The sequence below is a fragment of the Prinia subflava genome, chromosome 7 (assembly GCF_021018805.1).
Source record: "Prinia subflava isolate CZ2003 ecotype Zambia chromosome 7, Cam_Psub_1.2, whole genome shotgun sequence".
Taxonomy (NCBI): Eukaryota; Metazoa; Chordata; class Aves; order Passeriformes; family Cisticolidae; genus Prinia; species Prinia subflava.
This window is the reverse complement of record NC_086253.1, coordinates 25,448,272-25,941,951: the sequence shown is the minus strand read 5'-3', so window position 1 is coordinate 25,941,951 and position 493,680 is coordinate 25,448,272. Positions and strand designations below refer to the sequence as shown.

General features: G+C 39.3%; 6 protein-coding genes across 17 annotated transcripts; 3 read left to right on the top strand and 3 right to left on the bottom strand.

Annotated features, from left to right (window-relative positions):
• Positions 1 to 12,861: 12,861 nt before the first annotated feature.
• On the top strand, positions 12,862 to 63,888 carry NFXL1 (nuclear transcription factor, X-box binding like 1). 2 transcript variants are annotated; one of them, XM_063401887.1, is made up of 23 exons: positions 12,862 to 13,190; positions 14,293 to 14,463; positions 14,800 to 14,909; positions 16,529 to 16,662; positions 18,134 to 18,312; positions 18,497 to 18,658; positions 18,753 to 18,853; positions 20,043 to 20,157; positions 20,493 to 20,617; positions 21,778 to 21,900; positions 23,221 to 23,311; positions 26,764 to 26,884; positions 27,531 to 27,687; positions 28,386 to 28,477; positions 28,942 to 28,963; positions 34,926 to 35,066; positions 37,495 to 37,661; positions 38,419 to 38,488; positions 45,183 to 45,287; positions 46,511 to 46,597; positions 49,516 to 49,569; positions 58,047 to 58,293; positions 63,133 to 63,269. In XM_063401887.1, the coding sequence occupies exons 1-22, from the start codon at positions 13,031 to 13,033 to the stop codon at positions 58,248 to 58,250; spliced, it is 2,691 nt and encodes an 896-aa protein (XP_063257957.1). In that variant the 5' UTR covers positions 12,862 to 13,030; the 3' UTR covers positions 58,251 to 58,293; positions 63,133 to 63,269. The 2 variants fall into 2 exon arrangements, with proteins under 2 accessions (XP_063257957.1, XP_063257958.1); XM_063401888.1 differs by lacking the exon at positions 58,047 to 58,293 and having other exon boundaries at positions 12,863 to 13,190; positions 63,133 to 63,888.
• On the bottom strand, positions 51,454 to 63,122 carry LOC134552841 (uncharacterized). The gene is made up of 2 exons (XM_063401889.1): positions 59,491 to 63,122; positions 51,454 to 54,423 (listed from the first exon to the last, which is right to left on the bottom strand). Exon 2 carries the CDS (start codon positions 54,310 to 54,312, stop codon positions 51,871 to 51,873), a length of 2,442 nt encoding a protein of 813 aa, XP_063257959.1. The 5' UTR covers positions 54,313 to 54,423; positions 59,491 to 63,122; the 3' UTR covers positions 51,454 to 51,870.
• Positions 63,889 to 64,102: 214 nt separating the features above from the next.
• On the top strand, positions 64,103 to 207,216 carry CORIN (corin, serine peptidase). 4 transcript variants are annotated; one of them, XM_063401885.1, is made up of 24 exons: positions 64,103 to 64,521; positions 65,109 to 68,113; positions 68,712 to 69,369; positions 88,464 to 88,608; positions 95,870 to 96,322; positions 116,203 to 116,413; positions 138,432 to 138,613; positions 148,421 to 148,534; positions 153,124 to 153,231; positions 154,775 to 154,885; positions 155,418 to 155,534; positions 157,249 to 157,347; positions 161,748 to 161,979; positions 165,985 to 166,130; positions 166,914 to 167,021; positions 171,998 to 172,111; positions 174,542 to 174,652; positions 176,017 to 176,146; positions 190,515 to 190,637; positions 193,477 to 193,526; positions 195,604 to 195,778; positions 200,175 to 200,446; positions 202,007 to 202,140; positions 202,597 to 207,216. In XM_063401885.1, the coding sequence occupies exons 4-24, from the start codon at positions 88,488 to 88,490 to the stop codon at positions 202,777 to 202,779; spliced, it is 3,294 nt and encodes a 1,097-aa protein (XP_063257955.1). In that variant the 5' UTR covers positions 64,103 to 64,521; positions 65,109 to 68,113; positions 68,712 to 69,369; positions 88,464 to 88,487; the 3' UTR covers positions 202,780 to 207,216. The 4 variants fall into 4 exon arrangements, with proteins under 4 accessions (XP_063257955.1, XP_063257956.1, XP_063257954.1 ...); XM_063401886.1 differs by lacking the exons at positions 64,103 to 64,521; positions 65,109 to 68,113 and having other exon boundaries at positions 68,321 to 69,369; XM_063401884.1 differs by lacking the exons at positions 64,103 to 64,521; positions 65,109 to 68,113; positions 68,712 to 69,369 and adding an exon at positions 69,504 to 69,888.
• Positions 204,729 to 250,079, bottom strand: ATP10D (ATPase phospholipid transporting 10D (putative)). 5 transcript variants are annotated; one of them, XM_063401879.1, is made up of 23 exons: positions 250,044 to 250,079; positions 239,514 to 239,819; positions 238,430 to 238,624; positions 237,341 to 237,545; positions 233,324 to 233,409; positions 232,041 to 232,147; positions 231,155 to 231,286; positions 230,195 to 230,322; positions 229,800 to 230,052; positions 226,199 to 226,434; positions 225,371 to 225,559; positions 222,768 to 223,383; positions 222,499 to 222,605; positions 221,516 to 221,642; positions 220,130 to 220,314; positions 218,661 to 218,970; positions 218,020 to 218,096; positions 217,378 to 217,503; positions 216,787 to 216,987; positions 214,549 to 214,629; positions 214,193 to 214,297; positions 212,576 to 212,763; positions 204,729 to 210,575 (listed from the first exon to the last, which is right to left on the bottom strand). In XM_063401879.1, exons 2-23 carry the CDS (start codon positions 239,777 to 239,779, stop codon positions 210,224 to 210,226), a joined length of 4,272 nt encoding a protein of 1,423 aa, XP_063257949.1. In that variant the 5' UTR covers positions 239,780 to 239,819; positions 250,044 to 250,079; the 3' UTR covers positions 204,729 to 210,223. The 5 variants fall into 5 exon arrangements, with proteins under 5 accessions (XP_063257949.1, XP_063257948.1, XP_063257951.1 ...); XM_063401878.1 differs by lacking the exon at positions 250,044 to 250,079 and adding an exon at positions 249,937 to 249,983; XM_063401880.1 differs by lacking the exons at positions 204,729 to 210,575; positions 250,044 to 250,079 and adding an exon at positions 249,937 to 249,983 and having other exon boundaries at positions 212,631 to 213,658.
• Positions 250,080 to 284,582: 34,503 nt separating this feature from the next.
• On the bottom strand, positions 284,583 to 406,078 carry GABRB1 (gamma-aminobutyric acid type A receptor subunit beta1). 4 transcript variants are annotated; one of them, XR_010080956.1, is made up of 11 exons: positions 404,615 to 406,078; positions 404,425 to 404,516; positions 404,280 to 404,347; positions 341,913 to 342,133; positions 315,326 to 315,408; positions 296,170 to 296,307; positions 295,910 to 296,062; positions 294,363 to 294,613; positions 292,566 to 293,204; positions 292,233 to 292,397; positions 291,000 to 292,113 (listed from the first exon to the last, which is right to left on the bottom strand). XR_010080956.1 is itself a non-coding variant. In XM_063401877.1 (9 exons), exons 1-9 carry the CDS (start codon positions 404,692 to 404,694, stop codon positions 287,186 to 287,188), a joined length of 1,440 nt encoding a protein of 479 aa, XP_063257947.1. In that variant the 5' UTR covers positions 404,695 to 406,078; the 3' UTR covers positions 284,583 to 287,185. The 4 variants fall into 4 exon arrangements, 1 of the variants encoding a protein (XP_063257947.1); XR_010080957.1 differs by having other exon boundaries at positions 292,863 to 293,204; XR_010080955.1 differs by having other exon boundaries at positions 292,233 to 293,204.
• Positions 406,079 to 423,077: 16,999 nt separating this feature from the next.
• On the top strand, positions 423,078 to 471,862 carry GABRA4 (gamma-aminobutyric acid type A receptor subunit alpha4). The gene is made up of 9 exons (XM_063401875.1): positions 423,078 to 423,256; positions 423,352 to 423,470; positions 432,671 to 432,738; positions 435,146 to 435,366; positions 435,469 to 435,551; positions 437,294 to 437,437; positions 438,821 to 438,973; positions 441,260 to 441,519; positions 460,275 to 471,862. The coding sequence occupies exons 1-9, from the start codon at positions 423,174 to 423,176 to the stop codon at positions 460,806 to 460,808; spliced, it is 1,665 nt and encodes a 554-aa protein (XP_063257945.1). The 5' UTR covers positions 423,078 to 423,173; the 3' UTR covers positions 460,809 to 471,862.
• Positions 471,863 to 493,680: the final 21,818 nt, after the last annotated feature.

Here is a 493,680-nt window from a genome sequence, read left to right as displayed (position 1 = left end):
TGGGTAGTTTGAAATAGACGTTTTTCAGAATAATACATGCGAAGGCTGGAATACAGAGAGGAGAAAAGACAAGCATCAATATGAAAAACATGGATGCAAGCATCAATATTGTGAAAAAGGCATATTGTATGTGTGGCTCTACGCAGATATTTACTATATGTAATCTGATAGATAGAAAAGTTATACTATATTAACATTAGAATAATGTAGTGAATGTAGTTTTGTAATTAACAATAAGTTATAGTACAATAGAAGCTGTGTATGTGTGTTATATTTTTTTTGCTCAAGAAGAAAAATTCCTCAGCACAGAGATAACATTCACAGAGGCCCCTAAACCTTACAGAGGCCTCTAAACCTTCTAGTGAAGAAGAATTTATGGCCTCTTATCCACAGAACCTAACTTTCTCAAGGACGTATGCTCTCATGCGTTCTTTTAATTAACAGAAAGCTTTTGTGACAAGAAACAGCTGAAAATTACTTGTTTTACGTAAGATATGAATAGTCATAAACTGAAGGCTTAAAAAAGAAGACTTCTCTTTGTTCTGGGCCCTTCTCCTTCCTAGCCTTTGTCTGGGAGGGAGGGGGGACAAAAGCCTGGGCTACCTTCTTTGCTTTTGTTGTCTCATTATTTGTCCTGTCTCTGAAAACTTTTTTTAAACTTTTATTATTGTATTAATATTTTTGTAACCAATTTTTTATTCTTTATTAAATATTCATAAATTTCAAAAAGTGAGTGATTGGCGTTTATCACAATTTGGTAGCAGAGTACGGTTAAAATACCCCCGCTGCGGGTGCTGTGGGAGGATTAGAGACCAGGGAGACGCGTCCTGCCTGCATTAGGCGGCCTCGACTCTGTTCCTCGCAGAGTACCCCAGAAAGGGGTAAGATCCAAGGACAAAAGGAGACAATAAGGCAAAGAGAAGGGAAAGAATTCCCTAAAAACCGCGGTAACCAGCTCCTAACATCAAAGTGTACACGAAGAAAAAAGACCCAAGGAAAACGGAGTGGTAAGAATTGCTGGGATTGGGGGGGGGGGCAGCATTTGGCGCGAAACGGGGGCTGAAAGTGTGTGTCTGAGAGGCGGGCTGGGGTAAAACCCAGACCTTCCAAGCGAGTGCGGAGTCTTCTATGCTGCGTTTTCGTTCTCCCGAGAGGGAAACAGCCAGTACGAGGACAAAAGTGAATGGTAAAAAGGAGTGAAAGAACCCCCCCCCGGGAAGAAGTGTGTGAAAAGGGGACCCTAAAAGCTTCTGCTGGGATTGAGGATTCCAAGAACACCCAGGCTTATTGTAATAATAATAATCTGCTGGGATTGAGGATTCCAAGAACACCCAGGTTTATTGTAATAATAATAATCTGCTGGGATTGAGGATTCCAAGAACACCCAGGGTTGATAACCAGCTGGATTGGAGAGAAATTCTGAGACATCCAGGGTTATGTTAAATTCTGCAGAATATATTAAATAAATCCAAGAGCATCTGGTGTTGGGAAGAGAGAACCCCAACATTGCCAGATTGAGGGTTTTGTGAAATACATTATCTGGCCAGGTACTCTTAAAGAGTGTAAAAATTGTGTGGGAAATAAAAGGTACCTTGTTGTGATTGTTTTGTTGTGTGTGAGATTAAGTGAAAAATAGGGTGGAGTGAATGTGGACGAATGAAAGTATAGAAAGTGTAGATTTTTATTTTATTTTAAGCTTTATTATAGTTCCTCAGAGAAAGTAAATTGTATTAAGAAATAGTGTGAGAGAAAGGAGAAAAGTAGTTTTTGTGGGGGTAAAGGGAAGGTAAACAGAGACAGGGATGGGTAGAATAGAGAAAATTTTGAAAGAAAAGGGATAGAAGTCCAGTGGGGAGAAATCATCGACAGAGATACCACCCTAAGATCGTCCCCTAGGAGTTGCACTGCCGGCTCCGGTGTTGGTGCCTGTCTCAGTCCCAGTGCTCGCCCCAGGTTCTGGCTTGTTGCTTGTTTCTGCCCCAGTTTCCGTCCCAGGCACGAGTCCGCTGTTCGCAGCGGCAGCCCAGCCGGTTTCCCCCCTGCCCCCCCTCGCTGTTCGCAGCGGTGGCTCAGTTGGTACCCGGCCCCCACCCCGGTCCCTCTCCCTTCCCCCCAGCAGCAGCAGCAGCGGCAGGGCGGCTGGCTCCTTCACCCTCCCCTCCCCAGCCGTGGTGGCGAGTCCCCCTCCGCTTGCAAAGCGGGGGGGAGTACGGCTGGTTCCTTCACCCCCCCCTCCCAGTGGCGGCGAGTTCCCCCACCCCCCCCCCCCGTTCGCGGTGGCGGCGGGGCAGCTGGCTCCCCCTCCTCCCTTCCCCTTCCAGGCGGCGGTTCCTCCGCTGTCGGCGTGTGGCGGGTTCCTCTTGGTCCGGTCCCTAGCTGTGTCAGTAGCGATTCCAGCTCCGGTGGTGCTGGGCGTGACTGCCGGAGGCAGCTGGAGCCGCCAGCATGGGCCATGCAGGGAACAGGGCTGCATGGAGGAGACCGGAAATTACTTCCCCTTCGGGAATTCCGGTGGCAGACCCCGCCCATGCCCCGTCCTTGGAGGACCAAAAGTCAGTGATCAGTCCTCCAAAGCTTCCCGCTTCCTGTTGGGGAAGCCGTTCCCTTGGAAACCGCAGTCAATGCAGATCTTCTCAGGAAGAAAGGGAGTGGGCAGAGAGGGACGGTGGGCCGAGCGCCTCTCCTGCCGGGAGTAGGAGGACGAGCGAGGCTCTCGTCCCCGGTGGCGGCGGCGGAGAGGGGCAGCCGCCGCATTCCTGCACAGCCGTGCCATGGCAGAAGGGCTGCCCGGTGGAGGCGGCGTCGCCGAGCCGCGCGTGGGACGCGCTGCTCTCTGCCTGCTCCTCCTCCAGCTCGCTTATCAGCGCCCGCCGCAGCTGCCCTTTTCCTTATGACCGAGTGACTCGGGTCTTAGAAGTTTTAAAGATTTTTTCAGTGTTTCTCATGCGCTGGCCTTCAGTTTCTCTCAAATCGGTAGCCTGTAAAACTCAGACAGCGTGCACACGTGTTCTGGGATGTTTTAGGAAGGACTTGTGGTTTTTTTGAGAGGAAAGGAGACAGTGTCTGAAGCTGTGCTTTTTGAATGACTGCTGCTTGATGTGCTAACATTTTTTCAAGCGTTTTTCACTTGGTGAGAGAGAGCTTGGCCATGTGAAGTCAGTGTTTAGTGCTTTTTAAGTGTCTCTTCTACAGTTGATGAATGAATGTGTGTGAAAGTTGGAGGAGGAGGAGTGAAGAAAGGGAAGTATTAGTGTTCACTGGATTATTTGCTTAGTCTATGTTATATTTTAGAAGATGCAGACAGGAGGAAGAGTTGGAATTTGTGGAAGGTACAAAAGCAAGAAGAATTTGTTTGGTAGATATTTCAGAGAGGCATGGTGTAAATAAAGATGTGATGGAGTGCAGGAGCAAGAAGAGACTTTTGCCTGTCATCAGGGATGTGGTGATATAGAGAGATACCAGAATTTAGATAGGAGATGTTTTGTTAGTCCCAGGAACAAGGAGTAATTTGTTAAGATGAGAATTTCAAGTGAAATTAGGAATAGGAGTGGTTCCAAAAGATGAAATAATTTGGCAGACCAGGAAGCTAAGGTGCAGCAGAGAATGAAGCTAAAAGGATCATGTTAATATTAACTCCAAATAAGGAAAATTGAAAATTCCAGAATTTAGTGAAACAGAGGAAAAAGAATTGAAGGAGATAAGAGGTAAACCAGATGAATCAAAGAAATAGAAACTTCTTGATAGAAGGCAATTACTTAATAAAGTACTTACTAGAAAAATATTAGAAGACATGCATCAGAAAACTCACTGAGGTACCCAAGCTTTGTGTGATTATTTCTTAAGAAACTATGAATACATTGGGATTTGTAGGATAACAGAGAAGATAACTGAAAGATGTATAACTTGTCAAAGGATAAAATAAAAAGATAATGAGGAGAACTACACTGGAAGGTAAGGAATTAGCCTTTAGACCATTTCAAAGTATCCAAGTAAATTTTACTGAATTTCCTCAAGTACAAAGATGGAAGTATTTATTAAGTGATAACAGACCATCCAACACATTAGATGTAAGCAGTTCCCACTGCCAAGGCCACAGCCAGTATGGTAAGTAAAATCTTTTTAGAACAAATTAGTCCAAGATATAGAATGGTTAATAAGAAAGACTTGGGCAGAGGAACACATTTTATGCCAAAAGTGTTACAACAATTAATTCAAGCTTTGGGGACCCCAGGCCCAGCAGCTCAGGCTCTGTAGGAAAACCCTGGCAGAAGCTGTGAGGCAGCTGCACCAGGACCCCCCCTGACCTTAGGCCCCCTCCGGGCATTGGGGTCTGGGAAGAGAATGAACTCTTTGTCCCCAAGAAAGAAACCCCAGAAGCCCCAGGGTGTCCTTAGGGAAGTGTTCCTGGGTTCTGCTTCTGTTTGTTATTAATGCTAAGGTTAGTGTTGTTTGTTAACCTGTGTATATACACCAGAAAGGAACTGTTATTACTGTCCCCAGATCGTTGCCTGAGAGCCCCCTAATTTTCAAAATTACAATAATTCAGAGGGAGAGAGTTTGAATTCTTCATTACAAGGGTGGCTCCAGCTTTTCTGTGGCAGATACCTGTCTTTCAAACAAAGATAGGACCATTTTTTTAGTTATCCTGTAAAACTTAGGTGTAATACTTATAACAGTATTTTAGCATTGTGCAGCTTGTATTCCAAGATTTTGTTAAAACCTATGATCAATTTAATATGCTGCCATTTTTGTCGGCTATATGGTGCACACACAGATAGATTATGTTGTGCCAAAATGCAATTCAAAGGAATTATAAATTGCACCATATCAAAATTGTTGTAATTAACATCTCTAACTCCAAAATGAGAAAGTCCTTTTTAGGTATTGCTGGCGACTGAGGCTGCGATCCAGATCAGGGAATGAAGATGAATTCACCAGCAGAGCAAAAGGACCTGTGGAAAAGCCTAAGGAGTGGACAATATCACCAGAACCGAGTGATACAAAATTAACTCTTAAACGGGAATGAGTAGTAATGAACTGGGGAGATCCACATGATCCAGGAAACTTACGCAGGATCACACCTGACTGGAAAGTTAGACTGAGTTTTGCATCAGTGGTTTCAAATACCACCTGAGAAAACTTTGAGACACCTCCAGTACCCTCCATGGGGAAGATACTGCCACCGCAGACAGGAAGATCAGAAATGTTTCGGACAGAAAACCCCTGTAATTTTTGGCCTTAGCCTGTGATTTATATAAAGAGGAGGGTGAATTACAACCTCATACATTGCCAAGCCAAATACCCTGTTTGATTCACCCAAATACTGGACATGCTAGTTGGTTTAAATGTAAGTGTTTGAGCTGTGGGAAAAATTAGTACTGTAGTTCACACAAGTGACGCTCACGTTGCATGAAGTGTAGAGTGTCACCTGAGTCCCCTATCCAAGCAGAACTTAAAGCAACTGAAATAATAACTTAGTTGTGTGGTTGGGAGTTATTAGTGCCTGTTGAATGGGAGATAGCTGAGAAAAAGTGGGAGACCACCATTAAAGAGTGTCAGAAACCATTTGCCTGGAAATTAGCCAAGAGAAAGTGACAATAGACGAGAGGGCAAGACCAGATTGGCCTCTATAATCGCCACCGAGAAGATCACATACACCTGCTGTGGGTTTGCAACCCCATAGGCATGGGAGGTGGGAGTATAAGCCATACTGGACCTCTCCTTTTTCTGTCACTCATTTTCTGTCTCTTCCCTTGTGGAATATCGACCAGGCCATGCTACAGGTGTTACCAAAAACTGTATATGGAACGACACCGAGGCTCCTTCTTTATTTCTCATACTCATGTCAACAGTCACTGTTATAACCCTTCCAAATTGGGAAATTGCATACACAATGAGAAAAAGTATTAGATTGCTGAAAATGTAAGGGGAAGTGAATGCGCAAAAGGGGAGAAATGGATGTGTTTCACCCACATTACTAGAAGTAAAGCAAAGAATTTGGTAAAAGAGGAATTGATAAGCAAAAAAAGCTAGGCCTGCACCACCACCAAAGCCTGTACCAATCTCGCTGGATGGTTTGTATAAGAAATTGGAACAACAACTAGAGAAAGAAATAGATATTTCACAGATGGGTAAAAATCTGCTTGTAGAATTGGGAGAAAAAAAAAATAAGTAAAGAACTTAACATAACCAATTGTTGGGTCTGTGGAGGGGCCTTGATGTCAGAAGAATGGCCATGGAAAGGCAGCAGCTTAGGCCCAATCGAGCTCCTTAAGTAGAACCAAACAAGCATAAGGGGAGAAGATCGACCAGGGGGATGGATTTTGAGTTCAGTAGTCATAGGGGAAGAATGTCTTTGGCGTGGAGGAAAAAAGTTCCTCCAAGAAGTAGGAAAAACTCCCTGTAAAAGATACAAGGTTAGTAATGGAACCTCTGTATGGTGGATCCCAGAAGAACCTACCATATAATGGACCCAGAAAAAAAAAAAAAAAAAAAAAAAAAAAAAAAAAAAAAAAGGAAAAAAAAAGGGAAATTGTAAATATAATAATAAAATCAGGCTTTTTCAATGTAATGATACAGGAAAAATCCCTATGTTGGCATCCCAGAGATTTCTAAATTTTGGGAGAATATGGATAAGCAAAAACTGGATTATTGGAAAGCACCAGACGGTCTGTTCTGGATATGTGGAAAAAAGGCATACCCAAAACTCCCTCCCAAGTGGAAAGGGAGCTGTACTCTGGGAGTCATACAACCAGGATTTTTTCTTCTGCCTGGACCTGAAGGGGATCACTTAGGGATACTAGTTTATGAAGATCTAAAAAGAAGCAAGAGAGATATAATTGGAAGATTCCAAAAATGGGGAGATGATGAGTGGCCCCTTGAACGCATACTGGAAACATATGGCCCAGCCACCTGGGCACAAGACGGGAGTTGGGGATATCGAACTCCCATTTATATGTTAAATCGTATCATAAGGCTTCAGGCAGTCGTAAAAATAATAACAAACAAAACTAGTCTGGCAATGGAATTAATATCCAGGCAACAAACTCAAATCAGAGCCACTGTGTACCAAAACAGATTAGCACTAGATTACCTATTAGCTGAAGAAGGGGGCGTTTGTGAAAAATTCAATACATCAGATTGTTGTTTATAATGGAGATGCTGTCCTAGATATAGTCAATGATATCAGAAAAATCGCCCATGTACCAGTTCAGAAGTGGGAATCCATGCTAAGTACCAGCTGGTGAGATAATGTGCTAGGAGTAGAATGGTGAAAGAAACCAGGCTTTTTCCTCTTATGTGCTACAGCTAGTTTAATATTCTTTCCTTGCTTGATCCCTTGTTTTATTAGATTAATCGCTAGTGTAGTTCAAGGTATGCAATTAGTAACCTTAGATCAAAAGATGAATACAACAAAAATGGTGCAAAAGATTATGATATTAAGGAAACAAAACAGAGTAGAAGACCCCCTCCAAGAAGCTAGACTGAGTTATGAAGAAAATGAACATAGAAGGGATGCAAGAGAGCAGTAAATATCGCTCGAGCCAATTTATTATAACAAGAAAGAGGAGGGATTGTGAAAAAGGCATATTGTATGTGTGGCTCTACGCAGATATTTACTATATGTAATCTGATAGATAGAAAAGTTATACTATATTAACATTAGAATAATGTAGTGAATGTAGTTTTGTAATTAACAATAAGTTATAGTACAATAGAAGCTGTGTATGTGTGTTATATTTTTTTTTGCTCAAGAAGAAAAATTCCTCAGCACAGAGATAACATTCACAGAGGCCCCTAAACCTTACAGAGGCCTCTAAACCTTCTAGTGAAGAAGAATTTATGGCCTCTTATCCACAGAACCTAACTTTCTCAAGGACGTATGCTCTCATGCGTTCTTTTAATTAACAGAAAGCTTTTGTGACAAGAAACAGCTGAAAATTACTTGTTTTACGTAAGATATGAATAGTCATAAACTGAAGGCTTAAAAAAGAAGACTTCTCTTTGTTCTGGGCCCTTCTCCTTCCTAGCCTTTGTCTGGGAGGGAGGGGGGACAAAAGCCTGGGCTACCTTCTTTGCTTTTGTTGTCTCATTATTTGTCCTGTCTCTGAAAACTTTTTTTAAACTTTTATTATTGTATTAATATTTTTGTAACCAATTTTTTATTCTTTATTAAATATTCATAAATTTCAAAAAGCGAGTGATTGGCGTTTATCACAAATATGAAAAACATGGATGGCTCATAACATAGTGTTCTTTTCATAATAATAAAAAATAAGATACAAATATACAAATAATATAAAAATAAAAATATACATTAAAGATTGTTCTATTTCATGTGGCTGCGGAACATGAACTATCAAGTTTTGAAGATTTGTCATTGAAAATGTTTATATTCCTTATGTAACACTTGTTTACGCTGGCAGAGTGCAAGGGGAAGACACGACAGCAACAGGCCAAATTTCCTACAGTATTTTCTGTCAATGCTGTTGGGGGAAGAATATGACTAGAGAGGCTGTTTTTTCCCACTGATAGAGGATTTCTTTCTTCATAACTACTTTTGAGATAGTAATATCTGTAGATTCATCTGTTAGATCCATTTTCAACTGCTTTAAGATGCATTATCTCCTTGGATTTTCCCCTAATTGGTGTATTTTTTCATTGGCAAAAAATGGTTTGCTTAGTTATGTTCTCAGCTGAGTATTTGCAGCTGGGTATTTTCAGTGGAATTTGATCATAGGCAAGTAACATTGGATAAGTTTGATGAAAGGGAGTGAAGAAAGGGATTGTAAAGAGAGAATGAACAATTGTCTATTTAGGGAAATTTTATTACCTTGAGCAACTGGACTGCCACTCTTAAAAAAATACATATGTTGTCAATAATATCTCTGCACTTGCATTCTCTCCTAAATGAGATGGAGGTAATATAAATTGGATATTTTATAAAGTACATTCCTTTCTGGCTGTTTTATTTTTTGTACTGTTGATGCTTTCCAGGATGCCAGAGATCTAGAAATAACTCCTGATTTACTGCAAGGATGAAATTTTATTAAGTACTTAATGCATAGAATATATACGGAACAACAAGGATGAATATAAATACAAAATGGCTGTTCATGCCCTGTTCATCCTGTGTTTTGAATGAATGTCATGGGTTGGCACTGGCCAGATGTTAATGCACCCATGAATATGTTTTTTTCCCTAACAGCTACTGTGGGATATGATCAGGAACAGAGCAGAGCAGGCTTAAATCTTGAAAACAAAAAAAACCCACCAAAACTTTATTACATTACATAAGAACAGGGACAGAAATACTCTTAAACACACACAGAGACAGAAATAAAAACTTCTTAGAACATTTCTTCTCCCAGTTTCTACCTCCCCACACATCACTCTTCAATGACCAACCTTTGGGTTTTAGATCAAACAATCACCACTCAAAAACAAACTAATCTTCAATTCAGCAAGGGAGAGAGGAGTCTCTCTCGCACCACAGACTGTTCCTCAGAAAACACGGGTCCACCCCCTTATGTGTTCCCATGTCACCCATGGCACCGCCCGGAGAAGTCTGCCAGGGTGACACTCTCTTTTTCCTATGTCCAGCGCTCTCACCGCTGTCCAAAGGCTGAAAACTGCATACAGGGCTCTTTTAAGGATACTTGCATGCCGAGCTCTCCCCTTTTTACCCAGGGGCCGGGGTTCTCAGAGCAGGTCTGCCCTGAGGGCAGAGGGCGCCACCTCACCCTCCCCCTCTTTTCTCTGCTCGCTCCACTCTTCAAGTGCCAGTCACTGTAGCAAAAGCAAGGGCAGCTGTATCCACCCAAAAATGCAGTTTATGTTCAAAAGAGACTCAAGTTCAGTCCATGGCTGACATTATGCAAGAAAAGTCCAGCTCCGAAGGCTACTCCTCTCATTCTTTGCCCATCAGGTTCCTTCCAATCGTGCTTTATCACCTTAGTCCCAGGCCGCTTCCTTCTCCTTTTTTCCGAAATCGCCAGTCATGAGAATCAATGTCTAAGAAAAGTTTCTTTCTGCCAAGCAAGAATTAACAGCTTCTATCTCCCAGCAGGGTGCAGGCTCAGGCACTCCCAGGCTCGGCAACCCCCACGTGGCTGGGCACCTTCTCCCGGAGTTTGGGGGTGGAGGGGGGTGAGCACACACGGAAGGCACTTCCACAGTTTTCCACCCCTCCATCCTGGACGGGGCAGCTCAGTTCCAGTCCTGTCCACTCTCTTCTCCCCCCCGGGGGCTCCGGCTTACCTGAGCCCGACCACGTGTTTTCCCCTCCCCCACCCAGCCTCGTGGCTGGGCAGGGGAAGGAGGCCTGAGACGTCTCTCTGCTGAAACCGGGATCCAAAAAGAGACCGAACCCCCTAGAGTCCTGCTTTTAACTCTTTGTGTCCTCAGAGGCGTGTCCAAACCTCCGAGTGACCAATCCAGGTGCCAGCAGAAAGCTGATTACTAATTGGCCTGCTTACCTCTCTGTTGGAGTCCATGTTCCCATGGATCCTCCACAGAAAATGAACTTTAGAATTGTACCTAGATTGGTTAGTGTGTAGATAAAAAATATGAATATGCATTTTGCAATTGGAGATAAAAAGCCTCAGGGTTGGAGGTAGAGGCATCGATTGATTGATCAATTCGATCCATCGATCCAACCTCCACTCTCTGCAACCTGAGGAACGGTCCTTGACAGGAGCCAAGACGGGATTTTAAGGTATTATACATCGCGGTCCCCGCACTAAGGGACCTGGGCCCCGGGGTCCCCCCTTTTCCCCTGCAGCACTTGCTACCGGTGCGCCGGTTGGGACAGTCGGGGACTCTGTGTGGGGAGGGACCCCGGGGCCCCACTGCCCTCGCGATCCCGCGGACGGGAACCCTGCGCGGCTCGGACCCTCCATCTGCCCTCGCGATCCCGCGGACGGGAACCCTGCGCGGCTCGGACCCTCCATCTGTCCTCGCGGTCCCCCGGACGGGAACCCTGTTTGGCTCGGGCCCCCATTGCCCTCGGGAACCCTGCGCGGCTCGGGCCCCCACTGCCCTCGTGATCCCCCGGACGGGAGCTCTGTGCGGTTCGGGATTTCCCGTTGCGTTCGCGCCCCTGTGGCCGAGGGCTCTGTGTGGGTTTGGAATTTCGGGGTTCCTTTTGTTACTACGATCCCTGTGGCTGAGATTCCTGTCTGAAATTTGTGATCGATTCCTCTCTGTTAGTGTGATCCCAGCGACTGAAAATGCAGACAGTAATAAGAGGTTGCTTTACCCTGAGGCTGTGAATTATATGTTCTGTCTAGAGTTTTATTAGAGCTTTGTTTGTTAGGAATTCAGTGCTTTATTTGCTGTTTCATTAGAACTCTGTGTGTTAAGATTTCTATGCTTTAGTTATTGTCTTGTTTAGACTTTCTTTGCCTAGGTTTGTAACTGGTTGTAGAATAAGGCCGCTCTTAGAACTCTCTGCCTTCAGATATGTGCTTTTGTATAAATAAATTACTCTATTTAGAAATCAAGATGTGGTAAGATCTTTAGAGACTTTATACCCGTACCCAGCCTAGGCACCTCTCCCTGGAAAAATTCACCTCCCCCAGCAACCACGACAATGATAAATGGATTAATTAGCTGATAAGAGGAAAGGGTATGCCATCCTGTCAGCAAAGATCCTGTACACAGGAACAAAGATTATTCCGGTATTTAGCTGTATTGCAAGTGTTGGACTTTGCAATCAGCATTCTTCTAACTCAGGTCTTGAATATAATTTGCAATCTGTATGCCAGCAGCAACCTATCCTATATGACTACTAGGCATTTAGGAAGCACTTCTTCCTTTGTTGAGTGCTTAAGATTTTTTTTTTATTAGATAAATGTGTGATATGAAGTTTAAATGAAAAAAAAAGGGCAGATATCTTCTGTTAACAAATTTTTGGGGTATTGAGCCTTCAGTCTTAAGACATGAATTGTATTCAATAGCTGCCTCTTTCTTGAGAATAAAAACTCTTTTGATTAAACCACTTCAAAATAAAACAGAAAAACAGAATTAATCTCCAGTGGTTTGCTTTGTATTTTCAGAGTACTTAGGGTTGGAAATCTTCTATAACAACTTTTATGAGAAGGTATTTGCTGAAAAAAGGCTAAATGCAAGGTTTCATCCTGGCATTTGTAAGTGCCACAAGGAAATGTCAATAAAATTCAAATTATTTCAACCTGCCTTTATTTGTTAGAACTTGGGAGGCACACAGGTTTCTCAACTACGTTTCTGTGCACTAAAACTTTCTGCGTGTATTTCAGTGAGGTTTCTAAACAGGCTTTGTGGTCGGTTTTTAACTCTCACACTCCAGGAGCTATGAAGTTATAGCAGTTACAGGAGCTATGGAGAAAATGTCTGCAGGAGCCACGGGAGCGGCTGCCAGAGATTTGCTCCGGAGAGAAGGAGGCTCGGGGGGAGCTCACGGCCCGATACAACCACCTGAAGGGAGGGGTAGTGAGGGGGGCGGTGTCTTCTCCGAAGTAACAAGCGACAGGACGCGAGGAAAACGTCCCAGGTGGCGCCTGGAGAGGTTAGATGACTTTACATTAGTTAGATTAGTAGGTTTCCTAGTTAGTGGGAAAAATGTCAGCCGGAACGGTTGTCAAGCACTAGAACAGACTGCGCAGGGAAGTGGTGGCATCACCATTCCTTGACGTATTTAAAAGCCATATAGAGGTGGCACTTGGGGGCATGGTTCAATGGTAGATGTGGTAGCGGCTGGGCTGACAACGGACTGGGTGACCTCACACCCTTCGTAAGCTGGGACACCCTGTGACCCAGAGGCAGAGCCGCAGTCCCGGCCCGCTGAGGCGGCGCCCAGCCCGCCCGCCGCGCGGGGAGCGCCGGGAGCTGTAGTCGCGCTGCCGCGGAAGCACCGGCGGCGCCGCCGCCTGCACCGCCGGGCGGAGCGGCCAGGCCGGGCTGGGCCGGGCGGAGCCCTCCTCGGGCGGCTGTGCCGGCGGGGCGGAGGGTCTGGCACCGCCGCTGTCCTTTGCTCTCTGGCGCCGGACGAATGGAGGCTCAGTGGCGTCAGGGCGGCCGGGGCCGCGGCCGCGGCAGGCCCGGGGACGAGCTCGCCGCTCGCTCTGGGGCGGCCGCCCGGCCCCCGGCCGCTCGGGGCCGCGGCGGTGCCCGCGCTGCGGCACCGCGGACCATCGGCGACGGTGCCAGCGGTGAGTGTCGCGTTCTGCCGTCTGCCCGGGCTGGGGAGCCGGCGGTGGCCCGCAGCCCCTGCAGGTGGCGAGGTCGGGGCTGTCCCCGGCGCCGCGGGGAAGGGAGGCTGGCGGGCCCCGGCCCCGCTCCCGCGCTGCTTGGCGATGTCGAGCCGGTGTTCGCCATGTGCCGCGTCCTGCCTGCAGCTCCCTGCCGGGGAGGGACGAGGAGGCCTCGGGCAGTGGCGAGGAGCGCGGGGCTAAGCCCTCGCCAGGGTGCACAGGGTGCACCGTCTTCCTCTCGGAGCAAAAGAGTGAAGTGTGAAGTAGTGGAGGACACGTCTGTTTCTTTCTGGTTGGAAACAGCCAAGGGGAGTTGCTCGGTAGAGACAGCGTTAGGTGTCAGGTCAGGGAAACTCTTTGCTCCGGTCTGGGAAAGGTGCGGGCTTTGGGTGGGCGCGGCAGTTCTGAGTGCAAGTTCATCCTCGGGAAATACACCCGAGAAGTGCCAAAGACACAAAACTCCTTTTAGTGGCAACATAGTTTCTTAAGAAGACCCTTGAAATTAAACTTGGGGGAACTCTGGTAAATATATTAGGTTTAGTAGTATAATATGGAAAGGTAGCAATCCCCTGTGAAATAGCAATAACGATTTGTTGAATTTGAGGGAGATCTGGGAAAGTGCTGGAGAAGTACGTGTATGGTATCTGCAAGTTATAACAACTGAAAATTTGTTATAAACAAACCTGCGTGTTGTGGTTTTTTTTGTTCTCCTCATGCTGTGACAGTTGTGTTTGTGTGGGATGTGTGGGGATTTTTTAAAGTATCCCTTTCATAAAGCAGCATTATAGTTGTTTGTATTCTGATATGTTAGGTTGGAATTGTCAGCAGCAATTGACACATAATAATTCCTGCTGTGAATTTTATGATAATGCATAGTAAAGAAGTAAATACAGTTTATCTCTTCTTGTGTGGTATTGAAAATGTAGTGATGTGATACTCTTAAAAAATAAAATCAGCAAACTCTTTAAAGAAAAGGGCAATTGAAAGTATGTCGAACTGAATGTGGTGGTTACAATTAGCTATCCTGGTATTCACCATCATTAGTATTTTTTGTTAATAGAATTATCTTCATTGAAGAAATTTGATGAAATTAAGAAGGCTAATCAGGCTGCAGCAAAAAAGCTAGTTGAAGACCAGTTAAGCTCCTCGTCTGAAGATGATGATGAAGATGCTGAAGTAAAGCAAGGGAAGATTTTGGACAAAACATTTACCATTTACACCAGTCAAACTGGTAATTTTTTTTATCATTTATTGACTTTTATTTTGGTATGAAAGTAGAAGCAATGCACTAGCGTTGTGTATTAGGTTTTTACTGTAGTTGGAAGGAAGGCACTCTATCATGGTGTCTTACATTAAAAATATTTTTTCCCAGCAGTGCATGCTGGCCGTACTTCTTGTCTGTTCGTGCAGAAGCAATGGTATAGCTTTAAACTGTCTTAAGTGTGGCTTTTTTAATAATACATGATTGGCTTTATTCAGAAAAAAAAAACTTTTACAACAGTCTCAACATGTACAAAGTAACAGATCAAACATTACTGATTGCTTTCAAAATCTTTATCCATTAAAGATGGAGATGCAAGTGAACTGGAACGTACGAGACAGTACATGAATGAGGCTTTTCAGTCAGGGGCCATGACATGTCTCATCTGCATTGCTTCAGTTAAAAGGAACCAAGCTGTAAGTACTTTACAGTAATCTTTCAGAGCAAAACAAATGCAACTGTCCGAAAAACTTGTAATATATTATTGAGGTTATTATTGAGATGGATAGCTTTAAAATGGTGAAAATACTAAATGCAAATTTGGCATCTTTGGATTCTGAAACACTGGAACACATAAGTGGTTGTATGTGTAGCTTGTAATCAGAATATGTTGGGTTTTGTCATATGTTTGTTATCATAGTGTAATATAGCTATTTTTAGGTTTTAGGTAGTAGCAGGTAACAAAGATAAGTGCTTGAATGCCAGTGCTTGCAACTGTGTATTCAATATGCTATAGATTAGCAAAGCAAGACATGAAATAAGAAAAAGTTAAGAGATATTATTGTTACATTTACGGCAGGGAAGCTAAGATAAACTTTGCTGCCTTCAATGCTGATCAGGTGAAAAAGAAATGTGTGTGTCAGAGAAGTTTATCCTGTTTCACACAGATGCATTTTATATGGAAGAAATTTCAGGACAAATATTTTTTCCTCTTTCTGTTAAAGGTACTTGAATCAAAAACATGTTTGCAACTGTATGTTTAACATTAAAAAGAAAAGAAGTGCAGAAAATATTTTAATTTCTTTTGATAAATATACACAGACTACACGTACCAATGAAACTGTAGTCAGTAACACCTTTCTAAAAAGAAATGCAATATATTTTGTATGAATCCTTAACATATTTAATCTGTGTTCTTTCAGACCTTAATGAATATGTTTAGCTTGATATTTGAAGTTCTGTGGCTCTTGATAGAGTTAATCTTATCTCAGCAGAATGAGATGATTTGGCTTGACTTGAAAGCCTTCTTGTATAACCCAGTGGTTTGCTAATTATCTCAAATCTCTATCATTTCAGCCTAGTCTGTTTGTTTATTTAATGTCTCCTGCTTAGCTTTAGTTTTGGGAAGTTAGTTAACATAGTTCTAGAAACTTAGTCCTTGGCACTGTCCTCTATAAGTTAATGGGGAAAGTCTGTATTTTCACAGTATTATTTCATAAAATTGTCTTAAGTTATTAAAAAAAAATCAGTTAAAATTTTTTTCTGCACTTTTCGTACCAAACTGTTATAGTTTTGGGTAAAGCCAAAGCCATCTTTATGGTGTCAGTGGTTTAATAAGGGAGAATGGCACAAGCTGGGCCTTGGGAGGTGCCAATTGGATACTAGGAAGGTAGTAGGGCAGTTGGATTAGATTGCTCAAAATGGTTGTGGAGTCCCCATCCCTCAGGACTTTCCAGCTTTGCTAGGCAAAGCTATGTCTGAACAGAGCTAAGCTGGCAACAGTCCTTTGGGCATCAGTTTGTGCTACGTGACCTTCAACAGTGTGTTTAAGTCAACATTTCTCTAGTTATTTGAGTATTATGGGCTCTGTCAGCCTTGGCAAAAACTTCCCACGTGTGTTGGAAAAAAGATGATAGGTATGAATCTATAACAGTAAAACTGTCTGTATTGATCTAACAGTGGGTATAATCTATCTTAGAAAAAACATTTTTAAAGGGAAAAATAGCAGGCTTATGTTTCTTTAGATATTATGGATGTTCACCAGTGGAAACGGAAACTTCATTTAAAGCAATTGACACTTGATGTCTGCTCTTAGGTCTGGAGCTGTTGTGGATGCTTTTGTATCTTTCATCTGGTATGTATCCAAAAGTGGGCCAAGGACAGCCTCTTCCTTGTATCTTCTCCTTTGACTGATGACGATTTTGGGAAGAAGGATTATCCCTGGCCATGGTGAGTTCTTCATGGTACACGTACAAAGTTATTTCTTTTGGGAAAACCATGCAAACTGGTGTTCCTTTAGAAGGAGTGGTACTTGTACATCATGTGCACAAGAATAAAGAGTTTAGAAGACTGACTTTTCTGTTGCTTTTTAAAATTATTTTTAAGTTTTCGTTAACATAATTCAGAAAAATTTCACAGTGATTTAAAACCTTGCTGCATCAAATTTGTTTTAACCTCTGAGAAGGTAACTTATCTGTCATGTGTCTCAGCCTCTGCCATTTATTTCTGAATGGCTTTACATATTTTTCACTTTTAAATTTGGCACCATGGAATAAATTTAAAAAATATTGTCAAATAGCAAGATGTAGGGATTTGTTTGTTTTTTTTAGTCTCAGTATAATCCAAACATTAAATCAGGTCTTGTAGTTTTCCTTGAGATGGTATAAAGAAGGTAGTAATGTGGCTGCATAGATAAAATTTCTAATTTTTGTTTAGGTAATAAAGAGTCAGTTGTTGGCTTGCAGCATCTCAAGTTGATAATGCCTCTTCTACTATGAACTTGTTTTGTTTTTAAACATAATGTTTATGATGAGAAAAATTGCAGGCAAATGGTATTTTATTTTACATTTAAGGTCACACTAAAACTGTGCTATCACTACTGAGAAATGGTTTGTGGTCTGTAACATATTATATCAGGGCAAATTGATTTTTTTATAAAAATGAGTACATAGGTCTTTCAGAGTCTTTCTCTTCTTCTCTGAGGGGAGCCTTCTTGTCTGTTGTCTTTTCCCAATGTAGTCAGCAATATGAATTGCTTTGTTTCTCCTCCCTTGTGTTGCCTACCTTGTCCATGGCTTGATTGGAGCCTGTTGGGCCTGTGGCACTTGATAAATTCTAGTGTCTTTCTACCTTTAGCAATAATGAATTTTTAAATTTTTATCAATATTAAAGGTGAAAAATGAAGGTGTATATCTTGTATCTAAAATTTTTCAGATAAAATTCTAATTATTATGCATGGTTTTAATAGCATTGCTAAGCTTTGTTTTACATGGCTAATAGACTGCTACTAGCAAACTCCTGGGTTTTATTTTTTTTTTAATTGGTTCTATCTAAGTAGGCTAACTGTAGGTTCTTTGGCGTAAATTCTTTTGATATTACTTGACATAAAAATTGTTCTGATTTTCGCTGTGCTAATTTTTATGTATATTCTTAGAGAAAAGAAATTTCATTAACAGGACAATTCCTTAGACATTCTTATTAATTATTGTAAATGTGTTTAATTATGTATTATGAAATCTGACATAGAAAATCTGACCTTTATTCTGTGTTACTGTATATTGTTGTTATTTATTGAGTAATTGTAAAAATATTAATTGGTAGCATTAAAACAGTCTTGGGAAGCCAAAATGATAAAAACTGCCTTTAAAAAAATTGTTTTGAAGAGTTTCTTTTGTTTTCACCCCTTTTTCCCTTGTTGTAGTCCAAAATGTAGGTTTGAATACAAACGCTCCGAAACTCCCAGTAGGTATTACTGTTACTGTGGAAAAGTGGAGAATCCACCAGTGGACCCATGGCTGGTACCTCACTCCTGTGGTCAGATATGTGAGAGGGAATTCAAACCTCCCTGTGGTCATAAATGTTTGCTGCTTTGTCATCCAGGTAAATCCTTTGTGTTTCTTGGTTGTGTGACCTGTATTGAGGTACCTGTTACACAGTTCAGCTTAACATCTGTTAAGTATATTTAAAATTCTCAGAGTAAAAGAGATGTAGTCATGCTGAATGGTCACTAGCAGGACACTATTTTTCCTGTCATTAGCAAGATGCTCTTTTTTCCTGTAATCAGGACCGTGCCCACCTTGCCCGAAGATGGTCACAACCACGTGTCACTGTAAGAAGGCCCAGCCAGTGCCCCGCAGGTGCAGTGCCAAGGCGTGGTCTTGCTGCCTGCCGTGTGGACGAACGTTGCTGTGTGGACAACACGCTTGTGAGAATCCCTGTCATGCAGGTAGGCCAACCTCTTTAGATTTCAGAGCAGTAGCAGTTTCTATTAAGATATCTCATTGTTTCTACTCTCAATGTCACTTTGCAATTACATACAGGAGATTGTCAGCCCTGTCCACGTGTCAGCAAACAACAGTGTATCTGTGGGAGACAGACAGTGGAGAGACTTTGTGCAAGCCCTCAGTGGCAGTGTGATCAGGTATGTTGAAGCTAGCCTTTTAAGCTGATTTCTTACCTTTATAAACTTTGATTATTTGGTGTATTAAAGATTGGAAATGTATTCAGTAAGAAAAAATACTTTTTAACTTTTGAGAGTGTAATCAAAAATATAGACAACATTGTTTGAGAAGAGGTTGAATTGGTGGCTCCGTTTAATTTTTTCTGGTTGTTAAAATATTCATGTTCTGGAATTGTTTTAGGGTTACGCTAGTGGTGAATTTAACTTTATATACTCTTTCTTGTACCTGAGGTTGAAATTTCAGCTGTTGCCTTCAAAAATAAGAATGAAACCACAGCTTAGTAGACAAGAGTTTCATGCTTATTTTTAGGACTATAGCAGAATGAAAGCTTTGTGATTAATTCTTTGAAGTATATTTGCAGCCTGTCCTTAAGGCCAAGGCTATGGATTGACAGACTGGAAAAAATAAAAATAATTAAAAAAATTAAGTGGTGGAGGGGAGGCTGCATCAGGAGGTACTTGGCCATTCTGATCCCAGTAAGAAAGGTGCTTAGCCTATGGGAAGTATCAATTAAAATGCAGTTTATTTCAGCTAACACCATAGAGAAAATGAGTATAATCTGAAGACCAGTATGTCCCTTTAGATCTTTGGAACCCTGAGCTGTGCAGCATTGAATAGGCCATGGTAGATGTCCAGCATGCAATGCAGACCCCGTTATGGTTGTTGAAGGTATTGTAGGATCTTCTTACAAGAAAGCATCCTTGATCATAATTTCTACAGTCAAACAGAAAGGGTATTCAAATGAGAACTTGTTGCTGCACTTTTAGGTAAAGGCAAGGTCATGGAGACAGCATAAGTGGGAGCTGCCTCCAATCTCTTCTGCTACATTAAGTTTATTCTGTGGCCAAAGTGTACGTTTAGCACAATGCAGGCCTGAAGGCTGAGCAGTATGTGCAGCACAGCACAGACCTGTGACTATCAGGTTTTCTGAATCACTAACTCCTCACTCTACTGTGGTCTTCCAGGCAGGATCACTGCAGGGATGATCAGTTTTATTTAGTGAACTCAGCAAATACAACATTTATTAACAAAATTTGGAAAAAGTGAAATTCCATCCAGAAGTACCTGCTGCTTTTTACCCTTGGCTTGCTTTGGCTTGATATGTAGTTCTATTACATTACATTCACTTGGTTTCTCTGAATTTCTCAGGTGTGTGGGAAATGTTTGCCATGTGGCAATCACACATGTGAACAAGTTTGTCATGCTGGTCCCTGTGGAAACTGTCCTCGTTCTGGGAAAAGATCTTGTCCATGTGGAAAAACAAGTAAGCTGCTTTTGTTTTTTTAAATGATCAATTGAATAAAAAGTCCTCAAGTCTTGCACAATCAGTAATTAAGGTGAATTCTGCGGGGCAGGGTCCATAAAATATTCTTACAGTCAACAATGACAGTGTATTAACTTTTTTTGCATAACTTTCAAAGCTGTACTTAGCACCAGAGGTTTAATTTGTGATGTGAATAACTAAATAACTCTAAAGAAGCTTTTAAAAAAATGAAAGACAGCTATCATTTGAACTTACTATATATTGCATTTTTTCCAGAAGTATTTTGGCTTTTTGTTTTCCTAAATGTTTACTAATAGTTCTCTCTCTTCATTTAGAGTTTACGTTGCCTTGTACAGAAGATGTGCCCACCTGTGGTGATAGTTGTGACAAGGTTCTTGAATGTGGCATCCATAAATGTTCGCAGCGCTGTCATCGGGGCCCCTGTGAAATATGCAGGCAGGTTAGTCTTACTTGATCAGATTTACCTTTTGTTTGGGCTTTTGAACTATGTGCCTGGAACAGTGCAAGTCACCTAAGGAAAATGACATCGTATCTATCACAAAATCTGTGACTTTGTTTATTCAAAGCAACATGTTCTTTCATTATTCCCTTCCCAGCCCAACACAACTCTGATTAAGTAGACAAGCATTGTGTTGAGTTGAGGCTGTACCTGTGGATGAGTGTATTGCTTTGGATCAGTTTTGTTTTGTTTTGTTTTAAAGTTATTATGCCCTAAAAGACACACAATTTCCCCCCCATCTTTTCTAGCTTCCTTCTGACTTTTTCTTTCTATGATTCCTTCCTCCCTCTTTCCTTCATTAGTGAGATGCAAGGTGGTGTAATATCACCGTGGAGGCCTAGCCCGAAAACAGACTGGGGACACAGATCTGGGTGCAACAGAGCATGCAGGGCAGAAGACCCGGTTTATTTACAAAAACCTACTTTTATACTTTTTCTATTAGGCCTGTGGATTGGAGGAAGGAATTCCCACCTCCACACCACATTGGTTAAGGGGACTGTCACACAGTCTTGTTTGTCCCAGCAGGGAATGTAAAAACAATGGCTATGTTTATAGAACATAGCTGATGTTTACATTAAAAGAGCGTGAGAAGGTACGGACTTCTCCTTTAATATGAACGCTCAGCAAACCAGGAAAAACTCATGGCAACAGTGTAACATAACATTATTTTCTTCTTTGTAAGAAAATTGTTTCACTGTGGTCTAGATATATCTGGAGCTTCTGTGGTTTGGCCTAGAAAGCCACTGCTCTGTCAGGTCTCAGTTGTCTCTTCCTTTGAAGCTTTGGCTACAAAGTCTAGGTGATAGTAATCATCATATGACAGCCATGATGAGGGTCAGATAAACCTGCTCATTTACTTCTTAAATTATCTGAATGCACTAATGGTGAATCTACTTTAGTGTGCAGGAGGTGTACTTTTTTGTATGAATTTGTTTTGCAGTTACACTTAGCATCTTGCATGACACACTTGCATTGTGTATGCAGTGAAATGTTACTTTTTCTAGAACTTTCTTTTACAGGTAGCAGTAGAACATTTTATTTTCCCACTTTCCTCTTGTTTTAAAAACGCTCTGCCTTTTTTTCCCCATCTGGCTGCCCAGGAGGTTGAGAAGCAGTGTCGCTGTGGGAAGCACACCAAGCGCATGCCGTGCCATAAGCCATACCTGTGTGAGACCAAGTGTACTAAAATCCGTGATTGCCAGAAGCACCAGTGCCGGAGGAAGGTGAGCGCCCACAGATAATTGTTCTCAAATGCATTGTGTAGCTGACTTTTAAATAAATCTCGATAAAATCATATCAATTTCTCCACCTCATGTTATTGTGTAGAAAGAGGAGTTTTCTTCCATGTCACTGAAGTTAGTTTTCTGTGTACCAGAATTCTCTGAAAAGGATAACATCGAGTAAAACTCACTGGCCTTACCACCATGGAGGGCATTTTGAGAACTCTGCAGTTCCTGAAGGCAGTTTTGCTTTCAGATTCTTGAGTAATCACTGATGCTTCATGCATTCTGCAGTAGTTAAATCAATTTATTCCCCTACTTTGTAGGAAGAGCTGGGAATCACTTCCAACTTTATCAGAGACACACTCTTTATTTTCAATAGCCCAGCATTCCATCCCACCTTCTAGTACACAGCAATGCAAGCAGCAGTTCTCTTACAATTGTGAATTGAAGTTTTGTTTCCTTTCTTATTTGAAGTCAAAAGGAATGATTGATACTCAGAAGTATCTTTTCAGTTTATTCGTTCAAGAGAGCCTGAAAGTTGCCTGGTATTTGTGAATTAATACATTGTGTAAGTTGGACAACTTACCACAAATAGGCATGAAAAAATACAGTTTTACTCTTAAGCATTTTTGAATATTATTGTTGTAGTGAATTTATTTTATGTGAAAAGATTACAAAACAAGTAAATGCAGTCTTGACACCGCTATGATGAAAAATCCAAGTTTCTTGTTGGAAGGAGGGTGCCTTTGAAGTTGATAGAAAAGATGCTGTTCTCTCCTGATACAGGATCCACTGATGTGAAGGTTTTGTGAAATGTTCTGATTCTTTCACATTACTAATTTATTTAAGAATAGAAAATAGATAACTGGTCTTGGAGTTATCTGCCTTTACTACAGAGGTAAAAGGTGTATTAAAATGTTAGCAACATTTTTGTGCTGGGACAATACAGTATAAAAGTGGAAGAAATTGCAGAATAATGAGGTAAATTGCTAGATGTCCTATCTTCTGAAATCATTTGGGATTGAAATGTTATAGTATTTTGAACTTTTAAATGTTCTTATGCTTTTCTGAAGTCCTATGCCTTTTTAGTGTGTTGAAATGATGCATTCAAATTTGTATTTTCTTGTTACTTTGTAATTCAACTTTTTTTAACCACTTTATGGGTGACCTTTCTTCTGGAGTGAGTTGGAGGAAATTCCACTAAAATGCACTGACTTTTTTTTTTAAATAAGTACTGAAAAAATGAAATAGTAGAAGAAAGAAAGTGTGTACCAGAAATTTCTGTTTGCAGTTATTAGACTTCCTGGGTTTTTTTAATAGTGCTGTTCTGGAAACTGTCCACCTTGTGATCAAGTCTGTGGGCGGACTCTCGGCTGCAGAAATCACAAATGTCCTTCAGGCTGCCACCGAGGTAAGAACAGGTGAAGAATCCCTGTAGTGGTGGAATATTGTTTATTTTTGCCAAATTTCATGCTTGTATGACTGTGTGTGGTGCTTAATAAATTTTCTCCATTGTTGCATGGGGGCAGTGTGTTTGAAAGTGCTGGATAGAACTTAAGGACTTACACAGTGGCAACCTGAGCTCTTACCTGGTGATTTTGCTTAATACTTTCCCTCTGAAAATGCTCTTGTGTCCTTTCCAGCTGTGTAATGCAAAAGCTGTGGCTTGACTTCCTTTTCCCAATAATTCTGTTCACTGAATATGTGTAACAAAGTCCAAATGCGTACAGAAATGACTGCTGCTGATTGAGTCTGGATGGTTTTAAAAAATCCTAGAATGCAACATGTGGGACAAGTAGGCTTAAAATGGAAAAAAGAAGATATTGGTATCCTACTGGTAAAAGAAAATAAGAACTTGTTACTGACTCTAAGAAGGATAACAAAAAAAGTTTGTTTCTGAATCCAGTGACCTTGGTTATAAAGATGCTAGAAAATTACCTGGCAAGATTGCTTTGACGTTTGCTTGGTAGGGGGTTAAATTGGAGTGGCAGAAAAATTGTCTGCCCTGTCTGCAATTTTCCCCATAGAAGCTGCTGCCCTGCTGAAACAGCAGCCAAGTAGCCTCTGTAATTTCCCTTAGTACTCTGAAGTATAAATTGCAACAACTCAAAAAATAAATCACAACTTTTTCAGCCAGTCTTCCTTCTGAGTCAGTGACTCTTAGGAGGAGAGGACAGGTAAATTTGGTAGTTGTACCTGTTAACTTGCTATTAAATCTGTCACCACAAACTAGCAGTTTGGTTTTTCTCTGTATACTGTGCCCCTTTTTCTCCTTCTCTTTCCTTTCTTTTCCATCTCCTGTAGCTCTCTAAAATCTTGGTAATATGTAATTTTTTGTGTACTGTCAGAAGAAAACTGGTAACATTGCTTTTCCACATACGTTTGGTTGATAACTAAATCGTAGAATAAAATTCTGATTGGAAAACTAATGAGCTAATGCTTTTATTATAGGATAAACTTTTATGTTGAATGATTGTTTATATTTGATGCTGCTTGCATTTTACAGCCTGATTAAAAGTGACAAAAATTTCTAATAATTAACACGAAAACAATAAGACAATGTCTGTAAGAAAACAAAAGTGATCTTGCAGAATGTAAATATCAAATATATACATTTTGAAGGGTAACTTATCAAAAGAGTGTAATTGTCTATTTACTAACTAAAGTTGTATATGATGAAGGTAATGATTAATGATACATTTATTTTCTTTTCGAAATTCTCTGTGTTTTAACAAAATACAGTCTAGTACATTTTGTAATATCTTCATAAATGTTTGAAAGTATTCCTAATAAAGGCAATTATTTTAATTTAAAAGTATTTATATTCATGTGTTTCTCCCTGTATAACAATATTTTAATAGCTACTGAAAGTTATGAGTAATTATTTTATCTTTAGCACGTAATACCAGGTCAGAGTAATTTTCCTATGAGCTGTCAGATTGCAGTGACCACTGATATTAAAGGAAATAGATGCCTCCTAGAAAATAACTTCAGATCCTTAAAAAGGACCGTTTTGGGTCCTTTAAAAGGCACCAAATCTCAGCATTTTATAGGTTGGTGATAATGAACACTTGGCCTTTAGCAGGAATCCCTGAAAAAGGTACCAATCTCTTGTTTGTGGTTTGAGTATCTTTGCTTATCTTTTTTTCTTAAATATTTGTCGTGCTTCCTGAAATTTACAGTGTGTTGCCCAGGAACAGAAATGTTTTGCTTCCTACTGTAGTACATTATAACACTTCATTTGAGAACAGTGTGCTCTCATCTTATCTTCAGGCTCTTCAAATCTCTGATCTCTGCCTTTCTGTATTTTTGAGAATGTAATCAGTTGTCTTCCTTAATAGGATATTTAAGTGAACAGTAGACGTATTAGCCACTCTGGGCAGTATAGCTTTAGACCTTCAGTTTATTTTGCAAAAATAGTTGGACAAGCTTGAGAAGTGGGCCCTTGGGAATCTCATGAGATTTAACAACCAGTGCAAGGTGTTGCACTGGGTTTGGGGCAATCCCTGGTATCAACACAGGCTGGGGATGAACAGATCCAGAGCAGCCCTGCTGAGAGTGTCTTGGGGGTGCTGTGAGAGGCTGGACATGTCCCAGCCATGGGCACTCACAGCCCAGAGAGCCAAACGTGTCCTGGGCTGCATCCAGAGCCCTGTGGGCAGCAGGGCCAGGGAGGGGATTCTGCCCCTCTGCTCTGCTGAGCCCGACCTGCAGAGCTGCATCCAGCTCTGGGGGCCCAGCACAGGAAGGGCATGGAGCTGTTGGAACAAGTCCAGAGGAGGCCACCAAGATGGTGAGAGGGATGGAGCAGCTCTCATATGAACAATTGGGATTGCTCAGCCTGGAGGAGACACCAGGGGTAACCTAATTGCAGCCTTCCAGCCCCTAAAGCAGCCTACAAGAAAGATGGAGGGGGACTCTGTACAAGGGCAGGTAGTGGCAGGACAAGGGAGAATGGTTTTAAATGAAAAGAGAATATGTTTAGGTTAGATATTAGGAAGAGATTTTTTTACTGTGAGGATGGTGAGGCATTTACTGGTTGCCAGGAGGAATTTGGGATGCTCCGTCTCTGGCAGTGTTAGAGGCTGGGTTGGATGAGACTGTGAGCAGTATGGTCTAGTGAAAGGTGTCCCTGCCCATGGGAGGGAGAGTTGGATCTAGATCATCTTTAAGATCTCTTCCAACCCAAATGATTCTATGTTTCTCTGCATGCTGAATATAATATTGTTATTTACTTTGCGGTATAAAGACTGTAGTGCTTCCATCCTTTCCTCTTCAGCAGTTTTCTGCCAGTGAGACATCTGTTTCTTGAAATTCTGCTTTTCAGATCCTGCTAACAAGTCAGAATTGCTTAAAAATTTTTGCTGTCAATAGCTTCTGTTGTTTTCTTTAAGATTTCAGAATGCAATGTGTTTAGTAAGCTAAAAGCCTGTGTAATTTCTTTTTTAGAAGGTACATATTCTTGCTGTTTAATTACTCAATAGTAAAACTTAGCAGTTGGCACTTGGTGAAGAAATGGTGTGGGAGAGTTATAAATTAAATCATAGATCTTTTACAGATACACTTTTTAAAATGCATCAGATTAGTAACATTAGTAACTTTATAGAGATGGAGGTTTTTCCAAGGAAACATTCATTATACATAGCCTGAACATTAATGTAATACAAAATCTGCAAAACTTTATTGTACCAGTTTTTCAGTGTCCCTTTTTGGATTTAGATGAAAGATGACATTTCTTCGTAGGTATGTAAGACTGAAGTACAAATAGAAAACATCTAAGTGTTATGACTAGGCTTCTTTTTAAACTGTGAGAGGTGGATTATTTCTGACTTGCTTGTCATATTGTTAATATGTTTATTTTAGGTAGTTGTAATCCATGTCCGGAGACTGTAGATGTGAAATGCAATTGTGGAAAAACTGTCATTAAAGTGCCCTGTGGCAGAGAGCGTACCATCAAACCTCCCAAATGCAAGCAGCTGTGCAGGTCAGTGGAGGAGGTGTCTGTTTCCTGTTCTGAAGTGGAGTTTAAAGTGTCCTTAAAGAAACTATAAAAATACACCTTGAAAGGCAAAAATTGTTCCTTATCTGATTCCAGTTATTATTTCTCAGTCTTCTGCATCCATGACTATGCAGATGGTGATTATCAATAATCCTTCCTATCAGATACATCTCTGACACCGAGGTTTCATGAGCAGCTTGCCTGCTTCGTGGGGGAGGTTCTGTCTCACCAAGCTCTTCCAACTCTAGTAGCCCAGGTCATTTCTTCAAGTCATCTCTGGAATGTTGTGAAGTACCTCAGTGAGACAGTTTATCTGGAAAACTTTACTAGCAAAAGCAAAAAGAATATTTTCTGCTGGAGTGTAGCAAGATTACATAGTGCAGAGTAGAATCAGGATTGAAACAGCTGTTTGAATATCTAAACCCAGCTTTGATGTTTAATTTTATTTAGAATCCCTCTCTAATTTTATTGTAATGTTAACTACCTACTGAAGGTGAGAAGTAAACTGATTTAAAAAAAACCACCAACAGCTTGTTCATTTCAGTTCTTTGTGTGTTGAACATACTTGCCCAGTGACTGTAACTTCGTATTTCTTGCTGTCATACTGATTAATTCTTGGGTTTTACTTCAGTCGGCCACCTACCTGTCACCATTCTACCCAGGAAAAACACTATTGTCACTTTGGGCGCTGCCCTCCCTGTCGTCAGCCCTGCCAGAAAACCTTAATGTGTGGCCATTTGTGCCCTGTTTCCTGCCACGATGAAGCACTTGTGAAGCAAACTGGCTCAGTAAGTAAACAGTGAAAAATTTTGTATTGTTTGTGTTCAGAACGATGAGCATCAGTTTGACCTGAATCTTCTGTTTTGAGGCTTTTGGAGTTCAGAGTAAATACATAATCCAGCACAGAGGTACACATACTGCACAGCATGATGCTAAGTGGTTCCAGCTCCTTAAATGCAATCTAAGTAATTTTGTAATACATAATCACTCAAGAAATTATAAGATTCTTGTTGAGTTGTATTAAAAACATTTAATTTCAGCTTTAAGCAATTGCTTCTAACATAAGAACAAAAAAAATTTAAGTCTGATAATTAAAAAACCATCAGATTTTGCACAAGTTAGAAATTGGCAGTTTTTAACATGACACATGTTATGCACTGCATGATGGTAATTGAACTAGCTTAACTAATCGAAATATTCTTACCTTTATTAACTGGTTAGAATTATTTTACTGGTCTTTTTCATTTGGCTTTGTGCTTAATTTTTACCTAATTAAGCCACAGGACTTAATTTTCCTATCCCTAAACCAGGCTAAGGATAAAACTAATTTTTTTGTCTGTATGGCATGTGGAGATTGCCATTAGCAAAAAGCTTACTAGAAAGTGAATTTCTTAGAATTGGAAGCACTTTGGATGTTACATTTATTTCTGGTCAAGCAGATAGTTCCATTTGTGTTTTGTATTCAACTGGTGTCTTTTGCTCTCAGCATCAGTCTGCAGGGCCTTGGGAGCAGCCGTCTGAGCCTGCCTTCATTCAGACTGCACTACCGTGCCCTCCCTGTGAGGTTCCTATACCAGTGTAAGTATTAAAATAAGATTTTAAAAAATCAAATTAGAAAGAGTTTTTATATGGAAGTATAGTTATTTTGTGTCCGAGAAGGAATACAAATCAGGAATATTTTTTTAAAAATAACTCTTCTTCAGACTAGATCTCTGAAATAACTGAAAAATATGATGTATTAGTAGAGACATGTTGGTATTTGGAACAAAAGCAGGTTGCTTTCTAAAAAGTAACTTATTTCATATACAACTACAATAATTTGCACATGAAACAAATTTTGAGATTTTCCTTATAAAACACAGCAATCCAAACACCTGTTGAAAAGGAGGAGGCATTGAGCTGCATAGATGGGGGTGATTTTCTTAGTTTGCACTTTTAAAAAATAGATTGCACGAATTTTTATGTAAAAAGCACTGCCACTGTTTAAGTCCCCTAAACAAATACCCATTTTCTAAATTGCTGATTTTTTCATTTTTTAACAGGGAGTGTCTTGGACAGCATGAGGTGAGTCATGGAAACTACCCTGTGAAGTGAAATACAGCAAATGTCTTATGTTGTCAGTCTGCAAAACAAAAGGCATTAAAAAGAAATAGTAGATTTTTAATACATATTTTAAAATCAATGAAGTACCCTAAAAGCTTACTTATCAGAAGGTGTTTTAGTTCCTTTCTGAAGAATGTATAACTATTTGACCTTGTAGAAGTCATGGACAGAAATTTAAACTAATGATTTAAGTAGTTCTTTGTGTTTTCTTGCAGGTGTTTAAATTGTGTTTAAATGTTTTTTGGTGGTCTTGTTAAAGATTTATGCTTTTTCCCCTCTCATTCTATAGTTAATATTCTCTCTCTGTCACACACTCTTGAGTCCTATGAACTGCTGTGTATATTTTAAAAGGATAAGGAACTTAAGGTATACAGGGAAATTCTCATGTGGCTTGGATCTAAGTACTCATGGATGAGATCAGACAGTATAGTCTTTAGTGTTAGTTACAAACTTCTCTTTCTGGTGTGTAGCCTTCTCTAGTTTTAGATAAAGTCACTGTCTATTTTGGCTTACGTGAGAAGAGAATCAAATTGATGCTTAAATAGCTGTCCTCATTATTCACAATAATTTCTAGAAGTTTTGAAATTTAAGGTCAAGTATTTTTTCTTGATTTCAAAAGATGATTGCTAAACTACTTTAAGAAAACTTTTTGCTGTTATGGCTTTGTCTACTGGTATGTCTAGTATAAATTCACTGTCAAAGCCTGACAAACAATATTATGAAAAAAAACTAGGATCATTTTAAGCAAGTGAAAAATTCCAGAAAACAGTAAATACAAAAATATTGAAGATACCTCTTTTTTTTTCTTTGACCTTTATTAATAATCTCTTGGTATGTGTTGTAATGGTGGCTTGATGATGTTGTGGTGACATATTCAAATGTTGTCACCAGCGTTTGTGTAGCTGCAGTCTGTTTGGGCAGTGCATTCATTAACCCGTCCAGGCTGGGAATGCAGCTTTTCCATAGAGCTGTTTTGCAGCTTGAGGATTGCTGAAGAAAAGCATGTGCTGAAAGTGGATGAGAAGAAACACAGTGCTTGTGTGTTTGTTGGTGAAACAGATGGGCTTTGATTTGTTTTTCTACAGTAAAACTTATATGTGTATTAGCCAGTTTTTTATTGAGTATGTAACATGGTTTTTGATAGGACATACCAAAACTTGCCCCAACTTCCATGAATTTATGTGTAAACAAAATGCAAGTTGTGGTTAATAGACCCAGTCTATAATGGGATCTAGACAATGTAAAAAGGTTTTGGTCCTGTTCAGATGTACGTGGCTGTGGAGTTTGTCCTTCCTCATAGCAGAAGAACAGTTACATTACTCTTACTAGAGAAAATAGTAACAATTACTACATGTTTATTATCACTAGTTTCAGAATAATTTTAAAAAATTCATTTTCTGTTGCATACTAGTCTTGGCAAAATCATTCAATGATTTTGGGTCGTGTTTTATTTATGGATTTACATAGAAAATAAGGACAAATCCATGTGAGTCTACAGCTGACTAATTGGATTTTTTGATGCTACGTGGTGCTCAAGGTGAGCTGTTACTTCTCTCAGCCAGCAGAGGGTAGTGCTGCATTCTCGCTGAAGTGCGACAGTTCCTCGAATGAAATTGTCTCCTATTCTTTGAGATTTTGGTGGAAGTTATGGAAAAGAATTATTCATTAATGTGTATGGGAAGTGTATTTTATTTGAAGTGGATTTTGTGCTCATTGTACATTTCTGTGTTCTGAGATCTCTGGAAAGAGAAAAAAATGTAATGTCTGTCCACTGTTTTACAGCCACATTGGTTCTTAACAAATAATCTGAGCTCAAATCAATTTACTTTTGTTAATAAGAGAAAACATGTATTTATGAATGCTTCACTCCAGTAGAAGTTTCCAGCCCCTGAGGGGATTTTCACTGGGAAATAGGAACTGTTCACAAGTGACAAAAGTAGTAGCAATTTTCTTAAGCAAAATTTTGCTGTGAGTAGGGGCTTATTGATGTACTATGCTACTACTTATGTTGGACTCTTGTTATACCTCCTATAATGGAAGAGATGTAAAAAAGAAAGAAACAAGGAATGAAGCAAACTATGAAGTCTTCTTGTATTTTATCAGGATGCCTGCTGACAATGTTTAGAATAGAGAATAAAAGTAAACACTTTAGGAATTGTATAACAAGCAAATCTACTGTCTAATTTTTTTAATATTTGGACAGTAATTTTAATTTGTGTTGATATTGGAGTTGGTTGTTTGTTGAGGGGTTGTGTGTGGGTTTGTTGTTTCTTTTATTTCTCTTTGGTATTTAATTTAGAAAGTGTTTTTAAGGAATTGATTTAGTTTGAGCTCTTACGTGTTCTGGCATTTAGAACAAGCAATTTATCACTTAATAACAGACTTAAAATTACTTTTCAGATGATGTAATTATATGAAATCTGTGCTTAGTGGAAGTATGATTCTACATGATGTTTAAGTTAAAAGAACATTTCTTTTAGCTGAAGTCTACAGTCATCTCTTAAATAATTTTACATATATTTAGAAAAATAAATACTTCATCATTCTTCCATTTGTAGGTTCTTAAAAGTAGCTCTCAATTTTGTTTAAGGTTGTGCGTCAGAAAAATCACCTACCAACAGTTGATGCCATCCCAATAAAGAAATCTTGATGTTCTTCCTTTTTTTAACTGTTATATACATTGGAATTTCATAGCAGTAGTACACATATGCTCTTTTAAAATCAAGTTATTCTAAATCTCTTTTTATGGGAAACATTAATTAAAGCTGATACAAGGTAAATGAAGACAAAGAAGGAAATCTCTACTGACTATGATATCAATTTATCTGCTGTATACAATTTTCTTCTAGTTGCTTCATTTCATTAAGTGTTCTAGAGGAAGGAAAATACTCTAGTTTTGCTTCCTTGTAAATACCCTGTATCAGACTTTCTGTCCTGGGCATATCATTGAACTGTCATTCATCTTGACTGTTTTTGTTTCTTTTTTTTTTTCCTTTTGGTATGAATTTAGTTGTATGTTTTAGTATTCTGAGTGGGTTTTAGTTCTGGTTTGTTCATAGAAGGAAGGCCATTACTCTGCCTCTAGGTAAAATTTTATGTGAAACTTGATGAGATTCATCTTTATGGCTAAACACCTTAAAAATGTTTCCAGAATTTTGTATTCTAAATGATTTATCTGTTAATCACTTTTATGCTTTTGGGAGATTTCCTGGAAAGCTTCTGAAAGTTGTCATGTCTTTTTTTCCTTTCCTTCCTTTCCTTGTCCTGTGCAAGACCTGGAGTCTGAAAATGATGCCTTCTTTTGCTTGGGTTTTTTTTTCACATTCAGCTTTCATAAAATACTTAAGGTTCTCATCTGCCTTCTTCATTCTTCAACTCATCAGCCTCCTGGAGTTTGTGGCTACTTTGATGTTTGTAGCAAGTTCCAGCCCCCATTTAGCCATTTCAGAAACTCATTCCAACTGTAGGAAGTAAAATTTTACTTTGTCCTCTGGATTTATTACTGAGATCCATAAGAGAGAAATGGAGGGGGGAAAAAAAGTTGATTTAAATTAATTGAAAACTTTTAACTTTGGCTACAGTTGATTCCAGAAGACTGTATCTTACTGAGCTCAAGTTGAAGCTCTGCTGGATGCAGCCTGAGGGCTGGAGCATTCCCTCCAGTCAGCCCTCTGAAGGCTGCCATTGTTGCCTGGCTGGCCTGGGTGCTTCACCACCCTGTGTTTAACAGTGCTGTGTACTTGAGGGATGCTGCTGGAAGGGATGCTCCACTTCTGCCCAAGTGCTTGGCTTTAACTGGAGCTAGTGGTTGTGTCCTTATCTGGTGGAAGACTAACTCCTGGTAAAAAAGCCTCACCAGCATTATGGAACAGTGCAGCCCTAGAGCTAATTGCTCTTATTTCCCTCATCTGCTGTCACTGCCTGAGCCACAGTAGAACCACAGTGATAAAAAACAGAGTGGCAATGGGTGAGCAAGGAAAGGTAGAGAAGTGGGCGGATTGTAATGCTTAATACATCTTTTCTTTCATTCTTTTAACATCCTTTGAGTACTTGCATTGCTATAAAAGGATGCTGTGCTCTAAGGAGGGAGATGGAGTAGGATGTGAAGGGTGGGATATTAGGAGCATTAAAAGTTTTGGTAATTGGTGTGTGCATTCTGAGTATGGTACTATTCTCTGCTTCATACCTCGTTTTTATTTGGCCTGCTGCTTGCTGGCTTTTCCTCCTTTGGTTACCAGAAACTTCCATCAGAGACAGAGTAGGATGTTTGGAAGGGGCAGTAGGAACCAGGTATTTGGACTACTTGATGTGATTGTTATATGAGTGCTTTAGCCAACATTAGCTTCAGCTCTGACACAGGGATGTGAAAGTGGTTGGATGTGATGGCCTCAAGGTTTTCTCCTGTGTATGCCGTGCTTGATGTTCAGCCTGCCGTGCAGACTTCTCCTCAGTCTTGGTGAGTCAGGATGATAAGAGGTGTTCAGAAGTCTTGTGAATGAACTGGATTTTGCAGGGATGTGATGTGGAATAGTATTTTTTGTGTGAAGCCCAGAAAACTTGATATAGGCAAGTGGATTTAAATCGTATTTTGTGTGACTGAGGGAGATAATATGGACAGTGCTGAAGGGAGGCTGTCCCTCACTGCCCGGTGGGGTCATCTCTCTTCTTTCTTTTCAGTTCCTGTGTTCATCTGTTTGTATGGCCAAACAACTGGCAAAAGATAAGAAACTTTTCTCTATTGATTCCTTTTCTTCCATTTTGATCATTTGAATCATCTTTCTGTAAAGAGAGAAGTGTGATAGGGCTTGTTCAAAGTGGTAGGAGATTGCAGTGAGGGCTGTAGAGTTTGAAGAGAGAAAAGGAATGGCTACCCTGCAAAGCTGTTCAGTCAACCGCAGTTGCAACATAAAATCACATCCATAGTCTAGTCAGAGTGAATTATGTCACATTAGCCTCTTGTGTAATAACATCACAAATCATTGGTTTTTCTCTGCGAAGTGATGATGAAATTAAGAAAAAACCCCATTTTTTTGACAGCATCACAGAAAAACTAAATTTTTTTTGTATAAGTGTTATATAATGGTTGGGAAATGCTAACAGCAAGTTTCCTCTAATGTTTTTGTATGGAGGGACTTGTACTATTCAACTTTAGGCAAGTAACCTAGTTAGGAGTTACACATTTCAGTACCGGTAAAGAGTAATGGTTTCTAAGTAGATGCTCTGAAGAGTACTACAGAGTTCTGTTAACTGGGATGTTGACCTCAAATTGGAAAGTACAAATGTGACATAAGACATTAAAATCCTAGTCCTGCTGTGGAGCCATTTCTGCTTCTCCTTACCTCTCCTGGGAGTTCTATTTGATGTAGTCAGTGTTTGCTTTTTAGAATTTCTGGCTTGTAGGTTGTTTTCTGCTTTTCAAACTGTAAAATAATTTGAGTTTATGGTGCCTATAACACAGTTAGTCCTATGAAAGCAAACTGTTACTGTCTTCTGCAGTAACAGTAAAGCACTCTCGAAACCTTTAATGGAAGATATGAGTGTAATTCAGAAAGACAGAACAAACGAAACTAAAAGATTTGAGAGTATAATAGTCTTTCAAAAAGAAAGGGAAACTATGCTGCAAAAGTTAGCTTGTTTTTGTGCTTTTTTTCCTATTATAATCAGTGTAAAAGAAATTTGTGTGGATACATTGTTATGTGGACAGGAACCTAAATGATACAAATGATACTTCAAAAAAAAAATCAAATAGAATTTCACTGATGTTTTTTCTTTTACAATGGTACTGGGGAACCAAAACTTCTCTGTAATAATTCTGTGTCTCTGTGTGTGTAAATATGTATATGTCACACACTACATATGTGTAATGTTTGTATATATATGCCACCTGCATATCTATATATATATATTTTTTTTTAACCTTTAGGTTAGTCCGTTGCCATGTCACTCTGCAAATCCCTACTCATGTAAAAGGTCTTGTGGGCGGCTTCTTGATTGTCAGAATCATACCTGTATGAAAGAATGTCATCATGTTACTAAATTGAACAGTAGTGCAGATGGAAAGAAGGTAGGTTAATTTCCTTTTTGTTTTTGTGTATTTTATATGGATATGCATTGTCTTCAGTTTTACTTGGAAAATAAGGAATTTGCAGCTGGAAGGTACAGATCTATTCCAGATCCCACTGGGAGATTTGTGTGTTTGCTGTTCCCATTGATGCTGTGACAGTTAATCTATATTTTCTTAGACTATAAATATGAGACAACACTACATATTTTGCAAATTCTATAACTGTTTGGTTTGTGTTGACATGACTTTGATTTCATCAGAATCTTATTTAACACCCTTGAGAAGTCTCTTCTAAAGTTACTTTTTGTAACTGTCAAGAGCAAGGCAACTACTGGTAATCCCTATATACAAATGCACTTGCAATCTTCTGGGGAAACTATTTACTGAGGAGAGCTTGAATGGGTTGAGGAGGCTTGGAGACCTTTAGGGAGAGCACTTGAAATGTTGCAGAATTGCTGAAGACTTTTCAAAGTACGGGAATGATTGTGTTTATCAGTGTCTACTAGAAACGTTTGTTTATGCAATTAAGAAGTTGTAGGTGTTAGCTGCTGAAGATAACATGGAACAAAAGTATAAATCTTAAAATTGTTCCAGTTATGAATAGTGCCACATATGTATGTTTTGTGGTTCGGGAGAGTCATGATTTGGAGCAAAACAGCTTCTCAAGTGTTTTAAGCATTATTTTAGAAAAAGCTGCAACATGGGCAGTCTAGGCATTTAGAAAACAGAGAAGCATTCAGTTGGGTACAAAGCAGAAATGTTATATTTTAACCTAAATAGCATAATATCCCTGTGGATTCATGTCCTGGAAGTGGTGTTGTTGTCATGTGATAACTATATATCATAGCTAACACATTAATCTATTTATGATAGTGGAAATTTTGTTTGGAGAGTATGGCTGTTAGTGCAAATGGTGGAACAGTAACTTGCAGCAATAGAGTGACATCAGTAAATAGTGAGAGTGACACTTAAGCATCCCCAGTTCTGACTATAAGTGGCTGCCTGCCTGCTGCTTCAGTTAAGCCAATTAAAATGTGAACGAGTCAGGACTATTCCTAGGTCCATTTTGAATAAGGTAATGCATTCTCAGAAAAATGGGAGTCTGTGTACCTGCAAAGCATGGCTAAATCTCATTTCTCAATTTTCTTCAATTCTTATAACCTCTGGTTGGTGTTGACCTTTAGAGCTTTTGTTCTCTTGTTTTGGTAGACTAAATGTAGTCAGGGCTGATTAAATTTCTGGCTTATATGTCTGAGTACTGATTCTTCTGTCTGGAATTTCGGTTTGTTCTGCATGTTGTGTTAGAAAAATGTTGCAGAAAGGCCAGCTGTTTGCTTTTACCTTACCATTAAATGTTATATGACAGTTTTCTAAATGGTTTTAGTTGCTGTTGTTCTTCTTAGATTCGAGTTTTTGTGAGTTTTGTAAACAATCATTGTACAAAGGTTTCTTTTTAACTTCAGCAAAACTTCAAGTATAGAAGGAGAAGGAAAGGGGACTGGAGAAAAACTATCAAAACCTTAAAATTTTTATGCTGTTATTTTTGAACAGCACGAAGTGGAACATTGGTGTTGGAATAGTCCTTTTGCGGAAGCTTTGTGTAGCTTCATTCTTGGATAAATTTGTTTTACTTTTGCTGACTTCTTAGAAACTGAACATTGAATGTGATAGTAAGCCTTAAATATTGTGCTGTGTAGGTTCAGTTGATAAATCATGCCAGTCTGTCTGGGTGTATTGGATGGCAGACTGTGGTTCTGGAAGTGTTCTTAAGAATCTGAGTAGAAATGAAGCTTTATTTACTGTCCTGTGATGTTCATCACCTTGTGCTGGTGACTATCTCACCTGGAATGAGAGTGACATCACAGCTCTGGTAGACTTGTGTAGCCTCTGGAGTAGAAGCAAGACCTTAGGCAGCTCTTAGGATATACCCAAGTTAATACTCCTTTTTGGAAGATTATACAGAATGTCATATGTGTATGGAAATGGAATGGCTTAAAGTTTGTTTCTTAAAATCAAACAAACCAACCCCTTCACCCCTGTGTTAGAGAGTAGCATGTAATAACTCAAGCATTACAAGAACACGGTGAGTGGGATAAGTTAGTTTTGAATATGAAATAACTTATTTTCTGTTTTCCTCAGAGAATTAACAGGATTTATAGTCATTTTCCAAAGCACTAATATTAAGGAGGTTCTTTTATGCCCAGGAGGGAAAATAGAATTCTCTTTGACTGACAAACACTGGCATTTCTGGTTTTCTCTTAAAAAACATGTTTTAATAATTACTCTTGCTTGTGAAATATCTTACTGAATAGCTTGGTTCTCATAGCAAAAGCACCCCAACTCTTTCTTCTGTGTAACAGATCATTAATGACACCTCACAAAACAAATACTTGGCCCTTTCTTTAGTACTTTGTTTTTATTTTGTTAGGTGGGTCCAGAATGTTCACAGTGTGAAGAGGAGTGCACCAAGCCTCGGCCAACTGGCTGTCCTCACCGATGTGTTTTGCCCTGTCATCCTGGAGACTGCCCATCATGTCTCCAGATGCTTAAAATAAAGTGTCACTGCAAACTATCAGTACTGTATATTGAATGCTTGTAAGTATCAGGAAACAACCCAGATTTTCATTTGAATGCTCTTAACTGGAAATAATTTGAAATGTTTGGGGATGGGAACTACTCTTATGGCAATTTATAAAATTTCTCAAGATTATAATTTCTAAGATAATTTTTTTTGTATTTAATTTTTTCAAGTATTCAATTTGGTATTACTGCTAAAATTGCTATAAATGCATGCAGTCTCATCGACAGAAATTGGATTTGTAATACAGATAATCCTTTGCGTTATGCAAATATATAGTAATCTGCACAACATTTGTTCTGTATGTGCTTCTTTTAGAGTATGTAAAGAAGAATTTTATACAAGTATTAGAATGAGTGCAGTTAGTCTGAAAGTTCTTTCTCTTTGCAGTTTATGTTCTTCAATTTCTAGCTGTTGTAATTGAACTGCTTAGTTTTTCAATTTGTACACCTTTTTAATCATTTATGTGTGTGCATAGACGTTAAGCTAGACTTCATGAAATATAAGTTGGAATTTGGGGATTGTTCTGAAAATATTCATCATATGCAAGTATATTTTTCTTTGTTCATTTTCTTTAAAGTATGTCAAGTGCTCTGAATTTGTGTGGGTTTGTCTGTTAAACAAGGCAGTTTATATTAGTCACACAGGATGTGGACAAATGAGTCCACTTTTCTTTACAGTGAAATACACTGAAAATACAGCCCTAATTGCATTGACTTTTGTTATTTTTAAATTGAATTTTGTTTTAACTCAAATACATCTTTCCTTTTACAGAAAACTAACATCTGCTGATTTAAAAGAAAAGGAGCTTCTTATTTCCTGCAGAAATCAGTGTCCAAAAGAGGTAAGCCATATTAACAAGAAATACTTAAGTTGATGGGTATGTGGAATTTTGTGAATATAGGCCAAGCAAACTAGAGAGGCTTAGTCTAAGTGAATATGTTAAATGAGAGATGTGAAGGTCATTAGTGAACTGTACTTGAAGGGCATTTATTAATGTATTGCTGTCAATTAGGAGGGTTGTATTAAAGGAACAGAGGTTTGTCTCCAAGGCACTAATGGCTTGAATGTTTAAGCACACAGATGAGGTTGAATGTGGAACAGTATGTCCTCTCACATGGTTAAAAACTGATCATCAATTTATATCTCAAAAATTATGGGATGCTGTTCAATTAGGAAAAATGCTGAGAATTGTACTTGCTATTCTCATCTAAGTGCAGATTTAGAATCCCTGTCTGTGCAATTTGGAGGCTAAAGCATTTTATACTTAATAAATGAGATGAGTTAATAATGCCCTGGTGAAACATCTGTTAACTAGTGTAAAATGGAAGACAAGCCGGTTAGTCTCTCTGCTGTGTCTGTGTACATCTAAAGGTTTGCTCTGAAGAAGAGAAGGATAATATCCTTACTGTATGATACTGAGACTATGAGCCAGTAGCATGAGTAAAGAAGATTCCTGTTCAATACTATGTTTGAATAATAAACTTTGTGGAACAGGGCAGGAGCTGGTTGGAGGAGCTGCCAAATTTTCATCAGAAGCAGCTTAGAAATGTTTCAGGATTTCTCTTCCAGCAGTGTTAACCACAACTGAATGTGAGGGCTGGGCCAAAGGACTTTGTCCTTGTCCCTCCCAGTGCTGCAGTTGTGTGCTGCTTGTATGCTTTCAGAAATCTTTGCATTACTTACTATTTTATGTTTGTTCCTTAGTTGTCATTAATTGTGATAAGAGAGACAGCTCTTTCTTTACTCCATTTCCCACTGGAGGGCTAGGAAATGTGTGAAGTGGAAAAGCAGGGATTTCATTATCATCCAGTGTCAGAAACTTCAAATTTGAATCCTTGTCTTTATTGGAAAACTTTTTTCTTGAGTAAATGCAGAAATTTACAAGATTCCTCCTGCTTTTCCAACAGTGTCTGTTCCTCTGCTTTTCAGACAGGACTGTGTTAACTCCAGCAAGAAGGCTGTGCTCTGTACATACCTGTGTCTTCTGCTTTTTGCCCTTGTTGATGCCTATCTGATGGATTTTTTTTCTGTAAATGAATGTTCCTGTCACAATTTTCTCATCTGAAAGCTCTCTTCCTGGTGGAGGAGCACTTTGGGATATTATTTAATTGTCCATTTACCTCTTAATTTTGTCCTTTGTCCATGTCCTTCTCTGTTACTTTGGTTTTATTTGCTCCAAGACTTCCTTCTCTGTATTTTCAAGAGTGCTTATAATCTCTTACAGAACTATGTTCTGTACTCCAGCTTCTCTTCAAAGAATTTTTTTTTCCTGTAGCTCATCTTTGACTCTGATTAATGTAACTGTTGTGATTTTTTCTGAATATATTCCCCAGACTTAGTCTGGGATTTAAAATCCACCTAGCAGTGGTCTCAAACTTTAGCTTGCAGTTCAGAATTGCCCTGTTCCGTAGATGATGTCTTTTGTACTTAGTTTGATGGGATGTGAAATAAAGAATACAGCAACAGAATTCACATTAGTTTTATAAAGCTTTAACTTAATTCTAAAATTCATACTCCTGTAAATGCTTTGGAAAATAAGTATTTGTTATTATTCAATGTCAGAAGCTAACATCAATTCACAGAGCTCTGTGAAGTTGATGTTTGCTATGAATCACTGTTCACCATCACTTTTAGCTTACCATAGTGCAATGGAGGTTCAGCAAAATGCAGTATTTTTCTGCAGTTGTCATTTTGAGATGTTTTTGGTTAATGGAAATCGCAGTAGACAATATGCTACCATATTGTACCAGTTGCTGTGGTACATTGGGGGATAAAGAAAACCAATGATATTGTCTGGTCCTTTGAAAAAATGCTACTGAAGTTTGAAAAACTTGAGAAGTTTCATGCTTTTCTTTTGGCTATGGCAGTATATAACTAAAAAAAGTACTTCCAGCATAACATAGTACAGCTCACATTTCCTTTCTGCTTTAGGGAGAAGCAGTGTCTTTAATGCTGCCACAGCTGTTATATATGAGATATTTTAATTAAAAAGTTAATTCTCTTGTTTGGTAATGATAATAAGATATCCTGTTGAAGGAAATTTAACTTTTTTTCTTAATCAGGGTGATTAAATTCTTATGATCATGCTTGCAGATGTTTTTGGGACAATTCTTACATAGAAATTTTAAGTCTATCAGTTTTCATTGTTGATGTTTTCCTGTCAGTATTTGTGAATCTGTATTTAATACTTTATTCCATGTAGTTAACATTTTTTGACAAAATAGCCATACTTTGTAGTTTTACTGTGCACTCTGCTTTTGTCTTGATGTGAAATATGGGACTCCATTATGATAAATTTCATTTAACATGATAATTAAGTAGGGACAATGTCAATTTTCCCCCTGTACCCAGCACTGGTGAGGCCACATCCAGAATCCTTTTTCAGTTTTGAGCCCCTCACTATGAGAAGGACATTGAGGTCCTGGAACATGTCCAGAGAAGAGCAACATTGCTGGTGAAGGGTCTGGAGCACAAGTCTGATGAGGGGCTGAGGGAACTGGGGCTATTTAGCCTGGAAAAAAGGAGGCTCAGGTGGGACCTGAATGTGCTCTACAACTGCCTGAAAGGAGTTTATAGATAGGTGGGGATTGGTCTAATTTCACACAAGTGACAGTACAAGAGGATATGGCCTCAAGTTGTGCCAGTGGAGGTTTAGATTGGGTATTGGGAAAAATGTCTTCACAGCAGTCAAGTATTCTCCTGTGCCCAGGGAAATGGAAAATGGTAGTCATCATCCTTGGGAGTGTTCAAAAACTGGAGGACATGGTTAAGTGCTTAACTTAAAGGACCCAGTGATCTTAAAAGTCTTCTGCAACCTTAACAATTCTATGATTCTATAAATTTTTAAAGTTTGGATAAATTTTTGGGGTTTTTTATGCGCTGAATTAATGGAGCATTCTGGAAATAAAATTTAATTTTGTAAACACACACTGAAAATGTATGTGGATTGCAAAAATTTAGTTTTGTCTTTGGAAGTGACAAAATTCTCTTTTGTGCTTCGTTTTTGGGATCGGTGCTCAAAAGTGCTGTTTTCTTTAGTACCAGGCTGTTTTCTTTATTATCAGATGTGTATTAACAGGTAGTGTTTATTACCTTCTGTTGGAGCTCACTTAAGCCTCCATAAGTGTTGACAGAGTTTATCATTGTCAGGTATGTTAAGATTTAAATGCATTGCCTATGGGAAAAGTATTTGTAGGACTTTGTTGTTGTTGTTGTTGTTGTTGGTTTTTTGGGTGGGTTTATTTGGTTGGCTTTTTTTTTCCCAGAGCTATGGATTAAATCCCTTCTTTTAATGGCCTTGCCATATCAAACATAAAGCCTGTTCAATTTGGGCTTTAGTCCAGAAGCTGTTGACAAGAGATTTTGTACAGTAGAAAAGGATCTAAAGCGGGCACACACTTTCTGTTTAAGCACCAAGTATTTCAGCATTAACACTTAAAAACAAGTGAAAAAAATTTCCATTACATTTTTATCCAGCAGAAGCAGCAGAATGTTTGCTTTTGTTTTCTGAGATCATGGGGAAATACTGTTTGCCATTCATTTCACAGTTTCTCTTGATATATTTTTTAGAGCTGGTTTTACAGTGGAGGGAGTAAGAAGAAAGTTCCCTGCACACATATATAGGGCAAGAAAAAAGATGGCAGTAAAACTGTGTACATCTGCTTCTCAGTATTGGATTCAAGATACTCTTGTGCTATAAATATTTTGGTATAATGGCTTCTAAGAATTTTATTGCAGTAGCACTTAGATGTTGAGGTGAAGGTTACTGTCTTGAATTTCAAGCTCTGAAGTGTCAGTTAGGACACAACTATTTGGGCTTTGATACTATTAATGAAAATGTGCCTAATTACTAGGGAAGAGTAAGTTGTAAGTAATAGTTCTAGCCATAGCTTGTTCTAGCCAGCATGAGGTGACTTACAAGAATTATTGTATGATGCTCTTCTGTAGGGAGCCAGGAGCCAGGCCCTCCTACTGCAGTGTTCATGTTGTAGCAAATTGGTTTTGCAGAGATTGTAATCACTCGTGAAGAGACTTGGCCATTGGACTCCGTGTTCTGGGTCATAGTCTGACCTTGGTAGCATAAAAGGCTTAGACAAGCTTCTCCTCTCATATTTTCAAAGTGAGGCAAAATAATTCTTTATTTTCAGGGAAAAATACTTGCTGATGATCAGTTGTGACTGAAAAGAACTAAATTCCTTCTTTGATAAGGTGACCAATTTATATATTTTCCCCTCCAGATAAAAAGACTAGATGAGATCTGCTGCATAACGCTTCAGCAGAGTCAGTGAGTCAATGCTACTTAGTGAATATCTAGTTCAGATAAAGGAGAGGGTTAATACCAGCATTGAGGTGACTAAAGGAATCAACTATATTTGATTATCTTTTGAAAAAAACCACCCAACTCCCTCCCTCAAAACAACATCAAAACTAAGGAAAAGGATGGAGCAAGAGATATTAACAATAAGGAAGATTTCCCAAGGACTGAACTGACACCTAACTTTGCATTGTTTTCAGTAATGACCTTGGCAGCAAAAACATTGTAATTTTCTGATATGTTGTGGGGTGTTGTCAGTATATGAGAATTGAGGAAGTGCATCTGTAGAACACATGTATTGGGGTCATGTTATTAAATACAGAAGAAACCCCAAAACAATAAGACCATGCATGTGAAGTTTATAATAAGCTCCCAGGAAACAGCAGATATTGTTATTTTCACAGCAGGATTTGCTGGAGAGAAATGCAATGAGAGCTGAAGATGTTTTGGGGAAGGTACTCTAGTAAGAATGAGGTGCAATTAAGGCATTGTATAAAGTCCTTCTTGCTGAAATGTCATTTGAAATATTACATTGCTTGGATACATTGGCTCTGTATTCCAGAAACATTGATTTGATATAATTGAAATTCAATGAAGGGAATACTATGATAATAAAAAGCTGTTTAAGAAAACTCAGAAATACTTCAATATGAGGATAAGAACTGTGGCTTAGACTAGCTGGAACAAAACTAGGAAACTCAAAAAAAACCAAAACTCCTGGAGCACCCTCATTAGTGAAACAGTAGAATAGGGTCAGAATGGGGGACTGTTTTCACAGTGAGCTTTCATCCAATCCTGGAAGGATATGTGAAGTATCTGTCTGTAGGAATACTGGATTTCAGGACTGAACATGGTGACTTAAAGTACTGCATGGAATATGCTGAAACAGTAACTAAAAAACTGAGCTGAAACCACAAAGTATCAATGATAGCTTATGACCGTCATGGATTTGAAGACATGTCTGTGTTCCATAATTTTAGTCTGGAAGATTCGTGTTGTGTTTAGGTATGTGTTTCATGATACTAGCTCAGATGTTGTGCCAGTACCAATGGACTTCTGAGAACCCAGATTTACTAATCAAAGTGTACTCACCTGGGTTACTTACTGTTTTCGTTCTTGTGGATGAAGTTATGTAGTATGTATACATTTTGAATTTTTTTAATAAATGTGAAAAATGTATCTTAAAATTGTATGTCTTCGAGCATTTTCCAATTTGTGTTAATCCCTTGATGAAACTGAAGAGGTGAAATTTCACTTTTAATAAAGAACACTGTCTAATGCTATCTTGAGTATTTGGGGGCTTTAAAGCTCTCTGTAAGCAAATTGCTTAGGTGTCTTCTGTGAGATTCCACCTTTGGTTATTAAGTGTTTGGTTATGTAATTGAAAATGAAAAATTGTTATTGTGAAGACTTCTTACGAGCACATGAGCAAGGATACTTTTAGTCAAGTTCTTAACAATGAAAAAAATTTGTTTACTTTCTTGACATATGTTATCTAATATAATGCTGGGAGCAGTGCTGCATTCTTATCTGTCACCATACTTAAATTAATAACTCAATTCTTACAGAGTAAATGAATGATAATATTTTCTTTGTACATCAAAAATTGCACTGGCATTAAAAAAAGTCTATCTTTCAGATGGCAAAAATGAGATAATATGCCAAATGCAGAAAGTTAGGATTTTGTGAAATTATTTTGGACATTATAAGAATTTTGGTGACCTTTATTTGAATTTTGCATAGTTCAGATAATGCTTGAATACAAGATTTCTTCTGTGGTATTTTTGCTTCTGATTCTTTCCTCTTTCTTTATTACTGTATCTAATCTTCAAGTAGCTGCAGTACATGTAATTTCAGTTTTCAAGGATTTTTTTCCTTAACCATTTGTGTTCCCCCACCATAGAGATAGCTAGGATGATTGTTGTATACACATTGGAAATTACTGTTCTTGAAACATGTGAAAGGAGAAATATTCTTCCAATCCAGTTGTGTCAATAAAAGAGAAATCATCCTACAGGAACTGAAAATTAGTAAATAAGATGCAAACATTTCCCCCTGAAAAAAAAAAAAAAATCAATTATTTCACAAGTTAAAAGACTGATTAACTGAATTAGTTTTCTGTTAAAATGCTATGTCTGAAATAAAACCAATTCATAGGTTCTTGGTAATTTTACGATGTTTTATTGATGTGGGAGTTTTATTTGTGTTTTGTTCCCTACAGTTGCCCTGTGGTCACCGGTGTAAGGAGATTTGCCATTCAGGTAGCTGTCCTCTGAACTGCAGCCAGAAGGTGAAACTCCGCTGTCTCTGTAAGAGACTGAAAAAGGTAAATTTACTAGTTGCAGTTTTTGAAGGATGTATATTCTTTGCATGTTCCTGGGCTTGTATGGCTGGGTTATGTGGATACTGCAGATTGGAATAGGGCCAGTGACTATAGCAGAGCTGTAACAATTCACATCAGCTGAAAAACGGGGCTGCTATATCAGAATATTCATTGGAGTATATAAAATCTTAATTCTAAAATATGTTAGCTGCCTGACTTAGAATAGCTTTATCTTCATGCACACTTAAGTTTTTGTAGGTTTGTGAGAAAAAACCTCAGATGACCTGGAGTGATTTGAGAATAAAAATTACATTTTTATGACGATATTGGGAAAATTTACAGGAGTTGGAATTAGCACAGATGTTGTGAAACCTGAACAAATGCAATTAATTAAGGTTCTCTGCAAACCTAAAAGCAAGTACTGGCATCAGCATTCTTATCTTCTAACACAGATAAGGACAAAGTAATATAACAAGTTTACTGTAGCTATACACTGTTATGAGAAGAACAACAAAAATTGATATGAAGTCTTGACAAATAATTTCTTAATTAAAAAACACCCATGGTCTGTCTTAATTAAAAGGTATTTAAATTACTTTTCTGGACCCAGTTAACTTCTGAACCTTCCAGCAGTTCCCCAGAGTCCTCAGCTTCTCCAAAACATGTCTTGTGCATCCAAGAAGTCTTGCAGGTGGGATGCTCAGCAGGAGAAAAGACGACATATATAGAACAAGTGCTGAAAATTGATCAGCACTCTGCTTACTGATAAGCACTTAGTTTTTGGGGTTTTTTTAATTTCTTCAATACTAGGAGAAGGGGAGAAAGTATGTTTGAGAATTACTTCATTTCCCCCTGCGTGACCAGATTTTGTCCTGTAATCCAAGCCGTTACGATAATGTATATGAAATTACTGACACTCTGAATGCAAACTCTTTCTGCTAGAGGTTCAGAAGGTTATCTTACTTGTCTAAGGCAAACAAATGAGTAAAGAGGAGAAAAATGAAACTGAACTATTGATTTATTCTTCCTTTCAGCTTAGTTTATTAGAAAGAATGAAAAAAAGGACAATTTAATACATAATTACAGGTTGAAATAGCACTCAGCTTTATTTTATATGTAAAGCCAATGTTTTACTAAATAAGAAAGTTTTATTATTTTCATAAAGAAGTTGACAGCTAAAATCTTATATGGGGAAATGATTATAAAAGACAAATTATACTTAACAGGAAGTACAGTGCAGCAAGATAAAAGAAGGCCAAGTTTCACTGGAATGTGATGCATTATGCAAGGAAATGAAGCGGAAAGCACATGAGGTAATGTATCCATTTTAGCTATGATTTCTTCTCAGAGCTCCAAGAAAAGTAGAAAAAAGAGCACATTATTTTTCAAGGCAGTACCTGCAGAAGTGCAGCGTAAGTGGATGTGCTGTTCAGTAGCAGCTATTTTTTCAGACTTGAATTTATGAATTTATGGTGTTAATTGACTCAAATACTATTTAAAAAGTAAATTTCCTTTTTTATTCTTTAAATTAATTGGAACTGATTCTTTCCTCTTTCAGTGAGAACAAGTGATGATCAGTGACAATAAAATAGTCATTAGTGCTGTAAGACTAGAGTCAGACTGCTTCACAGGGCATTGTAAGATTTGTCTTTCCAATGAAGGTTTTGTAACTCTCAGTTGCTCAGCTTGTTCAGTGTGGAGTATAATCCTGCCACATAGTATTAGTTATCCTATACTGGAAGAATTGAGACTTGCCAGCAACTGCAGAATACTAATTAGGCTGCTGTTAACGTGACTTCTCCCTAGCTCAGCTGTTTTATGAAGTAAAGAATTTCCTGTGTGCTGTCACACAGGAGGATATGATCCTTGCTATTACAAACCTTTAATAAAAACATACACAAAAAGAATTGATTCATAAGTTGCTTGGGTTTTATCAGGTAAGTATTAGATGTGATAAATGTACAACTCAAGAACTCAATGGGTAAAACTGACAAGTCAGCTTCTCCTCAGATTTTCAGGATTGATTGACAAGTTCTAACAAGTACCACACTGATCAAATCCTGCAACTTTGTGAGGAGATTGAATGCTAAAACTCTTGGGATATGCCTTTAGGGAATCCCAACCATAACAAACAGTAAGAATGTGAAGATTCCAGTAAGAGTGTGAAGATAAGTTCACAGTATATGGAGTCCCTCCCTAAAGCAAAGTGAACTCCCAGTAAGACTGCATGAGCTGAGACCCAGCAGCATGTCTCAGTGTGGTGCAGTGTCAGTGCCCTTTGACTGGAGCAGATGCTACTACCAATTTCTTACCTGATGTTGTAATCCACAGGGAGAAATGGTCTAGTGCAGTGAGCACATGGCTACAAGTCTCTGCTGTAAGCAATGCCACAGACACACTGGATGGCACAAGCTAGCCACATGTACCTTCTTCTCAGGAGAATGTGTATTTACTCCTTTTGGGTTTTTTATATAAAGTTGTATTCAAATTCTTTCTAGGTACCTTTTTGTAGCCTGTGTTGACTTACTATGCAAATGACATACTAGAACCATCTCCTATTATAGGCACATGATGAAAGTGGTTTATTTATGTCTAATACTGTTTAATGTGTCCAGACTGGAAAAAAAACTTGTTGAAAGCTGCAGACATTTACAAAGATAAATTAGTTTGCACATTTGCAAAACAGCCACTAATTTCTAAGGCAGAAGTGCTTTAATTCCTAATGAAACTTTTCATGTCTAGTACCTAGTGAGTAAGCATTTCTTACTCACTAGGTGCCTAGGAATTGAATGTGTCTTTTACTCTACATTTTATTAAACAAATAGTCCTAGAAATGCTTTTCCATGCTATGATTATAATAGTTAAGGTTCCCTTTATCTGTGTACATTATACCTATGTATCTTATACAAATATGACCACACCAGTGTATAAAGAAGCTGTTCTATTGCTCTTTTCCACATTTGAAGGTCACTTTTTCTTTTGTAGCTGTAGTTTTGCCATTAGATGGCAGTGAAAAATGAGGGAGCTCCTTTTTTGCATACCAGACTTTCAGATTTCAAATATGCATGGCTGAAAAGGTCCTTTACACACATTTCTAAAAAGACTCTGCCATTGTATCTAGATTAATTAAATTTTCAACAGTGTTTTTATTTGACATAAGGTTTAGTAATTTAAAAAATTTTCTGAAAACCTGCCAGTAGGACTATTCTTTTGGCTCTGCCCCGTGTGCCTGCTGTTTGAGTTACACTGTGCTAAAGCATGAGCTAGCGTGCTTTCTCCTTAGTCATCAAAAGCTCTTGAATTGGAAATTTGTGACCAATTCTACCTGTGCAAACAGTATTCAGTAAACTATTTTCATGGTTAATATGCAAATCATCCAGCCACTAGGATCAAGATTTTTTTCATTTCAAATTATTAATAAGTTTTTACATCTAACTTTTCTGAGGCAGTGACTGCAATGCTAAAAGCCTAAAAAGGTGTAAAAAAGGGAGATACATAAACTTGTCCCATATATTCTTTCTGTGGGAACTTGAGAGAGATGATGTCTTTCTGTCTAATGGTCTTTGTTGGATTTGTCTCCTATTAGCATGCCTGGTTGTTTTTCAGTTGACATAAATTTTTGGCACCTACAAATGTTCTGTTGCACTGAAATTCTAGATTTAGCCAAATACTGTGTGGGAGTAGAATACTTTCCTGCACTGTGAGCCAACCTCCTGGTAAATTAATTTTATGCCTTTGCATTATGAAAAATAATTATTGATGTTTTATCCCTGCTTGACATCTGCATACTCTCCAGGATTTGGTGTCCTGTTAGTCACATGATGAATCCTAGTTATGAATCTCTTCAGATGGAAATCACTCCATCCTGTTGTCTTTTGTATATGTTTAGGTTTCATATTTATTTATTATTGTAGGATCAAAATGGAATGCAGGTGCTAAGATGCAAGTATGGAGCATCTTTACATATTGACAATTTTTTCTGCACCATTTTTCTTAATACTTTCTAGCATTTAATTTGCTTTCTTGAACACTGCAGAATGTTTCCATAGAATTATCAGTTGTGGCTCCCATGATTACATTTCATACGACTTTCAGATGGTAGAGCTCACATGATGGAAAGTTTGCAGACTTTTGCTGAGAACCATTCTATGGGATTAATTATGACTCCTTAAGAAAAACTGGTTTAGCTGCTGTTTACACCAGTGTACTATAACTTTGTGTGTCTGGACAGATAAAAGAAGCAGAAGCCAAAGCTGCTCTGGAAGAGGAGAAGCGAAGACAACAGGTATTAGCCTTTCTTTTTCCTCATCCACATCGTCCTCACCATGTTCTTGTTAGTAAATAATGTAATTTATGTGCAATTAAAGGTGTATACTTTTTAATGTGATATGCATAGTCATTCCTGTCAGCTGTTATCATACTCTGTGTGCTGTAAATTATTTATACTGGTTGAGGCCACATATTCCCAAACAATTTTCATAATTTTGTACAAAATGATAACTTTGTATTACTATAACTTTGTATATTTTTTTAAAAATACTAAGTACGTTTTATTTTAATCAAACATTTTATACAGCATAAACACTACAGAATACTGAATAGCCTCTGCAAGATTTAAATATTGGGTGAAGCTCCTCTTCTCCCTCCTACCATGAAAGAACAAGGACAGCTAAATGAGTCTCTGTCCTTCGGGGTCTCTGGGGTGGGGGGGAAATGTTATTTACTCTAATTGCTGTTGGTGGTGAGGGGATGTGGTTGGCATTGTAATAACAAAGCTGCTGTGCCAGCTGCCTGGAGGTGCTGATACTAATCATATTCAGGCAGACACTGGGAGCTCAGCTGGTGGTGATGGCTAGGTCAGGTTTGTCACCTGGAGTCTGCATGCCTTCCAGCCAGTTCATGCATGTGTGCCTCTGCATGAGTGAGCATTGGACACCAAATTCTATTCCATGTCCAGTGTGTGCTTCCTGACTTCTTTTACTCAATTATCACAACATCTATGTATTTAGCTTACACTTGTGTTTTCACCTGCATGTCACACTCTGTTTTTATCAGGGATCGGTGATAAAATGAGTGAAAGGGGGCAAGGGAGGCTTACAGAGCTGATCCACTTGTGCTGTTTCCCCAGTCTCATTAGGATAGACAGTTTCTCTGTGGGTCACAACTTCTGTTATACAAACTTTGTGAGTTCTCTAGCAATTAATGAAAATATTACATCTAAAATGCTCTGGCAACGCCTGTTTTTGTTTGTCAGAGGGGAACCTTGTCTGCTCCTCCTGCAAGAAAGGCATGATTTATTTATGCATCTATTGTCCAGAGCACCAGGCACTTTCTTGTGATCATCCTGCAATGTTTATTGCAACATTCAATTCTCAGGTATCTACAGTATTGAGTATGTATTCCCTTATATAGCTCCTAGACAGTTCATCTAATTCTTCTTGTTCTCTAATCCTACCCTGGAAATGTTCCTTCTGGCATATAGGTCAGGAAGTGTAACTTACATACAGATGTCTGAAACAAACTGGGCTGAGGAAATCTGTAGGTGTTGGTTCTGCCAGCTAAGTACTGAAGTGTGCTAATGGGCATTTAAACATGTAAAGACCACACTTACAGTCCTAGACTTAGAAAGCCAAAGTTGCTGATGTTTGCCTTGCACTGGGTGTTTTCACGTGTTCTAGAAGGCATCCCAGCCAAATGCTAATGATTTCTGCTCAAAATCACTTAAATTATAGTCCCTCTAGTAGTCTCAATAAAGAGACTCCTCTGAGACAGTAGCAGATTCACTCTACTAACACAGTGTGCTGGATTTTGGCTGGGATCTTCAGCAGTGGTTGTTTCTCTCTGCAGTCACACCACCACTGCTTTCTACTTGTACATTCTCTGAAGTCTCACCGTTCCAGCCCAACTGTAGTAACTTTATGCAATATATTGCAACTGTTCCTGGACATGTGTTTTGTGATGGATGCAACTTCAGGGATAGAAAACTTCACCTATACATAATGAACCCTATTAAAAGGTTAATTAAGAATTGTTAGTTATTTAGTGCATTAGGAAACAGTAGGACAAAAACAGTAAAGAAAAAAAGGACAAATTGTATAAAAAAGGGACAGCTGTAACTAATAAATAGGCTCTAGAACTGTTGCCCGATCCGAAGAAAACACAAACAACCGAAGTCGTTTATGCGGTGCTTTATTGAGGGCCCTGGGAGCCTGGGACTAGCGTCCAAAGTCAGAGCCCCATCTTACAGAAATTTTACAGGGTTTTTATATGTTTCTTTACATGATTTCTTAATCGCTACAACATCTTACTTAATTCTATCGCCTGGTACTATTATCTTCTTGACATTTAGGTTCTTGCCAACAGGTACATTCCTTAGATAAGTGATTATTCCTTAGATACACTGCTTACATTACAAATTTCACTATGATAGTTCATTTGCAGGTTATATGCGGCCTATCAAGCCTTAGCATGACTACCACGACTAATGTCAACTATAAGGTTCTCTACTAGCTAGATACAGTTTATTTCAATCAAATGGCAACAACTTCCCCCCTTTTGAGCATTCTTCAGTCTTCTGCAAGGATGCTCAATTCTCAGTTGTTATCGAGTCTTCGAATGCTGGGTTCTCTTGCCCGATAACATCTTCATACTTCGGAGGAGTCAAGTGAGACAGTTGCATCTCGTTGCTTCTTGTCAAGGCTTTCATTACTCTTCTGGTGTGTTTTGTCTCCTTTTCGATGACTCCTAGAACACACTTATATGCTAGCCAAACAGTTAGTAACAGAATTAAAATTAACAGAATGTATTGTATTATAGACGAAACCCATCCAGAAACCTGAAGCCCTAAAGATTCAAAAATTTCTCCGATCCAATTATGTTGTGCTTCCTTTTCAATGTCTTTTGTTTTGGATTCAACGATTTCCAATTGAGAGATATCTTTCTCTACTTCAATAGTCATGTTTGGAATATGGATGCAGCAATGATCAATTCTTGTTTTTAGATACTGATACACACCATGCTCTTTTAGCAGGAGCATATCTAGTGCCATCCTGTTCTGCAAAGTCATTCGGGATGTGGCTTGTAATTGCAAATTTATATCCTTGAATCCTTTTTTAGTGGCTGCTGCTAATCTTTCAGTCTGCCCTAGCAATTTGTACAGCATCTCTCTGTTCCTATAGGTGGCTATAGGTGCAAATAGTGATTCTAAAGCCCACCCAAATTTAACTCCGCCATCAGGTTCGTGCCATTCATTTTCTAACTCAGTGAATGCATCTACTTCTCTTTTCTTCCGGTTGGATTTTAATCTTGATTGTTTCCATAGGGGACAAAGAGTAGGGATTCCTAGAGTAATTTGTGTCACAGGCCCATCTATAGGAATATGTGTGGTCCATTGTCCATGTCCCATTACCCAAACTAAGTTTCCTGGACTTTTAATTGTAGTGTCCTTACAGCTTACAGCTCTCCTAATTCCGTTACTCCAGAGTGAGTTTACTTTGTCTAATATTGTATGATTGAATCTCCTGCATTCACATCCCCACTTAAGTAGTACTCTAAGAGGAGCCAGATTGATCTGATTTTCAGGGGTATCACATGTAATGACATTAGTGCAATTCCAATTTTCTCTAGCTTCTTTAATTTCTCTCGTAGATGTTTCAGTCTTGTAGACTTCTAACAGGGTTTTATTTTTCTTTCCTGTCCATTGTATACACCAACTCACTGCTCCAATATAGCTGTAGTGTTCTAGCAAGCTCGGACCCCATACCGTTTTCCAATTATCCCAAATAACTTGTTGCCGGCTTACATTTTCACACTTAACTTCCTGGTAAGGTTGCTTTGTTCTAACTTCTACATCCTCGGTAGTATACAAGGCTGCGTTCCAAACATTCTTTTTGACCGTCACTATCTCTCTTTCTTTTCTTTCAATGTGACATACAGTAGATATGTTTTCTGCTATCTCATGTGGTAATGGAATGGGAATTATTCCCCATGGAATTGGTTCTCCTGCCGCTTGTGGAAGTGGCAGGCATGCCGTAATTCGGGATACGTTTTGCACCATCCCAAAATCTCTAATCAGCCCTATTATCAAATTTTCCCGTTCATGACTTTGATGTACAGCTACCTCTCTACGCTTCTTTCCTATTGGGGGTACTATGTGAGGGGGTCTGGTTCCTTGTCCAGCTCCTACAATTCTTATTCCATAATCGGCCTCAATTCCACATATCACTAAACACAAGTATTTTCCTTCAGTAAGACCAATTTGAGGGTTACTAATATTCAACCATCCTATACCTTTTCCAGATTTCTCCCACCAGCTAATTCCTCGGTCTATCTTATCCCATGACTTTGGCTTGTTTTCTTTCCACCATTTGACCTGCACAGTCTGATTACATCCCTGTTTCAATATGAATGGGCAACTCATTTTTAAGGGAAGTCCTTCCCACATATCTTGTCCAGCCCAAGGGGGATCTATCTCTACAGATTCCTGGGATGGAGCATCCTTCCACAACTTCCAGGGCACTACTCTCAATGTAATTTGTTTATAATCAAAGCTTTTCCGGGATCTTACAATACACATGTACCTTTCCATATCCTTTTGACTGACTCGCTTCAGCTGTAATGTGGTGTTTCCTTTTTGTGCATCCTTATCCCAAACTGTAGTAGCATTTGCTTCTGGATAATCAGCACCTTTCTTCCAGATTGCTCGCACATTCCGGGCTTCAGTTTTCTGGTTATTTGTTATTAAACAGGTCAGGTTCACATCCATTCCTTCCATGACACCGACCACTGGTTCGGTAACTGCAACTACAATAAAATCAGAACCATTAACACAGATGGGTTTCGTCAACACCAGTAACAATATAATTAAAAATGCTACTTTCTGTGGAAAATCATCCGCGTGGGAGAAACTAACTGTGTCCCCCATTGCATAGGGACTTTCTTGACCCGAGTGTAATGGATCCATGAGTCGATTCCTTCGACCTTTACTGCCGTGTAGGTTGTCAGGATCACTTGATGCGGGCCGTCCCATGCTTCTTTCAAGGGGAGGGTGGACCAATTTTTCACGTACACTTGGTCTCCTGGTTGAATGTCATGCACCGGATTTTCCAGTGGCATGGGTCGGTTCCACTGCAAGGTTCCCCTTAAAGCATTAAGGATTTTATTTAATGACATGACATAACTGAATATTGTCTGATCACCTTGCACATGCAGATCCCCTTTTAACACAGTAGCATGGTATGGTTTCCCGTATAGAATTTCATATGGGCTAACTCCCACCCGCTCCCTGGGTTTGATTCTGATTCTGAGCAATGCTAACGGCAATGCCTGTGGCCAATGTATTTTTGCCTCTTGGCAAATTTTCTTAATTTGTCTTTTGATTGTTTGATTCATCCGCTCTACCTGGCCACTAGATTGAGGTCGCCATGGGGTGTGTAGATTCCAGGATATGTCTAGTACCCTGGCCACTTCTTGTACAATTCCTGCTATAAAATGTGGGCCTCTATCTGATGACAGTCCTAACGGCACCCCGAATCTTGGAATGATTTCCCTCAACAGTGTTTTGACCACTTCTTTCGCTTGATTTGTTCGGCAAGGGAAGGCTTCAGGCCAGCCTGAAAAGGTACATACATACACTAAAAGATATTTGTAATTCTGCGCTTTTGGTAACTCTGAAAAATCTACTTGCCAGTAATCTCCTGGTTCTGGTCCTATCTGTAATTTCCCAGCTGAATCTGTTTCCTAACTATTGGGTTATTCCTTAAACAAATTGGACACATGGCATTCACTCGTTTTGCCAATGTTAACATCTGGTTAGAAATCACTTCTCTTTTTAAAAATTTTACTAATGCTTCTGCTCCCCAGTGGCATTTATTATGTTCTGTTTTCAGGATTGCCTTCATGATTCTGGCAGGCACTACAACTTGTCCCGTTCCTGTTACATACCATCCAGTTGCATTCTTTTGGGCTAGCAGCAATGATGCCAGTTTTTCATCGTCTGGAGAGTACTTTGGTTCCTGTAATAGATGTGGGGTTACTGGGTTCACTTTAATTGGTACTAAGGCCATTTGAGTCCATACTTCTCTAGCTACATCCCGAGCTGTCCAATCTGCCATCCGGTTCCCTTCGTAAATTTTTCCGTCTTCTTTCTGATGTCCTCTAACATGCATTACAGCCACCTGGTTCTATTTTCCACAAAACTGGATCCATCAGTAAACAATTCTCAGTCTGGGTCTTCCATTGGGGTGTCCTTTAAATTGATTCTGCTAGCATGCACCTGTTCAATCACTTCCATGCAATCATGTGCCAGTTCTCTTTCTTCCTGCTCACTGCGGAGAAATTCTGCTGGGTTAACATGATTAGTCATTTTCAGCTCCACATCGTCCTGTTCTCTCAGGATTGCTTGGTATTGTAGCATCCTGCTGGACGAAAGCCAGTGACCCCCCTTTTGTTCTAAAACTGCCAGTACCATGTGAGGCACAAATACCTCTATTTTCCTCCCCAAAGTCAATTTTCTGGCCTCCTGAATGAGGATCACTGTGGCCGTAACTGCCCGCAAGCATGACGGCCATCCAGCACTAACTGGGTCCAGTTGCTTCGAGAAATACCCCACCGGGCGTTTCCAAGATCCGAGTCTCTGAGCCAGTACCCCAAGTGCTAATTTTTGCCTTTCATATAACTGAAAATCTTTGTTGAGATCTGGGAGGCCTAACGCAGGGGCTTCTTTCAAGGCCTGTTTTAAGTCTTCAAAAGCCTTTTTTCTTTGTCGGTCCCAGTGTAGCTGCGGTTCTTTCAGGGCCTCATATAAGGGCTTAGCTAAGAGCCCAAAATTCAAAATCTACAGCCTGCACCATCCTACCATTCCTAAAAAGGACCTCAGTTCGTGGTGGTTTCTCGGCTGTGGTATAGCACAGATAGCTTCTACTCGATTGATTCCTAATTTTCTCTGACCCTGTGTAATTTCACATCCCAGGTAAATAACACTTTGTTTCACCAACTGGGCCTTCTCTTTTGATACCCGGTAGCCAGCTTGGCCTAGCATGTTCAGCAGTGCAATTGTCAACTGGAGGCAAATTTCTTGTTCTTCTGTTGCTAGAAAGATATCATCTACATACTGCAATACCACATAAGAGAAAGGAGATTCTCTTACCTCCGTTGTCTTCCATACTTCCAATTCCTTTGCCAGCTGATTTCCAAATATTGTAGGACTGTTTTTGAAACCTTGAGGTAGCCGAGACCAGGTGAGCTGTCTCTTTCTTCCAGTGTCGGGACTCTCCCATTCAAATGCAAAATATTTTCTGCTTTCCAATGCCAGAGGGATGCAGAAGAATGCATCTTTGAGATCAATCACAGAAAACCATTTAAATCTTTCTGACACAGATGTTAACAATGTATACGGGTTAGCTACCACTGGGTGAATGTCCTTTACTATTTCATTAACAGCTCTCAAATCTTGTACTAACCTGTACTTACCATTTGGTTTTTGTACGGGAAAAATTGGAGTGTTGTATTCTGACTCACTTTCTTGTAAAATTCCTTGGGCTAGGAACTGAGTGATCAAAGGTGCTACCCCTTTTCTTGCTTCCAATTTAATTGGATATTGTTTTACCCTGACCGGTTTTGCCCCTTCTTTCAGCTCTACTACCACCGGCTCCGCTGCTTTGGACCGTCCTGGATTTCCTGTTTCCCATACCCAGGGAACTACTGCATCTTCAATTTCCTTAGGTATTGGAGAGGGGTCCACTTCTTTAATCACAAAGAGCTTAGCGATCTCCTTTTCTGGGAACTCTAATTTTACCCTACCTCGTTCAAAGGATATTTTGACATTCAAGAATGACAGTAAATCTCTTCCAAAAAGATGTTTAGGGGAGTTGGGCATATATAAAAATTGGTGATCCCATTCTTTTCCTCCAAATCTTAAGTGTGAAGGCTGCAAAAAGGGTCTTTCTTCTATTTGTCCTGTTGCCCCCACTACTTGTATGGTAGTGTCACTCAAAGGTCCTAACCGTTTATTCAGAACAGAATGGGTAGCGCCTGTATCCACTATAAATGCTTGCTTTTTCCCATCCACTTCAAGCACCACAGTCAGACCTTCTTCTAGTCAGCTCTGGTTCTGATAGTTGCTCAACACCAATGTCTGGGCGACCCCTTCTGGATTCATCGGGTAACCCCCTGAATTACCAGATGCCCCTCCCAGCCCAGCTTTCACAGGACACTCATTTTTCCAATGTCCTATTTGTCGGCAGAAAGCACATTGATTAGAGGCCAGCCCCCCTTGTTGGAGTCCTGGGGAAACTATCCCTCTTCCACTTGTTCCCATGTTTTGAAATCCTGCCCTTCCTTGCCCTCGGCCCCGTCCGAAGTTACCTCTACCCCTTCCTCTACTAGCATTCGTTTGCTGCAGCACTGCCAACAGGCTCGCTTGTTGCTTTTTGTTAGCTTCTTTTTCTCTGTTATTGTAAACTTTCTAAGCTATTTCTAGCATTTTATCTAAATCTTGAGTATCTTGTCCCTCTAATTTCTGCAGTTTCTTACGAATATCTTCCTGGGTCTGACCTAAAAAGATTAAGGCAAGCTGCAACTTTCCTGCTTCACTGTCAATTTCTAAATCTGTGAAACGTCTGGCTGTTTCTTTAAGTCGTTCTAAAAATGCCGAGGGTGATTCATTCTTATCTTGTCTCACTGAATACAATTTTGACCAGTTTAGTGTTTTGGGCATTCCAGTCCTAATTCCCTCCACTAACAACTCCTGATATTCCCTGATAGATTCCTTTCCCTCATCCCTATTCGGATCTTACCCTGGATCATCACTGGGCACCAAGTCTCCCAAAGCTCCTCTGCCTGGATGCAGCCCGACCACCCCCCGAGCATGCTCCTCCATTGCCCGCAGCACCATCTCCCCTTCGGTGGAGTCCACCAGGGTGTCCAACAAAACCTGCACATCGATCCAATCTGGATTCTGTGTTTTAACAATCATCCCAACCACCCGTGCTACTCTTTCAGGATTCTCACGGTAACTCCCTGCTGACTGTTTCCAAATCACTAGATCTCCTGGGGAGAAAGGTACTTTCACAAGCACCTTCTCTCCTTGGGGCTCCATAGCTTCCCTTAAAGGGGCAATGAGCTGGGGTTCCCTGTGATTCTTACGTCCTTGTCTAGTTCGTGTCGCGAGTGGAGTATTTCGCCGATTTTGGGGAGAAACAGGGGAAGGGGTTGGGGGACGCACAACAACTTTTTTAGCATTCCCTGGTACTACTGTTACGTTTGCCTCCTTTGTCCTCCCCCCCCCTCCCCTTCCTCCCCTGCACTGCTCTCCGGCAACGGCGGACACAAAGAGGAATAGGGTGAAACAGAGGGGAGGGGTGAAACAGCAGGAGGGGGTGAGACAGCAGGAGAGGGTAAAGCGGCATCGGGTGACACCATTAAAGACAAATCCTCCTCTGGTCGAGAGGTTAAAGCTAAGCACTGGACACATTTAGATTTCCCTTTACAGCCCCCGCACCCAGATTCTTTCATCTCTAATACCATTATGCTACATTCAGTCTGCCACTCCTTTTTACTGCGCAGTAAGTAAAACAAGTCCAAATACTGTACTTCATCCCATTTTTCATTTTCCTTTAAATACTGCATCAGTGCATTCAGGGTATCATAATCCACAGTACCATTTTCTGGCCATACCGGCCCCTCTCGCTCATACTCCGGTCACCAATGATTACAATATTCAATCATTTTGTCTTTATTCATCTCTTGGAAAAACCTTTCGCTCTTCCACCTTTTCAATAAACATCCTAACGGAGTATTTTCAGGTATACCCTTAGAGAACTGAACCATAGACTTAAGAGCTCCAAATGGCATTTTGAACCGATTCCACCTACAGCCGTACAACAAGTCAACAACAACTAATGTGCAGCAGTGTACAAAACAATATTCACCCAAATCAATATTGACAATTCAACAAATCAATCACACCATATATTCGCATTCACACAGCAAAGTAGATACCAGAATAAAATACCAGACCAATACCAACTTGCCGCTTCTCGACGCCGCGAGGGGCAAGTGCCGGACTTGCGCAGCTTTCGCCGCGTCTGACAGCCGGCGCCTAGGCTTCCCAGACCAACCAGATGTCTTAGCCCAACCCGGCGAGGATTGCCACCTCGGCTTATGGGCAGGCACCCAAACCAGAAAAATAAAGCACCTTCGGGCTTACCTTTCGCAGTCGTCCGCCAGGCGCAGGGGTCGGGCACGAGCCGATGACTCCCCGAGAATCACTCGGTGCCGGCGTGGAGTGGATCGAAACGCGAACCGCCCCTAGTCACCTTCGGAGTCCTGCCGCGGTCGCCAGAAAACTGTTGCCCGATCCGAAGAAAACACAAACAACCGAAGTCGTTTATGCGGTGCTTTATTGAGGGCCCTGGGAGCCTGGGACTAGCGTCCAAAGTCAGAGCCCCATCTTACAGAAATTTTACAGGGTTTTTATATGTTTCTTTACATGATTTCTTAATCGCTACAACATCTTACTTAATTCTATCGCCTGGTACTATTATCTTCTTGACATTTAGGTTCTTGCCAACAGGTACATTCCTTAGATAAGTGATTATTCCTTAGATACACTGCTTACATTACAAATTTCACTATGATAGTTCATTTGCAGGTTATATGCGGCCTATCAAGCCTTAGCATGACTACCACGACTAATGTCAACTATAAGGTTCTCTACTAGCTAGATACAGTTTATTTCAATCAAATGGCAACAGAACTGCATACAAGTACTAACCTCAGTTGCTCCAGCCTTTTTATATAACGTTGGTTCCCATCCAGTTAGAACTCATAATCTGCCATCTGTTGATGGAAATTGGAGGACATTGCTGTCGTAGGGTGTTGGGTCACATTAAGAGTATATTTCTGAGTGTACTCCCTTCTGACAAAAGTCTGTGTCTTGTACCACCTTTCTCAATGTCATTAGCACCTTTTTGTAGAGACTGTTCATCTATTAGTTGCAGTTTCTCAAATCTATTTTGATTAATACTTCATTAAATGTTTTATATACAATTTAGTTAGTGCTCTAGTAAGTCTGTGCATTTATATTTTGGTATTTGCTTTATTTGGTAGCAACTTTTGCTAATACCATTTACAGCTGGAATCACTTGTTTCTTAGTGGAAGAGGCAGCTTGGCTAGGCTTCTTGTCATGGCCCTAAGCAGCCAAACTTTCCCTCTGCTTCCAATTCAGAGGCACTCTGTGAGGCCAGGATTTTCACAATTGCTAGAGGTGGAAGAAAGATCAGCACTTTGATTACTTAACAACTCAGACCAAGCTCTCTCTGTCCCTCTCCACTGTAAAAGATTTGGTTAAGTTTTCAAGCTGACTCTAGAGTTTCAATACTGGAAGTTAGAGTCTTGAACCTGAAGTGTAATTTACTGAGTTGTGTGAAAGATTTCATTTCCCTTTTTTTATATATGAAGAAAAATTTTTAACAGATCCTTAGAAGTTAAAAAATCAAGTTTTCCCCTCCTCTGTTAATAAAAATATATCCTACTTTCAGAAAATACACTTTACCACTGTTATTTGCATTAATTTAGCTACATTTTCCCATGGGAATGCTACTCCTTTCAGTGCAGTAAGAATATAGTGAATAACACAGGAAAGAACAAAATCCAGTGTCTGAGCAACACTGAACTAGATGTTCTGAATATACAGTTCAAATAAATACATTTCATTTTACTTCTGTTATGTTTATATACAAAGAAGTTAGGTTCTTATATCAATAAAAACCCTATGCTTGTTTAGCTTGAAAAATTAAACTTGTTTGAAGACTGGGCACAACCATTACTTCAGAGGTCATTAAGGTGACACTTCAGGAATGTGACAGTTACACAAAATCTGTAGGTAGCTTTTCAAGGGTAGTGATGGCTTCTATCTCATATTCTGAGCCTACAAATCTTTTTTCATTCTGTGTTTTGGTTTTTTAAATTATGTATTGATGATTTTTAGACAGATTTTTGTAGAGTTCACTAGGAAAGCAATTCAATAGCTATTACATAACTTTGTTTGAGCTCTATATTTTGACTACTGCAATTTATAGAGCTTTCTGCTTTTAAAATGTGCTGATCACAAATGTATAGTAACTGTAGAAGCTTCAAATTTTACTTAAGTGTCTGCCTAAAATAAAATACTGCCATGTTGTCTATTAAACCATAAAAAGTCTACCCTTGCCTCCAGATTTTGGATTTTGTAAAACTGTTGCATTAAAATACTTTGCTTTTCTAAGGGAGGGTTAGCTAGTTGAGAGTAATCTTGTTTCAAATAGCCTGTGACTTTGTCTCAACTCTTCTCCCATATCATCAGAGAAGTGCCAACAATTTCTGCCTTGATTGGGTACAAAGGAATAGACATCAAAATAGGTCCTGTTCTGCTAACAATTCCCTTCTGGCACAGGAAGGGAAGAGCTGCTTTGTGAAACTCCGACAAACATTTGCTGTCAGTGGAGGAAGACCAGACATCAGGCAACCTTGAGTTCTGAGGGAAAATTTTATTTACTGAACTACTACTCTGTCCATTTCCCAAAACAGCTGTTTTCTTGGGTTTGTTTGTTTGTTTTTAATTCACCTACTGTATTGTCTTAGTCCCTCTTCCTGGCAGCACTGCAGTTGTAGTCACATAGATTTATTTCCTCTTGTGGCCAGGTTTTGTCTCTGTTCACTGTCCATGATTCCTCTGCTTCAGCTCAGTCCTGCACCTTTTGCCCAGCCAGTGCAGGCTTGTTGCGCTCTGCTACCCCCATCTCTTTTGCCTTTCATTCTCTCTGGTTTCTCTGCTCCCTAGTGCTCTGTCCCATGTTTTCTCTAGTAGCTAACAACTTGACTAAAATCCAGGCAATCATCAGACTTTTTCTGATTTTAGTCTGTCTCAGGTCTTTGGAGCATCTCTTCTAATTTTCCTAGCAATTAGATGCTTCTCATTGGAGCCTCATCCTAGTCTTCACTCTTTATTCTAGGCTGCCTAGTTCCAGTTCTATTTCAGCTTTGTACACTCAAATGATTTTTTTCCTGTATTCTCGTGATGCTCTTTTGAAAAAATGTGGAGGGGGATGAGGAACAGGGATCAGAGATCCTATTGTTTATTCCACACAAGACCCTTAAAGTGCCAGTCTTGTTGGAAGCCTGGCATTCTTACTTTTGCAATTGTTTTGCTCCATTTTTGGGCCTATAGGCGTGTACTTCCTAGTACAGGATATTATATACCTCTTACAGTCAAATGAGTGATTAAATGTTCAAGTTATAACACTTAACAAATGGAATATTTTTGTGCATATCTAAGATTATAGCAGTTAATCTAAAATCTAATGAGCATGCAAATATAAAGAATTGAGGGAAATAGCATAGATTTTTAGTTACTTATGTTTTTACAAATTTATTTTTGGCAGAGTGCATCTTTATTACGAGGGGATGTCTTTGAAGATTTCAGCCTATGCCATTATAGAAGTTAGTAAAATAGCTGAAATGCAAATGTGTTTTTTAATAAGAAAAAAATGTATTTTTAAAATTTTTAATGGAAATAACAATCTTATTTTAGCTTAATGTATTGAGCCTGAGTTAGAAAACTAAGCATGCAGAACTTCAGCTGGCTACATTTTTGGCAGTGTTTTTATAGGAAATGAAACAATGTTTTAATACTTGAAAGCAACGTGCTTTGTACCTGGGTGCTACCATCTTATCTCTGAGAGGTGTAACTTGCATTGGCTGGCAGTTGCTTATATTAAATGTTATTTGGTAATCTTACGTAGAACCGTCACATTTCCTTGTTTTTAATTCTGACACAGATGTCAATTACTTGTGGTTCTCTTTACTTAGGCTGAACTGGAGGCTTTTGAAAACAGATTAAAAGGGCGAAGAAAGAATAAGAGAAGAAAGGATGAGGTAGAAGTTGAACAATCATCATGGCAAAAGTACAAGAACCTCATTATGCTGCCGGTGTTCGGAGTTGCTGTTGTGATGGTTGCATGGCTCATGGTCTACAATGACTGAAAACAACTCAATATTTAATATACCTCAGTTGGACTTTAGGTAGCTATTATTCTTAGAATGTTAGTTTGTGTGTAACAGAACTTAATAAGCATAGATTATGTATGTATATTATTTGCTAAAAAAAATGCAGAGGAGGTAAGAAATGTCACCTTTTGTGTTATTACATACACAGCACAAAACTGAACTCGGACACTGAAAGTAATAGTAGTTTCTAGTAGATACTGAAGTGCTGATAGTTTGACTGAGAATTGTTAACACCTCTTCTATTGATAATGTTATTTTTCCTTGTCTCCATTTCATAATGTTACGATTAGCTTAGTATAAGATGCTTTATATGTTTCCTGTAAAATCAGCTTAGTGATTTATTGAAGGTTAGTGTTCTTATGCTAATCTTTATGTTGTATCACACAATAATTTCTGTGCTTCATGCCAGTTTTAATTATGACAACTAACAGGGAACCTTGGGTCATTTAGGCTTGAATATTCTGAGGCCTTGTTCAGAGCTTTGTTCAGATAAAGGAAATGTGAACTGTCTTTCAATTCAGCTATCACAAATAAAACTGTGGGCTCCCCCCTTATAAACTCTGGGATTTGCTTTTTCCTTGTTTCATTCCACCTCTTCTGACCCTTGTTTCTTCAAAATTGAAGTAACTGAAAAGTTCCTTTAGTGGACATATACACATGTTGAACATGGATGTGAAAAAGTTTCAGGCTGCAGGGGTGGATTCTCACTGTTGCCCCAGTTGCCAGCAGCAGAAAAATAATTTAAAATGAAACTTAAGAGTATCAATTGACTATTCGTATGGGTAAATGTCAGAGTTGGATATTTGCATAGGTGTGCAAAGTTGTAATTGGATAGTGTAACAATACAATTATATGATGTTCTGAAGCCATCTTGATGGTGCTTGGTAGTCACATTCAAACCATCTAGCTAAACTTCTCAGTGTGTAAATATTTTCTTACTGACAGTTTTGAATACCTTGCTTTAAGTTATCTGTATGGGTTGGTAGAACTGGAAGGTTTTTACCTGGCTTCAGGATTATCAGAGATGCTCCGTAGTCTCAGCTGAGAGACTGCAAGTTAAATTCAGGAATGGGGAAATCAGAAAACTGAATTTTTAACCCTCTGCTAGAAACCTTTTGCTGATACTTGTGCATTGCAGGTTACTGCAAAATGATTACAAGATCCTGCAAAAATGGAGTCCAAAGCCAACAGGTATTTGTATTACGCCCTTGTGATTCAGACACATAATTTCACCACAAATCCTGCAAAAGCAGTAGGACCACTTCTATGAGTTAGTAGAAAACACTGCAGTTTGCTTGAAAGCTCTTCTGGTTGGTTTTGACTTAGTTGTAAAGGGACTCATTATTAATTTGAACAGATAACCAATTGTAATTCTGATTGAGCAGCAAGAAAATAAAATAGAAAAACTGCAAAAAGGCAGAAGTTTTTGATTGCATAGATTAAGAGAACTGGGATAAATTCAATTTCTTTTTAATTTTTTCACAGAAGTTTGGTGAATGAGGAGAAAGGTGATGAAAACTTGGCAATGTTTAGCATGGATTGATGCTATTTTATAGTACTTTTTTTTTAATTGACAATTTAGAGATGCATATTAGTTATGTGTCAGACCATTAGTATTTAAAGTAGAATTAATTGAAATTACACTATGTGAAGTTGCATCTCCATTGAATTTATTTTCTAGTATAAGAAGTAAACAATGTTTCATATCATTGCTTTAGCTTTTTTCTGTTATTATATTAATGCCTAGAAGATAATTCCAGATATGTTTTCTTTAACAGAGTGATGTGATGCTATCGTGTGACTGCATACGTCACTAACTCTTCCATCACTAAGGGAAAAGGAGAGATATTTTTGTTCAGGTGAAGTAAAATGTGGTGGGTTATCCAAGAGTACAAAAAGCTACCTTTCTGGCTGAAATATGGAAATCAGCATGAAGGTGGAAACAACTTTTATCTTCCATGACTATCACTAATTTTTCTATTTACTTCTAGCTTTAAAAAAAATACAATGGAAAGTTTATCCTTGCCTCTACAGCAAAGAGAAGCCTCTCTCTAGAGAGTTATACTAATTAACTGCACTTGTTATATGTTTGAAGAAGTTCTTCTTATTCTTTTCTGCATATTTGTGGGAAATACTGGAGAAGAAAAGGTTTCTCATTGATCATGTTCATTAAAGATTGCCATGCCTTTTTACTATACAGATTCATTCTGTTCATCCAAAGATACATGTGAGTGGGCGTATTCCCTTTCTTAAAGGATTTGTATCTCTTCTGAACCTTGCATATGCAAGGCATACCTATTTTTGAAATTTTATTCAAAATAGTTCTGTATATCTTATCCAACCATCTGAGTCATTTGCACTCTGTTGGTCTGCCTGCTGAACCAGATATTTATTTCTTGGCATAAAAAAGTGTGGGGGTTCAAGCAATCTGCAGTTTAATAAATCACTAGGGTTTTGTTTCTTTAAAGTATTTTTATAGTTAATATTTTGCCTTTCTTTAGTTGAAGCTGCATGTTGTCAACAACCTTTGAAGTAAAAGGTACAGGTAAAATCACCTTTTATTCAATATTAATGAAAGATAGTAATTTTAGAAAAGAAATTTGGTACTGAAGGTGGATTTTGGTAGCAATTTATATGTAATGTACTGTTACATAATGTTATGAGCAAATATCTTGAATGTTAACAGCTTACAAAAAAATGTATATTGATCAGCGTACATTAAAACAACTTATATAATCTGACCTGCTGTTGAAGGGATGTTACAGCGATAGAAGCCTGATCATGACTTAAAGTCAAGGATATTTAGCTATGTGTAAAATGAAAATAACTTGGGGGTTTTCCTGATTCTGGATGCATTGTGGTGAAAATTTATCCTTCCACTGAGCCAAGGTTCTTACAACTGGTCAGTTATGTTTGAGGTTGGAAATTCCTAGGGCAAGTTTTTCTCCCCTGTAACAATATATCAAATCCATTGTATGTTAATTTCATGTAAAAACCAAGTCAGACAATAAATCTATCAAAAACAACTTGAAAAACTGTTTGTTCTCAAGGACTAATGTAGTGAAGCAGCACACTTCCCAGGTAATGATGACTGACATAGTGCAGCCCAAGTTTCAGGTTATGCTTTTTGCCCTCTTCTCTGGCCATGATAGTTCTTAGTTCTCAGATTAGTGCTGGAATTACGTAATTGTGTTCCTTCATGTTACTGCTCTGACAAAATTGTAAGAATGGGTTGGGGAAGTCGATTAAGATGAAACAAATGAGAATGGACTTAGTAGATTTTTTTGGCCTCACAGGGAGAAATATAGCTGATTTTTTTAGACATTTCTGCTGACCTTAACTACCAAAAAAGAAATGTTACTAAGCAGATAGCACCAAAATTTGTTCATAAAAGCATTCTAGGATTGTGGCTTTAAAGCAGTGAACTCTAAATTTATCATCTCAGCAGTAGCTCAGGCTCCAAAACTTACCTGTTTGAAAAGCCCTGTGCCAGCTTTTTCAGTGTGAACTTGTGTGTTGTGAGGTTAGAGCATAGAGATGCTTGGTCTGAAGTGTGTTCCAGTGCTGGGCAGTGGAAGCTTGATGTGTGTGGCAGCTGCTCTGGGGTGGTTGCTCTAGGGTGGAGCATTCTTGTTCGGACAGTCCATGTGGGTCTCTGTTCTCATTTTCATTTAGTTTGGATATCCCTCTTCTGCTTTGGTTTCGTCCTGTTACCAGTTGTTTTCTATGAGCATTTCATTTGCTCCCGTTTCTTGCTTCATTAATATATTTGTATTCCTGTCTGCCCTTAATTCAAGTAAATTAGTCAGCTGCTCTAAAGAATTAGCAAATGAAGAACCTGTAGTGTTTTGTATTTCCTAGGAAAAGAAATGCAAAGTTTAAATTAGGGAAAAGAATCAAATTAAGTCAAACTGATTATAAGATAATGAGATATGCTTCTTTCCGCAAAGATGGAAAGATGGTTAAATGTTAATGAATTATTTGAACACTGCATTAAGATGTCTATTTGCCATGGTACCAGAAAACAAGTCTGTGTTATGGATAGTGTATGAACTGTGATACCTCAAACTCAGCTGTAAGGCAGGCGAAACAGCAGCTGTGTAGAAGAAGTAAGTAATACTCTGAGGGAACTGGGGCTTGATTCAGCCAAGTATTATTTAAGCTAAATAATTGTTGCTCATGCAGCGATTTCCATAAAATCACCAACAAAACCAGAACTCAGGCTTTCTTTGTGTGTTGCTGGATCTTGTTGTGAAACTCTAGTTTCAGTGGCTCTTCTGTTGGAGGAAATTAGTATGAGATTAGAGTCAAGACTGGTTTGGGGTTTGGAATTCACAGTTCTCCAGGTGAAGCCATCCTCAGCCAAGGCCAAGCTAGCTTTGCAGTCTGGGTCATGCACTGCACTTCTTAGATACAAGTTTTCATTTATTGTTATTACCATTTTTGACAGGGCTACCTAATCTCTGTAATGGATCACAAATTATGGTTTGATTCCTGCATTACAGCACAAAATATTTGTTGCTTTACTTTCAGCAATATGATGATTTTGCATAAATGATCTTTCTTCTCTCTCTTTACATGCTTTTCCTATTTTTTGTGCAATTGTTTTAAAACCACCATTGTTTTCCTCCAGATGCTGGAGGTTGGTTTGGAGAGATGTTTGGTTGGTTGGGTAAAAAGTGCAGCACTGAATTACCATGAGCAGAACCTCTTAAGTACATTGGCACTCCAGAAGCATGGAGAAAACTGTTTGCACACAAAGTAACAGCGCCCAAATCTGAAGGTATGGAAAAGAAACTGGAAAAAAGAAAAAGCTAAGAAGTGTTTGTCTTATTTATTATTTATATATAAACATATATAATACCATATGTTCATAGTTACAAATATAAACACTGTTATGTGGGGTATCACCCTCACTGATTGTCAAGAGTGGTGACAGGGCTGGAAGGCATATTCATGGAGAGGTGGTGGTTCACATTTTCTTGGGTATTTTCTGATTCACACCTTGAGTGATAGCATTTCAGAAGCACTAAATCATGCACTGTAAAAACTGGAAGCCTTTCTGGTTTACAGATGTCATCTCAGAACCCCACTGCACTGCCAGTGACATCTTTCTATGACTCCTGGAAGGGTCCTAAACTGTTCCTATTCTGGTAGCACACCCTTCTGCTCATTTTGTACTCACTGTTTTGCCTTTTGTCCTGTTGACTTTATCATTCTTGGATAGCATTCATGAGCTCTGTTGTGTGCACAGACCGAGGCTTTAGTCAGACATCACATCTTTGAACGCAAACACAGGGCAAGGGGACGAATATATCAAATGCAGGTCTTAAAAGCTGGCATCTTCTGGGGGGGTAAGACATTTGCTCTGTCATTTGCAGGCGGCACTTGTCTCTTGGCCTGAGAACTTTGCTTCAACAGATACGCAACAACCAGCACATCCCTCTAGCCCGGATGGTTGGGACCGGTCAGGACCAGGACCGGTGCGGGGACCAGCGGTAACGTTGTCGGGTCGGCTCGCCGCTGTTCTCCCGCGCAGAGCTTCCTCGCAGGGGAGGGATGGCGCGGCGGGCTCGTCGCCAGGGGGCTGGGACCGGAGCTTTCCTGCGAGGAGGGAGCGGGAGAAACCTGTCGTCGGCTCCGAGAGGTTCCTACTGCCGGAGCTCCTTCCCGTCTGCTTCCGCGGTGCCAGCGCCTCTTTCAGCTCTCTTTGGAACCTTAGAGGCTGGACTGCGACAGGCTACAGGAGGAAGCGTTGCAGTCCCTGCAGGCGCCAAACTCTCCGTGCCTGGGTTGGAAGGAAAGCCTTAGCCTCATCGTAACGTAAAATAAAGCGCAGGGAAGTCCACCCAGGAACCGCGGACAAATGAAGGGACCCGGGAGTCTGGCCCACGCTTGCCAGCCTCCGCTCTGAACTCTGCGCCTGGACTCTGTGGGCCGAGCGCCTGCAGGTCCGTGCGCTGGGCTGCCTTCGGACCGCTTCAGCCGCAAGTGCGAGTGCGGGAGGAGCCAGGGCGCGGCGGAGCCCGGCGAGCCAAGGTAAGGGGTGCGAGGGGCGAGCTCCGCGGGCTCTTGCCCCTTACATTATATCTGACTCAGGCTGATCTTGCCACCTGAAGCCCTTCGCAGCGTGACGAGGCGTCCCTTTACCGGATTGGGGGGTGTGCAAAGGCTGTGCCCACTTCATTCGCCCTCCTTGGGGGACGGCTTTAGGGCGAAATTTGCAAATGGGCTGTCTCTCAGCTGGTCCCCAAGGGGTAGAGCCTTGTGTGCGAAAGGGGTGGGGATGTAGCTCTTTTTCGCGGAGGTTTATTATTATTGGGTGGAGGAGCGAGGAGGGGGAGTCTGCAGAGCAGACAAAATGCGAAGCCCTTCCCGCAAGTGTGTCTGTGCGGGAGGTGGGTGGACGCAGTTCGTCAGAGACCGAGGTGGGGAAGGGTGAGGGGGCGGCCAAAGTGGAGAGGGGTCAGCAGCAGCCAGAGCATGCTCTCCACGCAACAGTTCCCTGCCCTGCCTGAGGAGGAGGAGCGCTACCGGCAGGTCCTCTCCGCCAGCCGGGTAAGGCCAACCTCAGGGCGCTCCCCTCCTCACGGGGCCGCCTGGGGACCGCGGGCCTGGGCACTGGGAGGGCGGCTGGCTCCGCGCTCGGCCACCCCCGGGCTGCGGGCGGGGACAGCGCGCTCAGGGGACATCCCCGGCCGCCGCCGGCCCAGCGGGCAGTCCCGGTGCGGGGCGCACAGCCTGCGCTGCCGCCGCGGGGCTGAGCGGCAGGTTCCTGGGGCAAGCGGAGAAGGAGCAACCCCTCTCCGAGCCCGCCGAGCTGTGGTAGCGAGAGCGGACTCGTGGCTCGCAGGCAGGGACGGGGCCGTGTCCCCTGGAGGCGCGGCCTGGGGGACGGCCGGGGACAGGGACCGCCCGCGCCCAACCTGCCGCGATGGGGCCGTCCCGGAGCGCTCCTGTAGCGAAACTTGCGAGGACGCGCCGGGGCCGCGTCCAGAGGCGCGGGATGCAGGTAAGGGGATGCAGGTAAGGCGCAGCCGACAAGCGCTCGCTGTCGGCGTCTCAGGGAGAGCCGAGCGGCGCCCCCGCCCCGGTTTTCTCACCCAGCGCGGAAGATCAGCGGGGCTGCTGTCCCCGTTAAATGCTCTGCCGCTGGAAGGGAGCGGGGAGGAGCTGGCCAAACCCGACAACAACAGGTCCGGCCAGGATCTGCAGGAGAAAAGTTTGGGCTTAACCTCTGGCAGAGCTGTCATGGCAGCTTCATCGGCGGCCGACGCACCGTGACCCCGGAGCTGTGGTTGCCCCCCAGGCATCAGCGGGAGCTGGCTTTGCCCTGGCATCGGTGCCCTCTGGGGTCGGGTGGAGGGACCCCCACCCGTCCCACGGCCGTCCGGTGGGACGGTACCGCTGGCCGCCAGCACCCACGGGAGGTTACCCCGTACCGGGTCACAGAGGAGGCACTGCTTGCCTCCAGGGAGAGCCAGCCGGCGTGGCTGCAAGTGTCCGAAGGGGACAGCTCGGGCATGGGCTGCCTCCCAGCACACACCTGTGGGGAGGGATGAGGGGGTCTGCCCTTACGGGAGAGGCTGCATACGAGGGGGCGAGAGGGGAATTGCAGGAGGTGGCTGCTGCGCCAGTGCGAACTTGCAGGGTGGGTGCCCTGAGCCTGCCCTTCCCTGCGCTAGCCGGGGCGCGGGTGTCTCCGCAGTGTCCCCGGCGGGGCAGCTGTGCAGAGGGGCCGGTGGAGCCCACGGGGAACGAGCGGCGAGGGCCGCGCAGGAGTGCTGAGCCTGATGCCTGGCACTTGAGGAGACGGCGACGGAGCTTCCCGTGCTGTCACACCGATCGTACGCGGCCGAAATGGCACAGCAGGGCATTTCACAAGTTTCTAAACACGGCAGTATACTTTAGTAGTATCATCGCTCCGCTTGATTTAAAATGCAGAATCCTTGGATGCATTTCATGGCAGGCGATTAATTAACTTAACTTACTAGCCGTGTGGTTGAGATGGTGAAACTCTGAAGTGAAATCAAATATCTAGAGCTTTTAATGCATTCATGGGATCTCTTGGGAAGTTTTGGCTTTCAGCAGTAAGAGTATGGTAGTGGATTTTTCCATATGGCTACATCCACCCTTCCTGTGTTCCTAAAAGATGGACCAGTCAGCAGGACTAAATCCTTTAGACTGTTTTTGTAATGGATGCTCTACTCTGTTATAAGCTTCTTGGGTACTGTGGCACACAGATGAATGAATGTAGCTCTGAAATAGTCCAAACAACGAAAAAGTTGTAATACAGGACATTAGAGAACTGCTCTGCCCGTGTCCCTTGGACATCTGAGTTCTGTAGAAAGATGGGGACTCCTCCAGGTGAACAGGGAATCCTGAGTGTTCAAACCTCTTTTAGAAATGAAATGCTCATGACTTTTTTTCCCTACTCCAAAGGCCATTCATGAAGCACCCCAAGAAGCAGACGGGTCTTTCTGCCTGTGGAGAAGGCTGGCCCTCCAACCCCACACATAATCCTCACTCAGCATGCATTTTGAAGGAAGCTGCCAGCACTCATTTTCTCGAGAAGGCTCTTGTGGTGGTGAGACAGGCAGCACAGCATACTTTCCCATGTTAAAGGAGTTTACTTGTGCTCTTAGTATCTCATGAGGCCATCAGGACAAAATATTGTTTTTCCTGAGTCTTTTGGAGCTGGAACTATAGAATGCTGCTGAAAACATTCACTTCTGTTCTACAAGTCTTAGCTGGCACTTGACTGTATGCAGATAACTTGAGTGTCTAGTGAATTAAAAGTATTGTATATAGATGGTTTGAAATGTGTCATGATTGAACAGTTCTATAAAATGTGCACAGGGTAGTTTTATATATTGCTATTATTGTTTGGCTGTTAATTATGTATTAGATGATGTCTGCAGATACAAGTGAAAGCCAGGACTGTTAACAGTGCCAGTAATTATTTTAAAATGTGGGTTGACTTTAACGTAGGAGTTGCTTTTTTTTTTTTTTTTTTTTTTTTTTTTTAATTTCTCTTTTCCTGCTAAGCTGATATACATGTTTAGGTCTTAGCACGCAGCTCCCTTGAGGAACATTACTGTCCTGGCATTATACTAAGTCCATGTATTGCCAGACACATAATTTCTTGTCATTACTCACATATCCAGACAAGGAATGTGTGCAGAGGCTGAGGTGGATAAGCACCTAGACAGAAATCTCATTTGTCAGATGGAGAATGGTCCTGTCAAGTGAGTCTGGAAGAGGCAAGGGGATGTTGGGATGGTTATATCCAGCAAAGAAATCCAACAGCTCCTGCTCAACTGCTCTAACCAGCAAATGCTGAACTGTAACCAAACCCTTTGTACATAGAGCAGGAAGACAGCACTTCAAGCAGTGTGGCTAAGTGGATGTTTAAGCTCTGTGAATTTGCCCAGAATGCTGAGGCCCAGCAGATTCAGGTCATCCCAATCCAGGAGACACAATATAAGCACTACTGGCACTTCCGTAAGAGGTGGGAGCTGTGGCTTTGACCCCACCTCACCAGGAGCCCCTGGATATCAGGCCATCTGCTTTCAGACTGAACAGATCACACTGTTAGGCTGTTGCATACAATGGCACTGTCTCCTAGTGTGGTCAGGTTTTAAAAGATGGTGGTTATAGCTGCATTGTGTGGGAAGAGTCCTGTCAGCGTGTCAGGTATCCTAAGCAAGTGCTTACAGGGCCAGATGAATGTCTTGTTTCTGAATGCCAGCCAGGGTTTGGCAGGGGCGGATGTCAGGCCACTTGCAGCAGGGCAGTTTTAGACTTGCACATGCAGCTGAGGCCCTTCCAAATGTGGCTGCCAGACACCTCCGGATATTTAAATGCCTTCAGGATGAAGCAGCTAAGCAAGCAGCAGGGCTTGAGGGGGCAGTCCGATTACAGTTTGAAATACTGATGCTTGTAGTCTGTCCCAGTTTCTTTCCCTGCTGAAAAGAAATGGACCTCATAAGTGACAGGCTGGGTACATACAGTTCTCCAGTGCCAGGAGAGAAGGGTAGGTGATGTGTGAAGTGACGGATTGTCATAGTTGGAGAGAGAAAGCTTAAATCCTCCTTGTGAAAGTCTTCACACTCAACAGTGACTGAGGACAGTATCCAGATAGCTCCAGCCTGACTTCTGTCATTGACTCTGAATTTTTAATTCTCTTGGCTCTCTGCCGTTGTTTTGTGGGTGCATGCAGTTTCCCCCAGAACTGTGCTGATCCTCACTCTGGGTGCCAGGGCGTGAGAGGCCCCTGCCCTTACTGGGACCTGGCACTGCGGGCGCGGGGTGGCCCTCACTCCTCGAGAGGCTGCATGAGTTAAAGTGGGGGGAGAGAGGGCAGGAGGAGCGCCAGGGCTTTGTCCCTTGGGCTGTCGCAGCAGCAGCCCCCGTGTCCGGCGGGCTGTCCCTCTCCCGGCCGCGGCCGCCTTGCCCGGCTGTGCTGAGGGGTGGAGCGGGGGCTGCTCCTGGGTGCCTCTCCCAGTCCGCAGCCCCGCGGCAGAAGAATACGATGCCGATCGCATCCTTCCCCTCAGTCCCCCGCCCTCTATAAATAACTCCGGCTGAGCTGACCTGTCAGATTCCCCCGGCAGAGCGGATCCCCTGACCCGGGCCGCCTGCAGTGGAAAGTCTGAATGCAAAACATACCGCAGTAAAAATAGCGCGGCGGGGGAGCCCCGCCGGCAGGTCCCGGCGGCTCTCGGTCCGCACCGGGCCCGGCTCCCGCTGCCCCCTGGGCGCTCCCGGCTCCCGTCAGCGCTGAGAGCTTCCCCCCTGCTCCTAAATCTATGTACACTTCAATGCCCCAGTGCTAAATGCTTTTCTCGCTGTCAGACGGAAGCATAATTCATTTCTGCTATGGAACAGATAGTTCCAAGTAGCGTTTTTAATTTCGGGTTACCTTTCTAACCAGCAAAGATGAAAGAAATACGAATAATGGTTTAATATCCTAAATGTAAAAATAATAATGAGATGACTGTCAAGAGATTCTCATTTCAAAAAGAGGTGAGAATGTTGCTACCTCTGAAGTCTGAATTAGATTCCATACTGTGCCTAACTTGTGCAGACAACTGCTCCCCTGAAGGGATAGGTGCTCCTTGGTATGGTTTCAAGCCATTATAATTTAAAGCAGTGCTTGTAACTGAATGGTGCATATATTATTTCTGGTTGTTTTAGCTCTGAAACTTGAACATCTGGAGGTTAAGACCAGCAACAGACACTAGAAAATGCTGCCTGATGCTGCTATGCCTTGTCCTTGTGGTGCATCCATGTCACAGTTCTTGACCCTCAGTGCCCATTGGACTCCAGGGGTGGTGGTGGGGTGGCCTTGGCCCACAGCCAAGCACCACATGTCCACTTGCTCTCTCCCAACCCCATCCTGCAGGACTGGGGAGAAAATAGAAAGAATGAGAAAGCTCCTGAGTCAAGAAAAAGGCTGGGGGATCCCTTTCTGATTACCGTCATGGACAAAACAGACTCAAATGGAGTAAATTTGTTTATTACTGATTAATACATATTGACTGATTCAGATATTGGGAAAAAAAACCCCAAAACATGAAGCAAGCATTAAAACACTTCAGGAAAACACCTCTCATCCCCACTTCCCAGACTCAGCTTCATTCCAGACTCCTCTTCTTCCCCCTTGTTATCACCACAGGTAGCACTCAGTCCTTGCAGTGAGGCAATGAACAGCTCAGGGAAGGACTGTGTTTCTCTGCTACTCCTTTTTACTCATCCTCTGCTCTGGTGTGGATCCTCTGTGGGCTGCAGTATTTTGAGAGTATTTGCTCTACCATGGAGCACATACTTCTCTGACCTTGGTGCTGGCACTGCTGTTTCTCACTCTTTTCCTGCTTCTCTGCCTGTATGGTGTGTGTGCCCTTTCTTAAATACTTTTTCACAGAGGCACCACCAACTTGGTTGATGGGCTCAGCTGTGTCCTGTGGTGTGGATCTAGGTGGAACTGGACATACCTGGCACACAGCAGCTCCTGCTCTCTTCTCAAGGAGGCCAACCTTGCAGTCCCTCTGCTGCCAGCAGCTTGCCACCTACATGGATGCCCATGTAATTGGGACAGAAGGGGTGGCCAGAGTACTGACCAGAGTAGCAGTGTTGTCTTTGTGGTTGTCTGCTTCCCCGTCCCTCTTTCCCTATCATGAATGGAATTCATTCCATTCCCTGAATCATGAAGGTATGAAAAGAATCCAGCCATCCATTTCCAAAAGGAAATTCTGTTCCTTTTCATAATTTCTGTCATTAGAGTGGAACCTTTGCATCATGTGCTTGTTTGGGTGCCACACTGTTTACAGTTCTCTGGGGTTTTTTGAGTTTTTTCCAGCATAAGGTAACTTTTCAGCATGTTGATCTCTAGAAAGTGAATAGAGGCTGAAAACCAGATACTGGAAGAGCAGCTTTTGAATGAAGTTTATGCTGTGATGATTCAAGCACTGCCCTGGGGGACAGCTCCTGTAAGTCTGTGGGAAAAAAGACTGTCAGGTTGCATCACTGCAGGTGCTCCTGTAAGCTATTGCTCTTTCAGAATTCCAAGGCTAACTTTTTCTTGCAAAAGAAGTATTTTGTATGCTGAACATTTAGTTAATCTTCACCTAATCCTTTAAGGGAAAGGAAGTGAAGGTAGAGTTTCCTTTTTTTTAGGACTGCATCAGATTTCATCTACTCCAATTCACGTGTTGTAGTTCAGAGAGATTCCAGTATTCGGTGTATGGTGCTGTTGCTTTGGGACCGACTGGTTAGTGATTGTCAAAGTCTGTCTTTCCCTTCTTCCCTTCCTAAAACCTGTAACACTCAGTTTTGCCGTATACAGAACTCGGCATTTTAAAAAAATAATGTGCTAGAATCTTTCAGAACTGATTTGTTTGATGCCAGAGAGAGATTTCACTTGGCAGTAATTTAGCAGTAGTAGTAAATGCCCAAAGCAATTTCTATTACTGTTCAACACCTCAGAGAACTCCTAGTTTCAAAATGGCCTATACTGTCACTCTAATATTAGTGGAAGTTACTTGGTAACATCAAAGACTCAGGAAGCATTTCCTAAGGAAAGAGACTCTCACTGTCCCTGTTTTCTGCCTCTAAGTGAAGCAGTGAGAAATTGCTTATATGCTCATTCCTTGCATTGTTCATCTCACTAGATTTCAGAAAGCAGTCAGGTCTTTCTCTTGGAAATAAAACCTCTGGTAGGTAGCACTGAGGAGTTTTCTATCCCACATCCCTGAGTCCCGCAGCTCTGCAGTACATTCATGCAGTAGTACAGCATACAGCTGTAATACACAATTATGTTTTCTCCAGACTTCTGTGGGACACTGGAGTGACTTGGAGATGTCTTCCATTGCTGCTGCTTTTGCTCTCAGATTTTTTGCTGGGTGCATTGTTTTGCCTGTGTTAAAGTTATCCTGAAACCAGTGGCACCTGGAGAGTATGGAAGCAGCACATGCTACATTTCTCAGGCTTTCCCCAGCCTCCTGCCTTTTCACATCTCCAGGAAGAAACACAGAGAGCTGAGCCCAGCTGGCCTTAACAACCTGTGCATTTTTGCCATGACACAGTATTGAGGGACAGATGTTGCTGAGAGATACTTTATTGTTTGAAAGATGCTAGTTCTATGCATCTGCAAATATTGTCTAAATGGAGACTATATCTGAAAGAATATTAGGAACTGTAGAGTAAGAAGCTATCCTTCTTCTCTTTTTTTTCTCTCTCACATTGCTTTTTGATATGCAGCAATTATGTAACAGAAGAATTAAGTAGCAAGTGCATTTTCTTAAACTTTTTTTTGTCCCTGATCAGCGTTTTTAATGGTGTTAGCTTAAATAATTTGTAGAGCATATAGACAAGCCTGGAAAGGAAGTCTGAAATTATGATTGAATGTGTTTAAAAGTTGTTAACAAATCCTTTTCCCTATAAAGTGAGAGATATGGAATAGTGTTGATGGTAGCCTGGACGTTTTGAGAATCCAGATGGTTTCCATTTGCTTTTTCCTTATCATAAATAGGATTATTCTATGACTCTTGGAGTTTTCCAAAGAAAATATGAATGGAAGGAAACCTGGCATCGGTTCTAGGGATGACAAATTGAATATTGCTAGCCATTAATACAGTAGAATTTTTCTTGTTTGGCAAAATAATCAGGTTATTATTGTTTCAGTGACTTGAATGTTTTTATCCTGTAAATCTTTATGTGATCCATAAAACTTTAGTATTATATCAAAGTCATAGTCAAATATATACACCAATGTAAGTGCCTCGTTAACCCACTTAATCTTGAATTTTCTGTATCAGCTCATTTTTTTGGTAAGTTCAGCAATATTGAATAGGTTTAATCTCTAGTCACATCTCCAGTTATTTCTGTCACAATGTCTTGGTAGTTTCAAAAAATATCCTTCTCTTTCTTGATTTTCTTTTGCTGAAGAGAATGTTCAAAGATGACATGTTTCTGAAAAAAGTGATACCCTACTGAAAAATGAATGAGTCACCTCTAAATTTTTTTAGGTAGTAGGTTATCGACCTTTGTGACATTGTGTAAACCCATTTTCATCTTTGGGAAGAGGTCAAATAAAAACCCAGCTATTCTGAACAGATAAGGCTTTGCTTTGACACTAAATCATGTCCTTTCCTTTGATTAATATTGCTGTTGGCCTTATCTTTGGTCCAAGGGTTAGTATCTTTTTTATTCACCATTCAGAAAAAAGTCAGTAAAGTTAACATTATACATTCAAATTCTAATTTTTAATTTCTTCTAGGCAGATGTTTATAGTTGAAGAATAATTATGCATTTTTAATGAAAAATTAATACAAAATGCATGAAAAATAGAGATTAATGCTTCCAAGAAGATTCCTGCATTTTTTTTAGCTTGCATTCTGGTTTACCATCCAGTTGATGTAATTGAAAACTTCTGATTTTAAATGGGTTAAGCACTTGCATAATCAGCAATAGGCATGGCACAGAGGGTTAAGCCTACTGATGAGATATTAACAGGAAAAAAGTTATGTCCAATTATGAGCTCTAACTACCTTGTGTGGGATGGGGCTTCTGACGGGGTTTCTACACAGGCAGTGGGTCACTGATTCATGGACTGTGAGCCACAGGACTGGCAAGATTTCTTTTTGCCCTTTCTAGTTTTCCAGGCTTGAAAGATGCTTTTAAGAGGAGGTTTTCCTGTGATAGTATCCCTCCACCCCTTAAAAATTTTTTAAAAATTTTTTAAATTTTTTTTTTAAATTTTATTTTTAATTGTCAGAAAGTAGGCCTCTAAGATTTTTCTGTGGGGTTTTTTATGGTTTTCAGTTTTGCCTTTCTGGTTCTAATGGCTCTTCTGCAGACATCTGCTCATTGAATTCCCAGCAAGGCAGGAACCTGAAGAGGGTACTGCGTTACTCCCTGCTGCTGGTTGTGATTCTCAGCAGTGTGTAGCCAGAGGCTTCCATCACTGCTCAGCATGCTTAGCTCAATGCAATGAACATCTGGGTAGTCAGGAAAGCATTAGAACAGTCTCTCTGTGTGTTCAGAAAAACAGCACGGCATTGCGGAAACTTTCATGTGTAATTTTTGCAAGCCATAGAAACTTTAAGAAAACTAATAACCCCTAGAGCATGAATTCTGCATTTGTTAAAGAGTACTTTCCCCAGAAGAATTTCCCACTGCTTGCTGAAGCGGGCTGAACGGCTGTTCGTGTTCTGGCACTGAGAAATATCAGATAATGCTAACCATAGTCTAATCCTTTAAATGAACGCCTTTCATACACATTTCAGTTTTAAAAAAATCTTTGCTATCTTCCATATGTTTACTGAATCTTACTCATCTTATGAGGCATGGCAAAGTCACACGTCTTTGCTACCAGCTGTGAGTAATAAAGAGAGAACTTAGAATTGTAGTAACTTTGCCATTAGCTGTACTATTTCCTAATCTGAACATTCTTGAGAATCAACAGAGTTCCATTGTAAATGTGGGAAGTATCCCCACAGTTGTTGTAAGTCTACATCAGCGAAATCATAAATGATTGTAAATATGTGCAATATATAAGTAGATATGTAAACAATTAACATTTATGCCAAAACAATTTTTCAGCAGCACGTCTTTTTAAAAATGAAGGGATTACAGCATATTAAGAATTTTATTTAAGAATGATACTACCTCTAGTAATGATATATCATCCTTTAGTATATAGTCCTCTAGTAATGATATATATCCTTTTTCCCCTGTTTTCTAATTCAAATTTTGAAGACTGATTTGTACTGACTGTATATGTTGGCCAATGGTATGTCTAATTCTTATTTATAAGGAGATGGAGAACAGTTATTGTTATTACACATGGAATCCAGGAAAATCCTTTCTTTTCCACTTCCATCCTTTGCATGAGATGTTAAGCATAGATTACCTGTAATGGAGAATCAAGGTCAATAGTTCGCTTGTCAATAAGTTTCTGATTTCCAAATAAAGCATTTTCAGGGAGACTAATTATTAAATTATTTCTTCATTTATTTTGATATCAAATAGATGTTTTAAAAAGTGCCTTTGTAGTCCACTACATTGCCAGGATAGAACAGTGTATTCTTTCCCTAAAGAACTAGGTGAAATGAGAATAAACTCAGAATCCCAAATCACCTGGCCACAGTGCCTGTGTCAGAGTGTCCAGGTTACCTCCACCTCCCTCAAAGCCTTCAGAAAGGGAAGAATGAATTATGAATGAGAAGCTGCATCAGAAGGAGGCTCTCTTAATTGAGCATGCACTATAAAGATATTGGGTGCTGGCACCACCGGTGGTACAGCATTTATCTGCCATCCCAGGTAAAAGCAGATTGGAAGTGCACATTTGTTGTTGTTTAAATTTATGGGGGGGTCCCCAGGGAGTGCCCCCCGGAGACCCCCGGGGTCTTTTGGGGTCGTGGTGTTCCCGTGCTGGCAGGCAAGGAGACTCAGATGCCGGTGGGGTGCTGATGAGGTGAGGGTTTATTCACTGAGGGAGAGGGGAAGGGAAGGGGGGGGGAAGGGAGGAGAGGGAAAGGGAGCATCAGGAGGCCTCCAGGGGTAGAGGGGCAAGAGGGGCAGAGCCTTCTGCCTTAGCATTCTTATCACAGAGGTTCAAAGGGGCGCGGTAACAGTCTCCAGCCAATGAGGTTACAGATACAGGATACTGCAGGGAGGGTACAGACTTGGGATAAACCATACATTTTCCAGGGGTGAGCCAGAGCAAACCATTTCCATAAAATGCAATCCCACACACATTGATGACTCTGATAGCTGGTCATTCCTCAGCTGGAAATGCAGAGTGAGGGTGGGTTATGCAGGAGGTGTCTGCAGTCACACTGGACACCAAAGGAGATGTCGCTTGGCAGGCGGCAGGGAAGCGTTTCCCACACACGGGTGAGTGGAACACCGGAGGTGTGCCTTTGGATTTGGTCTCAGCAAATTTCCACTGGCTCACTCAAACTGAAGCTGGAGCAGCATAAGAGCAGTGTTGTCACTGAACATGGAGAGACACACCTGAATGTCACCTTGTCCCTTCTGAGCTTCTCCTGCATACCAAAATAGTTTCAATGGCTCACAAAACTGCTGAAATTGTTGGGAGTCAAGAACTCTAAATTTGTGTAACACAAATGAAGGAAAGAATATCACATAAACATTTGTAAATCTGAATTGGTGACTGACTTCTGGTAATGCCCAGTTTGATTTTTGCAACACTGTATCTCAAACTGGTTTAAAAACAGCTTGAAAAGTCTTCTGAACAGAAGTCAATAGTGGGTGTCTATAGTAGTGTGAAAGGCAAAACGTCACCTAATTTACACATTGAATCTTTTTCAACACAGATGAAACATCACTGACACAGTTGCACTTTACTTATTTTAAGTGCAAATGTACATCAAAAAGATTAAATGTGTTTCAGGTTTATGCTTCAGCCAAAAGAATCTGGGTGTACATGGCATCTAGCACAAATCAAATATTTCTTTGGAAAGATATGCCCAACTTTATATGACATCTTCCTTAGTGGGATACTGTGTGTTTTGGATTGATTAATTTCATGGAACAGAAAGGTGGTCTGATTGTCAAAATGAACTTCTAATGAATTATATCAGCAATTTCTAATTTGTCTGAGGATATGGAATTCCCTGGGAGAAATTACAAGGTTACACTAAACTTGAACTATCAGGAAAATATTTCAATGCAGTTCATTGGCAAATAACAACTTGTGATAATATGCTTTTCATGTTTGCCGACTTGCTGTATGAAAAGGGTTTGTTGTTTGGGATTCTTTCCTACCTTCTGTATGAAAAGGTGTTTGGGGTTTTTTTACTGCTTTGCTGCATGAAAAGTTTTGGTTTGTGTTTGTTTGTTTGGGGTTTTGTTTGTTTGTTTGTTTCTTTCTTTTTTTCTTTCTTTTTTTTTTTCTTCCTTCCCCCCCCCCCCCCTAAATGGAACTATTTCCTTTTAGGATAACTGTGACACTACTGTTCTTTAATTTGTGTACACTAGAATTTGGATACTGCTTGTATTTGCAGACAAAAGCTTGTTAGTATCCAGTTTCTTATGCTGCCTTAACATTCAGTCTTCAGGGCCCATTTCAGTTTGGTTCTCTAACACAGAAAATGAAATCTTACGCAACTTTTTGCCTGTTTGTGTTCTTAGCATGTGACTTTGTACCTTTGGAAGATTTATCTTACACTTTCTACTTGTTACAGTGACTTTTGAAGTATGTTGTTATATTTTTTTGACAATAAAGTAGTCAAATGGAGATGCATTGCTGACTTCTAATATTCATGTAAACTGGACAGAACTGATAAAAAATGTAGGCCATTTTCAGCTTCTGTTACTCATTACCTGGCCTTTGACTATTATGAGTTGATCAGAAAAGGCTGTGAGAATGAGTATGGTTAAATTTATATATCTGTGTGGTGTTTTGTGCTTAAACATTGACACTGCACATGTTCAGTTTTTGCTCTGTAGCCATAACAGGTGGGAATTTTCCTTTAATGGCCAAGGGAAAGCTATAATGGCCAGGATGGTCGTGTCAGTCTAGTATCTAGAGATTTAAGACCAGCATCATAAGAGCAGATGAAATCACAAGAGCTGACACCTGAGCACTGCTTCAGCATTAGAAGAGGAATATTATCAAGGATATGGAAGGAGCTGCAGATCGCTTTCTTACTCTTAAATATTTATTGCTTGTCTGGATAGCAGATTCCTCAGTGGCATTATGAGGACCTCTGAGGACAATGGTATTATGAGGTCACCTGTTTACTGCCCCCTGACGTTCTTTCTGCATTTCATGGTAGTACTTCCTTCCATTTCTTTCCATTACAAACGCTAAATAATGCTTTGGTGTACGGCTTGCTCAAGATATATTAATGCATCTGATCTAAGAGGTGTCTTCTGCATTTCTTTGTAGAGACCCATCATGCACAGAAGATACTGACAGTAGGCAATTAGCCCTAATGATACTTCTTTATTGGAGAACATCTGTTAGTTCTGTGGTGACAACAGCAGGAGATATTTTTGTCGAGTGCTTATACCATGATTCAGGCTGTTTTATAGACTAGTAACTTAGATACTTTTAGTATCTAAAAGGAAAATTGCATGCTACCATGCTACCATACCCATAAATCTTAATGTAATCTGTCATTTCTATGCTTTAATATGACAGGCATGTTATTGAAATGACAGCCATGAGATCAGATTCTTTCCACGTCTTGCAGAAAATAAGCTGTGAATTTTGATCCAATGAATTTTTAGTCTTTTTGTAGTCAGATGGGACTACACACTCTTTTCCATATTACTTTTTTCCTGCCTCTGTGGTTCTGGAAAATAAACTGAGCAATCTTATCCAGAAGTCCTAGATAAACCTATTATTATTTAAATATCTGCACTGAAATTAGCTCAGAATTTCTTTTCAGTCTATTTCCTTTATTGCAGTTATTACTGAAAGAATGCCACTCAGATAAGCAGTGGTTAATGTAATTTTCATGAGGGACAAAACTTAGCCATCAGAAGAAAATATCTGATGTTTTTAGGCATCCTCTCTTCTGTCTATATTCTTGTTAAATTCAAACTGTTTGTATTAAAAACAAATGGCTTCTTGCCTTAAAAAACAAACACTGATATTTCCTAACTATAGTGCATGTAGTATTTAATTCAGAAGAATATTTCTTAGATGGAGTTTTTTAACAACAGTGGTAGGAAGAGAACCTTGCACCAGTGTTCTTCAATTATTGAGAATATGCTTTAGTCCAGTGTTAGAGATTTTTGGCTAAATCTATTTTATGCTGAAATCTTTAGCATTTAGCTTGGTTTCTTTCAGTGGGCCCACAAAGATTCTGCTTTTAAGTCTTCTTGTCCTTCCCTTGGAAAGGGAAATAAATTTCTATCTACCAGGTAGGTACCTCAGTCTTACAGACTTAGAGAATGAGTCAGAGGAACTATTGACTACACAGAGAGTTGAGGGAGACTAGTTTCTTCTCTCAGCCACTAACCTAGAAGTTTGAAGTGAGCCAAGGAATAAGCATTTGGCACTCGTTTCCTTCCATAGGCCCATTTTTATCTGAAGATTCCATTATTTATGTCTTTAGTGTATTATTTGTTCTTCTATTCCATTATTTATTAGAACTGAGAGAACAGAGCATGTCTGAAGTTTATGCAGATACCATTGTCATACTAGAGCACTTCAGGTTGGTGCATGTCTTTTTTGTGTATTGCAGTATTAGGTGGCAAGAAGAAAAGAAATACTATCAGGGAATATACAAACAGTAGGTGTGATGCATTCATGTTTATCTATAGGACACTTTACTAAATTCTCATTGTTGATATAGGAACCAGTTGGCACTATCTCTAGTTCATATTCATCAAAGAAATTGACAGAAAAAAAACCTAATGGAGATGTTCAAGTGATGAAAAATGATTAAACCTGAGAAAGAGGAAAAAATTAAGTTTATGCTTGCATTATCACTGATGATGACTTAAACAGGTGTATTGTTTTTCCAAAGGTCTTTTCTTGTAGAAGGGAAAAATACAACATGATGTTCAGTTGTCTATAAATATTTACTTTTCTGTTCTACAGAACTAGCAATTCATGGTGCTTAGAGGAACATGTCTTTAAAAATACTGTATTCTTTTCTTGAGCAGACACTGGGAGCAAATATGGATACAACAGCTCAATTTGTGGCAAATATTTGTGGCAGTGAGTTGTCAACACAAAGATTAAGGTTTATTGCTTTCAAGAGTGGACAAGAAAGAAAATGTTTGATGTTCTCATTTAGTATTGAACATGTAAAGTAAGTAGTATTCGCAATGCCAGTAGACTTTAGAAAATGTTTCACACAGAAGCAGAGGATTGCCAGAAGCTCATTGTTTTAATTGGCACACATTTAATGTTTCTGCTAGGTTAACTCTAAGGTATATGCACAACAGTGGTGGTAATTGCTCCCATTTAAACACTTGTGCTTGAGATTTTTAAGATCTCATGTATCTCTTGAATATTCAATGTCACCTCCACCTCACAGAAAGAGTCAAAAAGTGATGATGGATACTATTTCTGAATGTTTTTCAAATATTTGAGAACAAAGTTTTGTTCTTGCTTGCTAAGTTTTTACTCCCCTGACAAACTCTGAGGAGTCCTGAGTCAGAATTTCCTTTGTATTACACTGGGTAGAGTTGGACATTTCTGCTTGGGAATTGCAAGAAGTGCGTCTTGGTTGGGAGTAACTTCTTTAGGAAAATAAGCTGGATCTAAAATTCGTTTGTCTTGAAGAAACTAAGAATCAGCTCCTGAGCCTTGACCACTGGACTGTGTAGTGATGGTCCTGCTCCTTGTTGACTGGCCCAGAAGAACCGGGTTCTTTTTTACACAGCACCATTATTTCAAGGCATAGCGTGCTCTGATTCAGAAGGAGTCTGTGTTCCTGCGGTTGTGATAGTTTGCTGAGCTGTAGATCTAATTTTTAACTGTTTCAGGTGAAAGAGGGTATTGAACTCAACTGCCCCATTTCCTGTGGGAGCACTGCATCTACTGCACCGTTTCTGTGCTTTCAGAAATAATTATGCAAGTGTTTTGGAAGATCTGTATTCATAGCAGAGTTGTGTTATTTCTCTATTACCTATGCTTAGAACTCACAAGGGAGCCTACCTAATACATGCTGTGCAAAGCCAGGTTGTGGAATTCAGGGAAGCCTGCTATGATTACAGCAGCTAAAGCTGCTAGATTCCAGCATTACCAGAAGTAAAACGTCAGGCTGAAGGCTGAAGGCTTCACTGAAGGCTTCAATGTGAAAAGGTAGACAGGTGTGGACTGCAGGAGGTCAAGCAAGTATTATCTAAATGGTCCCATGGAATGAAGTTCCTAATATTCACCTAAGTCCTTAACTTTATCTGTGACTGAATGTTTTAGATGTCACTTGGGGATAAGGGCATTAATTAAGCTGAGATATCCTGCAGTCTTGGTTTGAAACATTTACAACTTCTAAATAAGCTGCTGATGAAGAAAAAAACAATTCTGACAAGCAATTAACTCTCTTCAATATTATTTATGTTTCTCATATTATGGGAAATGAGTATCAGATTATAGACCTTGTCATCTCACTCAGACTGTTTCAACAGACGCTCTTTATTATCATCCTGAGATGGCTGTTTCAGATAAATCCAACATCTTTAAGTTTACCATCCTGCTTGCCAGATAAATCTAGTAGTAGAACTGTGTTGAGACTGAATCACTGGAATCAGAGGAGGTGAGATAATACTAGCAGCTCACACCATACCAGTACCATATGCATTTTCAGTGTTAATGTCTTTACTTTGAACAGTGGAAGTAGGAAAATAAGTCAAATGGGACAGACACTGCACTGGATTAGTCCTGAAGTGGTCAGATGATGTGATGCTTAGCAGTGTCAGAAAAGATACGAACAACTTCACAAATGCAGTTTCTTAGCTTCTGCTGTCTGTTCAGGGTCTGCAGTGTCTAGTAACCAGGGGTTTCAGGAGTAGTTGATAATTCTGTCATCAATAAGGAAAATTTTCTTCCAAATAGTCTTTGTGCCATGCTGGAACAAGTGACATTGCAGAATGATGGAAAGCTATTCTGCAAATCATACTTAATCCTACAGTCTTCTCATTCAAGGCAGTAAATGGGCAGTGAGGTTGTGGGGTGGTATAAATCCAGTCTCTTTGCAGCAATTCCTTAAGAAATAGTCCAGCTTCAGTTTGTGCCTGTCAGACTGATGAGCTCTCTTTACAGAAAGACACGTTCAGCAGAGCCAGCCAAAGGGATAACCCACAGAGACTGGCATTTACAAGACTAATATTATTTATGTTGTAGACTTCAGTCTCTCGAGGTTCTTCGGGGAGAGGCTGTCAGCGTAATGGATGCCTTTACTCTTTTGTCCTGACACAACGAACTTTTATGTGATTGATCTTCCTGACAAAGAGGATAAACTATTAGTCATCCTTTGGGAAGACACTGTCTGGAATGAATAAACCTATCATCCAGTTTCACAGGGAAGATTTTATTTTTTGGTCAATTTCAAATAAAGAGGCATTGACTTCAAAACAGTTTCAATCTTTCTATTAAATATCAATTTGGAATTTTGTTTTTGTTTCTGTTTAAAAAGTATGACATTTCTCCAGTATATGAGATCATAGTATTAATGGAGTCAGGCTTAAAAAATATAAAATGCATATTTAGGTTTTTGCAAGGGTTTGAATTTTTGTACTTTGTGCAGCTCAACTGAATTCAGGAAATTGTTTTTCTCTATTCTTTTGTATTCCACTCTGTCTTGGTTTGAAAGACAGATATCTGCTAGGAAGGGGCAGGATCTCCCTAGAGATGGAGAATTCAAATCCCCTCCCTCCAAATTATTCCAAATTAAAAAAATTAAAGGAACTTTCAGACAGAGGTATGGGGGTAGGAATAACAGTTCTTTACTAGTATATATGACAAAACGATAAACAAACAACAACTACAGCATTAATAATAAACAGAACCAGGAACCTTGAGGGCTTTCTTTTACAAAAGCCCAGAGCAGTTTGATCTCGGTGCCCCTGCAGGGCTCCGAGAGGCCGAGCTGGAAGGGAGGAAAGTCCCGGGCTGGTGGATGAGATGAGGAGCTCTGCGCTGGCAGCTGGAGCAGCAGGGGTGTCCCGGCAGGGCTGGGCAGTGCTGGGCTACAGAGTAGCAGGGGAACCTCAAAGCTCCGAAGAAGCAGCGGCGGCAGTGGGGGGAGGCTGGAGAAAGCGAGCTCAGGATTCCCGGGTACACAGCAGATGAGGGTAGATTTCCCAGGACGAGGCAGAGGGCAGCCTGACCGTCCTCCTCGGCGCTGAGAGCAAGAGTGAGCTCCCTTCCCCCAGCTCTGTCTTCTTGCCTTTCCCAAAGCTCATCATCTCTCCCCTCTGAGGGACACTCCCAGGGACTCAGAAGCAGTAGGTGTAGCCTCGTGCTGCCATCTCCCTCAAGTACTCCTTTTGTTCTGACTAAGTAGTCATCGAGGCCTCTTGGAAACTTACGGGAAAAAATTCTGTGAGAAGAAAAAAAACCCAAATCTAACCCCCAACACACTCATAGAACAGAAAATGTGATTTGCAAACTCTACAGAGTACTGTATTAAGTTACAATTTTATAACGTACTTAAAAAAATTAGACATCATTACTGTGCATAATAAGCCTTCTAATGTCACTTAAAACAAAGGTTATAATAATAGCTTGATCTTTAATAAAAGAAGTAAGAACACGGAGCTCTTGAATAATTAACAATAGATTATTTTTAATTATAAAATAATCTGTATTTAGCCTTATTCCTTAAGTTTTTTATGTCTTTTACATCTTTTTCAAATGAAATGTCTAGCCAACATCCAGTTCATCAGGAATGTTTAGAAATTTCAATGAAACCATAACTCTTTTTGGTGGGTATTGAAAAAGTCTGTTTAACCTATATAGATTGCATTAGACTTTCCATCAGAAAGAAAATTTACATACAAGTTGTCATTAAGAATCTATTAGCCATTTACAGCATATATTTAAATCATGTAGCTGTGTAATAGGGAGGGAGGACTGCTATTGAAAGCACAGCAGTTACTGATGTTCACCAGCACGGTAAAACCGCATTTTTGTTTTTCAGGTCTTAGGAGCAGATGAGGATAATATGGGGGATGGTTGCTCTCAGAAACTGGCTTCTGCCAAGTTCCTTCGACTGTTGCTCCTGATACTGATTCCATGCATCTGTGCCCTTATCCTTTTGCTGGTGATCCTGCTTACCTTTGTAGGTGAGTACTTTTTTAATTACAGAGACCAAAACTAAGACCACATTCTCAAGTGCTAATATAACTGTGGACATTAGACCTACACCTTAGCACACCTACCTAAAAAACTAATTACCTAGTGACTACCTAGTTTGTTGCAGAGAAATAAATCTGCTATTCAGATTTGTATCCTTAAAACATATTTAAAGGATTGGTGAGGAAACCTTTTCTGATTTTCTCAAGGTAGATTTTTGAGGAATACATTATCTTGAATGTGTAGATAGTTTTCAGCAGCCATTTTACAAGTACAAAAGATACTTTTATAATTTTAGATCACTATCAGTGGAATGGAATATTTATCTTTTTATGTCATACATTCATATGCACACCTGATTCTTATTTTCAGGTGAAATTTAATTTATAAAGAGCCACAAATCTTTTTGAACTGCATACAAAATATTACTGTTTAACTAAGGAATATTATGTTCTTCTACATACAAAATATGTATCAATGCAGAACCCCAAATATGTTTTGTGCAAACTGGCTCAAGGTATAAAAGATTTCATAATGGCTTAGTCTGTTAAGTACTTTTGTGTGTATGTTTTTCATTATTAAAAAGTGCTAATTTATTACCATAAATTTTTAAAAGTCTTCCCCTTGTTACATTTAGAGAAGCTGACATATCATTAAATTGCTTTAATTACAAAATGAAGGAGACAGTAATACTAGGTTAAAGCATTATTTTTTCAGGAAAAAAGTTTTTAAAAAATTGCTTTCAGTGTTAAGTGTTTTTGGGTTTTTTCCTCTTTTATTGTTAGTGAGAATGTTTTCTAATTGAGCTTTCTTAGGTACTTCAGAAGCACATCTGAAATAATTGGGATAATATATCCAGTATCCAGATATACAGATATAAATCTATTTTCCTATTTTAAAAACTCTAATTTCAATACACATCAAACAATCAAACAAGCATAGGAAGAAACTAAACATGTCTCAAAAGCACTGTCAAAATCAGTGAAAATCTGTTTTCTTGGTTCAGTCTGTAAAGGATATGCAACACCATGTTGTAGGCCTGTTCTTTTCATTTAGTTTAAGTTAAGGAAGTAAAAAAACCCCTAAAGCTAGTGAATGTTATGATTGACAAGTCTTGGGTTGTATCTCTGAAATACGAACAATCTGAAATGGATTAAGATCAAGGAAGTCTTGCAATTAGGAAATATGAGGCTGCTAAATTTGCTTTCCTTATGTTTAGCATTCCATTTCTATCTTTTATATCCTCTGCCCTAGATTTAAACTTTTTGGTGAGAAAACAGATAAAAAAAGCAGGTGTATTTACATCAGCTCTACTCAGTCTCTTCCTCAGGCATGTATCGACCTGTCATTAGAGTGTATGAAATCCTCTGGGAAATGGAGCCTGTTCTGATATTTCTTACATAGCAAAAATCGTGACTCTCTCCTCTTAAGTCAATTTAGTTACTGTAGGGTAAAGGATAAGGCTTGGTGTTATAACTCAAGTCAGACTGGCAAAGGTCCCTTCAGAAGCAGCTATTGAATTAACATTTTTCAATTCACTCTTCTCAGCAGCTTTCATTTGCTACCCTAGAAGCAAATATATTTAATGGCCAGAATTAGATGAACTAGTGCTGTGGACATTTAAAGTGTGTGTAATAGAACATAGTCTGTTTTAGTAACTAAGAATACACTATATCCAAAATAGTACTTTGTATTCATTTCAGGTTGGTAATAACTGAATTCCAATATTGGTAAGAAGTCTTACAGTGTAAGAAATAAGTTGATAGTACTGGTTGGCTAATAAAAATTATTTAATGTAAGGTAATGGAAGGAAGAAAGGAAAAAAGAAAGAAAGAGAAAGAGAAAGAAAGGAAGGGAAGGAAACGAAGAAAGGAAGGAAGAAAGGAAGAAAGACTATTATTGCAGCTTAACTGATGTGCAATTGTCTGGTATACTATGGACCTTCATAGTATCAAAAATGTCTCCATTTCTCAAGAGTGCAGAGTTGTGGGTACAGACCCTGCAGGAGAAATCTCAGTTCATATGTGCTGGTCAGTTGTAGTAGTTAAGCAGTGCTTTATTTCCTTTGCAAATGCCTCATCCATACCCCACACTTTGTTAGGCTGCTTTGCTCTGTTTCATTAGCTTTTAAACAGACTTGGTCTTTTTGAGCTTTCCTGCTCTGAACAGCAAGAAATCTTCCAGTTTCAACTGCCAAAATCTCAATTTACGAGCTTGAACAGTGTGACTATTTATTATATATCTTAACTGTCCAGTTTTAAGTAAACTGTCAATTTTTAAAAATCTGTCCATATTTAGGCAAAACATTAACTCCCCATAACGAAGAGCAACTGGAAATGATCATTAAAACTGCTGGGAAGCATTGCATTGCTTTAAAATGAATGAGTCTGGTCCCAGTACTTCTATTTTATACCAAGCACAATGAAGGCCAGCATACTGTATGTTTCTGTCATCTGGACATGCCCAGCTGTAGGTGGAGACACAAATTGAAAATGGTTGCATCTATTTCTCAACTAATTAACTATCTGGCTTATGATTTACCATCTACAGCTCTGTATGAACTCAAGTCTGAAGAATAGTTGGATATAGTGTGCCTGTATATATGAATAAAATGTGTGGTCTGTATGTGCTGCAGGTCTGTTAGCAAACATTGATAGAGAGCTATTAATTTCTCTTCACTGAAGAGATTAAGAAAGAACTGATTTTGAAATTTAAATATAGATGCTATAAAAACATATCCAGTAAGGTTAATTGAAGATTTAAGATATACAATAGTGTTTTTAGGGGAAGGTGGAGGGAAGGATGAAGATTAAAGCAAGTGGGAGCCCAGTACAGAGAGTGGATTCTGCAGCCTGGAATGAAGTGCTTAAATGCTCTGTGGTGCATTGGTAAAAGGAGAGGATAAAAGGAAAATGCAGAAGAAGAAAGAGGTGACTCAGGAAGGTGACCTGAGACTCTTACAAACTGAGTGGAAACAGAGTTGTCCTCTAGAGCTAGCAAGTGGGGAATGCCAGAGGCCCATGCCTGCCTCCCTCAAGGAGCCTGGCCTGAGCCAGGCTGATGTTATTTTGGAGGGAAAAAATGTTAAAATTAATTTTAATACAGCTCATTGTCAGTGGATATGATACAACTAGGAAGTCTTTTTGTGTTGAAGAGGTTCATTGTGTGGTCCCCCTGTTAAAAGGAGTTATCACTAGGAAACTGTAAAAATAGAACAAAAAATGTTGTTGTTGGAAAGATGGGTTAAAGACATAAACAAGCATTTGGAAATCTCAATGAAAGAAGAAAATGACCTCATAGCAGTGATAGACATAGTTATTATTTGTTGTTCCAGAAAAAGAATGAAATAAGTCTGAGTGAGAAGATGATAGAATCCAGTGGGTAGCCTCAGTATTTTGCTTCACAGTATTTATTTGACCACTTTATCCTCCCAAAGGGGGTTTTCAAATATCTTTCAAGAGCTTACCTGTCTCGTAATGTATTACCTCCTGTTCTGCTGAGTGATATATAAATAGCTAATCATTTAAACTGTAATTTAAAATTGGTATTAATAGCTCTTTGGGACTAATGTTTTACAGCCTTTTTCTATTTTTATGCTGAGTGGAAGAAAAGAGACAAATCTAGGGAGGAGGAGAGAGAATGTGAAAAAATACCTTAAGCTATTCTTGAATTAGGGAAAAATACTATGCACTTTCCCAAAGGAGTTAAAAAATCTTATTTTAAGTTTTTCAAAATGCAAAAAGCCAAAACAACAAAAAACAAAACAACAACAACAACACCAAAACCCCCACCAACGATCCTAGTTAAGTTTAAAACTTGAAACAAAGTAAGCTTCTGAATTCTAGAGATTCAGCACTTTGTTTGAACACAAATACCTGGCATTCAAATAAAGACACATCTAAGTGAGCACAATTTCTGAGCACAACCACTCACTCTCCCTTAGACTTTAGCAAATCATATTAATACTAGTCCCTATTTGTGAAAATGCACTTCCCGTTTGGTTTGTTCAGAGGACTCAAATAAAGAAAATGCTGCTTAAATAATTTGCAGGTGGGAGATTTTTAGTTGCTTCTGTAAAATACACACAATAAATTCCTCCAAACCCCAATGGTATATGAACATCCACTGGTGGAAAACCAGAAATCTAAACATTTAAATATATATAAAGTTCCCCTGGGTTTGTCCAGTAGAAGTTAGACATAAAGATTTACTCACAGTTAGTGACACTGGAGCTAAAACAATCCAGCCTGGAGAGATGAGGTTATGGTAAATCTCAAATGGTAACTCTTTCATTACAACTCATTATATTTCAGAAATTTCACCAGTTTTTCTTGCTCTTTGCATTTGCTCTAGTTAAATGTTACTCAGTAAAAAAGAAAATGCTGACATTGCCCTTTCTCAGCTATTTCAGTTCTCCTTTCTCCGTTACCTATAAAGCTTTCCAACACAAAGCCACTTCAGCTGGATTCTTCTGGGGTTTTTAGTTACTTGTAGCTGTGATTAATAAACATTTCTGCCTGCTCAGTCCTTGAATTTCAGACCAGTTATCTGATTTATTCTAGTAGCAGAGTGCAAGGAGAAGTGAGAAGAGGAATGCAGTGATGGGAATGGGCTCTTGGCCTTTGTGTGGTGCCTGGAGTTGGCGGAGGGGTGGGTTTGTCTAGGGACAGAGCCTGGGGTAGTGGAGGGTGAACAAGGCCTCACAGAGAGGTGAAGCTGCAACCAGCCATTTTGGTAAATGCAATAATCAAAATGAAAATTAAGTCTGGGAGAGATGGTGGTGAGTGTTTTGTGGACTTAGGAGCCATAGAATCATAGAAATATCATCCAGTTCCAACTCTCCTGCCATTTGGGGTTCATCTGTACCAAGCAGCTAATGAAGGATCAAATGAATATGAAGAAAAGTTATTAAAATTATCAATTGTTGCCAAGATACTTAGGAATATTTGGGAAACTCTATGTTTTGAGGATTCCTTTAATTTTTTTTATAATCAAGTCTAGATGAACAGTGTTTGTTATGATTCTTTGTTATGATATATGACCTGCCAGTGGCAAAAATTGCTTTTGCTATTTACCAAAATATCTTATATTGTAATATAGAGTGGTGCTTCTCTTCTGTCTTGTTTTGAAAGACAGATATCTGCTAGGAAGGGGCAGAATCTCCCTAGAGATGGAGAATTCAAATCCCCTCCCTCCAAATTATTCCAAATTAAAAAAATTAAAGGAACTTTCAGACAGAGGTATGGGGGTAGGAATAACAGTTCTTTACTAGTATATATGACAAAACGATAAACAAACAACAACTACAGCATTAATAATAAACAGAACCAGGAACCTTGAGGGCTTTCTTTTACAAAAGCCCAGAGCAGTTTGATCTCGGTGCCCCTGCAGGGCTCCGAGAGGCCGAACTGGAAGGAAGGAAAGTCCCGGGCTGGTGGATGAGATGAGGAGCTCTGCGCTGGCAGCTGGAGCAGCAGGGGTGTCCCGGCAGGGCTGGGCAGTGCAGGGACACAGAGCAGCAGGGGAACCTCAAAGCTCTGAAGAAGCAGCGGTGGTGGGGGGAGGCTGGAGAAAGCAAGTTCAGGATTCCCGGGTACACAGCAGATGACGATAGATTTCCCAGGACGAGGCAGAGGCAGAGGGCAGCCTGACCGTCCTCCTCGGCGCTGAGAGCAAGAGTGCCTCCCCCTCCCCCAGCTCTGTCTTTTTGCCTTTCCCAAAGCTCATCATCTCTCCCCTCTGAGGGACACTCCCAGGGACTCAGAAACAATAGGTGTAGCCTCGTGCTGCCATATCCCTCAAGTACTCCTTTTTGTTCTGACTAAGTAGTCATCAAGGCTTCTTGGAAACTTACGGGAAAAAATTCTGTGAGAAGAAAAAAAACCCAAATCTAACCCCCAACATCTTCTAGTATTAAATATGATTCTAATACATTTGGTTCAAGAATTTGAGATAGTATTTGTCTTTTTTATTATAGATAAATAAGTTATATGTTCTCTACATGTTTAAGATGCCTTTTTTATTCTTTGGATTAATAGGTTAAAGATCAGTTCTCTTACTATGTAGTTTAAATTCCCAATGCTTGTGGAATACATCTAATTACTGTTATGCAGCTGTTTTGATTTGTGAATTATAATTACTTGCAACTATTCAACACATACAACTAAGCAAAGTCTGTTTTTTGTGTATAATGTAATAAATAATCAAAAAATAAAGCCAGAAAGTGACTAAAATTTTAGACAATAGCTACATATTTAAAATCTAGTATCAGAGAATAATGACAAAGAACTCAGGGGCCCATATTTAGCAGTGGTAGTTAAATGACATAATCTAATATGTTGTAGTTTAAATTTATGGGGGGCTCCCAGGGGTGGTCCCCCGGGAGACCCCCAGGTCCTTGGGGTCGTGGTTGTTCCCGTGCTGGCAGGCAGAGACTCAGATGCCGGTGGGTGCTGATGAGGTGAGGGTTTATTCACTGAGGGAGAGGGGAAGGGAAGGGGGGGAAGGGAGGAGAGGGAAAGGGAGCGTCCGGAGGCCTCCAGGGGGAGAGGGGCAAAGAGGCCGAGACCCCTTACCTTAGCATTCTTATCACAGAGGTTCAAAGGGGCGCGGTAACATTCTCCAGCCAATGAGGTTACAGATACAGGATACTGCAGGGAGGTTACAGTCTTGGGTAAACCATACATTTTCCAGGGGTGAGCTAGAACAAACCATTTCCGTAAAATGCAATCCCACACTAATATAGAGAAAACAGTACCTCTTTCCATTTCACAAATTAGTGAATTTGGAATATATTTAAAATGTATTGGTTCCCTTAAAGCTTCAGAATTGGATTTCTGAAGATGGCGATACTATGAAAATAAGAAATGATACAATGTAAGAGGAGGGAAAAAAGTATTGTCCACCTTGTTAACACAATGATAGAATGAATGCATGTTGGATCTCCTTGAAATTGCACTCTGTAGTTTTAAACATGTAAGTATTCAGTGATATACTATAAATATGATTAAAATATTTTAAGCTCATGGAAACATTTGTTTCTCTATTTATCCTACAGCAACCATGTTTTATGTGCTACTGTTATTTTATGGCTAGATAGAATTCTTAAATTTAGTTGTGTTTAGGTTTAATTTTGAGATTAAAATACTTTTTAAATCTGTGTCATTATATTTATTAACTTTCCAAAACAAATTGGTAACACTTATTCTTCCAGGTGATGGTAATTTTGGTGTTTTTTTCCCTTTATTGCAGGAGTGTTAGAAAAAACGTGCTTTTATTCAAACGGAAGTGAGGCGCTCACAGTTAATGGTGACTTTGAAATGTCTCATAATCTTTTGCCAAGTATGGTTGAAAATAGTTCCATGACTGATCCCACAGTGGATCTCAGCACACAGCCCACTTCCTGGACCACCACGACTTTATTCCATGTTGACCAAATGGACAAGAACTCAAATATATTTAGAGAGTCTTTCCAGGAAGATTCTTTTGGTGCCCCAACTCAAGCCACCGTGCTCAGTCATCAGCCTATCTATGACTCTGCTTTGGCAGAGGGCTCTGAAGACAGCACCCGGCCGTTTGCCGCTGCAGAGGAGGTGACGTTGTGGTCTACAGATACTTCTTTTAACAACACAGAGAGGATGAACACTCTGCCAATATTAAGTCCTACCCAACAATCTGTGTCACAAAAAATGGATCAGAAAAAAAGTAAGTTTATATTTTATTTGGTTCCATAGTTCCAACCCAAAAACTACAGAGCATACTGTTGACATGCTCTCCAATGTGCTTCTGTGACATCTAAAGAATGTGTCCCTTTTGATAATTTATTTTGTGGTGTATATTCTATGTTGCATTCAACTGTTTTTTTATCAGAACATTTGTTCAACTTGTTATGGAAGATGCAGTAAATTCTCTCAGTATGAAAACTTGCAATACATTCTTCAGTTGGTGACAATCAGGCTTACCAAGGCTGGAAATGAGTTACTGCACTTATTAAGTCTGTAGATTGTATGTTCTGTGTTTCTTTAAAACTATATATGTGGCAAGTACATTCCTAATCTTGAGATGTAATTGCAGTTACAACTTTTTCTGTCTTAATGGATAAATTCTTCTCTTATTTGAAGCAGTTTTTCTATGTAGCAATAAAATTGGCATTTTTGAGAAAGAGTAACAACAATTAACAGGGATCAGGACTTTTTTTTTTGTTTGACTATGAAAGTAGGTGCATTTTATTAATGTTATAGTAAACATGATTGATTCATCATGTGAGTGGTAGTGAAGGATTCCCTGATACTGCCTTGCTAATTGCTGAAATACAGGGGTACCATATTGAAATGAATCCATTTCTCTGGAACTGCTTATCATTCCTTCCTTTCTTCTTAATCCCACCAGAGCACAAAGGAAAACTTATGAATAAGGTCATAGAGAAAACTTAATGTAAATCACTGATTTATCAGTATTTTCTTCTCTCCCCTAGGCTATAGGGTCTTCATAGGCCACTTGAATGGTGCAGGCTTTTTGCAGGTTCTATTTGCTAAACGATTTTTCTTGTGTGGATTTCTCATTTTTTCTCCCCCTGCACCCCAAACTCAGAATAGATGTATATAAATGCACACTTTAATCCTATTAGTGCTTCCTTTATTTACTCCTTTTTCCAACTTGGCAAATTATCACTGCGCCAAGGAACAGCAAGAAAGCATAGTGTGCTACACTACAAATATTTTCATCATCATATTTGAGATGCCTGAAATTTCAGGAAATATAGATGAAACAGTGTAAAGCCCTTTTGCCTTTTCTTATCATGTTGAAATGAATTCTTTCGAGATGCACATAACATGGATATGTAGTATGCAGGTGTGTGTGTATGGCACTTGATATTTTTCCCTACTACAGTGTTAATGTAGGGACAGCACTACGGTGACTCAGGCCAGCTTTAGGTCTGGATTTCTAATCTTTCAGATATTTGGGGTTTGATATTATACAGAGAGGCACTTTTAGAACTTTGCAAGTATGTGTTCTATTCTGGTAAGGGCAGTTCCTTCCAATAGCAGTATGACTGCCTGTATACTCAGTAGGAATGAGTATTTTGAATTCTATTGTGTCATAATATTTTCTGTGTAAAGAGAAAAGGACAAAAGGTATTCAAAGACAATTTTGAAATATTACAGATTTCTTAAAAAAATCCTCACAACAACAACAAATCTCACCCCAAAATGAGATACTTTGTCCAAAACCAAAACAAATCTATGTGGAGATAATGTTACTAATCAATGACCTTGCAGTCTTTGATTCCACTTTGAAGTGTTTTGCTTATCTGTATTCACGGGGATGTTGTCTTAATTCTGTATGTAGATTTAAATATACATATATTTTAAGTATGCAGAAGAATTTGATCTCATAATAACTGTGTGTTCCCATGGCTCTCCAAGGCAGGGAGGACAGAAAGCAGGGGATTTCTAGCACTGTCTGCTACTCACTTCCTTTCTTGTCCTGACCTTTGCAAATTAACTCCTTATTACTAGTATTTAGTCTCTCTGATCTCCTGTTTTCCACTAAGCTTGCTTCATAGAGAGAACCATAAGGTAACACAGGACATGGTTTGATGTTCACACAAGTTCCTATGTATTCTGATGTGGAGGACAATGAGGTATAACTAGGAGATGAGATATGAGTTTTGGAACTGTGAAACTGGAATATTTTGTTGGTGTAAAAAAGATTTTTTTTTGGGACAAGTAAAACTTTAAGACCACATCATATTGCTGGTAGTAGATTAAACTGTTTCTCTCTTGCTTAGTGTCTGAATCCATCTGTGAACGTTAGCACATGCCTGAAGAAGAATAAACGAGGGCTGGCATGCTGAGACACTTGAACACTGTGTGGTAGCAGATTCCAGTGATCTGCAGTGTGTCCTGACGAGCGTTCGTTCGTCCTCCCGTGAATTGACGTAATCACTTTTGAACCCACGTAAAACAGAGGTTTGAGCCTTATGAAGTATGTGGCTGATATTCCATCATCATCAATGCACACTAGCAGATCATCTGTCAGTACAAGTTTCATCTGGTTCAGATGTGGGGAGGTGAATGCATTTCTCATTTAGTAGTAGTTCATTTAGCAAGCATGCATATCTTGGACTTTATGCTCATTTTAAGCAGTACAATAAAAGATAAATTACATGTCATAGAACATCAAGACTGCCAGTTAAAACCCAACCAGACAAAATTCTGTGAACACATTTGGACTGGCATTCATGTAGCTGTTAAGTTTTTGGTCTGATGCAAGTATCCCTAGTGCTGGATTTGCTCTACAGGTGGACCACAACTTCAGTAAAAGACATTAATAAGAGAAATAATAAATATTGTGGCCATATGGTATTCAGTCAAGACTTTAACACAAGTAAGATGTTGCTGAATTACTAACTGGAGGGGAATGAAATTTGGCACATATGACATCAATTATTTAAGAAGTCCTTGAAGCAGAAGGAAGTTCTTTGGCAGAAATTCTAGCAAAGAATAGATTAGTGGGTAAATAGGAATGAATGATACAAGAAGAGATGTAGTTTCTTTCCATTTTACAAGGGGAAGCAATGCCTCACAAATCTATTAGAAAGTTCTTTGAAGGAGACGGTGAAAATCCTGGTTAATACAACATACTTGGCTATTCAAAATGCTGTTAACAAGAGTCTTCACCGAGAAGTCTTACAGACACTCTTCTCACAGACTATGCATTCGTTAAAAGACAGAAGGAAAAATAAGAATGAATGGCTAGGCTCCAGAGTGAAGAAGGCTGCTGATGGAGTCTTACAGACATACAGTGTTTTCTGATCAGGGAAAACAGAAAATAGTCAAGTAATAACATTTCTGCTAATACAGATTTAGCTGCCTAAAATGAATAGCTGGGCATCACATAAAGGTTTCATAGTGGAGAAAGTGACTGTATAAATGTTTAAATGAGTGTTCCAATAGATGTGGAAAAATGCTGGGGAGTGGGAAACCATGCAAACTCTTATCAAATACCATGCTGGACTTTCAGCTAGTGTTGCCACCAAAATAAGGCCCTGATGGTTTTCTGCAGTCAACATTCTGTCTCCATGAGAGCCCTCATCCTGAAGTCTACAAAGAACAAAATGGCAGATCTTGCTACATCAGTGTATAACTTCAGAAAGATAACAGTAGAATTGGAAAAGGCAAATAGCAGGCAACGAGATCAGTAGAGACATAGAAAGACTTAGATGTGGAGAGGCACTAAGTACACTTCTGGAAAACAGCTGGCTTATGAGTAAGTTGTTGTGGTGGATATTCAGACTGTTTTGAGTGTCTAGGTGAAATAGAACAGTTACTCAGTGGGTTTTTTTTAATTATATGAGGAGTTGCCTTTTTTTTTTTTTTTTGGCCTATAAGGCAATAAGCGAAATAAGAAGGAGATCTCATGGAACTTATTGCCACAGGATGAAGGGAAAACTAGAAAGTATGGAAATGCTTGATGAACCTTGTGAGCTCTGTTGGAGCCCGTAGAAACAATAGTCCACTGGCAACTTCTGACTTGTAAAGGTTCAAGACTATGTTGTAAGAAGGTGTTGTTATAGTCCTAGGTGGTTGTTCCTTATATTTGCCAATATTATTAGAATTTTTCTGGAATATATAAAGCTGGCCCCTACCTAAAGTCAGCTTCTGAGTTAAATGTATCCTGTGTTACCTCTCTGTTGCAAAGCAGCTGACAGAATATGTTTTTCCTGTTGAGGGATTTGAGTTTGAGTGATTTCATATCTAAATGTTTTCTGGAGGCATGGGCCATGGTCCTAAGTCATGAGGACAGCTCACTGTACCTGACAGCAAAAACATTAGGATGGGAGGCTCAAGTGAATCAACAGGTTCAGTAGTGTTTATTCATACAATTTAGAAGTATATGCAGTAATATTCTGTTCATCTGTCAGTCAACAGAACAAAAGACCACATAATAAATGGTAACTATTGTAAAGAATAAAGGCATGGTTTCCCAAGGAAACATTAATACAATTTTATTGCTACTTTTTTCTCCTTGAAATAAAATCAGACTGCTCTTAGGCAGTGAAGTGAAAGACTTGATTCAAATGAAGCAGACTCCCTGTTTTGTAATATTGATGATTTTGGGAGGCAGGAAGAAGGCGAGTGAGCGAGCGAGGGCTGATGTTCGTCCTAGAAAAATATCCTGTAGATGACTGGAATATACACTGGGACAGGAAGTATTAGTATCCGAGTTTGTTTCTTCCACTCAATGGTGTATTTGCATATGTATAGTCAATATCCATTTTTTTCGGTGCCAACTCTCCCAAAGATTTACTTTAGCAGACGGTCTAGTAATGCCTTGCCATTTCGCAAAAAAAGTTCCAGCGGAGAACTATACTGGTGGCGAAGTCCTCACGTGAGAAGTGGCATGGCCAAGCTTGATCTTCAGGCATGCCCGTCGCTGCGTGGCATCCCCGTGGCCCTGCGGGCCGGTGAGGGCCGGTGAGGGGCCGTGGGGGGCCGGTGAGGGGCCGTGGGGGGCCGGTGAGGGGCCGGTGAGGGGCCGTGGGGGGCCGGTGAGGGGCAGTGGGGGGCCGGTGAGGGGCCGTGGGGGACCGGTGAGGGCCGGTGAGGGCCGGTGAGGGGCCGTGAGGGGCCGGTGGGGGCCGGACGCGCCCCTCAGCACGGCCCGGCAGCCACAGCGGGTCCCGGCCGCGCTCCTGCCCCCGCGGCGCCGCCAGAGGGCGCCGCGAACGCGGGTCCTGCGCCCCTCGTGGCCGGAGAGGGGCAGGAACGGGGCCTGAAATGGGGCAGGAGCGTAGCCGGAGAGGGGCAGGAACGGTGCCTGGAATGGGGCTGGAACGGGGCAGAAGTGTTTCTGGGACGGTGCCTGGAATGAGGCTGGAACGGGGCAGAAGTGGTGCTGGGACCGTGCCTGGAATGAGGCTGGAACGGGGCAGAAGTGGTGCTGGGACCGTGCCTGGAATGAGGCTGGAACGGGGCAGAAGTGGTGCTGGGACGGTGCCTGGAATGGGGCTGGAACGGGGCAGAAGTGTTTCTGGGACGGTGCCTGGAATGAGGCTGGGACGGGGCAGAAGTGGTGCTGGGACGGTGCCTGGAATGAGGCTGGGACGGGGCAGAAGTGGGGCCTGGAGCGGGGCCGAAGGGGGGCAGGAGCGGGGCCGCGGGCGCTCCCGTGGAGTGAAACATGGTCACTCGCGCAAGTGTGGAGGAGGGAGAACGCTTCTCGAGCCCTTAACGATTGCTTTAAAGAATTAAGTGGAAAAGTGTTCTGATAAAAGCGAGTCACTGTATGAGCGTTTCAAAAACCACAGGGTTCATGTTTGCTTGCTTGCATCTTTTACTCCCTCTAATCGCAGAGGAACCTTGGGTCTTTTCACCTTTCTAGAGCATCTTTGAAATTGAGCGGCTTCGTTTCTTTGCAATCCTTCACTCAACCTAGATATTACCCTAATTCTATTATCACTTAACTGTGTTCAATTTATACATGAAATACATCTCTTCATCACTACCCAGCATTTCTTATTATGTATTTGGGGTTCTGCCACTACTAGAATTCCACTACACAGAATTTTGTGTTCTGCCACTACCACTGCAGAGAGGGTCTGACTCACCCTTCTGTTCAGTAGAAAAGAGTAATATGAAAACCACTGTGGGGATAGCTGGACACAATGTGTCACAAGTGGTGCAGAAACAAGAAATTCCATATCTTCTATCTCTGCTTTGTGCTGCTTGTACTAAAGACATTTTTTTTTGCTGAAGCTTAGGTATCCAGTAAGTGCATCCCAAGTCAGTCCATGAGCTTGAGTCTCCCTAAATCCCAGTATTTCCAGCAGTGATCTAATAAATAATTTTGTCTTTTAGCTCAGTTTGTGTTTAATTACTCATACAAGCTGGAGTAGGCTCAGTTGTATAAAGAGTAATAGCAGCACTGGTCCCATGGTAGATTTTTAGGGTATTCTTGTCCTCAAAAATAAAAAAGAATTCAAGATGTTGTTAAAACATCATTTTCTCTTGAAGAGAAAATGGTTTTGGTTTTCAGATTGGCGTAGAAGAACATAAGCAGTGTCTTAAATATCAGGCCAGGAATTTAGCCAGTCTGATGTTTCTTTGCCATGCAAATGCAAACATGAATAGACTAATATGGTAACTATTAATTTTGTTGGTGCTTGAGCCCATGCTCGAGAGTCTTTTCTCTTCCAGCAGTACTGTCTGTTTCAGTACCTCACTAACACCTACATTTCTCTCAAAATTAAAGATAGTGAAAAAAACTGCCTTAAAAATTTTGACAATACAGTTCTCATTTAAAATTGCATTTTTTTCACTAGTCAAAATAATCACTGTAGCCATTCTGCTTTTCTTCCCTAGAAGAAATTTAAGATTGCATTTGCATTTTACAGGACAAAATTAGTAAGCTAGAAGAGAAACATGTGGATTTTCACTAAATTCATTATCAAGAACCTGGTTTTCATCAGTTTTATCATTGTTGTTTCTTATGAGTACATGGGCATATCTTGGAAAGAAAACCATGAAGTTTCTGACATGTAAAGTATATTAGCTGAAATCCAAAAGGTTTTTAAAAGCCATTACTCACTACATAGAGCATTTCTTCATTACCATTTATAAGGGAAAAAAATCCTGCTAGTTTTTATCACCTGGTGTGTTACTGCTGTCAGGTAATTGCAAATTTGCCAAAAACTTCAGATACTTGTATGAAAATCGTAATGATGTTGTTAACATTTTCATACATTTACCTCTAGCTAAACTTGTGATTTCAATTATCTTTAATAAATTCATGGTTCATTATTGCAGTCCTTCTGTCTATAGTTGATCTCCTCAAATTCAGTCTGATGAAACAATGTTCTGTGTAAGATATCCAATAGACTGCAAATATTTGTTAGGAATAATACTGCAATAAGTACCGTGAATAACTAACACACCCTTCTTGAAGTTGCATGTATCTTTACTCTTTGGCCTTTCAGTGGTGTGGTTTCCTTTAGAGTGAGAGATTCCCACTTATACACAACTTTGGAAATAAAGTCAGCTTGGTTCTAGTTTAAATTGACGTGTGCTTCTGGAGTTGTGGATGTGTGTCCCTTTAAAACTTGAAAGATTCAAAGACTTCCAGATTTTATGCCTGTTATGCATCCATCATAGGTTTTTACACTTTGTTGCTTGGGTTTTAAGCAGATGTTTGTTGTCAAATTGAACCATGAATTGACCAAGAGGCTAAGAATGTCATCAAATACTTAGTGAAACTTTTAAGTATGGGAAAAATTGTTTGAGAGTTGCAGGCACTGACTTTTGTTTCAGACCCATTAGCTTGTCTGAAACTATTTAAAAAGTATTTGTGTGGCTATTTCAACAAAAAGATGATGTTAATATATCTTTTTCTGTTCTGTATTGTGATTGATCACTTTGTTTCCAAAGGTACATGTTACACCTGGTAGCATTGTATGTGATTTTATGATTGATTAAAGTTTATCTGATTTGTGCTTCTGTGTGGTCTGTTATGGATTATAACACATAGAGTGCAGCCAGGTGTGAGTACAGTTGCCATGAATAAAATTTTAAGTTCTACACACTTGTGAAATACTGGAAGGTCAGGGCATTGATACAACTAAGTGATTTGCAGTCACTGTCATCTCTCACATTCATGTGAAATTCAAGAACAACATAATGAGTACCATGGTTTGAAATCATTGTAGGGATGGGAATCTGAGAAGGTGATAAACAGCCAAATACTGCTAAAGATTGATTTAGCTGTTAATCTGTACAAAAAAAAATCTGTATTTCTTACCTTTATTATGACTGCTAATTTAAAAAACTGTACTCTCCAGTGAAATAAAATAGCAGAACTTCATACCAGAAATTAGGAAAATCTTTTTCACTGCATGGGTAGTGCAGAACCCATTGCCTACAGTGTCTGTGGGATCCTTTTTCTTGGGTGTTTCCAAGACTCTTACTAGGTTATGGATCACAGCCTGCTGGCAGCAATCTCACTTGGAGCAGCAAGTTGGGTGGAGACCTCCAAAGGACTCTTTTTACCAATAGTTCTGTGATTCTAGGGTATAAAAAAATTGGGAATAGAACATGAAAATTTTTTCATGGTTGAAAAAAGTTTCACATTACAGCTAGTTTAATGGTATTTAAGATAATTTAATCCTAATTTTCATGGGGAAACTTGTAGTTTCTCTCTAACTGACATGGGCAATTAAACAATAAGCTATGAGAGAGAGCATTGAAAGAAGCTACTGATATTTATTAGTAGATTTATTTAAAAGAACTAAATGGACTTTCCATTCTGGGAAAAGCAGTTGAAGTACAAAGATTTAAAAAATCTCAGTTTGCACTAGCAACTTGTAGATGATGATCTTTTCATCATCAAGGAAATTATGACCCTAAGATTTAAATGCAACCTGAAGTGACATACAGCTGTAAGAAACTTAATCACGTTAAGCTCTTAAACATTTTTCTTTTATGCACTAAAATTAGGGTTGTTTTTCACGTCTAATTGCTCAAGCTGAGAAAGTTTGTCAGAATTCTTCTTTGTTCACACAACAAAAACTGGAATAGTGTAACAGGAACATTAAAGAATAACTGTATTAATGTAGCCAGCTAGGCTTGTCTGTGAACAGAAGCATTCAGACTCTAGTGGTAGAAAAAGAATTAGACCTTCACCAAATGTTTTAAAAATGCAATGCTTAAAAGAAAAATTCCAGTGCTATAAACAGTGGAGTCAGTAGCAGTCAGATAAAGAAATGGACAAAGAAGTTGTATCTCATGTCCTGCAACACATATTTTGCCAAAGGGGCTATCAAATTAAATTCAGAAGACCTAGGCTGCAGTATTTCTTGCTAACACAAATGATCTTTTAGAGACTTAACTATGCAATAACAAAAAAGCACATACATACCTTTGAAAATATAGTTATGGGAATTTTCCATAGGGAAAACAATTAATTTGTTAGACTGATCAGCCTTAGTTAACTGGGGCTTCGAAAATGAACACCCAGATCTTAAACTTCCCCTGCAAATTTCCACATGGGAAAATTCAGGTGGTAAAGCATATTTTGTGTGTACTTGCAATGTTTTGATTTTCAAGTGAGGTGCTGTATTCCACTCACGGGTTCTAGACAGATTTTGCAGGGAGGAGTTTGCTATGTTAGTTTTATCTGAACCTGAGGTGGGTAGAGTTATCATTGTGAGATGTACTTGGAAAAAAGGAGCCTGATTTCTTATTAAATGGATCAGAAGAATGGCTGCCTAGAAAGGTAATGAACCAGAGAGAACTGGACAGCTCAGGCACAGCCTATTTCTATGTGCTGACCTATTTGTAACCTAAACTATTTTGAGTCTTTTACAAAACGCTGTGGGTTTTTTGTTTTGTTTTGAACATAACAGTATTGGTACATAATTAAATGTTATCAATCAAACTAGCATTCATTTTCACTTACTGAAAACATGTTTGTTAGAAAAACCCACAAAAAACCCCAACCAAAAACATCTGGATGCCTGCCTGGTTCCAGTGGAGGCTACCATTTTTATCCCCCCTTTTTAAAAAAAAGCCTATCAAGAGGGCTAAAGTCATGTACATATTTCAGAAGAATAGCAAAATCCCGTCAAACTTAATGTCCCATGGAAAGTAATCGCTAATGATAGATCTAACTGTAAAATTACTTTCAATATGTGCCTTTTGGTTAATGGTAGACTCTTAGAAATATGTCTCCAGTTTCACTAAAGAATTCTGTAATTAGGAAATGACTAATCAAAATACCAGATCTGGAACACAGGCCTGCTTGCAGGGGGGTAAATGCTCAGCCTCAGCTTTGGCTCTTACCTGTTCTCAGCTATGTCTGCCCAAGGGGTTAAATAAGTATGTACTTCAAAAGAGTAGCATCTGGAAGCAACATGCTGAGAGAAGTGGGGCTCCAAAAAATGAGGTGACTTGATGAAGTGTCCAGCCTTCTGCAATATTCTTTTGTCAAGAGAATAACTGAGTTAGAATTTAAGACTTGCTCTGAGCAAGAAATGTCTGGGGCATACTGGGTGTGGTGTTCCATTCTAAAGCAGCTGGTACAGATTGCCTCAAAAAATAATTATGATAACACTTCACCTCTGATCTAAAATATGAGTTGTATTTCCCTCATGGCTAATCCACTCTCTGTGACCTGGGAGATAATGAATTGATTTTTCTCTACTGCAGGTGGTCAGTAGCCTCACCACCTCTCCCTGTGGTACCTGTGGAGCACAAGGGGGAGTTAACAATCACTCATTCCTTTCAAATTGTATAATTCATTAGCTGAATGAAATTAAATGCAGAGCAGTTGTTCTCAGTTAGTCCTGGTGTCTGACTTGTCTTTCAGGTCCATGGATGAGATTTGCTGTTCAAAAGTTTGTTTTTCTTTTCCCCACATAAACTATTATGAGTTAGATAGACTTCATTTAAAGGTTGGTGATACTGAGAAGTGTCCCCATTCCCTTTGCTCTGAACCATACAGTGTTGCATGCTTTTTATGGCATTTGTTTGCTCAGTGAGCTGACTCAGCTCTAGCACTGCCTAAGATAGTTCTTGGATGGTTTGGCACAAAAGTTGTTTCAAAGGAAATGGCAAGAACACATGGTTGAAAGGAAGCTGTGTTGCACCATTGCATCAGTTCAATTGTCTTGTGAAATGTTTTTCTGACTGTCAGTTGACTTAAGAAAAGTCATGGCCTTCTGTTAGAAATAAACTCGGGAAGCACCTTGCTTGTGTCTTTAGGCTACCATCACTGTTACTGAGCCCTCAGGAGACAGGAGTTTGTCGAATGTCTATCCACATGTATATGTAACAAACTTACTACTGCTTGTCTTCAGATTATGTCGTTGTGCTGTTTTAAAGTTGTATAAAGTTGTATTAAAGTTGTATAAGCCTTTTGTTAGGGATCGAGAGATTACACGTTTCATGAGTAAATTGCTTCTGATAATTTCCCAAAGTCTGCAGGATCATTTAAGCTCATTATCACCTAAAATAAAAACCATTAGTGCTTTTACTGAAGAGCTTCTTAATCCATATGTCCGTTTTGCAGTATAATGTAGAGGATTTCTGTTCTAGCAAATGAGAAATGCTTATTTTTTACAACTAGAATAGGGGCTTCTTTTTACATTGTTTTCCATCCCTTTAGATAATGGTGGTATTGCTTTTGTATTGTCTGCAGACACAGTATTTACCAAAACTTTATTGGCTGTGGTAGCCCTCTTGGAAGAGAAATACTGGTCAACCCCTCAAGGACATTTTCATCTTATCAGGAGAGGCTATTAGAAACAGGGACCTTGCTGTTGACTGTTGTTTGTAATATTGTGCTTTTACACCAGAGCATGGAGTTAATTTGCCTTTTCCTTCACTTTGTCAGTGCTTAATGGATGCTTTTAGGTATGAGCTCTCTATTTCCATGGTACAACTACACAGTTTGTCAGTTGCAAAGGAAATGAGAAGTGTCATGGAAGTGGTGATTCTGTCACTGGTGGGTTTGTTGTTCTATGTGGATGTTACAAATTTTGACAGTGGTAAAGCAACCCCTTCTCCTTTTAGTGTTTTGGGTTTTTGTTGTTGTTGTTTTTGTTTGTGTGTGTGGTTTTGGTTTTGTTTTTTAACAGAGAGCAGATGTAAATGGGAGACAACAACAAAACAAACACTCTTTTTTCTCAGCAAAAAAGAGACCAAAATATCAAGGTCTCTTGATTTCTTTTGGCAAGTAACTGTGTGGTAGTAGTTGGCATCAGTTTAGAGAAAGATAGCTGTAGAATAATTTATTTTTCAGTAAGTTGCCATCTTTAAAAACTAGATATTAATTTTAACCTTGAAACTGCAGCTTTTTATACTATTTTTAGAAGGTGACTATATAATAAAGGAATTGTTTAGTTCTGTAAGACGACCTGTGTTTTAGCTGTAGAACAATGAAACATGTTGCCTGATGTATATCAGTAAAGAAACCTTAAGAAATAAATGCTTTTGAACCATGTGGTTTGTATTTTATAATCTTCTTACTGACTGAAATTTCTTTTTTATTCATGGTATCATTATGGAAATTACTCCTGTGCAGTTATCATGTAGTACTTATTTAATAGAGTTGCAGAAGTGAATTGTGTCTATTATTCTAGAAGTTTTGAGCTAATCCAAGGCAGCTGACATGTATTTTGTACACGATGTTCCTTTTTAAGTATTAGTTTGAGTGGAAGTTTAAAATACTGTTTTGATTTTGTGCAAATGTACCTGAATAAATACAAAAGGAACATGTGCAGTTGAAGAGAATCCTAGCAATGAGTAGACAATCAGCTCTTCTTCATGCATTGTGTTGCTTCAATTTATTTGACTCCACTTTCCTTGTCATGAAAAATTTGGAACCTTCATTTACAGATGTCTCTTTAGCAAGTTTTTTCTTTTTCCAGTATTATGGTGACAATGTGTCTTGGTTCACATTAAATCTCAAGGAGCTACAGACATCAAGAGAATGACATATTTCAAAAGGGAAGGCAACTTTTTAGAACAACACTTGAGCATATGCTTCATTCTTATTCAGACAGCACTTCAGCACATGCTTAAAAGATGCTCTCAGTAGAGAAGCTGTCTGGCCTTAAGATTGAAATTCAAAATAAGCTGAAGTTATAGCTTTTTAAAAGTCATTTGGCACATACCTCCCCTGTTGATTTGAATAGGGTTTGCTGGTGCTCTGAAGTTTTGAAAATAATTGTCCATGTAGTCTATGGCTAACTTTTATCCCTCATACAAGGATATAAAGAGTTTTAAGCAGTTTCTTCAATCAGGATCTTGAGAACAGTGCTAAACTTAAGAATTCCCATAATTACCCATGGTCTGACAGAGAGGTTCTGCAACTTTTCACAAACCTCTGACCTCGGATTCGAGGCATCCAACTAATGCTCACTAAAATACTACACTTCTATTGAGATAGATGCCTTTTAGAACTAGATGTCTCATTTTGGATATACAATGAAAGATGTTAAATCTTGGTATGGCAGTCTCAAATATTCAGTTAGTGATACAAAATATGGAGGAAAATAAAGTTAAGAACAGTCTTTGTATTTGTAATGGTTTTGTTAACATCTACAATTTTAACTGCATACAAAACGTGTGATTCATTTAGATAGACTGAATTTTGTTAAGATGACAAGGTAGTCTGATTAAAACAAGTGAATATTTTGTTATTTAGATAAAGGTACATTTGCAGTATTTGTGTTCTAAGTATTTCAGCATCCACAAGGGAAAAAAGTGGAACTGAGGCTCAAGTGAGGTAAAAGTATAATGATTCTTTAGAACTATGACATTAGTCCAAAAAAAGCACCCCTAGTCACTATAAGTTTTAAAATAGGCTGAAATTATATGTATCTGAATAGCTTAGATCTTTGTATTTCTAAAATTCTTGTGTAAATAATTTTCAAAAATCTTAAACCATAAAACATTAAGTGCAGAAAAGCTGGATGCAATACAAGTAGTGGAAAATAACAAAGAATTACAACCAAGGTGGGATGTGTTGAAGAGTAAATTTCACTCATGATTGAAAGGTAATATGCACTCATTATATGTCATAATTATTAGATCACGTCTGAGATCTTGGATAGAGGCAAGTATAGGTATACAAAAGCTCTGTCTGAAAATAACTGCATTAACAATACAAGGTTGTAGAAGTTATAGGATGAAGCTGACCTTGCAATACCAAAAGTGAAAAGAAGGTCGAGGTGGAATATAAAAGCAAATATAATGATATGGGAGTTTATGTCGTATAAACAGTAATTCCCACTGTGTCCAGAATAAGAGAGACTCTGGGGAGGAGACAGCAGGGGTCTCCGATAGATGGGAAGAATCATTCAGACACTGAAGAGCTTGAAATTGTCAAAGAAATGAAATGCTTTCATTGGACCAGTATTTACAATGGCAAATTCAGGACAGATGTCTAAAAGATAAGCATTTTTAGGAGTCTTGAAGGGGAAATATCAAAGGAAAGCAGAAAAAGAATTTTTTTTAAAAAAAAGATCTTTAACCATCTGATTTAAAAACAAAGTCAAGTGAATTGGATCCAAATGGAAAGTATGAAGAAAATTGTGACTTATATTGACTGGTATATTTTGAGTAGTATGACCAAACTCTCTGTGATGTTTCTTTATTGACTTTTAACTGTGACTCAAAATATGTCTTGATGCCAAGAGCTGCAGATTAACCAACAGGATGCTTTTTAGAGGAACTGAGCATTTTAGACTGGGGGAAATAGTACAAATGACACGGAGATGTTCATTAGGCTTGAAACAACATGAAGTTTAGATTTTTTTTGAGCTATTTCCTTCCACAGCTTATTTTGGTTTTCTGTCCATGTAAAGTTTTCCTCTGATTTATACTCTTATATAGCCTATATAACCTGACACTGAGACTTGTGAGGTCCTTATCCTGTAGTGGGAATTATCCAAATGTTCTAAACCTGTTACTGCATCTTTGATGTGTCTCTGTCTTTTCCTTACTTCTGTCTAGTATTCCATACAGAAAGATGACCTATAATTTCCCCTTCTCTCAGGCTTCCTCTCCCCACATCACTGAATTTTTTCCACATGACTCTGACTCCAATGTCTCTATTTATAAAGTTATACTTGGTTGGCATGGAGTTTACCTTCCCTGCCATGGCCACCTCTATGCAGTGAGAACCACATAAAAATTATCCATTTATCACATGGCAAAGTGGGATCTAGGCCAGTTAAGTAAGGTATTTAAAGAGACAATACAGCAATGTATGAGTTGATAATGACTTTGTAGAATTGCTTCAGTTCTCAATTGTGTCTCAAAAAATGTTCTCAATTATATGTTCATACTACTTGAATTTGGAAAGAAAGGACCTTTTTTATTAGACTATGTTGAATTGCACTTTATGGGCTGCCAGATATCCATGCAATTCCTCTCTCACTCTGTCCCCTCTACAGGACAGTGGGAGGAAGGAAACAAAATGAAAAATGTCTTAGGTTGAGTGAGAGGCAGAGAGATCACTTACCAATTGCTATCAGGTGCAAAACAGACCTGGAAAAAATAATTTAATGTATTGCCAATTAAAACCAGAACTGGATGGTGAGAAAAAAATATAAGAACTTAACCACTTTCCCTCATGCTGCCCATCTCTCACAGGCTCTCCTTCACTTCTGCATTTGCAACTCCTCTTCCTCCTCCCTGCTGTGAGCAACACAGGAGGATGGAGAATGGGGTTGTGATTAGTCCATAAGAGTTCCACTCTACTGCCTCTTCTTCCTCACAATTTTTCCTGCTTCAGTGCTGGATCTCTGCATGGTCTGCAGTCCTTCCAGATCAAATCCTGTGTGTGAGTCCTCTGGGTGGGTTGCATTTCCTCAGGATAAGCCTTTTTCAGCACTGGTCCTTCCCAGGCTGCAGTTCCTTCAGGACATGGCCCCCTGCTCTGGTGTGGGGCCCTCAACAAGCTGCAGAGTGGAAAACTGCTCCATCCCAGGTCCCTTCCATGGGCTGCAGAAGAAATTTCTGCTGTGGTGCCTGAGGCGCCTTCCCCTTCTTCTCTCACCTCAGTGTTACAGGACTATTTCTCACACCTCTGTGTTCCTCACTCGCTCTCCCAGCGGTGCTGCCTCCTGGCTGAGGGCTCAGCTGTGCCCTGTGGTCGCCTGCTGGATGCCAGCTGTGCCCTCCGTGCCTGGCACGGGGCAGCTGTGGCCTCTCCTCAGGGACTCCAGCCTGGGAACCCCCCTTGCCACCTACACCTGCGACTGAGAAAGCTGAGAAAAACAAGTGAGTTTTGCACTAAATCGTGTAAGAGGAAGAAACCCTGAGAAATACATTCAGAGAAATTATGTCTAAATTTTATTGTAATTATAAATAAAATAAATTACAACCATGAAAGACAAAACAAATGCTAATACAGTGAAATCTTTTGGCTGGAGGGTGATGTGGTAACTTTTAACCATTGCTGTAACCATCAAGGTCATCAGATCCTTATATACCATTACCATCTATTGGCTAAATTTTCCTTTGACAGAAATGCTAGTAGTAGTTTACTATTCTCTCTGTATCAGGTGTTGTAATTAAGAATATCCACTTCTTCAGACCTTATTTTTCTCATAGTGTTAAAATTTTTGCATATGACACCCCTACAACTTTGATTTTATGAGTCTACTACCATAGAATTAGTTTCTTAAATTTCTTAAGATCTGTTATCCTGAATTTAAGTGTACTTTTCCAAGGGTCTAAAGAGTACCCAAATAGTGCTCTTCCTGCAAGCTGAAATGGTGGGGGTTTCCTCCAGAATATGTATGAGTCCTTTTTATTTCCTTCAGTAGTACAATGGGACTGTGAGCTGTTCTGTAAGGATTAGCTGATGTTTTCTGTGTAATGTGTCCTGGAGGAAGAGAACAAATAGGAGTGTGTAAAAAATTCCAGGAAGAATCTGAGAATGTGTTTAGAAGGGAAGAAACACCCAGCATACACATTCAGCAGCCAAATTATCCGTTGTGTCAGGCTGCTGTGAGTTGTGGAAATTGAGTTTCCAAGTCAGCATTTGTGTGAAAAAATACCAGACACTATGCTTTGGTTGAGAAATTATTGATTTTAACTCACAGTACTTAAAAAAAAAAAGAAAACAGTTTGTAGATTTCCCTGCTCTATGGATTCTAAAGGATAGAATCTACAGAAATTGTGGAGAAAACATCTGAAATGCAGTATGAGGTACTCAGTCCCAAGTGGACTGTACATAAGAAAATTCATAGCTGGAGAAAGGCCAAGAAAATCTGTCCATCTTCTGTTTTAACTGAAATGAAAAATCTACCAAGATGTCATGGTAAATGAAAAGAAGTAACAGTAAATTAAAATTTTTGAAGACAGTAATGAGTTTTGGAAAAAGGTTTTTCTGGAAAAATCAGATGTTGGGTGGGAATGCTATAGTCTTTTCACGTGGATGGAGCAAAAGTCCACGACAAAGCAGATACTCACTCATCAACAGGACAGAGGAGCTAAAAAGGCATTGTATAGGTCCATATGTCTCACACAGGAAATTGTGAAATCAAAGGAGAGTGACATATTTTTTTAAGGTCAGGGGAACATGGCAACTTGGGATTGGTAAAAAATTAATGTGCTGTGGGTCATTCTCCCATCAAGAAACCTGCAAAGTGCTGCCATAGGCAAGTTAGACTGGATGAGCTTGCTTTTGCTTCTTTTAGCGGGATTCTTAGAAATTTTCAAGACATTTTAGGATTAAAGATAAGATTTCATTCCTCATTGATAGGCGCTTCTGCTATGGAAGAGCCAGGTGAATATTGCCATTTTTGTTTGGATTTATGGAGGCTTTACCACTGAAATTATCATAAAGCCATAGTGCAATTAGTGCTGAGGGCATGCTAAACTAAGTTCTGTAATGAAGTGTGTGGTGCTTGCTGATGCAAGTTGAACACCGTTTCATTTTCTGAAAACTACTTAAAGATGTTCTGTAAGAGTTCCTCTGACAAAAAAGATCATTTTCTAATTGAAACTTGGGCAAATTTGACTTGGGATATGAAAATCAGGCTGCCTTATTTTCTCTTCAGGCCCCAAAGTCTTTTCGTATACTATGTTATACTTTGCATACCTGAGGGAGAGGCATGTTTTGCATATCTCCTATAAAAATCCTGTTAAAAACATAGCCTAGCTAGGATCTAGGCAGGTTTATGTTAGCATTAACTGAAACATCATTTAACTGCATTACATTTTAGATGGCCTGAAGGATCCCAGATGTATTTTTGGAGTGCAAATTAGAAAATGGATGCATTAAGAATGAAGAGTTAAACCAATTTTATTAATTATTTTTTGAGGAAAGATTTTTTTTTCTGTCTCATTAGACAGGAATTGACTCTGATGGTACAATTCAAGTATCCCTAACCCTTTCAAAGGGCTTTATGTTGCTGGGCAGTAATGAAACTTTGTGTGTAATCACTGCTTCAGCTGCTGTGCACAGCTCTGATTTTACCGTCTGGTTCCTGCTGCTGCACTGCCCCATCCCTCCTCCTGTCCTGGATTTTTTTTTTCAAAAAGCTATTCAACCCAATTATATGATCCAAGTGAAATAATTGTTTTTTTCCCTCTTTCTCTCTTTTTACCCTGTGCTCACCAAAAAATTACATCGTGGTGCAAGAAAGGAGAGAAAAGGCAGGCAGGCTAATGTGCAGAGCTAGTTCATTGCATGGCCTCATAATTCCGAAAGCAGCAATCCCTTCTGGGTGAGGAACTATGGCCTTATTATCATTACAGGCATGGCTCAGTTTTTAAAACTAAAAGGAGTAATTAAGCTCAGCTGAAGTTCTAGTTGCTTTTCTTTGGGGCTGCCATAAACTTTGTCTTTTGGGAGAGAAGTTGGGTGGTTATTTCCAGTCAGCTCAGCATGCTAGTTCAGTGTATTTTGCACAGATGCAGTCCATAGGAACAATCTGAAGAGGAGACTGGGAAAGGGAAAATGTGCAGTTTAAATTAGTTTCAGCAGGACTGAATATGAAATTTTAGACTTGCACTGCAATTGTTGGAGTAGAAGAAAGCACTTTTTTACCAGTGCAATGTGTTTGGCAATTGCTGGTGCTAAACAGAAAACTCTTAATTCAGACAAATGTCAGAAATGACCCATATAATTAGGGACCATACTGTTCTGATCAACAACGTTTTCACATGCTGTTATTCCCATTCACTGCTCTTCTTACCTTTCTGAAGGTATTGCTAAAACTAGTTTATATTCCCCATAATTACAGCCTTACCAATACCTGAAGGGGATCTGTGAGAATGATGGAGAGAGGCTATTTACACTCTTCTCTGTGTGATCGTTCTGTTGCAAGGACAAGTCCTGGGTTTAGTCTCTTTTGTTTTAAAAATATTATATAATTGCCACAAAATTCCTTCTTGTTATCCATGAATTTTGAATTCATTGCTCTGCTGTCCAGCCAGTGAGTACCACAAATAGCTCCAAGGAACTGTTCCTTTCTTTGTCAGGACTGTGTAAAGTTTAAAATGTCTCAAGCAGTTGATCTCAGCCAAAAATGTCAATGCTTCTTGCCACATGTCATGGCAGGGACTATCTTGCAGTTGTGCCTCAGGAGATACATAATGATCTCATGAAAAACTTTGATGAAATTTCACTTAATGAAATTTCTACTTGTGAAAGTAGAATGGTAGCGAAAAGAGAAACTTTATGGGAACGCTAAAGCCAGAGCAGCTTCAGAACCCTTTTTTTTCCAGTGTTACTGCCATTCTCAGCTTCAACTGAATTTTATTGTATCCAGGCTGTGTCAAAAAGAATTTAGTTTTGTTTTGTTTCTATTCCAGTTTTGTACAAAGTCAGAGGATTGTGAAAATATCCAAAAGCTTATATGATTTTCCAAGCTAAGCTTCTCTGGTTTAATTTTTTGCTTATTTTTTGACAGTATTATGATAGCATTATGGAATGTAATCTTACTTGTGAGATACCAGTATTGCTTATATATTATATATATGCTGACCAGTCAATTCAACACATGCTTTGAAACAACTATTCAATGGTCATATTATTCTTCTAAATACATTGCTTTGATTTCACAGGTGCCTGCAGAAATATCACCAACAGCCAGTGCCAAATGCTGCCATATAACTACACCACTGTAACTTCTGTTCTTTCCATTGTCAAAAGTATTGAAATGGAAAAGTTCCTGAAGTTCTTCAGTTACCTCAATCGCCTCAACTGCTATCAACACATCATGCTGTTTGGCTGTAGCCTCGCTCTTCCTGAATGCATCAGCGACGGTGATGACAGGTATTTGGGAACGAAAATCCACCAGTGACTAGAGCCAATTGTGGTAAAATGCTCTCTGTCTAATCAGACAAGGGAAGATCCAAACTAAGCCTGTGATCTCATTGCGAAATTCCTGTCTGTCAAAGCTATTGACAACATTTCTGCCATGATAAGCCAACTGTAATAGAGCTCTTTTAGAAAAATATTGCCACTGTATAAACTAATACTGTGGTATTAGGGCAGTCAGGCTTATTTTCACAAAGAAGCCTGTCCAGGGTTCTTCTGCCTAATTTCTCCAATATGGCTATCCCAAAATGGAATGTTTTGTAACAGCAATAATGCCTTAGATATGTATAGTATTGTCATAAAGTGGGGTGGCTATTAAACTTCCAATTTGTTTAGTCATTTCCCTCAGCAAAGTTAATATTTTAAATATATTTTTGGTATGAAATTAGCAGGGTATGTTCAGAGTGACATAAACTATTCTGGAAGCTTAAGAAGCATATTTTTTTTCTGTATTTAAGTAAATGAACAGCATTAGTATAATGTGTATGCACTTTTAAATTGAGTTTGATTTGAAAAAGGATCACTGAGTTTAGCAGAGCTAAAATCAAAACACGAAAAGGCAAAAAGGACGTATTTTAACATATGTACACAATCTTTGATGTTTCTGGAGGGGGAAAGAGAGAAGATAGATTTCTTTCTGCTTATTTTCATTTTTTATTTCCAGTTCCTCCATTGTGAAATTCAGTAGAAGAGACTATGATAATTGAACAAGTGTTTCAAACAACACTTGTTTGAAAAGACCAGGAAGTTGAAAGCTTTGCAATTTAGAAGGAGTAAGATACCTATGAAAGAAATTCTGTGAGAGCTGGTCAAAAATTCAGTTGCCAATGAAAGGTGCAGTCTCACTCCAGACAATATATGCCTGCCACTTCCAGTGCATCACAATGATTCCTAGACTGGCTAATTAAGCTCACTAAAGTGCCAGAAAATTAACCCAGAAGGTCCACAGATGATTACATGGATAGGATTAATGGGGAGGAAAGGAAGCACAGGTAACAGTGGAATGAAACTGACCTTTAGACTGGCTGAGTGGCTTAAAACAAATGCACCTGTGTACCAATCTTTGTTAGCCTACCAAAAGCTATTTTCAATTAACTCTGTTTAATTGAGTGCATGATTAGTTATAGCACCTCTGTTCCAATTCACTATTACAATTGTTCTACTCATGGAACCGGATGACAGCCTTACACTAACTGTTTTCTCTAAAAAATATTGAACAAAATAAGAAAAGTGGGTTTAGGTAATACATCGATGCCTTTAAATGTTCAAGAACAGAACAGGCCATTTCTCTGTTGCTTCACTTATTCTGCCTTGTTTGGAATTTGACTTTCACAACTTTGTTTTTGCTCTGGTTTTCAGTGACAACCAAAATACTTTGAGATTCAAGAGTCAGGTGTTTTCTTTGTAGTCTTCCCTTCCCTTCCCTTCCCTTCCCTTCCCTTCCCTTCCCTTCCCTTCCCTTCCCTTCCCTTCCCTTCCCTTCCTTCCCTTCCCTTCCCTTCCCTTCCCTTCCTTCCCTTCCCTTCCCTTCCCTTCCCTTCCCTTCCCTTCCCTTCCCTTCCCTTCCCTTCCCTTCCCTTCCTTCCCTTCCCTTCCCTTCCCTCTTCCCTTCCCTTCCCTTCCCTTCCCTTCCCTTCCCTTCCCTTCCTTCCCTTCTTCCCTTCCCTTCCCTTCCCTTCCCTTCCCTTCCTTCCCTTCCCTTCCCTTCCCTTCCCTTCCCTTCCCCTTCCCTTCCCTTCCTTCCCTTCCCTTCCCTTCCCTTCCCTTCCCTTCCCTTCCCTTCCTTCCCTTCCCTTCCCTTCCCTTCCCTTCCCTTCCCTTCCCTTCCCTTCCCTTCCCTTCCCTTCCCTTCCCTTCCCTTCCCTTCCCTTCCCTTCCGCAACCTTCCCTTCCCTCTCCCTTCCTTCCCTTCCCTTCCCTTCCCTTCCCTTCCCTTCCCTTCCCTTCCCTTCCCTTCCCTTCCCTTCCCGCAACCTTCCCTTCCTTCCCGCAACCTTCCCGCAACCTTCCCTTCCCTTCCCGCACCTTCCCTTCCCTTCCCGCAACCTTCCCTTCCCGCAACCTTCCCGCAACCTTCCCTTCCCGCAACCTTCCCTTCCCTTCCCGCAACCTTCCCTTCCCTTCCCGCAACCTTCCCTTCCCGCAACCTTCCCGCAACCTTCCCTTCCCTTCCCTTCCCTTCCCTTCCCTTCCCTTCCCTTCCCTTCCCTTCCCTTCCCTTCCCTTCCCTTCCCTTCCCTTCCCTTCCCTTCCCTTCCCTTCCCTTCCCTTCCCTTCCCTTCCCTTCCCTTCCCTTCCCTTCCCTTCCCTTCCCTTCCCTTCCCTTCCCTTCCCTTCCTTCCCTTCCCTTCCCTTCCCTTCCTTCCCTTCCCTTCCCTTCCCTTCCCTTCCCTTCCCTTCCCTTCCCTTCCCTTCCCTTCCCTTCCTTCCCTTCCCTTCCCTTCCCGCAACCTTCCCTTCCCGCAACCTTCCCTTCCCGCAACCTTCCCTTCCCGCAACCTTCCTTCCCTTCCCTTCCTTTCCCGCAACCTTCCCTTCCCTTCCCGCAACCTTCCCTTCCCTTCCCGCAACCTTCCCTTCCCTTCCCTTCCTCCTTCCCTTCCCTTCCCTTCCTTCCCTTCCCTTCCCTTCCTTCCCTTCCCTTCCTCCCTTCCCTTCCTTCCCTTCCTTCCCTTCCCTTCCCTTCCCTTCCCTTCCCTTCCCTTCCCTTCCCTTCCCTTCCCTTCCCTTCCTTCCCTTCCCTTCCCTTCCCTTCCCTTCCCTTCCCTTCCTTCCCTTCCCTTCCCTTCCTTCCCTTCCCTTCCCTTCCCTTCCCTTCCCTTCCCTTCCCTTCCCTTCCCTTCCTCCCTTCCCTTCCCTTCCCTTCCCTTCCCTTCCTTCCCTTCCCTTCCCTTCCCGCAACCTTCCCTTCCCGCAACCTTCCCTTCCCGCAACCTTCCCTTCCCGCAACCTTCCCTTCCCGCAACCTTCCTTCCCGCAACCTTCCCTTCCCGCAACCTTCCCTTCCCTTCCCTTCCCGCAACCTTCCCTTCCCTTCCGCAACCTTCCCTTCCCGCAACCTTCCCTTCCCGCAACCTTCCCGCAACCTTCCCGCAACCTTCCCGCAACCTTCCCGCAACCTTCCCGCAACCTTCCCTTCCCGCAACCTTCCCTTCCCGCAACCTCCCTTCCCTTCCCTTCCCTTCCTTCCCTTCCCTTCCCTTCCCTTCCCTTCCTTCCCTTCCCTTCCCTTCCCTTCCCTTCCCTTCCCTTCCCTTCCTTCCTTCCCTTCCCTTCCCTTCCCTTCCCTTCCCTTCTCCTTCCCTTCCCTTCCCTTCCCTTCCCTTCCCTTCCCTTCCCTTCCCTTCCCTTCCCTTCCCTTCCCTTCCCTTCCCTTCCCTTCCCTTCCCTTCCCCTTTCCCTTCCCTTCCCTTCCCTTCCCCTTCCCTTCCCTTCCTTCCCTTCCCTTCCCTTCCCTTCCCTTCCCTTCCCTTCCCTTCCCTCCCTTCCCTTCCCTTCCTTCCCTTCCTCTTCCCTTCCCTTCCGCAACCTTCCCTTCCCGCAACCTTCCCTTCCCGCAACCTTCCCTTCCCGCAACCTTCCCTTCCCGCAACCTTCCCTTCCCGCAACCTTCCCTTCCCGCAACCTTCCCTTCCCGCAACCTTCCCTTCCCTTCCCGCAACCTTCCCTTCCTTCCCGCAACCTTCCCGCAACCTTCCCTTCCCTTCCCGCAACCTTCCCTTCCCTTCCCGCAACCTTCCCTTCCCGCAACCCTTCCCTTCCCTTCCCTTCCCTTCCCTTCCCTTCCCTTCCCTTCCCTTCCCTTCCCCTTCCCTTCCCTTCCCTTCCCTTCCCTTCCCTTCCCTTCCCTTCCCTTCCCTTCCCTTCCCTTCCCTTCCCTTCCCTTCCCTTCCCTTCCCTTCCCTTCCTTCCCTCCCTTCCCTTCCCTTCCTTCCCTTCCCTTCCCTTCCCTTCCCTTCCCCTTCCCTTCCCTTCCCTTCCCTTCCCTTCCCTTCCTTCCCTTCCCTTCCCTTCCCTTCTCCCTTCCCTTCCCTTCCCTTCCCTTCCCTTCCCTTCCCTTCCCTTCCCTTCCCTTCCCTTCCCTTCCCTTCCCGCAACCTTCCCGCAACCTTCCCGCAACCTTCCCTTCCCTTCCCGCAACCTTCCCGCAACCTTCCCGCAACCTTCCCGCAACCTTCCCGCAACCTTCCCTTCCCTTCCCTTCCCTTCCCTTCCCTTCCCTTCCCTTCCCGCAACCTTCCCTTCCCTTCCCTTCCCTTCCCTTCCCTTCCCTTCCCTTCCCTTCCCTTCCCTTCCCTTCCCTTCCCTTCCCTTCCCTTCCCTTCCCTTCCCTTCCCTTCCCTTCCCTTCCCTTCCCTTCCCTTCCCTTCCCTTCCCTTCCCTTCCCTTCCCTTCCCTTCCCTTCCCTTCCCTTCCCTTCCCTTCCCTTCCCTTCCCTTCCCTTCCCTTCCCTTCCCTTCCCTTCCCTTCCCTTCCCTTCCCTTCCCTTCCCTTCCCTTCCCTTCCCTTCCCTTCCCTTCCCTTCCCTTCCCTTCCCTTCCCTTCCCTTCCCTTCCCTTCCCGCAACCTTCCCTTCCCTTCCCTTCCCTTCCCTTCCCTTCCCTTCCCTTCCCTTCCCTTCCCTTCCCTTCCCTTCCCTTCCCTTCCCTTCCCTTCCCTTCCCTTCCCTTCCCTTCCCTTCCCTTCCCTTCCCTTCCCTTCCCTTCCCTTCCCTTCCCTTCCCTTCCCTTCCCTTCCCTTCCCTTCCCGCAACCTTCCCTTCCCTTCCCTTCCCTTCCCTTCCCTTCCCGCAACCTTCCCTTCCCGCAACCTTCCCTTCCCTTCCCTTCCCTTCCCTTCCCTTCCCTTCCCTTCCCGCAACCTTCCCTTCCCTTCCCTTCCCTTCCCTTCCCTTCCCGCAACCTTCCCTTCCCTTCCCTTCCCGCAACCTTCCCTTCCCTTCCCGCAACCTTCCCTTCCCTTCCCGCAACCTTCCCTTCCCGCAACCTTCCCGCAACCTTCCCTTCCCTTCCCTTCCCTTCCCTTCCCTTCCCTTCCCTTCCCTTCCCTTCCCTTCCCTTCCCTTCCCTTCCCTTTCCTTCCCTTCCCTTCCCTTCCCTTCCCTTCCCTTCCCTTCCCTTCCCTTCCCTTCCCTTCCCTTCCCTTCCCTTCCCTTCCCTTCCCTTCCCTTCCCTTCCCTTCCCTTCCCTTCCCTTCCCTTCCCTTCCCTTCCCTTCCCTTCCCTTCCCTTCCCTTCCCTTCCCTTCCCTTCCCTTCTCCCTTCCCTTCCCTTCCCTTCCCTTCCCTTCCCTTCCCTTCCCGCAACCTTCCCTTCCCTTCCCGCAACCTTCCCTTCCCTTCCCGCAACCTTCCCTTCCCTTCCCTTCCCGCAACCTTCCCTTCCCTTCCCGCAACCTTCCCTTCCCTTCCCGCAACCTTCCCTTCCCTTCCCGCAACCTTCCCTTCCCGCAACCTTCCCTTCCCGCAACCTTCCCTTCCCTTCCCGCAACCTTCCCGCAACCTTCCCTTCCCTTCCCTTCCCGCAACCTTCCCGCAACCTTCCCTTCCCGCAACCTTCCCGCAACCTTCCCGCAACCTTCCCTTCCCTTCCCTTCCCTTCCCTTCCCGCAACCTTCCCGCAACCTTCCCGCAACCTTCCCGCAACCTTCCCGCAACCTTCCCTTCCCTTCCCTTCCCTTCCCTTCCCTTCCCTTCCCTTCCCTTCCCTTCCCTTCCCTTCCCTTCCCTTCCCTTCCCTTCCCTTCCCTTCCCTTCCCTTCCCTTCCCTTCCCTTCCCTTCCCTTCCCTTCCCTTCCCTTCCCTTCCCTTCCCTTCCCTTCCCTTCCCTTCCCTTCCCTTCCCTTCCCTTCCCTTCCCTTCCCTTCCCTTCCCTTCCTTCCCTTCCCTTCCCTTCCCTTCCCTTCCCTTCCCTTCCCTTCCCTTCCCTTCCCTTCCCTTCCCTTCCCTTCCCTTCCCTTCCCTTCCCTTCCCTTCCCTTCCCTTCCCTTCCCTTCCCTTCCCTTCCCTTCCCTTCCCTTCCCTTCCCTTCCCTTCCCTTCCCTTCCCTTCCCTTCCCTTCCCTTCCCTTCCCTTCCCTTCCCTTCCCTTCCCTTCCCTTCCCTTCCCTTCCCTTCCCTTCCCTTCCCTTCCCTTCCCTTCCCTTCCCTTCCCTTCCCTTCCCTTCCCTTCCCTTCCCTTCCCTTCCCTTCCCTTCCCTTCCCTTCCCTTCCCTGCCCTGCCCTGCCCTGCCCTGCCCTGCCCTGCCCTGCCCTGCCCTGCCCTGCCCTGCCCTGCCCTGCCCTGCCCTGCCCTGCCCTGCCCTGCCCTGCCCTGCCCTGCCCTGCCCTGCCCTGCCCTGCCCTGCCCTGCCCTGCCCTGCCCTGCCCTGCCCTGCCCTGCCCTGCCCTGCCCTGCCCTGCCCTGCCCTGCCCTCCCCTCCCCTCCCCTCCCCTCCCCTCCCCTCCCCTCCCCTCCCCTCCCCTCCCCTCCCCTCCCCGTCCCCGTCCCCCTCCCATCCCATCCCATCCCATCTTTTTTTGTGTGGAAAATATTCTTGCCCCTGCAAACTGATGGGGAAGAAAGTCCAATGTGAGACTGCAAATGGTGTAAGACTATGTTAGAATCTGACTACAGTTTTAGTAACCATGTCTCCAGAGTGTGCCAAGGATGTCACTGGAAATGCAGTGACTGCAGTCAGAGTGGCAACCACAGGAAGAACAGTAAAAGTGGATTGACAGTGTGCTGCTTAGTTAAGTCCAGTTTGCTAAACCTCAGTTGTCCTAGTTTAACTTCCTGTTTCTTCTTTAAACAAGAATACTTCTTTTTTCCTGTAGGCAACTAAAGGATTTTTGTGATTACTGTCCTTTTTGTACCATCCAATTATTGCAGGCAAACATATTTCACAGCCAAAAATAATTTATTTTAAGGAGCATCAGATCTGCAAAAAGTAGTTATTAACACCTTCGCTTCTCTTCTCAGCCCAGCCCCTTCCCTGCCTTTCCCCCATAACTCCTGTCAGGGAGCTCTAGAGAAAAACATTAACATAGGAGGGGGAAGTTCCTTTGTATATGCTGAGTGCAGGTACCAAGAATGAAGGAGACAAGCCGGTGTTAGGTCTGTTGAATAGGGGAATCTGAAAGACACTGAAGCAGAACAGTCACTGTAGAAAGCCTCTGGTGGTAATGAATGCAGATATCTCCATATGCTGAGTGCTTTTTGGAGGGGGCTATGGTGGTCTAGAACACACAGTATGACAAAACATCCACTAATGTTGTGAACAGTTGTTACTGGCATTGTCATTGTTTCCTCCAGTCAGTTACAGCTGGTTCATTCTAACGTCAGTGGTTTTATATCTGATCACAACTTTTCATTTGTTGTTCTCTCTCTTTTTTTTTCTTTTTTTGTGAAGCAATTGTTCCTAATATATGTAAAGCTTAATTTGACAAACGTTGTTTACACAGTGTGGAAGAAATGAAGCTCCTGTGATGCCTAAATGTCTATTCTTAGGTATTGTTGAGAGTCTGTTGGCAGCTTGCAGCCATCGGAGCAATAATTATAACAGTGCGTTACAAGAAGGAACAAGAGGGAAAGTTACAAGCACTAATCTTTGGCATCCAGGGAGCTGTCATTACACAGCTTTTCTCTGATATTTAAACTTATGTCTGTTTCCCATTTATCTTTCATGTATTTATAAATATGGTTTTCATCAACACTTGAAGGAGATTAAGTTTCTAGGCAGAGAGCATATTCAGTGTTTGTGTAGTTAGGTACAGGGATTTCTCAATACTACCACAATACTGTTGCTCTTCAGGAATGTTCTATAGCTTACTGCAATGAAACCGTGTGTGAAAGTAAAAAATATATTAATTTTAAAAGCTGTATTTAATTTCAGCAACTGGATATAAAATCAGCTAGCCCTGCTCTTTTAAGAAAATATATAACAGTATCTATATACTTCTTTCCAGTAGAGAAAAAGTTTGAAAGTACAACTACAACCTGTGTGAAAATGGAAAATGGAAAGGTGAAGTGCAGTAAGGCTTTTTTACGTGCTTACCCACAATTTTTGTAGTAAGCAACTGCTTATATGAAGGTGTTATCGTACTTCCTCCTTCTTGAGTGAGTGGATGAGATCTTTGCAATATGACTTAAAAATCAGCCTTAAAAACCCCTGTCCTACCACAGTCCAGCAGCACTGCTAAGAAAACTGAAAAATTACTGAAAAGTAATGCCAGTGGTGGAAGAACACCTTAAACTAAATGTTCTAAAACATTCCAGTAGCTTTCTACTTCTCAAACAGTAGTAACTTTGTCCTTTTGGGTAGTAATAGTCTGCATCCTCTGACCACCACATGCAACACTGGTACTTTATTTGTTGTGAGAGAGATCTGTCCTCAGAGCTCTTGGTTATGATAAATGATTTAGTCTAGTGAATTCTCCCTCAGCCCTGAAAGACACCAGGAGTAGGCCAAAGGTCTGTTACTACGATGGAGTGGATCTTTATTTATAGCAACCCACATGCATTGGATTCCACAACTCAAAAAGACAATAAAAGTTAATCTGCAATGTTTTCAAATTTTAAAAGGAAAAAAAAAGAGATGTATTTTAAAGCCAAAATTAACATAAAATTTGAAGATTCAAAATCATTAGAGAAGTTCATAGTGGGTCAGCCTATTACTGCATAATGCATACAGACTCATTGATTGATGCTTTCTAATATTTCTTGCACTCTATGAAATGTTCAAATTTCATCAGAAGACTTTGAAAAATAGGCAAGCTATATAAGATCCTGAAGGCCTACGTACATGGCGTGTTTTGACTTTTCATGCTGGGAATAAATTTGAAGCTTATGGATTCTTATACCCTTGTGCTGTCATGATGCCTTTAAAACAGAAATAATAGCTTGAGTACTTACATTAATCCTCTTTGTAGAACTATATTCCAGAAAGTTGGGGAAATGCCTTCCATTGAGAGAACCTCAGTGTTATAACAGATAAACTTATTAAAATAATAAGATGTTATAAAACCTCTACTTTTTAGAGTTAATTGAGGCTTTTGAAGTATTTGAAAAAGCTGACTGATCACATGCATCTTGTTTGCGTAGCTAATGAGAATTTTTGTTTGAAGACTTTGAACGGGAAGCTATCAGCATACATTTGAGTGAAGTCCATAATGGGTTTGTGTATGAATGATGTATGGATATGAATGAGTTTGCATCGGCAATCCTCCACTGGCATGCTTCAATTTTGTTTTAATACACTTGATTTTGGCAACAAAAGCAGGAAAATATGCCAAGGCAGCTGCTAGGACCTCTGAGTGAATGATCCCATAGGTAGTCTGTGACCCAGCTTTCGTGCTATCTTTTTATAATGCACCTGTGTGGAGATGTCAAATTATGGTTGCACAGGGAACTTTGTCATTCTGCAGCTTTTAAGAAACGTTTAAATTTTACACATTTATGAAGTTAGCTTCAGATTAATTTTTGAAAGGAAGTTATTGAGAAACCCACCTGGAAGGACATTTAGAATTTTCTCTCATAAACCTATCAGAGATGGTTTTGTTGAAATTGGTGGTGTGTACTTTAAACATTAAGCTACTGCACTGCTGACAATCACTGACCAGGTCTCCAAGGAACAAGGTGGGACAATTTTCTCCTACCGCTTTGTTGTCTCCTAATGTTCTTCTCATGACTCCATCCAGTGTAGTTCTTACCATGATCCAGGCAACATGGAGTGGAGGCTTCTTTCAGATGCTTATAAGTGGCTACCAGTTGTTTCCTGAGTTTGCAGTCCTGTCTTTTACATCCTGTGGGAGTTGATTTATCCTCTTAATACATTTCCTTTTTGATGGTGCCTCTTTATCCTAAGGAATTTAACGACTCACAAAGGCTATTCCAGATGTAGTTTTGGCAATAGTTGTTTGTCAAGAAGATACAGAAGATTAGAATCTTCAGTTCAAAATAAAGCAGAGATGATGTGATTTATACATAAAATGTTTGAAATCACATGTCTTTTGTTTTAAATGTTGCCATGACTTGTCATGACAGCTGCTCAGACTCCAGCAGACTAATTGTGTACAAAAAGCCACGTTGTTGTGAAACCTGTCTTTGGGTATAACCAAGTCATAATCCAGTCTTCAGTTTCTAAATCTGGGTATGGTCCATTTGAGTGCAGTTGTGACTTGAACCACACAACCTTGGAGATCCAGCTAATGAAGAACATGTGTAGTCAAATCCTGTCAAAAGGGAACACAAAAATTAGAGAGTGTGATAATGTTGCAAATGCTTGCCCACATAAATAGTGTTCTCTGTCTTATTTTGTTTGTGTCTTGTTATGGCTGATTTAAAGCTTTCTTCTAAGGGAAATGATATAAGCATTACTGTTTAGCAGAAAAACTGAGGAATACACAGGGTCTGTGTTATTTGAAAAAGCACAGAACAGCAAAACAAATGAATAATTTTTTCTTTCATTTTGTCCTTTCTACCCGTTAATAAACTTCCAATAGCTGCAATTTAACCAACAGCTATAATAATGATTTTATGGTGTTATTTTTTGATAGGTAAAATGTTGAGGATAGAGTTGCTAATGGCAGATAGTCCATGTGTTGTGGGAAACATTTTGTAAGCTTTTCCTATGCAAGTCCTCGGCGTCAGCGCCAGTCTACCATCAAACTGATAGCACACTAATTCAAGGTGAAGTAGAACTAATTTACAGCCACAAGAAAGTGAAATGGTTGAGAGATGTCATGCATTGGGTAAAATTTCAAACTAGCACATCTGTCTGTTTAAGGTATCTGTAAAATAGCACTAGACAGTTCCTGTGTGCTTTTGAGTGTTTATGTGCAGTAACAGATGTCATATGCAAAGTCATAATTGAAAGCATGCTTCAGTGAGTGCAGTGAACAGGCATGAATTTCTAAATATAAGGAGACAGTGAATAAAATCAGATTGACTTGAAATGGAAAATTGAATTGGTAATAAATAGATACATGGATCAAAGAAAATCTACAATATGCAGATTCAGAAAGTGATGAAATATTTGCACAGAAAAAGGATAAATAAGAAAATAAATCCTCAAGCCCCAATTCCTGCTCTAAGGAGTGATAATTTTCCCAAAACCAAAATTTTATTTCTGCTATCCTATGAGTGTAACATGTACTTCATGAGACACGAGTGAGACCTTTAGTTAAGAAACAGCTGGTTTACATCTGACTTCGAAGAAGGGAATGCCCACATTTCTCTGCAGTGTTGGAGCAGACCATCTTACCAAGACATAAATGTAGAAACTTGAAGAAACAGTAGTCACAAAATAGCAATTCTAGAGATATACCTTTCTTCTCAGTGCAGCCTGTATTGTTCATAAATAATTTCATAGTTAATGAGTTATAATAGTAATCTTGTCTAACTGTTATTCATACTGCAGAAAACAATGTGCTAATGAGAAAATGATAGTTTGCATTGTCCCTCAGAACTCACACCATGAGGTCAACAAGTGATATTCATCATCTTGGGAGCCACTACTACTTTATCCCAAGCTGAGATAGTATAAAGGTGACAAATATAATGTTTTGTTTTGCAAGGAATGCTAGGGAGAACATCAGTAATGATGTGGTATGGGCCAAAATGCCTGTATTTAAAGTTGACAAACATATCTTAAAGGACCCTTTCTCAAGATAAATATAATTTTTGAGGGAAAAAATAAAGAAAAAAAGCACCCTTTAAGGTTTTTTTGGATGCCTAAATACTGCCTTGGGCAAAAAACAGAAGGAAAAAATGGGTTGCTTATGAAAAAGCACTCTGTAATCACCAAGAGTAGTCAAGTATTTGAGCAGCAAAACTTTAAATTTATTTGGGAAGTTGCTCTAATAAGTACTAAGCTTTTCCTCATGGCTGTTAGAAGAGGGAGATAAGGGAATTAGAAGATAAAATGTCTTTACCTTAGAGGAACTTCTGTTTATAAAGTTTGTATACCTGTGGATATGCCTATGGAACTTAATCCCCAATTTCTAGCTTACACATCTCAAAAATCGTGGAGTCTCTGAAAGCATCTTCGTAACTGGCATGGCTCAGCTGCTGTGGGTGGATCTAAAGGGTCCCAATAGCTAGGGGTGGTACTGGATCTAGGTACAGGCCCTTACAGGAACAGGGCCTGGAGTTAACTCTGTGATGCCAGTTCTTTTGCACAGGTGGTGTGTCAGGAAGGACAAACCAGGGACAAAATACAGGGGAAAAGGACAGAGAAATAGGATCCTGGAAAGAATGTGTTTTCTGCATTCAGAGTACTGTCCCTTCCCTGCCCAGAAACTGTTTAAAATTACTGAATATGTATAATTTGTAAACAAGTCAATGTAAAGAAAGAGGGAATAGCCTAAGAAATTAATTTTTTAAAAGTTAGAAAAGTAATGTAGAAATATAGTCAATGGCATCCTACATTGGCCAGAATGATGTGTGTGCTCCAATTCATGTGAAGCCAGCCTTTGCCATAGCAGGCAGCATCAAAACTTCATGCAGTGTTTCACCGTCCCCACTGATCTAATTTTAATTCAAAGTGTGTGTTGGGGGGCATTACGGATACACCAGAGTTAAAAGGTTATCTGATAGAGAAACATTTTGAGAACAGTCTGGGCATGGAGATGTGTGCTTGAAATGACATTTCACAGTGCTGCACAGAGAAGTTAAGGGAAGAAGGCTGAAAGGAAAATCAGCGGGAAAGGTTGTTTTATTAATGAATATATTATTGATTGATTGCCTTCAGTCCTCTTGTTGCAACACTTTCCTGTGTGTATATCTATTACAAGCTGTGGTTTATGGTTCCTAAGTCGGCATGTTAACTAGAAATCATAAGCAATTCTCCTTATATATATTATTATTTATTAATAATATATTGCACAGGCAATATATTATTAATAATAATATATTATTCCTTATAGATAAATACTGGACATTTATGTAGCTGAAATAATTGTTTACAACTACTCTTAAAATTAGCATGGCTTTTTGTTAATGTTTGGTTGCTAATTTAATCTGTCTTCTAGAAAAGCCACGCTTTTTCACAAAATAAAATTTATTTAATTTAATAAATTGCAATAGTTTTAGGATAGGAACTTCCAGGAAAACCTTGCATTTTCATAAACATTTTGGGAGTATTAACACTTATCATTTCTTATTGGACTGTTGTATCTGGGCTCACAACCAGAAACACACAGATGAGGTAACATTTTATTTTGCGTGGTAGGTAGAACTCTAGATAGAACTTCTACTAGCTATGGGTTGGATTTGTCTAAAGTTAAGAAAACCAACATAGTTTGGTTTTGAGGGAGTCCTGACCCCTGGTCCCACAGATATGAGTACACTCTCTTGTGCAATTAGTAAACAAAATGGTTTTGGATTGATGTGTGGTTAAAGAATTCTGGAAGAATTCATATGCTTTTCAGCTCATGTCTAACTTCTTTTAGCGCCCATCTTATTAACTAATAGCTTATAAACCATCTGCACTCAAAACCTATTGAGGATTCAGTTAGTGAGACAAGCTTACCTGTCACAAGTTTGTCTCCTCTGTCAGAAGTTATTGTTGCCCTATTGGAGACCTATTGGTGGTAAACACCAGGCTCACAGGCTGAGCAGGGCAGTCAAAATAGAATCACAAGATTACAGAGGTGGGGAGGAGAGAAACTGCTGGAACTCTTCTGGCTCAGATGAGGACGAGCATTAAAGATGAATGAAACTCCTCAGGGCCACTCTCAACTGGGTTTTGAGTATCTTGCAGGATGGAGGTTTCAGAACCCTTCTGGAGAACATGTTCCAGACTACTGTTTCATGGTAGATAATGCTATATAAAGTGCTAGTGGTGCTGAAAGAATCAGTATCACCCTGTTGTCCTGCTTGTTATTGCCCATCTCACCCATCTCTTTTCCATGTCCCATCAAGAGTCTTTTTTCAGCTCCATGACAGATTGGATTTGGAAACTGATCTGAATTAAATTATGAGTGACTGATGTCATCCATTGTGTAACAGCATGAAGTACTGTGCTGGCACAAAGAAGTTGGGAAGAAAGGTGGGGACAGGTTTTGGAGAAGACTAGTGGGGGGTAGGACAGCTTCTTTAAATTGATGATGTCTGCTCCTGCCAGATTTGTTTGTAAACAATTTTAATGTGAACTTGAAGTAGCATGATAATCATGATACAATGATTTTTTATTTGACAGAGAAGATCCTTGAATGCCAGCGAGTGAGAAGTGTGTCTGGGATTCTTGATACGATGCAGGATAAGAAAGTTTTAACTTGGGTTGATTCTTGAGGTCTTCCTTTTGGCAATACTCTGAAGTGCACAGAGAAACATGAGTTCTGGAAAACTACATGAAATTAAGGGTACCTCTCACAGTCATCTGTGGACATGGAAGGCAATTCTTTAGGTACATGTTTTGCATGCCCTTATTATCCTGAAGATACAAATACTTAGAGCAGCTGTGCAGTGTATGATTTGCTTCCAGTTAGTCCAGAATTCCTGTAGCAATGCTGTGATTGAAACTGCTGTGTGATTCAGAGGACTTCCGTTTCACAGTGCCAGCTTTTCTATCCCAAGTGTGAATTTAGTTTGCTAAAATCAAAAGATATTGTAACCTGGATTTTCAGGCATTTTAGGAGTGTGTCTTGTTTTTTAAAAGAAATTTGAATAGAGTAAACTAAATAAACAGTGTGCTCATCATTTGCATAATAAATACTAGGCAAGAATTTTCAGAAATTTGACCTCATTTAGGAGTCATTTTGGCAGATAGTACAAGATTGTAAAAATAGCTTGTATATGTAGCAATATTCTTAATAATTCTTATTTAAACTGATTCATGGCTGAAGTAAAGCTCTAATGAATTTAGTGGCTCTCTCCCATTTTCACTGTCGTCTTTGAATCAAGTTATGGGATCAGTAAGAGAAATCTGGAAGGGCTGATTGCTTTAGTCAGGACAGATTATCCCAACTGATTATGGTCATTGTACAAAACACACTGAAAAATGTTGATAGATTTATTCTTTTCAATGCTACATTGCAAAATTTATGCTTCTGCTGTACAGTGTATACTTTAGGAGTTTCTGATTGTTATGGCATTATAAGCTCAACTTGTCATGCATTGTGTTGTCATAGAAAGTGACTGAGGAGTCAGCGGGGATTTCTGAAATTTTTCTTGCTGAGTCATAGAATCATACAATATCCTGAATTGGAAGATACTCACAGGAATAATCAAAGTCCAACTCCTGGCCCTGCACAGGACCATCTCCAAGAGTCACATCATGTGCTTGAGAGAATTGTCCAAGTGCTTCTTGAACTCTGTCAGGCTGGTGCTGTGACTGCTTCTCTGAGGAACCCAAACACCCTCTGGGGCAAGAACCTTTTCCTGATACTCAACCTAAACGACTCCGACTCAGTTTCATGCTGTTTCCTCCAGTACTGTCACTGGTCATAAACTTGAAGAGCTCAATGTCTGCCTCTCTATCTCCCCTCATAAGGAATCTGCAGACTGTGATGAGGTCTCCTCCTCTCAGTCTCCTCGTCTCCACCCTAAACAGACCAAGTGTCTTCAGTCTCTTGTCATATGGGTTCCTCTCTAGATCCTTCTTCATCTCTGTCCAAGAGTTAAATGACTTTTTTACCTTGTGGCACCCAAACCTGCCCCTAGCACTTGAGGTGAGGCTGCCCCAGCTCAGAGCAGAGCAGGACAATCCCCTCCCTTACCCAGCTGGCCATGCTGTGCCTGATGCACCCAGGACAGCGTTGTCCCTCCTGGCTGCCACAGCACACTGCTGACTCAGATGTGACTCCTTATTTTGGTCAAAATAGTTATGTCTGGGTTTTGTCTACAAAATAAATTATTACACTGATTAAAAATTCTAAACTGCACTGTAGAGACTGTATGTGTCCATCCCTAAGGATATCTACACAGTTTGGCTACATTGTCTGAAGAGCATTTCTAAACCTGAAAGAGATGTTAAATAACAGCAGTTGATGTAGAAGATTCAACAAAAATTCAACAGCAGCTGCTGCTTCCTTTACTCATTTTTGGATGGATAAGAAGAGTCTTTTAAATATAATGGTATATTTGGATTTGTTCCCAGTTCCACTTTCACTGGGATCAAGAATTTATATTTCCCCCCTCTGTCTGAGCAGCCTTCAGAGTTATGTGTGAGCTCTTAGTTAAGTATGGTACTCTTGGACTCTTGGTTCCAAGACTTTTAGAAGTATAACTCTTTAGCTCTCTCTTTCCTCTTGCCATAAGATATGGGAATTATTAAGGAGTAGTTAATTTGAAATGTCATTCTTAGAGGAAAAAATCTATATGGACCCACAGAAGAGATTCTAGTCCAGCTTTTTCATCTAATTTGGTTTTGCCACTTTTCTATTCTCATAGCCTTTAAACAGATTGTTCTTCCATGCTGCAGGCAATCCATTCAGTACCTCCATCTTTTTCATTCTCATTGTATAACCCAGGCTTTTTTCAGTCTCTTGGAAAGGGCATTCCTCTTGTGGCTCATCCATAGTTGCCTAGCTTCATGACAGCAAATGGAGTATTCATGAGTATGTGGGTTAGAACTGGCCTTCTGCCCTGTCTGTAAATCCTCATATTGAGTCCCTGTAGGGCAGAGGAGTGGACACTTACCTGCAGTTCAGCCAATTAATGCAAGGTCTTAATCTTGTCTAAAGAGCTGCAACCATTATTCAGGCTCCCACCCCAGGGAAACTGAGCTGGTACACCTTTTGCCAGGTTCACCTCTGAGGCCTTCGTTCTCCTTTATGATGTTTGATGCTTCTCAGACTGTGGGTTCTATCCTTTTACAGGTAATTTTGCATCTTTGTGCTTATACACAGGAACCTGCTTTGAGAAGACACTACATGCATTTAAGCTAAAAACTAGGTGGGAGGTAATGCAGCTAGCTCTGCTTTGAGTGTTACAAAGTGTTAGGTGGCATTGAGGTGCCATCATTAAATCTTGCTATGTGGATTCAGTACAATTTTGTGAAGTGAAATAACCACAAAAATATAAAATAATCTTGCTTTCTTTTCATATTTTATTATGTAAAGAAGTAAATTTCAGATTTAAACCCCTATCTACAGACGAAATAGAAAATTCAAACTTTCAAATGAACCTGCAAGTTAGAGATGAAAACCAAACAATAAAAGATAAAAATACATAATTTTCTTGATTATGTGAAACATTAGTAGCTAATTTGTTCATAAGTCCATGAATCAAGAAGTAATATTGAGAGGTTTATGAGTTTGTCTCATAAAACTGTCAGTGTCTGTGCTGCTCTCTTTATTGAAGTACTGTGAGAGGGTACTGAGATAGATTTCACAAGAATGGTCACTCTAGAAAACTGTAATCCTGTGTGTGTGTGTTTACTCTACTGTAGAAACTTATTTTTCTGACATTTATATTCTCTGGAAGGCATTATTGTTAGAATATCGTGGAAAATGTTAAAGACAATTAGAACTCACAAAGACTGGTGTGTGAGCTAATCACTTCAACTTGTTTGATTTCAGGGCTGTAGAAATAAAAAATAACCTCTGTTTTCTTCTTCCAATAATTTCATCATGTTTCAGTTTGTCCTTCTACTCATCCTCCCTGCCCCAGCAATCTCTCACAATTGTATTACCAAGTCATTTATTTTGCTTCAGGCCTGAGGTATATCACCATTCTTAGCATGTGTGCCAGTGTATGAATGATACAGCAAAATATCCTAGTTGTTTTTAACTTGTCTCAGTATCTAAATACAGCTTATTGTGTGGCCACAGAAAAAGGTATCCTGGAACAACTGAAGGCATGAAGCTGGGGAAAGAACAGTAATGAGAATCAGCAGTAGCTGAAAATGTTCATCAGTCTGCCTGCAGTCAGGTTGTCTATTGAACCACAAATGTGACCTTCAGCAGATGCAGCCAACAGTTGTGTGCTCTCAGAGTGATATTCATGCTGTATTTTCAGCTCTTGGTTGTAAGCCTTTTGCAAATCATTTACCTTCTGTTGTTTTAACCTGTAAAATTGCAATAATGAATTTCTCAACAGGGTATGTCTATAGCAGTGCTTTTACCAGTGGAAATACTGTTGTGAAGACACGAAGAAATGCCACGGATAATAATGAGAACTAGATATATTATTGTATTTACAAGGGGAGGTCCTGCAATGGACCATTAACCATTAAATGGTTAATTGTTTCTTTTATTTAATGTAATGCTTTTATCGGCCCTAGCAATTTCTACTTCTCCCTCTCCTGGTACCTTATTCTTTCTTTGCCTGTATCCTTTTGGAGGAACCAATCAATTGCCAGATAAGAAAAAAAAGCTTTTATTTTTGTTCACATTCCTCTTCACCTGAATCAGTTATTTGACCTCCTATTATACAGCCTAAAAACAACTCTGACAAACAGCAAAACTGAAAGTAGCACAGAACCAGATCCAGCTGCACACAGTGCTGCTGCTTCCAGAAAAGACATGCCTTCAGCGTCTGCTGAGGTTGAGAGCCAGACCTTTTAGCTAACTTGAATCCTGAGCTAACCTTAGAAAATGTGGTAAATTCTGCAGCAAGAGGAAAAGTCACCATGAGGATCCTCCCTCTCCTCAGGGCTTTGTGTAGTATATTTCTTTGATAATGTCTACCACTCCAAACAACAACTTAAGGAGGAGTCTATCTACTGAGGAGCTCTGTGCATGGTAACGTGATTGCAAAGAAGTGAACTATTAGAGTAAATTCTGAAAAAAATTAGTCTAAAAATGTAAAATATCTGCAAGTTATAAGGAGTAAGTCCCTGTAGGATTATAATTAGGCAATTTGAGTTCAATTTAAGTGAATGCTAGGTGATCATCATGACGAGGAAGTCAGATCATCTGCTTTCAGGCAGTGTTTAACCTCATTGGAAACTTTAAATCACTTAACAGAGTCTATGCTGTATTGAATAGACCTGCTTCAATGCATATTTAATATAAAACTTCTGATAAATAGCTTCTTCAAAGACGCTTTATGCAAAAATTTAAAACCCTTATATATTCTCTCTACCCTTTATTTGCTTTTTAGTAAATGATAAAGATTTCTATTTCTTTTGATGCCCTACAGTTCTTAATGTTGGTATTTCTGTGCAGTTGAATTTACTGAAGTGTGGATTTTGACTGTGGGGAAACTAACCATAGAGAAAAAAATATGTCATATCTTCTTTCCTTCATCAAACTCCAGTTTCATGAGTTTTTCTATTAATATCCTGAAGAGCAGAATCACACGCTAATATGTTATAACCAGCTTCTGTGCCTGCCACTGGTGCCAAATGAATTATGGTAAGAGTGCCATAGACCTGCCAGTTTATTTTTTAAATGATTGGTCTCTGAGTAGCAGTAAATAAGACTAATCAAGATAAAGACTTTTAATAATATTTTCATCCTTCAGCAGATTAAACAGTAAGTCCATACTAAACTTGATCGTTATCCAGAAAGATTTAATTTATGGAGCACACATGACTCAACATTGAAACCAGGCCAAATATTGCAGTAATTGCTGGATAATCCCATGTTTTCTGATTTGTCAGAGCTTCTCTAGAGACTACAGATTCTTCTTGGTTATTAGATCACCATGCAGTTGTCTTTTAGAAGACTGGTAATTTCCAAATCGTTACTGTTCTGTGTAGGTCTGTGGTAGGTTGACCCTGGCTGGTCACCAGGTGCCCTCCAAAGCTGCTCTGTCACTCCCCTCCTCAGCTGGACAGGGGAGAGAAAATAGAACAGATACAGACAAGGAGAGATCACTCACGAACTTCTGTCATAGGCAAAACAGACTCAGTGTGGGAAAGTAATTTCATTCACTGCCAAGCAAACCAGAGCAGGGTAATTAGAAAAGAAACCCCAAATCTTGTAACAACTTCCTCACATCCCTCTCTTCCTGTGTTTAACTTTGGTCATAAATTACCTACCTCCTGTCCCCTCAGAGCTGCAGGGGGATGGCAAGTGGGCTGTGGTCAGTTCATCACACACTGTCACTGTCACTCCTTCCTTCTCAGGAGAACTCCTCCCACTCTTCCTCTGTTCCAGCATGGAGTCCCTCCTGTGGGACACAATCCTCCATGAGCATCTCCAGCGTGAATCCTTCCCATGGGCTTACCATTCTTCATGAACTGCTGCACAGTGGGTCCCTGCCACAGTGTGCAGTCCTTCAGGGACAGGCTGCTCCAGTGTGGGTTCACCACAGGGGCACAAGTTCTGCCAGCAAACATGCTCCAGAGTGGGGTCTCAGGGTCACAGATTCCTTTGGGCATTCTCCTGTTCCAGAGTGGGGTCCTCCAGGGGCTGCAGGTGAATGTCTTCACCACCATGGACCTCCATGGGCTGCAGGAGCACAGCTGCCTCATCATGGGCTGCCTGCTCAGCAGGGGAATCTCTGCTCCAGTGCCTGGAGCACCTCCTGCCCCTCCTGCTATCTGCAGAGTTGCTTCCCTCCCATATGCTCACTCCTTTCTCCTGGCTGCAGTTGCCTTTGCACAAGATTTTTTGCCCTGCCGCCTTAAATATTGCAGAGGTACAACTGTCCTCACTGCTGGGCTCAGCATTGGCCAGTGGTGGGTCTGTCTCCATCTGGCTGGGGCTGGCTCTGTCAGACACAGGAGAAGCTTCTGGCAGCTTCTCACAGAAGCCACCTCTGTATCCCTCTGCCACAAGAACCTTGCCATGCAAATCCAATACAACTGCCAAACATTTGCCTTGCAGTGCAATGTTCAAATGCTTAGGTGATCTTCTTGTATTTGTGGGTTTTTCTTCATACAGATGTAAAGAATTACATGTGCAGATAGATCTTCCAAAAAAAAATTACTCCTGACATTTTTAGAAGCTCTTTAACAATTATGCATAACTCTGCATAGATATATTTTAATGTAACTTTTTTATATTATTTTAAGAATTTTGATTGAAAAGAATGTTCAGTATGTTGAAAGACCTTTGGAAACAAGGAACCATATAGATGTAAGTTTGCTATAGTTACATTTTGCTATAGTTACATTTTAAGAAGTTGACATACACATACTACTATTGCCTGATTGCTGAATGTCAGGTTATAGCTGAAGTGTGGTGCTTTGAAAGTCAATGATTTAGGTGTGGGTCAGGAAAAGAAGCGATCACATCAAATACTCCAGATTTGTACGAAACTTCATCTGAGAGTCCTCAAGGACTCTTCATGTTTTGATTGTTTGTTTGGGATTTTTTTCAAATAATATTCCCATTTGTAGAAACCACGTGTACAGATTGGTTAACTGTGATAAACTCAAGTAGATCTCTGTCACAGGCTTGTTAAAATAAGTAATGTCCCTACTAACAATTTTTTTTTGAGAACAAAAAATAAACTTAGCAGAATCTACTGTCTTCAAATTACTACTTATTATCATTAGGTATGCTCTATTGCACCAGTAAATGAGGTAAAATCTCTGCTTAGCATACTTTTCACTGTTATGCAGTATTGCAGCACATTTTATGGTTTTGTAAAAAATTAACAAAAAGTTAAATTAAGTCTATCAAATTGAATAAAATAAAGGGTTATCGCTCACCAACAAGTCAAATCAATACTCTATTTTAGCTTTGTAATGTCTTATTAATTACAGATATTTTGAAATTCAAGTCCTTCTGTAGTAGATAGCAGCATTTCTTTTGGCATTTTCTGTATTAGGGAGCCTCTGTCAAACCAGAAGTGTTATTACTATATTAGCTAAGAAGGAAAAGCTAAAAAAATGTCTGGAGACAGTCACTTGCCCTGTCAAATCCCCTTTATTTAAGGAGTTTCTCAGGCTCCAGACAGGAGGCAGTGATGGCTGCTCAAGAGCTCTTGAGCCCTTTCTTTTTCTCCCTATCAAAGAGGTAAGGGTATGGGTGTAGCTCTAAAGAGTGCAAAATTTGTCAGAAGCACTGATTATTACTTTTTGCTCTTTCTAAAAAGTTTTCACAACTTACTAAAGTAATAATAATTTTTAATTTTGCTCTCTGTCTCTTTTCTTTAGTCGAGGCCTCTTGCCCTGCAGGAGATTTTGTGAGGCAGCAAAAGAAGGCTGTGAACCAGTCCTGGGTATGGTGAATGCTTCTTGGCCAGACTTCTTGAAGTGCTCTCAATTCCAAAACAAAACTGAGAATGACACCACTACAAGGGTATGCTTCTCACCACACCAAGAAAAAGGAAAGCAGTGTATGTTTCCATTCTTAACAGTTACACTGTGTTTATGAGATTTCGTTTAATAATGTCTTTTCTTACTGTGTTGAAAATATTATTTCTTTTTCTGTGTTCCATCTTATTACAGTGATAAAGTCTGGTTGTCAGTTGATTATAGTTTGCAGTACTTTAATTGTTTAGGCTGATTTTTTTCAGACTTGTGTTGATTTGAGGCCTTTCTATTTTGCATCAAAAATTCAGAGCTGTTCCAAGGAAAGAAGGTCGGAGGAAAGTAATATGACCTGTTGACTTTGTTTGCTAGCTCTAATAAATACAGGTTTGTTATTTGGAATAGGAACCTGATACACAGGCCAAATTTCAAGTATGTCTCCTTTTTCCTTGCTGTAAAAATGAGCCCAAAACTGATCAAGAGGTAAACTTCTCAAAAAGACCTTTATATACCCACACATAAAGTCACAGAATCATTTTTTATCTTGAAAAATATACTGAAGGTCATCCAGTCGAACTGTTAACTCAGCACTGCCAAATCCACCACCAAACCATGTCCCTGAGTGTCATGTCTATGCATCTTTTAGATACCTTCAGGGATGATGACTACACCACTGACCTGGGAAGCCTGTTCCAATGACTGATCAGCCTTCCCATGAAGAAATTTTTCCTAATATCCAATCTCAGCCTCTCCTGGTGCTCACTGAGCCTGTTTCCTCCTGTCACATTGCTTGTTACTTGGGGGAAGAGACTCCCCGCCACCTTTACATAACCTCCTTTCTGGCAGTTGTGGAGAGTGATCAGGTCTTCCCTGAGCCTTTTTTCCTGCAGGCTAAATAATCGCAGATGCTTCACCACTCCTCATAAGGCTCTGCTATGTAGACCCTTCCCCAGCTCCATTGCCTTCTCTAGAAATGCTCCGGCCCCTCAATCTCTTTCTTGTACTGAGGGGCCCAAACTAAACACAGGATTCCAGTTGTGGCTTCACCACGGCCAAGTACAGCAGGGGACAGTCACTGCCTGCTCCTGCTGGCCACACTGTTGTTGATACAGGCCAGGATGCCATTGGCCCTCTGGGCACCTGAGCACACTTCTGCTCATGTTCAGCAGTTGTTGACCAGCATTTCCAGGTCATTATCCACTGAGCAGCTTTCCAGCCAGTCTCTAAAAACAAGGCATTTCCATCTCCTCAAAGTTGCTGCTGCGTTCCCTAGATGCAAGTCTAGAGGTGAGATCACACCCCGGAGCAGTAAGCCTGACTTTTTTCTCATCACATTGCTGGAGTTCCCTTGCTGGCATCTGAGACTTTGCTGTTGATAGGTATTCTGGGAGACAGAGACTGAAGCTTTGCGGTCTATCTGTGGGTTCTAACTTTGTTAATGGCTTTTGTGTGACAATAAACAAGAAGAAATAGTATGATGAAAACTACTTTTCAATTTTTTAATTAAAAAACCCCAAGAATTTATTCTTTAAAACTACCTTTAAAAGATCAGGGGGGTTATCCATTGTTTCTTTAAATGTTAGTTCATGGTACAATTAAAATAGATTATATATCCTGGGCTACCTCCTTGCAGTTCCTGAGTATACATAACGATATAGCCTGAAATTATTAGACCAAGTCTTTTACCAGTTGGATTCTCTCCAAAGACGCTCAAAAGGCGTATTTTTGAATAGTCATGAAGTAAAGGAGGCTGTTGACCATACCTACTTTCATCTGTGGGAATTTTTGTACTGACAGAGGTAGGGAAAGGTCCAAAGGATTGTGTCTTGTTAGAGTTGACTCTACAAATTTTTATTGTTGAGCCCTGTGGTATTTTGTGGAAGTTGCTGTAGTGAAAGCCACTGGGACCAGTGTCTTAACTGTATGATAAAAACATATGATATGTATGCTGAGAAAATTACGTCTGATGGATCTCTCCAAATGGGAACAGTAAGCAAGTAATTATAAAATGCTTATTTCTTTTCTGTGCATCAAATTCCCTATGTAAAGCAGGACTAAAAGTGTCCTTTTAGCTCACAGGGTTGTTGTAACCATATGTTTGTTGATGCCTTTGGTATCATAGGGATAAAGATTATAGAAATAAGGAGTACCATAATTTTGTCTTCATGGCAGGTTCAAATAACAATTAAGGTAAGAAGCTGTAACATAAATAAATACATAAATGATGTAAAGACTTGCACATTGAAGAGTAATTTGCCATGAACAATGGGTGACTACCATATCATTAATTAAGCATGATCACAGAATGAGGTATAATTCTGAAAAAGCAACAGAATGTTAAAGACCTGGATTTCATGCTTGTGTACCAAATACAAGGTATAATATAAATATGCCTGTTAAATTTTAACAAATTATAGCTGGTCAGAGTGTTCAAAAGCCCCATCAAATCTAGAGACCTGAACTTAGATTAAGGCAGAACAGATTTGTTACTTCTGAAACTTTCAAGTTTCAGAATATCCTGTGGCTAAAATAATATATTTAGTATTGCTAGAGAAGGAAGTTTTAAGAATAGTGCCTGGTTAATGATTATTCCATAATCTGTATGGCAGGATTGGTATTTATCTGGTAGTGAACTGCAGAAATTACAGGTAAGTACGCAATGGAAGCTTGTTTTTTCTCACTGGGGAAGAAATGTAGAGCCAGTTGTGAGATATGCTGCACCTACCTGACATACTGTGAAGACCCTTATTGTTCTGCTCATTGTCAGTTCTGACATCCTGTTGTGTAAAACAAAAGGGGTTTTTAAAATTAAATTTTTTATTGTGCATGGTGCTTGGATATGAGTGGTTTTCATGTAGAATGAGAGACTATTATTGAACTGTCTTCCAGGACCTGCAGGGAGCCTCACAAAGAAGATGGAGACAGGCTATTTACAAAAACATGTGGTGATAGGACAAGGCGAATAGCTCCAAACTGAAAGACAGTAGATTTAGATTAGATATTAGGAAGAAATTCTTTACTGTGAGGGTGGTGAGGCACTGGAGCAGGTTGCCCATAGAAGTTCTGGATGCTCCATCCCTGGAAGTGTTCAAGGCCAGGTTGGATGGAGCTCTGAGCAACCTGGTCTAGTGGAAGGTGTCCCTGCCCGTGCCCATGCCAAGGGGGTTGGAATAAGATGACTTTTAAGGTCCATTTCAACCCAAGTCTTTCTACAATGCTACAATTCTATGACTATGGAGAATACTTTGACTTCTATTTTTATTTAAAAGCATGGTTCTAATGTGGTTCCTCTGTGACTGAAAAAGGTAAGAGTTTGGGTTCACTAGGCTGCCTCTCCTACAGAAATAAACTGTGCTGTTCTTGAATATTTATTTCTACAGTTTGTATATTTGAAAGAATTTACTTCTCTGACCACAGTAGAACCAAGGAGCCATTTCTCTGCCCTAATCCCTTTTCATCTAGTGCTGAGCACAAACTGCTTTTCACACACACTCTTATCAGGGCTCTGTCCCTGGAAATGTGAAGAGCATGCCCTTGGCTTATGACTGCTAATTTCTCAACTCTGTGGTTTCTTTTGGGGTTTGGTACCTCCAGATTACATGCAATGAACCCTTCCCTGCTCACATATGCCTTGCATATAATTTGTTTTGTGTGATCTAATTCTCTTTTGCATTTTTAGTTACATCCTGTGTTTATCAAAATTAAGGTCTGACTGCTATAGCTGTTTGTTCCACAGATTCTTGTACAGTGTCACCCAGTCACCCAATCCCAAACAAAACCTTCTCTTGATTTCTCTTGGTAATTTTTGTCTGATTGTGGCTAAGAACTCTATATCCTCCATGTTTTCTGAATTGAAAATTACCACTCAGCCAAAAAATCCTTGAATGTCATATTTTCAAGCCCTGTTAGAGAAATATGTTTGATTCATGTTCTAGTTAGAATCCAGAGCATTTATCCTGGGGACAAGTAACAGTTTGCCTAAAAAAAGTTTATTGGTTAGAACAGGAATTGCCTAGTGGATACATACAGGTTCATGTGTCATAGCTAATGTTTATCTCTTTGTTTAAAAGTTATCTCCACAAGCATTGGAAATTGAGTGTACAATACCCCTGTGGGGAATCTATTATGACGTACATCCCTGATGTGAACACAGATAGTACTGCAAAATCCAAGCTGTGCCATTGTAGTAAAAACGTCTGAATGTAAAATGTCTGAGTCATTCAGTCATTCTCTGAGTCACAGAAAAAGGATGCAGGTCTGAAGGCTGATGTCCTTCAGATTGGTATCTATTTACACAAGTGACACGTGAATACTCAGTAGATGAGAAAGTCAGCTAATAATAGTTGTAAGAATTTATGTTTTCAGATTTAAGATGGGTGGTTGAACTGGTTTCACAGGTCTAATGAGCTCTGAGCATGTAAGGGAGCGAGCAGAAGGCATTATCAGTCATTCACTCCACATGTAACCAATAATGCATTCTGTGGGGAAGAAATCACAGAACCCTTCCTGAGGGCTGTTGTTCATATCCCTACTCACAGAAAAATTTCAGCTCTGCTTTTCTCTCTCTCTCAACTGACACTGTTTGTTATGTTATTTGCTTTGACTAGCCAACATAACTGCAGCTGTTAAACCCATGTTGGGAAAATATCCAGTAGCTTGAATGAAAAATAAAGCAACACAATAATGTGACTTAGATTAACATACAGCTCTCAAAAGAGCCCTGAAGTTATTTTTCTGTTAATCTGAATTGTAAAATGCTTTCAAAAGCAGCAGTGAATATGATGCTTCTACTGTTTATACAACAAAGCTATGTAAATTACAGTATAGAATTATGAGACATTGTTCGCTTTTGTATTTTTGCAAAAGGGGCATTATGAATGAATGTCTGTTTCTGTTAAAAAAGTGATGCACAAGTGGCCTGAACTGCACTTGATTTTCCACGAGATTTTGGGTTGGAAAGGATCTTAAAAATCATCTTATTTTGTGACCCCTCTGCCATAGTCAGGCACACCTTCCACTAGACCAGGCTGATCAGAGCTCCATCCAACCTGACTGTGAACACTTCCAGGGATGGGGCATCCACAACTTCTATGGGCAACCTTTCCCCAGATTTATGTAATCTAAATCTTCTGTCTTTCAGTTTGGAGCCATTCCCCTTGTCCTATCACTACATACTCTTGTAAAAAGTTCCTTTTCCATATTCCTTGTAGGCTCCTTTCAGGTATTGGAAGACTGCAATTAGGTCACCCCTACCTTCATTCAAACTGGTATTAATTAGGAGAATTGTCTTTGAGGAATAACTTCAAGTAGAGAATTCAAATAACTGACTGCAACAGGTATTTATTTTTCTATAGGCAATGTAATTATATCCAGTCTATTATATCCAGTCTATGTCTACTATCCAATAGATTACTTTTCTGAGAAAAAGCTTTTAAAATCAGGAAGACATTATCTTTCTTTTGTGCCCTTTCATTTACTTAATGCAGTGAAAAGGAGAGATGATTTGTGTACATGTAACATTGATGCCAAACAGCTGCAAAAACAGCAATAGTGGAATAATTTTTTGAGGAAAACAAAATGTTTTTTACAATTGTTGTGGTGTTTCATGTGAAGAAACACGCACGGTTGATTAAATGATTTTGCCCACCATATTGCTCTGATTCTATTGATTCTGCATTATATTTTGTTGTCTTCTCTGGTTTCTATTCTCCTACTTTGCCTGTATTTCTGTTTTTTGGCTTTTTCTTTTCCAATTTGAGTTTCTTATGTGGCCTTTTTAGGCCACATCACTTGAGTGAAAGAAAAAGGTCTTCTGTCTTTTTTCTCCCACAGGATTTTGCATCCTAAGGAGTTAGAGAAATGAACAATTACCTGGGGGTAAGGAGTTGCCAGCTTTTCTAATTCCATGATTGTGATCATAGTATCAAAAATTTCTAGAATTGACCGCAACAAGATGCATACACTGTACTGCAGGGTGCATATATGATATAGGGAGCAGGTGATGACAATCTGAAAGTGAGAGAATACAGGGATTCCTCTGTGTTCCATTGTGCTGTTATGACTGTATTGAGTAAGAGAAAAAGTCTGTCTATCTTATAATTCTGATTCCAAAAGCTGACAAAATCAAATGCCCAGAAAAGGAGAACAAGCCAAGACTATTGGAAGTACTTTCCCAAATACTCCTGCATTTTCCAACTGTTTGAGGTTCAAGGATTTTTCTGTAACTTGTGATCAGCCATAGATTTTTATTCTATTAATGTGTCCCTTTGTTACATGGGTCTATGTATGTTTTAGCACCCATAGTATCATGTTCTAGAATGTTTCAGCTTGTCCGTTTATTGCATGAAGAGCACTGCCTTTTAGTGTTTTAGTACTTCTTACTTCTTCCATAGCATTTGACAGTAAATGTGGTCTCCTCTTCACTTTGAAAAAAAAAATTGGTAGCACATTCCATGGTCATTTTCATAGTTATAGAATGCGTTTTTTTTTTTTTTTTTTTTTTTTTTTTTTTTTTTTTTTTTTTTTTTGTTATACCATGAAATGCAATGAGATGTCAGTCTTGAGGATGGTGAAATAATGTTTATTTCAGTCTGAGCTCTCTGCAGCTTTCCAGGGACCTTTCCACATAATCTTCCATAGATGACATTCCAGTAATCTAGCTGGAAAGTACAGTAAGTGATCTTGCCTCCTCAAAGATACTTTTGATAATACACCCGAAAGAGGTAAAATGAAACACTTTTTGCTCCCACTGGTGTTTTGCCCAGGATTTTGGAAGGTATTCCAGATTTTAAACCATTTTGGGTAAGGACAAGCAAGTTTCTCTGTTAGCAAGAATTGCTTCCATTTTATTTGGGCTCATTTTACACAATATTTTTAATTCTTCAGGAATTTGGGTGTGTGTATATTTGCATGATTTTATCAATAAAAGTGTAAATTATATACAGAGATATCAGTAATTAACACTTCCCAGCATATTTCTTTAGAATACATCTTTGCCATTTGTAATAATTTTGAGTGGAATGGTCTGTATTTTTCCTGTGTCAGACATCTCTTTCAGGCATTATTTCTTCTGCTCCTGCTGCTTTGTTTTGAACAGTCCCATTGTTTCTGAGTATGCAGCTTGTGTTCAACGAAGTTTTATATATGGTTGCATACCTAAATCCACTAGGTTCCAGATCAAATACCAAAATTTAACATTCAGCAAAAGTGTTTGTTTTACAGCATTAGAAAAGGCTTTTATAATTTCCATTAAAACCTGACCTTTGGAGGTATGATGGAATGGTCAGCCTACTGAAAACTTCTTGCACAAGCTTGGTAGAAAGCAGAAATTACATTCATTGGAGGTTGTAGTGTTCACAGTGTCTGTGCTCTCCTTGCCCTGAATGCTGCACTGACTGGACCAAACATTTCCAGTCATTACCTATTAGAAGACTGCAAGGGGTGATAAAAAATTCACAAGATTCCTTCTGGTTGCTGCTGGATGTTAAAAATAAGATAAAGAAAACTAATTTCACTCTTCCTTTTGTTTTTTGAATAACATACAAGATAAACAGGAAAATGTTCACTTTAGGTGTGCATTTCTGCAGAAGCAGTTTGGGGTAGGAGCAGAACAAGACAGAGATGTATTAAAGAGGAAGAGTCAGGAAGACTCAAAAGTGCTTCAACACACTTCTGTTCACAGCCCAGAAATTATTATTGGACCCTGGAATCTTTTCTCTTCTGATCTGTGAGAAAAGTTATCCAGTATTCCTGCTGCTAACTTTCATTCTCCCAGGCCAAATTGGCATATTCACACAAAAGATAGGAGTCCATTACTCTTGCTGTCTTAGTACCAGTGAAGCTCTGTACTGATGGAGATCTCCATCAAAGCAAATCAAGATGATTCCTTTTGAGCTGTTTATGCTATGTTCCTTTTTCAAAATGAAGGGAGTCATGTAAAAGCCAAGTTAGAAGAATGTAAGATTATCAATCAGGTAAAGTTGCCTTTCCAACCACTAAGAACCTTTCTTGTATGATGAATTACAACATTTTGATTATGCCATACTGTATTTTTACCTGATATTATCATCTGTGGGATAAACACTGGTGTCCAGGGAACTAGTACTTCCATACCAAGGGAAGCCTGTTGTTCCTAGGAGTCTCTGTAGAGCTTAGTGACTGCAGAAATCAGGAAGTGCAGTGTACAGGGCAGGGAACTGGAGAAATGAAAAGATCATTTCGTAATAAAGTGTGACATTATCATATGAAATGAGATTCTTGCCCTGTCACTATTGCAATGACCATTCTGAACAAAACACGTGAATAAAAATTTTGTCTTCTGTTCTTGAACACTTCCAGCTAACTGGGCTCTTCATTTGTATAGCTGGAGTTTATTTGCAACTGAGACATTTGCAGCTACAAGTAAAGACAACAAGAGTTATTCTTTGAACATGTAAAATACCATCTGTGTTTACGCTCAAAAAAAAAAAAAAAAAAAAAACCACCACATGCTGTGCTGATTTTTGTCTTAGATGTTGTTATTCATTATTTCTTATAACTTTCACTTTAATACCTCATTGCCTCATTTTTCCTGCTATAAAGTGAGACTGTGAATGTTATCTAATTTCATGTTTGCCTTTAGGCTATCCTATTTTGCAGTTTGCAATGCCTTTCCAAAATGGGTAGAATACAAGTGAGGCTGTAACTTCTCAGTCAGAGGTTAGGAAATGGGTCCAACCACACAGTGTGAGGGAACCTACTAAGGAACACATCATAAGGGTGTCAAAAGGATGATGTCAGTGGTTTTGTACTACCTTGTTTCTGATGAACAGTAACAACATTAAATGGCACAAGCTAGTTGAAAATTTTTGGTTTAAAGTCTCTTAGTATTTTGGGCACCTTTCTGTAAAGTTAGAGATATCCTTTAAAATACATCGCATAAACAACTTTCACTGCAATAACCGTGTCCTCATTACGCAACTAGAAAATGATGTTTGTATTGCAAAATCAAAAATGTTTTGCTGTCCAAGTGGACAGTACACCTGGGAATGTCGTAGAAAAGATTTTGAAATTATTCCTAAGTTTTTATTACAAACAAGTTTTACATAAGGAGTGTGTGTTTCAGTTAATTAAGTCTAAGCTTGCCCTGTTCCTTGGGGATGATAAAATAATAGTGAGGCTTAGAAAAGAATGTATGTTGAAAAAAAAATCTCCTGCTGACAAAATTTAAACCTAATAATGAGGGTGCTGAGAGTGTGTGTGTCTGTGTGTATAGACATACCATACCATAGTATGATAATTACCATAGTGTGATAGAAAAGACTGCTATTCTAGGACCACAAATAAAATTAAAAATCTAGATAAATAGTTGCATGTGCAAGCTGGATCTATTTGTCATTTTTGAAAAACACTGAAAAAGCATGTCCCGTGCTAGGTGGTACCTCATAGCATCCACTGTATTCCTATTGGTTTGGCAAAATGTGAAGAATACCAAGGGGCTATACAGTAAAGCCAGTTTTAAGTAGAAATTATTATATTTTTTGTAGCTATATGCCACATGAGCATGTAAGGCTCCTTCTTTTGTCCCAGAGACAGATTTAACAGGTGTAATAGTCTTTTCATGACTGCCTGTTGAGGTATTTTGAAATGGGTCATTCACTGATACCAGGTTTAAATGGCTTTGTTCTAACTCAAAATTTGAGACTTTTTCTTTTAGATTTTCCTCTTGACCTTCTTGCATTCAGTGATGTTCCTCTGAGAGCTATCCTAATGTTTTCCAAATTGGAAATATATTTCAATCCCTGTGGGAAATACTGAGCATCAGTTTACCATTTGCAAGACTCTAGTGGCACTAAATTTGTAGTGTTGATGCTAATGTTTTTTCTCCACATTCTGTCTTTTCTGCTCTCTTCCAGCACTGTGTGGAGGAAAGGAGAGTTTCTTGTGTGCCAGTGGGATCTGCATCCCAGGGAAACTGCAGTGTAATGGCTACAACGACTGTGATGATTGGAGTGATGAGGTCCATTGTAGTAAGTTTCTTAAACTTTGCAGTGTTCTGCTGAAATGATGAATCCATTCAGGGAAATCTGGAAACTGAAGCAGGCTATTGGCACAGAATGGGAGCTTTGCATAGTGTTTGCATAGATTAACATTTGGACTCTGTCAGTTGCTGTGGACTATGTTCAGATTTGCTCACTCAGGCCACAGCGTGTGCTTTTGATCTATCAAATTTTATGCCTTGAGGCAGATATTCTGCAAGGAGCTATGTGGAAATAAGTTGTTGTTGTGTGTTTGTGGGTTTTGTTTGTTTGTTTGTTTTTAAATGGATCTATAGTGCGCATCAGACACGAGCACTTCTGCTAATCAGCCAAATACTGTTAGTTGTAGTTTTATCCTGGTGGTCCCTGGCGTTGATTTTAGAGTAGATGCAAGATCATCTGTTTGGAAAGTTCTCTTGGTCTCAGCCCTGGATGCAATTTATTTAAATCAATCCCAGTAAGTGCTGCAGTAGAATGTACATATGTGATAGCTCAATTTTTTATTTATTTGTTCATGGTAATGCATGTCTTTTGAGCTCCTATGTGTTTTTCTGTGTTAACAAAACACCTTGTACTACAAACACCTTTAGAAAAGCAGAGCAAATGTACCATAAGGAAACAATGAGAAGGCAAAAAGAAAACGAACAAAGGAAAATGTGGAAAAATTACTAAATAGGGACTATAGCAGGACATGATGCCACAAAACAGGATTCCTCATTCAGACTTTGAAAAATGTCAGACTGTGCAGTTTACACTCAACTCAAAAGATTTTTATTAGTGATTTAAGAGCCTGGGCATTCCAAGACTCACAAAGCTGCTTTTAAGGAAGTTGTTGTTAGATTTTATCTGGGATACTCCAAGGAAAAAATGAGGACAGCAATTTCCTCCTGGTCTCAGTATGAATAAAATTAGAGCTTGCTTTTCCTTTAATAGTCTACAATTTGTTTAATGGAGGTTGAGATAATGTCTGTTACTTAAAAAGTATTGTATGTTTTTATTTTCCAATTTTCCTGTCAGTGTTAGCTTTAGATTTAAAGTCAGCTCAAAAATTTAAAAATGCCTGTGAGACTATGGCTCTCAAGATCTACTAGAAATGGGAAAAGAAGAAATTAGTTGTAAAAGAATAAATACGTTACATGTTTTGAAAAAACAAGCATAAATTTCATGAGCCAGTTTTACCTTTGAAAGGATGCCTATCTGTTTAATGATACAGGGTTCATATGCAGAGGACATCTTTCATTAGGATGCTTGGTAAGAGCTGAGGAGAGGGGGTGGAGGTCAAATAAGACTTTCCTGAATTACATAGCAGAAAGAGCAAAAATGAAAGAAGACCTATTTTTCTGAAATCTTGTCTGATAAAAGATGCTGTGCATCTTGCCATCCTTGCACCTCTCAAGGTCTTAAATCATGTAATTAAATTATAGAATAGGTTGTTCAGAGTCCCATCCAACCTGACCTTGAATATTTCCAGGAATGGGGTGTCTACCATTTCTCTGGGTAACTCGTTCCAGTGTTTCACAACTTGTTGTAAAACATTCGTTCTGTATGTCTAGTCTAAAAGTGCCCTCTTTTAAAACTGTTACTCCTCATGCTCTAACAACAGGCTTCGCTAAAAAGTCTGTCTCCATCTTTCTTATAAGCTTCCCTACTGAAAGGGAAATGCTGAAAGGACACTCTTTCTCCAGGAGAAACAACCCCAACTTTCTCAGCCTTTCTTTAAAGGAGAGCTGTTCCATCCCTATGATCATTTTTGTAGACTTGTCTGAACCTCTTCCAACAGGTCCATGTCTTTCCTGTGCTGTGGGACCCAGAGCTGGATGCAGCACTCCAGGTGGTCTTTCACAAGAGCAGAGCAGAGGGACAGAATCACCTTCTCAACCTTCTGGCTGTGCTGTTTCTAATGCAGCCCAGGACACAATTGGCTTTCTGGGCTGCAAGTGCCCATTGCTGAGTCATGTCCAGCTGTTCATCTACCAGTTCCCTGGAGTTTTTCTTGGCAGGGCCGCTTTCAATCCGTTCATTCCCCAGCCTGTGTTGATACCAGGGTTTGCCCTGACTCAGGTGCAGCACCTTGTACTTGATCTTGTTGGACCACAAGAGCGCCATGCGCCCACACTTTGAGCTCCTCCAGGCCCCTCTGTATGGCATCCTGTCCTTCAGGGGTGTCAACCACACCACTCAGCTTGACATCCACACCATCTCCCCACCTCATCTGCAGCTTTGCTGAGGCTGTACTTGATCCCCTCATCTATGTTATTAATGAGGACACTGAAGAACACTGGTCCCAGTACAGAGCCCTGAGGGACACCACAGGTCCCTCATGTCCTTGGGATTCTGAGCTATTGACCCCCAGAATGCGATCATCCCACCAATTCCTTATCCATCCACAAGTCCACCCATGAAATCCATCTCTCTCCAATTTACAGAGCAGCATTTGTGGAGGTTTGCCAGACCTCATGTGCAGCACGTCCTTCTGGATCCATACAGGGACCAAACCTGCAACCTTTGCTTTATTAGCACCATGGTTTAATCAGCTGAGCTCATCTGAGGGTCCAGTTGTGAATGCAAAAGACTCACCAGCCTTCATTTGTGTTTAGTGGAGTATAGAATAGGATTTTGTATTTAATTTTATGAACATGGGGATTCCCCATCATTTATAAAATTTAAGTTGAGCCTTTTGCAAGTGGCAGCTGCCAAGTGCTCATCTTACTTAACAGAGTAACTGACTATCCTATACAATACATTATCACCAATATCTTGAAGAAAATGTATATTAAGGCTGTTAGATTTTCATCAAGTGAACCTTATTTCCCTGCAAGGAAGTTTGTATTCTGTTTGTGTACTCTGTCTGTGTGGGCCTGTGAGTTGTCTACCCTAAAGGACACTGCAGCAGCTTCAGAGGTAGGAATGGGGGTATGAATGGAAATTAAACAATAAATTTATCCAGAGGAAATAGCATAGAAAGAGGCAGTTTTCTTTCATTTGCAGGAGGAGCAGTGGAAGAAACATAGAAACTGTCACAGTTACAAACTGATCAATAAGATTAAAGGTTGCCAGAGTACTTCATGCTGTTGCACATTCAAAACAAGTGATGTTTAGAATTTACTCTCAGCTGGGTGTTGGTTTGCTTACAGGAAGCAAGAACTTAAATTTATTTTCATTTAGTGTGGGGTTTTTATTATTCCCTGATTTATGAATAATGGTTCTTTTTGAAGCTAAATTAACTATTGAGTATGTAGCTCATGTCTCAGCCATATTATTTTACTTCATATCCTGGAGCATTTCCTTTGTAAATTCTGTTTCGACTTTCTAAGATAATATGAAACTTGAAGAAAGCATGAATACTTCTGTGGGGGAAGGAGAGGAAGTGACTCATGTTCAAGTTCCTGAGGTTTTTTTCACCTAGGAGGTAAAATACTTGGTTGACATCTGAAGGGGTAGAAATCCCACTGCACCTTCTGGAAGTTCTGCACCTTTCAGTGTATAATTATCTTAGAAGGACACCCTGTTTTCAAAGTGGAACCACTATGCCGTCATGAACACAGGAATCATATTCCAAGAGGAGGGAAGGAAGTAGTAGCATGATTCTGTTTTTTCCTGGTTGATCATCTCAGAAGAAAGGAGGCGCTTTTGTTCCAGTCCTTGCTTTTCAGTCTCTCTCTCTCTGTTTTCCAGGGAAGAACTAATTTAAAATGCCCACATATACCAGTAAGAATGGGTTCAATGGACTTCATTGGTTCCAGTGATGTAGCTTTAACAGGAAGGAAGGATTGTCCACCCAGCTGTTCTATATCTTTGGCATTCTCCCTGAAAAGCTTGAGGTCAAGGAAAAGTCTAAAAGAAGGCAGTGAAACTGAGTTAGCCACTTTCTAGCTGTGTTTTTGAAATCAAAAGTTATTACTGACAGGACCAGATACCAACAAATTCTCTTGAACCTGCTTGACTACAACAAAGATTCCACGTTTTTATTGAACCTGATATTATTCAAGTATTATGGTTATTCTCAGAAAATATCTGGCAGGCTTTACAGATGCATGCAGTCATGAAAAAAGGTTAAACCCACTTAGGATCCTTAGGGTGGACAGTAAGAACTCCTCGATGAGAGGGCACCAGGCCAAACTGAGCTCCAAACCGTGTTAAGCATAAACCACTGTAAGATCAAAGGCAGGCTCACAAGCAGGATCTAGGGATCTTACTTTTGCTGTTAGAATCTTCATCTCCACTTAACAGCCACATGGGGTACTCAGGATTTTCCATGTAATCTACAATGGTGAAGCCTACAACAGTTCTTGAGACCTTTATATGCATAAATTAATTTAACATTTAGGTCCCTATGTACAAACAGAGCACTCTCTCCTTATGGTATTGATCAAAAAAACAGCTGCTAGGGAGAGAATAAAAATTTCAAAAACGGCTTTTGATTTTTCATATTCTTCCAGATTAGTTTCTCACAAACTGGTGCACACCAGTATTAATGAAGACCTGTAAGTTGTAAGGTATCCTTAGCTAATCTTGTGTGTAGTCAGCACATTCCAGGGTGCATAGTTTAACTTTAATGTTTTACATGCTTTGTTTTGTAGACTGCAGTAATGATCTATTTCGTTGTGACACGGGAAAATGCCTCAATTATACCTTTGTTTGTGATGGCTATGATGACTGTGGAGACCTTAGTGATGAACAGAATTGTGGTAAATGAAAATTATGTGCTTTTCTAAAGTCTTTAAGATATCAGGACTGACTAAGCCAGTAATATTTTTCCTTATACTAAAGAATAATATACCCTGGTCTTACTGTATTTGAACAAAGTGGAAACAGTTCACAGATTCCATATGCAGTTTGAAAAGGTTTAAAGGAGAGTTTTGGGTCAATCCAAATCTTGAAGGGTTTGGTATTTATAAGAAATACTGCTATTTTCAATTTGCTTGGAACTAATTCCAAAAGATGCTTCCTTGCTAGCTTGATAGGATTTAAGTGAGAGCAAAGCAAACAATATGAGGGTACCCACTGGTGGTGCCAACTGTTTTATAGCTGAATTGTTTTTACATAAGATTCATAGAGAAGTCATATGTTTTGATTATAAAATTCTGTTTCTTTCAAATTCTCTTGTCAATCAACTTTGCATATTCTAACTCATGATACTCACATACCTACTATATGTATCTACCTGCATTTAGCTTCTGTAGGAGAAACAATAAAGTTTTGCCATTAAAAAAGAATAATCTTAACATGTAAATATTGGGAAACTTAGAAAGCTTTATTTTACAAACTTTTGGTCCTTTTACTACACCTTAGAAAATTAAATTTTCTAAGACAATATCTTAACAGTTAAAATATTATTTCTCACTTTTTTCCTTTTGCTTTTCTAAGGAAAAACACAAAGTATATAAAATCTGAAAATCAAGACAGATTTTTTTCTGAGTTTTTTTAATATTTCTTCTCCAAAATAAGCACACTCTAAGACCTTTCAATATTTTCTTGTCAGTTTTGATTATGTAGTGGGATTTTTTCTTAAATTATCTTAATTTTTTAAAGGTTAATCTGTGTCCCATCTTTCTTACCTTGACATAGGCTTTTTTTCAATACAATTTTTAAAATCAAAGTTTTTGTACATGCTGTAATTGGTTTTCATGGCAGATTTGGAGGACTGGACTGTGTCTATTTTCTCTGTTTATTTTAATGTAAAGTCAGCCTGCTCAGTAGATTGCTTTTCTTTGTGCATTCAGGTAGAAAAAGTAAAATCATGATTGGAATAATTTCTTTGTAGATAATTCCTATGGAAAATTCCAAGTACATGCAAAAAATACAGTTTCTAAAGTTGAGAAACATTTTTTTAAATGTCTTAGTAAAAACATAAATCAAGGAAATTATTTTCTCTGATGGCTACTGAAAATGCTGGTTAACTGAAAATCATTCCCTGAGATGGTAAGCCAGATCTTCTGATGTGGTTAACAAATCTTAGAGACTTGTTCCTTTACAAATAGTCACAGCCATGCACCTGAGAGAAGCAATGAGTGTATCACCATACAGGCAATATAATTAAGAATATATGCAATTACATCTGCAAAAAAATCTGCAGATACAAAATTTTCTTACTATAATTTATTAATGCAAAATGGCTCTTTAGTAAGAAGATTATCAATTAAGCATAGAAAAATTGAGCAGAAATATAAAGTATACAAATGGTAACTTAGCATCCTTTTTTTCCCCCCTTCAAATTTGCATTTTATGTAGATTGTAATCCAGTGACACATCACCAGTGTGGAGAGGGGAGATGTATAACAGCTGACTGGGTATGTGATGGTGACCATGACTGTATAGACAAATCAGATGAGATCAATTGCTGTAAGTTCCCTTAATCTCTAAATTATTTTTTTCTTTCTTTGAAAATGAAAAAAAGAGTAAGAGAACCAGTGCACTCACTTGTAAGGCAAAACTATAAACTTATTTCAGAAGTTCACACTTGGCAAATGTCCATTTCCAGTAGACAGCAGCAGCAAATTAAATATTTGTTGCCTTTGTTGAGAAGTAAAGCATTGTTAGAGCTTCTTGTTAATCACAGAATTAGCTTTTTGTTAATTGTAATGTTCCCACTATGTGAGTAAAACTTATGAGTAATTTTTCCCCTTGGGGAAGCTAAGACTTCATCTCAGCCTGTTGCTAATACCTGACATTTATAATTTCAGTCTCTGTAGTTAAAGATCAGTACAGCTGTAGCTATTAAAAAAGTAGCCAATGCATAATGAAAAATGTCTCGTGATCTCCAGTGCTAAGCAGCATTACCATCTCCATCCAGTGCGATGTTCAAATGTAATGCAGAGCTTCACTAAGCTATATTGACCAGAATGTTGTCTTTTAAAATTTTTTTTCTCTCTAGCATGTCACAGTCAGGGTTTGGTGGAGTGCAGAAATGGGCAGTGCATTCCTAGTGCGTTCCAGTGTGATGGAGATAATGATTGTAAAGATGGAAGTGATGAAGAAAACTGCAGTGAAAGTAAGGATATGCCTCATTTTGCGCTTCTTACCAACACTACCATTGACTGCATGTTCCACAGTGCCTTTAGCTAAAGCTAAAGTCTGACAAATTACTTCCTTTACCTTTCAAATAACTCTTCCTAAGGCTGGTTAGGGTGTGTGCTTTCACACTGGTGTTTGTAAGTAGATTTCTTTTAATACTTAAAAAAGATCAAGAAGTGGGGGTGATATTTAGCACAGTATTCAGTTATCTGATGTGATCAACTGTACTTGAAATATATTGTTTGGAGCAATGAGAATATACTATTACAGGAATTGGTGTCAGTCAAGGAGGAATTTTGTCATTAAAACCATTTTAATCAAGACTTAGGAATCAAAGAATGTTTTCATAAGTAAACGAATGATTTAGTGTCACTAAGGGAAAATATATGAGAACATAAATTTTTACAGCTACTTGATAGCTGTCTTATGGACTCTGTGAGAGAAGAGGAAACTAAGCAATGTTTGAACCCCAGAACATGGTTTCCCAAAGACACTCAGAAAGGAATGTTGCCATGTTATGATGATTTCAAAATTTGAAGGTATTTTTCACATATAGTTCTCTTATTTCTGGTAAGGTATAGGTTCAGATTGCAGCCTTTCCTTCAATGCAAGGATTATTAATGTATTTTTTAAATTAATCTTATTTTAAGGAAATTAAAAGTTAACCTTTTCGTTAGTTAACCTTTTGCAGAAAGCTAGCGCTGGCAAATGTAGTGGTAATAAAACAGGCTATTTAATAGTTATTAGAGTAGAAAAGACCTGTTATCATAAAATAGATACACAGTGTGATTATATAAGCCTCATTTCCTTAGGAAACCAGTCTAAAAGTAATCCTTTCCACAAGCATGTTACTCAGTCCCTTCTTTTCATAGAAAGTTCTTGGGATCTTCCTACTCCAATTCAAATACCTTTGATCCAAAAAATACCTGAGAAGCTGAAACACAGAAATTATCATTATTTTTCTTCACTTTTAATGTTGATATTAGAAAAAGCTCTTGCATGAAATATCTTCTAGTTCTGACTGTGACAATCTAAAAACCTAGAAACAAGTTCTTAATAGTTTGGAAAAGAGCTAGCACAACTATGAGAGAGAGAGAAGTCCAGGGATTTGTCAGATAAAGTAACTACCCAAGTAGTTCAGAAACTTTTGATGAAATGCTGGTTTTATTTATTCTGAAGTCCATCATTAGGACCATCATAGCATTTTTGGATTTCTTTCTGTTGTTGTTTGTTTTTTAAGCTGTCAAAGGAAGACAATTATGCTTCATCTCTGACCTTTCTTCAAGATGTCTTTTATTGTCAACCAAAACAATCATAAAATGAGAAGCAGATTAACTGAATGGCATTGAAGAAGGATTCCCAGACAGTGTTCTCTTTCTGCTAGGACCTATTGTTCTTTTTGAAATGTGATTGGCATGACTTTTCATATTCTGCATGGTAAATGTCTTTCAGAGATCCTTGCCTCTCATTCAGAAACTTGCATATAATTTTTATATTGAACAGAGGGTAAGAAAAGTGAGAACTGAACAATGCTGCACATTTTCTTCCTTACTGCACTGCTGTTGGGTACTTACTGAAATATGTAAAGGAAATAGTTAATTTTTATGTAAGCACCATACTTTCTCATGACACTCCAGTCATTTTTATTAGTCTGGTAAATAATTTGAAAAGTACATTTCTATTTCTCTCAGATCAAACCCTCTGTCAGGAGGGAGACCAGAGGTGCTCTTCCTGCCCTGATCCCTGTGGAGCTTATCCCTGTGAGATGAGAAACAGCCAGGCAAACTGCAGTAAGTAGGTCACATGCTTCTGCCCTCTTTTAGGGCATTTTAGATTAAAGTGAGGATGCAGGGTAGAAGACAGTAAATAATACTTTGATTTTCTAGCTAATGTATTTGTCTAATGATTAAACTTTGAAAAGGGCAATGTTGAAACAAATGTGTCATCAAAGCTCTTGCTTATTGATGTACTAGGATTTGTAACATATGACACTGAGGTATTTCAATTTTCTCTTCTGTGAATTTTTGTATTTTCTGGGTGGGTATTTACTGTTGCACTTTTCTCTTAGCATTCAATGATGTTCAGTGTCTATGTAAAATAAACAGCACAGTGTAACTGTGAAGAAGAAGATACTGATTTATTTTCAAAATATAAAAAAACCCCATGTTACTGTATTTAGTAGTTTGGAGAACTTTTAGACCTTTGTGAAAGAATAATCTTGCTATTCAAACTGGAAAACTAATTATACTGCTGACCAATAGATATTGTAGAGGATCAGGGCCTCCAGCTCTGTGTATCCTCACGTCTGTGTGCTGTCGTATACCACTGCATGCAAGGTTCCTGTATTAATTTTGCACTTGCTTCTGAAATGGCTGTTTTACTCAATTGTGCAATGCAGCAATGAGAACAGGTAATCGAGAGAAATATATTTGTCTACGTTTTGAAAATGGAAATTTGTCTATGTTTTGAACTGTATTATAATTACTCAAAATTAACTAAAACTTAGTGTTGTGTCAATACAATCACATCAATTCAGGTCACTTTGATGGATGGACAGACTTGGCTTCACTTACAGGTTATTTTTACACAATTCATGTGTAATTGCTTGTGCTGCAGTTATCTCTGCAAGGTATGCTTTGATACTATATCATAGCTTTTGTTGATAATGTCATTCCATTTAGAATAGAATAGGCACGGGAAGGTCAACTAGTCCAAGCTCCATATTCTCTCTAGAGTTGTGACTATGACCTTCAAGTGTTTGAGACAGACACCACTCATGCTGGGGCCTTTAGATGCTGCTAAACCAAAGCTGTAACATACTTTATAAAGCAGAAATGCTTTACATATGCTTCTATCAATGCTTTGCCAAAGTTTTTGTAAAGGAATAATCTTATGTACCATGTTTAACACTAGAAGGAAGCTAGGTAACACCTTTGGTCAACAAGCCCAAACTCCTCATCTGTTCAGTGCCAATAAGTTATGTTGCCCATGATCTTGTGCAGCTGAGCTGCTCTATCCTTAAGGATAGAGATTCCACAATCTTTCTGAGAGATCTGTTTTACTGTTAGAGCATTTTCATTCTAAAAACCCATTTTCCATATAAATAATTGGAATTCTCTTGTGTCTTTTGCCTGCATGCTTCAAAGGATCTGGTCTGGTTCTGATTTACACCTTCCCATTAACTGCTAAGAGCAACAGAATCTCCCATTAAAGATGATCTTTAAGGCTCCTTACAACCCAAACCTCTCAATGATTCTATGATTTTTGACATGTAATATTTGAATTGCAAAGCAATGGTCCTATACCATATTATGAGAAACCCAAGAGCTTTTTAGGGAAGATGTTTCCTCAACATATTATGGGCAACTGTCTGTAGTTCTTAGCAGGGATAACATGCAGTCTGAACTAGTCTTCTGGATCATCACGCTTTGTCCTTTCTAGTCCAGTGAATATTTAATTGTTTATAGACAATGGAACAGCAAGACAGTTTGGGAGAGATTTTTTTTGCATCTGGACATCTGGAAGTACTATTGTCTTTTCTTCATATTATTTTCATTCTTCATATTTTGACCAGTTATTTTGTCTTTGGTAAGACATGAGAATTCTCATGAAAAAATTCAGTTTTTACAAACTAGTACTTCTTGGCCCAGATACTATCTGGCTGAAAAATTCCAAAGCACAGGCCACATTTCCCAATAATGAATATGACGGATGTTTTCCAAATGTGATAATATCAGATCAGTTTAGGCTGGCATTATAAGGTATTTACAACATATTTAGGATAACAGAATGGATATGTGAAGGAAGAATATAAAGAAGACAGGGCTCAGTGACAGAATCACAGGTAATGGGCACATGTAGCCATATGTAGAGCATAATGAAGCTCTGACAATAAGCACTTTTTTTACTGCAAGTGTGATTGGACATTGATTGTCCAGAGTGGTTGTAGAGAGTCCAATGGATAGAACAAGTTAATAATAAAAACAGAAATATATTAAATCCAGGCATAGTCTATGTGGTAATGTCTTCGTTTGCGGATTTTTTTTTTGTTGTTGGCTTTATTTTTCTTTTACTTCTATTTTGTTTGTTTTGTTTTTTTCTTTTTTTAATTCAGGAAAAAAAGATGCCATGAATTTTATTCCTTGTTCCCCCTTCCCCATTAGGCTGTACTCACATGTATTATAAATAGGGAGTAGCAGGGCCTGTTAAGCTGTAGGACAGGCTCAAAAGGGAAGACTAACATTTGGGTTACTTCAAAGGAGTCAGATATTCCCCTGCTTATTACTCTCTGGATTGTCAGGAATTTTGTGTGTGATAGTCAGTGTTACTAATTTTCAAACCTACAGTGACACTTCTGCACATAATGTAATAGAAGCTGTCTAAACACAGTGTGAATATTATAACCATGTTGAAAACATATAAAGAGCTATCCTCTGGTGGCATTTCAGTGGATAAGATTTTCTTCCAGAATTCACTTAAACCCCTATAAATATGAGGCATAATAAAAGAGCATGGTATATGTGCATTTCAACCCTTTAATCTTGAATAATGTCATGGTATATAAACACTTAGAATATTGCATGTAGTTTTATGTTCATCCTGAAATATTGATGAATGTGTAAAGTTCTGTACACATCAAAGAAAGATGAGCAAAACGAAAAGATGAGCTCCAACTGATCTTGGCATCTCAGGCAAAAGTGTGGAAGGATAAAGGATGGTTCATCATGAAGGAAAGGAAATGGCAATAATGTGAGAATTGTGAAAGTCATTGAACCTATACCCCAAAGATGTGACTAAGTGGTTTGAGACAACAGAAATAATTCGGTATTGGTAGCATGCCAGGATTTAGCAGTAAGGAAAAGCTGGACGTAAAATGAGCTTTGTGATCATCAGATTGGGGTAAATAGTAAAAAAAAAATTATAACACCAAAGGCCAGACCAAGAAAGAGTGCCAAGTTCTGCTGATTAGCTGAATAATTGACTTCAAGTCAATTGAAGTTGGATCTTCTTCCAGCTTGTACTAGCAACTGATTCTGGCAACTGGCTAGCAGAGAATGTTAATCATACTAAGGTATATTTGCTCCCAGAATAGGCAAATAGATGCATTTTTTTACTTTTTTATGATATACTTTTTTGTGGAAACCTTTCTCAATATATCCAGATTAAATAAGCTTAAATAATTTCACAATCATCTCATTGCTAATTAAAAGTTGAATTTCAGTATGAGTTGAAGTGAAATTCTGTCTCTAGTTTTCTGTTATGGTGGAAAATTGAAAAATAAATATTTCTGAATACGAATGTGAGAAGAAATACAAAAGCTATACAATTTTTAAAAACCCCAAATACTTGGCTAAATTTGATGTGATAAACTCCCCAAAGTTTGAAGATTTTTGTATGTAGCTATAATATATATAATCATATGGACTTGTATCTGTTGCATCTGTTTTGTCTTTGCTTATCATTGTCATTTGTTATTAGTTATGCCTTTCCCAAATTAAATTATTAGCATGTAGACTGTCTCTTGCTCAATGCTTGTGCAACACATAACCTAATTGTCCCCATTCTTCCTTCAGATCTTGGTAAGCAAGGAAAAAAAATTAAAAGCAAATCCTGGCTTCTGTTTTCTATAGAGAGAAATTTTGTAGTCTCTGTAACTAGAGAATTTTTACAACCTGACTGTCTAAAGCCTTGAGAAGGCTGATCAGTCCTCAGAGCTGACCTGCTTTGATCAGGGCATTGGAGTAGAGACCTCCTGAGATCCTTTCCAACCCAAAGTATCTGATGATTTCTGTCTTCCTAATTTTGGCAATTGCCCTGTCAGTGTGAGGTGTGTCATGGTAGCATAGTAGGTGCACCAGTGGGGAGTGTGTTGCTGTACAGTACACACTCCACTGGTTTAAGGATGGTTTATTGTACCACCTTAAAGTTAAGATGTTGCTCAGAAAGTTAATGAATATTAATAAGGAAATAAAAGTATCTTAATGGGCTATGAGGCAGCCAGAATTCAAACTCACCTTTACTGGTATGAGTAGGCTCATAAGGGATCTCTAGATCTGGAACCTGTAGTTTCTCAAGCCTGAGAGGATATCTCCCAGCTGAGAGATTTGTTAAATAAGTATGGAATTATTTCTTCTGTATTTAATTTAATCTCACACCATTTGTGGTTCTGTTTGTTTTCTCTCTGTGAAAGGTCAGTGTGAACCAATTACTCTGGAACTTTGTATGAACTTGCCTTACAACTATACTTACTACCCAAACTACCTGGGCCACAGGACACAGAAGGAAGCTTCTATCAGCTGGGAGTCTTCTCTTTTCCCAGCTTTGGTTCAGACCAACTGCTACAAGTACCTGATGTTTTTTGCCTGTACAATCTTAGTACCAAAATGTGACCCCCATACAAATCAGCGGATCCCACCTTGCAGGTACTATACTAAGGCATATTTCATTTAATTGACTGTCTGTCATAGTAGTTTTTCCCAATTTTATGCTTTCATTGAAAATGCCAAAGATTTTGCTTTGGAATTCCATAGGAGGAGGCTACTGCTGACCAGCATGCTCAGGTCCCTCTTTGTAGGGCTGCTCTCCAATGTGTGCCTGGTGCTGCTCCATCCTAGGTGCAGGATCAGGCATTTGTTCTTGTTAAATTTCATGTCCTTGATGATTGCCCAGATGCAAAAGCCTCTCGTCCCTTGAGTCAACACCATCTCTCAGTTTTGTATAACCAGCAAACTTGTTAATGATGCACTAAACTGCTGCATGCAGACCATTGACAAATGCACTGAACAGGACAGGCCCTGCAATTGAACCCCGAGGAGCAGCACAGGTGACCAGCACCAACCAGATGTAACCCTCTTTGCCAGGACCCTTCAGCCAGATTTTCACCCTTGCACTGTGAATCTGCTCACTCCACTGCTGGGCAAGGTGACCAGAAGGGTGCAGTGAGCTTTGTATGAAGTATTTTCTATTTCGGTGTGTTTGATTAGAATTGTGCCACTATAAAGGGTGTTTAAACATGGAATCAATTAATTTAATTTGGAACATCAGCATTTTGTAATAGTTCCTTGCATTAGTACATTACTTGATGCAAAGCCCTATCCAAATGCTCAACAAAACCTGAGATTTTAATGGATGTTTACCTTTCTAAATTAAGAGTGACACATCATTCTGAATTACAGGCTAACTTAGGTTTTCTTCTTGTCAGAGTGACTATTCCACCATCCTCACTGAGTAACATCATTGTGCTTTTCAAAGTTAAGCCTGTATTTGTTCAACAGGGACTGTGTTCTGTAGATCTCATTGCTTTCTTAGCAGCAGTTATTGCAGGTTAGGAGATCTAATTGAACTTGACCAGCAGGCAGAGATTTTTGGCCTACTGGCTGCTGGAGCCCTCTCATTCTGTATCTCTGCCTCTTTTGTTGGGCCTACCTTGACAGTATCAATCAATTAACATCTTCTGTTTGAAAAAAAAGTGCATCAAAAATTGCAGTACACATCCTAAAATTTCTTACCACGGGATACTACTGGCAAATAGATAACATTTCTTTATCTAGTGATGTGCTTCTTAGTGCAAGGTAGGAATGAACCACAGGGACGTTTATGAATATACTGGTAAATTCTCACATAGGAACCTAAAGGGAAAGAAAATATTGCATACAGGATAGCTTCAAAGTTACAGAGGGATTTGTGGAAGCTCTGTGACAGGCTTGCTAGTTTGAAAATCAAGGCTGGGGATTTTTTTAAAAACGGAGTATAATAAATAAAAATTGGATTAATTCATTCTAGTGTAGAGGGACGTAAGTTAAATTATAGGCTCTTTGCCATCATACCTAGCTAACAGATTTTATGAGGTGTCATAGTCTTCAAATTTAAAGTATTAAACAGATGAAGGGGAGCTTTATAGAAAGAACAGAACAATTTAATTTGATAGGAACCTCTGGAAGTCATCTGGTCCATCTTCCTGCTCAAAACAGGGTAACATCGAATTTAGACCAAATTGAATATACAACATAAAACTTTAATTCATAGGATTCAAAACTCTGCTTTTACAAAAGTTTTCTAGATTTCACTCTTACATTAGGTCACAGATAAAGAGTGTTTTTACCAGGAAGGGACACCTTTGAAGGTCCCACTATATCTGTAGTATCTACTTAACATTTTAGGAAGAATTTCAGATACTCATATAATGTAAAAACCTACATGTGTTTTAGAAATGAAAAAAATAACCTCATACGAATAAAAATTAAATAAATTTGATATTTTAGTATAAATGTAAATCTATTTTGCAATTTGAAGCTCTGAGAAGAGAAAATGTTACATTGTCAGCACAGAAATTATATTGAGAATCTGCTGCTGACTTTCAAAATAACTGCCCTCTTGTTTGAATATATAACTGATTAGTTGAGCTTAACAGGACATACATGTTGTTTTACCTGTCTTTTCCTGTAAATATGAAACTGAACTCAGCTAATGCAGTTTTTCAATGTTACGCTTTTTAAGTCAAAGTGTACTTTCCAATCATGAATTGCACATTAATGTTATAATTCTGGATCTGTTATAATATAAACTTATCAGAGATGCATTAGATTTTTTAATTCAGGCATATGGATCTTTTGTCATTCTAGTTGGTATAACTAAATTATTCTATTTCTACTTCCCCTATATAAAACAGTTGTCCCTGCTTTGCAAGGCTTTTTGTTGACTTTATGTTAGTTTGGCTGTCACGCATTGTTTTTTAGCTGTAACAGTCTTCATTAAGTTTCATTCAAAGTAAAGAACACAGGTAAGAGATTTTTTTGGAAAGAACTGACCTTACTGTTGTTTATAACGTTCATTGATATATCAGGTATGTTTTCAGTTTCTGAACATTATTCTTCATCTCTGATAAGGCGTTGATAACACTAGTCCAGGCCTACTTTGAAATTTAAATGGATTCTAATTCTTTCACCTCAGACAGACAACTAAACGGCTTATAATACCTTGGAAAAGGTCAGCTTTGACCAAAGATCTGTGTGTACAGAGAACACAGGACAGAAGTGGCTTTTAGATGTCTCTGCTATATTATCATATTTTTGTTGTGGGTTTTGTTTTTTGTCATTGGAAAAGAAAATTTTTGGTATTCAGAAACCTGAGGTTATAAAGTGGTGTCAGTCAACCTTTTTGACATTAGGGAAAATCTAAACGGAAAGAGAGATGTGACATGGTTGACTGACATCAATGCATTCTGTCTGGTTGTTCAACTCAGTGGTGAATTGTTTGGTGTGGAAAACTTAGATTCTTCATTTAATTCCTCCATACAAAATTAAATCTGGGTGGATTAATACTGTATTATTTTCCAAAAAGAGCATAAAATAATTAATCCTATATGGATTTGGTTTGTTGGTTTTGGTCACAGCATTTTCCAAAGCTAATTGCAAGAAAGTAAACAAGTTCCATTCATCAAAAGGTCAAAGGAGAATGAGTGGAATAAAATGCCTTCCATGAAAGGAGTGTCTCTAGAAGAAAGATGTGTAAATGTGAATCAAATTACATAAAGGCAAATTAAGTGACGTGAAATAAAAAAAAATTGTGGGATCCTTTGGTTGAATATTTTTCAAGCTACAGCTAGGATCCCAGACAAATGTAGTGGTTAAATGTTTCAAACATTGGGGAATTTTTCTATGCATTTTCTCTTTGTAATTTTGAAGCATTTGACAGCGGATATTCTGAGAGACATGATGGATGATTTTCATTCTCAGTGGACTGAACAAATTTTGCAGTGAGTCCCATCTTTTATATGGTTAAAACAAATGCTGCAGAAGGACTGCATTCATGCCTTTTCCTGATTTGACCAACCAGACTTGTCTAACACCAGATGGAGATGTAGGAGGTATTCTGTTGCTGTAACTGACAAAGCCTCAAGACCGGGTTGGTCTGAGCTTTGATTTTCCTAAAGTTTTAATTTTATTAAATTCTCTGGGGAGTTCTTCACTCTTTTGTTTGCAAGCTTAAGTATTTTGTCCTCCTGAAACCACGTGGTTTCTGAGGTAGCATAATCAGAAGAGGTAGCATTTCACTAGTACAAAATGTGGGTTTTTTTTTGTTGTTGTTGTTGGTTTTTTTTTGAAGGAGAGCAGTTAGTGCTTCTTAAAAAAACTTCTCTGCTGTCTCTTACAGAGGAGAGCATGTCTATAAGCAGTTATATTGGGTTATTATTAACCTATTGATAACATAACTATCCAGAACCATAACTTAAAACAGTAACTTAAAACAATGTTTCAACCATAGCATTCTTTGATATACGCATTTTTTCCATATTAAAATATGTTTAACTGATTTTTTTTTTCTTTGTCTTCATCTTTAACTTTGGCTAGGATTATTCTCTTCTAGTATCTGTGAATTTCTAAGCCATTCATTCAGTTGCTTGGTGCAATTCTGCTTTGTCTCCTCAGGACATTATGTGTACAGTCTAAGGAACGCTGTGAGGCTGTGCTTGGGATAGTAGGTCTGCAGTGGCCAGAAGATACAGACTGCACTCAGTTTCCAGATGAGAACTCAGACAACCAAACTTGTCTAACACCAGATGAAGATGTAGAAGGTACCTCCTATACATATTACAGCAAATAAAAGATTTAAGTGGGTTCCCAAAGTCACTGGTGATTGGGTTTTTTTCATACCTCCTCTTCAAATTACAATATTTACACATATTTTAATCTAAAAATAATTTAAATATTTAAAATGTATTTAAATAAACATATTTAATATTTACAATATTAAAGTTTGGAAATTATTCCAAACTGAGTTCCTGTACTCAGCCATGCCAGTCTCTTGGGTTCTTTGCTGGATTTCTTGCTCCGGGGAATTGCTAGCACTCAGTGAAAAGAGTTCCATAAAGATCTGCCAACTCTGTTCCACCCCTTTGCCCCAAAATGGTACTGTGAGATGAGGCAGGAACAGTGAAAGGGTTAATTAGTGGAAAGGTATACCTGGTTGAAACAGACACATAATTGCCAATCTCATTTTTTTTAATCCTGAGTATTTCTTATACTTATTTCAATGCATAACACATCACCTCAATGGTGAGAAGAGTGAGAAGAGTAGCTAGAAAATTCACACCCATAGTCTAAACATTGTATGCCAGTGATCTGGCAAAGCAATGACATTTGACAGAGGGCAGCATGAGAGGGAGAGCTCTGGAAAATGTTGCTCCACCACCTTCCCGGTGCCATTATGAAGAGTCCTGACTGATCCATCATTCCAGTCTCACAAGCTTTCTAGGGCTGTTATTTACCCTTCCGAAACAGCCCCAGTGATAACTAGGTGCCCATGTAAGCCCTTATCTCACGGAGTGCCGCCCCTCCCTGTTGGTTGTCCTTGCCAGAGTGCTCACCCAGCCACTTCAAGTGCCGCTCTGGGAGGTGTGTCCTGGCATCCAGGAGGTGTGATGGGCAAGCTGACTGCGAGGACGACAGCGACGAGGACAGCTGTGGTAAATAATTCAACGAGTGGAATGGAGGGTACCTCCAGCATTAGAAAATGAGCTTTATCTTTCATTCACTTACTTGAATCGTAGCATGAGAGTTCAGAGAATAAGCCCCTTTTTTGTATGTTTAAAAGTATTGGGGTTTTTTAAAGACAGTATCAGTAAAAATACTATAGCAAGAATTCTCAATCAACATGAATACAATTTGTGATAACTGATCATTTAGATTCTGATAACCACACTGTGGGATGTTTGAGTATTCATTAAAGAATCAAGCTAAAAATTTTCTGCAGATTTAGTTCTTTTCATATTGCTGAAGGCTTTACTGAACTAAAATATAACTCCCTGGCAGATTAAATATTGAATCTGTAAATGTAGTTTTAAATTTGTACATGATAATGTGCTCATTAGGATGTATAGACAAAAGATGCCATTACAATATATTGTGTTGCTGAAGTGGATTCTGCATGTGTTTTTTAGATTGGTCAACCTCAAGTTACAAGTACAAGCATACACCCTCTAAGTTTATTCTCCAATATGTTTCTGAGTTTACTTCTAGTATAGATGCTATTGGCTATTAATTTAATGGGATGTACTGAGCCTGAAATAATCAAGAAATCTCTTGATCATGTCCTTGTACATGCTGGCAGGACAGTTTCAGAAGGTGAAGGGAGCTCTAAATATTTCTTAATTGACTAAACCGTAGCCTTCAGGGAGGTCTGCACACATGCCTGGCATACCTAGGGGCAAAGAGAATAATTCTACATCACTAAGGATTTAGAGAAGAGGTGTGCTTATGAGCAAAGGATTGGAAAACATTCCAGCAGAATGGGGTTAACTCTGTGTATAATTTAACTGAGAATGAGTTAAGAGGGAAGCCGAATTTATGTGAACGACAAAACTGTGGCAATAAGAGAATTTCTACTCCTCCAAGACAACACCAGAAAGCTAAAGTTGGGCTAAAATTCAATCTTGGCAGCTGTATAAAATGCTTCTTTTTAAAAAGCAGATTATTTCAATGTTTGCAGTAGCCAAGGGTTTATTTAGCCCCAGTGTGTCATGTATTCTCAGTCTCTGGGAGTTTCGAGATCAGGCTTGTATTCTCCTTCTTTTCTTTTCTTTTCTTTTCTTTTCTTTTCTTTTCTTTTCTTTTCTTTTCTTTTCTTTTCTTTTCTTTTCTTTTCTTTTCTTTTCTTTTCTTTTCTTTTCTTTTCTTTTCTTTTCTTTTCTTTTCTTTTCTTTTCTTTTCTTTTCTTTTCTTTTCTTTTCTTTTCTTTTCTTTTCTTTTCTTTTCTTTTCTTTTCTTTTCTTTCTTTCTTTCTTTCTTTCTTTCTTTCTTTCTTTCTTTCTTTCTTTCTTTCTTTCTTTCTTTCTTTCTTTCTTTCTTTCTTTCTTTCTTTCTTTCTTTCTTTCTTTCTTTCTTTCTTTCTTTCTTTCTTTCTTTCTTTCTTTCTTTCTTTCTTTCTTTCTTTCTTTCTTCCTTCCTTCCTTCCTTCCTTCCTTCCTTCCTTCCTTCCTTCCTTCCTTCCTTCCTCCCTTCCGCCCTTCCGCCCTTCCTTCCTTCCTTCCTTCCTTCCTTCCTTCCTTCCTTCCTTCCTTCCTTCCTTCCTTCCTTCCTTCCTTCCTTCCTTCCTTCCTTCCTTCCTTCCTTCCTTCCTTCCTTCCGCCCTTCCTTCCTTCCTTCCTTCCTTCCTTCCGCCCTTCCTTCCTTCCTTCCTTCCTTCCGCCCTTCCTTCCTTCCTTCCTTCCTTCCTTCCTTCCTTCCTTCCTTCCTTCCTTCCTTCCTTCCTTCCGCCCTTCCGCCCTTCCGCCCTTCCGCCCTTCCTTCCTTCCTTCCTTCCTTCCTTCCTTCCTTCCTTCCTTCCTTCCTTCCTTCCTTCCTTCCTTCCTTCCTTCCTTCCTTCCTTCCTTCCTTCCTTCCTTCCTTCCTTCCTTCCTTCCTTCCTTCCTTCCTTCCTTCCTTCCTTCCTTCCTTCCTTCCTTCCGCCCTTCCTTCCTTCCTTCCTTCCTTCCGCCCTTCCTTCCTTCCTTCCTTCCTTCCTTCCTTCCTTCCTTCCTTCCTTCCTTCCTTCCTTCCTTCCTTCCTTCCTTCCTTCCTTCCTTCCTTCCTTCCTTCCTTCCTTCCTTCCTTCCGCCCTTCCGCCCTTCCGCCCTTCCGCCCTTCCGCCCTTCCGCCCTTCCGCCCTTCCGCCCTTCCTTCCGCCCGCCCTTCCGCCCACCCTTCCGCCCTTCCGCCCTTCCGCCCTTCCGCCCTTCCTTCCGCCCACCCTTCCGCCCGCCCTTCCGCCCGCCCTTCCGCCCTTCCGCCCTTCCTTCCTTCCTTCCTTCCGCCCTTCCTTCCTTCCGCCCTTCCTTCCTTCCGCCCTTCCTTTCTTCCTCCGCCCTTCCGCCCTCCCTTTCCCTTTCTTCTTTCCCTTCCACTACCCCTGTAAAAAAAAAGAAAGGAAAGAAAACAAAGGATATGTTCTCTGAAATATGATTTAACATTAGGTCATTCTCTTGTTTGGATTACCAAGGAAAGTCAGAGATGATGATCACAGTGACTCTTTCAGAGTTTGACATCTCTTTACCTTGAATCAATTGTCTCAATTGTCCTCCCTGCCAAATATTTTTTGTTGCCACCAATTTTGAACTCCTTAGAGTTATGTTATGTATCTTTTAGGATAATTTTATTGTCCTAGACATTAACATGTGAAATATTGTTCTAATAAGTAACATTCATTTCTCGAGTGGATCTCTCTCTAAAGTCTAGACAGAATGTCACAAGCAATCAGCAGAATTCTTATCAGTTTCTATAAATATAGAAGACTGTATCAGCTAGGAAATTACCACTGTCAGAGGAACATTACATTGACCAGGGCTCATACTGTTACTGAAGAACAAAAAGTCCTTGCAGAGCTCCAGAAGTAACTGTCTCTGACTTATTCGTATTCCATGTGTGCAGGACAAAAATCCAAACTTGATGATATTTCCATGTGTAAATGGATAGCTCACATTTTATTAGCTTTATCCTTTTAAACTGGTTTTCTGACATTAAAAATCACTGAATGTTTAATTTGAAACCGTTGTATTTGAAGTGCTTTAAATTATAGACGTGGAACAGCTTTACAGTGCAGGGAGAGGGAGGCTGAAAAAGACTAGCTGAGAGAAAAATGTGGTGCTCTTGACATTAATAATTGAATGATAATTGAGTGGGAAATGTATATATGGATAACAATTGGTAACTTCATTTATACTATGAAGAACAATGAAGCTAAAATCACATATGAAACCATATCTCTTTTCAAAATGTATTTTTGAGATGGGGATAGTTTTCCTACCTCTGTTTCCACTTCCCTTTCATTGAATTAAAAATGCATGTCACAAAAATAATTACAGATGAAATATAAATACTGCAAATGGTAGATGATCTCTACCAACGAAACAGTGTATTTGAACACTGAATTCAGTAAGTAGTGAATTTTTCAAAGGGAATTGTCTCCGTATTTGTCTTTGTGATTAGTTTTGGAGAACCCTGGCACACTTCACAGTGTAACACTGTAATGTGCGATGAAGAGGAAATGCAAATGTGTATTTAATGAAATGTAAACACTGCTAAAAAATGGCAAGGTTCATAAATTATGGGAGCCTTAAGCTTTTTTAAATTTCATATTCATATCAAGATCCTAACATTGCATTCCTTGTTCTATATAAGAGTAGAGATTTTGCTTGATTTCAGTTAGTTTTTCACTAATAGTTACCACAAATATTGTCAAGAAGACCTGGAAAGTGATGATACCCAAGAAAGTTATTTGATCATGAGGAATTAGTTTCAAAGGTTAAGGCTATTTATTTCTCTAGGCTTTAACATTTATTTGCATGTTTTTTCAAATCTAAATGGAATCAAGCACTTCACACATCTAGGTACAGTTAAAACCTGAATAGATTTTTCCAGTAATTCAGTAGGCATTCTCTGGTTTGTATTTGTAAAGTATATTCTGAATTAAAACTTCTTGGAAATAATACATTTGCTTAGTAATTTACTGCTGATACGCTTTCACAATTCCAGGTCCAGACAAAGAAAGATGCTGTTTTAAATACTTTTTAAAAATTTATACCTGAACTATTTGCATGTATGAACATCAGGACTATCAATTTGGATTTGCCCCTAGGTTAAAAAGAAAAGTATCATCTATAGAACAGACCAAACAAGGCAATCAAATAATCTGGTTTAGTCAGGACAACACATCATTTTATGTCTTCCTATAAAACCAGAGAGACAGACATGCAGGACATTAGTATGTCAAAGTATTTAAACTGGTATCACAATAAAATGCTTTATTAGTTGATGCAAATAAAAAGTGGAATAAAACAAGAGAAGACTGTTTTCTAAAATGTAGCTTGGGCTATTCTTAAGTTCCTCTAGCTGACCAACAGGAGTTTTGCTGTCAAAGCACTTTGACATAGTTTTGTATTACTTCTCTTTCATTACCTTTCATTGTGATTGTGTTAGATTCTGCATCAGCACTACCAGAAAAAAGTATGTATTTCTACAGTGTTTCATGGAGATTTCATGCTTTTTATAGGATTTGCTTTTGAAAGACCAAGGAATTTCTACAGACTTCAGGATTAGAAAAGTTCTTATATGACTAGAAAGTGTATTTCAAGAATAGTGGTGTATGGGTTTTGAGCTAATTGAGCTAATGCTTAAACTATTAAAGATAGGTATAATATATAATCATAATTATTAATTATATAAAAATATATAATCACATTATTTTAAAAGCACTGAAGTATTATGAAGTGTTATAATATTTAGATCCATTTATCAAATGTGCACTGTGCCAATCATTTCCATTTCTTCATTAGTAACTATACTTGGTACCTTCTAAAATTTATATTGCAAGTGCAAATATTTGGTGTGTTTCAGGACTTTTAAGGAAGAAAACAATTGATTCAATATTGCATGCAAGTGTTTCAGAACTGTGCTTCTGTGCCTTCAGGTTGCAGAGAAAGAGGTCTTTGGGAGTGCCCTTTGAAGAAGCTGTGCATCAAACACACTATGATCTGTGATGGTTTCCCAGACTGCCCTGACATGATGGATGAAAAGAATTGCTGTAAGAACTCATGAAGTTTGTTCCTCCCTTAAAAGGCTGATCACATTTTTGGGAAATTGAGGTGCAAAATAAAATCAAAGTAAAAATGCTTTATGCTTTCTATAGGCAGAAAGACTTAGTCATTCCCTCAGTTCCCTTTTCAGTTTGTCTGTAGCCCAAATTCCTCTCTTACCTCATCTTGTGTCCTTTGTTGTTCACATCCTTGGATCTTTGCTGTCTGTTTGGTCACTCTTGTCCTCATTTTCTTTTTTTTTTTTCCCTTCTCTTTCTCCCTCCTTGTTCTTGTGCCTTTGTAGTTTTATTCCTTGTAGATTTTGGACTTCTTTTCCCAAGTTTCCTCAACTTCCTTCCATACAGTCACAGCTCATAGCTACTCACTCCTCATTTTTTTTTCTTTGATTTCTACTTGATTTTACTTCTGATCTGTTTTTTTGGTAAATGTCAAATGTCTCTCTTCCTTATTTAGTTTCTTTCCTGATTGACATTTCTTAGATTCATTCTGCCTCCCTACTTGGCCCTCAGATTTCTTCTACAGTCCAAACTTTGGTAATAATCATGATGGAAAACTTACTACAGTACACTGGTGGTGGGCACACTGTCCCTGTGCACAGTGTGGGTCTGTTTGGAGTGCTGGCAGTGTGCAGCAGGCACCCTGGTCCCCTGCAGGGGCTGTCCTCAGTTCTTTTTCCACTGTTTCCATCTGAGAATGGGATGGGAAGTGGTGGAACATCTGCAAACAGCAGCTGCTTTGCAGGCTCTCACCCTGCACACCAAGCTGGGAGTGAGTGCCCTGAGATGTCAGCTACACTTTCATTAACTCACTTTCTGAGTTATCTTCTCTTAAGAAAACCTGGTGTGTGGGCATGTTCTCAAGACAAGGAGGTAGAAAAGACATACTGGGAGAGAGTCTGCACAAGAAAGGAGGGATCATTGGTTGGTAAAGTTGGTTGAAAAATGAAATTTTTCATTCTTTGAGTAAACCTGGTATTTTATCATTTTTGCTGGGATGTTTGGGTATAATTTTGTGATTTAAAAGAAGTTGCTTCTGAATCTCTGGAGTTCTGTTGGTAGGAGCAGAGTGGTAGGCACATTTTATGTGCTAAGTGAAACCTATGAATATGTTTGCCAAAATGAACAGCAGCCTGCATGTATTGCTAGATCAAACTTCATTGCGTTTTGGGAAACTGAAGCTCACAAAACAGTTCTTAATCTGCTTTTCATTGTATACCATTTAACTTCCAAGCTCCATGCTGTAATCTAAACAGTGGAGGTGGTATTAAAGGGATTTACTTGTGATCACACATTAAGACCATGACAGAGAAAAGATTACCAAAGGGCTAAGGTTCAGCTAGTTTATAAGAACCAGAGTATATTTCCTCTCTGCTTTTGAGTTGGGGCTTGAATATTCTAAAATGACAGCCAAGTTTTCCCAGCTGAGGATTTCCAGTTTTTGAATTTTGCTCTCTCTGGATGGTGGAGTTAAAGTGCTTTTTCTGTTTTTGCATGCTTTATTTCAGAGCCAGAAAGATTAGGAGTAGAGAGCACTGCCTGCTCTATCTGTGTGGTTTTCACTGTGGGGTGCACTTTTTGTACTAGTGTTGCAAATAAATGCTTGGGTTGTATGGCAGTAAAAATGCTGTACATCAGCCAAACATGGGCACAACTTAGTGCAGGTCCCTCCCATGCATTCACTCCCTCTCTGCCCGCCCCCAGGTCTCAGAATTCCCTAGTGATGGGGTTTATAGAAATGGGAAGTGTGTTAGTGAGGAAGGTACTGTACTTCTACAAACCTGCCTTTTGGAAGGGAGGTTGTTGGGGGAAAACTGAAAGTCATTTGCAAATGGAAGCTCTTGTGGTTCCCATGCTGAACAGATTCTGGAAATCTGTACATGAGGATATCAGCTGTGAACTGGAACATGTCCATCAGTATAACAGTTCTCTACCCCTAAAGTGGAGATAAAAATAAATACGTAATTTTCAAAAGCAAAGGCAAATTCAAAAATGAATATATAATTGCTGTGGATGAAAGGAAATAGATATTCATTGTGGTAAAATATTTTTTTCAAAAACCATGAAGAATTAAAGAAATTTGGATCAGCTGGCTTAAAAGCATGGAACAGTATTTTCTCTTACCGCTTCTGAGGGGCTTAGACAGGTTTCATATAACAAATGATACTAGGTAATCACAGATCTTGCATTTGTAGACACTCTTCCTTCCCTCTGAATTGCAATACCCCCTGTCACTGCGTGGCAGCAACCACCTTCAGCATCAGTGGTATCCATGCTGAATTTTGTTGCAGATGTCTCACTTACTTTTTCTGTAAATCTGATATGTATCTACCTTCGCCCTTGTTCTCTGTTTTTCGTCTCAATGTGAATTTCACTTTGATCATGTCTTTCTCAGGAGGAAGCATGTTTTTGTCTTTGCAGCATTTTGTGAAGAGAGTGAACTCGAATGTGCCAACCATGAATGTGTGCCACAGGAACTCTGGTGTGATGGGCAGGCAGACTGTGGTGACAGCTCAGACGAATGGGACTGTGGTAAGTTTCTGCTGTGTGGTGCCTCAAAGGGGTGTTTGGGTGATGGTAGCAATCACTGGTGATTTAATTCAGAATGCAGTGGTGGAGAGGTGCTCCCTCTGTTAACAAAGAAAAGACTGGGGTGAGGTTGGGAAAGCATGCAAGGAAGTGGGAAAAAGAGAAAGCAAAAGCTCAGTGAGCAGTGTCACAGTGCAAAGATACAACAAAAGTGATATAGCAAGAAAATGTGTAGATGATGTAATCTGGAAAGTATTGTGGATAGAGGAGAGATTAAGAAGACATTGAGATTTGGAAGGACCATTAGAGAATGGTTTCTTGCATGTGACAAAAGCAGTTCCAGAGCTTTTATATACAGATTAAGAGAGAAGAAATGGTGACGGTCTTTCATTTAGATTGTCTAATGTGAAAAACGTGAGATGATTAATTCATGTTCTTATGGTAAATTGGAAAATTATAAAGCTGTATAAATTTATATCAGGTAAAAGTCTATGTTTTAGGAGGTTTCTCCATTCAGAAGGGAACAAAAGACTTTGCAGCTTTCTCAAGTATTGGGAGGGGACCTGTTGAGATGAGCCGGTATCAGCAACTCACACCTCAGGAGCCACCTTCACAGACCATCAAGCAATATCACCCATATCTCAAACATTCATCAACTATAAGGATCCATAGAAACTGAACATTAACACATGGACTTGGGAGGGGAGCTCTTTTCAATCCGACTGGAGATGGATTTGGGTTTGAATAGCTAACCAAAAAACAAAGAGAAATATGGGGAAATATTGCCAGAGGCAGAATAAAGAGTATAAAAACCAAGCCTCGAGCATGGCAAATTTGTGTACCCAGCTAGAGACACAGACGGCCAGGGTCTATGTCTATAGGTCACCCTTGGCTCTCTTTTTCCCGGGAGAAACTCTGTCAAGTAAGTGTCGCTGTTTGTGGGGGGTATTTTTATTGCTTAAAATTCTGTAATTTGATTCCAAATTTTGTGATTTAAATTTTTAATAAACCAAATTATTGAATTTGGTAATAAATTGTCCTGGCATTTATAACATCTAACTAGATAAAGGCTATGAAAATTAAGGCTATCAGCAACCCATCTGAATCTGTGCTGATGCATTAGAAGTATTCAGGTTTATTCTTACCCTCTTGAAGCCTTTGCTGTTCAGTGTCTTGTGCTGTTCACTCTTAGCAAGGTTCTGATAACATCCTTGCCTTGGTTTTACACTGCATAGCTATTCAGCATGTAAAGCTAGGAAAAGCGCCAGCCACTTGGAAGAATCTCAAACGTAGTTGCATGTTTTCAGTTTTCCATCTCTAAAACTGTTTCAAATAATACTGAAGTTTTCTTCCTTTTTTCTTTCCAGTTACACTGTCTAAAACCACGAATTCCTTGATGCTCCTGACTATTCACAGGTCAGCTGCTGATAACCATGTCTGTGCTGATGAGTGGCAAGAAAACTTAAGCCAGCTGGCCTGCAACCAGATGGGTTTAGGGTAAGGTCAGTAGTTTGTAGCTTTGATGAATTTCTTAGGATAACTGGAGTGGTGGAGTTAGATGTGAACTATCATTGATCACAGATATGTTAGACCTAGTGTGGAAATGGTTCACAGAGAAAAGAGGTAAAGAAATTTTGTGAACTATGGCAGGAACAGAATTTCACTAAAATCTAGCACTTTCACCACTTTATAAACATTTCATGAGTGTTATTAAAAGAGTGCTTTGAAAAGATAATGGTGTTTTGCCAGGTCTCAGTACTTGAACTTACAGTTATTGCTGAGGCTCAGAATTGTTTGGCAATGTAATACTCTGTTTCTTCCTAAAGAATTAAAGCAGACTTAGGAAATACAGGAAAAATCATCTTCATTTATTTGCATTCTGCAGTAAGTCCTGTAAATTAGACAAGTGGATATATTTAACTTGGGCATCTCTGAACAACAGATAGTTAGAGAGGGTTTCTGTATGGAACTCAGAAAAAGAAATAGCCTCTAAGTGTCTTATTGCATGCACTAAATTGTGGCATAATTGATGCAAAATATAACTGTTGGATAAAAAACAAATTTTTATTATATATATTTATATATTTTAAATACATATGTATTTTCCTATTATATATAAATATTTATTTATATATATATATTCAGCTGCTCTGATATTCACAGCTGTCTCTTACTAGAAGAGTAATATCTGATGGTACATAAGGCTGTCTTTTGCCAGTGTCTGATCCCCAAACTGAATCAAGAAGTGTTTTATCTGTTTGCCTTTCTCCACTACACATTCTGACATGCATGTTCTTTGTACCTTTCTCAAAGTACACAAGAGGATAAAGACCCTGGGTTGGGGAGGCAGCACTTAACTCTGCAGTCTTGCACTGCAGGGATACTTGACATCTGTTCTAACAGATGCCCTGAGATGAAGACCACCTGTAAATGGAATGCCTGCCATTCTAACACACAACAATTTTATACTTCTCCATCTGGTTTAGTGTATCTAAATAATATTTGCATTATCTTTATGATTTAGCTTTATATAGCATCCTAATAAAGCTTTATAGAATCATGGAATACAGTGAGCTGGAAGGGACCCATCAGTATCACTGAGTCCAGCTCCTGGCCCTACACTGGACACCTCAACAATCACACCCTGTGCCTGAGAACATTGTCCAAATTCTTCTTGAACTCTGTCAGGCTTGATGCTGTGACCACTTCCCCGGGGGAGCCTGTACCAGTGCCCAACCATGTCTGGGTGAAAAACCTTTCCCTGTTACCTAACCTAAATTTCCCCTGACGCTTCATACCATTCCTTTGGATCCTGTCACTAGTCACAAGATTGAAGAGATCAGTGTCTGCCCCTCTGCTTATCCTCCTGAGGTAACCAACTGACCTCAGACACTCCTCATATAATGTCCCTTCCAGTCCCTTCACCATCCTCATGGCCATCTTTTTGATGCTGTCTAACAGCTTAATGTCTTTCTTACATTGTGGCACCCAAACCTGCCCCCAGCACTCAAGGTGAGGCTGCCTCAGCTCAGAGCAGAGTGGGACAATCCCCTCCCTTGCCTGGCTGGCCATGCTGTGCCTGATGCACCCAGGACAGAATTGTCCCTTCTGGCTGCCAGGGCACTGCTGGCTCATGTTCACCTTGCCATTGGTCCTAACAAAATTTGCTTCTCTTTCCTATGATGCTTGCTGCTGGGAAAATGAAAAGGTAATAAACTATCACAACACCTCTGATTCCCTCCTTTTTACAGAGGTGTGCCTAGGCTGAAATCAGCCTGAGTAGAAACCTACACCTTCCTACTTCTTCACTGATGTTTGCTAACAGGTGTTATCAATCTTACACTTTTAAGAAATATGAGAGACAAAAATGATTCGTAAATCTCATAAGTCCATTCTCTAACAGGATGACATATTCTACAAATCAATTTTTCTACAACATCTTTTTACTAGTGACAGGTAATCGTGTCAAGGGCAGTGAGAAATTAAAATCTGAAGCCTACAACTTCAGTTTGACTCCAATACTAACTTCTAATTCTTTCTTGCAGTTCTTCAGAAAACCAGACTAGTGTTTGTCTTTCCTTTCTTAATGCCTGATTTTGTCAATCACCTGAAGCCTGATTTTCTTAGCTATTCTCCAAGTTTTTGTGGAGTGGCACTGCCAGAAATACAGTAAATTAGCTTTGAAAAGCCATAAGAAAAACAAAGATTATAATGTGTTACCAGAAGTGATTTCCAAAAGGAGTAATATGAGCAGTATAGTTATTTAATTCTTTTGGTTACCACTGCATAGGGATTCAATGAAAATGTCACAGAGGGTAATGTTTTCAATATGGTGAAATGGAAGACTGAATAATTAGAGTTTCATGGCACAATGAAATCTGATCTGAAGCCATGAACTTCATCTTTTGGCATTTATGTCCTGTATACATTATTTAATTGACTTTTATATAAAGAATGGCTGAATGTGAGGTTGATAACATTGATGTTTCTAAGCTCTTTCTACTCACCATTGAGGGTGCAGGTTAATTAGACTGTGTATTGCACAGAACTCAAGTAATGATAAAACTTCTTTTTACATTAAAATAAATAAATAAATAAATAAAAAAAAAATGTTTCATGCAGTCCTTTTCTGCAAGTATTCCCAATGGGAACAACTTCATTTTACTCCTTCAGAAAATTAAAGCTGTGAATATACAAATTCTGTCACATTAGAGCACACTGCAGAACCACCCAGTTTTGTGGCTGTGCAGATTTCTTTAATAATTACTTACAGCAGCACTTGATTTTGTTTGAATAGTTCTCCTGTTTATTCTTAGAGAAAAAATAATGCATGTGAGATATCAAATTGAAGACTTGTTAATGTCTCAGAACAGGAATTACCATGAATAGTAGCATTTCAAATTTTTATTTTCTGTAAAGCTCTGCAAACTACTTTTCACAACTGTCTGGTGCTTTGCCAAATAAAAACTCCCAATTGCTATATAATGTGGTAATGTTTAAAATAAAAAAGTAATGCCTTTCTAATAGCTTTTGGATAACTTTAGTTATTTAAAAATAACAGATATTTTAATACTTTAGGCTAAATTAATCTGAAAAAAACAAAGGAAGATAAAGAAATTATAGTGGTTGAAGTTAGGTTAATTTAACTGATGATGGTAACACATTTTACAGAATAGCAGTCTCTCTGGATTGTATAAACCTTGAGTCTGAAGCAACATTAAAGTTAATGCTCTTCTGCCCCTTTCACAAAATGCAAGCCATTTTCCTGGCTGTTTGCCAATTCTAATTCCACAGAGGATATGGTTTTCAGGTTTTTCATAGCACGACTGATGGAATGTGTTGTGTGGTGCATGATGCAACATCACATAAAGGCACAAGTTCCAAGCATTGTCTGAAAGGCTTTGGACTGATGATGGCTGGTGCTCAAGTTATGCAACATGTATTCTTAGCAGTTCTTATGTTTCCCTCTGGTACAAAAAATGTTAAATTTGCTTGTTTGTAATGCTAAGAGTTTAACAGGAATGCTCAAGTCTTAGGTTTCACAGTTTACAACCAGATGGGACTATTGTGTCACCTAATCTGACTGCCTCTTTATGTCAGGACATAAAAGTTTATTCACAGACTTCTGACTGAGTCTCAAGTTTCACTACAGTGAATTCAAATGCAGTCTCTGGCTATTAGTTTTTCTGTTAACACAGGTATAGGACAGAACAGCAGTCAGTCTCACGTCTGTCCTGGTGTGTGCTAGAGGCTATGCTGCTGAGGATGGGTGCACTGTGTAGGTTTAGAACATTATGTTGGAAGAATGACATTTTGTCATGATGTTCATTCAGTTAAAGAAACCCACTGTCATATACTTTGAAGTCCACATTCTTTGTTGATGAAATACTGATCATAAAAGCATGGTCTGCTCAGCTCTGAAATGTGATAAAGGCTGTAGTGGAGTTGTTCTGTCATTCTATGAAAACATAGTGGAATAATTTGTCTTTCTTAGCTGCACTAACAGCTAAGGGATGATACAGCAAATATAATAAACTTCAAGAGCTCTTACCCAATGGACTACAGTGGAATTTTACTTCACTTGCTTGTTCTGGTCTAGTATCAGGGTAAAATTGCAGCTCTCTACCAAATTACTTGTTTTTAAAAATCTACTGTTATTTCTTCCTGGGACTGCTGCTCCATTTCTTGGAGGCTGTGTCAGTGGTGGTCCACCGAAATCAGTGGCTCCTTTTCCTTCTTTCCTCTGCTGTAGCATCTGCTGTGGGTGTATTTATGAAAGGGATGGGCAAGGCTGTTGTGGCTGCCTGGCCTTTTGTCTTTCCTGGTACTTTTTCACTCAATGTCTTTGGTATAAACACCTTGAATATTTGACAAGCAGCAGTCAAGCTGCTGGATGAACAGTCTCTTGTTTTGACACAATCTTATCTGGTTTTTATCACTCTATAACTATTTCTGCAAGAGGAATAATGGAAGCTAGCTTAATGTTTTATTTGCCTAAAGAACATAACAGAAACAAAAGCCAGAATCTTTCTGTCATGCTCACATAATAAATTTGAACTTCTGAATGAAGCTTCCTTTTCTCCAAGAATAAACATGACATTTAGTGAAACAAATTCCATGCCAAAGAGGAAGTATTTGAAGTCATTAATTCAATCTAGATTTCTAGACCCCTTCAATAGAATGTAACATACACTTAACCTACCTTGAATCTATTCATGTTTTCCGTGGCCACAGTGCTCTTTTAATCCTGTAGGTGATGCAGAAAGGTAGCAAAATTTTCACATTTCATTTAATTTTTTAAGGATGGTAACTAATAACTCATTGCTGAAATTTACTGAAAATAGAGCTGTGGTACATGTAGAAAGCTGTTGTAGTACACTGGAGCAATAATAAACCAATGTTAAAATAGGTAAACTTTATTCAGTTTATTAGAATTGGGCTGAATTAATATCTGATAGATTATGGCTCATCTTTCATGTACATATGTAGTTTAAAATAGAATTATTTGAATAAGGCTTTTTTTTTAAGAAATTCCAACCTGATAATTCCTGACAAATTATGACAATATCTTAAAATATTCATTAAGTGTGTGGTCAGTCCCCTCACATAACACTTTTTAGTTCCATGATTGGATATTTTCCTTCTTTTTGAAAGTCAAATGATAATTCTTATTCATAATTTTATTATCTCAAACAGCCTTGGAGCTGTCTGAATGTGCTTCTGGGTAACTGGCTATAGGTGGCCACCCTTGACCTCCAGAGGTCCCTTCCAAGCCCAACCATTCTGTGATTGACTAAAAGAAAGATACATGAATATTACCAAGGAAGGAAATGTTCTTATTATAATGATTGGTTACAAATAATTTTTCAAAGTATTTTATGCTGTAACTTGTACATTATAAACCTACTGCCCCCTTTTCTCTTTCTTTTTTTATCCAGGAGCTTCCAGATGCAAATTTACTCCATTTAACACTAAACAGACATTAAATCTCTCTGCATTGGAAATGTATTCTGAAATCTCCAAGTTGTAGTGTTTTGGGGTTGCTTTTTTTGACTTATATATTAAAACTAAAATAGTGTAGATTTAAACTAGACATAAGGAATAAATTTTTTCACAATGAGGATGACAGAACACTGGAACAGGTTACCCAGAGAAATGGTAGACACCCCATTCCTGGAAATATTCACGATCAGGTTGAATGGGACTCTGAACAACCTATTCTATAATTTAATGACATGATTTAAGACCTTAAAAGGTGGAAGGACTGCAAGAAGCACAGCATCTTTTATCAGACAAGATTTCAGGCAAATAAACCTTCCTTTTTGCTCTTTCTGCTATGTAATTCAGGAAAGTCTTATTTGACCTCCACCCCCTCTCCTCAACTCTTACCAAGCATCCTAATGAAAGATGTCCTCTGCATATGAACCCTGTATCATTAAACAGACAGGTGTCCTTTCAAAGGTAAAACTGGCTCATGGAATGATGTCAGCCTGAGCTTTAGATACAAAAAGTAAGCCCCAAAATTTAAAAATGCCTATGAGACTATGGCTCTCAAGTTCTGTTAGAGATGTGAAAAGAAGAAATTAGATATAAAAGAATAAATATGTTACATGTCTTGAAAAAACAAGCATTAATTACACTATGGGAAGATTTCTTAGTGATCAATAATTCTGTAAAGGATGATGTTGAACAAAGAAACAAGTGAATTTTGTTCAAATTCAGTGAATAGTTTCATTACAGGAGAAAAAAGTTTGAAAAATCAAGTTACTTGTTTCAAGGTTTTTTTTTGAAATTGACTAAAATTTTGTTTCAAAACAACATTTTTTCTCTGAAATATATACTTCATGTTTTTAAAATGAAAAGCTAATTGACTTTAAATTAAGGACTTTACATTTAATTTGAAGTTGAATTAATACTTCCAGCTAAAAAAAATCTAGATTTTATTTGAAACTTTAACTTTAGGTGCTCCCAACTGATCTTCTTTGAAGTTTAGCTACAAAATGATACTTTATGAAACCTATGATTTACAGACTCAGAGAACAGAGTGTTGTGGTTTAATGCCAACCAGCAGCTCAGCCCTGCACAGCCACTTGCTCACTCCTCCTGCTGGGAGGGGGAAGACAGAAGAGCAGAAGTAGAAAGGCTCATGGGTTGAGATAAAGAGTTTAATAGATAAAACAAAAGCCATGCACCCAGGCACAGCAGAACAAGGAATTCATTCACCCCTTCCCACAGGCAGGCAGCTGCCAAGCCATCTCCAGGAAAACGAGGTCCTTCACCTGTGATGATTTGGGAAGACCAATGCCATCACTCCAAACATCTCTCCCTGCTTCCTTCTTCTTCCTCCCCTTTGCCTACTGAACAGGAACCCGTGTGATGTGGAATTTCCCTTTGGAGGCCTGGGGTCAGCTGTCCTGGCTGTGGCCCCTCCTGAGCCCTTGAGCACCCCCAGCCCCATCGCTGCTTCAGAGGGGTGAGAAGCAGAAAGGGCTTTGACTCTGGGTAAGCCCTGCTCAGCAAAAACAAAGTCAGCCCTCCATTATCAACACTGTTTTCAGCACAAATCTGAAACACAACCTCATACCAGCTGCAAAGAAAATTAACTCCATCCCAGCCAAAACCAGCATGCAAAGCAAGCATAAAGCGAGCAAGTGATTTTTATTTTTTCAGTATAATTATGAGTTAACTCATTCTTCATAGGTTTGACTAGTTTATCACCTAGGAGATGGGACTGAGGGATTTTGAAACCTGAAAATATCACAGTGATTACCAACTTTCTACCAAAAAATTTTAAGAATAACTTAATCATATGTGTTTATTTTTTCTATCAATGCAGTGAATACTTTTAATTTCCATTTTCTATGTTTTAAAGTGTTTTCACTCTAAAATTTCAGATATCTCTGATTTTAGTACTGTTAAAATCAAGGTTTTGATCTTTTACTCCATATTCTATGGCACAGTTGTGGCTTTAGAGAATTCTGCTCAAGACCAAGAAACATTTTAACCAATGTGTACAGACAGGAAACAGATGCTGTTCCAGCTCTGAAATAGGCCTAATTTGTTTTAAATTAGTGCCCATATGCGTGTAATCCATTGCCTTCTGGCCTAACTCAAGGCTTCCTTTCTCAAACCTGCTGTCACATGAGGCCTACAAGAATGGAATTATAGAAACTAAACTGAAGCGTGTCACTGTCACTTGGAAGCAAGAGGTAATCCAGTTTATGGATTATGCTTTATTCTAAACTTGCAATTTAGTACATTTGAATGAATTTTTCTTAATGGAATAGGGAGAATAAGGTATGTGTCGGAGTCCATGTTTCCATGGATCCTCCACAGAGAAGTGAAAAGTACAGAGATAGAATTAAAGCCTTTAGAAAAATTAGAATATATAAAAGCTTTAAATGCACAAAGTAGAAATCTAACCCTTAGCTTTAAGCTTTACATGCCCTAAGTCCTAGTTCAGTGTAGAAGGACACAGCTTCAGGCCTAGTGATAGAGTACAGACATAACAAAAATAGAGTAGGGTACTGTTTATAATTTTTAGTATGAGTTTTATGTACAACAAGGTAGAACCTTATGCTAGTAAGATAGAGTTTTACGTTAATAGATATGCTATGTGCGTAGGTTTTGACGCTGATTTTCGTAGTTTTACGAACTTTAGAATTGTACCTAGATTGGTTACTGTGTAGATAAAAGATATGAATATGCATTTTGCAATTTGGGATAAAAAGCCTCTGGGTCAGTTGGTCGGGGGATTGATTGATCAATCCGATCTATCGATCCAACCTCCACCTCCTGCAGCCTGAGGAAGGAGCCTTGCCAGCAAGCCGAATGGGATTCTAAAGGTATCATCTAAAGGTAGCCTGGCATCTGGGCCCTGGGGTCCCGTCCCTTCCTCCTGCGAGGGTTCGGGACCCCAGGGATCCTCCCTGGCCCCTGTGATCCCGTCCCTTCCCTTTTCCCCTGCGGCGTTTGCCCCGGGACTCTGTTCCCCGGGAGTCTGTGAGGGTTCCTGTCTCTGCAACTGGGAACTGCAAGGGTTTGGGACCCCGAGACCCTTCCTTGTCCCTGTGACCCTGCTTTCGGGAACTCTGCCAAGTTGGGGACCCCTCCATTGCCACTGTGATCCCTGCGGCCGGGACCCCTGTCTGGGATCTGTGATCTTGTGTTCCCTTTCTGTTATTGTGACCCCACGGCTGGAAAATCCTGCTTGGGGTCAGATAGGAGGCTGATTTACCTAGAGGCTGTAATGTCAGATATGTGCTTTGCTTATAGTCTTACTAGTTCTGCTTGTTAGGAATTCTGTGCTTTGTTTGCTGTTTCATTAGAGTTGTGTGTTAAGATTTCTATGCTTTAGTTATTGTCTTGTTTAGACTTTGTTTGCCTAGGTTTGTAATTGGTTGTAGAATAAGGCCGCTCTCAGAACTCTTTGCCTTCAGATATGTGCTTTTGTATAAATAAATTACTCTATTTAGATATCAAGATGTGGTAAGATCTTTAGAGACTTTATACCCGTACCCAGCCTAGGCAGGTATGGAAAACATTGCTGTACAGAAGTACACCAGATGTGTTACAAACCGAATGATGAACTACATAATCTAAAATTAGTCCCTGCCTCCTAGTTTGTTTTCTTTTTTGTTATAATTTAGTATGCAAGTCATAATGCTTATTTTTCACTGTAAACTTTGACTGTTGTGCATAGTGATCAGCAGATAGCAGACTAGAATGCTCTGAAAACTTTTTATTAAATATTTCCATTGTACAGCTTATCTAATGAAACATTACTTTTCCCCAGTGAGAGCACATTTATAATGTAGAACACAGACGGGTTCTCTTTTCTCTCTTAATTCTAAAAATTCCTCTCTTAAACACGCATAACATACATAGCTTGAAATTAAATTTAGTAAAAAAATATTCTAACTTTTAAGTTGAAATTGAAAAATTAGTAAAATTTAGAAATTCTTACTCGAGTTTTATTAGTGCTACTGCAAGTTGAAATGTTTTGCTGGATTTTATAATAACCTATTTATAGGTTATTAAATATTCCTTTAATTGTCTTAGATTAAAGGAAACTTTTAGATTAAAGGAATTAGATATGTTAGAATTTTATGTGCCCTGTGATGTTCATTAGATCTAGCAGACATCTTTCTGTGAAGGAGCAAGAATAACTAATTACAGATTCAGGTTGTGAGGTCTCATCCTTCTCGTTCCCCCCTTCAGTTCACCATTGTTTATGCTGTTGGGCCTGAAAGCTGTCCTTGGTCTTCAGCAGGAAAGGATTTGTTTTGTCTACCTGCTCTGTGAAGAGAGCTGACTGGCATTTAACATGAGGCTCAGAACTACACCCCTAGCCAGCAGATTTTAAGAATCTGAAAAACAGAAAAACTAAAACTTCAGGCATCAGTGAGTCATTCAGATGGAGAGTGGAGAGCAGGCTTGATAATTTCTCATTCAGCATCAAGCTGGGGATCTGAAATGCATTTTGATCTGAAAAGCATTTTGGAGGACAGGATTAGAATTTAAAAATTTTTGACAGGCTGGTGGAACGGCCTGAACTAACCAAGAATGTTTACGTGTAATCACTTTGTGGTCTTCAGTTTGTGTTAGATTTGGACTAAATGAGAATTGGTCAGCAGAAATGACCAGAGACCTAGAAAGTATGGTCTGTGAAGAAAGGTTGGAAACTCTGCCTGGTCAGTCAGGGGGAAGGAGTTATAGGAGCCTTGAAATATGTAGAAGGTTAGGAATAAACTGCTCTCCATGGAAAAAAGGCAGAGTAATGAGGATAAATGACAAGTAGGAAAATTTAGGATAAACATTATAAAAAAAATTGCTTGAATATATTGACTTGAAATGCTGAGGATTCTTCATTAAATTTATGTACAGACGGGGGGGAAAATCTGCCAGAGAGAATTTAGATATGGTTGATCTTATTTCAAGTTAGGGGAATGGATCTGATGGCCTCATATGGGTTCTTTTGGCTGAATTTCTGATAGTTAACATTTTAGTGAAAGAAAGTCTCGTGGAAGAATTTTTTCACAGGTCCAAATCCCATTTCATTCTTTAAAGCAGTGCAGAGGACCTAATGAAAATCTGTGTGAAAGTCATACTTGTCTTATACCACTAAACTTGGTATTTCTATCACCTCGAATGTAGAGGAGAAAAAAGTCATAAAACATTGCTGTTTGTTATGCATCTATTATAAACTTACTTTACCATGGAACTTTTCACAGTCTTGGAGAAGCCCATAGGCTGAGACTACAGGAACCCAAAAAATTATTCACTGAGTGTTATGTTTGAGAAGTTTGAGCTTAGAAGGCCTAGTGCAGCTCTTCTGGTTATAAAGATTTACTGCAGATATTAGACAAATGAGAAAATTAAAATTTTATGGTCTGTTCAGACTTTTAGAACCACGTGGGTTTTAAAATACTACTTGAGTGCACAAATAATTCCATCCTAATATCACTGTGAGATGTTATAAAGTCATGTAGTGCAGGTAGGATTTATAAATTATTTTGAAAGTCTGGTGAGGGATCTGGTCAAAAAATCATTACTCAAAAGGTGTGAATTATTGTTACCATGGTATGAATGTCTTAAGTTTATGTATATCATTAATAAACTTCCTGAAGTAATGTGGGTACTTCAGATATCTACACACAGATATTGGTTGGATGTGATGATTTCAAAGCTCTTTCCAGCCTAATTATTTCTGTGATTTTGTGATTCGGTGACTGTTCTGTAACGTTAAAATATGCTCTGCTGTGTGAAAAGTCTGTTCTAGTAACTGTTGGCCTTCATTAAGATTCAGCTCTTCATCCTAGGCTCTGGTCATTTCAGTGTGTTTGTGCTGTGCAAAAGAATCATAAAATTCTCTCTTGTAGCAGACATCTGGAGAACATCTAGTCCTTCTCCCACTTGAAGCACACCTATTGTCAAATGGGATCAGTTCAACCACTGCTCTGTTAGCAAAGTCTTGAAATCTTTGATGAATAGGGCTCTCTATTCCAGGGCTGCTTCACCTTCCTAATGAAAATTACTTCCTTTCCATGTGCTGTGAGTCTCCAAAACTGTAGGTCTTGGCCATTTCCCCATGTTTTACCATGCAGCACTATTGAGAAAAAATTGTTTCGCTCATGTTTTAACTCCTCTTCAAGTAGTTCCAGGTTGCTATTGACTTGTTCCTTAGCTTCCTCTTCACAAGAAAAGGCAAGTTCAGTACCCTCAGCCCCTCTTTATGAGTCAGTGCCAGAGGCCCCTCAAAAATTTGAAAGCCATTTGCATGATCCTTTCCAGTTTCTAAATATCATCTTAAACTGATGTACCTCAAAACTGCACACTGTCTTCCAGTATGTATGGATTCAGTCAACAAATACTGTTTCAATTTTGCTTTTTGCCAGTACAGGTAATAATTAAAAGCACTAATTTAAAATCCATGCAAAGTTTCTGAGCAAAGTGGTTATGGTATATTCAAACCAATGGGGAAAGCAGAAAACTACAGAGAGGTGAAAGAGGCTTCTGAAAGCATTTCATAAAAATAGTCTTTATTTGTTTGGCCTGAAATCTTGAAAGATATTGCTACTTCAGCAGGCCACTAAACTAAAAAACTGGCAGGAGAGCTGTTTTTGAACTTGAAGATGTAGCTTCTAGAAGTAATTAGCAAAATAACCTTGTGGTCTTAGAAACTCAGAAGAAAATGTGTGCTACAGCTCCAAGAAGGACTGAGTACAACCTGCTGCCTGCTGTGTTTCTGGAGCACAGGATGGGGCTGGCTAAAATGAGTACCCATTGCTCCTCCTCCCTCCTTTTCTCTGAGTGATTTGATTTACAGTCCCTGGTTATGTGTCCTGGTCCTATTACTCTTGGTCCAGCCCATCTGACAGTCTCACAGAAACTCTCACCAGCCTGAATCTTTACTCCTAAGATTTTTAGCTCATGTTCTCTCATTCTTTAGCAATTCTGAGAATGCTCTGGTCTCTACACAAATGCTAACCATTGTCTCCAGCTTTCTTCATCTAGAAATGGCTAGATGAGGCTCTTCTTCCCCCTCCATTCTGGCTATTTCTCATTAAATAGATGAAAGGAGACAAATGGTGGCTCTTACCTGTCTAAAAGAAGATCTTTTATAAGCAGCATCAAGGGAGGAACATAAATATAGAAGCCATTCTTAAGATATAAATTAAGGTATCCTGGTTCTGAGCGTTTCATATCAAGCTGTGACCACCAAAGAAGAAAGGTATAGGTATGATCTTACCTTTGCTAAGTAAAATAATTATAAAATTTCATGCAGGTGTCAGTGTTTGGTAGGTTGTTACCTCGATTTAGAAGTACATTATCTCCTTAATTCTGATTGCAGCACCACTGTAATCTGTAATTCACAACTGCAGGTTTCATCAGAACCATCTGGTATTTAGTATAATATAGATCTGGATTCATCAAGTGGCATGATATTTGCACCTTTTTACACATTTTTGAGTTACATATTTTATAGATCAGACACTATTTACAAGTTCATAAAATATGACTGTACACAGTTATGAAATGGTGAACATCATTGTTCAGAGAAGATCATAAGGCAGAACGTGATCATAAGAAAAAGGTTTGCATATGTTTGGTAGGAAAAAGGCTGGGAAATATGAAAGAGAGGAGATCTTTATGTGTATGCTAAAGGCAGGCACTGAGAAAGAAAACTCCTTTTACAGCAAACATATGCCTGCACATTCTGGTTAGTAGATCATGGAATAGTATTTATTTAATATGCCCAGAGAAGGTTCTGAAAAACAAGTGATGTAACAGGCAGGGTCCAGGGCTGTGACCTCAACCTTTGGTTTATTCTGCCAGCTGTGTTGAAAACATTTCCATATGGTTATACTGACAACTTTACCATAAAACAGAATTCCTTGATCTCTGTTAGTGTATGCAATCAAGTGGGTAAAGAATGTTGGTGTTTTGTAAAGATTTTTTTTTTAAAAAGGAATATAGTAAGTATTGAGATTTGGACCTAAAGAAAAACTAATATCCTGGCTGGCATTACCAGATAATATCATGAGAGATTGGGTTGAGAGGCCAATTTAAGGACACACCACAGTTTTTCTGAAATTCTCTCATTCTCTTTTCCATGAATTAGGATTTAGAATTTGGTCTTTCAGTGGGATTGATGGCTAATCATGAATGGTTCTGTGTTGGAAAGCTGCATGACAAGTAATTTAGAAATGCTCTATTTTTTTCCATTTGGCAGCCAAGGTTTAATAAAATAGCAATTTCTTGAGTCTATCAGGCAAGAACTAGACAGGAAGTGGATGTACGAAAATATCTCCTGATGAACCATTCTACCCCTGACATACTTGTTAGGTTGTTGCAGAAGAACAGGTTTGACATTGTCACCAGTGATTTGTTCTGTTTCACAAAGCAGGCAGCTTGGACTTTAGAGATACTCTCAAGTCTTATTAATAAGACTTAGACTGCTCTTTACTGTTAAATTTTAATGGATTTCCAATGACAAGAATGTAAGAAGATATTTTTTCTGTTACCTCTTTTACATATGAAGATCTATTTTTCTTCACATTTTGGAAGCCCCAGAAACTGTTGAAACAGTACCAATCTGTGCATTACAGTAAATGCCACCAGAAGGTTCTTGCTGTTCCTGATTCCAGTTCTGCTTCTTGCTGGAAAATACAACGTGACAGTCACATGTTGGCTGGCCTGACTTCTTGGGGTGATTTAATTCTCCTAACTGTGTATGTGCCACTCGTGGCTTTTCCATATCATTGGGACATCTTTGGAGTAAACAGATATGTTAGGGCCTCTTTGTCTTCATAGAACATAGAAACCTACCAGAAGTTCCATCAATGTCTTTCATTTGTTTCAGAGGACCATCCAAAACAGAGATTATAATAGAGAATGAGCAAATGCAGGACCAAAAATGGCTGAGTCTGCACTCAGACTGGAGGAATAAAAATGCATCCACTTTACACGCACTTCTAGTGAATGGGTAAGTAACAGGTAAAAAAAGATCTATTTCAGTATTGTGGGTGGTCACTTATCAATGCAGGATGACAAACTCTTTGGTAAGCTCTTTTTATCCATGGTATCTGTGTATAAATCCCAGCACATACTCATGTAAGTTTTTAAGATAGAGTGTACAATTATTTTAGTGTCTACAACCACTGCAGTCTCTTTTGAGACCATTATGTGAATCCTCAGGGGCCCATTCTGGTAGAATAACAGCATTTGAGTGATACAGAGGTGTTGCCCTTGAAGCAGCTAGACCAAACATCTTTGTTAAATCTTTGCTGAGCAAGAAAGTTCAGCAAGTACTATATAGCAAAATCTGCAGCAACATCTTACCATCCTCTGCAGCCCGTGTAGTCTGGATTCATTAACTTGGAGCAACCACAGCTTCTTCAGTAGAGGCTATATTCACTTACAGTAGGTTTCCTTAGCTCTGGCTTCAGATAATGGTATATTCCTTTAAATTAACCCAACTAAACAGGGTTCAGTTACTAATGAGGAGCCAGGATCTCATGGTTAAGACAGTCAAAGTCTGACTTTGAAGAGCCAGTGAACTAGAAATCTGGGGCAAAACGGGGTGAACCACCTAATCCCCATTGGCAAGTTCATTCTTCAAAAAGTAGATTCATGGTTTCTCCATTCTGTTTGAAATTCCCAGGAGCTTTCAGAACATCCTTCTTCCATAGAAAATCCTTCTGTTTCACAAGAAAAGACTGTCTTGAGTAACTGAAGAGATACAAAATATGCGAAGACAAAAATCTGAGGAAGAAACCTAGTTTTCTTTTGCTTGGCTCCATTATTTTCTATACTCAAAGTTTTCCCTACTAGCAGAATACTAAAAGGGTTGTGCCTGGCAAGGACCTAATTTTGCATTCTTACATTTCAATTCTGTAGCTTTTTTGTTTTACATTAGTATTTTCCCCATTCCTTTAAGTTATTTATAGTTCTTCATCTAGAAGGGCCACTATTGAACGGTGCCTGATACTTGAAAGTTGTCTTTTTAACTCTTTGATTTTCCTTTCTCACTGTCTTTTTTCCTCTCGCCTAACAGTATCTAAGTGCTTTTCTCCAGAGTAATACAAGAATGGGTTGTGATCCAGAATTTGAATACAACCTTGGGTTGTGACCAGATGCAAAGGCAGATCCACAATCATATTCTGTTCAGTCACTAAAGTGCAAAGCAGAAATTTCAAGGTACTTTTTGACATTTTTGAAAGAGGTCTTCTAGGAAGCATATGAAGTAATGGATCTGGAGCCTCTGAGTTACAAATTCTGGTCACAAAAGATTTAGTTTTTCCCAAAGTGCAAGTTAAAGAAGGGAAAACATCAGTAATGAAGATTATTAAATCTATTGCATAAATGAAAGTTACATGTAGGGAACAGATGTTCCGGTCCCCTGAATTCAGAAAATGGATAAGAAGAAGTGAGAAGCTAAGGGGGAAGAGTGCATGAAAGGTGAGGCTGTTTTTGTTTTGGCTGCATCAGGTATCCAGTCTAGATGACTGGGAAGTGCTCCTGAGCCCTGCAGTCTGGGTGTACTCATCTGGATCAGCTGCAGCATGGAGAACATTTGTGGAGTATGTTGTATGTTTAAAGGTGTTGCCAGGCTTATGGACTAATGGGAACTTGACCAAGAACTAACAAATACACCACTGAACCATAAAGTTTTGATAGGAGGAAACAGCACAGTGCAGGCAATGCACACATAAAAGCTTAAAGTTTTCTCTATAGAGCTGGATGTATGGTAAGTCAAACAAGTGTAAAACTTGAGCATGGCTGATCTCAGTTATATTCCATATATTTTCTTTGCCTGTCGAAATTGTGCACAGAATTTTATTTCCTGAAATTGGTTGCCTGTATCTACTATCTCTAGAATAATAATTTTATGAACTGGGTTTTCAGGAAGAGAAATAGACTGATTTTCACAGTGTATGAATGAGGTATATGCAATGTAAGGGACAAAGGTTTGGTTAAATTCCAGATTCAAGGTAATCTGGTGGGCTGGCTGACACTGTTGTTTTTCACACATTGGTATCTATGACCTAACATGAAATGCAGCCTCTTTTTAGGTGGTTGCAGTTTTAAAGATACTACCTACCTGTTGGGATTAAAGTCTACAAAGAAATACCTGGCAAAGAAACGACCTGTGTATTGGTGCAATGTAGCTCTGCACCTGACTCAGAAAAGCATGTACACACTAGGAATGAAAAATTGTGGAAATAAAAAGGCAGCCAGCTAGCTGGGCAACAGTGCTTGCTGATTTAAGTGATTTCTCCTCCCTTGACAAAAACATCAATTCTTCCCTCTCTTATCTGAAGATTTTCAACAGAAATTGTAAGTTTTTGGTGTTCTAATACCTACTTATGCAGACTTCCTAGATTCTTTTAAAATAACCAAACTCTTAGAGCATCATGAAGGATCATCTGTTACCAAAGGCATTTCAAAGAAAATCCTGTCCTTTGTCTGTAAGGAAGAGGAGACTGGCAATCTGTGCTTTCAGGTGCCGTAAATAAGAACTGGACACACTGTGCATCCCAGCTGACCTCAGAGCTGGATCCATGCCCAGGGAGTCTGCAAAATATATAACACCTACTCACGAAATGTATTGTAAAGATGAACTAATATTTTGAATTATCTTCAGGTGGATGCTGGAAATCATGGATGATGTGGCATAGGAAGCTCCTTGAGTTTCTTTTTACAGTTTGAGGGAATTTTTAACAGCTGGATTACAGCAATGAATACAATATCTGTGCTGATCTTCAAATGAACAAAATTAATCAATTAATGAGATTTCCATGATGTTTTGTTTCAATATTTAGACAGACGTGTCAAAGCAGAAGCAAAGTGGCTCTCTTTTGCACTAAAGAAGGTAAGAGATTTATAAACCAGCTATTTTTCAAAATGTGTTAAATCACTTTAAAAATGCAAATGTTTAGAGTGGATTCATTCTGAAATTTTTACTAGACCTCTGCAACATCCAGTTTTGAACCGGGTTTATTTTTCTCTACTCAGTTTCATCAGCTTTTCTTATATTTTGACTAGGATGCTGTGTGTTAAGGTAGCACATTCCTGATACCACAAAAGGAATTTTGTCAGCAGTTACGTTTCAAAAAGTAATTTGATAAAACTTCGTGCTGAAAATATCCTTAGCCAGCAGAGTGGTTAGCTGACTATCTGTCTGGGAGTTGAAGCTGTGATCTGCTTTTTAAGTTCAAGGGGACAGAAGAACCTGAAGTAGGAAGTTACGGCCCAAGTCTCTTGGCACAGCAGGTTGTGCAATTTTAAGTGGTTTGAAAATGCAGAAATTCTTCATCTATGATGAAACCATGTTCTACAGACAAGGAGAGCTTTGCTGAAGAACACTTGAAGTAGCTTGAGTCAGGGAAAAGGAATTACAAGACAGGAGCTAAATGTGGGAAACTAATCAAAACATTTGCTACTTGTCAGAGAAAGGAAAAAGCTCAAAGGAGCTTTCTAAAAGCTTGTTGAAGGTATTTTGTTCTGACATATGTTGCTTACTCTATGAGGGTAAATGAACACAGTAAGAATTACAAGATACAAATAACAATTGCTCCAGTTTATTTCTTCAGCACTAAATTCCCAGATACATGCAATGGCAGCATATCCTCCCCTGGGATGCTAGTTGCAGAAACTGGTGGTGTTCTTTTGTTCTCTAAATTAGACTGAGTATAAATAGGATAAATAACAAGCCTGCCATCTTTCAAATCCAGAAAATCGAAACAAAAGTGAAGGATAATTTTAGAGTAGTAACTGGCAGGTGGTAATCTGGTGTAATTTCTAGTGAAAGTAGCTTGTAAAGTGTAATGGACAAAGTACTAGAATGTCTTCAGATCGTTAAATATTCTGCCTTAGTCATTTCTGCAGGCAAAGTGACTTTTTTGCTATGTAGCTGAGTAAACAGCATGACTTTACCCTCACATCTGACTTAAGAAAATCCTTATTGCTGAGCAGATTTTCCAGAAGCAATTCTTCTGGATAATGCAAAGTAGGCCAAACATGTTGCTAGCTAGAAGGAAAAAGACATCAGGAAACCTTCTGAGTGAAAGGAAGTCAATATTCCAAACTTGGCTTGGTTAATATTTCAGGCTGATCCAGGCAAAATTAATAACCTTTGAGAGTAAATCCTTTGATACAAAGGACCACAAAAAGTGGCTCAGTGTTTGACACTGCTGTTCGGTCGGTGATTGCCTCATTTACTGTTGTTTAGCCCAATTTCAGGGCTGTTCACCCCCTCCTGAGCCCAGCTGTGCTGCAGAAGGCGCCGTTGCAGTGTCACTTGTCGCAGCCTCCTCCGAGCAGCCCTCAGACCCTCCCGGCCAGCTCTGGCACTGCGGCCAGCACGACGGACGCTCCTCTGCACTCAGGGAGTGCGGAGGGGCGGCTAAGGGCATTGCCCCTTGCATGGGCAGAGACCCTGATGATGGCGAGGAAGAAGAGCAGGCAATCCAAAGTGTATTTAGTCCAAGTTTATTGAGAAGCTGCAGGGGGCTCTTTGCCTCAGGAGGACACCCTCTGGAGAGCCCTGAGACTTGGAGAACACTATATTTTACCTGGGGAGGAGATGGGGAAGGGTCCAACCATCCACCAGTGGGGGACAAGTGGGGGGGAGGCAGTCAAGGAAATGATTGACAGCATGGATAACCATTCCGGGAATTCAGGGGAGGGCCCCCTTGGTCTGGACCAATCACTCGACGCCCCTTGGGGAACTTTCCAGAGAAAGGGATGGGGCACTGAGTGATGGATGGGGAGCCAGGGAGTGGATTCAGGGACCGACAGGGAAGGTTCTAGTAAACTGGGAGGAGTGAGGAAAACTGACATTAGGGAGAGGGGAGGCCATTTTGGGGTACGACCATTGCAAGAGGGTAGAAGGAATGAACCAAACTAACAGAATGCAACAGCCACTCATGCGCTGCCGTTCCCCGCAGACTGCGGCCGCCGCCCCGCCGCCCGCATGAGCAAGAGGATCCTGGGGGGCAGGACCAGCCGGCCGGGCCGCTGGCCATGGCAGTGCTCCCTGCAGAGCGAGCCCAGCGGACACGTCTGCGGCTGTGTCCTCATCGCCAGGAGATGGGTCCTGACCGTAGCGCACTGCTTTGAAGGGTGAGAGGGCTCGGGCGTTTTACTGCTCCTATAAGCCTGCACTTGTGAATTACCAAGTCCTTCCCCCTTTACTGAACACACCGGGCGCGGGTGAAGACCTTTGCAGAACGGCCAGTCACAGAGGCCTGGTTTTAGGAGACTGAAACAGAAAGTAAAAAGGTACAAACCAGCATCAGCTTAGGTTTTCACGTGTTTTAATATTCATTGCTGGCATCTCTACTGATGAAAGCTAAATGAAGATGCCTGATTTTCAGCAGGAAACAGGAAAAAGACCAAAGCACTAATTCTGTAGCTGTCATACAACTGCCATGGGTTTAGAAACCATCATCTGTATCAGCGTAGAAAAGACCCTGAAAAAGTGCTGTGGCCACTGATAAAACAAAAAATCGAGTATTTATTCACAGTGCAAATGACATATTAAAGTCGCTGTCTTTTCTTTTTATACAGTCCACTCTGTAATTAAGATTGCAGTCATTAACAAATCAGTATGAACAACTAAGTGCCTTCTGATATCAGAGGCCGTGGTGGAGGGACGGTCTGGAGTGCGGAGGATGCTTACATGTCTTAGCAATTGTTTTTTTGATCATTGCCAGCTTTTTGGTGCTAACCAATATTTCTTTTTGACAAACTACAGATTTCAGAGGGAGGTTTATTGCCTCATTTCTTTTGTCTCATACCAAAGCTTTTAAATTTGGCTTCTAAAGAAAATTTAAATAAATGTTTTCTGCTGTAGTTAGGAAGTACTTCTCTGGCGCATGGTTGCTTAATCCTGCTTTAAACTGGTGCTTGCACACTGGAAATTATTTTACACTGCACTAAACACTTTCTTTGTGTTTAAGCCAGCAAAAATTCTATGTTAAGCAAAATTCTGTTGAACTGATATTTCTATATAATGTCATTCCCTTTTTCAGTAAAAATTAATTTTTTTAATTTCTGAAAAACTGAGTTCTTTAGTGTTTGTCCTTCTAAACTAAAAGTGTGCTAAACTTCTATAATATAAACAAGATTACTGTATTTTATCAGATTTTGGATCCAGAAGGAATATCTCTTCTTTTTCCAGCTATTTTTAAATATACTGCTGGAATATTTCCTGTCTTTTGAAAGAACACTTTCTGGTGATCTAAAATAAAGGATGGGACAGAGGTTGATCCTTCAGCAATACTGGACTGCTATTGAATCTCCTGGATAAGATTCCTCTCATTACTGAAAGATAAGCAGAGCAGCTGTCACATTACAAAGTAAAAATTCTCCCAGTTTTGTCAAATGCAGAAAAAGTGCCACTACATTTTGGAGCTGTTAATTTACCCCTCATGTAGAGCTGCATAATATCCCTGTGAGCTCAGAGTATAACTTGTTAAAAGTGTCTTTCACATTTATATTCTAAAGACCTTAAAGTACTAAGATATTCTGATCTAATACTTGATGGAGAAGTTATATGCACTTTTTGTCTTCTGCCATTCTGAAAAGATTGAGGGGAATGTACTCAGAAGCCTGAAATCTTGAAATTGTTCATTTGTAAGAACTTTTTTTTTTATAAGCTTAATATATCATCAGCAAGACCATTCTTGATGTCACAGATTATTTTTTTTTACTATAAAGTATTTAAAAAAAATCCCAAACCAACCAGATAAGACAATATGAAGAGATTTTAAAATGCTGTGGTTCTTAACACAAAATGCTCCATTTTGCAAACCTGTGAAGTTTGGAATACAAAACATGAGGACCATGTAAAAATAATACAAATAGTCATAGAAAGAGCTGCATTAACCATTGTATTGTTTGCCAGTTTTCTTATTATAGTCCCCAGAGTTTTGTCAAAATCATTTTGAAATGCATTACATTAAAGCATCCAAGACATTTTTTTATTTCATGTGTAGGACAATGCATTCTGGCTGTTTATTTCTCTAGGCAATGCTTTTTTACAATAGTCACAAACACAATAGTGTGTGAACATTCTCAGCACTTAATTTCTGTAACTTTATGGAACGAATTGATCATGATGCTAAAATGACCATTTGTCGTGGTTGGGGGGGGGAGGTAAATTCTTCTAGGGGGATGTGGGCAGTCTAATCAGTGATCAGCTTTTCTGCTGGCACTTGGGTTGGTCACTCAGAGGTTTAGACACGCCTCTGAGGACACAAAGAGTTAAAAACAGGAGTCTGAGGGGCTCGGCCTCTTTTTAGATCTCGGTTTCAGCAGAGAGACGTGTTAGGCTTCCTTTCCCTACTTGGCCACGAAGCTGAGTAGAGGAGGGGAAACACGTAGTCGGCTCAAGTAAGCCGGAGCCCCCCCCGGGGGGGGGGGGGGAGAAGAGAGGAGACAAGACTAGAACTAAGCAGCTCCGTCTAAAATAGAAGAGTAGAAAACTGTAAAAGTACCTTCTGTGTGTGCTCACCCCCCTCCTCCCCCCCAAACTCCAAGAAAAAGTGCTCAGCCATGTAAAAAGTTGCCGAGCCTAAGAATGCCTCCGCCTGCAGCACCCTGCCGAGAAGAAACTGTTAACCCTTACTTAGCAAAAAGAAACTTTTCTTAAACATTAATTCTCATGACTAGTAGTTTTCAGAAAGAAAGCAGCAGCCTGAGACTAAGATAATAAAGCATAATTAAAAAGAACTCAATAGAAAAATGAAAAGAGTAGCCTTAGAGCTAGACTTTTCTTGCATAATGTCAGCCATAGACTAAACTTGAGTCTCTTTTGAACATAAACTGCATTTTTAAGTAGATGCAGCTGCCCCTTACTTTTGCTACAGTGACTAGCACTTAGAAGAGTAGAGCAAGCAGAAAAAAGAGAGAGAAAGTGAAGTGGTGCCCTCTGCCCTCAGGGCAGACCTACTCCTAAAACCCCAGCCCCTAAGTGAAAAAGGAAAGAGCTTAGCATGCAGCATCCTTAAAAAGCCCTGTATGTAGTTGTAGCCTATGAGACAGCAGTGAGAGCGCTAAACATAAGAAAAAGAGAGTGTCACCTTAGCAGACTTCTCCAGGCAGTGCTATAGGTGACATAGAAACACATAAGGAGTAGACCCGTGTTTTCTAAAGAACAGTCTGTGGTGCGAGAGAGACTCCTCTCTCCCTTGCTGAATTGAAGATTAGTTTGTTTTTGAGTAGTGATTGTTTGATCTAAAACCCAGGGGGTTAGTCTGTGAAGAGTGATGAGTGGGGAAGTAGAAACTGAGAAAAGAAATGTTCTAAGAAGTTCTTATTTCTGTCTCTGTGTGTGTTTAAGAGTATTTCTGTCCCTGTTCTTATGTAATTAATAAAGTTTTAGTAGGTTTTTTTTTGTTTTCAAGATTTAAGCCTGCTCTACTCTGTTCCTAATCACATCCCACAAAAGTTGTTAAAGAAAAAACATATATTCATAAGTGCACTAACATCTGACCAGTGCTAACCCGTGACACCATTATAGTCTGAAATGCCAGAATTTTCATCCAACTCTTAAGGTAAATGTAGTCGTGATTTAGCAAATGAATCTCTTTACAAATTACAGGAATTGCAATCCTGTTGAGCACTATGAAAAAGCTGAAATTTTGCATGCTTTTACTTACACTGCTTTGAATAAGCTTCAGTCCTGTCCAGGGTGCTTAGTTACATGGAGCTGTCTTTCAACGGTGAAAAATGGTGACTTTCTTGACAGCTTTTAGCATCACAGAATAACTAGAAACCACAAAGAACCGCAACTCATCCCGTGGCCAGTTAGGATCAAGAGATTACAGCCTCAAAGCCTTTCATAAAATCTGGGCTTTTCTGATGTGTCTCAACAGACAACAGTTCAGTGTCCCCCCCTGTATTATATATATATAATTACTTTGTGGTCTTGTATGTTTACCAAAAGAGTCTCAAAAATTTTAAGAGTCAAAGTAACTTTTGATCTTAGGCATAGAATGTACACTTGGCACAGACTGAATGCTGAATAAATATGGGACTTTGCCCATGGCTATCAAAAAGTATTTAATTTACACAATAGAAGCGGTTCTTTGAGACTACTTATGGATTTCAGCGAGACTTAACTGCTGTCAGCAGCAGACTACTGAACAATATCTCACCCCAATGAAATCTGTATGTGCCCACCACTGAGCATGTGAGCAACTAATGCTGGGAAGCATCCAAGGGATGACTTTGACAGCCTTTAATACAGCAACTAATACATGGTTTCGTATCTTCTGATGGAGTGAGTGATGTGTTTGATTACAAGCAAGAGGGAAATGGAAAGCATTGACTTCTGTTGCTCAGATCTTTGCTGTAAGGAATAATGCATAAATATTTGTTTTCTTCTTGTAGTATTTGTATGCTTTGCAAAGTACAGTGTACAAAAAAGAAGAAAAAAATACCTTGGGAATTTTATCTTAACAGAAAGACCTTGACTGAAATTTCACTTTTTTATTTTTCTTTTTTTACAAAGGAGAGAAAATGCAGCTGTCTGGAAAGTAGTGCTTGGGATTAGCAATCTTGATCATCCATCAAGTTTCATGCAGACCCGACTAGTGAGGACCATCATCCTCCACCCACGCTACAACAGAGCAGTCGTAGACTATGATATTAGCATTGTGGAACTGGATGAGGATATCAACGAGACAAGCTATGTAAGACCCGTCTGCTTGCCCAGCAAGGGCCAGCTGGTTCAGCCAGACACCTACTGCTACATCACAGGCTGGGGACACATGGGCAACAAAAGTAAGATGAGTATTTCTGTGACTATTGAAAAACACCTGAAGCTTCTACTGAGCTAATCAAATAAGCGATACTGTTACAAACTTTTATCCATTTATGCTATACCTGCATCTTAGTAAATACTTGGGAAGTGTAACTACTCTTGAAGGAATCAAGCTGTGATGATAGCCTAGCTCTTCCAAGCAGCAGCCTCAATTTATGCTGCTTAATACTTACTTAGACACTGGCTTGATTTTTAAAAATGTTGAGGATCTGGAAACTTCTATCAAGAAAGTCCCGCACATTAGATACGATTTTACCTATCTAAGCTGCATTCAGAACGGTATTGCAAAGGTATCACATCATCAGTGCGAGGGAAACACTCTCAGCTCAGTGAAAGCTGGAGGCACTGGAAGCACTGGCATACAGGCTGGAGGAACAGGTCATGAATCATTCTGTACTTGTGACACAATTTATTCCATAATCACAAACATTGCTTTTGTATCTCTGAACAGAACATTCGTGTGTTTTCTTGTTTTGAGGCTGCCACAATCCTTGACAAGGACTGTTGTGTTACATAAATCTTTGTTCAGGCAAAATGATTCTGCAGCAATAGTTTGCAAAACAGCCTGGACCCAACACTTTTAGTGCACTAGCCATTGTGTTTCTTCCTTTGCTATTATAATAATAATTACTAGGGATGGCTTTTCTGTACACTGGGTAAGGAAATCTTCCTTTCTGTATTACTTCAGTGGAACTTCTGTTGTAGTGGCCAGGTTAGGTGTGGTAAAAATTAAACTGCACACATGAATGGTAAGCTGTTTACTAGCATCTCTTCCCTACTAGTGACTCTACTCTATCTCATATAGAGATATCTGACAATATCTCTATATGATATCAGGAAAAAAACTCCAACAGAATGTTCATGCAGCACTGGTAAATGGAAAATGTTTTTTTGTTCTCTAATGTGCTCAGTGTTGATTTTAAAGATTTTATGCTAGAAAGCATCAAAATCCACTGTGGCTACATTGCTTTTAGTATTGTATACCTAGCTTGAAGATCTTTGATTAGAATTTGAGCTCAGTCAGTTGCTTAGACTAGGAAGAAGTCTTCTATTTTCTCTTGGACATATTACAATAATTTCATTAGTTTCAAATTCGGATTTCCTGGTACATTCTGTCAGTCAAATTTACCCAAACATAACCAAAATGGCTGTGATTATTACGAAGTGTTACCATGACAGACACCAAGAAATAGGGAGGTCCTGCCCTGGAACAGTGAATCAAATCTGCTGTCCACCTCTCTCACATTACTCTTTTCCAGCCACTACTGTCCCCATCTTAAAAGTCGCAAACTGCATCATGTCAAGGTGCAAATGCTCAATACACAGCAAATGTCACAGCAGTCCCTGTGTGCTTAGTCTTTCTCCAGAATGCAATGCATAGTGCTCCTTACATTTAATACACATAGAGAGAGCAATATTTATAATGTATCCCAATGGAAATGTTTGTCATACCTCATGGAGTCATAATAGGTAAGTATTTGTGAATTTGTGTGCAGTAAACACTTAATTCTGTTTTTCAGTGCCTTTCAAGCTTCAAGAAGGAGAGGTTCGCATAATTTCCTTAGAACAATGCCAGTCATATTTTGACATGAAAATCATCACCAGCAGGATGCTGTGTGCTGGCTATGAATCTGGCACTGTGGACTCTTGCATGGTAAGCTTCTCTGTAAGGAGAAAGTTTCAACAAACAAAATTGCTTTTAGAAGTGAAAGTACTGTGACGTGAATTAGGTGTAGTATACTTCATCTATTCTGGGAATGACAACTGTCTATTTACATACTTTACCCAACTTTTATTATTACTATTACTGTTAATATTGATGTAAACAACTTATCTTCATGATAATGAAATGCTTCTAGAAGACTCTGAGGTTTATCTGTATTAATTAAATTTTTAATTTGTATGAGCCTTTTGCAGGTAATTTTTTGTACAAATGTAATGGGTAATAGATCCTGCTAATGCTGTGTCTGGCTACAGAGTTCATCAGAGCAGCTGGTTTTTACAGCTGAATTATTTGCTGAAGGCAAATGGCTGTAGGAACCGTGATACAGCTTTAACCACGAGTGCTGGCCACATGTATAATAGACTGTTTTTAACTTTCCTGTTGCAGGGTGACAGTGGAGGACCACTTGTGTGTGAGCATACTGCAGGGCGCTGGACTTTGTTTGGCTTAACATCTTGGGGCTCTGTCTGCTTTTCCAAGGTTTTGGGACCTGGAGTTTACAGTAACGTGTCACATTTTATTGAGTGGATTGAAAGACAAATATACATCCACACCTTTCTGCTAAACTAACTCCAGATGGTAAGAACTGTGCTGACAGACAAAAGAAAAAAGGAATCAGCCCTTTACCACTGAAAATTTTGCAGTCCAGAAACTCTGTGAAAAGGGGTTTCAAGCTCTGTCTCTTCTTGGTGTGGAGCTATGGAATATGCATTGTATGTTACTGTTAAATTCTCTGCTCATGAATATACTTTGTGGTAGAATTAATAATCCTTTTGACTTTTCTTTTAGCTGTGTTGTGGTGCTATTTCAAACACTGCAAAAAGCTTAAAAGAAAAGAATCAACCACTTTCTGCCTTTCAGCTATTAAAACTAAGCAGTAGCACAGACTAGATAAACTTTTTAAAATAACCTATTTTAATACTATTCAGTTAGTAGCACATGCATTTTCACTCACTTCTTGTGATGAGGAAGGAACTTTGTGCATTCATATGGCACTGCAGGACATACATTCACAAGGACCACTCTCAACAGGGCCATACTACATGCTGGAGGGTCTGGAAGAGACTGGTGGGTTTGTACATCCATGTGGAACAGGACACATCAAAGCACACGTGCAGGTCTCCAAAGATGTGCAGCCATATGCTCCTGGCGTGCCTCAGCTAATGCATTTTGTCTCTCAGGGTGGTTAATTTGCATGGGCATAACCCTGTACTGTCCTGATTCCACAGCCTGTTTCCAGAGCCATCTTGGGCAGCTCTTTGGGGTGATGGAGGAACCAGCAGGCCAACAGATCTGTAACTACCAGTGGAGACACTGAAGACCAAAACTTTATTGTTCAGACTCTTTGGACAGCCTCTAGCATTTAATCTTCTGTAGCTTCCAGTGTCCTAATGTGTCCAGGAAACACCCACGCCTCAGCAGCACTACACTGATCAGTGCATTTATCCAACCTGTGCCCCACTGGCTTTCCTCCCCACTTTGTATGTGTTCAGCATACAAAGCATGCACTGACCATCTCCAGCCCTCTAAAAGCGTAAGAGGGCTGGCAATACCACTGCAATGGTTTCCCCTCCTAGAGTCAGCTAGTTTAGATGTCTTGTGAGAGATGGAAAATGCAGATTTAAAATGCAAAAGATGCACTATGGGTAGTGTCACTGGTTAATTTTTATAGGTCTCTTCTTATACTTTGCATTTAAAGTTTAATTTTGACTAGTGAGCTAAAACATTTGGGAAAAATAAAAAAGCAGAAAGAAAATGAATGGTAGAAGGCTTGGGATTCCAGCTTCTGTTCAAGTGAGTACTAGAAATATGAGAAGTACAACAGCTTCACCAGCAAAGGCTCAAGGAACCCAGCTCAGGCGCTTGGTAGCCAGGATGTGTAGTGCTCTGTGCAGTAGTAAGACACTAAGCCTTAACTCCAAGAGAGTCTGGTTGGAAAATATTATGATGGAGCTTGGCACCCTTTTATGGTGCTAGAGGGAAAGTGTGTCCCATCAACTGCTGTAGATGATGTCCTGCACAGCTATCAGCTTTTAGGAGGCCAGAATAGGACAAGTCAGGAATCTGCGGATTACAGGATAAATCCACTGGGGAACAATGCATTTAAAATTTGCGTTTTCAGTGCTGTGCCTACTCCCCTGTGAATCCAGCCCAAGGCACATCATAACCCTCTCTGCTACCTCTAGCAAGGCCCCATGACAGCATGGCAGGGCCTTGTCAATAGCATGACTGGCGCATGGGGAAACATGCATTGCAAGACCTACCACATGGACATTTCAGGTACTATTAATCATGTTGCAACTCGTCTACATACATCTATTGCTTTCATGAAGGTTTATCTCTTATCTATCTTCTCGTTGAACACTGCTGACATTAGAACATTAGTCACACTAGACCACGCTGTAGCCATAAATATTAATAAATACTCAGTATTTATGGTACGGATTCTGAAACTATTTAAGTGATTACTGAATCACTGTTTCATGCTCAGTAAGAAAACTCTTTGAGGCTTTGCTAGGTTTGATTGTTGGGTTTTTTTTTTACTTTTAGTATCTTAAGGATGTAACACTCACATACTCTTCTTCCCCCAGCTTTAAATGAGAGAAGGCAGCTGTGACCACGTTTTTCTAGAGCAAGTAGATTACAGTTGAAGCAGGTTATCGATGTCCTTGCTTCAAGGATATGGAGGCTGGAGCTCTCAGTCCTCACTTCAGCTTTCCTCTGAGGCTGGGATCTCTGTGGCTGTAGGGCAGAAAAGCTCTGAGTCCTGGAGCTGGTTCAAGAGTTCCCTGAGGAGAAGGTGGCCTAGTGTTGTTAGAGCCAGGTGGCTGCTGTCAGACAGGTTCTGGCCAGGTCTGTTCTCCAAAGAGGTGTTGTTGCAGAATAAACAACACAGCCTGGCTTCTCTCCACCAGATACAGTTGTTAGCAGCTCTGAATTTTGTAAAGCACTGGCGTACATAAAATCATTCATGTAGATATTAGCATTACCAAATGATAACATGTAACTACACATTTTACTTAACTGGATTTGACCTACCACCAGTTTCCAAACGTCACTCCCAGGAAATGAGGGAGAGTCCTGCTTAAACATAAGGTCCAGCCCCATCCTAAATGGGATCAGTCTGAAGAAATTCCAGGCTGAACCCCATCCCAAATGGCTTTAGGAGGGAGCACTTGGGTCTTATCCTTTCCCACGACTGTGTCTGACACAACATTCCATGTAAAGAGGAAATTTGTAATTTTATAAATGTATTTTTATACTGTTTTTTAAATGTGTGCACATGAAATAGGCAAACATGCTCCTTCTTCCACTGTATCAAGCCTTTTCCTGTGTGCTGCCATAATGGCTATGATCACAATTATGCTGTTTGTCTCACAGGTGTAGCCTCATTGTAAGGTAACATTTGTCAATTTTGCTCCTACCACAGCTGTATCTCCAAATGGAAGCAATGCCATTCAGTCAAGCCAATGTGTTTCTTTCTAGTTGTACTAATAAAAATTTACAGTGATTTTCCAAATAACTTCTCTGCTAAAAATGTGTTTTCATCTTTTGAGAGACTGAACGATAACATGGAGGTATTAAGTTATAACTTTAGCAATAATGCCTAAAAGTAGCCTCCAAAAGGCATTTTTGAATCCTTAGCTGACTTTTTTAGCAGCCTTGTTACCACTGCAGTACTTGTGGAGATTTTGGCACTACTACCACTGTACAACTTTTAGTTTCTTCTGTGTGTATGCTTCCAATACAGAATATTATCATGAATACTGCTGCCAACAACTACTCTGCACTTTGAAATCTGAAAAACTAAAGCTGGAATCAAATCTGCAATGTGAACACATTCTGTTCTGTAATTTTGCTCTGGAATGCAATTAATTTAAATAAAATATCCCTTTTTAACTTGTACATGGAAATTCAACAAAATGTACACATGCTGAAATCAAAATAATAAGCAGACAAAAGCTTAAAAACAGTTAAAATTTACCTTTCCGCTGCAATAAGGAAGCCACGACCATGAGGGCAAGAGTAAAAAAGAGTAAAAACAGAATAAAACAGGGACAAATAATACAAAACTCACACTGAAATTCAGCTATGGCAATGTAGTTAAGACAGTCACATTTGGAAGTTTCCCATTAGCCTTGGCCAAGTGCCAGGGCTGGTGGGAGCAGTGGGTTCTCTGTGTTAGCTGGTCCTCAAAGCCTTGCAAAGCCTGTGGTCCTCAGCCAGTCCTCAGCCTTGTGCGGCAGCCAGTGGGGCTGTGGAAAAAACAGCTCGAGCTAAAAATCAGCTCAAAATGTGCCCCAGGTACAGACCAAAGCTCACTGTACTGCTAAAATACACAGCAAAGGCTGTGGCTGACTGCCACCTGCTAATGTTTAGCACAGGGGTGGTTGCTGTGAAAGAAAAAAAATTAAGACATGTACTTTCTTCTGTAAATCAAATATTGCACATCAAAATCAGAGTTAAGACATTCTAGATGTAGCTACAAAAGTTTGGGGCAGTTGGAGGTGGTTGTTTTGGTTTGTTTTAAAATTAAGTGGAAATGCTGTGCTTCTTTTCATGACACTTGGAAGGCACCTGTGAGATGCTCTTGAAAAGCTTATTTTCAAAATGGTAAAGTCAGATCATGCTGTGCCTGAGTGCAGGAGTGCAGAAGCAAGCAGGTGATTGTGATGTTTTCAGTGCTAAAAGAAATAATAAAGGGAACACTGAACTGTTGAGAAGCACAGGGAGCACAATTTGTTTCCACCTTTCATTTGGCACTACGTTAGTTACAGCCAATTAACATTTTGAAGTTTTTATTAAAGACTCACTACCCTCATTTCCTCTTAAAGACAGCAAGTCATCTCAGCAAATGCCCTCAGGTATTTCTGCTGTTTGTCCACCACAAAAACCCAAAAACAAACAAACAAAAACAAAACAAAAAACCCCCAACAAACCAACACAAACTCAACCCCAAAATCACCACACCAAAAAAACTAACAGTCAAACAAACAAAAAAACCACTCCAACCCCCAAAGCAAGTTTTACCCAACAGATAATCTAAATTATCACCCAGACTGCTTGTTGAAATCCTCTAATAAAATGTAGCCTGTAGAGGACAATTTTAAGCAATATGGAGTACCACCAATATGCAATACACACACACACCCCCGAGTGTTATTTTGCACCACTTCAAGTGGTACAAAAGCACTTATAACCTCAGCAGAGAGAAACAGTGTACTCCTGAAAGCCTCATGGCACTAAGCTGTGAGTAATGGAGTGACGAGGATTGTTGTAAGGACTCACATAATAGCAATTTAAATGTCCCAGAGGCATCATGCAGCTGGTCTCGGGTCTAACAGATGACTGCCACTCATGTTTCTTCATCTAGTTATTTTGATGCTATAGCTTAGTCAGAAGGTTTTGGAAGATCTTACTCTGAATACTTACAGCTTTTGTATGAAAAAAAATGCAAACCCCTGAGCATCTACCTGTCAAATCCGCTAGTAGGTTCTCCTTCCGCAGCAGGTTTTGTACCCAAAATCTTTTTCACAGTGACAGGGGAGACAGAACTGAGGCCTGCACTCCCTCAGGTCACTGGAAGTGCTGAAGCTGCCCCACAAAACTTCAACATACCTCAGTCATAAAGTTAGACACTTGTAAAACTTGGACCTATCTCCTGTCAGTGGCCACAAGTGCATTTAAATTACAGAAGAAACATTTAGGTCAGATAATGAAAAGAAAACCAGTATTTGACTCTGAGGGCAGGAAAGCACTGCCTGTTTCTCTGGAGCTCTTTACAGCTGTGTAACATCCACTAGGAAGAACAAGGGTGGAGCTGACCCTGCCTTGGGGCTGTGGAGGAGAGGAGATGATTTCACTTCATCCCAGTAACTCTTTTCCTATATGATTCTGCCCTGGTACCAGCTTGTCTCCCCACACAACCTGCTGACTGTTTTGCAACCTTGCAGCTCCCATTTCTTGTTGAGAAAACGGAGATGTTTCACTTGGGAAATCTGGAGTACACTCATGGCAAGGTGCACCCCCCACAGCAAGAAGGATGTTACAGACAAACATCTGAAAAAGTAACTCCAACCAACATCATCTCTTGGAATTTAAATGTCTGCCATCACTTCAAAGATCTCCACTAACTTTATGTTAAAACTTACCAAAAACATTTTGTCATTTGTTGAGCCAAATCAAAAAAAAAAATCAGAAATGGTTGTCATCACTTTCTCCTTCCACTACTTTTCGTCTACAGGCTAAACAAAAAGTCTATTTTCTCTTTTTCTCCTCACTAACACTAGGGATAGAGTCAGCCCTGATTACATTCCACCTTTTGAACACAGAGCTGTTTTGAACATTTGGTAACATGTGTTGACCAGCATTTGAATGAACTCAGCATGCCCTCAATATCTGCCCTGTGTAGCAGCAGCTGTCCAGACCTCACAGCATTTGTTTAAATTCTTTCAGAGATCTTAAAAGATGTGGAATATGTAATGTTGATCATTCATGTGGAAAGCTCATGGTTCAATTAAAAAGCAAAGCCCTTGCCCGAAACATGGTGCCTTAAAAATAAACACACAGATCTTGGTAATTTGAAAGCAAAAACTTTTAGAAAGTAACAGAACCAAAAAATGGGCTCAGCATTACTAAATCATTAGCAGCTACAGTTTTGAGAAAACTGTTTATTTCAACAGGTGCTAGCGAACACAAACAGATTTCCTAAGTTCCTCTACATTGTCCATGTAACTTTTTGGGAAGGGAAGTAAAAGGTGGTTATATTTTTGAGAATCTGGAATCTAGAAGTTTCCACATGCACCTCAGCCACTCTGTGCACTGTGTGAGCAGTGGGAAACTGGCAGAAGGCAGGACTCATCTACCTTGGAGACAGATGAGTAACAGCACTCAAATGTGAGCTATGCAATGCACTATGCCTTCTTTTGAGCAGCCTTTAGAGACACTTAAGCTGATTAGTATAAAAGCCTGGAGGAATGTAAAAACACCTGAGAGTGGAGTGATGTTATCAGCTAGAAGCTGCTGTTTGTAAGGGAGACCTGAAGACAGACTGGAGTCCTCACTGCTGCTGGCAGACAATTTTGCAGTACATGCATGAGGTAGTTTAGAGAAAAGACAGCCAGCCAACATCTGAACTGAGTGAGGTGGGAAAGAAGTCTGTTTGGTGGCACTTAACATGAACTGGCACATGGAGTCTAAATGGAGTGATACAGCAGGAGGATGAACTGTCATGGAAAACAAAAGGCTGGACTTAGGATTTGCTCTTTATGTGAAGAGAAGGGTGAGGGAGACATGTTACATGTGTCTCATTTGGGCTTCTCTCTCACGGTTAAAATGGTGTTTTTCCATCAGTGAGATGGCCCATGCAACAGCCTGGTGAACAAACTGGACCACAGTGGTTATGTAAATTGCTGTCTACAAACACTACAACATTGTAATAAAAAGTCTTGAAACAAACCAACCAGTAATGTCACATCCCAGCCCTGTTGCTCACTTGGTATTTCAGCAAATGGTGAATCCCAGGGCATGCTAGGGTTCCAGGGCAGCAGTATAAGGGAGCACGCTGACTTAGCTGAACTGGATTCTGCAAATCCACATTCATGCAATGTCCTGTCCATAACACCAGGAAGTGATAAGCAATGTTGCACACACAAGAAATAAGCAGTATGCAGTTTGCTGTGTGAAGAAAATAAAAAATTATCCAGACATTTAGACCTTGAACATCTTAATAAATTATGGGAAAGTCTTATAAACAAAAAAGCTTTTAACGAAATGTGTTCCTCATCTACCTTGGCTGAAGAAAACAAACCCACAGCACGGCATAAACCAGCAGTTATTACTCCTGTGCTTAACTAGCTAGCACTCCAACTTTGTAAAATACAGTGAAGCATCTTCTTCACACAAAAAAGAACTCAAAACTGCTTTGTGTGCTAGAGATACAGCACTGCTGCCCTTTCCAGAAGCACACAGATAGACTTTGGCACTTGAACTGTTACCACCAAATGCAACTGTATTAGTTTTCTTTGATAAATTCAGCCTTTTCAGAGTTCAAGCCACTTGTATTCCCAGACTCATCCTTAATGTCTGGTAAGAAGGAGGTGTTCTTTACAAACTCATCTCTTGAACAGGTCTGAAAATGTGTTTTAGATGCTGACAAAACACTGTCAGAGCTTTCTTCCTCTGATACAGCACCTGCAGCTGAAGGCACAGAAGTAGGTTGAAGCTCCACTCTATCATTCACATTGCACTCATCTTTCCATCTCTGAATTGCTTTCCTCTGCTCCTCGGGGGACAGTCTGACAAGGTACTTGGCTCTCAGCACTGGAGATGGAAACAATGTTCCTTGGAGAACTCTTATCAAATATCTACAAAGTAAATACAGTTACAAATAAGCTGTTTAAAAGAAATGCCAAAACTGTTTCCAGTCACTAAAGGAAACCAAACACCATTCAAGTAACCCTGAAGCCTAGTTCCTGGACTGGAACTAGATGGTCTTTAAGGTCTCTTCCAAGCCAGGCCATTCTATGATTCTGTGATATTAGAACTAACTTAACTGGCAACTCAGATTTTTGCAGTGAATTTTCAGTCAACAGGGCATCCAACATCTGTCCTTCCATAAGAGAACTTCTCCTTTAAACCTCCAGTGAAAGCCCCAATCTCACTCCCTCCTGCTAGAAGCTGCAGAGGGCCCCCTGTCTTCACAATGCCCCTGAGTGGGGGCTTTTCAGATCATATCAGAAATAAACATGGAAAAAAAACATATGTGTGACAGCAGTAGTCGCATAATGGGCACTTCTGCTTCAAATCACTGGAGCAGAAAAGCTGAAATTAGCCACAACAGCTATAAATCTTCTGAGGTACTGACACAGGGAGAGTACATATGACTTAAGGAATATCTAAACAGTTTGCCTTTAATTCGCCATGAAAACCGCTGCTGTCTTCAAAACTGAACAGCCACATACCAGAAGTAGTCACCAAGTGAAACCTTTATCCTACTGTGGCTCTCTACAGCCCTGCCAAAAGGTCCCAGAACAGCCTTTATCTATTCATTTGTTGGGAGATTTACAGTGTGTGAAAGAAAAGGCTCTACTGTCACCACCTGAACCAAGCTGAGAGCAGGGATGGAAAGGGAAGAGGCCGTGTGATTCTTGCACCTCATGGTTTGTCATTCTGCTGAAGTGTGAACCAAAGCCATCAGTCAGATCGGATCAGTCATGATCCCCAGTGAGTGCAGTAAAACTCTTGATGACATGCTTAAGACACAGATCAGACATGTTCCAACAGGACTTTATACTTGGTGGCCATTGCAGGCATCTACAGGCATGGCTCTGCCAGCTCTCCTTAGACAGCCTGTGCTACAGCACGTGATCCAGAAAGTGTGCTCAGATTGTGTCTAATGATATAAAATTACATCAGCTGAACAGGAAACAGCACTTATTCTCCTCCACTCTTCTCAGTATCTGTCTGTGCAATTCAATTTCAAGTCTCATTCTTTCTGAAATGATGTAAGAGGGAAAGAAAGAGACATGACACAGAACAATGAATGATTAGCACCGGAGGCACTTCACTAGTAGGCTACAGACCTGAGTTCATGCTCAGCCGATGAAATGAAGTTAGATGTGGCTACTAAAGAAAGCTAAACAGAGGGTTTGATGGCGTCTCTTTCCCTGGTTTTCACACGGTTTGTTTTGCTCTGTTGGCTTGCTGAGGTGTTTCCCTGCTCAGCATGCTGGAGTCTTCCACCTCCATCCAATACTACTGCCCTTCTAGGGTGAATTAATTAAATGAATTACTGAACTTGACTCGGGGGGGGGGGGCAAGAAGAAACCTACTTGAAGTTCAAGTTCAGTAATTGACCTTGCTCTTGTGAATCTAGTCAGCACGTTTCCACCCCACAAAGATGCCTGTACATGCATTCTTCATTCTAAATACTCTCATATATGATCACAACATAAATTTCAAACAGAAAATCATTTCAAAAATTAACACAGACTAAAAACTAAGCACAGTATTCCTTTGTCTATATATAGTACATCTCCAACTTTGGTCACTCATTTGACTGATTTGTATATAAATTATGAACATTGTGATTACAAAAATTACTGTTTCTTTACTCTCCAAAGGCAGTACTTATTATTATATAACCACAAAAGAAATTTTTTATTACTGAAATTTACTTGGAGAACTAAATGGCACTAAAAAGTTGTCCTCACATAGCTTGGTCTAGTAGAGTCATGAAATTTTCATTTTTATTGGGGGATGCCAGGGGGAAAAGACCTCTAGCCAGAGATTCGTAACATCAGTGACTCACAGAAAACCAATTTTGGTAACAGCAGCAACCTACAATTATAAAACAGAAACTCACCTGGGTAACAGAGCAATGCAAGTAGTCAGGAGGCAAACTAAGTAAAATACTGGGTCTGTCATGTGCTTTTCCATGATCCAGTAAAAATCTGATCGTGGGCTGTGGGTTCTGCAGGTTGCTCCAAAAGCCAGAGTGAACACAAAGTAGAACAGGATGCTGCCCACTATAACCACTGTATGTATCCATGTCTGCAATTCAGAACAGGAAAGCAATAGGATTTAAGCTGTAAAGCAGAAAGATTGTTACATCTGTATTTGCATGAACATACATACTTCTCCTCCAAGGGCAGCTGCTGAATGTAACAGAGGATACATCTGTTCAGATAATATTCCTAATTGCATGCAAAACAGTCCAGAAAGAATGGAGCCTTCTTTCTACAATATATAGGTGTTCCAGACATTTAATTTTTTTAATTCTCATAAATTCATAGCTTTTCATTCTTTAGTGAAAGACATTTGCCTCAGATTACCACCTCATCCACTGGCAGTACAGAAAGCTTTCTCAAGCAAATGGAGGTGAGATCTTCACATGACACCACCCTTATGTATCTTGCTTGAGATACTGGTTACCTTTCTACACTGGAGTTTTCTGTAATTTTACACCTAAATGGCTGTAACAGCTACTAAGAAAACAACATTGTCACTGATGCGACAGCTTGCCAGCACTAAAAAATGCCAAACAAAACAGATTTAAGTGAAGTTCTCTAACCAGTGCATGAATACACTCATGCTATATATATGTTCTCAAAAAAAGACATTTTAATTATGGCTGTCATACTCCCAAAAGAACAATGAAAAGACTGAATCACATCTTGACATTTCATCCATTATAAAACAATCCCCAAAAAAAAACTTTCTAAAAGCCATAGAAAAAACAAAATTGATTAGTGTTCTTCTACTGTACCCATTATTGTATTTTCTTTAAAATTAAGCCAAACCCTCAGGTGCTACCCTTGTAAGGGCTCTAAATTTATCCAAGTTAGGGCAGATGCTTTAGCTTGTTTAAGTAAGGCACAAAAAAGCAAACGAGACTTTGGTAAAAAGCATCCAGCAAGGTTATCCAGAAAGTTGAAGGCAAGTAAGCCTGTAAGAGAAAAAACATAAACAAACTGAAACAAGCTTGCTTTAACTTGAAAGCCAAAATAATGTTTCTTAGCATGTTGGTTTTCAAGTTCTGGCATCAAAACACAACTCTGAGTTGTTTATCCTGGCCACAGAAGACCATCAGTTCCGAGCATTCAAAATCAGCAATTTACACTGTTCTCTCTGAGATGCAAACTTTGTGAACTAAGTAAGTTTCAGCAGATCACTGGTGGATATTACTATTTGCCAAACTGAACCAACATCCCTCAAACAACCCTATCTTAAAAGGAAGCAGAATCATTTCACGGTTTACAAGTAATTCTGAGGCTAAGTTGTTAATTTTAGTCATATTTCTATTGGTTCCAATGACAGGTGCATTAGGAGAACTCACATGGTCACATAAATATAATATTTAGAGTTTGACCCTTTTATACTTATTGTTTTGTATATGAAGACCTTTCTTCCCTTTAATTTCCCTGAAAGCTGTATGCACATACTCTGTATGAAATATACTCTTTGAGAAACAAGTACTCACCACAGACTTGCACTCAATGAGAAGGTGAAACAGCATTATGAAGAGTGCTGCAGTGTTTATGGGGTTTCCAAAAGAAAAAATGTCTATATCTGAGCCACAGTAAGTCTGTAAAGGAAAACAGTGGTCAGTGGCAAATACTCTTCATGTATAGCCCTAATACAAAGTGGCATGAATAATTTCAATACCATACATATTTGCACACACACAGTTCAGTTGTGTTCCAATATGTTCCAATGTCTTCTTAGTATACATTTGTACACAAGGAAGTAAAAATCAAACACTTCATTCTATTCTCTAATTTGCTTATGTTTTAAGTAAGTCAAAATGTATAAATGTATTTTGTAGCCAGCACTTACAAAGTAAGGCACAAAAAAGCAAACGAGACTTTGGTAAAAAGCATCCAGCAAGGTTATCCAGAAAGTTGAAGGCAAGTAAGCCTGTAAGAGAAAAAACATAAACAAACTGAAACAAACTGAACAAATTGCTGCATCCTTAGCTAGCATTAATTTGGATCTGGGGAAAGATTATCTGCAGAAGTAATTGCAGTTAGTTTTCAAGGGAAAAAGAAATCCTTTGTGTTTGAGTTATTAGAACAAAGGTCTCCCTCCACACATATAGGTGTTAGTATTTCAATCAGCAGCCAGCTCTGGGAACTCTGATCTTGCAGCTGTTCCTATCAGAATGGATGTACCAGAGCCTCAGCGGAGTCCTAAGGATGGGAGGGGCTGATGGACAGGGAGATACCCTGCAGCTTGCTATCACTGAATACCAAGTCCCACCTTCTTCTATCTCCATCCCTTTTCGTTATGTGTTCTGTTTGATTCCTCTGTGAGCTAAATTAACTCATTAGATGTGAGAAATGAACTCACTTTTCTGCTGGAATAACACATTGCTCTTCCAGTGAGTTAAATCACCTCCTGGGAGGACCTGATGGGATAACTGAGCTGGCACAAGGAAAATAATTTAACTATATGGATAAAGAGGGAACGGGAAGAAAAGAACGGAGAAGAGAATCAGACTTCCTCCCTCAGCAGCAGTAAACTGCTATGACAGATCAACCAGCAAGGAAACCACAGTAGCCTATGCTCTGGCTCAGCTATAACCCATTCTTTCAGGCACTGACACATAGGTGAGAAGTCCAATCATCCAGGATGTCCTCTACGATTAGTGGAGAGATGCGTTTTTCCAAAGAGCTGTTCAGCCCTTTCAAGAACTGAACTGCTGTCTGGAGGTGATGTGGGAAACTTATTTGCCTTTCAGGAAAGTGCTTTGAACTACTGAGGATGAATCCCATGTACTGTTCCCTTGTTTTTTACAGTTGATACAAAGCTGTACACTTGTGATGTCATGGTGCAATATTGTGATATTGCGTCTTATTGCATCTTTTAAAGCATTTCTCCTTCTTCTATACTGTATTTAGTTCCGAGCAATTATTTCCTTGTATAACCTTCTTTCCCTTCTAGACTGGACCTAAACTTCTGCCAGGTTATAATAAATGAGACAACACTAGTACGCAACATGTTGTAGCTTTTTTTTTAAACTACTTGTTAGAATAGAGTAGAATAAAACAAAATAAAATATTTCAGTTGGAAGGGATTATCTAGTCCAACTGCCTGACCACTTCAGGTCTGACCAGAAGTTCATGTTATTTAAGGGCATTGTCCAAATGCCTCCTTAACACTGACAGACTTGGGGCATTGACCACATGTCTAAGAAGTCTGCTTCAGTGTATGACCATCCTCTTGGTAAAGAAATGCCTTTTAATGACATTGTAGGATCTGATCATAAAGAAAATGTTGAGTTTTAGGTGACGCATATAGTCAATGTTTCCTCTCTCTGGACTATTAGTATGTCTTTTGTTTCAGGCTCAGTATGTCACTGCCTTCAACTGTTATAATAAAGATACTATTTTAACTATTAAATTTTTAGAAATATAAAGTTAAATTATGCTAAATTCATGCTAAGCACAGCAGAAACCAGGAAAAACCCCACTGGTTTATTTAATTTTGATTTAGAACCTAGTCCTCACTCCTTTCAGGTTTCTGTGCTACATGTTTGGACAGAATTTACTGATAGACCAGGTATGATGTATAGTGTTTTCAGGTGGGAAGGCAAATTTCAGAACATACCTGTAAGGTGAGAAGTACTCTAACTGACAGAAGTTTTTTGAGGATTATTTGAAATTAATCTACTCTGGTTCTTTGGCAGTTGAGACCCAACAAAGACAAAATACAGAGTGCCCTTATCTTGCTCAAACAAATCCCAGTTTGAGGAAGCATGTTGACAGCTGACACAATGAATGAAATAAACGTGCTGGTAACAATGTTTATCTAGGACACTGCTTTACCTGAAGTCCTTAATTTCTTTTATCATCCAAATGTCTGATAAAATTTGGTCTATGACTGGAAAGAACCTAAAAAATCATTTGAAAACCAGGTTTTTATTTGAGCACATATTGCACAGGTCTAGCTGCTTCCTAATAGAGAAAGTAATTAAAACCAATATTTTTCTGAGATGAAACATAAAAGAAAGACAGAAATGGCTCAAATGCTGGCCATTTCAATTTGCTTCAGGCCAAGCACTCTGTAACCTACCACAGATTTCTGGCTCATTGTGTAAAGCTGTGGGAGCTCCATGAGTATCTCTGCAGATAAATCTTTGTCCAAGACACCATAAATGATGGGTGGCACCGATGTAAAAAGGAGATTGAAAAGAATCAAGATCCAGTAATCAGTCATTGATGTGCCTGAAAACCCGCAGAAAAACTGGTACCAAAACAGGAGGTTCACATAGGTCTGAAAAGCCAAAGATGACATGAGGAAATTTTAGCCATTGACAAATGCTTTAAAAACAAGAGAAAAACCAGCAGGTCTTAGGTCTGGTTAAAGTAATCCATGGAAACATTTCAAAATCAGACATGACGTGCTGAAACAGTCATGCTGCCATCACATTAGTAATGCCCAACATCACCATTTAATCAAATCAAACAATGGCTCTGAGTGGGAAATTAGTCCAAGAAATAAGAGCCTCTGGTCTCTGCAGGGAAATGGGAAACTGAATTGTCTGACACGCTTTTTGAAACCATTCACAATAGGAAGAGAAAAAAGAACATAAAGCCTCACTAAACCTTTCAGTGCTCGAAAATACATAAACTGTCGTTTCCCTAGAATGGGACAGCTACATACCACATTCTTGTAGAAGTAATAAAGCATCATATTAGTAAGTCTGGTATAACACCAGTGACCATGGACAAGCAGCAGCTTCCTGAGTTGTCTAAACTGAGAGATTGCAAAGTCACTTGCCATCACAGCCTGCAACACACACGAAGAAAAGGATATGCTATAACCAAACTGTTAAAGATAAGCTTCAGATTATGCCAACCAAGCAACTGATGCACTATTGGAAATATAATTTTTTATACCTAGTGCTTGCCAGGTTATCCTCACTCAGATATCCCCTTCCATACTTTACAACTGCCACACAGAGCTCAGTCCAGCACAGCACAGGCAGGAATAGGGCTGTCATCATTATTACCACACAAGTGCACAGGAATCACTGACACTGCCACTTAGGCTGCTCATTTCCCGGTACAACATGACTAATAGGGAGCTCACTGACAGGCAGCAAACTGTTGTTTGGAGCTTGACCTGCTGCATTCAGTTCTGATTGCTCCTGGTGGAATGCTGAGGCCTGGGTGTGAGGCTCAGGCTGCACAGTCTTGTCCATGTAAGGGAATGGGCCGTGGAGCTATCGGCTCTCCAGAGTACACTCTGAACTGATTTCAAATGGAACCTGACATCATTTGCAGCTGTCTATGGATACACTACCTGCATGCCTTCCTGGCCAGATATTCCCACACCGGTGTCAGCCACCTGGATCATACTGACATCATTAGCACCATCACCTGCAGAGAAAAGAGGAAAAATCAAAACTAGCTTTGCTGGCTATCACATTGCTGTGGAGGTGGCAGGAAAAGATGAATATCAAACACCAGAGAGTTCAGACAAATACATTTTTATGGCCACACTGAGAAACCCTAAGGAAAACAGGATTAGTAAGTGGAAGGCCCAACTGAACTGAGCTATGTTCTCCAAACAGATAATAGCTGTTCCTTTCGCCAGCATTTAGCTAGCATGCTGCACCAGAAAATATGGGTGCTTTAAATCACAGCCAGTTATCTCCCCTCTGCCTTTTCAGTTTAGGGGGTTGTGATGGAAAGAAAAATGCTCTCGCTGCTTTGCATGTTACATAACACTGTATGATAGATGCTATTCTTACTGCTTTATACTGAGTTTTATGGACTAAATTTGCTACTTCAGAAAGACAAACATCACGTTATGTCAGAGACAACTACAATTCAAAGGATTATCTTGCTCATAAAATAAGATTTGTGACAGATATTAATATACAAGAGAAGAAACTGGCTCCTACTTCTTTTCAGAGAAAGGAGGATAACCACAAGACTCACCTACAGCTAATGTCATTGCCTTTAGCTTACTTCGCACCAGTTTGACCAGGACACTCTTCTGCAGTGGTGTGGCTTGGCAACAGACTACAGCCCAACATTTTTCTGTGAGTTCCAAGAAAATATTCTGTAGGCTGTCATGAAGGACATATTCTAAAGTCCTTCCATCAATAACCAGGCCTGCATTGAATCCTCGAGCTTGGCTGGAGGGACTTGCAGAGACATTTCCAAGTTTCTCACTGTTTTTTTTTTTGACAGAAGCATTCTTCTGGATTGCTTCTAAAATTTTACTCATTACCAAGGCACAGGCATCCTAAAGACAAGAGAAAGGATCTTATGAAACACTGTTTCTACTCTCCCTTCTTTTTCAGTTCATAAAATACGTATGGGAAAAAGGTCAAATGCTGTCCTTGTATAGTATTTATCTTGAAAGGCTCAGACATGAGGCTGAATAACCTTTTAAAATCACAAAGGATGCAGACTGTTGTTAATAAAAGTGCCTGTGATAAACTTTATTTCAGCAGATTTGCTTGGGTATTGCATTAGGAGAAGAGAGAAAAACCTCAGCAAGCCAGAAAACCTTCACAGACTAGCAGGAAAAGCAGCCATTACAAATTCTGTAATATAAATACAGCTTTGATAGAAAACTTTTGCTCTCTGTGTTTCTTTTGTCTAGTATGCACAGCCAAAACTGCACTTCATATCACATTACAGGTGAGCTGCCACAAACTACTGAAGAACTGGCTTTGTGGAATGTCTTACCTTATCAGAATCAATATAAGATGCTCAAAACGTTTGTGGTATCAATATATGTAAAAGCACATGCAACACAGAAGAAAATACATCTTCTTAAATCTTCTCATCATTTTACCTTGAAATGCAACGGTATCAAATCCTGTTTTTTAATTCTAAGCCCAGTTAGAGGGAGGAAGAACACTTCTGCAATAGGGGCCTAGTTCTCACTGTCAAGTAAGACACTAATTTCCCAGCTGAGTAAAAAAGGAGAAATGTTGGCACAAATTAAACTCCATGCTTTCCTCAAACACAACTGGACTAAAAATCCTTTCTTTTTTCACTTTATTTTTCCCTCAGTTACTTCTTGCCACACTATCTTCTACAGCATATACAAATTGTATTTCTTAAGATACATATAAGCAGAGAGGAAAAAGAAAAATTAAATGTCTTAGAACAATCATCAAAATCTGAGGTCATGTCCACTCCTTAGCTTACCACAAAAAGAAATTAGAAGTCTATTCTATTAAAATAATTAATCATAATGTAGGGACTGCATATAAAGAAACAGATATTACACACAGAGAAAGGATTTCATATTTTACCCACAAGGAAGAACAATACAGAAAAGCAAATATTCCTTGGTTTCCCAAGCAAACATCATTTGCTTTTCTGTATTGTCCTGTGGAATAGCCTTATTGAATTTTTCAGCAGAGAAGAAAATCTACTCCTCTACTCACCCTACTCTGTGATTTAAGAGTGAAGATTCTGTCCTCTGGTTCCAGCAGTTTGCAAGCATAGGCAATGTTGACAGCTGTCTCTCTCTTGTCACCTGTCAACATCCATATTTTTATTCCGGCTTTCCGTAATGCCTGTATTGTGTCTGGAACACCCTCCTGCAGGCGATCCTCAATGCCAGTGGCACCTCAATTTAGACAAGCAGAAAGATTAGTGCTGCTGTATTTCCAAAACCAAAATGCTCCAAGAGTGACAGGATGGGCTGGTTCTCTGTCTGCACCCACATCCCAAAACAGACACGCTACCTGGACGTGCTTGGAAATTCCTGAAAGCAAGCACCTTGGCAGTATGAAGTAATTTAACCTCCTTATTTTCACTTCCATTTAATGTTAGGGCCAACCCATATTGCTTACTGTCCCACCAGAAACACAAGCCTGCAAAACAGCAGGTCTCCAAAGCAGCTTGACTTCTCTCTGCTGGCTTTAGTGGCAAAGGGTACCTGTATATCCTTAAAAAAGAATCAGTTAGCAGCACTGCTCTGGCTTCTCTCTAGAAACCAAAGCCAGTAAACCCAGAATTCCTTTAGTATCAAGGTTTATGGCATTTGCACTAAGCAGTTACGACACAAAATGAGGGAAGGAACAACCTTTACACAATGGGATCTGTCTCTCTTCAGCTTCTATCATGAGCTGCCTTTACCACCACAGTCAGATCTTTACACTTTGTTTTCCAAATGTTATTTGCTGGGCAGTTCTCTAAAATGATTATCCCAGACTGCCTGCTGTTTACCTTTCACACACCTACAGTAAACATTTTTTGTTTCATTTCTGCACAGCTGAATGACCTTCAGAGGAATGGTTCCTGCAGAAGCATGCCTGACTTCTTTTCTCCACATTATTACAGGAGAACGCAGTACAAGTACACCTGCTGTGCCACGAACGCAACACTGATAGAAAATACGCCCAGAAGTGGGGTATCTCTGAATATTTGCACAAGCAGGCCTGTGACTTCTTAGTATCATTTCATGTGCCTGTTATAATGACATTTAAAAACTCTAGTGAAGACAGAAAAATACCAAATAATACCAATAAAAAACAAACAACAACAAAAAAAATCAAAACCAAAATAAAACCAAACAAAAAATCAAACAAACAAAAAAAACCTCAGTAGATTTTTACAAACAACGGAGAGCACCATCTGTCTTCAGTGTGCTTTACAACTGATACCAACTTACCAGTGAGACATGAAAATTCAGGAGTGAAGATAAATTCTAAGTCTGTAGAAAGCTATGTGTTACACAGATAGAGATTAGCACAGCTCTCTGCAAACAAATCCCAATGATGAACATCATGAGCATTTTCCTGGGAGTTACAGTATTTTCTACCTACCAAGCAAAGTTAGTTTGGTCTCAAGCCTCATGGCAGATTCAAGCAGCAGGTCCTCCCTATTGTCAATGCTGGTTTCTGCTAAAAAACGATGATTTAACCACTCTGCATACTCTGCATCACTCATCACCTATACAGGGAGGGAAAACACATGGCATGTATCTATATTGGGTTTTCAACAGTGCTTTAAAAATGTTCCTATGGTTACTTCTGCTGTCCACATGCTGAACCTGAAAGTGCAGCCCCTGGCAGTGCATTGCTCACATGCTCCAGGATGTCCATGGATTTAGTACAATGTTCAGAGTGCTACTCATTGGCACCCTGGGGCTGCCTGACAGATTTCCATTCAGATGGAAGGCTGGCAGGGCAATGGGCACAGAGCACTCTCACTACTGCTGCTCACCTGCAGCGCTGACACTGCCCCAGAACCACTGCACAGCTGGGTACAGCTCGATGGCTGTACAGCTACAGCCTGTGCTTTCACTTTGCACAAAGCTTTGTAAAGAGCCTTCTCACCCGTTTCAATCCCTATGGAATTTTACTTCCAAGCAGCTTCGAATTTAAAATGGAATCTCAAAACATCACTCCAGTTGTTCATCCACATCCTGTACCACTGCAAACTGTTTGTGAAACCAAATAAAAAAGGTGTGACAATCTGTTTTCTGTGTCTGGAATTCCACCCAGGGTAAGATTCACACAAGGAGACCTGCTGATGACTCCTAAAATAAAAACCAGCTATTCAACAATCCCTGTTTTAAAATTAGAATGTTAAGATGCCTGGCATCCTAAACTGACAACAATTGCAATGTAACAGATGTCAGGAATTGATCTGGGATTTCTTAAAAATTCCTTCTTACAGAACATCTGGATAAACAAAATGTGGCAATAGAAAAATCTGCTTAAGAGATGCAATATTTGCTCCATTGGTGATACCACTGAGGCTGGTCACAGACTGCAAATATTCTTAAAAATATTAAAAGAAATACCTTCTTAGCAATACACAGAGTGTGCAGTCCTCTTCTGGCATAGTCATCCAAATGCTGCTGAGTTCTCTCTTTAATCTTCTCCTCAATTTCAGAATTATTAGTATGTCCTATCACACAAAAAGATGAGAAAGCAAATTAGACAGGCATGTTTAGGCTGAATTTAGTGGAAAATTTTGAAGGCCTAAATACATTCTTTAAGTAGCAAAATGTTAAAACTCATCATTAAAGAATGACAAGGGCAAGCAAAGAATCACAAGTTCTATAGATACCTTCAGATGCAGTTCTTAACAAATCCATCATGACTGAGTCTGCTCCTTTTGTGTACACCACCACTCTGTTGGAGACTGGATGCCGAACTACCACTGACATCCTCTTCCGCAGTGAATCAAAAGGCAGGACATGCAAAAGCTGAAAAGTTAAAGGTCCCAGACCTGCAAAGTCCACAGTTACTTGATCTGGAGTCCTAGATTGTAAAACACATTTATAAGCCCTAGCAGCATGAACCAAGGCAGCTTCATCTGGACTCTCAGCTTCGTAACATAGTTTTGATATGGGTGACAATTCAGCAGATGACACAGCCTGGTTTGGTTCATCAGCAGCAGCTACATTCACAGGATGCAGTTCTCCAGGCACTTGAGAATTTTCTGGGCTGTCAATATGGTGAGGTTCAGAAATCCTTTGAGCAGCTCCATCCAAAGTAGGTGAAGCCAGTTTCATTCTAAAAATAGACAGTTTTCTCACAAAATTATTGGGGCTTTCAGATGATGATTCCTTTACACTTGGAACTGGGGAAGAACTTAGTCTCCAGACTGAAAACCTCTGGAACATTTGCCTGATTTCCTCAAGAGATTTAATAGGCATCCTACTCAGTGAAGAGACTCTCATCTGTAACAGAATAGAGAAAATATTTACATTAAATTCTTCACATTTTATTATATTAAGGAAGGACACCTTACAAAGTAGGTATGTTTCATAATGAAAGTAGTGTTTTAAAATTTACCATGGGTTTGACTGCTTGTACTAAAGATGGCTAGCTCATGTAAACATGAAACCATATGAGCACAGTAAACAGCCTCTATAAGCTGTGAAAGTACTTCAGGTCTGAAAATTGGACATGTTTCAAGTTTAATACATGACTCCATGCAATACTTTTCAGAACTTTCAGTAATGAACAGAGTTAGTATAACATTCTAACTTTTAGAAGTTGTGTGAAACGAAACACTTTAATCCTTGTTCTGAATGAGCAAAATACTTGTGAAGAATAAACAACCCTCTCACACTAACTAACTACAAGAACTGCTAAATATACAGTACCTTATCAACAGTTTTTAGTGTTTTAAATTAAAAGACAGTTCCCCTGTGATCAATGTTATAAAATAATTGGCTTCCTGTTACTCAGAACAGCTAGGGAGGTAACAGCTTACAAAAATAAGGCACATAAGGCTGACATTCCTTTCTCATGCTGGTGAGGATGTAAGAATGGGTTATCATGAACATGGAAGCACGTTCTCTTTTGCCACTGAAAAGCAAAAAGTAGGGACAAACTGCAGCTCAGTTCCTCCACAGTTCCTGCAAGTTCAATGTGTCTCCATTCAACATCATGGAAAAATAGGCTAGGAACATCCTTTCATTGCCTCTCCCTATGGAAACACTGAAATCTCCTGCTGCCTTGAGTTCCTTCCTGTCATTCCCTAATCAGGAACTCAGAAACTTCCTTCCATATTGCTCCTCCCAATCTACCTGGAGATCTTCTAGTCTGCTGGCAAGTTATTCAGTCATATTACTCTCAAAAAACCAAGATTCTCACCTGTGTATTTTTCTTCATCCTATTTAAGGAACAGGTAACTATTGACTATGAACTCATCTGCCTCATCCACACATGGATCTCTAGGCTGCCTACTACACTTTCTGGGAATGCTTGGAAGCACATAAAATACCAGGCTTATTTATACATAGGGGGTACTTCATACCTCACAAGATATGTTTTGTGAATGTCTCCAGCTATGGTTGTAGGTTTACTACCTAGACTGACACCAAAATCAAGTTCTGCACATGTCACTAGTTTTTTTTTTTTTCCAAAAACAAAGTCAATGAATGTAAATCACCAGGTAATGAGGGAAAGAAATCAAAGCTGAACTTGGGAATTATCCTGCAACACAGTTAAAACTGACAAAAAATGGGGTTATGAAAAAAACCAAAAGATTTTTTAAAAAAATAGTACTCTTTTTTAAAAAAAGTTAGGTTGTGTGCACAGAAAACAAGAGATCACTCCAAACTATGAAACCAGGGCATCCTAGCAAACGCACTGGTAATTTGTGGTGGGACAACTTTATGCCATACTGCAAAGCAATTTTTCTTCAGACTAATATACATCTAAAACTTCATCTTCCATACTTTTGCTGAATCTCTGTTTGAATAGTCATGGAACAGGTAAGAGCATTCTCAGTTTCAATACTCTGTGAATCTTCAGCGATTACTCTTATTTTTCAGTCAACAATAACATATTTGTGAAGGCAACTTGAGTGTTAATGTATTCTTACAAAAAGTTATATCCATAGCTGAAAAAATCTGTAACTAGAATATGGAAAAAATTACAACTGCAATTTAATCTCCAAATTTGTCTTGTAAAAATTACAAATAGTCACAGAAACAAAAAGACTGACGCCAATTTATCAGCATTATTTTATTCATTGACTCACTGCACTCCATGGTTTTACAGGAATTCCCTTCTTTCTAATAGGACAAACCAGCAGAGGTGAAAAGGATAATTTTTTAAATGTCAGTTAATAGTATTTTTCTTTTTGTAATTGAACCAAAAGGAGATAAACTACTTGTAAATATGGCCAAATAGCCCAAAGCAAAGCCTTCTTACCTTCTGACGTGGCTGATTGGGGCCTGAAACTACAACAGTATTACAGATTGCCAGAGCAAGAAAGAAGTCGGTGATATACATTGTCTCCAAAGATAACTTGCTGCTAGCTTCTTCTGACTGTTGATAGGAATGAGAAGATATTTGACTGAACTTCTCCAGCAGCTGTGTGTCTGGTACAACATCTGTTTCCTATTATCAAATGAACAAAACTGTCCATCAGGTTATAGTCTCTGGAGGTTAAATGACTTACAGATGATCAAAGTGCAGAAGCTCATAGAACTTCCCTCCTGTGCTGAGCTGGTTGTATCAGGAAACCGGAACACTGGCATCTTCACTGCCTTGTGCTAGTCCATTGAAAATAGCAAACTTCCTGCCCAAAGAGGTAAACACTAAAGGCTTACTTCATAGCCTTAGACACTTCAACAGAGATTAAGTATGGTGAATGGTATTTAGACACCTTCAGGTACAGAAGAAACATTTTTTCCTCTCATAACCTCAAGTAAGTATTGGCCACATAGATATTTCCTATTAAAAACAAAAGAAAATGCTAGAAATCTATTAAAATATAAAAACAAACTGTTATTAAGTTGGAAATTTCATTTGAAGTGATCATGGGTGCAGAGCCAAGCATACAGTTCCATGAACCAACATGTGCCTGCAATGCCAGTTGTAAATAGCATGCAACCAAATCATTGTGAGACCTCTGATTTTGGTGAAGAGAGAAAGGATTTCTTCAATGACAACCTATCTGATCAAATGGGAGTAAAAAGAGATACCCCCACGAGTTAATTCAGAAATTTAGCATCAAACCCAACAGCTTCTACTTACAATGGGACTGCTGAAAGCCATGTCTCCTGAGTGGGGAATATCACCTGCATCACCTTGCCTTCTGAATGCAGAGTAACTACCAGACAACTGATCCAAAGACTTTCTGTTCAAAGGTTCACACTCAGCTTGGCAGTTGTGCCCCTGACATTTTGATGTAGGGGTTGAAGAGCCACACTGACAATCAGCTGAATCCTCATCCTCTGACTCCATCTCTTGATAGGATTCCAACCTCTTTGCTAAGGAAAGGGAAAAAAATTATTATTCTATGAGCAAAAAGAAACATGTCCAAAATACAGCCTAAAGTAAGGAATTAGTTATACAGTTAAGAATAATCTACCATTTATGAAAAATTAAACCTGTAACAAGCCACCACACTGCCTTCCAGTTTCAGCAGCATTCTACTGGATTGAATCCAGAAGAAAGAACAATAATGATCAGAGTTCTACATAACATGAGTCACACGGATACAGTAAAATAAACTGGAGTTACACAACCTCCAGAAGGGCACACTGATGGGAGTCAAATGCATGTTCAAGTGAAGGGAAACTGCACAGAGATTGGAAATAGCCTGTTTTCTTTGAACACTGTGGCTATCAGAAGACACAATGGCTCAATATTGTGGCAAGATGGACTCAGGCTAGGTATCAACACAACCTTGTTAGAGAAGATAGACACATCAGAATGGAATGCCTGAGAAATCAGTGAATAAGACTTTACTGGAGGTCCAGAAGAAATAAAACAAAGAATTTAATAAAGAATAATAGCAATAATTCTGTTTTAGGCAAGAAAAATGGGACCAGACTTCCTGATGAGTTTTCTAGCCATTATGTTATGATGGATCAGGATTGTACGTCAAGGGTTTGATAAATACAGCTGCTAGTAGGAACTCATTCAAACTGTGTTTATTGTTTCAGTATTAGACATCCCCTCTCAAAAAGATACACATTTTCTGAGTTTTTAATTGAAAACCAAATTTCAATAATCAAACTTTGGACATGTGTAACACCTTTGTGCCAGAGATGTAAATGCAGTTCTGCTCCTCCCAACAAATCAATGTAGCACAAACCTCTGTAGCAAATGGAAACACTCCGATGCTAGCATGTGCTTGATTAAGAACATATCCAAGTGTCTGCACTGGAATTCTGAGAGTGTTTGACCACACGCCAGAAGTTGAAATCACTGGAAAGCACTGGAACTATGTACACTATTCAGCTTTCAAGTTTTACCTCTCACTATGAAAACAGCATTCCATGAGCATACACTAGCATTTCAGTGCCTAAAGTCCACAGACAGCATGGAAAAACTGTTCTGAGAGCTGTGTGTTGCCTATTTATTTCATTAAAGTCTGAATACAAAGCATAGCATCCTAGCAAAAAAACATTACCATACATTGCAGACATGTCCAGCAATACCACTAATTCCCTATTTCTTTATTTCAGGTGGTACCAACTGCACAGGAAAGAAGCGAAAAGCGGGGTATCATTCTGTTTTATGCAAACAGAAAACCTATCCACAGGTCAGTTCCCAGGGCTGTATTTTCTACTATCTTCTCTTTCTGCAACACAAATGAAAGAATCCTGTCCCCCATCACTCTATTCTGATGAGTCCAAGGAAACAAAGAGACCAGAGCTTACATCTTCCTTGGCAGGCCATCTTCCTGATATCAACATGAAATTAGTAACAAAGCTCTTTTAAAAAACAGGTAAGTGGGAACATAACAGACTGTGGCTCTCCACAACTACCAAATACAAAAGCTCACATGAGGCACTGACACCTTTTTCCAGAAAGCACCAATGGCTTAGTCTGTGTTTGTAGAGGCAGGTTTGGATATCACACGCCCATTCTGCTCTGCTTCCAGGCTATTGAGAAGCTGCATGCTCTGTCTGAAGTAACATGTGGCATCTCTTACCATACCACGCTGCTCTACTGCTGTGGTCCAAGAAACACATGTCACTTCAGACAGAACACAGCCTGGGGACGTCTCTATGGAGGATTATACTGAATCACAGGTGTCCCTTTAACCTGGGAAATACAGATATAAACACAGAAATATATGTTCAGATTAGGCAGCTTCTATGCAAAAGACTGTACTGTGTTGCACTGCAACTCTTACCATATGTAGCAGGAGCCTGTAGCAGCTCTATGCATCTAAACAAATATAAACCAAGGCTAAAAAAATGTTTTCCTAACTGATATTCAGGCCTCATATAATTTCTAATTTGTTAGGAAGAAACACATATTTACCCTCCAGGGAAAAGACAGGGCACAGGAGGCAGTAATCACACTAATAATTTTGGAAGATAACTTGTTGTGAACTACTAGCAGAAGCATGTGGAGGCATACTTTCCCTGGCACACTGAGACCTGAATTGGCCACAGCTGCTTCACACTACTCTTCGGTTTCTTTTCTGAAAGTTTTCCTTGCTTTCAGAAATGCTCTGAAAATGTAAGGTGCTTTTTTATTGAAGTTGTTCATTCATCAAGTTCAAAACTTTATAAACATTTTTTCTCATTTTGCTGTTGTCATCCTTTCCAGTATCATTATGCAAAGCCAAAGAAGCATCTGGGAATTCTCCTCATAACACTTCCAAAACATGTGCAGAAATTGCTGTAAAATTTGTCTATACAATCTGGTCCTGTGACACAACAAAAAAAGGGCAGAACTGATATATTGCTGTGGCCAGCAGGGTGTGCCTTTTGCTTGTAGTTGTGAGCAGTTCTATCTGGCAGCAAACCCATCAAACCACAAAGAGAGTTTACTACACAGCTGTGCCTCACATGTCCACCCATCATCAGCACCTCACCTTTGATCTCATATGGAATATTTGCATTTTCCACCAGCAAAAGAACAAATGTCTGCAGGCACTAGTACATACACATGGTAACAGTAATAAATACTTTGTGGGTTTATATAATTAATAAAATGGGTAATTAAATCATTCATATCACTGCCCAACTTTCTCTTGTGTCTGGAGCTGTATCTTCTCCCAGCTCCCAGAAGACTTCAAGTTGGCTCTCATGAAATACATATTGAAAGATCCTACACTTTTAGATAATAAGACAGCAACTATTCATTAACACTGCTTCTTGACTTTTTGGCTAATAATAAGCAGCTGTGTAAGATCTAAGTAAGAATACAACAGTTATTTTCAATGAAGGTACTTACATTTGGAGCATTAACACACACATGGACACACATCTGATTGACTTGTACCTTAAAATTACTGTTAAATAATGTATCTATACTGTTAAGCATGTATTTAATTTGAGTTACTATATCCTCAAGAGCAGAACTATGTCCAAGTGGAGTCTTAACATATACTACATAAAGGTTGTATACTGCTAGGATGGTCAACAGGATGTTTAAACCTTAAAATGCTAGGTAAGCATTGGCACTCTAGTAGGAGAAAAAAAAGAGAGGAAAGACTAGATGGACAATTTTCCAGTATTCTGGGTTCTGAATATTCCATTCAGAACAAAAACAGAGAGAGAAACAAAACAGAGTAGGCATGACTTCTTCCATAACAAGTAAAGAATATTTAGCTCATGGTATCAAATATGTTGGAAAAATGATCCAGGTGAACAAAGGTTTAGTGTCTTACCATTTTCCTCGTGGCAATACTCCTGTCCTGCAATGCTGCATCTCCGAAAAACCATCTTATTTTCAGTGAGGGTTCCAGTCTTGTCAGAGAAAATATACTGGATCTGACCAAGGTCTTCAGCAATATTTAGTGCTCGACACTGAATAGTTGAGTCTGTTTTCTCGTGGTAAAAATCAATGTCATTCTGTATTAAATAAATTTGTCCCAATTTGACAATTTCAACTGAAACATAGAGAGAAACAGGGATCAAGACCTACCAAAAGAAAACAGGGATTAAATAAAACTAAAGTCTTTGGCCAGTTACAAACAAGAAGTAGCTCTACTGAAGCCAAAGAGTTACTTCAGGGGTACAAATAAGATCAGAATGTGACCCATGTTCAAAGCAGACCAGTTACCTGTAATAAAATTATCATTGTCCAGAACATATAGAAGCCTGCTAATGTTGGAGGACTCAATTTCCCATCTGGCCTGGGGATGTTAAAAAAAGGTATTTCCGAGTATCTACTTAACCAAATTCCATGACCTTGAAAACAAGAACATGATAAAGTCAATCAGTTTTATGTAAAGTGTATCACAGCTCAGGGTTATTGTGTTAGCTGTTACACTGCAGTTCTTACTACGCTTTTAAACTACACTTTTATCTCTTGTGTTTTTTTCCCAACAGGAGTCTCAAGTATCAATACATGCATGAATAAACACCTTACATGCATTCTATCAACAGCATCTATACAGCTTGTCTCAGAAATAAAGAAATATTAACTACACTTCACGAACAGTTTTTTCCCTCCAAAAAAACCCTCTGGCAATTAATTTTGTTATCCTTGCTTGTCCAGGTTTTAGTCTACCAGTGAACACATCATCATGCCATCATTTTTAAGTGTAATCTGAAGAAGTTTTATCAAACATATTTTTAACATATATTAAACACCTTTATGATCTATTGGGAAAGTTAGTCTGTTTGGATTTACTCAAGCTAATCATTTAATCAACTCCTGAAACATCAAGCCAGTACAACTCTAGTCACACTGGGTCTCTCATCTCAATGTGTACATGCATCTCATGTTACCTGAAATATCCTAAGAGAAAGCAGGAGTTTTGCAGAACAGTTAGTGAGAAAAAAGATAAATCAAATGGAGAAATAGGCTCCAGACCCAAAAACTCACATCAGGAACACATTCATTTTAACCACACTCCAGATCAAACACGATAACATGAACTTAAACCTCAAAGCACTTGCATCTTTCAGGGAATTACATATGGATGAAGACTGACAAAATTGATCAGCCCCGAAATAAACACTAACCACTGTAGGCTGAGAGAGGAAAATAGCAGGAATCTGAGCAGTTATCACTTACCTACTGCACCAGTTAAACACATCAAAAGTAGAAGCAGTACACACCAAAGAATATCAGTGTTCACTTTTCTTTCCAATTTACTGCGCTTGTAATGAGGGCCACTGTTATTCAGCATAGCTTTGGTTTCATGACCTGCAACCATAATGGGCATTGTAATTTTCTAATAACAGGTGTCACAACTGCAAATGCTTTATACTTCTAAAGCTATGGGAAACAGAATATTTCTATTAACTAATATTTGAACAGCCATTATAAATACAAGCAAATTAGATTTTCCTACAGTACATGAATTCTGTCCTAAAGAAAACTGAACAAGCTAAATCAAAATCTGTCATGTATATGTTAACTTTTATTAGCTTACATTAACTGTCACTAATATTCTTTCCTATAAAAACAACATCATTCTTGACCCTTCCGTATTATTTCTAACATTTTCTACAAAATCCTACACCTGTGTTACAACTATCTGGCTGGATACATCCTATTGATTAGTGTAAAAACCTCTGTCCTTTCTACAAATTGTAGAACACAACTAGAAGAACAGCACTAGCTTTGGTTTTGGTTAGGAAAAAAGCCCTAAGCAAGTCATGCATTTCCATGTCCATTTCAAAATCTCAGTTTACCACTGCAACTAACAAGTTGAGGATGAGGACCTGTTCACACACAACAGATCCTCCCTTCCAGGAATAATCAGGGGTATCAGTTTTTTACTGTTAAAACAGAAATAATTTAACCCAGATATGCATTCCTAAAATTTCTAGCTACAGTTGCCTTCTGCTGGATTCAAGCTTTTACTCTCTCAATTCCCCTTTGTGCAATACTGTTTCTTAGGGCACACAGTTATCTTGTTTGCAGGGCAGTCTGTGAAAGCCAGGGGTTCACTAACCTGCATACACCACTATGCCTACCACAGCTTCTGTGTTTCTTACTGTGCATCCTCGGAGCAGTAAGTTCTCCTTGCTGAGACCCACCCGATCCATGTTGGAATGCTCACTGCAATAAAAAGCACACCCTGTCAGCTGGAGGACTCCAACAATTACCAACCAGGCTTTGCAAAACCATGAGGAAGAGATTTCCCAAAGAAGCTGCAAGTCACTGACTGCCATCCCAGCATCTCTGATTGGACTTTTCTAATGAATGGAGCAACATGAAAGCAGATCACCCTTGAAAATCCGAGCATGTAGGCACCGCGTTACAATTTTTTTTGTATTTAAAAGCCTAGCATTTGCCATCTGGCACATGAGAAGTAGGCAACACTAGTGAAAAGAGATCCAAGACAAATACTGGAAATCTGAAACCCTATCTTACTCGGATTATCAGCATCAGATATTTGAAAAAAATATAAAATCTCATCCTAAATATACTGTGAGTACCATCAATCCTCTGTATACTTTCAGTGCAGCTAGGCCCACTCCTTGTCAAGGTGCTTCCCCAGACAATAAAATTTACACATATTTATTTTTATTCTCAAATATCTAATGTGTCAGTGTGAAAAGGGAAGAATATAGACATTCTAACTCTCAAAACCTGAAAACAGGTCACCCTATAAAACAGTATTTTGTTTTCTTATTATCTATAGAACGTCATGAACCTGTAAGAATCACAGAATGGCTGGGGTTGGAAGGGACCTTAAAGATCATCTAATCCCTTAAGGTTCCTTCTGACCCTACCCATGAAGGAAATCCCCAACACAAACTCAGCTTGAAGAAAAGACACAGACAGGCACAGTGGTCCAAAGGAGTTGGATAAATTGACTGAAGCTTACACAAAACAAATCAGAGTAGGAAAGGAAGCCAGTCCTTCCTATTTCCAATCCTAAGCAACGCAGCTAGCCCAGTCAGACCAAGGTCCAGAGCAGACTGTAGATACCATATGTTATGAAGAGCAGACTTAAAACAGCTATTCAAGTATGAAATACATACTTGAAAAACAGCCTGAACCAAGATGTTGAAAATATTTAATACAAAATAAAAAGCATCAGTGCCCCATCTGCTGCTCAGAAAACCCTTCTGGAGCACTGTCTGTTGAACTCTACTCAGAAAAGCAGTGGTGCAAACTGACCTCTATCCATATTGTTATTTCTTAAAGCAAACATTACAAGATCTCCAAAGATTAGTAAGAATGCCAAAGCAAATGACAACAGTTTAAAGGGCCACCAAGCCTACTTACACAAAGCCTCGGAAAGGACTGAGATCATTGTTAGGACTTTCACACTCTATTCTACTGGAAAATTCTTCTGGATCAATTTCAGAGACCTAAAGCCATGATAAGGAAAAAACCCCAGAGAACTCAGACAAATGTGATGGAACTTAAAAACATCATAAATTCAGAGGTTCAGATACTACTATCTAACATTTTAGCCTCTAAACTGTAGGTTGCTGGTGGTGTTGATGGTCTCCTACCCAGTATAAATCAGACTTACACACCATAGGACTTCCCAGTAAACATTATACACTGGCAAATATCACATGAATTGCTGATATTTTGAGAACACTGGAGAAGAAAAAAATGGGTGGAAGGATGAAGAGGAAGAAAAAAATGCAAAACCAGTCAGAACATCTGAAAGGCAGAGATTTCCCATAGATTTTTTCATTATATGAAAAAATAAAAAAGAAGAGACACTGTATTCTCTGATTGCAGTCTTTTTTTTACAAAACCAGGATGATTTCCATGCTAACACAAAGCAAGCAGGTAGAACTTTGCAATGATGATTGAGACTTACAAGTACCAAAGAAAGGGTTGTTATGAAAGACCAGAAGTACATGTTGCAAACAAAGAGAAGGTGAGCTCTTCAGTGAAAAGTCAAGTGAAACAAATCTCCTGTATTAATAAGAATGAAACATGACACGAAGTAAGAGAAAAGCCAAAAGGCTTTATCTTTGAAATTACTGCTATTGCAATTTAATTTCAATTAATGGCACATGAGTATGCTTCTAGTCTCTAGTATAACACAGACTTGCCACCGGTATAACTGAGTCATTTTCAAGCTGAGTACCTGCCACTACCTCTTTGGAAAGTCATTTGTTCTACTCTTTAAAAAATCCACCAATGACCAATTTAAGGTTTCAAACTCCTAAGCATAATTCTCTAATTCACAGATGTTACTGAATATATCTTCTACATAGTTACAGGTCTCTGAGAAGGCTGTATTCCATCAACAGGATGACTTTACACTAGCAGAATAGGAACTGTGAGTTTAAAACACAATCCTGGAAGTAGAATTTGAAACTCAGAAGACATCATATTGTTAGCAAGTACTTTGTTAGCTTGATTAAAATACTCTTTTTGCTATGTTTTGCTGTATTGATATGTTGCACTATGAACACAGCCTTTGCCAAACAGACATTCAGTCTCTTTCCAAATTTAGTTAACTGTGAAAGAGCTGTCCTCTCCACTGACCCTTCTCATGTTGATTTGCATAGGAGGTACAACATTTCTTTAAAATGTTAGACAGAATACTTGATTGATGCTTTTCAAGAATTTTGCACTGTACAATGATTCCCCAATTAAGAAGCACTCTCAAAGTGAAATAGCCAAAGCAGTCAATTCTTTTCTTCTACTGTCTGGAAACATCTAAATATATATCTCTGGTGGAGCTTCTTGTAATATACCTTGAAAGAGCAAGCACTGAAACTCTGGGTGTAATCTATAGTGGACACAGCTGTCTACACTCTGCCAGCATAAAACAGAGGTTATAAAAATTACGCCCAAAAGCAGGTATCTTGATATGGACACTCAGATCTTCCTGGATTATGTGTTTATTTTCTGTATTTTTTCATTATAATTGTGATTTTGGCAATGCAAATACTGAGAGTAGAAGCCTTTTTATCTTATTTCTTGATAAGTTTTCCTATGTTTCCTGGCACAAAAGAGATTTAAATTTTGGCAGAATTAGAATTACTTGGATTTTGTGTAAAGGTCCCTAAAGAAGGGTGACTATAAAGATGGAAACTGAGTAACAGAGCTGGGAATTATAGGTCCTGCATCAGACACTCACTGAAATGAGGAGATGCAGATCCCCAAGGCCAAGCCCACTTGCTTTGGCTGTGCTGTGTTCCTGACACATACACCATCTGATGGCATGGGAATGGAGTGGGTGTATGGCTGAGGTGGAAGAGGAGAGCTAGGAATGCCTTGGATCAGCTTGGCTGAGGCTTCCTGGAAGAAAAGAACAGCACTTTCCACTACCTTTGAGGATGCTGCAACCAGGACTGGATTCAGTCACTGACCATGCAGGCTGAGAAGAAACCAAATGGTGAAGTTCCTTGCTATCTCTTATAATCTAATAGGAAATATTCACTGTTCACAGTTGTTTTAGTGCTAATGGCATATTAGCTTCTCCACCCTCATGAACCTGTGTGTGGTTCAGCTAACCAAATGAGGGGTAGAACAAAAAGATTAAACCCTTCCTAAGAGGAAGTAACATTTGAGTATCTTGAAAGCAGCAGAGAAATGTCAGTTCATTCACAAAATAGCTCATCATCCTCAGGAGGTTGGTCCTCATCTGTTTTGTGTATTTCTCTTTGAATGCCAAGATGGTTGGAGACACTGTGTTCTATGCTTCATTACCCACTGCTATTTAAGAAGCCTTGAGTTAGTTTCCCAGTTTCTTTCCTGTTGTCATTTAAACGCTGAAAAAAATAATTAAAAAATCACTATGAGAGTTTCAGCTCCTGCCTCTTGCTTTCATTCTGCCTTGCCTTCTCTTAAAGGAACCCCACATGTATGAACAGGTGCCTCACTAATGAATTTTTTCATTGTGTTTCTACTTGCTCGGTCACAAAGAAGCAAGACATAACAACCTTAAAAATAGATTAAGACTCTGTAGTTCTTGTCTTCATACGTTCTTTAATTTGGTGTTGTTTATTCCTTTTCTTCTGAGGTTAAGAAGTCGGGGAGATCAGGCAATCAACCCCTTACATGGCACTGCCAGTTTTACTCTGCCTGAGTTTATAAGAACAAATTCCCAGGCTGGAGCTCAGCTGGAAGTGCACTGGAGGTCTGTGAAACAGACCATGGCTGCACATTCAGAAATCAAGCAATCTTGACCAGAAGACTCTGCAACAACTATAAATATTTTTTTTCCTATCTGATGACAAAAATGAACTGTCTTGAATGGTGAGGGAAGTGACACTTTTTTGGAGAGTACAACTCTTCCTAGAATTCTGGTACAAGTTTTCAGAAAATAAAGAAATCAGTCTCTTTCTCGAGCAGGACTCAAATCAGACCTTGGTAGCAGGAGCTCGTATGAGAACTGGGTCACCTCAGTATGCTGTAAGCCTGAAGAACCACTGGAATTTTGCTTTGTGTAATAATACATATATACAAAAGGATCAAACAGTGCTGCCTGCCTTGCTGTTTTAAGGTTAAATCAAGAAATAAAAATAAAAACATCAGTAAAAACATAAGTAAGCATGTGACTGTTAGGGGATAAGAAACAGCTCTGTTCATGAACAGCATATCATACTTTTGGTACTACTGTACCCACTAAGTAATGGCACTTAGAGACAACTTCTCCTCACTTTCTCACCACCACTGCAAATTCAGAGGGAGCTCAGGTAATTTTATCTCCAGAGGACTCAACAGTCTGTTGTTATGGACAACACTGAAGCTCCCTGTTTTAAGCATAGTGTTTCACCAGCAGGAGTGAAGATTACAGAAATGTCAGGATTCTTTAATCTTTTAATATTGTCTTTTTTGTGCCAGCCTCCAGCATTTTGGCTGCTAGGTATAATATTTAAGTATTGTATGGGAGTAACAAAGCATTTGCAATGTGAAGAAACAGTGAAAAAGATAATATCTGCTCTTCTCTCTAGGTTTTTATATAGCACAGATGTCCTTTTCTAAAAAACTCCAATTTCTCACCCATGCCATGTTATGCACCATAAGTAACTACTTGAGGTTTACCCGAATTGTTAATTGTGCTGGTTTTCATGACTTGAAATAGATTTCTTTCTCAAAGACAAATCTAGGTTATGTGAACCTCTGGGTTATGTGAACATGCAAAGATTTGCTCCAAAACCACTCAAGCAATGAATTAGAACTGTTCTTAGTACCTTGATTTTCAGAGGGGGATTGCTGAGCTACCATGAATTAGGCAGTTGAGAGGGCTGAGTTGTTTGGGTTTTTTAGTTCACCACCTGTCATGTCAGCTTCCTTACACCACTAGAAAAGCACAATTCTCACCTGCTCTGAATATCCTCTCACCACCTGTCTCTGCTTTAGATTGGTTTCTCCATCAAGGCCTGCAGTTTCAGTGTAACAGATCCCATCTGGGTCACTAGAATATAACAGCACCATGCCAGCAGGAATGATTTCGTTACGTGAAAGCCGGACAAAGTCCCCAACATTGACATTTTTCCAACACTCATCTATGTATTTCTTCTCTTTCCTGGAATACACAGAAAACCAGTGATTTTTTACAAATGCATAAGCTGAAAATGAGAAAAACCTACAGATGCTACTTGGGATGGCTACTACAACACATCAAAAGTGACATTTTCCAAAATACTTGTTTTCCTACACGGAAACAGAGCATGCAAGAAAGAAAAAAATCACTACACTTCCTTTATCTTTGTATGTTACATCTTGGAATATCCTTTTATCACAAGTAGAAAAGAAAAATAATTATGTGGGCAGCACTGATATGTATTTGGAGAAGTTTTTTGATGGTTAATTTAGAATATGATCAGTTTGCATTCCTGTCTTTTTATTACCCATGACAATAACTGCCTAGCAGACTCGCCACTAGCAGATTCCCTGCCTGACTTGCACCCTCAGGTGGAAAACTATCTTACTCTGTTTGGGGAAATGTTATCACACTATGAGTACAACATGGTGCCACTAATGAGCGATAAACTAGCAGCCTTTCAATCTCCATGAAGCCATTTTAGAGGAATTAAAAAGACACCTTTCAAAACAAATGCTATGTACAACATTTAACTAGTCCAAATACCTTGGTTAATACAGTACAAAGACATGTATGAACTCATCTGCCTCAAAGTAAAATTTGATTTTGCAGATTTTACACTGATTTGTTAACCATTTAACAAAACTGGTGACTGAGTCTCAACTAGTCCATGAGTGAACTGATCTAAATAGCCCTGCTTTGAGCAGAGGGTTAAGACTAAATGACTTTCAGAGACCTTTTCCAAATTAAATTATTTTATGCTTCTCTAAGTATCCAGAAGGCAACCAAAGGAGTTATCACTAACTTTTTCAAATGATAGTCAGAATGAAATAATAATGATAAACCACAAGACTGTTGTCTCTTACCTGCTATATACTTTGGTTAGTAAGTTGTTTATCTGTTTATCCATTTTGTACCTTGAGTAATCTTCCAGACCATCCTTTACGGCAATAATTGTCAGAACCCCTAACAGAGGTAGCATTGTAATTTCTTTTTGGAAAGCTTCAACCAGAGGGACCCAATTTAGGACAACTAGAAACAGGAAATACAAATTGGCAACTCTGAAACAAAGAGAAAACACAGGATTTAGCTGTGCCAGCAGACAATGATCCTTGTTTCCCCACTCCATGATATACAGACATTTAAATTACCAGTGATTTATCTTTTCTTCACCTCCCAATTTAAGGAATAACTATCCACAACTCTGTTTTCACTCTCCAGTCAATAGATTACTTAGCAACACAGCTGCTTAACATACATGATCAGGTGATGCAGAAACCAAGAATTCTCCTGCACTTTCAAAACTGTCCTCCAGGCACGTTTTCCAGAGTGAGGCACTGGTGAATTTGCACTCTCAAATTTCCAGGTCCTTTAAACTTAATTTTATCATCTCTTAGGGAAGATGATATATGTTAAAAAGGAAGCCATCCTGTAACCTCCCTGTGTAGCTTGACAAATAAACAGTTCTTCAAGCAGAAGGAAGATCAAAAAAATTGGCAAGACAGAAACACATGAGGGAAGGGGGAAAAGACATTTGCAGGAATAAGCTGAAAATCCTACTGCCAATTGGTGTGTGGCAGTGCTCCAAGAGCAAGGAACAGTTCAATAGTCCAAAGAACAGAACAAGCAGAAAATACATAAGCTAAGGAGAAAAGATTAGCTCAACAATGATGATAGTCAAGAAATTTGGCCATATAATACGTATATTTTCAGAAGTGATAGGTCAGCGAGGGGAATAATTTTTAATAAATAGTAACACATATAATATAATATAATATAATATAATATAATATAATATAATATAATATAATATAATATAATATAATATAATATAATATAATATAATATAAGTAACAAAATAAATAGTAACACAAATATTTAAATAGAAGGATTCAGCTTCAGAAGAATTACCACAATCAAAAAGAAGAATTACCACAAGGAGCTCCTTACCTGTGAAATTGTTCGAATAAATTCCGTGGTAAAAAATTCAATAAAGTATACCTAGTAGTCCGTATTTTGTTGTTCATGTACAGTTTTGATACTATTTCATACTCTTCTTTTAAATGTCCCAAACAGGGTATCACTATCCTGTGTTTGCCAGTAGTTTTTGATGACTGATACCACTTGCCACTTGAATTGCTGCCGCTGCATTCTCTGCCCTCTGTTGATATCAGTCGCTGCCAGCGGTATCGGGCCCAGCGGATGGGATCTGCCATTGCACCTCAAATGCTTCACAGTCCAAGGAGTGTCATCTCTCTGGAAAGATTTGAAAATACAGCAAGTTACACAACAATCCTCTAAAGGCTTTTCAACAAAAAGTCACAGCTACGGTTTTGAATAAGCCTAGGGAAAAATATAATTTTCCTAATGAACCCAACCCATATTGTTAATAGGTTATGTAAGGTCAGGAACTTCTGCTTCAAAGATTGAATTTATCTGAATTTCATCAAACCTTTCAGGATCCTATAATCTGATTATTCTGTTTAAAATGCACAGTATTTTTGTAATAGCAGTCCACCCACCAGTTTCTCATGCTGTAACATGGTGCAGAAAGGCAGACAAGCTGCTAATTCTGCAGATAACAACATTTTGAAAGGAATCCTCATCTCAGACACTGCAGTCCATGTTGATGGTTAACAAACCTTATTAAACTCAGAAGTCAACAATCTAGCAATATGCATCTGAATGCAGCCTTAGACACAAAGTGAGGAATTGCCAGTGAAAGGCACCAAGTAGCTATCATCAACAAAATTCCCTCCAATGAATTAGAAAGAGGTTTGAGAACTTTTAAAAACTGACAGAGGGTGAATAAATTTCATGCCAATGCTTCTTCTCTATCCTAACTAAGCTCTAGCATTCTACCCAGGAATTTGTTTTCCTACAGAAAACCGAAGTTCATAGCTATAGGTGACACTCACAGCTATACCTGTTGCTCACTTTATCAAATCACCCAATGCAGTCAGAAAACGCCTCTTGCACAAGCCATGCCTTAGTAGCTCGAAAGTGCTGCTTTTTATAACAAAGTTTTTTACAATTTGAAAGTTTTAACTAATGGTTGCTACACTTCTTGTATTACTTCTTCCATAGAACAATTCAACACACATTTGTTTAAAACTATAAACTGCATGAGCCCAAAATCATCAGTACTTCTCACTTTGGTTTACTTTCCTTCTATCTCATATCTTACTACCTGCAGAGATGCTAGCAAAATTTTTGACTAAATCTTCTTCCCAAATTCCCCCACAAAAGCTGCTTCTAAAACTTGCTGGATCTTCCTAAATGAAATATCTTTACAACAGTCTCTCCTGTATGTTTATCAAACTAATCCTGACTTTGGTTTCAGTCAATTCAAACTTCTGTTCATGTGGTATCCTTCTCTTCTACTCACAAATGCCACTCTGTCCTGCTCAGATTCCTCCAAAACATTGCTTTAAATAGTAATTTTCCAAACTATTAACTATTTTATCCAGACTGTCTTCTCTTACATATCTTCCTTCGTTCTTCTATTACAACTGCAGAACTCTTGACACATGAGCACAATGCCCTCACCAGGTCTTCTAAAATTGAGTACTATTCATATCTCCACATCGACCCATTCTGTTCTGAAAAAGAAGATTCTCCAAACTCCCTAAAAAAAATGGATATCTGTGTCACTAGCCCACAGCTAGAAAGCTTTTCTCTAATGTTTATCTGGCCTCTTCACCTCATCAAATTAAGATGGGACATTTTTGTCCTATCACCTTTAGATGTGGATAACTATTGACTGCCACGGTCTCTTGGAAGAGAGAGAGTAACCTTGTACATGAAATTCATGTTCTTTAGAAACCATGACCTGCACATGAAGGAGACCCTCTGTATAGCATTTCCTCGCAGTATCTCCTGGCACTACCCTACTGTTCTTCCAAGGCCTTTCTGCAGTGCTCTCCCAGACAACATAAGGGACCAATCTGAGGAAAAGGCTTTCCTTTTTTCTCAGTCCTAAACCTTGTGGTCCTGGTCATCAACAAAGATTGCAAAGGAATGCATCTATGTCTGGGACATCTTAGAGAGGCAAGAAAGAAGAGGTTGTGAAGATTTTCTAAAATACATGGCATGCTCTTATTTTCAGAGAACGTGGCATCTTCCACCTTCGCCTCCTCTAATCCTACTGCCTGGGAGACAGTTCCCAGAGGGACTGCCCTCTGCACACAGGTTACTATCCCATTTTAGTCAGCCTTTCCTCCAGAAATGGGAACTGACATTTAGAAGCAGCTGCTTCACGCCAGTGAATCACTTTAAATGTGTGGCTACCATACAGTCATACATATGAACACTGATCTCTACACTCGTGAAAGGGATGCTTCAGTTCATTTACACTGAACCTGAGAACAAGTCTAAAGCTTGAAAGGTCTTCAAAAATGTTGAAGGACTGCAGAACGTACTGCTAGTGGAGTCCATATATGACTATGCAGATTTCAATACACCTAGAGCTCCCAGATCCCTAAATTAACACACACCCAGCCACAAAAGTCAGGAATGAATTAAAGAACAAAGTACTGGAAGTTAAAGAATTTTAAAAGATGACTGGCTGAAAAGAGGTAGGTTTGGTTTTTTCCCTGCAATCACAAATTTCAGCAGTTTAACAATTAAAAAACCCCCAAACTTCTGGATTTTGGATGGCATCCTTAAGGCTTGGCTGTTTTGAGGAAACAACAATTCTCCTTAACTGTCTCTGCTGTGACAAATCAGTAACTATACAAACAGATTTTACATGAGAGGCCTTTACAAATAAATGTTTGTTTTACTAAAAATATGCTGGATTGTCAGGGAGAGATTTAACATGATTTCTTTGTTAAATTTATCAGACTCCTTCAAGCTTTCATCTTTAGCATGAATCATACAGGGTGTGTCAGTTAACTACACTTTTGCCCAATAACCTGACAAATCTCTACACACTGTTACAGTGTACAATGACCTAGTAGCAAACTAAAGCAAGTAAATGCCAGGAAATTTCACAAGATGCCACCAGTCAGGTATTTGAGAGCAGGTTACATTTGTAGTGAAAATCTTGTTTGTTTTCATAAGACCAGGCAAACAAACATCTGATACTGATGAAGAAGGAAGGAATTTTTTCTTGACCTTCCAGGGCTAATGGGAATGCAAGCGCTTTAAATAGGAGATCCTGTTCATTCAGTGAAAATTATATAGGCAAAATAACCTGTACAGCTAAAATACACCTCACAAATTTCAAAACCTTCTGAATTGTCTTTTTGGTTTACATAATTTTTTATCTTTTCTAGCATTTGCTACTGAGTGACCACTATTTATAAAAAATAAAGCAGTTGGGGAAAGCAGGGAGGAAGAGCACTGGACATTTTAACATGACAGCATGTTAAGATGGAATTCTTCACCACTGGATGAGGAGCTAATAGTTTAAACTGCATATGCAATGTTGCTGAAGAGCAATCACCCCTCACCACATACATCCTCTCTGACTCCTGACACAGCTCCAAAACCTCTGCCCCATCCTTCCTCAGAGAAGCAGAGCCTAAAAAGGAACAGGAAACATCAGACCCAGTTCCATGCACTGCATATTTTGTCACTACCTCCAGGATTCTAACATAACTACTACTACCAAAACTGAAGTTACAGGGATGCGAAATAACTAACATACCCACCACACTGGAAACACTGTATGAGAAATAACAAGTAATCTCCTATAATCAGAGAGGTGAATCAGACAGTTAACAGACATCTTGAGAACAAAGCATCTGGATCTCATACTCCGCCATAATGCCCTCTGACTCACCTGGGATTTGACTGAGCTACTATTTTGCATATGATGTTTTTCCAATCATTTGCATCAACACTTTAAAATAGCACTTTTGAAGTTTCAAACTTCTTGCATTTCAGAAACCTCTTGCACTTCTTAATTCTTTTGAGTAATTTTATTCCTCTTCCTCATTAAATTTGGTTCATAAAGTATTGAACACATTTGCTGTGGTGAGAAGGAGTTTCATCAGCTTCACATTAGATATTTTAAAGGATGAAGTCACTGAAGATCAAATAAAAACTATTTTAAACAAATTTTCTAAGAAATACATTCCCTTAACACAATATTTGACCCTCTTGCTGTGTTATTTTTCACAGCCAAGTCTTGAGTTCCCCAGCTAATGTGAAGTAGTAACACAAAACAGCAGACATTTCTTGAAACACTGGCAAACAATACACAAGATGAGTTAGTCTGAAGCACTATTTTTAGAAGTTTATTTCTAAAAAATATGTTTATGTCTAAAACCCCCAAGAATAATATTCCTGTACTTGAAAATAGGAAGCCTAAATGATCCCATGCTAAGTTTTGAGGACAGCCTCACACAAGCTAGCCTGTCATTTTCATGCTATACACCATTCACATAAACACTCTTGATCTTGCTAAATGGGAACAGCTGATATAGAGGCAATTCAGATATGTCTTACACTCAAAAAGGGAAGTTCTTGTAGTAAACTTACTGCTACTAATATAATGAAAATGATGAAATGTGGAAGGGAATTATAAGACACTGGATTTATTTGCTTTCTTGCTTCTTTTCTACACCAGTTCCTGTATGTGCTCCGATTCCTTCCTCTTCTTATAAAGCACTTTGAGATATGAAAGACTGGATGGACTAGATATGGTTAACAGGAAATAGCTGGCTGTCATACCTCTGTTCAAGCAAGGCACATTTTTACCACAGGACAGATCAACACTATACACTCTCCATGTCTGACAATTTTTTATCACAGTAAAAACAGGCTTTGAGAACTCTCTGCTAGTAGTAATGCTGAGAAAACTCCCACTTTTAAATGGTCTGTACCCCAGAAGAAGGGCCTTGCATTATAAAGCCCTGTGTAAGAATTCTCTTGTACATGTATTTCATATTTGTAAGTTGTTTTCTTTTCCCATCACTTCCACTGTCTCTTGAAAATTCTGTTAGCTTCCAACTCTGTGAAGTATCACCTGGATACCTGCATGCAAGCCTCTGCTCCTAGCTTTCCTGGTGGGGGATGGAGCTGACACTAAAAATTCCTTAGTTCCAGTTATATTATTGGTAGCCTTTGGCCAATCACCTAGCAATCACTGATCTCTCACACACTAGATAATTTCTTAAGATCATCAGCAAAACAGATATGTAGATAATTCAGCCTATGTTTATGCTCTGGAACTGCACCTTACTATTATGTTGTGGTCATTTGCTCACATGTCAGGTGTAGTGCCTTACCATTTACCCTGGCTTCTCCTAACCACTTCCTTCCTTCTGACAACATCCTTCTCTTTTACTGTGATCTCCAAATAATTATTCCTCATTTTTCTTTCAGAAAGCTCTTTGTTAAATGCACTTAGTAAATGACATATTTGACAAGAATGTTCCCCAGACCTTTGACACATGCATGCTTGTGGTGTGTGTCTCTATCCTGTTCCTTCTCAGGCAGTGTGCAGTAGGCCTTCATCTGGGCTAGGTTCCAGTAGGAAGTAATAAATCAATTCTTGGCAAACAGAAATGCAATAAAAAAATTCATTATCTTACCTGAAAAATTTCTACAGCACCTAAAATGGAAGCAACTCAGACAATGAATCTCCCCAACAACATTTCTTTTACTTTCCTCCCCACATGAATATATCAGGATGTTCTGCAGGTCTGAGGTTCTGAGTGACCTGGGAATATAAAAATGCCATCCTAGATGGAGGTCACACTACACAATGCTATGGAAGAGTGGATCATCCCCAATCCACACAACCATCCCACTTAAACCTCTCAGCAAGTGTTACTGCACAGGTTCACTATCACTTTTGCACTACACTGACAGAACTATACAGGCTAAATGTTAAAAACTCCTAATCATCCTTGAAAACTCAGAAGCTAGCAGAAAATGAAGAAGATTCAGGGAACCAGGACCTGAAGATTAATTTGCACTCTGAAGAACAAATACTTCTTTTCTCCTAAGGCTTGCTACTCTTTCTGTAACATGCACAAATTTCACAGATTTTTCACACGTTTGCAAGCCAATATGAAATCTGCTGAGACATTCTAATATGCCAAACAGATCTGAATAAGAGACTTTTGACAATTTATGGGACAAACAGGCAAAAACCTGCAGGAATCAAACCTTCAATTTGAGAAAATGATATGGTCATTTGAAACCATATATTCTGAGATATATTTATAGAAGAGCTGTAAGAATTCTTGAATTAAGAGTGAAAGGCAGATGTTAGTATGAACAATCAATTGCTGTGGCACTATTTTGCCATGCACTGCCACCTACAAACTCTAATTTAGCATGGCCAACACTGAAAACTTGCAAGCCTTGAAAAGCCTTGGATCTTAGACAATTTCTTGGTTATGAGTATGCTAAGTCAGCCATCAATAGCTCTTCACAAATGAAAAATAACTATCATGATGCATTAAAATCCAAGAAGTGCCAAGACCCTGACACAAGGATGGGTGCAAGATAATTTAATAGTAAACCATGCAATAATATTGTTTAACATACTACAGTGTGGGAACAATATATAAAAGCAGAAAATCTTCATCTTGGATAAAGTCATTTAGGATATCAATCAGATCTTATACCTACAGACACGATCAAACCATATACTAGTAAATTTTAGGTTTAAATTTCAGATGAAATAATTTCAAAATAAAACTGAAGACTGCTGCACAGTGATCATCTGTGAAAATATTCTACATCCTTTTCTCCATCAGAAAAGTTCTGCTTGATGTCCTGTTCTCGTGTGCCACATTTGTCTCAAAACTATAAACCAAAACATTACAGTTTAAGTCTTACTCTTCTATGATTGTCTTTCCACACAGGTCTATCTTTAGCTTATGGTCAGGCAGCATTCAGTCACTACAGTTGCTTGCTATGTGTAAAATTCCCATGAATTTCACAGTAAGACTAAGGTGTGGGCCATGTTAAAAATTTATATTGGTGTTCATGCAACGCAGAATGTTGTGGTTGCGGGGGGAGGTCAATTTTTCTAGGGGGAGGTGAGTAGGCCAATCAGTGATCAGCTTTCTGCTGGCACCTGGATTGGTCACTCGGAGGTTTGGACACGCCTCTGAGGACACAAAGGGTTAAAAGCAGGACTCTAGGGGGGTTCGGCCTCTTTTTCGATTCTGGTTCAAGCGGAGAGACGTCTCAGGCCTCCTTCCCCTGCCCAGCCATGAGGCTGGGTGGGGGAGGGGAAATACATGGTCGGGCTCAGGTAAGCTGGAGCCCCGGGGGGGAGAAGAGAGTGAACAGGACTGGAACTGAGCTGCCCCGTCTAGGATGGAGGGGTGGAAAACTGTGGAAGTGCCTTCTGTGTGTGCTCACCCCCCCCCTTCCCCCCCCCAAACCTCCAAGAGAAGGTGCCCAGCCACGTGGGAGTTGCTGAGCTTGGGAGTGCCTCAGCCTGCACCCTGCCGAGAGCTAGAAACTCTTAACCCTTGTGTGGCAGAAAGAAACTTTTCTTAGACATTGATTCTCATGACTGGTGGTTTCGGAGGAGAGAGGGAAGCAGCCTGGGACCGAGATGATAAAGCACGATTGGAAGGAACTCGATGGGCAAAGAATGAGAGGAGTAGCTTTCTGAGCTGGACTTTTCTTGCATAATGTCAGCCATAGACTGAACTTAAGTCTCTTTTGAACATAAACTGCATTTTGGGTGGATACAGCTGCCCCTGCTTTTGCTACAGTGACTGGCACTTGAAGAGTGGAGCGAGCAGAGAAGAGAGGGGGAGGGTGAGGTGGCGCCCTCTGCCCTCAGGGGAGACCTGCTCTTGGAACCTCGGCCCCTGGGTAAAAAGGGGAGAGCTTGGCATGCAAGTATCCTTAAAAGAGCCCTGTATGCAGCTTTAGACTATAGACAGCAGTGAGAGCGCTGGACATAAGAAAAAAAGAGAGTGTCACCCTGGCAGACTTCTCCGGGTGGTGCCAGGAGTGACATAGAAACACATAAGCGGTGGACCCGTGTTTTCTGAAGAACAGTCTGTGGTGCGAGAGAGACTCCTCTCTCCCTTGCTGAATTGAAGATTGGTTTGTTTTTGAGTGGTGATTGTTTGATCTAAAACCCAAAGGTTTACTCTGTGAAGAGTAATGTGTGGGGGGGTGGAAATTAGGAGAAGAAATGTTCTGAGAAGTTTTTATTTCTGTCTCTGTGTGTGTTTAAGAGTTTTTCTGTCCCTGTTCTTATGTAATATAATGAAGTCTTAGTGGTTTTTTTGTTTTCAAGATTTAAGCCTGCTCTGCTCTGTTCCTGATCACATCCCACAGTAGTTGTTAGGGAAAAAACATATATTCATGAGTGCATTAACATCTGGCCAGTGCCAACCCATGACACAGAAGAATGTCTTTTTTTTTTTTTTTTTGTAGCCATGTTCACTCCCTATGCTACCATAAATACTTTTAAGAGAAATGGATCCATACTGGCAGTGTTGCCGGTTTTTAAGGGGCCAAAACTCTATCATGTAGATAAGGTCTAGCATACTCATTGAAATTTATACTGAAAGTATCTATTACAGCAAGAAATTACTTGAGTTCCTAAAATCCTACATTAGGTCTCTGACTAGTCTTTTCTATTCTTCTGGTTTTCTAAGACACCTACATTATCCGCTACTCAAAAGTTCCATAAATCCCCAAGGCACTCACTGAGATTTTCAGGTCTAATGCTCTAGGGTTAGTGAATTCTTGACAAAACCAACTATTGTACAACCTCAGGAAGACAATCAGATTTGCCACAGACCAATAAAACCTGCTTACTGCTTGGGGATATATTGACAGGAATAACCTGTGAATCCACTTTAGCCACTAGAGACTTCCTAGGACTATAAGACATGACTCTTGAGATGTTATTTCAAACCTGAAACTGAGAAGTAACCTACAGCAGTTGAGGGCTCAACTACAAATGTGTATTTTAATGGTTTTATTAATAAAAATGGAGCCAAAATATACAGAAGCCTAAAAACAAAATATGCAAGGAGTTAAGAATGCTGAATTCTGACCCTAGTAACCCCAAAACTGAAAACCCCAAGACACTAGAAAATCACTGCTGTGAGTACTTGAACTGAGTTAAAAGTTAACACTGAATAGAACTGTTCTCACTTCTACTTTCCACTGGCTTAGTCAACTCCTTCATAATGAGTCTGGTACTTACTGAACCTGGTTCTCACTGATCTGCAAGACCTTTTACTAACTCAAAGACAGTAACATCACTGGATTTCTCAATCCATCATTACAGCTGTGAAAGTTCTCAAGTTGGCACAAGCAAGGTGGCACAGGAATGTCTGATTAGTATCTTTGAGTACTCATGTAGAGTACTTGGTCCCAAATTCAGTCTAGTTTTAAAAACATGTATCAGCTCTGATATATATTGCCTTGGAAATTCAGATCATCCAGAGCAGTGGCAATTAACAAAAGAATGCAATCCTCGCCTGTGAGTTCTACCTTCTGCTCCTGTAAGCAGTAAGTGCTCACACACTAGCTGGAAAAATTCAGTCTAAAACAATGGCTTCAGACCAGCTTTGGAGTCACACAGAAGAGCTAAGTGAATTCCACTCCGCTCCAATCCTAGGTAAACTTAGTGTCCTCTCTGCTGGAAACCACCACTAATGAAAACAGGAATAATGACAATTCTGTCATCTTTTGGTGATGCTGTGAAGACAAGTATGTTTTTAGTAAGGGGTTTCTCAACACTATGGTCATTGGTGAGACATGAATACCATGTAAGTATTCTTTTATAAGTACTAAAATAATAGTAATTTTGATATTAGAAGTACATTTTTCTTCAGTAGCTGTATTTCTGACAAGAACTTGGATTATTCTGTCCCATCTTTCTGAATACTTTTCATAATTAAGTCCAGTAACTATTGTGACCCAGTCCTGTGAGCGAACATGTGCACTCTGTGCCCCTCCATACTTTCCTGAAGTTTCTGGAATTCCCTGCGATTTACATGGACTTCAGTCTACCTCCTTGCCATGACTCTGTAAAGCAGCAAAAGGCTGACACCTCAGTCACCACCGTGAACTATTAAAACAAAGACTTTTGTTTCTGGAACAAAGTCGAGGAGATTAACACACAGAGTGGCGGGGGGGCGGGGAGGCTGGAGGTCGGTCGCGACCCAGGGGACATTTGAAAACATAACGCCACAAATCGTCCTTTTTTCCCAGCCGAGTTCCGCAGGGGCCATTCCACTGCCGGCAGAGCTTTCCGGGCCGGCAAAGCGCCACGGGCGGGCGGGCTGAGGGGACCTGCCCCGCGGCCGCTCCTGCCGCGCTTCCCGGCTTCATCCCGGAGCCCGGCACCGCTCTCCTCCCGCGCCACCGTCCACGCACCCACCCCGCGGGCGAGCTGCCCCTGAAACTCCTCAGGACTTACCGACGGAGCCGCGCTCATCCCCGGGGAATGGCCGCGCACCCGCCCCGCCCCGCCGGGTCTGCCCGGCCCCCCGGCCGCCTCCGCCCCGCCGCCCCGTCACCCCTCACCTGCCCACACCGGCCTTTGGCCGCTCGTTCTTTTCGCCCCTTTCGCCCTCTGACCCTTCTTTTTCAAGTAGTCGCTGAGGCGGGACCCGCCGGCCCGAGCTGCGGCCGGGGACCCTTCCAAAAGCGGCTCCTCCGCACGCCCCAGGCGCTGGGTGAGGGAGCTTAGCTCGCTGCAGAGTCCATGACACTTTGTTATTGTTTAAAGGTTTGTATTTTCTTTGCCTTAAGGCCTCGGCAGATGGAGTTTGGGGTAGGAGTATGACTATCACAGAATCTGACACCCTTGACAGCCCGTGAGGGAAACTGATATTCTTAATCTTTTACAGTCATTTACAACTGAAGGCAGCTTGGCCTGTCTAAGCACCAAGTTTTCTAGCCACTGGGCTAATAAAGGTTGGCAAACACTTCTCTTGTTTTCTAGGAAGTAAGCCTCTGGCTATTGAGAAACTGCCCAAATTACCTTAAACAAATCACTGCCATCAGGAACTTCAGTGGGTTTTTTCATCAATAACCCTTGTGAAGTCCCACATAGTCCTTTTTGATCTTACTGCCTTCCAGGGCACTCTTGAAGGCTGCTATTACAATGAAATCACATGGCCTTTTACATGAAAGTGAGAGGATTCCTGATTCCAGACCATCTTCTGTCAAAAAAGAAAGAAGAAAAAAAATTCCACCAGGAAATGTTATTTGCAGATCTCTTGGTCCTATTGAAATAGACTGGGGTTACCAGTACTTGCCCAGTGTCAACAATGAATTCCTAACAGAGAGCTGGGAGGGCTGTGCTGAGCAGTGGTACTTGGTTGTGCTCTCCTTCCCATGTATGTGCATGGTGTTGTTTTCCCTGTTTCCTTGATTCTAGAATGCCCTGCACCCCTGACCACGCTCTGAAAACATTTTGGTTGTGTTCAGTGAAGAGCTGCTGAGGATCCGTTCTTTGGAGTGCCCATGTGGCTAGTAGAAATTTCAAAACATACTGGCATGTCAGATGGAATAAACATTCTGCATTAAGGAGGTCTATAACTACTGCCTTGAAATTACATAGGTTCTTCTTAGCAGAAAAACATGTGGAGTTGTGTTTATTTGCAGGCAGGATCTATCACCTTTGCTGGCTAAGGTGCTGTAGGAAAGAGGAATAAACTCTGGGGATGGCAGGGCAAGCTGCTGCAAGACACAAGGTGGTAGTAGGCTTTGCCAAAACCCAGTTACTTGAAAGTGATTTAATTGGTTAACATTGATTTATTAGAACATTCAAGTTGGCAGAGATGTTTGACCAAGAAGAAAATATCACACAGCTTATCACCAACCACAGCATAATCCCACTGCAGTTGTAAATAATTTATATCCAGAGTCTTACATTTCCCATTCATGTTTTTTCATGCATGACAGTCCATTCTGTAAGCCTACAACTATGAAAGGCATTATTTTGTTTCCCTTGTTTGTGCAGGAATAACAATTCCCTCAATTAGGCCTGTACGTCAGTGCACACAAAAATACCTGACAAAACCATAAATGAACTACCCTGGCTGCCAGAAAGAGCACAGCTGGCTTAATGCAGCACTCTGTGCACTTTAATTGGATGTGCTGAGGCAGAGCATGTGAGCTGTTTGGAGAGGTAAGGCTGATCAGGGGAGTGGGAGGCATTGATGGCTCCTGACTTGGCCATTACATACACATTTTCACTTTTATCCTTCTGTACAATTGTCCAGTAGTATGAATGGTCTTGCTCCCAATGCAAAGCAACCATCCAGCATGTCTGAAGTTTAATTAAACTGTCTTCTGCCAGGTATCCTATGGAAGAGTAACTACAAAGACCACAGTCACCAGAGATAATGCTTGATTGAGAAATCTCACTAATAGCTTTTCTGTATGGGATAATAACACTGAACATTCTCCACATGGATATATCCTTTTTTGTTTCCCCCTAGAGATCTGCTGGTGTCTTTCATATCATCTCCTGATGAACCGCCACAGGAAAAAGGAAAACTTCAAAATTCAGGTCCTCCAGGGCAGTGGCGATTAACAAAAGAATGCAATCCTCGCTGTCAGTCCAACCTTTTGCTTTTGTAAACAGTAAGTGCTCACACACTAACTGGAAAAATTCAGTCTAAAACAATGGCTTCAGACCAGCTTTGGAGTCATATAGAAGAGTTATATGAATTAAATTCCACTCTGATTGTAGTGTCACTAAGTGCCCTAAACCACTTAGTGCACTCTCTGCTGGAAACCACCACTAATGAAAACAGGACTAATGACAATTCTGTCATCTTTTGGTGATTTGATGAAGCCAAGTATGTTTTTAAATAAGAGGTTTCTCAACACTAGGGTCATTGATGAGATGTGAATGCCCTGTAAGTATTACTTTGTAAGTACTAAAATAATTTTGATATTAGAAGTACATTTTTCTTCAATAGCTGTATTTCTGACAAGAACTTGGATTATTCGTTCATATCTTTGTGAATACCTTTCATAACTAAATTCAGTAAGTATTACTGTGGTCCAATCCTCTAAGTGACCATGTGTGCCCTGCACCCTTCCACACTTTCCTGAAGTTTCTGGAATTTCCCTGACTCATATGGACTTAAGTCCAACAACACAAGAGCTGTTGATGACTCCAAAACAATCATAGAGCTCTTTGTGTATTTCAAACCCTCTATCTGTTCATGGCTGCAATAACTGCAAGTACAAGCATGAAAACTTAGCCTGCAGTGCTCATACTGGCACTGTTTGGGACACGTGAAAGAGAGGAACTCATGAACTGCCAACTAAACTTGTTGGCAGACTGAAAACTTTCCAATGAAGACCTGAAAGGAAGAGGGAAATTTGCCATAGCATGCCATCAAACATTTCCCAGAGCACCTCAAGGTAATGGAATGTGAAAACCTGGGTACAATTCTTCTCTGGGAGAATCTCTTCCCCAGAGGAGAATCATACCCAGTGATGATTCCAGTGCCAAACCCACATAAACAGCAGTGTCAGTGGGGATTGGGGGTTGTAGACATAGATGGTTATCATTACTGCAGTGTGGATACTCCCACATCAGCTTAGTGCATTTATAGGAGGTCAGGGGATGTACTTGAGAGATCCAGTGTGTATTTACACATAAAGAGTGACGTTATGATATTCATTCTAGTTCAAATACATTTGAAGATGTGGTGGCGTGTTAATAATAACTTACAGCCAGAAAGGGAATTGATCTTTACCCAGTAATTTCACGATATTTTACTTCCTTAGCTCTGCAGTAAACCCAAATAATTTAACTGGAGCAGAGATTTCACAAAAAGCCCTTGAATTTTAAATTACATTGAATTATTGTTTACCAGATCATTGGCTGGTAAATATGTGTTTAGCAGCCTAAGCAATGCTGCCTGTGCAAATTAAAGCAGTCTGTTGTGCTTATCACTAAGGTAATTTCTTATAAGATCCTCAGATATATTTCCTGGCAGGACCTCTGGAAGACAGATACATAGTGAACAGACAGCTGTTTATCTGCTCTAGTTTGTGCGTGGCCACAGCCTTTATTTACCATACACTGTCTAGATCTGTACTGGTTTATTGATTTCCTTGTGAGGAGAGACATTGTTTTTATCTCTGAAGTGAGCATTTTATAGACACTCATGAATCTTCCTTCACTGCTCCCTGTGAGACAAAAAGGTATTACTGCTTTCAGGTTACAAATAAAAGGTTGAAACAAGGGAGAATAAACACCACAAAATGAAAGTGTTAGTGAATCTGAGCCTACATGCTCAGTTTTAAAGACTGAGCATTTGTTTTAATATTTTATTGTGCCAGATATATTCTATGTAAATGTACATTTTGAAATCTTGAGAGAGGTAGAATTGTGTGTAAATATTATTGTGGGAAATTTCCTGAAAGGCATTTTCAGGGTCATTAAATCCTTGTAATTGCAAGCATGCCATACAATCTGTTTCATAAACAGACTGAATTTTTCTAAAACTAGTTAGGTATTTTGCTCATATTACTGTTTTAAAAAATTGCCTCAGAGTAGGGTTGCTGTGAGGATTAAGAATTATTTCGTAGCTTCCAAACTCAATTTCATACCCATTTGCTCATATACTAGCAGTGACCAGTGCTTCCATTAAATAATTCTTTTTGTTCCTGGTGTTTAACAATCCACGTTTGTTTTGCTACAGTAAACCAGATAAGAATGAATCATATCAAACTGACTGAAGGCTAACTAAATTTCGAATAAAAGTAGAGCCAAAGGTGTACTGCAGTCTAACAATCCATCCAGACCTTAGTTAATGTTGGATAAATTGCTATGACATAGCTTGTGTAGACAAAACAAGTTTTGAGGGAATAAATGACTAATATTTACTCATATAATCCTCAGGCTTTGCCTATGATTTACACCATCAAGTTTAGGCAACAGAATAGAAGGAATCAGGAAGCTGGCATTAGATCCCAGTTCTGGAGGGCAGTTATATGTTGTCATATATATATATATATAGAGAGAGAGTTACTCACTGTGGTTTGGCATTGTATGCATTAGGAACTGCCTTCCTGAAAGCCACTAAGATCATGAGACCTTTTGTTCTAGAGATTTTAATTCTGTTATCCATTCTGCAGAAAGTAATTATCAGCTGGAATTTAACAAGGAATTCCAAAGTCTTTCACTTTTAAGAGGCTCTGAATTAATAAGATGATCAGAAAATAGTTTTAAATGAGATACTGTCAGCTTACTGCATCAGGAATTTATCTCTTATCCTGACATTTTTACTTTATCCAATAGACAAGCTGAGTTGGTAATCTATGGGGAGACTCCAGCTTCTAACAATCCATATTCACTCACCATGAATGAACACTAGCCCATTGAATAAGACACAAAACTAACCCTAAAAAAGGGAACACCATCTAATGCTGATGCTTGTGGACTGATGGAAAAGTGTGTATGATTGGAAAGTAGTTCTAGCAAAGTGGAATTGCACATAGGCAGATTGATGCACTTGGAAAATTGCTTTATTCTTTTTTTTATTTACTCTGATGTTGCAATTTCCCATGGCTAATCTTCAACCTTATCTGAAGATGTAAATTTGTCATTAGCTGGTTTACACTGCTAGAGTTTCATTGTGTCAAAACACTTTTCACATCCACTTATGATATGTACTTAAGTGCTTTCCTCTTCACTGTATATAGAAGCAAGTTGACTTGTTGAATTTATCTGGTCCACAAATAACCTTAATTCTACACTTTGTTTTATCAAACCACTTTATCAGCTAACAAAAGGACCCGAGTCAGTGATATCAAATGAAATATTTAGTAACTGTTGCTTTTTTCTCTATCTTTGCTTGTATAAAGTTATTGTCTGGGTTATAATATTTTTCAAGTGGTTTTTTGCTATTAAATTTTTCTACAGTTTTTCTAACACAATTTCTCCTGGACAGGACTCCAACCTGCCAAGCAAATCTTGTCAATATTCTAACTTGGCTACTTATGCCACAATTACTATATTATCCATTTCCTGAATAAAAAATAATCCAGCAGATGGACATGAAGATACCACTTAGACTTTTTGATTCTCTCAGGTATTTTTCACAAGGGAAAATGCAAGGCTGATTTCCCATAAAATGGGTAATTTAAGTTTAGGAAACCCAGTATCAGATTAAAAGTGTCTGCAAGACACCACACTGGAAAAACCCAAATTTTTATGGTTCATGTATATTTAAACATTTTTGAAGGTGAAACTTTGCCCCAGCAGACATTATATCTGATCATTTCACCTTCTAGAGACAGTAAACCAAGATAAAGTATAAACAAAGATAGACCAAGACTGAGACAAAGCACAAGGACAGCTTTAGCAAACTTGGAGGAAACGTTACCACAGGGGTGTTTCTGATTCACTTGGTGAGCCCAGTGCATCACAGATCCAAGATGAATTAATGGAAAGCCATGGTAAAGACAAGAGATTTATACTTTCACAAGTACTGTAGGTCAAGTTCAAATTTAGAAGAAAGCTTAGGGTTTACTTGTAACCTGCACTATGCGACAATATTAAACCAACTGCTCCTTGCTAGAACTTTGTCATACAGTCCATCGTAAATAACACAAGGAAAAAACATGTCTCATTTTCAAGGGAACAATTTATATTTTCTCCTTATTTTGCCCCTGTAAGTAGAAGAACTATTTAAGGCAAACTAGGAAAATTAAAATAATTGTAAATTTTCTTTTTAAAGTTGCTCAGTATTTATCTAGAAATATTCTCCAAATTGTAAAATGAAAATTTCATATTTCATTCTTTATTGTGTCACTTGGAAGAACAAGTAGGTCATGTTTTCACAAAGCAAACAAATTTTCTAGAGACTTCCTCTCTAGAATGTGCACCAGAGTAACTCTAAATAAAAGCACATCAGCTACTTTATTGAAAATTAAAAATACCTCTCCTGATGTAATAACATCAACCCATTGAAAACTTGGTGTGAACGAAATAGTAATCAAAATACCATTGTCACAACATAATAAGATTCATTATTTTATTCATTATTCCTACAGCAATTTTTACCATTCATTATTATAATAGCAAACCCTGTGTGTAGCATTTTCTTATGTACAAAACTCTTGCACTTGTGCATGAACTAGAGGGCTTCCAAACTTTTTCAGATGGCTGGTAGTGTTTTTTTGAAAATTAGAACTTTTTTCTTTTGTACTGAGACAAATTACACATAGGCAAGCTGAGATGTGCCTCTCTTGTTTTTGTATCTTTGGTAATTTGAGACACTCTGAAGATAAAAGAGAAAAGAAAAAAAAAAGGGGAATTACGTTAATATGATTCAAAGCACAATTTGTCCCAGGAGTCATGGAGGTCATGGGTCATGTGGTCATACAACTGCAGCAAGAGTTAGCAAAGTTTGAAACTCTGGTAAATATGCAGAAGCTGTCCAGGACACTGACAACTGCCTCTAAAAATCTGGTTTTCAAATTAATACTTGAATTGTCAGATAGCTTTGAGATAAATTGTCACTTTCATAGTATTTGTTTTGATTTCTTTTGGAAAAGCCTATTAAATTGTTATTTCCCTCGGAAAAGACAAGAGCAATAGAAAGCAGAAATAAGAAAAGCTGCTTCATAGTGTATTATTTAGAGACGACAAAGAAGTCCAGAAAATGTGGCTAATACAAGCTAATACAAGCTGCCAAGCTGGACACTGACTAAAAAGACTGAGAAAGACTTATAAATTACAAGGCCATTTTGTGAGGAATTCCTGGGAGGGAGTTGGCTGTATTTACCCTGGAAGAGATTTAGTCAAAAAGCACTGCTGTGCCTTACTATGGATGTATCTGTATAAATAAACTGCTTTTTTTTAGTCTGTCATAATTACCTTCTCTTTATATGCCCTTGGTTGAAACAACCTCTGTCAGCAGAAACAGAGTATTGCCAGTGTAATTTTCACCAACTGCTGTTTTCATTTCATTTCAAAATATGATGTGATAACAATAAAATCCATAGTAGCTGTAATAGTAGTACTCAACTCAGAGTTATATAATAAATACAGACCATGAAGTCCTTGTGTAGATGAGATGTTCGTGGTGTTTATTATTTTAGGAATACTTTCTTCCCACTGCTATTATGACGTGTTGGTACAACTTGCTATGCAGCATATTCCAGCATCTACTAATTGTTATTTACTGCTGGGGTTAAGAGTCACCATAATCTACCTACTGGGCATTTTCTTTTCTGCTTTATGATGTCCAAAGATTTTTGAAAAGCACCAACACATTTTTACCATTCATTATTAATACCAAAATCTTAAGGTTAGGCTTGAAGAAGCAAGGGAATACTTTGGCTTAGTTTTACTACATCTGCCCTAAAAGAGATTGCTAATTTTCTGTTGCTGTCATTTTGAATTCCAGGCATTACAATCATTAGACCTGAACATTGTGAGTAAAATTCCAGTCCCGATGGGTACCTGGTGTTCAGTTAATCTAGAACTTTTAAGCGTGAAGAAAGGGACATAGAAGGACAGAAATGGTAACAGTAGATTTTTCCTTATAAGATGGTATCAATAGAGTAGATAAACTTTCTGCATGTTCCCTGAGCATGGGATAAGAAATAAAGGGTCTGGATTGTAGAAAGCAGAGTTAGGAGAATATTCATAATGTTCTTGTAGGATGGAAGATGAAGACTCCTCCCTCTCTAAAGAAGCTTATGCAAAGAAGTGTCTTGGGGACAAGAGAGGAGAGGAAGGGCAGGTCTGTGAGTGCTCAGCTGCTTACAAAAGATGGTGACCAGTGGTACTCATCAGCAGAGTCCCAGCAGTGCTTCCAACAATAGCACTTCCACTCCGAAGATCTTAGAGTGTAGCAGAGCTCTTTTGAATGATCTCTTCAGTATGCTTTTGTCTGTGAAAGGCAGCACCGATTTCAGTGCATAAACTGTGTGACACTAAGGTGGTGTTGAACCATAGGAATGTCCCCCAGAGCTATTGCTAGTTCTTCAGTGCAGTCTGTGGGAAGGACAGAACTGCTACAGAAACCAGTGTCGTGGTTGCGGGGGAGGTGAATTTTTCCAGGGGGATGTGGGCAGTCCAATCAGTAATCAGCTTTTCTGCTGGCACCTAGATTGGTCACTCGGAGGTTTGGACACGCCTCTGAGGACACAAAGAGTTAAAAGCAGGACCCCAAGGGGGTTCGGCCTCTTTTCAGATCTTGGTTTTAGCAGAGAGACGTCTCTGGCCTCCTTCCCCTGCCCAGCCACGAGGCTGGGTGGGGGAGGGGAAACACGTGGTCGGCTCAGGTAAGCCGGAGCCCCCGGGGGGGAGAAGAGAGGAGACAAGACTGGAACTGAACTGCCCCGTCCAGGATGGAGGGGTGGAAAACTGTGGAAGTGCCTTCTGTGTGTACTCACCCCCCTCTCCCCCCCCCAAACTCCGGGAGAAGGTGCTCAGCCACGTGGGATTTGTCCAGCCTGGGAGTGCCTGAGCCTGCAGCCCTGCCGAAAGCTAGAAAAAAACCTGTTAACCCTTGTGTAGCAGAAAGAAACTTTTCTTAGACATTGATTCTCATGACTGGTGGTTTCGGAGAGAGGGAAGCGGCCTGGGACCGAGATGATAAAGCATGATTGGAAGGAACCCGATGGAAGAATGAGAGGAGTAGCTTTCTGAGCTAGACTTCTCTTGCATAATGTCAGCCATGGACTGAACTTAAGTCTCTTTTGAACATAAACTGCATTTTGGGTGGATGCAGCTGCCCTGCTTTTGCTACAGTGACTGGCACTTGAAGAGTGGAGCGAGCAGAGAAAAGAGGGGGAGGGTGAGGTGGCGCCCTCTGCCCTCAGGGGAGACCTGCTCCTGGAACCCCGGCCCCTGGGTAAAAAGGGGGAGAGCTCGGCATGCAGCATCCTTAAAAAGCCCTGTATGTAGTTTTAGCCTATGAAACAGCGGTGAGAGCGCTAGACATAGGAAAAAGAGAATGTCACCTTGGCAGACTTCTCCGGGCGGTGCTATGGGTGACATGGGAACACATAAGGGGTGGACCCGTGTGTTCTGAGGAACAGTCTGTGGTGCGAGAGAGACTCCTCTCTCCCTTGCTGAATTGAAGATTAGTTTGTTTTTGAGTGGTGATTGTTTGATCTAAAACCCAAAAGTTTGGTCTGCGAAGAGTGATGTGTGGGGAGGTAGAAACTGGGAGAAGAAATGTTCTAAGAAGTTTTTATTTCTGTCTCTGTGTGTGTTTAAGAGTATTTCTGTCCCTGTTCTTATGTAATGTAATAAAGTTTTGGTGTTTTTTTTGTTTTCAAAATTTAAGCCTGCTCTGCTCTGTTCCTGATCACATCCCACAATAGCTGTTAAAGAAAAAACATATATTCATAGGTGCATTAACATCTGGCCAGTGCCAACCCATGACAACCAGCAAGATGATTTTGAAATATCAGTGAGAAGTGAAATCAAGAACATTTAAGAGTGTTCCTCTTGTTACATCTCTTACTGGCAAAAGGAGACACAATAGAGACAAGTGTAAAGCTGTGGACACAGACATATCCACAGCATGCATGACACACTGCGCTGCTCATGTCTCAGAGAGTGAGTAAACGAGTATTATATTTACTGAATAGGCACAGAGGGAAAGAACCAAAACTTCTCAAGGTTTTGTATGTTCAAAATTTACAAGTAAAAATATTTGAGAAACTGATTTGGCATTTGGAAGGAATTATGATTATAGATTATGAACAGCAAATAGGTGATAAAGTATGTTATGTACATCAGTGTCATGTTCATTCAGCCTCACTATGAACTACACTAGCTCATCAGAGTGTAAAAAATTAGAGATTATTTTCAGTCTCCTTCAGCTGCAGCATATCACTATGACCATGATTTTATGTAAGTTTCTACAAAAATTTCCAAGATTCCTGGTTTAATAATTAAAGTGGTTCACTGATTGATATTCATGTGTCAAACAATTTCATCTAAGTATGGGCTACCAGAAGGGGTAGTTTTGTCTTACCCCTCAATCCTCAATTTGCAAAGGTCACTTCTGTCAGAAGTCGTGCTCTGTTCATTGTGGAAATCTAACCCATGAAAAAGAATGAATGCAAAAATGAAGTTACTTTTCATCTACATCAGCTGCAGTTTCATGCTGCAGCCCCACGTGCCCTAGTGCTGGCATGAGGGTCGGGGAGAGGAAGTAGAGCTGGTAACAGGGACTAGGGGGACCTCCCTTCTCCATGGCAACCCCCATTTACCTCAACATAATCTCAACTGCAGTCTCAGTGTTTCCACTGCATTTAAAAAATGCATTTACTGTCCCCTTTAAGTTGGTAAAATACACAGTTACCTATTTATTTCTATTGACATACCTGTTTAATAGCTCCTTGCAGAACACTTATACTGGTGCTTGGGTATTCTCCCCAACTGGATATACTTAGAGCAATGTAAAACACTATGCTACTATATTATATACACATTATATAAAAGAATTATTTTATATATAGTTATTACTGTATTGTTATGATAAAATGTATGTTACTATAATATTAATAACCTCTGGTTATTAAGTTATTTCCCAATGTTTTAATTACTGCCATTCTCCAAAACCAAGGGCAAAAAATGGATTGATCTTAAAATGGGTTTAATTACTGTAGTTTAGCTTGTGGGTTATCTTTATAAGCAAATAAACCCCTCTACAAGTTATCAGCAATGTGGATAAAATAATGTAATGTTCACTGTACAGTTTTCTCTCATAAAAATGCTTCTTTCTTTGCTGCTCTGAAGTCCTTGCCTATGTACTTACTGTTCTGCAAGTTTCCCTGACTTTGTGGTTACTTGAGAGCTTAACTTCAAGAGGCGAGATGGGTTGTTACTCCTGTGGTACAGAAGCATGAAAACCAGGTGTTTTTAAAGGTTAAGACTTGAGGACCAATCCAAATAATGCAGTTCCAAACAAAGTCCAAACTTCCAAAGGCCAGTTTTATATCCCTTACTTCACTGCAGCTGAACATGAGCTCCAAGACATGGATTTAGTTAACCCAGCTGTGGTTTCCTTGAGCAGGCTGACTTTGCTCCTCATGGGCCAATAGGCTGAATCAAAAATATTAAACTACATATATGTGGAAAATGAAAAGTGAAATTCTTTATTCTTCAGACGAGCAAAAAATTAGCTGCTTTGAAAATGTTCACTGGGATAGTGTCACATAGGATGGCAGTTTCCTACCCTCTTCTATCTGTCCCTGTCTTCATGTGTTACATCTTTGCTCTCTTTTCCATTTTTCACTTGTTTGATCCCTTTCATCTGAGTGGGACGCTCACTACTTTCTCTTTATTTCGTAAATTATTTCGTTGCAAGTTTGGATCACCTTTTTATTTCTCCTGTTGTCGCTGGGTTTAAATTGTTTGGAGCAGACGCTCCCCCTGGTGCTCTATTTTGCAATGCGCAACACAGTATAGTCAGAGTGGCTACGTTTCCAGTTATTTAACAAAGAAAATGCTAAGGGAATAAAGGAAATTATTATTGAAAATATTTTTTTAATTTGAAATTTCATCTACTCCTCTTTTTAACAGCAGCTTCGAGTGATTTCTCCATAATACAATTGACTAAATTTTCAAGAAATCTTTCTTAAAGGTCTGATCTACTAGCAAACCCTGAGGAAAATGGGGGGAATTTGAAAATTTTCAGTCAGCAAAACTTGAAATCGGTTCTTCCCCATGTGTTTCTTCTCCAAAACTCCCATGCACTACATCATTCCTACAAGGCCACGTGTCTGTGAAGAAGTTGTGCTGCAGATTTACTTAATTAGCTTGGGTTTTTTACAAAGACCTTCCATCCACCAGTTGGGACTTGTAGCTGCTTTGTTATTCTTATGGCCCAGCATCATGCCTACATATGCGTAACTGTGTGACCGTAAGTGAGCCTTGTGATTTCGGCGAAATAAAGTCTGCCTACAGGTATAACAGTCTCTTTGTAGTTTTGTGATTTGCTATGACTTGAATTCTTACAGGTTTTCTCATAAAAGCAATCACGGCAATTTTGCTTCTTTGCATTCACATTCAATCAATCCAAGACATGGAAAGGTCACTGCTAATATAAAAACCAGTTCCATAAACCTCCTCCAGTATCTGGCTAGGATTGGATTCACACTTTGATAAAGTATTTAAAAGATGAGCTCTTCACGGTAAACACTGTACAAGCAGCACGGGCTTTTGCAGGCAGTGTTTCTCCTAACTTCCTCAATTTGATTTAATATCACAGAAGATGTGGTGCCCGTTGGAAGCCTTGAGCTTCCTCTCTTGCCAACAAGTGCAAATTTAACCTGTTAGGAGTCAAAAAGCAGAGCTGCAAAGCAGGCAGAATGCCAAAATAGCTTAAGTGTTATTGCATATAAAAGCCTGTAAATTGGGGGTGGTTCCGGCTTCACTCGCCACCGAAGGTCGCAGAGAGCAACCTTTGCTCCCCGAGCGCACAGGACGATCGTGACGCCGGGGCTGGGACTCGAACCCGTAACATGGGGGGGGGGGGGGAGGGGGATGTACGCACCCGCGCATGCGCACTGCCGGCGGGGCGGTCACGTGGCGGGTGGGCCTGGCCGGGCCATGGCGCGGCTGCTGGAGAAGCTGCCGCCGGCACGGGCGTTCGAGGTGGGCTCCCCGCGGCCCCGGGCGGGACAGGCGGGCGGGGTCGGCCGCGGGCGGGCGGGGTCGGCCGCGGTGCCGCTCTCCGGCACCTGTAAGGGAGGCAGGGCCCGCCGGCGGTGCGGGGCTGTGATTCCCGGCACGCCGCAGTACGAGAGGACGGGGCTTTGGGAGACTAGAGAGGCCCACGGGGTTGGAAATGAGTAGTGTGGGTTGTGTTGTGCAGCCTGGCAGTCCCGGGCACGAGTCGCCCTTTGGTACCTTGAGGACTGTAGTTGTTCACACAGCTTTTCGGTCCGCGTGTAAGGCCAGGGTGAATCTGAATCACGCTGTGATTTCTGCGTCCAGACATCGTGAGCTGCCTTCAAGGGGAGAAGGAAGGACAGTTCATATTCAGGGAGTGCCTATTCGGGCGTTTTTGAGTGGTGGCTGGCCTGCAGTCATTGAGGCAGTGCCCAGTGGAGGGAGGGTTGATAACTAAATTGCTTGATCAGTCTCGTATTGTGAAATACAAAGTTATGTTTCGTGTCGGGGAAATGAAGAAAATCTGTGTAATCATAGTGGTGGAACACAGCCATGGGACAGTTATAAAGATGAGTTCTAATAAACAGCTGAGGAAAGCATGGAAGGAAGTTTTTGAATAAATCTTTTGCTTGCAATTATCTATTCTAAGTCTCAAGCTATTCTGCAATAAGTGTCCTTTAATTATAACTTTAGAAGCTTGCTTTGTATTAAAGAATTTTAAACTGTAGTTTTAGAGTGCAAAAAGGTTTTTTTTAGACAAAAGAAGGAAATAAGGAGGGGGCACAGGCCTCACACAAGGTGGGAAAACATCCTGGACATGAAGATATGACTTCAGCTCACTGATTTATGGCTCCTAGAGAAGGAAACTAGACATCAGCATTGGAGATTGATAGACTTGAAAATAGAGATGGGACCCCACATCTGGAAGCCAGATCCCACCACCTGGAAAAACATATCGTAGAAGTACATCCTGGAGTATTGAAATATCAGAATAGATCACAATGGTCTATAGAATTATACAGGACAATCTATAGATTTATGGCTGTTAGGTATTGAATTGTGACGTTAAAACTAGAAATAGAAACTGCTGAGAAAGCTTATGAATATGTATGAATATAGCAAATAAAATACCATCAAATCCAGCAATGGGTGTGCAGTTGGAAGGGAAAACCCCTATCACTGTACCCAGCGCTACCTTTTTGCTCACACTTTACCATGTTAATTAATTAATTATTAAATTGCTGCTTGATATATTGGCCGTGTCAAGCGTCTTATTTTTAACAATTTGGTGGAGAATGCGGGCACCTCCAATCCATTGAGGGAGGCCCCTGATCTCGGGGAGGCGCCCCACCTTGCAGGCTTTTGCCTCAGGTGGCCCTGAGTGACTGGGGAATCTTTCAGGGAGAAGGAGATCCTCGAGGTAAATTGTGAGCAAAGGATTTTGAGCTCCCGGATAAAGCTGCAGTGAAATTCACCTGTAATAACTCGTGCACAGAGACCCAGGCGAGAAAAGGAGGCTGTAAGTATCGCTTGGTTAGGTGGGCTAAGGACGGGTACACACGTGTGAGAGTGTGAGTGGTGTGTGTGTGAGACGTGGTCTGACCACGAAGTGATTGTGGAGTTCTTCTAACCTCGGTTCCGTGTCTCCGCGAGGGGAGCGGCAGGTGAAGGAACAAAGCGAGTGTTGGTAAAGGGAATTCTTTCATATAAAAAGGTCGGGGGCGGGATGCGGCAATAGTTGGGGAGGATTTCTTTACAGTAAATCAGAGGCGGGAAGCAGTATTGGTTGAAGAGACTTTTTATTAAAGAAATCCTAGACAAGTGAGAAAATAGGAAGGCCTTTCATTACTGAAGTCAGAAAGAGTGTGGTCGAGGCAAGTGAGGGAATACCTGTTTCTTAAGATGGGTCAATGCCAAGGCAAGGACCCAGGGGTTGGTATAAACCAACAGGAAAATAGAAGTACTAAAGGTACTGGGAAAAGAGGGAGCTTTTTACCAGATATACCACAGGACAGTCCCCTGGGGTTAATGTTAAAATTCTGGGATGAATGTGAATCCAGGAAAGGAAAAAGTAAAGAAAAAATGATACAATATTGCATGGTAGAGTGGACAAAAGAAATGATACGACCCGATAATTTGTACTGGCCAATATACGGGTCATCTGAGGGGTGAATCTGTCAGGCTCTGAATGCCTATGTAAATAAAAAGGATCCAATAAACCAAGAAGAGAGCGATTATGCTGCTCTATAGAATGGGTCCTGGCCTTCTCCCCTGTATACTTTAAAAACCAAAAAGGAGAAAAATCCATGGGACCCCTTAGATCACCTCCCTCCCCCTTATCTACCACAACCAGCTGCCCCACCAGAGGTGCCTAATCCAGCACCTCTGGCAGCTCAGGCCCCTATGGCACCTCTGGCAGCTCAGGCCCCTATGGCACCTCTTGCAGCTCAGGCCCCTATGGCACCTCTTGCAGCTCAAGCCCCTATGACACCTCTGGCAGCTCAAGCCCCTATGGCACCTTTGGCAGCTCAGGCCCCTATAGCGCTGCCTCATCCTCCAGATTCTCCACCTGCACATAGAACAAGAAGCAGGGAGAGGATTCGAGCAGAAAGGTGCAAGGATAGTGATGATGAGACTGAAAGAGGTCAGCTGTATCCACTAAGGGAGGTACCGATAGCAGGAAACCAAGGGGGGGCAGCTATTAGGTATGTATCAGTACCACTGAACACTGGGGATGTGAGAGCTTTTAAAAAGGAAATGGGGAAGTTACTTGAAGATCCCCTAGAAGTGTCTGATAGACTAGATCAGTTCCTGGGGCCCAACACCTACACCTAGACAGAAATACAATCAATTCTGGGCATTCTATTTACCACAGAAGAAAAACAAATGATAAGACAGGCTAGTATAAGGATTTAAGAAAGAAATCATCAGCAGGGACCCCTAAGAGATGTGAAATGGCCAAATGTGGCCCCTAACTGAGATCACAATAATGATGTCCATAGGCAGAATATGATAGATCTCAGGAATATGATTATTCAAGGGATTAGAGAAGCCGTCCCTAGAAGACAAAACATTAACAAGGCTTTTAGTGAACACCAAAAGAAAGATGAGTCACCCACTGACTAGTTAGAGAAATTGAGAAAAAATATACAGATGTATTCAAGCTTAGACCCTGACACAGCGGTGGGAGAAGCACTAATTAAATCCCAGTTTGTAGCAAAATCATGGGTGGATATAAAGAAGAAACTAGAAAAACTAGATGATTGGCAAGAGAGGGCATTGCAAGAATTGTTGAGAGAAGCACAGAAGGTTTATGTGCGTAGAGATGAAGAAAAAGTAAAAGCAGAAGCTAAGGTTTTTGTGGCAGCAGTTAAAGAAGCACAGAAGGGGAGTTCGTCCCCAGGGAACAAAAAGAAAACTACTATTGGAAAAACAGAGGGGGCTATAAAGAAACCTGAAAATCCTACCTCAATGACTTGCTTTTACTGTAGAAAGAAAGAACACATAAAGAAAAATTGTAGAAAACGAGAGGCAGATCAAAAACTGTTTGACCAAGAATAGCGATGTCAGGAGCTCTATATATTAGGGACCAAAACATCTCAAGAGCCCTTGATAAAATTAAAAATAGGTCCCCAAGAAGAAGAATTTACATTTTTAGTTGATTCAAGGGCAGAACGGTCAACAGTTCAGAGGTTACCAAAAAGATGCAGAATTAGCCGAGAAACAGCTCAAGTAATTAGAGCGAAGGGGGAGGCCTTTAAAGTCCCCATTATTAAAGATGTATTAGTAGAATCAGAGAAAAAAATAGAAATTAGCAATTTGTTATTAGTTTCAGAAGCTGAATGTAATCTGTTAAGTAGGGATTTAATGTTAGCATTGGGAATAGGCATTAAACCTCAAGAAGGTCAACTACAAGTACAGCTGTACAAGCTGACTGACCAAGATAAGGAGAAAATATGCCCTAGTGTATGGCATACTCCTGGAGAAATTGGTAAGCTACCTATTGAACCTATAAAAGTTACCATTGTAAATCCCGAATTCCCAATAAGGGTAAAACAATATCCTATTCCCCTGGATGGCCGACGAGGACTTAAGCCGGTGATTGATGATCTGGTAAAACAAGGAACTTTAGAACCATCTATGTCACCACACAACACACCTATACTCCCTGTAAAGAAAAATGATGGGAGTTATCGTTTAGTACAAGATTTAAGGGCTGTCAATCAGCAGACAGTCACTCGATTTCCTGTTGTGGCTAATCCGTATACTTTACTGAGTCAGATATCTCCTGAATTTTTGTAGTACAGTGTTGTAGATTTGAAAGATGCTTTTTGGACCTGTCCCTTAGAAGAAGGAAGCAGGGATTATTTTGCTTTCGAGTGGCAGGATCCTGAATCTAAGAGAAAGCAGCAATTAAGATAGACAGTTTTACCGCAGGGTTTCTCAGAAGCACCAAACCTGTTTGGTCAGGCTCTTAAAAAAATTTTACAAGATTTTGAGCAATTAGAAGGAACTAAATTGATACAATATGTTGATGATTTATTAATAGCAGAGAAAAATCAAGATCAAGTAAGAGAAGCCACAATTAAGTTATTAAACTTCTTAGGACAAAAAAGTTTAAAAGTTTCAAAGTCCAAGCTGCAATTTGCAGAAGCAGAAGTGAAATATTTGGGTCATTAGTTAAGTAAAGGAACAAAGAAACTAGATCCCGAAAGGATATCAGGCATACTTGCCTTACCCTCTCCCAGAACAAAGAGAGAAATAAGGCAGCTGTTGGGGCTATTAGGGTATTGCAGGCAGTGGATAGAAGGATATAGTCAAAAGGCAAAATTTTTATATGAAAAGTTAACATTAAACACAGTAAAATGGAGCCAAGAGGATGAAAAGAAATTAGAGCACTTGAAGGGTACCCTAATCCAGGCCCCAGTGCTCAACTTACCAGATTTAGATAAACCTTTTCAGCTATTTGTAAATGTTTCTGAACAGACAGCTCATGGAGTACTTACCCAAGACTGGGGCGGGGATAAGAAGCCTGTGGAGTACTACTCTAAATTGCTCGACCCGGTTAGCAGAGGATGGCCAGTGTGTTTGCAGGCCATTGTGGCTACAGCACTTTTAGTAGAAGAAGCAAAAAAGGTTACTTTTGGAGCCCCTCTAACAGTGTATACCCCTCATAATGTTAAGAGCATACTACATCAAAAAGCAGAAAAGTGGCTTACTGATAGCAGGATTTTGAAATATGAAGCCATTCTAATACACTCCCCTGAGTTAGAACTTAAAGTTACTCCCGCTCAAAATCCAGCTCAATTTTTATATGGAGAACCAACAGGAACACTGATTCATGATTGCATAGAGCTAATTGAATTGCAAACAAAAGTAAGACCAGATTTAATTGAAATAGAATTATCTGAAGGGGAGAAATACTTCATTGATGGCTCCTCCAAGATTGTAGAAGGGAAGCAGAGGTCAGGATATGCGATTGTAGAGGGAAAAAACATGTCAATAGTGGAAAGGGGAAGATTGAGTTCCAGCTGGTCTGCACAAGCTTGTGAATTATACGCATTGTATCGGGCTTTAGAACTACTAAAAGACAAGGTTGAGACCATCTATACAGATTCAAAATATTGCTTTAGAATTGTACATACTTTTAGGAAAATCTAGAAAGAAAGAGAGTTGATCAATACCCAAGGGAAAGGGTTGATCCACCAGGAATTAATACTTAAAGTGCTTGAATCATTAAAGAGCCCAAAAAAGATAGCTGTCACACATGTAAGAAGTCATCAAAGAGGCACAAGCTATTTAGCAAGAGGAAATAACATGGCTGACCAAGCTGCAAAAGAGGCAGCTTTTGAACTGAAAGAAACAATTCAGTTGAATACTGTAACAGAAGTTCAAGGAGAACTGCAAAAAAATTTATAGCTCCCAGGAGGAGGAGGCTATAAAGAAATTAGACGCCAAGAAAGAACAAGGAAAATGGATACTCTTAGATAAGAGGGAAATTCTACCCAAAGCCTATGCACGAAAGATTTTGAGCCAATGACATCAGCGTACCCATTAGGGAACCAGGGCCTTGTGTGATCATTTTTTAAAATATTATGGGTGTATTGGGATTTTTGAAATAGCAAAACAAGTAACGCAGGGGTGTGTTACTTGCCAGAAAGTCAACAAAAAGGTAATGAGGCAAACCCCAACAGGGGGTAAGAAAATAGCTTATCGACCTTTTGAAAGAGTTCAGGTAGATTATACTGAGCTTCCGAAAGTCAGTAGGTAGAAGTATCTGTTAGTAGTAGTAGATCATCTAACTCACTGGGTAGAAGCTTACCCAGCTGTAAGAGCCACTGCCAAATTTGTAATCAAAATACTATTAGAACAAATTATTCCCCGATTTGGAGTTATTCGAGCCATTGATTCTGATCAAGGCTCCCATTTTACCTCTAGTGTCATCAAAAGGGTAACAGAAGCCATGGGTATCTCCTGGGAATACCATACCCCTTAGCACCCTCAGAGCTCTGGGAAGGTAGAAAGGATGAACCAAACGATAAAGCAGCAATTAACGAAATTAATGATTGAAACCAAGATGTCCTGGGTAAAATGTTTACCTTTAGCATTGCTTAATATAAGAACACTTCCTAATGCAGATACTGGGCTATCAGCATACGAAATGCTTTATGGAATGCCATATTCCCAGGAGATACCCCAAACATCAGTAATAATTAAAGATATGACTATTCAGAAATATATTCAAACAATTGGACAACATGTATTAGAATTGAGAGAAAAAGGAATATTGGCTCAATCCACCCCTCTAAGATTTAGCATACACAAAATAAAACCAGGTGACTGGGTGCTAGTTAAAAGCTGGAAAGAAGAGAGCTTATCTCCTAAATGGGAAGGCCCATATTTAACCCTCTTAACCACTGATACAGCCATCCGAACTGCAGAGAAAGGCTGGACCCACGCATCTCGCATTAAAGGACCCGTGGGACCACCGACAGAGGCACCGGCCGAGTCCCAGTGGAAAATCACTTCTGCTCCTGGGAAACTGAAAATAAGGTTTAAAAAAGACTGACGCATGTTTCAGAAACACTTGTACCTGAAGCTTCAGAATCAAAACCTTCCAAGAGAAGTGAAATGTCCTAATCAAAATTGTGAATGTTTTCCTTAGAGTTGTTTCAGGTGCATTGAGTGTCAGAAATTGTGGTATACAAACTTGGTGGGGGCAAAGATCCCTAGTACCCTTTGCTAGAGTTGTAGGGATGAGATAGAGAAAGAGACAGATAGAACACTAAGGGCTGCAGTAGAGAAAGGATACATCAAAGTAAGTGATAAAGATTAGTGGGGGACCTGGTTGCACGGGACACGGGCTGGGATCGATCTGCAGGAAGAAGCAAAAGCAAAATTAGAAAGAACTGAGTGTGATTACAACAATTGGATACCAGACGGATACCAAATTGAAATAAGAGAGTGGCACAGAGCTAAGCTTCAGTAGGCCTAGCAACAATTCACAGGTAAGAATAAATAGAGGGCAAGACCAGATTGACCTCTGCCTTTGCCACCAAGAAGATGAAATTCCCAACTGTTGGCAGCAACCCAATAGGTTGGAGGGGTAGAAAGGCATGTCATACTGGACCTCTCGCTATATACCTGATCATGTGTGTAAGCATTGCCATGGCAATTGACAAATGTCACTCATGTCACCAGGCGGTGAAATAGAGAGGAGTCACAACAGTATCCTTTGTTGGTCACACCCATATAAACAAAGGTTGTTATGATGAAAGTCAGTTAAGGGTTTGTAAAGAGCAAAGAAGAGAATTTTGGATGGCAAAGAATTTAAGAGCAAGAGGAGGAGCTGGCCGTAATTACCAGACATGTCCAAGAGGAGAAGAATATATATGCTTTACCAAAGCAGGTATGTGGGGATACACTGATGGGAGAGGAGTTCAAGACCAAAATAAGGAGAATTTAGTACAGAAAGCAGTAGAACAGTTAAAAACCCACTCTAAATCTAAAATTGCTTCCCAAAATTTGTATGATAGATTAAGGAAACAGCTGCCAGAGTCAAATCTTTCCACTTTTGGACACAATTTGTTCATGGATTTAATGCAACGAATTGTAACAGAATTAAATGTTTCCAAGTGCTGGATTTGTGGTGGGACCCAAATGACAGAGCAATGGCCCTAAAGAAGAGAAGGTTTAGAAGTAGCACAAATTTTAAAGTAGAACCGAACAGGAATTACAAAACCTGAAGAACGACCAGAAGGATGGGTACTAACAAATGTAGTGATAGGCCAAGAATGCATAGCCAGGAAAGGGAAAGCCTTTGGGACAAGAGTAGGGGAAACCTCTTGCAAAAGAGTGTATACCACAAATCTCTCCAAAAATCAGTGGTGGCCACAAAAACCTGAGGGATATTTAAGTAACAGACAAATGCCTGATTGTGAATTAGATGCTGCTACTGGACTGTATTAGTGTAACAAAAGTGGAGCAAACCCTTTCCAGGAAGCTGAGAACCTCAGAAAATATTAAGAAACTCCTGCAAATCAGACAATTGAGTGGGATGCTCCAGAAGGCTTGTTTTAGATATGTGGGAAGAGGGCATACAGTAAATTGCCAAAAGATTAGAAAGGGTCCTGTACAATTGGGATAATACAACCAGGCTTTTTCCTGCTACCCCAAGAACAAGGAAAGGTGTTAGGAAAACCTTTATATGAACAGATGAAAATGAAAGAAAGACGAAGCTTGGTAGGTAGAATTCAAACATAGAGAGACGAAGAATGGCCCCCAGAAAGAATAATTGAGTATTATAGTCCTGCTACATGGGCTCAAGATGGTAGTTGGGGTTATAGAACCCCAATATACATGTTAAATCGTATAATTCGGCTGCAAGCAGTAGTAGAAATAATAACAAATCAGACCTCCAGGGCATTGGAGCTGCTAGCTACACAATTAACCCAAACTCGAGCAGCAGTGTACCAAAATCAGTTAGCTTTAGATTATTTGTTAGCTGAAGAAGGTAGAATATGTAGAAAATTTAACACTTCTGATTGTTGTCTAGAAATAGATGACAATGGGGAGCTTGTCTCACAAATAGCAGAAGACATTAAAAGAATAGCACATGTGCCTGTTCAACAATAGAATTCTATCCTTCAAGCTTCATGGTGGGACCAGTTGTTTAGAGGGAGAGCTTAGTGGAAGAAAATAGTATTTATAATATTATGTTCATTTACTAGATTGTTGTTTTTACCTTGCTTAATTCCATGCTTTGTTCGGCTTATCCACTCTGTGATACAAGGTATGCAGGTCGCTGTGATGCCAGTAGACCCTGAACTAGCTACAGGGGAATTTAGCCATTTTGAGAAAACATCTAAAAGTTGCTAAAGTTTTGGCCAGGTTCGAAACCCAAACACGAATAAGCAAGATAAATAAAAATTTATACAAGTAGAGTGGGGACTGTGAAATACAAAGTTATGTTTCGTGTCAGAGAAATGAAGAAAATCTGTGTAATCATAGTGGTGGAACACAGCCATGAGACAGTTATAAAGATGAGTTCTAATAAACAGCTGAAGAAAGCATGGAAGGAAGTTTTTGAATAAATCTTTTGCTTGCAATTATCTATTATAAGTCTCAAGCTATTCTGCAATAAGTGTCCTTTAATTATAACTTTAGACGCTTGCTTTGTATTAAAGAATTTTAAACTGTAGTTTTAGAGTGCAAAAAAGTTTTTTTTAGACAAAAGAAGGAAATAAGGAGGGGGCTCAGGCCTCACACAAGGTACGAAAACATCCTAGACATGAAGATATGACTTCAGCTCACTGATTTATGGCTCCTAGAGAAGGAAACTAGACATCAGCATTAGAGATTGATAGACTTGAAAATAGAGATGGGACCCCACATCTGGAAGCCAGATCCCACCACCTGGAAAAACATATCGTAGAAGTACATCCTGGAGTATTGAAATATCAGAATAGATCACAATGGTCTATAGAATTATACAGGACAATCTATAGATTTATGGCTGTTAGGTATTGAATTGTGACGTTAAAACTAGAAATAGAAACTGCTGAGAAAGCTTATGAATATGTATGAATATAGCAAATAAAATACCATCAAATCCAGCAATGGGTGTGCAGTTGGAAGGGAAAACCCCTACCACTGTACCCAGCGCTACCTTTTTGCTCACACTTTACCATGTTAATTAATTAATTATTAAATTGCTGCTTGATATATTGGCCGTGTCAAGCGTCTTATTTTTAACAGTATCAGGTATAGATTAACCGTGAGAGAAATTTAAATTGTGTATCATATCTTTTCAGTTCCTTCATAAGATAGTTGATGGCATCTGTGGCCGTGCATATCCTCGATACCAGATTATAGCAATGTTTGGAGCTTGTCAGAATGGATGGAGGTTTTAGAAGAAACTATGACGTATTTCAAAACTGCCGTTGGCAAAAATATGTCTGATGAAGAGGTAAGGGCTCATCACTGATTAGTCTTGACTTTGAGAGATCATGACTGGAATGCTTAATTTTGTAGTTTAATTTTTTGTTTATAAAATATTTTTATAGTGTAGGATTTGAACAGTAGTGGATTCAGCCTAAATAGTTAGAAGGTAGGCAGCATTTAGAGATACACTGCAAGACTTCTGCAACAAATAGTGAAACAGATGCTGCTTTTTGAATATTTTTCTAATATCGCGGGATACTTGTTAAAATACTGGTTTAATCACTTAAATTGGTATTTTGAATACCACCAGATTAAGTTTATATAATATAAATGATATAATTTTATATATTATATCAATATAAAAATTAAATATATATAATACTGCTCATTGGCAATAAAACCAATTCACTTTCTTGTTTGGTTTTCTTTGTTCATTAGTACTGCATAGAAGTGGTGTAAAATATTGACTGTATGTAAATAAATTTTGTAAAAAAATCTGTGTATGGAGGACCATGTGGTACAGGGACTGTAATTCTGGACTTTCCTATAGGTATGAACTTTGCAAAATCTTGTTCTATTATTAGAAATATTAATTCTCACCTCTTGCATATTGCTTGTATTTTGACTGCCTGCCAGCAGCTGGGTCAAAGACACCTGTGTAGCCTTGGGGACCTCCCTACATCAGTATCTCTTTTTCAGCTGAGCTGATGTATTTAGCCTCTGCCCTGATGCTGAGAAACTTGCAGACCTAAACCTGAGTTGTTTGGGAGTGTGATGTTCTTTTGAGTTTGGGGTGGCATGTAAGAAGGCTGATAAAGCCCCTATTCTCCGGTGTCTTATAATTTAGGTGATTTTTTTTTTGTCTGTATTTTGCAGTGGTAAACACCAGCTCTTAACTATCAAAGACAGAGAGGAGCCTCAAAGGGCAGCTATCAGATATTTTAGTTATGGCCAGTGTACATGTTACTTCTGTGGTTCATAATGGTCTTCATTTTTGTTTTTGTAGGCTGCTCAGCAGATAATTGAGTTAAATTCAGACCTCCAAGAAGCGATCACAAAGTGTCTGAAAGGTCGAAAGGAAGAAATCAGGAATGCCCTAGTAGAAAGTGTACATGCAATTTCTTCTGCCCAGCTGCAGGATTTTGACTGGCAGTTAAAGGTGAGAGTGTTGCCTTAGTGTTGTTTGAAAGAAATGTTCTGCAAGAGAGAGGTAACTGGATACAGTCCCATTAGGCCTGCTCCCTCTGTAGAATGGTTCCATTTTTATAGGTATTATCAAAGCACATTAATGAATGATCAAAAACACGTCAAAGACTTGCCAGAAATTTGTATCAACTGCAAATTTAAATTTTAAAAAATTGTTTTATTTTGTTTTTCCCCTCTTTTCTTTTAAAGCTGCTCAGGGAGACTTGGTGCCATTCAGGAACACCTGAAAGTTTTGTCTGCTGTTAGGATTTGAGGCCTGAATAAACAGTATTTTTTCTTAAAGGAAGAAGTATATGGAAGAATTTTAAGATTAGATAATTGATTCAGGATAAGTTTTCTTGACCTTCTTCAAATGTTTATATTTTTGCTATGGACATTTAATAATCAGTTTGAAATAATCTGTCATTAGACTTCCTATTTTGGTAATAAACCAGTGGTAACAGTGTTGCCTAAATTAGGATGAGGATTTGAGGTTATGAAGATAATTTGTTTAAATTAAGCTCAAAGACTTAAAAACATGACTTATACTGCTTATATTTTTGATTAGACTGTGAGAGCTGTTAAACGGATTTGTAGAGCTGTTAAATAGTTTTCCATGTTTACAAGAGCGCTCAGTAATTTCTGCAGGAGACAGCTTTGGAAATCAAAGAGCAATGCCCAAAACAGACAAGTTTTTGCAAAAGCAGATGTGGCATTATAATGTGCTTTAGAAGAACTGTTACTGGGCTTGATCTCTTGCTAACTGCATTTACTGCTGACAAAAATATGGACTTATGTGAACTCTTGGTTTTTGTTTGTGACTTCTTTTAAATTTTTCTTCTAGAGATTTTTTTAATTTCTATTCTGTGATACAAGTTTTTAGTACATGTCTGAACTGTTATTTTTCTTCAAACAACTTTTTTCCCCCCTTGAGCTGGTTGTGATTTTTTGTTTGCTTGCCATGATTGAACCCTACTGTATTCTGTTCTCTAAATAAACAAGGTAGATGTGTACAATACTAACCTATAGTACTGTCAACTCATCTATAATTTTAATGCATTTTAAAAGCCTTATCTGTGCTGGAGTGAGTATCGTACTCAATAAAAAAGAAGGTACAACTGGCAAGTGAGCTGCACCAGTGTTTGTCTAATAGGATATCTGACAATGTGTTTGACCAGCTGCAGAGTGTTTAAAAAGGCATGAAGGTCTCCTCTTTCTCCCACCAAGCCCATTCTGTAGTACCATTCTTGTTGATTAGAGGACCTGTTTGAATGTGGTGATTTCAGAACCCATAATTCACGATCAAGAGCCATGATCAAATGTATCCTTCGTTTTGACCTAGAATACCAAAATGTGGCAGCCCAGAATTTTAACAGATTGGTTTAGACAAGTGTATATAACATGTCTGTGAGGAGGGAGTCTTTATTCAATATATTGTTGGTATTAACAAACAGAAATCCCAATAACTGAGGAGAGAACCCTGAAAACAGCAGAGATAAGTTGTTTGAAGTTAATTTTGTCATGCTGACGTTTGTTGTGGTATTACAAAGTTCAGTATAAAATACAGATGTCATATTATGAGAGACTAAAAATTTAATGGCTCCACTTTACACTTTATTGTTGTTGTGTCAATCTGCATAGCTTGCTCTCTCCAGTGATAAGATCTCCATGCTGCAAATGCCACTCCTCAATCTTGATTTGGACGTGAGAGAAAATGGTGAAATTAAGCCAATTTCTATAGAGATGAATAAGGAAGAGTTGCAAAACCTAATAAATGCGCTGGAAGCTGCTAATAAGGTAACTTTTACTGATATAATCTTTTTTTCCTGATTTGTTATGTACTGATTTATTTTAAGCAGAATTTGTAGAATCATGGACTAGTTTAGGTTGAAAATGGTCTGTAAAGGTTGTCTAGTCTGAGCTCCCTGCATTGAGCAGGGACGTTGTTGACTAGATGAAGTTGCTCAGAGCCGTGTCCAACATGACCTTGAATGTTTCCAGGGGTGGAGCATCTGTGTCCAGTGTGTCACCACACTCATTGTAAAAAAATTCTTCTAATATCTAGACTAAATATAATTTATTTGATTTAATATGATTACCTGTATCCCATGCTAAAAGATTGGTGAGAACTCCCATATTCCCTCAGCTTCACAAAATACCAATGTCTGGGTGAGTTACTTTGTTCATATTAGGTCCTTTAATTTCCATGGCATGGTAAATTGGGAAGAAAGTTACTAAGGTTAGAGAATAGTAACCCAAGAGAATTTCAAGTGAAACCATAAAGCTTCTGAGACACTGAAGGGTCTCAGATTTCATAATAGAAAAGGCTAAGGAAAATGAGGATTTGAAGAAAATGGTGTTCACAGGAAATTATAGCCCTTAAGAGCTTTCAGAGCTTGCTTCCGTATGGATTTTTTTTCCTGCAAAACTAAATAAAAATAGTATGTGAGCAAGGCTTCTTCCAGTGTTCACGTGCCCTTTGTTCTGCTTGAGGGTCTATGCTGTGGGATGTGGTCACCTCTGTACTTAGTTCTGTGGGTACACGAGGAGGAATTCACTTCAGAATTGGTCTCTTGGCTCTGCTTTGTGCAGAGGGAATCTCACTGGACCTGGACTTGCTATTCTACTTTTTGATTACAGGCAGCTGAAGAATGGCTTGAGTGCAGTAAAAGGGGTAAAGAAAGTTATTTTAAGTGATGGTAGTGTGAGATTATAAAAGAGAGTTGAGAGAGGAGTTGTGTGCTGTCCAGAGGAAAGAAATGCTTTTTCAGTTCCATATGATACTGAAACAGAAAGCAAAAGGCTTCTTTTCATAGGCTGCTGAAGTTTCGATCTTAACCAACTTTAATCTCATTCCTTTTCTCCTTTTTGAAGGTTGTCTTACAACTGAAATGATGGAATTCAGATCAACAATATCTGCTGGTGATGGCTCCCCGAATGATTTGGGGAAAAAAATGTGTTTACTGCAAAGTGAAGAGTTTTTGGTGCTGAATAATACTCAAGTCAGAAGACTGTTATGACTTGCGACCAAATGAACTACTAATCCTTCCATAAAAATAAAAAATTCATGTATCTATTTGACCAAAAATGTGTAAATCTCATCTACAGTTGCTTTTAGTACTAAACATTTATAGACTTTTGGAGGAGAATCACATGTGCCATATTTGTTTTGGTAAAACCTTGGCAGTGACTACACAGGTGCCTGGTAAAACTAAGGCATCTTACTTGCATTGTGTGTTACCTTATTTTAAGTGCCATGCTCATAAAGAATGCAAGAGAGTATTGTAGCATTAATGTATTTATACTTGTAAATATGGTAAATAAGCACCTGACTTTGTGTGTGAATAATTGTAGTAGGTTATTTTTTAATTTATGAATCACGAAACTCAATCTTTTTAGATGCTGGGGAAAATCACCTTTACGAACAAAACCAGTGTGGAGTGACAGAATAGCTGAGGTTGGATGTGAGCTCTGGAGGTCCTCTTGTCCAGCTTCATTGCTCAAACAGGGTAACTTGGAGCAGGCTCCACAGGCCTGTCTCCAGGGGTCTTGAATATTTCCCAGTGACTGAGGCACCACAGCCTCTCTAGGCACCCTGTTCAATGCTCAGAAGTTGTAGAAAAAGCACTGCAGCTTTATTCAGAGTAAAGTGGGAGTTTTTAGCTTAGTTTTTGTATCTTGATAGCTTTTCAATTAAAAATATTAATGTTTTCAGAAGGGGGTGCAGTACTGGAGAGGACTTAACCTATGTAGGCTATGAGAAAGATACTCCTAGCTCACCTTTATGGGAGATAATTGGTGAATTCTACTCTAAACTTTTCTGAAACCAGATGGAGTTTTGATTGTAGTATGTAATAAAAGTTAAAAGCCCTAACACTAGGGAAGGATACACCAGAAATCTTATGGTTTCTACTATTCATTAGACCATTTTTCCATACATAAAGAGCAAATTATCTCTAATGCTTACATAAATACTAATGTATGATTCTCCTCGTGTCTGTGTGTGTGTGTGAGGCAAATTTTTTATAAGTAGTAAGGAAAATTACTGACAACTTTCCTCATAGTTTCAAAATGAGGGTCTTGAGTTTATTCCACTGTATTTTGTTGTGCCATAGGTTTTCATATATGGAAAGTTTAATACACTAGTATAAAACTATGGACTTCAGTGTGCTGGTCACAGAAGAAGAGGACAAGAAGCTCTTGTAGAAAGGCTTCTCTAAAATAAGATTTTAATGAGTTTAATGGATAGGAAATCTAAATATATTGTTTCCCTTTTATTTGGTACAGATACATTTAATCAGATATACATGTTCAGTGCCAGCAATTGAAGAAAGAAAAAGTGTGGAGAAGTCGGTAAAGAGTAGTAAAGATGAAAGAGTGGAAGATGTATCTTAAAATGAAAGGAGTGCAGCCTCTAACAGATGCAGCTTGATCATAGTCTTGAATTTCCATAAGCAACAAATTTCATAATGGATCAAATAACAGATAAAGGCCTTGTAGAAACAGTACAAAATTTAAGCTAAAAGGTTGGAATTGAAAATTGTTTAATTTTGTTGAAAATCTGGAAAGAGTTACTGCAGGCTGTGCAGTACAGTAGCGTGTTAGGAGGATGTTGTTTTTTGAATTGTGAGCGTAAGGAATAAATTTACTAAGTCTATTTATTTTATTTCTAGGTATATTTGTGTTGACTATGCTTTTTCCTTTCCTCCAGATCTAGTTGCTTTACAGGAGAATATGTATGTTTAAATGCTCCATGTATTGTCTGATGCATGGGTGAAGGTATAACTCTTGCTCAAGTGATGTATTGCTAAAAGGCTTTTCTAGAGAAAAGAGGCGTTATTTTTTGTTTTTATTGTTACCATACTGTTTTTTATCATTTAGGACAAAAGGACTGAAAACTACTACTTTATAGTAGCAGATTTAATAACAGCAATTTATGTCATAAAAGTGTACACTATCATTTGGGATGTTTGGATAGAAAAAACTTGGGTGCTGATGTATTCATACAATTTATAGATGGACCATGAAAACTAAAAACATACCTAGAAAGTCTGTACTTCAATGAAAGGTTGATATTTGAAACTAATTTTTAGTGTGTTGCTGAAGTGAACTTTTATGTTGCTACTTAATTTTCAGGATCAACCATTCAAAAATACAGAATAGTGGTATTTTCTCAACAATAAAAGGCCACAAATAATAACTTCCATTGGTATGTACAACCAGTGAAACTTTTGTTGCAGAATCTGCTATATCTCTCACTGACAGAAAGCAGTTTTTTAAAACGTAGGTGCTACTTTCAATATTTCTGACTTTTTCTTAATAATAGACTTTAAAGTGCTTGCATAGCTTCATTTTAAATTCTCTAGCAATGTAATAATGGATTATGTAATAATGGATTTCTAATTAAGGGTATGTGGTGGTGTTCAGTCTGTGGTATCATCCTATATTTGTCTGTCCTTTAGTGCAACACTGAACAGAAAAGGCTGAAAAATCGTTTTTAATGGTTTTTTGCTTTTGCAAGAAGACAAGTTTCTGATACTGTTGTTGACAGAAGTAAATGTGCAATGTGATGCCTTTTTAATAGGTGTTAGACTTCATTGAAAATCTGAGTATTTTTTAATATAACCATCAAAATTATATTTCTAATAGGGGGCATAACAACACCATGTGAGGGGCTTGGGGGGACAGGAGCACCAGCTGACGAGCAGGTGAGAACAGGCAGCTAAAACACAGCACTGCATTTGAAACGTGGGTCCTGACCTTACATCTCTACAGAGAAATGTCAGGTGCATAATGGCCTCCAGCAGAGGAAAAGGACCAAAAGGAATGGAGACGAGAGCTTGCTCTTTGTACTGTCTGTCAGAAAATGTGGGGTCTTTTTCTGTCTTTGCTCAGAGAATTAGGTACTTCTGGAACAAGCACGGTCTCCTGTTGTGACAGAGAAGGCATTTGTGGAGACTGTACCAGACCAGATTAATTTCAAAAAGCCAGAGCTTTCACAAGACCCATTACACTGTTGTCATCTGCAGCTACACTTTGCTGAATGCAGGTAGACGTGAGCAGATAGCAAATAGGACAAACCTGCACAGGACAGAAGCCTCCGAAACAAGCTCGTGGCCAGGAACACGTCTGTCAAGTGTGCCCAGCCATGCTCCCTCCTGGCATCCTGAGGAGCAGCTGGATGGGGGAAGATGTTGGCATTGCATTTCCACACAGAGGTTTTTAGAGTAGGAAGCTCTGCCATGCATGTCACAGCCCCTGGAGAAACAGTATGCTGGGACCAGAGTTAAATAAAACTGCACCAGTAACAAAAGCTGAGGAGAGTTTATGATATGAGGAGCCCCACTGATAAAGAAACCTGTGCCTTTGACTAAGAATTAGGCCAAAGGTGTGAGGGTTTAAAGAGATGCCATTAGCATTAAATAACTGAGTTTTCTCCTTGCTTATCTGCTTTATTTGCCTATATCTGTATTTTCCTACATTTTCCCATGTGTCAGCTCATTCTAATTAACTGGCTACAGCATGTGGAATAGCTTTGGAGTTTGCACATCCCACCACACTCACTGGTAAACATTGTTCCCAGGAAATGCTGCCCTTTTGGCTCAATCTAAGAACATGGGTTCCTATTCTCCCAGTCTTTACCTGGCAGAGCAGCTCACTTCTGGGTCCTGCAGTGGCATGGGCAAAAAAAACCCATTATAAATATAAACCATCATAAATATATTCAAGAAATCTCTCTGCTTTTGCAGGTACTAAGGAGAGACCTCTTGAGTATGTAATTTACACCAGAAACAAAACTTTGCACGGGAGGCTTTTTGAACCAAAAGTTAACAAAATCAGTACCCACAATATAATAGACACACTGCAGGAAGTTTTAATTTCACCACATAAAATGCACCTACAGAAGTTCACGTTGCATAAACAGACCTGCAATTTGAATCAGAAAATCAGCATATCTTGATACAAAATATAAAAGTGAATTATAAAAATAATGTTACTTGCTCTCTGCTGGCATGCTTTGCACTTTTCTCTTTTTCACAGAAACCACTTGATTTCAGGAAAAACTTTTTTTTCATATCAACCATGTCAGCTTTGATCTTGGTATGCTAAAGGCAACCAGAACTGCATCTGAACAGCAAACTGTCAGTATGGAATTGACTATTGTTATAAAACTGCTTTTGCAACAAAGCAATTATATATGCCAAGAAGCTGTGTTTGTAAAAGATCTAAATAAGTCTGTAGAACATTTCTGAGTTCTGAAGCAAGCCTTTCTGATGGAAAACATGTTGAGACATAATTATGCTTTCTTCTGAAAGGTGGTTTTAAGAACCAGTAACACCCTATCCTGAAGTATGCACATTTTGCTATTATTTTGATTTGTGAATTAATACTTATAATGCAGTATCAGCAGTAAAGGGATTTTTTCCCTTCTAGTACTAAAGAATGCTTTCATAATTGCATCAAGATAGTCCATAATTATTTTTTATCTCTTTAAATTAACCTCAATTACATTTGGTGGTATACACTCTTTTCTCTGTAAAATTTTGTTTAAAGCTGCTTTAGAGGTTCTCCAGAAAGACCAAATGACTCCTACCAAAACTTAGGAAAGGAGGCAAATATCACAAAGATTCATTCTTTGGATTTTTGCAGGCCTGTGTGGAGAGAACTACACAGAGAAGGCTCTGGCTCTTTTTAAGCATGGGGTTATTCAACTGGTTTAGCTAAGTATAGTAATGAAAGGCACTGGAAGGTGTGGGGATTTTTCTAACTAGGAGCTGCTACAGTTCCACAGGGGCTGCTTTGGTGATGCACTACCTCGGGAAGCATTCATATAGATTAAATCATTTTTTGATGGCTACAGTAATTTTTGGGGGGGGGGGGGGGGGGAAGGGAGGAAGACATAGGTTCCTGATCTGCCATATTTCTGTTGATCCTGTTTTAAATGGGAGCCAGAGCAACGTCAGATCACCTAATGAGAATAATTGTTAATGCTATTAACTTCCTTTGTAAAATCTAATCGTGAATTCTTTACCTATGCTGAAGTCTCATTCAGCTCTTTCTTGAAATGATGATTTGCCAACTTTGTTTCAGAAATGTTAGCTACAGTATACAACATTCAAAGTTTCCTCTGAAAATCTAAAAAAAAATCAGGTAATATGTTGTCAGCTAGATCAAAACAGCAAATGACATTTCAGAGATAGGAACAAGGAAACTGGTGTGTTCACAGATGTGACTGAGATGGCTGGTCTCACTGAAATGCCTGGTCTGCTAAAGGAAATCATCTTTATTACAGTTTTGGCAGTGTAATTGATTTTACACTTTTGCATGAGACTGTGCAGGTACAGAGAGCCAGGGATGAGTTACAAGAAATTGGTCAGAGATGATCTCTAGCAATTTGAAGTGCTTCTGCTGCCCTGTAATTATTTTAGTTCCTCCTTGGTATTGATACTCAAATGCTATTGGACTTTGCAAAAAAACAAAGTGTAAAAGAGTGAGTACCAGGCCATTTCTTAGATTGTCACCCGCATGAGACAAGAAGTGATGTTTTTATAATTCTGGGAGACTCAACATTACTTACAAAATACTTGAGAAATACACGTCAAGGAGCAAACAACATAATTAGAGTGGACTCTGCATTCCAAGGCAGTAAGTAGACCAAAGTCAGCTGGTGGTCTTTTTAGAAATGCCAGATTTTTCATTTGTCATTTAATTCTTTCATCCTGTGCAGAGAAGAGGGGCAGATTAATGTGAGCTTTATCCCCTTCTAAGCTAGCTGCTTTCTTGAAACTTGTAGGAACGTAGTATCTCAGATCCTTACTGCTCTTTTAGCTTTTGGTTGAAATTATAAATGGATTCAAATATTTTTGGGACACTCCCAGGTGGGCACACAAATATACACACAAATATACACGCTCAGGGACAGTAGACGCCTCAGGAAACCGAGCCAAAAACTGCTTCCAGTAGAAATTGCATGAGAGCTGCACAAACTGCATGGGAGTTTAGCTAAAACCTAATTAGCAACAGGACCTTATCTATGCTGATCTTGAAGTCTCAGGGTAGGGAAACTACTGAAGTACAACAGTGAGGGAACTTAGCATTACAGCATTACCTTTATTGCATAAAGCCAGCCAACTTACTCCAACCTACTGATGGGAAGAGATTGTGTTTCTTTTGTACTCCTTAATTCTTAGCTCCAGATGGCAATGTACCTGTGTAACCCATAAATAGACTCATTTTGCCATCCCATGCCACTAATAACCTCTGCTTTTTCTTGCTGCCAAGCTATTGCTCTCAGGTGAGAAATGTTTCCTTCTGCTTTTTTCTCTAGAAGTAGTTGTACCTACAGTTGTGCCTCTTGCCTCTGTATGTGGTGGGGTTAGCAGCAGCAGCTAGCTCTTGGCCCTGCTGCCAAACTTTGCACCAAGAGCTGGCAGCTGTTTCCTGACTCAAGGTCGTGGCTTCCAGCTCTTGATAAAGACAGGCATTGGAGTGTGCTGCTCAAAAGGGACTGCAGGGCTGGGATTTAGATAGGCACCATGTGTTCAACGTGTCCTGGGGCAGAAAGGTAGATCCTCCTCTTCTGGAACATGCTGTTCTTAAGGAGCTTTGCATGTGCTCTGCTCTTGTTTTGTTAATGGTTTTTACTCTGCTCCACACTTTTTTTTTTTCTTGGAATTGTACAATGTAACTGCTTTTAATCCATGTACCTATAAATTATGCCAGAAGTATCTGGCTGAACCATAAACTAGAAAAATATATGTATGCAGATGTTAGAGGCCTACAAAAACAAAACCAAAACCAAAACAAAACAAACAAACAAACAAACAAAAAAGCTGAAGACCAGTAAAGCTGATCTTTGTCCTTGTAATCAAAAACAAAAAATCCATTTTTTTTAAACCCAAAGTATTTTTTTGATGTCATGTTGGACGTTGGCTCTTCTAAAATGTTCACTGCAGCTATAAGGAGAGGTTGTAGTATCTCTTCACTGCTGCATCAGCTAGGCTTAATTGCTTACCTGAAGTCTGTCTGTGAATATCTTTGGGAAATCAGGTAATACAAAACACAATGGTTGTTGTATTTTACACTAGAAATCTGCAGAATGCATTACTTTCTTTGAATTACTTTCTTTGACGTAGTTTTTGCATACAATCACAAAGCAGGCAAATTCAATGGCTCATGGACTTGCTCTGTAAAGTCTCGTGCCAGTTCAAAGAGTTCAGGACTATTTAATGGGATATGTGTTTGCAATGGACTGCACATATGGTCCTACTGCTGTCTCCTTCCTGGTGCTATTTTTTGCAATTATGGAAAGTTCAGTTTGCTAGACATCCTTATATTCTCTGTATTCTTTATTTAACAATACCAAAATAATATTGTTAGTTTCCACTGAAATATTCTTGATATAAGCATGGCTTAACTATGGTTAAAAACTTAATCAAACTGCCCCATGTGGGATTCTTGTTTAAAAATTATTTGGAGTTGTTTCAGGGAGGAGATAGGCAGACATAGCCTATTAACAAGAGGCATTTATCTGAATTAATATTAGTCCTGAATCACCTCAAGTTGTACTTAGTGGCTGATTAATCTTGTAAAATTGTGCAACTCTTTAGTAGACTGGAGGTTAAAGGTTGTAGCAGCAGAGGGATGACACCTGGGGAGACCACCATTGTGCTCCACTGAACTCAGGATGAGACTGGGACTTTGGAGCCCACAGGAAAATGGATAGTTTCAAAGACTCCCTTAGATTAGCAATGTTAAATGCCTGGTTTGCAGCCCTATAATTTTTGTAGTGAGTAAATTCAACCTATTCCCTTTCTTGTTTGGTGATTCTATGATTCTACCTCATTCTGCAGAAGCCTGCTGCACAAAGAAAGGGAAGGGGCAGCAGGCTGTGGTCTGTGAGAAGGCTCAGGTCTTGCACAATATGACAAACCATAACATGTAGGAGGGTTTAATTTATTATTATGTTCTGATTAAAGAGATTTCAATGTCAGTTGGCAATAAGATCATCAGCTGCCCTTACTGCCAGGCAATGAGAAACTACTGAAGAGGTTTCCCACATCACTTTTTTGTTTGTATCCTGACCAATGTTTCTTTCTGTACCAGCTTCCACAGGTAGTACCACCTCAGTACCTACATAGACTCTGTTGGCTTGTATGTCTTGACTCTCCTAAAAGTATGAAATGCTTGCAATATGAAAAAAGATTAACTGATAATAGTTTCAATAAAATGCTATATATAGGCAATATAGTTTCAGTGCTGTTAGGAAACAACTGGCAAGAGAGAAGGGAAGTGGATTTAACATAGATCAAAGATGACTGACCTATTGCCTGTCAGTGGCATGGATGTTGCTGGCCCTTTCCCTGTGACTCCTTGGCTGGAGTTGTGTCAGGAAGCAGGCAGCCAGGTCAGAAGGGGAAGCTCCTTGGGAGGAGTGCACCCAGCATTGCCAGTGTGCTGTAGGGCTCAGCTGCATCTCCTGGTTCTCAGTGGAATAAAGAAATCTGAAGGAAACTGTGTGCAGAAATTTTCTCAGGTCCGTTCCCAGACATCTACCAACTTCTGGGAGAATGTTGCAATTAGCAGCCACAGGAAACCTGGTGCCAAGAAAATCTTGGCCTGGGGTATCCCTCTGAGTTGCTTCAAGGAATCAATGTGTGTTTGTTTTCTACTTTTTAATACAAAATTACAGATGGCACAATTCTTCTCATAAATATAAACTTTGCTACTTTGTGGAAATAACAGAATTCCATTGAGATCAAATCAGCTGATTCCTTGCTTGGAAACTTGGAGGTTTCTCTCTGCTACCCTTTCCTTCTTTTGAAGATCTCTGCCTCTGAAAATGTTATTTGACTTCTCCTTGAGTGATACTTCTCAAACACACTATGGAAATACTTCCCATTATAACTATTATATTTGAAGTGAAGCATGGTGCAATAGTTATAATCCTTTAAACTGTAATTTCTTCAAATTTCTCTATACTCTAAATGGTGAGAGACAGTGACATAGATACTATTAGTAGTTTCACTGTGTTGTTTGGAAGCATGCTGCTGTGAGGTGCCAATATGTGATAAGAAACACAGTGGGACACATTTCCACTTAAAAAAAAAATTATATTGGGCACAGAAAGGTCATGGGTGACGCATAAACTTTGTAGAAATCAAGGTAGAGCGATTTTTCTCAAGATGCTCCTTAAGAGCTAGTCTCTACTTATCTAATGTAAATGTTGTGACCCTGGATTTATGTTGGGTTGTTGGGTTTTTTTTAAAGCTTAAATCTAGAAGTGTTCCATGGCAGAGTATCTTACGTGGAACATGGAACATCATAGCTACTGCAGTTCTTCAGAGTTAATGAAACTGAGAATGAAAAGAAACAAGTGTAATTATGTTAGTCTGTGGTAACATTATTGCATAATTTAGTGGACATAATACAGCCAGTAAACAACATTGAAAAGAATAAACATGATGGGAAAGACCATTCTGGACCACTTGTCTATCAGGTTAACATCAGTCAAATCAGGGATTTTGACTTTGACTTTGATCTGGGATGTCCTCCTGCGTAAGTGTCCTTTTCTGTGGAGCCTTTGCCTGTCCAGAGCACTCCTGCTGTAGAGGTCCCTGCTGGAGGTGCCCCTTCTGTACTGCAGGTTGGCACTGTCATACGTGTACGCGGCGGCTCGGGGGTCACGCAGGCTCGTGAGCACATCTGAGCTGCCAGCGTCAGTCCGTGTTTCCAGTGGTCTGAGAAGCATGTTTCCATGGGCATCCACCTGTGTCAAGGAAGGAACGTGGATTAGAAAAGTTCCTCAGCCAGCTCATGGTGTTCCCAGATGTGGCTCTAGTGGCAAGGTGCTCCTGGTGCTGCAATGACAGCCCTGTCTGGTACAGCATTCACAAAAGTGAAAAGACATCAGGACACTTTCCTGACTACTGTGAATTACCTATTCAACATCTAAGCACCCTCTATCCTGATTCGGCTTCTTGGTCTTGTAATTCAGTTAATTGTCTCGTCCTCTGTGAAGTAAGACTTTTGTAATTTTATCTTTTACTTGGATCATGGCCTTTATGAAATACTGATTTTTAAAGTCTGGTGACTGGCCCCTGAAGCTTTCACATACTCAAGGTGAAAAGAAAATGTTGCTGTCTCTGCCCATTTTAAAGAGTTTTCGACTGTTTTAGTGCTGCAGGTTAGTTTCTAAAAGTTTTGTAACAATGGGTTCATCATATGAAGAGCATGTGGATACATGTGTATTTTATCAGTTATTGTAAAATACCCGTGATGAGAATTGATTTTGGGCAGTTACTATATTAAAGGGATGAAATCATAGCATGCCATTAACTTGTACATGTGAGTACAGAATAATCCATTTTATTCAGTGAAAACTTACATTCAGTTACATTTTTATGTGTTGGTACCAGAAGCAGTTGTTTCCAATATGCTTGTCACTTGATTTGTGCTATTAGTCAGAGCACTGTTTTAAATAACTAAGCAAAGAACTGGAAACTGCAACCAGCACGTACATCTGGCACCGACAATTATATATATGTATATATTAAATATTTTTGTATCGTCTTCTTTTGTATGAGTATAGTTAATCATGAATTTCTGCATTGCTTTGAAATGTTCTCCTTTTCACAAATCTTTAGTTTTCTACACGTTTGTAGTAAAACCTATTTGAAAATTTTTTGTGGTATTTCCAGGTTAACTTCTGACTTCCGCATAAAGACTTAATAGATGTTTCAAATTCACAGATATTTAAACATCCACTGTAGCTCATATGAGGGAAATATACATCAGAAGAGAGGTCTCTTAAGTGAAACTTCAAAGTCTTCACATTGAGGCTTGAGTATTAATGTTATTTTTGATAAAATGTGGTATTGGACCTATCCAAAATTTATAACAAACTCAATCATGTCTGTGGATGCCTTTATATCAGGGAATGAGGTATTAATTATAGACAATATCTGGTCTTGTGAAGCACCATTGATATGCAGTGCTTTTTTAACACTCTGAGCTCTACATTTTTAGTACAACATAGCAGAACTAGGAAATGATATAATAATCTACAGCAAATTTGAAGTATGTGCAAGAAAAAAATCCAAACAAAACACACAGGGAAGCCCAGTCTTTGTGGGTTGCTGCAAAAGAAAGATGGGACCAAAGAAAGTTTCAGTTCCACCTGGTAATGGGGAAGATGTTCCTTCCCATCACCAGGAGAAATCTTTGCATCATAAGTGACAGCATATTTGCACTGTGCCAGACTCAGCACTTAGTAACTGAAAGCAAAGCAGTGAAAGGACTATTTGTACAAAAGCCACATAAGAGAACTGTGGGGTAAAAAAGCCTTCTATGTGAAGTAATAAGTCAGCACAGATAGAAAATGCACTAGTCTGGTTTAGAAATTGATTCTACATGTGCTGAAATGAGCATTCAGTGGTAACACCCCAGTTCCCACCACTGTTTTGGTGGGAAAAGCTCACATGTTCTGGGTTAGAAGGGACAGCTTGTCACAAATCAGCATGGTGTTTCAAATGTTTGCTTGAAATATGGGCTACCCAGTTCATACTTTTTAGCTCAGTTCTTCAAATTTAAGAAGAAAGAAGGTTTAAGCTATGGTCTCCTACTCTCCAGAGGACTGCCACAACTATGAGACTATTCATTTGTTCTGAAGATCTGACTTTTTTTTGTGTGGAAAAACCCCAATGATCTCTGAGTTGTCTCTGCATAAATAGATTTTTTTTTAGATTCTCAGAAGTTTTGATAGGTCAATTGATAGGTCAATCTTTTCTTCACAGTTTTATGAAACAGCTCTTTGAGCTATCTTTGATTACATAATCTAATGTGTAAGTTAATTGACTTCAGTGTTATAATAATAGTAACAATAATGCAAGCATTATTAAGCAGTTATTATGACTTTTCTTTTGGGAAGAAAACTTGTAGCTGCCTACACTCTGAAGTGATTCACAGGAATCTTTCTTAAAGTAGTACATCCTGACAATTTATTATGAGCCAAGCAGTGTCTGAATTCCTGCTCTAAGCATTCTGAATGAACCTGTTATTTTTAAAATTAATTTAATTTAAACCATTTTAGGCAAGATGATTTGTATGTCATGCAGCAAGTTGGTCTTTGCAATTCAGAGGAAAGAGCCTTACACTGATCTTGACTAAATTATCTCATGGAAGCATAAAACATGTTCTTATGTACCTGGTCAAATGCTCTGTGCAATTTCCCACATAATTAAAAACCCTTTCAGTATATTTTGAAGTTCACTGCAAAGTATTAAAACTTTTATTAAAACTCAGCTATCTCCTGCTGCTGAGCCAACAACTGTGCTGAAATTGTTCTCCTCAGATGGGCTTGGTTCATTATAGTCTAATTGTAATACCAACTCACACCTCCCTCCAAGGTACGACCACCCCTCACTGGGCATGGGCTCCGTATTTTATTGACTCTAAGAGTGAAGCCAGAGAATTTGACACCAGTCAGTAACAAAGGTGTGGATAACTTGAGTCACTCAAGTTCCACCTAAATGTAAAGAAACAGGATACAGATAAGTTGAGAATGGGGAAAAGTTAGGGAAGACTCCACTGTAACTACTGGCATCAGTCGATGGGCTGAACCTGTCTTCTACCCCATAGGGATGCCTGCTGGGTAAGAATCACCCTGTGTGAGCTGAATACCGTCACTGGGGCTTAGCGTTTGTCTGTGCATTGCTTTAAATATGTTTTGCAGTCAGATGCTATCACTGGCAATCCTTGAACCTTAACCTGTCACCATTTTTTATTAATAAACATTGATATCCCATAAGCTGTGAGTCCTTCCCAGGTGCTGGCTGTTGCTGCCAGTGGGTAACATACTCAAACAAAGAGCAAAACCCACTAAGGGGTCATAAGCTGGGAAGACCTGCTGAGGAGTGTCCCTTAGGCTGTCCCTGACTAAGCCAGCCAAACCACCCTGTGAGCCACCAGGGCAGTTCAGTGAAGGGTCCCCCTAAGAGGATGCTGACAGACTGGTCTGAGCTCTCCTGGGGCACTGACAGACAAATCAGACACTGAGGGTTAAATGAATGTCCCCACACTAAGGGGGATGAAACCCCCTTTTTTTCAAGTGACACTTAGAAAATTAGTTTCCTGCTTAGGATCATCAAATGATGTTGTAAGTGTAAAAGAGTCAAAGTCATAAAAAGAAATCAAACCAAAGCAACAGGCCTGTATTGACCACATAAAAAGTAGTCAGACAGGGAAGTGCATGTTAGCATTCCTTGACTGAGAATGGGTTTCAAATGCTTAGTGCTGTCCGGAATGAATTTTTATTTTTCTTTTTTTTTTCTTTTGTCTTAACTGTTGGGAGGTAAAAAGTAAGAACACCTGTTTTATCTCAATACAAACCCATTGTTTTTTCCTCTTAAGATGAAAGGCTCAGGGCCATGTTATTCATACATGTCTTATTGGAACAAATGCTGCAATGTTACCACAATCTGATCTGCAAAGAAACAGCTTATGCTCAGCAGGGCTATACTAATTCACAAAGAGATTTACTTGAAGATTAAGATATTTGTGTGGTTATGTGCTTTCCTTCTTTTTCTCCTTCCAGTAGCCACTGTAGTGGAAAACTAAGTTTTCCTGGGAACCTGTGGCTGGTCTCTGGCTTTCTATCCCAAGTGTTTAATGTTTCACAGGAAACTTGAAAGGAAAGTATGATGCTATGCAGAACTGGGGGGCCAATCTATCACTTGCCTTGTATTGTCATTTATGAACCTTTTGATGGCATAGCCCCTTTCCCACTCACACTGTGATTGCATCTACCCTTTTTTCATACTTTCATACTTTTTTCATACCTTTTTCATACTTTTTCATACTTTCAGAGATATCTTCTGTGTAATTACTATTCATGTTGTAATTGTCTGGAGAAAGAGAAGCAGTTGCATTCATGGACTATCTAAATATTTTCTTGCTGGGTAGTTTTTTTCTATTTATCCACAATTATGGTGATGTCAGTGACATCTAGCTTTGACAAATGAACAAGGAGATATAAACAGTCTTCATGCTTTATTCAGAGAAACAGAAAGATTGTTTACTACAATTTAATTTTTTTTGTATATTAAAAATAAAAATGGCATAAATTGTGAAGCTGGAGAGACTTCATATCCATCTTCAGTCTACAGAGCATGGAACAGCCACCTATGAAAAAGCAGTTCCATTTCCTTTTTCATCTTCTCTGTACTGCTAATATCGTGGTCAGTTTGCTGAGTGTTGCTCACACATCTAAAGCTTGTGTTAGCTGGTGAAGGAATTGGAACTCTTAGTCTTTGGAGTTGTATGTCAGATGGGAATGATCCTCACCTGGCACAAAGAGATAAAGCACTGTTACATATCTTCTAATAGTTACAGGTCCCTGTATGGATAAGTGGTGGGGGTCAAGAGTAAAAGGGAAGAAATGTCCTATAGCAATACATACTTACAACTGTACTTCTTTAATGCTCAAAGAAAAAGTTTCCCCTGCTCTGGTGCAGGCATCATAATACCAGTGAAAAATCTCATAAAATGACAGAGAGGAGCTGGGAGCTGTTTCACTGGACGTCACACAACCTTGCTGTGTCCCACTGCTCTGGTCGTGTGCACTCTTCCTGCCAAAGACAGAAATGCAACTGTTGGAAATCAGCATTTCTATGCTGAGTAAAATTAATGTTCCCAATGCCTCACATCAGTGTGTGGAACCCAACATTCAATGATATCCATTCACATGTGTGTGTTTATGTGTATGTGTGCATATATATGTATTTAAGATCACAAACCTGCACTGTACAGGCAGAAAGCAGTCTGTTCACTTAAAGCACTCTCAGTCTCAGAATGAGACTGCTGTCTGAAGTGTGAGCACTTAGAAATCCTGGTACAAATCATGTATGACTTCTTTTTTCTATCAGAAAAATGATGGTATATGCAATGTGGTTCTTTAAAAACTTTCCATCCAATTCTAAGTACCAATCTCAGTGTAATCTTTGCTGCAAAACATTTGGACAAAAGCTTTTAGTTATGAGTTATGGCATTTTGTGAGTTAAACAAAACTCCAAATATGCAGGAGAAGAACTTACCTGCACTCTTATCCTGTAATCAATTCAGTGCACTGGGGCACATGTAGCCAAGGCTGACCTCTGAAGAAGTCTTGATTTCCTCTTCATCACGAATCCTTGCTGTGCTGCTTTTCACCTGGCCTGAGTTATCTCAGGAGCTGCTGAGGTAGCTGGTCAGGGTTTGTGGGTTATGTTGGTTTTCTTCCTTCCTTATTTTCCATAGGAATTGATAGACAATGTGTGTGCACACAATCCATGCCAGGGATTATCTCCTCTGCTCTGTAGAAGACAGTACTTTGGGGGTTCTTGGAGACCACTGATTGCCTGAACTGAATTTGTGCCCTCACTGTAATAAAGCATCTCCTACACAATGGGACAGAAGGCAAATGTAAGTAAGAACTTTTACTGGGTTCATGAGTTCACTGAGACTCCTCAGTCTGACAGCTTTGTTAATCATGCATAGCTGTCATGGTGGGACACCAAACACACAGGTCTAGAATTAATGAGATATCACAGAGTTCCTGAAATGCACTTCCTGATGTGTATTGGATCCTGTAGCCATCTATCAGGATGAAGTCTTACTTCTCAGAGTTTCATGTGTTGGTCTCATTCTTCAAACTGAACAGAGGGCTCGAACACTGTTTTGTCCAAATGTTATCACCTCAGGCCACAACAGTAAAGAAGTTTATAGGACAGCCCGGGCATGATCTCATTAATACTTGGATGTAATGTATTGTAAGTAAAGCACAGGAAGGAAGAAAATTTTTGGCTCATTAGGATGTGTATTATCCTCTGAGTCAGACTGGGCCAAATAAACTTGAGGCTTCAATGGATTTACTTTTGAAAAACTGGGAAAAAGTGAAATAGGTTTATAATGTTTGGAAGTGCTCGGTGATGTATTGCAAAATTAAACTCATTCTCATTAAAAATTTGTCCATAGTATTACTTCCTGGCCTGGAAAGTTTTCTGGCTTGTGTTTTAAAAAGGGGATAGTTTTCGTATGCCTGAATTTAGCTGAGGGAAAAATCCTGATGTCTATGAAAGCTGTTATAACCTAGAAGCAGCATCCTTGTGTTCCTCAAAGCTCAGTGCTACAGGCTTCATTCAGGGCTCACTGAAGCAACAGAGCTTGTCTATACTTTTTATTTATGGTGAAGTTTCTGTATGCAAAGAGGAACTTTATTATACACATTTCTTCTATACCACCTTCTAAGGCAAAAAAATATACAGTTAAAATAATAAATATTTAACTTCCTTGTACCCCTTGTAATTCTTCTTCAAGAAATACAAAGAAGAATGTGTCCTGAATATTCATTTGCATTTTCTGTATTTTTTTTTACTGTTTTCAGTCGAAGATGGAACAGACTATTCGTTGCTGTAATCTCCTTAAAATACAATTTTTCTCTAGGCAATCTTAAATGCTTTTGCACATGTGTTCTACCTGTAGTTATCTCTATCATCATATAAATGAATATTTTCACTGTAAAAGTAATATTTGAAAAGATAGCTTGAACATTTTACCTGAATTCTATTTGTTTCCAGTCTGCTCTTCTCGCCTGTAGCATGTCCTGCCCTGCCTGCTGTCTTTTTTTGATGTTGAGGTCCTTTCCCAAAGAATATGTAGTTTACAAAGGCATATTCCAGCAAGGCCAGGAACACAAACACAAAGCATCCCATCAGGTAAATATCGATTGCCTTGACATAGGGAATCTTTGGCAAGGTCTCCCTGAGATGAGTGCTGATGGTGGTCATGGTCAGCACAGTCGTGATTCCTGCAAAAGGAAGAAATAGACATTGACTAATAAGACAAGGAAGGAGATTTAAGCACAAAAGACATAATGGCAGCATTGCACTTCTCATGCAGATAGGTTAATTTTGTGTTCAAGTTCTTAGCAGCCAAAGGAATGCGTTTTGTAGAACTGGAAAGGAACATATCCTTTCAAGTCTGCTGATAGCACCTTCCTTGGCTTTTCATGCAGTGGAGGGTGAATGAAATAACTCCCAAAAGCCCAAGATATGTTGGAACTACTTGCCTTAATTTTGTCAAGACTGTGCTAGGGAATGTGATGTCAGCTGACCCGGATAGCAGAGTTGATTGCTGTTCTTTCTATGTGAGAAAATGCTTCTTACTTCATTTACAGCAGTAGCTCTGCTTGACCCCATAGGTGACCTGCATTGCTATGGGGATCTGCAATAAGTATCTAGCTTTTGATTTAAAATGGAGGATTGAAAGGAGAAAGGGAAGCCTTTTGATAAAGTGATGGTCTTTGGTGAAGAGAAACTGATATATATGCTTGTACCAAAACAACTTTTCCTGTTAACTAGGTGCTTGCAAGTAAAGCATTTCCATCTCCAGTTATCCACCACTGAATGATTTTTTTCCTCATATGTGTTTTTTCTTTTAGCTGGCTGAAATTACTTTTTAGTCTGTTTTAATCACAGGTCATTAATGCGTGTAGATAATAGCTCTAGGCACGGGTGTAACAAGTTTAATTTGCAGAGAGATGGGACAAAATGGCTTTTTGGCAATAGAGTTGAAAAACATATATGCCTTAAAGCACAGATAGTGCAGAAGATCTTCATTCTTATGGAAAGTTGTAACTAGGAACATGGTATGGGAAAGAACCAACTCTATAGCTAAACCAGACTTATTTGGTGTAAGTTGGTGTATCTCCACTGATGTCAGTAGGATCTTGTGTATTCATTCCAGTCACAGACCTGGCTTGAGAGAACACTTTAACATCAGCAGGGATTGCCCATGCAGCACAGTGTAGATACCCTCAGATACCTGAATTAGACTTTTACGCCCTAGTTTGGAAGCAAGATACATGTGGCTGGATCCAAAGGCCATAACGGCCACTGGAAGTCAGTCAGAATCCCAACCTAAGTGCAGAGCAAGAGCTTCAGATGTTGGCAAGGTCCCCCTTGCCTGCCTTCCTGACAACCAAGGCCCTGTGCTCTCAGAGTAAGATCACAATTAATGATGCCACAACCAGCAGTATGGATTTGGTGCCACTATTTTCAAAGGCAGCAAGTGTCCATGTAGTTTAGTCATTTTGAGAAGTTACCTAGAGCAACTCTGGCTGCGGACGCATCGTAATTGATCCAAAAAGATACCCATGACAGAATTGTGATCAGTGTGGAAGGCATATAGGTTTGCAAAATGAAGTATCCAATGTTTCTTTTAAGCTGGAAGCTAAGTGATAATCGAGGATATGCTCCTGAAAGAGAGAAGTCATATAATGACTAATGCCTCACAAAAGGGAGGCACTGGTATTTATGCATTGGAAAAGGAGGGGATAACTTCTTTTAGCCTGTCAGTGCTTACCTGTTGTAAATTCCACTCTCTTTGATACCATCTTGTAATCCACAATAGAAAATTGTGGGAGCTCGATGTTATTAACTCCTGTTACTGCTGACTCTCCTCCATTCCAGTAAAATTCAATATCATCAGTAGTGTATCCATCTGAAACAGAGGCACAATTTGATTATTGACCTTTCTTTTTGTTTTATTACTTTGCTTAAATAGTTGCAGTTCAAGTGGAAGGAGCTGCTGTTAATCAGGAATTCAGCCTTCTGTTGTGTGACATTCCTGTTACACAGAAGCCTTTTTCTATGCCCCGAGGAAGCTTCTAGATGTAGAAAAGGAGAAGACAGAAAATAAGGACAGAATTCATGATTAAAGTTTGTTTCGTAACTAGCTCTAATACAACTACTTTTCAGTCAGGCTTGAGTTGTTCAGTTTGCCAACAGACAGATACATCGTCAGCAAAACTTTTAAACTTTCTTTGGAGGAGCTCTGACAGTAAAACCAGGTTCAGTTCCCAGATTTTAATTTGATTTCCTATGCAGGATGTGAGAAAATACAGAGTTGGAAGCCAGTGGAGACAAAGATGATTCTAGAAGAGTTAAGGTGCCTGTAATTTCCCCTGACAATGTCTGTCAGAGCTGTAGGTAACCCTTTGATATTCATGAAGCATTTTATATTTTAATTAGACCATGCCATCTTTGATCTTCTGTTATCACAGAACTATTTCTTTTTTACTCCAAAACTAGCACCTTTCTTCTGTTTCCTTTTAACAATGATGCTGATTATTTATAATTTAATAAAAAATTAATTTGCCATTCTATCACTGGAAATGTTAACATTATTGTTACCATTTTCAGAAATATTTTGATTGAACTCAGAAGTGACTGAGTTTCAAAAAAATCTCACAATTGACAACATTTTTGAACTAATATTTAAACTGGTTCCACTTTATTGCATTTTTCTACTTTCCCCGGATATCTACCAGAAGAGAGAACATCTCATCTATTTTTAAATTTTTCCTTCAGGTGTTAGATTTGATCAGGTTTAAATCATACAACACAGATCAAATAAAAACGTGTTTGAACTCAAAGCTTTAGAAAACTTGACAGTAGTTTTGCCAGTTGAACCAACTGTAGCATCAGAAGCCTCCACAGAGTTAGGAACCCATCCTTTTGTACGCACAGCTAATGCAATATCAAGCTAAGGAAATTGGTCTTGAGATGTCTTTTCCTGTGATGGTGCCTAGTAATAGCCTTGTCCCTGGAAGGCAGACCACACGCAGAACATATCCGTGGTTTCCCTGGTGACAGCCAGAGAGGCTCTTATGACTTGCTGCCAGGCTCCAGAGATTGCTTGGAAAGTCTGCAGCTATTGAACAGCTACCTTTTGATGCAAACACACAATGACAGGCTGAACAAGGTTAAATGTTCACATATTTTATTTCTGAACTGCTCAGTGCCATGGTGTTCAAACTATCTGAATTGCTCTGAAAACCACACTGTCCTATGTGATTGCTGCTGCAAGCTTAAAACTAGGTTTCTCATTATTTATGCTATTTTTTTTTTTTTTTCAAATGAACCATCCCAGGACGGTGACAGAGAGCTCTGCATGGATGGTTTTCACTCCTTTTCACTGCAAAAGGTCAAGGTAGCTGCTTGGTAGTGAGACTTCAGTAGCTGCTTTAAAGGCTTTGCACACAAACCCCAGGGCTGACATGAGCTACATGTAGGGTGTGGTACAGAATGACTGAAAGCGAATGAAGACTGATAAGGCTGTTTAAAAGACAAAGACTGAGATTGGCAGGGAAGTGCTAACTTCATTTTCTTGCAGATCTCTTTTATAAAAACCTTCTCTTGAAGGATTTATCTTCTCAGAAAAGGTGGTGCAAAACAGATGACATTGGAACTGTCATCTCATACTGAAAGGGTGTAGACTTCATACCACAGAGATATCTTCTCTACATGAGGTAATACCCATCCCATGTCTTTAGGGGACAGAATAAAAAACAAAAGGGGCATCACTACCTAGATGTTGAGCAGGTACTTCCTGCAAAGTCACAGGTGGAGGCTTAGATGTAAAAATCCTGAACTCTGCCTCAGGGTTTGGAAGAAAACCATGAAAATGATTCTTCTGTTCTGTGCCATCATCACCTGTTGCCCTTTTCACATCCTGCCCTCCAATTTTGCTCTGATTGTGCCACTTCCTTGGACAGTGCAGGCTGGGACCCAGAGCAGAGAGAGGAGCTACCTCCAATCCTCAGGAGCTCCTGACTTTACTTGCAGCCTCTTAAGGCAGCCACAGGCAGCTTTTCTGCAGTTTCTCTGACACTTTGAGAAAAGAGGTAATAGTTTGGCAACTTATTGTGGCTGAAATTTCCTTCCCTGAAAGTGAATTATTAGTGATTTAGATTAGTGATTAGTGTTTAAACCCACAATGGTGCCAAATAAATACCTGGGATATCAGAAGGCAGATTTCAAAAAGAAAGCAGGCAAAACCTACAAAAAGATTGCACCATGTTATTGATGCACTGTGTGGTCATGTTGGATCTTTGCAAAAGGAATTTATGTGAGTTTTGTAATGTAGACAAATGTCCTTTTCCCTAGTGTTGCTTTCTATGGCTTTGTCTACTAAACAAAAAGTAAAACTAGTAGGTTATAAAGTCAACTGACCAAAATCAAGAATTCTGCATGTAAGGTATCATCTGGTGATAAGCTGTCACTGCTGACAGGCCATGTTTTTAATCTCTACAAACTTAAAAGAGACTTCCAAATACAACAAAAAGTGGGTGAGCTACTACCTTTTCTAAATATACTGATTTTTTTTCTTTAATTAAAACTTCCCTAAAGCTGATGGAAATGATGAGAAAGGGATAGTGATGTTTTTCACTGAGGAGCATTTACATTTTTAGCTTCCTTTTTAGAAAAGTAGTTGAGCAAAAACATCTTCCTGTGGATTTAGGTACAGTAAACTTCAGTACATTCATAATTTCCTTGGCAGTCATGGTTATATCTCTGCTAGAGACAAACAAGGTGTAAATTCTCCCTCGGCAGTCCACTCCCCAATGCAACAGGATTGTTTCTGTGTGATGCCCTTTCCTTATGTGCTTTGCACATTGTTCTAGATGTGTGGGAGGCAGTGCTTTTCATGGCTGACCATGGCTCACGGGTGCAGGAGTTGGAGGCCCTCATGTTTCATAGGAGTCAGCATGGCTTTTTTCTAGCAAACTTAGGAGGAAGACAGTTGGCTGCAGGTTGAAGACAGGAATTGATCTCAGCTCTGAACAGTGAGCAGGTGACAGATTGCTCCTTCTCCTTTTTCAAGTGGCTTTAAGCGAGGAGCTGTAGTGATGTAAATTAAGAAACCTTCAAGTATGGAGCAGTACTGACTACTGGCTAGCAGGCAGCACCCTTATTTCGGGTAGCAAATGCCTCAAGAGTTTATAAAGGAAGAAAAGCTATTTCAGCAATAGGAAAAGTGAGTCCTGCCATTGCAGTGGCCAGGGTTAATGCTGGTTTGTTCACCGAACTTATCACTACTGCCCAGCTATTCCCTCGGCAGCTCTTTTCCCATGCAATCCTTTTCCCTCTGCGTACGCATCCATGTCACCAATTTAAATGCACACCTCTGCTTTTGTGCCAAGAGAGAGCAGCACTGGCAGCTGGACCGTGATGTGTGGACATGACATTCACAGCAGTCGGATATCGCGGGCCTGCAGTATTTCAGTGGTGTTGACAAGAGCTGCCACAGGGTGGGCGCGACGCGAACGGGAGAACGCCGGGGCTCCCCGGAGGGTGCGGGGAGCACGGGGCGGCTCCGGCAGCGCGCACCGGGACCGCGCGGGGGCGCCCGCGCTCCGCCGTGGGGGGATGAGGGGAATGAGGGGGATGAGGGGAATGAGGGAGGGATGAGGGGGATGTCCTAGTTTAGGACAAAATTCCACAACTCCCTCCCCCACCACCGGGTTCGGGAGGAATTTCCTCAGAGGAGAAAGTGGAAAAAACTTGTTTATTGAGAAACAATGAAAAAAAACACTCCCCAACACAAGGAAAACAGTCCGAGATGACAAGAAATGTTTTCACCAGTCCAAGAGAGGGTGAGCAGTCTCTGCTGGGGAGGATGCCAAAGCTTCTTTCAGGTGCAGACTCCAGGGGGTGTTCCCTTGATGTTCCTGAATCAGGGCCCGAAGCAGGTCCGATGTCTTCAGGGAAGGGAGGAAGGAAAGAAGGGGAAACACAAAAGCAGAAAAAGATGGCAAAAAAGCAAGCAAAAAGCAGAAAGCAAAGAGCAAAGCCAGCAAAGCAGCCTAAAGCTAGCAGCAAGCCAGAAGCAAGCAGCCGGGGGAGGGGCTCAGCCACAGACAAAACAAACTGAGAGCACGGGAACAGGGAAAAAAAAAACCAACCACGATTTGGGATACAAAGCATGAAAATGTCCTGTCACCCCAGGACAGGGGATGAGGGGAATGAGGGGGAATGAGGGGGATGAGGGGAATGAGGGGGATGAGGGGGATGAGGGGAGAATGAGGGAGGGATGAGGGGGATGAGGGGAATGAGGGGGGATGAGGGGGGATGAGGGGGAATGAGGGGGAATGAGGGAGATGAGGGGGGAATGAGGGGGAAATGAGGGGGAATGAGGGGGATGAGGGGGATGAGGGCGGGATGAGGGGGGAATGAAGGGGGGATGAGGGAGGATGAGGGGGCATGAGGGGGATGAGGGGAGATGTGGGGAGGATGAGGAGGGGATGCGCGGAGAGCCAAATTCGTTTGCTCCTAGCTTCTGGAGCAAGCATGGCCTCCTTGCTGGGCTGGCATCCCTAGCAGTCTAGCTCGCTTAATCCAGCAGTTTTCCCAAGAATTCTGCACCTGGTTTTGTTGACCGAAATAAAAAAAAATGAGGGGCCAGTAAAATTTTATTTATGTGTTGCATAATTAATAATGGTCCCTGAAAAATATTTGTTCTACTTAAGCCTTTTTTTTTTTTGCTTGCTAGATTCTTTTCCATCTTCAAAACCACTAAAAACCACATTTAATTGCCCAGCTCAAGATGTAAAACTACTGCTTCCTAGAAGATTGTCTAGAAGTGAAAATACAGCATTTAGCTTTTTTTTTTTTTTTTTCTCTCAGCAGCTGAGAGTTCAAGTGAGAATGCTTGGTCAGAAGTACCACAGATCTAAAAAGTGACTATATACACACATGGCAAAAAATAGGTTATGTATAAATCTCCCTGTTCACAGAAAAAAAACATTTTAGAAATGTTGCTGACATCGTGATATAGCCAAGTTTGACAGTGTATGGGGTGTCACCAGGCTGGTCTATTTAACACTGCAACACTTATCTTCTCAAATATCTCTAGGATAAATGAGGATCTGTGTTACATCCACAAATACAAGTCACGGTTCCACTATCACTACCAATTCAACAGAGATGTCCCAACAGAATCCCTTTTCCCTTCTGATTCTCTGGGCCAGGTGGCTCTGAAACACCCAGCAGCCAGGTCTCTTCCTTCAGATCTAAATAGGACTTTTCAAAAGTCTACATCAATTCTGTGTGCACAAATTATTTGGCCCTGGGTAAGGACATGAGGCTGTACGCCAACCCTCTTCCATTCCTCCGGGATTGTGCCTTTTTGTGACAACTTAGTCTCTGTTGCTACATGTATTATATTTTCCCTGTTATTATTCCTATGATTGTATTCAAACAGGAAGATAGTGCCTTTCTTCCACATGCCACCAAGGCAGTTGTTGGGGGTTAGATTTGGTTTTTTTTTTCTTTTTTTCCTCTCACAGAATTTTTTCCCATAAGTTTCCAAAAAGCCTTGATGACTACTTAGTCAGAACAAAAGAAGTACTTGAGGGATATAGCAGCACGAGGCTACACCTATTGTTTTTGAGTCCCTGGGAGTGTCCCTCAGAGGGGAGAGAAGATGAGCTTTGGGAAAGGCAAAAAGACAGATCTAGGGGAGGGGGAGGCACTCTTGCTCTCAGCGCCGAGGAGGACGGTCAGGCTGCCCTCTGCCTCTGCCTCGTCCTGAGAAATCTACAGTCATCTGCTCGTGTACCCAGGAATCCTGAGCTCGTTTTCTCCAGCCTCCCCCCACCGCCGCTGCTTCTTCAGAGCTTTGATGTTCCCCTGCTACTCTGTAGCCCTGCACTGCCCAGCCCTGCCGGGACACCCCTGCTGCTCCAGCTGCCAGCGCAGAGCTCCTCATCTCATCCACCAGCCCGGGACTTTTCCTTCCTTCCAGTTCGGCCTCTCGGAGCCCTGCAGGGGCGCCAAGATCAAACTGCTCTGGGCTTTTGTAAAAGAAAGCCCTCAAGGTTCTTAGTTCTGTTTATTATTGATGCTGTAGTTGTTGTTTGTTTGTCGTTTTGTCATATATACTAGTAAAGAACTGTTATTCCTACCCCCATAGCTCTGTCTGAAAGCTCCTTTAATTTTTTAATTGGAATAATTTGGAGGGAGGAGATTTGAATTCTCCATCTCTAGGGAGGTCCTGCCCCTTCCTAGCAGATATCTGTCTTTCAAACCAAGACAGCGGTCCATACAGAGGTAAATTTATTGTTCTATTTAAACTTAAACCCAACATGTGAATGGGGCACCACACATCTGAAGATGTGTTTTGGAAATCAGTGTAACTAGTTAATATTAAGATGATAGAATTGCCTGAAAAAATCTTCCTGCCATCTGTGTTCGAGTGTGTATTTGCATCTGTAGGGTATTTTTTTTTCACTGAGAAAGATTTTTTGTTTTCCCTGGGGATATGAGTTAACGTTAGCAACACCAGCCCAAATGAAAACTTGGTTAGACTGCTGGAGTACTAAACATTCTCAGTTACTTAAGAAGGTTTCTCAAATAAAAATAAATTTTCTGTATGGGCAATCTGTTCCATCCCAGTTGGAGACATAACTTCCTATCCATTAGAAGAGGAAAATAAACATTATTACAGCATAAAGTCACTCTTGCAAGATCCTAATCCAGTTCAAAGAGTGAATTATAACCTTGCCTAATTTGCAAGTATCTTTAATATTGGTTCAGCTTTACTTGTTATCATTTTTTGCCAGTGAGACTTGATACAAACCTGAAAGTCCTGTGGAAGAAAAATTGTTTGGTTTTTCTTAATATCTGTTTAATGGCTAACCCAGCAGGAATTCTCTGTATCACTGTGTCTCAACAGAGGGAAATGAAGAATTCTGGATAAGTAGTCTAACTTTTATTGAAAATGCTTTACCAGTTATTTTGGTTCCTTCTACTGGATTATGCCAGTTATGGCAAAGGAACTTAAAGGCTAAAATAAATATAATGCAATGAACAATCAAAATCACACATCGGTATGTTTTAGCTAGTATGGCTTTCATGTGCAAGAGTACCTCTTGTAAGGCATGCTGGTATTTTGTGTCCTATTCACTAGTAAGAATTTAATTTTCAAGCTATAAAAAACCCAGACAAAGGAATTATTAGGAAAGGAAAGCAAATGTAAAGTTCTTTGTTTGCATTTCCATATACATTCCAATTCATGTTGTGTTATTTCATGCAGTTTCCTTTCTTTGTCCAAAATAACAATCCTAAGTTGGCTAGAGGGAAGGACACACTTGATTCCAGTGAAGAGAGGACCTGTCTGAGTCACAATTCTTTAGCCTGGAGGTAAGGTGATAAAAAAAGTCTAAGATGCTAAGTTAGTATGGCGAGCTTGAAGAGCACATGATTATTTACAGATCATGAGACTTTCAGACCAAGAAAGCAACAAGTGGCTAGTTTGAAAGAAATAAAGGGAAATTCAGCATACAGATAAACTGCAGAAGTGACTCATTGACATGAGTGTTCTGAGTTTATGCTTGTTCAAAAGCTGCCATAGAATCACAGAATAAAAATCTGTCCAGGCTGTTAAATATACTATTTCTGACTGGATATAACAAAGTGCAGAACACTTACTGGAGGTGTTTACTGAGGAAATATCAGCCTTTGTGTCCCAAGCTCTGTTTTAGCTTCATTGATAGGTTCTGCTGGCCACTCTCAGAGACAAGATGATGGGTGAGGACATTTGATCTAAGACAGTACAACAGTTAGGGGTCTGAAATGTTCCAATGCAGCCTGATTCACCCATCTCATTTCTTTCACCTTTACAACACTTCCCTTTCATCACTGGAGTGATGGCTTTTAGCCTGATGTTAAGAGCCTGTGACTCTACACATCTCTGTAATTCCTGTACATCAAACTGTGATTAAAAAGTCTTGTTCATGCCCACACATTTTGTGTAGCAATAAGCAGCCTGCTCATAGTAGCTTAGAGGCTAAGATGTCATTAAATACTCTGAAGTTCCTTATATGCAAATGTTTAGTGACAGTGCCAGTGATTCGAATTTGGACTTGAATAATTTTGATGACCTATTGTCTGAAAATTTCCACCAATAATATATTGTTTTTTACATTTTTTTAAGAGATCAGGCAAGCAGTATCTGTTCATGACTGATGTCCCCTTGTGCAGCCCAGACACTTGAGTAATTGCACATGTAATACATATGAGGTGCACAACTGCTGTCAACAGGTCAGCCCTGATACACACATCATACATTGATTTCTACAGACTTTTAGCAAGTTTCTCATCTTGTAAGCTTCTTTGGGTGGCTCTGAAGCATGACGTTTTAAGATGGCACTTTAGTTGCTTTGGTAGTTTCATATACTGAGGAACATCTTGTTTAATCCCTTTCACATTTCTCACTCGTTTGCCTGGATCCTCTTCTCTTGTGGGGTTGAAACCACCAAAGTTCTGAAGTCACACTGTCATATTCTTGTCTAAAGACTAGTCAACAGTGATTAGGGCAGCAGCTACGCACGAGGAGGTTAACCCAAACAGCTGGAGCTGGAAAGAGAGGATTTGTTTCTTTCCAGTAGCAAATGTCCAAAATCCCAGCCATCACCTCTTCCTTTCATTCTGAGATGCCTTTTTCCTGAATCTGTTCTGATCTTTCTGCTTTTCCCTTTCTTATTCTTCTTTTGAATGCACACTCTACTGGTTACCAGCTGTATCTCAACTGACAGAAAGGTGAACCAAAGCTCCTGACCTCTGGAGAAGACTGGTTGCTTTTTTGCCCTCCTTTCTTTTTATTTCTAACCTTTATTCCCTTCTGGTTTGATGAGGAGGAAGAAAATATCCATTTTCAGGAGCAGCAAAATGCAGACTGCACACTGTTTCTACTCTAGTCCTGGCAGCACAGGCTGGGAGTGCTAGACTCACAATTAAAGACCTCAACATGTTGAGAGAGACCTGTGCTCTCCTGAAAGCCTTGTGCAATCCTTCACCTTGTTTTCTAATTCAAAGGACTTCCACACCTTCAGACAAACCTGACTAAGGTAACTTGCTTGCAGTGCTCTCAGGAGCACATTTTATGTCGAATCTGTAATTCCAATGCAAATCTCTTTTCAACCCCATCAGTTTCTTCCTTCCTCTTTTTTTTTCTCATTTGAGCTGCTCTATAATAGATGACTCTCCTAGTCTGAGCCATAATCCTAGAAGGTTTTTTCTGACTTGAGTTGCTTTACAAAGTTAAAAAGGGAACAACACTATTTATAAGCACATTATGTAAACATTAGCAACAGAGGTTCAGCTGCTTAGCATTCAATTAATTTAGTTCAGTCAATATTGCATGGTACACAGTTTTGTCTGCTCGTATTGTAAACACATCTTGCCCTTGAGCACTTCTTTCATTTGACTAATTAAGATCTGCCTCTAAGTGCTCTCATTTTGTTGCCAGGTAGACTCACCCAACTTTAGATACAGCTGTTGTACTTGGTGAAAAAGGCATTTGAAATCCAGGTCCATCTGGCTGGTGCTCCAGTGTGTCAGGCTAAAACCTGCTCTTCTTTCAGACAGTGGGGTCTCTGCTTTCCACCGGACTCAGACTGGAGATGAATCAGGACATTGTGTGTTTCTTACTTATGCCAGCATGTCTTACACAAGTACACATATTTCTGTGCAATGTCTTATTCCCACCTGAGACAGTGAAAACCCTTTTAACAATTTTAATTATTTAATGCAGGTGCATGAAGTTTTTCAGAGAGGTAAATGTGGAACCAAGTACAAGTCCACTGTACTTGGGCCTTTTTATAAATAGTGAGAAGGAAGTTTTCATGGTGGTCTGCCCTTTCTTTTCTGATTCTCCTCCTCCCTGGGGGAAGAGGGGAGTGAGCGAGTGGCTGTTCAGTGTTTAACTGCCAGCATGGTCTAACTCACTATTCTGACTATGTAAGTAGCTGAATTTTCAATTCATGAACAACTGTAGAAAGATTTAAAGTTACACTGAGCTGCATTAAAATTTCTATTCAAACAGAACTGAGAATAATTGAGAGGAATTTGGCAATGCACAGGTATTTTACACATACTCCACATTTTCTGTGTGCAGAATTTGTCAAAATAATTACACATTACTGAACTTATATACTGTGCTGAGAAAAATTTCTTGCCTGAAAAATACCATGTTCCCTTGGGCAAAACCAGGCTGAGTTCAGGGAGGAGTGCAGTCCTGCACCAAGGAGATGAATGCTTCATTGGACATCAGGGTGCCTGAGGTACTGCTATGATTGCCATTTTTCATTAAGCACCAAAGAACGAGTAGGGGGTTTCTGTGGCTAAAAGCACAGGCTAAAGCCAAGGAGCAGGCTTTTTGGGTGGCTAATGTACAATCTCTGCTTAGGATCTGCAGTTTTGTATGGAGGGAGGCAGACATGCAGCACACACTCATTAGTGGACTAATCAAAAGTGTAATGGAGGGGCAGGTGCTCCATGGAGGGAGAAGATCAAAAGATCTTTATAATCAAAAGATGCTGAATGATTTCCTGTCTTCCGAATCTTGTTGATACATATTCCTGGCCACAGTAAGTGTGTGAAGTGTTTGAATTACAGGTTCTGTTGCTTTGAACCTAAACATGAATACAAATAAGGCAGTCATGGTCTGTGTCGTTTGGACTAGAAATGATAAAAGTTTAAACAACAGGTTGGGGTTTTTTTCCCCTCAGGAAGAACTCTCCATAGGTAGTTTAGTGATCACAGAATCATAGAAGCAGACAAAGGTTTGATTTGGAAGGAGATTAAAGTTCCAACCCTCCTGTCATGGGCAGGACACCTTTCACTAGACCAGGTTGCTCAAAGCTCCATCCAACCTGGTCTTGAACACTTCCAGGGATGAGCCATCCACACCTTCTCTGGGCCACCTGTGACAGTGTCTCACCACCCTCAAAGTAAAGAATTTGTTCCTAATATCTAATCTAAACCTACTGTCTTTCAATTTGAAGCCATTACCCCTTCTCTTGTCATTACATGCCCTTGTAAACTGTAATGGACAGTTGTCCCTTTTAAAAATCAGGCTTGCACTCCAATGGTAATCATAACAGGTATTTGAAAGACCAAGGGAGACAAATGTGCACCTCTGCACAGATGTTTCCTTCATGGCTAAGGAGATCTGAGCTAGAAGTCTGGGAAACTTGCTGCTGCTGTTTCCGTGGAAGCCTGATAAATTGTGGGCTGCCAATCACCAGAAAATATAAATTAGAAGAAAAATTATATCTGTATGAATGATGTCTTCAAACAAAACTGAAATGCTTGACATTTTCTTCTTGAAGATTTCCACACACTGTGGTTTGCCCAAAACAACCTATGCCTCTTTTTACAGTCTACTCTGGCACTTAATGCTTGTTGCTATAAGTTTATGAGGAAGATGAATTAATAAATAAAGCTGTTAGAAGTGGTAGCAGAAAGCTAATGGAGGAAGCATTATCTGAAGGGCTCAATTCTGGTCTCTGTTCTGCAGAGAAGTTTCCTGAGGGCCAGAGGATTAGCACTGGAGTATACTGCTCACTTATTAAGGCTATTTTGTATTAATATTGTCCTAGGTCAGATAAGCCATCTTCCCATACTGAGATTTGAGGCATTGTGTTTTGTTACTTGTGTAACTGCAGTGTCAAGAAGCTATACATACAGATCAAGAAAGAGAAGGGATAGGCACTGAGTAGATAATTTCTCAAGATTTATAATATCTGTAAATACAGATGCATTGAGGGAAAGGCTCCATTTTTGCAAACTGAAGCAAATCTGTGTGTACCAGAATCTTCCAGTTTGTTCCGGGGTTTTTGCTTTTATACAGCAATTCACACCTTGGCAGATGACAACAAAATATATAAATTATACTTATGGCTGTAACATTCTAGGACAACTGTATTGTCTCAAAGCACAGCATACCAGCTCTTCCAAGACTGTTATATTGCCAGGTGCAGAAATTATTTTTCCTTCAGCTCTGACTGCAAAAATACAGCCTCATCTAAGAGCACAGCTGCTTCTGGAGGAGCCAGCTCCTCCTCTAAATGAACACTTAAATTTTTTTTTAAAGCAAGCTAAGCTTTCCCTTTTGCTGTTCCCCTGGCCTGAGGGATCTCAGAGGCTGCAGACAGCGACTTGATGAGACTGTGCTGGGAAATTACTCAGCTCCAGCTTTCCTGTCCTTTGTGGTCACTAGGGGACAGCCTGGGTCACATATTGGTACCTCAGAGATTACTGAGCTGACACTAAACAAGACGAGCAGTTGGTGAAAATAGCTCTGCATGCCTCTGTGTGTAATAGAAAAGTGCTTAAGACATACTAAGCTTTGCTTATTTCATGTGTTCATGTTCTGGAATTGTCAAATGTCAAATATTTTCTATTAAAATCTATGCATCCACATAAAGACAAGCTATCCATCTTCGAAAATAAAATGGGAAAGGCATATAGACTAAACTATCTGCATCTGAGTAACTTGTAAATTTGTATGCAGTGTAAAAATACATTGTGAAAGTAACATAACTGATTTATAGTCCTCTGGGGAAAGAAATCTTTCCAAAGTGTGGAAACAGAGCAGTCACTGTGGCTTAACACTAGTGTGCTGTGAAGAATGAATTATTTTAGCTCAGTGGCTGACTTAAAGGATAAGTGGTAAGGAAAGATATAAACTGAGCCAAAAATACATGCAGTCCTACTTGGCTAATATCTCAGTTTCAATATCAACTAGTTATTTGTGAATCTGCCTCTCAAAATATCTAAAAAACAACTTGCTCTGCTTCACAGCTCTGAGCTAGTCTTTATGTTCCTGTGATGTTTAAATCTGCTGCTGTGGATGCTTATGCTGTAACTTTAAGACCTCTCTTGTTTTGCTGCCAGCATGTTTTCTGCAGCTCAGAAGGGATGGCATGTCAGAAGTTAATGTGGATCCACAGATTGTTGTGTGTGTGCAGTGTCTCCACGGGCAATCTTTCTGAGAGCATATTTGCAATGATATAAGTTCAGTATGTGTATTCTGCATAGGGCATCTGGGGCAACCTAGGGCCTATTATCTAAATGCTTTAAGAAATTATAAAGTGAGTTTCAAATTCCAAAATATGTTGCCCAGAGAGTAGTCACTTTGCTATCCCAGTGGGCAGTATATGGGATAACTTTGGCAGCCTTTTGTGCTGATCTCCATTCCTGCTCTTGCTGCGGTGTTACGTATGGTACTGTCTTGCTTGTTTTATGAGTATGCTGTGATAAAATGTGCTTTTCTGTGTCCTGCTGTTGCCTATTCTTTTGTTAGGCTTTGTGGGAGCTTGGATATGGCATTTGGTTGAGGGGCTGAGTCTTTGTGAAATAAGGTGATTTGTGCACATCACAGCGCAGGCAGCAGTGGGAGTACAGCAGGCATGGATGGAGACCCACCTGCACACGGGTGAGCTGGGAAAGCTGTCAATAGGACGGCATGCTGAGAACATCCTATCACTTACAGCTGGCACAGTAAGTGAAGATGGGCAGGCAGGAACCCTTGTGACTTTTACAATCAGATAGTTTGCATTGCATTGCATCTCAGAAAGATGCACTGTTTGAATGACCTGAGTTTTGGAAACCCTCTCTCTCTCAGTCCACCAAGTCTGGAAGAAATTTAAAGCTGAGTATCTATTTTAGAACATTTAAAGGAATTGGCCAGAAGCAGAAGAGAGTTTTTGTTCCCAGTATTTTGCTGTAACAACCAGAGACAAGTCAAAGTAGAGAAAATGAGGGATTTTTTACCCAGGGTTCAGAGGGCCCATGGGAAGCAACACATTCCAGAGAAGAGGTTTTTGGCTGACAGGTCCAATGGGAGAGCAGGGCAGTCTTGCAGGAGGGTGAGTGACAGAAGCTCTTCATTTACAGATGTGACAAAACCCAAGTAACTGGTATTGGGGGCTGCCTTCTTTAGGAATATCAGAAATAAAAGCTCTTGGAAAAGGCATTGGATTCATCATCCTTCCAGACTTTTTTTAACTGGGAAGGGGCCTTGCAACTGGCTTTTAGAATACTCTGAGCAACAAGCTCCTTTGAGAAGGGACAAATTATGCTTTCTGTGGAACCAATTTGATATGCTTGGTGAGAAGCAGGATGAGACTAGATGCCCTTTTAGTGGTTTTGGATACTTTAGGGAAAATACACAAGTGGATCCAGCTCAAAGCTCTTGCTGCCTCAGGTACAGGAACAGCAATATTCATTAGTGAATTTTTATTGCCAGGCATGAATAAATTACTAGATATCTGGTGCCTGCAGACAGGCAAAGGAAAAGCTGCATGGGAAAGCTTGGATTTAAGAAAGGCTTTTCATCTCTAAAAAAAATTCCTGTTTGAAATGTAGGTTCTTACATCCTTGGTAGTTCAAATGAAGTCATACCCTGGATCAATGCAAGCTTGTCTCAAGCACAGAGATGTGATAAACCTGTTCAAATCTCATTCCGTCAGATGGCTCTGTGCCAACAAAGGTGATAATGAATATTTAGGTATGAACTCAGTTGGTTTTTTTTTCTGGCAAAAAAAAACCTAGATAGAGGTTCAAGTGGAGCATTTTATTGATCACTCTATGTTGGTTGCACTTTATTGAAGCACTACATATATTTAGTGTTAGATCTATTTCTATATGAAGAAGCTACAGCCATAAAAACAGTGGAATCAAAACAGAATTACCATTTTTTATACTGTAGCCAACTGAATAAATCTTCCTCTTTTCCCCAAGTATCTCTATGGAGGTTTCTGTGGGCTTGTTCAGTTCACCCATTCAAGTGGTTTCTAAGGGTGCTGCTGGCAAGGCTAGTGCACAGTTCAGTGTTGCAGTGTTGATCCCTGGATCGTGCTGCAGCATTAACTGTTGTCATAGAGACACAGATTTTTGAGTCTAAAGGGACAGTTTTGATAATCAGCTCAGACTTGTTGTAAAACATATAGTAGCTTGCCAATAAGTAAATAACTTTGCCAAACTGGAGCACAGCTGGGCCCTCCTTCTCCTGTAACAGTGAAACACATTTCACTGAAGTTTGTGAAATGCTGTAAGTAAAACCCCAAATGGGTATTTAATTTATTGTAAGAGTGATGCTGTCAGCACACATTTTCTTCTGATAAGTGAAAGCCAGGTGCAAGCTTAGTCCACAAGATTGTGCTGTTGCTGTGATAATGGCAACCTCAGAGGGACAGAGTATTAAAATAATAACGCTTACTCTCTAGGTAGGGCAGTGAGGTTAGTGCTTGTACTTGTAAAGAAGGATGATAGAGTGGAGCTTTGTGCAGTCAGAAGTCTCTGTCAGACAATCTCTGGGCGATACAGTTGTAGCATTTTGATGCTACTCTCCCTGCTTGTTTGCCTCCTCCTTCTGCTTGCTCCTTTATCAGCTGCATCTCTGCCAGTCTCATGCCAGTCCAGAGCCTGTTGTGGCTGCTGCCAGGAACAGCAGCTTGGACTTGTGCCAAGGCACTGGGTTCTGAGCAGCCATAGCAGTTGTAGCCCTTGCCAAAGGCTACCTGATACAGCAGAACTAACAGCTGGGGGATTTAACATCTGAAATTGCCAAGCTGACATCCATCAGAGCTCATGTGAGAGTGCCAAGCAGTCTGTGTAACCTCCAGCCAAGTATTAAGTCTCCTCTTTCCCAGTACAGGCTAATCTGTGAGAAATGGATTGTTACAGATCCCAGCTCCGCTGATGAAGCAGTTCCAGTTATAAAATCCTTTGATTCTGTACACAGAAGTTTCCAGTGGCCATCATGGTATTAGACACTGGAACAGGTGCAAAATGTCTGATATGGTCTCCCCATCTTCCACTGCAGAATTTGGAATAAGGTGAACTGGTTGGGTAAAGCTGTGAAAAATGTGTGTGAAGGAACATGTGCAGCCAAAATGCTCCCCTCCTAAATGTATACATTTCTCTTGTTGTCAGCCATACATACACAGCTCCTACAGTCCTGTAAGATAGCTTTAGGAAAGCTGGAAATGCAATTTTTTAATGAAAACAGTCTGCTGGCTCGATATAGGCATGCAATATCCATGCCTTTGCTGTGCTGCTGGAGAGGCTTGATAATAGCGCAGTGTTTGGTTCCTGGTGCTCTTTTTCCATTCCTGTGTCACACAGCTGTTTGGCTGCTATTTGCAATGCCTGAAATTACTCACTGTTAGGTATTATTCAGGAACAATTCTTATCACTTTAGATTTTCAGGGACTGTCTTTGGCTACTTACCACAGCATCTCTACGAGGTAAAATGACTCACTGCCTTTCTGCTCACAAGTAGTGCGATGTTCATCTATTCTTTGACAAATTAATCTGTGGGACTTCCTGGTTCCTCTGGAACATACTCCTTCTGCAGTGGCAGTCGGTCACCCTTAAAAACTCATGGGAACTCAAAAGAGAGCCAGGTTGTGTGTGCTTCAGCATTGGTGCTGTGTGGCAGTGCTGCACAACTGCACAGGGGATGCACTGGGGAGCATTCGGGTTTTGGAGGGGAAAATGTAACTCCAGCATGCTTGTTGTAAAAATGGGGAAGCACCCTGGGACTCTGAGAAGCCACATGCCTGCCAACCTTTAGGAATGAAGGAAATCCTGCAGCTCTCATAGTACAACAGTACTGCTCTGGAAGCTGGTGCCACCCAGCTGGTGCTGGGTTAAATCATATAACTGCACAGTATGAAAATCAACAAGCCCACTTTCCAGTGCTTTGAAAATGGTTTGACAGTGCACACACTGTACTGTATCTGTCTAGTGGTGAGAAATGCTGCCTGCTATTGCACAGACCTGCTTAGTGATTTACAGGCTTGCTTAGTGACCACAGCACCACCTTCCCTGGCCCTTTTACTTAAGGAATAGTTCTATCCTGGAGTTTATTGAACTCCTGTCTCTCCCAAAACTGCGGTGAATAAGCCTTTCTATCAAAGAGATATTTTTTTAACCAAAAAAATATTAGCAGTTCCATTTTCAACCTAGGTCTATGAAAATTTTGTATACTGGCACAGTAGAAACAGAACAGAAGCTTGGTAGCTGAAGGGTGATGCAGGAGCAGGAAAGCGAGCTTGAGGGTGGGAATCTTATAAGCTGGTTCTGCCGTGGAAGCAAATGCCACATGCCTAATACACATGAGCAGAGAAGCCGTGGTCATGGTTATCACCTCTTTATCCACCCTTTTCCATTCTGTCCCCTCACACCTCTCAAGGGGATTAGTGGGTACTACTGAGTGCAGAGTACTCTGGACAAATGGCTTGTACTCAAATGCCTAAGAAAGAAGCAGGCAGCTTGTCTTCAGTATTCTATTCTTCCAAATATGATGTCCTGGCTTAGGGCATCCCAGGACATACGATCAATAATTTTCAAGAGTTTTAGACATACAGATGAGAAGAACTGTGGTGCATTAGAAGGTATATTTTAGGTGGACAATTGTCAAAGACACCAGTGCCTCTGACACATCTACTACTTGTGGCCTTCCAGTAGCAGGTAAGCACATCCGTGCTTTTGGAAAATTATTCCGTTGTTAGTAGAACTGACCTAAATACTCATGAGAAGTAATTCACTCTCCAATTTGACCTGTTGCAAATCGTGATCAGCTCAACAAGACTTAACATACCAACATATGTATCTCTGGAGACATGAATTATTCATGCAAGTGTTCAAAAGGTCTGAAAAGCAATTTTCTTTTGGGCATGTGTGACTGGCCACATGAATGACATGGTATTCTCTCATCCCTGATTGTGTTAGCATTTTAATTGCTTATTCCATCTGATGCTAATTTTGATTCTTGATGAGGTCTCAGTGGTAGCATTAAACCATTCTCACCAAACACCTATCCCTACAAAGCTTCATTTTATGTGAAAGCTTGTGAAAAAAGAGGTATAAACCAGTAAAGTGCCAGTCTAGTTTCATTATTTGGACTGGTATATGCTAGCTGATAAATGCTTATATACTTTCATGATCTTCAATCATAATTGAACTGGGGACTTTAAATCAACTACCTCCCAACAAAGAACTAGATATCTGTTCAATTTGACTCATTCTCCTAAAGCATCTATTACATGCCTTAATAAGTTTAAGCCAGAAGATAAGCCAAGCAACAGCAAGCAAGAAAACTATTTTATGCCAAATAAAGGCAGGGGACTGCAAAGCCCAAGTATGGGAAGACAACCATGGATCTTAACAAGCAACTTCTTAGGACTTGGAGAGTGGTGGATTGTGACGCAGACCGAGTTTTGAACTAGCAGAAAGTGACTGGGGAGATTAGTAGTGTGATGGGAAACACTGGAAAGGGAAGCTACATGGCCAGCATAATAAAGATTCTTCTCAAAACCCTTCACAGGCACTTCTCTAACACCCACCATCATAAAATATAAAGAGACAATGACAAAAATTTGTAAGTGCATGCCATGTTCCTGTGCTCATGGAAGACAATGACAAAGCTGTCACTACCCTTGGTGCTGAAGGATCAAGTTATTTCCTCTTATAACCTCCAAATAATTTGATAACAGCAACTGATCAATCCTGCCAACACCACATGTGATGGATGTCAGTCTTGATGTTAAAGATGAATGTGCTGAGGTGAAGTAATTGATCCAAGGTGATTAAGCTGAAGATGGACAGTGCTTGATTGCTGTCCTCTGAGCTAATCTCCAAAAAATACCCTCCTCCCTTCCCTGACAAGAGATTGTGAAAGACATTTTACAAGCTTGGATCAACCAGTATTGTGAATGAAACACATTTTGGCTTGTGTATTACAGAAATACATTGAGTATATTCAGTGTGCAAGCTCTCTGAACCCGTTGTATTTGAACAACTTGCTCCTGTTTTGCCTAATCTGTAAATGTCATTCAATTCTCAGCTGCTATTTGGGCAACCCTTTCCCTCCAATAACTTACAACTTTCAATTTCTAGTGTGCAGTTTTGTTCATCCAGAGGATATCTGCGTAAATCCATCATGCAAGCAGCTGTTGTTGTGATCCTGTAAGAGGAGGGCAAAAAAAAAAGAGACTTGAAACCACATTTTACTTGTTTGAGATAGCAAAATTTTCTATAATGGGTTTTTTGTTTGTTTGAGTAAAGAATGGTATGCACTTGGATTCCTGGCATGCAGTCTTTATAGTGCTTGTAAAGCACAATTACTTTATACAGCACACTATACTGGTTACAGCATAAAACATAAAACCATATGCTGACTATTGTAGAGAAGGATTTTGACGCAAAAGTTTATTTGTAACAGTGTACAGTGTTTTGAAGAACATTCAGTGAGACTTCTCCTTGGATATATTTTTTTAAATGTTCTTCATTGAGACATCTTCAAATTGTTTAGCAAATTGTTTTATTTATAACTAATGCTGCTGATATCTTTCTTTTTCCATTGTCATCTTTCTTTTGTTGTCACTTACTGCTCTTTTAATTTTGTCTGATAGGTATGTGCATTTTCCTCCATGCTGTGGAATACCTGATAATACCTTATGCTTATCAGTTTATCATTAACTATGATAATGTACATCACCTCTTAAAACTGGAATGAGGCTAGTGAAATACACTAGTGAAATACAACATCGTACAGTGGTTACTTCATGAACATTGAGAGTAACTGTGATTGCAGGCTGGATGTTTCAGATCCTTACTTCTTCTAGAGGGCACGGGAGTTGATATTTGGTCCCTAAAGGTGTTCTCCATAGCCTAAGACTTTTTGCAAGGCAATTCCTCTCCTTTGTTAGACCATAAATCACAAGAACATCTGAGAAAATATTTGCTGATAAGTCTGTGACTGTGTAGGAGTAATGTTAAATAACTTCATGAGGATGGGGGTCAAATTTTAAAGCTCCCTTTGAGAGAAAGACAATTAGATCAGTGTTTTCAAACTCACAAAAGTGACTTATCACCTTCATTTGCTTTTTTTGCCCTTTTGTTTTTGTGATAGATGGGTTCTTAAATGCTTATAAAACTTTTGGAGTTGTGACTGGGCAAACTTGGCTTCTAATTTTATTGGTCTCTCTCCAATGATTTATACCAGATAAAGGCAGATAACCTCTTTTCTTGATCTGGATTTGGTCCTGTTGTTCCAGTTCCATGTTAATGATTGCCAGAGGAACACCTCTTGAGATTTTACTTTTGATGTGCTGAAAGTCAGGTACATTTACATGCTATATTGGGGTGATAATCCTTGCTGTCACTGAACTGACAGAATTTAAAAGAGAAAAAAATGCCACATGCTTTATTAGTGTGACATGCTTCAAAATTTCCTAAGTCTACACAATCCATCTGTCATATTTAGTATAAGGAACATCTAGCAAGGGCTGTAATAAGAACCAGTCCATAAAACCACTCTGGAATATTGTGTAAAGTACTGTGAAAACTTTTTCCAGGCTGATTTTGTCATGTAAAATAGAAATGCATATGCCTTAATATGCATGTGCCATAAAAAAGGTCTTCAGCTGCAGTAGGACCTCATTTAGAATAGCCATGTATCAGTTATACCTTCCTGACAGGCAGTGAAAAGGCACTAATTTGTCAGACACCTGCTTAATAACGTTAAAGATCACACATAAAAATATACTAACATTAGTCACAGTTAAATGCTTTTTAATGAAGGTTTCATAGGGAAATGTTTTGTTCCCAATTAATAAATCGGCCTTTATGGTACTTTGGCTCACCTGTATCAACCAGTGTGTTTTCTAAACCACTGTGGTGAGGTAGCACCCCCCCTGCTACCTCCTCAGGCTGCTCTATGATCTCAGGAACTCTCACTAGGCCTTGGCTTTTGAGCAGTGAGTGGAGTGGTAAAGTGTACCTTGACCATGCCAGAAATTCTTGCATGGCTGACACAGAGGTGGCACTCTCTGTACCAGGGACTTCTGCTGCCTCCCCACAGAGATGAACAAGAGATAATCAGTCATCCTCTGACAGCCTTGGAACATTATTTACCTGAATTGTTGTAGCCTGAGTGGAACAGTACCATGGTTACTGACCTTTTCAAGAACTCCAGTAATTACCAGCTTGGATTACAGCCAGGATAGAAACTCACTGGTGACTAAAACCAAGCATTTTGTGACCCTCTAAGCAGTTCTAAGAGATGTCCTTTGAACTCTTCTGGACCCCAGTGGATGCACCTCACTCTTAGAGGGACACCTCTCAGACCTTTGCTATACTTGCAGGACTGTCACTGAAAACTCATGATGGGACCTGCACTGACACCCCCACTCCCTCCTCAAGGCTCAAGTCTCACCCACAGAGAAATTTAAAAGGCATTTAAAATTAGTATTTCATTGGACTTGAGGGTAATTTTTAACAGGTATATCTTTGTAAATTTATTTAGACACAGATGTCTGTAGGTGTTTGTGTGTATGTGAAGTGATTGAAACACACTGTAGCAAGAATAGCATGAATGATGCCATCTTGGATTTACAATAAGTCATGTTCCCTCTTCTGCACCCTTACACTTTTTTCTTCCTGGTCTTTGTGCAAATAATTCTAAACTGATTCTAACCTGATTTTCGTTTTTATGCTTCATCTGTGTAGTAACAGAGTAAACCTTTCCACAGCACTTTGTGAAGTTGTACAGCTTTATATTAAACCTGCTTTTGCTAATATATTTGAGAGTGATTTTTGAATCATCCGAACCACCCATTTGTGATAACCAGAGTTTGAGTGACCAGTAATTCCTAATGGTAGGGTATCTGTACTACTGACTTCTGCAGTTTTGCATATTTTACATAAGTTACATAAGTAGCAGCAATTAGCTGTTCTTTATATCATCAATGCAAATTGATAGTACAGTAGTAAATAATGTAATTGTTTATATTTGAAATTTAAATATTCTACATAATCTTTTCCCCTGACATTGTAATTCTGACAACTGTATTGTTCTCTCCACCAGTCTGCCAACTCAATATGGTCCTTCCTAAAGCTGGAGGTGCTTAAACTTTTTTGGGAATCTTAGGTTTCCTTGAAAATAGCTACATGTAATTGCAGGAGTGCTTCAGGATTCAGCAACCTTCATTACCTGTAGTTCATAAATTTGCCTTTCAAGCATGTTTCTCTCTCTTGATAGAGCTCAGCTGTGTAAAATCATTAATGGCATTATGCTCTGGATTACCACAAAACTTATTTAAGCAGATAAATTAAACCCAGATGCAATCATAGTAATTGTTGTCTTGATGAAAAAAAAAATCAAATATTTTATTATGAATAGGGTAAATAAATCCCAGACCAGTTAGTTGTTGCACTCTCTCTGGGTGGAGAGACTAACTGATGGCTTGCACATGCTTAAAAATAAGCTTAAAAATGAAGACATTCAAATGCAGAATACAGGTTTGTAATGGCAGGAAGGAGACTGCAATATTATGAAGATAGGGCAAAGCTGCAATAAATCTGTGTTCAAGAGGATTAGACCTGAAAGGCCCTCGGCACAAGCAGTTTGTGGCAATGGCAGAATATCACGAGGCTCTGTAAATGTTTAAGTGGAGGATTAATCCTACCCTTGAAGCAGAACTATTTATATCTCAAAGTAGGATATGTTTCTTCCAGGCTTTCCATTCTTAAAATACATTTTAAGTTCAGGTGTTGGGGCTAATTTATTTTGTTTATACAATTTCTTTTAGTCTACTGTCCTTACATTCATCAGAATCATTTGGATACAAATGCTAAAAATGGGATTATGCAAAGAAGACAAGCAGTTAGGTGGAGATATTTCATTATACTGCTTAATTTCACTCGTGTCAGTACTCAGACATTCTGAGATGGAAAGAAGTCTGAACTGCCAACAGGCAAGATAAACAGTATTTGCATAAAAGCAAAATCAACGGATTTAATTTTTTGAAATTGTGGCTGGGGTTCAAATTATTTGATCCACTGCTTAACTTTTGCTTTGATGCCTTACTCTCTGAATATCATATTCCTACTTGATGGTCATTTTTTGCTAAAAATAAAATTATATGGAAAAAAACCCCACTGATATCCATTATTCGCTAAACTAACTTCCATAAGTAATACTGTCAGAGATTTCCCTGCAGAGCAGCAGGTTTTTCAGGAACAAATGTTAAAGCTTAGTATTTTGAGTTAAATCATCAATGAGCAGTTAAAGTAAGTTCAGAATGAATACAAGAAGTGGATTTATGGTTCAGTACTTAGATAATTTCCTCAATATGCTGTCAAAAAGCTGATCCTCAATTCTTGGAGAAGAAACAGACACAGTATTTAAGACAGCAATAATAATTAAACGTGAAGATGATGAGAGCTAAACAATGCAAATTCTATTGTGAAATGTTTCCTTCATTTGGAGGTCAGGTATCAAATTTTAATATGTTTATTCTTTTTCTGTCAGCCAACAGAGCATAAATTATAAATGTACATGAAGATATGAACTGGGATGGACTAATTTTTTTTCCTTAAAAGCTAAATGAAGTCTTCAAATCAAATATAGAATAACCATGCTTCTCTTAACCACTGCAGTGCTAAGGCTCTAGTACCTGCTGGAAGTAGACTCATATTCCAGGTAAAAAAACATCAGAACTCAGATCTGTATCCCTGGTGTAACTGGTTTAATTTTTGTGAAACCTGGAAGAATCTTGATGTTTGAGTGGGGATGTCTTGTAAGGAGAGTTATTGAAGGAATAAAGGAAGGCAGAAAAAAAAGTGCATTTAATCTGCAAATTTTTTTCTCCAGGCCATGCACAAGGTTTACAGTTATCATACCTGCTGACACCATAAATTTCCAAGCATAGCCTAAGTGCTTGACCCTGGGACAAACGCCATCTCTGCACCTGCAAACACGCCTAACTTCTACTGCCTGGAACAGCCTACTTGTAGGGTGTACACTGAACATCAGCATTATTGGTTTGGTATTGGGTATTTTATATAATATTGTGTGCACTTGGGAAAGCTGTGTTCAACAACCTATGTGTTGTTTGTCTGGTCAAGTTCCATTAAAGTCTATTAAATTGTATTATAAAAAGGAGTTATGAGTATTAGTAAAATTGGCAAGGGCCAAGGGCCAAAAGGTGATTAAATAATAATGCGTTCACGGATCTCATTAAAATCTGAGAGAAAAAAATGCAATACTGGGTCCTGAGCAATACTGAGTCCCAAGCCAAAATTTGCAATATTGGGCCCTCAGTTTTAGATATGAGTACATTAGCATGTGAAAACATTGTGGGTTTGTTTTGTTTTTGGTTTTTTTTCAAATTGGAAAACTATTATAGTTTAGCTAATTTTCCCAGTAGGACATATATTTGTGACTCTACAGTGAAGCTGTCAACTAGGTCACTGCTGTAGACTGCATACTTTGAGATAACACTCAATTGTATAAGGAAAGCTTTTGTATGATTTAGCTTAAAAAGTGCAACACACATTTCCTTTTAATCTTTCTCAGAGAAATAGTAGAGTTGAATAATCATGACAAAATAAAAAGGACCTTGAGGAAGATGTATAAAGAGAAATAGACAGCTCAAAGTCCTTTATAATATTGCATAAAGTGATCTGTTATACTTAAGTCACACAAAGATTAGGCAGGGAAAAATGGATCAGACTGGGCTTTCTATTGCATTTTATTAATGCCCTGAACTTGTCAGTGTTTTCTTTGATTTGCCTCTCCTTCATCTTTGTACCTTTAGCTGCTCACATTGAACCTCGAACGAAATGTGAGCAGCTCGGCAATAATATTGGTTGCCTTAGGTATCAAGGTCTTGAGCTAGTATAGCTGAAGCCAAAAAACGACACATGGTAAAATTTTGCAATGTCTTCAAGACCTAAAATATTGCTTTTAAGACAAAATGAGCTGCAGTGGTCAGTGACAACACCTCCCAACAAAACCTCAACAAACTAGTGAAAAAAACTAGAAGAACTAATAGTAGCACTGACTAGTCCTGTAGCATAGTAATGGTCATGGATTTGCGCTGAGACCTGGAGGAATCGTTCTGGGTTTGTCTTTCCCTGTGTACCTAGTGTGAAAAACGTGAATTTTGTGATTTGAATTTTTAATAAACCAAATTATTGAATTTGGTAATAAATTGTCCTGGCATTTATAACAGCTAGTAACTCTCCTGAAAGTGAATAGACTTGTCAAATGCAGAGGAGGAATATTAGGTTTTCTCTGAGGTGTAAATACAAATATCTGTTTTCAAAAAAAAGACAGGCATGAAAAGTTAATCTGCAGGGTGTCAAATCAATCAACTGCATTGGCTTGAAATAAGAATGTTGAAAAAATGAACAACTTTACAAAAACATGACTGCTGCTATTGCTCTTTCCATTCACGTATGTTGTCCCCAAAAGCAACTGAGCTCTCTGCCTGGGCTGCCAGGTTGTCCTGAAGGTGCTCTGAGACACTCCTTATCCCATTCTTATTTCCCCCTGGTTATATCAACTCAACAGCTGCCAAGACAAATGAGGTAGAATTTGCCTGAATTGACTATTGTTCTTGAACCAGTTCATCAGTTGAGCTCAGTGTCAGGCTCAAAAGGTAGTTTAAATAGCAGCATATCAGAAGAGAGTAATGATGATGAAGAACTGATGAAGGCGGTGCTCCTACACAATGAATTTTGTTAAGTTATTCCTATGTTAGTGGGAATATTCACCACCAGTGAGTTGCTATGGTCAGCTCATTGCTGTTGTGATAAATAATGTGGGATAATTCATGTTTATAATGTATGTATAATATAAATCAAGTTGTGCCCTTTGAAATAAATGGTAAAATAATTTGAGACTGATTCGGGAATCGGGGAACTGGGGAACGACCGAATTTACAAGTGAAAGGGAGAGAAGGACCCAACCATTGCCATCAAAATGGGCCGTACTCCCCATCAGGGACACGCACCTATATATGCAATTTCCAGAAGTCGTATTTAATATTCATCTCCCAACGGAAGGACTATTCAACTGACCAAACATCGAGGATGAATCTCCATGAATATGAAGGAAAACTGAAGGGACAAAGAAAGCATGAAGTAATGCTCCGTCCCGCCAAAGAAACTGTATAAAAACTGGACTCACAGAACTGAAAGTGTGAACAGGGGGAGCTACGGCGTGCTAAGGCTGCAGCTAAGGTTCACCCAGTGCTGATCCCGGGACTCGACACTGATTCTTTGATTGTTGGCTTACCTGAAACTCTGTTCATTGATTTTTCTAAAATCAATAAAATCATTTATTAATTTGGAATTGGCTTGGCATTTATTACACTGGTAAGCTGCCTGAACTTTGTCTGAGACAGGAGTCCTGGATGAGAACAGAGTCAAAACTGTTCTTAATAAAGAATGTTCCCTGTCTATCTCTGCAGCAGAGCCTAATCCTGTGGTATACATTCAGTCTTAGGCAGGGCCAAGCCACTGAGCACAGTGTGACATTCACTGAGGAGAGAAAGAATGATTTGTGACTGTGTCTTTATATGCCCGACCCATTACTGGGTCTGATGCGGGATGTGTTGATTGGAGTAAGCATGTGCCTGGTCTTGCTGTTGTGGTCACTTCAGTTTGCTTCAATCAGTACTCTTTAACATGACCCAGGCACTAGTTTATCACATCTGTTTTGTGCCTACAAAGCTATGCAATGGTCAAATGCTCTTCTGCTAGACTGAACTGACTGTGAATTTGAAACCTGTTATCCATTTGCTGTTTATTCTTCCCCTCCCTCAACCCCCCTTACACAGTTGTATTAACTTCCTTTGCTGTGTTTTTTGTTGCTGTTTGGTTTGTTTGAATGATGAAGGGTTGTTTACTGGAAAACCTCACTGCCGATCTTCCTTTAAGTACTCCAGGTTCAGAAATCTCTTGCAGCACTTAAAGCTTATGGGTTTTGTGATAAAGGCTTTCAGATGCAGCACCTGTGATAATGGTGTTGTGATCTATAGACAATACTGCCTAAGAACTGCCTGGGGCAAGTGATGTCTTCCAGCAGAATTCTCTCTCCCTTACTCTGATTTTTGTTGTAAAATGTAAACTGATGGTATCATTCCAACCTTTAACCTCTCTTCTGAATGCAAATAGATGTTATCAGGTGTATTAAGCAGGTGTTACTAAATGCCTATGGGAACACTGTGCTTTTGTATTTTATGTCCTGCTTGGCAGTTGAAAAAGGTTTGCCACTGGAGCTGTCGATCACTTTTTTCCCCCCATATTTTTACAGAAAACATTAACTTCTACAGTCAGTGCAAAGTAGGAGTGTCTCAAAGATTACATAATTATCAATTAGAGTGTTGTGCATGAATATATTTTGAGGAAGGAGACATCACATTTCAGTTGTCTTGAGAGATTTACCTTTACGCTCAAGGTAATTGTCAGTAAATGCATCATTTTTTTGCTTAAACCCTTAATGAATAGCCATTCAGTTGCCAGAAATCTGTTTAAGAGAACAGCTACATAGTTATGTAATAAATATTGTATATTAATTCGTGTTTTTGGTGTATGTAAAATGTAAATATGTTTTGTGAAATAAAATACAAGCAGGTCAGGCACAAAACCAACTAATTTCAGGACGGGCAACACCCAAGGGCTGATATTCCGGGAAGGACAATACCTTGCTGGGCATCGGGAGCCCACTATTGACACCAGAACAAAGGGCAAATCAAGACTAGAATCAGTCCTCCAGGGGGAGCAGAACTGTGAAATGCCCAGCCATCGTGAAAGATACCATCAGGAGGATGCCTCTCATTCAGACCTTCACTCTCATTCATACACCAGAGGAATGAACTCAGCACCCATCTTTCTGAGGGGAAACCCCATTCAGCAGACCAGACAGCAGAGATGAATATGAAGAAACCAACCCAAAGACAATGAACTGTGGGGAAATCCTCTGCCACTGGCCAAATAAACTGTATAAAACAGGGACCCCGAAAAGGGCCAGTTTGTGAACGAGGGGAGTTACGGTGCGGTAGAGGCCGTAGCTGAGGTCCACCCAGTGCTGATCCCGGGCATCAGCACTGTGCTTGTGATTGTTGGTTTGCCCAAAATTTTTGTCCTGTAATTCTTTAATTAATAAAATTCTATTTTATTAATTGGAATTGGCTTGGCATTTATAACAATTACATAGTTAAATAACTTCGTAGTTCTATCACACAGAAGGGATGGGGTGGGGAAATTACCCGAAATGCAGACAAACTGACTTGCTAGCTTCTGCCTTTCCCAGAGCTCATATGTGGAGGAGATGAGGAGAGAGGCGGCAAGACAAAAAGTTTTTTAGAAAACATTAACTAAATGAGAACCTTCTAAAATCAAACCTTAAGCCAGATATTATCTTTTTAAAGATAATGTAAGACCTTTACTCTGTTCAATGTAGTTCATCAGAAATAGTTCAGAGTAGAATGAAGATGAATGGTGGAAGAATGAAGATGCTTGTAAATAGCAAGAAATAATAATAAAAAAATCACTAAAATTTTTCAGTGTAACCAAAAGGTTATATTAACCAAATATGTATTAAAAAACTCCTCTCTATTTGATGCTTCTAAGCCAAATTTCAGTGCAATAAGAATTTTTACTGCACAGCTGTAAACCAATGAAAATAAATTTTACAATATAAATCCCAAGAGGGCTATAACCATACCAGGGCAAACAAGATACTTCAATAAAAAGTGCCTTAGATTTGGAGCTGAAATTTACTGCAAATAGTAATTTAGTTTGACAGTGCAAGTATGTTGCAAGATAAAAAGAAAAAGAGCAAGCCAGATGGGAGGTGCTTAGCATAAAGGAAGGTCCACGAGAGAAATAAAGTCAGATAACTGGTTTTCAATCTGGTTTGAATAATTAAAAAAAAAAAAAGAAAGAAAAAAAAAGAGGTGATAAATCTGTAACTTTTTCAATGTCTCTATGCAAACCTTCTAGAAGTGACTAAATACTAGAAAGGTGCAGATAATATCCACTGACCGAAACATCTTGCTCAGGAGAGAACACAAGTCTGCTAGATGGCAGCAGTGATGCTAGTGTAATCTGGTATGGTCACCCTTTGGGTTTGTTCTGTTGTTGCTGATTTCAAAATGAAACAAAATTAGACACCAGTATACCTATTGTGTGTGAAAGAAAGACACACACATGTTCAGTTGTACCCCTTCTTTGGCAGAAGCAGAAACAAGGCAACATCTTCCATATGCAGCCTGGTTTGGAAGACTTCAGGGTGTGCTTGGTCAAAACAGTTGGTGGTGTCAGGGACCAGACATACTTCTGGTGGTTTATGTTTTTTTTGTTGTTGTTGCTGTTGTTTGTTTGGGTTTTTCCTTTTGTTTTTGTTTTTTTTTTGGGGGGGGAGCAGGGGGTATGCAGATCAGGCTAAGCATCTGTTTAAGATGTGAAGTGCTAGGAGTTTTGCTGATGGTAGGTGAGTCCTGCTTCTTTTTTTAGCTACACAGAAGAGAAAGCTAGTAACTAATGAGTTGCAGAAAATTTTGACTCGAGATTTTTAGGACTTTATTGCTGAATATCAATTGGAACTACACTAGCTCCTAGGAGAATGCAACAGAGAGGGAAGGGGAAGGCAGCATTTTCTATAGGGGTCCTGTGAAAAGAGAAAGAAAACTGAGAAGCAGAGAGCCTTGAGGCAAAGGAAGAAGGGCTTCCACTTGAATCTGTAGTGAATCTGTAGTTATTTATATGGCTGTGCTTCTTTATAATGAACTCACCTACGAAATCTATAAATGACGTGTATCACCCAGGAAAGAGAGCAGCAGTAAATGGCATCTTATGGTATGACACTGCTTTGTTTGTAACTGACTCTAAGACCTAATACTCATTAAAATACTCTTTTTTCGCTTAATTATCTTAGATTATCAAGCCTTTACAGACCAGTCAAGCAATTCTTAATACAAAGTGTGATTGATTTCTGAGGGTTTTCCTCGGGTCCCTGGTATTCACTGTCTACCCATGCTCTCCCACCCTGTCCAGACAGTAAGTACACTTCATTTGTTCCAGACAGGTAGTTGAATATGAAAACTAATAATTCCAGTCAGCAAAGCTGGCAGTGCAATTATGTCTTGATACATACAACGTCAGGAAACTTGAGTGCCTCTAAACAAGCTGAGCTTCTGCAGTTACTCTACTATGTGTGGTGACTAACTCCTTTGGAGAACTGAAAGTGAAATGAAAACCTTGCACTAGGTCTTCTGTGCGAGGATTTTTGGTTTTGCAAAATATTGGTTCCGCTGGCAATGTAAAGTGCGAACAAAGATATTTGATTGGCTTTTTGCACATCTTTGACTTGGGAAGAACACTGTCATTTTTGTGTAGAAAACTGATGGTGAAAAAATTCTCCGTCCTTGTTAAGCAGTATTTCCTTTCCTAGGTGCAGCAGCACTACATGAAGAGACTCCCATCCTCTAATTTTCATCCCTAATTTTCTCCTCCCATGAAAACTAAAATCCATTATTGTCTAGCAGCAGAGTTACTGATGTGACAACACCCTGAATTGTCTTTGTGAATCCATTTTTATTGATTGGAAGTTAAATTGGTGAAGGCAGTAACTATTTCAAGGGCTGAAATAGATGAGGAGGTGCCCACCAAAGCAACCTTTGTTAGCATCCATTAGAGAGCTGTAATTTCTAGTGGGTAAATGGTGATGGTTAACTTGGAGGAGCCTGGGAGAGACCTCCTTAAACCAGCACAGCACGGATTAGGAGATAATATGCACATATGTATAGGAGATAATACAGACATATGTGTGCTTCTGTGTATCGATTATTTATATGAGCTTGTCCTTTTAACCCAGTTCCTCAGCTGGGCCTGCATAAGATAGAGAGCATAGTGAGCCCCAGAGAGTGAGTTGCTCATTTATACTTAGAGCATTTAGTTTCTCCTGACTGCCAACACTGATGAGTCATATGCAGATTTCATCTGAGTTGCTCACAAGTTTGAAAAGAAAATCGTTGTTTGTGCCACTGAGATATTTTTATCCTGTTAACTAAAGCAATATTGATAACTTTCAATGGGTAGGGGGTGAATATTTTGTAACTGGATCTTTTGAGGTGGGAATATTTTCACTGATTTTGTCTTCCAGTAGTGGCAGCTGTTCTACAAGGTGTGTAGTAGCTCTGTATACCAAAAATGTCTTATGGGGAAGAAAAAGACACAAAAATTGTAAGTGGTTCTAGAGTAGATTATGCTTATTTATTTACTTAACAATTTATATTTAGAGAGGTAAGAATAACTTACTCCAATGTTGACGCTTCATACTGGTTTTAGATATTCTTTATATCAAAAATATAATTTCTCTTTTACACAATGATACATGGTGCTCTTTTATATTCATTGAGAGCTGTGTGCACCAGTGATCCAGCAGACTGATATATAGTTGAGCAGCATGTTGACTGCACAACATCTGTCACTACTCTGCAACCTGAACATCCTTCAATAACAGAGTATGCAGATTTGTTATAAAGAGTGTGATTTCAGGAATGAAATACATTTTATTTGGGAATTAAAAGATGTATTTCACAATATAAAGAAATTTGTATGTTCCATAGATAATATAGATGTATAAATGCTTTCCCTGTGATATCTTGGAAGACCTTATTTTGTCTGTCTTTTTTAACTTCTTTTTTTAAAAAAATTCAATTTCAAACATATACATTGGCCTTAAAAGTTTCATGAAAGGATTTCCTGGTTCTACTCAGAATCCACTAGGCATTCCAGTTTCTTCTTGTGGCAGAATGTTTTTCAAATCAATGAAATATGGGACAGCCAGAAAGGTGGGTCTGCTAAAGTAGGAGAGTAAGTGGTCCAGCCTAGTACTTAAATTAATTCAGGTAGCCTACTCTGTGCCTTGTTATGCAGTACAGTCACGCTTTCTAATACTTAGCAACTTATAGGGCTAGCAGGTTTTTGTATCTGAAATCCAACAAAAGGCAGGAATGGAATCTCTTGGTACTTTTTCAAACATTAATTTTTTGCACATTAATTAGCTGCATTTAGACTATTGTTAGAGAAAGGCTGGCTAAAGAACACTTTGATTTTTCACTAAAATCCTGAAGGTTAGCTGTGTTTGAATGGCGGTGCAAGCACATTTGGGAAGGTTGCATGGAATGGTGAAAAATGAGCAATGTGGGGATGTCTCTGCTATTGGCTCTTCAAGCTGAGAGGATCAAAGCCTCGATGAAAGAAAGAAAGAAAATGAGCACATTTTTCTGTATCAAAGGCATGAGTAGAATGAGGACAAGGCTTGTTTTCCTAAGCTCCTTAAGCATCAGGACAGATAATTATGTATTTTTGAGAGTTTCCTGGTTTTGGGTGTTGACCTGTATCAGGCCTTCTTTTCACGTTTTTCCTCCTGTCTCAAGGAATCTCAGAGCACCAAGCCTGACAGACTTCAAGAAGCATTTGGGCAGTGCTCTCAGGCACATGGTGTGATTCTTGGGCCTGTCCTGTGCAGGGCCAGGAGATGGACTTTGATGATCATTGTGGGTCACTTCCAACTCAAAATATTTTGTGATTCTGTGATCTTTAATATTCTGCAGGCTTAGACTCTGAAGGCTTTTGTTCTCTCCTAGCAACATGTCTGCATTTGATCTCTACAAGAAGTTGATGTGTAATTCCTCACAGTCAGTATCTGTTGTTGTGCCTGTTTCTTCTATATTTAGCTTTAAGAGCACAGTACAATAGAGTCTTTCTAGCACTACTGTGCCTTTATTCATGCAATTCATAAGGGCAGAACAAGTAAAAATCTCCTTAGTTGACAGAGATGCTCTTTACCATAATGTTAAAATACTGAATTAAGACTGAAGCTTATAAAACAGACCAACTTTTCTGCTTATGTTGTCTGAGTTGTTAAGGAGAATTTTCAGATAGAACCCAGGTTGTTTATGGTGTTAAATTCTCACTTTGTGTTGTTTCATCATAACCTTTTTGTGTTGCATAGCTTCTTGAGACCTAAGAGGTAGTTGGGTAATTTTACTTTTTTTGCTTTCCTTTTTTCTTTCCTTTTTTTCTCACAGGACAAGAGGGAAATACAGTAAGGCATTGCTACTTGACTACTGTGTCATATTTTGTGTTGAGTTTCATTGTTCAGAAGTTCTTCACTGAACTGTTTTGATGATGTAAGTCATAATAAATTACATGGGCATTCTTTCATTAAGATAAGCTAATAAAAATGTAGAAAAGTGTGAAAGACGTGTCAGCCTGTAGGGTTTTGAAACTCTCATCTCTCTACTTACCATCCTGTATAATTTTTTGCTACTATTCTCAAGTCTAGTAGCTAAATAACATATTATTGCTTAGGTTTAGTGTCCAGTGGTTTCACAGAGGGATTTCTTTTGCTTCAATGGACATCTTATTTTTGTATTGAAGGATGGAGTTTGAAACCTTTATAGGAGAAGGGTTTAAAAATGGGTTTGGAAATGTTACATTTTAAAGGTCATATATTGCACCTTCTACAAGTTTCATACTTTCTTCCTGAATCTAATTTAAAGGTGCTTTGGATGGGAAAATATTTACATATACATTTTACTTATGGTTACCTTTATACAAAGTAAATGCATACCTGGCATACTGAGAACTGTGATAAGTTTCTTCCTTTGATCTTTAAACTCCTTTTGCTTTGGCCAGGACTTTGAGTATGCTAATATCCCTTCAATTTAGCAAATAATTTGCTTATACTGATAAAATTTTCTACAGGTGACTGAGTATAGCAGAAGATTGAGTTATTCCCCATGAAAGCCAAAAGTCCTGAACAGCATTGTGCAGTATTCAGGCAGATTTACTTATAATCTTGTGAGCATGCAGGCCTTTGATTTTTTTTAGCATGAAAATGCTTTGATATTTTCACTGGCATCTTAAACATAAGCCTGACATTTTGCCATTAGGAAATAACAGAAAAAAGGAATTAAAAATGGAATAAAAGATCACTAGTGAGTGAAAGCTCATACACATATATCAAACAGCCATCACCTCAAAGCTCACAAAAGATAGGAACTTCCGTTGCCATTGAGAAAACATTTCCAGCTTATAGAGAGCCCTACAAAATATCCTCAAAGATTAATCTGGAATCTTACACATATGTCTGTATCATTCACAACCACAAGAGTGCAATTATATGGGTACAAAATACTTGTGGAAGGAGCTGCTGTTTACAACCCAGGCAGTTTAATTACACAGAGCTCTGAATGGCTGTACCTGGCAGAATGGTGGAGGTAGTGACTACAGTATGGGTTGAAATATTGTAGATGAGTTTTTCAGGAAAGACAATACTGATGATCTGTGAGTTACAGCAACATGTACTTAGCCTGAAATTTGTTGGTTTGGTTACACCTAAAGAGGAGCTTGTGTGCCTGAAAACTTTTCTCTATCTTTTCAGTTAAATCAAGTGGTGCAATGAAAACAATATTCTTCCATGAAAGATAACAATTATTTATGGTATTTTACTCTTCTTGCAGTCCTGAAATGTCTGAGGTGTTTTTTTCTTTTGGTTTGGTTTTTTGGTTGCTTTTTTTGTGTATGTATGTGTTAATCAAACTGAATAAAGCTAATTCTGTTTATATCTTTAATGATAACCCCACAGATCATCCATCAGTTTGAATTCCTTATATTTAGTAGATTGGCTGTCCATTTGAATCATCATTGTGAATTCCGAGAAAAAGGAATATTTTAAAGTATTTTGAGTATTTAACTAATACTAAGCATATGAATCTGCTCTGCAGAGTTCTCCTTTTTAGTGATTTTCTTATGAGAAATTAAATAAGGTTGCATTAACATACCATATATAGCATAATTAAATATTACCGAAACATCTGTGACACATCTTCAAAACAAAACCCTTCTCTTTTCTTGTTGTCTTATGACAGAGTCCCAGCAGGGGGCTCCCAGGTAGCACAAAAATCTGGAGCACTCTTAATACACGCATGGTGCCCACATTTGGATGATAGCATGTATTTTAAAATATTCTAGAATTTGAGTTAAATTACTCCTTAGAGTAGTCTTTTTTCCTTTTTGTTCTTTTCTTTTAAAGCATTTTACTTAAAGCAGGTTTTACTTGCTGAACTCTTTTGGCTCATCTTGAAGTATTTCAGTGGGAATTGCTTTTCTTTGCAGCTAAAGAGAGATGGTGAAAAGTTGAAATTTTTGCCTTAGGTGTTTTAAAAATCTGGCTGATACAGATCTTGTGCCAGTTTAGGCTCAACTCTAATCTCCCCAAGAGACATCTTGGAATCCTTATTCACTTTAGTAATTCTCTGTAGATAGCTTAAATGTATACCCTGTATTATCAAATCATATAAAGAGCAGAGTAATCAGTCTCATGTAAAGATAATTTTAAAAATTAAATATTGCTATACCTTTCTAGAATCCTGCCAAAAAATTTAAAGTACTAATTTTATATCTTTTCCATTTATTTTTTTCAGTGAGAGACTCAACAGCTGGAGACATTGTAACAAGACAAGTAAGCCAGTAGCCAAATGTATTTGAACTTATGCCAGCTGGGGTCAATGCAATATTTCTTAGGAAATAATCTGACAATCTTTTATTCTCTTCCCTCTTTCCATATGAAAATCTGACTAGAGATTTGTGAAAAGTATTTCTTCAGAAACACTTATTCAAGTATGGAAATATTTCTTGCAGAATAGTTCAGGACTTATAAAATAGAAATTGATATTTTTTTTAATTGGACTCCAAAGGTGTACTCCACAGATGGTTTCTGACAGAAGAAAATAACAGGAAATGAGTTGGATATTATTTGAACTAAATCTTTACAATAAAATCTGTGCAATTTTTCTTTCTGTCCCTTGGCCAGGAGATATTAAAACTGATTAAATGCAGCACTGAAGATATATGAGGAATTTAATTGGATAACTGTTAGGCCCTTAAAAACCTGCCACACATTAGCTTTCATTTAACTAAAAACTAGCTAGCCTTAAGATATACAGTCTTTTGATTGTAAAAAGGCTTATGAACAAACCTGAGAACAAGTTTGAAACGCCCGATATCAACTAATAAACCTCAAAATACTATTTTCCACACCAGATTTATTTTCCAGGTTCTTGATTTACACAAATATAATAGGAAAAGGACTGGAAGCAGATTTATGCTTCCAGTATAGCCATTTGATCACACTGCCTCACATAGTTTACAAGTCCATCTATCTAAAGACTACAAAAAATGCTGCATTTGCAGTCTCTTGTGACCATGCTCTCAGAGGTTGCTAGAGACGCTCTGCTAAAAGAGAAGTCAGCAGCATCACCAGAGCATCAGATGGTTAAACTCCCCAGGCCTGAGAAGCTCCAAGAGTTTAAACTCCCCCAGGTTTCTTCTGCTTGTGCCATGATACATGGGAGATGTGAGATTACCTTGTGTTCACAACTTATCTTCTCAGACTATAAACTCCTGCCTGATGTATAGAACTGATGGTAGTATAAGAGGGCAGGTATATTTCATCTTGGATGACTGGTATCTGGTTCAACCAAGCTTATTTTTATGCACGTGGCTTGGAAAACATTTAGTTTTGCAATAAGTAAGCACAAGTAATTTGTAGGTGGTTTTGTTCAGTTTCAACTATTTTTTTCAAAGAGAAGCTAAGTGTAATGAGTGTATATTCTTACTGACCTGACTCTAGAAAGGGCCTGTGTGTGTTTTCCATTTGTGTGCTTGTGTTTTATTTAGTAGTTTGGGTTTTATTTTGTGTAGGTGTTTTTTGTTGCTGTATCTGGTAGTTTGTTCGTTGCTTTTCTAATGGAATTTCAAAAATTGGAGCCAGTGTTTCTGTCAGTGGGACATGTTGCTGGTGTTGAGGTTGGAGGCTGACTGCTGTGTTACTCTGATCTGTAGGCAGGTACCTCAGCTAAGGTAAAACCGGTCACTCTGGCTCAGACTCCTGTCTGGTCACTCCCATATACATTTACTTACTACAGGTTTTAAGTGCTGAATGATTTTTGGGTTGCTGTGTCCACACTTTGACTCCTGCTTTAGGCTCTGAGTAACCCCAGAACTTCTGATATTTCTAGATTCTTCCCTGGAAGATCATGTCTAATTATACGTGTAATACAAAACTACACGAGTTGTATTTGAAGTACCTACCTCCTGTCTGCTCAGCTTGATTTCCTTATTAATGGTTTTAGAAATCAAAGCATTTTATTTGTCACATATTTTGCCTCTTAAAATGAGGTCATTTTGTCCTGGCAGTTATAAAACCATGTATGTTGATACTGTAGAAGAAGTGCCAAATAGAGGAATGTACTACTGTATTTTATGGAATAATTAATTTTATATGTTACATTTTATTATATTCAAGGGCTTGGCTATTATCTAGATTGTGAATTCTCTTGCAGCTACTTTTAAGCCAGGCCAAGGATATTTGAGAAGAATGTCTAATCCTCTTTTTAAATGGAGATATTTATAGAAGGGTGAGGGTTAAAGAGAAAATATATTGTGTGAAAATATTTTTAATGCATTATTATTTGCATCTTTGCACTGTTCTCAAAAATAGATTTTAATTTATCATAAAATAACTTATAAGTACTATATTTGATTGCTGTAGTGAATTAAATCAGTGCAGGGTTGCTCTTCACACTAATACCCTTAAACACTTCAAATGGTACCAGCCAACCTTCTGTGTGCTGCAGCACTGAGCTGACATGGCCTGACGGCTCTGGGCTTTTGAGCAAGGGGATGTCTCTGAGAACAGCAGCCCCCACAACCTGGCATCACTCATTAATTTTCCTTTTTCACTTTTATGTTGCTAGTAAACAGGCTGTACCAGCATTTGTTCAGGATTTCAGCAGCTTTCCAGGTAATGTTTATTAGGTAAGTGCTTTTCTCTTTGAGAGAACACCTAAATTAAGACTCTTCCCTCTTTTGTATCTAAGTGCATTTATCAGTTTGGAGCAGGTCTGGTAAAATATTTGCTGTCTCCCCTAGGACCTTAATTTACCTGCCTGAGATACATTTATTGCACAGAAATGGTACAGATTGATTCCCCATCCTATGCTCCTGTGAGTTTTGGTTGAACAGCTGTTTCACTCATGTAATGAATCAACATCAATATGAATGAAATGAGAGTGAGGTTAGTTTTAAGCAGCAAAAAACTTGTATTTTGTCCTTCAGTATTAATTGTTCTCAGCATGCTCAAAATTAATAGTAAGTAAGTTGGACATCTGCAGCAAAGGACAGATTTAATTACTGTCCCTTTAAAATTTTTATCATTAGAGGGAATTTCTTTTTAATAAATGGTTTTTTAATGAAGATCAGGACCAGAAAAAGACAGATAATGTGGTATGTACCAAATGTATGGTGGTATGAAATACACTAAAATATGTTCATGTATCAGAACTCAGCATAGATCTATTTTATGTACCTGTATATAGCCTTATATAAAAACATATACTAAATAATCTGTACTGCTAAAAGATATTCCTGGTATATAAGTTAAATTGCAGTGGTTTTTAAAACGTTTTTGTCTTTTTCTTTCAAAAATACAAGTAAGTGTTGTAATCTGTCCATTTGGTGTTCCTGGCAAAGTATAAGCAGTAAGAAATGTGTTAAAAATCTAGTATTTCAGGGAAAAAGGAAATATTATGACATTATGCAAACTTAAACACTAACTTCCAGAGTATGCAGATTAAGTACATGCTGCTTCAATGGTGTGCGTTTAACTGGCTACACCGAACACAAGTTACATGGCTCAGTTGTGAAAAGCTTGTGAGGATTTTCTTTCTGGTCACTCAGTTGTAAGGTATCTCTGCATCTGAGGTTTTACAGTGTGTAGAGGAGAAAGCTGAGCTAGTGACTACACAAAAACTCCTTTCTCATTCAATGCCTATCCCCTAAAAGCAAGTAAAGAAGGAAACACTTGTGAAACCTTCCCTATACTATTATTGGATGAAGTGATTCTTAGAGAGTGTATATAAATGTATTTGAAATACCTCTTGATGAAAAGTACTTCAGTGCTACTCTGTCATTAAATTCTTTTTTAATTTGATTTTTGTCTCCTAATATGTTTGAGTCAACTATAACAGCATTACTTATACACTCTAGAGATAAGCTTTGGTGGGACTGGAGTTCTTTTAAAATGAGACATAGTAAAAAAATTGAAGACCATTTTATTTAGAAGTGCAGTTTTGATGCAGAACAGGTTGACAGTGAAAGAGTGATAATTTCAAAGTACTGGAAGGTATTTGCACTTCTGATAAGGGAGAAAAGGAGGACTTGCTCAGCTTTAGTAGGCAGAACATAGCCTGTAAAATAGAAGATAAGAAAATCATCCCAAATCTATTTATACCAAGATGGTAAGAGATGGTGTGCTGCCTAGAAAATATGTAACCCATACACTGCAGTGCCTTTCACCTTTAAAATTAAACACTCGTTAAATATTATCTAATAATTTTTATTTGTTCTTTTGATAGTATTAATGAGGTTAAATACTTATTAAAATATTAATATACTTAAATAGTTGACATATCATTTCAGTAATCTGAATTTGATCTAGACCCTGCTTGAATTAAGACATCTTTGAAAAAAAGCTTTGTGGGCTTTGCACTACAAAATGGTTATTTAGTTTTCAAAGTGCTGAACTTGATAGCTGCAATCAATTAAAGCATCTAAAGCTTGTGTTAAAATTCAAGCCTGTGAAGCCAGTTGCTATTCCACCAGACTGCTTATGTACTTCAACTACTGATTACAGGAGCCAATGCTCATAAAGCTGAGTCCATGTTCAGTACTTGGATGTTTCTGTTGTTTTTTTTATAATCTCTCTATAGAGACCAGTTCAACCTGAGGTATTTCCTCATCTTTCCTATGTATTAAATGTTTCCTATGTTATGTATTCAAAAATCCTATGTTACACGGGATAAAAACCAGGTTGGTTAAAATTGGTGGAAAAAGTTCTGAATCAAATATAAGGAATTATTTGATAACTCAGTATATGGAGTTTATGAATAGTTGCTCCCTGAGAGCTGCATGCTTCTGCCATGTCTGCTGCACTCTGGGGGTGCAAGGAGGGAGGTCTGCTACACATGCCACTGGAGACAATTCAGTTTGTGTGCATCCTCTCATCCCTACTGCTTTCTAGTAGCTGTACATTGAGGAATGTCTTCATTTGCCCACAAATCCTGAAAATTGACCCTCTGAGATGGAAATGTTTTGGGAAATGGAAGAAATGATGAATAATTGCTTGATTTAGTTTTGCAAAGTTCTTTTTAGTATATTTTTAGGGCTTAAAAATATAAAGGGAATCCCAAATTGGTTCTTGTGAGTCTTAAAATGCTCACTGCTAAATCTTTTGTATTGATGCATGGAAGAAATATTTTCTGAAGGATTTTCAAAATCATCATCTAATAAAATACTACTTTATCATTTTCTCTGTATTTTTTGTGTAGTGAAATAAAGTGTAGCTTTTTATTTCACTATATAGATGACACAGTTTTTTCTCATTTAGAAGAACTGCAGTCTGTTTTTTTGGCTGGACCTGTTTAGTAACATAAGTAGGAGAATCTATTGAGTACCAGTATAAATCTGCTACTTGTTGCCATGATGAGTTGTCCTTAAAAGGACTCAATAACTGACTCTTTAAGGAAATCCATGAAGGTGTTTAGAGGAAAGCCAAAACTCCATAGTCTCAAATAATGGCAATGAAAAAGCAATCCATAAATGATTAAAATTTCACTGCAATAAAAGATGTAAACAACTGTATAGCAAATTTCTTTAATAACATGCTCAACTATATTGCCAAAATTGAGTTAGTAGAAAGGTAAGTCTCCACTTAAATTTACTTTCAAGATAATGCTAAAATCTAAACATTCTGCATTTAAATACAGCTTTTCTTGCACTACACCTCTAGGGTATGCCTCCATGGATATTGCATGAATAAATGATTGGTAAATCCAATGTTAAATGGATCAATTCTTGTTTGTGAATTGATTGGTTTCCTGCCAGTGTTGCATCACAGAAAACTTTGTGTAAGAAATGGTGAAATAAATCCTTATGTTGAAGACAAAGATTATTCTTCCCCTTGTCCTCCTGCAATTGTAGCAGTGCCTGGCAAAGTGGCATCCTCTGCTGTAGCAGTATAAAAATGTGTGGTCTCACTGAACCCAGAAGTTTTAGATGCTCCAAACCAGCTCTTCACACCTTGTCATGATACGCTCAGTCCCTCTGCCTTGAAATAAAGAATTGCTCCAATCAAAGGTGGGTTTGTGTCTGAATATCAGGAGAGAGAGAAGTCTGTGTAAAGGTGTCACTGAAGGTGTGTTACACTTCTCAACAAATAACTCTTCTGAAGGGTATGATCCTTCCAATACACAGGAAATTCTGCTGTTGTTCACTGTGAGGCAATGTCATGATAAAAGAACAGATGTCTCCAAAGCAACATTGTGTCATTTTTCTGCTAGTGAAAATCTGAGAAGAATTAAGAGGTGGCATAAAATACTAGGAAAGGATGATTTAAATCAGAGCTTCCATTCCTGACATCATTACATAAGAATTCGAGTATGGAATTCAGTACAATAAATTATTAACGGTTCCTTAAATATCTCAAAGACACATTACATGTCTAGCATCTTTCTTGGGAAAGGCGGAGAAAGGAGAAGCAAAAGAAGCAACAGTATGTATTGGTTTAAGATTCTGGAGCTTTGGGAGAGATTTCTAGAGAATCTTGCTTGAACAGACAATAAAAGCAGTGAGAGACACTGCTAGTGCCAGATGTGTTAGAGCTAATGGCATCCAATCACTTGTTAAAAATGGATAAGATAAAAAGAAAAGAATAATTCAGTGTTTTACCAGCTGTACTGGCACCAGGCTGGCGTTTTCTCATACACTAGCCTTACAGTGCTGCAGGTTTGCACATTGACCCAAAGGGATGTTTTTCTTTCTCTTAGGAAGCAGGTGGCTATACCACAGAAAATGATAATAGCTTAAGCTGCTGGTGAGAGTACTTGACAAAAACTGAAGAAACATGATCTTCAGGTAGATAATAACTAAAAGTGACACTCAACTTCCCTGGCATATTTGAAATGAAATTCAGTGGAAATATTACCATGTAGTTAAGTTTGTCTGTGTGTGTAGTTCTTGGGTGAAAGGATGAAACAGTTATTTGGTTAGTAAGGTTACACAATTTTACTACTGTGAACAATTAACAGAACTACCTTTTGAAGCAAGAGACATAATAATGCAAATTTAGAGGTCAGAAGGCTTAGGAGTATTCTCTGCACAAGTTTATAGCACACATTGTTATTTAAACTGTGGGAACATAGCAGCTGAAAGTTACTGGACAAAAATAGCTAAAGGGATTGCAGAGTTTATTACAGAAATAATACAATAATGGAGACATAGTGAAGTGATAATGCTTTGTAACATGATCTAAAACCACTCCAATGTATTATGTGCATGTTTCCCTTGTTTATTCTTCTGTAATGCCAAATGGTTAACCTTGGTTTATTTCTCCTCAGCTCTGTTAAGGCTGAACATTGCATCAATGAAAAACTGCTGTGTACATGGATGCAAGCAAACAGGTTATTTAGAGCTAATATGATTGTTCCAATTTCTGTTTAAAGAAGCCAGTAAAATTTCATAACTGAGCCTGAATGGAAACATTAACTCTGGACTGAAAATGGAAAAGCTGTTTGGGGAACAGGAGGTATTGGGAAAGGAAGCGTTTAAATCATCCTTGAGATACGGTTAAAGGCCCTGACTAATTTGTGAGGAACTCAGACTCTGGTTGCAGCATAATTGGTGTTGTTTTTCTTGTTCAAGTCATGCTAGGCCAATTCTCTGTCTTCAGCAAGGAAAATGAAACTCGCAGGTCACAACCCATGTGAGAGGTTTGGTGATACTGTCTTCATGCTCTCTACTGCACAGATGCTAAATCAAGGTAATATGCTGCAGAGCTGCTTTTCTGCTTCTGAGACTAGACTGGAACTGTGCTCAAATTTCTAACAGACAGTGCTGAATTTTACCTAAAAATATTCTCTGCACTGTTTTCTCATGTTTTGTTTCTTATGAGGCATATATGTCATCCAGAATATGAAAAAATTGGTACTTACATGAGTACAAGGGAATCTATAGGCTGACAGAAGCATATTAATACCATGAGGAAAGTGACCACTCATAACAGATGTGAGATTAGTGCAATAACTGCCATCTGTTGCATGAAAAAAAAATTTAATGTGTCTTAACTTCATTTTTTCTTCTGCTCATTTGTTATTTTTGTCTTTGGTTAGAGCTTTCTTGTGGGATGGGGACACTACACGTGTTTTAATTTGCAGCTACAGGCCGAAGTCTGTTCACCAGATGTGCCTAAACAGCTGCCTTTTCTTGGAGAAAACATGGTGCATCAGCTTGAGCTGTGAGAAAGACCTGACAGCTCAGCATCTCTGCGTGGTGCTGGCGATGGCAATGCTGTCAGTGTGGCCATCTGGCAATACTTGGCCTTGCTGCACCCTGGACCCTGCTGCCTTCCCCGGGGTGAGAGGGTGGGGAAGCCCAGCCCAACCTGGGAGAGTCGGAGGTTGCTCCTGTGGCAGTGTGCATTGAGGCCATGAGGCAGGGTGAGGGAGGAGAAGGGAATTGCACAGCACCAGACTGCAAGTGAGTGGAATATAGAGCACCCTTTATATTAGTGTGGGATTTTCTGCCTTGTTTTGTTTTGTTGTTTGTTTTCCTACACAAGCAGTGAGGTATTGAGCAAGGTATTAACTTGCAGAGCTGCAGCTGTTGCAGAGTTGCAGAACTGCTGCTTTACTACTGAAATGTAAATGGTTATTCACTTATATTCAATCCAACAACCTAGTGTTGAGAAGGAGACCATCCTTGCTGTTGCAATGGAGGTTTGCCTGAGCATCTGTGAGTGAAAGAGCATGGGCTTTGTGCTGAGGCAAGGTCACAGCTTCTCAGCCGTGCTGCTGCTTTGTGGATGGAACACGTGACAGGGCTTGTAGCACCAGACATGTCACAATTTCTTTTGCTATTTCTGCAGGAGGCTGTCATTGATACCTGGCATAAGGCATGGGTGTTGGACACATCCATGGCTTACATTTCAAGGCATAGTTTATATTGTATACAACTGCTTGTGAGGAAGCACTTGGCTCTAAAGCACATTCTTGCCACTGTGCAAATTCTGAAATATAAATAAATTTAGTTCCTGGCCTTAAAAATACACCACAAAACCAACCAACCAACCAACCAGCCGAAAGGAGAACTACTTTGAAAATTTGTCAGACCAAACAGTCCTCTCCTAAAAACTGTCCTGCTGGAGTTAGTTTGATTGAATGGAACTGCAGGAGGTCTGAAGGCAACAAGGAAGATGTATTGTTCAAATACTCAAGTTTAGCAGATGACAATGACCGCCTTTGGTCTAGCAGCTAATTCGTCATGGGTCTCTTATTTTGATTTTCACAACTGAAGTAGCAGTTTTGCTGTACTAGAACAGATCTGGCTGCATTAATATTAAAGTGCCTGTGTGGTTATTGGTAACAACTGATGCAGTGCCTGGAAATGTGACAAGTTCAAAAGCAAATTCACAACTAACAGTTTTAAAATATTTTTTTGTTTCTTAAGAAGATTGAACTGATGGGTGGAAGGCTTTCTTTGCATGGTTAGTTGTGTTTTAAAAGGCTATGTTTTTATAGGCTAAGAGGTAATTTTAAAATTCTATTTTCACTAAGCTCTAAGTTATACTTTCCCAAATATTGTTTTCATTTTGAATTGCTGTAGAAGTTTGGGATTTTTTTACTAGTTCTATCTTAGGTACAATTTTGAGGTATTTCAGCTAGGTTTCATGCTCTATGACTTCTTTTCTGATTAACTGAACTATGCTTTTAGGTTTATATTCTCCAAACATTATTTTCACTGTTGAATGATAGCAACAATCAAAGTTTGTTTCAGCCAGGCAATATTATTTCCAAGCAAAACTACCTTAACTTCAAAAATAATATGATAAAAGCCTACTCAGGCTCTGCAGCAATCTCAACATAAAAATAACTTGGTTTAGTTTTAATTTTACAGTTGTGTACCTTATCATTAGATAATGCCTGTTCAAACTTTAGGATATATTTTTATATCTTCGGGGGTGAAATATGGTTTGCACTGTATGAAGAAGCAGTTGTGGAGTGAAGAAGCAGTCATAAACTAAAGCAGATTAAAGAAAACCTATACTGAGGCATATAGATAATATTTAAATAATTTATGCAAATTTAAAAGCATCTCCTTTGTGTTCTCTACCAAATATCACATTTCTTCAAATGACTTCAAATTTTAAAATTTCCATTGTCCTAAAGAGCTGCTGGAGAAATTTGAGAGGGAAGGAAGTGTTTGTGTATGCTGTGACTGATTACCAGGTGAGAACCACAATAAAGAACTCTAATAGTTTTAACACTCAGAAGAGCTGAAAGAAAGAGACATTAGGCTTCATTAGCTATGGCTGTAGCTCTTAAAGGTAGTGTTGCTGCTCTGTGGAAAATCCTTGGGTGTGCTGTGGTCAACTAAATGGAGTATGTGCTGACTCATACATGAGAAACCAGGAAAACAGCACAGGAAAGTGGCATTGGTTCTACCTGCACTTCTGCCAGCACAGAGAGGTTAAAATGCCCAACATACCGTAGGCCATAAAGGACAGTCCCATCTGGATGGAGTCGAATCATTCGGTTTTTCACCGTCACCCCATGGACAAAGGATTTCTTGTCATTTTGGAAATACGTGTCCGGCACCCAGAGCTGGTCAGCCACTCTGTTGTCCAGAGTTAAGTTCAAAGGTATTCCAGAATAAGAGAGCCTTTTATCCCTCCAGGACTGCTGAAAGTACATGGTCAGGGTGTAGTCCTAGGGAAGAAACAAGAAGAGCTTTTTGTATTTTCATACTGATTGACTGACCAGAAGTTTATTTTTGGATGAATATCAGTAACTGAATATCAGTAACAACAGGAAATTTAAGGATCATCAAGGCATTGTTGCCATTTGGCATGATCGTGAGTCTTGGCTTGTTCATGTCAGTGTCAAATTTGACATCTACCAGTGGCAGTAACTACACCAGGCTTTCAAAATCTCTTGACCCAGGGACAATAGATGGCACATTTGGGTCTCCAGTCTGTGGATCAAACTTGGTTTCTAATTTTTTTTTATGTGAAAAGAACAGTCTTTAGCTGAGCTCAGCCAAATAGCATTGCATAGCACTGAAGATATTCTTCTGATATTCCCTCCTTCTGATATTCCCTCCCCTCACCCTGAAAGATTCCCCCCACAATCCAGAAAGGCCTAGCTCTCCTCAGAAAGAGCAAATACAACCTCAGAACATAATGGATAACTTCCCATTCTGCCTCTGCTGGAGTTGCCAGATGACTTTAATAATGACTTTAGATAGCCAGGCATATCTCGTCTCAGCCTGGGAACTGTGGTGCTTTCTGTCCTTGCCAATTGGATTTTACTGTATAGAAAATCAACACCTTTTCTTGGCTATCATGTTATAACTTCAGTGAAATACCTTTTATGCAGCCTTTCAGCTTTCATTTTGTCTGAAAAGAAATTGTTCTAAAGGCCTGTGGTCTGATTTACTCTCTTGTATATGTCTTTCTGGGAAATTGGTGATTTTAAAGGTAGTCAATTTTTTCAAGTGGAAAAGCCCATGTACTTTGCAGCTCATGGAGTTCTTAAAAGATGATTAGAACAGCAGTATGTGGACTATTAGTTTTCTCTCCTAGCCCTGTTTTTAAGTGACAGGTCACTTTGTCAAATGCTTTTATGGTAGAAGTGCATCAAAATCGTAGCTATTACTGAAAAGATTGGTCAGGAGTAAGATTTTCTTTTATGTGATAGAAAACCTTACCTTTGTCATCATCACAAATCCTAGCCTGGACTCTAATTTCTGAAGAAACAGCATAAAAGGTGTCTGATACAATTTGCACTCTTCATCTATAGTGGCTTCATAAGACTATATCATTGCCATGAAATCAAGGCAGAGTTGTTACCTTTCAAAAACACTTTCTACCTGAAATATCACGTCCAATAGAGCTATAATACATATACCAGTAAACATTTACCAGTAGAAGTTGTTAATAAAAATACTGTTCTTCCTTGTCCTGGACCAGTAGTTTTTTGGTGGTGTTTTTTGGGGGGCTTTTTTGTGGTTCTTTTTTTTGTAGGTTTTTTTTTTAATGGACGGAATCTCATGATTGATGATCAGTGGTTATATACATTAGGACAATTACATCCACTGTGAGCACAGACCCCAGATTTGCAAGCATTTCACAAATATGCCCTTTTTTAGGTCTGCAAATTGGTTGCTACCCACAAGAGACACAAGAGGTTGTATGCTGAAGGTGAGTTTGTTTTCTTTGCTGACCTGGGCCCCAGGAGAAGGTCAGAACATCTTTGCTTTTCAGACCATGCTGGTCAAGCCTGGAACTACAAAGTAATGCAGTGAGGTATATGCTGTGCTTTGCTTAGTAGGTGATTTAATTTAAATAGGAGTACAGAGGAGCATGAACACAAAGTAAGCAAGTTTTTGAATATACAACTTGAATAGAGGTGGGTTAGACGAATCACTTAAGGAGAAGTTTGCCCTTATTTCCTCTTACACATATACAAAGACCAGTTGGGAATTGGATGAGAGAAAACAAAAATTAAAAACCAAAACAAAGATCAACCAAATATGAAAGAACAACAACAAAAAAAACATCCCCACACAACACCATAAATACTCCATAAGCCCCCACCACTATTCTGGTACAATTTTCATACATTTCATGTGTTTCCTAACCTGCCCTATTTCAAATCTCTTTAGGTAGAAAAGTTTTCATAGATGGCTGATAAAATTCAAACCCTCAGTGCTGCACCTGGTATCCTCTACATCCCCTGATCCAGCAGAGTCTATATAGCCTGTAGCCCTGATGGAACAGAAATTCCGATTATACATAATTATCTGTTCTCCTTCTTTTCTTTATATTTCTATTAGGCCTTAAGGATGCTTTTGTGGAATTGTTATGCTGTCCTTCAGAAAACCAAACAATTGAGAGTGGTGTATATGTAATGGTGCTCAAAGCTCAACCAAGAGAAGAATGTCCATGGTAAGCTATGAGAGATCTCAAAGGATGTGATCGAGTGAAAGAAAAAGAAATACTGTCTCTTGGCTATGACTACTAAAAGAAGCTGAGTTGCTATTTTTAGCATCATAGTCTGTTAAAAAAATTTGTTTCATCCAGCTGTGCTTTACTCAGAATGCTGCTGTTGGCAACACCACAGTAGAGAGAGTGATCCTCTGGTCTGCAATTGTGCTATACTGTGGAGAAGTACATGACAAGCCAGCAAGTGTTAATGAGGAAGAAAAATCTGAGCTTCATCCTAAAGGAATCTCAGTGTCTCTTAACTGAGCAAATTATCTATTTTTTTCTTATTCATCAGTACGTGGGGGTATTACTCATTATTTTAATAAGAAAAATAATCTGATGTCACGATTGTGAGTCCCTGTTGCAGTAAGTTCACATTTTAAAAAGCATAGTCAAAGTCTGTTTTAATGAAAAGCAAATTATAGCTGCGCTATAATAGCCCAAATTCAATAGCTATAAAATTTCTAATTTTTTAATGGAATACAGCCTTATATTTCTTATCTCTCATCAGCAAAGTATTAAATGCTGGCAAGCCATATGGCTAGCCACAGCTTGGAGGTTCTTGTATTATTTTTTATATTGTACAGTGGTGTGAGTGAAGTGAGGATTTAATGACTACTTGTCTTCTATCCTGTAAAATTTGCTGGGGATTTTGTGCTTTCAAGCTCTAGACTATATAAATAATTTCTGAATCTGTCACATCTGTAGTGGTAATTGGCTGCAGAATTTTTTAGCTTCTTATGAAAGCTTCCCGAGATCTTAAGCATCAGTCTAGATATGAAAATAAATCACCCTGTATTTAACTTCCATATTTAAAAAGTTCTATTCATGAGTTATAAAGCAGGGCCTCACTGTAAAATTAAAGAGAATCTGTTTCTGCAGCTAGCTGTTATTTCTAATGATTCATTTTTTTAAAAATTCACATTGTATAGAAACACACTGAACATTTTTTTCCTGAACTGTACTTTTCATAATTAAAAAAATATCTGTAATTCTGCAGAAAAATCATGATATTTCAGTAGATTTAATAATGCTGTTTATGCTTTCCAGACGTGCCTCCTTACATTTTCAAAGCATAGTGAACCTTTAGAGTGGAAAATATTTAAGCATCAATGTTTTGATGTGTATCTGGTCTAGTTTCCATTTTTCCATGACAAATTTTGATTTATTAGTATGCGATATTTTTTCTCTTTCTTAGTAATTGTGCAGATTTCTTATTTCTTTATATCAAACCAGAAATTTGTAAATGTGTGTATGTAGATGTGTAGTATAATTTATAAGTAAATCTGTATCAGAGCTTTAATAAGGTGCATTAGGTAGCTAAGACAAATACTTACATGCTAGTCTTAGGTAAGAGAGGTTCTGTGAAAATGTGAGCAAGAGAAACTAGTCTATTTTACTCAAAATTGAAAGCTCTTTTGTAATCTGATTTTAAGCAGCCTCACAGATAAATACTGGCACCAAGCCTCACAGTTCATTTGAGGAATATAAAATTCTCAGTAAAGAAAATGAATGTCCCATTGAAGCACATCACACTTGAGGTTAGATGAACAATTTATAGTTCCAGTAAGGAATAAACTGAAGAGCTACCATACAGTAATAATTCGTTTTTAATTCTGGGGATTTTTTTTCCCTTTTTTATTTTTTTGGTGCAATATGTACAGATAATGTAAGGGCAATAATAGATTTTTTTCTTTCCCGTTAAACTTCTGTGGATCTCTGAAACCAGAAGAGATACATTCAAATAACTGAAGAATTTGGACTATGCTGGTAATTTCTATTCTGTGATTTACCAGTTCACCACAGTAGAATATAATGTGGAATACATTGCTATATTTTAATCTAACCTTCTGAGAGACACAGAACTAGTATTTCACCATGTTTATCAGCTGGATTATGGATTCTGGTGGAATAAAAGATGAGTTCACGTCTGCTGTACTGTTTTTTTTTCTTCTTCTACAAATTCCATATTTGAAGGAGAAAATAGGGGATCTTTTAATGTGCAATGCTCAGCTTGGTGGTCTAAAAGACATTTTGTTTTTCTCTTTTCCAAGGTGGCCTTAATCTCTGTTATCATTTCATGAACTGAACAGCAGATTAGCACAATGTGATATATTTAAGTAACAACTGAATACCAAAGCACACTCCGAAATTCTTAACAGCTAAAAATGAATAATGTGGATGCAGTTATCAGCAGAAGTTAGCAAATCAAATAGTATTTTTTGAATATTTAGCTATTCTAGGTCCACATCTGACAACAGCTCTCTACATGAGTTTGCACATGAAGGCACAGTGCAGCAAAATAAATACATGAAGCGCACTGATGTCATACTTTTAACAGACAACAGTGTATATTGGTAGTGTGAGATGAACACTGTACACCCAAACAATCCTAGATTTAAATTTTATCCTGGGGAACCATCCACTAACACAATATCAGGCAGCCTCACAGAAAATGAGATGCATCAAAATTTAGATGCATTATAACAATCAAGACAAACATAACTGAAATTGCAATTTACATTTAAGTATTGAATGATAATCAGAATATTGACTATAATAATGTCATGAATGTAGAAAAGCAATATATGTAAATCCTGCTGCAACTGCAAACTCTTATTAATTGGGAAAGGGTATTTTCTGTGTTTATCTGATGCAAAAATAGGAAAGGCAACGTTTTGAAAGAATGGCAAATGCTAAATTTGCAAATTGTAAAAAATGGTACTCATTCCTATATTACAAGAATGCTAATGTATCAGAAGCACCTGTTAGCCGTTCAGCAAATTAATTGTCCTACCTTGGAACTCCAAGGGAAGCTCTATATCCTCACCTAAAAATGAGCAATTTTATGGTAAGAGGATAAAAATGATGATGTGGAGTTTGGGGTTTATGTTTGGAAATTGTGTGTGTTTTTTGTGTTGGGTTTTTTTTTGCTTGTTTGTTCATGGGCTGTTTTTTGTTGTCCCCCACCTTTTGCCTGCCCTTGATACTCAATTCCAAATACTGCACAGAAATTAGGGGAAAAACCTTAGCTGAAATTAAGGAGGAAGAATATACCGGTTCTACTCATGTTCTTTTTTAAGAATGTTAAGGGGAACTACATCTCTTTATTAACTCTGCAGTCCAGCCAAACAAGGAAGCTAGGGAATTAAGGGGCACAGAACTGACCAATCATACTTGCCTTTCTTTCTAAGGACGTAGTTCAGTGTTCCTGTGATTATTTTCAATGAAGACTGACACAGCATATGTTACTCAGTTCTCTCCTATTCTATCCAAAGTAGTGGGAAGAGGGGAGATGGAGCATGTACTCAAATTATTCAATATTCCCTGGCCTATTTCACAGGAGGCCATGGTTCTTGTGAACTACACTTCTGACAGGGAAAATGGAAGAGAAAGCTAGGACTCCAGGACAATAGGATAAAACCCTTCTATTTTCCGGAAGCTGTTCGGTGTTCTTTAACATTGTAAGTACATATTATATTATTGGCTTTTTGCAAATATTTAAATGAATGCTATATGTATAATGTTGGAAAACTCTGCTGTATTAATATAGTTTCTTTTATTTCTGCTATTGACAAAACTTAGAAATGGTAGTGTGATGAATGTATATATTTCTTGGACTGTAGCATGGTATCAAAATGGAGACTGCTTTTTGTTCATATAGCTCAGAGAATGGTAAAGGTAATCAGAAAATTCCTCACATTCTTAGAATTATCCTGTCTGGATGAAGATAACTGACCAACACCAAAGGAAGAATTTATTGCCTCTCCGATTATCAGGGAGTGAGGGGAGAGTTGAGCCAAAAGGAGAAATGGAATGGGGGCAGGTTGGGGGTTGAAACAAAGCAAAAGAGTGTTTGAATAATGCATAAAGGTCTATGAATATTCAACATACTGGTGCTTTTAAAGAAGTGTTCTGAGATGGTAAAGTGTGTTCTTGGCTGAATACCATGCACCCAGCCGTTTACCTATTTGCTTTATTCTGCCTCCTATTTGTCTTTTTTTTTTTTTTTTAATTAAACTTTTTAAATTTTACCAAGAAAGTGAACCTCGGTTTTTGCATTTAACAGGATCAGAATTTTCACACAGCACACTTTAGTTTTGCAGAAATCACATTTTCCACCAGAAAACTACAGATTATTTATAGATGTGAGACTCTTATAGGAGAAAAAGTTGTGTGAGGTCTTGTTAGGCCAAGTGCCAGGTCCTGTGCTTTGGTTAAACAGCCCCAGGTAGTGCTGCAGACTCGGGGCAGAGTGGTTGGAAAGTGGCACAGCAGAAAAGGACCTGGGGATGCTGCTGACAGTAGCTGGACATGAGCCAGCTGTGCCCAGGTGGCCCAGAAGGCCAATGGCATCCTGGCCTGTGTCAGCAATGGTGTGGCCAGCAGGAGCAGGGCAGTGACTGTCCCCCTGTACTCATCAGCACTGGTGAGGCTGCACCTCAAATGCTGTGCTCAGTTTTATGCCCCTCACTACAAGAAAGATACTGAGGTGCTGGAGCATTTCCAGAGAAGAGCAACAAAGCTGTTAAAGGGTGTAAGTGATATGAGCAGCTGAAGGAACTTGGGTTGTTTAATCTGGAGAAAAGGAGGCTTGGTGGGACCTTATCTCTCTCTCTATAGCTGCCCGAAAGGAAGTAGTCAGTCTTTTCACCCAGGCAATGAGCAACATGGAAAGAAGAAATGGTCTCAAGCTGTACCAGGGAGTTCAGGTTGGACATCAGAAGGAATTTCTTCACAGAAAGGGTTGTTAAACATTGGAAAGCACTGCACAGTGAGGTGGTAGGGTCACCATCCCTGCAGGTGTTCAAGAAGCAACCAGATGTGGCACTTAGTGCCTTGGTCTGGTTGAAAAGGTGATGATCAGTCAAAGGTTGCACTACATGACCTCAGAGGCTTTTTCCAATCTAAATAATTCTGTGATTTTAAATTTTGTTTGATCCAGTTGGTAGTTCCAGTTACTAATAAGGTGCCTTGCATTTTTGTTGTTCAAATGTGCTGATAATTCTTCAGGAAAGTGTTGGCATTTACAACTTCACAATTATGTATGTGGCATCAGAGTTGGGTCTTACAGAAAGAAGCAAAATTCTAGCAGGAATCCATATAGCTGTAATGATGATGCTCTTTATTGCTCAAAGCACAGCCAAGAACAAGATTAGACTCACAATAATGTTTGAAGTGAAGGCATTACTGTATTGGGACCCAGTATTACTCCTTGAAGTCAAAGCAGAAGTCCCCTGAACTGTAATGGGATAAGAATTACATCCAGTCATTACTGGAAAAGCAAAGGAGAACATTTCTCAGTTGCAACCATAAACTATGTATTTTGTTGCATTTTGTTCAGTGTTTCAGTAATAAGACTTAGCAGAAGTAATAAATGTTTCTGACATTTAATTGGGTTGTTATGATAGTTGTGTTCCTTTAGTTTTGTATTATTTAACACAGAGGAGGGTAAAATCCCAACTTTATTTTTTGTATTCTGTTTTGTCTCCTGAGGAGAAGAGTAAGGACTTTTAAACTTTAAAACAATAACCCACTGCCTTGTCCTTTGCTGCTTTTTATTCCTCTTACATGAACTTTGCTAACCTGAAAGGCTTGAACGTGCCATTTGCTCTTTGTATAAGAAGAAGAGAGATGATGTTACTAAAACTAATATGGATCACTTTGATTAGAAGTGGACTTGCCAAAATTTTGCAGGAAAGTAAGGCAGCAGGTAAGGTAGGCTTACAGATGCTTTAATGTTATCCTCACTGCATGCTGGAAGCTCCTTTAAGAAAGGTGTAAAACTACTGTACCATTCTCAAACTTCCAGCTGCCAAACCCAAACTGTCTAGGATAGCAGTGAGATACACCAGTGTAACATTTTTCACAGTTCAAGTTTAATGCCATGTCTGTCTTAAGTGGCTATGTTACCAACCAAAGAATCAGAACATGTCCATGGTATGATTCATATTCCTGGAACGATCAATCCACTGCTTTTAGTAAGGTATGTATTCCCACAATATTTGATTTTGCTTTTGAAGCTGCTAGTCTTTTTTTTTTTTTTTTTGTATAGAGGGTAATACTGTCATAAAGATGCATGAGGGGATGGGTGGAGAACAGGAAAAATATGGCACAGGACATATACACACTTAAGTAAGATGTCATTGTAATGAATGCTGGGATAAAGAAATAAAAATATAGTGGCACATACAATAACTATAGTCAACGTGTTAATGTACTTTTTATAGGCAGCAAACAACAGTGTCCTTGATACTTTGGCTCCAGTGAGGGCACTTCGTGTTTCAGAAAGAAAACTGAAGACAAAACAAAGAAACAGAAAAGTTTCTTACTGCCAAGTAGTCCACAGACCAACACAGGTCAATAAAAGCCTACATACATCTTTTAAGAGCAAATGTAGACAGCAGTAAGAGAAAAACATGTTTTCTGTCAGACATATCTCTCTGTGACATAGCTAAAAACAAGTTTTTGCTGAAAGCCCCCCAAACAAACCCAACTTGTCCAGGTGGCCTATACTTGTCTATCTGTCTGACAATTCCAGTTAATGCTCAAGACCAAATATTGAGAACTACAGTGGAAAGTTATTCTAGTTATGCTGCTTTGTGCTGAAATCCAGAATATTTTAGCATCCTTCCTGGGTTTTACAAAAACTTGTCTGCTCATATGCAGGCGTGAAAGGAAATGGTGGAATGACATTTTTGAGGACTGTGACCTTGTGCTCAGTAAGTGCTGTCCTCATCCTCTTTGCAAACAGGAGAGGAAGTACTCCGAAGAATAGAAATTTTAAGCTTTAACTGACATTCCAAAATATTTCATCCAGCTTGGAGATTAAGCATTAATACAAAGGAGCAGGATTGGGCATTTGGGTGAAAACTGCACTTCCCGTCTTCTCGTGTGGACTATATGGTGATGGCTCTCTAATGACTGGAGGAATGACTGAGAGGCACAAATGAACTCTGAGGGTCTATCACATGGAATGTGATGTGATGTGAGGACTAAAGCAAACTAAGCCAAAGATACTAGGGAGGGTGCAGCACTTTCAAGTTCTCATTAAGGAAAAACATTGTGGAAGACTGAAGAATTAATTACACTCCACTTCCCTTGCTACCTATAAGCAAGATAATTAGAAGGCAACCTGTTTTCTAACAATGGTTGTTGCTGAAGCACTTGATTATTTTTTTCCTTTGTAATTTCCTTCTAGCTCAGCAGGGGTGAACTATGAGACCATTATGGAGTGCACTGAATGTCTAAGGAGGATGACACAGTGTTAAGAGCTCAGTAGAATTCCTTGTGGTGTCAGTACACAGTGCTGCAGGTTTGCTGAACTGATTGCAATCTTAGGAGCAGATGGGAGAGGTTTGTTGACTTTTCTTGAACCCCATTGTATAAGCACTAACAGTACCAGAAATCTTATAGGAGCTGGACAGAAATTCAAAGACAAACACAAGAAAGTGAATATCAGTAAAGTGAAAATGAGTTGGAGTCACATGTGATCATGTGAAGTAAAAGAAAACCCCCACAAACCTTAATTCTGTGTTGTGAAGGGCCTTATCTTAAGCCAAACTTAAAAGCAAGAAATCAGAAGTAAAGACAGCCAGCCATAGCTAGACTCTGGCTCCAGAAGATGCTTAACAATGGAGGAGGGAAGATACATATATCTTAGTATGAGGTAGGGCCAACTTTATAAAAACAGCAACTGATTTTTTCTTTTTAATGCCTTAATATATACATATACATGTATTTCCCCTTTAGGAGCAGGAATTAATTCTATTTCTATGGGTCTGATGATTGAAATCTATTTGATTCCTCCTGCCTGGTTCTCAGCTGTCATTCTACTGTATCAATTCTCCTTAGTTTTGAGTGAAGCAGATGGAGGTCCAAGTGATGTGTGATGAATCAGTAGCTCTACCTGGAATAGAAACAGTAATTATATAGCTGCTGCCAGATCTTTAAACTTGTGTATACATTAGTGGGGTTATTTTTTTGGTGTGTGGGGGTATTTTCGTTTGTTTGTTTTTAGTTTTTAATTTTTGCTTGTTTTGTGGGTTTTTTGTTTGTTTGTTTTTCATTTTAAATTTTTGTTTGTTTTGTGGTTTTTTTGTTTTGTTTGTTTGTATTGGATGGTTGCTTTGTACCTTCCTAGGTGACTACTACTTTTTTTTTCCCCCTAAATGCTCAGTACAACTTTGTTTCATTGTTCATTAGGCTTATGATTGAATAGTGCTCTATAAAATGGTCATGATTATGATGACTTACATGGCCAGAGATGTTTTCCCTGTATATTTTTGGCACCCTGACTGTTTTACAGAATTGTAACCTATAAATCATAGGTCAGGCTGATACTCACATTTTGTGCTGTATTTGGAAACTGGGAATAGAGGAACATCATGACATTTCTCCTTTATAATGACAGTCAAAGCAGAGGTATTTTGCACTTGGAGTGGATAACACTAAGGACACTAAGGGTATTAGTGACACTGTCATAGTACTGGAAGACTACTGACATGCTGGTTGCAAAATCCTCTGGGAATTTCTAGTCAAACTTCCTGTCAGAGCAGGACTGTCACCAACCCTGTCTCAGGCTGAGATATTGCTTCTCTAGAAGATCTTCAAGACCTTCAAGAACAGGAATTGCACAACATCTGTGGGCAAACTCTTCCAGTGCTGCACTACCTGTTTGGTGAGAAATCTTTCCTGACATCTACTCTGACCCTCCCTATGTGCAAGTAGTAGCTGCTGCCCTTCATTATTTCATCTGCTGCTACTGAGAGGTTTTACTGCAATCTTCCCTTCAGGACATTGAAGGCTGCCATGAGGTTTTCCTTTGGCTTTTCTCCTTGCCAACTGAAGCAAGACAAGTTCCCATGTGTCTCCTGATATGTTATGTGCTCAAGGTCCTGGCCACATTGATAGCTCTTCTCTAGATTCTTTTCAGTTTCTCAGTATCAGGAAAGAAATGGGAGAAACTGTTGAAAGTGCAGCCATACCCTTATAGAATATGGGAGGGTAATAATTTCCCTCTGTTCTGCCCACACCCCTGCCAGTGTCACTCAGTATACAGTTTACATGATGAAAGTGCACTTTGTGGCTTGTATTCAGCTGCTGCTTAACCCAGTTTCCCATCTGCTGAATTCTGAGTTTCCTGGCTGGACTCACAGATGGGTGTAATGTTTATTGTTTTTCATATCACCAGAGACCTCCCTGGTGACACATGTTGTTCACCAGGGCAGGCAGCAGTTTTGAAATTATTATCAGTGAACTCCTAATTATCTTTTGACCCATGTTTTATGCATCTTTGTTTTACAATTAATGTAACTAGAGAAGCCTTTCTTGTTGCCCTCTCTTTACTGTCACGTCCAACTAGATTTGAAGCAATATTTTTATGCTTCACAGAATCAAAGACTCATTTAGGTTGGAAGGGTCTCATTGAGAATGAAAGAGAATTTGAGACATGAAAGTCAGAGGCAGCCTTAGCTGCTGTCCTGAAATCCAGGGCTGTGATCCTGCTTTTTGTTGCTTTTCTCTCCTCTCAGATTCCTGAATTCTACCATTTCATAGTCATTGCAAACTAGGCTGCCTCTGACTTCCTTACCTCAGACAAATTTTTTCTTCTTGTAACTACAAGGTCTAGCAGATGTTTTCTTGTTAGTTTCAGGAAGTTGTCATCAGTGTGTTCAAGAAGTCCTCCAGATTTCCTGAGCCCTCCTGTAGTATTATCCTTCACACAGATACAGCAGAGGTTAGTCTCCCATGAGGAACAGGACCTGTGCACGAGACTTCATCCAGTTGTTGGAAGAAAGCCTCATCTGCATTTTGTTCCTGGTCAGGATGTCTATAGTAGACATCCACAATACAAGGGCAAACTATGTTGGTTTGGCTGCTAATCTTGATCCACAAACTGTTGTTTGGCTTCTGTTTTCTCACATAGAGGGCAGCTCCATTTCCTCTCCTTTCCAGTCAGTTGAACAGTAATTCTTCTTGCTGGTTTCCTTGCCAGATCTGTTGCCTTGTTTCCTCCTCCTCTATGCTCCCTTCTGTGTTTTAGTTCACGGAGAGGCTTCTGTCTTAGCTTGGCAGTTCTGCTGGTGAAATTCTGGCCTTCTTGCATGACACAGTGGATTGTGCCTGGTTTTCTTAAAAATTCAGCCTCATCTCTTTCTGCTTGATGACTGCTTGCTGGGGAATTTTACTTAGCAATTATCCAAATAAGCCAAATTCTACTTTATTGATGTCCTGAGTCCTAACTCCACTGCTCACTGTCTCAGCTGTCCTCCAGATCCTGAATTCTGTCATCTTGGGGTCACTGCAAACCAAATGTGCTGTAAATGATTGCTTTTCATCTGGGATGTTTCTACAAAAGGCAGCTTGAGGAAAAGCTCTTCATGTGATTTCTCATGAGCTGCCTAATTTAAATATTATTAAGCTGCTTACATGATAATCTAACATCACAGTCAGCGAGTATACAACACTGATGTAGACTCTGTGGAAAAATTCGCTTTTGGCTTTTGCAGGGGATCAGCTTGCCTTTAAATGCATGTATTGTTGACAATCCTCAGAGCAGAATGCAGAGTATTTTTGGAGTGTTGATAATAGAGGACTTTGTTTTATTTTTTACTTTAACAACATAATCAATTGGATAACTAATGGCAGTGGCCAATTTAATAGGATTAATCTGATTAAAACCCTACAAATGCAGTGCTGTTGCCAGTCTCACTGGAACCAACATTTCAAAATACTGTAAAGTGTGTGTAGAGATTTTAGGAGAAGGAAAAAAAAACCAAGAAAGAGCAAATATCTCATCAGTCAGTTGGAAAGCATCTGATTAATACTCTTGAGTACTTATTAGGATATGGAGGTGCAGGCTCTCTTTCCTGCAAAATATGTAACTAAGGAGAACTGGAGACTAGTAATTATTTGAGGAATTGAGTAGTTTAGTCCAGAAAACTTGGATTGGTGCCAATATACTGAAAATCTGGGAGAGTGTCTCTATGTAAATAACTTTATAAATAAAGAAAACCTCAAAATAAGTTTTATTTAATGCTTAGGGCAGTAAAACCTCTCTCTGAAACTGAAGTTTCAGAAGGCTTTCACCTCAGTGAAGCCCAAGACAGCTGCTACTTCCATCCCTCCCTGTGTGACTGCACACATTTGAATAACTGGTTAGAAGTGGAAGGAATCCAGGTTAGAGATGAACTTTGTCATTACTACTTATTCATGGTGGTTTTTTAGGTAGGTAAATTCCCTGATCATGTCTCCAGAACCAATGGCTATCCAAGCACTGATTCTGGGGCAGAAAAGGACAACTAAGGGTGAAGGAGGAAGCCAAAGCAGCTTTGCAGAGCAGGTCAGAGCAGCTGTGAACCTATGGTTCTGGAGTAGGATTTACAGTCCCAAGAACGAGGTAGGAAAAACTTAAGGATCTTGTGAAAGATCACAGGACACACGTTCCACTGTCCTCAGTCAAGGCAATTTTCATGTTTTCTAGTCAGAAGAGGCCAGGGTGAATCAGAATGAGTTATCAGTGTGCTACCAGGCATGGAGCTACAGCTGAGACTGGGTTTGGTAGCTGTGTACAACTGTTCTACAGCTTTAAGTCAGAGTGACAGAAGCAGCTCAGATCTATTGCCAGGGTTGCATCAACCATTCTCAAATGATTGTGACACCCAAGCATTTTGTGGGTTGGCATCTAGTAGCCCATCTGCTCTCTTATATTTGCTATGTAAGTTTATTAGTGTTTTCACAGTATTAAAATACTGCAGGAGCTCAGCAGCCAGTCAACTGTTTCAGTATTACCTTGCCTCTGTTTGCTCATTTATTAACTTGGAAAAAATAAAAGGAAAAAATTTAGCATCCACAACATTTGAAAAAGCAAAGAAAGCCACTCTTGACTCTTGAGCTTTTCCTGGTTTGCTACAGCCTGCTACAGAATGTTGAGGTGCTGTTGTGAAGTTTGTCCAGCACGGTGACCTCTGAGGGGGCAGATGGAGCCTTGCTGGCAGAAGCATGGAGTTGGTTTGTTGTTATCTGGGTTGTTTTTTTTTGCATGTCCCTGCGCTTCTGAAATATTCGGTTTTTGGTCCATCTTGAAAGGACAGCAGAAGTACACGTAGCAGTTCTCTTGTAGACAGCTTCACTTCCCTTGGTGTTTTTTAGAGATAACTGTGTCAAACTATGAAGGATAAAATTAAAACATCGAAGTGACCCATACTTGATGATCACTGATGCAGATGGTGCAAGTCTGGTGTGTCCTGAATTTATTGCAACTGATACGATACATGCTAGAGGGACTATTGAGGGCTGAGAGATCCTAAATCCATGGGTTATTGGCCAAGCAGTATTTTCTTCTGAAGCTTTAGAGTAATTTTAAAGCCTTAACTGTATCAACTGAAAGACCTCATGAGTATTTTTCCATTTAGAAACAAGCAAACAGCTGTTTGTTACTGGTAAGTTTTCACTGTTTTGCAAATTAGACGATTTCAGTCCAAGAGAGGAATGGAAATTCAGTGTGCTTTTGTGAGTGAAACAGGCATTGTTCTATGCAATTATTCCTCCTTCTACAAATATGACTGGTTTCTGTTTCTTTTTCCTAATGCCTCTACTGTGTAGTAAGACTAATTTTCCACTGAAATAGTCTTGTATTTAGCCAGAGAAGCTCTACATGCAGCTGGCCAAACTGTGAAGCCTAGGTCTGAGACACTATGCTCAAAGATAATGTGTGGTATTTTCTCACCTATAGCTCTTTGTGAAGGACTGGTTTAACTTTTTGCAGAGCTAATCATAGGTGCTGTTGTCTAAGCAGTATGAAGCATAGAGGTCCAGAAGGCTTGGCTTTTCTGAAGACAGTGTTGTTAAATGAGGTGTTTGTGGACACAAATGGAACCCAGTGTCAGGGAAGCAGCACTCCTACAGAGGAGTAAATTATGGGACAGAGGTAACTCTTTTCATCTTGCCACGTACAAAAAGAGTCTGTGGCAAGAAGGGGATGATAGTGAGAAACCGACCAGAGGGAACTCTTGGGACAGGAGATCAGTTGTTTGGAAGTTTTGGTGCACAGCAGAGGTGACCAAGTCATGTCATTGCTCCTGGTATGAGCAATAACGCAGATGATGGGAAGGTTTTCTTCTTTGTGGTAACGGTGGTGAATCTTGGTAATCTTCAGTATGATAAAATTAAGGCCTTCACAGGTAATAAGAGAAGTGAAAATACAGCACAAAGCATGATGCAGCCCCATGCCACGCAGCAAGAAAATCTTTGAAGGGATATGGCAACTGCCTTCAGTTAAGGTTCCTGATGATGTGGTGTAGGTGAAATCGAGTATGGGTTTAGTAAAATGAATACGTTTTCCGTATTTTGCCTGTTATTTGCCTTACTTAATCACATAAACCTTGATTAAATAGTTACAGAACCAGTTTTGCACCAGTAGACATTGAATGCTAAGAGATAAACATGGTGGCTAGTCACAGGACTCTCCAGATGGGTATGTTTTATCTGAATGGCTTTGTAGTTTTTCACTTATTTAGCAGGAACGGCTTTTAGATCTGTTGGGGCATAGTAATAAATTTACAGAACCACAAAATAATTTATCCTCCTGCTCACTTTCAGCTAATTACAACATCTTAAGGTATCTCAAGATACTATGAACATCTGTTCCCTGAAGATCAGCTCTTCTCAGACAATAATTATAGAGCTAATGAATGGAGTGGAGAATGGAGTTCAGGAAACAACAAGGGACAGCTCTGCCTTTCTTTGCTCTCACCTTAGTACATTCCTTTCACTAGACTGACTTCCTAACATACCCTACAGCAAACTTTCCGGATGCAATAGCCCATTTTTGTTGGAAAAGGACAGAAAATCAGATAGTGGGTCTGGGACTTGAACACCTTGCTCTAACAATTGGTGTGAGCAGAAATCAGAAGCAGGTAGTCCTGCCTCCTTTTCTACCCACTCTGAACCCTAGAGCACAATACCAGAAACAAATCTCCAGCATTCACCGGTGTTGTCACAGGGAGATCTCCTATAATTTCCCATAATTTGAGTGAAATAGATTACTCTCCCGGTATGTGTTTCGTTTGCTATTTTTAGTGATGGAAGTGACACCTAATTTGCACTTGTTAAAAACAGGCTTACGTAAGTGTGTTGTAAATAAATCTTGGGAGGAATACAAATTAGCATGGTTCAGGGTAAAATAACTTCCCTTTTGTGGGTCAGAATGAAAATAATGTCAGGGGGGAGACTGTTCCACTTCTCTGTGTCAGAGGATTCTTGTACCTTTTTATATAGTATTGGATGCTGGCTACAGTGGAGACAGGACTTTAAATGGACACCAAGTCTTAGCATGACAGCCCTCTTGTTCTGAGACAGCCAGATGAATGTTAACTCTTGGGTCTCTCCTAGATTACAGATGTGATAAAACAAAGAAATGTTGGCGTATTGAGCAGTGAAATAGCTGCAGATGAGTTAGACTTTAGTCTTTGGCTTCTGCAAGAAATACATACATAGGTACTGCAATCCTACTGAGAATGTGCAGAGGACAGGATGGGAAAATAGCCTGGTTTTGGCTGCAGAAAAATGAAATTCAGTAGGCTTGAGAGGTATCATATGTGGTCTGCTGCAATGGTAGATACCACAGTTTTATGACATGGATAATGCTTTTATGTCTCAAGTCCAGGGGTGCAACTAAGACAGCTTAGTCCCTGCCCAGCACTTGTCTTTTATCATATATCCTCTCCTGTATCACCAACCTGATGTTTGGGAAAAGCCTTTCTGTGATGGGGATACCTGGTATGTTAAAGATTAGTGTTCTGTGTGAGAACAGTGTTTTTATTTCTCCCTTTTTGTATTCAGAGGAAGAATTATTTTTCTTTAATCCTGATTTCTGTCAGGCTTTAATCGTATTCCCTCTTCAAATTCTGTCTGCAGATTGCTTGTCATAAAGATACCTATTTTCTACAGTATCAACATAAATTCAGCAGTAGGTGTCAGTTCAGTATTGGGTGAACTGTTTAAATCTCTCCTCAAGACTTTTCCTTCTTCATTTCATGGAGAGTCAAAGTCCAGCAACTGAAAGGTAATCACTATGGTTACAGCATCCAGTTCTAGCAACAAATCCAAGATTTAAGTCTTAACACTTGTAGCAAAATATATATATTTGAGACACCCTCAGACATTTGGGATCATGTTTGCAAGTGTGAAAACAGACACTGACAGTTTGAGATAATTCCATTGCAAGGCTTTGCTTGCAAGACAGTGGCCTGCTATTATAAGTGGATTGCTTACATAAGAGGTGAAAGAATACCTACTAGTTTAAAATGCAGCTCAAGCAATATTCGGTTTTCAAAGTCAGAAATCTAAGATTTAATCACTGTCTTGTTTGAAGCCTGTGTCAACACTGTCAGCCAAAAGAAAGATTGAAATTTGGATTGTTCCCAGCTGCAAATATTATGAAGACATCACTCTGAGCCATTTTTAGGCATTACAAGAGCTATGGACATTATGAAGCACCAGGATTTTGCACTCCACAGCAGATGACTTCATGGCCCAGGTGGTTGATATTTCATGTGTTGAGGTCCCTCACCCCAATTAGTAGCTAATTTCAATCCATCTGTTTACAGATGGCAGAAAATCGCTGATCTACCACAGTTCTCTCTAATAGATAGGTATCCATCCATAAGCCAAATTAACAACCCAAGACCAGAATTGCCCAGGAAGATTTGTTGAGATGGTATCAGTGCCTCAATACTGTTAGTGGAGGACTAGTGCCTCTTCTCAGAGACAAGTCTAATGGGAAAATCTAGACAAATAATGTTTTTAAGCTGGCAAATGTCTCTTCTGACTGTGGCTCCAGCATAGGAATGAATCAGGATAGAGTGTGTCTAATCAGGACCATTTTATACTTCAGCATAGGATACAGGATTGTGCCTTATGTTTAATGGATGTGGAAAAAAAAGTGTAGAGTTCCCTGAGAACTGAATTTCTAACCTGACTGCTAACTAGTGTATGGCAAGAGATTCTACATCCTAGGTCATGACAACGTGTGTTTGGTATTGAATTCGCAGAATGGTGTTACTTGCTGATCTCAAAGGACTCATTATCCTAACACTTCTCATAACATCTTATAGTATATTTCTTCATTCTGGAGAAAAGACTTTGGGATGATGCAATTGCAGTCTTCAGTATCTGGTGGGAGCCTACAAGGAAGATGGAGAGAGGCTTTTTACAAAAACATGTAGTGACAGGCTGTCCTAAAGAAGAATGGGTTCAAACGATAAGCAAGTTTAGATTAGATATTATAAAAAAAATCTTTATTGTGAGGCTGATGAGGTACTGGAACAGGTTGCCCAGAGAAGTTGTTGAGGCCTCTTCTCTGGCAGTGTTCAAGGAAGGCTGGATGGTGTTGCCCTGGTTTTTTTGAGTTTTTTTTAAGCTTTCAACTTGTTCATAAGATGGAGTCAGTTCTTTAGTTTCTGTACAATATTAAGGGTCAGTTTTTCACTTTCTCACACTTTGGAACATAACAACCTTTCTTGATTTTGTTCACTGTCCTTTGTCTACGTATTTCTAGCCTGAAAATAACATTGGTTCACAGCTGGTCTGGCCAGTGGGGTGAAGGGGTAGTAACCCCAGAAGCCAATCCACAACCAGACCCACAAAAGTATAAAAATGAAAGAAATAAACAGGCTCATCCTCTTTTTGGGGAGCAGCTTTTCACTGCAGACCTCTTGCCTCCATGTTGTTGTTTTGCATGTGCTTTTACAGGATGGGGCTTTTAGCAACCTGTCCTAGTGAGAGGTGTTCCCACCCCATTCAGGGGTGTTGGAACTAGATGGTCTTTGAGGCCTCTTCCAACCCAAGCCATATGGTTTAATGACTTATTCTCTAGACACTTTTTCATAATGAAGTGCAAAACTAATTAGAATTTTAAATCAAATCTTTAAGCAAGTCCCATTCAGCTGTAAATAGCACACAATATTTTTTTATTTGATATATGACTTCTTCAACTTTATGATACTGGTTTTTGAGTCTTTGAGAAAATTGAGGTCTTATATAATGTTTAACTGCAAGTGACTTTTCTGTTTAGTGACTCATCTTAATTGTGGTTTATTTTTGTCTTGAATCTATTAAATATAATATTAGAAGTAGAATGTTCTCTGGCAAGTCTTTGAACTTTATACCTAAGTTAACTGTATCGCAACCAGCTAGTACATATTTACCATGGGATTTGTTTGTTTGTTTTGGATGTGGCAGCTGCTGCTGCTCTCACTTGACTTTTAGACTGAGGATGTTTAGAAGGATGTATTGTTTCAGATTAAGTTTCATTCATATATGAGGTCTGAGATTAATTGATAACTCCTTTTACCCTGGAGTTTGTTTTGTTTTGCTTAGAGGAATCTCAAGAATTATGTAAATTGTTTGTGGGGTTTTGTTTGATATTTTGTTCGTTTGGGTTTTTGTTTGTTTTGTTTGGTTGTTGTTTTAAAACCATAATGGACAAAATTGGTGATGAAAGCTGGTGGTGAAATAATATGCAACATATGTTTAGCAATTATAGATCAATGTCACTACTTGTTTATTCTGTGATTGGTTCCCTAGATAAAAGGAATCTGGTGGACCTCAGCTATCTAACGTTCAGTAAAACACCTTTGATTACATGATGTAAGTGGAAGAATATGGGAATTAGAACAAAACTGTCATGGTTTAACCCCAGCTGGCAACTAAGCACCACACAGCCATTTGGTTACTTTCCCACCTCTCCCAGCAGGATGGGGGCAAGAGAATTGAAAGGGTAAAAGTGAGAAAACTTATGGCTTGCGATAGGAACAATTTAATAATAGAAATAAAGCAACATCAGTAATAAATTGTAGTGAAAATCTAAGTCAAAGAGAGAGAGAGAGAGAGAGAGAGAGAGAGAGAGAGAGAAAACCCAAGGAAGACAAGTAATGAAAGCAATTGCTCAGCACTAGTTGACCATTGCTCAGCCAGGGCCTCAGCAGTGGCACCCTGGCCACTTCTGCCCTGGTTTACTGCTGAGCGTGGACCATATGGTACGGAATATCCCTTGGGTCAGCTGGGGTCTGCTGTCCTGGCTGTGCCCCCTCCCAAATCCTTGTGCATCCCCAGCCCCCTCACTGGTGGTATGGTATGAGGAACTGAGGCAGCCTTGTGTCTCTGTAAGCACTGCTCAGCAATCACCAGAACATCCCTGCCTGATCAGCACTGTGGCCAGCACAAACCAAAAACACAGCCCCACAGTGTGAAACTGTGAAGAGAATTAACTCCACTCCAGCCCAACCCAGAAAAAACAGTAGAATGGTTAAGATTCTGGTTTAAAGGGGCTGTGCCAGTACTGTATGGTGAACACAGCAGTAACATGCAAGGGAGATTACAGGCAAAAATACTCAAAGGATGAGATTTGGGACTAATTTTTATCTTATGTTTTTTCTGCCACTGGAAAAATCAAAGTGTAACAATGAAATTTGCAGCTGATATTAAAGTAAGGAGCCACTGTTACCATAAGAGAGTATCAGAATACTGCAATGATCATTTTGAGTGCTGGGGTAGTAGAAGTGGGGTTATATTCAATACTGAAAAGTCATAGACTAGGAGACCAATTATAAGGAACTATTTTATAAGTTGAGACCTTGTTGGGGAATGGGATGAAAAAAAACCATGAAAGAGCTGAGTATTTATCTATCAGATATGTCACTTGAGCATCAGGAAATAGCAACATCAGAAGGAAGCGTGAGGTGTTTGGGGTTTGTTAGGTCAGCAGACAAATGGAAAGTGAAAATAATTTTGGATCACCCAAAAATAAATACTTAATGAAAGTTCCTTGAAAATATTTTTAATCAAATTACACTTATTTTTTTTGTTTTGCTTTCTAAAAACTACTTTATTAAATTATTAAGTATAGATGACTATAAGATAAAAATATAATCTTAAAAATTAATATATCAGGCTGTTGACACAGTATTTTTTTAACACTGGAGAGGTCAAAATTCATAAATTGCGAGAAGAATTAATGAATAATTTAAAAAAAGTATTTCTGTTGTGAAAGCCTTCCCAAAAGTTCCACTTAAATGATTCAAAGTGTGTGGGTGTTCAGCCTCTTTGTAAGGTATACTTATCAGTTTTTATATGAATTACAGAATCATGCAAGTTGGAGGGAAGCTCCAGAAAACCTCCTCCAGCTCACAGCATATCGAAAGAGATCAGGCCTCTTGGGGCCTCAGGAACCTGAGTTTTGAATATCTACAAGGATGGAAACTCCAGAACCTCCCTGGACAACCTGTTCTGGTGTTTCATCGTCCTAATGGGAGAAAGCTTCATTCTTATGTTCAGTCAGTATTTCTTGCATTCTAACTTTTGCCCTTTGTCTCTCATCTGATCCCTATGATATGTGTAAGTTAAATACAAAAAACCCTCATGTATTGAACTAAAAATTTTATTAGAGCTGATTATTATTATTAATGATATTACATGGTGATACTGACTTTTGAATTCTTCTTATATATTCCTGCATGAGTTTTAAGATTTGTTAGGAAACAGGAAACGTCTCACTGTTTAAAAGCATGTTAAAGTAGAATTATGTGTGACAACAGAAGATAACATATGGTTAAAAGTTTCAACTGTATTGTAATTATTTGTAAAATAACTTTTTCTCTGCTGCGTTTATATTTGATTTTTTTTGGTTGAAATGCTTAGCTTTAAACATGTACACAAGAAAATCAAGTAGATCAAAGGGCTTCTACAATTTGCTAAACCTTCTTCACTTAGAGACGAAGGAAAAGTTCTCACAGTCTCTCACATGTGTTGAGTTGGTGACTTTAAACCCTGACCTGGTGGGGAAAATCTGTCTCCTATTCAGGTGTAGGTAAGCCAGGAAATTACTTTCACTCTCATATGATGTTTTCAGAGGTAATCTCCTGCATTATTTTACCCTGTAATATTCTAGTAATAGCACCTCTGTCTATGTTGTTTCCCTTTTTAACTTAGTGTTTTGGAAAAATACAGAGAATTAATTTTTTTTAACCATGAAATGCTGTCATGTCTCAGCAGAAAAATGACAGAAATGGAGCTCATGAAGAATTAATGTAGAACATTTTACTGTGATTGAATTCTTATTAATAAAGAAGAAAATAATAGTGAGAGCTGTGAGTCACTGTGAGTAACAGCTATTAAAAGTCAGGTTTGTTTTACTTTGTTTTAGATTCTTGTCCAGTTCCCAAGTATGAAGAAAACAGGGATGAGGAGGAAAGGAAAGAAAAGCAACCTTTTTAGTATGCCAAAGAAATGTTGGGAATCAAATATTGTATTTGCATGCTTATAGAGATGCACAGGTGATTTGCAAATATAGCAAGCATTTTCTTTAGCTGGTGTTTGCAAATAATATTTCTTTCTGACCAATGTAGAGTGTATAAAGGAATAAGAGTGCAGCTCAAATAGTAAGTTTATAGGAATGCTTTAGTGTGTATCTTGGCATAAGAACTGGCTTCCAGCTAAGCCTTTTGTAATCATCTGAAAGCTTAGACAGAGGAAGATCTGACATTTGATTTTAGAATACTACTTCATTTCCCTTCTTTTCTCTAAGGTATATCATATTTCTTTAATAAAAAAGAAACATTTCCAAAACAAAAGACAATGATAATACAATAAAGGAGCATAATAGAAAGCACAGGGACTAAGACAGTGTTTGCATTAATTTCTCATCTGTTTGCAAATATTATTTAATATCGAATTTTACTTCGATGTGGCTGTTTAGTATGGCTATGACAAATAAAATACTTCCTATTCAAGCCATGGTGCTCCTGGTTCTCTTCATCTCCTGAGGATATCCTGTAAAGTCACTGAAGAATCAAAATCAAACTGGAGCCTGTACAAATTCTGAACACAGTGCATCCTCCCTCTTGATTTTTTCTGTAAACACTGCTTTGGTTAGGTCAACAGACAGCCTAGCTTTTGCCCAGGCTTACCAAGCTTCTTCAATCAGACTGCAAAAGAAGGCTACAGGAGGGTGTAGTGGTTAAGGCAATACAACATTTGTATGGAGACAAAGTAAAATGCCAGTGGAGACGCTAGGAAAGAGGAAGACAGTATGGCAGAAAAAAGGAGAAAGATCTTACTTCAGTCCTGAAAATCTGGAAGAAGCAATCACAGGAGAAAATCAGAAGCTTTATTGTAAATTTATCAAGATGTTAGTGTAATACAAGATTTGTTTGTGAGCCTCTTGATTGTTATACTTGGTTAGTTTAAAATACTGAATTACTCTGTTGGAACTTCACAAGGTTTTATATATACTTCAGATATGTATGAACACAGTATTTGATAATCTGACCTTTGACACTAATTTTCTCAGGTACTTTCTGTAACTTTTTGATTGCAGTGTCCTCTCAGGAAGAATATTCAGCTTGACTTAGAACAAAGCTTTTGTCTGTTGCCATTCAATCGTGTACTGAGCATGCCATTCCTTTGTTTCCTTAGCTGAATTTAGATACAGTGGGATGGGGGTCCAGGTCCCTTTCTTGAAAGGAGTTAGTATTTCTGATGGATAAGTAAGTATTTATCTTTATTATTTTAGCCATGACTAGCACAATGGGGCTAGAGGTCTAACATACTCTTTGAAGTTACATATATTCTGAAGTGGAAAGATGTAGGTAATATAGCCAGCAGCAAATCCAGGAAATTATAAGAATGGGATTCATGAGGATGGGATTCACAGAGCTCCTTAAGCAATGAAAAGCAGTATACTACCTTTCCACAGAAAAATTGGTAACGGCAGGTGTTGATTGCCTTTGGAAATCAATTTTTTTATTTGACAAATGCATTAATTTGTAATGGCCGGTAGTATCAGCTGTAGGCAATCTCACTGATCTCATAAAGACAACGCCTACATTTCACAGATGCTGATATCTAAATCTGTTTTTTGATGCTAGTCTGAATCAATGCTTTAAGAAACTCAAAATCCTTCCCTGAGCTGCTGCTTTCTATTATGAGTGGCCACATGTAATTTTTTTTTCTCCTACAATCATGAGGTAATTTTGAAAATGCTTGTTAAGAGATACAAAATAGGTAGACTATTTTGGGGATATTAATGGAGAATTCAGCACTAAATTCTGTGATTATATATACTAGCCACTTGACCATTCTTCTGAGTTTTCTTTATGTGTTTCTATCTCTCTAGCAAGTTGGCATTTAATTGCTATTTCTGTTTGTACATATGAAACTTTCAACCTCCTGCTTTGCAGTTGAAGCAAGGTTAATTAGGCCACCTTAAAGTTCAAATACCCTCAATTAGTACGAGTCCATTAGCTAACAAGTATTACTGAATAATGATCCCATCAAGAAAATTTCTAATATTACAAAGTGAAAGCAGCAGAATTTTCTGAATGTTTTTTCACAGGAACTTACATGTTAACGAGTACAGACTTATGTCTGACAAGGACCTTTAAAGGAAATAGGAGAATCATATTAAATTCAGAGACACGCTTTTGATGTCTGTTTTGCTGTGTTTCAGGTAAATTAAAAAGTCTGTGCATACTGCTTTGACTGTTCCGACAACCTGAATTTTGAAGCAATTGGCCTGAATTTCTGCAATTGTTTCCGTTTTTGTTATTTGCTTATTGTGTACCACATAATTGGTTTTCATTTCTTCATAAAACTGATGCCTTTTATGTAACAAAGCTCGCTTGTGAATTGACTAGTTTTAAACACACTAGAGGAATATGCCCACTGTCTCACAGAGGGAAGTTTCACATTACTTTTAGTTGTGGGAATTTGTTTACAAAGACAGTATTTGCAGAGGCTTTGTTTTGGAGTAAAATGATGTTTCACCCCCTGCAACAGCCAAGCATATCAGTTCCACCATGGTTTAGGATTTTAACCTAAAACATGCCACAAATACCAAAAAAGTGCCTTTTTATGAGTGCATCACACATGAAGAAAAAGAAAATTCTTAACATTTTCTCAGTACATTAGAAACATACTTGCCAGAGATACACCATGATGAGTATCAGAATTACTACCAAGATAAAAAAAAATTTTAAAAATCTTTTTTGATCCTAAGAATTTTATTTGGTCTGAATTCCTTTTCTTTCATTTTTGCTTCCAAATTCTTCTCTTATAGCATAGTCTCTTTTTCCATTTTAGCCTTTTACTATGCAAATATAAAAATATTCATTTATCACAGGCATAACTGTCCCCTGATTACAGAAATGACTAGTATGAAAGGCTGTGTCAAGTTAATTTATATAATTTGTTTTTTAACAAATTGATATAAGGTGTTTTAGAAGATGAAGGAAGAAGTAACCCTACAGAGAAATGATGAGTCAAGCTTAACTAATTTCGAAAGGAATCCAAAAGAAACATGATCTCTTTCCATATGGAAGAAAGGCAATTTATTTGCTACTCAGTTAATCCTTTCCTGTTGAAAGCATCACTGATTATGAGAACTCACAGATCACTTTGCCAAATGATTTCTCCTCCCCATCAGTGACACAAGGCTGGACCTTTAAAGCATGAGGGTTACTTTAACGTTTTTTTTCATAGTTTCCTAACATTATGATATATTTTCAGTTCATTCTAGCTAGCATGTCTGCTTTGTTTCTTTTTTTTTTCTCTCTATGGCAAGTCTAAAGCCTACAATCTGTTAGATATTTTAAAGTTCAACTTTCTTATAATGAGTCTTGTACTTTTTACAGAAGTTGGAAGATGCTGCATCAAAAGGATGCTTTTTAGCAGTTTTTTTCCACTTGCACAAAAATCTAGATCAGAATATGGAATTCAAGAGAATGAAGTTTCTGTCACATGTTCCTTATTTTTCTTCACTGTATTCAACATATTTCAGCAGTCATTGTTAGCTGAGTGGATATTTAGTTTATTTAGTGGATATTTCATGTAATTTCTCTTGAATGTGAAATAAGAACTAAATTCTGTTAGTTTTGCCATAAGTCAAGTTTATGTGATGCATGCCCAGACACAGTCCTTCCTGCTTATGTCTTCCTAATTCCAGCATCATCTTAATGGGAAACATTATGTGTACATGTCATGGAGTCCACGACCTGGCCCACAATTGACTTCCAGGTGACACTGAATGAACAAGTACAAATCTCCAGAGCTCTAATGGGCAGGAGGCTGAAGTTTTGCTTTCTTGTGTCCTATTGTCACTGGTTCAACCTGTGTTAAGCAGATGTTCTCTGCTGTACCCTCATTAGACCCGGTATATCAGGCACCCCAGCCAGAGGACCTAATCAAACAGCCAGCGGCTTTAATTTACCCAAATCCATACGTTTTCTTTGGGAGGAAGATAAGGTGAACTGTGGAAATAATGGATCAGCATGACCTTTTTGCAGCATGAGCTGGTGGTGAAGTCCACTTGTGGTCTGGAAAGCAACAGTGTGCCCATGACCCTCAGGCAGGTCTGTGCAGCTCTGCTATTGACAGCAGACACACCAGGACACCTGTGATCTGTTGGAAGGTGTGCTGAAAGATTACTTTGTGAGAAGTCCTTGGTGCAGGGACATGACCCCAGCCTGTTTTGTAGCCTTCTAGATCACCTCACCTAATCATGGTGAGGGCAGTGGATTCAGCCTTGGAGTTCATTTTTGTTCAGTAGACATGAGTATTTTCATGATTTGATCAGCAGAAGACAGGAAAATATATTTATATTTCATGAACACCATAAATAATGGAAGTAGATTGTTTGAACTGAACAGTGTTGTGAGCTATGTCTGTTTGAGAATAATACTCACTACTGCATCTGTATGAGATTCAGCAAATTAGGTTCTGGTCCAGAGACTGGTATGGAAGGACCAGTTTACAGTTTATAAAGACACTTATAATATGGACAAGAACTGAAAAGATGTTTTGTGCCTTCTCACCTGACACATGCCTGTAGTACTGACACGTTATATGTGGTCCTTTGTGGGAAACCAAGATGTATGTGCATCAGAACCTTGTGTTAGCACATGGTTCACTTCATCATGAACACAAGCATCACTTCATGGACATATGTCTACCAGAAGGAAAACTAGACACACCAAGTACTTCATTAGTGAGGTCTCAATGAGCATTAATTGATTTAGGGTATGTTTCTTTCAACTGTTGGGTTTATACTTGTGCTGACTAAACTCTTAGTAGTAGTTTACTTGAAAGTATAAACTTCAACCCTTGAATAAACAAGAATACAACAAAGAAGGAATTTAGAAAGGATGATCTTTAGAACCAGATCACAAAGTCTAAAGGACTACATGGCACTGAGGGATTTTTACAAAAGTCTTAATGTAAAATAGGTCACCTGTCCTGTTGAGTAGTGGCAGATGTTAAAACAACTGCTCTGTAAATGAACTCTGTGGTAAAGAGCCACCTAAAGAGATTTGAGTCAAAACCCTGTGATAAACATCTTTGAAATGGACTCATAAATAGTGGGCCACACAAATTGGAAAATAATTTAGAAAAAAAAGTATGCTTAAAAATTAAATAGGCACACATGTGAATGAATACTATTAATTTGTCTGTTTTACAGAATATGACATTGCTAATCCTTTGATTAGCATTTTTAGTTTAGATTGCTAGCCCAGTTATACTGGGGATATTATTTCTTTCTCCAGAGGACAGTTTTCTTAGAAAAACCTCCTGGGCAATCACTTTGGAAATCTGACATGTGATGGCAACAGTCTTTTTTTGGGACAAACTCTTCAAGGCTTCTGTGGTTTGGAAAGGGAAAAGTTGAAAAACAATCCCTGAAAAATGTCCTGATAAGAGTTTTGTTTTGTTTAAGTGTCTTTTCTTTGACACACTGTGGAGTGTCATGCAGACTTTTACCAAGTTCTCAACTATATCTGCTGTAACTCCCACGACTATTAACAGTCTACACTTACATTCTACAACTACACCCAAGATTTAAAAGCCAGGCACAAACCCCAGATATGTGCCACATGCTGAAACACTCCCAAAGAGGTCTGTGGGTTCTAGCAGTTTTTAAAAAATCAGGCCACCTATCTGAAGATGTGACTAAGAAGAATTTGGAAGCAAGGAGAAATGAAAATCATTCTAGCCCTAGAATGCTGTCAGAATTTTAAAAACATGGTTTATTGGCAGCTATATCCACTATGCCATGCTTTGCTGTTCTGATTTTTATGTGCTATTTAGCCAATATTTACTACTTTACCTATTTACAACATTCAGTGGCTTGTTTTATAAACCATAGTAAGACCAGACATAGTATAGATTTACTGCTGCTAAAATATGTCATGATAATGCTCCAGTCTACTGTACAAGTGACAGGTAAGGCTGATTAATTCACCTCCCCCTACCATAACCAGTTTCAGAGATTTATTATTTTTATTTTTTAACGACCTTCATAAGTCATTTAGGTGTGGCATCTTCAGATGCTGAAATTACAGACTTTCAAGCTATATGCTAAACTCTAAAGGAAGGAGAAAAATAAGGCTGGGGGGGATGTGGAGAGCTTAACAGACCGTTCAAAACCAGTTCCAATTCACAGTTAGCAAACAATTCTGAATGTCTTCTTGCAAAGTAATAAGCTGCTAGTATCAAGAAATGTAAACTTAGCAGCATTTGTGTAAGTAGGATTATGCATTTTTCTTGTTCTTTCTTGGTCCTAACTTCTCTGTGCCTCAGCTCACTCACCTGTTAAATAATAAATCTTGGCTATTTCACAGGGATGTTCTGAGGCTTAATTAATTACACTCATTAAAGAACTGTAGTTATTATATTGTGAAATAGAAAATGTCACACTTTAATTGGTATTAAATGTCAAAATAGCTATACATGGGAAGAGATATGTCTCTTGAAGGCTCTTTTACCTTTTTAATTTGAAAAGCAGAAAGGAAGAGAAATGAAAAATAAATCAGCATAATGTTTCCTTTGCTGCTAATTTTGCAAGCCTTTTTCAAATTAGGAATGTGTAGACTTTGGGAACTGGAGAGAAAAGATAGCATAGTGTCTTCAGCCTAGAAAGAGGGTCTGGAACTCAACTACTGAAGGCATCCTTTTAACCTACCATCTATGACAATATAGCAGATGAATCCTTTGGAAAGCTATAGCTCTGGCACTAGAAATAGTGTCTTTATACTGAGTATATTTTTGAGACCTTTTTTTGATTCAGAACCAAGGCAAAGTATATTTGTCATTGCCTGGGGAACTGCAAGCATGTGGCTCCTCTGAAGGCTTTTAGTACATTTCTGCTTGAAATTTTGGTAGACTTGCAATCCCAAGTGATTTTTGGATTGCTTAGGAGGGAAATTGCCTTTCATCCTTTCAAGTAGTTCAGATATAGTAGCTACTCTCAACTCAATTAGTATTTATTACTTAAAACACTCCCTGCAGCTACCCTAGAGGAGAAAATTAACATTTGGTTAAGAAATTTGCAATTCCTTGATGGAAATCACAGAGGGGAAAAAAATATATCTATACACACACACACATATATACACACATATTTGAGGAAATGTAAATTCCTGCCTCTGGGGAAGAACACCACTATTCTGGTATATACTGGTGGACACTCACCTGGAAAGGAGCCTGAACATGAGCCAGAAATGTGCCCCAGTGGCAAAGAAGGTTAATAGTACCTTGGGCTGTGCTTGTTGACAACATGTTGCTAGCAGGTTGGTGAAGGTGATAATTTCTCTACTCAGCCCTGGCAAGACCAAAGCTGGATCCTGTGTCCAGTTGTAGGTTCCTCAGAATGAAACACACATGGAACTACTGAAGCGAGTTCAGATAAAGGGCCACAAAGGTGTTTAAGGGACAAGAGCACCTCTCCTATGAGGGAAGGCTATGAGAGCTATGACTGTTTAGCTTGGAGAAGAGAAAGCTCAGGAGCAATCTCATTCACGTCTGTAAATGCCTGAAGGGATTGTGCAAAGAGGACAGAACCAGCCTGTTTCTAGTGGTGCCCAATGACATGAGAAGAGTGAGCAGGCACAAACTGAAACACATTAAGTTTCTCCTGAATTTCAAGAAACATCCTTTTCACTGTGAGGGGTGACTGAACACTGGTACAGGTTACCAAGAGAGCTCATGGAGTCTCAATTCTTGGAGATATTGAAAAGCTGAACAACACATTTCCAGTGGCTCTGCTGGAGCAGAGGGCTTGGACCAAATTACCTCTAAGGATCCCTTCCAACCTCAACAATTCTGTGATTTTTACCAATGTAGAGTTTTTGAAAATTTTGCAGGTTTTAGGTGGTTTAAATCCTGTGTGTTTATGCAGCTTCAATGTCTACTGAGGAGAATTTGGCTTTTCTGACTTATGCAATCACCCTTCACCAATACACGTTTATTCAGTAGATCGAAATGTTTACTGAGATCATGCAAAAGGTGAATTAGACTCAAATGGTTTTATCTAAGCTGTAGTGCTTCACACATTCTGCTAGCACATTGCATGCTGCATTAGCTGCTTTCTGCCTTATTACTCTATAAATGTTTTGCGAGAGAATTGGCTTTCCACATCTGATAGCTCGGCTGCTGCACTTAGTTTCAATGAGTGAACAAACAACCAGTTTTAAAGAGAGGGGATAAAGTAGACAATCTCATGAACAGTAATATACCTTTTCCCTTACAGTCACAGTCAGCTAGAAGTGAGAAATGAAGGCAAATAAACAAATATGTGATGTGCTCTGGGGACTTTGAGCTGGCATATGGTATTAACAGGTATCTGTTATACGCAAGGGAAATTTTCAGGCATCCATTCTTTAGGAAAAAAAGGAGAATCTTGTAAACCTTTTTTTTTTTGCAAGTGTTTTGTTTAACTTCTCAGTGAAATTTCTGTGCTTGTCTCCTGCTTCCCACTTTTGCACTTTACGAACACTTTGGTTCAGAAGTTCTGTGGCAGAGGCAGTCACTGAAGGGGCACACTGGGCTTCTGGTGAGTTCAACTAGCTAAAACACTTCCTGGAGTCCCAGATATTTAGCCTTGACCTCTCTATATATAATTTCTGTGGCTCAGGTAGAATGATAGTAATCTGCATCGTCATTTTGGTTCTGATTTTGATGTCTGTCTGTTGAAAATGACGTAGTTGTGCCACACAACACAGGCGGTTAAAAACAAGCATTCATGTGTGTGTCTAGGAAGCTTTGGATGATCCATTCTGATGTGGATCTTTATATAGAGACAATCAGCTCCAAACAGAAATACGATATGAACTAAACTCACGTCTCATGCTGAAAGGGAGCTTAATGATATTATTCTGTTTACTGCAAAATTGTAGACACTTATTTCAAACCAGTTTAAAAATAACAAAATGACTGGATTTTTTTTCCACGTGGAATGCAGTCACACACATGGCATCCAGCTTATATTGTCAAGTGTCATTTTTATGGTGCTTTCTAGCAAGGTTAATAGGTAAAGATCTGTGGCAATAAAGAACTGTACTGACTACTTTGGCATTGAGATGACTACAAGGAAGAATAAATCTAGTGCTAATCAGGTAACAAATATCAAAATGATGGTTCTAGTAATTTGTAGGGTTATGAAGAGGGAAGTTTTGAGAAGCCAGTAGTAGTCACTGAAGAAGACCTTAATGCACAGCATTTAGCCAACAGTAGCAAATTAGGGATTTAGGATTTGAAATGTCTTCAAAACTATCTACAAAAGAGAAATGGGGAGTTGGATAGTACTTACAGCAGCTGGGATAAGTGAAATCACTGGTTAGAAACAAATTATTTCAAGACTAGTGTTCTAAATAGCTCACAGCTGAACCTAACCCAAGACTGGCTGCTGATGGCAGCTCATGTAATACAATAATGAAAAAAAGAGCACTATGGCAGCAGAGAGAATCAGAGGAGATCTACAGCTGTGATATGTGTATAAAAAGTCTGTTTTCTCTGAACTCTTCCTTTTGTCCAGTATCACTTCTACCAAAGCTTCAGATTAAAAAAAGAAATCTGATGAGTAATTTTTTTTTTGGTTGTAACAGAAGCTTTTGTGAGAAGAAGGAACAGATTCAAACATAGACAGAAGACAGATTTCTGAACTATGTAACAACAGCTTCTAGAAAATACAGTGTTTCCTTGAGGATGAAAAGATGTGGTTGGTGTGCCTGTAGGCAGCTGACCAAGGTATTGCAGACTGGAATGGGGAAATGTGTTGTAGTGGCACAAAGAGGTGAAGGCATATCCCAGAATGTCCTGAAAGACTGACTGAGTGTGACTGGTTATAAAAGATGCAACATCTAAGGAAGCAACATTTGGTAAGTTGTGAATTCAGGTGTACTCTGAAGAACTGGAAAGGGGTAAAGAGACTATTTCTGAAAGTATTATGTGCTCAGAAAGATGCTGAAATTAAGTTGCATTGTGCACTGAAAAGGGAATTTGCAGGGGCTAAGAGGCTGAAGTCAGCATCAAAATCCATTTTGTGCCTGAAAAGGTTGAACTTAACAAAAATTTCAAGGAAAATTTTATGGTTTAGTAGTGGTCAGATGTGCTATTGCCTTTTATTTCACATACTAAGTGCCTACGTTATGAAGGAATTTCAATGAACTAGGTCCCCAAACAGCAAACATCACTGGCAGTAGGATGAGATGAATTATTCAAACAGAATAATCCTGGCAGAGTTGGAAGGCTCTGCCTTCAGAGGCACACTGGGTGTCCTGGGTGGAGGAGGGCTTCTGTCACAGGTGTACTGTACAGCCTAGCTTGAGGTCATGGCACCTATTGAATGTGAAGCTCTAACCTTGGTGAAAAAGCAAGTCTCTGGCCTACTTGGGAAGAGTATACTATACCATGAGTGAGGAGGGTTTCAGATGCACTTGAATTGTGGCATTTGCTGGAAAGGGTGTAAGGCAACCTTAAAAACCCTTGTTTGCCTTCAGAGTCTCTAACGTGGAGCCATTACTTCTAGATAGTACAAAGAATGCTTAGGGCAATACACTAAAAAATAAGAAATCCAGCAGAAGAATGCAATGATTACCTCCCAAAGGCTGTTTTTGAGAACATTTGGCTTCTGGGTGAACAGAATTTATTAAGCTAATAACTCTCCTGACTGGAATTGATCAAAACTGCCAGAAGCAGGACACCGTTATTGGGCAGTCTGGGATCACTTGAAGTACCAGTTGGAGTTATAGCTCCTATTATAATGGATCTGACCAAAGGTACATGTCCTTCGAGAGCTTTCTGCATAGTAAAGGGAGTTCTGTTGTTTTTTTTTTCCCTTGGGCTCTTGCTGCCAGGTTTTCATGGCTTTTGCCTGCACTGCTGGGGAGTAAAATGAGTGACAATGAGCAGACGGGGCAGCTAAGCTGTTCCTTTAGAGGCCTTGTGCTCACCTCAGACCTGAGGCCCCAGGGAGCTGCTGTACCAGCTCACTCCTCAGAGAGTGACACCTTAGCTTTGAATTTCTAACTCTGCTTGACAATGATCTATAATGTATTGCTCACTCTGCTTTTAAAAAACAACAGGAAGGGCAAAATGCCACAGTGAAATGAAGCAGAGGAATGGCTAAGCCACGTTAACATGCTTGGAAAAAAACAAAGCCCAAGCAAAGCCACTGCTAGTGTCGGAGTTCCTTGGCTGTCACATTCAATCATACAAATCCCAGTGATGTTATGTCTGCAGCAGATGTGTTTTATTAATTACAACAGGCTGTGGGGAACTTGATTTTTAGTTGGATTTGTTTTGGTGCTACCATCTTTGTTCCCCTAGGCTATTTCAGGTCTTCTGAGAGTCCTGGTGCAGAACTAGTTTTTTCTCAGATATCCTTAAAATTCAAAAGTTACTTTCCTGTATGTGTTGCTGGAATACTTTTTTTTTTGAGTTGACACCATACTGAACGTGTACTTTGAATGCAATATTGTATGTCATGTGTTCTCTTAATAAAATCAGGCAGAGGGGTGAGCTTTCTGCTGTAAAATTTCCTTACTGGTCTGTCAGAAAGAGGACCGGGCAGTAATTTCCCAGAAATATGAAGAGTTGCATTTGGTGTAAGCATGATGAATTAGGCAAACTTTTAAAAGGCTGGCAAAGGAAACATTTTGTAAATTAGAGAGACCATCTCAGATCTACTTTTATTTAAAAATCTGTATACACACTAATTTTGAGCAAGGACAAGAGAATGCAGCAGAGCATCATGAGAACAGATGATCAGCACTCAGCAGTTGTGAGGACAAGACACTGTTACCTAGCAACTTCTCAGAGCTGTCTTTTATAAATCCATCCTGTCATGGATGTCATGTATACACCACAGTTGGTCTTCACAGATTTTGCAGTACTTAGTATTGCATATCTTCTGTATACTGCATATCTTCTGAGCAGTAGCATCCTTGGCAGGTATTACATCATGCCAGTCCAGGTTTTTCTTGCCCTACCTGCTAGGTGAGGGCTGTGGATTTGTTTTTTGTGTAAGTTACCATAAGTTGCTTGAGTTCAGAGATGGGGCAGCATTTGTGGGAGCTGTTGTTGCTCAACTTCCTTCCTTCTTTCTTGTACAGATTGGGAAAGAATGGAGAATGATCTGTGTTGATTTCCATGCCTATAAGCTGCTCTCCATCTTTTGCAGCAGAAGGTGACTATGATCTATAATTTTTTCTTTTTGAGGTGAAGAACCCTTACTATGGCTCAGTATTAAAATATGAAAAGAATAAGTGGAGATATTCTTGATTTTGACTAGTGCTGCTTCAATATACCTCTAAACAGATCTCTGACAGATTATTTGATTCTGGATGGACTGATTTTGAATGCTACAGGATTACAGATATTCAGCGAGACTGATTTAAGGCCTTAACTTTTCTGTCTAATCTTTGCCTACTAATCACATTTATTTTGAGATAATGCAAGTACCCTATTGTTTCCAATGGCATTTGGAGTTGGAATTTGGAAATTCCAATCTTTGTTTATTGTTTTACTCCTTGTAGTATTTTGATGTGTATGCTGGAATACTGCAAAAAGGGAGTTGGACACATTATCCTAAATATTACACAGAAAAAATACTGTGCTGATTCCTGTATTACCCTTTTAAATTACTTTCCATCCTTTGTTATAAGCAGAAAGAGTGCAGCATCTCTTGCTTCAATAATTATCTCTAATATGATGTGTTATGAGCGGGATGATTTCTCTTGGACTCTGTTACAGTACAAGAATTTCAACAAGCTGAACTTTCTCTATGGCTCCTAGAAGCTGATAGACATCACATCTCAAAAAAATTAAAAAAGAATTTCATGTTTTGAAGTGCCTAAATGCAGTAGTAAAATATTATGTTGTGACTTTCTCATGGTTACTTTAGGTTACTTGATATTAACTTGTAAACTATCAGAGACACGGAGAGACTGAGTTCCCATTCTGGCTTTATTTTGTGGGTTTTCAGCATACTTTCTATGGTAGAAAATGTTACTGGAAATTGTCACTATCTATAAGAATGTTGTAAACAAATTTTAAGATAGAAATCTGTCACAACAGTTGTGAATTCAACCTTAAACATGTTTTGTGACAGCATTTTTTTTGGTGGATTTTTTTTTTGTGGGGGGGAATTGTTTAAATTTCTGTCTGTAATAGAAAAATCAATGACTGTAATGACAGAAAAGATTCTGCTCTGTCTTTTCCTTTAAATATCTTGTATTTGTGTCAAGATCTTGATACTGAAAAACCAGTCTGAAAAAAGTGTGATGTGATTCAGTTAATGACACATTCAATTTCTATACTCAACAGTAATACTGTGTACAGTATCCCCTATCCTGTATATGTATATATATATATATATACACACTGAATGTTTATATATACAGGACAGGGAATAAAAAGCAGCTCTGAGCAAAATGATCTGTAGCTTACGAAGTGAATGTGGACTACTGTCAAGCTGTTGCAGAAGGAAAAGTGACATATGCTCCAGTGGGATGTGTAAAGAGAAGGAGAATCTGCAACAGCTTGTATTTAACATAGTACTGAGGAGACATATAGGGGATAAGATGGATCAGTCTTCAAATCCCCAAAAGACTATTGCTGGATTCACTTGTTGCTGACTTTTTGACCTGCTAAGTCAAGACAGGATGGGCTTAGAATGCAACAAGGGAGATGTCAGTGAGCAAGGGGAAAACTTTCTAATACCGAGGATATTTTTTACATCAGTTTTACATCAGTTCCTTCAGGGTGTTACAGGGAATCAGTCACTGTCAGTTTCCAAGTACCTATTAACCACATGTGCTCTGTAGGTACTATAGCATCACTGACACATGCAACATTCAAGGAAATGGACCGTGGGACACCTTCTCAGGCTTCTCTGGAATTATGCCAATATGCCTAGCTGCATTATTTCATTATCAGTATTTGGTAAGAGGCCAGGCGAAAGGTAACATAGTTTTGAAGTACATTAATTTATTTTACAATTACTCAAATGCCTACTCATGCCAATTCCTAACATCCCATTAGCAAATGTTAATAGCATCTAAAGAAAGTGTCCTAAACACAAACAGAGTGATCTCTCTGATTCAAATTATCCTGTTACCAGAGCTGCAGGTCATCCTCAGCTGAAGTCTTGTTTTTGAGATTCCCTACACACCCCCAAAACCTTTATTTTCCTCCATTACCTCTCCTAACTGTGGAAAACTTCCTACAGACAACTTCTTCAACCTCCTTTACCAGGACACACAGTCTTTCAATCTGATGATAACAGGGGACACCTGTAATGAACTCAGGACAATGGGCAGTGGAGAAGAAAAAAATTTGTTTTTTCACACCTTGCTTTTGTTTTGGCTTGTTTCCTTTATCAGAGTATTAAGACTCATAACTTAGATTATGAAGTCTTTTGAGTCAGAGCTACTACCTACTGTTTGATTAACACCTTGCACATGTTTTTTCCCTCTATGTAAAGATGTTTGTGTCTCTCTTTGGTACTTGCTCTCTTGCCCTTCACTGGCTCTAAGTGCCTAAGGCAGTGGATCAACTTAATAACTGGAACGATTTCAGATCAAACCCTTGGCAGGACATGTGAGTAGAGCACTCATGCTGGAAATGGCTCTAAACAGCAGAGCTTGATTATTTGATTAGTGCCTGATTTCCAGTTAAACATTCAATAAATCTTATCTATTATGGTATGCTATGCACAGTATGTGGCATATGAAAGTGGACAGCTGTTAAGATGCCCACTGTGCTGTTCAGCATACTGGCTGGCCAGCCAGAGTGCAAATGAAGAAAGCTGCCAAGCTCTGTGTGAAGATTGAGCATCACAGGGAGAAAAAAAGGGGGCATGGTAGAAAAAAAAAGGTACAGGGGGAGTAAAAATGATGGAAGAAAAAGGAAGTGTTTCAGGACCTAGAGGAGGGGGCTGCAGACATTGCTTTATCAAATGAAGCATAGGTATTGAACCTACTTGTTTCAAGTTGATTACTCATCATTTACATCTGATTTTTTTTTTTATTATTTTTACCGCCTTATATATCAGCTAAACATGAAAACAGAGGCTGGAGCCAAGATAAAATTTTTGCTAACAGTTAATTGCTGAGCAAAGTGAACTGAGCACAAAGGTTAGAGCAAAACATAAGACCATGTCATGGAAGCTGCTCTCATTCACAGATTAATTAATTGGAAACGCTACTATTGGCCCTGTGAACTATACTGGAAGATGGTAAAAATTTTTAAAAGTCTTTCAGAAATGCTAGTCTATGAGCAACCAGAGGATCTTGATAGGAGAAGGAGCAAAACCTGTCAGAAGTAGAGACTTAAAGATTTTTGGGACACTCTTACTCCTAGGAAAATCCATGATGAAGTACTTGGTAACAAAAGAAGACAAGTTCAGAAAAAATGGTATATTTCTAACATGGAACTTCTCCTATTGTTCTTTTCCAGCAAATGCTTCATTCATTATCAAACTATTTCAAAGAAACTCCTTGTGATAACACATCTGCACATAGTCTATTTCATCCAGATAGGAACTGAACTCAGGGAACCTGGCTTTTTCATGCAAAAATGAACATACCTCCCTGTTTTTGAAGGTTTTTCCACAAAAAAGCCTAAGTATTGCTGATTGCAATATTAACATTAATAACTGTAATATTACTTACACTAGTACAGTGGGCAGTAAGGTGCAGCATTTTTTCCTATCAAACGTATCTTGATTAGTATAGTTCTTTTTATGTTGTTTATTTGACATACCTTTTTTAACAGAAAATTACATAGTTTCTGCCTTTTTAAAATTCATTATTGTGAGACTGTTAACTGCCACCATGCCTTCAAGTTTCAGCCCCATAAACCTTCAATGATGATGTTTTCTTCAGCTGAAAGTAATTTTAATTTGAAATGTACACAGAAAAACAGAATCTTATTTTTTTAACTCAGTAGAGCAAGTCTGACAGCATCAGATAGCCCTAAGACCTAGTGCTCCTATAACTTAATTACACAAATTAGGTCTACAAATTAAGCCTGACAACATCTGAAATTACTATGATTTGTTCTATCTTCCTGCCTCCATTTCCATGCTTGAGAAGTCAAGTGCACGTGCTCCTGTTCATTCCCTGGCTGCAGCATTAGGACCAGCGGGACTTGAAGCCATGGCATGAAATGCCTCCTCCCAGCACAGGGATGGGGCACACCAAGGCTGTAGTTTTAAGAAGCACTGCATGTAATAAGGAGGCATGAAATTAGCTGCAATAAATAACATTATTTCTTTTCAGGAGGCTTTAATTGCTTTATACTTCTATGTAACTGGGACCACTGAGAGTTGGTATGTGTTTAAATGCACATCAGTGTGTTTCTGTCATGCCATTTCCAGATGGCAAATACGGAACTGGAGATTATCTCCAAATAATGGCTTTGCTACAGCCACTCACTCTGCTTCAGATTGGGATCGAGAAAAATGTCCAGTAACATTTGCAACTGATTCAACTACCCTAGCTTATTGATGTATTTTATTGCTTATTCTTGATTTTCCCCTTGCTCATTATCTCACATAAATTGTGCCCCTCATTTAATAAATCATTTTTTCTCTTTATATTTTATTTCACTTAAGAGTAGAAGAATTTTTCATCATACCATTGATAGATATTTCATACATTTTAAAATTACAATAAATTGATTGATAACTTGCTGGACAGACACTTCTTTCTGTATGGCAGTAAAAATGAGCTTAGATTATTATTTGAACCAGATTCCTAATGCCTATGGGGGCTGTGCTTTGATCCAAAAATTTCTGCCTTGGTAGAACACAAACAAGGCTCATAGTAGGTGAGCAGTTTAGTTTATACATTTTAGGCCTTCAAAATTGCCCTTGAATAATCTGAAAAGGTTTTGTCAGGTAGCAGAAAATATGAGACAGCTAATGTAAAAAATAAAACTATTTTTTACATCATCAATAGCTGCAGAAAATTCTCCATTTTAATCCAAGCCTAACTGTCTAGACATATGCTGCTTTTCTGGGATTGCAGATGGAAGGATCAGTTCAGGGTCTAGATTCCTTTGCAAATTTCCTTTTTGCAAACTGAAGTAACTCTTCTAGGCTGAATTTGAGAGTAGTCTTGTTCCTTCACAGTTAACCCTTATATTAGCCACAAACAGTATGAGAAGACCACTGGAGTTAGAGGGTAGGCTGTATGAAGCGTAGGACCCTTAAGCTTATTTCACATGTAAGTGCTCCTTGGTCCTTATGGATTCGGCACAGTGAGATCACATCTTGTAAATTGTGCAGGACATGTGCAATGACAGCAAACAGATTCTCCTTGTGGCAAAGCAGGCTGTGTCAGTATCTGTAGCCTTCTGTTGTGAAAAGTACATGTAAGATGCAGCATGAGCTGGTTCGTATACACTCATATACTCAGTGGGCTGCAGGTTTTGTATTAGTACAAACAAATAAATTTACTGCCTTGAGGATAAGATAAAATAACTCACTAATTTTGACAAAATTTAGTTTCACAGTGACAAGAGTGTGGCTCTGTCAGGCACCATCTACCTGTGTGGGTTGGAAGCAAAGGCCTAATGAGCTACATTTCCTGACACTTTTGTGTTTGTTTGTGTATTCAGTTACATCTAAAGCAGCTGCTTTCCCTGCCAATACAGAGCTCAAGTACCCACACCATTCCTGGCTGTCTGGAGGAATGTGAGGAGAAGGTTGCCAGCTGCCTCTGCCTCCCACCAAAGCAGCTTTAACTGCTCAGCCTTTTCCTTCAGTGTCGGGGCTGGCAAGCACAGCAGAACCAGGGGTGCATTGCAAGAGGAAATTGCCTTCAGGGATGCACGGGGAGAGGGCACTTGAATGAGTTGTTTCAGGGACAGGGCTTGAAACTGGACTAGAGTTGGGGTCACTGCTGGGAGAACTTCAGGATTTCCCTCTTGTTTACCCCTACACATTTTCTGTGTCCAGCATTTGCTTAGTTTAGGTAATTGCTTATTTTGCTTGAGCCTTTGCCATCACTAATCACAGCTTTCAGAGCTGTTTTAACTTGTTCTGTCCGGGAACCACAAGCCAGTAAGGAATAACTGTTATGTTCCCATACATTGCACCAGCAGCTGGGAATCATGTGGTGATGCAGTGGGAGCTACTGACTTCCTGCCTCACACCCATTTTTAGCACATGTAGTCACAAAGGAGCAGGATGCCGCATGTGCTCCAGTCTGTAATTCCCAGTACAACCACTCATGCAGAGCTGTCTGGTGTGTATTTCAGTTGGAATTACACACACCATGTATTCTGATGATGAATTTGCTGCAAGACTAGAGAAAGCTAACAAATTATTTATGACTAGACAGATTCCGGTTTATAATCCTTGTGGCTACTGCAGTATTGCTGCAAGATTTTAATACCTTTGAGAAGGGACTTCATATTAAGAAATTCGTCATTGGAAAAATAAAGCCTGTCTGCACATTTGGTACAGAGAGACTTCCAATATCCAAATAATCTTGTATGCAGGCTACTTTTATTTTTCTAGGGAACTTTTACAATTTCATTGTAGAAAATCCAGAGAAATATATTGTTTCTCTTAATAAAATTTATCTTTATGGTTTAACTTCTTTGTTATTCTTAACTCTGCTGAAAATGTGATCACGTAAATGTTATGTACTAAAAATTTGTAATATAGGTTCTTGCAAAGACCTACATGGATTTCTAGATAGGGGAAGAAGCCCCCCTTGACAGAGGAATATGTCCAGTCCTTACTCTTTGCCAAGGCAATGAAAGAAGATTTTAATTGTCAGTTTTCATACACCTACTTTGTAAGTTCGCTGGATTTCTGCTTAACTCCTGGGCAAAGAGAATTCCCACCAGAATTCATGCAAACATTTTAATCTGGTACCAGTGTGGTTTTAATATTAGGCATTTATGGAAGTAGGGCAGGACCTCAGATATGTTACACCTCATGTTTTCTTACTCAAAACCATGCAATTGCTTCTATGAGAGCAACTTAGCACTGCACCAGGATAGCTTTGTTCAGATCATTCCCTAAGGAGGCCTGAAATCAGTTACTCTAGAACACGGAAATTGTGTTTTGCACAACTGCTCAAGCCCAAAGGCAGCCAAAAAAGACAATAGTACTGTACCTTTCTCCTCTGTGACAAACGTCTGGTTTGCATGGCCACACCATGAGCATTCAGTTAGGGAGACAACTTCTGTCTGGCTAGGCTAGGTTGAGTGAGCTGACCCCATCCTTTAATTTCGTGCATGTGACCCTTCTGCTGCGAGTCTTGGTACAGGCAACCTAAACTGCTTCTGACCCGGGTCTGTACCGAAAGAGAAATGATACAGCTGTATTTCTGGATGCCAAGGCAAAATTAATAATCCCTGCTGAGTCTCAAGTAATTGTTTTGGGCACAGTGCTGCAAGATCTGGCTTCTGTGCTTCCAGACTAAAACTAGAGTGTTCATGCTATCCTGAACAACATGGAATCCCTGGAAAGGGATTAGCTTGATGATTATCTTACACTCCATCACAGGGTGACCAGTCATTGTCTTGGATACCTCACATTCTCCAGATATGCTACAGAGTCTGTAATTCAAGGTGCCATTCCACCCACTCAATCGCACCACTGCAGGCCTGACACAAAGTGCTGCTATTCAGATTTGCTCTCACGCAACAGAGTGGAAAGAGCAGGGAACAGGGCTCTAATTTTAGTCTGTTTAGAATGCCACACCACTGAGTATTCCCATCTATTTTCAAAGCTGCAATAAAGCAGCACAGCAATACTAGTAAATGTCATTAGTTCTTTGAATTAAAATAATTACTTCCAGCCATCAGTAATACATCAGAGCAATTCTCCTCTACTACATTAGAGTAATTATTGGCAGTGTGAACATAATGAATCTGAGGAGTTTACAATACAACCACCCAACTAAAACTTGGAATACAAATTCTCAGCCTGTAATCACTTCCTTTTTTTGCCTCTATTCTTTTTAGTCAAGGCAGTATGATTTTCTTCCAGTCAGAGAGTCATAAAAGTTTCCCTTTGAAGTTTTTATTGGTTTTCAAAAATGCAGTTGATTGGTTAATATGATTTTGTTTTAAATAATCCTTCTCTTTTCAACAAATGTAATTTTCAAACTTTAAGATATTTACCTAATTTACCTGAAATCACTTTTTTTTTTTTTCAGTTAACAGATTATACATTTTCATTACCCAGATATATTGCCATACATCTTAACTGGGTTATGAATATTAAAGTACTGACCTTATCCCATTTTCTTTAGAAACCTTTCCAGGAAAAGAGTATCTCAAGCATACCAAGTGTGTATCCTTTTTTCTCCTAAGTGTTTCATAGCTGTATTAATAAAAACAGCATCATCAAAGAGCATCAGCATTATGTGAGCCTTTGAAATGCAACAGAAGGCAGTATTTTTTAACTGTTGTTCTTAAACCTGATACTGATTTCTCTGTTGTTGGTATAAACCCCTGGTATAAGTGGAGTTATTGTTGACTTATGTTGGAGAATTAAGTCCTGCTGAGGCTGTTACCACTAGAATAAGATTGGGAATGGGACTGGAAACTTGATTACAGCTCCTTCTATTTGTGAACTGGTCTTTGCTGTTCCTACTCTCTGCCTGAACTACAGTCCAAACACTACATGAGTGACAGAGCTAAATCTGAAGAGATTTAGAGACTTCAAACTGGTTGAGAAAACAGTGTGCTTTGATTCTTCATCTGTTTGTACTAAATTTTGTATTATTTTTGAACAATCATACTGAAAAGAGAGAGGAGAGCAACTCCTCCTACTTGCTCCAAAGAGATATTGGTTAGACGGTTAGCAAATATTCTCTGACACATTTTAACAAATGACTTCAACTGCTCTCTGACATCTTTAACAAATTACTTCAATACCTTTAAAAGGTATTGGTTAATAATCATATCTTCGGCTATCAAAGGTATTGAAAGATGCTGATGTTTCTAATGTAGAAAAGCATGCTGGAAGACTTGATCTATGTTGCAGGTTATAAGAAGACCTGTACAGACATTGAATAATACCATTGGTGCTTTTTACTCAATGGCAGATTTACAGACAGCTAGAAAACTCCTCAGGTTTGAACACAGAAAAAATGTTGAACTTAATGGCTGCACTCTGGAATGATTATGGACAGACAAGATCCTGCACTGCAAAGGGGAACCACCAGTCATAGGGATTTATTTATTTATTTATTTATTTATTTATTTATTTATTTATCCTTTATGAGCTATTTGTGTTCATTTGTATAATACTTCACCTTGCTGGCAATCACTAAAGAATGCCCCTGAAAAACTGAAGTCTTAAATGTTCCTTCTGTTTCTTCTTCACAACTAACCTTCCAACACCACTGTAATACAGGAGAAGCACAGTTTTTTGCAAGCTGAGCAAAAGGAGTAGATGAAGCTACAGTTTCACCAAGAACAACATAATGGGGAAAGGAACTAAAAAATTACAGCAATGTAGAGATAGAGAAGCTCAGTATTTCTGAAATGTCTAAATTTACAAAAATTATAAGCAATTCTGAATCACTTTCATGCCCTTCCCTCCAGTCTTTGTCATTATACTATCTTCTGTATTTTCAGATATTCTGAATCAAATAGTAGTCTACACTGGAAGAACTTCCCAGAGGAACTAAAAGTAAATGCAAGATAAGACTGTGACTAAGTGCTGTATCAAGAGATCTTGCCCTCCTCTGTCCATGTTGGCCAGCATCCCCTTGGTTTAATTCAGGAAGGAATTTTACTTGATATTGTTTCCAGTTGTTTTCATTCCAGAATAGATGAATTATGGAAAAGAAAGTAAAAAAAAAGTTGTCTCTCTGAAGTTCAACATAGAAACAAATGGTATCACTGGTTTGACAAACGTCAGACTTAGTGAAAACAAATTTGCTTTTTTCGTGCTGTTCTATAATCATTTTACAGATTACAAAACTTACAAAAAAGACAGAATGGTCAAAGACTTGGAGACTCCATAAAACCTCATTTGGTTTTTTTGCTAATGTGTGCAAGTCCAGTAGATATTTTTAGTTTAAGTCTCAGGCTTATGATCTATAGGATAGAAGAGAATTTTTATGACAAATTCATATTTGTAGGTATTTTCTTTCATAAAATAATCCTCTTAACCACTTTTCCCCCCCAACTGTGAGAAAAAAATTAATTCTCAAGTGATTAGGAACTTGAATTATGAGCATTCAAAGAAACTCCTCCATGATCTGAAAATGCTGGAAGCAAATCATAGTCACCAAATAAAACATGACAATACACATGCAGAAATACATCATACAGAGAAATAAATCCTTCTTTGTGACTCTAGTTCTTATGCTTTGAAATTAATTTAGATAATTCCTCTTTTAAAATGAAATCAGAAGTATCATAAAATATCATCCAATCCTTTAGTAGTAAATCTGATGGATGTTGCTACAACTGGTCATGTTGAAAAGCTCAGACCCTCAGCAAAAGAAAATAATATTACTACATAAAATGCAACTGCAACTCTACATCTGCCTTAGGAACTGAATCAGGTTCTCTAGAATCATAGCCAAAGCACAGCTTTCCTTTCTAGTCTTGGTTCAGGGAAGAATACCACTGCCTTTCACATGATCCCTAACAACTTCAGATACGATGTCCTTGATCATTGTCCTGTGCAGTTTTTTGTTACCAGACAACATTTCTTTGCCTGATTCATAATTTTGACTAGGTAAATGTTTAAATAACTGTGGCCAGGCATTTAAACCTCTTTTGAAAGTGATTTTTTTTTCAAGTATCTTATTTTTAAAGGTTGTTTTGCTTGGAGAGTGCAATATACACACAGTTCTGCTGCTCAACTCCTGCTGCTGGTCAACTATTGTATTCCAACAGATGCAAATACTTATAGTGGAAATCAAGGGATGGACTAATGGGTTTTGAAGTATTTTTTAAAACAGATTTTTGTACACTGACTATTTGTTAGCAGCAAATGCCAAGTGAAGAAGACTCCAAAGGAACATACAAGAAAACCAGTAATACCCATTTGAAAACATAAAGAAACAATGGTGCCACAGGTACAGGAAGAATGGTTTATAAAATCTTCAGGATAAAATTTGGATTCCTGCACTGAGTTGTGTTTTCATTTACTATTTAGTTCACCAAAGGAATCCATTGATATTTTCCATGGAACATTCTAAAGGGAGATAGTCATAATATTTTGATTATATAGAAACTGAATCCCAGTATTTTGATTACATTTTAAAAATTTTGTATCTTTGTGTAGCAACAGTGGGAAAGCTAAGAGTAAACTTCACAGCATTGTTTAATATCATGCTCAGTTGTTGGCACTGTCTGGTTTACAAAACATTTTCTGGAGCAAGGAGGCTATAGAGTTGGGAATTTGTTTCAGTTCCAAAGATAATATCTGTTCACAATCATGGTAGAGCACTACACGATTGATTCTCATCTTTGGAAAGATTTCTGTGAATTTTGCTTTTGCTCTGTTTGTTTAACAATGAAGAGTAAAGTGATACTTTAGGTTATTCCATCCCATTTTCCAGTGTTAATACCAAGTCCCTAGCATAACCAAGGCCTTTTGTGGACCTTTATGTTAACAATAATCATGAAATAAATACAGGAATTGAGGAAGCATTTTTCAAGTTAGTGTTTCCTGCACCATACTTCTGCCAAAATCCTTGTATTTAAATCCCTAATCATGGAGCTATTTAAGCAAGCACCTCTAGCACTGGTTTTTGAAACAGCAGTTCTGGCTTTTTATCATTTGAGATAGAGCAAGAGATGAGAACAAGAGATGGGAGCCATGGCACAGCAGAATGCAGAGAGCTCTCTTGTGAAAGGAAAATTTCTTGGCCATCTTTTCTCATTCATCTAAATACAAACAATAAAACATTTTATAAAAGGAAATTAAATTTAAAAAATAAAGTTAAATTGCATTTTGTGTTTCTCATTATATTATATTATGCTTACAGGTATCTAGATGGTAGAGATTTAATCTGTTAAGAGAGACGGACCAAAAAGCAATTGTTCTATATTTAATTTTTAATGTTTAATCTCTTCTGAGAGATTTTGTTGCTCAGAAATAATCTTTTACTTTAATGAAAAATGTAGTTATTTTTAAAAATTTGATTGTACTATTACAGATTATATACAATACACCATCTAGCATTTATATTTCAGTCTGGCATGCTCTAGGTACATTATTATCATATTATTTACATGTTTTCTGCTGAACCTTTTTGAAATACATTTCACTGATCCTCTGATACACTTTTATCACTTGACTCCGAACTCAAATTGTCAATAAGACTGTCTGGGTGTATCACGACTATAAAGGAACTGAGAAATTGCCCATATCTGCTATCAAAGTATTATATCCCTCCCTGCTAAGGGGAGGAACATATTCTAGCTTGATGCTTAGAATCCACTTCAGGGGAACATACTGCCCACCCTCACCAAATTCAGAAACATGCTGGAGAGAAGACGACTGTTTCGGTTTCTTTTTAAGTGCTGTTCTTTGGCCTGGGTCTAAGGTATGTCTGGACTGAAGGCTCACACACTATCTGCTTTTCTTGCTTCCAGTGCCATTTCAAAATGTCAATGTTCTCCCCAGAATCAGACAAAAACCATCTAAATGGTTGAATGCCATCTAAACGACTCTCAAAGTGCAGGCTAATTTCAGCAGGTCCATAAGTAAACTCCAGCCAGGTATCTTTCTAGAAGATACCAGAAGTCCCCCTTCACATCTGCCATGCAGGTGTTCTGTTGCTCTCCTCTATGACAATGAATCAGACACCCTGTGAGCTTTCAGCTTTGCTGCCCCTTTGTGCATATCTCATGTGTCAGAAGATACTGAATAGGGGAAAAAAACATTCGGTGATAGCCTACTGCTGCATATTCAATGGAAAACCCAACCATGAGAAAATGAGCTGGATTTCTGATACTAAAAAAAACCTGTTTACTTATCTTACTGTAACATATCTTCACTCAGCCTTGCATAAAAATACATTCTTGGCAGTGATGTGGAAAGCAATATAGAAGTTGCCTATCTACTAGAATTCGTACTGTGGAAAATATACTCTCTCCAGGAATTTGATTGTTTCAGGTCTGTAATAATGCCTATGCTAAGTGGTCAAAGCCTTTTATCTACATCCTTATTTCAAAGATGTTGGTTTCAAACTTACTTCAGTCAGAGTACCTAAGAACTTGTTGAGAAATAATTCATGCCAGCAGAGTATCTTGAAGCTCTTTAATCCTAATTCTTTTCACAAACAAGTTTAATATGTATAATTTTCCAGGATGTCAACTAGAAAGTTGAGTGAATGCAGGAAGTCTTGTATTAAAATAAACAGGCTGCAGGTACATTTAGGTAGGATTGTTTAGATGTAAGAACAGGCATGAAAACAGAATTAATAAAGTATTACTTATAGTATAAAAAAACCAGTAGGGCTGTGCTGTAAGGAACAAAAATACAGGGAAAAGAGGAGATTTGGGAATGATACACTGAATTGCAACTACTTTCCACCCAACATCTGAAAGATGCTTTGTTCTGGAATACACACATATGCAGAAGTTGGCTTTTGAAAATACACTTTGTCTGCTTGTCCTCTTTCTTCCATCTGACTATGACTCATTCATTTCAGAGTAGTTACTGCCAACTTATAAGTATTGGTGAGCGAGGGTTCTGATCCAATGTCAATGTAGAGTGAGAAGTATGACTCCAAAATGGACTACCCCTATGATATGTTACTCATCAGTTGTTAAGTTTTCTCAACGTCTGAAAATACACCTAGGAAGCAGGAATACAGCCAAGCACGCACTTCCAGACTGCCTAAGGCAGATCCTTACACAGGCTGGTACTTGCAATGGCATATGATGTGCTGTTCTGTTAACTTGAAAGTAAGTAAAATGGTCATTGATTTTAAAGATACCATATCACAGAAAAAAACTTGAGGAAAAAAAAAGCACTATGGAATGTAAAACAAAGGAGACAAAATGACCTCTTTCCTTCTGTGAAAGGAGCAGATATTTCTATGTGATAAAAAAGGCATAAAACGAATAGATGAGAAATAATGTCTTGGAGTCAAGGGGAACAGCCTGGCTGAGATACAGAAAGACTGCTCAACAATGTTCTGATTTTATCTCCTGGAGTCTTTCAGACTGGCTTGGAGTAAGAACAGTAAATACACAGTGAAGGGCAGGATTCTCCTCACTTAGTGGATGGACTAGGTAGGATAGCTTCTCTCATTTCACATTTATTCTTATATATTCATATATTCACAAATGTATCAAGTGTTGACATGGATCTAAATATCTTGCCATTCTTAGGTCCTGCTATTCATTCAGTGTCTTTAAGCAGCTATAACACCAGTTCACTCAGTTATTGGGACTCCTTGTCAAATGCATGGAAATTTCCACTTGGCACACACCAGCCATATTCTTTGTGTTGCTTTTGGTTGGTCTTTCTCATAGAGATATGGCCAAAAGAATGACTCCAAGAAGCAACTTTATGCACCAAACCACACTAAAATCAATTCACATTGCTTGTGCTGCTGGTCTGGTAATGTGGTAATCCACGAACCATGAGACGAAGAATTGCTCAGCGAAAAAGTACTCCTTGCTTTGCATTTAAGGAGTAACATATTACAAAGCAGGGAAAAAAATATTTGTCAAGGTCTTCATACTGCCTAACTTTAGCCTCCTAACCTTGAAGAAGTATCAGCATAGACTTTGTATGATATGATTAACAGAGACAGAGATAAGGATACTTCAAACAAATTATTTAGAGGAGGGAAGAAAACTTTCCTCTTTCTCAGTTTAAGGAGACTGCATTACCCCTCTGGGGAGCAGGCTGATAATAACTGAAAATACTTGGCACTACTGCACTCAATTCTCATTCCAGCACACCAATAGCAGTGTTTTGGAATTGAAGCACTTGACCTCCTCACCTTCCCAGGAGCTAAAACTAAAAGGTATCCACATTCTTTTACCCCTCCAGGATGGCTGACTTAAAAAATGCTAGACCCAGCATAAGACACAACTTACCAAGAGGCCAAAGGGCTGAAACTGCAATGTAGAGTTGCTACAGACCCACTTTTTGTCTAAGAGCACATTGGGCCTGGCACTGACAGAGCACCCAGTGAAGCAAGTGTCCGTCCACTCTAGAAATAAGAATGGCAGGCCTGGGAAGAGTATTTTCATTTATCAGCCACACACTTTGCATGAAGGCTATTGTTTGTTAGGGTGCACTAAAACTCTTTCACAAATACCCAAAGAAAAATGTCTTCTTCAGAGAGGGGAATTTCTGCTTATGCTAACTGCCCTGGTAAGTGTGTGAGACAAAAAGCAGAATTTGTGCCAGTCTTCATTGTTTCTTCCTCCTCACATGCCAGCCTTGCAGTATCTTGCAAAAGACAATATAATGATTGAGGGATAAATGTGAAAATCTGCCACCTCTTTAATGATTAGCAAAACCTTCTGCTTTTGCATGTTGTTATCATGTTCCAAAACCTGGGAAAATAATGTTCTGAAATTAAGTAAGGTTAAATAGCCTTACTAACAGAATAAACATGCAAGTTGCTTACCTGTTCTGTTAATCACAAGAAACAGGCATTTAGTAGCATCAAACACTAAACAGAAAGCAAGAGAAAGCTTCATATTTTGATGTCTGATTCTTCTGACAAATGATTATCATTATTGTCTTCTCCTGTGAAACCATCTTCAAACAATATATTCTTAAATATTAGAGTGAATATGTAAATAATGAATACCTGAAGATTTCCCAAGCCAGTGCAGAATTGTATGTGCTTTGAAAGTTAATGCTGACAAAGTATGCATAATGCTGTGTTGTATTTAGTAAAACTTCTCTTTATTCTTACATTCACAATGTTCATCTGGAAACCTACCATACTGGGCAAAGTACTGTGATGACTGAAGTTAAATTCACAGTTGCCTCTTGATATATCACAATATGTCATTCAATAACACTGAGGAAAATGTAATTACTATAATGATACAACATCTTGTGCCTTGGGATTTCTCAATAGGTAAGTAAGAAATAAATTCCTGTCAGGACTGCAGGAGTATTGTTGTAGAGATGTAGGAGCAGACCAGCTGGGTCATAAGCCATGATGCTGTGTTGAAATAACTGGTCACAGGGGATATATTCGTTTTTAGCTGCAGGCTGTATGTCTTTTCTTTCCACCTGAGTGTGTAGAAAATTTCTCACTGTCCAAATGAATGCTCATACAATACATTAAATTCCCATACTAACCCTGTAAGGTAGAAATCTTAACAGAGAAACAACTGAAGGACAGAGATATTGAAACAAAAAAACAATCCAAACAATCCATGTAAGGACAGAAATTTACTCTTTGGTTCCGCTTGCTAGCTTTCCCCTGAGACTCTTTCCTTTCATAAAGCAAACAGCATATAAACCCCGTAGGCACTGATCTGCTGGACACAAGAATGAAATCTAAGACACCGTCCTCCAAAACACTTTCTGAGCATGACCCAATCCACCTGAATCACTGCCTTTTCCTTTGGAATAAGGACTTCCACTCAAAGCTTTGTTCTGGTGCTTCAATGACTGTTGTCATTGCCAGCAGGAAGAGCCATTAACAGCCACACACTACCCCAGCTTCAGTACAAAATTTAAAGCTCCTACTATGGATCTATTTTGATTTATTTTAAAGTCAAATATACAAATAAAATCAAAGGTAATTGATTGCTACCTACAAAGAACAGAAGAGATTCCCACTTGTGACTTTTAAAACTTGCATGCCATTCTGATAATGTCGTGGGTGTGAGTAATAAAAAAGAAGATGCATAGGTAGTTGTTCATGTTCAATTTGTTTCCATTGGAGCTGGCTCAGCATAGACTAACGAGACTGAGGTCTCAGATTACTCTTGGAAAGACTGATAGCTTCTTACACCAACATTTAAATTATACCATCATAGAATGGTTACAGCTAGAAGGGACAAGCTCATCTAGCTCCAACCCCCCTGCAATGGACAGGGACAGCCTTCACTGGACCAGGTTGCTTAGAGCTACATCGAACCCAGCCTTGGACACTTCCAGGGATGGGGCATCCACAGCTTCTCTGGGCAACCTATTCCAGCACCTCATCACCTTCACAGTAAACAATCTCCTCCTCATATCTAGTCTAAACCTATTCTCTTTTTGTTTAAAGCCATTAACTATTGCCCTGCCACTACCTGCCCTTGTAAAAATGCCCCTCCATCTTTCTTGTAGGCCACTTTAGGGGCTGGAAGGCTGCAATTAGGTTACCCCTGGTGTCTCCTCCAGGCTGAGCAATCCAAATTGTTCATATGAGAGCTGCTCCATTCCTCTCACCATCCTGGTGGCCTCCTCTGGACTTTCTCCAACAGCTCCATGTCCTTTCTGTACTGGGACCCCAGAGCTGGATGCAGCTCTGCAGGTGGGGTCTCAGCAGAGCAGAGCAGAGGGGCAGAATCCCCTCCCTGGCCCTGCTGCCCACGGGACTCTGGATGCAGCCCAGGACACGTTTGGCTCTCTGGGCTGTGAGTGCCATGGCTGGGACATGTCCAGCCTCTCACAGCACCCCCAAGACACTCTCAGCAGGGCTGCTCTGGATCTGTTCATCCCCAGCCTGTGTTGATACTACAGATTGCTCCAATCCTTAATTTAAACTCTAGGCTAGGATGAATGAATACAGCAGCAGGAAAATTGTTAAAAAACTTCAAGGAAAACCAAGCTGTCTGCAAGCCAAGACTCTGCTATGACAGAGAATATATTCCTGTGAGGTAACAGACTTCTTGTTTTTTCTCACTTGCTCATTTTCATTCTTTTTTTGCCTTTTGCTTCTCAGAGGCATCATCATAACAATTAAGCCTTTTTAAAAGTATTTTTCTTTATGTCTCTGTGTGTTCAGAACAGTTTATTTTGTCTTGAGTTTACACATGTTACTGGCAGAATTCTTCAAAGAAAATGCAGTTGCTGCAGGAAATTATAATCACCTTGAATAAAGTTGATTTGACTCATTACTGATGCAACTTCACTGATTTTCAGAGGAACTTAACCAAAGAACAAGGTGAGCCAAGCACTTCAATGCTCCACGTAATCCAGAGAAGCCCTTTGGGGCTGATATTCAGAAGTGGAAGAACAGTTAAAATATGGGAATAGTCTTTTCCCCTTCCAAGATATCAAATATATTTTTCTTCTATAGCATTTCTATAAAGGATGACTCAAGAGCACATGGATATATATAAAATCTTAGCTAATAAAGTATTTCAACCAAAGTGTATTGGTTCAAAATTGTGTTTGGCTTGCTGTTGCATAAAGTTTGTCTCGCTTCTTGCTCCAGAGTTCTTCAATATTGCAACATGTTGTACTGATCACTTCTGTTAACTGGAAGATACATGGAATACTGATTTTCCATTATTTTGGACTAAAAATTGCAAAATTATGCATACTAATGAGTTTAATAGATTAATAATGTTTTAAGTACACAATTCTGTATTTTTTAATTTCTTTCCATAAAACTGTGCTGAATTCTTCAGTACTGTAATCACACGGATGAGAAAAAACCAGCATAATAATTGCTTTATTGCAAGTTCCTTCTAGCACCACAAACATCCTTGAAAAAAAAAACAACTATGCAATTCATAACAAATGTTGCCTGCATTGTAAGAGGTTCTATACAGTACTATAAAAATAATCTAAACCACAGTATTGCTGTTTCAAATCTGTTGAAAAGAATTAGCCATCTGCCATGACAGCAGCTTGACCTGACGGACCCTGCAGAGCAGGTGAGATCAGCGGGGTCCCCGCTGAGCCAGCAGTCCCTTCCTGCTGAGCCAGGCCCTGACGCTATTCCCTGCCACAACAGGTTGTCCTCAGCAACACCTCTTCCACTTACTTGCTCTCTATGATCTGGAGCACCATTGTTGCCTGGATTTCCAAATAGAAACTGTGCTAAAGTCATTGAAACCATGAGGTTCCACAATAAACCCAGGTAATAAGCTTGCCTGATATATGTCAGAATCATCTGCAGATTAATGATTTAACTTCTGAATTTAGAAGTGGCTGTCAATCCCATGTTATGATCCCTTCATAGGAAACCAGTGACAAAGCTGCATCACCTTTGAAATGTGCTAATGTGAAGGAAGCCTCTGAACCTCATCCATTTCTTTCCTTGACCAGCGTATTATTTTGGTCAGTTAATGGTTTACAAAAAAACCATTGGTTAAAGAAGGGATAAATCATAACAGAAGAACACAGGACTGGAGGATATCATTTCAGTCTTGGTCATTCTCTCATGGTGTTGAAGAGCAACAACACAGAAAATTATAAAGAAGCAAAGGTTTAAAAATCATGTAAACTGAAGAGCTGAATTGCTCCTGTAAGCTGCTGAGTAAACAGTTGAGCTGGTGGAGCTGGTATGTACTTCATTTTAGTGGCGTAAGAAATTTTATCTGTGATCATATTCATCGGAAACATGGGACTATCAGCATCTAGTCCATTTGTATGGGACAGGAATAATTGGTGCACTGCAATAATTTATACTTACAGAAGTTTCTGAGATACACAAACATGAACATATCTATCTACATGCCATTGACTTCTACTCATGTTACTTCAGTTACACTTAGGAGGCTCTTCAGGTTAAAAATATGCTGGGAAATTACCTGCACTCCTCTTTTAATATGATTAATATCCTGCATAATATTTAGACACCGTTTATCTGTTTCAACAGTTTAAACTTTGCTAACTCTTCTGTTCTTTCTATAGGCAATTAAAAAAGACATGACTGAAATTCTTCCATCTCAGTCAACTGGATTGATGAGTTTTAATGGAGAGCATTTATTCCAACCTTTAATTAAGTTTGGCAGTCTGAAATCATTAATCTTTGCTTTGAAATTATGTACTGTAAGGTGTGCATTTAAAACCATACAAGTCAATCTTGTTATGAGATGGATGTCTAAGTGATAATGTAGCTTTCTAGAAGCTGCCTTTGAATCTTTTAAATTACCTTTCCTTGGTTTGTGACATAAACCATTAAGGATTTGCCCCAGCAGAGGATGAAATCAACCTCAGTGTGACACTCCTTCGGCCAAAAGCAACCATTTAATCTTGAAAGGTTATTGTAAAAGTTGACAGGCAGAAATCTGATATACATTCTCCATCTCACATAAACCTTAACACAGAGTTATCGCTTAAAGAAAGAACCAACTGCATTACCTGGTATTATTCTGCTAGATTATTCAGTGACTCCTATGACCAATTTCTTTGTGAACATATTTGCAGTAGCTTAGCCTTTGGGGTGGAAATAATTTCATTTTAATATGTTTTTTTGAGCAGTGCCAGAGTTACAGGCATTTTTTCCATGAGAGAATTCTACTAGCATGAAAGTACATACCTTGAGATCCTGCGTTCTCTTTCTATAAGAAAATAAGGAGTCTTAAAGAGCATTGAAGTGTAAAATCTTTCTGGTAGCCATCTTGGACTTTCTTTATCACCTGCCAGAAGACCTTATAGTTATTATTTTGACCTCTACTGATGCTTTAAAGTACAGCACACATAAGATGGATGGGGGATGAAAAACCACAGAGAACTCTCCCAAGCAGCTTCTGTTTGAAATACAGTGATCAACAAAACACATCAGTTAGGGATGCCTCTGAATGAAGGCAATCTCTGGGTTTAACAGTTTCAGCTGTTGTCACAGAATACTTGGCATTCTGTGAACAGGAACAGGCCTTTCTGGTAATAGCTTTTGAGGTTGTTACTCTTCCCCCACTGAGGTTCCTCCCTCTTTTCCCACCTCAGGGTGAACTGGTGATGCAAGTGTTCCATCTCTTGGTTGCACAGCTTCAGCTTCAGGTCTGTACTGAACTGAAGGTGGTAGATAATTTATTATTACGGCCTAGAGGAAGTTTGGAACTTTTCAGGCAATTGGGTACAAAGTAAAGCTGATTAAAAAAAAATTATGAAGTTTTGCAGACATTTGAAATGTATGCCTTCAATTTCCTTATGAAGAAAAATGCTTTGTTTGAAAGATTCTGATATTCTCTTTCAGAAGTCAGATGTAAAATCCAAAATCAGAAGTAAAAGGGAAATGTAATTGTGGAAAATGTGAAAGTTTTTAAACAAGCACTTGCACTGTTGGGCACACAAGAAACATGAAATTTACTTTTATGGATTTATTTTTCTTTTTTTAGAAAGAAGTAATTTCAGAGAATGGGTCTTTTTGTGCTAATCATTGACTGTTCCATTATTAAATAACCACTTGGCACTGTGAATGTTTCAAAAGGTTTGTACCACTGAACTGTAGGAGTTGTGAACATTAACAGATCACCAGCTGGATGTTTCCAGCAGTCACAGCACAGATGTGTTGTTTGATGCAGGTACACTAAACAGGCAGTGCTGGGAAAATCTTTTCATTTTCACTTCCACACAACTAAAAAGCCTCTTTGCAGATATACCCTTTATTTAATGAAATCCTACACACCTCAAATTGGGTGCTAAAGCTTCCACTACTAAAGGGGAGGGTGTCACCCCTTTAATTTCATAGGCAACACTATGATATGATTGATTAACTGTAGATTGTGGGAGTCAGGAGAGTTGCACTTGTGGGGAACTGTGAGTTTAACACTGGACGAAAGAAATATGTATTTTCTAAAGGGCAGTCACAGCTAGTTTGTGCAAGCCTTGAAATCAGAAAAGTATTGTACCTGTCAGCCCAAAAAGAGAATGTGGACTACAGCTTATATCAACCCTGAAGCTGGTCTCAAGTTTCTTCAGCATTTAAAAAACTAATATATAGCAGATTTCTGGATCACATAAAACAACATTTCCATTATTTCTTTGTAAGTTTTGCATATTTACCAATTTTATTGCTTGCTCTTGTTAAATGAAAAACTATTCAACAAAACATCCACTAACAATGACCCAGCTGTTTAACCTCAAGCTGCCCATTTCTACATTCATTCCACATGTCACTCTCTAATATAATCACTCGTGTTTGGAATAGACACGATGAATTGATTTGGCCTTTATGTATCATTACTTGATTAGTTTTTTCATATTTACTGAAAAAAATAAAATCAGTTACTGAACATTATTATTAATATTAAAGTGCCTTTGCATGTCCTTCATGCTCTTTAGGACAGTTGCTATATAACAAAAAAATATTTCTCCTTCCTTCTTCTGCACTACAGCTAAGTAAATTTTCATTAATAATTATTACGCTTTATGACTTTTTAGAAAAAAATTAGTTTAATCTGTATGAATATCTTCAGGTAAATATAGTTAGACCAAGGACCATTTATTATCATTTGTGTTGCCATACTGGCAGGCACTAAAGGAATTTTTGACATTTTAGTTCTATATGAACCAGACTTACAATTACAAAAAAATGAGACTTGGCTGCTCTGATGGAAAGAGGTGTGAGATGGGGTTCATAATGCCAGTTTGGTTCCCTAGGATTTATTTCCTATGTTGAGATGATGGTGTGAGCCACCACACTAACTTCTCAAATAATTAAGACTGGAAGGAGGAATAAGATGTGTGAAATTCTGGCTCCGACAGTAAACACGGCTTAAGTCTTTTTCAATCTGCAAAAAAGTGTCTTAAGATAACGTGCATCCACAGGCAAAAGTCCTTCTACCATTTCTGGAGCTGGGGTCTAATGCACGAGCAGTGGGCTGCCAGGATTAATGCCACACTTTCAGTGCTTTGGTTCTAAGCATTACCCAGCTCAAACGTTTAAGCTCACAGATTCAGCTTCTCTTGGTTGAACATCTACCACTCTAGGATGCCATAGCCACTTGGGCTAACATCAGCCATAAAGTGAGGGGAAGGCCTTTGCTCTTCTAGGCCCTAGAGGCTTCTGTAGCAAATTGGAAAACTTCTGTATATATATATGTATACATATATAATACATATATGTTTATGCAGTTGGCTTATTTAATTATCAACTTCACAAAAAGGATACAAAAAGTGAGTATTTAGGATAATATAAATTCTTCCTGGGGCAAAAAGATGTTACCCAAGAGGTTGGGATGTTAAACTAATCTCTGCAAGATTTGTGGCTTATTTGGGAGATCAGATAAATGTAAGAGCCTTGAATACGTGTTTAGAGAAGCTAAAGAATTATACATTCTTTGCATGCTTTCTTTTATCTCTTTTTGCTGGGACATGAAACCTTCAGTCTGCGATCACAGAAACTACATCATCGTCAGTGTAAAATCAGTATGGTAGGTCAGGAACAGTGTTCCCAATATAAAATAAAGGTCTTTTTTCTTTTTTCCTCTTAGGTCTCTTTTATAACTACTCTATGAAAGGTTCTTTATCGTATGCATTTTTTTTCAAAACTTTAGGACATATATGTGATACCTTTTGTCTATTATAAAGGTTTGACCACCTTTTCTTTAGTAAGGAACACATTTTAGAGAAACTTACAGCATGTACTGCATGTGAATTTTTTTAGAGTCCAGCTACTTCTCTCAACTGTTTCTTAGTACATAGAGCAGTATATTACTAGTTTGCTTGCCCTGAAGCATGACACTAATTACTAATTATTCTACTCATGTTTATTCTTGATGTACAAGCACCACCTTCTGCCAACCACATAAAGGCATCAGAATAAACCAGGGACCACAGCAGGTTAATAGATCCAGTCATAGTGTGGTTCTTAATGAACTCTCTATTCATGTAAATGTCTATTATACTTAAGGAACTCTGTCATGAATGAAAATCAGCTGAACAGAGCCATTAACTGAGACAGCGAGAAAGGTCACCTTGTGCCTTTGGAAGGTAGTTACTTGCACTTACTGTAGCAAGGCTGTGAAAATCACATGGAAAACTAAACTAAAACTTAATCTCATGGTATATTAGGGAGAAAGCATGGTTGGAACCAGGCAATGGTCACTAGGATGTTTACATTTCACTTCTCCTGCTTGTTTGTTGTATGACAAGCTCTTCAGATTACCTGCAAAAATCAACATAAGACAACGTGTCTCGTGTCAAATGGGAGTCATAACAATGAGCGTTTCAATTAATTTTTCTGTAAAAGCTGGTATGGCAACTCTCCACAGTACTATTGAACTACCAAGCAGATATAAAACAATGCTATCTAATGAGCTGAGGAGATGAGGACTGAGTACTAAGGGAGAAAAACCAAAACAGTTGAGTTCAAAATGGTGCAAGTCTTGGTTCATTAACTGAATAAAGTACTTCACAATACTCCCATAGGTTAGAACAAGCCACTTCAACCAGCACAGCTGCTTGAACAGACAGTTACTACTATGGGTGCTCGCAGAATTCAAAATAATTCTGTTGCCTATTGTGAGAGTTGGTCCAAAGATCCCTCATCTGCCTCACGACTGTCAAACAAGGACAGAGGCTGAGACCCCAAGGACCCTAAAACCACAACACAGGAGTTCTGGCCTGATAGAGGTGGGATCGAGGTTTCTCCCACAGGTGCATTCACTGGACCAAGACGTCCCCTGGAAACCTGTGCAGAAACAATGGGACTGTCACAGTATCTGAGCTATGTTTGCTGAGCTGTGCTCTGGACTGGTCTGTCCTGTACCTGTTCCCTCAGCGGAGCAAGAAAGACTGCACCGTTCATGAGGTTTCTCCCCCTTCCTGGCTTGTGGCCTCTCGCCTTCGAAAAAGACTGTCATAAGTCCTCACAACTTTACCACCTTTGAGATCTCCCCAGGGACAAGACGGATCTATTGGCGCACGCCACGAGGACTGCAAAGGTGGTCTATTGGCTCAGCGTCACGAGGACTCCTGTCTGCTGTCGGTAGCTATAACCCCCTCTTTTTCTCTTCTCTCTCTCTTTCTTTCCTTTTTCCTCTATTACACATTTTGACTATCAATAAAAGATATATTGATTTTAGTTAAATTAAGTTATCTTTGCCTCTTTTTGCACTTTGAAATCAAAACAAACCATCATGACTGTCTGTCGGATCATGACACCTGTATCTCAGCTTTTTACGCAAAAGCTGGTTGTACTTGGACATACAAATCAGCCTGTTGACACAGCAGACAGTCTACAGTCATGATCATGTCTCACCCAACACACCACAGGAGAAGTCCTCCTTCATAGCCTCTCTCTCTCTCTCTCTCTCTCTCTCTAGAAACAGTCTTTATTCTTATTTATGCATTGAGACTGGAATACAAAATTTAACTCTGTGGGCACCATGATTGGGAATATGTGCCTCTGTCACTCTGGATATAAGGTTTGATGTTTCTGAGGAAAGCCCAGGGATGAGACAACTCCCTCCAATACTGCTAGGGTGAGACTGACTGAACTCTGGTCAATCCAACTGGACTCTCTTGCCAGGAGTACCTCACATGATGAGGGTATTGCTCTCACGGCTCCTATTACTGGTTTCCTTCAGCAACAAAACTGTCCTATAGCTGGAGGACACTATAAATTAAGATCTTCTGAAAACCATTTCTGGTTCTGAAGCCACAGGAGAGCAGCTCTTACTAAATAAATTTTAAAAAATCTGTAAGACACAGTTTAAAGGAAAAGAAGACGAATGACTTACACGTGACCGCAACATTAAGTATCTCAGGGCTGTGATTTCTCAGAAATAATAAAAAAAAAAAAAAGTACTAGAACAAAGCATTATTTTCATAGGTAAAAAACCTTTTTTTATGCCAAGATATCTACTGCATTCTTTTCCCAATGATGGATGACATTACTGATCACTGTTGAAAATCTCTAGCAACACAGAACACTAGATAAGGCTATGTACAGGGATCACTTGTGGTATCAGAAAGCCCTTTCAAACTGATTCAGAATGGAGACTCCATATTTTGCCTTCAGGAATGGCTACAGCTACAGCTGGGACCAGTTGCTTCCTTTTGCCGTGAGATGAGGCCTTTTATGAAATGAAAACATTTTCTTACTTTTTGACCAGTTTTAGTCAAGCTTCCCCCTACATACAGATTATCCAAAGAATCCATTCAGCATAAACTTTTCTTTCCCAGAGGCTGTGCAAGTGTTAGAACGGAGAAGCTTTGACAGGTACAGGTTGCAACTAAGAAATGCTGTGAGCTGGTGCAACACAATTAATGCCCCATGAGATTGCCATTGGAAACTGTCACATCCACTCCCCTACAGATTAACAGTGTTTCAGGTGTTGAGACTTCATACGGTAAGTTTCGGACTTTTCAGAACAGGTGTTTTTGTGTTTTGCTCTGTTTGGCTTTTTCCAGGTGTGAAAGCAGCAATCACACTACAGTGCTGTAGAAATAGCTTGGAGTTGGAGTAGATTTGTTCTTTGAATATTTTGATAAGGACTTTGTTCTGTTTCCTCTGCCTTATCTGTGTGGTCTGTACCATGTTCCTCCCTGAAAGTACAATACAGCAACAGGAAGACCAGGAACTGAAACCTGCAAAATGTGGTCTTTCTGTGGCACTAGCAGTCTGCAGACCTTAGTATGCTACACACGACCTGACAAATTCCGTTTCCTCCCCACTCTACCATGCATATTCACAAGCAAATAAAACATTTACACATAAACAGAAGCTGTGATACATATAACAAGTAACTGAAAAAAACTAAGTATGAAAACAAAAAATCCCCACAATTATGAGGTTGTTTTAATGACAGCTATTAACTAATATACCAAGGAAGAAATCCCCATTCTTTGGTAAATTATTTCAAATGGGCAAATATTACCCAGTGAAATAAACTGTTGATCAGGATGGAGATGTAAGGTTTTTAAGCTTCTTTTAACTAAGTAGGTGTTCCTATATGTACAGAAAGCATCTGAGACTTTCATGTGAGATCAAACATAAGAAAAGAGATTGAGAGCAAAATGTCCATGATGATGACTAATTAAACATGATTTTGTACAACGCTCAAACTTGCAACTGATTTATTGTTTTCTTTTGGGAAAAGCTGTCAAATGAGGCAGGCACTAAAGTCACATTTTCGCTCTTTAAACCTGCTTGTCTATGAGAACTGAAATCAAATTAAGTACATTTCACACCTGTAGCTATGAGACTTCTGATTCTGATAACTGGAAACATACTTATGTACTTGTTTTGCAGTGTTGATATTTTCTCCCCTTCTACAAGAAAGAGCATTTTCTAGAAGTCTTTCTTATTTTCTCTTCACACCTTTTACTCAAGGCTACTAGCATGCGAGGTGAACTGTTTAACTGTTTAAATAATTTAACATGAAAACACGCACATCTGGCCATCTGCTGCTACAGCTCAAGAAACTCCAGCATTTCCGACGGCAGCTGCTGAATTACGCAAAGGGCAAACCAGGGCAAGAGGGACCCAGAACCTCAAACCTGCAGTAGGTATTCTGACCAAAACAGGGAGCTCTTCTGAAGTACCACCGCAGGCATGCTAACATAATCTCACAAACGCAAATAACTTTTCCTAGCAACTGCGACGTGCTCGGCTATTTCGTGGCGATCGCTGTGGCTCGGTACGCGCATCCCCGCGCAGCCGGGCTCCCGGGGCGGTGCGGGGGCTCCACCGTCCGGCCCGAGGCTCACTCACCATGTTGACCTCCGAGACCACGTCGATGCTGGCGATCTCTATCCGCATGCCCACGTCCACGGGCGGACCTGCGGGGGGAGCGGGACGCGGCGTTAGCGGACCTGGGGGGGTCGGAGCGCGGGTCGGGGGAGCGCGGGCGCCTCACCTCCGAAGTCGGGGCGGAGGCGGATGTCGTAGCCTTGGAGCAGCCTGTCCACGGTCTCCTTCACGTAGGACATGTTGCTGGGCCCGTCGGCGCTGCGGGAAGAAGCACAAACGGGTTAGGAAGGCGGCCGGGCGGCCCCGCGGCCCCGCGCCCGCCTCCCTCCCTCCGTCCGCACCCCGGCGGCGCTCACCTGCGCGCCGCGCACGCCACGGCCAGCGCCAGCGGCAGCAGCAGCGCCCGCGGGCCGGCCCGCCTCGCAGCCGCCCCCATCCCGGCCGCCGCCTCACGGGGGACGAGCCGCGCACTGGAACTTGGTGCGGAGCGGCGAGGAGAAGCAATTCCCGGGAGCGGAACGCATGCGTGGAGCGGAGCGCCGCGGCCCCGGGGCGCCCCTCTGCCCGCCCCGGCCGCGGGCTGCTGAGGGCGCCGGGGGCTGCTGAGGGCTCGGGGGACTGAGGGCGCCGGCGGCTGAGGGCTCGGGAGGCTGAGGGCGCCGCGGGCTGAGGGCTCGGGAAGCTGAGGGCTCGGGAGGCTGAGGGCTCGGGAGGCTGAGGGCTCGGGAGGCTGAGGGCGCCGGAGGGCTGAGGGCGCGGCGTACCCAGGGCTGGGCGCCGCAACAGGTGCCGCGGGCGCGCTGAGGGCGGCGGGGCCCCGCGGCTGGCGGCGCACAGCGGGACCGAGAGCCCCGAGCTGCCGTGGGGAAGGGACTGCCACCGCCGGGCTCGCCCCCGCCGCTGGAGCGCCGGCTTCCCGTCAAGAGACAGGGAATAATTGTTGAGGGCGCTTCGGCTTGAAAATTCCCCTCGATGTTATGTGAGGTATAAAGTGAAAGGGCATGGCAAACTGGACAGAAATGGCACGTTTTGGTGTAGGCGGCGTTTTACCGAGCGGCGGAGGCTTGAGGACGCGCCCGCCCCGCGGAGCGCTCGGCGCTCCCGCAGCGGGCTGGTGGCGGGCGCTGCCCCGCAGCGGTGCCCACAGTGCCCCGGATAACTAATGTTTAGTTGCACTTTTTTTAACCAATGCAATTGATCTTGCGTTTAGAGCGCGATTTTCTTTTTTTTTTAAGACTCTCGGAATGGATGCTCTAACGTAACCTGACACTCTTGTGCATCATTACACAGTGACTGATCGGAGCCCTGTGAGCAGTTTATGGCTTTGCCGGTCCCCCTCGCTTTCACAGTAGCGCAGCAGAAATAACATTTATCCCTTTCAGGTTCAACCCGTCTCCTCTGTGCCCTTCACAGTCCTTGGGATACGTATCGGATGCTTTTGAGTCTGCTACGGCATCATGCAGACTTGTTTCTGAGAAATGGCAGACTTGGTGATTTTTTGTAGCTGAAATATGTTACGATATTTGAAAAATGCTGGAATATTGATACAATTTGTGACACATGTTCTAGTGATAGTTTTGAGCATCTTTTGGAACAAATTTTTGAACAATGCGTTTTTCTATGAAAATTTATCACTCTTGGAGAAGGACCACAACTCGCTTCCTGAGGGGTTACTATTCGAGTCTTTCATCTCACATCTGCTTTCTCCAACCATAAGTGTACAAATTTATGAAAATAATTGGGGTTTTAATTCTTTGTAACAGTGTATAATAAATATTTTAAATTTTCTTTGAGGCATTTTGTATTTTTTTTCTTTTCCTCCTAGTTCAGTAATTAGCTGCTGAAAAATGTGACCTCCCAGCTCAACCTGAGACTATTTTAGGATTGCTGTTTGGAAAGAGTTTTATTCAGTTATAATTGGTGTGGCTTGGGTAGAGCTCTTAAAAAAATAATCCTACTATAGCTGTCTTCCAAAAATCTTTTTAATTAGAGTTGTATCAGAAACAGCCATCATAAAGTTATTGATTCTTCTGAAGCACCGAATTAGTCCCTTTTACTTCTTGATGGTATGCAGCATTACATTTAGCTTTGTCATAAGCCATATGAAAGTCAGATATGCCTGTATTTGAGGGTGACCCCTTCCATGGCTTGCCAAAATCTGTCTTAAGGCATAAGTGCAGGGGTATATTCTATTGGAATTCTTAATCTGCTGCACATTTCAGGGCAGCTGTAGTTCTGGTGAGTTGTAGTCTGGCCCCTGGACTGAATGCCCATTAATGGTTGAACTGTTTTAGGTGAATTTCTGATCTTACCGTCTGGTCTGAGAAGGCATGAACAAAGCCTGTCCTGCAGGTCTCCTGCAATCAGGGATGTCTCAGCCCAGCAAATATACTTCCAGAAGGGGTGAGGCTGTTCTTATTGGCAAGCTGGTTCCTCTGAGTGCTCTCTTAACCAAGCTGTCCTGGGTTCTGGAGGCCAGCCTCGAGCTTCCTCTACTGAACATCCCAAAAATAAGACCCAAACTGTTGAAATTCAACTCCATTTTGTACAGCTTGATTACTGGGGACTTCTGGGCTCTAAACTTGGGTTTTGAAACAACAGCAAATATCCTGCAGTGTGGAGACAATACCTAAAAGATCCCTCAGTAGTGTGGGCTTGGGGACAAAGAGATTTATATGGAACTTTTCATAACCAAACAAAGGAGGAGCTGCGTGCCATTATACTGCCAGAGCAGAGCGGGTGAGAAGGATTTCTCTTGCCCTATGGGAAGGATGAAGGAAGCATGTCTGAGACCTGTTTTCCATTGCTTTCAGGACTGAAAAAGGTAAATTATTATCAGCAGGACTTCCACTTTCACATGTGTTGCTAGCTGAACTAGTCAATGAATTAAGAATTTGAAGTTCTGCACTCTTTGCAGATGATCTGTTTCTTGGAGAATATACTGCTTTTCCAGGCCACCAGTATGGAAGTATTTTGACGTAATTTTGATAAAAGCACTCCATGTGACATAGTTCTTGCTTCAGGATCTCTTTAACAACCAGTTGCACGAAGAACAAAGACATCCAAAATAAATGAATATGGGGAATGGGCTGATGCTCAAATATTATGACTACTGTTTACAAACTTTTTCTAAAAGCTTATACAGGTGATGAGACATATGGTGATCTATTTTTGACATGTGCTTCAAATGGCAGCGGCTTCTGCAGTCAATAAATTCAATTTAAAACACAGCAGTGTGTCTTTCCATCCACTCCAATAGGGTTTGCTCAATCACTCAGACTGAGTTAAACCTGATGGGTACTCAACATGGCTTTTGGGCATCTTGGAACTTGCTGAGCACCCCAGAACATAGGCAACTAATTCTAATTGCAATGGCTAATTTGCAGTTTTGGAAATCGGGCTGCTTAGTGTCCAAAATTCTAGGAGCTTAATCTGGAGAGCTTTGCCACTAGTTTTCAATATTTTTAGTTCTCTCTCTCACCTCTGAGATACGCAGTTTAAATCTGTGTCATTTAATAAGACTGGAGATAACACAGCTGCTATATGTTTTGGTTTGAAAAACAGATATTTGCTAGGAAGGGGGCAGGACTTCTCTAGAGGTGGAGAATTCAAATCTCTTTTCTCCAAACTATTCTAATTTAAAAAGAAAATTAAAGGAGCTTTCAGACAGAGGTATGGGGATAGGAATAACAGTTCTTTACTAGTATATATGACAAAACAACAAACAAACAACAACTACAGCATTAATAATAAACACAACCAAGAACCTTGAGGGCTTTCACAGAAAGCCCAGAGCAGTTTGATCTCGGTGCCCCTGCAGGACTCCGAGAGGCCAAGCTGGAAGGGAGGAAAGTCCCGGGATGGATGAGATGAGGAGCTCTGTGCTGGCAGCTGGAGCAGCGGGGGTGTCCCGGCAGGGCTGGGCAGTGCAGGGACACAGAGTAGCAGGGGAACCTCAAAGCTCCAAAGAAGCAGCGGCGGTGGGGGGAGGCTGGAGAAAGCGAGCTCAGGATTCCCGGGTACACAAGCAGATGATGATAGATTTCCCAGGACGAGGTAGAGACAGAGTGAGGGCCGCAAACTCTTCCTGTAGCAGGGGGCAGCCTGACCGTCGTCCTCGGTGCTGAGAGCAAGAGTGAGTTCCCCTCCCCCAGCTCTGTCTTCTTGCCTTTCCCAAAGCTCATCATCTCTCCCCTCTGAGGGACACTCCCAGGGACTCAAAAACAATAGGTGTAGCCTTGTGCTGCCATGTCCCTCAAGTACTCCCTTTTGTTCTAAGTAGTCATCAAGGCCTCTTGGAAACTTATGGGAAAAAATTCTGTGAGAAGAAAAAAAACCAAATCTAACCCCCAACACTATACCAAGAAAAGTGCTTGTCCTCTGCATGGAAGTGTCTAGCTTGACAGAACTAATTAAATATTTCTATTGCTATTACCTTTCCTGTCCGCTCTGTCAGTGAAATGAGCTCCCATAGCAGAGCTACTACCCTGACCCGTGTGTGCTATTTAGCGATGACACCAGCAGCGTGCTGGGGTGGGATGCAGCCAGCTCACAGCCTATAGGAGCTGTAACCCCATTGTACCAAACACAGTTTAGTTTTCAAACACCTGTGGTGGCTTCAGTTTCTGCTCTTATGGTCTTTAACTATGATTATTTTCTTATTTTGTTGTTCAATTTGTTTTCTTGAAACCATTGTTAATGGTAGTGCCAAATTCCTTTCCCAATCATTTCTACTCTGAGTTTAGTATCTATAGGGCCAATGAGATGACACAGAGCTTGTAAGTAAGATTTTTAAAATATTTTTTCTAGTCTTATTAGAGAAGGCAGATCTTTTGAAGGAATAGTTTCATATTTGTTAAACATATGTAAGCACTAATAAAGTAAACCAATTGAAATCTACTAGCTCTAACATATTAACCATGACACTTTTTTTGCATTCTAAGGCATGTCAAATGCTTACTAGAAGCAAGACAAATAATATAATCACAAAGCATGATGCAGAAAATATCCTGGGCCAAACACATGTTCATTTTTTACCTTCATTATGTTTAAACTTTCAGGAAGGAATCTTTTTTCTTACACAAATTAATGTTTCCACTTTATTAAATTATTAAATACATTTTTTACACTGGTCATTTTAATTTGGCATCAGAAAGTGAACACCATACAAAATGATGACTATGCAATTTCTCTCTCTCATGATATTTTCTGCCTTCTTAAAAGTAGAATGAAAGTAGGTGTCTCTGTGCTTCTGCTCAAAACAAAAAGGGGAGCTGTGTCCCTAATACTGTAGACTTTGTATGTGAAGGTGATGACTGAAAATATTAACATTTGTAACACTGACAGGTTTTGAGAAATTGCAAAAAAGGGATTTGCAGACCCGGGATACTCCTAACCTGTGTCCAATGGGACTGCTGTGTGGATTTTTCATACTACATACACAGCTGAAAGAGAAATGAGAATTAGGATGGGTACATTTTTTTTTTTAATTGGCACTGAGCAGGTGACATTTTGCAGTAATTATATTAATAACATAAATTCAAAATTTTAGATCAAATTTTTTAACAATTAAGCTGAATGGTTGGGTTTGAAAACTATAAAGCGAAACCTTGGAATTGTGAAATAACTCCCTGTGCAGGTAAAAGACCAATCTTGTTCATGTTTATACATAAAGAGGCAGGTAACGAAATAGGTCACTTATTTCATCTGCTTAGTGATAGCGCTACTGTTGTTTTACACCTACAGAAATCCCTGGAGTCAAATAGAGCTTGTGAGCCATCTTCTCAAACGACAGAAAACTGCAAGCTGGAAGTACTTTTAGTGTGCCTTGGGGATTTCAGTGCAGCAGCAAAGCTGCACAAACGATCGAGAAGAGCTGAGGACTGACATGAATTTGTGCTTTACCCAGAGATCTGTTGACAGTGTGAGACTGCTACACCCTGAGGAGACCACCTCACCCTCACACCTGTTTCCCTTTCCTTTGGGTCTTTCAGTAAGCCCTCACTCTTATCTCAGGAAAGAAGGTGGTACATATCACATCCTCTTTGTGCTCCATTTTCATCCCTCTTTTTATACCCTGTAAAGATAATTATGATCATTCTAATGCATGTTCTACTTTGTTTTAAAAGACTGTAAAATGCTTAGGACAGTTCTTTTAAGGAATTAATAGTAAATATCAAAACTGTGAGTCAAAGTTACTCACCTTTAATAGTCAACATGAGAAGAGAATATATGAGCTATAGGATTTTGTGCTGTAATATCTCTAGCCAGGATAATTTAGTGAGTCTTTAATCATGTCAGATAAACATCAGTACTACTCATTTGAAACCCCTTTTTAGATTTCCCAGCTTTTTGTCTAGACCACCATTCAATATCCATTCTTAACATTACAGAATTTGCTCCCTCTCAGGATGTGCATGCCCAGCACTGCATCCCTAATGAGAGAAAATCCTACAGCAGTGCATTTTCTTTTTCCTCCCTTCTCACCACCTATGAGAAGCAACCTCACTTCAAAGTCCTTCATCCCACATGTGAAAAATTCAGAAACTCCTTCTGCCTCTGATTCTGGCTCAAGAGAAGTAGTAGGGGCTAAAGAGTAAGGTCTTTGTGCCAGGTGCTACAGAGATTATCAAAAAAGACAATCTTACCTTCAGAAGAGGTTACTCTACTCATTCAGGGTAAGTAAGGAGGACAAGTCACAAGTGTTCAGACAGACATGAAGAAGGTGAAGGCAGCAGTTAGTCTGTATGCATTTATTCTGTATAGTTTTAATGGGCATATTAACTACAAGGAGCCAGTAATCTGAAGTGTTGCTGGAAAAAGGAAGGCAGTTGATGGCAGCACTGCAGAAGCTGGTTTAAGGAGATATTTAGAGAACAGAGACATACAATGTATGATATTATTTTGATTTCTCTTAAAAGGTACTTCAGATGCTTCCTTTTATACAGCTCCTAAAAATTGAGTTTTGCCAGTAGAGGCAGTGTGTCAGAAGCAGGACAGAAAGAGTTAACACCCAAGGCTTTATCTTGGAGAAATTGAGCGTGTATACCTTTTCATTACAAGCAGCTCCTTTGATTTTAAGAGGCTGATGCAAACTGTGGCAAGGTGCTTATACATTTGTAGGACTGAGAACTTTGCTCCTCTGCTTTTTTTAAGGCCTGCTCCTGTCTTGATTTTTACAGGGTTTCTTTAGCATAAGAAATGAAACACTGTTAGTGGAATGGCTCAGAAATTCTTTTTCTAATAAATGGATTTATTTTACCCAGCTTTGCCTTTTCACTGTTTTCTGAAGCAGCTCACTGCAAAGCCCTATTTAAATTATCAGGTTTTATGAGTAGTATTCTCATGCTTACAAGCATTTTACCACACAGAGCCACTAGAATGCAATGTGTCTCTTTGTCCCATTTCCGTGATGTGATGCACTCACTACAAACACTTGTGGATGTGAGTCATGTAAATCAGAGCCTAGCTTGTTTTCTTCTACCAATAAGGAGATAGAATGGCTGAATTTAGTCACATATGCAGTTTCTCTGGAGATATCTTCCATAAGTATGTAGCTCAGAGAGTTCCTTTCTCAGGAAAAATTAAGTAAAAACTGGATCAAAATGAAATTTTCTTTGAGAAAATATACATTTTTGCATTATATACTCTCAAGAAATTTTGAATTAAGATATACTCCTGAGGAACTTGGTCTATCTTTGAGGTTAATGCATCTCAGAGAAGAAAATGAGCTTGGCTCTGCAGTTGAGCAGGAGGTAGGCTACTCAACTTTCCCTTCCAGTTTCAAGTATTTTGTGATCTTGTGGATTTAAAGGGTGGTAGCATTGCCTTCTCCCTCTATTTCTGGTTTATAATTCTTCCATAGAAATGGTAGTTCCAGTTCCATTTTAATCTCCAGTAGCCTCTGCTTATTTGGTGTGTTGAGAAGATTGAAGATCCTGGCTAGTTGTTCCTCAAAACTAATTTTACATTAGAAATCTTGGGGTTTTGACTTAAATCTGATTTGTGATGAAAACTGGTGCTGAACAGAGGACTTTTCTACTGGCCACCACTTCCAGTTTTAAAATTAAATCTATCCAAAAGTATTCTTAGTACACTGAAGACCCAGACTCCAAATCACATACTCCTCAAACAGCCAAGTTCAGTAAGAAAGGAAACAGAGCTTTTGGTTGAGATTTTATAGTCCCTGTTTTTCAAGAGGTTGTGCCTATATATGGTAAAACTCTAAAAAGGAAAAGCTAGAACAGAGCCAAGAATGGGCATCACAAATAGAAACAGTTCTTTATCTTGCTGTTGCACCTGCCTCATGAGAGGTAGGTATTTGATATTTCCACTCATTATCAAGGTTGTCTGCTGCTTCCAAAGATGGGGGTGACAATAAGAAAAAATTGCATTGTATTTCAAGAATATGTTTACAAATATATCACCTCTCACGTTTAAGAGTGAGTTTTATGGAAAGAGCAAAATATAACAATAAAACCTGCCAGACTGAAAACTTGCAGGCTGTTTTCTTTGATGATGACAAATTCCCCTGGAATTCTGTTGTCAATTTACAGCCGTGAAGATGACAGCATTCGGTATCACCATGCACAGTCATAGCTACGCTAGGAGAAAACAAAGTGGGCATGATTTTAACAAATGAAATAGTCCTACACACCAGCTGCTTGCACACTCCTTTCTTGTCTCAGGAGCACATTTGAAAAGTGAGATAGATGCTTCTGGCTTGTTGAAATAAAGAGCACATGTGAATCTCTTCTGCTGGGAGTCACTTTGTCATCAGGGAAGTGTAAGACAACAAGTAATTTTACTTACCTCTTTAAGTGATGCAGAGATCCAGGTCTAAAATCCATGATTTCTATATGTCATGTGGGTTGGCAGCAGTCACTGGAAGCAGTCCATATACTGAGAAATGGATTGTGCCCTGTCATTTTTGCTGCTTTTAGCTGGTTGAAAAAGAACTTTAAAACAAAGGCTAAAATAAGTGCAAAGTTAAGAATTTGAAGAAAAAAAAAAAAAGAAATTGAATAAAAAGACAGATAAGTGGTAAAGATGTTCCTCAACCAGATCACAGAACTGGGATGCAACTAGTTTTTTTAGCCCCTGTTGATATCTCTTCCCACTGCAGTGGCGGGCACAGGGGCACAAGGATGCTCCCATGGATAGCTGCTCTGAGAAGAGGTGTTCAGGAGGGATGTTTCAATGGTGTGGGGTATTGCTTTATTCACTGTTCATGCATTTTGGAAAAGATTGAACTTTTTATAGCTGCCTTCAAACCCAGCTCAGAGGACAAAACCATTGTGACCTCTCTTTTAGAGCAACCAGCAGCATGTTAAAGCTCAGGAAGCATTAAAAGGTGAGGTAACAGATGCAGGAGCATCCCCTTGGTCCCTTGAGCTTCTCTTGAGCAGCATCAAGCATATATGTGATGTCAGTATTAGCTTCAGACAGCTAATACCATTAGGACCATTTTGGGACAGAAGTGAATAGAGGTTGAAAGAAGATTTAGTTTTGTGTGCAAAAGAGGCCAAAAGAACAAATATCAATATATTTAATAATTTGGAAACCTTTCTCTCTCATCTTTTCCTACTGTAAGGGATGGTTTTGAAATCCTTCCCATGAGTTGACTTCTCACATTCTCAACCTCTTTGTTGTGTCTTCCTTTGTTTTGCTAAGTGTCTCCTTAAGTGACTTTTTCTTTGATTCAGAGTGTTTCTCTCCCTTCACATGGTATCTTAAGGCTTAATTTTTACTTCAGCTCTGGACATTATCAAGGTTTTAATTTCAGAAAATCTGCAAAATATATTTCAGTGAGAGGTGCTAGGCCATGTGAGTGGCAGGCAAGTCAAATTCCTTTTCACTCCCCTTTCAGAAAGCAAAATGTTGCCTGCCTGTAGTCAGATAGGGAACCGAAGAATTAGAAAATTTGTATAAGAGGATTAAACCACAATAATGAGGCTATAAGAAAACAAAATATTTTAAATGTAGAGAAAACCCCCACACTATAGTAAATTAGGAACTCAGAATGAAAAATACAATCTTGTTCTGATCCAGAATCCCCTGTGTGAGTCACAGGTTTTTGTTTATTTCAATGAGTTTTGGAGCAGAACCTAAATTACCCTAGTTACTAAAGAATACATAAATCAGGGTAGATTTTTACTTCTTCATTTTGGATAGGGAAAAAGTCACATATTGCTTTGGGTTTATAAGACAGCACAGGCACCTTTTCCATCCTCTTAAAACCGTTCATCTTGTGAAGTCTGCCTCCTGGAATTGTGTATTTGTCTCTGTTACATATTCAGCTTCCATTTTGTCCCCTGGATTTTCCACCCACTCATTTTCACCATCAGCAGTGGAAGTCTTCATTTCTCATGTCTGAATGGGCTAAGAGGTGAGGGAGGTGATGGTGGAGGCCTGCTCACAAAGACAGGGTATTTCTCAGGTAGTATTAATCTCATGTTCTCTCATATCTGTGTCCAGCAGAGAAATATTTAGAAAGCTGATTATGTATTAAACATCTGAAAAGAGACACAAAGTTGACAAAATGCCTAAACTACTAAGGACACGGGTATTGGTTAAATACTGACCTATTTGATAATAATAGTGTTTCTATACTTTTCATTTTTAATTCACTGTGTGCATTTGAACTAATTAATGCCTTCAAATATCCCTGCAATATATGGAAGTCTTTTCTAAAATTTGAAGAACAGGAAATTCAGACATGGAGGTGTGGAAATAAAAATTTTAAATGCAGATTTGGATATTTACCTTCACAAGATCTATGTCAGTCTCATGTATAAATTGATGCACGTAGAATGAGCTACACTTGTTAGAAGATTTAGCCTAAATTACTTATCCAGGGTCACAGAAGTCAGAGGCAGAGCTGAGAAAGAATCTGAAGAGTGCATCTTTAAAGGTAAAAAGCAACTGAGGTATAAAACTATTTTTGTTTTTAAGGACATTATGCCCAGTGAATTTTATAATTATAATAATGATTTTTTTTCATGCTGTTCTTGAAAAATTCAATCTACTGCATAAGACATGAAATGCTGCAGCTGCACTGGATCAACTCCACAGTGTACACAAACTAGCACACTCTGTGACTGTGTCCAGTGGTTTATATCAGTACTGTTGCAAACTACTTAGAGTGGACTTTTCACTGAACATCAATTACCTATTGGTTCATACACTTAGGTAAAAGCAAAAGGGTATTGCACTTTGTCAATTATTGTACTTCTTTCACTCTGCATGAAACCAGACTACCCTCCCTTCATAAGAAATACTCCAAGGATAAGAAATATTCCAGGGAGATTCAAAAAGCTGAAGAACTCCTCAGAGGTTCTGGACCTACCTGGTCTAACTTCAAGGCTGGCTGTTCTTTTTTGGTGCTTTTTGGATCAGTGGCTTCCAAAAGTCACTTCCAAGCTGAATTACACTGCAATTTCCCTTTGTGTGGGAATCACTGTGTGGGAAGGGGAAGAGACTGCACAGTGGATAGATACAGAGGCTATTCACTGTGCAAGAGGTGAGCTAGCTCCCTGTACAGCTGTAGAATGGGATTAGCTCCCTCTTGCTTACCACGGAGGACATGGGCACCCTGCTAGGCTACCACTGTAAAATACCTTTCTGGGTGAGTAGTGAAGATCTGGGAACTAGTCATGGGAAGTGGCTAACAATTATCTTATCTTGTCAAATAGTCTCAGCTGCCATTGCTGCCAGCGGGAGGGAGCAGCACACTGTAATTCCCAAGCGGTTCTCAGCTCCTTGCAAATGATACTCAGGTACACCTCAAAATACTTGAGAGAAGTACTTCTTAATTTTTTTCTCTTTTCTACCTGCTCATCTTTACAGAGTTTTCTTTGCCTGATGCCTTTGTATTGATGCCTATAAGACAAAACTGCCCCCTTTGTGGTGCCCACTGCTGCTACAGCGCCCTTTCCTTTCTGAGGATATGAATGCTTTCCTCAGTAACTTTGAGATGTGAGTAATGCCACCCCATGCAACAACCACCAGATGGTAATGAAGAGCAGACTAGTTGTGTATCTTTTGTAGTGTATTACCACAATGGCAAATTTTACTTTTACAAGCAGAGCTTACAGGTCTAAACACCAGTTTGTTCGGTTGTTTACCTCTGGGCCAGTCTGCTTGGCAGCTCTATTTGCATAAGCCCTCCAATCATTCTGTTTGCTTTTTTACTAAAATATATGAAAGGGAATATTCTCTATCTAATGCAAAAATGCTGATATTATTTAGTACGAAAATGTTCTCATTATAAGGAATATTTTGACTGTATTTGGTGTACCACTATATGAGCTGTCTCTTGTAAGAAGGTAGATGCAGAACACCTTTAAGTAACTGTATTCCTTGCTTCTTCTGCTGCCATTATATTTCTCCAAATGTTGTGAAGGATGTACCTCTTTCAAGGTAGAAATGAAGGTCTGTTACTGTGCGTGTTTGATGTCAGCAAGGAGAGCAGTGTTGAGAAATGAACCAAATCAAAGCAGAGTTCTTAGCTGAACATCATTGTCAGTGAAGAAGTGGTGTAGAGCACAGCTCACCAACCCCCCAGCATGGCAACATGAGGGAAGGCAGCATAAACAGAGCCTCTTAAGTACTACTAGTCCCAGACTTCTGAGAACCAGAGCTCCAGAGATTCAGAAGTCCCAGTTTTACTTACCTGCCTGCAGGATTTGGGGCTCTTTCTGCAGTACTTGTAAACCATCTAGTAAAATTTTCAGGTTTTGCCTGGCATTATACAATCCAGAGACTTTTCAACACTTTCCTCCTTTTAAAGAAAAATGAGGCTCCTCCTCCTTTGGTGCAAGCCAGGAACCAGGAAGGCAGGAAGAAAATCACTAGAGCTGTTGCCAATGGCTTCACTGTGAGTCAAGGACCTGTGGCTTCCATGGAATATTTAAGTCATACCCCAGGGATCTGCCCATAACTCGTATACCTCTGGGATTAGTATCTACATTAGACATGTAATGACTGAGAACAATGACGCCTTCCAGGAAGGCAGTTTGTTGATGCATCTGCTCTCTTGTTCCTTCTGGGAGCAGTTGCCAGCAGCAGGATGCAGCTGTCTTAAAACCAGTAGGCAGAGCAGCAGACTGCCTGAAAGCAGGAATCTGAAGGAGACTGCAAGTGGGAGCATCCAGCCTTCCTTCTCCTCTCCTGAACTATGGCAGCCTCCACAAAATTCCCCTACCTCAGCCCCCTGCCTCTCTCTGCCCTGCCTGTCACTTCTGAAGGCTGCAGAAAGTTTCCAACTGTTGCTTGCGGCAACCAAAATTTTTGACACATTTTGACACATTAAACCTGGGAGCCCTGACAGGGAAAGGCAGGATACAGGGCAGTGGCTTCCCAGATTCCTCCCCACAACTTTGGCTGCCATGTCCTTCACCTCAATGAAAGAGAGACAGATTTGTATTGCTTTTAGGAAAATCTGCCTTTCTCCCTGCATGAAGAGGTTTTTCTTATCTCATTTTTCTGGGGATGCCCATTTTAGAGGTAGAAATCAGATCTCCTTGATTCCCCACTTTTCCACTGAGGACATGACAGCAACTTGTCCTAATGGCCCTGGCTGCAGATGTGACATGGGTCAGTGACATGCCAAATTATATGTGTGTGTGCTGGGGAAGTATTGAGGTCAGATGAGAAAGAAGAGATGAAGGCACGTGAATCTTCTAGTGCTTTCTTCATGAAAACACCTTTTGCCCCAAATTGCAGTTCATGCAGCGAATGCTTCCACAAACACATTTCCATTGCAATGTGTAGAGTAGAGGTCCCCTTAAATATGAAGCTCACAGTTTACCTCCTTAAACATCCATGTGTCAATCACTATAATCCATATAAATCTTCTTGCAATCAGTAATAGCAATATAGGCATATATATATATACACACATACATATATATATATATATATGGTACTCAAAGGATTTTCTAGTCTTATTCTAAGCAATCAAGGACATATGTGTTAAAATAACCATGGTACTGTAGAGCAGTCTTGTAAATACCATATGTCAGAGGAAAAAATACACAGCTAAATGCATGTCGGCATCAGCTCCTGCAGTTTCGTAGGAGTTCTGGCCAGGGAAGTGAAGCAAAGCTGGGCCAGCTGAAGGTTCAGTTTTACACAGAGCTTATGCTATGCTCTGAAAAGACAGATGAGGAGGTGACTAGAAAACTGACCTGGGACACAGCAGACTGGAATTAGGCTCCTGTTTCGCTGCAAATTTCTTATACTGGAAGCAGTTATGTTTCATACATTGTGTTGCATTGCCACTTGATCTTTTTGTATCTCTATTCCTAGCAAAACAGAAATATCAGTATTTTCTTGTGTCCAGTCCTTACTTATCTTGTTTACCTAGACTGTAAGTTCTTTAGAGATGTAAGTGCATAGGTAAAAACTTTGTGATCAGATACTGAAATAGGAACCTGGAAAGAGAATTTCTAGCACTACATCAGGAAAGGGAACTACAGGGAAAGCTGGAACTGGGAGAAGAGCCAGAAAGAGCTTATGCATCTATCTTACTGTTCCCAGAGCAGAACTTAAGTTTCAATCAATAGACCCAAAATCTACATTCCTTAAACATAAGTGCATCATTAGAGGTGCAGTCAAGGCCCACAGTGTCCTGATATCCTCACTGATTGAAAACTCTTTCCTGAACTCGTAGTACAGACTTTCCCTGTATTCCAGATCAAGGTTTGGATAAAGTCAAAACATGTAGATTTCCATGATCTCTTTAATCAGTGCAGATGTTGGAGAAGAGAATGAAAGACACTTCAGTAAAGGTATACATATCTTTTCTTGGTCATCTGCCAAAAATGGTATCGGGGTATGCATTTTCCAAAGAATGGATATTCAATCCCTGATTTTTAAAAAAGACAGTGTGAAGACAAGTTGTTTTTTCAAGACTATAAGAAACTCCACTGGTATGGATAGAAACTAAAAAATCCAAGAAATCAACGACTTAGCTGTTTAGATAAAAAAACACTGAGATACTTGGCAGGGATCCCAGTTTTATCTTCTCTTTTCTAAGAGTTAGAGGTTTTTAACTATGCAACATATAGCTGGGCATTAAAGATTTTCACAGCCTTTTCAATATTACCTTGTCTGTCTTCATGGATTTGATGCCAAAACTAAATCATGTAAAAATCAGCTGAATAATTTAATCTGCTGGGGGAAAATGTGGAACCTATAATTTACCTCTATAACCTGTAGTGTTGGTAGAGCCTATAGTATACAAAAGGAAAAAAAAAAAAGCCAAACCAAAAAATACAAACCCATAAATGTTAGATAATGACTAACACAAGAAAATAACTGACTTCCTTTTTCTTTCCACTTAATCTGATGGTAAAGTAGAAATGGGAAGAGTGATGAGAAAATCTGCTTCTCTGTGTTGTGATAAATAAGAAATGATTAAGCTATACTTAATATCCATAGCTTTGGATAAACCTGCTTTTGGGGCTTGGCCAGAATGTCTGTTTCATCAAAAATCATTAGTAGGATACATGAGTATTGGGACAATTAAAAAAAAATCTGTCTAAAAAATTGAAGTGCTTTCTGAGCATATGGAGCCTGGCAAAAATAGTCCCCTTCTTACAATAGTCCACAATGGGTGAGATTTCTTCCGAGAAATCTTGGAAGAATTGGTGGTAAAATCTGGAAAAGCTGGGAAAATACTGAATTCAGTAAACAATTTTGGGGACCATCAATCCAGCCTGTGACCACTAAATCCTTCTTGGCGTCATCAAATTGTTTTAGAGAGATGATCTAACCCAGATATTCTGTGAAGAGATCAAAGACCATTTAAAGCTGTTATTTTCAAAACAGCATACATCTGCTGGTGACAAAGAAGCACCTCCAGAGTTTCTGTGTGTCTATGCTACAAATACATTACCAAAAAACCCCTAGAATAGTGCTTAAGTTGTAATTCACCAAACGTTGAAATTAAACTGGGCAATGCATATATCAGAAGTAATGAACAAATACTCAGAGGTGCTATAGGTGGCTTACAGGACGGTTTACTGTTATTTTGAACTGCTTTAAGTTTCCTTCAAGTCTAGTTTTGTAAAAGCTTCATCAATCTACAAATGACACAGTTTTTCAGATATCAAGGACAACAGTATGGTTTTGGTATTAAACTTATGGACTTCTTGATAATCATTGCTGGATTTAAGGGAGATATTAAGCACTCATACATTTGAAATGTGCTAGAATTAATTATTTAGATTTAGTGAATTTCAGTTTAGCACTTGTAGGGAGTTTTAGCACTTGTAGGGAGCAAATGCACTCATGTGGCACCCAGATACTGCATCAATACAACCCGAGGCAGCCCTGGTGGGACAGGAGGGCACTATGTCTACATTTTCTTAGAGAAAACAACATGGGCATCTTTTTAGAAGCCATGAGTATTTCTTGCCCTTGCATGGCATGTCCACAAGTCTTGTAAACTGATGTTACCTTTACTGAATGCAACTTCAGTTACTTCACTGAAGTACCTGTACTGAAGAGACAAAAGGTATCAATAATATTGTTCTTAGTTCTGAAGAACTTAGAAATCATTCAAAGACCAGCTCGGTTCAGTTCCTAGATTTGATGACAGGGGGAGTTTCTTTGGTTTCTAGCTGTAGCAGAACTACTGACTCCAGGCATGGATTTGAGAGGGGGTTGTGTGATAGCATTTCTCAGGGCATTCATGTGGTGAGATCATTACTGGTGAATACCACTTGAATTTTCTATTTCAGTTCATGCAGGGGTCTATACATATCCAAAAGGTAGAAGGATAATCTAAACCTAAGTGTGTCCCCAGCTCTGCCTGTTTGTTTTCTTCCTCAGCAGCTGCAATAAATGACAGTGCCATAGAACCACATTTTGCTCTGAGTTTGTGACTAGCCAGCAGGATTCTGCCCAGTTCTCAATTACCCTCTACTGCCCTCACTTTAGGTTTCACTTCTGCCAGCAAAATTTTACTGAGGTATGCCTATACAAGATAATCTCACTAGGAAATATGTTCAATATTCTGCAGTAAGGGTTTACTTTTTATTTCAAGGGAGAAAAACTAGACACTCTCTTTACTGGAGACCAGTTCTCAGTATTCCCCTGGCACAATCCATGCTAGAGCAGAAGATTGATCCTGAGAAAGAAATCACAACACTTTAGAGAAGATCCCAAGTGGCTGATTAACCCAGAGAAATTTATCTGACTCTGGTGAAATTAGACTTCTGAAGAGCTGTGCATCCATCCTTCTGTTGTTCCTGATCAGATTGCTAATGGAGAAAGAGCAGTGGAAACCAGCTGCTGTGCTGGTTTTCACCTGTCTGCAGAGTTAAACAGGCTGCTCCTAGAGCCTCATCACAGGAGCTGAAGTCACCTTGGCCTGACATGCTACAGTCTGTGTTGTCCAGGTCTGTAAATACTGCACCGAGCATGTGTGCTGTCCACAGGCAGGCTGCCCCAGTCGGTGACGTGTTGGCAGCACATTTGTCATCCCACTAAGGCAGCCAGATCAGGATCCTGTAAAGCAGTCAGGAGATGAGGATCCTTGTCAAAATCTCAGGAAGCTGACTAGTTAGTAATCTGTAGAGGCCTAAATAGGGCTTTTAAAATTGGAAGCAGAACTGAATGCCTAGACAGAGTTTTCTGAAAGATAAACAGCGTCAGCAGGCTAAATGGATTTCAAGCACAGCTTTAATTGTTTTTCAAACAAATCAGCAAAGGGCACCCTAGCTGGAACAAGCTCTGAAGTACAGTCAGGAAGATTTCAAGTGTACAGTAGTTGTGAAGATAATCAGGCATTTCAGCGCTAAAAGATACTGTAGCAAGTAATGAATAAAGACTTTTTACTGTCGGCATTGACAGTACTGAAGTCTTTGAGTCAATTACAATACCTGCCCTATGTGCATGATGAATTTCACCACCCTCATTAAAATTGACATGCACACTGATTTTTCAAACCTCAACAATTGTCTCTGCAGCACACCTGATCAGAGGAACAAGTTGTTTATTGCCAACACTAACTGCGTATGGAACCCCCCTCACCCCGCCCCTATTCTTTTCCCCTAGTCCTCCCCCTCCACCCAACCATCCCAATAGCCTGTGACAGACTAACAACACTTCTGAGTGGATTTTGCTGTAATTCTTCAGAATCCCTTGGACCTTGCATAATGGAATTTTTTTGGGTCACCAAGTCATGTTTCCTAATTATAGGAATGATAAGAAAAGAAAAAAGAAAAAAACCCCGCCAGATATAATGTGAAACGATTCCCTTATTCTGGCAATCTTTGCTTTTAGAAACCTGGGATAACCCACTCGCTTCCATCTGTTTTGGGCGCGCTCTGTTTTAACCTTGAAGTCAAAGCTTTCCTTCACCTCCTCTTCCTACCTCTCACCTGCCAGCTCCTCTCCTGCTGGAGCGGAGAGACCCTCCTGCTCCCAAACCCTCCTCGTCGGGGAATTAATCGCCCCCGCCCGCCCCCGCTCTCGGTTTTATTCCTCTCGCGGGGAGCAGAGGCGATCGGGACGAGCGAAGGCTCCGCCACCGCGGTCACCCCCGCGGTCACCCCCGCGGTCACCCCCGCGGTCACCCCCGCGGTCACCCCCGCCGCCCTTCGCCGCTGTCACCGCCCCCCGCGCCGCGGGTGGCAGCGGGGCCGCGGCCGGGCCGGGCGGGAGCGCGGGGCGGAGCGCGGGCCGCGGGCGGGGCGGGGGCGGCAGCGGCGGGAGCGGCGCCTGTTGCCCCGAGAGAGTTAACGGTGCGGGAAACTCGCTCGCCGCTCCTCTCCGCCCGTGCCGGGCGCTTGGCAACCGGGGCGCCGCGCATGTGGGACCGCCGGGGGCCGCCGCCCCCCCGCCCCCCTCCCCGCCCCGGACAAGGCGTTTAACGTGCCCAGGAGTGAAGTATGGCATGCAAGGATGGTTTCTGCCAAGGAGCCAGCCATCGCCATGTCCTCGGGTCTCTCCATCGCCCTCCTGCATTGCCTGTGCCTGGCGACCTGGTGAGTAGCCCAGCGGCGCCAGGGGGCCCGGGCGGCCGGTCCGGTGCCGCCGCTCCCCGCGGGCTCCGCTCACCCGCTCCCTGTTTGCCTCGCAGTCTCACCGGGCCGCCAGGGCAGATCAAAAAAGAGGAGAAATTGTGGCCGGAGAATTTCACCAGCATCCTGAACAGCCTCCTGGATGGCTATGACAACCGGCTGCGACCGGGATTTGGGGGTACGGTGGCGGCGCGGTGCCGGCGGCGGGCGGGGGGTCGCTGGGCAGGGGCGGGGGACGCCGCGCTCACCGCTCGGACCGACCCGTGAGTGACCGAAAGCGCGGGGGTGTGTCCCCATCCGTGCTCCGGGGTCCCAAGCCTCCGGGAAGGGCCGGCAGCGAGGCAGCGCCTGGCCCGAAAGCCCGGGGGTGCAGCGCAGTCCGGGGGTGCCCGGGCTGGGGCGGTCCCGGGCTCAGCCCCCGCTTTGCTGCTCCCCCACATGCCGGGCTCGGGCTGCTGCTGCTGCGCTGGAGGAAAAATGAGCACTGAAGCCGGGGTGCGTTGGCTCGGTGGGGATGGAGGGACCTGTCTAATTACACCCAGATTTCTCCCGTTCTTGCCAGGTTTTGACCGGTAAATGCCGCGATTGGGTCCTAATAGAAACAAGTGCACTTTTACCAGCCTAGGAGGTTGGGTCTGATGGGTTCTGTTCCGCTAGTTAGGGAAAATTAGAGCTCAGGTGCCAGTTCTTTACCACAGTTGCTGAAATTCCAGCTCTGATTTAGAAGTAGTAGACTTAATGGCTGTATAGGAATTAGACGTGGTGGAGTTTCAAATTTGCCTTCACCTGTGTTGTGCGTGTGAGGATTTTGGGCCTCTTCCTTTCCCCAGGCTGTTAAGATGCAGTTTTGTGATGCTGAAGAGGCAGCCAGACTTGCTGTTCTTTATGATTTTGATGGTTTTGTGTAGGGACTTGGAACCAAAAATCATTAAGATCCAGGGAAAAGAAAAGCTTATTTTGTGATATGGAATGAAAATATTAAAAATGCAAATTTGAAAGTAAAAATAATATTAAAAAAATAGAAATAAATGCTACAGACCTTTTTATGATGCTCAAAGCTGTAATGAGGCTTTTATAGGCTTCTTCCAATACAGGATTGAATGAGATCCTTGCGTAGGTTTAGGTTGCGAAATACTTTCTTCCTCCTCTGAAAGTACCTTCTCCATACATGTGATCCATCCACACTGACATGTATGCCAGCACATTCCCCTCATGCCATATGCAGGGCTCTCACATGCATGGCCGTGATTGTTAAAGGACAGCACCTGGCACCCGTGGACCACTCTCATTATTTTGAGTGTGTGGAATAAATGAGGCCTTCTTCAGTTAGCTTACACATTAAGTGAGAAGGAAGCTAAATTTATTAACACCCGGAGGAGTCATTGGGAACTGATAGTCTTTTGCAATTTAGTCTTTAGAGAGAGGTTACAGACACTTCTGCACGCGTACAAGAGATGTGCTAAGTTTGGCACCATTTTAGGTTGAATGCCAACTAATTAGTCATCTAGCAAAGATGCTTTATGAGCATTATCAGACTTCCAAAATTAAACAACTACTAAATATGTAATATATGGTGATTTTTATTTTAATACAGTTGTCCTTTGCAGGGTGTTTTGCAAGAGTAGGTATTTTTCCCCTGTAAGTGTGGCAGACTTTCAGCAAAACGCAATCAAGGAGAAAAAGTTCATTGCATCTTCTTGAACTTTCACATTGGCAATATAGAAGTAAATGAGAGAGGAAGGAAAAAACCTCAGATTTCAGTCTGGGGTAAACACTTCTGGGTCAATATTTCACAAAACATATTATTTTGCTTCTTCCTTCCTCATGACCGTCTCTATGGTTTACATTTAACCACTCATCTTTGAGTTTTGAACTTTTAAGTAAAACATGGGGGGAAATTTCTTTGTTTTTAAAAATGATGCTTGCTTTCCTAGCTCCTTACAGTGAAAATTATATACACCTGATTTGAGAACAACAACTTTGGATTAAAAAAAAAAAAAAAAATCAAACGACAAAACCAACCAAAGAAAGGAATTTATGTAATTAATCAGATTTCACTTTTTGATATGGCTCAGAGTAATTGCCACAGACTATTTATTGAAATAGAGAATATCAAAATCAACTTTTGCCTATATTTTGGGTTTTCTTTCTGATGAATCTTTATTAGAAATGGGTTTTGTTGCTTGAAAGTGGGTCACTCGCTAGTTTATAGCATTGCAAACAAAATGTCAGAGGGGATGGGAATATTTAGACATGGAAAGTATAGTGTGTTTTGGTAATGTTAAAGCTACATCACTTTCTGAGGAACAGCAGAATACTTATTTTTGTTTTCTTCTTGAAGCTGATTCACCATCTAGTTTTCACAGGGCCTGAAATGAAATGAAGGTTTTATTTTAAGAACAAAAGGCCTCACAGAGGACTAACTGATGCTGATTTTAAACTTCAAATTGATGAAAATATTGCTAATTCTGGCACAAATTATGTTTAAAATCAGACTTGGGGAGGTAGCCAAATTCTGAATTTTGCTGGCATGTTCCAGTGTTACCACAAATAAAAATACATGAAGATAATTCACATGTAAAGCAAAGCAGAAAATGTTTGATTTTTGGAAATTTCCTACAACTGGATCAAAATTCTCCATACTATCATTAATTTGCACAATTTTTGGTAGTTATGGAGAGAAGTTGAATTGCCACAACATGCTTACAAATGTGGCTGTGGTCTCCTGGGAGAGTTGTGAACCTCTGTGGAGTATGTGGAAGCTTCTCTTGTGGTACTTATGGAGGAGCATGATATGTGTTGAGGGTTAATAGCAGAACGAAGTTCCCCTTGTCATTGGATTGACCCATTCCATTATAAGCTAGCTTTCTTAGGTGAATGTAATAAACTTTAAAAGTTGCTGTCACCTTGCTAGGCCCTGTGAGGTTTGGTAGTATGAAAAACACAACCAGAAGTGTTTACTAAAAAGGTTACTAAAGACCATTTAAGTGAAAGTTCCCATTAAGTTGGGGCAGAGAGGTAATCTAAAGAGAGAAGGAAAGAAAAGTCACCTAGAAATTGAATGAAGTAAAGCAGAACGGGCAGTTTCATGTAGGAAAAAAAAACCCCTGCAACTGCTGTCAGGAAGACTTTAAATGCATTAGAGTTTTGAATTTGAGTAGATGGAAGGTATTTAGGGACTAATGAGTAAAGTAATGCTGTATGATGTTTGAAGATAGTGTGATGGAAATGGAGTTAGTTCATTCCCTACACTGTATGCTGTTATATCATTATCCTGAATTTCAGCATGCAGTTTGTAATTCAAGTAAGTTTCCTGGTCACAACCACTCTATAAGAACAGTTTTTTCACAGAAGCTGCTTGTAGTGACATTAATTAAAATCATCTGCTGGAAAACTTCAAGAGTACTACCAGACTACTAGTTTGATTCAGCTGTAAAAGTTTGAATTAGAGGCATTTCTAGCTGAACCCTGTCTACAGTTTTCATCTGCTTTTAAAGTTTTATGTATTACATGAAGAAAAACTACAGGAAGTTACACAAGCTGTATTTTCTCTGAAAATCACCTTATTACTTTTCTGGTGATTAATTTCAAAGTGACAGTAAAAGTCCAGTCTTTGAAAAGAGCATTATTCACTTGAAGTAAAAGGCCATCATTTTAAACCCTTGCATGGTTTCAGACTTTACCTGAGTGACTCTTGACATTAGCAAGGGCCTGCAAGAGCTGATTCAAACCTGTATTGGATGGTAACTTTAAAAAAATGTAATAGTGTCTTTGAAATTTTCATGATACAGTAACTAATCACACTTAAACCTGGACTTAGGGATGTAGGAAGGAATAGGGAGACAAGCTGGTGAGGGTGACAACACTGTGTGTTGCCATGTCTCTGGTAATTTTAATGAATTGTACCTTTCAGACAACATCTGATCTCTGGCATCTTGCTTTTAATGGCCAATTGCACATGTTTCACCTGGCCAGACCAAAGAAAGAAAGTGGTGTGTGACTTGCCTCCTGCTCAAGGTCCTTAGGCTGGCTGTGAAACCCACTGACCACAAGCTGCATCTGCAGCATCGCCCACAGCCTGTTGCTGGTGTGTTGTGGTATGGTTGGTGAAAACTGGAGCTCTCTCCCTTCCTGAGTTCTGCTCATTTGTGTGAGGTAGAACCTGGCATAAGTTTTGAATCTCACGGTCAACTGCTGGTGATAGCTCTGTGGCTTTCTCTTTGGAAATTGCCACATCCAGTGCTGACTCCTAAATAGAAGGAATAGGACTGTGTTCATTCATTTCCCTTTTTCTTTTCTTCCTCCTTTTGTATTTTTTCTCACGATCTTGTAACGGTGGAAGTGCAGCTGAGTGCTTGGTGGAATTAAATGTATTGGCCATTGTCTCCCCTAGGAAGGGTAGGAGAAGGATTCTCTGCCCCTCTCGTCTGTGTTGTTCAGCTGATGAACAGCATTTCTGAAGAGTTTCATTTCCTGTCTATGCAGGACTTTAGTCAGAAAATAAACACAGAATACACTTGAAGAGCAAAGGCAATTTTCTGTTTTTAGAGAAAATAAAAATATCGACATGATTATTTGCTCTTATTAGGAACTCAAGCGTACCTTAAAGGTTCCATTGCTCAGCATAATAGACATTATAATTTGTTTTTACTATTTGTATTGAAAATGGACTTGAAGTGAGCATTGAAAAGTGAAGTGGGTCAGTGTTTTTTTTTTTTTTTTTTTTTTTTTTCTCAGCAGTTGTCCATTCTTTCTCAGCTGGTGAAAGTTGATGACTCAAAGCTTAACAGGATATGGTGTTAGATACCTGTAGGTGACAGATTTGATTTTGGCCTCAGTTAGTAATGCTTGAAGTCATTACCATCTGTCTGTTGTTCAGTGATCTGTATAAAATTAGCTGATATTCTTAGTCCGGTTCTTAGTAGACAGGTGTCCACATCATGGAAACTGGCACCAGTATTAGGCTTATTGGCTGTCTCAGCAGAGATGGTTTGCTGATAAATAGGCAAAGAAACAGTAATCTCCTAATTTCTGGAGGTATACTTTTCCCTTTTCAGGTTCAGGCATGCTGATGGAAGAACATACACAGAAACCAAGGTTATTATGTGCTGCTGTATTTGTTGTGTTGTCTTTTGGTAGGGAATGTAGCCCATGTGTTTGAATTCTGCATTAATTTTTTAAAAATGCCCTACCTAGTTCTGGCTTCTGAACAGAATTCTTACATATAGCAGGTGTCCTTAGCTATTCTTTCTGATAGAATAAAACAAGACCACATGTTTCATACTATGTTTTATTTTTCATTTTTTCCCTCGCTTAAAAAATGTCAACCCTATTCAGGCAGCAAGAATTTGGAAAGAGAAAATACCAAATCTTTCATACGTAGTTATATTTTTTAAAAATCTGTAGCAACTACTTTTTTTTTTTTTTTAATGTAGCTGTAGGAACTGATGTAATATGATTTTATGTGGTTTATATACTCTGGGATTGATTTCATAATAGCACCAATAACTGCACAGTATTTAAATTGTACTTTGTACGTTGAAGCCTTTGTACAGACTTGTTTGCTAATGTTTCCCATTAGTTGTGGGACCCTTGGTGGCAACATTTGCAATATACTGAAAGCCTGTGCAGGCTTTGGGTGTTTACATACAGCTAGATCTCTGCAGTGACAGTTGCCTATGGAGACGCAGGGATAATGGAGCCCGAAGTCTTTCACTGGGAGCTGTGCTGCAGTTCAACCCATATGTTGACATAAAATGCATGGGAGAGCTCTTTTATGTTCCTTTTCACAGGGTTAGGGCCTGGCATCACTTCTTCAGCCCACATGTAACATCTATAACACTGAACTATTCTGGCTTTTTGCAGGGGTTGCTTTTAATCCTCCCTGAGCTTCTTTAAAGTATATTATCTTGCGAGCAGTGATTCAGACTTAACTGTTCCCACTGCAGTGTGTAGGACTCTCCTCCTATTTCATTGACATAAAAATACACACCAGTAGGATATAAATAGCTCTTCAGCATTCCTGAAGATTTATGGTGGATAGATACTTTGTGAAGATCCATTGAGGGATAAGCCCAAATGGTCATATTTAAAGTTAATTGGCCTTCTTACAACTCACTGCATTTTATTGCCAGCAATAGAGTGTTAAGGATTCTAATAGGATCTTAGGCTTGCAGAGCCTGAGTTGATTAAGTGGTGCAACACATTCATTTTGGAGGGCTGCTTAAATCACCAGTAAAAGTAGGTTAGGTGACTACAGATCACCTCCTCGTTGACAGGAATTCCCATGATTAATAATAGTTTAAAAAAGAAGCAGCAGCATGACTCATTATTTATACCCCCGCTATTGTTACCAACTATGTTTTCTTCTAGAACAAGAAGAATAAGAGATAGGTATTGGTGTCGCCATAGATACCCCTGGGTTGGCATTAAGTACTGGGATGTGCTAGAAAATCCAAGATTTGTCATTTCACAACCGTTAAGGCCAATGTAGGAGGAAGACGTGGAGCATGAAAGGGTTGCAATTGGAGAGCAAGCATTAAGGAGATTATCAGCTTCTCAGTCTTTGCTCCTACCAGACACTGAACCATTGGACCAAGGTTTTGGCTGAAAAGCAAGGATTTGTATGTCTGTACTAGCTGGATAACTGTTATGATGTCTAAAGTATCTCTAGATCCACATTCACCTGCCATTTTCTAGTGGAATAAAATGTGATTTTAACATCTGTTTAGTCACTCTTCTGCCACCGTGTTTGACAAGCGACCAAATGTAAACACTATTTCGTGGCCTCGTAATTGTCTGAGAGTTCCTGCTTCCTTCTTTCTGGTGGGTCATAGTAATAAATATTTGAGAACAGAACAGCAGTTACTGGAGAAGTGAACTCAAACACAGTTTTAATCTTGTGCTGCTGCTACAGTGTTAAGTCGTAGGCTTGCTGATTTGGAGATTAGCTTCTTGATCTTAGCTTTCCCCTTCTTTGTGAGAAACTTCAAAAAACAAAGTTGCAAAAGCCTCTCAGTGCCTATTGGCCATGAAGCTGTAATCATTTAATAAAACAAAAGAAATCGATGTCAGAGGAGAAGCAGCTCATGCTTGTGGGAAAATCTGTCCCTTTGCTCAATTTGGTATGATTGTAAAATTGCAGTGTTCTGTGAGCTAAAGAAAAGAGTATACCATCAGAGGAAAAACACTTAAAGGTTTGGGGTTTATTTAAGGACTATTTCTATTTAGTTTCTTAGAAGTAACAAGTAAAGCAGTTCCTGAAAGGAATTCAGGGACTTTTCTCTGTTACTCAGTAAAAAGGGAATACTGAATATTGAACTCAGTTCCTGAAAGGAATTCTTGCAGGAGCTGAATGCAATATTCAGTATTCTCTTATTATTGAGTAACAAAGACTAATTCCTGTATTTTCTTATTAAAATTATGTAGGAAAGTGAATTTTTCACTTCTATAGAACTGATTCCAGAAATATTTCAAGTTCAAATGAAATAAATATTTATGCATTTAAATCAATCCTGGATACATTTTAATAGTGTGATATAGGAGATCAGTAGTAATTGAATTTCTTCTGCTTGCAAGTATGACTGGGCTTTTCTCTCCTATTTTCTAGCACGGTAGATAAATGTCTTCACTTCTAATCTCTTGGAGCTCTTCTGCTCTCCAGAAATAACTATATTCAGGAAATGTCATTGGACTACGTTGTTAGTAAAATGAGTGATCTAAACACTCATGGATTTCCCTGACTGATGAATGCATTGTTATTTGCAGAAGAGGGAGCAGCTTCCATTAGACATGTTTAGAGAGCAAACCATCACAAAACAAATGGCTTGGTATGCAAGTGTGTTATGGGGAACTTGGGGATTGCTTCTTAAAACCTCTTTGAGACAGACATGCCAAACTACACAACTTCCCAGGGACCTCTGAGCTACCACTCAGACCAGTTGTACAGTGAAATTTCTTTAGAGTTATTTTGAAAACATGTCCTGCTGTGAAAATTAGCTTCCAACAAAGTAATCTTTTTGACATTTAGATGAAAAGTTCTTAGCTTTTCTTTTCTAAATAATTGGCAAATTCTGTAGTAAAACAGTTTTACATGGTTTTCTTTTAGTTTTTGTTCACAGCTTGAGACTCGTTCTAGGTGCAAGAAGTTCAGGTTTCCATTGCTTACTTCTTTTTTTTATCTTTTACCATTTGATTCAAAGGGACATCTGTGAAGAATGATTTTTTTAAATATTTCTTTTCAAATGGGACATATTCTTCTGTTGCTAACTCTGTTGAGTCTTTCCTCGTTTCATTTTTACATTGCAAATATTATGATAAAACCTGAATTATCAGACTTGAGCCACTGATCCTCTTAGTAATTTGAGTTGTAGGGGTTTAGAAGCTGGTTGTGAATTTGTAGATCATGCATGCTTTTTTCAAACAGATACTGTTTGGTAAGACCTTCAGTAGGTTTCTTATTTTAAACTTAGGATGTGAGTTAATTACCTGAATTAAACTGTTAGCCAATGCTTTGATCACAAAATCATCATAACAGCTGATAATAGCAGCTTTTTAGACTTTTACGTTAGGAAGAGACCTAAATCCCAGTGAAATTAGTGTGTGTATTCTTTGGTTTAAGGGGAAATATAGAGTGTACTGAGGAGTGAATGCCCATTTAAAATTTCAAGGTAGTAAAGGAAACAATAAATTAGAATGAAAGTGCTTTCTCTGGTGGTTGATTTGCTGTACACAGCTGTGAGAGTGCAAAAACTCTGCTCAGTGCACTGTTTTTGACAGTGTCCTGAGTATCTTTGGTTCTTTCAAGACAGGCATTGTAGCAGAATGTGGGTCTTGGTATTGTGGTATCAAACCCACAAAAATACCTAGACCTCCAACTTCGATTTTGGATATTAGTATTAAAGCACTTAAGTACATCTCAGGAAATGGTTTCAGTTCTTGATCCAGCAATATTGAATTGCTCACTGCATGGCATGCTAATGTCTGTAGTCCAGTTATTATCAGAAGGTCTGGTCCAAATATTAGTAATAAATGCTTTGAGGAATGTGAATTTCCTGGATTCAGTGCTTGTTGTTAAGTGGAATGGTGTTTTTAGTAAGCCTTAATTTTTTGGCATCAGTTTTCTTAGCCCTTGATTCAACATTGGTTTTCTGAATGGGGATTTGCATGGAAATGCTGCTTTTGATTTACTTATGTGGTAAAGGTAATTGAGCAGTGCTGCTTATTTGAGACTTATCTGAATTGACCTCTGTTTGCGTTTTGCTCTTGCTCATCCACAGAACCCTGAAAGCGGTAACTGTTCACACACCAGGATCATGTATGGGAATTGTTGACCTGCAAAATTCAAATTCTCTTGCTCACTTCCTTTTCATACATTAGGTCCTGTTACTGAAGTCAAAACAGATATATATGTCACCAGTTTTGGACCTGTTTCTGATGTAGAAATGGTATGTATTTCTGGGATTAAAATGCCATTTCCTGGTTCTGAGAAACCATTAGCTGCAGTAGGAGTGGATGCTTCATCTGTACTGTTCTGTCAACATGCAAATTAGGCAAGATTAGTAACAGCTTAATTTACAGGTTATAATTAGATACATAAGGCCTGATTCTGGTCACACTTTCAGTGGGTTTTGGCTGGCTTAAGAAATTCACTTCATAGGATTAAAACAGATTTTCACAGCACAAAGGCAGAATCCAGCCTTGCTGGGAGTGTCTAAGTCAGTCTACTGTGGAGAAAATGTGTAATATCTTTGAAATTGGTTTTCATTTCTGAAACTTGTGTTATTCTCAGGTGAATAATAATGACATCACTTCAAAAATACTTATTGACATTTTCATTTCAGATGAATGCCCTTTGCTGATCTTTGTGCTCCTTTAAGCATCACTTTCAGCAAATGTTTGTCTGATAAGTTTTCATAAGTACCTGAGAAATTAAATGTACAAGTGACATGCATGAAATGGTAACAGAGGAAAAATATTACATTTGCATGTTCTGTTATTTGTGCCTGAATGGCTTTTGCTTTCAAGGTCAAATCCAGCAAAATTCTCATCAACTTCTAAAATACAGTGATGTACCCTTAAATCATACAGCAGTTGATCTTTTTATAACATATTCAAGAAATCTCTTGGAAATAACACAGCCATATGTGCTGATCTGAACTTCTTCATGGAAAAAGCAGTTTCAGGGTAGTAATTTTCTTCCCATATAGTGCTGTTGTTCACTTTGTGTTGCACCTGATTTACTTCTATTATGTCGAAAGGTATGTGATAGCAAGGTATTTTTTCAGGAGCTACATTCGTGACAGCACTCTGAAATGCATCATACCCTTCATTGGTTTTCATGTGCAGTGTGATGCTTATCAGAGTGACAAGGGGTACAAGAATGTGGTCCCAGGGAAATCTGGTAATATGTGCCTCAAATCTACAGTGAGGGCTGCATGGCTGCATCTCTCAGGTTTCATTTTCAAGGGAAGTTATTGGTTATATTGGAGCATATGTATAGCAGAAGTGAGAACATGGACTGAAGATGGGTAAGGAACTTCTAAAAGGAGAATTAACAGCCGATATTTCCCCTTTCTTCATTAGGGATGATTTAGGAGGCTGTTTAGGGATGCAGGAATCGTTTCTGGAATACCCTTTAGTTAATGTATCCATTAGTGACCCAATGTAATCTGAATGTGGCTGCACTCATAACACTTGCTGCAACAGTGATGTGTGCTATAGTCTCAGAATGACTTTTTAGTTGCTTTTGCACCCATTTTCATTTTGTAATGAAAATGGTTGAAATTTTATATTACAAAATCTGTCAGGTGGAAGCTAATAACAGAAACTGCTACTTATGAGCTATGAAGTTGCCAGCAAGAAATGACACTAGAGGAGAAACTTTTCATGGATTAACTATAAATCACAGTGGAGGATACAGTCCTGGAAAAGAAGACAGATATAATCCTAAAATGCTTTACACTAGTAGACATGCCTCCTTACCAATGCAAAGAGATATGGCCTTATAAGTCATTTCAATGGAAACATTATTCAGAAGAATTTGAAATTAAGTCAGAAAACATTGTTTGGCTCAACAACAAAATCAAAACTGTAAGTTAGAAAGGACTTAAAGCCATCCATATGATCTTTTTCAATGCCACATGATAGGGTTTTTTTTGTGAAATGCTTTAACTTCCCAAGATGAGAAATGCATTCTTTCATCCATTCATTCACATATGATTTCTCATGATGTGTCTGTGTCTGCAGTTCTGCAATTGTTTGCATGTGTCCTTTGAAGCACCTGAGTAGCTTTTCTGAGGAAGTTAATGGGATTGTTACATACTTAAAAAAAAACGTATATATATGCAAATCTCTATATAATTTGTTATCCCTGTTTTGTAGGCATGGCAAAATAGTTGGCTTTCCTCAGTTAAAAGCTTACTTTCCATAAGATGAAGTTAGGTTTTCTTTCCTAACTTTAAAGTGGAACTAATCGTTTGTCCCGGTGTTTTCAATTTAGCCAGCAGCAGCTGATCTATGGATATATTTTCTTTAAAAATCTGTTGACAATTCTTGTCAGAGATCATTTTGTTTCCAGTTATATGCTTGACTTCAAATTCGGTTGCCTGCTTCCTGCAACCTAATTAGGTTAATTATTCCTTAATGATTAAACGTGTAGCAGCTTATTGATATGACTAATGTAAGAAATTAAGCTATTAAGAAGTACACAAGACACTTTAATTGGTGGAAAAATGTTTGTGTACTGGACTTAAGATTTTCTTTTCTAATGATTTCTTTGCTCCTGTGGGATTTCTTCTTTTACAGGAAACACACATGCAAATGTGATCTTTGTTTTTCTGCAATTTAATACAGGAATATACAATGGATGTCTTCTTTCGTCAGACATGGGTAGATAAAAGATTAAAATATGATGGCCCTATTGAAATTTTAAGACTTAACAACTTGATGGTTTCGAAGGTATGGACTCCTGATACTTTCTTCAGGAATGGGAAAAAGTCTGTTGCACATAATATGACAGCCCCAAACAAACTCTTCAGAATAATGAGAAATGGCACCATCCTGTACACAATGAGGTATCTAATGTGTTTGTTTGACTTCTTACAATTACTGTATGCAAAAGTTGTACTGCCTAGACAAAATGGCAACCAGAGACTATTTAATTTGTTCCATTATAGGCTTACAATAAGTGCAGAGTGTCCCATGAGATTAGTGGATTTTCCCATGGATGGTCATGCTTGTCCTCTCAAATTTGGGAGTTGTAAGTTGCAATTATGAAATTTCTTGTAACTACAGAGTTTAAATAGAATTAAATTTTGAGCAGTTACTAGACTTTCTGAATTTATACAGTTATGTCTTGATATGCAATCCCTATGCAGACCAAACTCCTGTTAAGTTCCTCAGGACTTCAATTTAGGACCTCAAAAATTAAACCCAGATAACTGAAAAGCTGGTGGTGATTCAGCTATTATGTTAAACCCCACTATTCTGGATATACAATTGCTTGAAATACACAGTTTTTCTTGGTTCTTGGGGAGGAATTGGATACTGAGTGAAGTGAGAGGTTCTCTGGAGAAGACAAACTTCAGGTAAAAGGCACCTAGGGAAGCAGGTTAGCTGACTTTCTCTACTGGTGGGCACATGGGCATCCTAAGAAAGAGTTGTAGGTTATATGCAGAGATTTGACCTCTAGTTGTAATTGTCTTTGTGCTGGCCCTGTAAGAGGAGTCTGCAGGGCAAGTTTAGACTAGATAAATAACTTTTTAACTGGTGAGAAATCTTAGTGCAGATGACTTTCCTTTTCTGCTTTTAAATCCGATGTAGCTTTTTGAAAAATGTCCAAACTTTGGATAGAAGGAGCAGTCTGGAATACCTGCATAACAAACAAGAGAGGGTAGTTGTGGTTCCCTGGTGTGAATCCAAAGCAGAGACCTCTGAGACCCTCTGGAGATGGTTGATACACTCCATTAACTATCCTTTTATTCTTTCAAGCCTTCTTGTTCACGGACTTCTCTGCTTTAGACTCTCTCATGGCATGAGAGGTTAACCTGTCTTCCTTGTCCCCAAAGCTCTGAAGTCAGAAAGGGCTGGAGAACCTTCAGAGATTTTCCATTGCATAAATCCAGCTTATACAGCTGGGTAGTCAGCCTGGACAGGGCTATGAAAGACACTGCTCTGATATGATTTTTCATCAGTGGAGACCTGGTGCTGCAGGATTTGTCTTTGATATCAGCTGCATGATAGGGGTGCTTTGGATAGTGTGGGCTCACCCACAGTCACAGCTCTTCAGACAGAATCACCACTCAGCAGGGGTTGTGCTGAACACAAGTCGATTTCCCACAGTCAAACTTGAAATAACCTATAGCCATTTCAAATGTAAGACTGATTTGATTCAATTTTAACAGGAGTTTGGACTGTGTAGGGATTGAATGCTAGCCCTAAGATACGTCTTTTGCATTAAATGTAAAATGTTTCTTTGTGTGTGCTTATTTTGGGGCCATTGTGATTTATTTTTTACTGACCTATGGTTTCTGGCAAATATTTTAAACAGAAGCTTAAAATATTGTTGTTTTTAGTATAATCATTCTTTTCTGTAATGTGCCCCCAATTCCCAATCTTCAAAATATATCCTCCTTGTACATACTCTTTTCTTTCTTCTTTTTTTTTTTTTTTTTTTAGATTAGTATATTTTAATAGTAAAATTTTAGTTAGAGGTTGCTAAAATGAAGATAAACTTTGCATGCCCAGTAAGGGCTGACCCAGAAGGGATTTGCGTTTAGTCTTCACATTCCTATGTGAAGTGAATTTATGTGTGACACTTGACATATAACCTCAGCTCTCATTTATTCTACTCTGAGGGTGGCTTTGTGGGGGTAACTTAACATGAAGGATATCTTCTGAAGTCGTTCATGTGTGTTTTACTGTTTGCTTTCAGTAGGCTTGGGTTCTTAGTAAGGCATGAGAAAAAGTTTCCTACTTATGCAAACTGATGCTGTGTTGTAGATGCTTATCCAAAGAGTGAAATGATTTATACCTGGACAAAAGGACCTGAGAAGTCAGTGGAAGTTCCTGAGGAGTCTTCCAGTTTAGTTCAGTATGACCTTCTTGGGCATACGGTGTCCTCTGAAACTATTAAATCTATTACAGGTAGGAATCTCATCAGGAAAAATCAACTCGAGGTAAAACTAACCTGTAACATTGTCCAAAGCTTTTTTCCTTTTTCTTCCTGTAAGTTTTATTCTACTGAATGTCATAGGGTATGTATTAAGGGCTGAGAGAGTGTAAATCTGAATTAGGTTTCTGTCCTTGAGATTTACATTTGCAGATTCATTACAGTAGATTGCGACAGTCTTTCAGAAAGCTAGAATGAGATCATTACTCCAAGGGACAAAATGAGCATTTAATAACTGCTTAAAATGCAGTTTGAAGGGTCAAGAGGATGCCTGGGTGAGGAAGTAATTTCTCAGCACTGTATCCCCATTATGTGCAAAAGACTTCCTTTGTTTGGTGGTGCAAACAGCTCAGGATAGAAGTACAGCATACAGAATGGGTTATTAAAACCATAAAACCCCTCTAGTCAGATAAGGGTAGGCACAAATATGTTAGTCACAATAGATACTTCTGCTGATTTGTGCTGTAAGAAATAAGGCAAATGGCAACTACAGGCATCCAAAATGAGTGAAGTATCACTGATGAGCAGTGTGGTGATAAACAAGCACATTCCCAAAATATTTTTAAATTTTGGAATCATTTTCTAAGCATCAGCAGGTTTGGGTGTTGAGATAGTCAAAATGAAAGCAATAAAGCAAATATATTTGATGTATTGGTCTATGGATGTTTTACATAAAGATGAAATGGCATTTTGCAATTCACTAGTAATTTACTTCTCAGCAGATAGATTATTATTAGTTAATAAAAAAGGTCCTTACTGTGCCAAAAGGTTCATTCTGTAGTGCTTCATTTAGACAATATATTGAGTTTATGGTAAAACTGCTTTTTTGGTCTGTTTGCTTAATATAAATGATAATGTTTTAGATAAATTTAGAGTATTTTAAATTCTTCTCAATGATTGTTGCATTTGTTTCATTATCATAGTGGGGCTGACTTATAAATCTAGCAAAAAGTTGAGATGCTTGCATAACATTTGATGTGTGTCATTGTTCTTATTATTTTATTCAGCAGGTAGGTACCGCAATGTTATGAATACTGTGGTAGGTAGATAAACTGTGTCTTAGGATTCTCTTCTTCAACAGCTGTCAAAAGGATTTCTAAAATCATGCTTATACTGTAAAATGTAATCCAGTATTAGTTGTATTATAGTATTTTTGATATCAACTTCCTTGAAAGGACCTACTGTTTCTAGGATTTTTTAAAAAACCTAAATTTATTCTTGTTCTAAAGAAGATACCATTCTGTACATGTTAAGTTATATGAATAGCATATTCATGAATAACAATCCTACTTGAGAGTCTGAAAGTTATTCTGCAACACAAATGTTATACAGAGAGAAATACTTTCTTTCTTTTTTAGGTGAATATATTGTTATGACAGTTTATTTCCATCTCAGACGGAAAATGGGTTATTTTATGATTCAGACCTATATCCCATGCATTATGACTGTGATCCTCTCTCAAGTTTCATTTTGGATAAATAAGGAATCCGTTCCTGCTAGAACTGTATTTGGTAATTATTTCCTTTTTTGTTTTTACTTTTTCTTGTACTTGTTCTTGAAATAACTCTCAGTAGAATAGGCCTTTTTAGTGCCTTGGGGTATACTCCATGCTATTGCAGAAACAAGGGAATAATTTAAATTCAGAGGGATTATTATATTGATGTATGAAGAATGTTGTTATGTGAATCCTTGGAATCTGAAGAGAAACTTGGAATATATAACCAGAAGGGTGGCATGGTCACCTGTAGCAAATGGCTGCTCAGCAGTAGGGATTCTACCTGCTTGAACGAGCAAACTTGAAAGAACTGGCTCTGAGTAATACACTCAAGTCCTTAGACTACATCCAGACCAGGTTTATCCTCCAGTGGACAGTAGTGTAGGTACTTGAACTCATGGTTTATGGAATGCTTGTAAAATAAATTGATTTGGGGTGTGTGAAATGTTCCAATATCTTGTTATGAGGTATCTGTGTCATCAGTGGAAGCTTGCTATGAGTAAGTCTTAGATTCTGTTACTGTAAATATTGTATTTAGTGCTTTTCTTTCCTTTATACCACTACCATCATGAAAATGAATTACAAAAGCAAAATGACCACAAGATATTAAAATTACTGTCTTCAAAATACAGCTTGAATGAGATGGCACACTGAAAATAATGGAAAAGCTTCAGTGGAAGACAAAGTGCAAGAATCTAAATGGAAATATGTTTCCTAACAAAGAAACAGGATAAAAACATTTTAAAAGCAGCCTAAATTAGGAAGAGAATGTTCTACTACAAGCCTTTCTATAGACTGCTAGATGCTGGCAAGAGTGATAGGGGCAGCTGTACTGGCAGCTCCAAGTGTCCAGAAGAATGATTTAATAGGGAAAAATCTGATAAAGACTGCCAGTAAACTAGTATTGTCACAGACTGTCTCCTCCCTGTTTTTGGTTAATGTTTGGTTATTTATTTCACTTTACCCTATTTTTACATCTGTTAAACAAATGTTTTTTGAAACAATTCAGACAAACTTTTTGCTTGAAGAGGATAAAGGTGCACTCTGGTCCTTAAAAAGAATGGGGCTAAATAGAGATGGGTCTCCTTCAGGGAAAAAAACAAAACCCAAACAACTTTGTACACTTTTTTTTTTCCTCAGACTTAAAACATTTTCAGTGGTGTGGTTTTCAAGACCTTCCCACTGAAGAAGGTTTTGTGAGGTGGCATCTGTATTTTTTATCTTTCTGAAAACTCTGAGAAGTCCTTTGAGCTCTCATGACCTGGCTATTACACTTTTTTCATTTTTCTTTAGTAGGAAGGACTGATTTCATTGTGACCAGTTCTCTGTATGGCAATGTGTAGGTGAAGTGCTTTTTAAATTGTATTACCTTGATGGAATACCATCATTTAACAAATAGGGATGTGAGGAATCTGTTGAAAAGCATATTTGCAATGAGTTTAAATTCTTCTGAGCATAAGAATTGCATCTTGAATTAGAATGGATACAATGTTCTTTTCCTAAGAGTAAGAACCTCTCTATTTGTTGTCACTCATCACTGAGGTTATCATGCTAGGATTTATGCAGTGTTCACTAGATACATGGGGTTTTACATTTGTGTGATATGGGATATTTTGGATGAAAAAAGAAAAGAAGACCCCATTCATTTGTTTTTATACAGCATGTGTTTGCATTTGAAGTACTACCATGAAGTGACCATCTTTTGAGTTCAGTATTCATGCTTGCACACTTGTTAATTAAGGTTGTTCTTTCAGAAGATGAAATTCTAATTAAATTTTATTGGCTGACTTGTAGCAGAAGGCTATGAAAAATCCTGATGATTTCTTAAACAACAGAGTTTTTAACATAATATTCTTCCTTAGCACCAAAACAATAACCACCACCTAAATGGTTGTGGCATTCAGAATCATTTACAGAAGAGTCATGTTTTTGTTGCAGTCTGAGGAGTACTCCTCAATTTAACAATTTAAATCTTATTCAAATATTTAGAAAATAACTTGTAAAAAATTCTACTGAACTTGATGTGAAAATTATATGAAATGAAGGTTTCTGTGTTTTCTTCATGTAAGCTGTAGATGATCCACTGAAGTCATGGTTTCTGTGCTTTTAAAAAGTGGTTAACTCTTTGTGGGCTTAGCTACTCCTGGATATGTGATGCTTGCCATGACTTAGATCTAATGCAGCATTCACAAGCAGCAGAGAAAGACTCACAAGTGATTTAAAATTCTTTGTTTGAAGCAGCTTGCAGTTCTTGCTCTGTTTTACTTTGATTCAACAATTCTTTTGCTTTATTTTTTTTAAGGAATAACCACAGTGTTGACCATGACGACACTGAGCATCAGTGCAAGACATTCACTGCCAAAAGTATCCTATGCTACTGCCATGGACTGGTTCATAGCAGTTTGCTTTGCCTTTGTGTTCTCTGCCCTTATTGAGTTTGCTGCTGTCAACTATTTTACTAACATTCAAATGGAAAAAGCCAAAAGGAAGACAGTAAAGTCCCTTCTTGAATTTCCAGTCGCTCCAGTACAAAGGAAAAGAAGTACAGAAGAGACATTCACGGTATGTTTTCAGCTTATGCAAACACTTTCTGTATTTTTGGTGGTGTTTCTCAATAAAAATTGGCCTTTAGATTCCTCCCAGGTTCCCTTTGAGCTAATGATGCGTTTTACATCAGATTAATGGAAGGCTAATGCTACACTATATTCAATGATAAAAACCTGTAAAACATGATTTAATTATTGTTATTGAATAAACTCAGGGGAGAGGTGGCAAATATGTCCATCCATACATGCACTCTCTTCTACGTTTATTTGTGTTTTGGTGAAGGTCAGTTAGGATCGGAGTCTTGAGGAAACTTAGTTTCCTTTTCCACATTGATTCTGTATGGACTGATTATACAGGCCAAGATATTGCAGATTATAAGGGCATCATGTTATCTTATGTGGCTAATATCTTTAATGAATTAAAATATGTTAAAACATTGCAGCTGTACCTTGGAACACTTCCCTAAACATCACAATTCTCCTTGCATTGCATGTGCTGCTTATCAAGAGTTTTCTTCCTTTATCTGTTACAATTTCAGGAATTTTTGAAGACTATTGGATGGATATAATTTTTATGTAATTTGTGTATCTTTGCACAGTAGTTACACCTCAATTCCTGATAAGTTTTTGGCGCTCTGTTTAACAAAACACTTTCCTGCTTTCCTAATGCTTTGGATTAAGTGTGACTTGTGTTGGAGCTGTTTTAGTGTGTGGACTAGCTAATAAAGGCTCTGTTGGAGTCTATGTTTTTATGGATCTTTTACAGAAAATGAAAAATAGAGAAATTGAGCTAAAACTTTTGGAAAAATTAAAGTATATAAAGCTACACACACGTGAAGTAGAAATTTAAGCTTTAAACTTTTTTAAAGTGCTTAACTGCTAGGGTAGAGGTAACAAGCTTTAGGCTTTGCGATAGAGTGAAGACATAACAAAAATAGGGTAGACTGCTGTTTGTAACTCGTATGAACTTTATGTAGGGAAGACAGAGTTTTTTATATATGCTAGGATAGAGGTTTTTTACAATAACAAGATAGAACTTTAGGCTAGTAAGATAGAGTTTTGCGTTAATAGATATGTTATGTGCGTAGGTTCTGATACTGTTTTTCGTAGTTTTACGAACTCTAAAATTGTACTTAGATTGGCTAGTGTGTAGATAAAAAATATGAATATGCATTTTGCAATTTGGGATAAAAAGCCTCAGGGTTGGAGGTGGAGGCATCGATTGATTGATTAATTCGATCTATCGATCTAACTTCCATTCTCTGTAACTTGAGGAACGATCTTTGACAGGGAGCCGAGACGGGATTTTAAGGTATTATACATCGTGGTCTCTGCTCTAAGGGACTTGGGCCTCGGGGTCTCCCCTTTTTCTTTTGTAGCACTTGCTACCGGAGCGCTGGTCGGGACAGCCGGGGACTCAGCGTGGGGAGGGACCCCGGGGCCCCACTGTCTTTGCGATCTCCCGGACGGGAACTCTGCGCGGCTCGGGCTCTCTAACTGCTCTCGGGAACTCTGCGCGGCTCGGGCTCCTACTGCCTTTGGGAACCTTGCGCGGCTCGGGCTCTCACTGCCCTCGCAATCTCCCGGACGGGAGCTCTGTGCGGTTCGGGATTTCTTGTTGCGTCTGCGTCCTTGTGGCTGAGGGCTCTGTGTGGGTTCGGAATTTTGGAGTCCCTTTTGTTGCTATGATCTTTGCGGCTGAGATCTTTGTCTGAAAATTGTGATCGATTCTTTTCTGTTAGTGCGATCTCAGCGATTGAAAACGCTGACAGTAATAAGAGGTTGCTTTACCCTGAGGCTGTAAACGATATGCTTTGCCTATAGTCTTATTAGAGTTCTGCTTGTTAGGAATTCTATGCTTTGTTTGCTGTTTCATTAGAGTTATGTGTGTTAAGATTTCTATGCTTTAGTTATTGTCTTGTTTAGACTTTGTTTGCCTAGGTTTATAATCGATTGTAGAATAAGGCCGCTCTTAGAACTCTTATGCCTTCCGATGTGTGCTTCTGTATAAATAAATTACTCTATTTGGATACTAAAATGCTGTAAGACCCTTAGAGACTTTTACACCCGTACAACGACCTAGGCAGGCTCGATCTCATTTCCAGCTTAGCTCCCTGGTGATTGCCCTTTCCCCTGTTTTCCCATTCCCAACAAATGGTGCTTACTCTCTGAAGCATCTTCTACGAGACGTGCAGCTGACAAAGCCACTGCAGCTCCCATCCCAGCCACGCAGTGGGCCGATGCTTCCCAGCCGTGACTGACTCCTGGCAGCACCACTCAAGAGGGGAGACGCTGACAGCAGCGTTGGAATTTACTCACTCTTCCTGTCAGGCTGACTTTGTAATTTCCTTTGGCTGAGCCAGGATTTAAGAAGTGCTTTTTTAGACTAACTCTTGTTAATTTTGTCTTCTGTCTCTTTTCCCATCTAGTTTGTCTCTTTCCCTTCTCATTTTTGCCTTCCCACCCCTTCCATTTTCTGTTGCTGCGCAGCTGCTGTCCACCCACTTCCATTTTTCTTCCCCTTCTTTGCTCTCCTACTGTAGATACTGTTTTCAATCTCCTGGCTATGTTGTTATGCTAGCTCCCATTTCTGCTTAAAAGGATAGATCTGCCCCTGAAGAGTTTGTTATTTGTCGCTCCATTGGCTGCTGGTAAGAGACAGGAATCAAGAAATATGTTTATAGTAGCACGTAGTTCACCTTGTACACAGAAGTATTAGTACTATGAGCTTTTGCTAAGCTTCTTGACTGTGCAGTATGAAGTTTAGCAGAGTATCTTGGCTGCTCCTGAGGAGTGAAAATAAACACTGCTTTTGTTGATGGGTTTTATTTGCATGCCTAGGAAAAGGAATTACTTAAGAACAGTTTAATCCTAGGTTTATTTATTAAATTTTATTTAAAACAATAGGAAAAACAGTAGTTTTCTCAGGTAGTTTAGTAAAATTTATTCTCATGGAGGCTTCAGAAAACTCTTTTGATTCATGGACAGAATTGCATTAAGTTAGTACTGTGTAGTGCTTAGCCATTAATACACTTTTTGGAGAAATTCCTCTTTTTTTTTTCTGTTGTTGTTATTGTTATTACTATTGCTATTATTGTTTAAAAAACAGCAGCAACAGAACGCACACATCTTCTTTCAACTTGAAAGACAGATAAAATTAGATGTGAACAGTTCTATTCCACTGCTTAATTAATACTGCTGGGATAAATGTGGGAGCGTTCTCACAGATTGGGAGATTTTGAAAGCACTTAAGGGAGCAATCTACTCAAGGGATTACACAGTAAGGTTGTGAGTATGCAAGGGAGTGACAGTGTTGATTGTACCTTGAGCTGTTGTTTTTTTTCACACCTTTCTTTGTAATTATGCCTATACCACGATTTGAGACTTTGCTCCTCCAGGACAGGTGTACAAGGTGAGCCCACGGCTGCTGTTATAAGAGCTTAACTATTGTGCAGTCCTTTCTATGACTAGAGGATTACTTCTGGACTCCCACTGTGCAGAACAGAAACTAGGATCACTGCTCTCATTCTCTAGAACCTAACATGAATGCTGCACCCTGCTTTACAACCTGACATGTAAAATACTCCTTGCTATATTTTGCTTAAAGGACTAATCCAGAATTTTCTTTATTCCTTATTATTATATTCTATATTATTATTATTATTATCTCTTTTTTCCTTATTATGAATCTGAGTTTTTGTTCTGCACAAATCCTGTCTAGTCAGTGCTGATGTACTAGAGATAATGAAATCTCAGTTTCCTTTGTACCGAGATTGGTGGTGAGTTTGCGGTGCACAAAGAATAGCCAGACTGTAGCAAGTAATTTGTAAGCAAGGTTTCTTAATGTAAATCTACACATTTTTTCTCAATAGGTAAACAATAGGCTTGATTTCTTGACCCAGTTAGTATTTAAAAAAATCTGTACTGTGGTGGCACTATTGTGGTAGAAATTCTGTTGTAACAGTACAATTACCAGAGCTCAAGGAAAAGTTGTATTTTAAACTTGAAATTTTTTCAAATAGACTTTGTCAGTCTCCCAAAATTAAAAATTTTCACTTAGCCCACAAGACGTGTATGCTAACTGGGAAAGAAGATGCCTGAATACCTAAACCTTACAGTTCTTTCTTTCTGTTGAATATATGACAATTTGCAATGTGCTTTGGATCTTCTACTAAGTGGGGGGGAGATCCCTGTCTTAAGCCTATTAGCCCTATACTTTAGCCTACCTTGAAACGGCATACAGGTGTCTCTTCCCACTTCTTTTGCAATTGAGATGCCATCTGTATAGGTTCCCTGAAAAATTATGGAGCAGTTGAGGTTGTTAAGGAAAACAAACATGGTGATATAATACTTTTAAATAAGGGGTTTGTTTTATGAGCTGTTGATTCTGCATTATTAACTGGATGGTTTCATGCATTTGATCTTTTTTTCTTTTTTCCTCAAGTAACACGGTGGAATTGGTCTGGAAGGATTCTATGAGGTAGCAACTTGGGCTATGAAACTGTAGAATATGAAGATTTTTCTATCTGATGATATTAGAAACTAGGCATATTAATGGTAAACTTTGGTAAAGATAAATTGCACATTTTTAGAAGTCCCTTTTTGACAGCCATATCTTTGACCAATTTCTGTCCATAGAATTAAAGTGGGTTTTCTATACTGAATTGATTCATATATTACTCATGCTAATTAGAACTTTTAGCGGTGGCTTATTTTTCTCTTTTCAGTCAAAACAACTTTTATAGTTGTCTTGGATCAAAGGCAACTCCTATCATTTATCATTATGATCAAATGATTTGGAAATATTACTTCATATTATGTGTTTCTTCACTAGAACAAATTAATCTTTACTGTGGCAAATGTGGGCTATCTGCTTTTCTAAGTTATTCTCTTATGTAATTATATTTACTCTTTTGGAGCCACATGATGGGTGTGACTGATGAATGCATTGATTAAAGTAAGCATTAAATGCAGTTCAGAGGCTAGCTAATTAGTCTGAACTGTGAACTGTGTTAATTCCAACAAAAAAATCCTGGCATCAAGCTAACATACCGGGCTGAGGGTAGCAGGAAAAAGCCTGCAATAGCTGCAGATGCAGTTTGTGTTCCTTTACCACTGACTTGACTTTAGCCATGGTAATCTTCAATATTTTTTTAATACTCCTCCCCCTGCCTACCCTATTTCAACTCTTTCTTCTTGTCTTTAACTTCTTGATACAAACTTAATGTGTTTGTATCAAGGGAGGAGAAGGTCTGCAGGTTTGTATCAGGTCTGCAGAGGACATCCCAGGAGTAGGACCCAAGCTTTTTTGAGGTCTGCCTTGAGTTCACAAGGGACTTGAACAGACTTTGTCAGGCACAGCAGGATAGCACTGAAATATGTCTTAAGACAAGAGAGGTAACTTAAGCCATGGTTACCTGTGATTTCTTTGTTTTGGGAGCAAGTTAAAATGCTTTCTGATTAGAAGGAATGAACTTATCCCTAAGTGTTCTGAACTACTTTCATTAGTATAAGCAGAAATGTTGCTGCAAGTCAGTGTGTGACGGAAATGAATGATTTATAGTTTGTTATTGGACTCCTGAGTCTATTTTTATGCTTCTGTACTATTTCCTTTTCACTGTATTCCTATGAAGTTTATTTTTAAAGACCTACCCAGTTCTGGAGATGAAGAATGCTACCGAAAAGTAGTCTTCAAAAAATAGACTCCTAAACACTGGTAACATGAGCTTCAACCTCAGCTGTTTGTTAAAAGAGTGTGAAACTCAGGAAAATCCAGGTCAGACTCAAAAAACCCCGTTTTGAATGGAATTATTTCTTCAAACTCAGTCACACTTTTTCTTCCTCTTTTCTGAAGACAGTTAAATGTTGTGTTGTCTTTAGCAAGTCCTGTAGCATCTAGTGGGGGAACTCAGGGGTCAGGCTCTTCACTGCCATGTAGGCACACACTCCTTGCTGGCATCCACCTTGCAGGTTTACGTGAAATGTTGTCTTGTAGACAACCTGCATACTGCTTTTGTGTGATTCAGATGCATTTTCTCTGGTATGAAATTATCTTTTAGTAATTTATGAGCATAGCTCAAGTTACGTGATGGGGTGGGAGAAAAGTGGACATCCTTTGGCAACCCTTGGTGAACAGAGATCTAGAGCAATTAATCTGGCTGATGGCCAGCTCTGTTTCCCAAACTCCTGACTTACAGAACAAAGATTGGGCCTGATAAATTGTTCTGATGGGCTGCATCTTGAGGCTGTAGGCAGGGTACCTCTTTTTTTAGTGTTTAGTGTTTAGCAACTTTTTTTGCCGTTGTTCTTAAGCCCTGAATTTGATTAATGGTGACATACAGCAGATACACTCTTGTGTCTAAGGTCTAGACTCAAGGTGAAACTGAAGATTTTAGTTTCTGGACCAAAACTGCTATTTTAATACATAGACATAATGGAGAGGTATAAAAAACCTACCAGACCTAGAGTAGTACAACTTTGCTCCTTCTTTGGAGCAGTAGAATAATAGCTTCCTTTGTCCCAGAAATAGTGGAGCTAAACCCTCCTGCCGCCTCATATATGAATGGAAGGATCTGAGGAGCAGCTTGTTCTTGATGGCAATACTTGGGCCACAGGTCTGGTTACTGGACTCTGTAGGTTGATGCATAGCCTGTCTCCTTTGTGTGACATAAACAGTTCTACAGTTAGGACACCATTTCAGATTTTAAATGTAATGACCTTTTTTTCTTCTTCTCCACTGCCTAGGCTGTTACGGTTTGAGTGTTTTTAGGGCAGTGGCATTTAAAACTCAGATCCTAATGAAGGACATCAGGCTCCAGAAATGCAGAGAGTTCATCCAAATATAAGGACAAGACCATACAAATGGAGGCTGCTGTGCCATGTGAACAATTTCTTTGACATGTCAACAATTTTTTGCTGCTCTAATTTCATTAGCCAACATTTTGTTGTTGATGATTTGCAGTCAAGATATGCTAGCATGAGGTTTAAATAGGATGAGAGTGGATGCAGGTCATAAACAACTGGCACATTTTGTATTAAATTCTACTTGAAAGGTAGGAGAGTGATCACCTGGGAGAAGGTTGCAGTGACTTAGTGGGAACTTTCAGTGTTTGGATACCTGAAGATAGAATAGCTCCAAAATGGTTAATGAAATATTTTGTTAGCTGTGATGCTCAGGTACAATGATTTGGCTTTTTGTGCTTCCTTGATTTTATTTGCCTTTTTGTTGTTTTGCTGCCTTTTTTTTTTTTTTTTTTTTTTTTTTGTCAGGAAGGGGTGTTTTTTGTTCATTTGGGACTTTTTTATTGTTGGTTTTAGTTGTCAGGGTTTTTGGTTTCTTTTATTTGGTTGGTTTCTTTGGGTTTTTTGTTTGGTTCTTTTTTGGATTTTTTTTGTTTGGTTGTTTTTTTGTTTGTTTTTTGCTTTTTTACTTGGTTCACTTAGTTCTACTGATCAACTGGTACTATTCGTAATGTATAAAGCTAAATATGTGCTCAAACAATATGACTTGAGCATAAATATGAGACCTAAAATTGAATTTTTAAAAAAATATTTCACATAATATGTCTTTTTAGATAGTACAAATTAAGTGTTATATTAAACTTTGTCTCTCTTCAACAACCTTATATTCCTCTACCTTTAACATGGTTGGGTTGTGGAATCCATTTAAACTGGAAGTAGAAACATTTCTCTGCTGCAAAGTGAGCAGAGTAATTAATGGAAGTAGGCAATGTAGTATGGGGTTTGTGCCTAGATTCTGACCCAATTTAACTGTAATGTAAATTCCACTGATTTCCAGAATTCAGTTATAATGAAGATAAAAAATGGCATGGGGGTTGATCAAAACTGATGGGATTTAAAGGTGGACAATGAAGTTTTCTCTTGTTGTAGTGGAAATGTTTTTTGGGGGAGATTTGGTTTGTTGTGATTTTTTTTCAATATGCACAAAAAGAAGCAGGAGTTTAGCTGCAGCACCTGGCGGATAACAAAAAAAATCCTTCTGGAGTGCTATCTTTCCCAAGCCTTACTAGGAAATGTTATAATTGATCATTCTTCAATTTTCTGTAAGTATTAGAATGATCTGTCAAAGTAGACAAGGAAATCTGAAGGATATACTTGGCTGTTACTCATCTGATGCTAAAATACCTGACAGTGTTTACTGTAAGTAGTGGAAGAGTTTATTTAAATAGTATTAGGATAAGGCTTCTTTTTGGAAACCAAAGCATAATGCATTTATTTTAAAAAACACTACATCCCATTGTTTTGAGTTCCAAAATATGTGTGAGTGTCCTTCTCTGTCATTGTGATGATCTACTAGAAAAACAAAAACTGTCATGCTTCAAAAAACATATTCCTTATGTGTTTTTCATTAGAATATACAATGCATGTTTCTGTTTAAGAATAAGTTAATTTCCCAACAATACCAGTTGCAGGCATTCAGATCAGATAGGTCTTCTGATGTAATGATGATTTCCTCCCTTTTAAAAATCTTTTTTGTAGAGGGAAATGTTACATAGTAAAAAAAGATGTGGTAGCATTTCAGAAACATCCAGCCAGGGCAATCCTTCATGGTGACAGGGGTAAAATTTTCAGATATTCCAGCCTCAACCCTTACACTGAAAAATGTTGGGGAGTTTACAGTTTTCCCTGTGATGGTTAATATGAAATGATGTCTCTGAATGCAAGAGACATCAAAATATGAAGACTCTTCATATTTTCTGCTTAAACCTTTTAATGTATTTATATTTAAATTTTAGTTTTGTTTCCCCTCCACAAAGTTTTCAATACTGGTGCATCCAATGACACCAAATCACATTTGAGTTTCCCAGCTGTATGTGAAATCTCTGGCTGACTTCATTTCTACACTGGGAAAATTGGTATCACAAGAAATAAGCATTGAGAGGCTTGGGAAAATCTACAAGGCAATGAGTGTTCCAAGCACTTTCAGCAAACTACTGAAGCAAATTCAACTACAGCTTTAATGTCAATGAAAATTGAAAGATACAGAAAATAACTAAGGTCCTTGGTTCCTAATCAGCCATTCTTCTTCCTTTCAGAGATGTTACACAAATCACCTCCATAGTTCATTAGGACATGACTTAGGCTAATAGATTTGTGCCCTATCATAATTATGTTTTCAGTTCTTTCGTCATAATATAAATAAAATCTCCTAGAATTGCACACACCAGTGCTTAAGAATCATATATATGCACACTTACATTTAAATAAGTATACATACATATGTTTGCATGTGTAAAGCTTTTAGGCAGCACACAGGTGGATGGGTTTATTTGGCATAATTTTTGCATCCATTTATTCAAAAAAGGTTTTTGTAATTTATGTTTCTTTAATAACCTTGTATTCACTTTTCTCCTACTTTGTGCACTTTTATGCCCATCTAGTGGTAGAACATAGAATGGAGTGTTCTTCTTGCCTCTTTTTCCCTCCCATCACATGATTCAGATTGCAAAATGAGCTGAGTGGATAGAGGATTGGCCCTTAGAACTTATCTCCCCTTTGTTTTTGCTTTCCAAATAATTTGCACTGCTCTCTGCACTGCTAGAGTTATGGACTAGAATTCATTGTGTTTTGTGGCAGGTGGAGCTTTTACTTGGTCATATTCCAGGGCTCTGTAAGGCAACCCAAAATCTCTTGTATTATTCCAGTAAAATTCTGATTGACTGACTCTGCAACACAGTAGTAAAACAGGGTTGATTTCTCCTCCAAGTTTTGCTTTTGCTCACAGCAGGTCAATATGGTGCCTCAGTGGGATTTGGGACAAGCAGCATTATTTACACTGATGACATGCTGCTTCCCTGATAAATGTCAAATAGTGTGAATTTGGCAGGCTATACAATGTCCTCCCAGAAGAACAGACTGTTTTCTTGGGAAGGATTGGTAAGGATAAAAACCACTGTGGTAGATTTTAATAGTAAAATATTATTGAATTACCATACAAACAATTTTGTTGTTGCAGCTAAACAGTAAGTGATGTCAGACTTTGGTTGCTCTAAGCCTTCCAATTTTTGCATGAATTTTTGCTTGGCTTAATTGAGTTTGTGAAGCACATGCTCCCATATAATACATTACTGACTCTCAAGATATAAATTTACCTGTGTCTCATTGAAGTTTTAGTAGTGCTGTCATGAAAGACCCTAATTGTATCTTTGCAAAATTAACAGAAAAGCATAAAGATGTTTATTGACTGTTCACTTTTGGTTTCATTTTACTAACACCTCATTGTTATATGCTGATTATTCTATTAACAATTAAAATTCTTTGCAATTCTAAAACTGCTTTGATTATGGTGCCCTTTTCAGGAATTTTTTTTTGACTGGTTGGTTTTGTATTTGGGTTTTATTTTTTACTTAGGGAGATGAAGTATGCAAAATGGCGATTAGACACCTGAAAGGCTTAATTACTAAATTTCCCTGGGTAGGCATGTACAGAACTGACTTGCTGCTTCTTAAGTGGATAACTACCCCGTTTCAACTCAGTGGCCAGCATGCCACTATTAGGTACAGACTCCCACAAATCCCACATGGGAGTCTGAGCAGATTCCTGAGTCTTGAGCCCTGCCTTTTCAATACTGGAGAATTAGATGAGTAGCCAGACTGCTAGGTGGTCCTTGGCGTGTTAAGTTCTTTTGAAGCTGCTCTCGTTATGTGGAATAATTTGTATGGGGTCATGGAGAAGGAGAGGAGTTGATTCTGGAGCCAGCTTGTCTGGGCATGCACTGCAATGGGAGGGCAAGGTTGGAGTGTGGAGAAGGCAACATCTCTAGCAAGGAAGGATGATCACCTGTCCTTGGAATTTCCAGTGGCCTTGTGGGGAAATGCTTGAGGTGTGAAAAGGCTGTGTTGATATCCCTGTGACACTCAGGGCAGCTTTGAGAAGTGGTCTCCTATCACCGGACCATGTCCCCATCCTTGTTGCTGGGTTACAGTAGAGGAGGACAGAGTCTTTTTGTGAGTGTCTTTTTGCAGTGTGGCTTGGCTGTCTCGCCTCAGGAGAGAGCTCAGTGCTGGAAACGCTGGGTACAGTTGGGTGGCTCCTTCTGTGAAGGCATGTAATTTAGGCTGTGATCCTACCCAGGGCATTTCTCTCCAGCTTTGACAGCTGCTTGCTGGATAGTTCTCTCTCTCACTAGGACTGGTACCAGATAGTGATATTGTGACTTGTAAATTCTGCTGTGCATTTGTCCCCGGGAAAAGAGAAGCTACTGCTTTAAGTATTGTACTGCCTCAGTCCCAAAGAGAGAAATACCATTTCAGTGATATCCTGTGGCAGAGATCTGTTGTGAACTAGAAAATCTTTTGACTTGCAGCAGTGAGCTCTCCACTTGAGTAAACAAGCAGTGCAAAAGCAGCCCTGGGATCTTGCACAGGGATGCTGTGAAGCTCTGTCATGGGGTGAGCCTGTCGTAGGTCTTCAGAAGTGTCTATATATCCAACCCCACAACTGCTGAGCTATTTTCCAAGGAGTCCTGAGGAAGATTAGATGAATACATCTGAATTATATTGCCAATATATAGTTCTAGTTTTATGTGCACCTGTTTTTCAGGAGTTGATGATGGCTGTGCTTCCTAATGATCAGAGGGGATTTTCCATGCTGAGTCCTACTGATACTCTGTTAGCTCAGGCAGTAAGAGCTGCTTATTTTAGATACACATCTCAAAAGGATGTGTCCATCAGAAAAACTGTGAAGAAATTTAAAATGACAGACACTGATTTAAAGCTGCTATGTAGAGCACTAACAGGCTACAGAAAGATGCTCTTGAGGTGCATGAAACAGCTGACTGTACAATGCTGTAGCAACACAAAATTTCTCACAGCTTGTGGTGTTATCACTGCTTTTGTTTTTAAATACAGTCCTAAGGATTAAGTTCCCTGATGTTCTGGTAATCACTTTTATCATTGCTGCATTCTCCCCAGGACTTGGCTTGTGACTTTTAAATTGTGTTCTTGTTTGTTTTACAGATACTAGGTTGGCCTTATCATAGGAAATAGGCAGTGTGGTTGTTACCAGCTCTCTTTGTTCTGTAACAAGATGACTGAGTTTGTCGGTTCAGTACTGCATATTGCTGTGCTGATGATCCCCTTCCCTTGAACCTCAGCTCAGCTGCTGCATGCTACTTCACTTCGTGCTAAATTTGCAATCTTGACTTCATTGAAGTGCAAAATTGCCTTGCTTGTCAAAAACTGGTAATACATACAAAACAATCCAGTATTTTATTTTTTTTGGCTCAAGTTGAGGCTTATATAGACTTAGAAATAGTTTCAGAATTTCCACATTATGTGAGCAGCTGTTTATGGTGTACAAACCTTGTTAAATATTGAAGAATTTAGATCAACTCATATTTGTGCATCATTTTAGTGCTGTAGTAAACAGTAGTATCCATCAAAGTTGAGCTTAAATGGAAAAGCAAATGATGTGTGAGTTGATTTTTGGCAATAGATTTGTTGTAGGGATTTTTTTGTTTGTTCTATACTTTCTGTCATAGAAGCTGACCATCAAACTTACTCCACAAACCTGCCACAGTATTTAACAGTAAGTTGTGTAGATTTATGCTGTACTATGCTAACAGCATATTTCATTGTATTATTCATGGTTCCTCTGGTCAAGGGAAGGATACAGCATTAACTACCACATTTTACACACACTTGTAAGGAGGTTGGTTTAGATGTCCTATCTTCATGCCAAATGAAATGGACTCTCTGTTCTAGTATTAGCAAAAGGGCATCTTGCATCAGGACATTACACATAGGAAGAATTTGTACTCAACGATTCTTTCCCTAATTTAGTTATTTTAAAGATAAAACACATGAGAAATAGTGTGTGATACATAAAGTAAAATCTCTATGCCTTTTAAAGCAGTAAATACTTAAAAAAATTTTTTGTGTATCGCATGCTATGTGACAAAATTTGTCTGACTGAATTTGAACCTCCTGTCCTATACTACAGCCGCCTTCCTCCTCAGTGAAGCATGCTTATGCATAGTATGGGAGTTTTCTCAAGCTGTTTTACTGAGCAGGTTTTTAATTTTGTTTTCTTTTTTTTAGTTGTATTTACTAAGGAAATATTCATTTGGATAGAAAGGAGGAGTGATTATCAATCTCTTCTGAAAAAGACTGTAGTCCACATTTTCCCATATTTGGTCAATTCCTTGGGTTCACTACAGTCACCTATCTACCTCTGTCATGATCAAAGTTTTGGTGATAAATGTTTGAACTCCCACCAGTGCTGGAATTTAGTTTCCACTGTTGCTGATCTTGACTGTTAAAAATAAAACAGGCATTAGTGTATCCCAGCCAACCACAGAGCATAGAAGAAGATGTCTTACAATTAGGACAATATATGTATTCTCAGAACTCTTGAGAACTTTGTTTATGTACAGGCAGGAATTGTGCACTCAAATCATCCAAAATTTTGAAACTTACTCATAGTGTTTCTGCCAGTGATGGTTCAGAGGCTGAATTCTCCTGATGGGATCTATAGCAAGAGGATTTCCTCTTGAAGGAGGAAATATAAGAGCAAAGTACTCACAACTTCTAATTTAGTGGTGGTTACGATCAGAGTTTCTGGTGTGTGTGGAATTGGTTGGACCAATTGGTTGGACCTATCAGATGGATAGGCTATTTCAAAGGAAAGGTGAGGCATCATTTACCTAAGCAGAATTTGTTGTTTTTATAGACAGGCAATCTTAATCCTATTAAGCCTGGTGCTGCACAGTGTAATAGATTGGATGTTATGCTAGTTTCCATGCTCCCATTTTGCATTCCTGAGCTACACAATTTTAAATGTCTCCCAAAAATCTTACGAAATGCCTCCAGCAAATCAGACCCTTTCTCAGTCTAGAGTAAGAGTGTGAAAAATGTGCATTCAGTATTTCCTGTGGAGCCCCGTCTGGACTAGCACGGCAGTCCTGTTGGCTCAGGACAACTGAGTGGTTTCCTGACTTGCCCTCATAAAAGAATCCTTACTTGGATAATCCCTTCCTTTCTTGGCTTGCATTTTCATTTGGCTTCTATTCGATTTTCATGTTACATTTCTTGGTTTTGTGCCTGTGATGGGTTGACCCTGGCTGAACGCCAGGTGCCCACCAAAGCTGCTCTATCACTCCTCTCCTAAACAGCACAGGGTAGAGAAAATATAAGAAAAGGCTCACGGGTCAAGATAAGGACAGGGAGAGATCACTCACCAATTACCATCATGGGAAAACAGACTTGACTTGGGGAAAATTAGTTTAATTTATTACTAGTCAAAGAAGATTAGAGTAATGAGAAAATAAAACTAAATCTTGAAACATCTTCCCTGCAACCTTCCTCCTATGCTTCATTTTACTCCTGAATTAATTCCTTGCCCTACAGTGGTTCAGGGTGATGGGAAATGGTAGTTACAGTCAGTTCATTACAAGTTATCTCTACCACTCCTTCCTCCTCAGGGGGAAGAATCTTCACACTCTTGTCTTGCTCCAGTGTGAGGTCTCTCCTGGGGGAGACAGTCCTCCATGAACTTTTCCAATGTGAGTCCTTCTCAGGCTCTGCAGTTTGTCATGAGCTGCTCCAGTGTGGGTCCCTCCCATGGAGAGCAGTCCTTCAAAAACAGGCTGCTCCACACTCTGGCATGGAGACCTCCACGGGCTGCAGGTGTGTGTTTGCCAGACACAGGGGAGGTTTCTGCCAGCTTCTTCCACAAGCCACCCCTATGGCCCTCCTGCCATGCAAACCTTGCCATGCAAACCTAATCAGTGCTTCCAAACTAAAAGGCAGTAGTTTTTTTGTTTCTTGCTGTTGTTTTATAAAAGACAAAGTGAAATAATTTTGGGAGGTAGCAAGTACTTTACATACATTTATAATTTTGCTGGTCAGATTGTCATTATCGCATTATCCTTTTAGTAGGGGTATATACCACAACTGAAATGACTGTGAAATGTTTTCCTCATACAAACTGAGTGTTGTATTTTACTGTGTTTTACAGCAGAATTTGGTTCATTACTGCTTGCCACAGAATCAGGCTTGTTCAATACTTTTATTAGTGACCTTGTCACTAATCTTCAGATGATGTAGAATTGTGAGACAGCTTCTGTACAGAGGAGAAATAGACTAATGTGAGAAGAACGGAGTTATCTTTGCAACGTTGAATAGAGAAATATATAAGGGCCCTATGTACCCTATGTATACAACCAGTAATAAGAATTTTTGCTAGAAACTTTTCAACCAGACACCTCAACAAGAAGGGATACCTGAGTGCTTTGAATGAGGAGAATGAGCTATTGTAATAATATTATCTTGAGTAAAACAAGTGCAAGGAAAGTCTAAATGAGGGGACATGATGGTCAATGTGCTGGTGAGGTCACCCTGGCAAGGAGAATGCATTCTGCTGAGCTTTGAAGGGCATGGATCTGGGTGCTCCATGGAGCATGCTTGTTTCAGTACCTTTCAAGAACAAGATTCTACTCAACAACACAAATCCAAACTAGTACAAGGACACTGTGCAGGAACTACTGGGTTTCTGTTATACATTGTCTGTGGAGCATGTCAGAAATGCCAGTTCTGATTTCCATGCTCTGAGTGTTTCGAATGTGGTTTCCAAGAGTTAACAAAAAATGTACCCATATTTTTGGTGCTTGTTATGCTGTGTTATTTTCTGATCTTACAATATTATGTATTTGGGCTTTATGTATACATTTATGTGTTTGTTATGAGAAAATTGTGTTTCTCTCTACACTTATGGTTTCTGAAGTATTGGAAGTTTTCTATGTCGATAACAAGAAAGCAAATCTCGAGCAGGCTTTTACATAGATTCCCATTTTGGCCATTTGAAATTGTATAGATAATTTTATTTAGAATAGAGACTGTAATGAAAACTGAGTAGTGAATCCAATAGCAACAGGTCTGTTTTGGTCATTTAGATGACAGTTGAAGTGGGGGGGAAAATGAGTTGTTATGGAAATATATTGATAGAAAAAAGTTCCTACAAAAGAAATGGAGATGACTAGAATGTGAGGAGCCTGACTGTTACCTGTCTGTCTTACCTGTGTCTGTAGTTGATGGTGCACAAAAGGGAAGTATACTGAGACAGTCATCGAAAACAGGTGGCAGTACAAGTGAGCAAGAACATAAAATAGTACCTCTGTAAATTGATTGCACCTAATTTATTGGTTTGCTCTTTGGACTGTTCTTTATGGTTGCATGTGGAGTGACTGAAGATGTAGTAATTCTATTCTCCAGCAGCAACACTTCTAAGCTACTCATCTAACGTAGGCAGAGAACAGGAAGGCACCGAGATGTGTCTTGGTTCCAGTGCCGATCTACTCCCTGAAAGGTGGCTGTTGGTCTCTTTCTTTGGGCAGCAACTGACAGAATGAGAGGACACAGACTTAAGCTGTGCCAAGGGAAATATAGGCTGGATATTAGGAAAAAGTTTTTTACAGAAAGGGTGATAAAGTATTGGAGTGGTCTGCCTGGGGAGGTTGGGGATTTACCATCTCTGGATGTGTTTAAGAAAAGACTAGATGTGGCACTTGGTGCCATGGTTTAGTTGAGGTTAGGGTTGGGTTGGACTTGATGATACTGGAGGTCTCTTCCAACCTAATGGTTCTGACTCTGATACTTTGCAGCCCCTATCCCAGCCTGTGGATTTTTGCTTCCCAGGCACTGCTTGAGAGCTTTACAGTGGGTGACACATACTTGAACAAAGCCAGGTTATCCAAGGATCTGCATGTAGAGGATAAAACTCACCTCCTCTCATTAAGTAGTGCCAGCTTCTCCACGGCACAGAGGTGTTGTTTTGGGCAGTGAACATTAGCTTTTCAAGCCTTCAAGTGGCATGCAGCACTGCATCAGGTATTACCAAGTCTCTAGTAAATGTACCTGTGTCCTGATTGTACTTTATAATTTCAATCTAGCAGTCTTGAAAACGGCTTTACTGTTCCTGGGTCATTGACAACCCTAGTATGAAAGTATCCGATTTGCACACCTGTGTGTATTTCTGCACTTTCTGAAGTGTTTCCTTCAGGAAATACCAGTTTCTTCTGGTGTTTATTTCAGTCCTCTTCTTTGGATTGCAGATGCAGAACAATAAATAAAAGGGATTGGCATGCTTCTATGCAGGAAGGAAAACTGAAATTTAAGAGGGATTCTTTGATAGATCAACTGTGAGCTGGCAAATATATCAGCCATGAACAGGCATAAAGCTATGACAGTTTCAGATAAATTCAGGCCAACAGTATTGCCAGTGACAAATTTGTACTGCAATTTACAGGATTAGGGATCACCATTCTGGTCATGATGGGAATACTATCAAGTGGTTTGATATTTTTTTTTAATTATTTTTTTAGATTTCCTTTCAGCTTCAATTTCTCTGCTTCCTTGAGCCGAACAGTGAAGCACAACTGGTGTAGCAGACAGACACAGTGTCACTCTTGTCACTGCTCAAGGTACTCCTAGTACCTTGAATAACACCTAATGTGCTCTGTGTTACTGCTCTGTCACTTGGCTGGAGAGAACTGCTGTTGGATGAAAGAAGAAAGACATCACTGCCTGCTTTCTCTCCCTTTGATTTGTGCTGTGAGCTTTGGCAGGGTTCTCTGGGAAGGCTGGAGGAAAGGGGAGCCAAAGGCACAGTTGGTATGGTGCAGGGCAATGCTTGGGAATGGTATCATGAGAGAAGCGTAAAACATACGATTTTTTTATATATAACAAGAGGTTGTTTCATCCTGTTTGCATTTAGACCCATGTACCCTATCTGTCCTCAAGTCTTTGTCTTCTGGAAAGCAGATAATTTCTTAATTAGAAGATACTCACATATTATATCCAAAGTATTTTATGTTTAACATCATATTTAAGTGCAGGGTTGAAGGTTAGAATTCCTTAGATACCTTTCCAGAAGGAAGTTCAGGGGATGTTAGTCTTCCTCTTAAGCGCAGAGAAGAAAGGCAGAGGCCAAGTCCCACTCCCAAAAGTCAGTAGAATATTAAATTCTGATGGATTTCTTATTCCTGTACTTCCTTATCTGTATTTCAGTTTCTCATGTAGCCCAATGAGCACTATTTGGTTGAAGAATATCTTTCAGAAAGACATCCAGACTTGCCTGAAGATACCAAGTGATGGAGAACTCACCCCTTTTCTTACTTAATGAATGGAGCAGAGTAGTTGATGAAAGACTAATTTATTCCCTGGTTCAGTTGTGCCTGGTGAATTTATTGCCTGTGGTTGATGTGAAAAAGCACTGGCTTTGTTTCTGAAAGAGTAGCAATGCAGTAACTTGGTTTGCTGAATACTTGCATTTTAACAGCCTCTTTTGTAGAAGACTAGAGTTCTTAGTGTATGGTAGTTATTTCTCTGGAGATACAAAGCATAATAAACCTTCATGGCTGGTAAGTTGCATTTAGCGTGTTTTTGTATCATCAGAGGAATAGGTAGACATTAGAGAACCTTGTTTTGAGCTTGAGTCTGAAAAAAGCTGTGACTCTAACCTGAGAACCTTTACTTCATTGTATTCAGTTTGTATAGGTACTGTATCACATGGAGTGTGATGCATTTAGATGTCTTCATTCTCATATTCCAGCCACAGGTAAAAGGAACTCTTGTTTGCCACTTTATATGCTATTAAATGTATTTTCATGAGTTTTTGGTATCTTTGTTCTTTGGGATCAAGCTATTGGTTATATTAGTGAGTATTACTCAGATAGTGCTTGATTATAGTTTCCATTGCTTTTGTCTGAGCGTTTATTTTAAGAATGACAAGTATCTTTTTGTAACTTTGCAGAGTACAGATGCCAATTCAAATGTGAGGAAAAGAACGAATGCCACGGTACAGTCCGAAGCCGACGGTGGGAGCCGAATCGACACAAGGCACAGCTCTGTCCAGCCTCCCTCTGTAGCTCAGGGGTCTTCTGACATTACACCCCACTCCCTTTCTGCATCGAGTCCCAACCCCTTCACACGAATCAACGCATCGGAGACATTATCTTCTGCAAGAGCCACCCCTCCTGCTCCTCCTTCTACCCCGATTTTAACTGGATTTGTATCCCAGCATGCCACAGCTGGATCCCCTTCCATTCAGCACTTGCTTGGATCTAGACTGGAGCAGATCCAGACCACCACACCTAATGCATTAGGAGCATCTGCAAAGCCATCTGCTGTCACACCACCTCCTCCCCCCGCCTCCCACTCTGGCACGAGTAAGATAGACAAATATGCACGCATTTTATTTCCTGTTACCTTCGGAGCATTTAACATGGTCTACTGGGTGGTCTATCTATCCAAGGACACCATGGAAAAATCGGAAAGTCTAATGTAGTTTTGCTGCTATGTAGTAGTTCCTAAATTATACTCACATTTGATGCAGAGTTTCTTCTTTTGAAACTATTTTAAAAGGTCAGTAATTCTTATTTATAAAAGCTGTGTGCTACTTTCCCATTCTAAAGGCTGGAGTTAGTGGGGATAATTAGTTAACTCTTAACAGAGTAATGGGTAACAGTAATGGGTCTTCCTCCCTTCAGCCAGCAATGAACCAACCCTTGCTTGAGACAAACTACTCTGGCTGCACAGAACTTGCATTTGGGAGGAACATGCACCTGAAAAAAAATCAGAGGCAGAGGTGCACAGCTGTGCAGTGGAACACATCTGACTGCTAGGAATATACATGTTGGCTATTACAAATGCCTGAGGCATCCAGCACTGCTGTCTGGACACAGCATTGCATTCTCCGAGTATGAGGTCTATGTCCTGAATATTTTGACAGTGGTTGCTGGGAAAGGACTTTCTCTGCTAGATTAAAATGGACAGAATGGGGGGAAGAAAACCAATAGTGGGAAGAGTGCAGAGAGTCCAGCCTGGGAGAGTGCAACTCCAGGAAAGTTATGCAAAGGAGTTGTAGAGCTCCGTATATTTTTACTAAGCATTATTTTGCATTGTAACCTGGGAAATTCTCACACGAAAACTAAGAATGAGTGAACCTTGTAAAATCTGAAATCTGATGTAATCCTCAAAATTGGATTTCCTTATTTGGTAAGGTGATCTTAAGTGGGTGATTCTTCTTTGACCTTGCTTACCAGCTTGAGTGAATTTATTCCTAAATTACATCAATTGCAGTAGATGAGGACCAGACCACAATGTCCAACTTTTTATATGAATTCTTTGCTTTTTCTTTGGATGCTTTGAGGTTTGGGGTTTGGGTTGGTTTTGTTTGTTTTTTCCTCATACTTTTGTTACACTCCTGATTTCCTTTAAACACATACTCCATTGTCCCCTCCTCCCCTCCCTTATATAATTTTGTGTCAAGTTAAATTTTCAACACAGTTTTAAAAGTGGCTTCAAAATTAAGCTAAAAAAGCCCCATTTCCTGTGCATAGATGAGTGTGGCATGTCACTGAGTGAATGAAAGACACCCTTTTTGAGAAGGACTGCTGTGATATAAATAAGAAAGTAAATTTCTAGGTGGATCCCAGGATAAAAAAGTTAATATATGATCCATTTGTTACTTTAAACTGTGGCATAGATAGGTGCTTTTCCTACCAAATTGCAGTATGCAAACAGGCAACATTATTAAAGAGTTGAGTAGTTCAACCTGATAGAAATCATGATCATAAATGTTATTTTCCCTAGAATGGCTTGAAAACATATTTCCGATAAGAACGAGAAATGTTTGTACAGATCTGTCTAGCTTGGCAAATGGTTAGCATTTCTGTGCAGGTGGCAAGTGAAAATCGAAGGCCAGATTCTCAGCTATGATCTGGCTTTAAAGGGTCTGGACTAATCCTTAGCTTCAGTTGGTTGAATAGCAGATTGGCAGCCAATTGTGAAAGTCTTGCGCTGCAGAGCAGATCAGGCAGTGTTGAGTGGTTCTGTGCCCAGATAATGATCAAGGGGCTGATGGAGACGACAAGCTGCTGGCAACAAAGACATGCCTAAGACTGCCCTAGACTATGGTGGGACAAGAGTCAGGGTAAAAAGGGCCCATAATGGTGAAACTATGACTGTGTCTCTGTCTCTCCAAGCCTTTTAGCCAGCTCATGGCTGAGATTCTGACCTTTAACTTATGGGACCTGGGAGATACCTGGCAAGACATTATACAGTGTGTAGTATGGGTCCCAGATGGTTCTTTCATGTGTAATAATGAACTGTAGATGATAGAATGCAATGGGATGGTCTTACGTAACTTTATTATAATGGAGTGATATAAACAATTGCCTTAGTCTTTCTTTTACTTAAGGGATGCTCTCAAAAGGCCAGGTATGGTTCTTTCCTTTTTCATCTTTTACATCTAGAAGATGCCTGAGATTACTGCACAGTTAGAAAAACTTTGTGGCGTATCACAAACTGGAAATGGAGCACCCGTGCAAGATGTCTAACTGCAGTAGTTCATATTTTTGGATGTACTGCTGGTTGCTGTAGCTGTTTCCTCTCCAATTAGGTCACATTTGTAAGAATTGTTAGAATAGAAGATAGTATGCAAGAGATTATTTATTTGGTTAAGCCAGAATAAACACAGCTAAGCCTCTGGCAATTATCATTGTGCAAATGATACAATACTTCTAGCTTGAAGAACAGTGACCTGCTGTGTGGAGAACCTAGTATTTGCACCAGAAGTTGCTGAAGGTACTCTTTGCTTTCTTCCTCTGTGATGGAAATCAAGGATATTTTCTCACAGGCAGAGCTTTAAACAATTCGTTAGAAACAGTTGTCTGTTCCTTCCACCCATCCTTGTAGACTGATTTTATAATCAGCTTTTTCTGGTGCATTGTTCAGTGGGCTCAACACTAGTTCAGGCTAAGCTTGATCTAAATGTGCTGCTTGAATTCACTTATAGTTTCTGTTTAATTTTAAATACTTATAAGAAGGAAAAAGCATTGCAAAAATAATAAATTCTAAATATTTATTTCTATGCTTCCATTTTGGGTGAAATTTTAAAGACACCACAGAAGAAGTTACGTATTTAAAATCTGCCAGTGAGTTTCTGAAGTACCTTCCAACAGTCCATGCCTAAATTCAAAAAGAAGTACATAAAAAAATCATTATGAATCTAGGACTAATTTATTGAACTGTACTACATTTTTATGTTGTGGCATATGAAGAAATTGCCATAATTACCTTTCCAAAGTACATGTGGACAATGTAAATAGGAATTTATTGTTAACAGTTGTTCTTCATTATTTTTAATCTCCCTGGATGATCAGAAACGGTAAAACAACAAAGAGCAGGCAATATGCTCAGTGACACCATAACTTGGAAGCACAAAAGGAGGAATATGCTAAATATAGCAGCTCAAATGTTCAAAACTACTAACTAAAATCCTAAAGGAGAACATTGCAGGTGTCATTTCAGTGACCAAATAGTTCATTAGAGTTGAGCTTCAGTGAAATGAACTCTACAAGAGCTATATTTTCTGGTGTTTGTTCTTTTTTTCTGTTGGCATTGTAGAATAATCTTTTTTTTTTTTTGACAGTAGCATAGTGGTTTAAAAAGTAAGCAAACACTTCAGATAAGTTCACATCTATCAACAGGAAAGGAAACTAGACAGAAAGACAAAAAATCTTTACAAGGAAACAGAGCTAGTTCTCCACTGACATTTCCTTGGAGACATTGTTAGCAGCAGCAAAACTCCCACATATTGCAGTGATGCAGCCCTGACCACTAATGCAGTCACTTGAGAAAAACAGTTAAAAGCTTTGTTCAGGAAGGTTGCCCCCACAGGAACTGAAGTGTGGTTTGTAGTCAATTGTGAGTCCACCGTTAACAGGCTTCACTGCAATTGTGAAAATAATGAAGATGAGAAAGTAGCAAACTTAGACCTTCAAGGGGACCTGAACCCTTAGAGCTCACCAGAACTACTGGAGTCTGGTTTTCCTCCTATTAAAATGGACTTGTCTCCATCAAATGGAGGTTGGTAGTGCATTTCTTATCTCATGTGTCTTTGAAGGGGTAAAAAGTAGGCTTTTTAAACTGTTTAGTTATCCACTCTACATTACTCTTTGATCAGGCAAGTAAACTGGATGATAATTGAATGGAAGAGGTAAATAGTTTAATGAGGAATGTGATTAGAACTCTTGTTTAACAGGAGCTAAGAGTTATTGATTACAGGGTGTTTAAGTGTAGCCTTTGGCATCTCATCATCATCATCATTCAGAATGCACCTTACAGAAATAGTACCAAGTAAATGTATTTAATAGGATCTAACCAGTATTTCTACAAAAAATTGAATGAACTCAGCTTTTTGATCTGCCCAGAATTCCATGTTTTTCCACTGTATTGTGTACCTCCTGTATGTCATTTGGCCTCAGTGCACCTTAGTGCTGTAGCTCATTGCGGGCCATGCGAGAACGTCAGGGTATGCAGTATCTATTTATCCAATTTATCCAAACCCTAGCTTCCCATATTCTTTGTTCTGTTAGAAGTGTAAGGAAGGCCAGAATGGAAGAAATTACACACAGGCTTTGTAAGAGACACACATTGGCCATCTGGGACACTTTCCCATACATACTACAGATTTCTTAGGAGAACCTTTTTCAGTGTGCTCTAGCACACTATACATCCAAATCCCAAAAACTGCCAAGGGGTCTGTTTGGACAACAGAGTACATCATGGACTTTGCACACTTCTTATAACTTTTGCTTGAATTAGAAGATTAGGGAGGAAATAAATTTTGGTGGGTTGTCCCTTGTCTTCCTGGGGCTTGGCAAGAGGGCTTGACCTCACTAAAATAGAAGGGGTTTGTGAGGCTAGCACTGTTATGAATTGCAAAATTTCATATTCAATGAAAATCCAAAGGTCAAAGAGCATTATGGAGGTTAGTATTAACCACCAGACACCAACCCCCAAAAAACAGGGGAAAAAGAATCCATGAAGAAATTTAAGTTAAATGATGGTAGCATCTTTTAGAATTATTTATTTCTTTGTTTGTTTGTTTGTTTTTCCAAGACCTTGTATTTCTTTCACTGTGGGCTTCCAAGGTGAGTTTACACTTTTTAAGAACCTCTGCTGGTATCCACTGACACCAGTATGTGTTTTTCATTTACTTCAGTGCACTTTAAACAGGAAGTTTACTGGAATGAAAAATGTGCCATTTTGAGAGTCTGATATGTGTTAATTTGTACAGTCTTCATTTGTAGGCCTCTCCTCAGAGTCAAGATGTAGCTATTTTGGAGAAAGTGAGTGTGGTGAGAGTTTCAGCGTGTTCTGAGTAAATCAGACTCTGAAAGTAAATTTTTGCCACGTCCTAGGCAAGTGAGAGTAGTGCGAAGTACAGAGCATCCTGTAAAGATCTCTCTTTGCTAATGTTATATGCTGTGTTAAATGGAGGAATGAAAAATGCAATTATCATAAAATTGATAGAATTTGTAAAGCATACTTTGTTTTCACATGAGTTAGAAATGTGGTAGGTATTTATTTCTGAATTGAATAGCATTGTCTTCTAGTCCCTAACTTACTGCAGCTGAAAGTACCTCTTAGACTTTCTTATGCTTTTTGTATTATTCCACTGAAAAGAATTTTAAAAACCCAGTTAATATCCACTGCAGTTCACTGTATTTTTTGGTCATAATTCTATTTTCATTTTCTTGTGCAAGAGGAATTGAGAGCATGATGACTTCTTCAAAATAAAAATAACAGCAGGAAAACAAAAGCCTTGGAGATTACCTTTTTTAAGAAAACCTTCTGAACTCCCATCAGTTTTTGAATGATTTTTAAAACAAATAGTGTAGTTTTAGCATTTAAAAATACTAATACTGTTGCAGCCTGGATACATATGTACAAAGAACTCTTGAAATAATATAATTTCCCTGAATTTTAAGGAGGCAAACTCAAGATGCACTTGCTAATAGTTCTGTATTGAAAGACTACCTTTCTGGGTGGAAAGCACCATGTGAGGTAGGTATTTTTTTTTATTATTGTCTTCATATAACTATTTTCAAGAAAAAGATCTGGAGGAAGAGCGTGGTAGAATTAATCTGAATTAATCTTCAAATAGCATGAAGATCTGGGCTATTTCCTGCTGGTCAGTTTCCTGTTGTGTCAACATTTGCTTAGTGTTTTTGTGAATGCTGTATCCAGGTTGCTGTTAACTGACATAGCAATCTATGGATGATCTGATGACCTAAAGAAACACAAAAGGAGAAATCATTGTTTATGAATATGAATATGTTTTCATCCTTGGAAAACACTTAACTGGAGTTTGGTAGAAGAAGCAGATGACAGTAAGAAGAACTCAGCTGTACTTCTGAGCTAAATACATTGAAAAATTTAGTTGAGTACTGCTTTGTCTTGCATCATCATCATCTTGTGCTGGTGGCTCATCTCCATGGTAAGTAAAACTGCTACGAGGATGGAGGACTCAGAAGTAAAGAACATCTACAAGTATTTCTTCAAAGTTATTTTGAAATATGAGATAGCTAAACTCATTACTAACAGTAACATCATAGTACGCTTTATATTTGCAAGCTTGAAAAACCTCCTTTTCTGTTAGGATATCAGAAGGTTGTCAAATGAGCTTTTCATAAATAGATGATTCTGTACATGTATTTCATTTTTATTAATTTGTGGCAACATTCTCTATCACCAGACAACTGGTGGAGATTTGAGGTGTTTCAGATAACCAGAGTTCTTGAGCAATTTAAAATATTTGTTTTATGGATACATGCCTTTGCAAATCAATACCGACAGTGCTTTTGTGGTGAAAATTAATCCACCAGTGAAAAATCCTGGCCTTGAATACTCAACCCATATTTGAAGGGCTGATGAAGTGCATTGGGCAGGGCAGAACTCAGGGCATGTTTACTCTGAGAGGCTTCTGAATTGGAGCTGGCTTATGTCCTGCCATCTTCCAAAGCAGTCTGCACCAGAGAGACTATAAGCAGAATCCATGGGCTTTTTGCAACCTTTTTTTGACTCCACCATAAAACTGTACTACTGCTGAATGTAGTGCCCTCATCTTCTTTATTGCCTTGCTTTCTGTGTGGGGAAGAATTTCAGTGCTTGTGGGGGAGCAGGCTGACATAACTTGTCTAGCTGAACCCCCAGTTTTGACTTGTTTCCTTTTGGCTGGTTGGTAGCAGTGGGATCTGTTCTGATCTGGCTCTCATCTTAGTGCTGGTACAAAGGAGGGTGTGAGGAGCCTGGGCTGATGCTTTGAGCTGGTGTGAAACCACAGTCTGAGGATTCTTGTCTTACCTCCACTGTCATTAAAACAGAGGCTCTCTCAGGCTTTCTCAAACCTCCGGTGCCCCCTGTGGTCATTTTTCCTTCACAAAGGTGGTTTTGTGAATTGTATCAATGACAAATCATGGACTAAAAAAAACTGAACAAAACAAGAGGCCAGAGTTGTTGAAAGAGCCAAAATCAATGAAGTTATTTGATGAGAGAGAAAAGAAGGAGATGGGAAAACATGAGTATGGATGAAAAATTTTGTTCCTTGCTACCAAGCAGTTATTTTAAGATATGTCCTATTAGAGGTACTAGAATTGCATCTGGCAGGAAACACCCTAGAAATAATTATTTCTTCATTATAAGTATAATGAGAAGGTAATAAAGAAAAGTGTCTAATGTCCTATTATAAACATTTGTGTTCCACTGAAGCTGTTTTTGAAAATGGTATTTTCATTGTCAGCCAGGAAGAATTAGGAGACAGAATGGGAAGGGAAAAAGAATGAGTTTTATTAAGGATTAATGTTTCCCTTTGTTTTAGAACATTTCTCTAGCAAAAATGTAAACATTAACATTTTGTAAAAAAATCTTTCTGGGGCTCTATATATTTAATTTTCAGTAATGAAGCACTTTGGAATAGCATTTAATTTGCTTTATGTTTAAGAGACTAAATAGAGAGAATGCTGTCTCTGATTTAAATCAGTTATCACAGAGGATGTGGGTGAAGAAAACAGCTTTCATTACAGTAACAACCAGATTTTTTAAAGTATCATGCTTCCCTACTAAATCTGAAGACTGCATTCTTGTACCTGAATTCACGGGATCTGTTTACTGCTGAGATAATCCAGTCAGTGCTACAGCTTGTGGGCTGCATCTGCATTTAAAGTTGCCATGGCTGAAAATGTACATCCACAACTTGGCACCTGCACAGCCTGGATCCCACAAAAGACAAAGGTGAGTGTGTAGCCCACCGTGGGTGCACGAGAGCTGTTCAGTTGCTGGCGTGGGAGAAGATGGGAGTCTGTGGTCAGAAACAGAGGGTAAGGAGAGTGGGACTGCCTCTTCCAGAGGCTGAGCAGAGCTTATGTTGGATTAAGCCACTTGTGAAAATGCTCCCTAAACTCTTTTACAAATAGACAGCTTAGGAGCAAGCTGAGAGCAATGTGGAATTTGACTCCAACTGTAAATCCTGCACGAGGATCAGCACAGTAATCTCCCCTAAGGTTTCTGATGCTGTGGCCAGAAGACTGAAGGGATGTGAGGGAGCTCCTGCTGCCAGCTGGAATGCCTTCTTGTTGCTGTGCATCCAAGCTGTCCTGTAGTGCAACAGGATTTTTGGAGTAACGGGAGTGGGATGGAAGGTACTTCTTTGCATTCCAAAATAGGGCAGAATGAAAACTTCCTTCAGATCAGCACTGCTCATAGGTGCTGTAACAGCACAGAACATCCCAAAGGAGCACTGAGGTGTATTGCAGTCTTGTCTTCTCCTTGTCTATCTGCTAAATGTTTTGAAATGGGGAGGGGTGGGAATGTCAAATCCAGGTCTGGTAATGAAACAGAAGATGCTTAGGGCATCCTACAGTCTCATGCCAGCAGCTTGTGGGCTTTCCCAGGGACAGAACTGCATCCCTGATGATTTTGTAGGTATAATTATTATGCCCCTACCATCTCTTCTGTAACTTAAACATTGGAAAAAGGGGGTTTCTCTTTGATGCTCTATTTTACTGCATAATTATGCACATTTCTCCATTTTGCCTAATTATGAAGAAGAAAATCAAGCTGAATTCTTCTCATTTTAAAATTTTTTTTAGAGATTTCCTCACCTGTCCACGTTACAAACTTCAGGAAGGTAGGAAACACTTCTGTGCAAACTTCTATGATTATCTCACACAGGTAGCTTTTGTTTTTAAATAAAATCTCCAATTTGGAGAATATTTAGTTAAAATTTTAAAATTTTAAAAACAAAAATATTTTCTCTGTACTGACAATGTGAATTTTATTTGTAGACATTTCACTTAGGAAGGTAAGGGGAAATGTATATGGGTTTTCTGCTAAGATAAACCAGGTGCTTAGCTGTGGGGTATTCAGTAGCCATTTCATAAATACATGGATTGTATTTTTTATCCTTTGGAGAATGTGGAGAGGGTATATAAACAAAGGTGGGGAAATTCTGTGGAGAGGTTTTAAAACACTACTTCTCACTTTCTCTCTGGCTATCATATGCATAAATGTAGTGAAATCAGATAAGTGAGTGAAAAGAAGACATTCTTTGATCTTCACATTCTCAGTTGATCTTACTAAGTATGCAATTAACCAGCTTACCTGTATACTTCCAGGTTTTCTTTCTGCTATGCCATGGGTGAACTGTGGAAGACCTAGGAATTTTTAAGTTCAATTTACCAGTCCAGTTAGGAGGGCACTCAATGCTGGCCTTGCTGAGTTAGGAGCATGTTTGTGTAAGTGATGGAGCAATCTGTTCAGTGGGAGAAGGTACCCCAGTTCTGGGTAAGAACAGCTGAGGTAAGAGGAGTTGAATTAGGCTTAAGAGCTGCTCATTAGCTGTTTTAGACTTCCCCAATGAACAATCTAAACCCACTCTTTGGCATGTTCTGCTACTTTTGCACTGTTTTGATTTGTTCAAGTTCTGTCCCTGGCTTTGCTCCCTTGCCTTGTGGCTGAGGTGAGGAGCAGCAGTTTCTGGGATGATGTGGGATTCCCACAGCTTCCCTTTCAACCCGGGCTCTCTATGCACCACATCTCTGTCACCAGGTGGACTGCAGAACCTGGGCAGGGAGAGGGTGGGCATCCATGCCAGTGGCAGATAAACCCTGGAGTCAAGCAGCAAGGCACAGTGTGAGTAGGGTGGGAGTCCCAAAATATGGCGTGTAAGGATTTTTGGGTGGGCTTCAAGATCCAGTGCTAGTGCAGTGGCATGAACCAGCTTTGGCTGCTTGAAATACAAGTCAGTTGTAGAACAGACAAAAGATTTTCAGGTTTCTAAGTTTTCTGAATGACTGCTAGCACTGCCAGTCCACTTGTGCTCTGTACTGCCTGCCTAGCAAGCATACAGAGCAGAGACAGTATGTTAGAAGTCTATCTGCAGGTACAGTATTTAACTTGCTGGTGGTAAGTAAACAAGGTGCCTACAAGTTGCCTGAGTATCTTTTTCTCCTCACCTTTACCTACCACCCTTGCACTCTGCCAGTTCTGATATTCCAAACCGCTGGGGCACTTTGGTGAGCTGTTAAAATCAGTCCATCTGACGTGATGAGAATGATGAGGAGCATCCTTTCTCTTGCTCTTTCCACTCACAAATTCACAGTTGAGAGGCAGACTGGGACATACCAACTTCTCTGCTAATTTGAAATTTAAGACCTGTACCAACTGAAGAACCAGAAAAAAAAAAAAAAAGGAATTTATGTGATTTGCAGCAGCTGCTATATCATGTCATTTTAAAGATGAAAATGAAGTAGGACAAACACCAAAAGGAAGATGGTATTTGCTGATATTTTGTTTTAGTGTAAGCTTTTGTTTTCCTGACAAGCCCTGTCCATTGCAAACAAAACGTCTGGGTTTAGGCTTAGACACTGCAAGCAAGACTTCCAGTGAAAAATATGAAGCTTTTGGAAGTACTTGTATCTTTTTTTCCTGTAAAAGTAGTGGCATGCAGAAAATATGCACTTAAAGCAAGCATAGTAAAAATGCCTTTTAAACACCCCCTATTGGAAAGTCCTACCTTCTCTGTCAGTAACTTACTACTTCTACAATAGGTGGCTGTCCTAGATGTGTGTTGCAAGAGTTCTTGTACCATGCCAAATTCTGATGTTTATCCCTTTGTATTGGCTCATACATGGGGAAAAATTGAAAGGGAATCAAAGCAAGGGAAGCCTTTGGTTGAATTCTTTTACACTATTCTTGGTGCACATTTCAGTTGCATGGAACAATGTGGCTGGCAAGGTTTGAAGAATCAGAGGTTAACTAAATTATTTGAATGATATGTTCAATGCTGATCACCTGACTACACTAACAAACTTAAAAGGTGGTTTGATAGCTGTCAACTTGTTTTGCTATTGTGCAGCTTAACTGTTACCTTCCTGTATTATGAACATCTATGTATTTGGAAAATAAATCCATCTTGCAAGAAAGATTGTGAAAAAAAAAATTGTTCCTATTATACTCCAGTGTATATTGCTGATGTCAAATAAAATACAATTGTGAGAGTTCTTAAACAGTTGTCCTTGTAATTGTGGCCTGAAGCAGAAAGAAGGAATACAGTAAACCTCTTTAATATGGACTCTCCTGAAATTATTGCTGTAACATTGATGCAAGCTAAATGATTCCATCAGCCTGATGTTTTAGACATGAACAGATAAAGGGATGGGTTTCATGAGCAATATGATGAATGTTAATCTGCTTTATTATTTATTAGGATGGCAGACCAGTCTACTGATGTATCATTGTCATGATGTATCTCACCATGTCAACAAGCTAAAAGCTAAATGAATTACCTTGCCTCTCTCACAGAAGCAGAAAAAAAATTAACAATTACACAGATTAGCAATGCTCACTTTATTATCTAATTTATTTATTTTTTATTTCTGTGAGGTAATCTAAAAGCACTTCCTTCTTGCCTTACCTGACAACAGACCACTTGTCAGCTGCTCTGTTTCTTTACATGACCTAAAGTGATTTTCCATTATTCTGTGCTTGAGCCTGGCAAATCTTCTGTACAGTAGAAACCATGGACTTGAAAAAACTGTTTTTCAGCAAAAATGAACTATAGCTTATGACAAATATGTGTATAGAGGCATGTGTGGAGAAATCATTTTAGTATGAGTAGTGGCCCATGCAAAGCAGGGAGTGGGGAACCCAAATTTCTTTTGCTAAGTGTGGCCAGGACCATCAAATCTCTTTGCAGGCTGAGCTGAAAGCTGTCAGAATGGCTTACAGTGCTGCAAAGTGCTGTAATTGCTGCCTGCTTCAGGGACAGATGTTGATGCCAAGAAATCTGCTATGTTTGACAACCACAGCTAGATCATAGATTTGAGAGACTACAGCCCTTTCTCCTAGCTTCTGTGGCTGTCATTTTTAAGCCTGTAGCACAAATTAGTCATACAGGCTGCTGCTGCCACTTAATGCTACATGGCATGATGCTACCTACCCCACAACTCACATTTTATTGACATCACTTGCATTGATTAGATGGGGATTTCTGCTGTTGGGTTATAGATGAGGCCTGTTTAGCATGCAAAGAGAGTTTCACTGGATGCTGGGGTCAGGTTTTATGTAAATCAGGACTATGGCTGCTGGTAGTATAAGGAATTTAGTCTGCAGGCTGAAAATTATCAGGAACTTTACCTGGGCTGGTGAAAAATACCTCCTAATTTAATTTTAATACCTCATTGTGTACTGGGTATGATTACTGCTTCTCAAGAGCACTAGATCCATTTCTGGTAGTTGGGAGATGACACTTCTGTTCTATATCATTTCAGTCTGAGTTTAGGGAATTGGGCCTGTGATTTCTGTCTGAGTGGTCTTACTGTGGGTCCATGAAACATCTGAGATTGAGCTGGGAATAGGTGCTCTCAATTCCCATTAAAGTATATTTACTTTTATATGTAGTACTTAGTACTTCTCCTAAGAGAAAAAACACAGCTGAGGAGGACTTAGTTGTGGAAGTCAGGTTCTGGCTTTTTGCCTCCCACTGCCTTCTGCCCTTTTCCCTCCTTGCTTTCTGCAGGGATCAGTCTCAAATTCGTATTCTCAAATTTGTATTTGGATGCTCTTTTGGAATGACCCTGGAGAAGACACAATTAAGTATGCTGTTACTTGAATAAAAATCCTGGTCTCGAATGCTGTATATCAGTGTTCATCTACTGAACTGCCTCTGACCTGGTATGTGTATAAAGGTAACACTTGCTCAGCCTGTTCAGTGGTCTGAGATGGTAAGACTAAAATTTCTAGGAAGCCAGCTAGATGACAGCTCCAGATACAAGTGTGGAAGCAGCTGGGGAAAGGCTGGATGTAACTCATGCGACGTTTCATGGCTTATGCTAGCAATTGTCACGTCAGGAGGGCAGCCAGCACAGGCACAGAGAAACAGGAAGCTGGATGGACTTCAGCACAGCCAGGTGAGCCTGGAGGAGAAATTCAAAATACAAGGTGAAGAGTAGTCCCAGTCTGAGTGCAGGAAGGAGCTGGTAGCCCCTGATGCTGTTAGGGGAGGGAAGATGAAGGTGTGAGTTGATGTGATTAAGCCAACAAAATTTAGAGAAATTATAGATCAAAGTCTTGTTTTTAAGATTTGCTGGAGGGTCTTTAGGAGGAATAGAGAACTTACCTCTATCACTGAACTGCTTTAATGCTGATGAAAGCCTTTGGATGGGAATTATGTGTCAGCCCTGATGGATAGTGTGAAAGGAAACTTGCTGGAGACCTAGCAGGTGTGAAGCTGTTGGGGCAAATTGCCAAAGGCATACTAGGACGGGCAAAGTGTCCATATGTACTCACTGTATTTATTGCAATTTTGGCTATTTTTCTTTAATGACTTTATCTGTTTGTTCTGTGGAGATTTACTTTCTCGACTGAGAAAATTTCATTTCAAACTACAGGAAGTTCATTAAAAATGCATTGAAGTATTTTCTTTTCCAGATGACAAGAAGCTGAATAAAAAGCTGCTCTGAAGTGTCTTTCACAGTATGGGAATGCCTGCCAAAATGACAGAAACAGCTCGGGGCTCCCTGATGTTTTATCTGCTGGGGTTTTTTTGGTGTTTGGTGTGTTTTTTGTTTGTGGGATTTTTTTTTTAATGATTGCAGATGGAGGTGTTGTTATATCCTTCCTTTACAAGACTAATGATTAGAGCACTTGCCCATAGAAGACATTGAAAGTCTTCTGCCTGTTTTAAAAAGTCAATATAGGAGCCAGCTCCCAGCTGCCATAAAAAAACCTGTGTGTGTAATATGAAGTAACCACAGCCAGTGGGCCATTATAGCAAAGGAAAAGATCTGTGGGGTGCCTTGAAGCACAGTAGAAGGTATTTTGTTTCATGAGTCTGAAGAGTAAAGAGCTGTATGTTTCTCTTGCTGGTTCAGGGGATAATTTCATACATGTTTTTCACAGTGTTTCTGGACCCCTTGTTTGAGGAACCTATACATGCAGGAAACCTTAGCACTGGTTGTACATGGAATTTGAATAGACGTGTTATAATGCCTACATATTTGGCCCTGAAGGGAACTGGACTCAGCTGAAGAGGCCCAAGTGCTGTGTGGGTTGCATGGATACAACTGCAGCCATAGGAAGGCTGTTTTTTCCCCAGGGACACAACCATCCTTGGAGTTCCAACCAGCTTTATGACTAGGTGTTATAGTGGTGTTGATATGGGGCTCAAAGAAAGAATTTTTAAGGGTAGAAGTGTCCAGTTGGAAGTTAAATGGGTCTGATTATTTGCACAAGTCTGGGCCTGTCTGAAATATTTTTGCTACTGCAGTATACCAGCCTCTTTATTTTTTTACCATGCATTTGACTTTGATTCCTCTATTTATCCTCCTTAATAACAGTCTTTGCTTTTATGGAAATGAATTACATCTGTCAGTTCAGGCTGGAAGTTGTGCTTATGTTTTTTCTAAATTTCTAGCTCCTCTAAACAGCATTGCATCTGTGCTATGTGATTCACTGTGAGCTATGAAGCACAGTAATGCTTTGGAGACTGTGTGTAAGCTCTGCTTTGTACGTTGACAGCTGAAGGTCAAGAAGCTGGGGTACCTTGGGAATGCAGGAGCAGACTCCTACCAGATTTCCTGGCCATCACAGGGAAAGAGGTATTTGAGACGTATTTCCATTTTCTCCATGTGGCTCCAAGCCGTGTCTGGGAACTGGTGCAGCTGGCATTATTTTAAGGCCCTTTTACTATGTTTTAAATTTATCTTATAAGATTACAATAAATACCTCCTTTGGAGACCAAATGCAATAAATTCTATCCCTGAATTTGAGAAAATGTTGCAACTGTTTATGAACATATCAACGCAAGTAGGGTAAATGTTAAGTCTGATTAATTTCTTTAACTGGAAGCCTCTTTTCCTGTAATTTTAAGAGCCTAGGATCCTAACAACATCTTGGGCTTTGCTAATTTTCACATTCAGCTAGATTAGCTAAGATGTCAATATTGTTGCCTCTGAATATATTTAGTTATCAAACTTGTGACCACTACCACTATGCCACATATCATGGCATCTGTCAGGTCTTTTTCAGTCAGTTCTTACATGATGAGTGTTTTATCTTGCTCTTATTTCCATACGTTGTTGTCAATAAGCTGCATTCTAAAATACAAGCAATTAGTCTTCTCTGGGATATGAACAGAATCACATGAAAATGAATGGCCATCAGTTTGATATTGCAAATGGTGGTGGGGAGGGATGTTGGTTTAGTATATTCTGAAATTTGGTAAAAATTCATGAGTCTGTATGCTGAGAAAGGTCTGGAAAGAGCTTATCTCTAATGGATTGCCCAGTTCTCTGTCTGAGGTGTCTGTGGGAAAAGCTGGGTAAGTAGGTATATCAAAACCTACGAATGACAATTTTCGTTCATCTGCTGGATATACCTTTTAAGTGCTTAGGCATTGAGTGCTCTCTCTGGTGGAATGCAAAATCAATGCATATAAATGCTACCAATGAGGAAGAAATATGCTCTCATCAGAGGGAACAATTGAGAAGGTGTGCTACAAACATGAGATCTGCAAAGTTTGCTGGGGAAAAAAAATGCTGTTAGCAACAACTCACCCATAGCTTGTTGCCTAGAGAAAACATATCTCACTGTAAACCTGAGTGAAGCCCAAAGAAATGGTTGAGGAAAGATTAGGATATACTGTCTTCTCAGTTTTCCTTTGAGCCCCTCCAGACAGTTCCTCTTTAGCATCCTAATCTTTGAAATCCCTTTCTGACACTCTGTAACTCTCAGATAAACATAGGATAAGGAGTCATAGGATAAGGAGGATCCCAGAGGAGGAAAACCAACAGCCCCTCCTTTGAACCTCTGGATTGCAAATCCTGGGCTAAAACCAACACAAAATTTTAGGTGCTGTTTCCTCCTACTGAAATCCAACCATCATACCATAGTAAAGTTTAAACTTAAACCCAAGCAGATGTTATGTCATACAGATACCATGGCAAAGGCCTTTCTTCCTGCACTTTTTTTTCCCTAGGAATGGGGAGGAGGAGACAAAGGCAGGTAACAGGGAAGTGAAGCTGGACAATGGATGGGAGGAAAAGACAACTCTATTTCAGGTAATATTGGTATAATTTAAACAATATAAAATTTTGTTCTCTAAGGGGTCATTGTTTTCATGTCTTTTTCTTGAACAAGTATGCCATGCAAGTCTTGAAAAGATGTTTAAGTTTGCTCATGTAGGAACATGTACTGAACTCCAAATTAGATCTTTGGTCAGTTACCTAGCTTCTCTCCCTGCACATGCTCTGGTGTGGTGGGCAGAAATCATATGGGAAGAAATGACCTGCAGCAGTGACAGGTTACAAGTGCCTAAAGTGAGAGCAGAGGCAATGAGCCCGAGCATTTTTTTTGTGTCATGCAGCTTGATTTATTGTTTCTTTATTCACATGAAAGTAAAATTCATTGAGTGCATTATATAGTGTGAGCATTTCTTACTTCTGTTATCATAGTAGCAGGGTGTGCTAAATGGAGCAAATCAACCAAATCATTACTTAATCATGTGCTTAATTCATTGTCATGGATTTTTTCCCATGAGTATTCATTATACCCTTGCAAATACATTGCTGTTGCATTTACCTGTAACCATTATTTAGATTTTTTTCACTATTTAGTTCATACATATTACATTAATGTCTTTAAATTTGAATGAAATCACAAGTACTTAATTCAGGTTACAAATATCTTTGTGTTGTGTTACTAACATGTTTATTTAGAGTTTTGTAGGTTAAGTTGTATAAAATAAAGAATTTTGCAAGAGTCATGAAGAAACAAGAGAAGAACAGAAGACATTTTCTGCTCTCTGTGTGCTGAAACTGCTGGAGGATGAGGTACAGATTCCAATAACAACAAAGTACAGTGGCACAAGGCCACCAGATTTAATCTCAAGTCCTGGGTTTTTTGGCCCTTTTCTTTGTTTGGTTTTGCTTTGTTTTATTTTTGTTTAGTTTTTGTCCCATATTCTGTTTCTGTCCTTGGCTATTTAGTTCCTGCTTTTCTTTGTCCAGTGTTCCACCCCAATCTCTCTTTGTAACTGATTCATTCAACTAACCTAATAATGGAATTCAGTGGAACTTGAGGACATGCTCAAGTGCTCTCCTGAAGAAGGATGCTCTAATTAATCAGACTGAAATTGTCTGTGAAGTAAATAACATTTATGAAGAGTTTTCTGAGTTATGAATAAATGCAAGAACAATTTGTTTATGTTAGTTTTGTCACAAAGCACTTTATTAATAAATTGTTCAGGCAACTAGAGAAACCTCTCAGATATGTGCTATAGACAAGAAATAACCCCATTTACATAATGATTTAGAAGCCTTTGCTGGCATTCCCCAGTGCAGTAGTTATACTCTGCAGTCCAGAGCTTGGACAGTGAAACTCCTCACTGTGTGAAAAACTGGCTGGATTGCTGGGCCCAGAGATGGTGCTGAATGGTGTTACATCCATCTGGCAGCTGGTTGCTAGCAGTGCTCCTCAGTGATCAGTGTTTTGGCCGGTTCTGTTGAATATCTTTAGTGATGGTTTGGATGAGGAGATTGAGAGCATTCAGAGATTGAGAGTAAGTTCACAAACAACACCAAGCTGGGTGGGAGTGTTGATCTGCTGGAGAGCACAAAGACTCTGCAAAGGGATCTGGACAGGCTGGGTTGATGGACCAAAGCCAATTGTATGAGGTTCAATAAGGCCAAGTGCTGGATCCAGCACTTGGGTCATACCAACCCTGGCAGTGCACTGGCTGGGGGAAGAGCTGGTCAGCTGAGATAGACCAGAAGATGCTGGTGACAGCAGCTGAGCATGAGCCAGGTGTGCCCAGGTGGCCAAGAAGGCCAACGGCATCCTGGCCTGGATCAGCAATGGTGTGACCATGGAAGTGATTGTGCCCCTGTACTTGGCCCTAGTGAGGTCGCACCTCAAGTGCTGTGTTCAGTTCTGGGGTCTTCCCTTCAAAAAAGACATTGAAGTGCTGGAGTGAGCCTGGAGATAGTCAATGGAGCTGGTGAAGGGTCTGGAGCACAAGTCCTGTGAGGAGTGGCTGAGGGAGCTACCTGACAGGAGGCTGTAGTGAGCTGGAGATTGGGTTTTTTTGCCATGTCTCAAATGAAAACATAAGAGGAAATGACATTAAGTTGCTCTAGGGGAGGTTCAGATTAGATATTAATTTTTTTTTCATTGAAAGAGTGGTTGGCTATTGAAGTAAGCTCCCCACGTTGGTGGTGGAGTCATCACTTGGAGATGCTCCAGAGGCATGTGAATGTGACACTTGGTGATTATGGTGGTGCTGGGTTGAGAGTTGGACTAGAACATCTTGAAGGTCTCTTCCAATCTTGATGATTCTGTGAAAGACATAATTGTATTTAATTTTTGATTTTGTTTGTTCTTGGCTAGAAGCTAAGCACCTAGCCAGTGTTTGGGGTGGTTTTGCATTGCATCAGCTAGCCAAGGGGTTTCTGGACACAAGTGGGGGTTACTGATGGGAGTTTTCTCAACACATTGTTGCCCTTACTGTGGGGCAAGAGGAATGACATCCCTTTGTTCAGTGCCAGCTGGTCTAGGCAGCAGGCACAGTCCTGGGCAGGTTTAACCTACTAGCATAGGTGCACCAGACTGCAGCAGGGTTGAGAAGAGTCCTTGTCTTCCCTAAAGGACTGTGGAGAGATGCATCAAACTTTTTTTGTCGGAAGTAAAATTTTTAAAAGCAGTTGCAGAGGAATACCCCACAAGGTTATAATAATCCTTGCTGGAGGTCACATTTAACTGCCATTACTGGAACTGTGTGCCATTAATCCCTGTATTTCAAAATGAAATTTGAAACACTTTACAAGTGCTTTTCATTGCCTAGCAAATAAGCATAACACAATCCTTCAGTTTGAGGTAAAACTATTTAATGTTTCAGACAGCCCAGATGATCTTGCTGGTGCTATCACATGTGAACTTCACAGCCTCTGACCACACCCAAGCAGTGCTATACAAACAGCTCACTTGAGACATCCCACAGCATAATCCATCCAGACTAAGATGTGGTGATAGCTTCATGAATCGTTAACCATGTGGCTGATGTGCAAATAATCTAGATAAACTCTGCAGTCTTTATAGTCTTTCAGGTCTGACATTAAACAGTCCTGACTCTTCCATGCTGGTGGCTGATTTTGCTGCCTTCTTGCAGATCTTGCAGATCACTTGAGTCCATGTCACAGTCATTAAATATAAAGGAAGCACTGGAGTTCTTTGAAGCTGAAATGTGTCACAGAGCTTACTTTGACCAAGAGAGATGTCGTAAAAGATGACATTATCATAGATTTTTGTTTCCTTTGGTGTTAAAATTTAGCTTGAAAACAAGAGCGATTGAAAAAGAAATCCTTAAAACACCTAAGTTTTCAAGTCAACAAAACAAAGATTTTCAAATTTTCAATTAAAAACTTGGAAATTTTGTCCAGTTCTGATGGAAAAAGAGAGATTAATATAGCAACTAAGTAGGGAGAGGCATGCCCCATTTTAATGTTCTTGATCTAATGAAAGAATTTCAAGTGAGGGGTTGCATCAGCTTGCAAACTTGCAAGTGATAGAGAGAGCGAGAAATATAGCATTCTAAATGTAAGAAAAGGAAGACAATCAAATCAAGGATAAATCTTGTTTTACTTTGTTGACTACCTACATAGGTCTATTATCCTGTACTGAAGATGCAATAAGGATATGTACCCTGCTTGCCTTGAAGTGCAAAGGGAGAATGGGAGAGTTCAGGTTCATGATTCCTGACCCAGGTGAAGAGCTTGAGGGTAACTCAGTGTTTTTTTTCTCTCTGGCAGGCATTGGGTCTGATTTGAAGTCTTAAGCAATAGGATTGTTTAAGCCACCATCATCTATATGTTCTTTATCACCTGTAAAGTAATGATTTTTTAAAAAAAATTAATGTTATTTAAATTGTTGAATGTCTGTGCTGGTATTGTCACACTGAACCAAAGTTCAGGCATGGAAGTAGTGACTTTGCAGAATGTAAGGCTCTCATGCTTGGCTGACTCAAAAGCTCAGGTGAATGTGAGATTAAACATGTACAAACAATGCATATTTATAGATCAATAGCCAGACTTTGACCTGCACAGAAATATTCAATATAATGACATTGATATTTCCAGCAGCACTATGTTTAAAGGCTAATTTCAGAGAAGAATCAGGAATGAGACTTAGGGGAAGTTTTATGTTTTGAGGATTTCAACCTATGGATACATCTTAGGTATAGGGTACAGCATGTATCAATATTGGCTGGTAATAACAGAAGAGAATTGAAGTTGGGAGAAGTTACTGATAAACATAGAATGGCATTTTGGCTTAATTATGGCATTCTTAGAAAAGAATTAATCAGATTTAATAGCAAAGAAATTAGCTTTCTGGAGAAATGGAGTGTCTTGGTAGGTCAAATTGTAGAGAATTTTTTATACACAAGAAAATGTTTAGAACTATGGAATAAATCAAGAAATTATCAAGAAATGTGATGCATATGAAAAAGCAGGGCCAAAAGACCTACCTCAGCTAGAGAAAATGTTTCCTAGCTTGAACTGAATAGCAAGCATATCTATAACATACTACTGCAGCAGATTGAAAAATATGTTAGATGCCATCTGGAAAGTTGCAGTGATTGCACTTTTTAAAAATTTCCTTCTAACAAGAAGCAATTTTGCAATCTCAGCTGTGGCAGAAATTATCAAGATGAAATGCTTCTTTACCTTTACTTAAATGATACATTATGCAAATTGAAAACAGCAGTTTAAGGAAACAATTACATAAAGTGAGTAGCTTCTATGATCCTCAAACAGGAAATTGTAAGGGATAAAAAAAGCAAGCCCTAAATGCTCTTGACTTCAAGCTAGTACAGGAAAAGAACCTCCATACCTTTCTTCATTTCAGGAATTGCAATTGCTGGTATAGACAGTCCTTGTAAAACATCCCTGTTGGAGGCCTTTAAGCAGCTAAGAACGAGTAGGTGAAGTAATACACCTGATGAAAACTTGAAATATGAAGGCAGTATCACTGGAGAGACATAAGGGTGGTAAACAGTTTAATTGCAGGTCAGAACTGAAAGTAGATTCTTACTCTGACCTTAATTCCTGCACCCCTTCAGATTTATCAGCTTTTGTGGGATTCATGGCTCTTTGCTGGTGGTGTCAAAAGGCCCAGTGCTTGCTGAACCAGGTCCTCCAGTTTTTACTAGAGATTTATTTATGTCAGGCTTTAAAACTGAGAAGATGGTCAGTGTTTCTATGTCCAGGGAAAAACAGAGACATTCATGGGATGAAATGTGTCCCACTTCACTAATTCAACTCCACTGCGTATTTCAGTGGTTTTAATTATGCATTTTCATCTTGTTGACTTTATGTGCTTTCTCAATTATCCATATGTAGAAGACCCTTTAGTCCCCTGCATTTTCTCCAGCAACTCAAACTCACGGGTTGACATTGAGAAAAATCTTCTAGCTGCTATTGCATTCAAGCACAGGTGGGACTATGGGGCTTTTTGAGTCTTTATTATTGCTTTTTCTATTTAAAAAACCTGTATCAGAAATGTTTCAATACTGTTGGTCCTGCCTTGAATATGTGTCTAGATTAGCTGATCTCTTATGGTCACACTTCACAAAAAATAAGATGTATTTTCTTTATTCAGGAAAAAAAATCAAGCGTGGTTTTTAAAAATTATTATTTTGATTAATATTTTTGTGAATATAACTCTTTGTGTTTCTGAAGAGTTTGCATCTTTGTTATAAGGTCTCCTGCAACTGTCTTTGTCACATAGAATAATTTGGTGACTGACAGTTTATCTGCCGATTTTTTTTCTAATCCCATTCAAACTCCTGGTCTTATATATTCATTTTCTTAGGTTAAAAATAAAGAGGCTACATCTGTATGTAAAATGATCAAAATAATTTTGATCTTAATTTTTAAGAAATAAAAAATGTAGTTTTTACAAAAGCTTCTCTTAGACTATTATGTTCTCAATATTGTTTTCAGTTTTTAACTGTGCTGCAGCTCAACTTTACCTTGTTGAATTAGTATGTAGAATGTAGGGGCAAGTGGTGAGATCCAAACTGTTTCTCATAGGCAATTCCAGTTATGTCCTATCTTCTTTTCTGATGGTGCAGCTAAAACGTCCCACTCTTCTCTTTTTGCCAGCTCCCCACCCTGCAGAACTTTCTGAATAAATATTTCAGCAATGCAATGATGGAATGGGCTGTGGTCCAAGGCAGATGTGATGTCAAAGAAGCAAAAGTTGCAGACGAATTCATTGAAGCCATGTGTGACAGTAAAAAGTAGAATATCAAAAATATGAATGGTTCAGAATGGGGAATAAACCTGCACCCTGTTAGCTCAAAGAAGGGTAGCTGTGATGTACTGGGCTCACAGCTGTTAATTACTACTGATTACTACTGCTGGCATCACTACTGATATCATTGGATATTGGGATAAGGGACAAGAAGAGGTTGGGTACATTAGTACCATATACTCTTGGAAATAAATGTAATTGGTGCAAAAACGTTATGTACTTTTAGTTAGGATGTGTTTATTGTTTTATACTGTTATTATTTACAGTATGTTTGTGTTTTCTCTATTTAGGGTTAGGTGTTAGATCTTAATTGCCTATTACAGTGGAGTTTACTAGATAGTTTTTTGTCTGCAGTCACATGTTCCTCTGGCTTCTCTGTTTTCTGATATTATAATTCATTGCTGAATATATGATTGAACATAAATTTGTATCAAGAATGTGGTAAGCACTGAAAATCTGAAAAAAGTTTGGATGATACAAAACATCCTGAGATTAAACTGACATGTGTCAGTTTTCTTTAAATTTTGTGAAAACAAACGTAGGCCTATAATTAACATGTCCAATTCTCAGACTAAATTACAAGATACAATGAATGAAGGAAACTTAGCTGAAGACAAATGGAAATAAGAAGCTCAGAAACTGCTTTGAAGGCGATGTCTGGGCTTTACTTAAAGAAAGAAAGAAAAGATCAGGAAATTTAAGATTCAAATATTATATGAAAGAGTTCAGTATCTTTCTAAATTAGTAAACTTCTCAGGTTTTTGGGAAGAATTTGGATTGCCTTCAAGCAGTCAAAGAAAGCCTGAAGAGTTGAGTTAAATGCCTTAGAGATCAGAAAATGAGTAGGTAAAGAAAATTACATTCAACCTCAGACACAGAGTTAAAACAAAGGGCCCTTTGCTCAGTAAATAGAGAGGAGATAATGGCATTTGTTGTATAAAAATAGTATTAGGATGGAGAAATATTTGACAGAAACAATATAACAATAATAATAGAGGGTTGTACTGAAATAATATACAGATGCACAAGTAAAGTCTTGAAAATGAAGTATCTACCCATCAGGGATTGAAATAACAGTCTATTTAATAGAAGAACTTTGATTTCTGAGTCAAAACTTGTGGGTGGTGATAATGGAGAAAGCATGATTAAGGGTGATGTGACAGCTTAGTGAAACAATAAGGAAGCAAAGTCGCTTCATGCAAAACTCGAGGAGGTAAAAAATAAAGGCGACATTTGTAAGAGTATTGAAGAAACCATTAAAATCAACATATAAATGATAGGAATAAGGAATTGGTTTGGCTGAAACTAATCAGGTGTTAAAACGGTAACAAACTAAGTGGACAAGAGTAAGAAGGAAAGGAAATGAGAAAATAGGTCCATTAAGTTTTAAGAAGCTAATGGGTCAGAAAAAATAGCTGAGAATTCAGAATCTCTTAGAAAGAAAATAACGATGTTGAACTCCAAAATACCCAGCTCTCAGTTAAAATCAGCTTTTCTCATTTCTGTCCTTCCAAGAAAAAATAACATGGAATTTAAAAAAAAAATCAGCAAATCAGGACATGATATTTTTTATTTCTAAATTAGTTTAGAGGCTGCATTCAATAAAATGTTAGAGACATACACACTTAGAATTGAATGTATAGGTATTTTTCCTTGTTTATTCACCTCTTCTGAGTGAGAAGCTGTGTAATTGCACTAGGACCGTGTTGTACCTGCCCTGAAAGCTCTGCATGTTGCAAAGGTGATCTGTAGCTGGAAATCTTCCCTCTGGGACATGTTTCAATGCAAATAGCATTTGCAGAGTATCTGGTCCTGAGTGAATTATGGGCATTATGAACCTGTTAAAACAGTCTCTGTTCAAGACTTTGGTGGATGAATGACTAATTTGGCATCCTCTTGAGACTTGGGTGGGAGCTAGATGCTGAATTAAGCAGGCTGAAGCAGACATGCAGAAGAGTAGAAGACTGTCAGTGAGGATCTGGGGTGTTTTTAAAGGGATTTGAGTAACTTCCACAGTTTGAAGGTTGCTGAATGCAATTATATTGAAAAAATTTGGTTGGATAAGTCCTGCTGTGGAACCTGCCTATCTCTTCTATATAAGATTTAGCAGTTAGCTCAGATAATTTTCAACACATAAAGAGCTGTTAACCTGAGCTCCTATCATTCACTTCAAAACAACCAAACTGATACGTTTTAATATTTTTCAGCACACTTCATCTTATTAGTGAAAGAGATTTGATAGATGCTGGGGCCTTGAGGAACATAAATAATTTAACACCCATGTCTGCCATGTAACTGTAACCCCAGGGACCCTGTCTCAGTCATATTTGGTAAGGTGCACAGGAAGAGATAGACTTTGATGAAAAGACCTTATGAGCTTTTCACTGTTTATTTGCTTTTATATTATTTAGTTTTTCTACATTCTGCTATAATCTATTCCTCATCCTTTCTTTTCAGTACTGTGCAGAGATTTTTTCCCTCTGCAGTGCCAATCCTTTATCTTTCAGTGTGTGTCTCTGCTGCTCTCATCAGTCTGTTCATTCACTTGTCCCTGTGCTGTTTTCCCCCTTACAGTCTAGTGACATGTAAGCTGATCACAGAAATCTTTATGTTCCTTTGTTCGAAGCACCTTGGCACAGTTCTTCACTTCTTCTTTCTGCCTGACAATTGTGTTCATGGCTTTGTCATCCCAGTAAGTGGGAGTACAAGAGCTGGCAACATCCTGGCATCCTTTCCGAGCACACGCACTGGATAGTTTTGTTGAATGCTGTTCTGTCACGATGTTCAAAGCAAACATCTACTGCAATGCAGCTGTTTGAGCTGTGCCTGCACTTGGTACTATTTTTGTTTGCTGTTCAACATATTTTCCTAAACCTCTTTTAGTAAACTCAGATACATGCTGCAGGCTGATAGCTGTTCAGAGAAAAGCATAATCCCTAGGAGCTGCCTGCCTTGGCAAACATGTACATGCTTTTCAATATGTCAACAGGCAATTATTCTAGCAGTGTTTACTCCCTCAGTTCCCTCAATGCAGCCCAAAAATTGAGTATTTTTTTCATATACCCTCACTTTAAAAAATCAGATGAGTGCCCAGAATTGTGAATTTGTCATCTGTGGGTTCATACAGTCACAGCTCAGATGATTTAGTTATTCAACCTTTTACACTCTTTCAGAATTATATTAGAATACATATATTTCAGGAATAGGATCATGCAATTTATATTACTCATATGATAATAACTACGAATGTGAGTCTCATATTTTCAAAACCCAGATACTGACATTCCAGAGAGAGTCTTCATTATATTTTTTTTTCCAGTTTCCCTTCCACGGTGCATTACTGCCTCAGTAGAACAGTTTACCTCCACAACATCAGGAGAAAAGCTACTTCTCCTCTGTTTTTGCTAACCAAGATAATTTCAGATTATTAGATCTTGCTCTGTGCATCCCAGGGCCTCAGTTGTAATCATCCTTCATCTATCCAGTTTATTCAGTAATTAACTTGTTACTGTATGGCTCATGCAGTGTACAAGTTGTTCCGATTTTTATGTAGAATGGTCTGCTGATTTGAGAATGGCTTAAAATATTTTTCTTTGTGAATATTTTTAATTTGTTTTTGATTAAAATAGTTTAAAAAGTGGAAGCTGTTTTTCATGTCTTAGCCAATTTAGAAACATTAGAAATTAGAATCCCCACCTCTTTCAAAGAATGGAACGTGCTACAATGGATTTTTTTTTCACGTCATTCTTGAACTCTTTTTCTGAAGAAAAGTGGCTGTAACAGTGCTTAGAGTACTTTGATAGTGTGATTACAAATATATACTGCTGTCTGGCATAGAATGTTTGCATGTTTGAGACCTGGACATATTGCCTACCACAGGCAGTACACTGGCATTATCCCCTTTGTGGAAAGAAATGTTGAAGAAGGAACAGTCCAGGTAGGACCTGGGCCAGGAGCCTTACGTAATCCAAGCCTGAGCACATGGGAAGTCTCTTTGCCAGAATTTCTGCCCAACAACTTTGAAGTAACACTACTGCAACAGAAGCGTGCCACTTTTGAACGTGGCTATTTCAATAGATTTGACTGTATTGGTAAAGTTCTTGTATCTCTTATATAAGAACACAAACATCTAGTTTGTCTCTTTGTTTTTCCCTTAGTATTCACAGTTTGCTCTGGGCACTTGCAGCATTTAGGAAGAATATCAGTCTGATTTGTTGCTTGCAAGAGACTCTAATTAAAACAAGAGAGCAGGATGGGAACTGATGACACATAGTGCAGCTGAGCTGCTCCCAAAGCTGAACATGGCAGCTGTGGTTTTCGTCATTTGCAAAGCCTCAGCCAACACGCTGGCCCACAGAGTTAAAATAAATGTCTAATTATGTTTAATTATTTCAGTTCCAAATTCCTGCCTGAAAAGTATTGCAAAAGATGCGAGAGAAGCACTGAGAGTGCCATTATCATGTCTGCGGCTTGCCAGTATATCAGAAATGACGATGCTTTCTCTTTGTCAGATTCCTCCCTTCCCTGTGCCCGTGGTCAGGTGGCAGAGGAAGGACTGTGTGTGCTTGAACCAGTCTCCAGCCCTCTCCCCTCCCCTGTCACTTGGCACTGACTCACAGCACTGTTTTTCAACATGATGCTAATTAGCTGCTGAGTAGTGAGATACTGTGAACTCTGAGAGAAAAGACAGAAAAAGACTTCAAAGATGTTTACCATTTTTTCCTTTTTTTTTTTTTTAATTGTGACAGTAATAAAAAAGTCTCTTATCACTGCTGTCTGGATCCAGCAATTTCTTGTGTGCAGGAAGACATGGCTCCAGGTTATTCCAGGGTGAGGAGGTCATGATTTTGTTCTTTGCTTTCCACGGAGTGGGCCAAAGAGAGGGAGCAAATATGGATTGCTGTGCTAAATCTGGTGGCTGTAATTGGACAGGGTGGTACTAGTGTGCCAAGCAGAGGAAAACTGATGCAGAAAGAGAGACTGAAATTCCTGCATCAGAACAACCTCTTGGGAGGTCTTGTTGGGTTTGGGGCACTGACACCTTTTCATGCACAGCTTACGCAAATGCTCTTGGTTGAAGAGATGAGGACCATTAGGCCCTTCAGAATCTCTGTTGTTTTAGCCTGTATTCACAAAATTACTTGCCAGTAAATTGGTTGATACTGTCTCGATTAAAGGGTCCACTCTCTTTAGTTAAGCTGTTTGTGAACTAAATGTTCACCAAAAGTGTCTTTATCCAGAACCCTGGAAATAAAGTGACTTTTCACACACAAATGGTTCCCATTGGTCATGCATATTTAATTAAGTGGTGGCCCACTTTTGCCATACTGTGTTATTCTTAATTTACCATTCTTCAAATAGCTTAATAAGAGATGAATGTTGAATACATTGTCAAAATGTAGGGGAAAAAGTCTTTTTTAAAAGACTTTTGTTTTTCATTTGAGTCTGTCTTTTATTTTACTGATTTTAAAGGTCTTCCCCAGTTTGGAAAATTCTGCACAACATAGAGCAAATATAGTCAGTGCCCCACTTGCTATTAATCTGTGTGATCAAGGAGATCTCTGAACTGCCCAGGGAACACTTTGAGTCAACAGTTTGCCTTCATTAGACTCATGATTAATACACAAATAAACTGTGACTGTAGCCGATGTACATTTTAGTTATCTTGAGATCATTGTTTATTCTCCCACAAACTGAGTTTCACGTTTCTTGTAACTATGCTGAGACCTCTTTTTTTTTTTTACATGGAACAAATAAGAGAGGAAAATGGAAGCTAAAGCTCCAAGAAGTCAAGGCTTTTCTGTATCTAGTGTTTTGGCTTTTTTTGATTGATGAATATTTTGCATTCCAAAGGGATTTACTGTAATAACAGTTGTTAATTTTGGCAAAGAGAAACTGGCTGAAGACAAAAAATATTTGTTTCCAGTGTTTAGTGTCAGTTTGCTGCTGATCCTTCTTCAGCTAAGGGAATATTGATACCAGAAACAATGACTGCACACCACAGCCAACTGAAAAGCCAATTGATTTCTTAATACTTCTTCTGGAGCATGTGGTCAGTCAGTGATATTCTTTTTTTCCAGTCAAGGTATTCTGATTTTAATTCCCAGTTTCCTCTCCAAACGGATGCTTTTTTGTAATTAGAAAATTTCAAAAAGACTTTCTGGAAAGTCTAAATAGAAGGAAAAGTTGGTTTAATTTCTTTTATTCTAGTCTGATCCTGTGAGGAGTTCAAATGTGATGACTTCACAGAAATCTTGGTGCCCATCTAAGAGTTGTAGGAATTTAAATGAAAGATTTTTATTTATCTTAAACTGGAGATAGCATAAATTGGAATTTGACAAAATACACAAACGGGAGCAAAATTAAATTCATTTTTTTCAGCTGCACTTGGGTCTCTAAACCTTGTCAGTCCCTTTCCTTGTTTCTCTTTTTGCATGTGCACATGTGAGTAGTATTTTATTCTCATATGTATTTCAGGATTTATTCATGCCTATTTGTTTAAACTGTACCATCCGTAAAGGTGTAGATTGTTGTTAGCCTTTATCCAGATACCAGCCACAATTCCTTTTTATCTTGACCATTATTTTCATATAATTCAAAGTAGATCTAAAATAATATTTTATTTTCTGCATCTTTTAGCATTACTCTTCTACAAAAGAAGTGAAAACTGCTCTTATATTTTTTGGTGAGGGAAAATTACTTAAGGAATAGTAAAATATACCATGATTACTCCTGCTCACTGAAATCCCTGACCTGATCCCGGGTCATAAGAAGTTAAAGGGCACCAAAATCAACGTTAACTGTACCTGTCCAAATGTGAATTTTCTCCTGAGTATGCAAAGGAAGGTAAACTAATCAACACACCCCATCCTGGACCTCTGCTGGTGTGACCACATCTTGGCTGGTGAGGATGCAGTCTTCTGCTCTTAAAGGCTTACACTTACCTCTGCCAGCTGTAAAGTAGAAGGACTTTACAGCCATCATGATGCCAGTGTGGTAGGATGTGATGCTGCAACACAGAACTAGTGCTCAAAAGACTGGGTGTCTTTTGCAGCTCCTCTCTCTGCTCTGTGAAGATGCATTGTTTATCAGATGCAATGGGCATGAGGCCTCTAGACCTGAGATTTCATTGTGCCACAGGGCCCAGAAAGGCAACCATGCTTCCCAGTGACAGCAATCTTCTTTCAGCTGTGAATGTGTGTGCAAGAGGGGACTACAATTAACATTGCACAATGCAGGCTTTAAAAAAAATACCTCATCAAAACTGTGTCAGCTTTAAATTTATAATTTGAATTATTATCCTGGATTTTCAAACACTTTGTTAAGTAATGGATATATCCAGGTTCTTGCACTTCTAGAGGAGTAAAACTTTGACAGTGTGTCAATGGGACATCCTGTGAGCATCAAAAGAGCAACAGGTGAGATTTCCCAGGCAAGTAGATAATAAGCTAGAAAAAGGGACATCGAAAGCTATTATGTTAAGGATAGCTTTCCATATCATGATTCATGCTTAGAAAATGTTGTGGAGCATTTTTTCTTTTGAAAAGGCTGCAGTAAAATAAGAATGGAGGAAGGAAGAAAAAACCAGAATGTATTATATTCAGACTTCTTTTCTGCCAGCTGTTAACGCTTGTTACCTTTATACAGCTTTTCTGCTGTTAAAATAAAATTGAAAGAAAATCCCCCTCTTTTTCAATAAAAAATTTAAAAGACTGAAATTGATAAATTTCTCCAAGATCTTGTCCAGAACATCTCTGGAATTTCTGGTACTTCAGTGAAAGATTTAGGTGTCCCACATCATTGGTTTTCCAGTTTTCAGCATTCCCCTCATGGGGATGGTCACTGGCTCCCTGCCTCACCATACCATCCAGTTGCTGTATCTCTTTCAACTTTAAGTGTATGTTTACATAGGTAGATCAAGTGCTCCGTAAATTAAATGCTCTGCTAAAGTCTGGGCAGGAGGCTGCCATTCGTGGATGCAGACTTTTTCCTACAAATCTATTGCCGTCTCCAATGAGAAATTGCCACAGATCTCCCATCTTCTAGATCTCTTATTTATCCACAGAGGTAGTTAGGCCAATCTCAACTTTAACTTTCAACTTAAACTCACACGAGAGCTGCTTTAGATATTTCTGTTGTAATTTCGGAACTACATTGCAGCATTTTTGAGTGCTAATAGGGCAGCTGCAAGACATGAGTTGTATCACTGTGAAGGCTGGGCAACTTCACAGTGGGGACAGCAGTACCTGCTTGGGTCTAGATTCAAAAGGGGCTTACTTGCCTTTTAGGCTTTGCAGCACCTAACTAGAGTCTAGAAATGAGGAAGAACTCTTAAAGAGATCAACCCTCTTGGATAAAGAATAATTTGGGTATAGCAGCAAGCTTTAGAAGTGTTACTGCCCTGATTTTTACCTAATTGTCATGGTAGCCAGAATTAAATGCATGAAATTTGGGAAAATTTGAACGTAATTAATAATATTCCCAATATATTTTCTAAATACATGACTGAGTGAAATCCTAGCTATTTTTTTTTCTCATAATTAAATGCTTTTGGATTTTTTTTACTTAGGAACAGTTTTTATTATTTAATACTCATTAAAAACCATGACCAAGGTACACAGTGTAGCTTTGAAGAGTCTCACAACTTTTCTCTTTCAAGATTCAGAACATCAAAATTATGATCTGTCTAAAATTATACATAAGCCTTCTTCAGAATGTTTGCCTTTATGATCTCCTAGTTTGCATTTCTTCAGTATTATTTGTTATTTAAAATACAGCTTGCCTTGTTTTGTTTTGATGCTTGAATTTCATGTTACACTAGCAATAACACACTCCAGGTAATTTATTTCCAGTTGAGCTTCACTCTGAGTGCTTAAGAAACCATTTGGCTTTCTGTCTTGTACCTTTTAATGCCTCCTGCAGTCTGCAATAACCATTCAAGAAATTCATTGCTTGTCATGGCCTATTGGTTTAAATTAAAAAACTAAATTTGGAAACTCTACATGCTCTGCTATCAGTTTTTCTAGTGTAAATCTGTCCTGCCAAGGGAAACTGCCAATGGACTTCACCCTCCCTGACAAAAAAATCAGCATTAATAGAGTAGAAACAGAGTAGGAGAATATTTTGGCTGTGTCATCTTGGTAAAATATAGTGTTGATACAAATCTGAAACCTGCCAAGTCTTCTAAAAACTCCAAACTATTTTAAAGCAACCTCTGCCTTGGGGCATAGACTGCACCATAGAGACCCTGAGGTGGCAGGTGACGTGGCAGCAGCAGGCAGAGATACACAGGTCAGGAGGCACTACAGGAATATCAGGGAAGCAGCATGCCTGTGCCACTGCAGTTACTACCTGCATTTCTTCCTGTTTAGAGTGTCCAGCTCGTGCTGTATGATAATCATGCCTCTTGGAGATAGCTTTTGTGGAGACATGTCTAATGGTTGTGATGTAAACATAGCAATTCAAGAGCATCCTAAGTCATCACAGCATTTTGCCTTCAGGACAGCCCCCAAATCCCTTTTTGCTTGACTAGGTCTACTCATGTGGTACTTAAAATACTGAGGAGACTGAGAGTCAGTAGAGCAAGTTTGCAGTCTCAGAAGGGATGCCATCAGAGGATCCTTGACAATTTTTAGAGGTGGGCCTGTGTTCGAGACCAAGTGCAAGGTCCTGCACCTGGGCCAGGGCAATCCCAAACACCAGAACAGACTGGATGGAGAATGGATCAAGAGCAGTGCTATGGCGAAATACTGGCAGTGTTGGAAAAGAAACCTGACATGAGCCAGCAATGTGTGCTTGGATCCCAGAAGGCAAACCATGTGCTGGGCTACAGCCAAAGCAGCATGGCCAGCAGGTTAAAGGAAGTCATTCTGCTCCTCTACTCCACTCTCATGAGACCCCACTTGGAGTTCCGCATTCAACTCTGGAGCACCTAACTTAAGAAAGTCATGGACCTACTGGAATGAGGCCACAGGAGGGCCGTAAAGATGCCCAGTGGACTGGAATAATTCTTCCTCTATGAGGACAGGCTGACGGAGTTGGGGTTGTTCAGCCTAGAGAAGAGAAGTCTCTACAGAGACTCCACAGCAACCTTCCAGTATCTACAGTGGCTACAAGAGAGCTGGACAGGGACCTTTTGCAAGGGCATGTGGTGATGGGACAAGAGGGAATAGCTTCAGTCTGTAGGAGGGAATATTTACATTAGCATTAGAAAGAAATTTTTTACCCAGAGGTATTGAAGCACTGGAACAGGTTTCCCAGAGCTGTGGATGAACCATCCACATCTGAACGGAAGCATCTGAACCAGACTGGATGAGGCTTTGAGCAACCTGATCTAGAGGAAGATCTTCCTCCCCATGGCAAGGCAGATAGAACTAGGCAATCTTTAAGATCCCTTCCAATCCAAACCTTTCTATGAAACATCCAGCAGTGGACATTAAGGGTCTCATTTCTCCTATATATCTAAGAATACTGTATCTGCCATTGGAAAGGAATATGACTTG

What these genes read in the sequence shown, in the direction of transcription:
- NFXL1 (XM_063401887.1), top strand. Translation starts at nt 13,031, where the DNA reads ATGGAGGCTCAGTGGCGTCAGGGCGGCCGGGGCCGCGGCCGCGGCAGG. An exon ending in TTTGCTGCTTTGTCATCCAG is followed by an intron (nt 18,313 to 18,496) that starts GTAAATCCTTTG and finishes TCCTGTAATCAG; the next exon opens with GACCGTGCCCACCTTGCCCG. An exon ending in TGAGAATCCCTGTCATGCAG is followed by an intron (nt 18,659 to 18,752) that starts GTAGGCCAACCT and finishes AATTACATACAG; the next exon opens with GAGATTGTCAGCCCTGTCCA.
- LOC134552841 (XM_063401889.1), bottom strand. Translation starts at nt 54,312, where the DNA reads ATGGGACGGCCCGCATCAAGTGATCCTGACAACCTACACGGCAGTAAA.
- CORIN (XM_063401883.1), top strand. Translation starts at nt 70,265, where the DNA reads ATGGGGCCGTCCCGGAGCGCTCCTGTAGCGAAACTTGCGAGGACGCGC. An exon ending in GATGGATGAAAAGAATTGCT is followed by an intron (nt 172,112 to 174,541) that starts GTAAGAACTCAT and finishes TTGTCTTTGCAG; the next exon opens with CATTTTGTGAAGAGAGTGAA. An exon ending in CACGCACTTCTAGTGAATGG is followed by an intron (nt 190,638 to 193,476) that starts GTAAGTAACAGG and finishes TTCAATATTTAG; the next exon opens with ACAGACGTGTCAAAGCAGAA.
- ATP10D (XM_063401879.1), bottom strand. Translation starts at nt 239,779, where the DNA reads ATGGCAGATCCCATCCGCTGGGCCCGATACCGCTGGCAGCGACTGATA. An exon ending in GACCAAACTAACTTTGCTTG is followed by an intron (nt 220,315 to 221,515) that starts GTAGGTAGAAAA and finishes GTCTAAATTGAG; the next exon opens with GTGCCACTGGCATTGAGGAT. An exon ending in TGCATTGCTCTGTTACCCAG is followed by an intron (nt 210,576 to 212,575) that starts GTGAGTTTCTGT and finishes TTTACTTTGTAG; the next exon opens with ATATTTGATAAGAGTTCTCC.
- GABRB1 (XM_063401877.1), bottom strand. Translation starts at nt 404,694, where the DNA reads ATGGGGGCGGCTGCGAGGCGGGCCGGCCCGCGGGCGCTGCTGCTGCCG. An exon ending in CACACTAGAAATTGAAAGTT is followed by an intron (nt 296,308 to 315,325) that starts GTAAGTTATTGG and finishes CCTCTGTTTCAG; the next exon opens with ATGGATACACTACTGATGAT. An exon ending in CGCAGCCAGAGTTGCTCTAG is followed by an intron (nt 294,614 to 295,909) that starts GTAACTTCTCAA and finishes TTCCTTTTGCAG; the next exon opens with GAATCACGACTGTGCTGACC.
- GABRA4 (XM_063401875.1), top strand. Translation starts at nt 423,174, where the DNA reads ATGGTTTCTGCCAAGGAGCCAGCCATCGCCATGTCCTCGGGTCTCTCC. An exon ending in TCCTCTCAAATTTGGGAGTT is followed by an intron (nt 435,552 to 437,293) that starts GTAAGTTGCAAT and finishes GCTGTGTTGTAG; the next exon opens with ATGCTTATCCAAAGAGTGAA. An exon ending in AACTATTAAATCTATTACAG is followed by an intron (nt 437,438 to 438,820) that starts GTAGGAATCTCA and finishes TTTCTTTTTTAG; the next exon opens with GTGAATATATTGTTATGACA.